The sequence below is a fragment of the Orcinus orca genome, chromosome 3 (assembly GCF_937001465.1).
Source record: "Orcinus orca chromosome 3, mOrcOrc1.1, whole genome shotgun sequence".
Taxonomy (NCBI): Eukaryota; Metazoa; Chordata; class Mammalia; order Artiodactyla; family Delphinidae; genus Orcinus; species Orcinus orca.
Genome location: NC_064561.1, coordinates 48,563,227 through 49,139,942, shown reverse-complemented (window position 1 = coordinate 49,139,942; position 576,716 = coordinate 48,563,227).

Genomic DNA, 576,716 nt, shown 5'->3' with positions numbered 1-576,716 from the left:
GCCAGCCTGTGTCTTTTTGATTCAGGTCTACTCAGCGGATAGGCCCATCAGTGGGCCTACCTGATCACATAGTAGCTCAAGTTTTACCTTTAAACACACCTCCATTTTGTTCTCTGTACTGGCTGTTACCAGGTTACATCCCATCAGCAGCTAGAGGGTACACAGTTCTCTAAAACCCCTTCAGCATTTATACTATGTAGACTTTTTTGCTGATGATCCTTCTGACGGCTGTGAGGTGAACGTGTTTCTAGACCGGATTTGCATGGCTTTATTAATTCCTGACGTTGAGCGTTTTTCCATGCCTTTTTCTATAACAAAAAAAGAGACAGAATATAAAATGTGCATAAAATATGCCTCTTGAAATTGTCGTTTTGAAATATGGATGTCTTTTGAGAGTTTTGCTCGATTTACGACCGAAGGATTGTTTTGAGGACAGGTGTCATTTACAGGCCTGCAATTATTTTGACTATCAAGTAACCATTACAGCTGCAGTTAGAGCTGCTGTTGTGTGAAACGGCCACAAGGCGGCAGCAGTTCTCATTAACCAAATCTGGTTACTAGGGAAACAGAGCCTCAATGGAAGTCCTGTTCTAGGTTGCAAATTAGAATGGAATGGGCCAGGAAAAAGCCCCTTAAGTTTATATCTCACTAAATATTGTCCTTTTTTTAAATTTAATTTTCATTGTTTATCACAGCAAGTGTGATTACAAAGTTTTGCTTGTTTTAGGTGTGCAAGATGTGGTTGTTTTCCACATATACCTATCTCTTTTCTTCTTTGGATCCTTTTCCCATTTTAGGTTATGACACAATGTTGAGTAGTCTTCTCTTGGTATTCCGTAGGTCTTTGGTGATTATATACTTCACCTGTGTTTGTATATCTCTGTTAACTCTGACATCCTAATGTATCCAATCCTCACACCTTTCCATTGGTGAACCATAAGTTTGTTTAATGAATCTGTGATTGCCTTTCTCTGTGGAAATATCTTCACTGGTATCAATTTTTAGGTAACACCTATAAGTGATATCACAGGATACGTGTCTTTCGCTTTCTGACTTACTACAAGTTGCGTGATTACTTCTAGACTCATCTATGGTGATGCAGATGGCATTGTGTCATTGTTTTCCTTGGCTAATATTCCATCTGTACGTGGACCAGTTTTTCTTTGTCCACTCGCCTGTTGATGGACTTTTTGGTTGCTTCCATGTCTTGGTTATTGTAACACTGCTGAAATGCACATTTGCCTGCCTGTGTCTTTCAGCTATGTCTTCTTCGGTTATAGGCCCAGGAGAGGGCCTGCTGGTTCATATGGTAGCAAAATGTTTACCTTGTAAAGGCGTCTCCATTCTGTTCTCATTAGTGGCTCTTACCAGGTTATGTTCCACTTAAATTTGAGGGTATGCCCTTGTCCACAACCCTTTCAGCATTTATTGTTTGTAGTTTTTCTGCTGATGTTTATTCTGACAGGTGTGAGCTGACACCTCTTTGAGGTTGGATTTGCATGCATCTCATAATCCCTTGAAATTGAACTTTCAGGCATGTCCTCTTTTTTTTCAAGCTGTGAGTAGCGCTTACCTCTTCAAATGGTTTTCTTGAAGTATGTGTCACATTTTGAAATATTTTGGCCATTACCTCCCTGAAGACATTTTCAGGGCTGGTTTCATTTACAGCCCTCCAGTACTTGTGCATATGAAGTGACCATTAGCACAGATTTTAAAGCTGCTGTTGAAGGTATCAGCCATTGGGCGGCAGCATTTCTCCTTTCCCCATTCTGGGAATTACGGAAAGAGTCCTTCCGGCCAGTGGTGTTCCTCGGTTATATATTAGAGAGGAATGTGCCCGGCCAGACCCCCAAAAGCTGATGTCTCCTAACTTACGTTTGGTTTCTAAATTGAAATTATATACTTTTTTAATTGGAGTAATATTCCATTGTGTACATGGACCACTTCTTCTTGTGCCTTCCTCTGTTGACAGACATTTCTGTTGCTTCCAAATGTTGGCTGTGGTAAATATTGCTGGAGTGCAGGATTGCCACCCTGTGTCTTTTGGATTCTCATCCTCTCAGGTGATAGGCCCAGCAGTGGGTATGCTTGATTGAATGGTAGCTCAATATTTACCTTATCAAGGCACCTCCTTTGTGTTTTCATTACTGGTTCTTACCATGTCCCACTTAGAAACGAGGGTGCGCATTTCTCCACAACCCCTTCAGCATTTATTGTTTGCAGAATTTTTGCTGATGGCCATTATGACTGGTGTGAGCTGATAGGTTTTTGTAACTTGGATTTGCATGTCTTTAATAATTCCTAATGTTCAGCATTTTTCCATGCTTTGTTTTCTTTCTGTTAAACGAAAACAGAAAAAAACTGTGAGTACAATAAACCACTTGAAGTGGTCTTCTGGGAAGGCTGCCCTGTTTTGAATTTTTCGTCGATTTTTGACCCCAGGATTTTTTTGAGAACAGGTGACATTTACAGGCTTGTAATGAGTGTGAATATTTAGTGACCACTACTACTGGCTTTAAAGGTGCTGTTGGGGGAAACGGCCACAAGGCGGCAGCATTTCTCCGTTCCCAAAACTGGTTTCTAGGGCAGCACAACATTTCTGGAAGTTGTGTTCCCAGGTTGTAAATTAGAATGGAATGTGCTAGGAAAAAATCCCATAAGTTAATATTCCATTATTTCTTGTTCGATTTTTTAGTCTTTTTAAATCGAGGTAATATTTAGAATATTGTTTGTCCGAGGTGTATACAATCTGGTTCATTTGTACATTACATACACACACACACACACACACACACATGTAATATATTCATGTACAGATACTCTTCCCATGTAAATTATTGCAGAGTGCTCCATTGACCTCCCTTACTATATGGTCGGTCTCTTTGATAAATGTATTTAGTAGGTATATGTACACATATGGTAACCCTAATCTTAATTTTCCATACCGCCCACCTTTCCATTTACATAAGAATAGTTTGTTTTCTAAGTCTGTGAGTTTCTTTCTCTGTGAAAATGCTATCATTTTTGTCAGTTGTTAGATAACGCCTATAAGTGATATCATACTATATGTCTTTTTCTTTCTGACTTACGGCATGTTCTGAGATTATATCTAGGCTCATAAATGGTGCCTCAACGAGCAGTGTTTCACTGTTTTCCATGGCTAATATTCCATTATGTACATGGACCACTTCTTTATCCATTCATCCATTGATGGACATTTTGGTTGCTTCCGTGTCTTGGCTATTGTGAAAAATCCTGCAGTGAAGCTGTTGCAGTCTGTGCCTTCTCGGCTCTGGTATTTTCAGGTGAGAGGTTCAGCGGTGGGCCTGCTGAATGGAATGCTGGCTCAATTTTTACTTTTAAACACAGCTCCTTTCTGTTCTCACTATTGGCTCTTACCACTTTACATCTCACCAGCAGCTAGAGGGTACACAGTTCTCTAAAACCCCTTCAGCATTTATTGTTTGTAGACCTTTGGCTGATGGTAGTTGCCGTGTGTGAGTTGAAATCTTTTTGTAGGCTAGATTTGCATGAGTTTAAAAATTTATGTTGTTGAGCTTTTATCCATTTTCCTTGTTTTTAGAAAAATAATGAGTAAAATTTACCTCTTCCTACTATCTCCTTGAAAATTTTGCCAGTTGTGAATTTTTGAGGGTAGTTGTCCTTTACTGTCCTGAGTCCTTGTGAATGTTAAGTGACCGTTAGCTGTGGTTTTAAAGCCGCTCTTGTGGGAAACGGCCACAAGGCGGCAGCATTTCTACATTTCCAACTCTGGGTTTTTGGGCAACAGAGGTTTCCTGGAAATCGTGTTTGTAAGCTGCAAATTAGAGCAGAATGTGCCACGGCAAACTCCCAAGAGCTTATATCTCCTTCCTTCTTGTTTGTTTTCTACATTTAATTTTTATTTATTATCACAGCAAATTGGATAAAAATACTGTGTTTTTTCTAGGTGTATGGAATCTGGTTCATTATATCAATGTATTGATCTATTCCTCTTTGGATCCTTTCCCGTGTAGGTTACTACAGAGTGTTGAGTACACCTCTTTTAGCATTCCATAGGTATTTTGTGATTATCTATTTCATATGTATTACTACATGTCTGTTAACCCCCATATCCTAATTCATACATTCCTTACACCTTTCCATTTGGTTAAACATAATTTGGTTTTCTGAATCTATGAGTGTCCTTCTCTTGGAAATTATTTCATGGGTATCAATTTTTAGGTAACACCTATAAGTGATGTAATAGGATATCTGTCTTTCGTTTTCTTTCTTACTTCAGGTAGGGTGATTATCTCTAGATCCTTCTATGGTGGTGCCAACAGCATTGTTCCATGCTTTTCCATGGCTAATATTCCATTGTGTACATGGACCACTTCTTCTTGGTGCATTTTTCTGTTGATGGACATTTTGGTTTCTTCCAGCTCTTGGCTATGGTACATGTTGCTGCAGTGAAGGATTGCCAGCCTTTGTCTTTTTGATTCAGGTCTACTCAGCGGATAGGCCCATCAGTGGGCCTACCTGATCACATAGTAGCTCAAGTTTTACCTTTAAACACACCTCCATTTTGTTCTCTGTACTGGCTGTTACCAGGTTACATCCCATCAGCAGCTAGAGGGTACACAGTTCTCTAAAACCCCTTCAGCATTTATACTATGTAGACTTTTTTGCTGATGATCCTTCTGACGGCTGTGAGGTGAACGTGTTTCTAGACCGGATTTGCATGGCTTTATTAATTCCTGACGTTGAGCGTTTTTCCATGCCTTTTTCTATAACAAAAAAAGAGACAGAATATAAAATGTGCATAAAATATGCCTCTTGAAATTGTCGTTTTGAAATATGGATGTCTTTTGAGAGTTTTGCTCGATTTACTACCGAAGGATTGTTTTGAGGACAGGTGTCATTTACAGGCCTGCAATTATTTTGACTATCAAGTAACCATTACAGCTGCAGTTAGAGCTGCTGTTGTGTGAAACGGCCACAAGGCGGCAGCAGTTCTCATTAACCAAATCTGGTTACTAGGGAAACAGAGCCTCAATGGAAGTCCTGTTCTAGGTTGCAAATTAGAATGGAATGGGCCAGGAAAAAGCCCCTTAAGTTTATATCTCACTAAATATTGTTCTTTTTTTAAATTTAATTTTCATTGTTTATCACAGCAAGTGTGATTACAAAGTTTTGCTTGTTTTAGGTGTGCAAGATGTGGTTGTTTTCCACATATACCTATCTCTTTTCTTCTTTGGATCCTTTTCCCATTTTAGGTTATGACACAATGTTGAGTAGTCTTCTCTTGGTATTCCGTAGGTCTTTGGTGATTATATACTTCACCTGTGTTTGTATATCTCTGTTAACTCTGACATCCTAATGTATCCAATCCTCACACCTTTCCATTGGTGAACCATAAGTTTGTTTAATGAATCTGTGATTGCCTTTCTCTGTGGAAATATCTTCACTGGTATCAATTTTTAAGTAACACCTATAAGTGATATCACAGGATACGTGTCTTTCGCTTTCTGACTTACTACAAGTTGCGTGATTACTTCTAGACTCATCTATGGTGATGCAAATGGCATTGTGTCATTGTTTTCCTTGGCTAATATTCCATCTGTACGTGGACCAGTTTTTCTTTGTCCACTCACCTGTTGATGGACTTTTTGGTTGCTTCCATGTCTTGGTTATTGTAACACTGCTGAAATGCACATTTGCCTGCCTGTGTCTTTCAACTATGTCTTCTTCGGTTATAGACCCAGGAGAGGGCCTGTTGGATCATATGGTAGCAAAATGTTTACCTTGTAAAGGCGTCTCCATTCTGTTCTCATTAGTGGCTCTTACCAGGTTATGTTCCACTTAAATTTGAGGGTATGCCCTTGTCCACAATCCTTTCAGCATTTATTGTTTGTAGTTTTTCTGCTGATGTTTATTCTGACAGGTGTGAGCTGGCACCTCTTTGAGGTTGGATTTGCATGCATCTCATAATCCCTTGAAATTGAACTTTCAGGCATGTCCTCTTTTTTTTCAAGCTGTGAGTAGCGCTTACCTCTTCAAATGGTTTTCTTGAAGTATGTGTCACATTTTGAAATATTTTGGCCATTACCTCCCTGAAGACATTTTCAGGGCTGGTTTCATTTACAGCCCTCCAGTACTTGTGCATATGAAGTGACCATTAGCACAGATTTTAAAGCTGCTGTTGAAGGTATCAGCCATTGGGTGGCAGCATTTCTCCTTTCCCCATTCTGGGAATTACGGAAAGAGTCCTTCCTGCCAGTGGTGTTCCTCGGTTATATATTAGAGAGGAATGTGCCCGGCCAGACCCCCAAAAGCTGATGTCTCCTAACTTACGTTTGGTTTCTAAATTGAAATTATATATTTTTTTAATTGGAGTAATATTCCATTGTGTACATGGACCACATCTTCTTGTGCCTTCCTCTGTTGAGATACATTTCTGTTGCTTCCAAATGTTGGCTGTGGTAAATATTGCTGGAGTGCAGGATTGCCACCCTGTGTCTTTTGGATTCTCATCCTCTCAGGTGATAGGCCCAGCAGTGGGTATGCTTGATTGAATGGTAGCTCAATATTTACCTTATCAAGGCACCTCCTTTGTGTTTTCATTACTGGTTCTTACCATGTCCCACTTAGAAACGAGGGTGCGCATTTCTCCACAACCCCTTCAGCATTTATTGTTTGCAGAATTTTTGCTGATGGCCATTATGACTGGTGTGAGCTGATAGGTTTTTGTAACTTGGATTTGCATGTCTTTAATAATTCCTAATGTTCAGCATTTTTCCATGCTTTGTTTTCTTTCTGTTAAACGAAAACAGAAAAAAACTGTGAGTACAATAAACCACTTGAAGTGGTCTTCTGGGAAGGCTGCCCTGTTTTGAATTTTTCGTCGATTTTTGACCCCAGGATTTTTTTGAGAACAGGTGACATTTACAGGCTTGTAATGAGTGTGAATATTTAGTGACCACTACTACTGGCTTTAAAGGTGCTGTTGGGGGAAACGGCCACAAGGCGGCAGCATTTCTCCGTTCCCAAAACTGGTTTCTAGGGCAGCACAACATTTCTGGAAGTTGTGTTCCCAGGTTGTAAATTAGAATGGAATGTGCTAGGAAAAAATCCCATAAGTTAATATTCCATTATTTCTTGTTCGATTTTTTAGTCTTTTTAAATCGAGGTAATATTTAGAATATTGTTTGTCCGAGGTGTATACAATCTGGTTCATTTGTACATTACATATACACACACACACACACACACACACACACATATGTAATATATTCATGTACAGATACTCTTCCCATGTAAATTATTGCAGAGTGCTCCATTGACGTCCCTTGCTATATGGTCGGTCTCTTTGATAAATGTATTTAGTAGGTATATGTACACATATGGTAACCCTAATCTTAATTTTCCATACCGCCCACCTTTCCATTTACATAAGAATAGTTTGTTTTCTAAGTCTGTGAGTTTCTTTCTCTGTGAAAATGCTATCATTTTTGTCAGTTGTTAGATAACGCCTATAAGTGATATCATACTATATGTCTTTTTCTTTCTGACTTACGGCATGTTCTGAGATTATATCTAGGCTCATAAATGGTGCCTCAACGAGCAGTGTTTCACTGTTTTCCATGGCTAATATTCCATTATGTACATGGACCACTTCTTTATCCATTCATCCATTGATGGACATTTTGGTTGCTTCCGTGTCTTGGCTATTGTGAAAAATCCTGCAGTGAAGCTGTTGCAGTCTGTGCCTTCTCGGCTCTGGTATTTTCAGGTGAGAGGTTCAGCGGTGGGCCTGCTGAATGGAATGCTGGCTCAATTTTTACTTTTAAACACAGCTCCTTTCTGTTCTCACTATTGGCTCTTACCACTTTACATCTCACCAGCAGCTAGAGGGTACACAGTTCTCTAAAACCCCTTCAGCATTTATTGTTTGTAGACCTTTGGCTGATGGTAGTTGCCGTGTGTGAGTTGAGATCTTTTTGTAGGCTAGATTTGCATGAGTTTAAAAATTTATGTTGTTGAGCTTTTATCCATTTTCCTTGTTTTTAGAAAAATAATGAGTAAAATTTACCTCTTCCTACTATCTCCTTGAAAATTTTGCCAGTTGTGAATTTTTGAGGGTAGTTGTCCTTTACTGTCCTGAGTCCTTGTGAATGTTAAGTGACCGTTAGCTGTGGTTTTAAAGCCGCTCTTGTGGGAAACGGCCACAAGGCGGCAGCATTTCTACATTTCCAACTCTGGGTTTTTGGGCAACAGAGGTTTCCTGGAAATCGTGTTTGTAAGCTGCAAATTAGAGCAGAATGTGCCACGGCAAACTCCCAAGAGCTTATATCTCCTTCCTTCTTGTTTGTTTTCTACATTTAATTTTTATTTATTATCACAGCAAATTGGATAAAAATACTGTGTTTTTTCTAGGTGTATGGAATCTGGTTCATTATATCAATGTATTGATCTATTCATCTTTGGATCCTTTCCCGTGTAGGTTACTACAGAGTGTTGAGTACACCTCTTTTAGCATTCCATAGGTATTTTGTGATTATCTATTTCATATGTATTACTACATGTCTGTTAACCCCCATATCTTAATTCATACATTCCTTACACCTTTCCATTTGGTTAAACATAATTTGGTTTTCTGAATCTATGAGTGTCCTTCTCTTGGAAATTATTTCATGGGTATCAATTTTTAGGTAACACCTATAAGTGATGTAATAGGATATCTGTCTTTCGTTTTCTTTCTTACTTCAGGTAGGGTGATTATCTCTAGATCCTTCTATGGTGGTGCCAACAGCATTGTTCCATGCTTTTCCATGGCTAATATTCCATTGTGTACATGGACCATTTCTTCTTGCTGCATTTTTCTGTTGATGGACATTTTGGTTTCTTCCAGCTCTTGGCTATGGTACATGTTGCTGCAGTGAAGGATTGCCAGCCTGTGTCTTTTTGATTCAGGTCTACTCAGCGGATAGGCCCATCAGTGGGCCTACCTGATCACATAGTAGCTCAAGTTTTACCTTTAAACACACCTCCATTTTGTTCTCTGTACTGGCTGTTACCAGGTTACATCCCATCAGCAGCTAGAGGGTACACAGTTCTCTAAAACCCCTTCAGCATTTATACTATGTAGACTTTTTTGCTGATGATCCTTCTGACGGCTGTGAGGTGAACGTGTTTCTAGACCGGATTTGCATGGCTTTATTAATTCCTGACGTTGAGCGTTTTTCCATGCCTTTTTCTATAACAAAAAAAGAGACAGAATATAAAATGTGCATAAAATATGCCTCTTGAAATTGTCGTTTTGAAATGTGGATGTCTTTTGAGATTTTTGCTCGATTTACGACCGAAGGATTGTTTTGAGGACAGGTGTCATTTACAGGCCTGCAATTATTTTGACTATCAAGTAACCATTACAGCTGCAGTTAGAGCTGCTGTTGTGTGAAACGGCCACAAGGGGGCAGCAGTTCTCATTAACCAAATCTGGTTACTAGGGAAACAGAGTCTCAATGGAAGTCCTGTTCTAGGTTGCAAATTAGAATGGAATGGGCCAGGAAAAAGCCCCTTAAGTTTATATCTCACTAAATATTGTTCTTCTTTTAAATTTAATTTTCATTGTTTATCACAGCAAGTGTGATTACAAAGTTTTGCTTGTTTTAGGTGTGCAAGATGTGGTTGTTTTCCACATATACCTATCTCTTTTCTTCTTTGGATCCTTTTCCCATTTTAGGTTATGACACAATGTTGAGTAGTCTTCTCTTGGTATTCCGTAGGTCTTTGGTGATTATATACTTCACCTGTGTTTGTATATCTCTGTTAACTCTGACATCCTAATGTATCCAATCCTCACACCTTTCCATTGGTGAACCATAAGTTTGTTTAATGAATCTGTGATTGCCTTTCTCTGTGGAAATATCTTCACTGGTATCAATTTTTAGGTAACACCTATAAGTGATATCACAGGATACGTGTCTTTCGCTTTCTGACTTACTACAAGTTGCGTGATTACTTCTAGACTCATCTATGGTGATGCAAATGGCATTGTGTCATTGTTTTCCTTGGCTAATATTCCATCTGTACGTGGACCAGTTTTTCTTTGTCCACTCGCCTGTTGATGGACTTTTTGGTTGCTTCCATGTCTTGGTTATTGTAACACTGCTGAAATGCACATTTGCCTGCCTGTGTCTTTCAACTATGTCTTCTTCGGTTATAGGCCCAGGAGAGGGCCTGTTGGTTCATATGGTAGCAAAATGTTTACCTTGTAAAGGCGTCTCCATTCTGTTCTCATTAGTGGCTCTTACCAGGTTATGTTCCACTTAAATTTGAGGGTATGCCCTTGTCCACAACCCTTTCAGCATTTATTGTTTGTAGTTTTTCTGCTGATGTTTATTCTGACAGGTGTGAGCTGACACCTCTTTGAGGTTGGATTTGCATGCATCTCATAATCCCTTGAAATTGAACTTTCAGGCATGTCCTCTTTTTTTTTCAAGCTGTGAGTAGCGCTTACCTCTTCAAATGGTTTTCTTGAAGTATGTGTCACATTTTGAAATATTTTGGCCATTTCCTCCCTGAAGACATTTTCAGGGCTGGTTTCATTTACAGCCCTCCAGTACTTGTGCATATGAAGTGACCATTAGCACAGATTTTAAAGCTGCTGTTGAAGGTATCAGCCATTGGGTGGCAGCATTTCTCCTTTCCCCATTCTGGGAATTACGGAAAGAGTCCTTCCTGCCAGTGGTGTTCCTCGGTTATATATTAGAGAGGAATGTGCCCGGCCAGACCCCCAAAAGCTGATGTCTCCTAACTTACGTTTGGTTTCTAAATTGAAATTATATATTTTTTTAATTGGAGTAATATTCCATTGTGTACATGGACCACATCTTCTTGTGCCTTCCTCTGTTGACAGACATTTCTGTTGCTTCCAAATGTTGGCTGTGGTAAATATTGCTGGAGTGCAGGATTGCCACCCTGTGTCTTTTGGATTCTCATCCTCTCAGGTGATAGGCCCAGCAGTGGGTATGCTTGATTGAATGGTAGCTCAATATTTACCTTATCAAGGCACCTCCTTTGTGTTTTCATTACTGGTTCTTACCATGTCCCACTTAGAAACGAGGGTGCGCATTTCTCCACAACCCCTTCAGCATTTATTGTTTGCAGAATTTTTGCTGATGGCCATTATGACTGGTGTGAGCTGATAGGTTTTTGTAACTTGGATTTGCATGTCTTTAATAATTCCTAATGTTCAGCATTTTTCCATGCTTTGTTTTCTTTCTGTTAAACGAAAACAGAAAAAAACTGTGAGTACAATAAACCACTTGAAGTGGTCTTCTGGGAAGGCTGCCCTGTTTTGAATTTTTCGTCGATTTTTGACCCCAGGATTTTTTTGAGAACAGGTGACATTTACAGGCTTGTAATGAGTGTGAATATTTAGTGACCACTACTACTGGCTTTAAAGGTGCTGTTGGGGGAAACGGCCACAAGGCGGCAGCATTTCTCCGTTCCCAAAACTGGTTTCTAGGGCAGCACAACATTTCTGGAAGTTGTGTTCCCAGGTTGTAAATTAGAATGGAATGTGCTAGGAAAAAATCCCATAAGTTAATATTCCATTATTTCTTGTTCGATTTTTTAGTCTTTTTAAATCGAGGTAATATTTAGAATATTGTTTGTCCGAGGTGTATACAATCTGGTTCATTTGTACATTACATATATACACACACACACACACACACACACACACACACATATGTAATATATTCATGTACAGATACTCTTCCCATGTAAATTATTGCAGAGTGCTCCATTGACCTCCCTTGCTATATGGTCGGTCTCTTTGATAAATGTATTTAGTAGGTATATGTACACATATGGTAACCCTAATCTTAATTTTCCATACCGCCCACCTTTCCATTTACATAAGAATAGTTTGTTTTCTAAGTCTGTGAGTTTCTTTCTCTGTGAAAATGCTATCATTTTTGTCAGTTGTTAGATAACGCCTATAAGTGATATCATACTATATGTCTTTTTCTTTCTGACTTACGGCATGTTCTGAGATTATATCTAGGCTCATAAATGGTGCCTCAACGAGCAGTGTTTCACTGTTTTCCATGGCTAATATTCCATTATGTACATGGACCACTTCTTTATCCATTCATCCATTGATGGACATTTTGGTTGCTTCCGTGTCTTGGCTATTGTGAAAAATCCTGCAGTGAAGCTGTTGCAGTCTGTGCCTTCTCGGCTCTGGTATTTTCAGGTGAGAGGTTCAGCGGTGGGCCTGCTGAATGGAATGCTGGCTCAATTTTTACTTTTAAACACAGCTCCTTTCTGTTCTCACTATTGGCTCTTACCACTTTACATCTCACCAGCAGCTAGAGGGTACACAGTTCTCTAAAACCCCTTCAGCATTTATTGTTTGTAGACCTTTGGCTGATGGTAGTTGCCGTGTGTGAGTTGAGATCTTTTTGTAGGCTAGATTTGCATGAGTTTAAAAATTTATGTTGTTGAGCTTTTATCCATTTTCCTTGTTTTTAGAAAAATAATGAGTAAAATTTACCTCTTCCTACTATCTCCTTGAAAATTTTGCCAGTTGTGAATTTTTGAGGGTAGTTGTCCTTTACTGTCCTGAGTCCTTGTGAATGTTAAGTGACCGTTAGCTGTGGTTTTAAAGCCGCTCTTGTGGGAAACGGCCACAAGGCGGCAGCATTTCTACATTTCCAACTCTGGGTTTTTGGGCAACAGAGGTTTCCTGGAAATCGTGTTTGTAAGCTGCAAATTAGAGCAGAATGTGCCACGGCAAACTCCCAAGAGCTTATATCTCCTTCCTTCTTGTTTGTTTTCTACATTTAATTTTTATTTATTATCACAGCAAATTGGATAAAAATACTGTGTTTTTTCTAGGTGTATGGAATCTGGTTCATTATATCAATGTATTGATCTATTCATCTTTGGATCCTTTCCCGTGTAGGTTACTACAGAGTGTTGAGTACACCTCTTTTAGCATTCCATAGGTATTTTGTGATTATCTATTTCATATGTATTACTACATGTCTGTTAACCCCCATATCTTAATTCATACATTCCTTACACCTTTCCATTTGGTTAAACATAATTTGGTTTTCTGAATCTATGAGTGTCCTTCTCTTGGAAATTATTTCATGGGTATCAATTTTTAGGTAACACCTATAAGTGATGTAATAGGATATCTGTCTTTCGTTTTCTTTCTTACTTCAGGTAGGGTGATTATCTCTAGATCCTTCTATGGTGGTGCCAACAGCATTGTTCCATGCTTTTCCATGGCTAATATTCCATTGTGTACATGGACCACTTCTTCTTGGTGCATTTTTCTGTTGATGGACATTTTGGTTTCTTCCAGCTCTTGGCTATGGTACATGTTGCTGCAGTGAAGGATTGCCAGCCTGTGTCTTTTTGATTCAGGTCTACTCAGCGGATAGGCCCATCAGTGGGCCTACCTGATCACATAGTAGCTCAAGTTTTACCTTTAAACACACCTCCATTTTGTTCTCTGTACTGGCTGTTACCAGGTTACATCCCATCAGCAGCTAGAGGGTACACAGTTCTCTAAAACCCCTTCAGCATTTATACTATGTAGACTTTTTTGCTGATGATCCTTCTGACGGCTGTGAGGTGAACGTGTTTCTAGACCGGATTTGCATGGCTTTATTAATTCCTGACGTTGAGCGTTTTTCCATGCCTTTTTCTATAACAAAAAAAGAGACAGAATATAAAATGTGCATAAAATATGCCTCTTGAAATTGTCGTTTTGAAATATGGATGTCTTTTGAGATTTTTGCTCGATTTACGACCGAAGGATTGTTTTGAGGACAGGTGTCATTTACAGGCCTGCAATTATTTTGACTATCAAGTAACCATTACAGCTGCAGTTAGAGCTGCTGTTGTGTGAAACGGCCACAAGGCGGCAGCAGTTCTCATTAACCAAATCTGGTTACTAGGGAAACAGAGCCTCAATGGAAGTCCTGTTCTAGGTTGCAAATTAGAATGGAATGGGCCAGGAAAAAGCCCCTTAAGTTTATATCTCACTAAATATTGTCCTTTTTTTAAATTTAATTTTCATTGTTTATCACAGCAAGTGTGATTACAAAGTTTTGCTTGTTTTAGGTGTGCAAGATGTGGTTGTTTTCCACATATACCTATCTCTTTTCTTCTTTGGATCCTTTTCCCATTTTAGGTTATGACACAATGTTGAGTAGTCTTCTCTTGGTATTCCGTAGGTCTTTGGTGATTATATACTTCACCTGTGTTTGTATATCTCTGTTAACTCTGACATCCTAATGTATCCAATCCTCACACCTTTCCATTGGTGAACCATAAGTTTGTTTAATGAATCTGTGATTGCCTTTCTCTGTGGAAATATCTTCACTGGTATCAATTTTTAGGTAACACCTATAAGTGATATCACAGGATACGTGTCTTTCGCTTTCTGACTTACTACAAGTTGCGTGATTACTTCTAGACTCATCTATGGTGATGCAAATGGCATTGTGTCATTGTTTTCCTTGGCTAATATTCCATCTGTACGTGGACCAGTTTTTCTTTGTCCACTCGCCTGTTGATGGACTTTTTGGTTGCTTCCATGTCTTGGTTATTGTAACACTGCTGAAATGCACATTTGCCTGCCTGTGTCTTTCAACTATGTCTTCTTCGGTTATACGCCCAGGAGAGGGCCTGTTGGATCATATGGTAGCAAAATGTTTACCTTGTAAAGGCGTCTCCATTCTGTTCTCATTAGTGGCTCTTACCAGGTTATGTTCCACTTAAATTTGAGGTTATGCCCTTGTCCACAATCCTTTCAGCATTTATTGTTTGTAGTTTTTCTGCTGATGTTTATTCTGACAGGTGTGAGCTGGCACCTCTTTGAGGTTGGATTTGCATGCATCTCATAATCCCTTGAAATTGAACTTTCAGGCATGTCCTCTTTTTTTTCAAGCTGTGAGTAGCGCTTACCTCTTCAAATGGTTTTCTTGAAGTATGTGTCACATTTTGAAATATTTTGGCCATTACCTCCCTGAAGACATTTTCAGGGCTGGTTTCATTTACAGCCCTCCAGTACTTGTGCATATGAAGTGACCATTAGCACAGATTTTAAAGCTGCTGTTGAAGGTATCAGCCATTGGGTGGCAGCATTTCTCCTTTCCCCATTCTGGGAATTACGGAAAGAGTCCTTCCTGCCAGTGGTGTTCCTCGGTTATATATTAGAGAGGAATGTGCCCGGCCAGACCCCCAAAAGCTGATGTCTCCTAACTTACGTTTGGTTTCTAAATTGAAATTATATATTTTTTTAATTGGAGTAATATTCCATTGTGTACATGGACCACATCTTCTTGTGCCTTCCTCTGTTGACAGACATTTCTGTTGCTTCCAAATGTTGGCTGTGGTAAATATTGCTGGAGTGCAGGATTGCCACCCTGTGTCTTTTGGATTCTCATCCTCTCAGGTGATAGGCCCAGCAGTGGGTATGCTTGATTGAATGGTAGCTCAATATTTACCTTATCAAGGCACCTCCTTTGTGTTTTCATTACTGGTTCTTACCATGTCCCACTTAGAAACGAGGGTGCGCATTTCTCCACAACCCCTTCAGCATTTATTGTTTGCAGAATTTTTGCTGATGGCCATTATGACTGGTGTGAGCTGATAGGTTTTTGTAACTTGGATTTGCATGTCTTTAATAATTCCTAATGTTCAGCATTTTTCCATGCTTTGTTTTCTTTCTGTTAAACGAAAACAGAAAAAAACTGTGAGTACAATAAACCACTTGAAGTGGTCTTCTGGGAAGGCTGCCCTGTTTTGAATTTTTCGTCGATTTTTGACCCCAGGATTTTTTTGAGAACAGGTGACATTTACAGGCTTGTAATGAGTGTAAAGTGAGTGTAAAGTGTAATGAGTGTAAAATGAGTGTAAAGCCACTGCTACTGGCTTTAAAGGTGCTGTTGGGGGAAACGGCCACAAGGCGGCAGCATTTCTCCGTTCCCAAAACTGGTTTCTAGGGCAGCACAACATTTCTGGAAGTTGTGTTCCCAGGTTGTAAATTAGAATGGAATGTGCTAGGAAAAAATCCCATAAGTTAATATTCCATTATTTCTTGTTCGATTTTTTAGTCTTTTTAAATCGAGGTAATATTTAGAATATTGTTTGTCCTAGGTGTATACAATCTGGTTCATTTGTACATTACATATACACACACACACACACACACACACACACACACATATGTAATATATTCATGCACAGATACTCTTCCCATGTAAATTATTGCAGAGTGCTCCATTGACCTCCCTTGCTATATGGTCGGTCTCTTTGATAAATGTATTTAGTAGGTATATGTACACATATGGTAACCCTAATCTTAATTTTCCATACCGCCCACCTTTCCATTTACATAAGAATAGTTTGTTTTCTAAGTCTGTGAGTTTCTTTCTCTGTGAAAATGCTATCATTTTTGTCAGTTGTTAGATAACGCCTATAAGTGATATCATACTATATGTCTTTTTCTTTCTGACTTACGGCATGTTCTGAGATTATATCTAGGCTCATAAATGGTGCCTCAACGAGCAGTGTTTCACTGTTTTCCATGGCTCATATTCCATTATGTACATGGACCACTTCTTTATCCATTCATCCATTGATGGACATTTTGGTTGCTTCCGTGTCTTGGCTATTGTGAAAAATCCTGCAGTGAAGCTGTTGCAGTCTGTGCCTTCTCGGCTCTGGTATTTTCAGGTGAGAGGTTCAGCGGTGGGCCTGCTGAATGGAATGCTGGCTCAATTTTTACTTTTAAACACAGCTCCTTTCTGTTCTCACTATTGGCTCTTACCACTTTACATCTCACCAGCAGCTAGAGGGTACACAGTTCTCTAAAACGCCTTCAGCATGTATTGTTTGTAGACCTTTGGCTGATGGTAGTTGCCGTGTGTGAGTTGAAATCTTTTTGTAGGCTAGATTTGCATGAGTTTAAAAATTTATGTTGTTGAGCTTTTATCCATTTTCCTTGTTTTTAGAAAAATAATGAGTAAAATTTACCTCTTCCTACTATCTCCTTGAAAATTTTGCCAGTTGTGAATTTTTGAGGGTAGTTGTCCTTTACTGTCCTGAGTCCTTGTGAATGTTAAGTGACCGTTAGCTGTGGTTTTAAAGCCGCTCTTGTGGGAAACGGCCACAAGGCGGCAGCATTTCTACATTTCCAACTCTGGGTTTTTGGGCAACAGAGGTTTCCTGGAAATCGTGTTTGTAAGCTGCAAATTAGAGCAGAATGTGCCACGGCAAACTCCCAAGAGCTTATATCTCCTTCCTTCTTGTTTGTTTTTTACATTTAATTTTTATTTATTATCACAGCAAATTGGATAAAAATACTGTGTTTTTTCTAGGTGTATGGAATCTGGTTCATTATATCAATGTATTGATCTATTCATCTTTGGATCCTTTCCCGTGTAGGTTACTACAGAGTGTTGAGTACACCTCTTTTAGCATTCCATAGGTATTTTGTGATTATCTATTTCATATGTATTACTACATGTCTGTTAACCCCCATATCCTAATTCATACATTCCTTACACCTTTCCATTTGGTTAAACATAATTTGGTTTTCTGAATCTATGAGTGTCCTTCTCTTGGAAATTATTTCATGGGTATCAATTTTTAGGTAACACCTATAAGTGATGTAATAGGATATCTGTCTTTCGTTTTCTTTCTTACTTCAGGTAGGGTGATTATCTCTAGATCCTTCTATGGTGGTGCCAACAGCATTGTTCCATGCTTTTCCATGGCTAATATTCCATTGTGTACATGGACCACTTCTTCTTGGTGCATTTTTCTGTTGATGGACATTTTGGTTTCTTCCAGCTCTTGGCTATGGTACATGTTGCTGCAGTGAAGGATTGCCAGCCTTTGTCTTTTTGATTCAGGTCTACTCAGCGGATAAGCCCATCAGTGGGCCTACCTGATCACATAGTAGCTCAAGTTTTACCTTTAAACACACCTCCATTTTGTTCTCTGTACTGGCTGTTACCAGGTTACATCCCATCAGCAGCTAGAGGGTACACAGTTCTCTAAAACCCCTTCAGCATTTATACTATGTAGACTTTTTTGCTGATGATCCTTCTGACGGCTGTGAGGTGAACGTGTTTCTAGACCGGATTTGCATGGCTTTATTAATTCCTGACGTTGAGCGTTTTTCCATGCCTTTTTCTATAACAAAAAAAGAGACAGAATATAAAATGTGCATAAAATATGCCTCTTGAAATTGTCGTTTTGAAATATGGATGTCTTTTGAGAGTTTTGCTCGATTTACGACCGAAGGATTGTTTTGAGGACAGGTGTCATTTACAGGCCTGCAATTATTTTGACTATCAAGTAACCATTACAGCTGCAGTTAGAGCTGCTGTTGTGTGAAACGCCCACAAGGCGGCAGCAGTTCTCATTAACCAAATCTGGTTACTAGGGAAACAGAACCTCAATGGAAGTCCTGTTCTAGGTTGCAAATTAGAATGGAATGGGCCAGGAAAAAGCCCCTTAAGTTTATATCTCACTAAATATTGTTCTTTTTTTAAATTTAATTTTCATTGTTTATCACAGCAAGTGTGATTACAAAGTTTTGCTTGTTTTAGGTGTGCAAGATGTGGTTGTTTTCCACATATACCTATCTCTTTTCTTCTTTGGATCCTTTTCCCATTTTAGGTTATGACACAATGTTGAGTAGTCTTCTCTTGGTATTCCGTAGGTCTTTGGTGATTATATACTTCACCTGTGTTTGTATATCTCTGTTAACTCTGACATCCTAATGTATCCAATCCTCACACCTTTCCATTGGTGAACCATAAGTTTGTTTAATGAATCTGTGATTGCCTTTCTCTGTGGAAATATCTTCACTGGTATCAATTTTTAAGTAACACCTATAAGTGATATCACAGGATACGTGTCTTTCGCTTTCTGACTTACTACAAGTTGCGTGATTACTTCTAGACTCATCTATGGTGATGCAAATGGCATTGTGTCATTGTTTTCCTTGGCTAATATTCCATCTGTACGTGGACCAGTTTTTCTTTGTCCACTCGCCTGTTGATGGACTTTTTGGTTGCTTCCATGTCTTGGTTATTGTTACACTGCTGAAATGCACATTTGCCTGCCTGTGTCTTTCAACTATGTCTTCTTCGGTTATAGACCCAGGAGAGGGCCTGTTGGATCATATGGTAGCAAAATGTTTACCTTGTAAAGGCGTCTCCATTCTGTTCTCATTAGTGGCTCTTACCAGGTTATGTTCCACTTAAATTTGAGGGTATGCCCTTGTCCACAATCCTTTCAGCATTTATTGTTTGTAGTTTTTCTGCTGATGTTTATTCTGACAGGTGTGAGCTGACACCTCTTTGAGGTTGGATTTGCATGCATCTCATAATCCCTTGAAATTGAACTTTCAGGCATGTCCTCTTTTTTTTCAAGCTGTGAGTAGCGCTTACCTCTTCAAATGGTTTTCTTGAAGTATGTGTCACATTTTGAAATATTTTGGCCATTACCTCCCTGAAGACATTTTCAGGGCTGGTTTCATTTACAGCCCTCCAGTACTTGTGCATATGAAGTGACCATTAGCACAGATTTTAAAGCTGCTGTTGAAGGTATCAGCCATTGTGTGGCAGCATTTCTCCTTTCCCCATTCTGGGAATTACGGAAAGAGTCCTTCCTGCCAGTGGTGTTCCTCGGTTATATATTAGAGAGGAATGTGCCCGGCCAGACCCCCAAAAGCTGATGTCTCCTAACTTACGTTTGGTTTCTAAATTGAAATTATATATTTTTTTAATTGGAGTAATATTCCATTGTGTACATGGACCACATCTTCTTGTGCCTTCCTCTGTTGACAGACATTTCTGTTGCTTCCAAATGTTGGCTGTGGTAAATATTGCTGGAGTGCAGGATTGCCACCCTGTGTCTTTTGGATTCTCATCCTCTCAGGTGATAGGCCCAGCAGTGGGTATGCTTGATTGAATGGTAGCTCAATATTTACCTTATCAAGGCACCTCCTTTGTGTTTTCATTACTGGTTCTTACCATGTCCCACTTAGAAACGAGGGTGCGCATTTCTCCACAACCCCTTCAGCATTTATTGTTTGCAGAATTTTTGCTGATGGCCATTATGACTGGTGTGAGCTGATAGGTTTTTGTAACTTGGATTTGCATGTCTTTAATAATTCCTAATGTTCAGCATTTTTCCATGCTTTGTTTTCTTTCTGTTAAACGAAAACAGAAAAAAACTGTGAGTACAATAAACCACTTGAAGTGGTCTTCTGGGAAGGCTGCCCTGTTTTGAATTTTTCGTCGATTTTTGACCCCAGGATTTTTTTGAGAACAGGTGACATTTACAGGCTTGTAATGAGTGTGAATATTTAGTGACCACTACTACTGGCTTTAAAGGTGCTGTTGGGGGAAACGGCCACAAGGCGGCAGCATTTCTCCGTTCCCAAAACTGGTTTCTAGGGCAGCACAACATTTCTGGAAGTTGTGTTCCCAGGTTGTAAATTAGAATGGAATGTGCTAGGAAAAAATCCCATAAGTTAATATTCCATTATTTCTTGTTCGATTTTTTAGTCTTTTTAAATCGAGGTAATATTTAGAATATTGTTTGTCCGAGGTGTATACAATCTGGTTCATTTGTACATTACATATATACACACACACACACACACACACACACACACACATATGTAATATATTCATGTACAGATACTCTTCCCATGTAAATTATTGCAGAGTGCTCCATTGACGTCCCTTGCTATATGGTCGGTCTCTTTGATAAATGTATTTAGTAGGTATATGTACACATATGGTAACCCTAATCTTAATTTTCCATACCGCCCACCTTTCCATTTACATAAGAATAGTTTGTTTTCTAAGTCTGTGAGTTTCTTTCTCTGTGAAAATGCTATCATTTTTGTCAGTTGTTAGATAACGCCTATAAGTGATATCATACTATATGTCTTTTTCTTTCTGACTTACGGCATGTTCTGAGATTATATCTAGGCTCATAAATGGTGCCTCAATGAGCAGTGTTTCACTGTTTTCCATGGCTAATATTCCATTATGTACATGGACCACTTCTTTATCCATTCATCCATTGATGGACATTTTGGTTGCTTCCGTGTCTTGGCTATTGTGAAAAATCCTGCAGTGAAGCTGTTGCAGTCTGTGCCTTCTCGGCTCTGGTATTTTCAGGTGAGAGGTTCAGCGGTGGGCCTGCTGAATGGAATGCTGGCTCAATTTTTACTTTTAAACACAGCTCCTTTCTGTTCTCACTATTGGCTCTTACCACTTTACATCTCACCAGCAGCTAGAGGGTACACAGTTCTCTAAAACCCCTTCAGCATTTATTGTTTGTAGACCTTTGGCTGATGGTAGTTGCCGTGTGTGAGTTGAGATCTTTTTGTAGGCTAGATTTGCATGAGTTTAAAAATTTATGTTGTTGAGCTTTTATCCATTTTCCTTGTTTTTAGAAAAATAATGAGTAAAATTTACCTCTTCCTACTATCTCCTTGAAAATTTTGCCAGTTGTGAATTTTTGAGGGTAGTTGTCCTTTACTGTCCTGAGTCCTTGTGAATGTTAAGTGACCGTTAGCTGTGGTTTTAAAGCCGCTCTTGTGGGAAACGGCCACAAGGCGGCAGCATTTCTACATTTCCAACTCTGGGTTTTTGGGCAACAGAGGTTTCCTGGAAATCGTGTTTGTAAGCTGCAAATTAGAGCAGAATGTGCCACGGCAAACTCCCAAGAGCTTATATCTCCTTCCTTCTTGTTTGTTTTTTACATTTAATTTTTATTTATTATCACAGCAAATTGGATAAAAATACTGTGTTTTTTCTAGGTGTATGGAATCTGGTTCATTATATCAATGTATTGATCTATTCATCTTTGGATCCTTTCCCGTGTAGGTTACTACAGAGTGTTGAGTACACCTCTTTTAGCATTCCATAGGTATTTTGTGATTATCTATTTCATATGTATTACTACATGTCTGTTAACCCCCATATCCTAATTCATACATTCCTTACACCTTTCCATTTGGTTAAACATAATTTGGTTTTCTGAATCTATGAGTGTCCTTCTCTTGGAAATTATTTCATGGGTATCAATTTTTAGGTAACACCTATAAGTGATGTAATAGGATATCTGTCTTTCGTTTTCTTTCTTACTTCAGGTAGGGTGATTATCTCTAGATCCTTCTATGGTGGTGCCAACAGCATTGTTCCATGCTTTTCCATGGCTAATATTCCATTGTGTACATGGACCACTTCTTCTTGGTGCATTTTTCTGTTGATGGACATTTTGGTTTCTTCCAGCTCTTGGCTATGGTACATGTTGCTGCAGTGAAGGATTGCCAGCCTGTGTCTTTTTGATTCAGGTCTACTCAGCGGATAGGCCCATCAGTGGGCCTACCTGATCACATAGTAGCTCAAGTTTTACCTTTAAACACACCTCCATTTTGTTCTCTGTACTGGCTGTTAGTTACCAGGTTACATCCCATCAGCAGCTAGAGGGTACACAGTTCTCTAAAACCCCTTCAGCATTTATACTATGTAGACTTTTTTGCTGATGATCCTTCTGACGGCTGTGAGGTGAACGTGTTTCTAGACCGGATTTGCATGGCTTTATTAATTCCTGACGTTGAGCGTTTTTCCATGCCTTTTTCTATAACAAAAAAAGAGACAGAATATGAAATGTGCATAAAATATGCCTCTTGAAATTGTCGTTTTGAAATATGGATGTCTTTTGAGATTTTTGCTCGATTTACGACCGAAGGATTGTTTTGAGGACAGGTGTCATTTACAGGCCTGCAATTATTTTGACTATCAAGTAACCATTACAGCTGCAGTTAGAGCTGCTGTTGTGTGAAACGGCCACAAGGCGGCAGCAGTTCTCATTAACCAAATCTGGTTACTAGGGAAACAGAGCCTCAATGGAAGTCCTGTTCTAGGTTGCAAATTAGAATGGAATGGGCCAGGAAAAAGCCCCTTAAGTTTATATCTCACTAAATATTGTTCTTCTTTTAAATTTAATTTTCATTGTTTATCACAGCAAGTGTGATTACAAAGTTTTCCTTGTTTTAGGTGTGCAGGATGTGGTTGTTTTCCACATATACCTATCTCTTTTCTTCTTTGGATCCTTTTCCCATTTTAGGTTATGACACAATGTTGAGTAGTCTTCTCTTGGTATTCCGTAGTTCTTTGGTGATTATATACTTCACCTGTGTTTGTATATCTCTGTTAACTCTGACATCCTAATGTATCCAATCCTCACACCTTTCCATTGGTGAACCATAAGTTTGTTTAATGAATCTGTGATTGCCTTTCTCTGTGGAAATATCTTCACTGGTATCAATTTTTAGGTAACACCTATAAGTGATATCACAGGATACGTGTCTTTCGCTTTCTGACTTACTACAAGTTGCGTGATTACTTCTAGACTCATCTATGGTGATGCAAATGGCATTGTGTCATTGTTTTCCTTGGCTAATATTCCATCTGTACGTGGACCAGTTTTTCTTTGTCCACTCGCCTGTTGATGGACTTTTTGGTTGCTTCCATGTCTTGGTTATTGTAACACTGCTGAAATGCACATTTGCCTGCCTGTGTCTTTCAACTATGTCTTCTTCGGTTATAGGCCCAGGAGAGGGCCTCTTGGTTCATATGGTAGCAAAATGTTTACCTTGTAAAGGCGTCTCCATTCTGTTCTCATTAGTGGCTCTTACCAGGTTATGTTCCACTTAAATTTGAGGGTATGCCCTTGTCCACAACCCTTTCAGCATTTATTGTTTGTAGTTTTTCTGCTGATGTTTATTCTGACAGGTGTGAGCTGACACCTCTTTGAGGTTGGATTTGCATGCATCTCATAATCCCTTGAAATTGAACTTTCAGGCATGTCCTCTTTTTTTTCAAGCTGTGAGTAGCGCTTACCTCTTCAAATGGTTTTCTTGAAGTATGTGTCACATTGTGAAATATTTTGGCCATTACCTCCCTGAAGACATTTTCAGGGCTGGTTTCATTTACAGCCCTCCAGTACTTGTGCATATGAAGTGACCATTAGCACAGATTTTAAAGCTGCTGTTGAAGGTATCAGCCATTGGGCGGCAGCATTTCTCCTTTCCCCATTCTGGGAATTACGGAAAGAGTCCTTCCTGCCAGTGGTGTTCCTCGGTTATATATTAGAGAGGAATGTGCCCGGACAGACTCCCAAAAGCTGATGTCTCCTAACTTACGTTTGGTTTCTAAATTGAAATTATATATTTTTTTAATTGGAGTAATATTCCATTGTGTACATGGACCACTTCTTCTTGTGCCTTCCTCTGTTGACAGACATTTTTGTTGCTTCCAAGTGTTGGCTGTGGTAAATATTGCTGGAGTGCAGGATTGCCACCCTGTGTCTTTTGGATTCTCATCCTCTCAGGTGATAGGCCCAGCAGTGGGTATGCTTGATTGAATGGTAGCTCAATATTTACCTTATCAAGGCACCTCCTTTGTGTTTTCATTACTGGTTCTTACCATGTCCCACTTAGAAACGAGGGTGCGCATTTCTCCACAACCCCTTCAGCATTTATTGTTTGCAGAATTTTTGCTGACGGCCATTATGACTGGTGTGAGCTGATAGGTTTTTGTAACTTGGATTTGCATGTCTTTAATAATTCCTAATGTTCAGCATTTTTCCATGCTTTGTTTTCTTTCTGTTAAACGAAAACAGAAAAAAACTGTGAGTACAACAAACCACTTGAAGTGGTCTTCTGGGAAGGCTGCCCTGTTTTGAATTTTTCGTCGATTTTTGACCCCAGAATTTTTTTGAGAACAGGTGACATTTACAGGCTTGTAATGAGTGTGAATATTTAGTGACCACTACTACTGGCTTTAAAGGTGCTGTTGGGGGAAACGGCCACAAGGCGGCAGCATTTCTCCGTTCCCAAAACTGGTTTCTAGGGCAGCACAACATTTCTGGAAGTCGTGTTCCCAGGTTGTAAATTAGAATGGAATGTGCTAGGAAAAAATCCCATAAGTTAATATTCCATTATTTCTTGTTCGATTTTTTAGTCTTTTTAAATCGAGGTAATATTTAGAATATTGTTTGTCCTAGGTGTATACAATCTGGTTCATTTGTACATTACATACACACACACACACACACACACACACACATATATGTAATATATTCATGTACAGATACTCTTCCCATGTAAATTATTGCAGAGTGCTCCATTGACCTCCCTTGCTATATGGTCGGTCTCTTTGATAAATGTATTTAGTAGGTATATGTACACATATGGTAACCCTAATCTTAATTTTCCATACCGCCCACCTTTCCATTTACATAAGAATAGTTTGTTTTCTAAGTCTGTGAGTTTCTTTCTCTGTGAAAATGCTATCATTTTTGTCAGTTGTTAGATAACGCCTATAAGTGATATCATACTATATGTCTTTTTCTTTCTGACTTACGGCATGTTCTGAGATTATATCTAGGCTCATAAATGGTGCCTCAACGAGCAGTGTTTCACTGTTTTCCATGGCTAATATTCCATTATGTACATGGACCACTTCTTTATCCATTCATCCATTGATGGACATTTTGGTTGCTTCCGTGTCTTGGCTATTGTGAAAAATCCTGCAGTGAAGCTGTTGCAGTCTGTGCCTTCTCGGCTCTGGTATTTTCAGGTGAGAGGTTCAGCGGTGGGCCTGCTGAATGGAATGCTGGCTCAATTTTTACTTTTAAACACAGCTCCTTTCTGTTCTCACTATTGGCTCTTACCACTTTACGTCTCACCAGCAGCTAGAGGGTACACAGTTCTCTAAAACCCCTTCAGCATTTATTGTTTGTAGACCTTTGGCTGATGGTAGTTGCCGTGTGTGAGTTGAAATCTTTTTGTAGGCTAGATTTGCATGAGTTTAAAAATTTATGTTGTTGAGCTTTTATCCATTTTCCTTGTTTTTAGAAAAATAATGAGTAAAATTTACCTCTTCCTACTATCTCCTTGAAAATTTTGCCAGTTGTGAATTTTTGAGGGTAGTTGTCCTTTACTGTCCTGAGTCCTTGTGAATGTTAAGTGACCGTTAGCTGTGGTTTTAAAGCCGCTCTTGTGGGAAACGGCCACAAGGCGGCAGCATTTCTACATTTCCAACTCTGGGTTTTTGGGCAACAGAGGTTTCCTGGAAATCGTGTTTGTAAGCTGCAAATTAGAGCAGAATGTGCCACGGCAAACTCCCAAGAGCTTATATCTCCTTCCTTCTTGTTTGTTTTTTACATTTAATTTTTATTTATTATCACAGCAAATTGGATAAAAATACTGTGTTTTTTCTAGGTGTATGGAATCTGGTTCATTATATCAATGTATTGATCTATTCATCTTTGGATCCTTTCCCGTGTAGGTTACTACAGAGTGTTGAGTACACCTCTTTTAGCATTCCATAGGTATTTTGTGATTATATATTTCATATGTATTACTACATGTCTGTTAACCCCCATATCCTAATTCATACATTCCTTACACCTTTCCATTTGGTTAAACATAATTTGGTTTTCTGAATCTATGAGTGTCCTTCTCTTGGAAATTATTTCATGGGGATCAATTTTTAGGTAACACCTATAAGTGATGTAATAGGATATCTGTCTTTCGTTTTCTTTCTTACTTCAGGTAGGGTGATTATCTCTAGATCCTTCTATGGTGGTGCCAAAGGCATTGTTCCATGCTTTTCCATGGCTAATATTCCATTGTGTACATGGACCACTTCTTCTTGGTGCATTTTTCTGTTGATGGACATTTTGGTTTCTTCCAGCTCTTGGCTATGGTACATGTTGCTGCAGTGAAGGATTGCCAGCCTGTGTCTTTTTGATTCAGGTCTACTCAGCGGATAGGCCCATCAGTGGGCCTACCTGATCACATAGTAGCTCAAGTTTTACCTTTAAACACACCTCCATTTTGTTCTCTGTACTGGCTGTTACCAGGTTACATCCCATCAGCAGCTAGAGGGTACACAGTTCTCTAAAACCCCTTCAGCATTTATACTATGTAGACTTTTTTGCTGATGATCCTTCTGACGGCTGTGAGGTGAACGTGTTTCTAGACCGGATTTGCATGGCTTTATTAATTCCTGACGTTGAGCGTTTTTCCATGCCTTTTTCTATAACAAAAAAAGAGACAGAATATGAAATGTGCATAAAATATGCCTCTTGAAATTGTCGTTTTGAAATATGGATGTCTTTTGAGATTTTTGCTCGATTTACGACCGAAGGATTGTTTTGAGGACAGGTGTCATTTACAGGCCTGCAATTATTTTGACTATCAAGTAACCATTACAGCTGCAGTTAGAGCTGCTGTTGTGTGAAACGGCCACAAGGCGGCAGCAGTTCTCATTAACCAAATCTGGTTACTAGGGAAACAGAGCCTCAATGGAAGTCCTGTTCTAGGTTGCAAATTAGAATGGAATGGGCCAGGAAAAAGCCCCTTAAGTTTATATCTCACTAAATATTGTTCTTCTTTTAAATTTAATTTTCATTGTTTATCACAGCAAGTGTGATTACAAAGTTTTCCTTGTTTTAGGTGTGCAGGATGTGGTTGTTTTCCACATATACCTATCTCTTTTCTTCTTTGGATCCTTTTCCCATTTTAGGTTATGACACAATGTTGAGTAGTCTTCTCTTGGTATTCCGTAGTTCTTTGGTGATTATATACTTCACCTGTGTTTGTATATCTCTGTTAACTCTGACATCCTAATGTATCCAATCCTCACACCTTTCCATTGGTGAACCATAAGTTTGTTTAATGAATCTGTGATTGCCTTTCTCTGTGGAAATATCTTCACTGGTATCAATTTTTAGGTAACACCTATAAGTGATATCACAGGATACGTGTCTTTCGCTTTCTGACTTACTACAAGTTGCGTGATTACTTCTAGACTCATCTATGGTGATGCAAATGGCATTGTGTCATTGTTTTCCTTGGCTAATATTCCATCTGTACGTGGACCAGTTTTTCTTTGTCCACTCGCCTGTTGATGGACTTTTTGGTTGCTTCCATGTCTTGGTTATTGTAACACTGCTGAAATGCACATTTGCCTGCCTGTGTCTTTCAACTATGTCTTCTTCGGTTATAGGCCCAGGAGAGGGCCTCTTGGTTCATATGGTAGCAAAATGTTTACCTTGTAAAGGCGTCTCCATTCTGTTCTCATTAGTGGCTCTTACCAGGTTATGTTCCACTTAAATTTGAGGGTATGCCCTTGTCCACAACCCTTTCAGCATTTATTGTTTGTAGTTTTTCTGCTGATGTTTATTCTGACAGGTGTGAGCTGACACCTCTTTGAGGTTGGATTTGCATGCATCTCATAATCCCTTGAAATTGAACTTTCAGGCATGTCCTCTTTTTTTTCAAGCTGTGAGTAGCGCTTACCTCTTCAAATGGTTTTCTTGAAGTATGTGTCACATTGTGAAATATTTTGGCCATTACCTCCCTGAAGACATTTTCAGGGCTGGTTTCATTTACAGCCCTCCAGTACTTGTGCATATGAAGTGACCATTAGCACAGATTTTAAAGCTGCTGTTGAAGGTATCAGCCATTGGGCGGCAGCATTTCTCCTTTCCCCATTCTGGGAATTACGGAAAGAGTCCTTCCTGCCAGTGGTGTTCCTCGGTTATATATTAGAGAGGAATGTGCCCGGACAGACTCCCAAAAGCTGATGTCTCCTAACTTACGTTTGGTTTCTAAATTGAAATTATATATTTTTTTAATTGGAGTAATATTCCATTGTGTACATGGACCACTTCTTCTTGTGCCTTCCTCTGTTGACAGACATTTTTGTTGCTTCCAAGTGTTGGCTGTGGTAAATATTGCTGGAGTGCAGGATTGCCACCCTGTGTCTTTTGGATTCTCATCCTCTCAGGTGATAGGCCCAGCAGTGGGTATGCTTGATTGAATGGTAGCTCAATATTTACCTTATCAAGGCACCTCCTTTGTGTTTTCATTACTGGTTCTTACCATGTCCCACTTAGAAACGAGGGTGCGCATTTCTCCACAACCCCTTCAGCATTTATTGTTTGCAGAATTTTTGCTGACGGCCATTATGACTGGTGTGAGCTGATAGGTTTTTGTAACTTGGATTTGCATGTCTTTAATAATTCCTAATGTTCAGCATTTTTCCATGCTTTGTTTTCTTTCTGTTAAACGAAAACAGAAAAAAACTGTGAGTACAACAAACCACTTGAAGTGGTCTTCTGGGAAGGCTGCCCTGTTTTGAATTTTTCGTCGATTTTTGACCCCAGAATTTTTTTGAGAACAGGTGACATTTACAGGCTTGTAATGAGTGTGAATATTTAGTGACCACTACTACTGGCTTTAAAGGTGCTGTTGGGGGAAACGGCCACAAGGCGGCAGCATTTCTCCGTTCCCAAAACTGGTTTCTAGGGCAGCACAACATTTCTGGAAGTCGTGTTCCCAGGTTGTAAATTAGAATGGAATGTGCTAGGAAAAAATCCCATAAGTTAATATTCCATTATTTCTTGTTCGATTTTTTAGTCTTTTTAAATCGAGGTAATATTTAGAATATTGTTTGTCCTAGGTGTATACAATCTGGTTCATTTGTACATTACATACACACACACACACACACACACACACACATATATGTAATATATTCATGTACAGATACTCTTCCCATGTAAATTATTGCAGAGTGCTCCATTGACCTCCCTTGCTATATGGTCGGTCTCTTTGATAAATGTATTTAGTAGGTATATGTACACATATGGTAACCCTAATCTTAATTTTCCATACCGCCCACCTTTCCATTTACATAAGAATAGTTTGTTTTCTAAGTCTGTGAGTTTCTTTCTCTGTGAAAATGCTATCATTTTTGTCAGTTGTTAGATAACGCCTATAAGTGATATCATACTATATGTCTTTTTCTTTCTGACTTACGGCATGTTCTGAGATTATATCTAGGCTCATAAATGGTGCCTCAACGAGCAGTGTTTCACTGTTTTCCATGGCTAATATTCCATTATGTACATGGACCACTTCTTTATCCATTCATCCATTGATGGACATTTTGGTTGCTTCCGTGTCTTGGCTATTGTGAAAAATCCTGCAGTGAAGCTGTTGCAGTCTGTGCCTTCTCGGCTCTGGTATTTTCAGGTGAGAGGTTCAGCGGTGGGCCTGCTGAATGGAATGCTGGCTCAATTTTTACTTTTAAACACAGCTCCTTTCTGTTCTCACTATTGGCTCTTACCACTTTACGTCTCACCAGCAGCTAGAGGGTACACAGTTCTCTAAAACCCCTTCAGCATTTATTGTTTGTAGACCTTTGGCTGATGGTAGTTGCCGTGTGTGAGTTGAAATCTTTTTGTAGGCTAGATTTGCATGAGTTTAAAAATTTATGTTGTTGAGCTTTTATCCATTTTCCTTGTTTTTAGAAAAATAATGAGTAAAATTTACCTCTTCCTACTATCTCCTTGAAAATTTTGCCAGTTGTGAATTTTTGAGGGTAGTTGTCCTTTACTGTCCTGAGTCCTTGTGAATGTTAAGTGACCGTTAGCTGTGGTTTTAAAGCCGCTCTTGTGGGAAACGGCCACAAGGCGGCAGCATTTCTACATTTCCAACTCTGGGTTTTTGGGCAACAGAGGTTTCCTGGAAATCGTGTTTGTAAGCTGCAAATTAGAGCAGAATGTGCCACGGCAAACTCCCAAGAGCTTATATCTCCTTCCTTCTTGTTTGTTTTTTACATTTAATTTTTATTTATTATCACAGCAAATTGGATAAAAATACTGTGTTTTTTCTAGGTGTATGGAATCTGGTTCATTATATCAATGTATTGATCTATTCATCTTTGGATCCTTTCCCGTGTAGGTTACTACAGAGTGTTGAGTACACCTCTTTTAGCATTCCATAGGTATTTTGTGATTATATATTTCATATGTATTACTACATGTCTGTTAACCCCCATATCCTAATTCATACATTCCTTACACCTTTCCATTTGGTTAAACATAATTTGGTTTTCTGAATCTATGAGTGTCCTTCTCTTGGAAATTATTTCATGGGTATCAATTTTTAGGTAACACCTATAAGTGATGTAATAGGATATCTGTCTTTCGTTTTCTTTCTTACTTCAGGTAGGGTGATTATCTCTAGATCCTTCTATGGTGGTGCCAAAGGCATTGTTCCATGCTTTTCCATGGCTAATATTCCATTGTGTACATGGACCACTTCTTCTTGGTGCATTTTTCTGTTGATGGACATTTTGGTTTCTTCCAGCTCTTGGCTATGGTACATGTTGCTGCAGTGAAGGATTGCCAGCCTGTGTCTTTTTGATTCAGGTCTACTCAGCGGATAGGCCCATCAGTGGGCCTACCTGATCACATAGTAGCTCAAGTTTTACCTTTAAACACACCTCCATTTTGTTCTCTGTACTGGCTGTTACCAGGTTACATCCCATCAGCAGCTAGAGGGTACACAGTTCTCTAAAACCCCTTCAGCATTTATACTATGTAGACTTTTTTGCTGATGATCCTTCTGACGGCTGTGAGGTGAACGTGTTTCTAGACCGGATTTGCATGGCTTTATTAATTCCTGACGTTGAGCGTTTTTCCATGCCTTTTTCTATAACAAAAAAAGAGACAGAATATGAAATGTGCATAAAATATGCCTCTTGAAATTGTCGTTTTGAAATATGGATGTCTTTTGAGATTTTTGCTCGATTTACGACCGAAGGATTGTTTTGAGGACAGGTGTCATTTACAGGCCTGCAATTATTTTGACTATCAAGTAACCATTACAGCTGCAGTTAGAGCTGCTGTTGTGTGAAACGGCCACAAGGCGGCAGCAGTTCTCATTAACCAAATCTGGTTACTAGGGAAACAGAGCCTCAATGGAAGTCCTGTTCTAGGTTGCAAATTAGAATGGAATGGGCCAGGAAAAAGCCCCTTAAGTTTATATCTCACTAAATATTGTTCTTCTTTTAAATTTAATTTTCATTGTTTATCACAGCAAGTGTGATTACAAAGTTTTCCTTGTTTTAGGTGTGCAGGATGTGGTTGTTTTCCACATATACCTATCTCTTTTCTTCTTTGGATCCTTTTCCCATTTTAGGTTATGACACAATGTTGAGTAGTCTTCTCTTGGTATTCCGTAGTTCTTTGGTGATTATATACTTCACCTGTGTTTGTATATCTCTGTTAACTCTGACATCCTAATGTATCCAATCCTCACACCTTTCCATTGGTGAACCATAAGTTTGTTTAATGAATCTGTGATTGCCTTTCTCTGTGGAAATATCTTCACTGGTATCAATTTTTAGGTAACACCTATAAGTGATATCACAGGATACGTGTCTTTCGCTTTCTGACTTACTACAAGTTGCGTGATTACTTCTAGACTCATCTATGGTGATGCAAATGGCATTGTGTCATTGTTTTCCTTGGCTAATATTCCATCTGTACGTGGACCAGTTTTTCTTTGTCCACTCGCCTGTTGATGGACTTTTTGGTTGCTTCCATGTCTTGGTTATTGTAACACTGCTGAAATGCACATTTGCCTGCCTGTGTCTTTCAACTATGTCTTCTTCGGTTATAGGCCCAGGAGAGGGCCTCTTGGTTCATATGGTAGCAAAATGTTTACCTTGTAAAGGCGTCTCCATTCTGTTCTCATTAGTGGCTCTTACCAGGTTATGTTCCACTTAAATTTGAGGGTATGCCCTTGTCCACAACCCTTTCAGCATTTATTGTTTGTAGTTTTTCTGCTGATGTTTATTCTGACAGGTGTGAGCTGACACCTCTTTGAGGTTGGATTTGCATGCATCTCATAATCCCTTGAAATTGAACTTTCAGGCATGTCCTCTTTTTTTTCAAGCTGTGAGTAGCGCTTACCTCTTCAAATGGTTTTCTTGAAGTATGTGTCACATTGTGAAATATTTTGGCCATTACTTCCCTGAAGACATTTTCAGGGCTGGTTTCATTTACAGCCGTCCAGTACTTGTGCATATGAAGTGACCATTAGCACAGATTTTAAAGCTGCTGTTGAAGGTATCAGCCATTGGGCGGCAGCATTTCTCCTTTCCCCATTCTGGGAATTACGGAAAGAGTCCTTCCTGCCAGTGGTGTTCCTCGGTTATATATTAGAGAGGAATGTGCCCGGACAGACCCCCAAAACCTGATGTCTCCTAACTTACGTTTGGTTTCTAAATTGAAATTATATATTTTTTTAATTGGAGTAATATTCCATTGTGTACATGGACCACTTCTTCTTGTGCCTTCCTCTGTTGACAGACATTTTTGTTGCTTCCAAGTGTTGGCTGTGGTAAATATTGCTGGAGTGCAGGATTGCCACCTTGTGTCTTTTGGATTCTCATCCTCTCAGGTGATAGGCCCAGCAGTGGGTATGCTTGATTGAATGGTAGCTCAATATTTACCTTATCAAGGCACCTCCTTTGTGTTTTCATTACTGGTTCTTACCATGTCCCACTTAGAAACGAGGGTGCGCATTTCTCCACAACCCCTTCAGCATTTATTGTTTGCAGAATTTTTGCTGACGGCCATTATGACTGGTGTGAGCTGATAGGTTTTTGTAACTTGGATTTGCATGTCTTTAATAATTCCTAATGTTCAGCATTTTTCCATGCTTTGTTTTCTTTCTGTTAAACGAAAACAGAAAAAAACTGTGAGTACAATAAACCACTTGAAGTGGTCTTCTGGGAAGGCTGCCCTGGTTTGAATTTTTCGTCGATTTTTGACCCCAGGATTTTTTTGAGAACAGGTGACATTTACAGGCTTGTAATGAGTGTGAATATTTAGTGACCACTACTACTGGCTTTAAAGGTGCTGTTGGGGGAAACGGCCACAAGGCGGCAGCATTTCTCCGTTCCCAAAATTGGTTTCTAGGGCAGCACAACATTTCTGGAAGTTGTGTTCCCAGGTTGTAAATTAGAATGGAATGTGCTAGGAAAAAATCCCATAAGTTAATATTCCATTATTTCTTGTTCGATTTTTTAGTCTTTCTAAATCGAGGTAATATTTAGAATATTGTTTGTCCTAGGTGTATACAATCTGGTTCATTTGTACATTACATACACACACACACACACACACACACATATATGTAATATATTCATGTACAGATACTCTTCCCATGTAAATTATTGCAGAGTGCTCCATTGACCTCCCTTGCTATATGGTCGGTCTCTTTGATAAATGTATTTAGTAGGTATATGTACACATATGGTAACCCTAATCTTAATTTTCCATACCGCCCACCTTTCCATTTACATAAGAATAGTTTGTTTTCTAAGTCTGTGAGTTTCTTTCTCTGTGAAAATGCTATCATTTTTGTCAGTTGTTAGATAATGCCTATAAGTGATATCATACTATATGTCTTTTTCTTTCTGACTTACGGCATGTTCTGAGATTATATCTAGGCTCATAAATGGTGCCTCAACGAGCAGTGTTTCACTGTTTTCCATGGCTAATATTCCATTATGTACATGGACCACTTCTTTATCCATTCATCCATTGATGGACATTTTGGTTGCTTCCGTGTCTTGGCTATTGTGAAAAATCCTGCAGTGAAGCTGTTGCAGTCTGTGCCTTCTCGGCTCTGGTATTTTCAGGTGAGAGGTTCAGCGGTGGGCCTGCTGAATGGAATGCTGGCTCAATTTTTACTTTTAAACACAGCTCCTTTCTGTTCTCACTATTGGCTCTTACCACTTTACATCTCACCAGCAGCTAGAGGGTACACAGTTCTCTAAAACCCCTTCAGCATTTATTGTTTGTAGACCTTTGGCTGATGGTAGTTGCCGTGTGTGAGTTGAAATCTTTTTGTAGGCTAGATTTGCATGAGTTTAAATATTTATGTTGTTGAGCTTTTATCCATTTTCCTTGTTTTTAGAAAAATAATGAGTAAAATTTACCTCTTCCTACTATCTCTTTGAAAATTTTGCCAGTTGTGAATTTTTGAGGGTAGTTGTCCTTTACTGTCCTGAGTCCTTGTGAATGTTAAGTGAACGTTAGCTGTGGTTTTAAAGCCGCTCTTGTGGGAAACGGCCACAAGGCGGCAGCATTTCTACATTTCCAACTCTGGGTTTTTGGGCAACAGAGGTTTCCTGGAAATCGTGTTTGTAAGCTGCAAATCAGAGCAGAATGTGCCACGACAAACTCCCAAGAGCTTATATCTCCTTCCTTCTTGTTTGTTTTTTACATTTAATTTTTATTTATTATCACAGCAAATTGGATAAAAATACTGTGTTTTTTCTAGGTGTATGGAATCTGGTTCATTATATCAATGTATTGATCTATTCATCTTTGGATCCTTTCCCGTGTAGGTTACTACAGAGTGTTGAGTACACCTCTTTTAGCATTCCATAGGTATTTTGTGATTATATATTTCATATGTATTACTACATGTCTGTTAACCCCCATATCCTAATTCATACATTCCTTACACCTTTCCATTTGGTTAAACATAATTTGGTTTTCTGAATCTATGAGTGTCCTTCTCTTGGAAATTATTTCATGGGTATCAATTTTTAGGTAACACCTATAAGTGATGTAATAGGATATCTGTCTTTCGTTTTCTTTCTTACTTCAGGTAGGGTGATTATCTCTAGATCCTTCTATGGTGGTGCCAACGGCATTGTTCCATGCTTTTCCATGGCTAATATTCCATTGTGTACATGGACCACTTCTTCTTGGTGCATTTTTCTGTTGATGGACATTTTGGTTTCTTCCAGCTCTTGGCTATGGTACATGTTGCTGCAGTGAAGGATTGCCAGCCTGTGTCTTTTTGATTCAGGTCTACTCAGCGGATAGGCCCATCAGTGGGCCTACCTGATCACATAGTAGCTCAAGTTTTACCTTTAAACACACCTCCATTTTGTTCTCTGTACTGGCTGTTACCAGGTTACATCCCATCAGCAGCTAGAGGGTACACAGTTCTCTAAAACCCCTTCAGCATTTATACTATGTAGACTTTTTTGCTGATGATCCTTCTGACGGCTGTGAGGTGAACGTGTTTCTAGACCGGATTTGCATGGCTTTATTAATTCCTGACGTTGAGCGTTTTTCCATGCCTTTTTCTATAACAAAAAAAGAGACAGAATATGAAATGTGCATAAAATATGCCTCTTGAAATTGTCGTTTTGAAATACGGATGTCTTTTGAGATTTTTGCTCGATTTACGACCGAAGGATTGTTTTGAGGACAGGTGTCATTTACAGGCCTGCAATTATTTTGACTATCAAGTAACCATTACAGCTGCAGTTAGAGCTGCTGTTGTGTGAAACGGCCACAAGGCGGCAGCAGTTCTCATTAACCAAATCTGGTTACTAGGGAAACAGAGCCTCAATGGAAGTCCTGTTCTAGGTTGCAAATTAGAATGGAATGGGCCAGGAAAAAGCCCCTTAAGTTTATATCTCACTAAATATTGTTCTTCTTTTAAATTTAATTTTCATTGTTTATCACAGCAAGTGTGATTACAAAGTTTTGCTTGTTTTAGGTGTGCAAGATGTGGTTGTTTTCCACATATACCTATCTCTTTTCTTCTTTGGATCCTTTTCCCATTTTAGGTTATGACACAATGTTGAGTAGTCTTCTCTTGGTATTCCGTAGGTCTTTGGTGATTATATACTTCACCTGTGTTTGTATATCTCTGTTAACTCTGACATCCTAATGTATCCAATCCTCACACCTTTCCATTGGTGAACCATAAGTTTGTTTAATGAATCTGTGATTGCCTTTCTCTGTGGAAATATCTTCACTGGTATCAATTTTTAGGTAACACCTATAAGTGATATCACAGGATACGTGTCTTTCGCTTTCTGACTTACTACAAGTTGCGTGATTACTTCTAGACTCATCTATGGTGATGCAAATGGCATTGTGTCATTGTTTTCCTTGGCTAATATTCCATCTGTACGTGGACCAGTTTTTCTTTGTCCACTCGCCCGTTGATGGACTTTTTGGTTGCTTCCATGTCTTGGTTATTGTAACACTGCTGAAATGCACATTTGCCTGCCTGTGTCTTTCAACTATGTCTTCTTCGGTTATAGGCCCAGGAGAGGGCCTGTTGGTTCATATGGTAGCAAAATGTTTACCTTGTAAAGGCGTCTCCATTCTGTTCTCATTAGTGTCTCTTACCAGGTTATGTTCCACTTAAATTTGAGGGTATGCCCTTGTCCACAACCCTTTCAGCATTTATTGTTTGTAGTTTTTCTGCTGATGTTTATTCTGACAGGTGTGAGCTGACACCTCTTTGAGGTTGGATTTGCATGCATCTCATAATCCCTTGAAATTGAACTTTCAGGCATGTCCTCTTTTTTTTCAAGCTGTGAGTAGCGCTTACCTCTTCAAATGGTTTTCTTGAAGTATGTGTCACATTTTGAAATATTTTGGCCATTACCTCCCTGAAGACATTTTCAGGGCTGGTTTCATTTACAGCCCTCCAGTACTTGTGCATATGAAGTGACCATTAGCACAGATTTTAAAGCTGCTGTTGAAGGTATCAGCCATTGGGCGGCAGCATTTCTCCTTTACCCATTCTGGGAATTACAGAAAGAGTCCTTCCTGCCAGTGGTGTTCCTCGGTTATATATTAGAGAGGAATGTGCCCGGACAGACCCCCAAAAGCTGATGTCTCCTAACTTACGTTTGGTTTCTAAATTGAAATTATATATTTTTTTAATTGGAGTAATATTCCATTGTGTACATGGACCACTTCTTCTTGTGCCTTCCTCTGTTGACAGACATTTTTGTTGCTTCCAAGTGTTGGCTGTGGTAAATATTGCTGGAGTGCAGGATTGCCACCCTGTGTCTTTTGGATTCTCATCCTCTCAGGTGATAGGCCCAGCAGTGGGTATGCTTGATTGAATGGTAGCTCAATATTTACCTTATCAAGGCACCTCCTTTGTGTTTTTATTACTGGTTCTTACCATGTCCCACTTAGAAACGAGGGTGCGCATTTCTCCACAACCCCTTCAGCATTTATTGTTTGCAGAATTTTTGCTGACGGCCATTATGACTGGTGTGAGCTGATAGGTTTTTGTAACTTGGATTTGCATGTCTTTAATAATTCCTAATGTTCAGCATTTTTCCATGCTTTGTTTTCTTTCTGTTAAACGAAAACAGAAAAAAACTGTGAGTACAACAAACCACTTGAAGTGGTCTTCTGGGAAGGCTGCCCTGTTTTGAATTTTTCGTCGATTTTTGACCCCAGGATTTTTTTGAGAACGGGTGACATTTACAGGCTTGTAATGAGTGTGAATATTTAGTGACCACTACTACTGGCTTTAAAGGTGCTGTTGGGGGAAACGGCCACAAGGCGGCAGCATTTCTCCGTTCCCAAAACTGGTTTCTAGGGCAGCACAACATTTCTGGAAGTTGTGTTCCCAGGTTGTAAATTAGAATGGAATGTGCTAGGAAAAAATCCCATAAGTTAATATTCCATTATTTCTTGTTCGATTTTTTAGTCTTTCTAAATCGAGGTAATATTTAGAATATTGTTTGTCCTAGGTGTATACAATCTGGTTCATTTGTACATTACATACACACACACACACACACACACACACACACATATATGTAATATATTCATGTACAGATACTCTTCCCATGTAAATTATTGCAGAGTGCTCCATTGACCTCCCTTGCTATATGGTCGGTCTCTTTGATAAATGTATTTAGTAGGTATATGTACACATATGGTAACCCTAATCTTAATTTTCCATACCGCCCACCTTTCCATTTACATAAGAATAGTTTGTTTTCTAAGTCTGTGAGTTTCTTTCTCTGTGAAAATGCTATCATTTTTGTCAGTTGTTAGATAACGCCTATAAGTGATATCATACTATATGTCTTTTTCTTTCTGACTTACGGCATGTTCTGAGATTATATCTAGGCTCATAAATGGTGCCTCAACGAGCAGTGTTTCACTGTTTTCCATGGCTAATATTCCATTATGTACATGGACCACTTCTTTATCCATTCATCCATTGATGGACATTTTGGTTGCTTCCGTGTCTTGGCTATTGTGAAAAATCCTGCAGTGAAGCTGTTGCAGTCTGTGCCTTCTCGGCTCTGGTATTTTCAGGTGAGAGGTTCAGCGGTGGGCCTGCTGAATGGAATGCTGGCTCAATTTTTACTTTTAAACACAGCTCCTTTCTGTTCTCACTATTGGCTCTTACCACTTTACGTCTCACCAGCAGCTAGAGGGTACACAGTTCTCTAAAACCCCTTCAGCATTTATTGTTTGTAGACCTTTGGCTGATGGTAGTTGCCGTGTGTGAGTTGAAATCTTTTTGTAGGCTAGATTTGCATGAGTTTAAAAATTTATGTTGTTGAGCTTTTATCCATTTTCCTTGTTTTTAGAAAAATAATGAGTAAAATTTACCTCTTCCTACTATCTCCTTGAAAATTTTGCCAGTTGTGAATTTTTGAGGGTAGTTGTCCTTTACTGTCCTGAGTCCTTGTGAATGTTAAGTGACCGTTAGCTGTGGTTTTAAAGCCGCTCTTGTGGGAAACGGCCACAAGGCGGCAGCATTTCTACATTTCCAACTCTGGGTTTTTGGGCAACAGAGGTTTCCTGGAAATCGTGTTTGTAAGCTGCAAATTAGAGCAGAATGTGCCACGGCAAACTCCCAAGAGCTTATATCTCCTTCCTTCTTGTTTGTTTTTTACATTTAATTTTTATTTATTATCACAGCAAATTGGATAAAAATACTGTGTTTTTTCTAGGTGTATGGAATCTGGTTCATTATATCAATGTATTGATCTATTCATCTTTGGATCCTTTCCCGTGTAGGTTACTACAGAGTGTTGAGTACACCTCTTTTAGCATTCCATAGGTATTTTGTGATTATATATTTCATATGTATTACTACATGTCTGTTAACCCCCATATCCTAATTCATACATTCCTTACACCTTTCCATTTGGTTAAACATAATTTGGTTTTCTGAATCTATGAGTGTCCTTCTCTTGGAAATTATTTCATGGGTATCAATTTTTAGGTAACACCTATAAGTGATGTAATAGGATATCTGTCTTTCGTTTTCTTTCTTACTTCAGGTAGGGTGATTATCTCTAGATCCTTCTATGGTGGTGCCAACGGCATTGTTCCATGCTTTTCCATGGCTAATATTCCATTGTGTACATGGACCACTTCTTCTTGGTGCATTTTTCTGTTGATGGACATTTTGGTTTCTTCCAGCTCTTGGCTATGGTACATGTTGCTGCAGTGAAGGATTGCCAGCCTGTGTCTTTTTGATTCAGGTCTACTCAGCGGATAGGCCCATCAGTGGGCCTACCTGATCACATAGTAGCTCAAGTTTTACCTTTAAACACACCTCCATTTTGTTCTCTGTACTGGCTGTTACCAGGTTACATCCCATCAGCAGCTAGAGGGTACACAGTTCTCTAAAACCCCTTCAGCATTTATACTATGTAGACTTTTTTGCTGATGATCCTTCTGACGGCTGTGAGGTGAACGTGTTTCTAGACCGGATTTGCATGGCTTTATTAATTCCTGACGTTGAGCGTTTTTCCATGCCTTTTTCTATAACAAAAAAAGAGACAGAATATGAAATGTGCATAAAATATGCCTCTTGAAATTGTCGTTTTGAAATATGGATGTCTTTTGAGATTTTTGCTCGATTTACGACCGAAGGATTGTTTTGAGGACAGGTGTCATTTACAGGCCTGCAATTATTTTGACTATCAAGTAACCATTACAGCTGCAGTTAGAGCTGCTGTTGTGTGAAACGGCCACAAGGCGGCAGCAGTTCTCATTAACCAAATCTGGTTACTAGGGAAACAGAGCCTCAATGGAAGTCCTGTTCTAGGTTGCAAATTAGAATGGAATGGGCCAGGAAAAAGCCCCTTAAGTTTATATCTCACTAAATATTGTTCTTCTTTTAAATTTAATTTTCATTGTTTATCACAGCAAGTGTGATTACAAAGTTTTGCTTGTTTTAGGTGTGCAAGATGTGGTTGTTTTCCACATATACCTATCTCTTTTCTTCTTTGGATCCTTTTCCCATTTTAGGTTATGACACAATGTTGAGTAGTCTTCTCTTGGTATTCCGTAGGTCTTTGGTGATTATATACTTCACCTGTGTTTGTATATCTCTGTTAACTCTGACATCCTAATGTATCCAATCCTCACACCTTTCCATTGGTGAACCATAAGTTTGTTTAATGAATCTGTGATTGCCTTTCTCTGTGGAAATATCTTCACTGGTATCAATTTTTAGGTAACACCTATAAGTGATATCACAGGATACGTGTCTTTCGCTTTCTGACTTACTACAAGTTGCGTGATTACTTCTAGACTCATCTATGGTGATGCAAATGGCATTGTGTCATTGTTTTCCTTGGCTAATATTCCATCTGTACGTGGACCAGTTTGTCTTTGTCCACTCGCCTGTTGATGGACTTTTTGGTTGCTTCCATGTCTTGGTTATTGTAACACTGCTGAAATGCACATTTGCCTGCCTGTGTCTTTCAACTATGTCTTCTTCGGTTATAGGCCCAGGAGAGGGCCTGTTGGTTCATATGGTAGCAAAATGTTTACCTTGTAAAGGCGTCTCCATTCTGTTCTCATTAGTGTCTCTTACCAGGTTATGTTCCACTTAAATTTGAGGGTATGCCCTTGTCCACAACCCTTTCAGCATTTATTGTTTGTAGTTTTTCTGCTGATGTTTATTCTGACAGGTGTGAGCTGACACCTCTTTGAGGTTGGATTTGCATGCATCTCATAATCCCTTGAAATTGAACTTTCAGGCATGTCCTCTTTTTTTTCAAGCTGTGAGTAGCGCTTACCTCTTCAAATGGTTTTCTTGAAGTATGTGTCACATTTTGAAATATTTTGGCCATTACCTCCCTGAAGACATTTTCAGGGCTGGTTTCATTTACAGCCCTCCAGTACTTGTGCATATGAAGTGACCATTAGCACAGATTTTAAAGCTGCTGTTGAAGGTATCAGCCATTGGGCGGCAGCATTTCTCCTTTCCCCATTCTGGGAATTACGGAAAGAGTCCTTCCTGCCAGTGGTGTTCCTCGGTTATATATTAGAGAGGAATGTGCCCGGACAGACCCCCAAAAGCTGATGTCTCCTAACTTAAGTTTGGTTTCTAAATTGAAATTATATATTTTTTTTATTGGAGTAATATTCCATTGTGTACATGGACCACTTCTTCTTTGTGCCTTCCTCTGTTGACAGACATTTTTGTTGCTTCCAAGTGTTGGCTGTGGTAAATATTGCTGGAGTGCAGGATTGCCACCCTGTGTCTTTTGGATTCTCATCCTCTCAGGTGATAGGCCCAGCAGTGGGTATGCTTGATTGAATGGTAGCTCAATATTTACCTTATCAAGGCACCTCCTTTGTGTTTTCATTACTGGTTCTTACCATGTCCCACTTAGAAACGAGGGTGCGCATTTCTCCACAACCCCTTCAGCATTTATTGTTTGCAGAATTTTTGCTGATGGCCATTATGACTGGTGTGAGCTGATAGGTTTTTGTAACTTGGATTTGCATGTCTTTAATAATTCCTAATGTTCAGCATTTTTCCATGCTTTGTTTTCTTTCTGTTAAACGAAAACAGAAAAAAACTGTGAGTACAATAAACCACTTGAAGTGATCTTCTGGGAAGGCTGCCCTGTTTTGAATTTTTCGTCGATTTTTGACCCCAGGATTTTTTTGAGAACAGGTGACATTTACAGGCTTGTAATGAGTGTGAATATTTTGTGACCACTACTACTGGCTTTAAAGGTGCTGTTGGGGGAAACGGCCACAAGGCGGCAGCATTTCTCCGTTCCCAAAACTGGTTTCTAGGGCAGCACAACATTTCTGGAAGTTGTGTTCCCAGGTTGTAAATTAGAATGGAATGTGCTAGGAGAAAATCCCATAAGTTAATGTTCCATTATTTCTTGTTCGATTTTTTAGTCTTTTTAAATCGAGGTAATATTTAGAATATTGTTTGTCCTAGGTGTATACAATCTGGTTCATTTGTACATTACATATACGCACACACACACACACACACACACACACACATATATGTAATATATTCATGTACAGATACTCTTCCCATGTAAATTATTGCAGAGTGCTCCATTGACCTCCCTTGCTATATGGTCGGTCTCTTTGATAAATGTATTTAGTAGGTATATGTACACATATGGTAACCCTAATCTTAATTTTCCATACCGCCCACCTTTCCATTTACATAAGAATAGTTTGTTTTCTAAGTCTGTGAGTTTCTTTCTCTGTGAAAATGCTATCATTTTTGTCAGTTGTTAGATAACGCCTATAAGTGATATCATACTATATGTCTTTTTCTTTCTGACTTACGGCATGTTCTGAGATTATATCTAGGCTCATAAATGGTGCCTCAACGAGCAGTGTTTCACTGTTTTCCATGGCTAATATTCCATTATGTACATGGACCACTTCTTTATCCATTCATCCATTGATGGACATTTTGGTTGCTTCCGTGTCTTGGCTATTGTGAAAAATCCTGCAGTGAAGCTGTTGCAGTCTGTGCCTTCTCGGCTCTGGTATTTTCAGGTGAGAGGTTCAGCGGTGGGCCTGCTGAATGGAATGCTGGCTCAATTTTTACTTTTAAACACAGCTCCTTTCTGTTCTCACTATTGGCTCTTACCACTTTACATCTCACCAGCAGCTAGAGGGTACACAGTTCTCTAAAACCCCTTCAGCATTTATTGTTTGTAGACCTTTGGCTGATGGTAGTTGCCGTGTGTGAGTTGAAATCTTTTTGTAGGCTAGATTTGCATGAGTTTAAAAATTTATGTTGTTGAGCTTTTATCCATTTTCCTTGTTTTTAGAAAAATAATGAGTAAAATTTACCTCTTCCTACTATCTCCTTGAAAATTTTGCCAGTTGTGAATTTTTGAGGGTAGTTGTCCTTTACTGTCCTGAGTCCTTGTGAATGTTAAGTGACCGTTAGCTGTGGTTTTAAAGCCGCTCTTGTGGGAAACGGCCACAAGGCGGCAGCATTTCTACATTTCCAACTCTGGGTTTTTGGGCAACAGAGGTTTCCTGGATATCGTGTTTGTACGCTGCAAATTAGAGCAGAATGTGCCACGGCAAACTCCCAAGAGCTTATATCTCCTTCCTTCTTGTTTGTTTTTTACATTTAATTTTTATTTATTATCACAGCAAATTGGATAAAAATACTGTGTTTTTTCTAGGTGTATGGAATCTGGTTCATTATATCAATGTATTGATCTATTCATCTTTGGATCCTTTCCCGTGTAGGTTACTACAGAGTGTTGAGTACACCTCTTTTAGCATTCCATAGGTATTTTGTGATTATATATTTCATATGTATTACTACATGTCTGTTAACCCCCATATCCTAATTCATACATTCCTTACACCTTTCCATTTGGTTAAACATAATCTGGTTTTCTGAATCTATGAGTGTCCTTCTCTTGGAAATTATTTCATGGGTATCAAATTTTAGGTAACACCTATAAGTGATGTAATAGGATATCTGTCTTTCGTTTTCTTTCTTACTTCAGGTAGGGTGATTATCTCTAGATCCTTCTATGGTGGTGCCAACGGCATTGTTCCATGCTTTTCCATGGCTAATATTCCATTGTGTACATGGACCACTTCTTCTTGGTGCATTTTTCTGTTGATGGACATTTTGGTTTCTTCCAGCTCTTGGCTATGGTACATGTTGCTGCAGTGAAGGATTGCCAGCCTGTGTCTTTTTGATTCAGGTCTACTCAGCGGATAGGCCCATCAGTGGGCCTACCTGATCACATAGTAGCTCAAGTTTTACCTTTAAACACACCTCCATTTTGTTCTCTGTACTGGCTGTTACCAGGTTACATCCCATCAGCAGCTAGAGGGTACACAGTTCTCTAAAACCCCTTCAGCATTTATACTATGTAGACTTTTTTGCTGATGATCCTTCTGACGGCTGTGAGGTGAACGTGTTTCTAGACCGGATTTGCATGGCTTTATTAATTCCTGACGTTGAGCGTTTTTCCATGCCTTTTTCTATAACAAAAAAAGAGACAGAATATAAAATGTGCATAAAATATGCCTCTTGAAATTGTCGTTTTGAAATATGGATGTCTTTTGAGATTTTTGCTCGATTTACGACCGAAGGATTGTTTTGAGGACAGGTGTCATTTACAGGCCTGCAATTATTTTGACTATCAAGTAACCATTACAGCTGCAGTTAGAGCTGCTGTTGTGTGAAACGGCCACAAGGCGGCAGCAGTTCTCATTAACCAAATCTGGTTACTAGGGAAACAGAGCCTCAATGGAAGTCCTGTTCTAGGTTGCAAATTAGAATGGAATGGGCCAGGAAAAAGCCCCTTAAGTTTATATCTCACTAAATATTGTTCTTCTTTTAAATTTAATTTTCATTGTTTATCACAGCAAGTGTGATTACAAAGTTTTCCTTGTTTTAGGTGTGCAAGATGTGGTTGTTTTCCACATATACCTATCTCTTTTCTTCTTTGGATCCTTTTCCCATTTTAGGTTATGACACAATGTTGAGTAGTCTTCTCTTGGTATTCCGTAGGTCTTTGGTGATTATAAACTTCACCTGTGTTTGTATATCTCTGTTAACTCTGACATCCTAATGTATCCAATCCTCACACCTTTCCATTGGTGAACCATAAGTTTGTTTAATGAATCTGTGATTGCCTTTCTCTGTGGAAATATCTTCACTGGTATCAATTTTTAGGTAACACCTATAAGTGATATCACAGGATACGTGTCTTTCGCTTTCTGACTTACTACAAGTTGCGTGATTACTTCTAGACTCATCTATGGTGATGCAAATGGCATTGTGTCATTGTTTTCCTTGGCGAATATTCCATCTGTACGTGGACCAGTTTGTCTTTGTCCACTCGCCTGTTGATGGACTTTTTGGTTGCTTCCATGTCTTGGTTATTGTAACACTGCTGAAATGCACATTTGCCTGCCTGTGTCTTTCAACTATGTCTTCTTCGGTTATAGGCCCAGGAGAGGGCCTGTTGGTTCATATGGTAGCAAAATGTTTACCTTGTAAAGGCGTCTCCATTCTGTTCTCATTAGTGGCTCTTACCAGGTTATGTTCCACTTAAATTTGAGGGTATGCCCTTGTCCACAACCCTTTCAGCATTTATTGTTTGTAGTTTTTCTGCTGATGTTTATTCTGACAGGTGTGAGCTGACACCTCTTTGAGGTTGGATTTGCATGCATCTCATAATCCCTTGAAATTGAACTTTCAGGCATGTCCTCTTTTTTTTCAAGCTGTGAGTAGCGCTTACCTCTTCAAATGGTTTTCTTGAAGTATGTGTCACATTTTGAAATATTTTGGCCATTACCTCCCTGAAGACATTTTCAGGGCTGGTTTCATTTACAGCCCTCCAGTACTTGTGCATATGAAGTGGCCATTAGCACAGATTTTAAAGCTGCTGTTGAAGGTATCAGCCATTGGGCGGCAGCATTTCTCCTTTCCCCATTCTGGGAATTACGGAAAGAGTCCTTCCTGCCAGTGGTGTTCCTCGGTTATATATTAGAGAGGAATGTGCCCGGACAGACCCCCAAAAGCTGATGTCTCCTAACTTACGTTTGGTTTCTAAATTGAAATTATATATTTTTTTTATTGGAGTAATATTCCATTGTGTACATGGACCACTTCTTCTTTGTGCCTTCCTCTGTTGACAGACATTTTTGTTGCTACCAAGTGTTGGCTGTGGTAAATATTGCTGGAGTGCAGGATTGCCACCCTGTGTCTTTTGGATTCTCATCCTCTCAGGTGATAGGCCCAGCAGTGGGTATGCTTGATTGAATGGTAGCTCAATATTTACCTTATCAAGGCACCTCCTTTGTGTTTTCATTACTGGTTCTTACCATGTCCCACTTAGAAACGAGGGTGCGCATTTCTCCACAACCCCTTCAGCATTTATTGTTTGCAGAATTTTTGCTGATGGCCATTATGACTGGTGTGAGCTGATAGGTTTTTGTAACTTGGATTTGCATGTCTTTAATAATTCCTAATGTTCAGCATTTTTCCATGCTTTGTTTTCTTTCTGTTAAACGAAAACAGAAAAAAACTGTGAGTACAATAAACCACTTGAAGTGATCTTCTGGGAAGGCTGCCCTGTTTTGAATTTTTCGTCGATTTTTGACCCCAGGATTTTTTTGAGAACAGGTGACATTTACAGGCTTGTAATGAGTGTGAATATTTAGTGACCACTACTACTGGCTTTAAAGGTGCTGTTGGGGGAAACGGCCACAAGGCGGCAGCATTTCTCCGTTCCCAAAACTGGTTTCTAGGGCAGCACAACATTTCTGGAAGTTGTGTTCCCAGGTTGTAAATTAGAATGGAATGTGCTAGGAGAAAATCCCATAAGTTAATGTTCCATTATTTCTTGTTCGATTTTTTAGTCTTTTTAAATCGAGGTAATATTTAGAATATTGTTTGTCCTAGGTGTATACAATCTGGTTCATTTGTACATTACATATACGCACACACACACACACACACACACACACACATATATGTAATATATTCATGTACAGATACTCTTCCCATGTAAATTATTGCAGAGTGCTCCATTGACCTCCCTTGCTATATGGTCGGTCTCTTTGATAAATGTATTTAGTAGGTATATGTACACATATGGTAACCCTAATCTTAATTTTCCATACCGCCCACCTTTCCATTTACATAAGAATAGTTTGTTTTCTAAGTCTGTGAGTTTCTTTCTCTGTGAAAATGCTATCATTTTTGTCAGTTGTTAGATAACACCTATAAGTGATATCATACTATATGTCTTTTTCTTTCTGACTTACGGCATGTTCTGAGATTATATCTAGGCTCATAAATGGTGCCTCAACGAGCAGTGTTTCACTGTTTTCCATGGCTAATATTCCATTATGTACATGGACCACTTCTTTATCCATTCATCCATTGATGGACATTTTGGTTGCTTCCGTGTCTTGGCTATTGTGAAAAATCCTGCAGTGAAGCTGTTGCAGTCTGTGCCTTCTCGGCTCTGGTATTTTCAGGTGAGAGGTTCAGCGGTGGGCCTGCTGAATGGAATGCTGGCTCAATTTTTACTTTTAAACACAGCTCCTTTCTGTTCTCACTATTGGCTCTTACCACTTTACATCTCACCAGCAGCTAGAGGGTACACAGTTCTCTAAAACCCCTTCAGCATTTATTGTTTGTAGACCTTTGGCTGATGGTAGTTGCCGTGTGTGAGTTGAAATCTTTTTGTAGGCTAGATTTGCATGAGTTTAAAAATTTATGTTGTTGAGCTTTTATCCATTTTCCTTGTTTTTAGAAAAATAATGAGTAAAATTTACCTCTTCCTACTATCTCCTTGAAAATTTTGCCAGTTGTGAATTTTTGAGGGTAGTTGTCCTTTACTGTCCTGAGTCCTTGTGAATGTTAAGTGACCGTTAGCTGTGGTTTTAAAGCCGCTCTTGTGGGAAACGGCCACAAGGCGGCAGCATTTCTACATTTCCAACTCTGGGTTTTTGGGCAACAGAGGTTTCCTGGATATCGTGTTTGTACGCTGCAAATTAGAGCAGAATGTGCCACGGCAAACTCCCAAGAGCTTATATCTCCTTCCTTCTTGTTTGTTTTTTACATTTAATTTTTATTTATTATCACAGCAAATTGGATAAAAATACTGTGTTTTTTCTAGGTGTATGGAATCTGGTTCATTATATCAATGTATTGATCTATTCATCTTTGGATCCTTTCCCGTGTAGGTTACTACAGAGTGTTGAGTACACCTCTTTTAGCATTCCATAGGTATTTTGTGATTATATATTTCATATGTATTACTACATGTCTGTTAACCCCCATATCCTAATTCATACATTCCTTACACCTTTCCATTTGGTTAAACATAATCTGGTTTTCTGAATCTATGAGTGTCCTTCTCTTGGAAATTATTTCATGGGTATCAAATTTTAGGTAACACCTATAAGTGATGTAATAGGATATCTGTCTTTCGTTTTCTTTCTTACTTCAGGTAGGGTGATTATCTCTAGATCCTTCTATGGTGGTGCCAACGGCATTGTTCCATGCTTTTCCATGGCTAATATTCCATTGTGTACATGGACCACTTCTTCTTGGTGCATTTTTCTGTTGATGGACATTTTGGTTTCTTCCAGCTCTTGGCTATGGTACATGTTGCTGCAGTGAAGGATTGCCAGCCTGTGTCTTTTTGATTCAGGTCTACTCAGCGGATAGGCCCATCAGTGGGCCTACCTGATCACATAGTAGCTCAAGTTTTACCTTTAAACACACCTCCATTTTGTTCTCTGTACTGGCTGTTACCAGGTTACATCCCATCAGCAGCTAGAGGGTACACAGTTCTCTATAACCCCTTCAGCATTTATACTATGTAGACTTTTTTGCTGATGATCCTTCTGACGGCTGTGAGGTGAACGTGTTTCTAGACCGGATTTGCATGGCTTTATTAATTCCTGACGTTGAGCGTTTTTCCATGCCTTTTTCTATAACAAAAAAAGAGACAGAATATAAAATGTGCATAAAATATGCCTCTTGAAATTGTCGTTTTGAAATATGGATGTCTTTTGAGATTTTTGCTCGATTTACGACCGAAGGATTGTTTTGAGGACAGGTGTCATTTACAGGCCTGCAATTATTTTGACTATCAAGTAACCATTACAGCTGCAGTTAGAGCTGCTGTTGTGTGAAACGGCCACAAGGCGGCAGCAGTTCTCATTAACCAAATCTGGTTACTAGGGAAACAGAGCCTCAATGGAAGTCCTGTTCTAGGTTGCAAATTAGAATGGAATGGGCCAGGAAAAAGCCCCTTAAGTTTATATCTCACTAAATATTGTTCTTCTTTTAAATTTAATTTTCATTGTTTATCACAGCAAGTGTGATTACAAAGTTTTGCTTGTTTTAGGTGTGCAAGATGTGGTTGTTTTCCACATATACCTATCTCTTTTCTTCTTTGGATCCTTTTCCCATTTTAGGTTATGACACAATGTTGAGTAGTCTTCTCTTGGTATTCCGTAGGTCTTTGGTGATTATATACTTCACCTGTGTTTGTATATCTCTGTTAACTCTGACATCCTAATGTATCCAATCCTCACACCTTTCCATTGGTGAACCATAAGTTTGTTTAATGAATCTGTGATTGCCTTTCTCTGTGGAAATATCTTCACTGGTATCAATTTTTAGGTAACACCTATAAGTGATATCACAGGATACGTGTCTTTCGCTTTCTGACTTACTACAAGTTGCGTGATTACTTCTAGACTCATCTATGGTGATGCAAATGGCATTGTGTCATTGTTTTCCTTGGCGAATATTCCATCTGTACGTGGACCAGTTTGTCTTTGTCCACTCGCCTGTTGATGGACTTTTTGGTTGCTTCCATGTCTTGGTTATTGTAACACTGCTGAAATGCACATTTGCCTGCCTGTGTCTTTCAACTATGTCTTCTTCGGTTATAGGCCCAGGAGAGGGCCTGTTGGTTCATATGGTAGCAAAATGTTTACCTTGTAAAGGCGTCTCCATTCTGTTCTCATTAGTGGCTCTTACCAGGTTATGTTCCACTTAAATTTGAGGGTATGCCCTTGTCCACAACCCTTTCAGCATTTATTGTTTGTAGTTTTTCTGCTGATGTTTATTCTGACAGGTGTGAGCTGACACCTCTTTGAGGTTGGATTTGCATGCATCTCATAATCCCTTGAAATTGAACTTTCAGGCATGTCCTCTTTTTTTTCAAGCTGTGAGTAGCGCTTACCTCTTCAAATGGTTTTCTTGAAGTATGTGTCACATTTTGAAATATTTTGGCCATTACCTCCCTGAAGACATTTTCAGGGCTGGTTTCATTTACAGCCCTCCAGTACTTGTGCATATGAAGTGACCATTAGCACAGATTTTAAAGCTGCTGTTGAAGGTATCAGCCATTGGGCGGCAGCATTTCTCCTTTCCCCATTCTGGGAATTACGGAAAGAGTCCTTCCTGCCAGTGGTGTTCCTCGGTTATATATTAGAGAGGAATGTGCCCGGACAGACCCCCAAAAGCTGATGTCTCCTAACTTACGTTTGGTTTCTAAATTGAAATTATATATTTTTTTAATTGGAGTAATATTCCATTGTGTACATGGACCACTTCTTCTTTGTGCCTTCCTCTGTTGACAGACATTTTTGTTGCTTCCAAGTGTTGGCTGTGGTAAATATTGCTGGAGTGCAGGATTGCCACCCTGTGTCTTTTGGATTCTCATCCTCTCAGGTGATAGGCCCAGCAGTGGGTATGCTTGATTGAATGGTAGCTCAATATTTACCTTATCAAGGCACCTCCTTTGTGTTTTCGTTACTGGTTCTTACCATGTCCCACTTAGAAACGAGGGTGCGCATTTCTCCACAACCCCTTCAGCATTTATTGTTTGCAGAATTTTTGCTGATGGCCATTATGACTGGTGTGAGCTGATAGGTTTTTGTAACTTGGATTTGCATGTCTTTAATAATTCCTAATGTTCAGCATTTTTCCATGCTTTGTTTTCTTTCTGTTAAACGAAAACAGAAAAAAACTGTGAGTACAATAAACCACTTGAAGTGATCTTCTGGGAAGGCTGCCCTGTTTTGAATTTTTCGTCGATTTTTGACCCCAGGATTTTTTTGAGAACAGGTGACATTTGCAGGCTTGTAATGAGTGTGAATATTTAGTGACCACTACTACTGGCTTTAAAGGTGCTGTTGGGGGAAACGGCCACAAGGCGGCAGCATTTCTCCATTCCTAAAACTGGTTTCTAGGGCAGCACAACATTTCTGGAAGTTGTGTTCCCAGGTTGTAAATTAGAATGGAATGTGCTAGGAAAAAATCCCATAAGTTAATGTTCCATTATTTCTTGTTCGATTTTTTAGTCTTTTTAAATCGAGGTAATATTTAGAATATTGTTTGTCCTAGGTGTATACAATCTGGTTCATTTGTACATTACATATAAACACACACACACACATATATGTAATATATTCATGTACAGATACTCTTCCCATGTAAATTATTGCAGAGTGCTCCATTGACCTCCCTTGCTATATGGTCGGTCTCTTTGATAAATGTATTTAGTAGGTATATGTACACATATGGTAACCCTAATCTTAATTTTCCATACCGCCCACCTTTCCATTTACATAAGAATAGTTTGTTTTCTAAGTCTGTGAGTTTCTTTCTCTGTGAAAATGCTATCATTTTTGTCAGTTGTTAGATAACACCTATAAGTGATATCATACTATATGTCTTTTTCTTTCTGACTTACGGCATGTTCTGAGATTATATCTAGGCTCATAAATGGTGCCTCAACGAGCAGTGTTTCACTGTTTTCCATGGCTAATATTCCATTATGTACATGGACCACTTCTTTATCCATTCATCCATTGATGGACATTTTGGTTGCTTCCGTGTCTTGGCTATTGTGAAAAATCCTGCAGTGAAGCTGTTGCAGTCTGTGCCTTCTCGGCTCTGGTATTTTCAGGTGAGAGGTTCAGCGGTGGGCCTGCTGAATGGAATGCTGGCTCAATTTTTACTTTTAAACACAGCTCCTTTCTGTTCTCACTATTGGCTCTTACCACTTTACATCTCACCAGCAGCTAGAGGGTACACAGTTCTCTAAAACCCCTTCAGCATTTATTGTTTGTAGACCTTTGGCTGATGGTAGTTGCCGTGTGTGAGTTGAAATCTTTTTGTAGGCTAGATTTGCATGAGTTTAAAAATTTATGTTGTTGAGCTTTTATCCATTTTCCTTGTTTTTAGAAAAATAATGAGTAAAATTTACCTCTTCCTACTATCTCCTTGAAAATTTTGCCAGTTGTGAATTTTTGAGGGTAGTTGTCCTTTACTGTCCTGAGTCCTTGTGAATGTTAAGTGACCGTTAGCTGTGGTTTTAAAGCCGCTCTTGTGGGAAACGGCCACAAGGCGGCAGCATTTCTACATTTCCAACTCTGGGTTTTTGGGCAACAGAGGTTTCCTGGAAATCGTGTTTGTAAGCTGTAAATTAGAGCAGAATGTGCCATGGCAAACTCCCAAGAGCTTATATCTCCTTCCTTCTTGTTTGTTTTTTACATTTAATTTTTATTTATTATCACAGCAAATTGGATAAAAATACTGTGTTTTTTCTAGGTGTATGGAATCTGGTTCATTATATCAATGTATTGATCTATTCATCTTTGGATCCTTTCCCGTGTAGGTTACTACAGAGTGTTGAGTACACCTCTTTTAGCATTCCATAGGTATTTTGTGATTATATATTTCATATGTATTACTACATGTCTGTTATCCCCCATATCCTAATTCATACATTCCTTACACCTTTCCATTTGGTTAAACATAATTTGGTTTTCTGAATCTATGAGTGTCCTTCTCTTGGAAATTATTTCATGGGTATCAATTTTTAGGTAACACCTATAAGTGATGTAATAGGATATCTGTCTTTCGTTTTCTTTCTTACTTCAGGTAGGGTGATTATCTCTAGATCCTTCTATGGTGGTGCCAAAGGCATTGTTCCATGCTTTTCCATGGCTAATATTCCATTGTGTACATGGACCACTTCTTCTTGGTGCATTTTTCTGTTGATGGACATTTTGGTTTCTTCCAGCTCTTGGCTATGGTACATGTTGCTGCAGTGAAGGATTGCCAGCCTGTGTCTTTTTGATTCAGGTCTACTCAGCGGATAGGCCCATCAGTGGGCCTACCTGATCACATAGTAGCTCAAGTTTTACCTTTAAACACACCTCCATTTTGTTCTCTGTACTGGCTGTTACCAGGTTACATCCCATCAGCAGCTAGAGGGTACACAGTTCTCTAAAACCCCTTCAGCATTTATACTATGTAGACTTTTTTGCTGATGATCCTTCTGACGGCTGTGAGGTGAACGTGTTTCTAGACCGGATTTGCATGGCTTTATTAATTCCTGACGTTGAGCGTTTTTCCATGCCTTTTTCTATAACAAAAAAAGAGACAGAATATAAAATGTGCATAAAATATGCCTCTTGAAATTGTCGTTTTGAAATATGGATGTCTTTTGAGATTTTTGCTCGATTTACGACCGAAGGATTGTTTTGAGGACAGGTGTCATTTACAGGCCTGCAATTATTTTGACTATCAAGTAACCATTACAGCTGCAGTTAGAGCTGCTGTTGTGTGAAACGGCCACAAGGCGGCAGCAGTTCTCATTAACCAAATCTGGTTACTAGGGAAACAGAGCCTCAATGGAAGTCCTGTTCTAGGTTGCAAATTAGAATGGAATGGGCCAGGAAAAAGCCCCTTAAGTTTATATCTCACTAAATATTGTTCTTCTTTTAAATTTAATTTTCATTGTTTATCACAGCAAGTGTGATTACAAAGTTTTCCTTGTTTTAGGTGTGCAAGATGTGGTTGTTTTCCACATATACCTATCTCTTTTCTTCTTTGGATCCTTTTCCCATTTTAGGTTATGACACAATGTTGAGTAGTCTTCTCTTGGTATTCCGTAGGTCTTTGGTGATTATAAACTTCACCTGTGTTTGTATATCTCTGTTAACTCTGACATCCTAATGTATCCAATCCTCACACCTTTCCATTGGTGAACCATAAGTTTGTTTAATGAATCTGTGATTGCCTTTCTCTGTGGAAATATCTTCACTGGTATCAATTTTTAGGTAACACCTATAAGTGATATCACAGGATACGTGTCTTTCGCTTTCTGACTTACTACAAGTTGCGTGATTACTTCTAGACTCATCTATGGTGATGCAAATGGCATTGTGTCATTGTTTTCCTTGGCGAATATTCCATCTGTACGTGGACCAGTTTGTCTTTGTCCACTCGCCTGTTGATGGACTTTTTGGTTGCTTCCATGTCTTGGTTATTGTAACACTGCTGAAATGCACATTTGCCTGCCTGTGTCTTTCAACTATGTCTTCTTCGGTTATAGGCCCAGGAGAGGGCCTGTTGGTTCATATGGTAGCAAAATGTTTACCTTGTAAAGGCGTCTCCATTCTGTTCTCATTAGTGGCTCTTACCAGGTTATGTTCCACTTAAATTTGAGGGTATGCCCTTGTCCACAACCCTTTCAGCATTTATTGTTTGTAGTTTTTCTGCTGATGTTTATTCTGACAGGTGTGAGCTGACACCTCTTTGAGGTTGGATTTGCATGCATCTCATAATCCCTTGAAATTGAACTTTCAGGCATGTCCTCTTTTTTTTCAAGCTGTGAGTAGCGCTTACCTCTTCAAATGGTTTTCTTGAAGTATGTGTCACATTTTGAAATATTTTGGCCATTACCTCCCTGAAGACATTTTCAGGGCTGGTTTCATTTACAGCCCTCCAGTACTTGTGCATATGAAGTGGCCATTAGCACAGATTTTAAAGCTGCTGTTGAAGGTATCAGCCATTGGGCGGCAGCATTTCTCCTTTCCCCATTCTGGGAATTACGGAAAGAGTCCTTCCTGCCAGTGGTGTTCCTCGGTTATATATTAGAGAGGAATGTGCCCGGACAGACCCCCAAAAGCTGATGTCTCCTAACTTACGTTTGGTTTCTAAATTGAAATTATATATTTTTTTTATTGGAGTAATATTCCATTGTGTACATGGACCACTTCTTCTTTGTGCCTTCCTCTGTTGACAGACATTTTTGTTGCTACCAAGTGTTGGCTGTGGTAAATATTGCTGGAGTGCAGGATTGCCACCCTGTGTCTTTTGGATTCTCATCCTCTCAGGTGATAGGCCCAGCAGTGGGTATGCTTGATTGAATGGTAGCTCAATATTTACCTTATCAAGGCACCTCCTTTGTGTTTTCATTACTGGTTCTTACCATGTCCCACTTAGAAACGAGGGTGCGCATTTCTCCACAACCCCTTCAGCATTTATTGTTTGCAGAATTTTTGCTGATGGCCATTATGACTGGTGTGAGCTGATAGGTTTTTGTAACTTGGATTTGCATGTCTTTAATAATTCCTAATGTTCAGCATTTTTCCATGCTTTGTTTTCTTTCTGTTAAACGAAAACAGAAAAAAACTGTGAGTACAATAAACCACTTGAAGTGATCTTCTGGGAAGGCTGCCCTGTTTTGAATTTTTCGTCGATTTTTGACCCCAGGATTTTTTTGAGAACAGGTGACATTTACAGGCTTGTAATGAGTGTGAATATTTAGTGACCACTACTACTGGCTTTAAAGGTGCTGTTGGGGGAAACGGCCACAAGGCGGCAGCATTTCTCCGTTCCCAAAACTGGTTTCTAGGGCAGCACAACATTTCTGGAAGTTGTGTTCCCAGGTTGTAAATTAGAATGGAATGTGCTAGGAGAAAATCCCATAAGTTAATGTTCCATTATTTCTTGTTCGATTTTTTAGTCTTTTTAAATCGAGGTAATATTTAGAATATTGTTTGTCCTAGGTGTATACAATCTGGTTCATTTGTACATTACATATACGCACACACACACACACACACACACACACACATATATGTAATATATTCATGTACAGATACTCTTCCCATGTAAATTATTGCAGAGTGCTCCATTGACCTCCCTTGCTATATGGTCGGTCTCTTTGATAAATGTATTTAGTAGGTATATGTACACATATGGTAACCCTAATCTTAATTTTCCATACCGCCCACCTTTCCATTTACATAAGAATAGTTTGTTTTCTAAGTCTGTGAGTTTCTTTCTCTGTGAAAATGCTATCATTTTTGTCAGTTGTTAGATAACACCTATAAGTGATATCATACTATATGTCTTTTTCTTTCTGACTTACGGCATGTTCTGAGATTATATCTAGGCTCATAAATGGTGCCTCAACGAGCAGTGTTTCACTGTTTTCCATGGCTAATATTCCATTATGTACATGGACCACTTCTTTATCCATTCATCCATTGATGGACATTTTGGTTGCTTCCGTGTCTTGGCTATTGTGAAAAATCCTGCAGTGAAGCTGTTGCAGTCTGTGCCTTCTCGGCTCTGGTATTTTCAGGTGAGAGGTTCAGCGGTGGGCCTGCTGAATGGAATGCTGGCTCAATTTTTACTTTTAAACACAGCTCCTTTCTGTTCTCACTATTGGCTCTTACCACTTTACATCTCACCAGCAGCTAGAGGGTACACAGTTCTCTAAAACCCCTTCAGCATTTATTGTTTGTAGACCTTTGGCTGATGGTAGTTGCCGTGTGTGAGTTGAAATCTTTTTGTAGGCTAGATTTGCATGAGTTTAAAAATTTATGTTGTTGAGCTTTTATCCATTTTCCTTGTTTTTAGAAAAATAATGAGTAAAATTTACCTCTTCCTACTATCTCCTTGAAAATTTTGCCAGTTGTGAATTTTTGAGGGTAGTTGTCCTTTACTGTCCTGAGTCCTTGTGAATGTTAAGTGACCGTTAGCTGTGGTTTTAAAGCCGCTCTTGTGGGAAACGGCCACAAGGCGGCAGCATTTCTACATTTCCAACTCTGGGTTTTTGGGCAACAGAGGTTTCCTGGATATCGTGTTTGTACGCTGCAAATTAGAGCAGAATGTGCCACGGCAAACTCCCAAGAGCTTATATCTCCTTCCTTCTTGTTTGTTTTTTACATTTAATTTTTATTTATTATCACAGCAAATTGGATAAAAATACTGTGTTTTTTCTAGGTGTATGGAATCTGGTTCATTATATCAATGTATTGATCTATTCATCTTTGGATCCTTTCCCGTGTAGGTTACTACAGAGTGTTGAGTACACCTCTTTTAGCATTCCATAGGTATTTTGTGATTATATATTTCATATGTATTACTACATGTCTGTTAACCCCCATATCCTAATTCATACATTCCTTACACCTTTCCATTTGGTTAAACATAATCTGGTTTTCTGAATCTATGAGTGTCCTTCTCTTGGAAATTATTTCATGGGTATCAAATTTTAGGTAACACCTATAAGTGATGTAATAGGATATCTGTCTTTCGTTTTCTTTCTTACTTCAGGTAGGGTGATTATCTCTAGATCCTTCTATGGTGGTGCCAACGGCATTGTTCCATGCTTTTCCATGGCTAATATTCCATTGTGTACATGGACCACTTCTTCTTGGTGCATTTTTCTGTTGATGGACATTTTGGTTTCTTCCAGCTCTTGGCTATGGTACATGTTGCTGCAGTGAAGGATTGCCAGCCTGTGTCTTTTTGATTCAGGTCTACTCAGCGGATAGGCCCATCAGTGGGCCTACCTGATCACATAGTAGCTCAAGTTTTACCTTTAAACACACCTCCATTTTGTTCTCTGTACTGGCTGTTACCAGGTTACATCCCATCAGCAGCTAGAGGGTACACAGTTCTCTATAACCCCTTCAGCATTTATACTATGTAGACTTTTTTGCTGATGATCCTTCTGACGGCTGTGAGGTGAACGTGTTTCTAGACCGGATTTGCATGGCTTTATTAATTCCTGACGTTGAGCGTTTTTCCATGCCTTTTTCTATAACAAAAAAAGAGACAGAATATAAAATGTGCATAAAATATGCCTCTTGAAATTGTCGTTTTGAAATATGGATGTCTTTTGAGATTTTTGCTCGATTTACGACCGAAGGATTGTTTTGAGGACAGGTGTCATTTACAGGCCTGCAATTATTTTGACTATCAAGTAACCATTACAGCTGCAGTTAGAGCTGCTGTTGTGTGAAACGGCCACAAGGCGGCAGCAGTTCTCATTAACCAAATCTGGTTACTAGGGAAACAGAGCCTCAATGGAAGTCCTGTTCTAGGTTGCAAATTAGAATGGAATGGGCCAGGAAAAAGCCCCTTAAGTTTATATCTCACTAAATATTGTTCTTCTTTTAAATTTAATTTTCATTGTTTATCACAGCAAGTGTGATTACAAAGTTTTGCTTGTTTTAGGTGTGCAAGATGTGGTTGTTTTCCACATATACCTATCTCTTTTCTTCTTTGGATCCTTTTCCCATTTTAGGTTATGACACAATGTTGAGTAGTCTTCTCTTGGTATTCCGTAGGTCTTTGGTGATTATATACTTCACCTGTGTTTGTATATCTCTGTTAACTCTGACATCCTAATGTATCCAATCCTCACACCTTTCCATTGGTGAACCATAAGTTTGTTTAATGAATCTGTGATTGCCTTTCTCTGTGGAAATATCTTCACTGGTATCAATTTTTAGGTAACACCTATAAGTGATATCACAGGATACGTGTCTTTCGCTTTCTGACTTACTACAAGTTGCGTGATTACTTCTAGACTCATCTATGGTGATGCAAATGGCATTGTGTCATTGTTTTCCTTGGCGAATATTCCATCTGTACGTGGACCAGTTTGTCTTTGTCCACTCGCCTGTTGATGGACTTTTTGGTTGCTTCCATGTCTTGGTTATTGTAACACTGCTGAAATGCACATTTGCCTGCCTGTGTCTTTCAACTATGTCTTCTTCGGTTATAGGCCCAGGAGAGGGCCTGTTGGTTCATATGGTAGCAAAATGTTTACCTTGTAAAGGCGTCTCCATTCTGTTCTCATTAGTGGCTCTTACCAGGTTATGTTCCACTTAAATTTGAGGGTATGCCCTTGTCCACAACCCTTTCAGCATTTATTGTTTGTAGTTTTTCTGCTGATGTTTATTCTGACAGGTGTGAGCTGACACCTCTTTGAGGTTGGATTTGCATGCATCTCATAATCCCTTGAAATTGAACTTTCAGGCATGTCCTCTTTTTTTTCAAGCTGTGAGTAGCGCTTACCTCTTCAAATGGTTTTCTTGAAGTATGTGTCACATTTTGAAATATTTTGGCCATTACCTCCCTGAAGACATTTTCAGGGCTGGTTTCATTTACAGCCCTCCAGTACTTGTGCATATGAAGTGACCATTAGCACAGATTTTAAAGCTGCTGTTGAAGGTATCAGCCATTGGGCGGCAGCATTTCTCCTTTCCCCATTCTGGGAATTACGGAAAGAGTCCTTCCTGCCAGTGGTGTTCCTCGGTTATATATTAGAGAGGAATGTGCCCGGACAGACCCCCAAAAGCTGATGTCTCCTAACTTACGTTTGGTTTCTAAATTGAAATTATATATTTTTTTAATTGGAGTAATATTCCATTGTGTACATGGACCACTTCTTCTTTGTGCCTTCCTCTGTTGACAGACATTTTTGTTGCTTCCAAGTGTTGGCTGTGGTAAATATTGCTGGAGTGCAGGATTGCCACCCTGTGTCTTTTGGATTCTCATCCTCTCAGGTGATAGGCCCAGCAGTGGGTATGCTTGATTGAATGGTAGCTCAATATTTACCTTATCAAGGCAGCTCCTTTGTGTTTTCGTTACTGGTTCTTACCATGTCCCACTTAGAAACGAGGGTGCGCATTTCTCCACAACCCCTTCAGCATTTATTGTTTGCAGAATTTTTGCTGATGGCCATTATGACTGGTGTGAGCTGATAGGTTTTTGTAACTTGGATTTGCATGTCTTTAATAATTCCTAATGTTCAGCATTTTTCCATGCTTTGTTTTCTTTCTGTTAAACGAAAACAGAAAAAAACTGTGAGTACAATAAACCACTTGAAGTGATCTTCTGGGAAGGCTGCCCTGTTTTGAATTTTTCGTCGATTTTTGACCCCAGGATTTTTTTGAGAACAGGTGACATTTGCAGGCTTGTAATGAGTGTGAATATTTAGTGACCACTACTACTGGCTTTAAAGGTGCTGTTGGGGGAAACGGCCACAAGGCGGCAGCATTTCTCCATTCCTAAAACTGGTTTCTAGGGCAGCACAACATTTCTGGAAGTTGTGTTCCCAGGTTGTAAATTAGAATGGAATGTGCTAGGAAAAAATCCCATAAGTTAATGTTCCATTATTTCTTGTTCGATTTTTTAGTCTTTTTAAATCGAGGTAATATTTAGAATATTGTTTGTCCTAGGTGTATACAATCTGGTTCATTTGTACATTACATATAAACACACACACACACATATATGTAATATATTCATGTACAGATACTCTTCCCATGTAAATTATTGCAGAGTGCTCCATTGACCTCCCTTGCTATATGGTCGGTCTCTTTGATAAATGTATTTAGTAGGTATATGTACACATATGGTAACCCTAATCTTAATTTTCCATACCGCCCACCTTTCCATTTACATAAGAATAGTTTGTTTTCTAAGTCTGTGAGTTTCTTTCTCTGTGAAAATGCTATCATTTTTGTCAGTTGTTAGATAACACCTATAAGTGATATCATACTATATGTCTTTTTCTTTCTGACTTACGGCATGTTCTGAGATTATATCTAGGCTCATAAATGGTGCCTCAACGAGCAGTGTTTCACTGTTTTCCATGGCTAATATTCCATTATGTACATGGACCACTTCTTTATCCATTCATCCATTGATGGACATTTTGGTTGCTTCCGTGTCTTGGCTATTGTGAAAAATCCTGCAGTGAAGCTGTTGCAGTCTGTGCCTTCTCGGCTCTGGTATTTTCAGGTGAGAGGTTCAGCGGTGGGCCTGCTGAATGGAATGCTGGCTCAATTTTTACTTTTAAACACAGCTCCTTTCTGTTCTCACTATTGGCTCTTACCACTTTACATCTCACCAGCAGCTAGAGGGTACACAGTTCTCTAAAACCCCTTCAGCATTTATTGTTTGTAGACCTTTGGCTGATGGTAGTTGCCGTGTGTGAGTTGAAATCTTTTTGTAGGCTAGATTTGCATGAGTTTAAAAATTTATGTTGTTGAGCTTTTATCCATTTTCCTTGTTTTTAGAAAAATAATGAGTAAAATTTACCTCTTCCTACTATCTCCTTGAAAATTTTGCCAGTTGTGAATTTTTGAGGGTAGTTGTCCTTTACTGTCCTGAGTCCTTGTGAATGTTAAGTGACCGTTAGCTGTGGTTTTAAAGCCGCTCTTGTGGGAAACGGCCACAAGGCGGCAGCATTTCTACATTTCCAACTCTGGGTTTTTGGGCAACAGAGGTTTCCTGGAAATCGTGTTTGTAAGCTGTAAATTAGAGCAGAATGTGCCATGGCAAACTCCCAAGAGCTTATATCTCCTTCCTTCTTGTTTGTTTTTTACATTTAATTTTTATTTATTATCACAGCAAATTGGATAAAAATACTGTGTTTTTTCTAGGTGTATGGAATCTGGTTCATTATATCAATGTATTGATCTATTCATCTTTGGATCCTTTCCCGTGTAGGTTACTACAGAGTGTTGAGTACACCTCTTTTAGCATTCCATAGGTATTTTGTGATTATATATTTCATATGTATTACTACATGTCTGTTATCCCCCATATCCTAATTCATACATTCCTTACACCTTTCCATTTGGTTAAACATAATTTGGTTTTCTGAATCTATGAGTGTCCTTCTCTTGGAAATTATTTCATGGGTATCAATTTTTAGGTAACACCTATAAGTGATGTAATAGGATATCTGTCTTTCGTTTTCTTTCTTACTTCAGGTAGGGTGATTATCTCTAGATCCTTCTATGGTGGTGCCAAAGGCATTGTTCCATGCTTTTCCATGGCTAATATTCCATTGTGTACATGGACCACTTCTTCTTGGTGCATTTTTCTGTTGATGGACATTTTGGTTTCTTCCAGCTCTTGGCTATGGTACATGTTGCTGCAGTGAAGGATTGCCAGCCTGTGTCTTTTTGATTCAGGTCTACTCAGCGGATAGGCCCATCAGTGGGCCTACCTGATCACATAGTAGCTCAAGTTTTACCTTTAAACACACCTCCATTTTGTTCTCTGTACTGGCTGTTACCAGGTTACATCCCATCAGCAGCTAGAGGGTACACAGTTCTCTAAAACCCCTTCAGCATTTATACTATGTAGACTTTTTTGCTGATGATCCTTCTGACGGCTGTGAGGTGAACGTGTTTCTAGACCGGATTTGCATGGCTTTATTAATTCCTGACGTTGAGCGTTTTTCCATGCCTTTTTCTATAACAAAAAAAGAGACAGAATATAAAATGTGCATAAGATATGCCTCTTGAAATTGTCGTTTTGAAATATGGATGTCTTTTGAGATTTTTGCTCGATTTACGACCGAAGGATTGTTTTGAGGACAGGTGTCATTTACAGGCCTGCAATTATTTTGACTATCAAGTAACCATTACAGCTGCAGTTAGAGCTGCTGTTGTGTGAAACGGCCACAAGGCGGCAGCAGTTCTCATTAACCAAATCTGGTTACTAGGGAAACAGAGCCTCAATGGAAGTCCTGTTCTAGGTTGCAAATTAGAATGGAATGGGCCAGGAAAAAGCCCCTTAAGTTTATATCTCACTAAATATTGTTCTTCTTTTAAATTTAATTTTCATTGTTTATCACAGCAAGTGTGATTACAAAGTTTTGCTTGTTTTAGGTGTGCAAGATGTGGTTGTTTTCCACATATACCTATCTCTTTTCTTCTTTGGATCCTTTTCCCATTTTAGGTTATGACACAATGTTGAGTAGTCTTCTCTTGGTATTCCGTAGGTCTTTGGTGATTATATACTTCACCTGTGTTTGTATATCTCTGTTAACTCTGACATCCTAATGTATCCAATCCTCACACCTTTCCATTGGTGAACCATAAGTTTGTTTAATGAATCTGTGATTGCCTTTCTCTGTGGAAATATCTTCACTGGTATCAATTTTTAGGTAACACCTATAAGTGATATCACAGGATACGTGTCTTTCGCTTTCTGACTTACTACAAGTTGCGTGATTACTTCTAGACTCATCTATGGTGATGCAAATGGCATTGTGTCATTGTTTTCCTTGGCGAATATTCCATCTGTACGTGGACCAGTTTGTCTTTGTCCACTCGCCTGTTGATGGACTTTTTGGTTGCTTCCATGTCTTGGTTATTGTAACACTGCTGAAATGCACATTTGCCTGCCTGTGTCTTTCAACTATGTCTTCTTCGGTTATAGGCCCAGGAGAGGGCCTGTTGGTTCATATGGTAGCAAAATGTTTACCTTGTAAAGGCGTCTCCATTCTGTTCTCATTAGTGGCTCTTACCAGGTTATGTTCCACTTAAATTTGAGGGTATGCCCTTGTCCACAACCCTTTCAGCATTTATTGTTTGTAGTTTTTCTGCTGATGTTTATTCTGACAGGTGTGAGCTGACACCTCTTTGAGGTTGGATTTGCATGCATCTCATAATCCCTTGAAATTGAACTTTCAGGCATGTCCTCTTTTTTTTCAAGCTGTGAGTAGCGCTTACCTCTTCAAATGGTTTTCTTGAAGTATGTGTCACATTTTGAAATATTTTGGCCATTACCTCCCTGAAGACATTTTCAGGGCTGGTTTCATTTACAGCCCTCCAGTACTTGTGCATATGAAGTGACCATTAGCACAGATTTTAAAGCTGCTGTTGAAGGTATCAGCCATTGGGCGGCAGCATTTCTCCTTTCCCCATTCTGGGAATTACGGAAAGAGTCCTTCCTGCCAGTGGTGTTCCTCGGTTATATATTAGAGAGGAATGTGCCCGGACAGACCCCCAAAAGCTGATGTCTCCTAACTTACGTTTGGTTTCTAAATTGAAATTATATATTTTTTTTATTGGAGTAATATTCCATTGTGTACATGGACCACTTCTTCTTTGTGCCTTCCTCTGTTGACAGACATTTTTGTTGCTTCCAAGTGTTGGCTGTGGTAAATATTGCTGGAGTGCAGGATTGCCACCCTGTGTCTTTTGGATTCTCATCCTCTCAGGTGATAGGCCCAGCAGTGGGTATGCTTGATTGAATGGTAGCTCAATATTTACCTTATCAAGGCACCTCCTTTGTGTTTTCATTACTGGTTCTTACCATGTCCCACTTAGAAACGAGGGTGCGCATTTCTCCACAACCCCTTCAGCATTTATTGTTTGCAGAATTTTTGCTGATGGCCATTATGACTGGTGTGAGCTGATAGGTTTTTGTAACTTGGATTTGCATGTCTTTAATAATTCCTAATGTTCAGCATTTTTCCATGCTTTGTTTTCTTTCTGTTAAACGAAAACAGAAAAAAACTGTGAGTACAATAAACCACTTGAAGTGATCTTCTGGGAAGGCTGCCCTGTTTTGAATTTTTCGTCGATTTTTGACCCCAGGATTTTTTTGAGAACAGGTGACATTTACAGGCTTGTAATGAGTGTGAATATTTAGTGACCACTACTACTGGCTTTAAAGGTGCTGTTGGGGGAAACGGCCACAAGGCGGCAGCATTTCTCCGTTCCCAAAACTGGTTTCTAGGGCAGCACAACATTTCTGGAAGTTGTGTTCCCAGGTTGTAAATTAGAATGGAATGTGCTAGGAGAAAATCCCATAAGTTAATATTCCATTATTTCTTGTTCGATTTTTTAGTCTTTTTAAATCGAGGTAATATTTAGAATATTGTTTGTCCTAGGTGTATACAATCTGGTTCATTTGTACATTACATATACGCACACACACACACACACACACACACACACATATATGTAATATATTCATGTACAGATACTCTTCCCATGTAAATTATTGCAGAGTGCTCCATTGACCTCCCTTGCTATATGGTCGGTCTCTTTGATAAATGTATTTAGTAGGTATATGTACACATATGGTAACCCTAATCTTAATTTTCCATACCGCCCACCTTTCCATTTACATAAGAATAGTTTGTTTTCTAAGTCTGTGAGTTTCTTTCTCTGTGAAAATGCTATCATTTTTGTCAGTTGTTAGATAACACCTATAAGTGATATCATACTATATGTCTTTTTCTTTCTGACTTACGGCATGTTCTGAGATTATATCTAGGCTCATAAATGGTGCCTCAACGAGCAGTGTTTCACTGTTTTCCATGGCTAATATTCCATTATGTACATGGACCACTTCTTTATCCATTCATCCATTGATGGACATTTTGGTTGCTTCCGTGTCTTGGCTATTGTGAAAAATCCTGCAGTGAAGCTGTTGCAGTCTGTGCCTTCTCGGCTCTGGTATTTTCAGGTGAGAGGTTCAGCGGTGGGCCTGCTGAATGGAATGCTGGCTCAATTTTTACTTTTAAACACAGCTCCTTTCTGTTCTCACTATTGGCTCTTACCACTTTACATCTCACCAGCAGCTAGAGGGTACACAGTTCTCTAAAACCCCTTCAGCATTTATTGTTTGTAGACCTTTGGCTGATGGTAGTTGCCGTGTGTGAGTTGAAATCTTTTTGTAGGCTAGATTTGCATGAGTTTAAAAATTTATGTTGTTGAGCTTTTATCCATTTTCCTTGTTTTTAGAAAAATAATGAGTAAAATTTACCTCTTCCTACTATCTCCTTGAAAATTTTGCCAGTTGTGAATTTTTGAGGGTAGTTGTCCTTTACTGTCCTGAGTCCTTGTGAATGTTAAGTGACCGTTAGCTGTGGTTTTAAAGCCGCTCTTGTGGGAAACGGCCACAAGGCGGCAGCATTTCTACATTTCCAACTCTGGGTTTTTGGGCAACAGAGGTTTCCTGGAAATCGTGTTTGTAAGCTGTAAATTAGAGCAGAATGTGCCATGGCAAACTCCCAAGAGCTTATATCTCCTTCCTTCTTGTTTGTTTTTTACATTTAATTTTTATTTATTATCACAGCAAATTGGATAAAAATACTGTGTTTTTTCTAGGTGTATGGAATCTGGTTCATTATATCAATGTATTGATCTATTCATCTTTGGATCCTTTCCCGTGTAGGTTACTACAGAGTGTTGAGTACACCTCTTTTAGCATTCCATAGGTATTTTGTGATTATATATTTCATATGTATTACTACATGTCTGTTATCCCCCATATCCTAATTCATACATTCCTTACACCTTTCCATTTGGTTAAACATAATTTGGTTTTCTGAATCTATGAGTGTCCTTCTCTTGGAAATTATTTCATGGGTATCAATTTTTAGGTAACACCTATAAGTGATGTAATAGGATATCTGTCTTTCGTTTTCTTTCTTACTTCAGGTAGGGTGATTATCTCTAGATCCTTCTATGGTGGTGCCAAAGGCATTGTTCCATGCTTTTCCATGGCTAATATTCCATTGTGTACATGGACCACTTCTTCTTGGTGCATTTTTCTGTTGATGGACATTTTGGTTTCTTCCAGCTCTTGGCTATGGTACATGTTGCTGCAGTGAAGGATTGCCAGCCTGTGTCTTTTTGATTCAGGTCTACTCAGCGGATAGGCCCATCAGTGGGCCTACCTGATCACATAGTAGCTCAAGTTTTACCTTTAAACACACCTCCATTTTGTTCTCTGTACTGGCTGTTACCAGGTTACATCCCATCAGCAGCTAGAGGGTACACAGTTCTCTAAAACCCCTTCAGCATTTATACTATGTAGACTTTTTTGCTGATGATCCTTCTGACGGCTGTGAGGTGAATGTGTTTCTAGACCGGATTTGCATGGCTTTATTAATTCCTGACGTTGAGCGTTTTTCCATGCCTTTTTCTATAACAAAAAAAGAGACAGAATATAAAATGTGCATAAGATATGCCTCTTGAAATTGTCGTTTTGAAATATGGATGTCTTTTGAGATTTTTGCTCGATTTACGACCGAAGGATTGTTTTGAGGACAGGTGTCATTTACAGGCCTGCAATTATTTTGACTATCAAGTAACCATTACAGCTGCAGTTAGAGCTGCTGTTGTGTGAAACGGCCACAAGGCGGCAGCAGTTCTCATTAACCAAATCTGGTTACTAGGGAAACAGAGCCTCAATGGAAGTCCTGTTCTAGGTTGCAAATTAGAATGGAATGGGCCAGGAAAAAGCCCCTTAAGTTTATATCTCACTAAATATTGTTCTTCTTTTAAATTTAATTTTCATTGTTTATCACAGCAAGTGTGATTACAAAGTTTTGCTTGTTTTAGGTGTGCAAGATGTGGTTGTTTTCCACATATACCTATCTCTTTTCTTCTTTGGATCCTTTTCCCATTTTAGGTTATGACACAATGTTGAGTAGTCTTCTCTTGGTATTCCGTAGGTCTTTGGTGATTATATACTTCACCTGTGTTTGTATATCTCTGTTAACTCTGACATCCTAATGTATCCAATCCTCACACCTTTCCATTGGTGAACCATAAGTTTGTTTAATGAATCTGTGATTGCCTTTCTCTGTGGAAATATCTTCACTGGTATCAATTTTTAGGTAACACCTATAAGTGATATCACAGGATACGTGTCTTTCGCTTTCTGACTTACTACAAGTTGCGTGATTACTTCTAGACTCATCTATGGTGATGCAAATGGCATTGTGTCATTGTTTTCCTTGGCGAATATTCCATCTGTACGTGGACCAGTTTGTCTTTGTCCACTCGCCTGTTGATGGACTTTTTGGTTGCTTCCATGTCTTGGTTATTGTAACACTGCTGAAATGCACATTTGCCTGCCTGTGTCTTTCAACTATGTCTTCTTCGGTTATAGGCCCAGGAGAGGGCCTGTTGGTTCATATGGTAGCAAAATGTTTACCTTGTAAAGGCGTCTCCATTCTGTTCTCATTAGTGGCTCTTACCAGGTTATGTTCCACTTAAATTTGAGGGTATGCCCTTGTCCACAACCCTTTCAGCATTTATTGTTTGTAGTTTTTCTGCTGATGTTTATTCTGACAGGTGTGAGCTGACACCTCTTTGAGGTTGGATTTGCATGCATCTCATAATCCCTTGAAATTGAACTTTCAGGCATGTCCTCTTTTTTTTCAAGCTGTGAGTAGCGCTTACCTCTTCAAATGGTTTTCTTGAAGTATGTGTCACATTTTGAAATATTTTGGCCATTACCTCCCTGAAGACATTTTCAGGGCTGGTTTCATTTACAGCCCTCCAGTACTTGTGCATATGAAGTGACCATTAGCACAGATTTTAAAGCTGCTGTTGAAGGTATCAGCCATTGGGCGGCAGCATTTCTCCTTTCCCCATTCTGGGAATTACGGAAAGAGTCCTTCCTGCCAGTGGTGTTCCTCGGTTATATATTAGAGAGGAATGTGCCCGGACAGACCCCCAAAAGCTGATGTCTCCTAACTTACGTTTGGTTTCTAAATTGAAATTATATATTTTTTTTATTGGAGTAATATTCCATTGTGTACATGGACCACTTCTTCTTTGTGCCTTCCTCTGTTGACAGACATTTTTGTTGCTTCCAAGTGTTGGCTGTGGTAAATATTGCTGGAGTGCAGGATTGCCACCCTGTGTCTTTTGGATTCTCATCCTCTCAGGTGATAGGCCCAGCAGTGGGTATGCTTGATTGAATGGTAGCTCAATATTTACCTTATCAAGGCACCTCCTTTGTGTTTTCATTACTGGTTCTTACCATGTCCCACTTAGAAACGAGGGTGCGCATTTCTCCACAACCCCTTCAGCATTTATTGTTTGCAGAATTTTTGCTGATGGCCATTATGACTGGTGTGAGCTGATAGGTTTTTGTAACTTGGATTTGCATGTCTTTAATAATTCCTAATGTTCAGCATTTTTCCATGCTTTGTTTTCTTTCTGTTAAACGAAAACAGAAAAAAACTGTGAGTACAATAAACCACTTGAAGTGATCTTCTGGGAAGGCTGCCCTGTTTTGAATTTTTCGTCGATTTTTGACCCCAGGATTTTTTTGAGAACAGGTGACATTTACAGGCTTGTAATGAGTGTGAATATTTAGTGACCACTACTACTGGCTTTAAAGGTGCTGTTGGGGGAAACGGCCACAAGGCGGCAGCATTTCTCCGTTCCCAAAACTGGTTTCTAGGGCAGCACAACATTTCTGGAAGTTGTGTTCCCAGGTTGTAAATTAGAATGGAATGTGCTAGGAGAAAATCCCATAAGTTAATATTCCATTATTTCTTGTTCGATTTTTTAGTCTTTTTAAATCGAGGTAATATTTAGAATATTGTTTGTCCTAGGTGTATACAATCTGGTTCATTTGTACATTACATATACGCACACACACACACACACACACACACATATATGTAATATATTCATGTACAGATACTCTTCCCATGTAAATTATTGCAGAGTGCTCCATTGACCTCCCTTGCTATATGGTCGGTCTCTTTGATAAATGTATTTAGTAGGTATATGTACACATATGGTAACCCTAATCTTAATTTTCCATACCGCCCACCTTTCCATTTACATAAGAATAGTTTGTTTTCTAAGTCTGTGAGTTTCTTTCTCTGTGAAAATGCTATCATTTTTGTCAGTTGTTAGATAACACCTATAAGTGATATCATACTATATGTCTTTTTCTTTCTGACTTACGGCATGTTCTGAGATTATATCTAGGCTCATAAATGGTGCCTCAACGAGCAGTGTTTCACTGTTTTCCATGGCTAATATTCCATTATGTACATGGACCACTTCTTTATCCATTCATCCATTGATGGACATTTTGGTTGCTTCCGTGTCTTGGCTATTGTGAAAAATCCTGCAGTGAAGCTGTTGCAGTCTGTGCCTTCTCGGCTCTGGTATTTTCAGGTGAGAGGTTCAGCGGTGGGCCTGCTGAATGGAATGCTGGCTCAATTTTTACTTTTAAACACAGCTCCTTTCTGTTCTCACTATTGGCTCTTACCACTTTACATCTCACCAGCAGCTAGAGGGTACACAGTTCTCTAAAACCCCTTCAGCATTTATTGTTTGTAGACCTTTGGCTGATGGTAGTTGCCGTGTGTGAGTTGAAATCTTTTTGTAGGCTAGATTTGCATGAGTTTAAAAATTTATGTTGTTGAGCTTTTATCCATTTTCCTTGTTTTTAGAAAAATAATGAGTAAAATTTACCTCTTCCTACTATCTCCTTGAAAATTTTGCCAGTTGTGAATTTTTGAGGGTAGTTGTCCTTTACTGTCCTGAGTCCTTGTGAATGTTAAGTGACCGTTAGCTGTGGTTTTAAAGCCGCTCTTGTGGGAAACGGCCACAAGGCGGCAGCATTTCTACATTTCCAACTCTGGGTTTTTGGGCAACAGAGGTTTCCTGGATATCGTGTTTGTACGCTGCAAATTAGAGCAGAATGTGCCACGGCAAACTCCCAAGAGCTTATATCTCCTTCCTTCTTGTTTGTTTTTTACATTTAATTTTTATTTATTATCACAGCAAATTGGATAAAAATACTGTGTTTTTTCTAGGTGTATGGAATCTGGTTCATTATATCAATGTATTGATCTATTCATCTTTGGATCCTTTCCCGTGTAGGTTACTACAGAGTGTTGAGTACACCTCTTTTAGCATTCCATAGGTATTTTGTGATTATATATTTCATATGTATTACTACATGTCTGTTAACCCCCATATCCTAATTCATACATTCCTTACACCTTTCCATTTGGTTAAACATAATCTGGTTTTCTGAATCTATGAGTGTCCTTCTCTTGGAAATTATTTCATGGGTATCAAATTTTAGGTAACACCTATAAGTGATGTAATAGGATATCTGTCTTTCGTTTTCTTTCTTACTTCAGGTAGGGTGATTATCTCTAGATCCTTCTATGGTGGTGCCAACGGCATTGTTCCATGCTTTTCCATGGCTAATATTCCATTGTGTACATGGACCACTTCTTCTTGGTGCATTTTTCTGTTGATGGACATTTTGGTTTCTTCCAGCTCTTGGCTATGGTACATGTTGCTGCAGTGAAGGATTGCCAGCCTGTGTCTTTTTGATTCAGGTCTACTCAGCGGATAGGCCCATCAGTGGGCCTACCTGATCACATAGTAGCTCAAGTTTTACCTTTAAACACACCTCCATTTTGTTCTCTGTACTGGCTGTTACCAGGTTACATCCCATCAGCAGCTAGAGGGTACACAGTTCTCTAAAACCCCTTCAGCATTTATACTATGTAGACTTTTTTGCTGATGATCCTTCTGACGGCTGTGAGGTGAACGTGTTTCTAGACCGGATTTGCATGGCTTTATTAATTCCTGACGTTGAGCGTTTTTCCATGCCTTTTTCTATAACAAAAAAAGAGACAGAATATAAAATGTGCATAAGATATGCCTCTTGAAATTGTCGTTTTGAAATATGGATGTCTTTTGAGATTTTTGCTCGATTTACGACCGAAGGATTGTTTTGAGGACAGGTGTCATTTACAGGCCTGCAATTATTTTGACTATCAAGTAACCATTACAGCTGCAGTTAGAGCTGCTGTTGTGTGAAACGGCCACAAGGCGGCAGCAGTTCTCATTAACCAAATCTGGTTACTAGGGAAACAGAGCCTCAATGGAAGTCCTGTTCTAGGTTGCAAATTAGAATGGAATGGGCCAGGAAAAAGCCCCTTAAGTTTATATCTCACTAAATATTGTTCTTCTTTTAAATTTAATTTTCATTGTTTATCACAGCAAGTGTGATTACAAAGTTTTGCTTGTTTTAGGTGTGCAAGATGTGGTTGTTTTCCACATATACCTATCTCTTTTCTTCTTTGGATCCTTTTCCCATTTTAGGTTATGACACAATGTTGAGTAGTCTTCTCTTGGTATTCCGTAGGTCTTTGGTGATTATATACTTCACCTGTGTTTGTATATCTCTGTTAACTCTGACATCCTAATGTATCCAATCCTCACACCTTTCCATTGGTGAACCATAAGTTTGTTTAATGAATCTGTGATTGCCTTTCTCTGTGGAAATATCTTCACTGGTATCAATTTTTAGGTAACACCTATAAGTGATATCACAGGATACGTGTCTTTCGCTTTCTGACTTACTACAAGTTGCGTGATTACTTCTAGACTCATCTATGGTGATGCAAATGGCATTGTGTCATTGTTTTCCTTGGCGAATATTCCATCTGTACGTGGACCAGTTTGTCTTTGTCCACTCGCCTGTTGATGGACTTTTTGGTTGCTTCCATGTCTTGGTTATTGTAACACTGCTGAAATGCACATTTGCCTGCCTGTGTCTTTCAACTATGTCTTCTTCGGTTATAGGCCCAGGAGAGGGCCTGTTGGTTCATATGGTAGCAAAATGTTTACCTTGTAAAGGCGTCTCCATTCTGTTCTCATTAGTGGCTCTTACCAGGTTATGTTCCACTTAAATTTGAGGGTATGCCCTTGTCCACAACCCTTTCAGCATTTATTGTTTGTAGTTTTTCTGCTGATGTTTATTCTGACAGGTGTGAGCTGACACCTCTTTGAGGTTGGATTTGCATGCATCTCATAATCCCTTGAAATTGAACTTTCAGGCATGTCCTCTTTTTTTTCAAGCTGTGAGTAGCGCTTACCTCTTCAAATGGTTTTCTTGAAGTATGTGTCACATTTTGAAATATTTTGGCCATTACCTCCCTGAAGACATTTTCAGGGCTGGTTTCATTTACAGCCCTCCAGTACTTGTGCATATGAAGTGACCATTAGCACAGATTTTAAAGCTGCTGTTGAAGGTATCAGCCATTGGGCGGCAGCATTTCTCCTTTCCCCATTCTGGGAATTACGGAAAGAGTCCTTCCTGCCAGTGGTGTTCCTCGGTTATATATTAGAGAGGAATGTGCCCGGACAGACCCCCAAAAGCTGATGTCTCCTAACTTACGTTTGGTTTCTAAATTGAAATTATATATTTTTTTTATTGGAGTAATATTCCATTGTGTACATGGACCACTTCTTCTTTGTGCCTTCCTCTGTTGACAGACATTTTTGTTGCTTCCAAGTGTTGGCTGTGGTAAATATTGCTGGAGTGCAGGATTGCCACCCTGTGTCTTTTGGATTCTCATCCTCTCAGGTGATAGGCCCAGCAGTGGGTATGCTTGATTGAATGGTAGCTCAATATTTACCTTATCAAGGCACCTCCTTTGTGTTTTCGTTACTGGTTCTTACCATGTCCCACTTAGAAACGAGGGTGCGCATTTCTCCACAACCCCTTCAGCATTTATTGTTTGCAGAATTTTTGCTGATGGCCATTATGACTGGTGTGAGCTGATAGGTTTTTGTAACTTGGATTTGCATGTCTTTAATAATTCCTAATGTTCAGCATTTTTCCATGCTTTGTTTTCTTTCTGTTAAACGAAAACAGAAAAAAACTGTGAGTACAATAAACCACTTGAAGTGATCTTCTGGGAAGGCTGCCCTGTTTTGAATTTTTCGTCGATTTTTGACCCCAGGATTTTTTTGAGAACAGGTGACATTTGCAGGCTTGTAATGAGTGTGAATATTTAGTGACCACTACTACTGGCTTTAAAGGTGCTGTTGGGGGAAACGGCCACAAGGCGGCAGCATTTCTCCATTCCTAAAACTGGTTTCTAGGGCAGCACAACATTTCTGGAAGTTGTGTTCCCAGGTTGTAAATTAGAATGGAATGTGCTAGGAAAAAATCCCATAAGTTAATGTTCCATTATTTCTTGTTCGATTTTTTAGTCTTTTTAAATCGAGGTAATATTTAGAATATTGTTTGTCCTAGGTGTATACAATCTGGTTCATTTGTACATTACATATAAACACACACACACATATATGTAATATATTCATGTACAGATACTCTTCCCATGTAAATTATTGCAGAGTGCTCCATTGACCTCCCTTGCTATATGGTCGGTCTCTTTGATAAATGTATTTAGTAGGTATATGTACACATATGGTAACCCTAATCTTAATTTTCCATACCGCCCACCTTTCCATTTACATAAGAATAGTTTGTTTTCTAAGTCTGTGAGTTTCTTTCTCTGTGAAAATGCTATCATTTTTGTCAGTTGTTAGATAACACCTATAAGTGATATCATACTATATGTCTTTTTCTTTCTGACTTACGGCATGTTCTGAGATTATATCTAGGCTCATAAATGGTGCCTCAACGAGCAGTGTTTCACTGTTTTCCATGGCTAATATTCCATTATGTACATGGACCACTTCTTTATCCATTCATCCATTGATGGACATTTTGGTTGCTTCCGTGTCTTGGCTATTGTGAAAAATCCTGCAGTGAAGCTGTTGCAGTCTGTGCCTTCTCGGCTCTGGTATTTTCAGGTGAGAGGTTCAGCGGTGGGCCTGCTGAATGGAATGCTGGCTCAATTTTTACTTTTAAACACAGCTCCTTTCTGTTCTCACTATTGGCTCTTACCACTTTACATCTCACCAGCAGCTAGAGGGTACACAGTTCTCTAAAACCCCTTCAGCATTTATTGTTTGTAGACCTTTGGCTGATGGTAGTTGCCGTGTGTGAGTTGAAATCTTTTTGTAGGCTAGATTTGCATGAGTTTAAAAATTTATGTTGTTGAGCTTTTATCCATTTTCCTTGTTTTTAGAAAAATAATGAGTAAAATTTACCTCTTCCTACTATCTCCTTGAAAATTTTGCCAGTTGTGAATTTTTGAGGGTAGTTGTCCTTTACTGTCCTGAGTCCTTGTGAATGTTAAGTGACCGTTAGCTGTGGTTTTAAAGCCGCTCTTGTGGGAAACGGCCACAAGGTGGCAGCATTTCTACATTTCCAACTCTGGGTTTTTGGGCAACAGAGGTTTCCTGGAAATCGTGTTTGTAAGCTGTAAATTAGAGCAGAATGTGCCATGGCAAACTCCCAAGAGCTTATATCTCCTTCCTTCTTGTTTGTTTTTTACATTTAATTTTTATTTATTATCACAGCAAATTGGATAAAAATACTGTGTTTTTTCTAGGTGTATGGAATCTGGTTCATTATATCAATGTATTGATCTATTCATCTTTGGATCCTTTCCCGTGTAGGTTACTACAGAGTGTTGAGTACACCTCTTTTAGCATTCCATAGGTATTTTGTGATTATATATTTCATATGTATTACTACATGTCTGTTATCCCCCATATCCTAATTCATACATTCCTTACACCTTTCCATTTGGTTAAACATAATTTGGTTTTCTGAATCTATGAGTGTCCTTCTCTTGGAAATTATTTCATGGGTATCAATTTTTAGGTAACACCTATAAGTGATGTAATAGGATATCTGTCTTTCGTTTTCTTTCTTACTTCAGGTAGGGTGATTATCTCTAGATCCTTCTATGGTGGTGCCAAAGGCATTGTTCCATGCTTTTCCATGGCTAATATTCCATTGTGTACATGGACCACTTCTTCTTGGTGCATTTTTCTGTTGATGGACATTTTGGTTTCTTCCAGCTCTTGGCTATGGTACATGTTGCTGCAGTGAAGGATTGCCAGCCTGTGTCTTTTTGATTCAGGTCTACTCAGCGGATAGGCCCATCAGTGGGCCTACCTGATCACATAGTAGCTCAAGTTTTACCTTTAAACACACCTCCATTTTGTTCTCTGTACTGGCTGTTACCAGGTTACATCCCATCAGCAGCTAGAGGGTACACAGTTCTCTAAAACCCCTTCAGCATTTATACTATGTAGACTTTTTTGCTGATGATCCTTCTGACGGCTGTGAGGTGAATGTGTTTCTAGACCGGATTTGCATGGCTTTATTAATTCCTGACGTTGAGCGTTTTTCCATGCCTTTTTCTATAACAAAAAAAGAGACAGAATATAAAATGTGCATAAGATATGCCTCTTGAAATTGTCGTTTTGAAATATGGATGTCTTTTGAGATTTTTGCTCGATTTACGACCGAAGGATTGTTTTGAGGACAGGTGTCATTTACAGGCCTGCAATTATTTTGACTATCAAGTAACCATTACAGCTGCAGTTAGAGCTGCTGTTGTGTGAAACGGCCACAAGGCGGCAGCAGTTCTCATTAACCAAATCTGGTTACTAGGGAAACAGAGCCTCAATGGAAGTCCTGTTCTAGGTTGCAAATTAGAATGGAATGGGCCAGGAAAAAGCCCCTTAAGTTTATATCTCACTAAATATTGTTCTTCTTTTAAATTTAATTTTCATTGTTTATCACAGCAAGTGTGATTACAAAGTTTTGCTTGTTTTAGGTGTGCAAGATGTGGTTGTTTTCCACATATACCTATCTCTTTTCTTCTTTGGATCCTTTTCCCATTTTAGGTTATGACACAATGTTGAGTAGTCTTCTCTTGGTATTCCGTAGGTCTTTGGTGATTATATACTTCACCTGTGTTTGTATATCTCTGTTAACTCTGACATCCTAATGTATCCAATCCTCACACCTTTCCATTGGTGAACCATAAGTTTGTTTAATGAATCTGTGATTGCCTTTCTCTGTGGAAATATCTTCACTGGTATCAATTTTTAGGTAACACCTATAAGTGATATCACAGGATACGTGTCTTTCGCTTTCTGACTTACTACAAGTTGCGTGATTACTTCTAGACTCATCTATGGTGATGCAAATGGCATTGTGTCATTGTTTTCCTTGGCGAATATTCCATCTGTACGTGGACCAGTTTGTCTTTGTCCACTCGCCTGTTGATGGACTTTTTGGTTGCTTCCATGTCTTGGTTATTGTAACACTGCTGAAATGCACATTTGCCTGCCTGTGTCTTTCAACTATGTCTTCTTCGGTTATAGACCCAGGAGAGGGCCTGTTGGTTCATATGGTAGCAAAATGTTTACCTTGTAAAGGCGTCTCCATTCTGTTCTCATTAGTGGCTCTTACCAGGTTATGTTCCACTTAAATTTGAGGGTATGCCCTTGTCCACAACCCTTTCAGCATTTATTGTTTGTAGTTTTTCTGCTGATGTTTATTCTGACAGGTGTGAGCTGACACCTCTTTGAGGTTGGATTTGCATGCATCTCATAATCCCTTGAAATTGAACTTTCAGGCATGTCCTCTTTTTTTTCAAGCTGTGAGTAGCGCTTACCTCTTCAAATGGTTTTCTTGAAGTATGTGTCACATTTTGAAATATTTTGGCCATTACCTCCCTGAAGACATTTTCAGGGCTGGTTTCATTTACAGCCCTCCAGTACTTGTGCATATGAAGTGACCATTAGCACAGATTTTAAAGCTGCTGTTGAAGGTATCAGCCATTGGGCGGCAGCATTTCTCCTTTCCCCATTCTGGGAATTACGGAAAGAGTCCTTCCTGCCAGTGGTGTTCCTCGGTTATATATTAGAGAGGAATGTGCCCGGACAGACCCCCAAAAGCTGATGTCTCCTAACTTACGTTTGGTTTCTAAATTGAAATTATATATTTTTTTTATTGGAGTAATATTCCATTGTGTACATGGACCACTTCTTCTTTGTGCCTTCCTCTGTTGACAGACATTTTTGTTGCTTCCAAGTGTTGGCTGTGGTAAATATTGCTGGAGTGCAGGATTGCCACCCTGTGTCTTTTGGATTCTCATCCTCTCAGGTGATAGGCCCAGCAGTGGGTATGCTTGATTGAATGGTAGCTCAATATTTACCTTATCAAGGCACCTCCTTTGTGTTTTCGTTACTGGTTCTTACCATGTCCCACTTAGAAACGAGAGTGCGCATTTCTCCACAACCCCTTCAGCATTTATTGTTTGCAGAATTTTTGCTGATGGCCATTATGACTGGTGTGAGCTGATAGGTTTTTGTAACTTGGATTTGCATGTCTTTAATAATTCCTAATGTTCAGCATTTTTCCATGCTTTGTTTTCTTTCTGTTAAACGAAAACAGAAAAAAACTGTGAGTACAATAAACCACTTGAAGTGATCTTCTGGGAAGGCTGCCCTGTTTTGAATTTTTCGTCGATTTTTGACCCCAGGATTTTTTTGAGAACAGGTGACATTTGCAGGCTTGTAATGAGTGTGAATATTTAGTGACCACTACTACTGGCTTTAAAGGTGCTGTTGGGGGAAACGGCCACAAGGCGGCAGCATTTCTCCATTCCTAAAACTGGTTTCTAGGGCAGCACAACATTTCTGGAAGTTGTGTTCCCAGGTTGTAAATTAGAATGGAATGTGCTAGGAAAAAATCCCATAAGTTAATATTCCATTATTTCTTGTTCGATTTTTTAGTCTTTTTAAATCGAGGTAATATTTAGAATATTGTTTGTCCTAGGTGTATACAATCTGGTTCATTTGTACATTACATATAAACACACACACACACATATATGTAATATATTCATGTACAGATACTCTTCCCATGTAAATTATTGCAGAGTGCTCCATTGACCTCCCTTGCTATATGGTCGGTCTCTTTGATAAATGTATTTAGTAGGTATATGTACACATATGGTAACCCTAATCTTAATTTTCCATACCGCCCACCTTTCCATTTACATAAGAATAGTTTGTTTTCTAAGTCTGTGAGTTTCTTTCTCTGTGAAAATGCTATCATTTTTGTCAGTTGTTAGATAACACCTATAAGTGATATCATACTATATGTCTTTTTCTTTCTGACTTACGGCATGTTCTGAGATTATATCTAGGCTCATAAATGGTGCCTCAACGAGCAGTGTTTCACTGTTTTCCATGGCTAATATTCCATTATGTACATGGGCCACTTCTTTATCCATTCATCCATTGATGGACATTTTGGTTGCTTCCGTGTCTTGGCTATTGTGAAAAATCCTGCAGTGAAGCTGTTGCAGTCTGTGCCTTCTCGGCTCTGGTATTTTCAGGTGAGAGGTTCAGCGGTGGGCCTGCTGAATGGAATGCTGGCTCAATTTTTACTTTTAAACACAGCTCCTTTCTGTTCTCACTATTGGCTCTTACCACTTTACATCTCACCAGCAGCTAGAGGGTACACAGTTCTCTAAAACCCCTTCAGCATTTATTGTTTGTAGACCTTTGGCTGATGGTAGTTGCCGTGTGTGAGTTGAAATCTTTTTGTAGGCTAGATTTGCATGAGTTTAAAAATTTATGTTGTTGAGCTTTTATCCATTTTCCTTGTTTTTAGAAAAATAATGAGTAAAATTTACCTCTTCCTACTATCTCCTTGAAAATTTTGCCAGTTGTGAATTTTTGAGGGTAGTTGTCCTTTACTGTCCTGAGTCCTTGTGAATGTTAAGTGACCGTTAGCTGTGGTTTTAAAGCCGCTCTTGTGGGAAACGGCCACAAGGCGGCAGCATTTCTACATTTCCAACTCTGGGTTTTTGGGCAACAGAGGTTTCCTGGAAATCGTGTTTGTAAGCTGTAAATTAGAGCAGAATGTGCCATGGCAAACTCCCAAGAGCTTATATCTCCTTCCTTCTTGTTTGTTTTTTACATTTAATTTTTATTTATTATCACAGCAAATTGGATAAAAATACTGTGTTTTTTCTAGGTGTATGGAATCTGGTTCATTATATCAATGTATTGATCTATTCATCTTTGGATCCTTTCCCGTGTAGGTTACTACAGAGTGTTGAGTACACCTCTTTTAGCATTCCATAGGTATTTTGTGATTATATATTTCATATGTATTACTACATGTCTGTTAACCCCCATATCCTAATTCATACATTCCTTACACCTTTCCATTTGGTTAAACATAATTTGGTTTTCTGAATCTATGAGTGTCCTTCTCTTGGAAATTATTTCATGGGTATCAATTTTTAGGTAACACCTATAAGTGATGTAATAGGATATTTGTCTTTCGTTTTCTTTCTTACTTCAGGTAGGGTGATTATCTCTAGATCCTTCTATGGTGGTGCCAACGGCATTGTTCCATGCTTTTCCATGGCTAATATTCCATTGTGTACATGGACCACTTCTTCTTGGTGCATTTTTCTGTTGATGGACATTTTGGTTTCTTCCAGCTCTTGGCTATGGTACATGTTGCTGCAGTGAAGGATTGCCAGCCTGTGTCTTTTTGATTCAGGTCTACTCAGCGGATAGGCCCATCAGTGGGCCTACCTGATCACATAGTAGCTCAAGTTTTACCTTTAAACACACCTCCATTTTGTTCTCTGTACTGGCTGTTACCAGGTTACATCCCATCAGCAGCTAGAGGGTACACAGTTCTCTAAAACCCCTTCAGCATTTATACTATGTAGACTTTTTTGCTGATGATCCTTCTGACGGCTGTGAGGTGAACGTGTTTCTAGACCGGATTTGCATGGCTTTATTAATTCCTGACGTTGAGCGTTTTTCCATGCCTTTTTCTATAACAAAAAAAGAGACAGAATATAAAATGTGCATAAAATATGCCTCTTGAAATTGTCGTTTTGAAATATGGATGTCTTTTGAGATTTTTGCTCGATTTACGACCGAAGGATTGTTTTGAGGACAGGTGTCATTTACAGGCCTGCAATTATTTTGACTATCAAGTAACCATTACAGCTGCAGTTAGAGCTGCTGTTGTGTGAAACGGCCACAAGGCGGCAGCAGTTCTCATTAACCAAATCTGGTTACTAGGGAAACAGAGCCTCAATGGAAGTCCTGTTCTAGGTTGCAAATTAGAATGGAATGGGCCAGGAAAAAGCCCCTTAAGTTTATATCTCACTAAATATTGTTCTTCTTTTAAATTTAATTTTCATTGTTTATCACAGCAAGTGTGATTACAAAGTTTTGCTTGTTTTAGGTGTGCAAGATGTGGTTGTTTTCCACATATACCTATCTCTTTTCTTCTTTGGATCCTTTTCCCATTTTAGGTTATGACACAATGTTGAGTAGTCTTCTCTTGGTATTCCGTAGGTCTTTGGTGATTATATACTTCACCTGTGTTTGTATATCTCTGTTAACTCTGACATCCTAATGTATCCAATCCTCACACCTTTCCATTGGTGAACCATAAGTTTGTTTAATGAATCTGTGATTGCCTTTCTCTGTGGAAATATCTTCACTGGTATCAATTTTTAGGTAACACCTATAAGTGATATCACAGGATACGTGTCTTTCGCTTTCTGACTTACTACAAGTTGCGTGATTACTTCTAGACTCATCTATGGTGATGCAAATGGCATTGTGTCATTGTTTTCCTTGGCGAATATTCCATCTGTACGTGGACCAGTTTGTCTTTGTCCACTCGCCTGTTGATGGACTTTTTGGTTGCTTCCATGTCTTGGTTATTGTAACACTGCTGAAATGCACATTTGCCTGCCTGTGTCTTTCAACTATGTCTTCTTCGGTTATAGGCCCAGGAGAGGGCCTGTTGGTTCATATGGTAGCAAAATGTTTACCTTGTAAAGGCGTCTCCATTCTGTTCTCATTAGTGGCTCTTACCAGGTTATGTTCCACTTAAATTTGAGTGTATGCCCTTGTCCACAACCCTTTCAGCATTTATTGTTTGTAGTTTTTCTGCTGATGTTTATTCTGACAGGTGTGAGCTGACACCTCTTTGAGGTTGGATTTGCATGCATCTCATAATCCCTTGAAATTGAACTTTCAGGCATGTCCTCTTTTTTTTCAAGCTGTGAGTAGCGCTTACCTCTTCAAATGGTTTTCTTGAAGTATGTGTCACATTTTGAAATATTTTGGCCATTACCTCCCTGAAGACATTTTCAGGGCTGGTTTCATTTACAGCCCTCCAGTACTTGTGCATATGAAGTGACCATTAGCACAGATTTTAAAGCTGCTGTTGAAGGTATCAGCCATTGGGCGGCAGCATTTCTCCTTTCCCCATTCTGGGAATTACGGAAAGAGTCCTTCCTGCCAGTGGTGTTCCTCGGTTATATATTAGAGAGGAATGTGCCCGGACAGACCCCCAAAAGCTGATGTCTCCTAACTTACGTTTGGTTTCTAAATTGAAATTATATATTTTTTTTATTGGAGTAATATTCCATTGTGTACATGGACCACTTCTTCTTTGTGCCTTCCTCTGTTGACAGACATTTTTGTTGCTTCCAAGTGTTGGCTGTGGTAAATATTGCTGGAGTGCAGGATTGCCACCCTGTGTCTTTTGGATTCTCATCCTCTCAGGTGATAGGCCCAGCAGTGGGTATGCTTGATTGAATGGTAGCTCAATATTTACCTTATCAAGGCACCTCCTTTGTGTTTTCGTTACTGGTTCTTACCATGTCCCACTTAGAAACGAGAGTGCGCATTTCTCCACAACCCCTTCAGCATTTATTGTTTGCAGAATTTTTGCTGATGGCCATTATGACTGGTGTGAGCTGATAGGTTTTTGTAACTTGGATTTGCATGTCTTTAATAATTCCTAATGTTCAGCATTTTTCCATGCTTTGTTTTCTTTCTGTTAAACGAAAACAGAAAAAAACTGTGAGTACAATAAACCACTTGAAGTGATCTTCTGGGAAGGCTGCCCTGTTTTGAATTTTTCGTCGATTTTTGACCCCAGGATTTTTTTGAGAACAGGTGACATTTGCAGGCTTGTAATGAGTGTGAATATTTAGTGACCACTACTACTGGCTTTAAAGGTGCTGTTGGGGGAAACGGCCACAAGGCGGCAGCATTTCTCCATTCCTAAAACTGGTTTCTAGGGCAGCACAACATTTCTGGAAGTTGTGTTCCCAGGTTGTAAATTAGAATGGAATGTGCTAGGAAAAAATCCCATAAGTTAATATTCCATTATTTCTTGTTCGATTTTTTAGTCTTTTTAAATCGAGGTAATATTTAGAATATTGTTTGTCCTAGGTGTATACAATCTGGTTCATTTGTACATTACATATAAACACACACACACACATATATGTAATATATTCATGTACAGATACTCTTCCCATGTAAATTATTGCAGAGTGCTCCATTGACCTCCCTTGCTATATGGTCGGTCTCTTTGATAAATGTATTTAGTAGGTATATGTACACATATGGTAACCCTAATCTTAATTTTCCATACCGCCCACCTTTCCATTTACATAAGAATAGTTTGTTTTCTAAGTCTGTGAGTTTCTTTCTCTGTGAAAATGCTATCATTTTTGTCAGTTGTTAGATAACACCTATAAGTGATATCATACTATATGTCTTTTTCTTTCTGACTTACGGCATGTTCTGAGATTATATCTAGGCTCATAAATGGTGCCTCAACGAGCAGTGTTTCACTGTTTTCCATGGCTAATATTCCATTATGTACATGGGCCACTTCTTTATCCATTCATCCATTGATGGACATTTTGGTTGCTTCCGTGTCTTGGCTATTGTGAAAAATCCTGCAGTGAAGCTGTTGCAGTCTGTGCCTTCTCGGCTCTGGTATTTTCAGGTGAGAGGTTCAGCGGTGGGCCTGCTGAATGGAATGCTGGCTCAATTTTTACTTTTAAACACAGCTCCTTTCTGTTCTCACTATTGGCTCTTACCACTTTACATCTCACCAGCAGCTAGAGGGTACACAGTTCTCTAAAACCCCTTCAGCATTTATTGTTTGTAGACCTTTGGCTGATGGTAGTTGCCGTGTGTGAGTTGAAATCTTTTTGTAGGCTAGATTTGCATGAGTTTAAAAATTTATGTTGTTGAGCTTTTATCCATTTTCCTTGTTTTTAGAAAAATAATGAGTAAAATTTACCTCTTCCTACTATCTCCTTGAAAATTTTGCCAGTTGTGAATTTTTGAGGGTAGTTGTCCTTTACTGTCCTGAGTCCTTGTGAATGTTAAGTGACCGTTAGCTGTGGTTTTAAAGCCGCTCTTGTGGGAAACGGCCACAAGGCGGCAGCATTTCTACATTTCCAACTCTGGGTTTTTGGGCAACAGAGGTTTCCTGGAAATCGTGTTTGTAAGCTGTAAATTAGAGCAGAATGTGCCATGGCAAACTCCCAAGAGCTTATATCTCCTTCCTTCTTGTTTGTTTTTTACATTTAATTTTTATTTATTATCACAGCAAATTGGATAAAAATACTGTGTTTTTTCTAGGTGTATGGAATCTGGTTCATTATATCAATGTATTGATCTATTCATCTTTGGATCCTTTCCCGTGTAGGTTACTACAGAGTGTTGAGTACACCTCTTTTAGCATTCCATAGGTATTTTGTGATTATATATTTCATATGTATTACTACATGTCTGTTAACCCCCATATCCTAATTCATACATTCCTTACACCTTTCCATTTGGTTAAACATAATTTGGTTTTCTGAATCTATGAGTGTCCTTCTCTTGGAAATTATTTCATGGGTATCAATTTTTAGGTAACACCTATAAGTGATGTAATAGGATATTTGTCTTTCGTTTTCTTTCTTACTTCAGGTAGGGTGATTATCTCTAGATCCTTCTATGGTGGTGCCAACGGCATTGTTCCATGCTTTTCCATGGCTAATATTCCATTGTGTACATGGACCACTTCTTCTTGGTGCATTTTTCTGTTGATGGACATTTTGGTTTCTTCCAGCTCTTGGCTATGGTACATGTTGCTGCAGTGAAGGATTGCCAGCCTGTGTCTTTTTGATTCAGGTCTACTCAGCGGATAGGCCCATCAGTGGGCCTACCTGATCACATAGTAGCTCAAGTTTTACCTTTAAACACACCTCCATTTTGTTCTCTGTACTGGCTGTTACCAGGTTACATCCCATCAGCAGCTAGAGGGTACACAGTTCTCTAAAACCCCTTCAGCATTTATACTATGTAGACTTTTTTGCTGATGATCCTTCTGACGGCTGTGAGGTGAACGTGTTTCTAGACCGGATTTGCATGGCTTTATTAATTCCTGACGTTGAGCGTTTTTCCATGCCTTTTTCTATAACAAAAAAAGAGACAGAATATAAAATGTGCATAAAATATGCCTCTTGAAATTGTCGTTTTGAAATATGGATGTCTTTTGAGATTTTTGCTCGATTTACGACCGAAGGATTGTTTTGAGGACAGGTGTCATTTACAGGCCTGCAATTATTTTGACTATCAAGTAACCATTACAGCTGCAGTTAGAGCTGCTGTTGTGTGAAACGGCCACAAGGCGGCAGCAGTTCTCATTAACCAAATCTGGTTACTAGGGAAACAGAGCCTCAATGGAAGTCCTGTTCTAGGTTGCAAATTAGAATGGAATGGGCCAGGAAAAAGCCCCTTAAGTTTATATCTCACTAAATATTGTTCTTCTTTTAAATTTAATTTTCATTGTTTATCACAGCAAGTGTGATTACAAAGTTTTGCTTGTTTTAGGTGTGCAAGATGTGGTTGTTTTCCACATATACCTATCTCTTTTCTTCTTTGGATCCTTTTCCCATTTTAGGTTATGACACAATGTTGAGTAGTCTTCTCTTGGTATTCCGTAGGTCTTTGGTGATTATATACTTCACCTGTGTTTGTATATCTCTGTTAACTCTGACATCCTAATGTATCCAATCCTCACACCTTTCCATTGGTGAACCATAAGTTTGTTTAATGAATCTGTGATTGCCTTTCTCTGTGGAAATATCTTCACTGGTATCAATTTTTAGGTAACACCTATAAGTGATATCACAGGATACGTGTCTTTCGCTTTCTGACTTACTACAAGTTGCATGATTACTTCTAGACTCATCTATGGTGATGCAAATGGCATTGTGTCATTGTTTTCCTTGGCGAATATTCCATCTGTACGTGGACCAGTTTGTCTTTGTCCACTCGCCTGTTGATGGACTTTTTGGTTGCTTCCATGTCTTGGTTATTGTAACACTGCTGAAATGCACATTTGCCTGCCTGTGTCTTTCAACTATGTCTTCTTCGGTTATAGGCCCAGGAGAGGGCCTGTTGGTTCATATGGTAGCAAAATGTTTACCTTGTAAAGGCGTCTCCATTCTGTTCTCATTAGTGGCTCTTACCAGGTTATGTTCCACTTAAATTTGAGGGTATGCCCTTGTCCACAACCCTTTCAGCATTTATTGTTTGTAGTTTTTCTGCTGATGTTTATTCTGACAGGTGTGAGCTGACACCTCTTTGAGGTTGGATTTGCATGCATCTCATAATCCCTTGAAATTGAACTTTCAGGCATGTCCTCTTTTTTTTCAAGCTGTGAGTAGCGCTTACCTCTTCAAATGGTTTTCTTGAAGTATGTGTCACATTTTGAAATATTTTGGCCATTACCTCCCTGAAGACATTTTCAGGGCTGGTTTCATTTACAGCCCTCCAGTACTTGTGCATATGAAGTGACCATTAGCACAGATTTTAAAGCTGCTGTTGAAGGTATCAGCCATTGGGCGGCAGCATTTCTCCTTTCCCCATTCTGGGAATTACGGAAAGAGTCCTTCCTGCCAGTGGTGTTCCTCGGTTATATATTAGAGAGGAATGTGCCCGGACAGACCCCCAAAAGCTGATGTCTCCTAACTTACGTTTGGTTTCTAAATTGAAATTATATATTTTTTTTATTGGAGTAATATTCCATTGTGTACATGGACCACTTCTTCTTTGTGCCTTCCTCTGTTGACAGACATTTTTGTTGCTTCCAAGTGTTGGCTGTGGTAAATATTGCTGGAGTGCAGGATTGCCACCCTGTGTCTTTTGGATTCTCATCCTCTCAGGTGATAGGCCCAGCAGTGGGTATGCTTGATTGAATGGTAGCTCAATATTTACCTTATCAAGGCACCTCCTTTGTGTTTTCGTTACTGGTTCTTACCATGTCCCACTTAGAAACGAGAGTGCGCATTTCTCCACAACCCCTTCAGCATTTATTGTTTGCAGAATTTTTGCTGATGGCCATTATGACTGGTGTGAGCTGATAGGTTTTTGTAACTTGGATTTGCATGTCTTTAATAATTCCTAATGTTCAGCATTTTTCCATGCTTTGTTTTCTTTCTGTTAAACGAAAACAGAAAAAAACTGTGAGTACAATAAACCACTTGAAGTGATCTTCTGGGAAGGCTGCCCTGTTTTGAATTTTTCGTCGATTTTTGACCCCAGGATTTTTTTGAGAACAGGTGACATTTGCAGGCTTGTAATGAGTGTGAATATTTAGTGACCACTACTACTGGCTTTAAAGGTGCTGTTGGGGGAAACGGCCACAAGGCGGCAGCATTTCTCCATTCCTAAAACTGGTTTCTAGGGCAGCACAACATTTCTGGAAGTTGTGTTCCCAGGTTGTAAATTAGAATGGAATGTGCTAGGAAAAAATCCCATAAGTTAATATTCCATTATTTCTTGTTCGATTTTTTAGTCTTTTTAAATCGAGGTAATATTTAGAATATTGTTTGTCCTAGGTGTATACAATCTGGTTCATTTGTACATTACATATAAACACACACACACACATATATGTAATATATTCATGTACAGATACTCTTCCCATGTAAATTATTGCAGAGTGCTCCATTGACCTCCCTTGCTATATGGTCGGTCTCTTTGATAAATGTATTTAGTAGGTATATGTACACATATGGTAACCCTAATCTTAATTTTCCATACCGCCCACCTTTCCATTTACATAAGAATAGTTTGTTTTCTAAGTCTGTGAGTTTCTTTCTCTGTGAAAATGCTATCATTTTTGTCAGTTGTTAGATAACACCTATAAGTGATATCATACTATATGTCTTTTTCTTTCTGACTTACGGCATGTTCTGAGATTATATCTAGGCTCATAAATGGTGCCTCAACGAGCAGTGTTTCACTGTTTTCCATGGCTAATATTCCATTATGTACATGGGCCACTTCTTTATCCATTCATCCATTGATGGACATTTTGGTTGCTTCCGTGTCTTGGCTATTGTGAAAAATCCTGCAGTGAAGCTGTTGCAGTCTGTGCCTTCTCGGCTCTGGTATTTTCAGGTGAGAGGTTCAGCGGTGGGCCTGCTGAATGGAATGCTGGCTCAATTTTTACTTTTAAACACAGCTCCTTTCTGTTCTCACTATTGGCTCTTACCACTTTACATCTCACCAGCAGCTAGAGGGTACACAGTTCTCTAAAACCCCTTCAGCATTTATTGTTTGTAGACCTTTGGCTGATGGTAGTTGCCGTGTGTGAGTTGAAATCTTTTTGTAGGCTAGATTTGCATGAGTTTAAAAATTTATGTTGTTGAGCTTTTATCCATTTTCCTTGTTTTTAGAAAAATAATGAGTAAAATTTACCTCTTCCTACTATCTCCTTGAAAATTTTGCCAGTTGTGAATTTTTGAGGGTAGTTGTCCTTTACTGTCCTGAGTCCTTGTGAATGTTAAGTGACCGTTAGCTGTGGTTTTAAAGCCGCTCTTGTGGGAAACGGCCACAAGGCGGCAGCATTTCTACATTTCCAACTCTGGGTTTTTGGGCAACAGAGGTTTCCTGGAAATCGTGTTTGTAAGCTGTAAATTAGAGCAGAATGTGCCATGGCAAACTCCCAAGAGCTTATATCTCCTTCCTTCTTGTTTGTTTTTTACATTTAATTTTTATTTATTATCACAGCAAATTGGATAAAAATACTGTGTTTTTTCTAGGTGTATGGAATCTGGTTCATTATATCAATGTATTGATCTATTCATCTTTGGATCCTTTCCCGTGTAGGTTACTACAGAGTGTTGAGTACACCTCTTTTAGCATTCCATAGGTATTTTGTGATTATATATTTCATATGTATTACTACATGTCTGTTAACCCCCATATCCTAATTCATACATTCCTTACACCTTTCCATTTGGTTAAACATAATTTGGTTTTCTGAATCTATGAGTGTCCTTCTCTTGGAAATTATTTCATGGGTATCAATTTTTAGGTAACACCTATAAGTGATGTAATAGGATATTTGTCTTTCGTTTTCTTTCTTACTTCAGGTAGGGTGATTATCTCTAGATCCTTCTATGGTGGTGCCAACGGCATTGTTCCATGCTTTTCCATGGCTAATATTCCATTGTGTACATGGACCACTTCTTCTTGGTGCATTTTTCTGTTGATGGACATTTTGGTTTCTTCCAGCTCTTGGCTATGGTACATGTTGCTGCAGTGAAGGATTGCCAGCCTGTGTCTTTTTGATTCAGGTCTACTCAGCGGATAGGCCCATCAGTGGGCCTACCTGATCACATAGTAGCTCAAGTTTTACCTTTAAACACACCTCCATTTTGTTCTCTGTACTGGCTGTTACCAGGTTACATCCCATCAGCAGCTAGAGGGTACACAGTTCTCTAAAACCCCTTCAGCATTTATACTATGTAGACTTTTTTGCTGATGATCCTTCTGACGGCTGTGAGGTGAACGTGTTTCTAGACCGGATTTGCATGGCTTTATTAATTCCTGACGTTGAGCGTTTTTCCATGCCTTTTTCTATAACAAAAAAAGAGACAGAATATAAAATGTGCATAAAATATGCCTCTTGAAATTGTCGTTTTGAAATATGGATGTCTTTTGAGATTTTTGCTCGATTTACGACCGAAGGATTGTTTTGAGGACAGGTGTCATTTACAGGCCTGCAATTATTTTGACTATCAAGTAACCATTACAGCTGCAGTTAGAGCTGCTGTTGTGTGAAACGGCCACAAGGCGGCAGCAGTTCTCATTAACCAAATCTGGTTACTAGGGAAACAGAGCCTCAATGGAAGTCCTGTTCTAGGTTGCAAATTAGAATGGAATGGGCCAGGAAAAAGCCCCTTAAGTTTATATCTCACTAAATATTGTTCTTCTTTTAAATTTAATTTTCATTGTTTATCACAGCAAGTGTGATTACAAAGTTTTGCTTGTTTTAGGTGTGCAAGATGTGGTTGTTTTCCACATATACCTATCTCTTTTCTTCTTTGGATCCTTTTCCCATTTTAGGTTATGACACAATGTTGAGTAGTCTTCTCTTGGTATTCCGTAGGTCTTTGGTGATTATATACTTCACCTGTGTTTGTATATCTCTGTTAACTCTGACATCCTAATGTATCCAATCCTCACACCTTTCCATTGGTGAACCATAAGTTTGTTTAATGAATCTGTGATTGCCTTTCTCTGTGGAAATATCTTCACTGGTATCAATTTTTAGGTAACACCTATAAGTGATATCACAGGATACGTGTCTTTCGCTTTCTGACTTACTACAAGTTGCGTGATTACTTCTAGACTCATCTATGGTGATGCAAATGGCATTGTGTCATTGTTTTCCTTGGCGAATATTCCATCTGTACGTGGACCAGTTTGTCTTTGTCCACTCGCCTGTTGATGGACTTTTTGGTTGCTTCCATGTCTTGGTTATTGTAACACTGCTGAAATGCACATTTGCCTGCCTGTGTCTTTCAACTATGTCTTCTTCGGTTATAGGCCCAGGAGAGGGCCTGTTGGTTCATATGGTAGCAAAATGTTTACCTTGTAAAGGCGTCTCCATTCTGTTCTCATTAGTGGCTCTTACCAGGTTATGTTCCACTTAAATTTGAGGGTATGCCCTTGTCCACAACCCTTTCAGCATTTATTGTTTGTAGTTTTTCTGCTGATGTTTATTCTGACAGGTGTGAGCTGACACCTCTTTGAGGTTGGATTTGCATGCATCTCATAATCCCTTGAAATTGAACTTTCAGGCATGTCCTCTTTTTTTTCAAGCTGTGAGTAGCGCTTACCTCTTCAAATGGTTTTCTTGAAGTATGTGTCACATTTTGAAATATTTTGGCCATTACCTCCCTGAAGACATTTTCAGGGCTGGTTTCATTTACAGCCCTCCAGTACTTGTGCATATGAAGTGACCATTAGCACAGATTTTAAAGCTGCTGTTGAAGGTATCAGCCATTGGGCGGCAGCATTTCTCCTTTCCCCATTCTGGGAATTACGGAAAGAGTCCTTCCTGCCAGTGGTGTTCCTCGGTTATATATTAGAGAGGAATGTGCCCGGACAGACCCCCAAAAGCTGATGTCTCCTAACTTACGTTTGGTTTCTAAATTGAAATTATATATTTTTTTTATTGGAGTAATATTCCATTGTGTACATGGACCACTTCTTCTTTGTGCCTTCCTCTGTTGACAGACATTTTTGTTGCTTCCAAGTGTTGGCTGTGGTAAATATTGCTGGAGTGCAGGATTGCCACCCTGTGTCTTTTGGATTCTCATCCTCTCAGGTGATAGGCCCAGCAGTGGGTATGCTTGATTGAATGGTAGCTCAATATTTACCTTATCAAGGCACCTCCTTTGTGTTTTCGTTACTGGTTCTTACCATGTCCCACTTAGAAACGAGGGTGCGCATTTCTCCACAACCCCTTCAGCATTTATTGTTTGCAGAATTTTTGCTGATGGCCATTATGACTGGTGTGAGCTGATAGGTTTTTGTAACTTGGATTTGCATGTCTTTAATAATTCCTAATGTTCAGCATTTTTCCATGCTTTGTTTTCTTTCTGTTAAACGAAAACAGAAAAAAACTGTGAGTACAATAAACCACTTGAAGTGATCTTCTGGGAAGGCTGCCCTGTTTTGAATTTTTCGTCGATTTTTGACCCCGGGATTTTTTTGAGAACAGGTGACATTTGCAGGCTTGTAATGAGTGTGAATATTTAGTGACCACTACTACTGGCTTTAAAGGTGCTGTTGGGGGAAACGGCCACAAGGCGGCAGCATTTCTCCATTCCTAAAACTGGTTTCTAGGGCAGCACAACATTTCTGGAAGTTGTGTTCCCAGGTTGTAAATTAGAATGGAATGTGCTAGGAAAAAATCCCATAAGTTAATATTCCATTATTTCTTGTTCGATTTTTTAGTCTTTTTAAATCGAGGTAATATTTAGAATATTGTTTGTCCTAGGTGTATACAATCTGGTTCATTTGTACATTACATATAAACACACACACACACACACACACACATATATGTAATATATTCATGTACAGATACTCTTCCCATGTAAATTATTGCAGAGTGCTCCATTGACCTCCCTTGCTATATGGTCGGTCTCTTTGATAAATGTATTTAGTAGGTATATGTACACATATGGTAACCCTAATCTTAATTTTCCATACCGCCCACCTTTCCATTTACATAAGAATAGTTTGTTTTCTAAGTCTGTGAGTTTCTTTCTCTGTGAAAATGCTATCATTTTTGTCAGTTGTTAGATAACGCCTATAAGTGATATCATACTATATGTCTTTTTCTTTCTGACTTACGGCATGTTCTGAGATTATATCTAGGCTCATAAATGGTGCCTCAACGAGCAGTGTTTCACTGTTTTCCATGGCTAATATTCCATTATGTACATGGACCACTTCTTTATCCATTCATCCATTGATGGACATTTTGGTTGCTTCCGTGTCTTGGCTATTGTGAAAAATCCTGCAGTGAAGCTGTTGCAGTCTGTGCCTTCTCGGCTCTGGTATTTTCAGGTGAGAGGTTCAGCGGTGGGCCTGCTGAATGGAATGCTGGCTCAATTTTTACTTTTAAACACAGCTCCTTTCTGTTCTCACTATTGGCTCTTACCACTTTACATCTCACCAGCAGCTAGAGGGTACACAGTTCTCTAAAACCCCTTCAGCATTTATTGTTTGTAGACCTTTGGCTGATGGTAGTTGCCGTGTGTGAGTTGAAATCTTTTTGTAGGCTAGATTTGCATGAGTTTAAAAATTTATGTTGTTGAGCTTTTATCCATTTTCCTTGTTTTTAGAAAAATAATGAGTAAAATTTACCTCTTCCTACTATCTCCTTGAAAATTTTGCCAGTTGTGAATTTTTGAGGGTAGTTGTCCTTTACTGTCCTGAGTCCTTGTGAATGTTAAGTGACCGTTAGCTGTGGTTTTAAAGCCGCTCTTGTGGGAAACGGCCACAAGGCGGCAGCATTTCTACATTTCCAACTCTGGGTTTTTGGGCAACAGAGGTTTCCTGGATATCGTGTTTGTACGCTGCAAATTAGAGCAGAATGTGCCACGGCAAACTCCCAAGAGCTTATATCTCCTTCCTTCTTGTTTGTTTTTTACATTTAATTTTTATTTATTATCACAGCAAATTGGATAAAAATACTGTGTTTTTTCTAGGTGTATGGAATCTGGTTCATTATATCAATGTATTGATCTATTCATCTTTGGATCCTTTCCCGTGTAGGTTACTACAGAGTGTTGAGTACACCTCTTTTAGCATTCCATAGGTATTTTGTGATTATATATTTCATATGTATTACTACATGTCTGTTAACCCCCATATCCTAATTCATACATTCCTTACACCTTTCCATTTGGTTAAACATAATCTGGTTTTCTGAATCTATGAGTGTCCTTCTCTTGGAAATTATTTCATGGGTATCAAATTTTAGGTAACACCTATAAGTGATGTAATAGGATATCTGTCTTTCGTTTTCTTTCTTACTTCAGGTAGGGTGATTATCTCTAGATCCTTCTATGGTGGTGCCAACGGCATTGTTCCATGCTTTTCCATGGCTAATATTCCATTGTGTACATGGACCACTTCTTCTTGGTGCATTTTTCTGTTGATGGACATTTTGGTTTCTTCCAGCTCTTGGCTATGGTACATGTTGCTGCAGTGAAGGATTGCCAGCCTGTGTCTTTTTGATTCAGGTCTACTCAGCGGATAGGCCCATCAGTGGGCCTACCTGATCACATAGTAGCTCAAGTTTTACCTTTAAACACACCTCCATTTTGTTCTCTGTACTGGCTGTTACCAGGTTACATCCCATCAGCAGCTAGAGGGTACACAGTTCTCTAAAACCCCTTCAGCATTTATACTATGTAGACTTTTTTGCTGATGATCCTTCTGACGGCTGTGAGGTGAACGTGTTTCTAGACCGGATTTGCATGGCTTTATTAATTCCTGACGTTGAGCGTTTTTCCATGCCTTTTTCTATAACAAAAAAAGAGACAGAATATAAAATGTGCATAAAATATGCCTCTTGAAATTGTCGTTTTGAAATATGGATGTCTTTTGAGATTTTTGCTCGATTTACGACCGAAGGATTGTTTTGAGGACAGGTGTCATTTACAGGCCTGCAATTATTTTGACTATCAAGTAACCATTACAGCTGCAGTTAGAGCTGCTGTTGTGTGAAACGGCCACAAGGCGGCAGCAGTTCTCATTAACCAAATCTGGTTACTAGGGAAACAGAGCCTCAATGGAAGTCCTGTTCTAGGTTGCAAATTAGAATGGAATGGGCCAGGAAAAAGCCCCTTAAGTTTATATCTCACTAAATATTGTTCTTCTTTTAAATTTAATTTTCATTGTTTATCACAGCAAGTGTGATTACAAAGTTTTGCTTGTTTTAGGTGTGCAAGATGTGGTTGTTTTCCACATATACCTATCTCTTTTCTTCTTTGGATCCTTTTCCCATTTTAGGTTATGACACAATGTTGAGTAGTCTTCTCTTGGTATTCCGTAGGTCTTTGGTGATTATATACTTCACCTGTGTTTGTATATCTCTGTTAACTCTGACATCCTAATGTATCCAATCCTCACACCTTTCCATTGGTGAACCATAAGTTTGTTTAATGAATCTGTGATTGCCTTTCTCTGTGGAAATATCTTCACTGGTATCAATTTTTAGGTAACACCTATAAGTGATATCACAGGATACGTGTCTTTCGCTTTCTGACTTACTACAAGTTGCGTGATTACTTCTAGACTCATCTATGGTGATGCAAATGGCATTGTGTCATTGTTTTCCTTGGCGAATATTCCATCTGTACGTGGACCAGTTTTTCTTTGTCCACTCGCCTGTTGATGGACTTTTTGGTTGCTTCCATGTCTTGGTTATTGTAACACTGCTGAAATGCACATTTGCCTGCCTGTGTCTTTCAACTATGTCTTCTTCGGTTATAGGCCCAGGAGAGGGCCTGTTGGTTCATATGGTAGCAAAATGTTTACCTTGTAAAGGCGTCTCCATTCTGTTCTCATTAGTGGCTCTTACCAGGTTATGTTCCACTTAAATTTGAGGGTATGCCCTTGTCCACAACCCTTTCAGCATTTATTGTTTGTAGTTTTTCTGCTGATGTTTATTCTGACAGGTGTGAGCTGACACCTCTTTGAGGTTCGATTTGCATGCATCTCATAATCCCTTGAAATTGAACTTTCAGGCATGTCCTCTTTTTTTTCAAGCTGTGAGTAGCGCTTACCTCTTCAAATGGTTTTCTTGAAGTATGTGTCACATTTTGAAATATTTTGGCCATTACCTCCCTGAAGACATTTTCAGGGCTGGTTTCATTTACAGCCCTCCAGTACTTGTGCATATGAAGTGACCATTAGCACAGATTTTAAAGCTGCTGTTGAAGGTATCAGCCATTGGGCGGCAGCATTTCTCCTTTCCCCATTCTGGGAATTACGGAAAGAGTCCTTCCTGCCAGTGGTGTTCCTCGGTTATATATTAGAGAGGAATGTGCCCGGACAGACCCCCAAAAGCTGATGTCTCCTAACTTACGTTTGGTTTCTAAATTGAAATTATATATTTTTTTAATTGGAGTAATATTCCATTGTGTACATGGACCACTTCTTCTTTGTGCCTTCCTCTGTTGACAGACATTTTTGTTGCTTCCAAGTGTTGGCTGTGGTAAATATTGCTGGAGTGCAGGATTGCCACCCTGTGTCTTTTGGATTCTCATCCTCTCAGGTGATAGGCCCAGCAGTGGGTATGCTTGATTGAATGGTAGCTCAATATTTACCTTATCAAGGCACCTCCTTTGTGTTTTCGTTACTGGTTCTTACCATGTCCCACTTAGAAACGAGGGTGCGCATTTCTCCACAACCCCTTCAGCATTTATTGTTTGCAGAATTTTTGCTGATGGCCATTATGACTGGTGTGAGCTGATAGGTTTTTGTAACTTGGATTTGCATGTCTTTAATAATTCCTAATGTTCAGCATTTTTCCATGCTTTGTTTTCTTTCTGTTAAACGAAAACAGAAAAAAACTGTGAGTACAGTAAACCACTTGAAGTGATCTTCTGGGAAGGCTGCCCTGTTTTGAATTTTTCGTCGATTTTTGACCCCAGGATTTTTTTGAGAACAGGTGACATTTGCAGGCTTGTAATGAGTGTGAATATTTAGTGACCACTACTACTGGCTTTAAAGGTGCTGTTGGGGGAAACGGCCACAAGGCGGCAGCATTTCTCCATTCCTAAAACTGGTTTCTAGGGCAGCACAACATTTCTGGAAGTTGTGTTCCCAGGTTGTAAATTAGAATGGAATGTGCTAGGAAAAAATCCCATAAGTTAATGTTCCATTATTTCTTGTTCGATTTTTTAGTCTTTTTAAATCGAGGTAATATTTAGAATATTGTTTGTCCTAGGTGTATACAATCTGGTTCATTTGTACATTACATATAAACACACACACACACATATATGTAATATATTCATGTACAGATACTCTTCCCATGTAAATTATTGCAGAGTGCTCCATTGACCTCCCTTGCTATATGGTCGGTCTCTTTGATAAATGTATTTAGTAGGTATATGTACACATATGGTAACCCTAATCTTAATTTTCCATACCGCCCACCTTTCCATTTACATAAGAATAGTTTGTTTTCTAAGTCTGTGAGTTTCTTTCTCTGTGAAAATGCTATCATTTTTGTCAGTTGTTAGATAACACCTAAAAGTGATATCATACTATATGTCTTTTTCTTTCTGACTTATGGCATGTTCTGAGATTATATCTAGGCTCATAAATGGTGCCTCAACGAGCAGTGTTTCACTGTTTTCCATGGCTAATATTCCATTATGTACATGGACCACTTCTTTATCCATTCATCCATTGATGGACATTTTGGTTGCTTCCGTGTCTTGGCTATTGTGAAAAATCCTGCAGTGAAGCTGTTGCAGTCTGTGCCTTCTCGGCTCTGGTATTTTCAGGTGAGAGGTTCAGCGGTGGGCCTGCTGAATGGAATGCTGGCTCAATTTTTACTTTTAAACACAGCTCCTTTCTGTTCTCACTATTGGCTCTTACCACTTTACATCTCACCAGCAGCTAGAGGGTACACAGTTCTCTAAAACCCCTTCAGCATTTATTGTTTGTAGACCTTTGGCTGATGGTAGTTGCCGTGTGTGAGTTGAAATCTTTTTGTAGGCTAGATTTGCATGAGTTTAAAAATTTATGTTGTTGAGCTTTTATCCATTTTCCTTGTTTTTAGAAAAATAATGAGTAAAATTTACCTCTTCCTACTATCTCCTTGAAAATTTTGCCAGTTGTGAATTTTTGAGGGTAGTTGTCCTTTACTGTCCTGAGTCCTTGTGAATGTTAAGTGACCGTTAGCTGTGGTTTTAAAGCCGCTCTTGTGGGAAACGGCCACAAGGCGGCAGCATTTCTACATTTCCAACTCTGGGTTTTTGGGCAACAGAGGTTTCCTGGAAATCGTGTTTGTAAGCTGTAAATTAGAGCAGAATGTGCCATGGCAAACTCCCAAGAGCTTATATCTCCTTCCTTCTTGTTTGTTTTTTACATTTAATTTTTATTTATTATCACAGCAAATTGGATAAAAATACTGTGTTTTTTCTAGGTGTATGGAATCTGGTTCATTATATCAATGTATTGATCTATTCATCTTTGGATCCTTTCCCGTGTAGGTTACTACAGAGTGTTGAGTACACCTCTTTTAGCATTCCATAGGTATTTTGTGATTATATATTTCATATGTATTACTACATGTCTGTTATCCCCCATATCCTAATTCATACATTCCTTACACCTTTCCATTTGGTTAAACATAATTTGGTTTTCTGAATCTATGAGTGTCCTTCTCTTGGAAATTATTTCATGGGTATCAATTTTTAGGTAACACCTATAAGTGATGTAATAGGATATTTGTCTTTCGTTTTCTTTCTTACTTCAGGTAGGGTGATTATCTCTAGATCCTTCTATGGTGGTGCCAAAGGCATTGTTCCATGCTTTTCCATGGCTAATATTCCATTGTGTACATGGACCACTTCTTCTTGGTGCATTTTTCTGTTGATGGACATTTTGGTTTCTTCCAGCTCTTGGCTATGGTACATGTTGCTGCAGTGAAGGATTGCCAGCCTGTGTCTTTTTGATTCAGGTCTACTCAGCGGATAGGCCCATCAGTGGGCCTACCTGATCACATAGTAGCTCAAGTTTTACCTTTAAACACACCTCCATTTTGTTCTCTGTACTGGCTGTTACCAGGTTACATCCCATCAGCAGCTAGAGGGTACACAGTTCTCTAAAACCCCTTCAGCATTTATACTATGTAGACTTTTTTGCTGATGATCCTTCTGACGGCTGTGAGGTGAATGTGTTTCTAGACCGGATTTGCATGGCTTTATTAATTCCTGACGTTGAGCGTTTTTCCATGCCTTTTTCTATAACAAAAAAAGAGACAGAATATAAAATGTGCATAAAATATGCCTCTTGAAATTGTCGTTTTGAAATATGGATGTCTTTTGAGATTTTTGCTCGATTTACGACCGAAGGATTGTTTTGAGGACAGGTGTCATTTACAGGCCTGCAATTATTTTGACTATCAAGTAACCATTACAGCTGCAGTTAGAGCTGCTGTTGTGTGAAACGGCCACAAGGCGGCAGCAGTTCTCATTAACCAAATCTGGTTACTAGGGAAACAGAGCCTCAATGGAAGTCCTGTTCTAGGTTGCAAATTAGAATGGAATGGGCCAGGAAAAAGCCCCTTAAGTTTATATCTCACTAAATATTGTTCTTCTTTTAAATTTAATTTTCATTGTTTATCACAGCAAGTGTGATTACAAAGTTTTGCTTGTTTTAGGTGTGCAAGATGTGGTTGTTTTCCACATATACCTATCTCTTTTCTTCTTTGGATCCTTTTCCCATTTTAGGTTATGACACAATGTTGAGTAGTCTTCTCTTGGTATTCCGTAGGTCTTTGGTGATTATATACTTCACCTGTGTTTGTATATCTCTGTTAACTCTGACATCCTAATGTATCCAATCCTCACACCTTTCCATTGGTGAACCATAAGTTTGTTTAATGAATCTGTGATTGCCTTTCTCTGTGGAAATATCTTCACTGGTATCAATTTTTAGGTAACACCTATAAGTGATATCACAGGATACGTGTCTTTCGCTTTCTGACTTACTACAAGTTGCGTGATTACTTCTAGACTCATCTATGGTGATGCAAATGGCATTGTGTCATTGTTTTCCTTGGCTAATATTCCATCTGTACGTGGACCAGTTTGTCTTTGTCCACTCGCCTGTTGATGGACTTTTTGGTTGCTTCCATGTCTTGGTTATTGTAACACTGCTGAAATGCACATTTGCCTGCCTGTGTCTTTCAACTATGTCTTCTTCGGTTATAGGCCCAGGAGAGGGCCTGTTGGTTCATATGGTAGCAAAATGTTTACCTTGTAAAGGCGTCTCCATTCTGTTCTCATTAGTGGCTCTTACCAGGTTATGTTCCACTTAAATTTGAGGGTATGCCCTTGTCCACAACCCTTTCAGCATTTATTGTTTGTAGTTTTTCTGCTGATGTTTATTCTGACAGGTGTGAGCTGACACCTCTTTGAGGTTGGATTTGCATGCATCTCATAATCCCTTGAAATTGAACTTTCAGGCATGTCCTCTTTTTTTTCAAGCTGTGAGTAGCGCTTACCTCTTCAAATGGTTTTCTTGAAGTATGTGTCACATTTTGAAATATTTTGGCCATTACCTCCCTGAAGACATTTTCAGGGCTGGTTTCATTTACAGCCCTCCAGTACTTGTGCATATGAAGTGACCATTAGCACAGATTTTAAAGCTGCTGTTGAAGGTATCAGCCATTGGGCGGCAGCATTTCTCCTTTCCCCATTCTGGGAATTACGGAAAGAGTCCTTCCTGCCAGTGGTGTTCCTCGGTTATATATTAGAGAGGAATGTGCCCGGACAGACCCCCAAAAGCTGATGTCTCCTAACTTACGTTTGGTTTCTAAATTGAAATTATATATTTTTTTTATTGGAGTAATATTCCATTGTGTACATGGACCACTTCTTCTTTGTGCCTTCCTCTGTTGACAGACATTTTTGTTGCTTCCAAGTGTTGGCTGTGGTAAATATTGCTGGAGTGCAGGATTGCCACCCTGTGTCTTTTGGATTCTCATCCTCTCAGGTGATAGGCCCAGCAGTGGGTATGCTTGATTGAATGGTAGCTCAATATTTACCTTATCAAGGCACCTCCTTTGTGTTTTCGTTACTGGTTCTTACCATGTCCCACTTAGAAACGAGGGTGCGCATTTCTCCACAACCCCTTCAGCATTTATTGTTTGCAGAATTTTTGCTGATGGCCATTATGACTGGTGTGAGCTGATAGGTTTTTGTAACTTGGATTTGCATGTCTTTAATAATTCCTAATGTTCAGCATTTTTCCATGCTTTGTTTTCTTTCTGTTAAACGAAAACAGAAAAAAACTGTGAGTACAATAAACCACTTGAAGTGATCTTCTGGGAAGGCTGCCCTGTTTTGAATTTTTCGTCGATTTTTGACCCCAGGATTTTTTTGAGAACAGGTGACATTTGCAGGCTTGTAATGAGTGTGAATATTTAGTGACCACTACTACTGGCTTTAAAGGTGCTGTTGGGGGAAACGGCCACAAGGCGGCAGCATTTCTCCATTCCTAAAACTGGTTTCTAGGGCAGCACAACATTTCTGGAAGTTGTGTTCCCAGGTTGTAAATTAGAATGGAATGTGCTAGGAAAAAATCCCATAAGTTAATATTCCATTATTTCTTGTTCGATTTTTTAGTCTTTTTAAATCGAGGTAATATTTAGAATATTGTTTGTCCTAGGTGTATACAATCTGGTTCATTTGTACATTACATATAAACACACACACACACACACACACATATATGTAATATATTCATGTACAGATACTCTTCCCATGTAAATTATTGCAGAGTGCTCCATTGACCTCCCTTGCTATATGGTCGGTCTCTTTGATAAATGTATTTAGTAGGTATATGTACACATATGGTAACCCTAATCTTAATTTTCCATACCGCCCACCTTTCCATTTACATAAGAATAGTTTGTTTTCTAAGTCTGTGAGTTTCTTTCTCTGTGAAAATGCTATCATTTTTGTCAGTTGTTAGATAACACCTATAAGTGATATCATACTATATGTCTTTTTCTTTCTGACTTACGGCATGTTCTGAGATTATATCTAGGCTCATAAATGGTGCCTCAACGAGCAGTGTTTCACTGTTTTCCATGGCTAATATTCCATTATGTACATGGGCCTCTTCTTTATCCATTCATCCATTGATGGACATTTTGGTTGCTTCCATGTCTTGGCTATTGTGAAAAATCCTGCAGTGAAGCTGTTGCAGTCTGTGCCTTCTCGGCTCTGGTATTTTCAGGTGAGAGGTTCAGCGGTGGGCCTGCTGAATGGAATGCTGGCTCAATTTTTACTTTTAAACACAGCTCCTTTCTGTTCTCACTATTGGCTCTTACCACTTTACATCTCACCAGCAGCTAGAGGGTACACAGTTCTCTAAAACCCCTTCAGCATTTATTGTTTGTAGACCTTTGGCTGATGGTAGTTGCCGTGTGTGAGTTGAAATCTTTTTGTAGGCTAGATTTGCATGAGTTTAAAAATTTATGTTGTTGAGCTTTTATCCATTTTCCTTGTTTTTAGAAAAATAATGAGTAAAATTTACCTCTTCCTACTATCTCCTTGAAAATTTTGCCAGTTGTGAATTTTTGAGGGTAGTTGTCCTTTACTGTCCTGAGTCCTTGTGAATGTTAAGTGACCGTTAGCTGTGGTTTTAAAGCCGCTCTTGTGGGAAACGGCCACAAGGCGGCAGCATTTCTACATTTCCAACTCTGGGTTTTTGGGCAACAGAGGTTTCCTGGAAATCGTGTTTGTAAGCTGTAAATTAGAGCAGAATGTGCCATGGCAAACTCCCAAGAGCTTATATCTCCTTCCTTCTTGTTTGTTTTTTACATTTAATTTTTATTTATTATCACAGCAAATTGGATAAAAATACTGTGTTTTTTCTAGGTGTATGGAATCTGGTTCATTATATCAATGTATTGATCTATTCATCTTTGGATCCTTTCCCGTGTAGGTTACTACAGAGTGTTGAGTACACCTCTTTTAGCATTCCATAGGTATTTTGTGATTATATATTTCATATGTATTACTACATGTCTGTTAACCCCCATATCCTAATTCATACATTCCTTACACCTTTCCATTTGGTTAAACATAATTTGGTTTTCTGAATCTATGAGTGTCCTTCTCTTGGAAATTATTTCATGGGTATCAATTTTTAGGTAACACCTATAAGTGATGTAATAGGATATTTGTCTTTCGTTTTCTTTCTTACTTCAGGTAGGGTGATTATCTCTAGATCCTTCTATGGTGGTGCCAACGGCATTGTTCCATGCTTTTCCATGGCTAATATTCCATTGTGTACATGGACCACTTCTTCTTGGTGCATTTTTCTGTTGATGGACATTTTGGTTTCTTCCAGCTCTTGGCTATGGTACATGTTGCTGCAGTGAAGGATTGCCAGCCTGTGTCTTTTTGATTCAGGTCTACTCAGCAGATAGGCCCATCAGTGGGCCTACCTGATCACATAGTAGCTCAAGTTTTACCTTTAAACACACCTCCATTTTGTTCTCTGTACTGGCTGTTACCAGGTTACATCCCATCAGCAGCTAGAGGGTACACAGTTCTCTAAAACCCCTTCAGCATTTATACTATGTAGACTTTTTTGCTGATGATCCTTCTGACAGCTGTGAGGTGAACGTGTTTCTAGACCGGATTTGCATGGCTTTATTAATTCCTGACGTTGAGCGTTTTTCCATGCCTTTTTCTATAACAAAAAAAGAGACAGAATATAAAATGTGCATAAAATATGCCTCTTGAAATTGTCGTTTTGAAATATGGATGTCTTTTGAGATTTTTGCTCGATTTACGACCGAAGGATTGTTTTGAGGACAGGTGTCATTTACAGGCCTGCAATTATTTTGACTATCAAGTAACCATTACAGCTGCAGTTAGAGCTGCTGTTGTGTGAAACGGCCACAAGGCGGCAGCAGTTCTCATTAACCAAATCTGGTTACTAGGGAAACAGAGCCTCAATGGAAGTCCTGTTCTAGGTTGCAAATTAGAATGGAATGGGCCAGGAAAAAGCCCCTTAAGTTTATATCTCACTAAATATTGTTCTTCTTTTAAATTTAATTTTCATTGTTTATCACAGCAAGTGTGATTACAAAGTTTTGCTTGTTTTAGGTGTGCAAGATGTGGTTGTTTTCCACATATACCTATCTCTTTTCTTCTTTGGATCCTTTTCCCATTTTAGGTTATGACACAATGTTGAGTAGTCTTCTCTTGGTATTCCGTAGGTCTTTGGTGATTATATACTTCACCTGTGTTTGTATATCTCTGTTAACTCTGACATCCTAATGTATCCAATCCTCACACCTTTCCATTGGTGAACCATAAGTTTGTTTAATGAATCTGTGATTGCCTTTCTCTGTGGAAATATCTTCACTGGTATCAATTTTTAGGTAACACCTATAAGTGATATCACAGGATACGTGTCTTTCGCTTTCTGACTTACTACAAGTTGCGTGATTACTTCTAGACTCATCTATGGTGATGCAAATGGCATTGTGTCATTGTTTTCCTTGGCGAATATTACATCTGTACGTGGACCAGTTTGTCTTTGTCCACTCGCCTGTTGATGGACTTTTTGGTTGCTTCCATGTCTTGGTTATTGTAACACTGCTGAAATGCACATTTGCCTGCCTGTGTCTTTCAACTATGTCTTCTTCGGTTATAGGCCCAGGAGAGGGCCTGTTGGTTCATATGGTAGCAAAATGTTTACCTTGTAAAGGCGTCTCCATTCTGTTCTCATTAGTGGCTCTTACCAGGTTATGTTCCACTTAAATTTGAGGGTATGCCCTTGTCCACAACCCTTTCAGCATTTATTGTTTGTAGTTTTTCTGCTGATGTTTATTCTGACAGGTGTGAGCTGACACCTCTTTGAGGTTGGATTTGCATGCATCTCATAATCCCTTGAAATTGAACTTTCAGGCATGTCCTCTTTTTTTTCAAGCTGTGAGTAGCGCTTACCTCTTCAAATGGTTTTCTTGAAGTATGTGTCACATTTTGAAATATTTTGGCCATTACCTCCCTGAAGACATTTTCAGGGCTGGTTTCATTTACAGCCCTCCAGTACTTGTGCATATGAAGTGACCATTAGCACAGATTTTAAAGCTGCTGTTGAAGGTATCAGCCATTGGGCGGCAGCATTTCTCCTTTCCCCATTCTGGGAATTACGGAAAGAGTCCTTCCTGCCAGTGGTGTTCCTCGGTTATATATTAGAGAGGAATGTGCCCGGACAGACCCCCAAAAGCTGATGTCTCCTAACTTACGTTTGGTTTCTAAATTGAAATTATATATTTTTTTTATTGGAGTAATATTCCATTGTGTACATGGACCACTTCTTCTTTGTGCCTTCCTCTGTTGACAGACATTTTTGTTGCTTCCAAGTGTTGGCTGTGGTAAATATTGCTGGAGTGCAGGATTGCCACCCTGTGTCTTTTGGATTCTCATCCTCTCAGGTGATAGGCCCAGCAGTGGGTATGCTTGATTGAATGGTAGCTCAATATTTACCTTATCAAGGCACCTCCTTTGTGTTTTCGTTACTGGTTCTTACCATGTCCCACTTAGAAACGAGGGTGCGCATTTCTCCACAACCCCTTCAGCATTTATTGTTTGCAGAATTTTTGCTGATGGCCATTATGACTGGTGTGAGCTGATAGGTTTTTGTAACTTGGATTTGCATGTCTTTAATAATTCCTAATGTTCAGCATTTTTCCATGCTTTGTTTTCTTTCTGTTAAACGAAAACAGAAAAAAACTGTGAGTACAATAAACCACTTGAAGTGATCTTCTGGGAAGGCTGCCCTGTTTTGAATTTTTCGTCGATTTTTGACCCCGGGATTTTTTTGAGAACAGGTGACATTTGCAGGCTTGTAATGAGTGTGAATATTTAGTGACCACTACTACTGGCTTTAAAGGTGCTGTTGGGGGAAACGGCCACAAGGCGGCAGCATTTCTCCATTCCTAAAACTGGTTTCTAGGGCAGCACAACATTTCTGGAAGTTGTGTTCCCAGGTTGTAAATTAGAATGGAATGTGCTAGGAAAAAATCCCATAAGTTAATATTCCATTATTTCTTGTTCGATTTTTTAGTCTTTTTAAATCGAGGTAATATTTAGAATATTGTTTGTCCTAGGTGTATACAATCTGGTTCATTTGTACATTACATATAAACACACACACACACACACACACACACATATATGTAATATATTCATGTACAGATACTCTTCCCATGTAAATTATTGCAGAGTGCTCCATTGACCTCCCTTGCTATATGGTCGGTCTCTTTGATAAATGTATTTAGTAGGTATATGTACACATATGGTAACCCTAATCTTAATTTTCCATACCGCCCACCTTTCCATTTACATAAGAATAGTTTGTTTTCTAAGTCTGTGAGTTTCTTTCTCTGTGAAAATGCTATCATTTTTGTCAGTTGTTAGATAACGCCTATAAGTGATATCATACTATATGTCTTTTTCTTTCTGACTTACGGCATGTTCTGAGATTATATCTAGGCTCATAAATGGTGCCTCAACGAGCAGTGTTTCACTGTTTTCCATGGCTAATATTCCATTATGTACATGGACCACTTCTTTATCCATTCATCCATTGATGGACATTTTGGTTGCTTCCGTGTCTTGGCTATTGTGAAAAATCCTGCAGTGAAGCTGTTGCAGTCTGTGCCTTCTCGGCTCTGGTATTTTCAGGTGAGAGGTTCAGCGGTGGGCCTGCTGAATGGAATGCTGGCTCAATTTTTACTTTTAAACACAGCTCCTTTCTGTTCTCACTATTGGCTCTTACCACTTTACATCTCACCAGCAGCTAGAGGGTACACAGTTCTCTAAAACCCCTTCAGCATTTATTGTTTGTAGACCTTTGGCTGATGGTAGTTGCCGTGTGTGAGTTGAAATCTTTTTGTAGGCTAGATTTGCATGAGTTTAAAAATTTATGTTGTTGAGCTTTTATCCATTTTCCTTGTTTTTAGAAAAATAATGAGTAAAATTTACCTCTTCCTACTATCTCCTTGAAAATTTTGCCAGTTGTGAATTTTTGAGGGTAGTTGTCCTTTACTGTCCTGAGTCCTTGTGAATGTTAAGTGACCGTTAGCTGTGGTTTTAAAGCCGCTCTTGTGGGAAACGGCCACAAGGCGGCAGCATTTCTACATTTCCAACTCTGGGTTTTTGGGCAACAGAGGTTTCCTGGATATCGTGTTTGTACGCTGCAAATTAGAGCAGAATGTGCCACGGCAAACTCCCAAGAGCTTATATCTCCTTCCTTCTTGTTTGTTTTTTACATTTAATTTTTATTTATTATCACAGCAAATTGGATAAAAATACTGTGTTTTTTCTAGGTGTATGGAATCTGGTTCATTATATCAATGTATTGATCTATTCATCTTTGGATCCTTTCCCGTGTAGGTTACTACAGAGTGTTGAGTACACCTCTTTTAGCATTCCATAGGTATTTTGTGATTATATATTTCATATGTATTACTACATGTCTGTTAACCCCCATATCCTAATTCATACATTCCTTACACCTTTCCATTTGGTTAAACATAATCTGGTTTTCTGAATCTATGAGTGTCCTTCTCTTGGAAATTATTTCATGGGTATCAAATTTTAGGTAACACCTATAAGTGATGTAATAGGATATCTGTCTTTCGTTTTCTTTCTTACTTCAGGTAGGGTGATTATCTCTAGATCCTTCTATGGTGGTGCCAACGGCATTGTTCCATGCTTTTCCATGGCTAATATTCCATTGTGTACATGGACCACTTCTTCTTGGTGCATTTTTCTGTTGATGGACATTTTGGTTTCTTCCAGCTCTTGGCTATGGTACATGTTGCTGCAGTGAAGGATTGCCAGCCTGTGTCTTTTTGATTCAGGTCTACTCAGCGGATAGGCCCATCAGTGGGCCTACCTGATCACATAGTAGCTCAAGTTTTACCTTTAAACACACCTCCATTTTGTTCTCTGTACCGGCTGTTACCAGGTTACATCCCATCAGCAGCTAGAGGGTACACAGTTCTCTAAAACCCCTTCAGCATTTATACTATGTAGACTTTTTTGCTGATGATCCTTCTGACGGCTGTGAGGTGAACGTGTTTCTAGACCGGATTTGCATGGCTTTATTAATTCCTGACGTTGAGCGTTTTTCCATGCCTTTTTCTATAACAAAAAAAGAGACAGAATATAAAATGTGCATAAAATATGCCTCTTGAAATTGTCGTTTTGAAATATGGATGTCTTTTGAGATTTTTGCTCGATTTACGACCGAAGGATTGTTTTGAGGACAGGTGTCATTTACAGGCCTGCAATTATTTTGACTATCAAGTAACCATTACAGCTGCAGTTAGAGCTGCTGTTGTGTGAAACGGCCACAAGGCGGCAGCAGTTCTCATTAACCAAATCTGGTTACTAGGGAAACAGAGCCTCAATGGAAGTCCTGTTCTAGGTTGCAAATTAGAATGGAATGGGCCAGGAAAAAGCCCCTTAAGTTTATATCTCACTAAATATTGTTCTTCTTTTAAATTTAATTTTCATTGTTTATCACAGCAAGTGTGATTACAAAGTTTTGCTTGTTTTAGGTGTGCAAGATGTGGTTGTTTTCCACATATACCTGTCTCTTTTCTTCTTTGGATCCTTTTCCCATTTTAGGTTATGACACAATGTTGAGTAGTCTTCTCTTGGTATTCCGTAGGTCTTTGGTGATTATATACTTCACCTGTGTTTGTATATCTCTGTTAACTCTGACATCCTAATGTATCCAATCCTCACACCTTTCCATTGGTGAACCATAAGTTTGTTTAATGAATCTGTGATTGCCTTTCTCTGTGGAAATATCTTCACTGGTATCAATTTTTAGGTAACACCTATAAGTGATATCACAGGATACGTGTCTTTCGCTTTCTGACTTACTACAAGTTGCGTGATTACTTCTAGACTCATCTATGGTGATGCAAATGGCATTGTGTCATTGTTTTCCTTGGCGAATATTCCATCTGTACGTGGACCAGTTTGTCTTTGTCCACTCGCCTGTTGATGGACTTTTTGGTTGCTTCCATGTCTTGGTTATTGTAACACTGCTGAAATGCACATTTGCCTGCCTGTGTCTTTCAACTATGTCTTCTTCGGTTATAGGCCCAGGAGAGGGCCTGTTGGTTCATATGGTAGCAAAATGTTTACCTTGTAAAGGCGTCTCCATTCTGTTCTCATTAGTGGCTCTTACCAGGTTATGTTCCACTTAAATTTGAGGGTATGCCCTTGTCCACAACCCTTTCAGCATTTATTGTTTGTAGTTTTTCTGCTGATGTTTATTCTGACAGGTGTGAGCTGACACCTCTTTGAGGTTGGATTTGCATGCATCTCATAATCCCTTGAAATTGAACTTTCAGGCATGTCCTCTTTTTTTTCAAGCTGTGAGTAGCGCTTACCTCTTCAAATGGTTTTCTTGAAGTATGTGTCACATTTTGAAATATTTTGGCCATTACCTCCCTGAAGACATTTTCAGGGCTGGTTTCATTTACAGCCCTCCAGTACTTGTGCATATGAAGTGACCATTAGCACAGATTTTAAAGCTGCTGTTGAAGGTATCAGCCATTGGGCGGCAGCATTTCTCCTTTCCCCATTCTGGGAATTACGGAAAGAGTCCTTCCTGCCAGTGGTGTTCCTCGGTTATATATTAGAGAGGAATGTGCCCGGACAGACCCCCAAAAGCTGATGTCTCCTAACTTACGTTTGGTTTCTAAATTGAAATTATATATTTTTTTTATTGGAGTAATATTCCATTGTGTACATGGACCACTTCTTCTTTGTGCCTTCCTCTGTTGACAGACATTTTTGTTGCTTCCAAGTGTTGGCTGTGGTAAATATTGCTGGAGTGCAGGATTGCCACCCTGTGTCTTTTGGATTCTCATCCTCTCAGGTGATAGGCCCAGCAGTGGGTATGCTTGATTGAATGGTAGCTCAAAATTTACCTTATCAAGGCACCTCCTTTGTGTTTTCGTTACTGGTTCTTACCATGTCCCACTTAGAAACGAGGGTGCGCATTTCTCCACAACCCCTTCAGCATTTATTGTTTGCAGAATTTTTGCTGATGGCCATTATGACTGGTGTGAGCTGATAGGTTTTTGTAACTTGGATTTGCATGTCTTTAATAATTCCTAATGTTCAGCATTTTTCCATGCTTTGTTTTCTTTCTGTTAAACGAAAACAGAAAAAAACTGTGAGTACAATAAACCACTTGAAGTGATCTTCTGGGAAGGCTGCCCTGTTTTGAATTTTTCGTCGATTTTTGACCCCAGGATTTTTTTGAGAACAGGTGACATTTGCAGGCTTGTAATGAGTGTGAATATTTAGTGACCACTACTACTGGCTTTAAAGGTGCTGTTGGGGGAAACGGCCACAAGGCGGCAGCATTTCTCCATTCCTAAAACTGGTTTCTAGGGCAGCACAACATTTCTGGAAGTTGTGTTCCCAGGTTGTAAATTAGAATGGAATGTGCTAGGAAAAAATCCCATAAGTTAATGTTCCATTATTTCTTGTTCGATTTTTTAGTCTTTTTAAATCGAGGTAATATTTAGAATATTGTTTGTCCTAGGTGTATACAATCTGGTTCATTTGTACATTACATATAAACACACACACACACATATATGTAATATATTCATGTACAGATACTCTTCCCATGTAAATTATTGCAGAGTGCTCCATTGACCTCCCTTGCTATATGGTCGGTCTCTTTGATAAATGTATTTAGTAGGTATATGTACACATATGGTAACCCTAATCTTAATTTTCCATACCGCCCACCTTTCCATTTACATAAGAATAGTTTGTTTTCTAAGTCTGTGAGTTTCTTTCTCTGTGAAAATGCTATCATTTTTGTCAGTTGTTAGATAACACCTATAAGTGATATCATACTATATGTCTTTTTCTTTCTGACTTACGGCATGTTCTGAGATTATATCTAGGCTCATAAATGGTGCCTCAACGAGCAGTGTTTCACTGTTTTCCATGGCTAATATTCCATTATGTACATGGGCCACTTCTTTATCCATTCATCCATTGATGGACATTTTGGTTGCTTCCGTGTCTTGGCTATTGTGAAAAATCCTGCAGTGAAGCTGTTGCAGTCTGTGCCTTCTCGGCTCTGGTATTTTCAGGTGAGAGGTTCAGCGGTGGGCCTGCTGAATGGAATGCTGGCTCAATTTTTACTTTTAAACACAGCTCCTTTCTGTTCTCACTATTGGCTCTTACCACTTTACATCTCACCAGCAGCTAGAGGGTACACAGTTCTCTAAAACCCCTTCAGCATTTATTGTTTGTAGACCTTTGGCTGATGGTAGTTGCCGTGTGTGAGTTGAAATCTTTTTGTAGGCTAGATTTGCATGAGTTTAAAAATTTATGTTGTTGAGCTTTTATCCATTTTCCTTGTTTTTAGAAAAATAATGAGTAAAATTTACCTCTTCCTACTATCTCCTTGAAAATTTTGCCAGTTGTGAATTTTTGAGGGTAGTTGTCCTTTACTGTCCTGAGTCCTTGTGAATGTTAAGTGACCGTTAGCTGTGGTTTTAAAGCCGCTCTTGTGGGAAACGGCCACAAGGCGGCAGCATTTCTACATTTCCAACTCTGGGTTTTTGGGCAACAGAGGTTTCCTGGAAATCGTGTTTGTAAGCTGTAAATTAGAGCAGAATGTGCCATGGCAAACTCCCAAGAGCTTATATCTCCTTCCTTCTTGTTTGTTTTTTACATTTAATTTTTATTTATTATCACAGCAAATTGGATAAAAATACTGTGTTTTTTCTAGGTGTATGGAATCTGGTTCATTATATCAATGTATTGATCTATTCATCTTTGGATCCTTTCCCGTGTAGGTTACTACAGAGTGTTGAGTACACCTCTTTTAGCATTCCATAGGTATTTTGTGATTATATATTTCATATGTATTACTACATGTCTGTTATCCCCCATATCCTAATTCATACATTCCTTACACCTTTCCATTTGGTTAAACATAATTTGGTTTTCTGAATCTATGAGTGTCCTTCTCTTGGAAATTATTTCATGGGTATCAATTTTTAGGTAACACCTATAAGTGATGTAATAGGATATCTGTCTTTCGTTTTCTTTCTTACTTCAGGTAGGGTGATTATCTCTAGATCCTTCTATGGTGGTGCCAAAGGCATTGTTCCATGCTTTTCCATGGCTAATATTCCATTGTGTACATGGACCACTTCTTCTTGGTGCATTTTTCTGTTGATGGACATTTTGGTTTCTTCCAGCTCTTGGCTATGGTACATGTTGCTGCAGTGAAGGATTGCCAGCCTGTGTCTTTTTGATTCAGGTCTACTCAGCGGATAGGCCCATCAGTGGGCCTACCTGATCACATAGTAGCTCAAGTTTTACCTTTAAACACACCTCCATTTTGTTCTCTGTGCTGGCTGTTACCAGGTTACATCCCATCAGCAGCTAGAGGGTACACAGTTCTCTAAAACCCCTTCAGCATTTATACTATGTAGACTTTTTTGCTGATGATCCTTCTGACGGCTGTGAGGTGAATGTGTTTCTAGACCGGATTTGCATGGCTTTATTAATTCCTGACGTTGAGCGTTTTTCCATGCCTTTTTCTATAACAAAAAAAGAGACAGAATATAAAATGTGCATAAGATATGCCTCTTGAAATTGTCGTTTTGAAATATGGATGTCTTTTGAGATTTTTGCTCGATTTACGACCGAAGGATTGTTTTGAGGACAGGTGTCATTTACAGGCCTGCAATTATTTTGACTATCAAGTAACCATTACAGCTGCAGTTAGAGCTGCTGTTGTGTGAAACGGCCACAAGGCGGCAGCAGTTCTCATTAACCAAATCTGGTTACTAGGGAAACAGAGCCTCAATGGAAGTCCTGTTCTAGGTTGCAAATTAGAATGGAATGGGCCAGGAAAAAGCCCCTTAAGTTTATATCTCACTAAATATTGTTCTTCTTTTAAATTTAATTTTCATTGTTTATCACAGCAAGTGTGATTACAAAGTTTTGCTTGTTTTAGGTGTGCAAGATGTGGTTGTTTTCCACATATACCTATCTCTTTTCTTCTTTGGATCCTTTTCCCATTTTAGGTTATGACACAATGTTGAGTAGTCTTCTCTTGGTATTCCGTAGGTCTTTGGTGATTATATACTTCACCTGTGTTTGTATATCTCTGTTAACTCTGACATCCTAATGTATCCAATCCTCACACCTTTCCATTGGTGAACCATAAGTTTGTTTAATGAATCTGTGATTGCCTTTCTCTGTGGAAATATCTTCACTGGTATCAATTTTTAGGTAACACCTATAAGTGATATCACAGGATACGTGTCTTTCGCTTTCTGACTTACTACAAGTTGCGTGATTACTTCTAGACTCATCTATGGTGATGCAAATGGCATTGTGTCATTGTTTTCCTTGGCTAATATTCCATCTGTACGTGGACCAGTTTGTCTTTCTCCACTCGCCTGTTGATGGACTTTTTGGTTGCTTCCATGTCTTGGTTATTGTAACACTGCTGAAATGCACATTTGCCTGCCTGTGTCTTTCAACTATGTCTTCTTCGGTTATAGGCCCAGGAGAGGGCCTGTTGGTTCATATGGTAGCAAAATGTTTACCTTGTAAAGACGTCTCCATTCTGTTCTCATTAGTGGCTCTTACCAGGTTATGTTCCACTTAAATTTGAGGGTATGCCCTTGTCCACAACCCTTTCAGCATTTATTGTTTGTAGTTTTTCTGCTGATGTTTATTCTGACAGGTGTGAGCTGACACCTCTTTGAGGTTGGATTTGCATGCATCTCATAATCCCTTGAAATTGAACTTTCAGGCATGTCCTCTTTTTTTTCAAGCTGTGAGTAGCGCTTACCTCTTCAAATGGTTTTCTTGAAGTATGTGTCACATTTTGAAATATTTTGGCCATTACCTCCCTGAAGACATTTTCAGGGCTGGTTTCATTTACAGCCCTCCAGTACTTGTGCATATGAAGTGACCATTAGCACAGATTTTAAAGCTGCTGTTGAAGGTATCAGCCATTGGGCGGCAGCATTTCTCCTTTCCCCATTCTGGGAATTACGGAAAGAGTCCTTCCTGTCAGTGGTGTTCCTCGGTTATATATTAGAGAGGAATGTGCCCGGACAGACCCCCAAAAGCTGATGTCTCCTAACTTACGTTTGGTTTCTAAATTGAAATTATATATTTTTTTTATTGGAGTAATATTCCATTGTGTACATGGACCACTTCTTCTTTGTGCCTTCCTCTGTTGACAGACATTTTTGTTGCTTCCAAGTGTTGGCTGTGGTAAATATTGCTGGAGTGCAGGATTGCCACCCTGTGTCTTTTGGATTCTCATCCTCTCAGGTGATAGGCCCAGCAGTGGGTATGCTTGATTGAATGGTAGCTCAATATTTACCTTATCAAGGCACCTCCTTTGTGTTTTCGTTACTGGTTCTTACCATGTCCCACTTAGAAACGAGGGTGCGCATTTCTCCACAACCCCTTCAGCATTTATTGTTTGCAGAATTTTTGCTGATGGCCATTATGACTGGTGTGAGCTGATAGGTTTTTGTAACTTGGATTTGCATGTCTTTAATAATTCCTAATGTTCAGCATTTTTCCATGCTTTGTTTTCTTTCTGTTAAACGAAAACAGAAAAAAACTGTGAGTACAATAAACCACTTGAAGTGATCTTCTGGGAAGGCTGCCCTGTTTTGAATTTTTCGTCGATTTTTGACCCCAGGATTTTTTTGAGAACAGGTGACATTTGCAGGCTTGTAATGAGTGTGAATATTTAGTGACCACTACTACTGGCTTTAAAGGTGCTGTTGGGGGAAACGGCCACAAGGCGGCAGCATTTCTCCATTCCTAAAACTGGTTTCTAGGGCAGCACAACATTTCTGGAAGTTGTGTTCCCAGGTTGTAAATTAGAATGGAATGTGCTAGGAAAAAATCCCATAAGTTAATGTTCCATTATTTCTTGTTCGATTTTTTAGTCTTTTTAAATCGAGGTAATATTTAGAATATTGTTTGTCCTAGGTGTATACAATCTGGTTTATTTGTACATTACATATACGCACACACACACACACACACACACACATATATGTAATATATTCATGTACAGATACTCTTCCCATGTAAATTATTGCAGAGTGCTCCATTGACCTCCCTTGCTATATGGTCGGTCTCTTTGATAAATGTATTTAGTAGGTATATGTACACATATGGTAACCCTAATCTTAATTTTCCATACCGCCCACCTTTCCAGTTACATAAGAATAGTTTGTTTTCTAAGTCTGTGAGTTTCTTTCTCTGTGAAAATGCTATCATTTTTGTCAGTTGTTAGATAACACCTATAAGTGATATCATACTATATGTCTTTTACTTTCTGACTTACGGCATGTTCTGAGATTATATCTAGGCTCATAAATGGTGCCTCAACGAGCAGTGTTTCACTGTTTTCCATGGCTAATATTCCATTATGTACATGGACCACTTCTTTATCCATTCATCCATTGATGGACATTTTGGTTGCTTCCGTGTCTTGGCTATTGTGAAAAATCCTGCAGTGAAGCTGTTGCAGTCTGTGCCTTCTCGGCTCTGGTATTTTCAGGTGAGAGGTTCAGTGGTGGGCCTGCTGAATGGAATGCTGGCTCAATTTTTACTTTTAAACACAGCTCCTTTCTGTTCTCACTATTGGCTCTTACCACTTTACATCTCACCAGCAGCTAGAGGGTACACAGTTCTCTAAAACCCCTTCAGCATTTATTGTTTGTAGACCTTTGGCTTATGGTAGTTGCCGTGTGTGAGTTGAAATCTTTTTGTAGGCTAGATTTGCATGAGTTTAAAAATTTATGTTGTTGAGCTTTTATCCATTTTCCTTGTTTTTAGAAAAATAATGAGTAAAATTTACCTCTTCCTACTATCTCCTTGAAAATTTTGCCAGTTGTGAATTTTTGAGGGTAGTTGTCCTTTACTGTCCTGAGTCCTTGTGAATGTTAAGTGACCGTTAGCTGTGGTTTTAAAGCCGCTCTTGTGGGAAACGGCCACAAGGTGGCAGCATTTCTACATTTCCAACTCTGGGTTTTTGGGCAACAGAGGTTTCCTGGATATCGTGTTTGTACGCTGCAAATTAGAGCAGAATGTGCCATGGCAAACTCCCAAGAGCTTATATCTCCTTCCTTCTTGTTTGTTTTTTACATTTAATTTTTATTTATTATCACAGCAAATTGGATAAAAATACTGTGTTTTTTCTAGGTGTATGGAATCTGGTTCATTATATCAATGTATTGATCTATTCATCTTTGGATCCTTTCCCGTGTAGGTTACTACAGAGTGTTGAGTACACCTCTTTTAGCATTCCATAGGTATTTTGTGATTATATATTTCATATGTATTACTACATGTCTGTTATCCCCCATATCCTAATTCATACATTCCTTACACCTTTCCATTTGGTTAAACATAATTTGGTTTTCTGAATCTATGAGTGTCCTTCTCTTGGAAATTATTTCATGGGTATCAAATTTTAGGTAACACCTATAAGTGATGTAATAGGATATCTGTCTTTCGTTTTCTTTCTTACTTCAGGTAGGGTGATTATCTCTAGATCCTTCTATGGGGGTGCCAAAGGCATTGTTCCATGCTTTTCCATGGCTAATATTCCATTGTGTACATGGACCACTTCTTCTTGGTGCATTTTTCTGTTGATGGACATTTTGGTTTCTTCCAGCTCTTGGCTATGGTACATGTTGCTGCAGTGAAGGATTGCCAGCCTGTGTCTTTTTGATTCAGGTCTACTCAGCAGATAGGCCCATCAGTGGGCCTACCTGATCACATAGTAGCTCAAGTTTTATCTTTAAACACACCTCCATTTTGTTCTCTGTACTGGCTGTTACCAGGTTACATCCCATCAGCAGCTAGAGGGTACACAGTTCTCTAAAACCCCTTCAGCATTTATACTATGTAGACTTTTTTGCTGATGATCCTTCTGACGGCTGTGAGGTGAACGTGTTTCTAGACCGGATTTGCATGGCTTTATTAATTCCTGACGTTGAGCGTTTTTCCATGCCTTTTTCTATAACAAAAAAAGAGACAGAATATAAAATGTGCATAAGATATGCCTCTTGAAATTGTCGTTTTGAAATATGGATGTCTTTTGAGATTTTTGCTCGATTTACGACCGAAGGATTGTTTTGAGGACAGGTGTCATTTACAGGCCTGCAATTATTTTGACTATCAAGTAACCATTACAGCTGCAGTTAGAGCTGCTGTTGTGTGAAACGGCCACAAGGCGGCAGCAGTTCTCATTAACCAAATCTGGTTACTAGGGAAACAGAGCCTCAATGGAAGTCCTGTTCTAGGTTGCAAATTAGAATGGAATGGGCCAGGAAAAAGCCCCTTAAGTTTATATCTCACTAAATATTGTTCTTCTTTTAAATTTAATTTTCATTGTTTATCACAGCAAGTGTGATTACAAAGTTTTGCTTGTTTTAGGTGTGCAAGATGTGGTTGTTTTCCACATATACCTATCTCTTTTCTTCTTTGGATCCTTTTCCCATTTTAGGTTATGACACAATGTTGAGTAGTCTTCTCTTGGTATTCCGTAGGTCTTTGGTGATTATATACTTCACCTGTGTTTGTATATCTCTGTTAACTCTGACATCCTAATGTATCCAATCCTCACACCTTTCCATTGGTGAACCATAAGTTTGTTTAATGAATCTGTGATTGCCTTTCTCTGTGGAAATATCTTCACTGGTATCAATTTTTAGGTAACACCTATAAGTGATATCACAGGATACGTGTCTTTCGCTTTCTGACTTACTACAAGTTGCGTGATTACTTCTAGACTCATCTATGGTGATGCAAATGGCATTGTGTCATTGTTTTCCTTGGCTAATATTCCATCTGTACGTGGACCAGTTTGTCTTTGTCCACTCGCCTGTTGATGGACTTTTTGGTTGCTTCCATGTCTTGGTTATTGTAACACTGCTGAAATGCACATTTACCTGCCTGTGTCTTTCAACTATGTCTTCTTCGGTTATAGGCCCAGGAGAGGGCCTGTTGGTTCATATGGTAGCAAAATGTTTACCTTGTAAAGGCGTCTCCATTCTGTTCTCATTAGTGGCTCTTACCAGGTTATGTTCCACTTAAATTTGAGGGTATGCCCTTGTCCACAACCCTTTCAGCATTTATTGTTTGTAGTTTTTCTGCTGATGTTTATTCTGACAGGTGTGAGCTGACACCTCTTTGAGGTTGGATTTGCATGCATCTCATAATCCCTTGAAATTGAACTTTCAGGCATGTCCTCTTTTTTTTCAAGCTGTGAGTAGCGCTTACCTCTTCAAATGGTTTTCTTGAAGTATGTGTCACATTTTGAAATATTTTGGCCATTACCTCCCTGAAGACATTTTCAGGGCTGGTTTCATTTACAGCCCTCCAGTACTTGTGCATATGAAGTGACCATTAGCACAGATTTTAAAGCTGCTGTTGAAGGTATCAGCCATTGGGCGGCAGCATTTCTCCTTTCCCCATTCTGGGAATTACGGAAAGAGTCCTTCCTGCCAGTGGTGTTCCTCGGTTATATATTAGAGAGGAATGTGCCCGGACAGACCCCCAAAAGCTGATGTCTCCTAACTTACGTTTGGTTTCTAAATTGAAATTATATATTTTTTTTATTGGAGTAATATTCCATTGTGTACATGGACCACTTCTTCTTTGTGCCTTCCTCTGTTGACAGACATTTTTGTTGCTTCCAAGTGTTGGCTGTGGTAAATATTGCTGGAGTGCAGGATTGCCACCCTGTGTCTTTTGGATTCTCATCCTCTCAGGTGATAGGCCCAGCAGTGGGTATGCTTGATTGAATGGTAGCTCAATATTTACCTTATCAAGGCACCTCCTTTGTGTTTTCGTTACTGGTTCTTACCATGTCCCACTTAGAAACGAGGGTGCGCATTTCTCCACAACCCCTTCAGCATTTATTGTTTGCAGAATTTTTGCTGATGGCCATTATGACTGGTGTGAGCTGATAGGTTTTTGTAACTTGGATTTGCATGTCTTTAATAATTCCTAATGTTCAGCATTTTTCCATGCTTTGTTTTCTTTCTGTTAAACGAAAACAGAAAAAAACTGTGAGTACAATAAACCACTTGAAGTGATCTTCTGGGAAGGCTGCCCTGTTTTGAATTTTTCGTCGATTTTTGACCCCAGGATTTTTTTGAGAACAGGTGACATTTGCAGGCTTGTAATGAGTGTGAATATTTAGTGACCACTACTACTGGCTTTAAAGGTGCTGTTGGGGGAAACGGCCACAAGGCGGCAGCATTTCTCCATTCCTAAAACTGGTTTCTAGGGCAGCACAACATTTCTGGAAGTTGTGTTCCCAGGTTGTAAATTAGAATGGAATGTGCTAGGAAAAAATCCCATAAGTTAATGTTCCATTATTTCTTGTTCGATTTTTTAGTCTTTTTAAATCGAGGTAATATTTAGAATATTGTTTGTCCTAGGTGTATACAATCTGGTTTATTTGTACATTACATATACGCACACACACACACACACACACACACACATATATGTAATATATTCATGTACAGATACTCTTCCCATGTAAATTATTGCAGAGTGCTCCATTGACCTCCCTTGCTATATGGTCGGTCTCTTTGATAAATGTATTTAGTAGGTATATGTACACATATGGTAACCCTAATCTTAATTTTCCATACCGCCCACCTTTCCAGTTACATAAGAATAGTTTGTTTTCTAAGTCTGTGAGTTTCTTTCTCTGTGAAAATGCTATCATTTTTGTCAGTTGTTAGATAACACCTATAAGTGATATCATACTATATGTCTTTTACTTTCTGACTTACGGCATGTTCTGAGATTATATCTAGGCTCATAAATGGTGCCTCAACGAGCAGTGTTTCACTGTTTTCCATGGCTAATATTCCATTATGTACATGGACCACTTCTTTATCCATTCATCCATTGATGGACATTTTGGTTGCTTCCGTGTCTTGGCTATTGTGAAAAATCCTGCAGTGAAGCTGTTGCAATCTGTGCCTTCTCGGCTCTGGTATTTTCAGGTGAGAGGTTCAGCGGTGGGCCTGCTGAATGGAATGCTGGCTCAATTTTTACTTTTAAACACAGCTCCTTTCTGTTCTCACTATTGGCTCTTACCACTTTACATCTCACCAGCAGCTAGAGGGTACACAGTTCTCTAAAACCCCTTCAGCATTTATTGTTTGTAGACCTTTGGCTTATGGTAGTTGCCGTGTGTGAGTTGAAATCTTTTTGTAGGCTAGATTTGCATGAGTTTAAAAATTTATGTTGTTGAGCTTTTATCCATTTTCCTTGTTTTTAGAAAAATAATGAGTAAAATTTACCTCTTCCTACTATCTCCTTGAAAATTTTGCCAGTTGTGAATTTTTGAGGGTAGTTGTCCTTTACTGTCCTGAGTCCTTGTGAATGTTAAGTGACCGTTAGCTGTGGTTTTAAAGCCGCTCTTGTGGGAAACGGCCACAAGGTGGCAGCATTTCTACATTTCCAACTCTGGGTTTTTGGGCAACAGAGGTTTCCTGGATATCGTGTTTGTACGCTGCAAATTAGAGCAGAATGTGCCATGGCAAACTCCCAAGAGCTTATATCTCCTTCCTTCTTGTTTGATTTTTACATTTAATTTTTATTTATTATCACAGCAAATTGGATAAAAATACTGTGTTTTTTCTAGGTGTATGGAATCTGGTTCATTATATCAATGTATTGATCTATTCATCTTTGGATCCTTTCCCGTGTAGGTTACTACAGAGTGTTGAGTACACCTCTTTTAGCATTCCATAGGTATTTTGTGATTATATATTTCATATGTATTACTACATGTCTGTTATCCCCCATATCCTAATTCATACATTCCTTACACCTTTCCATTTGGTTAAACATAATTTGGTTTTCTGAATCTATGAGTGTCCTTCTCTTGGAAATTATTTCATGGGTATCAAATTTTAGGTAACACCTATAAGTGATGTAATAGGATATCTGTCTTTCGTTTTCTTTCTTACTTCAGGTAGGGTGATTATCTCTAGATCCTTCTATGGGGGTGCCAAAGGCATTGTTCCATGCTTTTCCATGGCTAATATTCCATTGTGTACATGGACCACTTCTTCTTGGTGCATTTTTCTGTTGATGGACATTTTGGTTTCTTCCAGCTCTTGGCTATGGTACATGTTGCTGCAGTGAAGGATTGCCAGCCTGTGTCTTTTTGATTCAGGTCTACTCAGCAGATAGGCCCATCAGTGGGCCTACCTGATCACATAGTAGCTCAAGTTTTATCTTTAAACACACCTCCATTTTGTTCTCTGTACTGGCTGTTACCAGGTTACATCCCATCAGCAGCTAGAGGGTACACAGTTCTCTAAAACCCCTTCAGCATTTATACTATGTAGACTTTTTTGCTGATGATCCTTCTGACGGCTGTGAGGTGAACGTGTTTCTAGACCGGATTTGCATGGCTTTATTAATTCCTGACGTTGAGCGTTTTTCCATGCCTTTTTCTATAACAAAAAAAGAGACAGAATATAAAATGTGCATAAGATATGCCTCTTGAAATTGTCGTTTTGAAATATGGATGTCTTTTGAGATTTTTGCTCGATTTACGACCGAAGGATTGTTTTGAGGACAGGTGTCATTTACAGGCCTGCAATTATTTTGACTATCAAGTAACCATTACAGCTGCAGTTAGAGCTGCTGTTGTGTGAAACGGCCACAAGGCGGCAGCAGTTCTCATTAACCAAATCTGGTTACTAGGGAAACAGAGCCTCAATGGAAGTCCTGTTCTAGGTTGCAAATTAGAATGGAATGGGCCAGGAAAAAGCCCCTTAAGTTTATATCTCACTAAATATTGTTCTTCTTTTAAATTTAATTTTCATTGTTTATCACAGCAAGTGTGATTACAAAGTTTTGCTTGTTTTAGGTGTGCAAGATGTGGTTGTTTTCCACATATACCTATCTCTTTTCTTCTTTGGATCCTTTTCCCATTTTAGGTTATGACACAATGTTGAGTAGTCTTCTCTTGGTATTCCGTAGGTCTTTGGTGATTATATACTTCACCTGTGTTTGTATATCTCTGTTAACTCTGACATCCTAATGTATCCAATCCTCACACCTTTCCATTGGTGAACCATAAGTTTGTTTAATGAATCTGTGATTGCCTTTCTCTGTGGAAATATCTTCACTGGTATCAATTTTTAGGTAACACCTATAAGTGATATCACAGGATACGTGTCTTTCGCTTTCTGACTTACTACAAGTTGCGTGATTACTTCTAGACTCATCTATGGTGATGCAAATGGCATTGTGTCATTGTTTTCCTTGGCTAATATTCCATCTGTACGTGGACCAGTTTGTCTTTGTCCACTCGCCTGTTGATGGACTTTTTGGTTGCTTCCATGTCTTGGTTATTGTAACACTGCTGAAATGCACGTTTACCTGCCTGTGTCTTTCAACTATGTCTTCTTCGGTTATAGGCCCAGGAGAGGGCCTGTTGGTTCATATGGTAGCAAAATGTTTACCTTGTAAAGGCGTCTCCATTCTGTTCTCATTAGTGGCTCTTACCAGGTTATGTTCCACTTAAATTTGAGGGTATGCCCTTGTCCACAACCCTTTCAGCATTTATTGTTTGTAGTTTTTCTGCTGATGTTTATTCTGACAGGTGTGAGCTGACACCTCTTTGAGGTTGGATTTGCATGCATCTCATAATCCCTTGAAATTGAACTTTCAGGCATGTCCTCTTTTTTTTCAAGCTGTGAGTAGCGCTTACCTCTTCAAATGGTTTTCTTGAAGTATGTGTCACATTTTGAAATATTTTGGCCATTACCTCCCTGAAGACATTTTCAGGGCTGGTTTCATTTACAGCCCTCCAGTACTTGTGCATATGAAGTGACCATTAGCACAGATTTTAAAGCTGCTGTTGAAGGTATCAGCCATTGGGCGGCAGCATTTCTCCTTTCCCCATTCTGGGAATTACGGAAAGAGTCCTTCCTGCCAGTGGTGTTCCTCGGTTATATATTAGAGAGGAATGTGCCCGGACAGACCCCCAAAAGCTGATGTCTCCTAACTTACGTTTGGTTTCTAAATTGAAATTATATATTTTTTTTATTGGAGTAATATTCCATTGTGTACATGGACCACTTCTTCTTTGTGCCTTCCTCTGTTGACAGACATTTTTGTTGCTTCCAAGTGTTGGCTGTGGTAAATATTGCTGGAGTGCAGGATTGCCACCCTGTGTCTTTTGGATTCTCATCCTCTCAGGTGATAGGCCCAGCAGTGGGTATGCTTGATTGAATGGTAGCTCAATATTTACCTTATCAAGGCACCTCCTTTGTGTTTTCGTTACTGGTTCTTACCATGTCCCACTTAGAAACGAGGGTGCGCATTTCTCCACAACCCCTTCAGCATTTATTGTTTGCAGAATTTTTGCTGATGGCCATTATGACTGGTGTGAGCTGATAGGTTTTTGTAACTTGGATTTGCATGTCTTTAATAATTCCTAATGTTCAGCATTTTTCCATGCTTTGTTTTCTTTCTGTTAAACGAAAACAGAAAAAAACTGTGAGTACAATAAACCACTTGAAGTGGTCTTCTGGGAAGGCTGCCCTGTTTTGAATTTTTCGTCGATTTTTGACCCCAGGATTTTTTTGAGAACAGGTGACATTTACAGGCTTGTAATGAGTGTGAATATTTAGTGACCACTACTACTGGCTTTAAAGGTGCTGTTGCGGGAAACGGCCACAAGGCGGCAGCATTTCTCCGTTCCCAAAACTGGTTTCTAGGGCAGCACAACATTTCTGGAAGTCGTGTTCCCAGGTTGTAAATTAGAATGGAATGTGCTAGGAAAAAATCCCATAAGTTAATATTCCATTATTTCTTGTTCGATTTTTTAGTCTTTTTAAATCGAGGTAATATTTAGAATATTGTTTGTCCTAGGTGTATACAATCTGGTTCATTTGTACATTACATACACACACACACACACACACACACACATATGTAATATATTCATGTACAGATACTCTTCCCATGTAAATTATTGCAGAGTGCTCCATTGACCTCCCTTGCTATATGGTCGGTCTCTTTGATAAATGTATTTAGTAGGTATATGTACACATATGGTAACCCTAATCTTAATTTTCCATACCGCCCACCTTTCCAGTTACATAAGAATAGTTTGTTTTCTAAGTCTCTGAGTTTCTTTCTCTGTGAAAATGCTATCATTTTTGTCAGTTGTTAGATAACGCCTATAAGTGATATCATACTATATGTCTTTTACTTTCTGACTTACGGCATGTTCTGAGATTATATCTAGGCTCATAAATGGTGCCTCAACGAGCAGTGTTTCACTGTTTTCCATGGCTAATATTCCATTATGTACATGGACCACTTCTTTATCCATTCATCCATTGATGGACATTTTGGTTGCTTCCGTGTCTTGGCTATTGTGAAAAATCCTGCAGTGAAGCTGTTGCAGTCTGTGCCTTCTCGGCTCTGGTATTTTCAGGTGAGAGGTTCAGCGGTGGGCCTGCTGAATGGAATGCTGGCTCAATTTTTACTTTTAAACACAGCTCCTTTCTGTTCTCACTATTGGCTCTTACCACTTTACGTCTCACCAGCAGCTAGAGGGTACACAGTTCTCTAAAACCCCTTCAGCATTTATTGTTTGTAGACCTTTGGCTGATGGTAGTTGCCGTGTGTGAGTTGAAATCTTTTTGTAGGCTAGATTTGCATGAGTTTAAAAATTTATGTTGTTGAGCTTTTATCCATTTTCCTTGTTTTTAGAAAAATAATGAGTAAAATTTACCTCTTCCTACTATCTCCTTGAAAATTTTGCCAGTTGTGAATTTTTGAGGGTAGTTGTCCTTTACTGTCCTGAGTCCTTGTGAATGTTAAGTGACCGTTAGCTGTGGTTTTAAAGCCGCTCTTGTGGGAAACGGCCACAAGGCGGCAGCATTTCTACATTTCCAACTCTGGGTTTTTGGGCAACAGAGGTTTCCTGGAAATCGTGTTTGTAAGCTGCAAATTAGAGCAGAATGTGCCACGGCAAACTCCCAAGAGCTTATATCTCCTTCCTTCTTGTTTGTTTTTTACATTTAATTTTTATTTATTATCACAGCAAATTGGATAAAAATACTGTGTTTTTTCTAGGTGTATGGAATCTGGTTCATTATATCAATGTATTGATCTATTCATCTTTGGATCCTTTCCCGTGTAGGTTACTACAGAGTGTTGAGTACACCTCTTTTAGCATTCCATAGGTATTTTGTGATTATATATTTCATATGTATTACTACATGTCTGTTAACCCCCATATCCTAATTCATACATTCCTTACACCTTTCCATTTGGTTAAACATAATTTGGTTTTCTGAATCTATGAGTGTCCTTCTCTTGGAAATTATTTCATGGGTATCAATTTTTAGGTAACACCTATAAGTGATGTAATAGGATATCTGTCTTTCGTTTTCTTTCTTACTTCAGGTAGGGTGATTATCTCTAGATCCTTCTATGGTGGTGCCAACGGCATTGTTCCATGCTTTTCCATGGCTAATATTCCATTGTGTACATGGACCACTTCTTCTTGGTGCATTTTTCTGTTGATGGACATTTTGGTTTCTTCCAGCTCTTGGCTATGGTACATGTTGCTGCAGTGAAGGATTGCCAGCCTGTGTCTTTTTGATTCAGGTCTACTCAGCGGATAGGCCCATCAGTGGGCCTACCTGATCACATAGTAGCTCAAGTTTTACCTTTAAACACACCTCCATTTTGTTCTCTGTACTGGCTGTTACCAGGTTACATCCCATCAGCAGCTAGAGGGTACACAGTTCTCTAAAACCCCTTCAGCATTTATACTATGTAGACTTTTTTGCTGATGATCCTTCTGACGGCTGTGAGGTGAACGTGTTTCTAGACCGGATTTGCATGGCTTTATTAATTCCTGACGTTGAGCGTTTTTCCATGCCTTTTTCTATAACAAAAAAAGAGACAGAATATGAAATGTGCATAAAATATGCCTCTTGAAATTGTCGTTTTGAAATATGGATGTCTTTTGAGATTTTTGCTCGATTTACGACCGAAGGATTGTTTTGAGGACAGGTGTCATTTACAGGCCTGCAATTATTTTGACTATCAAGTAACCATTACAGCTGCAGTTAGAGCTGCTGTTGTGTGAAACGGCCACAAGGCGGCAGCAGTTCTCATTAACCAAATCTGGTTACTAGGGAAACAGAGCCTCAATGGAAGTCCTGTTCTAGGTTGCAAATTAGAATGGAATGGGCCAGGAAAAAGCCCCTTAAGTTTATATCTCACTAAATATTGTTCTTCTTTTAAATTTAATTTTCATTGTTTATCACAGCAAGTGTGATTACAAAGTTTTGCTTGTTTTAGGTGTGCAAGATGTGGTTGTTTTCCACATATACCTATCTCTTTTCTTCTTTGGATCCTTTTCCCATTTTAGGTTATGACACAATGTTGAGTAGTCTTCTCTTGGTATTCCGTAGGTCTTTGGTGATTATATACTTCACCTGTGTTTGTATATCTCTGTTAACTCTGACATCCTAATGTATCCAATCCTCACACCTTTCCATTGGTGAACCATAAGTTTGTTTAATGAATCTGTGATTGCCTTTCTCTGTGGAAATATCTTCACTGGTATCAATTTTTAGGTAACACCTATAAGTGATATCACAGGATACGTGTCTTTCGCTTTCTGACTTACTACAAGTTGCGTGATTACTTCTAGACTCATCTATGGTGATGCAAATGGCATTGTGTCATTGTTTTCCTTGGCTAATATTCCATCTGTACGTGGACCAGTTTGTCTTTGTCCACTCGCCTGTTGATGGACTTTTTGGTTGCTTCCATGTCTTGGTTATTGTAACACTGCTGAAATGCACATTTGCCTGCCTGTGTCTTTCAACTATGTCTTCTTCGGTTATAGGCCCAGGAGAGGGCCTGTTGGTTCATATGGTAGCAAAATGTTTACCTTGTAAAGGCGTCTCCATTCTGTTCTCATTAGTGGCTCTTACCAGGTTATGTTCCACTTAAATTTGAGGGTATGCCCTTGTCCACAACCCTTTCAGCATTTATTGTTTGTAGTTTTTCTGCTGATGTTTATTCTGACAGGTGTGAGCTGACACCTCTTTGAGGTTGGATTTGCATGCATCTCATAATCCCTTGAAATTGAACTTTCAGGCATGTCCTCTTTTTTTTCAAGCTGTGAGTAGCGCTTACCTCTTCAAATGGTTTTCTTGAAGTATGTGTCACATTTTGAAATATTTTGGCCATTACCTCCCTGAAGACATTTTCAGGGCTGGTTTCATTTACAGCCCTCCAGTACTTGTGCATATGAAGTGACCATTAGCACAGATTTTAAAGCTGCTGTTGAAGGTATCAGCCATTGGGCGGCAGCATTTCTCCTTTCCCCATTCTGGGAATTACGGAAAGAGTCCTTCCTGCCAGTGGTGTTCCTCGGTTATATATTAGAGAGGAATGTGCCCGGGCAGACCCCCAAAAGCTGATGTCTCCTAACTTACGTTTGGTTTCTAAATTGAAATTATATATTTTTTTTATTGGAGTAATATTCCATTGTGTACATGGACCACTTCTTCTTGTGCCTTCCTCTGTTGACAGACATTTTTGTTGCTTCCAAGTGTTGGCTGTGGTAAATATTGCTGGAGTGCAGGATTGCCACCCTGTGTCTTTTGGATTCTCATCCTCTCAGGTGATAGGCCCAGCAGTGGGTATGCTTGATTGAATGGTAGCTCAATATTTACCTTATCAAGGCACCTCCTTTGTGTTTTCATTACTGGTTCTTACCATGTCCCACTTAGAAACGAGGGTGCGCATTTCTCCACAACCCCTTCAGCATTTATTGTTTGCAGAATTTTTGCTGACGGCCATTATGACTGGTGTGAGCTGATAGGTTTTTGTAACTTGGATTTGCATGTCTTTAATAATTCCTAATGTTCAGCATTTTTCCATGCTTTGTTTTCTTTCTGTTAAACGAAAACAGAAAAAAACTGTGAGTACAATAAACCACTTGAAGTGGTCTTCTGGGAAGGCTGCCCTGTTTTGAATTTTTCGTCGATTTTTGACCCCAGGATTTTTTTGAGAACAGGTGACATTTACAGGCTTGTAATGAGTGTGAATATTTAGTGACCACTACTACTGGCTTTAAAGGTGCTGTTGCGGGAAACGGCCACAAGGCGGCAGCATTTCTCCGTTCCCAAAACTGGTTTCTAGGGCAGCACAACATTTCTGGAAGTCGTGTTCCCAGGTTGTAAATTAGAATGGAATGTGCTAGGAAAAAATCCCATAAGTTAATATTCCATTATTTCTTGTTCGATTTTTTAGTCTTTTTAAATCGAGGTAATATTTAGAATATTGTTTGTCCTAGGTGTATACAATCTGGTTCATTTGTACATTACATACACACACACACACACACACACACATATGTAATATATTCATGTACAGATACTCTTCCCATGTAAATTATTGCAGAGTGCTCCATTGACCTCCCTTGCTATATGGTCGGTCTCTTTGATAAATGTATTTAGTAGGTATATGTACACATATGGTAACCCTAATCTTAATTTTCCATACCGCCCACCTTTCCAGTTACATAAGAATAGTTTGTTTTCTAAGTCTCTGAGTTTCTTTCTCTGTGAAAATGCTATCATTTTTGTCAGTTGTTAGATAACGCCTATAAGTGATATCATACTATATGTCTTTTACTTTCTGACTTACGGCATGTTCTGAGATTATATCTAGGCTCATAAATGGTGCCTCAACGAGCAGTGTTTCACTGTTTTCCATGGCTAATATTCCATTATGTACATGGACCACTTCTTTATCCATTCATCCATTGATGGACATTTTGGTTGCTTCCGTGTCTTGGCTATTGTGAAAAATCCTGCAGTGAAGCTGTTGCAGTCTGTGCCTTCTCGGCTCTGGTATTTTCAGGTGAGAGGTTCAGCGGTGGGCCTGCTGAATGGAATGCTGGCTCAATTTTTACTTTTAAACACAGCTCCTTTCTGTTCTCACTATTGGCTCTTACCACTTTACGTCTCACCAGCAGCTAGAGGGTACACAGTTCTCTAAAACCCCTTCAGCATTTATTGTTTGTAGACCTTTGGCTGATGGTAGTTGCCGTGTGTGAGTTGAAATCTTTTTGTAGGCTAGATTTGCATGAGTTTAAAAATTTATGTTGTTGAGCTTTTATCCATTTTCCTTGTTTTTAGAAAAATAATGAGTAAAATTTACCTCTTCCTACTATCTCCTTGAAAATTTTGCCAGTTGTGAATTTTTGAGGGTAGTTGTCCTTTACTGTCCTGAGTCCTTGTGAATGTTAAGTGACCGTTAGCTGTGGTTTTAAAGCCGCTCTTGTGGGAAACGGCCACAAGGCGGCAGCATTTCTACATTTCCAACTCTGGGTTTTTGGGCAACAGAGGTTTCCTGGAAATCGTGTTTGTAAGCTGCAAATTAGAGCAGAATGTGCCACGGCAAACTCCCAAGAGCTTATATCTCCTTCCTTCTTGTTTGTTTTTTACATTTAATTTTTATTTATTATCACAGCAAATTGGATAAAAATACTGTGTTTTTTCTAGGTGTATGGAATCTGGTTCATTATATCAATGTATTGATCTATTCATCTTTGGATCCTTTCCCGTGTAGGTTACTACAGAGTGTTGAGTACACCTCTTTTAGCATTCCATAGGTATTTTGTGATTATATATTTCATATGTATTACTACATGTCTGTTAACCCCCATATCCTAATTCATACATTCCTTACACCTTTCCATTTGGTTAAACATAATTTGGTTTTCTGAATCTATGAGTGTCCTTCTCTTGGAAATTATTTCATGGGTATCAATTTTTAGGTAACACCTATAAGTGATGTAATAGGATATCTGTCTTTCGTTTTCTTTCTTACTTCAGGTAGGGTGATTATCTCTAGATCCTTCTATGGTGGTGCCAACGGCATTGTTCCATGCTTTTCCATGGCTAATATTCCATTGTGTACATGGACCACTTCTTCTTGGTGCATTTTTCTGTTGATGGACATTTTGGTTTCTTCCAGCTCTTGGCTATGGTACATGTTGCTGCAGTGAAGGATTGCCAGCCTGTGTCTTTTTGATTCAGGTCTACTCAGCGGATAGGCCCATCAGTGGGCCTACCTGATCACATAGTAGCTCAAGTTTTACCTTTAAACACACCTCCATTTTGTTCTCTGTACTGGCTGTTACCAGGTTACATCCCATCAGCAGCTAGAGGGTACACAGTTCTCTAAAACCCCTTCAGCATTTATACTATGTAGACTTTTTTGCTGATGATCCTTCTGACGGCTGTGAGGTGAACGTGTTTCTAGACCGGATTTGCATGGCTTTATTAATTCCTGACGTTGAGCGTTTTTCCATGCCTTTTTCTATAACAAAAAAAGAGACAGAATATGAAATGTGCATAAAATATGCCTCTTGAAATTGTCGTTTTGAAATATGGATGTCTTTTGAGATTTTTGCTCGATTTACGACCGAAGGATTGTTTTGAGGACAGGTGTCATTTACAGGCCTGCAATTATTTTGACTATCAAGTAACCATTACAGCTGCAGTTAGAGCTGCTGTTGTGTGAAACGGCCACAAGGCGGCAGCAGTTCTCATTAACCAAATCTGGTTACTAGGGAAACAGAGCCTCAATGGAAGTCCTGTTCTAGGTTGCAAATTAGAATGGAATGGGCCAGGAAAAAGCCCCTTAAGTTTATATCTCACTAAATATTGTTCTTCTTTTAAATTTAATTTTCATTGTTTATCACAGCAAGTGTGATTACAAAGTTTTGCTTGTTTTAGGTGTGCAAGATGTGGTTGTTTTCCACATATACCTATCTCTTTTCTTCTTTGGATCCTTTTCCTATTTTAGGTTATGACACAATGTTGAGTAGTCTTCTCTTGGTATTCCGTAGGTCTTTGGTGATTATATACTTCACCTGTGTTTGTATATCTCTGTTAACTCTGACATCCTAATGTATCCAATCCTCACACCTTTCCATTGGTGAACCATAAGTTTGTTTAATGAATCTGTGATTGCCTTTCTCTGTGGAAATATCTTCACTGGTATCAATTTTTAGGTAACACCTATAAGTGATATCACAGGATACGTGTCTTTCGCTTTCTGACTTACTACAAGTTGCGTGATTACTTCTAGACTCATCTATGGTGATGCAAATGGCATTGTGTCATTGTTTTCCTTGGCGAATATTCCATCTGTACGTGGACCAGTTTGTCTTTGTCCACTCGCCCGTTGATGGACTTTTTGGTTGCTTCCATGTCTTGGTTATTGTAACACTGCTGAAATGCACATTTGCCTGCCTGTGTCTTTCAACTATGTCTTCTTCGGTTATAGGCCCAGGAGAGGGCCTGTTGGTTCATATGGTAGCAAAATGTTTACCTTGTAAAGGCGTCTCCATTCTGTTCTCATTAGTGGCTCTTACCAGGTTATGTTCCACTTAAATTTGAGGGTATGCCCTTGTCCACAACCCTTTCAGCATTTATTGTTTGTAGTTTTTCTGCTGATGTTTATTCTGACAGGTGTGAGCTGACACCTCTTTGAGGTTGGATTTGCATGCATCTCATAATCCCTTGAAATTGAACTTTCAGGCATGTCCTCTTTTTTTTCAAGCTGTGAGTAGCGCTTACCTCTTCAAATGGTTTTCTTGAAGTATGTGTCACATTTTGAAATATTTTGGCCATTACCTCCCTGAAGACATTTTCAGGGCTGGTTTCATTTACAGCCCTCCAGTACTTGTGCATATGAAGTGACCATTAGCACAGATTTTAAAGCTGCTGTTGAAGGTATCAGCCATTGGGCGGCAGCATTTCTCCTTTCCCCATTCTGGGAATTACGGAAAGAGTCCTTCCTGCCAGTGGTGTTCCTCGGTTATATATTAGAGAGGAATGTGCCCGGACAGACCCCCAAAAGCTGATGTCTCCTAACTTACGTTTGGTTTCTAAATTGAAATTATATATTTTTTTTATTGGAGTAATATTCCATTGTGTACATGGACCACTTCTTCTTTGTGCCTTCCTCTGTTGACAGACATTTTTGTTGCTTCCAAGTGTTGGCTGTGGTAAATATTGCTGGAGTGCAGGATTGCCACCCTGTGTCTTTTGGATTCTCATCCTCTCAGGTGATAGGCCCAGCAGTGGGTATGCTTGATTGAATGGTAGCTCAATATTTACCTTATCAAGGCACCTCCTTTGTGTTTTCGTTACTGGTTCTTACCATGTCCCACTTAGAAACGAGGGTGCGCATTTCTCCACAACCCCTTCAGCATTTATTGTTTGCAGAATTTTTGCTGATGGCCATTATGACTGGTGTGAGCTGATAGGTTTTTGTAACTTGGATTTGCATGTCTTTAATAATTCCTAATGTTCAGCATTTTTCCATGCTTTGTTTTCTTTCTGTTAAACGAAAACAGAAAAAAACTGTGAGTACAATAAACCACTTGAAGTGATCTTCTGGGAAGGCTGCCCTGTTTTGAATTTTTCGTCGATTTTTGACCCCAGGATTTTTTTGAGAACAGGTGACATTTGCAGGCTTGTAATGAGTGTGAATATTTAGTGACCACTACTACTGGCTTTAAAGGTGCTGTTGGGGGAAACGGCCACAAGGCGGCAGCATTTCTCCATTCCTAAAACTGGTTTCTAGGGCAGCACAACATTTCTGGAAGTTGTGTTCCCAGGTTGTAAATTAGAATGGAATGTGCTAGGAAAAAATCCCATAAGTTAATATTCCATTATTTCTTGTTCGATTTTTTAGTCTTTTTAAATCGAGGTAATATTTAGAATATTGTTTGTCCTAGGTGTATACAATCTGGTTCATTTGTACATTACATATAAACACACACAGACACACACACACATATATGTAATATATTCATGTACAGATACTCTTCCCATGTAAATTATTGCAGAGTGCTCCATTGACCTCCCTTGCTATATGGTCGGTCTCTTTGATAAATGTATTTAGTAGGTATATGTACACATATGGTAACCCTAATCTTAATTTTCCATACCGCCCACCTTTCCATTTACATAAGAATAGTTTGTTTTCTAAGTCTGTGAGTTTCTTTCTCTGTGAAAATGCTATCATTTTTGTCAGTTGTTAGATAACACCTATAAGTGATATCATACTATATGTCTTTTTCTTTCTGACTTACGGCATGTTCTGAGATTATATCTAGGCTCATAAATGGTGCCTCAACGAGCAGTGTTTCACTGTTTTCCATGGCTAATATTCCATTATGTACATGGACCACTTCTTTATCCATTCATCCATTGATGGACATTTTGGTTGCTTCCGTGTCTTGGCTATTGTGAAAAATCCTGCAGTGAAGCTGTTGCAGTCTGTGCCTTCTCGGCTCTGGTATTTTCAGGTGAGAGGTTCAGCGGTGGGCCTGCTGAATGGAATGCTGGCTCAATTTTTACTTTTAAACACAGCTCCTTTCTGTTCTCACTATTGGCTCTTACCACTTTACGTCTCACCAGCAGCTAGAGGGTACACAGTTCTCTAAAACCCCTTCAGCATTTATTGTTTGTAGACCTTTGGCTGATGGTAGTTGCCATGTGTGAGTTGAAATCTTTTTGTAGGCTAGATTTGCATGAGTTTAAAAATTTATGTTGTTGAGCTTTTATCCATTTTCCTTGTTTTTAGAAAAATAATGAGTAAAATTTACCTCTTCCTACTATCTCCTTGAAAATTTTGCCAGTTGTGAATTTTTGAGGGTAGTTGTCCTTTACTGTCCTGAGTCCTTGTGAATGTTAAGTGACCGTTAGCTGTGGTTTTAAAGCCGCTCTTGTGGGAAACGGCCACAAGGCGGCAGCATTTCTACATTTCCAACTCTGGGTTTTTGGGCAACAGAGGTTTCCTGGAAATCGTGTTTGTAAGCTGCAAATTAGAGCAGAATGTGCCACGGCAAACTCCCAAGAGCTTATATCTCCTTCCTTCTTGTTTGTTTTTTACATTTAATTTTTATTTATTATCACAGCAAATTGGATAAAAATACTGTGTTTTTTCTAGGTGTATGGAATCTGGTTCATTATATCAATGTATTGATCTATTCATCTTTGGATCCTTTCCCGTGTAGGTTACTACAGAGTGTTGAGTACACCTCTTTTAGCATTCCATAGGTATTTTGTGATTATATATTTCATATGTATTACTACATGTCTGTTAACCCCCATATCCTAATTCATACATTCCTTACACCTTTCCATTTGGTTAAACATAATTTGGTTTTCTGAATCTATGAGTGTCCTTCTCTTGGAAATTATTTCATGGGTATCAATTTTTAGGTAACACCTATAAGTGATGTAATAGGATATCTGTCTTTCGTTTTCTTTCTTACTTCAGGTAGGGTGATTATCTCTAGATCCTTCTATGGTGGTGCCAACGGCATTGTTCCATGCTTTTCCATGGCTAATATTCCATTGTGTACATGGACCACTTCTTCTTGGTGCATTTTTCTGTTGATGGACATTTTGGTTTCTTCCAGCTCTTGGCTATGGTACATGTTGCTGCAGTGAAGGATTGCCAGCCTGTGTCTTTTTGATTCAGGTCTACTCAGCGGATAGGCCCATCAGTGGGCCTACCTGATCACATAGTAGCTCAAGTTTTACCTTTAAACACACCTCCATTTTGTTCTCTGTACTGGCTGTTACCAGGTTACATCCCATCAGCAGCTAGAGGGTACACAGTTCTCTAAAACCCCTTCAGCATTTATACTATGTAGACTTTTTTGCTGATGATCCTTCTGACGGCTGTGAGGTGAATGTGTTTCTAGACCGGATTTGCATGGCTTTATTAATTCCTGACGTTGAGCGTTTTTCCATGCCTTTTTCTATAACAAAAAAAGAGACAGAATATAAAATGTGCATAAAATATGCCTCTTGAAATTGTCGTTTTGAAATATGGATGTCTTTTGAGATTTTTGCTCGATTTACGACCGAAGGATTGTTTTGAGGACAGGTGTCATTTACAGGCCTGCAATTATTTTGACTATCAAGTAACCATTACAGCTGCAGTTAGAGCTGCTGTTGTGTGAAACGGCCACAAGGCGGCAGCAGTTCTCATTAACCAAATCTGGTTACTAGGGAAACAGAGCCTCAATGGAAGTCCTGTTCTAGGTTGCAAATTAGAATGGAATGGGCCAGGAAAAAGCCCCTTAAGTTTATATCTCACTAAATATTGTTCTTCTTTTAAATTTAATTTTCATTGTTTATCACAGCAAGTGTGATTACAAAGTTTTGCTTGTTTTAGGTGTGCAAGATGTGGTTGTTTTCCACATATACCTATCTCTTTTCTTCTTTGGATCCTTTTCCCATTTTAGGTTATGACACAATGTTGAGTAGTCTTCTCTTGGTATTCCGTAGGTCTTTGGTGATTATATACTTCACCTGTGTTTGTATATCTCTGTTAACTCTGACATCCTAATGTATCCAATCCTCACACCTTTCCATTGGTGAACCATAAGTTTGTTTAATGAATCTGTGATTGCCTTTCTCTGTGGAAATATCTTCACTGGTATCAATTTTTAGGTAACACCTATAAGTGATATCACAGGATACGTGTCTTTCGCTTTCTGACTTACTACAAGTTGCGTGATTACTTCTAGACTCATCTATGGTGATGCAAATGGCATTGTGTCATTGTTTTCCTTGGCTAATATTCCATCTGTACGTGGACCAGTTTGTCTTTGTCCACTCGCCTGTTGATGGACTTTTTGGTTGCTTCCATGTCTTGGTTATTGTAACACTGCTGAAATGCACATTTGCCTGCCTGTGTCTTTCAACTATGTCTTCTTCGGTTATAGGCCCAGGAGAGGGCCTGTTGGTTCATATGGTAGCAAAATGTTTACCTTGTAAAGGCGTCTCCATTCTGTTCTCATTAGTGGCTCTTACCAGGTTATGTTCCACTTAAATTTGAGGGTATGCCCTTGTCCACAACCCTTTCAGCATTTATTGTTTGTAGTTTTTCTGCTGATGCTTATTCTGACAGGTGTGAGCTGACACCTCTTTGAGGTTGGATTTGCATGCATCTCATAATCCCTTGAAATTGAACTTTCAGGCATGTCCTCTTTTTTTTCAAGCTGTGAGTAGCGCTTACCTCTTCAAATGGTTTTCTTGAAGTATGTGTCACATTTTGAAATATTTTGGCCATTACCTCCCTGAAGACATTTTCAGGGCTGGTTTCATTTACAGCCCTCCAGTACTTGTGCATATGAAGTGACCATTAGCACAGATTTTAAAGCTGCTGTTGAAGGTATCAGCCATTGGGCGGCAGCATTTCTCCTTTCCCCATTCTGGGAATTACGGAAAGAGTCCCTCCTGCCAGTGGTGTTCCTCGGTTATATATTAGAGAGGAATGTGCCCGGACAGACCCCCAAAAGCTGATGTCTCCTAACTTACGTTTGGTTTCTAAATTGAAATTATATATTTTTTTTATTGGAGTAATATTCCATTGTGTACATGGACCACTTCTTCTTGTGCCTTCCTCTGTTGACAGACATTTTTGTTGCTTCCAAGTGTTGGCTGTGGTAAATATTGCTGGAGTGCAGGATTGCCACCCTGTGTCTTTTGGATTCTCATCCTCTCAGGTGATAGGCCCAGCAGTGGGTATGCTTGATTGAATGGTAGCTCAATATTTACCTTATCAAGGCACCTCCTTTGTGTTTTCATTACTGGTTCTTACCATGTCCCACTTAGAAACGAGGGTGCGCATTTCTCCACAACCCCTTCAGCATTTATTGTTTGCAGAATTTTTGCTGATGGCCATTATGACTGGTGTGAGCTGATAGGTTTTTGTAACTTGGATTTGCATGTCTTTAATAATTCCTAATGTTCAGCATTTTTCCATGCTTTGTTTTCTTTCTGTTAAACGAAAACAGAAAAAAACTGTGAGTACAATAAACCACTTGAAGTGGTCTTCTGGGAAGGCTGCCCTGTTTTGAATTTTTCGTCGATTTTTGACCCCAGGATTTTTTTGAGAACAGGTGACATTTACAGGCTTGTAATGAGTGTGAATATTTAGTGACCACTACTACTGGCTTTAAAGGTGCTGTTGGGGGAAACGGCCACAAGGCGGCAGCATTTCTCCATTCCCAAAACTGGTTTCTAGGGCAGCACAACATTTCTGGAAGTTGTGTTCCCAGGTTGTAAATTAGAATGGAATGTGCTAGGAAAAAATCCCATAAGTTAATATTCCATTATTTCTTGTTCGATTTTTTAGTCTTTTTAAATCGAGGTAATATTTAGAATATTGTTTGTCCTAGGTGTATACAATCTGGTTCATTTGTACATTACATACGCACACACACACACACACACACACACACATATGTAATATATTCATGTACAGATACTCTTCCCATGTAAATTATTGCAGAGTGCTCCATTGACCTCCCTTGCTATATGGTCGGTCTCTTTGATAAATGTATTTAGTAGGTATATGTACACATATGGTAACCCTAATCTTAATTTTCCATACCGCCCACCTTTCCATTTACATAAGAATAGTTTGTTTTCTAAGTCTGTGAGTTTCTTTCTCTGTGAAAATGCTATCATTTTTGTCAGTTGTTAGATAACGCCTATAAGTGATATCATACTATATGTCTTTTTCTTTCTGACTTACGGCATGTTCTGAGATTATATCTAGGCTCATAAATGGTGCCTCAACGAGCAGTGTTTCACTGTTTTCCATGGCTAATATTCCATTATGTACATGGACCACTTCTTTATCCATTCATCCATTGATGGACATTTTGGTTGCTTCCGTGTCTTGGCTATTGTGAAAAATCCTGCAGTGAAGCTGTTGCAGTCTGTGCCTTCTCGGCTCTGGTATTTTCAGGTGAGAGGTTCAGCGGTGGGCCTGCTGAACGGAATGCTGGCTCAATTTTTACTTTTAAACACAGCTCCTTTCTGTTCTCACTATTGGCTCTTACCACTTTACGTCTCACCAGCAGCTAGAGGGTACACAGTTCTCTAAAACCCCTTCAGCATTTATTGTTTGTAGACCTTTGGCTGATGGTAGTTGACGTGTGTGAGTTGAAATCTTTTTGTAGGCTAGATTTGCATGAGTTTAAAAATTTATGTTGTTGAGCTTTTATCCATTTTCCTTGTTTTTAGAAAAATAATGAGTAAAATTTACCTCTTCCTACTATCTCCTTGAAAATTTTGCCAGTTGTGAATTTTTGAGGGTAGTTGTCCTTTACTGTCCTGAGTCCTTGTGAATGTTAAGTGACCGTTAGCTGTGGTTTTAAAGCCGCTCTTGTGGGAAACGGCCACAAGGCGGCAGCATTTCTACATTTCCAACTCTGGGTTTTTGGGCAACAGAGGTTTCCTGGAAATCGTGTTTGTAAGCTGCAAATTAGAGCAGAATGTGCCACGGCAAACTCCCAAGAGCTTATATCTCCTTCCTTCTTGTTTGTTTTTTACATTTAATTTTTATTTATTATCACAGCAAATTGGATAAAAATACTGTGTTTTTTCTAGGTGTATGGAATCTGGTTCATTATATCAATGTATTGATCTATTCATCTTTGGATCCTTTCCCGTGTAGGTTACTACAGAGTGTTGAGTACACCTCTTTTAGCATTCCATAGGTATTTTGTGATTATATATTTCATATGTATTACTACATGTCTGTTAACCCCCATATCCTAATTCATACATTCCTTACACCTTTCCATTTGGTTAAACATAATTTGGTTTTCTGAATCTATGAGTGTCCTTCTCTTGGAAATTATTTCATGGGTATCAATTTTTAGGTAACACCTATAAGTGATGTAATAGGATATCTGTCTTTCGTTTTCTTTCTTACTTCAGGTAGGGTGATTATCTCTAGATCCTTCTATGGTGGTGCCAACGGCATTGTTCCATGCTTTTCCATGGCTAATATTCCATTGTGTACATGGACCACTTCTTCTTGGTGCATTTTTCTGTTGATGGACATTTTGGTTTCTTCCAGCTCTTGGCTATGGTACATGTTGCTGCAGTGAAGGATTGCCAGCCTGTGTCTTTTTGATTCAGGTCTACTCAGTGGATAGGCCCATCAGTGGGCCTACCTGATCACATAGTAGCTCAAGTTTTACCTTTAAACACACCTCCATTTTGTTCTCTGTACTGGCTGTTACCAGGTTACATCCCATCAGCAGCTAGAGGGTACACAGTTCTCTAAAACCCCTTCAGCATTTATACTATGTAGACTTTTTTGCTGATGATCCTTCTGACGGCTGTGAGGTGAACGTGTTTCTAGACCGGATTTGCATGGCTTTATTAATTCCTGACGTTGAGCGTTTTTCCATGCCTTTTTCTATAACAAAAAAAGAGACAGAATATAAAATGTGCATAAAATATGCCTCTTGAAATTGTCGTTTTGAAATATGGATGTCTTTTGAGATTTTTGCTCGATTTACGACCGAAGGATTGTTTTGAGGACAGGTGTCATTTACAGGCCTGCAATTATTTTGACTATCAAGTAACCATTACAGCTGCAGTTAGAGCTGCTGTTGTGTGAAACGGCCACAAGGCGGCAGCAGTTCTCATTAACCAAATCTGGTTACTAGGGAAACAGAGCCTCAATGGAAGTCCTGTTCTAGGTTGCAAATTAGAATGGAATGGGCCAGGAAAAAGCCCCTTAAGTTTATATCTCACTAAATATTGTTCTTCTTTTAAATTTAATTTTCATTGTTTATCACAGCAAGTGTGATTACAAAGTTTTCCTTGTTTTAGGTGTGCAAGATGTGGTTGTTTTCCACATATACCTATCTCTTTTCTTCTTTGGATCCTTTTCCCATTTTAGGTTATGACACAATGTTGAGTAGTCTTCTCTTGGTATTCCGTAGGTCTTTGGTGATTATATACTTCACCTGTGTTTGTATATCTCTGTTAACTCTGACATCCTAATGTATCCAATCCTCACACCTTTCCATTGGTGAACCATAAGTTTGTTTAATGAATCTGTGATTGCCTTTCTCTGTGGAAATATCTTCACTGGTATCAATTTTTAGGTAACACCTATAAGTGATATCACAGGATACGTGTCTTTCGCTTTCTGACTTACTACAAGTTGCGTGATTACTTCTAGACTCATCTATGGTGATGCAAATGGCATTGTGTCATTGTTTTCCTTGGCTAATATTCCATCTGTACGTGGACCAGTTTGTCTTTGTCCACTCGCCTGTTGATGGACTTTTTGGTTGCTTCCATGTCTTGGTTATTGTAACACTGCTGAAATGCACATTTGCCTGCCTGTGTCTTTCAACTATGTCTTCTTCGGTTATAGGCCCAGGAGAGGGCCTGTTGGTTCATATGGTAGCAAAATGTTTACCTTGTAAAGGCGTCTCCATTCTGTTCTCATTAGTGGCTCTTACCAGGTTATGTTCCACTTAAATTTGAGGGTATGCCCTTGTCCACAACCCTTTCAGCATTTATTGTTTGTAGTTTTTCTGCTGATGTTTATTCTGACAGGTGTGAGCTGACACCTCTTTGAGGTTGGATTTGCATGCATCTCATAATCCCTTGAAATTGAACTTTCAGGCATGTCCTCTTTTTTTTCAAGCTGTGAGTAGCGCTTACCTCTTCAAATGGTTTTCTTGAAGTATGTGTCACATTTTGAAATATTTTGGCCATTACCTCCCTGAAGACATTTTCAGGGCTGGTTTCATTTACAGCCCTCCAGTACTTGTGCATATGAAGTGACCATTAGCACAGATTTTAAAGCTGCTGTTGAAGGTATCAGCCATTGGGCGGCAGCATTTCTCCTTTCCCCATTCTGGGAATTACGGAAAGAGTCCCTCCTGCCAGTGGTGTTCCTCGGTTATATATTAGAGAGGAATGTGCCCGGACAGACCCCCAAAAGCTGATGTCTCCTAACTTACGTTTGGTTTCTAAATTGAAATTATATATTTTTTTTATTGGAGTAATATTCCATTGTGTACATGGACCACTTCTTCTTTGTGCCTTCCTCTGTTGACAGACATTTTTGTTGCTTCCAAGTGTTGGCTGTGGTAAATATTGCTGGAGTGCAGGATTGCCACCCTGTGTCTTTTGGATTCTCATCCTCTCAGGTGATAGGCCCAGCAGTGGGTATGCTTGATTGAATGGTAGCTCAATATTTACCTTATCAAGGCACCTCCTTTGTGTTTTCGTTACTGGTTCTTACCATGTCCCACTTAGAAACGAGGGTGCGCATTTCTCCACAACCCCTTCAGCATTTATTGTTTGCAGAATTTTTGCTGATGGCCATTATGACTGGTGTGAGCTGATAGGTTTTTGTAACTTGGATTTGCATGTCTTTAATAATTCCTAATGTTCAGCATTTTTCCATGCTTTGTTTTCTTTCTGTTAAACGAAAACAGAAAAAAACTGTGAGTACAATAAACCACTTGAAGTGGTCTTCTGGGAAGGCTGCCCTGTTTTGAATTTTTCGTCGATTTTTGACCCCAGGATTTTTTTGAGAACAGGTGACATTTACAGGCTTGTAATGAGTGTGAATATTTAGTGACCACTACTACTGGCTTTAAAGGTGCTGTTGGGGGAAACGGCCACAAGGCGGCAGCATTTCTCCATTCCCAAAATTGGTTTCTAGGGCAGCACAACATTTCTGGAAGTTGTGTTCCCAGGTTGTAAATTAGAATGGAATGTGCTAGGAAAAAATCCCATAAGTTAATATTCCATTATTTCTTGTTCGATTTTTTAGTCTTTTTAAATCGAGGTAATATTTAGAATATTGTTTGTCCTAGGTGTATACAATCTGGTTCATTTGTACATTTCATACACACACACACACACACACACATATGTAATATATTCATGTACAGATACTCTTCCCATGTAAATTATTGCAGAGTGCTCCATTGACCTCCCTTGCTATATGGTCGGTCTCTTTGATAAATGTATTTAGTAGGTATATGTACACATATGGTAACCCTAATCTTAATTTTCCATACCGCCCACCTTTCCATTTACATAAGAATAGTTTGTTTTCTAAGTCTGTGAGTTTCTTTCTCTGTGAAAATGCTATCATTTTTGTCAGTTGTTAGATAACGCCTATAAGTGATATCATACTATATGTCTTTTTCTTTCTGACTTACGGCATGTTCTGAGATTATATCTAGGCTCATAAATGGTGCCTCAACGAGCAGTGTTTCACTGTTTTCCATGGCTAATATTCCATTATGTACATGGACCACTTCTTTATCCATTCATCCATTGATGGACATTTTGGTTGCTTCCGTGTCTTGGCTATTGTGAAAAATCCTGCAGTGAAGCTGTTGCAGTCTGTGCCTTCTCGGCTCTGGTATTTTCAGGTGAGAGGTTCAGCGGTGGGCCTGCTGAATGGAATGCTGGCTCAATTTTTACTTTTAAACACAGCTCCTTTCTGTTCTCACTATTGGCTCTTACCACTTTACGTCTCACCAGCAGCTAGAGGGTACACAGTTCTCTAAAACCCCTTCAGCATTTATTGTTTGTAGACCTTTGGCTGATGGTAGTTGCCGTGTGTGAGTTGAAATCTTTTTGTAGGCTAGATTTGCATGAGTTTAAAAATTTATGTTGTTGAGCTTTTATCCATTTTCCTTGTTTTTAGAAAAATAATGAGTAAAATTTACCTCTTCCTACTATCTCCTTGAAAATTTTGCCAGTTGTGAATTTTTGAGGGTAGTTGTCCTTTACTGTCCTGAGTCCTTGTGAATGTTAAGTGACCGTTAGCTGTGGTTTTAAAGCCGCTCTTGTGGGAAACGGCCACAAGGCGGCAGCATTTCTACATTTCCAACTCTGGGTTTTTGGGCAACAGAGGTTTCCTGGAAATCGTGTTTGTAAGCTGCAAATTAGAGCAGAATGTGCCACGGCAAACTCCCAAGAGCTTATATCTCCTTCCTTCTTGTTTGTTTTTTACATTTAATTTTTATTTATTATCACAGCAAATTGGATAAAAATACTGTGTTTTTTCTAGGTGTATGGAATCTGGTTCATTATATCAATGTATTGATCTATTCATCTTTGGATCCTTTCCCGTGTAGGTTACTACAGAGTGTTGAGTACACCTCTTTTAGCATTCCATAGGTATTTTGTGATTATATATTTCATATGTATTACTACATGTCTGTTAACCCCCATATCCTAATTCATACATTCCTTACACCTTTCCATTTGGTTAAACATAATTTGGTTTTCTGAATCTATGAGTGTCCTTCTCTTGGAAATTATTTCATGGGTATCAATTTTTAGGTAACACCTATAAGTGATGTAATAGGATATCTGTCTTTCGTTTTCTTTCTTACTTCAGGTAGGGTGATTATCTCTAGATCCTTCTATGGTGGTGCCAACGGCATTGTTCCATGCTTTTCCATGGCTAATATTCCATTGTGTACATGGACCACTTCTTCTTGGTGCATTTTTCTGTTGATGGACATTTTGGTTTCTTCCAGCTCTTGGCTATGGTACATGTTGCTGCAGTGAAGGATTGCCAGCCTGTGTCTTTTTGATTCAGGTCTACTCAGCGGATAGGCCCATCAGTGGGCCTACCTGATCACATAGTAGCTCAAGTTTTACCTTTAAACACACCTCCATTTTGTTCTCTGTACTGGCTGTTACCAGGTTACATCCCATCAGCAGCTAGAGGGTACACAGTTCTCTAAAACCCCTTCAGCATTTATACTATGTAGACTTTTTTGCTGATGATCCTTCTGACGGCTGTGAGGTGAACGTGTTTCTAGACCGGATTTGCATGGCTTTATTAATTCCTGACGTTGAGCGTTTTTCCATGCCTTTTTCTATAACAAAAAAAGAGACAGAATATGAAATGTGCATAAAATATGCCTCTTGAAATTGTCGTTTTGAAATATGGATGTCTTTTGAGATTTTTGCTCGATTTACGACCGAAGGATTGTTTTGAGGACAGGTGTCATTTACAGGCCTGCAATTATTTTGACTATCAAGTAACCATTACAGCTGCAGTTAGAGCTGCTGTTGTGTGAAACGGCCACAAGGCGGCAGCAGTTCTCATTAACCAAATCTGGTTACTAGGGAAACAGAGCCTCAATGGAAGTCCTGTTCTAGGTTGCAAATTAGAATGGAATGGGCCAGGAAAAAGCCCCTTAAGTTTATATCTCACTAAATATTGTTCTTCTTTTAAATTTAATTTTCATTGTTTATCACAGCAAGTGTGATTACAAAGTTTTGCTTGTTTTAGGTGTGCAAGATGTGGTTGTTTTCCACATATACCTATCTCTTTTCTTCTTTGGATCCTTTTCCCATTTTAGGTTATGACACAATGTTGAGTAGTCTTCTCTTGGTATTCCGTAGGTCTTTGGTGATTATATACTTCACCTGTGTTTGTATATCTCTGTTAACTCTGACATCCTAATGTATCCAATCCTCACACCTTTCCATTGGTGAACCATAAGTTTGTTTAATGAATCTGTGATTGCCTTTCTCTGTGGAAATATCTTCACTGGTATCAATTTTTAGGTAACACCTATAAGTGATATCACAGGATACGTGTCTTTCGCTTTCTGACTTACTACAAGTTGCGTGATTACTTCTAGACTCATCTATGGTGATGCAAATGGCATTGTGTCATTGTTTTCCTTGGCTAATATTCCATCTGTACGTGGACCAGTTTGTCTTTGTCCACTCGCCTGTTGATGGACTTTTTGGTTGCTTCCATGTCTTGGTTATTGTAACACTGCTGAAATGCACATTTGCCTGCCTGTGTCTTTCAACTATGTCTTCTTCGGTTATAGGCCCAGGAGAGGGCCTGTTGGTTCATATGGTAGCAAAATGTTTACCTTGTAAAGGCGTCTCCATTCTGTTCTCATTAGTGGCTCTTACCAGGTTATGTTCCACTTAAATTTGAGGGTATGCCCTTGTCCACAACCCTTTCAGCATTTATTGTTTGTAGTTTTTCTGCTGATGCTTATTCTGACAGGTGTGAGCTGACACCTCTTTGAGGTTGGATTTGCATGCATCTCATAATCCCTTGAAATTGAACTTTCAGGCATGTCCTCTTTTTTTTCAAGCTGTGAGTAGCGCTTACCTCTTCAAATGGTTTTCTTGAAGTATGTGTCACATTTTGAAATATTTTGGCCATTACCTCCCTGAAGACATTTTCAGGGCTGGTTTCATTTACAGCCCTCCAGTACTTGTGCATATGAAGTGACCATTAGCACAGATTTTAAAGCTGCTGTTGAAGGTATCAGCCATTGGGCGGCAGCATTTCTCCTTTCCCCATTCTGGGAATTACGGAAAGAGTCCCTCCTGCCAGTGGTGTTCCTCGGTTATATATTAGAGAGGAATGTGCCCGGACAGACCCCCAAAAGCTGATGTCTCCTAACTTACGTTTGGTTTCTAAATTGAAATTATATATTTTTTTTATTGGAGTAATATTCCATTGTGTACATGGACCACTTCTTCTTGTGCCTTCCTCTGTTGACAGACATTTTTGTTGCTTCCAAGTGTTGGCTGTGGTAAATATTGCTGGAGTGCAGGATTGCCACCCTGTGTCTTTTGGATTCTCATCCTCTCAGGTGATAGGCCCAGCAGTGGGTATGCTTGATTGAATGGTAGCTCAATATTTACCTTATCAAGGCACCTCCTTTGTGTTTTCATTACTGGTTCTTACCATGTCCCACTTAGAAACGAGGGTGCGCATTTCTCCACAACCCCTTCAGCATTTATTGTTTGCAGAATTTTTGCTGATGGCCATTATGACTGGTGTGAGCTGATAGGTTTTTGTAACTTGGATTTGCATGTCTTTAATAATTCCTAATGTTCAGCATTTTTCCATGCTTTGTTTTCTTTCTGTTAAACGAAAACAGAAAAAAACTGTGAGTACAATAAACCACTTGAAGTGGTCTTCTGGGAAGGCTGCCCTGTTTTGAATTTTTCGTCGATTTTTGACCCCAGGATTTTTTTGAGAACAGGTGACATTTACAGGCTTGTAATGAGTGTGAATATTTAGTGACCACTACTACTGGCTTTAAAGGTGCTGTTGGGGGAAACGGCCACAAGGCGGCAGCATTTCTCCATTCCCAAAACTGGTTTCTAGGGCAGCACAACATTTCTGGAAGTTGTGTTCCCAGGTTGTAAATTAGAATGGAATGTGCTAGGAAAAAATCCCATAAGTTAATATTCCATTATTTCTTGTTCGATTTTTTAGTCTTTTTAAATCGAGGTAATATTTAGAATATTGTTTGTCCTAGGTGTATACAATCTGGTTCATTTGTACATTACATACGCACACACACACACACACACACACACACATATGTAATATATTCATGTACAGATACTCTTCCCATGTAAATTATTGCAGAGTGCTCCATTGACCTCCCTTGCTATATGGTCGGTCTCTTTGATAAATGTATTTAGTAGGTATATGTACACATATGGTAACCCTAATCTTAATTTTCCATACCGCCCACCTTTCCATTTACATAAGAATAGTTTGTTTTCTAAGTCTGTGAGTTTCTTTCTCTGTGAAAATGCTATCATTTTTGTCAGTTGTTAGATAACGCCTATAAGTGATATCATACTATATGTCTTTTTCTTTCTGACTTACGGCATGTTCTGAGATTATATCTAGGCTCATAAATGGTGCCTCAACGAGCAGTGTTTCACTGTTTTCCATGGCTAATATTCCATTATGTACATGGACCACTTCTTTATCCATTCATCCATTGATGGACATTTTGGTTGCTTCCGTGTCTTGGCTATTGTGAAAAATCCTGCAGTGAAGCTGTTGCAGTCTGTGCCTTCTCGGCTCTGGTATTTTCAGGTGAGAGGTTCAGCGGTGGGCCTGCTGAACGGAATGCTGGCTCAATTTTTACTTTTAAACACAGCTCCTTTCTGTTCTCACTATTGGCTCTTACCACTTTACGTCTCACCAGCAGCTAGAGGGTACACAGTTCTCTAAAACCCCTTCAGCATTTATTGTTTGTAGACCTTTGGCTGATGGTAGTTGACGTGTGTGAGTTGAAATCTTTTTGTAGGCTAGATTTGCATGAGTTTAAAAATTTATGTTGTTGAGCTTTTATCCATTTTCCTTGTTTTTAGAAAAATAATGAGTAAAATTTACCTCTTCCTACTATCTCCTTGAAAATTTTGCCAGTTGTGAATTTTTGAGGGTAGTTGTCCTTTACTGTCCTGAGTCCTTGTGAATGTTAAGTGACCGTTAGCTGTGGTTTTAAAGCCGCTCTTGTGGGAAACGGCCACAAGGCGGCAGCATTTCTACATTTCCAACTCTGGGTTTTTGGGCAACAGAGGTTTCCTGGAAATCGTGTTTGTAAGCTGCAAATTAGAGCAGAATGTGCCACGGCAAACTCCCAAGAGCTTATATCTCCTTCCTTCTTGTTTGTTTTTTACATTTAATTTTTATTTATTATCACAGCAAATTGGATAAAAATACTGTGTTTTTTCTAGGTGTATGGAATCTGGTTCATTATATCAATGTATTGATCTATTCATCTTTGGATCCTTTCCCGTGTAGGTTACTACAGAGTGTTGAGTACACCTCTTTTAGCATTCCATAGGTATTTTGTGATTATATATTTCATATGTATTACTACATGTCTGTTAACCCCCATATCCTAATTCATACATTCCTTACACCTTTCCATTTGGTTAAACATAATTTGGTTTTCTGAATCTATGAGTGTCCTTCTCTTGGAAATTATTTCATGGGTATCAATTTTTAGGTAACACCTATAAGTGATGTAATAGGATATCTGTCTTTCGTTTTCTTTCTTACTTCAGGTAGGGTGATTATCTCTAGATCCTTCTATGGTGGTGCCAACGGCATTGTTCCATGCTTTTCCATGGCTAATATTCCATTGTGTACATGGACCACTTCTTCTTGGTGCATTTTTCTGTTGATGGACATTTTGGTTTCTTCCAGCTCTTGGCTATGGTACATGTTGCTGCAGTGAAGGATTGCCAGCCTGTGTCTTTTTGATTCAGGTCTACTCAGTGGATAGGCCCATCAGTGGGCCTACCTGATCACATAGTAGCTCAAGTTTTACCTTTAAACACACCTCCATTTTGTTCTCTGTACTGGCTGTTACCAGGTTACATCCCATCAGCAGCTAGAGGGTACACAGTTCTCTAAAACCCCTTCAGCATTTATACTATGTAGACTTTTTTGCTGATGATCCTTCTGACGGCTGTGAGGTGAACGTGTTTCTAGACCGGATTTGCATGGCTTTATTAATTCCTGACGTTGAGCGTTTTTCCATGCCTTTTTCTATAACAAAAAAAGAGACAGAATATAAAATGTGCATAAAATATGCCTCTTGAAATTGTCGTTTTGAAATATGGATGTCTTTTGAGATTTTTGCTCGATTTACGACCGAAGGATTGTTTTGAGGACAGGTGTCATTTACAGGCCTGCAATTATTTTGACTATCAAGTAACCATTACAGCTGCAGTTAGAGCTGCTGTTGTGTGAAACGGCCACAAGGCGGCAGCAGTTCTCATTAACCAAATCTGGTTACTAGGGAAACAGAGCCTCAATGGAAGTCCTGTTCTAGGTTGCAAATTAGAATGGAATGGGCCAGGAAAAAGCCCCTTAAGTTTATATCTCACTAAATATTGTTCTTCTTTTAAATTTAATTTTCATTGTTTATCACAGCAAGTGTGATTACAAAGTTTTCCTTGTTTTAGGTGTGCAAGATGTGGTTGTTTTCCACATATACCTATCTCTTTTCTTCTTTGGATCCTTTTCCCATTTTAGGTTATGACACAATGTTGAGTAGTCTTCTCTTGGTATTCCGTAGGTCTTTGGTGATTATATACTTCACCTGTGTTTGTATATCTCTGTTAACTCTGACATCCTAATGTATCCAATCCTCACACCTTTCCATTGGTGAACCATAAGTTTGTTTAATGAATCTGTGATTGCCTTTCTCTGTGGAAATATCTTCACTGGTATCAATTTTTAGGTAACACCTATAAGTGATATCACAGGATACGTGTCTTTCGCTTTCTGACTTACTACAAGTTGCGTGATTACTTCTAGACTCATCTATGGTGATGCAAATGGCATTGTGTCATTGTTTTCCTTGGCTAATATTCCATCTGTACGTGGACCAGTTTGTCTTTGTCCACTCGCCTGTTGATGGACTTTTTGGTTGCTTCCATGTCTTGGTTATTGTAACACTGCTGAAATGCACATTTGCCTGCCTGTGTCTTTCAACTATGTCTTCTTCGGTTATAGGCCCAGGAGAGGGCCTGTTGGTTCATATGGTAGCAAAATGTTTACCTTGTAAAGGCGTCTCCATTCTGTTCTCATTAGTGGCTCTTACCAGGTTATGTTCCACTTAAATTTGAGGGTATGCCCTTGTCCACAACCCTTTCAGCATTTATTGTTTGTAGTTTTTCTGCTGATGTTTATTCTGACAGGTGTGAGCTGACACCTCTTTGAGGTTGGATTTGCATGCATCTCATAATCCCTTGAAATTGAACTTTCAGGCATGTCCTCTTTTTTTTCAAGCTGTGAGTAGCGCTTACCTCTTCAAATGGTTTTCTTGAAGTATGTGTCACATTTTGAAATATTTTGGCCATTACCTCCCTGAAGACATTTTCAGGGCTGGTTTCATTTACAGCCCTCCAGTACTTGTGCATATGAAGTGACCATTAGCACAGATTTTAAAGCTGCTGTTGAAGGTATCAGCCATTGGGCGGCAGCATTTCTCCTTTCCCCATTCTGGGAATTACGGAAAGAGTCCCTCCTGCCAGTGGTGTTCCTCGGTTATATATTAGAGAGGAATGTGCCCGGACAGACCCCCAAAAGCTGATGTCTCCTAACTTACGTTTGGTTTCTAAATTGAAATTATATATTTTTTTTATTGGAGTAATATTCCATTGTGTACATGGACCACTTCTTCTTTGTGCCTTCCTCTGTTGACAGACATTTTTGTTGCTTCCAAGTGTTGGCTGTGGTAAATATTGCTGGAGTGCAGGATTGCCACCCTGTGTCTTTTGGATTCTCATCCTCTCAGGTGATAGGCCCAGCAGTGGGTATGCTTGATTGAATGGTAGCTCAATATTTACCTTATCAAGGCACCTCCTTTGTGTTTTCGTTACTGGTTCTTACCATGTCCCACTTAGAAACGAGGGTGCGCATTTCTCCACAACCCCTTCAGCATTTATTGTTTGCAGAATTTTTGCTGATGGCCATTATGACTGGTGTGAGCTGATAGGTTTTTGTAACTTGGATTTGCATGTCTTTAATAATTCCTAATGTTCAGCATTTTTCCATGCTTTGTTTTCTTTCTGTTAAACGAAAACAGAAAAAAACTGTGAGTACAATAAACCACTTGAAGTGGTCTTCTGGGAAGGCTGCCCTGTTTTGAATTTTTCGTCGATTTTTGACCCCAGGATTTTTTTGAGAACAGGTGACATTTACAGGCTTGTAATGAGTGTGAATATTTAGTGACCACTACTACTGGCTTTAAAGGTGCTGTTGGGGGAAACGGCCACAAGGCGGCAGCATTTCTCCATTCCCAAAATTGGTTTCTAGGGCAGCACAACATTTCTGGAAGTTGTGTTCCCAGGTTGTAAATTAGAATGGAATGTGCTAGGAAAAAATCCCATAAGTTAATATTCCATTATTTCTTGTTCGATTTTTTAGTCTTTTTAAATCGAGGTAATATTTAGAATATTGTTTGTCCTAGGTGTATACAATCTGGTTCATTTGTACATTTCATACACACACACACACACACACACATATGTAATATATTCATGTACAGATACTCTTCCCATGTAAATTATTGCAGAGTGCTCCATTGACCTCCCTTGCTATATGGTCGGTCTCTTTGATAAATGTATTTAGTAGGTATATGTACACATATGGTAACCCTAATCTTAATTTTCCATACCGCCCACCTTTCCATTTACATAAGAATAGTTTGTTTTCTAAGTCTGTGAGTTTCTTTCTCTGTGAAAATGCTATCATTTTTGTCAGTTGTTAGATAACGCCTATAAGTGATATCATACTATATGTCTTTTTCTTTCTGACTTACGGCATGTTCTGAGATTATATCTAGGCTCATAAATGGTGCCTCAACGAGCAGTGTTTCACTGTTTTCCATGGCTAATATTCCATTATGTACATGGACCACTTCTTTATCCATTCATCCATTGATGGACATTTTGGTTGCTTCCGTGTCTTGGCTATTGTGAAAAATCCTGCAGTGAAGCTGTTGCAGTCTGTGCCTTCTCGGCTCTGGTATTTTCAGGTGAGAGGTTCAGCGGTGGGCCTGCTGAATGGAATGCTGGCTCAATTTTTACTTTTAAACACAGCTCCTTTCTGTTCTCACTATTGGCTCTTACCACTTTACGTCTCACCAGCAGCTAGAGGGTACACAGTTCTCTAAAACCCCTTCAGCATTTATTGTTTGTAGACCTTTGGCTGATGGTAGTTGCCGTGTGTGAGTTGAAATCTTTTTGTAGGCTAGATTTGCATGAGTTTAAAAATTTATGTTGTTGAGCTTTTATCCATTTTCCTTGTTTTTAGAAAAATAATGAGTAAAATTTACCTCTTCCTACTATCTCCTTGAAAATTTTGCCAGTTGTGAATTTTTGAGGGTAGTTGTCCTTTACTGTCCTGAGTCCTTGTGAATGTTAAGTGACCGTTAGCTGTGGTTTTAAAGCCGCTCTTGTGGGAAACGGCCACAAGGCGGCAGCATTTCTACATTTCCAACTCTGGGTTTTTGGGCAACAGAGGTTTCCTGGAAATCGTGTTTGTAAGCTGCAAATTAGAGCAGAATGTGCCACGGCAAACTCCCAAGAGCTTATATCTCCTTCCTTCTTGTTTGTTTTTTACATTTAATTTTTATTTATTATCACAGCAAATTGGATAAAAATACTGTGTTTTTTCTAGGTGTATGGAATCTGGTTCATTATATCAATGTATTGATCTATTCATCTTTGGATCCTTTCCCGTGTAGGTTACTACAGAGTGTTGAGTACACCTCTTTTAGCATTCCATAGGTATTTTGTGATTATATATTTCATATGTATTACTACATGTCTGTTAACCCCCATATCCTAATTCATACATTCCTTACACCTTTCCATTTGGTTAAACATAATTTGGTTTTCTGAATCTATGAGTGTCCTTCTCTTGGAAATTATTTCATGGGTATCAATTTTTAGGTAACACCTATAAGTGATGTAATAGGATATCTGTCTTTCGTTTTCTTTCTTACTTCAGGTAGGGTGATTATCTCTAGATCCTTCTATGGTGGTGCCAACGGCATTGTTCCATGCTTTTCCATGGCTAATATTCCATTGTGTACATGGACCACTTCTTCTTGGTGCATTTTTCTGTTGATGGACATTTTGGTTTCTTCCAGCTCTTGGCTATGGTACATGTTGCTGCAGTGAAGGATTGCCAGCCTGTGTCTTTTTGATTCAGGTCTACTCAGCGGATAGGCCCATCAGTGGGCCTACCTGATCACATAGTAGCTCAAGTTTTACCTTTAAACACACCTCCATTTTGTTCTCTGTACTGGCTGTTACCAGGTTACATCCCATCAGCAGCTAGAGGGTACACAGTTCTCTAAAACCCCTTCAGCATTTATACTATGTAGACTTTTTTGCTGATGATCCTTCTGACGGCTGTGAGGTGAACGTGTTTCTAGACCGGATTTGCATGGCTTTATTAATTCCTGACGTTGAGCGTTTTTCCATGCCTTTTTCTATAACAAAAAAAGAGACAGAATATGAAATGTGCATAAAATATGCCTCTTGAAATTGTCGTTTTGAAATATGGATGTCTTTTGAGATTTTTGCTCGATTTACGACCGAAGGATTGTTTTGAGGACAGGTGTCATTTACAGGCCTGCAATTATTTTGACTATCAAGTAACCATTACAGCTGCAGTTAGAGCTGCTGTTGTGTGAAACGGCCACAAGGCGGCAGCAGTTCTCATTAACCAAATCTGGTTACTAGGGAAACAGAGCCTCAATGGAAGTCCTGTTCTAGGTTGCAAATTAGAATGGAATGGGCCAGGAAAAAGCCCCTTAAGTTTATATCTCACTAAATATTGTTCTTCTTTTAAATTTAATTTTCATTGTTTATCACAGCAAGTGTGATTACAAAGTTTTGCTTGTTTTAGGTGTGCAAGATGTGGTTGTTTTCCACATATACCTATCTCTTTTCTTCTTTGGATCCTTTTCCCATTTTAGGTTATGACACAATGTTGAGTAGTCTTCTCTTGGTATTCCGTAGGTCTTTGGTGATTATATACTTCACCTGTGTTTGTATATCTCTGTTAACTCTGACATCCTAATGTATCCAATCCTCACACCTTTCCATTGGTGAACCATAAGTTTGTTTAATGAATCTGTGATTGCCTTTCTCTGTGGAAATATCTTCACTGGTATCAATTTTTAGGTAACACCTATAAGTGATATCACAGGATACGTGTCTTTCGCTTTCTGACTTACTACAAGTTGCGTGATTACTTCTAGACTCATCTATGGTGATGCAAATGGCATTGTGTCATTGTTTTCCTTGGCTAATATTCCATCTGTACGTGGACCAGTTTGTCTTTGTCCACTCGCCCATTGATGGACTTTTTGGTTGCTTCCATGTCTTGGTTATTGTAACACTGCTGAAATGCACATTTGCCTGCCTGTGTCTTTCAACTATGTCTTCTTCGGTTATAGGCCCAGGAGAGGGCCTGTTGGTTCATATGGTAGCAAAATGTTTACCTTGTAAAGGCGTCTCCATTCTGTTCTCATTAGTGGCTCTTACCAGGTTATGTTCCACTTAAATTTGAGGGTATGCCCTTGTCCACAACCCTTTCAGCATTTATTGTTTGTAGTTTTTCTGCTGATGTTTATTCTGACAGGTGTGAGCTGACACCTCTTTGAGGTTGGATTTGCATGCATCTCATAATCCCTTGAAATTGAACTTTCAGGCATGTCCTCTTTTTTTTCAAGCTGTGAGTAGCGCTTACCTCTTCAAATGGTTTTCTTGAAGTATGTGTCACATTTTGAAATATTTTGGCCATTACCTCCCTGAAGACATTTTCAGGGCTGGTTTCATTTACAGCCCTCCAGTACTTGTGCATATGAAGTGACCATTAGCACAGATTTTAAAGCTGCTGTTGAAGGTATCAGCCATTGGGCGGCAGCATTTCTCCTTTCCCCATTCTGGGAATTACGGAAAGAGTCCCTCCTGCCAGTGGTGTTCCTCGGTTATATATTAGAGAGGAATGTGCCCGGACAGACCCCCAAAAGCTGATGTCTCCTAACTTACGTTTGGTTTCTAAATTGAAATTATATATTTTTTTTATTGGAGTAATATTCCATTGTGTACATGGACCACTTCTTCTTGTGCCTTCCTCTGTTGACAGACATTTTTGTTGCTTCCAAGTGTTGGCTGTGGTAAATATTGCTGGAGTGCAGGATTGCCACCCTGTGTCTTTTGGATTCTCATCCTCTCAGGTGATAGGCCCAGCAGTGGGTATGCTTGATTGAATGGTAGCTCAATATTTACCTTATCAAGGCACCTCCTTTGTGTTTTCATTACTGGTTCTTACCATGTCCCACTTAGAAACGAGGGTGCGCATTTCTCCACAACCCCTTCAGCATTTATTGTTTGCAGAATTTTTGCTGATGGCCATTATGACTGGTGTGAGCTGATAGGTTTTTGTAACTTGGATTTGCATGTCTTTAATAATTCCTAATGTTCAGCATTTTTCCATGCTTTGTTTTCTTTCTGTTAAACGAAAACAGAAAAAAACTGTGAGTACAATAAACCACTTGAAGTGGTCTTCTGGGAAGGCTGCCCTGTTTTGAATTTTTCGTCGATTTTTGACCCCAGGATTTTTTTGAGAACAGGAGACATTTACAGGCTTGTAATGAGTGTGAATATTTAGTGACCACTACTACTGGCTTTAAAGGTGCTGTTGGGGGAAACGGCCACAAGGCGGCAGCATTTCTCCATTCCCAAAACTGGTTTCTAGGGCAGCACAACATTTCTGGAAGTTGTGTTCCCAGGTTGTAAATTAGAATGGAATGTGCTAGGAAAAAATCCCATAAGTTAATATTCCATTATTTCTTGTTCGATTTTTTAGTCTTTTTAAATCGAGGTAATATTTAGAATATTGTTTGTCCTAGGTGTATACAATCTGGTTCATTTGTACATTACATACGCACACACACACACACACATATGTAATATATTCATGTACAGATACTCTTCCCATGTAAATTATTGCAGAGTGCTCCATTGACCTCCCTTGCTATATGGTCGGTCTCTTTGATAAATGTATTTAGTAGGTATATGTACACATATGGTAACCCTAATCTTAATTTTCCATACCGCCCACCTTTCCATTTACATAAGAATAGTTTGTTTTCTAAGTCTGTGAGTTTCTTTCTCTGTGAAAATGCTATCATTTTTGTCAGTTGTTAGATAACGCCTATAAGTGATATCATACTATATGTCTTTTTCTTTCTGACTTACGGCATGTTCTGAGATTATATCTAGGCTCATAAATGGTGCCTCAACGAGCAGTGTTTCACTGTTTTCCATGGCTAATATTCCATTATGTACATGGACCACTTCTTTATCCATTCATCCATTGATGGACATTTTGGTTGCTTCCGTGTCTTGGCTATTGTGAAAAATCCTGCAGTGAAGCTGTTGCAGTCTGTGCCTTCTCGGCTCTGGTATTTTCAGGTGAGAGGTTCAGCGGTGGGCCTGCTGAATGGAATGCTGGCTCAATTTTTACTTTTAAACACAGCTCCTTTCTGTTCTCACTATTGGCTCTTACCACTTTACGTCTCACCAGCAGCTAGAGGGTACACAGTTCTCTAAAACCCCTTCAGCATTTATTGTTTGTAGACCTTTGGCTGATGGTAGTTGCCATGTGTGAGTTGAAATCTTTTTGTAGGCTAGATTTGCATGAGTTTAAAAATTTATGTTGTTGAGCTTTTATCCATTTTCCTTGTTTTTAGAAAAATAATGAGTAAAATTTACCTCTTCCTACTATCTCCTTGAAAATTTTGCCAGTTGTGAATTTTTGAGGGTAGTTGTCCTTTACTGTCCTGAGTCCTTGTGAATGTTAAGTGACCGTTAGCTGTGGTTTTAAAGCCGCTCTTGTGGGAAACGGCCACAAGGCGGCAGCATTTCTACATTTCCAACTCTGGGTTTTTGGGCAACAGAGGTTTCCTGGAAATCGTGTTTGTAAGCTGCAAATTAGAGCAGAATGTGCCACGGCAAACTCCCAAGAGCTTATATCTCCTTCCTTCTTGTTTGTTTTTTACATTTAATTTTTATTTATTATCACAGCAAATTGGATAAAAATACTGTGTTTTTTCTAGGTGTATGGAATCTGGTTCATTATATCAATGTATTGATCTATTCATCTTTGGATCCTTTCCCGTGTAGGTTACTACAGAGTGTTGAGTACACCTCTTTTAGCATTCCATAGGTATTTTGTGATTATATATTTCATATGTATTACTACATGTCTGTTAACCCCCATATCCTAATTCATACATTCCTTACACCTTTCCATTTGGTTAAACATAATTTGGTTTTCTGAATCTATGAGTGTCCTTCTCTTGGAAATTATTTCATGGGTATCAATTTTTAGGTAACACCTATAAGTGATGTAATAGGATATCTGTCTTTCGTTTTCTTTCTTACTTCAGGTAGGGTGATTATCTCTAGATCCTTCTATGGTGGTGCCAACGGCATTGTTCCATGCTTTTCCATGGCTAATATTCCATTGTGTACATGGACCACTTCTTCTTGGTGCATTTTTCTGTTGATGGACATTTTGGTTTCTTCCAGCTCTTGGCTATGGTACATGTTGCTGCAGTGAAGGATTGCCAGCCTGTGTCTTTTTGATTCAGGTCTACTCAGCGGATAGGCCCATCAGTGGGCCTACCTGATCACATAGTAGCTCAAGTTTTACCTTTAAACACACCTCCATTTTGTTCTCTGTACTGGCTGTTACCAGGTTACATCCCATCAGCAGCTAGAGGGTACACAGTTCTCTAAAACCCCTTCAGCATTTATACTATGTAGACTTTTTTGCTGATGATCCTTCTGACGGCTGTGAGGTGAACGTGTTTCTAGACCGGATTTGCATGGCTTTATTAATTCCTGACGTTGAGCGTTTTTCCATGCCTTTTTCTATAACAAAAAAAGAGACAGAATATAAAATGTGCATAAAATATGCCTCTTGAAATTGTCGTTTTGAAATATGGATGTCTTTTGAGATTTTTGCTCGATTTACGACCGAAGGATTGTTTTGAGGACAGGTGTCATTTACAGGCCTGCAATTATTTTGACTATCAAGTAACCATTACAGCTGCAGTTAGAGCTGCTGTTGTGTGAAACGGCCACAAGGCGGCAGCAGTTCTCATTAACCAAATCTGGTTACTAGGGAAACAGAGCCTCAATGGAAGTCCTGTTCTAGGTTGCAAATTAGAATGGAATGGGCCAGGAAAAAGCCCCTTAAGTTTATATCTCACTAAATATTGTTCTTCTTTTAAATTTAATTTTCATTGTTTATCACAGCAAGTGTGATTACAAAGTTTTGCTTGTTTTAGGTGTGCAAGATGTGGTTGTTTTCCACATATACCTATCTCTTTTCTTCTTTGGATCCTTTTCCCATTTTAGGTTATGACACAATGTTGAGTAGTCTTCTCTTGGTATTCCGTAGGTCTTTGGTGATTATATACTTCACCTGTGTTTGTATATCTCTGTTAACTCTGACATCCTAATGTATCCAATCCTCACACCTTTCCATTGGTGAACCATAAGTTTGTTTAATGAATCTGTGATTGCCTTTCTCTGTGGAAATATCTTCACTGGTATCAATTTTTAGGTAACACCTATAAGTGATATCACAGGATACGTGTCTTTCGCTTTCTGACTTACTACAAGTTGCGTGATTACTTCTAGACTCATCTATGGTGATGCAAATGGCATTGTGTCATTGTTTTCCTTGGCTAATATTCCATCTGTACGTGGACCAGTTTGTCTTTGTCCACTCGCCCGTTGATGGACTTTTTGGTTGCTTCCATGTCTTGGTTATTGTAACACTGCTGAAATGCACATTTGCCTGCCTGTGTCTTTCAACTATGTCTTCTTCGGTTATAGGCCCAGGAGAGGGCCTGTTGGTTCATATGGTAGCAAAATGTTTACCTTGTAAAGGCGTCTCCATTCTGTTCTCATTAGTGGCTCTTACCAGGTTATGTTCCACTTAAATTTGAGGGTATGCCCTTGTCCACAACCCTTTCAGCATTTATTGTTTGTAGTTTTTCTGCTGATGTTTATTCTGACAGGTGTGAGCTGACACCTCTTTGAGGTTGGATTTGCATGCATCTCATAATCCCTTGAAATTGAACTTTCAGGCATGTCCTCTTTTTTTTCAAGCTGTGAGTAGCGCTTACCTCTTCAAATGGTTTTCTTGAAGTATGTGTCACATTTTGAAATATTTTGGCCATTACCTCCCTGAAGACATTTTCAGGGCTGGTTTCATTTACAGCCCTCCAGTACTTGTGCATATGAAGTGACCATTAGCACAGATTTTAAAGCTGCTGTTGAAGGTATCAGCCATTGGGCGGCAGCATTTCTCCTTTCCCCATTCTGGGAATTACGGAAAGAGTCCCTCCTGCCAGTGGTGTTCCTCGGTTATATATTAGAGAGGAATGTGCCCGGACAGACCCCCAAAAGCTGATGTCTCCTAACTTACGTTTGGTTTCTAAATTGAAATTATATATTTTTTTTATTGGAGTAATATTCCATTGTGTACATGGACCACTTCTTCTTGTGCCTTCCTCTGTTGACAGACATTTTTGTTGCTTCCAAGTGTTGGCTGTGGTAAATATTGCTGGAGTGCAGGATTGCCACCCTGTGTCTTTTGGATTCTCATCCTCTCAGGTGATAGGCCCAGCAGTGGGTATGCTTGATTGAATGGTAGCTCAATATTTACCTTATCAAGGCACCTCCTTTGTGTTTTCATTACTGGTTCTTACCATGTCCCACTTAGAAACGAGGGTGCGCATTTCTCCACAACCCCTTCAGCATTTATTGTTTGCAGAATTTTTGCTGATGGCCATTATGACTGGTGTGAGCTGATAGGTTTTTGTAACTTGGATTTGCATGTCTTTAATAATTCCTAATGTTCAGCATTTTTCCATGCTTTGTTTTCTTTCTGTTAAACGAAAACAGAAAAAAACTGTGAGTACAATAAACCACTTGAAGTGGTCTTCTGGGAAGGCTGCCCTGTTTTGAATTTTTCGTCGATTTTTGACCCCAGGATTTTTTTGAGAACAGGTGACATTTACAGGCTTGTAATGAGTGTGAATATTTAGTGACCACTACTACTGGCTTTAAAGGTGCTGTTGGGGGAAACGGCCACAAGGCGGCAGCATTTCTCCGTTCCCAAAACTGGTTTCTAGGGCAGCACAACATTTCTGGAAGTTGTGTTCCCAGGTTGTAAATTAGAATGGAATGTGCTAGGAAAAAATCCCATAAGTTAATATTCCATTATTTCTTGTTCGATTTTTTAGTCTTTTTAAATCGAGGTAATATTTAGAATATTGTTTGTCCTAGGTGTATACAATCTGGTTCATTTGTACATTACATACGCACACACACACACACACACACACACACATATGTAATATATTCATGTACAGATACTCTTCCCATGTAAATTATTGCAGAGTGCTCCATTGACCTCCCTTGCTATATGGTCGGTCTCTTTGATAAATGTATTTAGTAGGTATATGTACACATATGGTAACCCTAATCTTAATTTTCCATACCGCCCACCTTTCCATTTACATAAGAATAGTTTGTTTTCTAAGTCTGTGAGTTTCTTTCTCTGTGAAAATGCTATCATTTTTGTCAGTTGTTAGATAACGCCTATAAGTGATATCATACTATATGTCTTTTTCTTTCTGACTTACGGCATGTTCTGAGATTATATCTAGGCTCATAAATGGTGCCTCAACGAGCAGTGTTTCACTGTTTTCCATGGATAATATTCCATTATGTACATGGACCACTTCTTTATCCATTCATCCATTGATGGACATTTTGGTTGCTTCCGTGTCTTGGCTATTGTGAAAAATCCTGCAGTGAAGCTGTTGCAGTCTGTGCCTTCTCGGCTCTGGTATTTTCAGGTGAGAGGTTCAGCGGTGGGCCTGCTGAACGGAATGCTGGCTCAATTTTTACTTTTAAACACAGCTCCTTTCTGTTCTCACTATTGGCTCTTACCACTTTACGTCTCACCAGCAGCTAGAGGGTACACAGTTCTCTAAAACCCCTTCAGCATTTATTGTTTGTAGACCTTTGGCTGATGGTAGTTGACGTGTGTGAGTTGAAATCTTTTTGTAGGCTAGATTTGCATGAGTTTAAAAATTTATGTTGTTGAGCTTTTATCCATTTTCCTTGTTTTTAGAAAAATAATGAGTAAAATTTACCTCTTCCTACTATCTCCTTGAAAATTTTGCCAGTTGTGAATTTTTGAGGGTAGTTGTCCTTTACTGTCCTGAGTCCTTGTGAATGTTAAGTGACCGTTAGCTGTGGTTTTAAAGCCGCTCTTGTGGGAAACGGCCACAAGGCGGCAGCATTTCTACATTTCCAACTCTGGGTTTTTGGGCAACAGAGGTTTCCTGGAAATCGTGTTTGTAAGCTGCAAATTAGAGCAGAATGTGCCACGGCAAACTCCCAAGAGCTTATATCTCCTTCCTTCTTGTTTGTTTTTTACATTTAATTTTTATTTATTATCACAGCAAATTGGATAAAAATACTGTGTTTTTTCTAGGTGTATGGAATCTGGTTCATTATATCAATGTATTGATCTATTCATCTTTGGATCCTTTCCCGTGTAGGTTACTACAGAGTGTTGAGTACACCTCTTTTAGCATTCCATAGGTATTTTGTGATTATATATTTCATATGTATTACTACATGTCTGTTAACCCCCATATCCTAATTCATACATTCCTTACACCTTTCCATTTGGTTAAACATAATTTGGTTTTCTGAATCTATGAGTGTCCTTCTCTTGGAAATTATTTCATGGGTATCAATTTTTAGGTAACACCTATAAGTGATGTAATAGGATATCTGTCTTTCGTTTTCTTTCTTACTTCAGGTAGGGTGATTATCTCTAGATCCTTCTATGGTGGTGCCAACGGCATTGTTCCATGCTTTTCCATGGCTAATATTCCATTGTGTACATGGACCACTTCTTCTTGGTGCATTTTTCTGTTGATGGACATTTTGGTTTCTTCCAGCTCTTGGCTATGGTACATGTTGCTGCAGTGAAGGATTGCCAGCCTGTGTCTTTTTGATTCAGGTCTACTCAGCGGATAGGCCCATCAGTGGGCCTACCTGATCACATAGTAGCTCAAGTTTTACCTTTAAACACACCTCCATTTTGTTCTCTGTACTGGCTGTTACCAGGTTACATCCCATCAGCAGCTAGAGGGTACACAGTTCTCTAAAACCCCTTCAGCATTTATACTATGTAGACTTTTTTGCTGATGATCCTTCTGACGGCTGTGAGGTGAACGTGTTTCTAGACCGGATTTGCATGGCTTTATTAATTCCTGACGTTGAGCGTTTTTCCATGCCTTTTTCTATAACAAAAAAAGAGACAGAATATAAAATGTGCATAAAATATGCCTCTTGAAATTGTCGTTTTGAAATATGGATGTCTTTTGAGATTTTTGCTCGATTTACGACCGAAGGATTGTTTTGAGGACAGGTGTCATTTACAGGCCTGCAATTATTTTGACTATCAAGTAACCATTACAGCTGCAGTTAGAGCTGCTGTTGTGTGAAACGGCCACAAGGCGGCAGCAGTTCTCATTAACCAAATCTGGTTACTAGGGAAACAGAGCCTCAATGGAAGTCCTGTTCTAGGTTGCAAATTAGAATGGAATGGGCCAGGAAAAAGCCCCTTAAGTTTATATCTCACTAAATATTGTTCTTCTTTTAAATTTAATTTTCATTGTTTATCACAGCAAGTGTGATTACAAAGTTTTGCTTGTTTTAGGTGTGCAAGATGTGGTTGTTTTCCACATATACCTATCTCTTTTCTTCTTTGGATCCTTTTCCCATTTTAGGTTATGACACAATGTTGAGTAGTCTTCTCTTGGTATTCCGTAGGTCTTTGGTGATTATATACTTCACCTGTGTTTGTATATCTCTGTTAACTCTGACATCCTAATGTATCCAATCCTCACACCTTTCCATTGGTGAACCATAAGTTTGTTTAATGAATCTGTGATTGCCTTTCTCTGTGGAAATATCTTCACTGGTATCAATTTTTAGGTAACACCTATAAGTGATATCACAGGATACGTGTCTTTCGCTTTCTGACTTACTACAAGTTGCGTGATTACTTCTAGACTCATCTATGGTGATGCAAATGGCATTGTGTCATTGTTTTCCTTGGCTAATATTCCATCTGTACGTGGACCAGTTTGTCTTTGTCCAATCGCCTGTTGATGGACTTTTTGGTTGCTTCCATGTCTTGGTTATTGTAACACTGCTGAAATGCACATTTGCCTGCCTGTGTCTTTCAACTATGTCTTCTTCGGTTATAGGCCCAGGAGAGGGCCTGTTGGTTCATATGGTAGCAAAATGTTTACCTTGTAAAGGCGTCTCCATTCTGTTCTCATTAGTGGCTCTTACCAGGTTATGTTCCACTTAAATTTGAGGGTATGCCCTTGTCCACAACCCTTTCAGCATTTATTGTTTGTAGTTTTTCTGCTGATGTTTATTCTGACAGGTGTGAGCTGACACCTCTTTGAGGTTGGATTTGCATGCATCTCATAATCCCTTGAAATTGAACTTTCAGGCATGTCCTCTTTTTTTTCAAGCTGTGAGTAGCGCTTACCTCTTCAAATGGTTTTCTTGAAGTATGTGTCACATTTTGAAATATTTTGGCCATTACCTCCCTGAAGACATTTTCAGGGCTGGTTTCATTTACAGCCCTCCAGTACTTGTGCATATGAAGTGACCATTAGCACAGATTTTAAAGCTGCTGTTGAAGGTATCAGCCATTGGGCGGCAGCATTTCTCCTTTCCCCATTCTGGGAATTACGGAAAGAGTCCCTCCTGCCAGTGGTGTTCCTCGGTTATATATTAGAGAGGAATGTGCCCGGACAGACCCCCAAAAGCTGATGTCTCCTAACTTACGTTTGGTTTCTAAATTGAAATTATATATTTTTTTTATTGGAGTAATATTCCATTGTGTACATGGACCACTTCTTCTTTGTGCCTTCCTCTGTTGACAGACATTTTTGTTGCTTCCAAGTGTTGGCTGTGGTAAATATTGCTGGAGTGCAGGATTGCCACCCTGTGTCTTTTGGATTCTCATCCTCTCAGGTGATAGGCCCAGCAGTGGGTATGCTTGATTGAATGGTAGCTCAATATTTACCTTATCAAGGCACCTCCTTTGTGTTTTCGTTACTGGTTCTTACCATGTCCCACTTAGAAACGAGGGTGCGCATTTCTCCACAACCCCTTCAGCATTTATTGTTTGCAGAATTTTTGCTGATGGCCATTATGACTGGTGTGAGCTGATAGGTTTTTGTAACTTGGATTTGCATGTCTTTAATAATTCCTAATGTTCAGCATTTTTCCATGCTTTGTTTTCTTTCTGTTAAACGAAAACAGAAAAAAACTGTGAGTACAATAAACCACTTGAAGTGGTCTTCTGGGAAGGCTGCCCTGTTTTGAATTTTTCGTCGATTTTTGACCCCAGGATTTTTTTGAGAACAGGTGACATTTACAGGCTTGTAATGAGTGTGAATATTTAGTGACCACTACTACTGGCTTTAAAGGTGCTGTTGGGGGAAACGGCCACAAGGCGGCAGCATTTCTCCATTCCCAAAACTGGTTTCTAGGGCAGCACAACATTTCTGGAAGTTGTGTTCCCAGGTTGTAAATTAGAATGGAATGTGCTAGGAAAAAATCCCATAAGTTAATATTCCATTATTTCTTGTTCGATTTTTTAGTCTTTTTAAATCGAGGTAATATTTAGAATATTGTTTGTCCTAGGTGTATACAATCTGGTTCATTTGTACATTTCATACACACACACACACACACACACATATGTAATATATTCATGTACAGATACTCTTCCCATGTAAATTATTGCAGAGTGCTCCATTGACCTCCCTTGCTATATGGTCGGTCTCTTTGATAAATGTATTTAGTAGGTATATGTACACATATGGTAACCCTAATCTTAATTTTCCATACCGCCCACCTTTCCATTTACATAAGAATAGTTTGTTTTCTAAGTCTGTGAGTTTCTTTCTCTGTGAAAATGCTATCATTTTTGTCAGTTGTTAGATAACGCCTATAAGTGATATCATACTATATGTCTTTTTCTTTCTGACTTACGGCATGTTCTGAGATTATATCTAGGCTCATAAATGGTGCCTCAACGAGCAGTGTTTCACTGTTTTCCATGGCTAATATTCCATTATGTACATGGACCACTTCTTTATCCATTCATCCATTGATGGACATTTTGGTTGCTTCCGTGTCTTGGCTATTGTGAAAAATCCTGCAGTGAAGCTGTTGCAGTCTGTGCCTTCTCGGCTCTGGTATTTTCAGGTGAGAGGTTCAGCGGTGGGCCTGCTGAATGGAATGCTGGCTCAATTTTTACTTTTAAACACAGCTCCTTTCTGTTCTAACTATTGGCTCTTACCACTTTACATCTCACCAGCAGCTAGAGGGTACACAGTTCTCTAAAACCCCTTCAGCATTTATTGTTTGTAGACCTTTGGCTGATGGTAGTTGCCGTGTGTGAGTTGAAATCTTTTTGTAGGCTAGATTTGCATGAGTTTAAAAATTTATGTTGTTGAGCTTTTATCCATTTTCCTTGTTTTTAGAAAAATAATGAGTAAAATTTACCTCTTCCTACTATCTCTTTGAAAATTTTGCCAGTTGTGAATTTTTGAGGGTAGTTGTCCTTTACTGTCCTGAGTCCTTGTGAATGTTAAGTGAACGTTAGCTGTGGTTTTAAAGCCGCTCTTGTGGGAAACGGCCACAAGGCGGCAGCATTTCTACATTTCCAACTCTGGGTTTTTGGGCAAGAGAGGTTTCCTGGAAATCGTGTTTGTAAGCTGCAAATCAGAGCAGAATGTGCCACGGCAAACTCCCAAGAGCTTATATCTCCTTCCTTCTTGTTTGTTTTTTACATTTAATTTTTATTTATTATCACAGCAAATTGGATAAAAATACTGTGTTTTTTCTAGGTGTATGGAATCTGGTTCATTATATCAATGTATTGATCTATTCATCTTTGGATCCTTTCCCGTGTAGGTTACTACAGAGTGTTGAGTACACCTCTTTTAGCATTCCATAGGTATTTTGTGATTATATATTTCATATGTATTACTACATGTCTGTTAACCCCCATATCCTAATTCATACATTCCTTACACCTTTCCATTTGGTTAAACATAATTTGGTTTTCTGAATCTATGAGTGTCCTTCTCTTGGAAATTATTTCATGGGTATCAATTTTTAGGTAACACCTATAAGTGATGTAATAGGATATCTGTCTTTCGTTTTCTTTCTTACTTCAGGTAGGGTGATTATCTCTAGATCCTTCTATGGTGGTGCCAACGGCATTGTTCCATGCTTTTCCATGGCTAATATTCCATTGTGTACATGGACCACTTCTTCTTGGTGCATTTTTCTGTTGATGGACATTTTGGTTTCTTCCAGCTCTTGGCTATGGTACATGTTGCTGCAGTGAAGGATTGCCAGCCTGTGTCTTTTTGATTCAGGTCTACTCAGCGGATAGGCCCATCAGTGGGCCTACCTGATCACATAGTAGCTCAAGTTTTACCTTTAAACACACCTCCATTTTGTTCTCTGTACTGGCTGTTACCAGGTTACATCCCATCAGCAGCTAGAGGGTACACAGTTCTCTAAAACCCCTTCAGCATTTATACTATGTAGACTTTTTTGCTGATGATCCTTCTGACGGCTGTGAGGTGAACGTGTTTCTAGACCGGATTTGCATGGCTTTATTAATTCCTGACGTTGAGCGTTTTTCCATGCCTTTTTCTATAACAAAAAAAGAGACAGAATATGAAATGTGCATAAAATATGCCTCTTGAAATTGTCGTTTTGAAATATGGATGTCTTTTGAGATTTTTGCTCGATTTACGACCGAAGGATTGTTTTGAGGACAGGTGTCATTTACAGGCCTGCAATTATTTTGACTATCAAGTAACCATTACAGCTGCAGTTAGAGCTGCTGTTGTGTGAAACGGCCACAAGGCGGCAGCAGTTCTCATTAACCAAATCTGGTTACTAGGGAAACAGAGCCTCAATGGAAGTCCTGTTCTAGGTTGCAAATTAGAATGGAATGGGCCAGGAAAAAGCCCCTTAAGTTTATATCTCACTAAATATTGTTCTTCTTTTAAATTTAATTTTCATTGTTTATCACAGCAAGTGTGATTACAAAGTTTTGCTTGTTTTAGGTGTGCAAGATGTGGTTGTTTTCCACATATACCTATCTCTTTTCTTCTTTGGATCCTTTTCCCATTTTAGGTTATGACACAATGTTGAGTAGTCTTCTCTTGGTATTCCGTAGGTCTTTGGTGATTATATACTTCACCTGTGTTTGTATATCTCTGTTAACTCTGACATCCTAATGTATCCAATCCTCACACCTTTCCATTGGTGAACCATAAGTTTGTTTAATGAATCTGTGATTGCCTTTCTCTGTGGAAATATCTTCACTGGTATCAATTTTTAGGTAACACCTATAAGTGATATCACAGGATACGTGTCTTTCGCTTTCTGACTTACTACAAGTTGCGTGATTACTTCTAGACTCATCTATGGTGATGCAAATGGCATTGTGTCATTGTTTTCCTTGGCTAATATTCCATCTGTACGTGGACCAGTTTGTCTTTGTCCACTCGCCCGTTGATGGACTTTTTGGTTGCTTCCATGTCTTGGTTATTGTAACACTGCTGAAATGCACATTTGCCTGCCTGTGTCTTTCAACTATGTCTTCTTCGGTTATAGGCCCAGGAGAGGGCCTGTTGGTTCATATGGTAGCAAAATGTTTACCTTGTAAAGGCGTCTCCATTCTGTTCTCATTAGTGGCTCTTACCAGGTTATGTTCCACTTAAATTTGAGGGTATGCCCTTGTCCACAACCCTTTCAGCATTTATTGTTTGTAGTTTTTCTGCTGATGTTTATTCTGACAGGTGTGAGCTGACACCTCTTTGAGGTTGGATTTGCATGCATCTCATAATCCCTTGAAATTGAACTTTCAGGCATGTCCTCTTTTTTTTCAAGCTGTGAGTAGCGCTTACCTCTTCAAATGGTTTTCTTGAAGTATGTGTCACATTTTGAAATATTTTGGCCATTACCTCCCTGAAGACATTTTCAGGGCTGGTTTCATTTACAGCCCTCCAGTACTTGTGCATATGAAGTGACCATTAGCACAGATTTTAAAGCTGCTGTTGAAGGTATCAGCCATTGGGCGGCAGCATTTCTCCTTTCCCCATTCTGGGAATTACGGAAAGAGTCCCTCCTGCCAGTGGTGTTCCTCGGTTATATATTAGAGAGGAATGTGCCCGGACAGACCCCCAAAAGCTGATGTCTCCTAACTTACGTTTGGTTTCTAAATTGAAATTATATATTTTTTTTATTGGAGTAATATTCCATTGTGTACATGGACCACTTCTTCTTTGTGCCTTCCTCTGTTGACAGACATTTTTGTTGCTTCCAAGTGTTGGCTGTGGTAAATATTGCTGGAGTGCAGGATTGCCACCCTGTGTCTTTTGGATTCTCATCCTCTCAGGTGATAGGCCCAGCAGTGGGTATGCTTGATTGAATGGTAGCTCAATATTTACCTTATCAAGGCACCTCCTTTGTGTTTTCGTTACTGGTTCTTACCATGTCCCACTTAGAAACGAGGGTGCGCATTTCTCCACAACCCCTTCAGCATTTATTGTTTGCAGAATTTTTGCTGATGGCCATTATGACTGGTGTGAGCTGATAGGTTTTTGTAACTTGGATTTGCATGTCTTTAATAATTCCTAATGTTCAGCATTTTTCCATGCTTTGTTTTCTTTCTGTTAAACGAAAACAGAAAAAAACTGTGAGTACAATAAACCACTTGAAGTGGTCTTCTGGGAAGGCTGCCCTGTTTTGAATTTTTCGTCGATTTTTGACCCCAGGATTTTTTTGAGAACAGGTGACATTTACAGGCTTGTAATGAGTGTGAATATTTAGTGACCACTACTACTGGCTTTAAAGGTGCTGTTGGGGGAAACGGCCACAAGGCGGCAGCATTTCTCCATTCCCAAAACTGGTTTCTAGGGCAGCACAACATTTCTGGAAGTTGTGTTCCCAGGTTGTAAATTAGAATGGAATGTGCTAGGAAAAAATCCCATAAGTTAATATTCCATTATTTCTTGTTCGATTTTTTAGTCTTTTTAAATCGAGGTAATATTTAGAATATTGTTTGTCCTAGGTGTATACAATCTGGTTCATTTGTACATTTCATACACACACACACACACACACACATATGTAATATATTCATGTACAGATACTCTTCCCATGTAAATTATTGCAGAGTGCTCCATTGACCTCCCTTGCTATATGGTCGGTCTCTTTGATAAATGTATTTAGTAGGTATATGTACACATATGGTAACCCTAATCTTAATTTTCCATACCGCCCACCTTTCCATTTACATAAGAATAGTTTGTTTTCTAAGTCTGTGAGTTTCTTTCTCTGTGAAAATGCTATCATTTTTGTCAGTTGTTAGATAACGCCTATAAGTGATATCATACTATATGTCTTTTTCTTTCTGACTTACGGCATGTTCTGAGATTATATCTAGGCTCATAAATGGTGCCTCAACGAGCAGTGTTTCACTGTTTTCCATGGCTAATATTCCATTATGTACATGGACCACTTCTTTATCCATTCATCCATTGATGGACATTTTGGTTGCTTCCGTGTCTTGGCTATTGTGAAAAATCCTGCAGTGAAGCTGTTGCAGTCTGTGCCTTCTCGGCTCTGGTATTTTCAGGTGAGAGGTTCAGCGGTGGGCCTGCTGAATGGAATGCTGGCTCAATTTTTACTTTTAAACACAGCTCCTTTCTGTTCTCACTATTGGCTCTTACCACTTTACATCTCACCAGCAGCTAGAGGGTACACAGTTCTCTAAAACCCCTTCAGCATTTATTGTTTGTAGATCTTTGGCTGATGGTAGTTGCCGTGTGTGAGTTGAAATCTTTTTGTAGGCTAGATTTGCATGAGTTTAAAAATTTATGTTGTTGAGCTTTTATCCATTTTCCTTGTTTTTAGAAAAATAATGAGTAAAATTTACCTCTTCCTACTATCTCTTTGAAAATTTTGCCAGTTGTGAATTTTTGAGGGTAGTTGTCCTTTACTGTCCTGAGTCCTTGTGAATGTTAAGTGAACGTTAGCTGTGGTTTTAAAGCCGCTCTTGTGGGAAACGGCCACAAGGCGGCAGCATTTCTACATTTCCAACTCTGGGTTTTTGGGCAAGAGAGGTTTCCTGGAAATCGTGTTTGTAAGCTGCAAATCAGAGCAGAATGTGCCACGGCAAACTCCCAAGAGCTTATATCTCCTTCCTTCTTGTTTGTTTTTTACATTTAATTTTTATTTATTATCACAGCAAATTGGATAAAAATACTGTGTTTTTTCTAGGTGTATGGAATCTGGTTCATTATATCAATGTATTGATCTATTCATCTTTGGATCCTTTCCCGTGTAGGTTACTACAGAGTGTTGAGTACACCTCTTTTAGCATTCCATAGGTATTTTGTGATTATATATTTCATATGTATTACTACATGTCTGTTAACCCCCATATCCTAATTCATACATTCCTTACACCTTTCCATTTGGTTAAACATAATTTGGTTTTCTGAATCTATGAGTGTCCTTCTCTTGGAAATTATTTCATGGGTATCAATTTTTAGGTAACACCTATAAGTGATGTAATAGGATATCTGTCTTTCGTTTTCTTTCTTACTTCAGGTAGGGTGATTATCTCTAGATCCTTCTATGGTGGTGCCAACGGCATTGTTCCATGCTTTTCCATGGCTAATATTCCATTGTGTACATGGACCACTTCTTCTTGGTGCATTTTTCTGTTGATGGACATTTTGGTTTCTTCCAGCTCTTGGCTATGGTACATGTTGCTGCAGTGAAGGATTGCCAGCCTGTGTCTTTTTGATTCAGGTCTACTCAGCGGATAGGCCCATCAGTGGGCCTACCTGATCACATAGTAGCTCAAGTTTTACCTTTAAACACACCTCCATTTTGTTCTCTGTACTGGCTGTTACCAGGTTACATCCCATCAGCAGCTAGAGGGTACACAGTTCTCTAAAACCCCTTCAGCATTTATACTATGTAGACTTTTTTGCTGATGATCCTTCTGACGGCTGTGAGGTGAACGTGTTTCTAGACCAGATTTGCATGGCTTTATTAATTCCTGACGTTGAGCGTTTTTCCATGCCTTTTTCTATAACAAAAAAAGAGACAGAATATGAAATGTGCATAAAATATGCCTCTTGAAATTGTCGTTTTGAAATATGGATGTCTTTTGAGATTTTTGCTCGATTTACGACCGAAGGATTGTTTTGAGGACAGGTGTCATTTACAGGCCTGCAATTATTTTGACTATCAAGTAACCATTACAGCTGCAGTTAGAGCTGCTGTTGTGTGAAACGGCCACAAGGCGGCAGCAGTTCTCATTAACCAAATCTGGTTACTAGGGAAACAGAGCCTCAATGGAAGTCCTGTTCTAGGTTGCAAATTAGAATGGAATGGGCCAGGAAAAAGCCCCTTAAGTTTATATCTCACTAAATATTGTTCTTCTTTTAAATTTAATTTTCATTGTTTATCACAGCAAGTGTGATTACAAAGTTTTGCTTGTTTTAGGTGTGCAAGATGTGGTTGTTTTCCACATATACCTATCTCTTTTCTTCTTTGGATCCTTTTCCCATTTTAGGTTATGACACAATGTTGAGTAGTCTTCTCTTGGTATTCCGTAGGTCTTTGGTGATTATATACTTCACCTGTGTTTGTATATCTCTGTTAACTCTGACATCCTAATGTATCCAATCCTCACACCTTTCCATTGGTGAACCATAAGTTTGTTTAATGAATCTGTGATTGCCTTTCTCTGTGGAAATATCTTCACTGGTATCAATTTTTAGGTAACACCTATAAGTGATATCACAGGATACGTGTCTTTCGCTTTCTGACTTACTACAAGTTGCGTGATTACTTCTAGACTCATCTATGGTGATGCAAATGGCATTGTGTCATTGTTTTCCTTGGCTAATATTCCATCTGTACGTGGACCAGTTTTTCTTTGTCCACTCGCCCGTTGATGGACTTTTTGGTTGCTTCCATGTCTTGGTTATTGTAACACTGCTGAAATGCACATTTGCCTGCCTGTGTCTTTCAACTATGTCTTCTTCGGTTATAGGCCCAGGAGAGGGCCTGTTGGTTCATATGGTAGCAAAATGTTTACCTTGTAAAGGCGTCTCCATTCTGTTCTCATTAGTGGCTCTTACCAGGTTATGTTCCACTTAAATTTGAGGGTATGCCCTTGTCCACAACCCTTTCAGCATTTATTGTTTGTAGTTTTTCTGCTGATGTTTATTCTGACAGGTGTGAGCTGACACCTCTTTGAGGTTGGATTTGCATGCATCTCATAATCCCTTGAAATTGAACTTTCAGGCATGTCCTCTTTTTTTTCAAGCTGTGAGTAGCGCTTACCTCTTCAAATGGTTTTCTTGAAGTATGTGTCACATTTTGAAATATTTTGGCCATTACCTCCCTGAAGACATTTTCAGGGCTGGTTTCATTTACAGCCCTCCAGTACTTGTGCATATGAAGTGACCATTAGCACAGATTTTAAAGCTGCTGTTGAAGGTATCAGCCATTGGGCGGCAGCATTTCTCCTTTCCCCATTCTGGGAATTACGGAAAGAGTCCCTCCTGCCAGTGGTGTTCCTCGGTTATATATTAGAGAGGAATGTGCCCGGACAGACCCCCAAAAGCTGATGTCTCCTAACTTACGTTTGGTTTCTAAATTGAAATTATATATTTTTTTTATTGGAGTAATATTCCATTGTGTACATGGACCACTTCTTCTTTGTGCCTTCCTCTGTTGACAGACATTTTTGTTGCTTCCAAGTGTTGGCTGTGGTAAATATTGCTGGAGTGCAGGATTGCCACCCTGTGTCTTTTGGATTCTCATCCTCTCAGGTGATAGGCCCAGCAGTGGGTATGCTTGATTGAATGGTAGCTCAATATTTACCTTATCAAGGCACCTCCTTTGTGTTTTCGTTACTGGTTCTTACCATGTCCCACTTAGAAACGAGGGTGCGCATTTCTCCACAACCCCTTCAGCATTTATTGTTTGCAGAATTTTTGCTGATGGCCATTATGACTGGTGTGAGCTGATAGGTTTTTGTAACTTGGATTTGCATGTCTTTAATAATTCCTAATGTTCAGCATTTTTCCATGCTTTGTTTTCTTTCTGTTAAACGAAAACAGAAAAAAACTGTGAGTACAATAAACCACTTGAAGTGGTCTTCTGGGAAGGCTGCCCTGTTTTGAATTTTTCGTCGATTTTTGACCCCAGGATTTTTTTGAGAACAGGTGACATTTACAGGCTTGTAATGAGTGTGAATATTTAGTGACCACTACTACTGGCTTTAAAGGTGCTGTTGGGGGAAACGGCCACAAGGCGGCAGCATTTCTCCATTCCCAAAACTGGTTTCTAGGGCAGCACAACATTTCTGGAAGTTGTGTTCCCAGGTTGTAAATTAGAATGGAATGTGCTAGGAAAAAATCCCATAAGTTAATATTCCATTATTTCTTGTTCGATTTTTTAGTCTTTTTAAATCGAGGTAATATTTAGAATATTGTTTGTCCTAGGTGTATACAATCTGGTTCATTTGTACATTTCATACACACACACACACACACACACATATGTAATATATTCATGTACAGATACTCTTCCCATGTAAATTATTGCAGAGTGCTCCATTGACCTCCCTTGCTATATGGTCGGTCTCTTTGATAAATGTATTTAGTAGGTATATGTACACATATGGTAACCCTAATCTTAATTTTCCATACCGCCCACCTTTCCATTTACATAAGAATAGTTTGTTTTCTAAGTCTGTGAGTTTCTTTCTCTGTGAAAATGCTATCATTTTTGTCAGTTGTTAGATAACGCCTATAAGTGATATCATACTATATGTCTTTTTCTTTCTGACTTACGGCATGTTCTGAGATTATATCTAGGCTCATAAATGGTGCCTCAACGAGCAGTGTTTCACTGTTTTCCATGGCTAATATTCCATTATGTACATGGACCACTTCTTTATCCATTCATCCATTGATGGACATTTTGGTTGCTTCCGTGTCTTGGCTATTGTGAAAAATCCTGCAGTGAAGCTGTTGCAGTCTGTGCCTTCTCGGCTCTGGTATTTTCAGGTGAGAGGTTCAGCGGTGGGCCTGCTGAATGGAATGCTGGCTCAATTTTTACTTTTAAACACAGCTCCTTTCTGTTCTCACTATTGGCTCTTACCACTTTACATCTCACCAGCAGCTAGAGGGTACACAGTTCTCTAAAACCCCTTCAGCATTTATTGTTTGTAGACCTTTGGCTGATGGTAGTTGCCGTGTGTGAGTTGAAATCTTTTTGTAGGCTAGATTTGCATGAGTTTAAAAATTTATGTTGTTGAGCTTTTATCCATTTTCCTTGTTTTTAGAAAAATAATGAGTAAAATTTACCTCTTCCTACTATCTCTTTGAAAATTTTGCCAGTTGTGAATTTTTGAGGGTAGTTGTCCTTTACTGTCCTGAGTCCTTGTGAATGTTAAGTGAACGTTAGCTGTGGTTTTAAAGCCGCTCTTGTGGGAAACGGCCACAAGGCGGCAGCATTTCTACATTTCCAACTCTGGGTTTTTGGGCAAGAGAGGTTTCCTGGAAATCGTGTTTGTAAGCTGCAAATCAGAGCAGAATGTGCCACGGCAAACTCCCAAGAGCTTATATCTCCTTCCTTCTTGTTTGTTTTTTACATTTAATTTTTATTTATTATCACAGCAAATTGGATAAAAATACTGTGTTTTTTCTAGGTGTATGGAATCTGGTTCATTATATCAATGTATTGATCTATTCATCTTTGGATCCTTTCCCGTGTAGGTTACTACAGAGTGTTGAGTACACCTCTTTTAGCATTCCATAGGTATTTTGTGATTATATATTTCATATGTATTACTACATGTCTGTTAACCCCCATATCCTAATTCATACATTCCTTACACCTTTCCATTTGGTTAAACATAATTTGCTTTTCTGAATCTATGAGTGTCCTTCTCTTGGAAATTATTTCATGGGTATCAATTTTTAGGTAACACCTATAAGTGATGTAATAGGATATCTGTCTTTCGTTTTCTTTCTTACTTCAGGTAGGGTGATTATCTCTAGATCCTTCTATGGTGGTGCCAACGGCATTGTTCCATGCTTTTCCATGGCTAATATTCCATTGTGTACATGGACCACTTCTTCTTGGTGCATTTTTCTGTTGATGGACATTTTGGTTTCTTCCAGCTCTTGGCTATGGTACATGTTGCTGCAGTGAAGGATTGCCAGCCTGTGTCTTTTTGATTCAGGTCTACTCAGCGGATAGGCCCATCAGTGGGCCTACCTGATCACATAGTAGCTCAAGTTTTACCTTTAAACACACCTCCATTTTGTTCTCTGTACTGGCTGTTACCAGGTTACATCCCATCAGCAGCTAGAGGGTACACAGTTCTCTAAAACCCCTTCAGCATTTATACTATGTAGACTTTTTTGCTGATGATCCTTCTGACGGCTGTGAGGTGAACGTGTTTCTAGACCAGATTTGCATGGCTTTATTAATTCCTGACGTTGAGCGTTTTTCCATGCCTTTTTCTATAACAAAAAAAGAGACAGAATATGAAATGTGCATAAAATATGCCTCTTGAAATTGTCGTTTTGAAATATGGATGTCTTTTGAGATTTTTGCTCGATTTACGACCGAAGGATTGTTTTGAGGACAGGTGTCATTTACAGGCCTGCAATTATTTTGACTATCAAGTAACCATTACAGCTGCAGTTAGAGCTGCTGTTGTGTGAAACGGCCACAAGGCGGCAGCAGTTCTCATTAACCAAATCTGGTTACTAGGGAAACAGAGCCTCAATGGAAGTCCTGTTCTAGGTTGCAAATTAGAATGGAATGGGCCAGGAAAAAGCCCCTTAAGTTTATATCTCACTAAATATTGTTCTTCTTTTAAATTTAATTTTCATTGTTTATCACAGCAAGTGTGATTACAAAGTTTTGCTTGTTTTAGGTGTGCAAGATGTGGTTGTTTTCCACATATACCTATCTCTTTTCTTCTTTGGATCCTTTTCCCATTTTAGGTTATGACACAATGTTGAGTAGTCTTCTCTTGGTATTCCGTAGGTCTTTGGTGATTATATACTTCACCTGTGTTTGTATATCTCTGTTAACTCTGACATCCTAATGTATCCAATCCTCACACCTTTCCATTGGTGAACCATAAGTTTGTTTAATGAATCTGTGATTGCCTTTCTCTGTGGAAATATCTTCACTGGTATCAATTTTTAGGTAACACCTATAAGTGATATCACAGGATACGTGTCTTTCGCTTTCTGACTTACTACAAGTTGCGTGATTACTTCTAGACTCATCTATGGTGATGCAAATGGCATTGTGTCATTGTTTTCCTTGGCTAATATTCCATCTGTACGTGGACCAGTTTTTCTTTGTCCACTCGCCCGTTGATGGACTTTTTGGTTGCTTCCATGTCTTGGTTATTGTAACACTGCTGAAATGCACATTTGCCTGCCTGTGTCTTTCAACTATGTCTTCTTCGGTTATAGGCCCAGGAGAGGGCCTGTTGGTTCATATGGTAGCAAAATGTTTACCTTGTAAAGGCGTCTCCATTCTGTTCTCATTAGTGGCTCTTACCAGGTTATGTTCCACTTAAATTTGAGGGTATGCCCTTGTCCACAACCCTTTCAGCATTTATTGTTTGTAGTTTTTCTGCTGATGTTTATTCTGACAGGTGTGAGCTGACACCTCTTTGAGGTTGGATTTGCATGCATCTCATAATCCCTTGAAATTGAACTTTCAGGCATGTCCTCTTTTTTTTCAAGCTGTGAGTAGCGCTTACCTCTTCAAATGGTTTTCTTGAAGTATGTGTCACATTTTGAAATATTTTGGCCATTACCTCCCTGAAGACATTTTCAGGGCTGGTTTCATTTACAGCCCTCCAGTACTTGTGCATATGAAGTGACCATTAGCACAGATTTTAAAGCTGCTGTTGAAGGTATCAGCCATTGGGCGGCAGCATTTCTCCTTTCCCCATTCTGGGAATTACGGAAAGAGTCCTTCCTGCCAGTGGTGTTCCTCGGTTATATATTAGAGAGGAATGTGCCCGGACAGACCCCCAAAAGCTGATGTCTCCTAACTTACGTTTGGTTTCTAAATTGAAATTATATATTTTTTTAATTGGAGTAATATTCCATTGTGTACATGGACCACTTCTTCTTGTGCCTTCCTCTGTTGACAGACATTTTTGTTGCTTCCAAGTGTTGGCTGTGGTAAATATTGCTGGAGTGCAGGATTGCCACCCTGTGTCTTTTGGATTCTCATCCTCTCAGGTGATAGGCCCAGCAGTGGGTATGCTTGATTGAATGGTAGCTCAATATTTACCTTATCAAGGCACCTCCTTTGTGTTTTCATTACTGGTTCTTACCATGTCCCACTTAGAAACGAGGGTGCGCATTTCTCCACAACCCCTTCAGCATTTATTGTTTGCAGAATTTTTGCTGACGGCCATTATGACTGGTGTGAGCTGATAGGTTTTTGTAACTTGGATTTGCATGTCTTTAATAATTCCTAATGTTCAGCATTTTTCCATGCTTTGTTTTCTTTCTGTTAAACGAAAACAGAAAAAAACTGTGAGTACAACAAACCACTTGAAGTGGTCTTCTGGGAAGGCTGCCCTGTTTTGAATTTTTCGTCGATTTTTGACCCCAGGATTTTTTTGAGAACGGGTGACATTTACAGGCTTGTAATGAGTGTGAATATTTAGTGACCACTACTACTGGCTTTAAAGGTGCTGTTGGGGGAAACGGCCACAAGGCGGCAGCATTTCTCCGTTCCCAAAACTGGTTTCCAGGGCAGCACAACATTTCTGGAAGTTGTGTTCCCAGGTTGTAAATTAGAATGGAATGTGCTAGGAAAAAATCCCATAAGTTAATATTCCATTATTTCTTGTTCGATTTTTTAGTCTTTCTAAATCGAGGTAATATTTAGAATATTGTTTGTCCTAGGTGTATACAATCTGGTTCATTTGTACATTACATACACACACACACACACACACACACACACACACATATATGTAATATATTCATGTACAGATACTCTTCCCATGTAAATTATTGCAGAGTGCTCCATTGACCTCCCTTGCTATATGGTCGGTCTCTTTGATAAATGTATTTAGTAGGTATATGTACACATATGGTAACCCTAATCTTAATTTTCCATACCGCCCACCTTTCCATTTACATAAGAATAGTTTGTTTTCTAAGTCTGTGAGTTTCTTTCTCTGTGAAAATGCTATCATTTTTGTCAGTTGTTAGATAACGCCTATAAGTGATATCATACTATATGTCTTTTTCTTTCTGACTTACGGCATGTTCTGAGATTATATCTAGGCTCATAAATGGTGCCTCAACGAGCAGTGTTTCACTGTTTTCCATGGCTAATATTCCATTATGTACATGGACCACTTCTTTATCCATTCATCCATTGATGGACATTTTGGTTGCTTCCGTGTCTTGGCTATTGTGAAAAATCCTGCAGTGAAGCTGTTGCAGTCTGTGCCTTCTCGGCTCTGGTATTTTCAGGTGAGAGGTTCAGCGGTGGGCCTGCTGAACGGAATGCTGGCTCAATTTTTACTTTTAAACACAGCTCCTTTCTGTTCTCACTATTGGCTCTTACCACTTTACGTCTCACCAGCAGCTAGAGGGTACACAGTTCTCTAAAACCCCTTCAGCATTTATTGTTTGTAGACCTTTGGCTGATGGTAGTTGCCGTGTGTGAGTTGAAATCTTTTTGTAGGCTAGATTTGCATGAGTTTAAAAATTTATGTTGTTGAGCTTTTATCCATTTTCCTTGTTTTTAGAAAAATAATGAGTAAAATTTACCTCTTCCTACTATCTCCTTGAAAATTTTGCCAGTTGTGAATTTTTGAGGGTAGTTGTCCTTTACTGTCCTGAGTCCTTGTGAATGTTAAGTGACCGTTAGCTGTGGTTTTAAAGCCGCTCTTGTGGGAAACGGCCACAAGGCGGCAGCATTTCTACATTTCCAACTCTGGGTTTTTGGGCAAGAGAGGTTTCCTGGAAATCGTGTTTGTAAGCTGCAAATTAGAGCAGAATGTGCCACGGCAAACTCCCAAGAGCTTATATCTCCTTCCTTCTTGTTTGTTTTTTACATTTAATTTTTATTTATTATCACAGCAAATTGGATAAAAATACTGTGTTTTTTCTAGGTGTATGGAATCTGGTTCATTATATCAATGTATTGATCTATTCATCTTTGGATCCTTTCCCGTGTAGGTTACTACAGAGTGTTGAGTACACCTCTTTTAGCATTCCATAGGTATTTTGTGATTATATATTTCATATGTATTACTACATGTCTGTTAACCCCCATATCCTAATTCATACATTCCTTACACCTTTCCATTTGGTTAAACATAATTTGCTTTTCTGAATCTATGAGTGTCCTTCTCTTGGAAATTATTTCATGGGTATCAATTTTTAGGTAACACCTATAAGTGATGTAATAGGATATCTGTCTTTCGTTTTCTTTCTTACTTCAGGTAGGGTGATTATCTCTAGATCCTTCTATGGTGGTGCCAACGGCATTGTTCCATGCTTTTCCATGGCTAATATTCCATTGTGTACATGGACCACTTCTTCTTGGTGCATTTTTCTGTTGATGGACATTTTGGTTTCTTCCAGCTCTTGGCTATGGTACATGTTGCTGCAGTGAAGGATTGCCAGCCTGTGTCTTTTTGATTCAGGTCTACTCAGCGGATAGGCCCATCAGTGGGCCTACCTGATCACATAGTAGCTCAAGTTTTACCTTTAAACACACCTCCATTTTGTTCTCTGTACTGGCTGTTACCAGGTTACATCCCATCAGCAGCTAGAGGGTACACAGTTCTCTAAAACCCCTTCAGCATTTATACTATGTAGACTTTTTTGCTGATGATCCTTCTGACGGCTGTGAGGTGAACGTGTTTCTAGACCGGATTTGCATGGCTTTATTAATTCCTGACGTTGAGCGTTTTTCCATGCCTTTTTCTATAACCAAAAAAGAGACAGAATATAAAATGTGCATAAAATATGCCTCTTGAAATTGTCGTTTTGAAATATGGATGTCTTTTGAGATTTTTGCTCGATTTACGACCGAAGGATTGTTTTGAGGACAGGTGTCATTTACAGGCCTGCAATTATTTTGACTATCAAGTAACCATTACAGCTGCAGTTAGAGCTGCTGTTGTGTGAAACGGCCACAAGGCGGCAGCAGTTCTCATTAACCAAATCTGGTTACTAGGGAAACAGAGCCTCAATGGAAGTCCTGTTCTAGGTTGCAAATTAGAATGGAATGGGCCAGGAAAAAGCCCCTTAAGTTTATATCTCACTAAATATTGTTCTTCTTTTAAATTTAATTTTCATTGTTTATCACAGCAAGTGTGATTACAAAGTTTTGCTTGTTTTAGGTGTGCAAGATGTGGTTGTTTTCCACATATACCTATCTCTTTTCTTCTTTGGATCCTTTTCCCATTTTAGGTTATGACACAATGTTGAGTAGTCTTCTCTTGGTATTCCGTAGGTCTTTGGTGATTATATACTTCACCTGTGTTTGTATATCTCTGTTAACTCTGACATCCTAATGTATCCAATCCTCACACCTTTCCATTGGTGAACCATAAGTTTGTTTAATGAATCTGTGATTGCCTTTCTCTGTGGAAATATCTTCACTGGTATCAATTTTTAGGTAACACCTATAAGTGATATCACAGGATACGTGTCTTTCGCTTTCTGACTTACTACAAGTTGCATGATTACTTCTAGACTCATCTATGGTGATGCAAATGGCATTGTGTCATTGTTTTCCTTGGCTAATATTCCATCTGTACGTGGACCAGTTTGTCTTTGTCCAATCGCCTGTTGATGGACTTTTTGGTTGCTTCCATGTCTTGGTTATTGTAACACTGCTGAAATGCACATTTGCCTGCCTGTGTCTTTCAACTATGTCTTCTTCGGTTATAGGCCCAGGAGAGGGCCTGTTGGTTCATATGGTAGCAAAATGTTTACCTTGTAAAGGCGTCTCCATTCTGTTCTCATTAGTGGCTCTTACCAGGTTATGTTCCACTTAAATTTGAGGGTATGCCCTTGTCCACAACCCTTTCAGCATTTATTGTTTGTAGTTTTTCTGCTGATGTTTATTCTGACAGGTGTGAGCTGACACCTCTTTGAGGTTGGATTTGCATGCATCTCATAATCCCTTGAAATTGAACTTTCAGGCATGTCCTCTTTTTTTTCAAGCTGTGAGTAGCGCTTACCTCTTCAAATGGTTTTCTTGAAGTATGTGTCACATTTTGAAATATTTTGGCCATTACCTCCCTGAAGACATTTTCAGGGCTGGTTTCATTTACAGCCCTCCAGTACTTGTGCATATGAAGTGACCATTAGCACAGATTTTAAAGCTGCTGTTGAAGGTATCAGCCATTGGGCGGCAGCATTTCTCCTTTCCCCATTCTGGGAATTACGGAAAGAGTCCCTCCTGCCAGTGGTGTTCCTCGGTTATATATTAGAGAGGAATGTGCCCGGACAGACCCCCAAAAGCTGATGTCTCCTAACTTACGTTTGGTTTCTAAATTGAAATTATATATTTTTTTTATTGGAGTAATATTCCATTGTGTACATGGACCACTTCTTCTTTGTGCCTTCCTCTGTTGACAGACATTTTTGTTGCTTCCAAGTGTTGGCTGTGGTAAATATTGCTGGAGTGCAGGATTGCCACCCTGTGTCTTTTGGATTCTCATCCTCTCAGGTGATAGGCCCAGCAGTGGGTATGCTTGATTGAATGGTAGCTCAATATTTACCTTATCAAGGCACCTCCTTTGTGTTTTCGTTACTGGTTCTTACCATGTCCCACTTAGAAACGAGGGTGCGCATTTCTCCACAACCCCTTCAGCATTTATTGTTTGCAGAATTTTTGCTGATGGCCATTATGACTGGTGTGAGCTGATAGGTTTTTGTAACTTGGATTTGCATGTCTTTAATAATTCCTAATGTTCAGCATTTTTCCATGCTTTGTTTTCTTTCTGTTAAACGAAAACAGAAAAAAACTGTGAGTACAATAAACCACTTGAAGTGGTCTTCTGGGAAGGCTGCCCTGTTTTGAATTTTTCGTCGATTTTTGACCCCAGGATTTTTTTGAGAACAGGTGACATTTACAGGCTTGTAATGAGTGTGAATATTTAGTGACCACTACTACTGGCTTTAAAGGTGCTGTTGGGGGAAACGGCCACAAGGCGGCAGCATTTCTCCATTCCCAAAACTGGTTTCTAGGGCAGCACAACATTTCTGGAAGTTGTGTTCCCAGGTTGTAAATTAGAATGGAATGTGCTAGGAAAAAATCCCATAAGTTAATATTCCATTATTTCTTGTTCGATTTTTTAGTCTTTTTAAATCGAGGTAATATTTAGAATATTGTTTGTCCTAGGTGTATACAATCTGGTTCATTTGTACATTTCATACACACACACACACACACACACATATGTAATATATTCATGTACAGATACTCTTCCCATGTAAATTATTGCAGAGTGCTCCATTGACCTCCCTTGCTATATGGTCGGTCTCTTTGATAAATGTATTTAGTAGGTATATGTACACATATGGTAACCCTAATCTTAATTTTCCATACCGCCCACCTTTCCATTTACATAAGAATAGTTTGTTTTCTAAGTCTGTGAGTTTCTTTCTCTGTGAAAATGCTATCATTTTTGTCAGTTGTTAGATAACGCCTATAAGTGATATCATACTATATGTCTTTTTCTTTCTGACTTACGGCATGTTCTGAGATTATATCTAGGCTCATAAATGGTGCCTCAACGAGCAGTGTTTCACTGTTTTCCATGGCTAATATTCCATTATGTACATGGACCACTTCTTTATCCATTCATCCATTGATGGACATTTTGGTTGCTTCCGTGTCTTGGCTATTGTGAAAAATCCTGCAGTGAAGCTGTTGCAGTCTGTGCCTTCTCGGCTCTGGTATTTTCAGGTGAGAGGTTCAGCGGTGGGCCTGCTGAATGGAATGCTGGCTCAATTTTTACTTTTAAACACAGCTCCTTTCTGTTCTAACTATTGGCTCTTACCACTTTACATCTCACCAGCAGCTAGAGGGTACACAGTTCTCTAAAACCCCTTCAGCATTTATTGTTTGTAGACCTTTGGCTGATGGTAGTTGCCGTGTGTGAGTTGAAATCTTTTTGTAGGCTAGATTTGCATGAGTTTAAAAATTTATGTTGTTGAGCTTTTATCCATTTTCCTTGTTTTTAGAAAAATAATGAGTAAAATTTACCTCTTCCTACTATCTCTTTGAAAATTTTGCCAGTTGTGAATTTTTGAGGGTAGTTGTCCTTTACTGTCCTGAGTCCTTGTGAATGTTAAGTGAACGTTAGCTGTGGTTTTAAAGCCGCTCTTGTGGGAAACGGCCACAAGGCGGCAGCATTTCTACATTTCCAACTCTGGGTTTTTGGGCAAGAGAGGTTTCCTGGAAATCGTGTTTGTAAGCTGCAAATCAGAGCAGAATGTGCCACGGCAAACTCCCAAGAGCTTATATCTCCTTCCTTCTTGTTTGTTTTTTACATTTAATTTTTATTTATTATCACAGCAAATTGGATAAAAATACTGTGTTTTTTCTAGGTGTATGGAATCTGGTTCATTATATCAATGTATTGATCTATTCATCTTTGGATCCTTTCCCGTGTAGGTTACTACAGAGTGTTGAGTACACCTCTTTTAGCATTCCATAGGTATTTTGTGATTATATATTTCATATGTATTACTACATGTCTGTTAACCCCCATATCCTAATTCATACATTCCTTACACCTTTCCATTTGGTTAAACATAATTTGGTTTTCTGAATCTATGAGTGTCCTTCTCTTGGAAATTATTTCATGGGTATCAATTTTTAGGTAACACCTATAAGTGATGTAATAGGATATCTGTCTTTCGTTTTCTTTCTTACTTCAGGTAGGGTGATTATCTCTAGATCCTTCTATGGTGGTGCCAACGGCATTGTTCCATGCTTTTCCATGGCTAATATTCCATTGTGTACATGGACCACTTCTTCTTGGTGCATTTTTCTGTTGATGGACATTTTGGTTTCTTCCAGCTCTTGGCTATGGTACATGTTGCTGCAGTGAAGGATTGCCAGCCTGTGTCTTTTTGATTCAGGTCTACTCAGCGGATAGGCCCATCAGTGGGCCTACCTGATCACATAGTAGCTCAAGTTTTACCTTTAAACACACCTCCATTTTGTTCTCTGTACTGGCTGTTACCAGGTTACATCCCATCAGCAGCTAGAGGGTACACAGTTCTCTAAAACCCCTTCAGCATTTATACTATGTAGACTTTTTTGCTGATGATCCTTCTGACGGCTGTGAGGTGAACGTGTTTCTAGACCGGATTTGCATGGCTTTATTAATTCCTGACGTTGAGCGTTTTTCCATGCCTTTTTCTATAACAAAAAAAGAGACAGAATATGAAATGTGCATAAAATATGCCTCTTGAAATTGTCGTTTTGAAATATGGATGTCTTTTGAGATTTTTGCTCGATTTATGACCGAAGGATTGTTTTGAGGACAGGTGTCATTTACAGGCCTGCAATTATTTTGACTATCAAGTAACCATTACAGCTGCAGTTAGAGCTGCTGTTGTGTGAAACGGCCACAAGGCGGCAGCAGTTCTCATTAACCAAATCTGGTTACTAGGGAAACAGAGCCTCAATGGAAGTCCTGTTCTAGGTTGCAAATTAGAATGGAATGGGCCAGGAAAAAGCCCCTTAAGTTTATATCTCACTAAATATTGTTCTTCTTTTAAATTTAATTTTCATTGTTTATCACAGCAAGTGTGATTACAAAGTTTTGCTTGTTTTAGGTGTGCAAGATGTGGTTGTTTTCCACATATACCTATCTCTTTTCTTCTTTGGATCCTTTTCCCATTTTAGGTTATGACACAATGTTGAGTAGTCTTCTCTTGGTATTCCGTAGGTCTTTGGTGATTATATACTTCACCTGTGTTTGTATATCTCTGTTAACTCTGACATCCTAATGTATCCAATCCTCACACCTTTCCATTGGTGAACCATAAGTTTGTTTAATGAATCTGTGATTGCCTTTCTCTGTGGAAATATCTTCACTGGTATCAATTTTTAGGTAACACCTATAAGTGATATCACAGGATACGTGTCTTTCGCTTTCTGACTTACTACAAGTTGCGTGATTACTTCTAGACTCATCTATGGTGATGCAAATGGCATTGTGTCATTGTTTTCCTTGGCTAATATTCCATCTGTACGTGGACCAGTTTGTCTTTGTCCACTCGCCCGTTGATGGACTTTTTGGTTGCTTCCATGTCTTGGTTATTGTAACACTGCTGAAATGCACATTTGCCTGCCTGTGTCTTTCAACTATGTCTTCTTCGGTTATAGGCCCAGGAGAGGGCCTGTTGGTTCATATGGTAGCAAAATGTTTACCTTGTAAAGGCGTCTCCATTCTGTTCTCATTAGTGGCTCTTACCAGGTTATGTTCCACTTAAATTTGAGGGTATGCCCTTGTCCACAACCCTTTCAGCATTTATTGTTTGTAGTTTTTCTGCTGATGTTTATTCTGACAGGTGTGAGCTGACACCTCTTTGAGGTTGGATTTGCATGCATCTCATAATCCCTTGAAATTGAACTTTCAGGCATGTCCTCTTTTTTTTCAAGCTGTGAGTAGCGCTTACCTCTTCAAATGGTTTTCTTGAAGTATGTGTCACATTTTGAAATATTTTGGCCATTACCTCCCTGAAGACATTTTCAGGGCTGGTTTCATTTACAGCCCTCCAGTACTTGTGCATATGAAGTGACCATTAGCACAGATTTTAAAGCTGCTGTTGAAGGTATCAGCCATTGGGCGGCAGCATTTCTCCTTTCCCCATTCTGGGAATTACGGAAAGAGTCCCTCCTGCCAGTGGTGTTCCTCGGTTATATATTAGAGAGGAATGTGCCCGGACAGACCCCCAAAAGCTGATGTCTCCTAACTTACGTTTGGTTTCTAAATTGAAATTATATATTTTTTTTATTGGAGTAATATTCCATTGTGTACATGGACCACTTCTTCTTTGTGCCTTCCTCTGTTGACAGACATTTTTGTTGCTTCCAAGTGTTGGCTGTGGTAAATATTGCTGGAGTGCAGGATTGCCACCCTGTGTCTTTTGGATTCTCATCCTCTCAGGTGATAGGCCCAGCAGTGGGTATGCTTGATTGAATGGTAGCTCAATATTTACCTTATCAAGGCACCTCCTTTGTGTTTTCGTTACTGGTTCTTACCATGTCCCACTTAGAAACGAGGGTGCGCATTTCTCCACAACCCCTTCAGCATTTATTGTTTGCAGAATTTTTGCTGATGGCCATTATGACTGGTGTGAGCTGATAGGTTTTTGTAACTTGGATTTGCATGTCTTTAATAATTCCTAATGTTCAGCATTTTTCCATGCTTTGTTTTCTTTCTGTTAAACGAAAACAGAAAAAAACTGTGAGTACAATAAACCACTTGAAGTGGTCTTCTGGGAAGGCTGCCCTGTTTTGAATTTTTCGTCGATTTTTGACCCCAGGATTTTTTTGAGAACAGGTGACATTTACAGGCTTGTAATGAGTGTGAATATTTAGTGACCACTACTACTGGCTTTAAAGGTGCTGTTGGGGGAAACGGCCACAAGGCGGCAGCATTTCTCCATTCCCAAAACTGGTTTCTAGGGCAGCACAACATTTCTGGAAGTTGTGTTCCCAGGTTGTAAATTAGAATGGAATGTGCTAGGAAAAAATCCCATAAGTTAATATTCCATTATTTCTTGTTCGATTTTTTAGTCTTTTTAAATCGAGGTAATATTTAGAATATTGTTTGTCCTAGGTGTATACAATCTGGTTCATTTGTACATTTCATACACACACACACACACACACACATATGTCATATATTCATGTACAGATACTCTTCCCATGTAAATTATTGCAGAGTGCTCCATTGACCTCCCTTGCTATATGGTCGGTCTCTTTGATAAATGTATTTAGTAGGTATATGTACACATATGGTAACCCTAATCTTAATTTTCCATACCGCCCACCTTTCCATTTACATAAGAATAGTTTGTTTTCTAAGTCTGTGAGTTTCTTTCTCTGTGAAAATGCTATCATTTTTGTCAGTTGTTAGATAACGCCTATAAGTGATATCATACTATATGTCTTTTTCTTTCTGACTTACGGCATGTTCTGAGATTATATCTAGGCTCATAAATGGTGCCTCAACGAGCAGTGTTTCACTGTTTTCCATGGCTAATATTCCATTATGTACATGGACCACTTCTTTATCCATTCATCCATTGATGGACATTTTGGTTGCTTCCGTGTCTTGGCTATTGTGAAAAATCCTGCAGTGAAGCTGTTGCAGTCTGTGCCTTCTCGGCTCTGGTATTTTCAGGTGAGAGGTTCAGCGGTGGGCCTGCTGAATGGAATGCTGGCTCAATTTTTACTTTTAAACACAGCTCCTTTCTGTTCTCACTATTGGCTCTTACCACTTTACATCTCACCAGCAGCTAGAGGGTACACAGTTCTCTAAAACCCCTTCAGCATTTATTGTTTGTAGACCTTTGGCTGATGGTAGTTGCCGTGTGTGAGTTGAAATCTTTTTGTAGGCTAGATTTGCATGAGTTTAAAAATTTATGTTGTTGAGCTTTTATCCATTTTCCTTGTTTTTAGAAAAATAATGAGTAAAATTTACCTCTTCCTACTATCTCTTTGAAAATTTTGCCAGTTGTGAATTTTTGAGGGTAGTTGTCCTTTACTGTCCTGAGTCCTTGTGAATGTTAAGTGAACGTTAGCTGTGGTTTTAAAGCCACTCTTGTGGGAAACGGCCACAAGGCGGCAGCATTTCTACATTTCCAACTCTGGGTTTTTGGGCAAGAGAGGTTTCCTGGAAATCGTGTTTGTAAGCTGCAAATCAGAGCAGAATGTGCCACGGCAAACTCCCAAGAGCTTATATCTCCTTCCTTCTTGTTTGTTTTTTACATTTAATTTTTATTTATTATCACAGCAAATTGGATAAAAATACTGTGTTTTTTCTAGGTGTATGGAATCTGGTTCATTATATCAATGTATTGATCTATTCATCTTTGGATCCTTTCCCGTGTAGGTTACTACAGAGTGTTGAGTACACCTCTTTTAGCATTCCATAGGTATTTTGTGATTATATATTTCATATGTATTACTACATGTCTGTTAACCCCCATATCCTATTTCATACATTCCTTACACCTTTCCATTTGGTTAAACATAATTTGGTTTTCTGAATCTATGAGTGTCCTTCTCTTGGAAATTATTTCATGGGTATCAATTTTTAGGTAACACCTATAAGTGATGTAATAGGATATCTGTCTTTCGTTTTCTTTCTTACTTCAGGTAGGGTGATTATCTCTAGATCCTTCTATGGTGGTGCCAACGGCATTGTTCCATGCTTTTCCATGGCTAATATTCCATTGTGTACATGGACCACTTCTTCTTGGTGCATTTTTCTGTTGATGGACATTTTGGTTTCTTCCAGCTCTTGGCTATGGTACATGTTGCTGCAGTGAAGGATTGCCAGCCTGTGTCTTTTTGATTCAGGTCTACTCAGCGGATAGGCCCATCAGTGGGCCTACCTGATCACATAGTAGCTCAAGTTTTACCTTTAAACACACCTCCATTTTGTTCTCTGTACTGGCTGTTACCAGGTTACATCCCATCAGCAGCTAGAGGGTACACAGTTCTCTAAAACCCCTTCAGCATTTATACTATGTAGACTTTTTTGCTGATGATCCTTCTGACGGCTGTGAGGTGAACGTGTTTCTAGACCAGATTTGCATGGCTTTATTAATTCCTGACGTTGAGCGTTTTTCCATGCCTTTTTCTATAACAAAAAAAGAGACAGAATATGAAATGTGCATAAAATATGCCTCTTGAAATTGTCGTTTTGAAATATGGATGTCTTTTGAGATTTTTGCTCGATTTACGACCGAAGGATTGTTTTGAGGACAGGTGTCATTTACAGGCCTGCAATTATTTTGACTATCAAGTAACCATTACAGCTGCAGTTAGAGCTGCTGTTGTGTGAAACGGCCACAAGGCGGCAGCAGTTCTCATTAACCAAATCTGGTTACTAGGGAAACAGAGCCTCAATGGAAGTCCTGTTCTAGGTTGCAAATTAGAATGGAATGGGCCAGGAAAAAGCCCCTTAAGTTTATATCTCACTAAATATTGTTCTTCTTTTAAATTTAATTTTCATTGTTTATCACAGCAAGTGTGATTACAAAGTTTTGCTTGTTTTAGGTGTGCAAGATGTGGTTGTTTTCCACATATACCTATCTCTTTTCTTCTTTGGATCCTTTTCCCATTTTAGGTTATGACACAATGTTGAGTAGTCTTCTCTTGGTATTCCGTAGGTCTTTGGTGATTATATACTTCACCTGTGTTTGTATATCTCTGTTAACTCTGACATCCTAATGTATCCAATCCTCACACCTTTCCATTGGTGAACCATAAGTTTGTTTAATGAATCTGTGATTGCCTTTCTCTGTGGAAATATCTTCACTGGTATCAATTTTTAGGTAACACCTATAAGTGATATCACAGGATACGTGTCTTTCGCTTTCTGACTTACTACAAGTTGCGTGATTACTTCTAGACTCATCTATGGTGATGCAAATGGCATTGTGTCATTGTTTTCCTTGGCTAATATTCCATCTGTACGTGGACCAGTTTTTCTTTGTCCACTCGCCCGTTGATGGACTTTTTGGTTGCTTCCATGTCTTGGTTATTGTAACACTGCTGAAATGCACATTTGCCTGCCTGTGTCTTTCAACTATGTCTTCTTCGGTTATAGGCCCAGGAGAGGGCCTGTTGGTTCATATGGTAGCAAAATGTTTACCTTGTAAAGGCGTCTCCATTCTGTTCTCATTAGTGGCTCTTACCAGGTTATGTTCCACTTAAATTTGAGGGTATGCCCTTGTCCACAACCCTTTCAGCATTTATTGTTTGTAGTTTTTCTGCTGATGTTTATTCTGACAGGTGTGAGCTGACACCTCTTTGAGGTTGGATTTGCATGCATCTCATAATCCCTTGAAATTGAACTTTCAGGCATGTCCTCTTTTTTTTCAAGCTGTGAGTAGCGCTTACCTCTTCAAATGGTTTTCTTGAAGTATGTGTCACATTTTGAAATATTTTGGCCATTACCTCCCTGAAGACATTTTCAGGGCTGGTTTCATTTACAGCCCTCCAGTACTTGTGCATATGAAGTGACCATTAGCACAGATTTTAAAGCTGCTGTTGAAGGTATCAGCCATTGGGCGGCAGCATTTCTCCTTTCCCCATTCTGGGAATTACGGAAAGAGTCCTTCCTGCCAGTGGTGTTCCTCGGTTATATATTAGAGAGGAATGTGCCCGGACAGACCCCCAAAAGCTGATGTCTCCTAACTTACGTTTGGTTTCTAAATTGAAATTATATATTTTTTTAATTGGAGTAATATTCCATTGTGTACATGGACCACTTCTTCTTGTGCCTTCCTCTGTTGACAGACATTTTTGTTGCTTCCAAGTGTTGGCTGTGGTAAATATTGCTGGAGTGCAGGATTGCCACCCTGTGTCTTTTGGATTCTCATCCTCTCAGGTGATAGGCCCAGCAGTGGGTATGCTTGATTGAATGGTAGCTCAATATTTACCTTATCAAGGCACCTCCTTTGTGTTTTCATTACTGGTTCTTACCATGTCCCACTTAGAAACGAGGGTGCGCATTTCTCCACAACCCCTTCAGCATTTATTGTTTGCAGAATTTTTGCTGACGGCCATTATGACTGGTGTGAGCTGATAGGTTTTTGTAACTTGGATTTGCATGTCTTTAATAATTCCTAATGTTCAGCATTTTTCCATGCTTTGTTTTCTTTCTGTTAAACGAAAACAGAAAAAAACTGTGAGTACAACAAACCACTTGAAGTGGTCTTCTGGGAAGGCTGCCCTGTTTTGAATTTTTCGTCGATTTTTGACCCCAGGATTTTTTTGAGAACGGGTGACATTTACAGGCTTGTAATGAGTGTGAATATTTAGTGACCACTACTACTGGCTTTAAAGGTGCTGTTGGGGGAAACGGCCACAAGGCGGCAGCATTTCTCCGTTCCCAAAACTGGTTTCTAGGGCAGCACAACATTTCTGGAAGTTGTGTTCCCAGGTTGTAAATTAGAATGGAATGTGCTAGGAAAAAATCCCATAAGTTAATATTCCATTATTTCTTGTTCGATTTTTTAGTCTTTCTAAATCGAGGTAATATTTAGAATATTGTTTGTCCTAGGTGTATACAATCTGGTTCATTTGTACATTACATACACACACACACACACACACACACACACACACATATATGTAATATATTCATGTACAGATACTCTTCCCATGTAAATTATTGCAGAGTGCTCCATTGACCTCCCTTGCTATATGGTCGGTCTCTTTGATAAATGTATTTAGTAGGTATATGTACACATATGGTAACCCTAATCTTAATTTTCCATACCGCCCACCTTTCCATTTACATAAGAATAGTTTGTTTTCTAAGTCTGTGAGTTTCTTTCTCTGTGAAAATGCTATCATTTTTGTCAGTTGTTAGATAACGCCTATAAGTGATATCATACTATATGTCTTTTTCTTTCTGACTTACGGCATGTTCTGAGATTATATCTAGGCTCATAAATGGTGCCTCAACGAGCAGTGTTTCACTGTTTTCCATGGCTAATATTCCATTATGTACATGGACCACTTCTTTATCCATTCATCCATTGATGGACATTTTGGTTGCTTCCGTGTCTTGGCTATTGTGAAAAATCCTGCAGTGAAGCTGTTGCAGTCTGTGCCTTCTCGGCTCTGGTATTTTCAGGTGAGAGGTTCAGCGGTGGGCCTGCTGAATGGAATGCTGGCTCAATTTTTACTTTTAAACACAGCTCCTTTCTGTTCTCACTATTGGCTCTTACCACTTTACGTCTCACCAGCAGCTAGAGGGTACACAGTTCTCTAAAACCCCTTCAGCATTTATTGTTTGTAGACCTTTGGCTGATGGTAGTTGCCGTGTGTGAGTTGAAATCTTTTTGTAGGCTAGATTTGCATGAGTTTAAAAATTTATGTTGTTGAGCTTTTATCCATTTTCCTTGTTTTTAGAAAAATAATGAGTAAAATTTACCTCTTCCTACTATCTCCTTGAAAATTTTGCCAGTTGTGAATTTTTGAGGGTAGTTGTCCTTTACTGTCCTGAGTCCTTGTGAATGTTAAGTGACCGTTAGCTGTGGTTTTAAAGCCGCTCTTGTGGGAAACGGCCACAAGGCGGCAGCATTTCTACATTTCCAACTCTGGGTTTTTGGGCAAGAGAGGTTTCCTGGAAATCGTGTTTGTAAGCTGCAAATTAGAGCAGAATGTGCCACGGCAAACTCCCAAGAGCTTATATCTCCTTCCTTCTTGTTTGTTTTTTACATTTAATTTTTATTTATTATCACAGCAAATTGGATAAAAATACTGTGTTTTTTCTAGGTGTATGGAATCTGGTTCATTATATCAATGTATTGATCTATTCATCTTTGGATCCTTTCCCGTGTAGGTTACTACAGAGTGTTGAGTACACCTCTTTTAGCATTCCATAGGTATTTTGTGATTATATATTTCATATGTATTACTACATGTCTGTTAACCCCCATATCCTAATTCATACATTCCTTACACCTTTCCATTTGGTTAAACATAATTTGCTTTTCTGAATCTATGAGTGTCCTTCTCTTGGAAATTATTTCATGGGTATCAATTTTTAGGTAACACCTATAAGTGATGTAATAGGATATCTGTCTTTCGTTTTCTTTCTTACTTCAGGTAGGGTGATTATCTCTAGATCCTTCTATGGTGGTGCCAATGGCATTGTTCCATGCTTTTCCATGGCTAATATTCCATTGTGTACATGGACCACTTCTTCTTGGTGCATTTTTCTGTTGATGGACATTTTGGTTTCTTCCAGCTCTTGGCTATGGTACATGTTGCTGCAGTGAAGGATTGCCAGCCTGTGTCTTTTTGATTCAGGTCTACTCAGCGGATAGGCCCATCAGTGGGCCTACCTGATCACATAGTAGCTCAAGTTTTACCTTTAAACACACCTCCATTTTGTTCTCTGTACTGGCTGTTACCAGGTTACATCCCATCAGCAGCTAGAGGGTACACAGTTCTCTAAAACCCCTTCAGCATTTATACTATGTAGACTTTTTTGCTGATGATCCTTCTGACGGCTGTGAGGTGAACGTGTTTCTAGACCGGATTTGCATGGCTTTATTAATTCCTGACGTTGAGCATTTTTCCATGCCTTTTTCTATAACAAAAAAAGAGACAGAATATGAAATGTGCATAAAATATGCCTCTTGAAATTGTCGTTTTGAAATATGGATGTCTTTTGAGATTTTTGCTCGATTTACGACCGAAGGATTGTTTTGAGGACAGGTGTCATTTACAGGCCTGCAATTATTTTGACTATCAAGTAACCATTACAGCTGCAGTTAGAGCTGCTGTTGTGTGAAACGGCCACAAGGCGGCAGCAGTTCTCATTAACCAAATCTGGTTACTAGGGAAACAGAGCCTCAATGGAAGTCCTGTTCTAGGTTGCAAATTAGAATGGAATGGGCCAGGAAAAAGCCCCTTAAGTTTATATCTCACTAAATATTGTTCTTCTTTTAAATTTAATTTTCATTGTTTATCACAGCAAGTGTGATTACAAAGTTTTGCTTGTTTTAGGTGTGCAAGATGTGGTTGTTTTCCACATATACCTATCTCTTTTCTTCTTTGGATCCTTTTCCCATTTTAGGTTATGACACAATGTTGAGTAGTCTTCTCTTGGTATTCCGTAGGTCTTTGGTGATTATATACTTCACCTGTGTTTGTATATCTCTGTTAACTCTGACATCCTAATGTATCCAATCCTCACACCTTTCCATTGGTGAACCATAAGTTTGTTTAATGAATCTGTGATTGCCTTTCTCTGTGGAAATATCTTCACTGGTATCAATTTTTAGGTAACACCTATAAGTGATATCACAGGATACGTGTCTTTCGCTTTCTGACTTACTACAAGTTGCGTGATTACTTCTAGACTCATCTATGGTGATGCAAATGGCATTGTGTCATTGTTTTCCTTGGCTAATATTCCATCTGTACGTGGACCAGTTTGTCTTTGTCCACTCGCCTGTTGATGGACTTTTTGGTTGCTTCCATGTCTTGGTTATTGTAACACTGCTGAAATGCACATTTGCCTGCCTGTGTCTTTCAACTATGTCTTCTTCGGTTATAGGCCCAGGAGAGGGCCTGTTGGTTCATATGGTAGCAAAATGTTTACCTTGTAAAGGCGTCTCCATTCTGTTCTCATTAGTGGCTCTTACCAGGTTATGTTCCACTTAAATTTGAGGGTATGCCCTTGTCCACAACCCTTTCAGCATTTATTGTTTGTAGTTTTTCTGCTGATGTTTATTCTGACAGGTGTGAGCTGACACCTCTTTGAGGTTGGATTTGCATGCATCTCATAATCCCTTGAAATTGAACTTTCAGGCATGTCCTCTTTTTTTTCAAGCTGTGAGTAGCGCTTACCTCTTCAAATGGTTTTCTTGAAGTATGTGTCACATTTTGAAATATTTTGGCCATTACCTCCCTGAAGACATTTTCAGGGCTGGTTTCATTTACAGCCCTCCAGTACTTGTGCATATGAAGTGACCATTAGCACAGATTTTAAAGCTGCTGTTGAAGGTATCAGCCATTGGGCGGCAGCATTTCTCCTTTCCCCATTCTGGGAATTATGGAAAGAGTCCTTCCTGCCAGTGGTGTTCCTCGGTTATATATTAGAGAGGAATGTGCCCGGACAGACCCCCAAAAGCTGATGTCTCCTAACTTACGTTTGGTTTCTAAATTGAAATTATATATTTTTTTAATTGGAGTAATATTCCATTGTGTACATGGACCACTTCTTCTTTGTGCCTTCCTCTGTTGACAGACATTTTTGTTGCTTCCAAGTGTTGGCTGTGGTAAATATTGCTGGAGTGCAGGATTGCCACCCTGTGTCTTTTGGATTCTCATCCTCTCAGGTGATAGGCCCAGCAGTGGGTATGCTTGATTGAATGGTAGCTCAATATTTACCTTATCAAGGCACCTCCTTTGTGTTTTCATTACTGGTTCTTACCATGTCCCACTTAGAAACGAGGGTGCGCATTTCTCCACAACCCTTTCAGCATTTATTGTTTGCAGAATTTTTGCTGATGGCCATTATGACTGGTGTGAGCTGATAGGTTTTTGTAACTTGGATTTGCATGTCTTTAATAATTCCTAATGTTCAGCATTTTTCCATGCTTTGTTTTCTTTCTGTTAAACGAAAACAGAAAAAAACTGTGAGTACAACAAACCACTTGAAGTGGTCTTCTGGGAAGGCTGCCCTGTTTTGAATTTTTCGTCGATTTTTGACCCCAGGATTTTTTTGAGAACAGGTGACATTTACAGGCTTGTAATGAGTGTGAATATTTTGTGACCACTACTACTGGCTTTAAAGGTGCTGTTGGGGGAAACGGCCACAAGGCGGCAGCATTTCTCCGTTCCCAAAACTGGTTTCTAGGGCAGCACAACATTTCTGGAAGTTGTGTTCCCAGGTTGTAAATTAGAATGGAATGTGCTAGGAAAAAATCCCATAAGTTAATATTCCATTATTTCTTGTTCGATTTTTTAGTCTTTTTAAATCGAGGTAATATTTAGAATATTGTTTGTCCTAGGTGTATACAATCTGGTTCATTTGTACATTACATACACACACACACACACACACACACACACACACATATATGTAATATATTCATGTACAGATACTCTTCCCATGTAAATTATTGCAGAGTGCTCCATTGACCTCCCTTGCTATATGGTCGGTCTCTTTGATAAATGTATTTAGTAGGTATATGTACACATATGGTAACCCTAATCTTAATTTTCCATACCGCCCACCTTTCCATTTACATAAGAATAGTTTGTTTTGTAAGTCTGTGAGTTTCTTTCTCTGTGAAAATGCTATCATTTTTGTCAGTTGTTAGATAACGCCTATAAGTGATATCATACTATATGTCTTTTTCTTTCTGACTTACGGCATGTTCTGAGATTATATCTAGGCTCATAAATGGTGCCTCAACGAGCAGTGTTTCACTGTTTTCCATGGCTAATATTCCATTATGTACATGGACCACTTCTTTATCCATTCATCCATTGATGGACATTTTGGTTGCTTCCGTGTCTTGGCTATTGTGAAAAATCCTGCAGTGAAGCTGTTGCAGTCTGTGCCTTCTCGGCTCTGGTATTTTCAGGTGAGAGGTTCAGCGGTGGGCCTGCTGAATGGAATGCTGGCTCAATTTTTACTTTTAAACACAGCTCCTTTCTGTTCTCACTATTGGCTCTTACCACTTTACATCTCACCAGCAGCTAGAGGGTACACAGTTCTCTAAAACCCCTTCAGCATTTATTGTTTGTAGACCTTTGGCTGATGGTAGTTGCCGTGTGTGAGTTGAAATCTTTTTGTAGGCTAGATTTGCATGAGTTTAAAAATTTATGTTGTTGAGCTTTTATCCATTTTCCTTGTTTTTAGAAAAATAATGAGTAAAATTTACCTCTTCCTACTATCTCCTTGAAAATTTTGCCAGTTGTGAATTTTTGAGGGTAGTTGTCCTTTACTGTCCTGAGTCCTTGTGAATGTTAAGTGACCGTTAGCTGTGGTTTTAAAGCCGCTCTTGTGGGAAACGGCCACAAGGCGGCAGCATTTCTACATTTCCAACTCTGGGTTTTTGGGCAAGAGAGGTTTCCTGGAAATCGTGTTTGTAAGCTGCAAATCAGAGCAGAATGTGCCACGGCAAACTCCCAAGAGCTTATATCTCCTTCCTTCTTGTTTGTTTTTTACATTTAATTTTTATTTATTATCACAGCAAATTGGATAAAAATACTGTGTTTTTTCTAGGTGTATGGAATCTGGTTCATTATATCAATGTATTGATCTATTCATCTTTGGATCCTTTCCCGTGTAGGTTACTACAGAGTGTTGAGTACACCTCTTTTAGCATTCCATAGGTATTTTGTGATTATATATTTCATATGTATTACTACATGTCTGTTAACCCCCATATCCTAATTCATACATTCCTTACACCTTTCCATTTGGTTAAACATAATTTGGTTTTCTGAATCTATGAGTGTCCTTCTCTTGGAAATTATTTCATGGGTATCAATTTTTAGGTAACACCTATAAGTGATGTAATAGGATATCTGTCTTTCGTTTTCTTTCTTACTTCAGGTAGGGTGATTATCTCTAGATCCTTCTATGGTGGTGCCAACGGCATTGTTCCATGCTTTTCCATGGCTAATATTCCATTGTGTACATGGACCACTTCTTCTTGGTGCATTTTTCTGTTGATGGACATTTTGGTTTCTTCCAGCTCTTGGCTATGGTACATGTTGCTGCAGTGAAGGATTGCCAGCCTGTGTCTTTTTGATTCAGGTCTACTCAGCGGATAGGCCCATCAGTGGGCCTACCTGATCACATAGTAGCTCAAGTTTTACCTTTAAACACACCTCCATTTTGTTCTCTGTACTGGCTGTTACCAGGTTACATCCCATCAGCAGCTAGAGGGTACACAGTTCTCTAAAACCCCTTCAGCATTTATACTATGTAGACTTTTTTGCTGATGATCCTTCTGACGGCTGTGAGGTGAACGTGTTTCTAGACCGGATTTGCATGGCTTTATTAATTCCTGACGTTGAGCGTTTTTCCATGCCTTTTTCTATAACCAAAAAAGAGACAGAATATAAAATGTGCATAAAATATGCCTCTTGAAATTGTCGTTTTGAAATATGGATGTCTTTTGAGATTTTTGCTCGATTTACGACCGAAGGATTGTTTTGAGGACAGGTGTCATTTACAGGCCTGCAATTATTTTGACTATCAAGTAACCATTACAGCTGCAGTTAGAGCTGCTGTTGTGTGAAACGGCCACAAGGCGGCAGCAGTTCTCATTAACCAAATCTGGTTACTAGGGAAACAGAGCCTCAATGGAAGTCCTGTTCTAGGTTGCAAATTAGAATGGAATGGGCCAGGAAAAAGCCCCTTAAGTTTATATCTCACTAAATATTGTTCTTCTTTTAAATTTAATTTTCATTGTTTATCACAGCAAGTGTGATTACAAAGTTTTGCTTGTTTTAGGTGTGCAAGATGTGGTTGTTTTCCACATATACCTATCTCTTTTCTTCTTTGGATCCTTTTCCCATTTTAGGTTATGACACAATGTTGAGTAGTCTTCTCTTGGTATTCCGTAGGTCTTTGGTGATTATAAACTTCACCTGTGTTTGTATATCTCTGTTAACTCTGACATCCTAATGTATCCAATCCTCACACCTTTCCATTGGTGAACCATAAGTTTGTTTAATGAATCTGTGATTGCCTTTCTCTGTGGAAATATCTTCACTGGTATCAATTTTTAGGTAACACCTATAAGTGATATCACAGGATACGTGTCTTTCGCTTTCTGACTTACTACAAGTTGCGTGATTACTTCTAGACTCATCTATGGTGATGCAAATGGCATTGTGTCATTGTTTTCCTTGGCGAATATTCCATCTGTACGTGGACCAGTTTGTCTTTGTCCACTCGCCTGTTGATGGACTTTTTGGTTGCTTCCATGTCTTGGTTATTTTAACACTGCTGAAATGCACATTTGCCTGCCTGTGTCTTTCAACTATGTCTTCGTCGGTTATAGGCCCAGGAGAGGGCCTGTTGGTTCATATGGTAGCAAAATGTTTACCTTGTAAAGGCGTCTCCATTCTGTTCTCATTAGTGGCTCTTACCAGGTTATGTTCCACTTAAATTTGAGGGTATGCCCTTGTCCACAACCCTTTCAGCATTTATTGTTTGTAGTTTTTCTGCTGATGTTTATTCTGACAGGTGTGAGCTGACACCTCTTTGAGGTTGGATTTGCATGCATCTCATAATCCCTTGAAATTGAACTTTCAGGCATGTCCTCTTTTTTTTCAAGCTGTGAGTAGCGCTTACCTCTTCAAATGGTTTTCTTGAAGTATGTGTCACATTTTGAAATATTTTGGCCATTACCTCCCTGAAGACATTTTCAGGGCTGGTTTCATTTACAGCCCTCCAGTACTTGTGCATATGAAGTGACCATTAGCACAGATTTTAAAGCTGCTGTTGAAGGTATCAGCCATTGGGCGGCAGCATTTCTCCTTTCCCCATTCTGGGAATTACGGAAAGAGTCCCTCCTGCCAGTGGTGTTCCTCGGTTATATATTAGAGAGGAATGTGCCCGGACAGACCCCCAAAAGCTGATGTCTCCTAACTTACGTTTGGTTTCTAAATTGAAATTATATATTTTTTTTATTGGAGTAATATTCCATTGTGTACATGGACCACTTCTTCTTGTGCCTTCCTCTGTTGACAGACATTTTTGTTGCTTCCAATTGTTGGCTGTGGTAAATATTGCTGGAGTGCAGGATTGCCACCCTGTGTCTTTTGGATTCTCATCCTCTCAGGTGATAGGCCCAGCAGTGGGTATGCTTGATTGAATGGTAGCTCAATATTTACCTTATCAAGGCACCTCCTTTGTGTTTTCATTACTGGTTCTTACCATGTCCCACTTAGAAACGAGGGTGCGCATTTCTCCACAACCCCTTCAGCATTTATTGTTTGCAGAATTTTTGCTGACGGCCATTATGACTGGTGTGAGCTGATAGGTTTTTGTAACTTGGATTTGCATGTCTTTAATAATTCCTAATGTTCAGCATTTTTCCATGCTTTGTTTTCTTTCTGTTAAACGAAAACAGAAAAAAACTGTGAGTACAATAAACCACTTGAAGTGGTCTTCTGGGAAGGCTGCCCTGTTTTGAATTTTTTGTCGATTTTTGACCCCAGGATTTTTTTGAGAACAGGTGACATTTACAGGCTTGTAATGAGTGTGAATATTTAGTGACCACTACTACTGGCTTTAAAGGTGCTGTTGGGGGAAACGGCCACAAGGCGGCAGCATTTCTCCATTCCCAAAACTGGTTTCTAGGGCAGCACAACATTTCTGGAAGTCGTGTTCCCAGGTTGTAAATTAGAATGGAATGTGCTAGGAAAAAATCCCATAAGTTAATATTCCATTATTTCTTGTTCGATTTTTTAGTCTTTTTAAATCGAGGTAATATTTAGAATATTGTTTGTCCTAGGTGTATACAATCTGGTTCATTTGTACATTACATACACACACACACACACACACACACACATATGTAATATATTCATGTACAGATACTCTTCCCATGTAAATTATTGCAGAGTGCTCCATTGACCTCCCTTGCTATATGGTCGGTCTCTTTGATAAATGTATTTAGTAGGTATATGTACACATATGGTAACCCTAATCTTAATTTTCCATACCGCCCACCTTTCCAGTTACATAAGAATAGTTTGTTTTCTAAGTCTGTGAGTTTCTTTCTCTGTGAAAATGCTATCATTTTTGTCAGTTGTTAGATAACGCCTATAAGTGATATCATACTATATGTCTTTTTCTTTCTGACTTACGGCATGTTCTGAGATTATATCTAGGCTCATAAATGGTGCCTCAACGAGCAGTGTTTCACTGTTTTCCATGGCTAATATTCCATTATGTACATGGACCACTTCTTTATCCATTCATCCATTGATGGACATTTTGGTTGCTTCCGTGTCTTGGCTATTGTGAAAAATCCTGCAGTGAAGCTGTTGCAGTCTGTGCCTTCTCGGCTCTGGTATTTTCAGGTGAGAGGTTCAGCGGTGGGCCTGCTGAATGGAATGCTGGCTCAATTTTTACTTTTAAACACAGCTCCTTTCTGTTCTCACTATTGGCTCTTACCACTTTACATCTCACCAGCAGCTAGAGGGTACACAGTTCTCTAAAACCCCTTCAGCATTTATTGTTTGTAGACCTTTGGCTGATGGTAGTTGCCGTGTGTGAGTTGAAATCTTTTTGTAGGCTAGATTTGCATGAGTTTAAAAATTTATGTTGTTGAGCTTTTATCCATTTTCCTTGTTTTTAGAAAAATAATGAGTAAAATTTACCTCTTCCTACTATCTCCTTGAAAATTTTGCCAGTTGTGAATTTTTGAGGGTAGTTGTCCTTTACTGTCCTGAGTCCTTGTGAATGTTAAGTGACCGTTAGCTGTGGTTTTAAAGCCGCTCTTGTGGGAAACGGCCACAAGGCGGCAGCATTTCTACATTTCCAACTCTGGGTTTTTGGGCAACAGAGGTTTCCTGGATATCGTGTTTGTACGCTGCAAATTAGAGCAGAATGTGCCACGGCAAACTCCCAAGAGCTTATATCTCCTTCCTTCTTGTTTGTTTTTTACATTTAATTTTTATTTATTATCACAGCAAATTGGATAAAAATACTGTGTTTTTTCTAGGTGTATGGAATCTGGTTCATTATATCAATGTATTGATCTATTCATCTTTGGATCCTTTCCCGTGTAGGTTACTACAGAGTGTTGAGTACACCTCTTTTAGCATTCCATAGGTATTTTGTGATTATATATTTCATATGTATTACTACATGTCTGTTAACCCCCATATCCTAATTCATACATTCCTTACACCTTTCCATTTGGTTAAACATAATCTGGTTTTCTGAATCTATGAGTGTCCTTCTCTTGGAAATTATTTCATGGGTATCAAATTTTAGGTAACACCTATAAGTGATGTAATAGGATATCTGTCTTTCGTTTTCTTTCTTACTTCAGGTAGGGTGATTATCTCTAGATCCTTCTATGGTGGTGCCAACGGCATTGTTCCATGCTTTTCCATGGCTAATATTCCATTGTGTACATGGACCACTTCTTCTTGGTGCATTTTTCTGTTGATGGACATTTTGGTTTCTTCCAGCTCTTGGCTATGGTACATGTTGCTGCAGTGAAGGATTGCCAGCCTGTGTCTTTTTGATTCAGGTCTACTCAGCGGATAGGCCCATCAGTGGGCCTACCTGATCACATAGTAGCTCAAGTTTTACCTTTAAACACACCTCCATTTTGTTCTCTGTACTGGCTGTTACCAGGTTACATCCCATCAGCAGCTAGAGGGTACACAGTTCTCTAAAACCCCTTCAGCATTTATACTATGTAGACTTTTTTGCTGATGATCCTTCTGACGGCTGTGAGGTGAACGTGTTTCTAGACCGGATTTGCATGGCTTTATTAATTCCTGACGTTGAGCGTTTTTCCATGCCTTTTTCTATAACAAAAAAAGAGACAGAATATAAAATGTGCATAAAATATGCCTCTTGAAATTGTCGTTTTGAAATATGGATGTCTTTTGAGATTTTTGCTCGATTTACGACCGAAGGATCGTTTTGAGGACAGGTGTCATTTACAGGCCTGCAATTATTTTGACTATCAAGTAACCATTACAGCTGCAGTTAGAGCTGCTGTTGTGTGAAACGGCCACAAGGCGGCAGCAGTTCTCATTAACCAAATCTGGTTACTAGGGAAACAGAGCCTCAATGGAAGTCCTGTTCTAGGTTGCAAATTAGAATGGAATGGGCCAGGAAAAAGCCCCTTATGTTTATATCTCACTAAATATTGTCCTTTTTTTAAATTTAATTTTCATTGTTTATCACAGCAAGTGTGATTACAATGTTTTGCTTGTTTTAGGTGTGCAAGGTGTGGTTGTTTTCCACATATACATATCTCTTTTCTTCTTTGGATCCTTTTCCCATTTTAGGTTATGACACAATGTTGAGTAGTCTTCTCTTGGTATTCCGTAGGTCTTTGGTGATTATATACTTCACCTGTGTTTGTATATCTCTGTTAACTCTGACATCCTAATGTATCCAATCCTCACACCTTTCCATTGGTGAACCATAAGTTTGTTTAATGAATCTGTGATTGCCTTTCTCTGTGGAAATATCTTCACTGGTATCAATTTTTAGGTAACACCTATAAGTGATATCACAGGATACGTGTCTTTCACTTTCTGACTTACTACAAGTTGCGTGATTACTTCTAGACTCATCTATGGTGATGCAAATGGCATTGTGTCATTGTTTTCCTTGGCTAATATTCCATCTGTACGTGGACCAGTTTTTCTTTGTCCACTCGCCTGTTGATGGACTTTTTGGTTGCTTCCATGTCTTGGTTATTGTAACACTGCTGAAATGCACATTTGTCTGCCTGTGTCTTTCAACTATGTCTTCTTCGGTTATAGGCCCAGGAGAGGGCCTGTTGGATCATATGGTAGCAAAATGTTTACCTTGTAAAGGCGTCTCCATTCTGCACTCATTAGTGGCTCTTACCAGGTTATGTTCCACTTAAATTTGAGGGTATGCCCTTGTCCACAACCCTTTCAGCATTTATTGTTTGTAGTTTTTCTGCTGATGTTTATTCTGACAGGTGTGAGCTGACACCTCTTTGAGGTTGGATTTGCATGCATCTCATAATCCCTTGAAATTGAACTTTCAGGCATGTCCTCTTTTTTTTCAAGCTGTGAGTAGCGCTTAATTCTTCAAATGGTTTTCTTGAAGTATGTGTCACATTTTGAAATATTTTGGCCATTACCTCCCTGAAGACATTTTCAGGGCTGGTTTCATTTACAGCCCTCCAGTAATTGTGCATATGAAGTGACCATTAGCACAGATTTTAAAGCTGCTGTTGAAGGTATCAGCCATTGGGCGGCAGCATTTCTCCTTTCCCACTTCTGGGAATTACGGAAAGAGTCCCTCCTGCCAGTGGTGTTCGTCGGTTATATATTAGAGAGGAATGTGCCCGGACAAACCCCCAAAAGCTGATGTCTCCTAACTTACGTTTGGTTTCTAAATTGAAATTATATATTTTTTTTATTGGAGTAATATTCCATTGTGTACATGGACCACTTCTTCTTTGTGCCTTCCTCTGTTGACAGACATTTTTGTTGCTTCCAAGTGTTGGCTGTGGTAAATATTGCTGGAGTGCAGGATTGCCACCCTGTGTCTTTTGGATTCTCATCCTCTCAAGTGATAGGCCCAGCAGTGGGTATGCTTGATTGAATGGTAGCTCAATATTTACCTTATCAAGGCACCTCCTTTGTGTTTTCATTACTGGTTCTTACCATGTCCCACTTAGAAATGAGGGTGCGCATTTCTCCACAACCCCTTCAGCATTTATTGTTTGCAGAATTTTTGCTGATGGCCATTATGACTGGTGTGAGCTGATAGGTTTATGTAACTTGGATTTGCATGTCTTTAATAATTCCTAATGTTCAGCATTTTTCCATGCTTTGTTTTCTTTCTGTTAAACAAAAACAGAAAAAAACTGTGAGTACAATAAACCACTTGAAGTGGTCTTCTGGGAAGGCTGCCCTGTTTTGAATTTTTCGTCGATTTTTGACCCCAGGATTTTTTTGAGAACAGGTGACATTTACAGGCTTGTAATGAGTGTGAATATTTAGTGACCACTACTACTGGCTTTAAAGGGGCTGTTGGGGGAAACAGCCACAAGGCGGCAGCATTTCTCCGTTCCCAAAACTGGTTTCTAGGGCAGCACAACATTTCTGGAAGTCGTGTTCCCAGGTTGTAATTAGAATGGAATGTGCTAGGAAAAAATCCCATAAGTTAATATTCCATTATTTTTTGTTCGATTTTTTAGTCTTTTTAAATCGAGGTAATATTTAGAATATTGTTTGTCCTAGGTGTATACAATCTGGTTCATTTGTACATTACATACACACACACACACACACACACACATATGTAATATATTCATGTACAGATACTCTTCCCATGTAAATTATTGCAGAGTGCTCCATTGACCTCCCTTGCTATATGGTCGGTCTCTTTGATAAATGTATTTAGTAGGTATATGTACACATATGGTAACCCTAATCTTAATTTTCCATACCACCCACCTTTCCATTTACATAAGAATAGTTTGTTTTGTAAGTCTGTGAGTTTCTTTCTCTGTGAAAATGCTATCATTTTTGTCAGTTGTTAGATAACGCCTATAAGTGATATCATACTATATGTCTTTTTCTTTCTGACTTACGGCATGTTCTGAGATTATATCTAGGCTCATAAATGGTGCCTCAACGAGCAGTGTTTCACTGTTTTCCATGGCTAATATTCCATTATGTACATGGACCACTTCTTTATCCATTCATCCATTGATGGACATTTTGGTTGCTTCCGTGTCTTGGCTATTGTGAAAAATCCTGCAGTGAAGCTGTTGCAGTCTGTGCCTTCTCGGCTCTGGTATTTTCAGGTGAGAGGTTCAGCGGTGGGCCTGCTGAATGGAATGCTGGCTCAATTTTTACTTTTAAACACAGCTCCTTTCTGTTCTCACTATTGGCTCTTACCACTTTACATCTCACCAGCAGCTAGAGGGTACACAGTTCTCTAAAACCCCTTCAGCATTTATTGTTTGTAGACCTTTGGCTGATGGTAGTTGCCGTGTGTGAGTTGAAATCTTTTTGTAGGCTAGATTTGCATGAGTTTAAAAATTTATGTTGTTGAGCTTTTATCCATTTTCCTTGTTTTTAGAAAAATAATGAGTAAAATTTACCTCTTCCTACTATCTCCTTGAAAATTTTGCCAGTTGTGAATTTTTGAGGGTAGTTGTCCTTTACTGTCCTGAGTCCTTGTGAATGTTAAGTGACCGTTAGCTGTGGTTTTAAAGCCACTCTTGTGGGAAACGGCCACAAGGCGGCAGCATTTCTACATTTCCAACTCTGGGTTTTTGGGCAACAGAGGTTTCCTGGAAATCGTGTTTGTAAGCTGCAAATTAGAGCAGAATGTGCCACGGCAAACTCCCAGGAGCTTATATCTCCTTCCTTCTTGTTTGTTTTTTACATTTAATTTTTATTTATTATCACAGCAAATTGGATAAAAATACTGTGTTTTTTCTAGGTGTATGGAATCTGGTTCATTATATCAATGTATTGATCTATTCATCTTTGGATCCTTTCCCGTGTAGGTTATTACAGAGTGTTGAGTACACCTCTTTTAGCATTCCATAGGTATTTTGTGATTATATATTTCATATGTATTACTACATGTCTGTTAACCCCCATACCCTAATTCATACATTCCTTACACCTTTCCATTTGGTTAAACATAATTTGGTTTTCTGAATCTATGAGTGTCCTTCTCTTGGAAATTATTTCATGGGTATCAATTTTTAGGTAACACCTATAAGTGATGTAATAGGATATCTGTCTTTCGTTTTCTTTCTTACTTCAGGTAGGGTGATTATCTCTAGATCCTTCTATGGTGGTGCCAACAGCATTGTTCCATGCTTTTCCATGGCTAATATTCCATTGTGTACATGGACCACTTCTTCTTGGTGCATTTTTCTGTTGATGGACATTTTGGTTTCTTCCAGCTCTTGACTATGGTACATGTTGCTGCAGTGAAGGATTGCCAGCCTGTGTCTTTTTGATTCAGGTCTACTCAGGTGATAGGCCCATCAGTGGGCCTACCTGATCACATAGTAGCTCAAATTTTACCTTTAAACACACCTCCATTTTGTTCTCTGTACTGGCTGTTACCAGGTTACATCCCATCAGCAGCTAGAGGGTACACAGTTCTCTAAAACCCCTTCAACATTTATACTATGTAGACTTTTTTGCTGATGATCCTTCTGACGGCTGTGAGGTGAACGTGTTTCTAGACCGGATTTGCATGGCTTTATTAATTCCTGACGTTGAGCGTTTTTCCATGCCTTTTTCTATAACAAAAAAAGAGACAGAATATAAAATGTGCATAAAATATGCCTCTTGAAATTGTCGTTTTGAAATATGGATGTCTTTTGAGATTTTTGCTCGATTTACGACCGAAGGATCGTTTTGAGGACAGGTGTCATTTACAGGCCTGCAATTATTTTGACTATCAAGTAACCATTACAGCTGCAGTTAGAGCTGCTGTTGTGTGAAACGGCCACAAGGCGGCAGCAGTTCTCATTAACCAAATCTGGTTACTAGGGAAACAGAGCCTCAATGGAAGTCCTGTTCTAGGTTGCAAATTAGAATGGAATGGGCCAGGAAAAAGCCCCTTATGTTTATATCTCACTAAATATTGTCCTTTTTTTAAATTTAATTTTCATTGTTTATCACAGCAAGTGTGATTACAATGTTTTGCTTGTTTTAGGTGTGCAAGGTGTGGTTGTTTTCCACATATACATATCTCTTTTCTTCTTTGGATCCTTTTCCCATTTTAGGTTATGACACAATGTTGAGTAGTCTTCTCTTGGTATTCCGTAGGTCTTTGGTGATTATATACTTCACCTGTGTTTGTATATCTCTGTTAACTCTGACATCCTAATGTATCCAATCCTCACACCTTTCCATTGGTGAACCATAAGTTTGTTTAATGAATCTGTGTTTGCCTTTCTCTGTGGAAATATCTTCACTGGTATCAATTTTTAGGTAACACCTATAAGTGATATCACAGGATACGTGTCTTTCGCTTTCTGACTTACTACAAGTTGCGTGATTACTTCTAGACTCATCTATGGTGATGCAAATGGCATTGTGTCATTGTTTTCCTTGGCTAATATTCCATCTGTACGTGGACCAGTTTTTCTTTGTCCACTCGCCTGTTGATGGACTTTTTGGTTGCTTCCATGTCTTGGTTATTGTAACACTGCTGAAATGCACATTTGCCTGCCTGTGTCTTTCAACTATGTCTTCTTCGGTTATAGGCCCAGGAGAGGGCCTGTTGGATCATATGGTAGCAAAATGTTTACCTTGTAAAGGCGTCTCCATTCTGCACTCATTAGTGGCTCTTACCAGGTTATGTTGCACTTAAATTTGAGGGTATGCCCTTGTCCACAACCCTTTCAGCATTTATTGTTTGTAGTTTTTCTGCTGATGTTTATTCTGACAGGTGTGAGCTGACACCTCTTTGAGGTTGGATTTGCATGCATCTCATAATCCCTTGAAATTGAACTTTCAGGCATGTCCTCTTTTTTTTTCAAGCTGTGAGTAGCGCTTAATTCTTCAAATGGTTTTCTTGAAGTATGTGTCACATTTTGAAATATTTTGGCCATTACCTCCCTGAAGACATTTTCAGGGCTGGTTTCATTTACAGCCCTCCAGTACTTGTGCATATGAAGTGACCATTAGCACAGATTTTAAAGCTGCTGTTGAAGGTATCAGCCATTGGGCGGCAGCATTTCTCCTTTCCCAATTCTGGGAATTACGGAAAGAGTCCCTCCTGCCAGTGGTGTTCGTCGGTTATATATTAGAGAGGAATGTGCCCGGACAAACCCCCAAAAGCTGATGTCTCCTAACTTACGTTTGGTTTCTAAATTGAAATTATATATTTTTTTTATTGGAGTAATATTCCATTGTGTACATGGACCACTTCTTCTTTGTGCCTTCCTCTGTTGACAGACATTTTTGTTGCTTCCAAGTGTTGGCTGTGGTAAATATTGCTGGAGTGCAGGATTGCCACCCTGTGTCTTTTGGATTCTCATCCTCTCAAGTGATAGGCCCAGCAGTGGGTATGCTTGATTGAATGGTAGCTCAATATTTACCTTATCAAGGCACCTCCTTTGTGTTTTCATTACTGGTTCTTACCATGTCCCACTTAGAAACGAGGGTGCGCATTTCTCCACAACCCCTTCAGCATTTATTGTTTGCAGAATTTTTGCTGATGGCCATTATGACTGGTGTGAGCTGATAGGTTTTTGTAACTTGGATTTGCATGTCTTTAATAATTCCTAATGTTCAGCATTTTTCCATGCTTTGTTTTCTTTCTGTTAAACAAAAACAGAAAAAAACTGTGAGTACAATAAACCACTTGAAGTGGTCTTCTGGGAAGGCCGCCCTGTTTTGAATTTTTCGTCGATTTTTGACCCCAGGATTTTTTTGAGAACAGGTGACATTTACAGGCTTGTAATGAGTGTGAATATTTAGTGACCACTACTACTGGCTTTAAAGGGGCTGTTGGGGGAAACGGCCACAAGGCGGCAGCATTTCTCCGTTCCCAAAACTGGTTTCTAGGGCAGCACAACATTTCTGGAAGTCGTGTTCCCAGGTTGTAATTAGAATGGAATGTGCTAGGAAAAAATCCCATAAGTTAATATTCCATTATTTTTTGTTCGATTTTTTAGTCTTTTTAAATCGAGGTAATATTTAGAATATTGTTTGTCCTAGGTGTATACAATCTGGTTCATTTGTACATTACATATACACACACACACACACACACACACGTAATATATTCATGTACAGATACTCTTCCCATGTAAATTATTGCAGAGTGCTCCATTGACCTCCCTTGCTATATGGTCGGTCTCTTTGATAAATGTATTTAGTAGGTATATGTACACATATGGTAACCCTAATCTTAATTTTCCATACCACCCACCTTTCCATTTACATAAGAATAGTTTGTTTTGTAAGTCTGTGAGTTTCTTTCTCTGTGAAAATGCTATCATTTTTGTCAGTTGTTAGATAACGCCTATAAGTGATATCATACTATATGTCTTTTTCTTTCTGACTTACGGCATGTTCTGAGATTATATCTAGGCTCATAAATGGTGCCTCAACGAGCAGTGTTTCACTGTTTTCCATGGCTAATATTCCATTATGTACATGGACCACTTCTTTATCCATTCATCCATTGATGGACATTTTGGTTGCTTCCGTGTCTTGGCTATTGTGAAAAATCCTGCAGTGAAGCTGTTGCAGTCTGTGCCTTCTCGGCTCTGGTATTTTCAGGTGAGAGGTTCAGCGGTGGGCCTGCTGAATGGAATGCTGGCTCAATTTTTACTTTTAAACACAGCTCCTTTCTGTTCTCACTATTGGCTCTTACCACTTTACATCTCACCAGCAGCTAGAGGGTACACAGTTCTCTAAAACCCCTTCAGCATTTATTGTTTGTAGACCTTTGGCTGATGGTAGTTGCCGTGTGTGAGTTGAAATCTTTTTGTAGGCTAGATTTGCATGAGTTTAAAAATTTATGTTGTTGAGCTTTTATCCATTTTCCTTGTTTTTAGAAAAATAATGAGTAAAATTTACCTCTTCCTACTATCTCCTTGAAAATTTTGCCAGTTGTGAATTTTTGAGGGTAGTTGTCCTTTACTGTCCTGAGTCCTTGTGAATGTTAAGTGACCGTTAGCTGTGGTTTTAAAGCCGCTCTTGTGGGAAACGGCCACAAGGCGGCAGCATTTCTACATTTCCAACTCTGGGTTTTTGGGCAACAGAGGTTTCCTGGAAATCGTGTTTGTAAGCTGCAAATTAGAGCAGAATGTGCCACGGCAAACTCCCAAGAGATTATATCTCCTTCCTTCTTGTTTGTTTTTTACATTTAATTTTTATTTATTATCACAGCAAATTGGATAAAAATACTGTGTTTTTTCTAGGTGTATGGAATCTGGTTCATTATATCAATGTATTGATCTATTCATCTTTGGATCCTTTCCCGTGTAGGTTATTACAGAGTGTTGAGTACACCTCTTTTAGCATTCCATAGGTATTTTGTGATTATATATTTCATATGTATTACTACATGTCTGTTAACCCCCATACCCTAATTCATACATTCCTTACACCTTTCCATTTGGTTAAACATAATTTGGTTTTCTGAATCTATGAGTGTCCTTCTCTTGGAAATTATTTCATGGGTATCAATTTTTAGGTAACACCTATAAGTGATGTAATAGGATATCTGTCTTTCGTTTTCTTTCTTACTTCAGGTAGGGTGATTATCTCTAGATCCTTCTATGGTGGTGCCAACAGCATTGTTCCATGCTTTTCCATGGCTAATATTCCATTGTGTACATGGACCACTTCTTCTTGGTGCATTTTTCTGTTGATGGACATTTTGGTTTCTTCCAGCTCTTGGCTATGGTACATGTTGCTGCAGTGAAGGATTGCCAGCCTGTGTCTTTTTGATTCAGGTCTACTCAGCGGATAGGCCCATCAGTGGGCCTACCTGATCACATAGTAGCTCAAATTTTACCTTTAAACACACCTCCATTTTGTTCTCTGTACTGGCTGTTACCAGGTTACATCCCATCAGCAGCTAGAGGGTACACAGTTCTCTAAAACCCCTTCAGCATTTATACTATGTAGACTTTTTTGCTGATGATCCTTCTGACGGCTGTGAGGTGAACGTGTTTCTAGACCGGATTTGCATGGCTTTATTAATTCCTGACGTTGAGCGTTTTTCCATGCCTTTTTCTATAACAAAAAAAGAGACAGAATATAAAATGTGCATAAAATATGCCTCTTGAAATTGTCGTTTTGAAATATGGATGTCTTTTGAGATTTTTGCTCGATTTACGACCGAAGGATCGTTTTGAGGACAGGTGTCATTTACAGGCCTGCAATTATTTTGACTATCAAGTAACCATTACAGCTGCAGTTAGAGCTGCTGTTGTGTGAAACGGCCACAAGGCGGCAGCAGTTCTCATTAACCAAATCTGGTTACTAGGGAAACAGAGCCTCAATGGAAGTCCTGTTCTAGGTTGCAAATTAGAATGGAATGGGCCAGGAAAAAGCCCCTTATGTTTATATCTCACTAAATATTGTCCTTTTTTTAAATTTAATTTTCATTGTTTATCACAGCAAGTGTGATTACAATGTTTTGCTTGTTTTAGGTGTGCAAGGTGTGGTTGTTTTCCACATATACATATCTCTTTTCTTCTTTGGATCCTTTTCCCATTTTAGGTTATGACACAATGTTGAGTAGTCTTCTCTTGGTATTCCGTAGGTCTTTGGTGATTATATACTTCACCTGTGTTTGTATATCTCTGTTAACTCTGACATCCTAATGTATCCAATCCTCACACCTTTCCATTGGTGAACCATAAGTTTGTTTAATGAATCTGTGTTTGCCTTTCTCTGTGGAAATATCTTCACTGGTATCAATTTTTAGGTAACACCTATAAGTGATATCACAGGATACGTGTCTTTCGCTTTCTGACTTACTACAAGTTGCGTGATTACTTCTAGACTCATCTATGGTGATGCAAATGGCATTGTGTCATTGTTTTCCTTGGCTAATATTCCATCTGTACGTGGACCAGTTTTTCTTTGTCCACTCGCCTGTTGATGGACTTTTTGGTTGCTTCCATGTCTTGGTTATTGTAACACTGCTGAAATGCACATTTGCCTGCCTGTGTCTTTCAACTATGTCTTCTTCGGTTATAGGCCCAGGAGAGGGCCTGTTGGATCATATGGTAGCAAAATGTTTACCTTGTAAAGGCGTCTCCATTCTGCACTCATTAGTGGCTCTTACCAGGTTATGTTGCACTTAAATTTGAGGGTATGCCCTTGTCCACAACCCTTTCAGCATTTATTGTTTGTAGTTTTTCTGCTGATGTTTATTCTGACAGGTGTGAGCTGACACCTCTTTGAGGTTGGATTTGCATGCATCTCATAATCCCTTGAAATTGAACTTTCAGGCATGTCCTCTTTTTTTTTCAAGCTGTGAGTAGCGCTTAATTCTTCAAATGGTTTTCTTGAAGTATGTGTCACATTTTGAAATATTTTGGCCATTACCTCCCTGAAGACATTTTCAGGGCTGGTTTCATTTACAGCCCTCCAGTACTTGTGCATATGAAGTGACCATTAGCACAGATTTTAAAGCTGCTGTTGAAGGTATCAGCCATTGGGCGGCAGCATTTCTCCTTTCCCAATTCTGGGAATTACGGAAAGAGTCCCTCCTGCCAGTGGTGTTCGTCGGTTATATATTAGAGAGGAATGTGCCCGGACAGACCCCCAAAAGCTGATGTCTCCTAACTTACGTTTGGTTTCTAAATTGAAATTATATATTTTTTTTATTGGAGTAATATTCCATTGTGTACATGGACCACTTCTTCTTTGTGCCTTCCTCTGTTGACAGACATTTTTGTTGCTTCCAAGTGTTGGCTGTGGTAAATATTGCTGGAGTGCAGGATTGCCACCCTGTGTCTTTTGGATTCTCATCCTCTCAGGTGATAGGCCCAGCAGTGGGTATGCTTGATTGAATGGTAGCTCAATATTTACCTTATCAAGGCACCTCCTTTGTGTTTTCATTACTGGTTCTTACCATGTCCCACTTAGAAACGAGGGTGCGCATTTCTCCACAACCCCTTCAGCATTTATTGTTTGCAGAATTTTTGCTGATGGCCATTATGACTGGTGTGAGCTGATAGGTTTTTGTAACTTGGATTTGCATGTCTTTAATAATTCCTAATGTTCAGCATTTTTCCATGCTTTGTTTTCTTTCTGTTAAACAAAAACAGAAAAAAACTGTGAGTACAATAAACCACTTGAAGTGGTCTTCTGGGAAGGCCGCTCTGTTTTGAATTTTTCGTCGATTTTTGACCCCAGGATTTTTTTGAGAACAGGTGACATTTACAGGCTTGTAATGAGTGTGAATATTTAGTGACCACTACTACTGGCTTTAAAGGGGCTGTTGGGGGAAACGGCCACAAGGCGGCAGCATTTCTCCGTTCCTAAAACTGGTTTCTAGGGCAGCACAACATTTCTGGAAGTCGTGTTCCCAGGTTGTAATTAGAATGGAATGTGCTAGGAAAAAATCCCATAAGTTAATATTCCATTATTTTTTGTTCGATTTTTTAGTCTTTTTAAATCGAGGTAATATTTAGAATATTGTTTGTCCTAGGTGTATACAATCTGGTTCATTTGTACATTACATACACACACACACACACACACACACGTAATATATTCATGTACAGATACTCTTCCCATGTAAATTATTGCAGAGTGCTCCATTGACCTCCCTTGCTATATGGTCGGTCTCTTTGATAAATGTATTTAGTAGGTATATGTACACATATGGTAACCCTAATCTTAATTTTCCATACCACCCACCTTTCCATTTACATAAGAATAGTTTGTTTTGTAAGTCTGTGAGTTTCTTTCTCTGTGAAAATGCTATCATTTTTGTCAGTTGTTAGATAACACCTATAAGTGATATCATACTATATGTCTTTTTCTTTCTGACTTACGGCATGTTCTGAGATTATATCTAGGCTCATAAATGGTGCCTCAACGAGCAGTGTTTCACTGTTTTCCATGGCTAATATTCCATTATGTACATGGACCACTTCTTTATCCATTCATCCATTGATGGACATTTTGGTTGCTTCCGTGTCTTGGCTATTGTGAAAAATCCTGCAGTGAAGCTGTTGCAGTCTGTGCCTTCTCGGCTCTGGTATTTTCAGGTGAGAGGTTCAGTGGTGGGCCTGCTGAATGGAATGCTGGCTCAATTTTTACTTTTAAACACAGCTCCTTTCTGTTCTCACTATTGGCTCTTACCACTTTACATCTCACCAGCAGCTAGAGGGTACACAGTTCTCTAAAACCCCTTCAGCATTTATTGTTTGTAGACCTTTGGCTGATGGTAGTTGACGTGTGTGAGTTGAAATCTTTTTGTAGGCTAGATTTGCATGAGTTTAAAAATTTATGTTGTTGAGCTTTTATCCATTTTCCTTGTTTTTAGAAAAATAATGAGTAAAATTTACCTCTTCCTACTATCTCCTTGAAAATTTTGCCAGTTGTGAATTTTTGAGGGTAGTTGTCCTTTACTGTCCTGAGTCCTTGTGAATGTTAAGTGACCTTTAGCTGTGGTTTTAAAGCCGCTCTTGTGGGAAACGGCCACAAGGCGGCAGCATTTCTACATTTCCAACTCTGGGTTTTTGGGCAACAGAGGTTTCCTGGAAATCGTGTTTGTAAGCTGCAAATTAGAGCAGAATGTGCCACGGCAAACTCCCAGGAGCTTATATCTCCTTCCTTCTTGTTTGTTTTTTACATTTAATTTTTATTTATTATCACAGCAAATTGGATAAAAATACTGTGTTTTTTCTAGGTGTATGGAATCTGGTTCATTATATCAATGTATTGATCTATTCATCTTTGGATCCTTTCCCGTGTAGGTTATTACAGAGTGTTGAGTACACCTCTTTTAGCATTCCATAGGTATTTTGTGATTATATATTTCATATGTATTACTACATGTCTGTTAACCCCCATACCCTAATTCATACATTCCTTACACCTTTCCATTTGGTTAAACATAATTTGGTTTTCTGAATCTATGAGTGTCCTTCTCTTGGAAATTATTTCATGGGTATCAATTTTTAGGTAACACCTATAAGTGATGTAATAGGATATCTGTCTTTCGTTTTCTTTCTTACTTCAGGTAGGGTGATTATCTCTAGATCCTTCTATGGTGGTGCCAACAGCATTGTTCCATGCTTTTCCATGGCTAATATTCCATTGTGTACATGGACCACTTCTTCTTGGTGCATTTTTCTGTTGATGGACATTTTGGTTTCTTCCAGCTCTTGGCTATGGTACATGTTGCTGCAGTGAAGGATTGCCAGCCTGTGTCTTTTTGATTCAGGTCTACTCAGGTGATAGGCCCATCAGTGGGCCTACCTGATCACATAGTAGCTCAAATTTTACCTTTAAACACACCTCCATTTTGTTCTCTGTACTGGCTGTTACCAGGTTACATCCCATCAGCAGCTAGAGGGTACACAGTTCTCTAAAACCCCTTCAACATTTATACTATGTAGACTTTTTTGCTGATGATCCTTCTGACGGCTGTGAGGTGAATGTGTTTCTAGACCGGATTTGCATGGCTTTATTAATTCCTGACGTTGAGCGTTTTTCCATGCCTTTTTCTATAACAAAAAAAGAGACAGAATATAAAATGTGCATAAAATATGCCTCTTGAAATTGTCGTTTTGAAATATGGATGTCTTTTGAGATTTTTGCTCGATTTACGACCGAAGGATCGTTTTGAGGACAGGTGTCATTTACAGGCCTGCAATTATTTTGACTATCAAGTAACCATTACAGCTGCAGTTAGAGCTGCTGTTGTGTGAAACGGCCACAAGGCGGCAGCAGTTCTCATTAACCAAATCTGGTTACTAGGGAAACAGAGCCTCAATGGAAGTCCTGTTCTAGGTTGCAAATTAGAATGGAATGGGCCAGGAAAAAGCCCCTTATGTTTATATCTCACTAAATATTGTCCTTTTTTTAAATTTAATTTTCATTGTTTATCACAGCAAGTGTGATTACAATGTTTTGCTTGTTTTAGGTGTGCAAGGTGTGGTTGTTTTCCACATATACATATCTCTTTTCTTCTTTGGATCCTTTTCCCATTTTAGGTTATGACACAATGTTGAGTAGTCTTCTCTTGGTATTCCGTAGGTCTTTGGTGATTATATACTTCACCTGTGTTTGTATATCTCTGTTAACTCTGACATCCTAATGTATCCAATCCTCACACCTTTCCATTGGTGAACCATAAGTTTGTTTAATGAATCTGTGTTTGCCTTTCTCTGTGGAAATATCTTCACTGGTATCAATTTTTAGGTAACACCTATAAGTGATATCACAGGATACGTGTCTTTCGCTTTCTGACTTACTACAAGTTGCGTGATTACTTCTAGACTCATCTATGGTGATGCAAATGGCATTGTGTCATTGTTTTCCTTGGCTAATATTCCATCTGTACGTGGACCAGTTTTTCTTTGTCCACTCGCCTGTTGATGGACTTTTTGGTTGCTTCCATGTCTTGGTTATTGTAACACTGCTGAAATGCACATTTGCCTGCCTGTGTCTTTCAACTATGTCTTCTTCGGTTATAGGCCCAGGAGAGGGCCTGTTGGATCATATGGTAGCAAAATGTTTACCTTGTAAAGGCGTCTCCATTCTGCACTCATTAGTGGCTCTTACCAGGTTATGTTGCACTTAAATTTGAGGGTATGCCCTTGTCCACAACCCTTTCAGCATTTATTGTTTGTAGTTTTTCTGCTGATGTTTATTCTGACAGGTGTGAGCTGACACCTCTTTGAGGTTGGATTTGCATGCATCTCATAATCCCTTGAAATTGAACTTTCAGGCATGTCCTCTTTTTTTTTCAAGCTGTGAGTAGCGCTTAATTCTTCAAATGGTTTTCTTGAAGTATGTGTCACATTTTGAAATATTTTGGCCATTACCTCCCTGAAGACATTTTCAGGGCTGGTTTCATTTACAGCCCTCCAGTACTTGTGCATATGAAGTGACCATTAGCACAGATTTTAAAGCTGCTGTTGAAGGTATCAGCCATTGGGCGGCAGCATTTCTCCTTTCCCACTTCTGGGAATTACGGAAAGAGTCCCTCCTGCCAGTGGTGTTCGTCGGTTATATATTAGAGAGGAATGTGCCCGGACAAACCCCCAAAAGCTGATGTCTCCTAACTTACGTTTGGTTTCTAAATTGAAATTATATATTTTTTTTATTGGAGTAATATTCCATTGTGTACATGGACCACTTCTTCTTTGTGCCTTCCTCTGTTGACAGACATTTTTGTTGCTTCCAAGTGTTGGCTGTGGTAAATATTGCTGGAGTGCAGGATTGCCACCCTGTGTCTTTTGGATTCTCATCCTCTCAAGTGATAGGCCCAGCAGTGGGTATGCTTGATTGAATGGTAGCTCAATATTTACCTTATCAAGGCACCTCCTTTGTGTTTTCATTACTGGTTCTTACCATGTCCCACTTAGAAACGAGGGTGCGCATTTCTCCACAACCCCTTCAGCATTTATTGTTTGCAGAATTTTTGCTGATGGCCATTATGACTGGTGTGAGCTGATAGGTTTTTGTAACTTGGATTTGCATGTCTTTAATAATTCCTAATGTTCAGCATTTTTCCATGCTTTGTTTTCTTTCTGTTAAACAAAAACAGAAAAAAACTGTGAGTACAATAAACCACTTGAAGTGGTCTTCTGGGAAGGCCGCCCTGTTTTGAATTTTTCGTCGATTTTTGACCCCAGGATTTTTTTGAGAACAGGTGACATTTACAGGCTTGTAATGAGTGTGAATATTTAGTGACCACTACTACTGGCTTTAAAGGGGCTGTTGGGGGAAACGGCCACAAGGCGGCAGCATTTCTCCGTTCCCAAAACTGGTTTCTAGGGCAGCACAACATTTCTGGAAGTCGTGTTCCCAGGTTGTAATTAGAATGGAATGTGCTAGGAAAAAATCCCATAAGTTAATATTCCATTATTTTTTGTTCGATTTTTTAGTCTTTTTAAATCGAGGTAATATTTAGAATATTGTTTGTCCTAGGTGTATACAATCTGGTTCATTTGTACATTACATATACACACACACACACACACACACACGTAATATATTCATGTACAGATACTCTTCCCATGTAAATTATTGCAGAGTGCTCCATTGACCTCCCTTGCTATATGGTCGGTCTCTTTGATAAATGTATTTAGTAGGTATATGTACACATATGGTAACCCTAATCTTAATTTTCCATACCACCCACCTTTCCATTTACATAAGAATAGTTTGTTTTGTAAGTCTGTGAGTTTCTTTCTCTGTGAAAATGCTATCATTTTTGTCAGTTGTTAGATAACGCCTATAAGTGATATCATACTATATGTCTTTTTCTTTCTGACTTACGGCATGTTCTGAGATTATATCTAGGCTCATAAATGGTGCCTCAACGAGCAGTGTTTCACTGTTTTCCATGGCTAATATTCCATTATGTACATGGACCACTTCTTTATCCATTCATCCATTGATGGACATTTTGGTTGCTTCCGTGTCTTGGCTATTGTGAAAAATCCTGCAGTGAAGCTGTTGCAGTCTGTGCCTTCTCGGCTCTGGTATTTTCAGGTGAGAGGTTCAGCGGTGGGCCTGCTGAATGGAATGCTGGCTCAATTTTTACTTTTAAACACAGCTCCTTTCTGTTCTCACTATTGGCTCTTACCACTTTACATCTCACCAGCAGCTAGAGGGTACACAGTTCTCTAAAACCCCTTCAGCATTTATTGTTTGTAGACCTTTGGCTGATGGTAGTTGCCGTGTGTGAGTTGAAATCTTTTTGTAGGCTAGATTTGCATGAGTTTAAAAATTTATGTTGTTGAGCTTTTATCCATTTTCCTTGTTTTTAGAAAAATAATGAGTAAAATTTACCTCTTCCTACTATCTCCTTGAAAATTTTGCCAGTTGTGAATTTTTGAGGGTAGTTGTCCTTTACTGTCCTGAGTCCTTGTGAATGTTAAGTGACCGTTAGCTGTGGTTTTAAAGCCGCTCTTGTGGGAAACGGCCACAAGGCGGCAGCATTTCTACATTTCCAACTCTGGGTTTTTGGGCAACAGAGGTTTCCTGGAAATCGTGTTTGTAAGCTGCAAATTAGAGCAGAATGTGCCACGGCAAACTCCCAAGAGCTTATATCTCCTTCCTTCTTGTTTGTTTTTTACATTTAATTTTTATTTATTATCACAGCAAATTGGATAAAAATACTGTGTTTTTTCTAGGTGTATGGAATCTGGTTCATTATATCAATGTATTGATCTATTCATCTTTGGATCCTTTCCCGTGTAGGTTATTACAGAGTGTTGAGTACACCTCTTTTAGCATTCCATAGGTATTTTGTGATTATATATTTCATATGTATTACTACATGTCTGTTAACCCCCATACCCTAATTCATACATTCCTTACACCTTTCCATTTGGTTAAACATAATTTGGTTTTCTGAATCTATGAGTGTCCTTCTCTTGGAAATTATTTCATGGGTATCAATTTTTAGGTAACACCTATAAGTGATGTAATAGGATATCTGTCTTTCGTTTTCTTTCTTACTTCAGGTAGGGTGATTATCTCTAGATCCTTCTATGGTGGTGCCAACAGCATTGTTCCATGCTTTTCCATGGCTAATATTCCATTGTGTACATGGACCACTTCTTCTTGGTGCATTTTTCTGTTGATGGACATTTTGGTTTCTTCCAGCTCTTGGCTATGGTACATGTTGCTGCAGTGAAGGATTGCCAGCCTGTGTCTTTTTGATTCAGGTCTACTCAGGTGATAGGCCCATCAGTGGGCCTACCTGATCACATAGTAGCTCAAATTTTACCTTTAAACACACCTCCATTTTGTTCTCTGTACTGGCTGTTACCAGGTTACATCCCATCAGCAGCTAGAGGGTACACAGTTCTCTAAAACCCCTTCAGCATTTATACTATGTAGACTTTTTTGCTGATGATCCTTCTGACGGCTGTGAGGTGAACGTGTTTCTAGACCGGATTTGCATGGCTTTATTAATTCCTGACGTTGAGCGTTTTTCCATGCCTTTTTCTATAACAAAAAAAGAGACAGAATATAAAATGTGCATAAAATATGCCTCTTGAAATTGTCGTTTTGAAATATGGATGTCTTTTGAGATTTTTGCTCGATTTACGACCGAAGGATCGTTTTGAGGACAGGTGTCATTTACAGGCCTGCAATTATTTTGACTATCAAGTAACCATTACAGCTGCAGTTAGAGCTGCTGTTGTGTGAAACGGCCACAAGGCGGCAGCAGTTCTCATTAACCAAATCTGGTTACTAGGGAAACAGAGCCTCAATGGAAGTCCTGTTCTAGGTTGCAAATTAGAATGGAATGGGCCAGGAAAAAGCCCCTTATGTTTATATCTCACTAAATATTGTCCTTTTTTTAAATTTAATTTTCATTGTTTATCACAGCAAGTGTGATTACAATGTTTTGCTTGTTTTAGGTGTGCAAGGTGTGGTTGTTTTCCACATATACATATCTCTTTTCTTCTTTGGATCCTTTTCCCATTTTAGGTTATGACACAATGTTGAGTAGTCTTCTCTTGGTATTCCGTAGGTCTTTGGTGATTATATACTTCACCTGTGTTTGTATATCTCTGTTAACTCTGACATCCTAATGTATCCAATCCTCACACCTTTCCATTGGTGAACCATAAGTTTGTTTAATGAATCTGTGTTTGCCTTTCTCTGTGGAAATATCTTCACTGGTATCAATTTTTAGGTAACACCTATAAGTGATATCACAGGATACGTGTCTTTCGCTTTCTGACTTACTACAAGTTGCGTGATTACTTCTAGACTCATCTATGGTGATGCAAATGGCATTGTGTCATTGTTTTCCTTGGCTAATATTCCATCTGTACGTGGACCAGTTTTTCTTTGTCCACTCGCCTGTTGATGGACTTTTTGGTTGCTTCCATGTCTTGGTTATTGTAACACTGCTGAAATGCACATTTGCCTGCCTGTGTCTTTCAACTATGTCTTCTTCGGTTATAGGCCCAGGAGAGGGCCTGTTGGATCATATGGTAGCAAAATGTTTACCTTGTAAAGGCGTCTCCATTCTGCACTCATTAGTGGCTCTTACCAGGTTATGTTGCACTTAAATTTGAGGGTATGCCCTTGTCCACAACCCTTTCAGCATTTATTGTTTGTAGTTTTTCTGCTGATGTTTATTCTGACAGGTGTGAGCTGACACCTCTTTGAGGTTGGATTTGCATGCATCTCATAATCCCTTGAAATTGAACTTTCAGGCATGTCCTCTTTTTTTTTCAAGCTGTGAGTAGCGCTTAATTCTTCAAATGGTTTTCTTGAAGTATGTGTCACATTTTGAAATATTTTGGCCATTACCTCCCTGAAGACATTTTCAGGGCTGGTTTCATTTACAGCCCTCCAGTACTTGTGCATATGAAGTGACCATTAGCACAGATTTTAAAGCTGCTGTTGAAGGTATCAGCCATTGGGCGGCAGCATTTCTCCTTTCCCAATTCTGGGAATTACGGAAAGAGACCCTCCTGCCAGTGGTGTTCGTCGGTTATATATTAGAGAGGAATGTGCCTGGACAAACCCCCAAAAGCTGATGTCTCCTAACTTACGTTTGGTTTCTAAATTGAAATTATATATTTTTTTTATTGGAGTAATATTCCATTGTGTACATGGACCACTTCTTCTTTGTGCCTTCCTCTGTTGACAGACATTTTTGTTGCTTCCAAGTGTTGGCTGTGGTAAATATTGCTGGAGTGCAGGATTGCCACCCTGTGTCTTTTGGATTCTCATCCTCTCAAGTGATAGGCCCAGCAGTGGGTATGCTTGATTGAATGGTAGCTCAATATTTACCTTATCAAGGCACCTCCTTTGTGTTTTCATTACTGGTTCTTACCATGTCCCACTTAGAAACGAGGGTGCGCATTTCTCCACAACCCCTTCAGCATTTATTGTTTGCAGAATTTTTGCTGATGGCCATTATGACTGGTGTGAGCTGATAGGTTTATGTAACTTGGATTTGCATGTCTTTAATAATTCCTAATGTTCAGCATTTTTCCATGATTTGTTTTCTTTCTGTTAAACAAAAACAGAAAAAAACTGTGAGTACAATAAACCACTTGAAGTGGTCTTCTTGGAAGGCCGCCCTGTTTTGAATTTTTCGTCGATTTTTGACCCCAGGATTTTTTTGAGAACAGGTGACATTTACAGGCTTGTAATGAGTGTGAATATTTAGTGACCACTACTACTGGCTTTAAAGGGGCTGTTGGGGGAAACGGCCACAAGGCGGCAGCATTTCTCCGTTCCCAAAACTGGTTTCTAGGGCAGCACAACATTTCTGGAAGTCGTGTTCCCAGGTTGTAATTAGAATGGAATGTGCTAGGAAAAAATCCCATAAGTTAATATTCCATTATTTTTTGTTCGATTTTTTAGTCTTTTTAAATCGAGGTAATATTTAGAATATTGTTTGTCCTAGGTGTATACAATCTGGTTCATTTGTACATTACATACACACACACACACACACACACACACACACATGTAATATATTCATGTACAGATACTCTTCCCATGTAAATTATTGCAGAGTGCTCCATTGACCTCCCTTGCTATATGGTCGGTCTCCTTGATAAATGTATTTAGTAGGTATATGTACACATATGGTAACCCTAATCTTAATTTTCCATACCACCCACCTTTCCATTTACATAAGAATAGTTTGTTTTGTAAGTCTGTGAGTTTCTTTCTCTGTGAAAATGCTATCATTTTTGTCAGTTGTTAGATAACGCCTATAAGTGATATCATACTATATGTCTTTTTCTTTCTGACTTACGGCATGTTCTGAGATTATATCTAGGCTCATAAATGGTGCCTCAACGAGCAGTGTTTCACTGTTTTCCATGGCTAATATTCCATTATGTACATGGACCACTTCTTTATCCATTCATCCATTGATGGACATTTTGGTTGCTTCCGTGTCTTGGCTATTGTGAAAAATCCTGCAGTGAAGCTGTTGCAGTCTGTGCCTTCTCGGCTCTGGTATTTTCAGGTGAGAGGTTCAGCGGTGGGCCTGCTGAATGGAATGCTGGCTCAATTTTTACTTTTAAACACAGCTCCTTTCTGTTCTCACTATTGGCTCTTACCACTTTACATCTCACCAGCAGCTAGAGGGTACACAGTTCTCTAAAACCCCTTCAGCATTTATTGTTTGTAGACCTTTGGCTGATGGTAGTTGCCGTGTGTGAGTTGAAATCTTTTTGTAGGCTAGATTTGCATGAGTTTAAAAATTTATGTTGTTGAGCTTTTATCCATTTTCCTTGTTTTTAGAAAAATAATGAGTAAAATTTACCTCTTCCTACTATCTCCTTGAAAATTTTGCCAGTTGTGAATTTTTGAGGGTAGTTGTCCTTTACTGTCCTGAGTCCTTGTGAATGTTAAGTGACCGTTAGCTGTGGTTTTAAAGCCGCTCTTGTGGGAAACGGCCACAAGGCGGCAGCATTTCTACATTTCCAACTCTGGGTTTTTGGGCAACAGAGGTTTCCTGGAAATCGTGTTTGTAAGCTGCAAATTAGAGCAGAATGTGCCACGGCAAACTCCCAGGAGCTTATATCTCCTTCCTTCTTGTTTGTTTTTTACATTTAATTTTTATTTATTATCACAGCAAATTGGATAAAAATACTGTGTTTTTTCTAGGTGTATGGAATCTGGTTCATTATATCAATGTATTGATCTATTCATCTTTGGATCCTTTCCCGTGTAGGTTATTACAGAGTGTTGAGTACACCTCTTTTAGCATTCCATAGGTATTTTGTGATTATATATTTCATATGTATTACTACATGTCTGTTAACCCCCATATCCTAATTCATACATTTCTTACACCTTTCCATTTGGTTAAACATAATTTGGTTTTCTGAATCTATGAGTGTCCTTCTCTTGGAAATTATTTCATGGGTATCAATTTTTAGGTAACACCTATAAGTGATGTAATAGGATATCTGTCTTTCGTTTTCTTTCTTACTTCAGGTAGGGTGATTATCTCTAGATCCTTCTATGGTGGTGCCAACAGCATTGTTCCATGCTTTTCCATGGCTAATATTCCATTGTGTACATGGACCACTTCTTCTTGGTGCATTTTTCTGTTGATGGACATTTTGGTTTCTTCCAGCTCTTGACTATGGTACATGTTGCTGCAGTGAAGGATTGCCAGCCTGTGTCTTTTTGATTCAGGTCTACTCAGGTGATAGGCCCATCAGTGGGCCTACCTGATCACATAGTAGCTCAAATTTTACCTTTAAACACACCTCCATTTTGTTCTCTGTACTGGCTGTTACCAGGTTACATCCCATCAGCAGCTAGAGGGTACACAGTTCTCTAAAACCCCTTCAACATTTATACTATGTAGACTTTTTTGCTGATGATCCTTCTGACGGCTGTGAGGTGAACGTGTTTCTAGACCGGATTTGCATGGCTTTATTAATTCCTGATGTTGAGCATTTTTCCATGCCTTTTTCTATAACAAAAAAAGAGACAGAATATAAAATGTGCATAAAATATGCCTCTTGAAATTGTCGTTTTGAAATATGGATGTCTTTTGAGATTTTTGCTCGATTTACGACCGAAGGATCGTTTTGAGGACAGGTGTCATTTACAGGCCTGCAATTATTTTGACTATCAAGTAACCATTACAGCTGCAGTTAGAGCTGCTGTTGTGTGAAACGGCCACAAGGCGGCAGCAGTTCTCATTAACCAAATCTGGTTACTAGGGAAACAGAGCCTCAATGGAAGTCCTGTTCTAGGTTGCAAATTAGAATGGAATGGGCCAGGAAAAAGCCCCTTATGTTTATATCTCACTAAATATTGTCCTTTTTTTAAATTTAATTTTCATTGTTTATCACAGCAAGTGTGATTACAATGTTTTGCTTGTTTTAGGTGTGCAAGGTGTGGTTGTTTTCCACATATACATATCTCTTTTCTTCTTTGGATCCTTTTCCCATTTTAGGTTATGACACAATGTTGAGTAGTCTTCTCTTGGTATTCCGTAGGTCTTTGGTGATTATATACTTCACCTGTGTTTGTATATCTCTGTTAACTCTGACATCCTAATGTATCCAATCCTCACACCTTTCCATTGGTGAACCATAAGTTTGTTTAATGAATCTGTGTTTGCCTTTCTCTGTGGAAATATCTTCACTGGTATCAATTTTTAGGTAACACCTATAAGTGATATCACAGGATACGTGTCTTTCACTTTCTGACTTACTACAAGTTGCGTGATTACTTCTAGACTCATCTATGGTGATGCAAATGGCATTGTGTCATTGTTTTCCTTGGCTAATATTCCATCTGTACGTGGACCAGTTTTTCTTTGTCCACTCGCCTGTTGATGGACTTTTTGGTTGCTTCCATGTCTTGGTTATTGTAACACTGCTGAAATGCACATTTGTCTGCCTGTGTCTTTCAACTATGTCTTCTTCGGTTATAGGCCCAGGAGAGGGCCTGTTGGATCATATGGTAGCAAAATGTTTACCTTGTAAAGGCGTCTCCATTCTGCACTCATTAGTGGCTCTTACCAGGTTATGTTCCACTTAAATTTGAGGGTATGCCCTTGTCCACAACCCTTTCAGCATTTATTGTTTGTAGTTTTTCTGCTGATGTTTATTCTGACAGGTGTGAGCTGACACCTCTTTGAGGTTGGATTTGCATGCATCTCATAATCCCTTGAAATTGAACTTTCAGGCATGTCCTCTTTTTTTTCAAGCTGTGAGTAGCGCTTAATTCTTCAAATGGTTTTCTTGAAGTATGTGTCACATTTTGAAATATTTTGGCCATTACCTCCCTGAAGACATTTTCAGGGCTGGTTTCATTTACAGCCCTCCAGTAATTGTGCATATGAAGTGACCATTAGCACAGATTTTAAAGCTGCTGTTGAAGGTATCAGCCATTGGGCGGCAGCATTTCTCCTTTCCCAATTCTGGGAATTACGGAAAGAGTCCCTCCTGCCAGTGGTGTTCGTCGGTTATATATTAGAGAGGAATGTGCCCGGACAAACCCCCAAAAGCTGATGTCTCCTAACTTACGTTTGGTTTCTAAATTGAAATTATATATTTTTTTTATTGGAGTAATATTCCATTGTGTACATGGACCACTTCTTCTTTGTGCCTTCCTCTGTTGACAGACATTTTTGTTGCTTCCAAGTGTTGGCTGTGGTAAATATTGCTGGAGTGCAGGATTGCCACCCTGTGTCTTTTGGATTCTCATCCTCTCAAGTGATAGGCCCAGCAGTGGGTATGCTTGATTGAATGGTAGCTCAATATTTACCTTATCAAGGCACCTCCTTTGTGTTTTCATTACTGGTTCTTACCATGTCCCACTTAGAAACGAGGGTGCGCATTTCTCCACAACCCCTTCAGCATTTATTGTTTGCAGAATTTTTGCTGATGGCCATTATGACTGGTGTGAGCTGATAGGTTTATGTAACTTGGATTTGCATGTCTTTAATAATTCCTAATGTTCAGCATTTTTCCATGCTTTGTTTTCTTTCTGTTAAACAAAAACAGAAAAAAACTGTGAGTACAATAAACCACTTGAAGTGGTCTTCTGGGAAGGCTGCCCTGTTTTGAATTTTTCGTCGATTTTTGACCCCAGGATTTTTTTGAGAACAGGTGACATTTACAGGCTTGTAATGAGTGTGAATATTTAGTGACCACTACTACTGGCTTTAAAGGGGCTGTTGGGGGAAACAGCCACAAGGCGGCAGCATTTCTCCGTTCCCAAAACTGGTTTCTAGGGCAGCACAACATTTCTGGAAGTCGTGTTCCCAGGTTGTAATTAGAATGGAATGTGCTAGGAAAAAATCCCATAAGTTAATATTCCATTATTTTTTGTTCGATTTTTTAGTCTTTTTAAATCGAGGTAATATTTAGAATATTGTTTGTCCTAGGTGTATACAATCTGGTTCATTTGTACATTACATACACACACACACACACACACACACACACACACACATGTAATATATTCATGTACAGATACTCTTCCCATGTAAATTATTGCAGAGTGCTCCATTGACCTCCCTTGCTATATGGTCGGTCTCCTTGATAAATGTATTTAGTAGGTATATGTACACATATGGTAACCCTAATCTTAATTTTCCATACCACCCACCTTTCCATTTACATAAGAATAGTTTGTTTTGTAAGTCTGTGAGTTTCTTTCTCTGTGAAAATGCTATCATTTTTGTCAGTTGTTAGATAACGCCTATAAGTGATATCATACTATATGTCTTTTTCTTTCTGACTTACGGCATGTTCTGAGATTATATCTAGGCTCATAAATGGTGCCTCAACGAGCAGTGTTTCACTGTTTTCCATGGCTAATATTCCATTATGTACATGGACCACTTCTTTATCCATTCATCCATTGATGGACATTTTGGTTGCTTCCGTGTCTTGGCTATTGTGAAAAATCCTGCAGTGAAGCTGTTGCAGTCTGTGCCTTCTCGGCTCTGGTATTTTCAGGTGAGAGGTTCAGCGGTGGGCCTGCTGAATGGAATGCTGGCTCAATTTTTACTTTTAAACACAGCTCCTTTCTGTTCTCACTATTGGCTCTTACCACTTTACATCTCACCAGCAGCTAGAGGGTACACAGTTCTCTAAAACCCCTTCAGCATTTATTGTTTGTAGACCTTTGGCTGATGGTAGTTGCCGTGTGTGAGTTGAAATCTTTTTGTAGGCTAGATTTGCATGAGTTTAAAAATTTATGTTGTTGAGCTTTTATCCATTTTCCTTGTTTTTAGAAAAATAATGAGTAAAATTTACCTCTTCCTACTATCTCCTTGAAAATTTTGCCAGTTGTGAATTTTTGAGGGTAGTTGTCCTTTACTGTCCTGAGTCCTTGTGAATGTTAAGTGACCGTTAGCTGTGGTTTTAAAGCCGCTCTTGTGGGAAACGGCCACAAGGCGGCAGCATTTCTACATTTCCAACTCTGGGTTTTTGGGCAACAGAGGTTTCCTGGAAATCGTGTTTGTAAGCTGCAAATTAGAGCAGAATGTGCCACGGCAAGCTCCCAGGAGCTTATATCTCCTTCCTTCTTGTTTGTTTTTTACATTTAATTTTTATTTATTATCACAGCAAATTGGATAAAAATACTGTGTTTTTTCTAGGTGTATGGAATCTGGTTCATTATATCAATGTATTGATCTATTCATCTTTGGATCCTTTCCCGTGTAGGTTATTACAGAGTGTTGAGTACACCTCTTTTAGCATTCCATAGGTATTTTGTGATTATATATTTCATATGTATTACTACATGTCTGTTAACCCCCATATCCTAATTCATACATTTCTTACACCTTTCCATTTGGTTAAACATAATTTGGTTTTCTGAATCTATGAGTGTCCTTCTCTTGGAAATTATTTCATGGGTATCAATTTTTAGGTAACACCTATAAGTGATGTAATAGGATATCTGTCTTTCGTTTTCTTTCTTACTTCAGGTAGGGTGATTATCTCTAGATCCTTCTATGGTGGTGCCAACAGCATTGTTCCATGCTTTTCCATGGCTAATATTCCATTGTGTACATGGACCACTTCTTCTTGGTGCATTTTTCTGTTGATGGACATTTTGGTTTCTTCCAGCTCTTGACTATGGTACATGTTGCTGCAGTGAAGGATTGCCAGCCTGTGTCTTTTTGATTCAGGTCTACTCAGGTGATAGGCCCATCAGTGGGCCTACCTGATCACATAGTAGCTCAAATTTTACCTTTAAACCCACCTCCATTTTGTTCTCTGTACTGGCTGTTACCAGGTTACATCCCATCAGCAGCTAGAGGGTACACAGTTCTCTAAAACCCCTTCAACATTTATACTATGTAGACTTTTTTGCTGATGATCCTTCTGACGGCTGTGAGGTGAACGTGTTTCTAGACCGGATTTGCATGGCTTTATTAATTCCTGATGTTGAGCATTTTTCCATGCCTTTTTCTATAACAAAAAAAGAGACAGAATATAAAATGTGCATAAAATATGCCTCTTGAAATTGTCGTTTTGAAATATGGATGTCTTTTGAGATTTTTGCTCGATTTACGACCGAAGGATCGTTTTGAGGACAGGTGTCATTTACAGGCCTGCAATTATTTTGACTATCAAGTAACCATTACAGCTGCAGTTAGAGCTGCTGTTGTGTGAAACGGCCACAAGGCGGCAGCAGTTCTCATTAACCAAATCTGGTTACTAGGGAAACAGAGCCTCAATGGAAGTCCTGTTCTAGGTTGCAAATTAGAATGGAATGGGCCAGGAAAAAGCCCCTTATGTTTATATCTCACTAAATATTGTCCTTTTTTTAAATTTAATTTTCATTGTTTATCACAGCAAGTGTGATTACAATGTTTTGCTTGTTTTAGGTGTGCAAGGTGTGGTTGTTTTCCACATATACATATCTCTTTTCTTCTTTGGATCCTTTTCCCATTTTAGGTTATGACACAATGTTGAGTAGTCTTCTCTTGGTATTCCGTAGGTCTTTGGTGATTATATACTTCACCTGTGTTTGTATATCTCTGTTAACTCTGACATCCTAATGTATCCAATCCTCACACCTTTCCATTGGTGAACCATAAGTTTGTTTAATGAATCTGTGTTTGCCTTTCTCTGTGGAAATATCTTCACTGGTATCAATTTTTAGGTAACACCTATAAGTGATATCACAGGATACGTGTCTTTCACTTTCTGACTTACTACAAGTTGCGTGATTACTTCTAGACTCATCTATGGTGATGCAAATGGCATTGTGTCATTGTTTTCCTTGGCTAATATTCCATCTGTACGTGGACCAGTTTTTCTTTGTCCACTCGCCTGTTGATGGACTTTTTGGTTGCTTCCATGTCTTGGTTATTGTAACACTGCTGAAATGCACATTTGTCTGCCTGTGTCTTTCAACTATGTCTTCTTCGGTTATAGGCCCAGGAGAGGGCCTGTTGGATCATATGGTAGCAAAATGTTTACCTTGTAAAGGCGTCTCCATTCTGCACTCATTAGTGGCTCTTACCAGGTTATGTTCCACTTAAATTTGAGGGTATGCCCTTGTCCACAACCCTTTCAGCATTTATTGTTTGTAGTTTTTCTGCTGATGTTTATTCTGACAGGTGTGAGCTGACACCTCTTTGAGGTTGGATTTGCATGCATCTCATAATCCCTTGAAATTGAACTTTCAGGCATGTCCTCTTTTTTTTCAAGCTGTGAGTAGCGCTTAATTCTTCAAATGGTTTTCTTGAAGTATGTGTCACATTTTGAAATATTTTGGCCATTACCTCCCTGAAGACATTTTCAGGGCTGGTTTCATTTACAGCCCTCCAGTAATTGTGCATATGAAGTGACCATTAGCACAGATTTTAAAGCTGCTGTTGAAGGTATCAGCCATTGGGCGGCAGCATTTCTCCTTTCCCAATTCTGGGAATTACGGAAAGAGTCCCTCCTGCCAGTGGTGTTCGTCGGTTATATATTAGAGAGGAATGTGCCCGGACAAACCCCCAAAAGCTGATGTCTCCTAACTTACGTTTGGTTTCTAAATTGAAATTATATATTTTTTTTATTGGAGTAATATTCCATTGTGTACATGGACCACTTCTTCTTTGTGCCTTCCTCTGTTGACAGACATTTTTGTTGCTTCCAAGTGTTGGCTGTGGTAAATATTGCTGGAGTGCAGGATTGCCACCCTGTGTCTTTTGGATTCTCATCCTCTCAAGTGATAGGCCCAGCAGTGGGTATGCTTGATTGAATGGTAGCTCAATATTTACCTTATCAAGGCACCTCCTTTGTGTTTTCATTACTGGTTCTTACCATGTCCCACTTAGAAATGAGGGTGCGCATTTCTCCACAACCCCTTCAGCATTTATTGTTTGCAGAATTTTTGCTGATGGCCATTATGACTGGTGTGAGCTGATAGGTTTATGTAACTTGGATTTGCATGTCTTTAATAATTCCTAATGTTCAGCATTTTTCCATGCTTTGTTTTCTTTCTGTTAAACAAAAACAGAAAAAAACTGTGAGTACAATAAACCACTTGAAGTGGTCTTCTGGGAAGGCTGCCCTGTTTTGAATTTTTCGTCGATTTTTGACCCCAGGATTTTTTTGAGAACAGGTGACATTTACAGGCTTGTAATGAGTGTGAATATTTAGTGACCACTACTACTGGCTTTAAAGGGGCTGTTGGGGGAAACAGCCACAAGGCGGCAGCATTTCTCCGTTCCCAAAACTGGTTTCTAGGGCAGCACAACATTTCTGGAAGTCGTGTTCCCAGGTTGTAATTAGAATGGAATGTGCTAGGAAAAAATCCCATAAGTTAATATTCCATTATTTTTTGTTCGATTTTTTAGTCTTTTTAAATCGAGGTAATATTTAGAATATTGTTTGTCCTAGGTGTATACAATCTGGTTCATTTGTACATTACATACACACACACACACACACACACACACATATGTAATATATTCATGTACAGATACTCTTCCCATGTAAATTATTGCAGAGTGCTCCATTGACCTCCCTTGCTATATGGTCGGTCTCTTTGATAAATGTATTTAGTAGGTATATGTACACATATGGTAACCCTAATCTTAATTTTCCATACCACCCACCTTTCCATTTACATAAGAATAGTTTGTTTTGTAAGTCTGTGAGTTTCTTTCTCTGTGAAAATGCTATCATTTTTGTCAGTTGTTAGATAACGCCTATAAGTGATATCATACTATATGTCTTTTTCTTTCTGACTTACGGCATGTTCTGAGATTATATCTAGGCTCATAAATGGTGCCTCAACGAGCAGTGTTTCACTGTTTTCCATGGCTAATATTCCATTATGTACATGGACCACTTCTTTATCCATTCATCCATTGATGGACATTTTGGTTGCTTCCGTGTCTTGGCTATTGTGAAAAATCCTGCAGTGAAGCTGTTGCAGTCTGTGCCTTCTCGGCTCTGGTATTTTCAGGTGAGAGGTTCAGCGGTGGGCCTGCTGAATGGAATGCTGGCTCAATTTTTACTTTTAAACACAGCTCCTTTCTGTTCTCACTATTGGCTCTTACCACTTTACATCTCACCAGCAGCTAGAGGGTACACAGTTCTCTAAAACCCCTTCAGCATTTATTGTTTGTAGACCTTTGGCTGATGGTAGTTGCCGTGTGTGAGTTGAAATCTTTTTGTAGGCTAGATTTGCATGAGTTTAAAAATTTATGTTGTTGAGCTTTTATCCATTTTCCTTGTTTTTAGAAAAATAATGAGTAAAATTTACCTCTTCCTACTATCTCCTTGAAAATTTTGCCAGTTGTGAATTTTTGAGGGTAGTTGTCCTTTACTGTCCTGAGTCCTTGTGAATGTTAAGTGACCGTTAGCTGTGGTTTTAAAGCCACTCTTGTGGGAAACGGCCACAAGGCGGCAGCATTTCTACATTTCCAACTCTGGGTTTTTGGGCAACAGAGGTTTCCTGGAAATCGTGTTTGTAAGCTGCAAATTAGAGCAGAATGTGCCACGGCAAACTCCCAGGAGCTTATATCTCCTTCCTTCTTGTTTGTTTTTTACATTTAATTTTTATTTATTATCACAGCAAATTGGATAAAAATACTGTGTTTTTTCTAGGTGTATGGAATCTGGTTCATTATATCAATGTATTGATCTATTCATCTTTGGATCCTTTCCCGTGTAGGTTATTACAGAGTGTTGAGTACACCTCTTTTAGCATTACATAGGTATTTTGTGATTATATATTTCATATGTATTACTACATGTCTGTTAACCCCCATACCCTAATTCATACATTCCTTACACCTTTCCATTTGGTTAAACATAATTTGGTTTTCTGAATCTATGAGTGTCCTTCTCTTGGAAATTATTTCATGGGTATCAATTTTTAGGTAACACCTATAAGTGATGTAATAGGATATCTGTCTTTCGTTTTCTTTCTTACTTCAGGTAGGGTGATTATCTCTAGATCCTTCTATGGTGGTGCCAACAGCATTGTTCCATGCTTTTCCATGGCTAATATTCCATTGTGTACATGGACCACTTCTTCTTGGTGCATTTTTCTGTTGATGGACATTTTGGTTTCTTCCAGCTCTTGGCTATGGTACATGTTGCTGCAGTGAAGGATTGCCAGCCTGTGTCTTTTTGATTCAGGTCTACTCAGCGGATAGGCCCATCAGTGGGCCTACCTGATCACATAGTAGCTCAAGTTTTACCTTTAAACACACCTCCATTTTGTTCTCTGTACTGGCTGTTACCAGGTTACATCCCATCAGCAGCTAGAGGGTACACAGTTCTCTAAAACCCCTTCAACATTTATACTATGTAGACTTTTTTGCTGATGATCCTTCTGACGGCTGTGAGGTGAATGTGTTTCTAGACCGGATTTGCATGGCTTTATTAATTCCTGACGTTGAGCGTTTTTCCATGCCTTTTTCTATAACAAAAAAAGAGACAGAATATAAAATGTGCATAAAATATGCCTCTTGAAATTGTCGTTTTGAAATATGGATGTCTTTTGAGATTTTTGCTCGATTTACGACCGAAGGATCGTTTTGAGGACAGGTGTCATTTACAGGCCTGCAATTATTTTGACTATCAAGTAACCATTACAGCTGCAGTTAGAGCTGCTGTTGTGTGAAACGGCCACAAGGCGGCAGCAGTTCTCATTAACCAAATCTGGTTACTAGGGAAACAGAGCCTCAATGGAAGTCCTGTTCTAGGTTGCAAATTAGAATGGAATGGGCCAGGAAAAAGCCCCTTATGTTTATATCTCACTAAATATTGTCCTTTTTTTAAATTTAATTTTCATTGTTTATCACAGCAAGTGTGATTACAATGTTTTGCTTGTTTTAGGTGTGCAAGGTGTGGTTGTTTTCCACATATACATATCTCTTTTCTTCTTTGGATCCTTTTCCCATTTTAGGTTATGACACAATGTTGAGTAGTCTTCTCTTGGTATTCCGTAGGTCTTTGGTGATTATATACTTCACCTGTGTTTGTATATCTCTGTTAACTCTGACATCCTAATGTATCCAATCCTCACACCTTTCCATTGGTGAACCATAAGTTTGTTTAATGAATCTGTGTTTGCCTTTCTCTGTGGAAATATCTTCACTGGTATCAATTTTTAGGTAACACCTATAAGTGATATCACAGGATACGTGTCTTTCGCTTTCTGACTTACTACAAGTTGCGTGATTACTTCTAGACTCATCTATGGTGATGCAAATGGCATTGTGTCATTGTTTTCCTTGGCTAATATTCCATCTGTACGTGGACCAGTTTTTCTTTGTCCACTCGCCTGTTGATGGACTTTTTGGTTGCTTCCATGTCTTGGTTATTGTAACACTGCTGAAATGCACATTTGCCTGCCTGTGTCTTTCAACTATGTCTTCTTCGGTTATAGGCCCAGGAGAGGGCCTGTTGGATCATATGGTAGCAAAATGTTTACCTTGTAAAGGCGTCTCCATTCTGCACTCATTAGTGGCTCTTACCAGGTTATGTTGCACTTAAATTTGAGGGTATGCCCTTGTCCACAACCCTTTCAGCATTTATTGTTTGTAGTTTTTCTGCTGATGTTTATTCTGACAGGTGTGAGCTGACACCTCTTTGAGGTTGGATTTGCATGCATCTCATAATCCCTTGAAATTGAACTTTCAGGCATGTCCTCTTTTTTTTTCAAGCTGTGAGTAGCGCTTAATTCTTCAAATGGTTTTCTTGAAGTATGTGTCACATTTTGAAATATTTTGGCCATTACCTCCCTGAAGACATTTTCAGGGCTGGTTTCATTTACAGCCCTCCAGTACTTGTGCATATGAAGTGACCATTAGCACAGATTTTAAAGCTGCTGTTGAAGGTATCAGCCATTGGGCGGCAGCATTTCTCCTTTCCCAATTCTGGGAATTACGGAAAGAGTCCCTCCTGCCAGTGGTGTTCGTCGGTTATATATTAGAGAGGAATGTGCCCGGACAAACCCCCAAAAGCTGATGTCTCCTAACTTACGTTTGGTTTCTAAATTGAAATTATATATTTTTTTTATTGGAGTAATATTCCATTGTGTACATGGACCACTTCTTCTTTGTGCCTTCCTCTGTTGACAGACATTTTTGTTGCTTCCAAGTGTTGGCTGTGGTAAATATTGCTGGAGTGCAGGATTGCCACCCTGTGTCTTTTGGATTCTCATCCTCTCAAGTGATAGGCCCAGCAGTGGGTATGCTTGATTGAATGGTAGCTCAATATTTACCTTATCAAGGCACCTCCTTTGTGTTTTCATTACTGGTTCTTACCATGTCCCACTTAGAAACGAGGGTGCGCATTTCTCCACAACCCCTTCAGCATTTATTGTTTGCAGAATTTTTGCTGATGGCCATTATGACTGGTGTGAGCTGATAGGTTTTTGTAACTTGGATTTGCATGTCTTTAATAATTCCTAATGTTCAGCATTTTTCCATGCTTTGTTTTCTTTCTGTTAAATAAAAACAGAAAAAAACTGTGAGTACAATAAACCACTTGAAGTGGTCTTCTGGGAAGGCCGCCCTGTTTTGAATTTTTCGTCGATTTTTGACCCCAGGATTTTTTTGAGAACAGGTGACATTTACAGGCTTGTAATGAGTGTGAATATTTAGTGACCACTACTACTGGCTTTAAAGGGGCTGTTGGGGGAAACGGCCACAAGGTGGCAGCATTTCTACATTTCCAACTCTGGGTTTTTGGGCAACAGAGGTTTCCTGGAAATCGTGTTTGTAAGCTGCAAATTAGAGCAGAATGTGCCACGGCAAACTCCCAGGAGCTTATATCTCCTTCCTTCTTGTTTGTTTTTTACATTTAATTTTTATTTATTATCACAGCAAATTGGATAAAAATACTGTGTTTTTTCTAGGTGTATGGAATCTGGTTCATTATATCAATGTATTGATCTATTCATCTTTGGATCCTTTCCCGTGTAGGTTATTACAGAGTGTTGAGTACACCTCTTTTAGCATTCCATAGGTATTTTGTGATTATATATTTCATATGTATTACTACATGTCTGTTAACCCCCATACCCTAATTCATACATTCCTTACACCTTTCCATTTGGTTAAACATAATTTGGTTTTCTGAATCTATGAGTGTCCTTCTCTTGGAAATTATTTCATGGGTATCAATTTTTAGGTAACACCTATAAGTGATGTAATAGGATATCTGTCTTTCGTTTTCTTTCTTACTTCAGGTAGGGTGATTATCTCTAGATCCTTCTATGGTGGTGCCAACAGCATTGTTCCATGCTTTTCCATGGCTAATATTCCATTGTGTACATGGACCACTTCTTCTTGGTGCATTTTTCTGTTGATGGACATTTTGGTTTCTTCCAGCTCTTGGCTATGGTACATGTTGCTGCAGTGAAGGATTGCCAGCCTGTGTCTTTTTGATTCAGGTCTACTCAGCGGATAGGCCCATCAGTGGGCCTACCTGATCACATAGTAGCTCAAGTTTTACCTTTAAACACACCTCCATTTTGTTCTCTGTACTGGCTGTTACCAGGTTACATCCCATCAGCAGCTAGAGGGTACACAGTTCTCTAAAACCCCTTCAACATTTATACTATGTAGACTTTTTTGCTGATGATCCTTCTGACGGCTGTGAGGTGAATGTGTTTCTAGACCGGATTTGCATGGCTTTATTAATTCCTGACGTTGAGCATTTTTCCATGCCTTTTTCTATAACAAAAAAAGAGACAGAATATAAAATGTGCATAAAATATGCCTCTTGAAATTGTCGTTTTGAAATATGGATGTCTTTTGAGATTTTTGCTCGATTTACGACCGAAGGATCATTTTGAGGACAGGTGTCATTTACAGGCCTGCAATTATTTTGACTATCAAGTAACCATTACAGCTGCAGTTAGAGCTGCTGTTGTGTGAAACGGCCACAAGGCGGCAGCAGTTCTCATTAACCAAATCTGGTTACTAGGGAAACAGAGCCTCAATGGAAGTCCTGTTCTAGGTTGCAAATTAGAATGGAATGGGCCAGGAAAAAGCCCCTTATGTTTATATCTCACTAAATATTGTCCTTTTTTTAAATTTAATTTTCATTGTTTATCACAGCAAGTGTGATTACAATGTTTTGCTTGTTTTAGGTGTGCAAGGTGTGGTTGTTTTCCACATATACATATCTCTTTTCTTCTTTGGATCCTTTTCCCATTTTAGGTTATGACACAATGTTGAGTAGTCTTCTCTTGGTATTCCGTAGGTCTTTGGTGATTATATACTTCACCTGTGTTTGTATATCTCTGTTAACTCTGACATCCTAATGTATCCAATCCTCACACCTTTCCATTGGTGAACCATAAGTTTGTTTAATGAATCTGTGTTTGCCTTTCTCTGTGGAAATATCTTCACTGGTATCAATTTTTAGGTAACACCTATAAGTGATATCACAGGATACGTGTCTTTCGCTTTCTGACTTACTACAAGTTGCGTGATTACTTCTAGACTCATCTATGGTGATGCAAATGGCATTGTGTCATTGTTTTCCTTGGCTAATATTCCATCTGTACGTGGACCAGTTTTTCTTTGTCCACTCGCCTGTTGATGGACTTTTTGGTTGCTTCCATGTCTTGGTTATTGTAACACTGCTGAAATGCACATTTGCCTGCCTGTGTCTTTCAACTATGTCTTCTTCGGTTATAGGCCCAGGAGAGGGCCTGTTGGATCATATGGTAGCAAAATGTTTACCTTGTAAAGGCGTCTCCATTCTGCACTCATTAGTGGCTCTTACCAGGTTATGTTGCACTTAAATTTGAGGGTATGCCCTTGTCCACAACCCTTTCAGCATTTATTGTTTGTAGTTTTTCTGCTGATGTTTATTCTGACAGGTGTGAGCTGACACCTCTTTGAGGTTGGATTTGCATGCATCTCATAATCCCTTGAAATTGAACTTTCAGGCATGTCCTCTTTTTTTTTCAAGCTGTGAGTAGCGCTTAATTCTTCAAATGGTTTTCTTGAAGTATGTGTCACATTTTGAAATATTTTGGCCATTACCTCCCTGAAGACATTTTCAGGGCTGGTTTCATTTACAGCCCTCCAGTACTTGTGCATATGAAGTGACCATTAGCACAGATTTTAAAGCTGCTGTTGAAGGTATCAGCCATTGGGCGGCAGCATTTCTCCTTTCCCAATTCTGGGAATTACGGAAAGAGTCCCTCCTGCCAGTGGTGTTCGTCGGTTATATATTAGAGAGGAATGTGCCCGGACAAACCCCCAAAAGCTGATGTCTCCTAACTTACGTTTGGTTTCTAAATTGAAATTATATATTTTTTTTATTGGAGTAATATTCCATTGTGTACATGGACCACTTCTTCTTTGTGCCTTCCTCTGTTGACAGACATTTTTGTTGCTTCCAAGTGTTGGCTGTGGTAAATATTGCTGGAGTGCAGGATTGCCACCCTGTGTCTTTTGGATTCTCATCCTCTCAAGTGATAGGCCCAGCAGTGGGTATGCTTGATTGAATGGTAGCTCAATATTTACCTTATCAAGGCACCTCCTTTGTGTTTTCATTACTGGTTCTTACCATGTCCCACTTAGAAACGAGGGTGCGCATTTCTCCACAACCCCTTCAGCATTTATTGTTTGCAGAATTTTTGCTGATGGCCATTATGACTGGTGTGAGCTGATAGGTTTTTGTAACTTGGATTTGCATGTCTTTAATAATTCCTAATGTTCAGCATTTTTCCATGCTTTGTTTTCTTTCTGTTAAACAAAAACAGAAAAAAACTGTGAGTACAATAAACCACTTGAAGTGGTCTTCTGGGAAGGCCGCCCTGTTTTGAATTTTTCGTCGATTTTTGACCCCAGGATTTTTTTGAGAACAGGTGACATTTACAGGCTTGTAATGAGTGTGAATATTTAGTGACCACTACTACTGGCTTTAAAGGGGCTGTTGGGGGAAACGGCCACAAGGCGGCAGCATTTCTCCGTTCCCAAAACTGGTTTCTAGGGCAGCACAACATTTCTGGAAGTCGTGTTCCCAGGTTGTAATTAGAATGGAATGTGCTAGGAAAAAATCCCATAAGTTAATATTCCATTATTTTTTGTTCGATTTTTTAGTCTTTTTAAATCGAGGTAATATTTAGAATATTGTTTGTCCTAGGTGTATACAATCTGGTTCATTTGTACATTACATATACACACACACACACACACACACACGTAATATATTCATGTACAGATACTCTTCCCATGTAAATTATTGCAGAGTGCTCCATTGACCTCCCTTGCTATATGGTCGGTCTCTTTGATAAATGTATTTAGTAGGTATATGTACACATATGGTAACCCTAATCTTAATTTTCCATACCACCCACCTTTCCATTTACATAAGAATAGTTTGTTTTGTAAGTCTGTGAGTTTCTTTCTCTGTGAAAATGCTATCATTTTTGTCAGTTGTTAGATAACGCCTATAAGTGATATCATACTATATGTCTTTTTCTTTCTGACTTACGGCATGTTCTGAGATTATATCTAGGCTCATAAATGGTGCCTCAACGAGCAGTGTTTCACTGTTTTCCATGGCTAATATTCCATTATGTACATGGACCACTTCTTTATCCATTCATCCATTGATGGACATTTTGGTTGCTTCCGTGTCTTGGCTATTGTGAAAAATCCTGCAGTGAAGCTGTTGCAGTCTGTGCCTTCTCGGCTCTGGTATTTTCAGGTGAGAGGTTCAGCGGTGGGCCTGCTGAATGGAATGCTGGCTCAATTTTTACTTTTAAACACAGCTCCTTTCTGTTCTCACTATTGGCTCTTACCACTTTACATCTCACCAGCAGCTAGAGGGTACACAGTTCTCTAAAACCCCTTCAGCATTTATTGTTTGTAGACCTTTGGCTGATGGTAGTTGCCGTGTGTGAGTTGAAATCTTTTTGTAGGCTAGATTTGCATGAGTTTAAAAATTTATGTTGTTGAGCTTTTATCCATTTTCCTTGTTTTTAGAAAAATAATGAGTAAAATTTACCTCTTCCTACTATCTCCTTGAAAATTTTGCCAGTTGTGAATTTTTGAGGGTAGTTGTCCTTTACTGTCCTGAGTCCTTGTGAATGTTAAGTGACCGTTAGCTGTGGTTTTAAAGCCGCTCTTGTGGGAAACGGCCACAAGGCGGCAGCATTTCTACATTTCCAACTCTGGGTTTTTGGGCAACAGAGGTTTCCTGGAAATCGTGTTTGTAAGCTGCAAATTAGAGCAGAATGTGCCACGGCAAACTCCCAAGAGCTTATATCTCCTTCCTTCTTGTTTGTTTTTTAAATTTAATTTTTATTTATTATCACAGCAAATTGGATAAAAATACTGTGTTTTTTCTAGGTGTATGGAATCTGGTTCATTATATCAATGTATTGATCTATTCATCTTTGGATCCTTTCCCGTGTAGGTTATTACAGAGTGTTGAGTACACCTCTTTTAGCATTCCATAGGTATTTTGTGATTATATATTTCATATGTATTACTACATGTCTGTTAACCCCCATACCCTAATTCATACATTCCTTACACCTTTCCATTTGGTTAAACATAATTTGGTTTTCTGAATCTATGAGTGTCCTTCTCTTGGAAATTATTTCATGGGTATCAATTTTTAGGTAACACCTATAAGTGATGTAATAGGATATCTGTCTTTCGTTTTCTTTCTTACTTCAGGTAGGGTGATTATCTCTAGATCCTTCTATGGTGGTGCCAACAGCATTGTTCCATGCTTTTCCATGGCTAATATTCCATTGTGTACATGGACCACTTCTTCTTGGTGCATTTTTCTGTTGATGGACATTTTGGTTTCTTCCAGCTCTTGGCTATGGTACATGTTGCTGCAGTGAAGGATTGCCAGCCTGTGTCTTTTTGATTCAGGTCTACTCAGCGGATAGGCCCATCAGTGGGCCTACCTGATCACATAGTAGCTCAAGTTTTACCTTTAAACACACCTCCATTTTGTTCTCTGTACTGGCTGTTACCAGGTTACATCCCATCAGCAGCTAGAGGGTACACAGTTCTCTAAAACCCCTTCAGCATTTATACTATGTAGACTTTTTTGCTGATGATCCTTCTGACGGCTGTGAGGTGAATGTGTTTCTAGACCGGATTTGCATGGCTTTATTAATTCCTGACGTTGAGCGTTTTTCCATGCCTTTTTCTATAACAAAAAAAGAGACAGAATATAAAATGTGCATAAAATATGCCTCTTGAAATTGTCGTTTTGAAATATGGATGTCTTTTGAGATTTTTGCTCGATTTACGACCGAAGGATCGTTTTGAGGACAGGTGTCATTTACAGGCCTGCAATTATTTTGACTATCAAGTAACCATTACAGCTGCAGTTAGAGCTGCTGTTGTGTGAAACGGCCACAAGGCGGCAGCAGTTCTCATTAACCAAATCTGGTTACTAGGGAAACAGAGCCTCAATGGAAGTCCTGTTCTAGGTTGCAAATTAGAATGGAATGGGCCAGGAAAAAGCCCCTTATGTTTATATCTCACTAAATATTGTCCTTTTTTTAAATTTAATTTTCATTGTTTATCACAGCAAGTGTGATTACAATGTTTTGCTTGTTTTAGGTGTGCAAGGTGTGGTTGTTTTCCACATATACATATCTCTTTTCTTCTTTGGATCCTTTTCCCATTTTAGGTTATGACACAATGTTGAGTAGTCTTCTCTTGGTATTCCGTAGGTCTTTGGTGATTATATACTTCACCTGTGTTTGTATATCTCTGTTAACTCTGACATCCTAATGTATCCAATCCTCACACCTTTCCATTGGTGAACCATAAGTTTGTTTAATGAATCTGTGTTTGCCTTTCTCTGTGGAAATATCTTCACTGGTATCAATTTTTAGGTAACACCTATAAGTGATATCACAGGATACGTGTCTTTCGCTTTCTGACTTACTACAAGTTGCGTGATTACTTCTAGACTCATCTATGGTGATGCAAATGGCATTGTGTCATTGTTTTCCTTGGCTAATATTCCATCTGTACGTGGACCAGTTTTTCTTTGTCCACTCGCCTGTTGATGGACTTTTTGGTTGCTTCCATGTCTTGGTTATTGTAACACTGCTGAAATGCACATTTGCCTGCCTGTGTCTTTCAACTATGTCTTCTTCGGTTATAGGCCCAGGAGAGGGCCTGTTGGATCATATGGTAGCAAAATGTTTACCTTGTAAAGGCGTCTCCATTCTGCACTCATTAGTGGCTCTTACCAGGTTATGTTGCACTTAAATTTGAGGGTATGCCCTTGTCCACAACCCTTTCAGCATTTATTGTTTGTAGTTTTTCTGCTGATGTTTATTCTGACAGGTGTGAGCTGACACCTCTTTGAGGTTGGATTTGCATGCATCTCATAATCCCTTGAAATTGAACTTTCAGGCATGTCCTCTTTTTTTTTCAAGCTGTGAGTAGCGCTTAATTCTTCAAATGGTTTTCTTGAAGTATGTGTCACATTTTGAAATATTTTGGCCATTACCTCCCTGAAGACATTTTCAGGGCTGGTTTCATTTACAGCCCTCCAGTACTTGTGCATATGAAGTGACCATTAGCACAGATTTTAAAGCTGCTGTTGAAGGTATCAGCCATTGGGCGGCAGCATTTCTCCTTTCCCAATTCTGGGAATTACGGAAAGAGTCCCTCCTGCCAGTGGTGTTCGTCGGTTATATATTAGAGAGGAATGTGCCCGGACAAACCCCCAAAAGCTGATGTCTCCTAACTTACGTTTGGTTTCTAAATTGAAATTATATATTTTTTTTATTGGAGTAATATTCCATTGTGTACATGGACCACTTCTTCTTTGTGCCTTCCTCTGTTGACAGACATTTTTGTTGCTTCCAAGTGTTGGCTGTGGTAAATATTGCTGGAGTGCAGGATTGCCACCCTGTGTCTTTTGGATTCTCATCCTCTCAAGTGATAGGCCCAGCAGTGGGTATGCTTGATTGAATGGTAGCTCAATATTTACCTTATCAAGGCACCTCCTTTGTGTTTTCATTACTGGTTCTTACCATGTCCCACTTAGAAACGAGGGTGCGCATTTCTCCACAACCCCTTCAGCATTTATTGTTTGCAGAATTTTTGCTGATGGCCATTATGACTGGTGTGAGCTGATAGGTTTTTGTAACTTGGATTTGCATGTCTTTAATAATTCCTAATGTTCAGCATTTTTCCATGCTTTGTTTTCTTTCTGTTAAACAAAAACAGAAAAAAACTGTGAGTACAATAAACCACTTGAAGTGGTCTTCTGGGAAGGCCGCTCTGTTTTGAATTTTTCGTCGATTTTTGACCCCAGGATTTTTTTGAGAACAGGTGACATTTACAGGCTTGTAATGAGTGTGAATATTTAGTGACCACTACTACTGGCTTTAAAGGGGCTGTTGGGGGAAACGGCCACAAGGCGGCAGCATTTCTCCGTTCCTAAAACTGGTTTCTAGGGCAGCACAACATTTCTGGAAGTCGTGTTCCCAGGTTGTAATTAGAATGGAATGTGCTAGGAAAAAATCCCATAAGTTAATATTCCATTATTTTTTGTTCGATTTTTTAGTCTTTTTAAATCGAGGTAATATTTAGAATATTGTTTGTCCTAGGTGTATACAATCTGGTTCATTTGTACATTACATACACACACACACACACACACACACACGTAATATATTCATGTACAGATACTCTTCCCATGTAAATTATTGCAGAGTGCTCCATTGACCTCCCTTGCTATATGGTCGGTCTCTTTGATAAATGTATTTAGTAGGTATATGTACACATATGGTAACCCTAATCTTAATTTTCCATACCACCCACCTTTCCATTTACATAAGAATAGTTTGTTTTGTAAGTCTGTGAGTTTCTTTCTCTGTGAAAATGCTATCATTTTTGTCAGTTGTTAGATAACACCTATAAGTGATATCATACTATATGTCTTTTTCTTTCTGACTTACGGCATGTTCTGAGATTATATCTAGGCTCATAAATGGTGCCTCAACGAGCAGTGTTTCACTGTTTTCCATGGCTAATATTCCATTATGTACATGGACCACTTCTTTATCCATTCATCCATTGATGGACATTTTGGTTGCTTCCGTGTCTTGGCTATTGTGAAAAATCCTGCAGTGAAGCTGTTGCAGTCTGTGCCTTCTCGGCTCTGGTATTTTCAGGTGAGAGGTTCAGTGGTGGGCCTGCTGAATGGAATGCTGGCTCAATTTTTACTTTTAAACACAGCTCCTTTCTGTTCTCACTATTGGCTCTTACCACTTTACATCTCACCAGCAGCTAGAGGGTACACAGTTCTCTAAAACCCCTTCAGCATTTATTGTTTGTAGACCTTTGGCTGATGGTAGTTGCCGTGTGTGAGTTGAAATCTTTTTGTAGGCTAGATTTGCATGAGTTTAAAAATTTATGTTGTTGAGCTTTTATCCATTTTCCTTGTTTTTAGAAAAATAATGAGTAAAATTTACCTCTTCCTACTATCTCCTTGAAAATTTTGCCAGTTGTGAATTTTTGAGGGTAGTTGTCCTTTACTGTCCTGAGTCCTTGTGAATGTTAAGTGACCGTTAGCTGTGGTTTTAAAGCCGCTCTTGTGGGAAACGGCCACAAGGCGGCAGCATTTCTACATTTCCAACTCTGGGTTTTTGGGCAACAGAGGTTTCCTGGAAATCGTGTTTGTAAGCTGCAAATTAGAGCAGAATGTGCCACGGCAAACTCCCAGGAGCTTATATCTCCTTCCTTCTTGTTTGTTTTTTACATTTAATTTTTATTTATTATCACAGCAAATTGGATAAAAATACTGTGTTTTTTCTAGGTGTATGGAATCTGGTTCATTATATCAATGTATTGATCTATTCATCTTTGGATCCTTTCCCGTGTAGGTTATTACAGAGTGTTGAGTACACCTCTTTTAGCATTCCATAGGTATTTTGTGATTATATATTTCATATGTATTACTACATGTCTGTTAACCCCCATATCCTAATTCATACATTTCTTACACCTTTCCATTTGGTTAAACATAATTTGGTTTTCTGAATCTATGAGTGTCCTTCTCTTGGAAATTATTTCATGGGTATCAATTTTTAGGTAACACCTATAAGTGATGTAATAGGATATCTGTCTTTCGTTTTCTTTCTTACTTCAGGTAGGGTGATTATCTCTAGATCCTTCTATGGTGGTGCCAACAGCATTGTTCCATGCTTTTCCATGGCTAATATTCCATTGTGTACATGGACCACTTCTTCTTGGTGCATTTTTCTGTTGATGGACATTTTGGTTTCTTCCAGCTCTTGACTATGGTACATGTTGCTGCAGTGAAGGATTGCCAGCCTGTGTCTTTTTGATTCAGGTCTACTCAGGTGATAGGCCCATCAGTGGGCCTACCTGATCACATAGTAGCTCAAATTTTACCTTTAAACCCACCTCCATTTTGTTCTCTGTACTGGCTGTTACCAGGTTACATCCCATCAGCAGCTAGAGGGTACACAGTTCTCTAAAACCCCTTCAACATTTATACTATGTAGACTTTTTTGCTGATGATCCTTCTGACGGCTGTGAGGTGAACGTGTTTCTAGACCGGATTTGCATGGCTTTATTAATTCCTGATGTTGAGCATTTTTCCATGCCTTTTTCTATAACAAAAAAAGAGACAGAATATAAAATGTGCATAAAATATGCCTCTTGAAATTGTCGTTTTGAAATATGGATGTCTTTTGAGATTTTTGCTCGATTTACGACCGAAGGATCGTTTTGAGGACAGGTGTCATTTACAGGCCTGCAATTATTTTGACTATCAAGTAACCATTACAGCTGCAGTTAGAGCTGCTGTTGTGTGAAACGGCCACAAGGCGGCAGCAGTTCTCATTAACCAAATCTGGTTACTAGGGAAACAGAGCCTCAATGGAAGTCCTGTTCTAGGTTGCAAATTAGAATGGAATGGGCCAGGAAAAAGCCCCTTATGTTTATATCTCACTAAATATTGTCCTTTTTTTAAATTTAATTTTCATTGTTTATCACAGCAAGTGTGATTACAATGTTTTGCTTGTTTTAGGTGTGCAAGGTGTGGTTGTTTTCCACATATACATATCTCTTTTCTTCTTTGGATCCTTTTCCCATTTTAGGTTATGACACAATGTTGAGTAGTCTTCTCTTGGTATTCCGTAGGTCTTTGGTGATTATATACTTCACCTGTGTTTGTATATCTCTGTTAACTCTGACATCCTAATGTATCCAATCCTCACACCTTTCCATTGGTGAACCATAAGTTTGTTTAATGAATCTGTGTTTGCCTTTCTCTGTGGAAATATCTTCACTGGTATCAATTTTTAGGTAACACCTATAAGTGATATCACAGGATACGTGTCTTTCACTTTCTGACTTACTACAAGTTGCGTGATTACTTCTAGACTCATCTATGGTGATGCAAATGGCATTGTGTCATTGTTTTCCTTGGCTAATATTCCATCTGTACGTGGACCAGTTTTTCTTTGTCCACTCGCCTGTTGATGGACTTTTTGGTTGCTTCCATGTCTTGGTTATTGTAACACTGCTGAAATGCACATTTGTCTGCCTGTGTCTTTCAACTATGTCTTCTTCGGTTATAGGCCCAGGAGAGGGCCTGTTGGATCATATGGTAGCAAAATGTTTACCTTGTAAAGGCGTCTCCATTCTGCACTCATTAGTGGCTCTTACCAGGTTATGTTCCACTTAAATTTGAGGGTATGCCCTTGTCCACAACCCTTTCAGCATTTATTGTTTGTAGTTTTTCTGCTGATGTTTATTCTGACAGGTGTGAGCTGACACCTCTTTGAGGTTGGATTTGCATGCATCTCATAATCCCTTGAAATTGAACTTTCAGGCATGTCCTCTTTTTTTTCAAGCTGTGAGTAGCGCTTAATTCTTCAAATGGTTTTCTTGAAGTATGTGTCACATTTTGAAATATTTTGGCCATTACCTCCCTGAAGACATTTTCAGGGCTGGTTTCATTTACAGCCCTCCAGTAATTGTGCATATGAAGTGACCATTAGCACAGATTTTAAAGCTGCTGTTGAAGGTATCAGCCATTGGGCGGCAGCATTTCTCCTTTCCCAATTCTGGGAATTACGGAAAGAGTCCCTCCTGCCAGTGGTGTTCGTCGGTTATATATTAGAGAGGAATGTGCCCGGACAAACCCCCAAAAGCTGATGTCTCCTAACTTACGTTTGGTTTCTAAATTGAAATTATATATTTTTTTTATTGGAGTAATATTCCATTGTGTACATGGACCACTTCTTCTTTGTGCCTTCCTCTGTTGACAGACATTTTTGTTGCTTCCAAGTGTTGGCTGTGGTAAATATTGCTGGAGTGCAGGATTGCCACCCTGTGTCTTTTGGATTCTCATCCTCTCAAGTGATAGGCCCAGCAGTGGGTATGCTTGATTGAATGGTAGCTCAATATTTACCTTATCAAGGCACCTCCTTTGTGTTTTCATTACTGGTTCTTACCATGTCCCACTTAGAAATGAGGGTGCGCATTTCTCCACAACCCCTTCAGCATTTATTGTTTGCAGAATTTTTGCTGATGGCCATTATGACTGGTGTGAGCTGATAGGTTTATGTAACTTGGATTTGCATGTCTTTAATAATTCCTAATGTTCAGCATTTTTCCATGCTTTGTTTTCTTTCTGTTAAACAAAAACAGAAAAAAACTGTGAGTACAATAAACCACTTGAAGTGGTCTTCTGGGAAGGCTGCCCTGTTTTGAATTTTTCGTCGATTTTTGACCCCAGGATTTTTTTGAGAACAGGTGACATTTACAGGCTTGTAATGAGTGTGAATATTTAGTGACCACTACTACTGGCTTTAAAGGGGCTGTTGGGGGAAACAGCCACAAGGCGGCAGCATTTCTCCGTTCCCAAAACTGGTTTCTAGGGCAGCACAACATTTCTGGAAGTCGTGTTCCCAGGTTGTAATTAGAATGGAATGTGCTAGGAAAAAATCCCATAAGTTAATATTCCATTATTTTTTGTTCGATTTTTTAGTCTTTTTAAATCGAGGTAATATTTAGAATATTGTTTGTCCTAGGTGTATACAATCTGGTTCATTTGTACATTACATACACACACACACACACACACACACACATATGTAATATATTCATGTACAGATACTCTTCCCATGTAAATTATTGCAGAGTGCTCCATTGACCTCCCTTGCTATATGGTCGGTCTCTTTGATAAATGTATTTAGTAGGTATATGTACACATATGGTAACCCTAATCTTAATTTTCCATACCACCCACCTTTCCATTTACATAAGAATAGTTTGTTTTGTAAGTCTGTGAGTTTCTTTCTCTGTGAAAATGCTATCATTTTTGTCAGTTGTTAGATAACGCCTATAAGTGATATCATACTATATGTCTTTTTCTTTCTGACTTACGGCATGTTCTGAGATTATATCTAGGCTCATAAATGGTGCCTCAACGAGCAGTGTTTCACTGTTTTCCATGCCTAATATTCCATTATGTACATGGACCACTTCTTTATCCATTCATCCATTGATGGACATTTTGGTTGCTTCCGTGTCTTGGCTATTGTGAAAAATCCTGCAGTGAAGCTGTTGCAGTCTGTGCCTTCTCGGCTCTGGTATTTTCAGGTGAGAGGTTCAGCGGTGGGCCTGCTGAATGGAATGCTGGCTCAATTTTTACTTTTAAACACAGCTCCTTTCTGTTCTCACTATTGGCTCTTACCACTTTACATCTCACCAGCAGCTAGAGGGTACACAGTTCTCTAAAACCCCTTCAGCATTTATTGTTTGTAGACCTTTGGCTGATGGTAGTTGCCGTGTGTGAGTTGAAATCTTTTTGTAGGCTAGATTTGCATGAGTTTAAAAATTTATGTTGTTGAGCTTTTATCCATTTTCCTTGTTTTTAGAAAAATAATGAGTAAAATTTACCTCTTCCTACTATCTCCTTGAAAATTTTGCCAGTTGTGAATTTTTGAGGGTAGTTGTCCTTTACTGTCCTGAGTCCTTGTGAATGTTAAGTGACCGTTAGCTGTGGTTTTAAAGCCACTCTTGTGGGAAACGGCCACAAGGCGGCAGCATTTCTACATTTCCAACTCTGGGTTTTTGGGCAACAGAGGTTTCCTGGAAATCGTGTTTGTAAGCTGCAAATTAGAGCAGAATGTGCCACGGCAAACTCCCAGGAGCTTATATCTCCTTCCTTCTTGTTTGTTTTTTACATTTAATTTTTATTTATTATCACAGCAAATTGGATAAAAATACTGTGTTTTTTCTAGGTGTATGGAATCTGGTTCATTATATCAATGTATTGATCTATTCATCTTTGGATCCTTTCCCGTGTAGGTTATTACAGAGTGTTGAGTACACCTCTTTTAGCATTACATAGGTATTTTGTGATTATATATTTCATATGTATTACTACATGTCTGTTAACCCCCATACCCTAATTCATACATTCCTTACACCTTTCCATTTGGTTAAACATAATTTGGTTTTCTGAATCTATGAGTGTCCTTCTCTTGGAAATTATTTCATGGGTATCAATTTTTAGGTAACACCTATAAGTGATGTAATAGGATATCTGTCTTTCGTTTTCTTTCTTACTTCAGGTAGGGTGATTATCTCTAGATCCTTCTATGGTGGTGCCAACAGCATTGTTCCATGCTTTTCCATGGCTAATATTCCATTGTGTACATGGACCACTTCTTCTTGGTGCATTTTTCTGTTGATGGACATTTTGGTTTCTTCCAGCTCTTGGCTATGGTACATGTTGCTGCAGTGAAGGATTGCCAGCCTGTGTCTTTTTGATTCAGGTCTACTCAGGTGATAGGCCCATCAGTGGGCCTACCTGATCACATAGTAGCTCAAATTTTACCTTTAAACACACCTCCATTTTGTTCTCTGTACTGGCTGTTACCAGGTTACATCCCATCAGCAGCTAGAGGGTACACAGTTCTCTAAAACCCCTTCAACATTTATACTATGTAGACTTTTTTGCTGATGATCCTTCTGACGGCTGTGAGGTGAATGTGTTTCTAGACCGGATTTGCATGGCTTTATTAATTCCTGACGTTGAGCGTTTTTCCATGCCTTTTTCTATAACAAAAAAAGAGACAGAATATAAAATGTGCATAAAATATGCCTCTTGAAATTGTCGTTTTGAAATATGGATGTCTTTTGAGATTTTTGCTCGATTTACGACCGAAGGATCGTTTTGAGGACAGGTGTCATTTACAGGCCTGCAATTATTTTGACTATCAAGTAACCATTACAGCTGCAGTTAGAGCTGCTGTTGTGTGAAACGGCCACAAGGCGGCAGCAGTTCTCATTAACCAAATCTGGTTACTAGGGAAACAGAGCCTCAATGGAAGTCCTGTTCTAGGTTGCAAATTAGAATGGAATGGGCCAGGAAAAAGCCCCTTATGTTTATATCTCACTAAATATTGTCCTTTTTTTAAATTTAATTTTCATTGTTTATCACAGCAAGTGTGATTACAATGTTTTGCTTGTTTTAGGTGTGCAAGGTGTGGTTGTTTTCCACATATACATATCTCTTTTCTTCTTTGGATCCTTTTCCCATTTTAGGTTATGACACAATGTTGAGTAGTCTTCTCTTGGTATTCCGTAGGTCTTTGGTGATTATATACTTCACCTGTGTTTGTATATCTCTGTTAACTCTGACATCCTAATGTATCCAATCCTCACACCTTTCCATTGGTGAACCATAAGTTTGTTTAATGAATCTGTGTTTGCCTTTCTCTGTGGAAATATCTTCACTGGTATCAATTTTTAGGTAACACCTATAAGTGATATCACAGGATACGTGTCTTTCGCTTTCTGACTTACTACAAGTTGCGTGATTACTTCTAGACTCATCTATGGTGATGCAAATGGCATTGTGTCATTGTTTTCCTTGGCTAATATTCCATCTGTACGTGGACCAGTTTTTCTTTGTCCACTCGCCTGTTGATGGACTTTTTGGTTGCTTCCATGTCTTGGTTATTGTAACACTGCTGAAATGCACATTTGCCTGCCTGTGTCTTTCAACTATGTCTTCTTCGGTTATAGGCCCAGGAGAGGGCCTGTTGGATCATATGGTAGCAAAATGTTTACCTTGTAAAGGCGTCTCCATTCTGCACTCATTAGTGGCTCTTACCAGGTTATGTTGCACTTAAATTTGAGGGTATGCCCTTGTCCACAACCCTTTCAGCATTTATTGTTTGTAGTTTTTCTGCTGATGTTTATTCTGACAGGTGTGAGCTGACACCTCTTTGAGGTTGGATTTGCATGCATCTCATAATCCCTTGAAATTGAACTTTCAGGCATGTCCTCTTTTTTTTTCAAGCTGTGAGTAGCGCTTAATTCTTCAAATGGTTTTCTTGAAGTATGTGTCACATTTTGAAATATTTTGGCCATTACCTCCCTGAAGACATTTTCAGGGCTGGTTTCATTTACAGCCCTCCAGTACTTGTGCATATGAAGTGACCATTAGCACAGATTTTAAAGCTGCTGTTGAAGGTATCAGCCATTGGGCGGCAGCATTTCTCCTTTCCCAATTCTGGGAATTACGGAAAGAGTCCCTCCTGCCAGTGGTGTTCGTCGGTTATATATTAGAGAGGAATGTGCCCGGACAAACCCCCAAAAGCTGATGTCTCCTAACTTACGTTTGGTTTCTAAATTGAAATTATATATTTTTTTTATTGGAGTAATATTCCATTGTGTACATGGACCACTTCTTCTTTGTGCCTTCCTCTGTTGACAGACATTTTTGTTGCTTCCAAGTGTTGGCTGTGGTAAATATTGCTGGAGTGCAGGATTGCCACCCTGTGTCTTTTGGATTCTCATCCTCTCAAGTGATAGGCCCAGCAGTGGGTATGCTTGATTGAATGGTAGCTCAATATTTACCTTATCAAGGCACCTCCTTTGTGTTTTCATTACTGGTTCTTACCATGTCCCACTTAGAAACGAGGGTGCGCATTTCTCCACAACCCCTTCAGCATTTATTGTTTGCAGAATTTTTGCTGATGGCCATTATGACTGGTGTGAGCTGATAGGTTTTTGTAACTTGGATTTGCATGTCTTTAATAATTCCTAATGTTCAGCATTTTTCCATGCTTTGTTTTCTTTCTGTTAAATAAAAACAGAAAAAAACTGTGAGTACAATAAACCACTTGAAGTGGTCTTCTGGGAAGGCCGCCCTGTTTTGAATTTTTCGTCGATTTTTGACCCCAGGATTTTTTTGAGAACAGGTGACATTTACAGGCTTGTAATGAGTGTGAATATTTAGTGACCACTACTACTGGCTTTAAAGGGGCTGTTGGGGGAAACGGCCACAAGGCGGCAGCATTTCTACATTTCCAACTCTGGGTTTTTGGGCAACAGAGGTTTCCTGGAAATCGTGTTTGTAAGCTGCAAATTAGAGCAGAATGTGCCACGGCAAACTCCCAGGAGCTTATATCTCCTTCCTTCTTGTTTGTTTTTTACATTTAATTTTTATTTATTATCACAGCAAATTGGATAAAAATACTGTGTTTTTTCTAGGTGTATGGAATCTGGTTCATTATATCAATGTATTGATCTATTCATCTTTGGATCCTTTCCCGTGTAGGTTATTACAGAGTGTTGAGTACACCTCTTTTAGCATTCCATAGGTATTTTGTGATTATATATTTCATATGTATTACTACATGTCTGTTAACCCCCATACCCTAATTCATACATTCCTTACACCTTTCCATTTGGTTAAACATAATTTGGTTTTCTGAATCTATGAGTGTCCTTCTCTTGGAAATTATTTCATGGGTATCAATTTTTAGGTAACACCTATAAGTGATGTAATAGGATATCTGTCTTTCGTTTTCTTTCTTACTTCAGGTAGGGTGATTATCTCTAGATCCTTCTATGGTGGTGCCAACAGCATTGTTCCATGCTTTTCCATGGCTAATATTCCATTGTGTACATGGACCACTTCTTCTTGGTGCATTTTTCTGTTGATGGACATTTTGGTTTCTTCCAGCTCTTGGCTATGGTACATGTTGCTGCAGTGAAGGATTGCCAGCCTGTGTCTTTTTGATTCAGGTCTACTCAGGTGATAGGCCCATCAGTGGGCCTACCTGATCACATAGTAGCTCAAATTTTACCTTTAAACACACCTCCATTTTGTTCTCTGTACTGGCTGTTACCAGGTTACATCCCATCAGCAGCTAGAGGGTACACAGTTCTCTAAAACCCCTTCAGCATTTATACTATGTAGACTTTTTTGCTGATGATCCTTCTGACGGCTGTGAGGTGAACGTGTTTCTAGACCGGATTTGCATGGCTTTATTAATTCCTGACGTTGAGCGTTTTTCCATGCCTTTTTCTATAACAAAAAAAGAGACAGAATATAAAATGTGCATAAAATATGCCTCTTGAAATTGTCGTTTTGAAATATGGATGTCTTTTGAGATTTTTGCTCGATTTACGACCGAAGGATCGTTTTGAGGACAGGTGTCATTTACAGGCCTGCAATTATTTTGACTATCAAGTAACCATTACAGCTGCAGTTAGAGCTGCTGTTGTGTGAAACGGCCACAAGGCGGCAGCAGTTCTCATTAACCAAATCTGGTTACTAGGGAAACAGAGCCTCAATGGAAGTCCTGTTCTAGGTTGCAAATTAGAATGGAATGGGCCAGGAAAAAGCCCCTTATGTTTATATCTCACTAAATATTGTCCTTTTTTTAAATTTAATTTTCATTGTTTATCACAGCAAGTGTGATTACAATGTTTTGCTTGTTTTAGGTGTGCAAGGTGTGGTTGTTTTCCACATATACATATCTCTTTTCTTCTTTGGATCCTTTTCCCATTTTAGGTTATGACACAATGTTGAGTAGTCTTCTCTTGGTATTCCGTAGGTCTTTGGTGATTATATACTTCACCTGTGTTTGTATATCTCTGTTAACTCTGACATCCTAATGTATCCAATCCTCACACCTTTCCATTGGTGAACCATAAGTTTGTTTAATGAATCTGTGTTTGCCTTTCTCTGTGGAAATATCTTCACTGGTATCAATTTTTAGGTAACACCTATAAGTGATATCACAGGATACGTGTCTTTCGCTTTCTGACTTACTACAAGTTGCGTGATTACTTCTAGACTCATCTATGGTGATGCAAATGGCATTGTGTCATTGTTTTCCTTGGCTAATATTCCATCTGTACGTGGACCAGTTTTTCTTTGTCCACTCGCCTGTTGATGGACTTTTTGGTTGCTTCCATGTCTTGGTTATTGTAACACTGCTGAAATGCACATTTGCCTGCCTGTGTCTTTCAACTATGTCTTCTTCGGTTATAGGCCCAGGAGAGGGCCTGTTGGATCATATGGTAGCAAAATGTTTACCTTGTAAAGGCGTCTCCATTCTGCACTCATTAGTGGCTCTTACCAGGTTATGTTGCACTTAAATTTGAGGGTATGCCCTTGTCCACAACCCTTTCAGCATTTATTGTTTGTAGTTTTTCTGCTGATGTTTATTCTGACAGGTGTGAGCTGACACCTCTTTGAGGTTGGATTTGCATGCATCTCATAATCCCTTGAAATTGAACTTTCAGGCATGTCCTCTTTTTTTTTCAAGCTGTGAGTAGCGCTTAATTCTTCAAATGGTTTTCTTGAAGTATGTGTCACATTTTGAAATATTTTGGCCATTACCTCCCTGAAGACATTTTCAGGGCTGGTTTCATTTACAGCCCTCCAGTACTTGTGCATATGAAGTGACCATTAGCACAGATTTTAAAGCTGCTGTTGAAGGTATCAGCCATTGGGCGGCAGCATTTCTCCTTTCCCAATTCTGGGAATTACGGAAAGAGTCCCTCCTGCCAGTGGTGTTCGTCGGTTATATATTAGAGAGGAATGTGCCCGGACAAACCCCCAAAAGCTGATGTCTCCTAACTTACGTTTGGTTTCTAAATTGAAATTATATATTTTTTTTATTGGAGTAATATTCCATTGTGTACATGGACCACTTCTTCTTTGTGCCTTCCTCTGTTGACAGACATTTTTGTTGCTTCCAAGTGTTGGCTGTGGTAAATATTGCTGGAGTGCAGGATTGCCACCCTGTGTCTTTTGGATTCTCATCCTCTCAAGTGATAGGCCCAGCAGTGGGTATGCTTGATTGAATGGTAGCTCAATATTTACCTTATCAAGGCACCTCCTTTGTGTTTTCATTACTGGTTCTTACCATGTCCCACTTAGAAACGAGGGTGCGCATTTCTCCACAACCCCTTCAGCATTTATTGTTTGCAGAATTTTTGCTGATGGCCATTATGACTGGTGTGAGCTGATAGGTTTTTGTAACTTGGATTTGCATGTCTTTAATAATTCCTAATGTTCAGCATTTTTCCATGCTTTGTTTTCTTTCTGTTAAACAAAAACAGAAAAAAACTGTGAGTACAATAAACCACTTGAAGTGGTCTTCTGGGAAGGCCGCTCTGTTTTGAATTTTTCGTCGATTTTTGACCCCAGGATTTTTTTGAGAACAGGTGACATTTACAGGCTTGTAATGAGTGTGAATATTTAGTGACCACTACTACTGGCTTTAAAGGGGCTGTTGGGGGAAACGGCCACAAGGCGGCAGCATTTCTCCGTTCCTAAAACTGGTTTCTAGGGCAGCACAACATTTCTGGAAGTCGTGTTCCCAGGTTGTAATTAGAATGGAATGTGCTAGGAAAAAATCCCATAAGTTAATATTCCATTATTTTTTGTTCGATTTTTTAGTCTTTTTAAATCGAGGTAATATTTAGAATATTGTTTGTCCTAGGTGTATACAATCTGGTTCATTTGTACATTACATACACACACACACACACACACACACACGTAATATATTCATGTACAGATACTCTTCCCATGTAAATTATTGCAGAGTGCTCCATTGACCTCCCTTGCTATATGGTCGGTCTCTTTGATAAATGTATTTAGTAGGTATATGTACACATATGGTAACCCTAATCTTAATTTTCCATACCACCCACCTTTCCATTTACATAAGAATAGTTTGTTTTGTAAGTCTGTGAGTTTCTTTCTCTGTGAAAATGCTATCATTTTTGTCAGTTGTTAGATAACACCTATAAGTGATATCATACTATATGTCTTTTTCTTTCTGACTTACGGCATGTTCTGAGATTATATCTAGGCTCATAAATGGTGCCTCAACGAGCAGTGTTTCACTGTTTTCCATGGCTAATATTCCATTATGTACATGGACCACTTCTTTATCCATTCATCCATTGATGGACATTTTGGTTGCTTCCGTGTCTTGGCTATTGTGAAAAATCCTGCAGTGAAGCTGTTGCAGTCTGTGCCTTCTCGGCTCTGGTATTTTCAGGTGAGAGGTTCAGTGGTGGGCCTGCTGAATGGAATGCTGGCTCAATTTTTACTTTTAAACACAGCTCCTTTCTGTTCTCACTATTGGCTCTTACCACTTTACATCTCACCAGCAGCTAGAGGGTACACAGTTCTCTAAAACCCCTTCAGCATTTATTGTTTGTAGACCTTTGGCTGATGGTAGTTGCCGTGTGTGAGTTGAAATCTTTTTGTAGGCTAGATTTGCATGAGTTTAAAAATTTATGTTGTTGAGCTTTTATCCATTTTCCTTGTTTTTAGAAAAATAATGAGTAAAATTTACCTCTTCCTACTATCTCCTTGAAAATTTTGCCAGTTGTGAATTTTTGAGGGTAGTTGTCCTTTACTGTCCTGAGTCCTTGTGAATGTTAAGTGACCGTTAGCTGTGGTTTTAAAGCCGCTCTTGTGGGAAACGGCCACAAGGCGGCAGCATTTCTACATTTCCAACTCTGGGTTTTTGGGCAACAGAGGTTTCCTGGAAATCGTGTTTGTAAGCTGCAAATTAGAGCAGAATGTGCCACGGCAAACTCCCAGGAGCTTATATCTCCTTCCTTCTTGTTTGTTTTTTACATTTAATTTTTATTTATTATCACAGCAAATTGGATAAAAATACTGTGTTTTTTCTAGGTGTATGGAATCTGGTTCATTATATCAATGTATTGATCTATTCATCTTTGGATCCTTTCCCGTGTAGGTTATTACAGAGTGTTGAGTACACCTCTTTTAGCATTCCATAGGTATTTTGTGATTATATATTTCATATGTATTACTACATGTCTGTTAACCCCCATACCCTAATTCATACATTCCTTACACCTTTCCATTTGGTTAAACATAATTTGGTTTTCTGAATCTATGAGTGTCCTTCTCTTGGAAATTATTTCATGGGTATCAATTTTTAGGTAACACCTATAAGTGATGTAATAGGATATCTGTCTTTCGTTTTCTTTCTTACTTCAGGTAGGGTGATTATCTCTAGATCCTTCTATGGTGGTGCCAACAGCATTGTTCCATGCTTTTCCATGGCTAATATTCCATTGTGTACATGGACCACTTCTTCTTGGTGCATTTTTCTGTTGATGGACATTTTGGTTTCTTCCAGCTCTTGGCTATGGTACATGTTGCTGCAGTGAAGGATTGCCAGCCTGTGTCTTTTTGATTCAGGTCTACTCAGCGGATAGGCCCATCAGTGGGCCTACCTGATCACATAGTAGCTCAAATTTTACCTTTAAACACACCTCCATTTTGTTCTCTGTACTGGCTGTTACCAGGTTACATCCCATCAGCAGCTAGAGGGTACACAGTTCTCTAAAACCCCTTCAGCATTTATACTATGTAGACTTTTTTGCTGATGATCCTTCTGACGGCTGTGAGGTGAACGTGTTTCTAGACCGGATTTGCATGGCTTTATTAATTCCTGACGTTGAGCGTTTTTCCATGCCTTTTTCTATAACAAAAAAAGAGACAGAATATAAAATGTGCATAAAATATGCCTCTTGAAATTGTCGTTTTGAAATATGGATGTCTTTTGAGATTTTTGCTCGATTTACGACCGAAGGATCGTTTTGAGGACAGGTGTCATTTACAGGCCTGCAATTATTTTGACTATCAAGTAACCATTACAGCTGCAGTTAGAGCTGCTGTTGTGTGAAACAGCCACAAGGCGGCAGCAGTTCTCATTAACCAAATCTGGTTACTAGGGAAACAGAGCCTCAATGGAAGTCCTGTTCTAGGTTGCAAATTAGAATGGAATGGGCCAGGAAAAAGCCCCTTATGTTTATATCTCACTAAATATTGTCCTTTTTTTAAATTTAATTTTCATTGTTTATCACAGCAAGTGTGATTACAATGTTTTGCTTGTTTTAGGTGTGCAAGGTGTGGTTGTTTTCCACATATACATATCTCTTTTCTTCTTTGGATCCTTTTCCCATTTTAGGTTATGACACAATGTTGAGTAGTCTTCTCTTGGTATTCCGTAGGTCTTTGGTGATTATATACTTCACCTGTGTTTGTATATCTCTGTTAACTCTGACATCCTAATGTATCCAATCCTCACACCTTTCCATTGGTGAACCATAAGTTTGTTTAATGAATCTGTGTTTGCCTTTCTCTGTGGAAATATCTTCACTGGTATCAATTTTTAGGTAACACCTATAAGTGATATCACAGGATACGTGTCTTTCGCTTTCTGACTTACTACAAGTTGCGTGATTACTTCTAGACTCATCTATGGTGATGCAAATGGCATTGTGTCATTGTTTTCCTTGGCTAATATTCCATCTGTACGTGGACCAGTTTTTCTTTGTCCACTCGCCTGTTGATGGACTTTTTGGTTGCTTCCATGTCTTGGTTATTGTAACACTGCTGAAATGCACATTTGCCTGCCTGTGTCTTTCAACTATGTCTTCTTCGGTTATAGGCCCAGGAGAGGGCCTGTTGGATCATATGGTAGCAAAATGTTTACCTTGTAAAGGCGTCTCCATTCTGCACTCATTAGTGGCTCTTACCAGGTTATGTTGCACTTAAATTTGAGGGTATGCCCTTGTCCACAACCCTTTCAGCATTTATTGTTTGTAGTTTTTCTGCTGATGTTTATTCTGACAGGTGTGAGCTGACACCTCTTTGAGGTTGGATTTGCATGCATCTCATAATCCCTTGAAATTGAACTTTCAGGCATGTCCTCTTTTTTTTTCAAGCTGTGAGTAGCGCTTAATTCTTCAAATGGTTTTCTTGAAGTATGTGTCACATTTTGAAATATTTTGGCCATTACCTCCCTGAAGACATTTTCAGGGCTGGTTTCATTTACAGCCCTCCAGTACTTGTGCATATGAAGTGACCATTAGCACAGATTTTAAAGCTGCTGTTGAAGGTATCAGCCATTGGGCGGCAGCATTTCTCCTTTCCCAATTCTGGGAATTACGGAAAGAGTCCCTCCTGCCAGTGGTGTTCGTCGGTTATATATTAGAGAGGAATGTGCCCGGACAAACCCCCAAAAGCTGATGTCTCCTAACTTACGTTTGGTTTCTAAATTGAAATTATATATTTTTTTTATTGGAGTAATATTCCATTGTGTACATGGACCACTTCTTCTTTGTGCCTTCCTCTGTTGACAGACATTTTTGTTGCTTCCAAGTGTTGGCTGTGGTAAATATAGCTGGAGTGCAGGATTGCCACCCTGTGTCTTTTGGATTCTCATCCTCTCAAGTGATAGGCCCAGCAGTGGGTATGCTTGATTGAATGGTAGCTCAATATTTACCTTATCAAGGCACCTCCTTTGTGTTTTCATTACTGGTTCTTACCATGTCCCACTTAGAAACGAGGGTGCGCATTTCTCCACAACCCCTTCAGCATTTATTGTTTGCAGAATTTTTGCTGATGGCCATTATGACTGGTGTGAGCTGATAGGTTTTTGTAACTTGGATTTGCATGTCTTTAATAATTCCTAATGTTCAGCATTTTTCCATGCTTTGTTTTCTTTCTGTTAAACAAAAACAGAAAAAAACTGTGAGTATAATAAACCACTTGAAGTGGTCTTCTGGGAAGGCTGCCCTGTTTTGAATTTTTCGTCGATTTTTGACCCCAGGATTTTTTTGAGAACAGGTGACATTTACAGGCTTGTAATGAGTGTGAATATTTAGTGACCACTACTACTGGCTTTAAAGGGGCTGTTGGGGGAAACGGCCACAAGGCGGCAGCATTTCTCCGTTCCCAAAACTGGTTTCTAGGGCAGCACAACATTTCTGGAAGTCGTGTTCCCAGGTTGTAATTAGAATGGAATGTGCTAGGAAAAAATCCCATAAGTTAATATTCCATTATTTTTTGTTCGATTTTTTAGTCTTTTTAAATCGAGGTAATATTTAGAATATTGTTTGTCCTAGGTGTATACAATCTGGTTCATTTGTACATTACATATACACACACACACACATGCACACACATATGTAATATATTCATGTACAGATACTCTTCCCATGTAAATTATTGCAGAGTGCTCCATTGACCTCCCTTGCTATATGGTCGGTCTCCTTGATAAATGTATTTAGTAGGTATATGTACACATATGGTAACCCTAATCTTAATTTTCCATACCACCCACCTTTCCATTTACATAAGAATAGTTTGTTTTGTAAGTCTGTGAGTTTCTTTCTCTGTGAAAATGCTATCATTTTTGTCAGTTGTTAGATAACGCCTATAAGTGATATCATACTATATGTCTTTTTCTTTCTGACTTACGGCATGTTCTGAGATTATATCTAGGCTCATAAATGGTGCCTCAACGAGCAGTGTTTCACTGTTTTCCATGGCTAATATTCCATTATGTACATGGACCACTTCTTTATCCATTCATCCATTGATGGACATTTTGGTTGCTTCCGTGTCTTGGCTATTGTGAAAAATCCTGCAGTGAAGCTGTTGCAGTCTGTGCCTTCTCAGCTCTGGTATTTTCAGGTGAGAGGTTCAGCGGTGGGCCTGCTGAATGGAATGCTGGCTCAATTTTTACTTTTAAACACAGCTCCTTTCTGTTCTCACTATTGGCTCTTACCACTTTACATCTCACCAGCAGCTAGAGGGTACACAGTTCTCTAAAACCCCTTCAGCATTTATTGTTTGTAGACCTTTGGCTGATGGTAGTTGCCGTGTGTGAGTTGAAATCTTTTTGTAGGCTAGATTTGCATGAGTTTAAAAATTTATGTTGTTGAGCTTTTATCCATTTTCCTTGTTTTTAGAAAAATAATGAGTAAAATTTACCTCTTCCTACTATCTCCTTGAAAATTTTGCCAGTTGTGAATTTTTGAGGGTAGTTGTCCTTTACTGTCCTGAGTCCTTGTGAATGTTAAGTGACCGTTAGCTGTGGTTTTAAAGCCGCTCTTGTGGGAAACGGCCACAAGGTGGCAGCATTTCTACATTTCCAACTCTGGGTTTTTGGGCAACAGAGGTTTCCTGGAAATCGTGTTTGTAAGCTGCAAATTAGAGCAGAATGTGCCACGGCAAACTCCCAGGAGCTTATATCTCCTTCCTTCTTGTTTGTTTTTTACATTTAATTTTTATTTATTATCACAGCAAATTGGATAAAAATACTGTGTTTTTTCTAGGTGTATGGAATCTGGTTCATTATATCAATGTATTGATCTATTCATCTTTGGATCCTTTCCCGTGTAGGTTATTACAGAATGTTGAGTACACCTCTTTTAGCATTCCATAGGTATTTTGTGATTATATATTTCATATGTATTACTACATGTCTGTTAACCCCCATATCCTAATTCATACATTTCTTACACCTTTCCATTTGGTTAAACATAATTTGGTTTTCTGAATCTATGAGTGTCCTTCTCTTGGAAATTATTTCATGGGTATCAATTTTTAGGTAACACCTATAAGTGATGTAATAGGATATCTGTCTTTCGTTTTCTTTCTTACTTCAGGTAGGGTGATTATCTCTAGATCCTTCTATGGTGGTGCCAACAGCATTGTTCCATGCTTTTCCATGGCTAATATTCCATTGTGTACATGGACCACTTCTTCTTGGTGCATTTTTCTGTTGATGGACATTTTGGTTTCTTCCAGCTCTTGACTATGGTACATGTTGCTGCAGTGAAGGATTGCCAGCCTGTGTCTTTTTGATTCAGGTCTACTCAGGTGATAGGCCCATCAGTGGGCCTACCTGATCACATAGTAGCTCAAATTTTACCTTTAAACACACCTCCATTTTGTTCTCTGTACTGGCTGTTACCAGGTTACATCCCATCAGCAGCTAGAGGGTACACAGTTCTCTAAAACCCCTTCAACATTTATACTATGTAGACTTTTTTGCTGATGATCCTTCTGACGGCTGTGAGGTGAACGTGTTTCTAGACCGGATTTGCATGGCTTTATTAATTCCTGACGTTGAGCGTTTTTCCATGCCTTTTTCTATAACAAAAAAAGAGACAGAATATAAAATGTGCATAAAATATGCCTCTTGAAATTGTCATTTTGAAATATGGATGTCTTTTGAGATTTTTGCTCGATTTACGACCGAAGGATCGTTTTGAGGACAGGTGTCATTTACAGGCCTGCAATTATTTTGACTATCAAGTAACCATTACAGCTGCAGTTAGAGCTGCTGTTGTGTGAAACAGCCACAAGGCGGCAGCAGTTCTCATTAACCAAATCTGGTTACTAGGGAAACAGAGCCTCAATGGAAGTCCTGTTCTAGGTTGCAAATTAGAATGGAATGGGCCAGGAAAAAGCCCCTTATGTTTATATCTCACTAAATATTGTCCTTTTTTTAAATTTAATTTTCATTGTTTATCACAGCAAGTGTGATTACAATGTTTTGCTTGTTTTAGGTGTGCAAGGTGTGGTTGTTTTCCACATATACATATCTCTTTTCTTCTTTGGATCCTTTTCCCATTTTAGGTTATGACACAATGTTGAGTAGTCTTCTCTTGGTATTCCGTAGGTCTTTGGTGATTATATACTTCACCTGTGTTTGTATATCTCTGTTAACTCTGACATCCTAATGTATCCAATCCTCACACCTTTCCATTGGTGAACCATAAGTTTGTTTAATGAATCTGTGTTTGCCTTTCTCTGTGGAAATATCTTCACTGGTATCAATTTTTAGGTAACACCTATAAGTGATATCACAGGATACGTGTCTTTCGCTTTCTGACTTACTACAAGTTGCGTGATTACTTCTAGACTCATCTATGGTGATGCAAATGGCATTGTGTCATTGTTTTCCTTGGCTAATATTCCATCTGTATGTGGACCAGTTTTTCTTTGTCCACTCGCCTGTTGATGGACTTTTTGGTTGCTTCCATGTCTTGGTTATTGTAACACTGCTGAAATGCACATTTGCCTGCCTGTGTCTTTCAACTATGTCTTCTTCGGTTATAGGCCCAGGAGAGGGCCTGTTGGATCATATGGTAGCAAAATGTTTACCTTGTAAAGGCGTCTCCATTCTGCACTCATTAGTGGCTCTTACCAGGTTATGTTGCACTTAAATTTGAGGGTATGCCCTTGTCCACAACCCTTTCAGCATTTATTGTTTGTAGTTTTTCTGCTGATGTTTATTCTGACAGGTGTGAGCTGACACCTCTTTGAGGTTGGATTTGCATGCATCTCATAATCCCTTGAAATTGAACTTTCAGGCATGTCCTCTTTTTTTTTCAAGCTGTGAGTAGCGCTTAATTCTTCAAATGGTTTTCTTGAAGTATGTGTCACATTTTGAAATATTTTGGCCATTACCTCCCTGAAGACATTTTCAGGGCTGGTTTCATTTACAGCCCTCCAGTACTTGTGCATATGAAGTGACCATTAGCACAGATTTTAAAGCTGCTGTTGAAGGTATCAGCCATTGGGCGGCAGCATTTCTCCTTTCCCACTTCTGGGAATTACGGAAAGAGTCCCTCCTGCCAGTGGTGTTCGTCGGTTATATATTAGAGAGGAATGTGCCCGGACAAACCCCCAAAAGCTGATGTCTCCTAACTTACGTTTGGTTTCTAAATTGAAATTATATATTTTTTTTATTGGAGTAATATTCCATTGTGTACATGGACCACTTCTTCTTTGTGCCTTCCTCTGTTGACAGACATTTTTGTTGCTTCCAAGTGTTGGCTGTGGTAAATATAGCTGGAGTGCAGGATTGCCACCCTGTGTCTTTTGGATTCTCATCCTCTCAAGTGATAGGCCCAGCAGTGGGTATGCTTGATTGAATGGTAGCTCAATATTTACCTTATCAAGGCACCTCCTTTGTGTTTTCATTACTGGTTCTTACCATGTCCCACTTAGAAATGAGGGTGCGCATTTCTCCACAACCCCTTCAGCATTTATTGTTTGCAGAATTTTTGCTGATGGCCATTATGACTGGTGTGAGCTGATAGGTTTATGTAACTTGGATTTGCATGTCTTTAATAATTCCTAATGTTCAGCATTTTTCCATGCTTTGTTTTCTTTCTGTTAAACAAAAACAGAAAAAAACTGTGAGTACAATAAACCACTTGAAGTGGTCTTCTGGGAAGGCCGCCCTGTTTTGAATTTTTCGTCGATTTTTGACCCCAGGATTTTTTTGAGAACAGGTGACATTTACAGGCTTGTAATGAGTGTGAATATTTAGTGACCACTACTACTGGCTTTAAAGGGGCTGTTGGGGGAAACGGCCACAAGGCGGCAGCATTTCTCCGTTCCCAAAACTGGTTTCTAGGGCAGCACAACATTTCTGGAAGTCGTGTTCCCAGGTTGTAATTAGAATGGAATGTGCTAGGAAAAAATCCCATAAGTTAATATTCCATTATTTTTTGTTCGATTTTTTAGTCTTTTTAAATCGAGGTAATATTTAGAATATTGTTTGTCCTAGGTGTATACAATCTGGTTCATTTGTACATTACATACACACACACACACACACACACACACACACACACATGTAATATATTCATGTACAGATACTCTTCCCATGTAAATTATTGCAGAGTGCTCCATTGACCTCCCTTGCTATATGGTCGGTCTCCTTGATAAATGTATTTAGTAGGTATATGTACACATATGGTAACCCTAATCTTAATTTTCCATACCACCCACCTTTCCATTTACATAAGAATAGTTTGTTTTGTAAGTCTGTGAGTTTCTTTCTCTGTGAAAATGCTATCATTTTTGTCAGTTGTTAGATAACGCCTATAAGTGATATCATACTATATGTCTTTTTCTTTCTGACTTACGGCATGTTCTGAGATTATATCTAGGCTCATAAATGGTGCCTCAACGAGCAGTGTTTCACTGTTTTCCATGGCTAATATTCCATTATGTACATGGACCACTTCTTTATCCATTCATCCATTGATGGACATTTTGGTTGCTTCCGTGTCTTGGCTATTGTGAAAAATCCTGCAGTGAAGCTGTTGCAGTCTGTGCCTTCTCGGCTCTGGTATTTTCAGGTGAGAGGTTCAGCGGTGGGCCTGCTGAATGGAATGCTGGCTCAATTTTTACTTTTAAACACAGCTCCTTTCTGTTCTCACTATTGGCTCTTACCACTTTACATCTCACCAGCAGCTAGAGGGTACACAGTTCTCTAAAACCCCTTCAGCATTTATTGTTTGTAGACCTTTGGCTGATGGTAGTTGCCGTGTGTGAGTTGAAATCTTTTTGTAGGCTAGATTTGCATGAGTTTAAAAATTTATGTTGTTGAGCTTTTATCCATTTTCCTTGTTTTTAGAAAAATAATGAGTAAAATTTACCTCTTCCTACTATCTCCTTGAAAATTTTGCCAGTTGTGAATTTTTGAGGGTAGTTGTCCTTTACTGTCCTGAGTCCTTGTGAATGTTAAGTGACCGTTAGCTGTGGTTTTAAAGCCGCTCTTGTGGGAAACGGCCACAAGGCGGCAGCATTTCTACATTTCCAACTCTGGGTTTTTGGGCAACAGAGGTTTCCTGGAAATCGTGTTTGTAAGCTGCAAATTAGAGCAGAATGTGCCACGGCAAACTCCCAGGAGCTTGTATCTCCTTCCTTCTTGTTTGTTTTTTACATTTAATTTTTATTTATTATCACAGCAAATTGGATAAAAATACTGTGTTTTTTCTAGGTGTATGGAATCTGGTTCATTATATCAATGTATTGATCTATTCATCTTTGGATCCTTTCCCGTGTAGGTTATTACAGAGTGTTGAGTACACCTCTTTTAGCATTCCATAGGTATTTTGTGATTATATATTTCATATGTATTACTACATGTCTGTTAACCCCCATATCCTAATTCATACATTTCTTACACCTTTCCATTTGGTTAAACATAATTTGGTTTTCTGAATCTATGAGTGTCCTTCTCTTGGAAATTATTTCATGGGTATCAATTTTTAGGTAACACCTATAAGTGATGTAATAGGATATCTGTCTTTTGTTTTCTTTCTTACTTCAGGTAGGGTGATTATCTCTAGATCCTTCTATGGTGGTGCCAACAGCATTGTTCCATGCTTTTCCATGGCTAATATTCCATTGTGTACATGGACCACTTCTTCTTGGTGCATTTTTCTGTTGATGGACATTTTGGTTTCTTCCAGCTCTTGACTATGGTACATGTTGCTGCAGTGAAGGATTGCCAGCCTGTGTCTTTTTGATTCAGGTCTACTCAGGTGATAGGCCCATCAGTGGGCCTACCTGATCACATAGTAGCTCAAATTTTACCTTTAAACACACCTCCATTTTGTTCTCTGTACTGGCTGTTACCAGGTTACATCCCATCAGCAGCTAGAGGGTACACAGTTCTCTAAAACCCCTTCAACATTTATACTATGTAGACTTTTTTGCTGATGATCCTTCTGACGGCTGTGAGGTGAACGTGTTTCTAGACCGGATTTGCATGGCTTTATTAATTCCTGACGTTGAGCGTTTTTCCATGCCTTTTTCTATAACAAAAAAAGAGACAGAATATAAAATGTGCATAAAATATGCCTCTTGAAATTGTCGTTTTGAAATATGGATGTCTTTTGAGATTTTTGCTCGATTTACGACCGAAGGATCGTTTTGAGGACAGGTGTCATTTACAGGCCTGCAATTATTTTGACTATCAAGTAACCATTACAGCTGCAGTTAGAGCTGCTGTTGTGTGAAACGGCCACAAGGCGGCAGCAGTTCTCATTAACCAAATCTGGTTACTAGGGAAACAGAGCCTCAATGGAAGTCCTGTTCTAGGTTGCAAATTAGAATGGAATGGGCCAGGAAAAAGCCCCTTATGTTTATATCTCACTAAATATTGTCCTTTTTTTAAATTTAATTTTCATTGTTTATCACAGCAAGTGTGATTACAATGTTTTGCTTGTTTTAGGTGTGCAAGGTGTGGTTGTTTTCCACATATACATATCTCTTTTCTTCTTTGGATCCTTTTCCCATTTTAGGTTATGACACAATGTTGAGTAGTCTTCTCTTGGTATTCCGTAGGTCTTTGGTGATTATATACTTCACCTGTGTTTGTATATCTCTGTTAACTCTGACATCCTAATGTATCCAATCCTCACACCTTTCCATTGGTGAACCATAAGTTTGTTTAATGAATCTGTGTTTGCCTTTCTCTGTGGAAATATCTTCACTGGTATCAATTTTTAGGTAACACCTATAAGTGATATCACAGGATACGTGTCTTTCGCTTTCTGACTTACTACAAGTTGCGTGATTACTTCTAGACTCATCTATGGTGATGCAAATGGCATTGTGTCATTGTTTTCCTTGGCTAATATTCCATCTGTACGTGGACCAGTTTTTCTTTGTCCACTCGCCTGTTGATGGACTTTTTGGTTGCTTCCATGTCTTGGTTATTGTAACACTGCTGAAATGCACATTTGCCTGCCTGTGTCTTTCAACTATGTCTTCTTCGGTTATAGGCCCAGGAGAGGGCCTGTTGGATCATATGGTAGCAAAATGTTTACCTTGTAAAGGCGTCTCCATTCTGCACTCATTAGTGGCTCTTACCAGGTTATGTTGCACTTAAATTTGAGGGTATGCCCTTGTCCACAACCCTTTCAGCATTTATTGTTTGTAGTTTTTCTGCTGATGTTTATTCTGACAGGTGTGAGCTGACACCTCTTTGAGGTTGGATTTGCATGCATCTCATAATCCCTTGAAATTGAACTTTCAGGCATGTCCTCTTTTTTTTTCAAGCTGTGAGTAGCGCTTAATTCTTCAAATGGTTTTCTTGAAGTATGTGTCACATTTTGAAATATTTTGGCCATTACCTCCCTGAAGACATTTTCAGGGCTGGTTTCATTTACAGCCCTCCAGTACTTGTGCATATGAAGTGACCATTAGCACAGATTTTAAAGCTGCTGTTGAAGGTATCAGCCATTGGGCGGCAGCATTTCTCCTTTCCCAATTCTGGGAATTACGGAAAGAGTCCCTCCTGCCAGTGGTGTTCGTCGGTTATATATTAGAGAGGAATGTGCCTGGACAAACCCCCAAAAGCTGATGTCTCCTAACTTACGTTTGGTTTCTAAATTGAAATTATATATTTTTTTTATTGGAGTAATATTCCATTGTGTACATGGACCACTTCTTCTTTGTGCCTTCCTCTGTTGACAGACATTTTTGTTGCTTCCAAGTGTTGGCTGTGGTAAATATTGCTGGAGTGCAGGATTGCCACCCTGTGTCTTTTGGATTCTCATCCTCTCAAGTGATAGGCCCAGCAGTGGGTATGCTTGATTGAATGGTAGCTCAATATTTACCTTATCAAGGCACCTCCTTTGTGTTTTCATTACTGGTTCTTACCATGTCCCACTTAGAAACGAGGGTGCGCATTTCTCCACAACCCCTTCAGCATTTATTGTTTGCAGAATTTTTGCTGATGGCCATTATGACTGGTGTGAGCTGATAGGTTTATGTAACTTGGATTTGCATGTCTTTAATAATTCCTAATGTTCAGCATTTTTCCATGCTTTGTTTTCTTTCTGTTAAACAAAAACAGAAAAAAACTGTGAGTACAATAAACCACTTGAAGTGGTCTTCTTGGAAGGCCGCCCTGTTTTGAATTTTTCGTCGATTTTTGACCCCAGGATTTTTTTGAGAACAGGTGACATTTACAGGCTTGTAATGAGTGTGAATATTTAGTGACCACTACTACTGGCTTTAAAGGGGCTGTTGGGGGAAACGGCCACAAGGCGGCAGCATTTCTCCGTTCCCAAAACTGGTTTCTAGGGCAGCACAACATTTCTGGAAGTCGTGTTCCCAGGTTGTAATTAGAATGGAATGTGCTAGGAAAAAATCCCATAAGTTAATATTCCATTATTTTTTGTTCGATTTTTTAGTCTTTTTAAATCGAGGTAATATTTAGAATATTGTTTGTCCTAGGTGTATACAATCTGGTTCATTTGTACATTACATACACACACACACACACACACACACACACACACACACATGTAATATATTCATGTACAGATACTCTTCCCATGTAAATTATTGCAGAGTGCTCCATTGACCTCCCTTGCTATATGGTCGGTCTCCTTGATAAATGTATTTAGTAGGTATATGTACACATATGGTAACCCTAATCTTAATTTTCCATACCACCCACCTTTCCATTTACATAAGAATAGTTTGTTTTGTAAGTCTGTGAGTTTCTTTCTCTGTGAAAATGCTATCATTTTTGTCAGTTGTTAGATAACGCCTATAAGTGATATCATACTATATGTCTTTTTCTTTCTGACTTACGGCATGTTCTGAGATTATATCTAGGCTCATAAATGGTGCCTCAACGAGCAGTGTTTCACTGTTTTCCATGGCTAATATTCCATTATGTACATGGACCACTTCTTTATCCATTCATCCATTGATGGACATTTTGGTTGCTTCCGTGTCTTGGCTATTGTGAAAAATCCTGCAGTGAAGCTGTTGCAGTCTGTGCCTTCTCGGCTCTGGTATTTTCAGGTGAGAGGTTCAGCGGTGGGCCTGCTGAATGGAATGCTGGCTCAATTTTTACTTTTAAACACAGCTCCTTTCTGTTCTCACTATTGGCTCTTACCACTTTACATCTCACCAGCAGCTAGAGGGTACACAGTTCTCTAAAACCCCTTCAGCATTTATTGTTTGTAGACCTTTGGCTGATGGTAGTTGCCGTGTGTGAGTTGAAATCTTTTTGTAGGCTAGATTTGCATGAGTTTAAAAATTTATGTTGTTGAGCTTTTATCCATTTTCCTTGTTTTTAGAAAAATAATGAGTAAAATTTACCTCTTCCTACTATCTCCTTGAAAATTTTGCCAGTTGTGAATTTTTGAGGGTAGTTGTCCTTTACTGTCCTGAGTCCTTGTGAATGTTAAGTGACCGTTAGCTGTGGTTTTAAAGCCGCTCTTGTGGGAAACGGCCACAAGGCGGCAGCATTTCTACATTTCCAACTCTGGGTTTTTGGGCAACAGAGGTTTCCTGGAAATCGTGTTTGTAAGCTGCAAATTAGAGCAGAATGTGCCACGGCAAACTCCCAGGAGCTTATATCTCCTTCCTTCTTGTTTGTTTTTTACATTTAATTTTTATTTATTATCACAGCAAATTGGATAAAAATACTGTGTTTTTTCTAGGTGTATGGAATCTGGTTCATTATATCAATGTATTGATCTATTCATCTTTGGATCCTTTCCCGTGTAGGTTATTACAGAGTGTTGAGTACACCTCTTTTAGCATTCCATAGGTATTTTGTGATTATATATTTCATATGTATTACTACATGTCTGTTAACCCCCATATCCTAATTCATACATTTCTTACACCTTTCCATTTGGTTAAACATAATTTGGTTTTCTGAATCTATGAGTGTCCTTCTCTTGGAAATTATTTCATGGGTATCAATTTTTAGGTAACACCTATAAGTGATGTAATAGGATATCTGTCTTTCGTTTTCTTTCTTACTTCAGGTAGGGTGATTATCTCTAGATCCTTCTATGGTGGTGCCAACAGCATTGTTCCATGCTTTTCCATGGCTAATATTCCATTGTGTACATGGACCACTTCTTCTTGGTGCATTTTTCTGTTGATGGACATTTTGGTTTCTTCCAGCTCTTGACTATGGTACATGTTGCTGCAGTGAAGGATTGCCAGCCTGTGTCTTTTTGATTCAGGTCTACTCAGGTGATAGGCCCATCAGTGGGCCTACCTGATCACATAGTAGCTCAAATTTTACCTTTAAACACACCTCCATTTTGTTCTCTGTACTGGCTGTTACCAGGTTACATCCCATCAGCAGCTAGAGGGTACACAGTTCTCTAAAACCCCTTCAACATTTATACTATGTAGACTTTTTTGCTGATGATCCTTCTGACGGCTGTGAGGTGAACGTGTTTCTAGACCGGATTTGCATGGCTTTATTAATTCCTGACGTTGAGCGTTTTTCCATGCCTTTTTCTATAACAAAAAAAGAGACAGAATATAAAATGTGCATAAAATATGCCTCTTGAAATTGTCGTTTTGAAATATGGATGTCTTTTGAGATTTTTGCTCGATTTACGACCGAAGGATCGTTTTGAGGACAGGTGTCATTTACAGGCCTGCAATTATTTTGACTATCAAGTAACCATTACAGCTGCAGTTAGAGCTGCTGTTGTGTGAAACGGCCACAAGGCGGCAGCAGTTCTCATTAACCAAATCTGGTTACTAGGGAAACAGAGCCTCAATGGAAGTCCTGTTCTAGGTTGCAAATTAGAATGGAATGGGCCAGGAAAAAGCCCCTTATGTTTATATCTCACTAAATATTGTCCTTTTTTTAAATTTAATTTTCATTGTTTATCACAGCAAGTGTGATTACAATGTTTTGCTTGTTTTAGGTGTGCAAGGTGTGGTTGTTTTCCACATATACATATCTCTTTTCTTCTTTGGATCCTTTTCCCATTTTAGGTTATGACACAATGTTGAGTAGTCTTCTCTTGGTATTCCGTAGGTCTTTGGTGATTATATACTTCACCTGTGTTTGTATATCTCTGTTAACTCTGACATCCTAATGTATCCAATCCTCACACCTTTCCATTGGTGAACCATAAGTTTGTTTAATGAATCTGTGTTTGCCTTTCTCTGTGGAAATATCTTCACTGGTATCAATTTTTAGGTAACACCTATAAGTGATATCACAGGATACGTGTCTTTCGCTTTCTGACTTACTACAAGTTGCGTGATTACTTCTAGACTCATCTATGGTGATGGAAATGGCATTGTGTCATTGTTTTCCTTGGCTAATATTCCATCTGTACGTGGACCAGTTTTTCTTTGTCCACTCGCCTGTTGATGGACTTTTTGGTTGCTTCCATGTCTTGGTTATTGTAACACTGCTGAAATGCACATTTGCCTGCCTGTGTCTTTCAACTATGTCTTCTTCGGTTATAGGCCCAGGAGAGGGCCTGTTGGATCATATGGTAGCAAAATGTTTACCTTGTAAAGGCGTCTCCATTCTGCACTCATTAGTGGCTCTTACCAGGTTATGTTGCACTTAAATTTGAGGGTATGCCCTTGTCCACAACCCTTTCAGCATTTATTGTTTGTAGTTTTTCTGCTGATGTTTATTCTGACAGGTGTGAGCTGACACCTCTTTGAGGTTGGATTTGCATGCATCTCATAATCCCTTGAAATTGAACTTTCAGGCATGTCCTCTTTTTTTTTCAAGCTGTGAGTAGCGCTTAATTCTTCAAATGGTTTTCTTGAAGTATGTGTCACATTTTGAAATATTTTGGCCATTACCTCCCTGAAGACATTTTCAGGGCTGGTTTCATTTACAGCCCTCCAGTACTTGTGCATATGAAGTGACCATTAGCACAGATTTTAAAGCTGCTGTTGAAGGTATCAGCCATTGGGCGGCAGCATTTCTCCTTTCCCACTTCTGGGAATTACGGAAAGAGTCCCTCCTGCCAGTGGTGTTCGTCGGTTATATATTAGAGAGGAATGTGCCCGGACAAACCCCCAAAAGCTGATGTCTCCTAACTTACGTTTGGTTTCTAAATTGAAATTATATATTTTTTTTATTGGAGTAATATTCCATTGTGTACATGGACCACTTCTTCTTTGTGCCTTCCTCTGTTGACAGACATTTTTGTTGCTTCCAAGTGTTGGCTGTGGTAAATATTGCTGGAGTGCAGGATTGCCACCCTGTGTCTTTTGGATTCTCATCCTCTCAAGTGATAGGCCCAGCAGTGGGTATGCTTGATTGAATGGTAGCTCAATATTTACCTTATCAAGGCACCTCCTTTGTGTTTTCATTACTGGTTCTTACCATGTCCCACTTAGAAACGAGGGTGCGCATTTCTCCACAACCCCTTCAGCATTTATTGTTTGCAGAATTTTTGCTGATGGCCATTATGACTGGTGTGAGCTGATAGGTTTATGTAACTTGGATTTGCATGTCTTTAATAATTCCTAATGTTCAGCATTTTTCCATGCTTTGTTTTCTTTCTGTTAAACAAAAACAGAAAAAAACTGTGAGTACAATAAACCACTTGAAGTGGTCTTCTGGGAAGGCCGCCCTGTTTTGAATTTTTCGTCGATTTTTGACCCCAGGATTTTTTTGAGAACAGGTGACATTTACAGGCTTGTAATGAGTGTGAATATTTAGTGACCACTACTACTGGCTTTAAAGGGGCTGTTGGGGGAAACGGCCACAAGGCGGCAGCATTTCTCCGTTCCCAAAACTGGTTTCTAGGGCAGCACAACATTTCTGGAAGTCGTGTTCCCAGGTTGTAATTAGAATGGAATGTGCTAGGAAAAAATCCCATAAGTTAATATTCCATTATTTTTTGTTCGATTTTTTAGTCTTTTTAAATCGAGGTAATATTTAGAATATTGTTTGTCCTAGGTGTATACAATCTGGTTCATTTGTACATTACATACACACACACACACACACACACACACACACATATGTAATATATTCATGTACAGATACTCTTCCCATGTAAATTATTGCAGAGTGCTCCATTGACCTCCCTTGCTATATGGTCGGTCTCCTTGATAAATGTATTTAGTAGGTATATGTACACATATGGTAACCCTAATCTTAATTTTCCATACCACCCACCTTTCCATTTACATAAGAATAGTTTGTTTTGTAAGTCTGTGAGTTTCTTTCTCTGTGAAAATGCTATCATTTTTGTCAGTTGTTAGATAACGCCTATAAGTGATATCATACTATATGTCTTTTTCTTTCTGACCTACGGCATGTTCTGAGATTATATCTAGGCTCATAAATGGTGCCTCAACGAGCAGTGTTTCACTGTTTTCCATGGCTAATATTCCATTATGTACATGGACCACTTCTTTATCCATTCATCCATTGATGGACATTTTGGTTGCTTCCGTGTCTTGGCTATTGTGAAAAATCCTGCAGTGAAGCTGTTGCAGTCTGTGCCTTCTCGGCTCTGGTATTTTCAGGTGAGAGGTTCAGCGGTGGGCCTGCTGAATGGAATGCTGGCTCAATTTTTACTTTTAAACACAGCTCCTTTCTGTTCTCACTATTGGCTCTTACCACTTTACATCTCACCAGCAGCTAGAGGGTACACAGTTCTCTAAAACCCCTTCAGCATTTATTGTTTGTAGACCTTTGGCTGATGGTAGTTGCCGTGTGTGAGTTGAAATCTTTTTGTAGGCTAGATTTGCATGAGTTTAAAAATTTATGTTGTTGAGCTTTTATCCATTTTCCTTGTTTTTAGAAAAATAATGAGTAAAATTTACCTCTTCCTACTATCTCCTTGAAAATTTTGCCAGTTGTGAATTTTTGAGGGTAGTTGTCCTTTACTGTCCTGAGTCCTTGTGAATGTTAAGTGACCGTTAGCTGTGGTTTTAAAGCCGCTCTTGTGGGAAACGGCCACAAGGCGGCAGCATTTCTACATTTCCAACTCTGGGTTTTTGGGCAACAGAGGTTTCCTGGAAATCGTGTTTGTAAGCTGCAAATTAGAGCAGAATGTGCCACGGCAAACTCCCAGGAGCTTGTATCTCCTTCCTTCTTGTTTGTTTTTTACATTTAATTTTTATTTATTATCACAGCAAATTGGATAAAAATACTGTGTTTTTTCTAGGTGTATGGAATCTGGTTCATTATATCAATGTATTGATCTATTCATCTTTGGATCCTTTCCCGTGTAGGTTATTACAGAGTGTTGAGTACACCTCTTTTAGCATTCCATAGGTATTTTGTGATTATATATTTCATATGTATTACTACATGTCTGTTAACCCCCATATCCTAATTCATACATTTCTTACACCTTTCCATTTGGTTAAACATAATTTGGTTTTCTGAATCTATGAGTGTCCTTCTCTTGGAAATTATTTCATGGGTATCAATTTTTAGGTAACACCTATAAGTGATGTAATAGGATATCTGTCTTTCGTTTTCTTTCTTACTTCAGGTAGGGTGATTATCTCTAGATCCTTCTATGGTGGTGCCAACAGCATTGTTCCATGCTTTTCCATGGCTAATATTCCATTGTGTACATGGACCACTTCTTCTTGGTGCATTTTTCTGTTGATGGACATTTTGGTTTCTTCCAGCTCTTGACTATGGTACATGTTGCTGCAGTGAAGGATTGCCAGCCTGTGTCTTTTTGATTCAGGTCTACTCAGGTGATAGGCCCATCAGTGGGCCTACCTGATCACATAGTAGCTCAAATTTTACCTTTAAACACACCTCCATTTTGTTCTCTGTACTGGCTGTTACCAGGTTACATCCCATCAGCAGCTAGAGGGTACACAGTTCTCTAAAACCCCTTCAACATTTATACTATGTAGACTTTTTTGCTGATGATCCTTCTGACGGCTGTGAGGTGAACGTGTTTCTAGACCGGATTTGCATGGCTTTATTAATTCCTGACGTTGAGCGTTTTTCCATGCCTTTTTCTATAACAAAAAAAGAGGCAGAATATAAAATGTGCATAAAATATGCCTCTTGAAATTGTCGTTTTGAAATATGGATGTCTTTTGAGATTTTTGCTCGATTTACGACCGAAGGATCGTTTTGAGGACAGGTGTCATTTACAGGCCTGCAATTATTTTGACTACCAAGTAACCATTACAGCTGCAGTTAGAGCTGCTGTTGTGTGAAACGGCCACAAGGCGGCAGCAGTTCTCATTAACCAAATCTGGTTACTAGGGAAACAGAGCCTCAATGGAAGTCCTGTTCTAGGTTGCAAATTAGAATGGAATGGGCCAGGAAAAAGCCCCTTATGTTTATATCTCACTAAATATTGTCCTTTTTTTAAATTTAATTTTCATTGTTTATCACAGCAAGTGTGATTACAATGTTTTGCTTGTTTTAGGTGTGCAAGGTGTGGTTGTTTTCCACATATACATATCTCTTTTCTTCTTTGGATCCTTTTCCCATTTTAGGTTATGACACAATGTTGAGTAGTCTTCTCTTGGTATTCCGTAGGTCTTTGGTGATTATATACTTCACCTGTGTTTGTATATCTCTGTTAACTCTGACATCCTAATGTATCCAATCCTCACACCTTTCCATTGGTGAACCATAAGTTTGTTTAATGAATCTGTGTTTGCCTTTCTCTGTGGAAATATCTTCACTGGTATCAATTTTTAGGTAACACCTATAAGTGATATCACAGGATACGTGTCTTTCGCTTTCTGACTTACTACAAGTTGCGTGATTACTTCTAGACTCATCTATGGTGATGCAAATGGCATTGTGTCATTGTTTTCCTTGGCTAATATTCCATCTGTACGTGGACCAGTTTTTCTTTGTCCACTCGCCTGTTGATGGACTTTTTGGTTGCTTCCATGTCTTGGTTATTGTAACACTGCTGAAATGCACATTTGCCTGCCTGTGTCTTTCAACTATGTCTTCTTCGGTTATAGGCCCAGGAGAGGGCCTGTTGGATCATATGGTAGCAAAATGTTTACCTTGTAAAGGCGTCTCCATTCTGCACTCATTAGTGGCTCTTACCAGGTTATGTTGCACTTAAATTTGAGGGTATGCCCTTGTCCACAACCCTTTCAGCATTTATTGTTTGTAGTTTTTCTGCTGATGTTTATTCTGACAGGTGTGAGCTGACACCTCTTTGAGGTTGGATTTGCATGCATCTCATAATCCCTTGAAATTGAACTTTCAGGCATGTCCTCTTTTTTTTTCAAGCTGTGAGTAGCGCTTAATTCTTCAAATGGTTTTCTTGAAGTATGTGTCACATTTTGAAATATTTTGGCCATTACCTCCCTGAAGACATTTTCAGGGCTGGTTTCATTTACAGCCCTCCAGTACTTGTGCATATGAAGTGACCATTAGCACAGATTTTAAAGCTGCTGTTGAAGGTATCAGCCATTGGGCGGCAGCATTTCTCCTTTCCCAATTCTGGGAATTACGGAAAGAGTCCCTCCTGCCAGTGGTGTTCGTCGGTTATATATTAGAGAGGAATGTGCCCGGACAAACCCCCAAAAGCTGATGTCTCCTAACTTACGTTTGGTTTCTAAATTGAAATTATATATTTTTTTTATTGGAGTAATATTCCATTGTGTACATGGACCACTTCTTCTTTGTGCCTTCCTCTGTTGACAGACATTTTTGTTGCTTCCAAGTGTTGGCTGTGGTAAATATTGCTGGAGTGCAGGATTGCCACCCTGTGTCTTTTGGATTCTCATCCTCTCAAGTGATAGGCCCAGCAGTGGGTATGCTTGATTGAATGGTAGCTCAATATTTACCTTATCAAGGCACCTCCTTTGTGTTTTCATTACTGGTTCTTACCATGTCCCACTTAGAAACGAGGGTGCGCATTTCTCCACAACCCCTTCAGCATTTATTGTTTGCAGAATTTTTGCTGATGGCCATTATGACTGGTGTGAGCTGATAGGTTTATGTAACTTGGATTTGCATGTCTTTAATAATTCCTAATGTTCAGCATTTTTCCATGCTTTGTTTTCTTTCTGTTAAACAAAAACAGAAAAAAACTGTGAGTACAATAAACCACTTGAAGTGGTCTTCTTGGAAGGCCGCCCTGTTTTGAATTTTTCGTCGATTTTTGACCCCAGGATTTTTTTGAGAACAGGTGACATTTACAGGCTTGTAATGAGTGTGAATATTTAGTGACCACTACTACTGGCTTTAAAGGGGCTGTTGGGGGAAACGGCCACAAGGCGGCAGCATTTCTCCGTTCCCAAAACTGGTTTCTAGGGCAGCACAACATTTCTGGAAGTCGTGTTCCCAGGTTGTAATTAGAATGGAATGTGCTAGGAAAAAATCCCATAAGTTAATATTCCATTATTTTTTGTTCGATTTTTTAGTCTTTTTAAATCGAGGTAATATTTAGAATATTGTTTGTCCTAGGTGTATACAATCTGGTTCATTTGTACATTACATACACACACACACACACACACACACACACACACACACATGTAATATATTCATGTACAGATACTCTTCCCATGTAAATTATTGCAGAGTGCTCCATTGACCTCCCTTGCTATATGGTCGGTCTCCTTGATAAATGTATTTAGTAGGTATATGTACACATATGGTAACCCTAATCTTAATTTTCCATACCACCCACCTTTCCATTTACATAAGAATAGTTTGTTTTGTAAGTCTGTGAGTTTCTTTCTCTGTGAAAATGCTATCATTTTTGTCAGTTGTTAGATAACGCCTATAAGTGATATCATACTATATGTCTTTTTCTTTCTGACCTACGGCATGTTCTGAGATTATATCTAGGCTCATAAATGGTGCCTCAACGAGCAGTGTTTCACTGTTTTCCATGGCTAATATTCCATTATGTACATGGACCACTTCTTTATCCATTCATCCATTGATGGACATTTTGGTTGCTTCCGTGTCTTGGCTATTGTGAAAAATCCTGCAGTGAAGCTGTTGCAGTCTGTGCCTTCTCGGCTCTGGTATTTTCAGGTGAGAGGTTCAGCGGTGGGCCTGCTGAATGGAATGCTGGCTCAATTTTTACTTTTAAACACAGCTCCTTTCTGTTCTCACTATTGGCTCTTACCACTTTACATCTCACCAGCAGCTAGAGGGTACACAGTTCTCTAAAACCCCTTCAGCATTTATTGTTTGTAGACCTTTGGCTGATGGTAGTTGCCGTGTGTGAGTTGAAATCTTTTTGTAGGCTAGATTTGCATGAGTTTAAAAATTTATGTTGTTGAGCTTTTATCCATTTTCCTTGTTTTTAGAAAAATAATGAGTAAAATTTACCTCTTCCTACTATCTCCTTGAAAATTTTGCCAGTTGTGAATTTTTGAGGGTAGTTGTCCTTTACTGTCCTGAGTCCTTGTGAATGTTAAGTGACCGTTAGCTGTGGTTTTAAAGCCGCTCTTGTGGGAAACGGCCACAAGGCGGCAGCATTTCTACATTTCCAACTCTGGGTTTTTGGGCAACAGAGGTTTCCTGGAAATCGTGTTTGTAAGCTGCAAATTAGAGCAGAATGTGCCACGGCAAACTCCCAGGAGCTTGTATCTCCTTCCTTCTTGTTTGTTTTTTACATTTAATTTTTATTTATTATCACAGCAAATTGGATAAAAATACTGTGTTTTTTCTAGGTGTATGGAATCTGGTTCATTATATCAATGTATTGATCTATTCATCTTTGGATCCTTTCCCGTGTAGGTTATTACAGAGTGTTGAGTACACCTCTTTTAGCATTCCATAGGTATTTTGTGATTATATATTTCATATGTATTACTACATGTCTGTTAACCCCCATATCCTAATTCATACATTTCTTACACCTTTCCATTTGGTTAAACATAATTTGGTTTTCTGAATCTATGAGTGTCCTTCTCTTGGAAATTATTTCATGGGTATCAATTTTTAGGTAACACCTATAAGTGATGTAATAGGATATCTGTCTTTCGTTTTCTTTCTTACTTCAGGTAGGGTGATTATCTCTAGATCCTTCTATGGTGGTGCCAACAGCATTGTTCCATGCTTTTCCATGGCTAATATTCCATTGTGTACATGGACCACTTCTTCTTGGTGCATTTTTCTGTTGATGGACATTTTGGTTTCTTCCAGCTCTTGACTATGGTACATGTTGCTGCAGTGAAGGATTGCCAGCCTGTGTCTTTTTGATTCAGGTCTACTCAGGTGATAGGCCCATCAGTGGGCCTACCTGATCACATAGTAGCTCAAATTTTACCTTTAAACACACCTCCATTTTGTTCTCTGTACTGGCTGTTACCAGGTTACATCCCATCAGCAGCTAGAGGGTACACAGTTCTCTAAAACCCCTTCAACATTTATACTATGTAGACTTTTTTGCTGATGATCCTTCTGACGGCTGTGAGGTGAACGTGTTTCTAGACCGGATTTGCATGGCTTTATTAATTCCTGACGTTGAGCGTTTTTCCATGCCTTTTTCTATAACAAAAAAAGAGACAGAATATAAAATGTGCATAAAATATGCCTCTTGAAATTGTCGTTTTGAAATATGGATGTCTTTTGAGATTTTTGCTCGATTTACGACCGAAGGATCGTTTTGAGGACAGGTGTCATTTACAGGCCTGCAATTATTTTGACTATCAAGTAACCATTACAGCTGCAGTTAGAGCTGCTGTTGTGTGAAACGGCCACAAGGCGGCAGCAGTTCTCATTAACCAAATCTGGTTACTAGGGAAACAGAGCCTCAATGGAAGTCCTGTTCTAGGTTGCAAATTAGAATGGAATGGGCCAGGAAAAAGCCCCTTATGTTTATATCTCACTAAATATTGTCCTTTTTTTAAATTTAATTTTCATTGTTTATCACAGCAAGTGTGATTACAATGTTTTGCTTGTTTTAGGTGTGCAAGGTGTGGTTGTTTTCCACATATACATATCTCTTTTCTTCTTTGGATCCTTTTCCCATTTTAGGTTATGACACAATGTTGAGTAGTCTTCTCTTGGTATTCCGTAGGTCTTTGGTGATTATATACTTCACCTGTGTTTGTATATCTCTGTTAACTCTGACATCCTAATGTATCCAATCCTCACACCTTTCCATTGGTGAACCATAAGTTTGTTTAATGAATCTGTGTTTGCCTTTCTCTGTGGAAATATCTTCACTGGTATCAATTTTTAGGTAACACCTATAAGTGATATCACAGGATACGTGTCTTTCGCTTTCTGACTTACTACAAGTTGCGTGATTACTTCTAGACTCATCTATGGTGATGGAAATGGCATTGTGTCATTGTTTTCCTTGGCTAATATTCCATCTGTACGTGGACCAGTTTTTCTTTGTCCACTCGCCTGTTGATGGACTTTTTGGTTGCTTCCATGTCTTGGTTATTGTAACACTGCTGAAATGCACATTTGCCTGCCTGTGTCTTTCAACTATGTCTTCTTCGGTTATAGGCCCAGGAGAGGGCCTGTTGGATCATATGGTAGCAAAATGTTTACCTTGTAAAGGCGTCTCCATTCTGCACTCATTAGTGGCTCTTACCAGGTTATGTTGCACTTAAATTTGAGGGTATGCCCTTGTCCACAACCCTTTCAGCATTTATTGTTTGTAGTTTTTCTGCTGATGTTTATTCTGACAGGTGTGAGCTGACACCTCTTTGAGGTTGGATTTGCATGCATCTCATAATCCCTTGAAATTGAACTTTCAGGCATGTCCTCTTTTTTTTTCAAGCTGTGAGTAGCGCTTAATTCTTCAAATGGTTTTCTTGAAGTATGTGTCACATTTTGAAATATTTTGGCCATTACCTCCCTGAAGACATTTTCAGGGCTGGTTTCATTTACAGCCCTCCAGTACTTGTGCATATGAAGTGACCATTAGCACAGATTTTAAAGCTGCTGTTGAAGGTATCAGCCATTGGGCGGCAGCATTTCTCCTTTCCCAATTCTGGGAATTACGGAAAGAGTCCCTCCTGCCAGTGGTGTTCGTCGGTTATATATTAGAGAGGAATGTGCCCGGACAAACCCCCAAAAGCTGATGTCTCCTAACTTACGTTTGGTTTCTAAATTGAAATTATATATTTTTTTTATTGGAGTAATATTCCATTGTGTACATGGACCACTTCTTCTTTGTGCCTTCCTCTGTTGACAGACATTTTTGTTGCTTCCAAGTGTTGGCTGTGGTAAATATTGCTGGAGTGCAGGATTGCCACCCTGTGTCTTTTGGATTCTCATCCTCTCAAGTGATAGGCCCAGCAGTGGGTATGCTTGATTGAATGGTAGCTCAATATTTACCTTATCAAGGCACCTCCTTTGTGTTTTCATTACTGGTTCTTACCATGTCCCACTTAGAAACGAGGGTGCGCATTTCTCCACAACCCCTTCAGCATTTATTGTTTGCAGAATTTTTGCTGATGGCCATTATGACTGGTGTGAGCTGATAGGTTTATGTAACTTGGATTTGCATGTCTTTAATAATTCCTAATGTTCAGCATTTTTCCATGCTTTGTTTTCTTTCTGTTAAACAAAAACAGAAAAAAACTGTGAGTACAATAAACCACTTGAAGTGGTCTTCTGGGAAGGCCGCCCTGTTTTGAATTTTTCGTCGATTTTTGACCCCAGGATTTTTTTGAGAACAGGTGACATTTACAGGCTTGTAATGAGTGTGAATATTTAGTGACCACTACTACTGGCTTTAAAGGGGCTGTTGGGGGAAACGGCCACAAGGCGGCAGCATTTCTCCGTTCCCAAAACTGGTTTCTAGGGCAGCACAACATTTCTGGAAGTCGTGTTCCCAGGTTGTAATTAGAATGGAATGTGCTAGGAAAAAATCCCATAAGTTAATATTCCATTATTTTTTGTTCGATTTTTTAGTCTTTTTAAATCGAGGTAATATTTAGAATATTGTTTGTCCTAGGTGTATACAATCTGGTTCATTTGTACATTACATACACACACACACACACACACACACACACACATATGTAATATATTCATGTACAGATACTCTTCCCATGTAAATTATTGCAGAGTGCTCCATTGACCTCCCTTGCTATATGGTCGGTCTCCTTGATAAATGTATTTAGTAGGTATATGTACACATATGGTAACCCTAATCTTAATTTTCCATACCACCCACCTTTCCATTTACATAAGAATAGTTTGTTTTGTAAGTCTGTGAGTTTCTTTCTCTGTGAAAATGCTATCATTTTTGTCAGTTGTTAGATAACGCCTATAAGTGATATCATACTATATGTCTTTTTCTTTCTGACTTACGGCATGTTCTGAGATTATATCTAGGCTCATAAATGGTGCCTCAACGAGCAGTGTTTCACTGTTTTCCATGGCTAATATTCCATTATGTACATGGACCACTTCTTTATCCATTCATCCATTGATGGACATTTTGGTTGCTTCCGTGTCTTGGCTATTGTGAAAAATCCTGCAGTGAAGCTGTTGCAGTCTGTGCCTTCTCGGCTCTGGTATTTTCAGGTGAGAGGCTCAGCGGTGGGCCTGCTGAATGGAATGCTGGCTCAATTTTTACTTTTAAACACAGCTCCTTTCTGTTCTCACTATTGGCTCTTACCACTTTACATCTCACCAGCAGCTAGAGGGTACACAGTTCTCTAAAACCCCTTCAGCATTTATTGTTTGTAGACCTTTGGCTGATGGTAGTTGCCGTGTGTGATTTGAAATCTTTTTGTAGGCTAGATTTGCATGAGTTTAAAAATTTATGTTGTTGAGCTTTTATCCATTTTCCTTGTTTTTAGAAAAATAATGAGTAAAATTTACCTCTTCCTACTATCTCCTTGAAAATTTTGCCAGTTGTGAATTTTTGAGGGTAGTTGTCCTTTACTGTCCTGAGTCCTTGTGAATGTTAAGTGACCGTTAGCTGTGGTTTTAAAGCCGCTCTTGTGGGAAACGGCCACAAGGCGGCAGCTTTTCTACATTTCCAACTCTGGGTTTTTGGGCAACAGAGGTTTCCTGGAAATCGTGTTTGTAAGCTGCAAATTAGAGCAGAATGTGCCACGGCAAACTCCCAGGAGCTTGTATCTCCTTCCTTCTTGTTTGTTTTTTACATTTAATTTTTATTTATTATCACAGCAAATTGGATAAAAATACTGTGTTTTTTCTAGGTGTATGGAATCTGGTTCATTATATCAATGTATTGATCTATTCATCTTTGGATCCTTTCCCGTGTAGGTTATTACAGAGTGTTGAGTACACCTCTTTTAGCATTCCATAGGTATTTTGTGATTATATATTTCATATGTATTACTACATGTCTGTTAACCCCCATATCCTAATTCATACATTTCTTACACCTTTCCATTTGGTTAAACATAATTTGGTTTTCTGAATCTATGAGTGTCCTTCTCTTGGAAATTATTTCATGGGTATCAATTTTTAGGTAACACCTATAAGTGATGTAATAGGATATCTGTCTTTCGTTTTCTTTCTTACTTCAGGTAGGGTGATTATCTCTAGATCCTTCTATGGTGGTGCCAACAGCATTGTTCCATGCTTTTCCATGGCTAATATTCCATTGTGTACATGGACCACTTCTTCTTGGTGCATTTTTCTGTTGATGGACATTTTGGTTTCTTCCAGCTCTTGACTATGGTACATGTTGCTGCAGTGAAGGATTGCCAGCCTGTGTCTTTTTGATTCAGGTCTACTCAGGTGATAGGCTCATCAGTGGGCCTACCTGATCACATAGTAGCTCAAATTTTACCTTTAAACACACCTCCATTTTGTTCTCTGTACTGGCTGTTACCAGGTTACATCCCATCAGCAGCTAGAGGGTACACAGTTCTCTAAAACCCCTTCAACATTTATACTATGTAGACTTTTTTGCTGATGATCCTTCTGACGGCTGTGAGGTGAACGTGTTTCTAGACCGGATTTGCATGGCTTTATTAATTCCTGACGTTGAGCGTTTTTCCATGCCTTTTTCTATAACAAAAAAAGAGACAGAATATAAAATGTGCATAAAATATGCCTCTTGAAATTGTCGTTTTGAAATATGGATGTCTTTTGAGATTTTTGCTCGATTTACGACCGAAGGATCGTTTTGAGGACAGGTGTCATTTACAGGCCTGCAATTATTTTGACTATCAAGTAACCATTACAGCTGCAGTTAGAGCTGCTGTTGTGTGAAACGGCCACAAGGCGGCAGCAGTTCTCATTAACCAAATCTGGTTACTAGGGAAACAGAGCCTCAATGGAAGTCCTGTTCTAGGTTGCAAATTAGAATGGAATGGGCCAGGAAAAAGCCCCTTATGTTTATATCTCACTAAATATTGTCCTTTTTTTAAATTTAATTTTCATTGTTTATCACAGCAAGTGTGATTACAATGTTTTGCTTGTTTTAGGTGTGCAAGGTGTGGTTGTTTTCCACATATACATATCTCTTTTCTTCTTTGGATCCTTTTCCCATTTTAGGTTATGACACAATGTTGAGTAGTCTTCTCTTGGTATTCCGTAGGTCTTTGGTGATTATATACTTCACCTGTGTTTGTATATCTCTGTTAACTCTGACATCCTAATGTATCCAATCCTCACACCTTTCCATTGGTGAACCATAAGTTTGTTTAATGAATCTGTGTTTGCCTTTCTCTGTGGAAATATCTTCACTGGTATCAATTTTTAGGTAACACCTATAAGTGATATCACAGGATACGTGTCTTTCGCTTTCTGACTTACTACAAGTTGCGTGATTACTTCTAGACTCATCTATGGTGATGCAAATGGCATTGTGTCATTGTTTTCCTTGGCTAATATTCCATCTGTACGTGGACCAGTTTTTCTTTGTCCACTCGCCTGTTGATGGACTTTTTGGTTGCTTCCATGTCTTGGTTATTGTAACACTGCTAAAATGCACATTTGCCTGCCTGTGTCTTTCAACTATGTCTTCTTCGGTTATAGGCCCAGGAGAGGGCCTGTTGGATCATATGGTAGCAAAATGTTTACCTTGTAAAGGCGTCTCCATTCTGCACTCATTAGTGGCTCTTACCAGGTTATGTTGCACTTAAATTTGAGGGTATGCCCTTGTCCACAACCCTTTCAGCATTTATTGTTTGTAGTTTTTCTGCTGATGTTTATTCTGACAGGTGTGAGCTGACACCTCTTTGAGGTTGGATTTGCATGCATCTCATAATCCCTTGAAATTGAACTTTCAGGCATGTCCTCTTTTTTTTTCAAGCTGTGAGTAGCGCTTAATTCTTCAAATGGTTTTCTTGAAGTATGTGTCACATTTTGAAATATTTTGGCCATTACCTCCCTGAAGACATTTTCAGGGCTGGTTTCATTTACAGCCCTCCAGTACTTGTGCATATGAAGTGACCATTAGCACAGATTTTAAAGCTGCTGTTGAAGGTATCAGCCATTGGGCGGCAGCATTTCTCCTTTCCCAATTCTGGGAATTACGGAAAGAGTCCCTCCTGCCAGTGGTGTTCGTCGGTTATATATTAGAGAGGAATGTGCCCGGACAAACCCCCAAAAGCTGATGTCTCCTAACTTACGTTTGGTTTCTAAATTGAAATTATATATTTTTTTTATTGGAGTAATATTCCATTGTGTACATGGACCACTTCTTCTTTGTGCCTTCCTCTGTTGACAGACATTTTTGTTGCTTCCAAGTGTTGGCTGTGGTAAATATAGCTGGAGTGCAGGATTGCCACCCTGTGTCTTTTGGATTCTCATCCTCTCAAGTGATCGGCCCAGCAGTGGGTATGCTTGATTGAATGGTAGCTCAATATTTACCTTATCAAGGCACCTCCTTTGTGTTTTCATTACTGGTTCTTACCATGTCCCACTTAGAAACGAGGGTGCGCATTTCTCCACAACCCCTTCAGCATTTATTGTTTGCAGAATTTTTGCTGATGGCCATTATGACTGGTGTGAGCTGATAGGTTTTTGTAACTTGGATTTGCATGTCTTTAATAATTCCTAATGTTCAGCATTTTTCCATGCTTTGTTTTCTTTCTGTTAAACAAAAACAGAAAAAAACTGTGAGTACAATAAACCACTTGAAGTGGTCTTCTGGGAAGGCTGCCCTGTTTTGAATTTTTCGTCGATTTTTGACCCCAGGATTTTTTTGAGAACAGGTGACATTTACAGGCTTGTAATGAGTGTGAATATTTAGTGACCACTACTACTGGCTTTAAAGGGGCTGTTGGGGGAAACGGCCACAAGGCGGCAGCATTTCTCCATTCCCAAAACTGGTTTCTAGGGCAGCACAACATTTCTGGAAGTCGTGTTCCCAGGTTGTAATTAGAATGGAATGTGCTAGGAAAAAATCCCATAAGTTAATATTCCATTATTTTTTGTTCGATTTTTTAGTCTTTTTAAATCGAGGTAATATTTAGAATATTGTTTGTCCTAGGTGTATACAATCTGGTTCATTTGTACATTACATATACACACACACACACACACACACATATGTAATATATTCATGTACAGATACTCTTCCCATGTAAATTATTGCAGAGTGCTCCATTGACCTCCCTTGCTATATGGTCGGTCTCCTTGATAAATGTATTTAGTAGGTATATGTACACATATGGTAACCCTAATCTTAATTTTCCATACCACCCACCTTTCCATTTACATAAGAATAGTTTGTTTTGTAAGTCTGTGAGTTTCTTTCTCTGTGAAAATGCTATCATTTTTGTCAGTTGTTAGATAACGCCTATAAGTGATATCATACTATATGTCTTTTTCTTTCTGACTTACGGCATGTTCTGAGATTATATCTAGGCTCATAAATGGTGCCTCAACGAGCAGTGTTTCACTGTTTTCCATGGCTAATATTCCATTATGTACATGGACCACTTCTTTATCCATTCATCCATTGATGGACATTTTGGTTGCTTCCGTGTCTTGGCTATTGTGAAAAATCCTGCAGTGAAGCTGTTGCAGTCTGTGCCTTCTCGGCTCTGGTATTTTCAGGTGAGAGGTTCAGCGGTGGGCCTGCTGAATGGAATGCTGGCTCAATTTTTACTTTTAAACACAGCTCCTTTCTGTTCTCACTATTGGCTCTTACCACTTTACATCTCACCAGCAGCTAGAGGGTACACAGTTCTCTAAAACCCCTTCAGCATTTATTGTTTGTAGACCTTTGGCTGATGGTAGTTGACGTGTGTGAGTTGAAATCTTTTTGTAGGCTAGATTTGCATGAGTTTAAAAATTTATGTTGTTGAGCTTTTATCCATTTTCCTTGTTTTTAGAAAAATAATGAGTAAAATTTAGCTCTTCCTACTATCTCCTTGAAAATTTTGCCAGTTGTGAATTTTTGAGGGTAGTTGTCCTTTACTGTCCTGAGTCCTTGTGAATGTTAAGTGACCGTTAGCTGTGGTTTTAAAGCCGCTCTTGTGGGAAACGGCCACAAGGCGGCAGCATTTCTACATTTCCAACTCTGGGTTTTTGGGCAACAGAGGTTTCCTGGAAATCGTGTTTGTAAGCTGCAAATTAGAGCAGAATGTGCCACGGCAAACTCCCAGGAGCTTATATCTCCTTCCTTCTTGTTTGTTTTTTACATTTAATTTTTATTTATTATCACAGCAAATTGGATAAAAATACTGTGTTTTTTCTAGGTGTATGGAATCTGGTTCATTATATCAATGTATTGATCTATTCATCTTTGGATCCTTTCCCGTGTAGGTTATTACAGAGTGTTGAGTACACCTCTTTTAGCATTCCATAGGTATTTTGTGATTATATATTTCATATGTATTACTACATGTCTGTTAACCCCCATACCCTAATTCATACATTCCTTACACCTTTCCATTTGGTTAAACATAATTTGGTTTTCTGAATCTATGAGTGTCCTTCTCTTGGAAATTATTTCATGGGTATCAATTTTTAGGTAACACCTATAAGTGATGTAATAGGATATCTGTCTTTCGTTTTCTTTCTTACTTCAGGTAGGGTGATTATCTCTAGATCCTTCTATGGTGGTGCCAGCAGCATTGTTCCATGCTTTTCCATGGCTAATATTCCATTGTGTACATTGACCACTTCTTCTTGGTGCATTTTTCTGTTGATGGACATTTTGGTTTCTTCCAGCTCTTGGCTATGGTACATGTTGCTGCAGTGAAGGATTGCCAGCCTGTGTCTTTTTGATTCAGGTCTACTCAGGTGATAGGCCCATCAGTGGGCCTACCTGATCACATAGTAGCTCAAGTTTTACCTTTAAACACACCTCCATTTTGTTCTCTGTACTGGCTGTTACCAGGTTACATCCCATCAGCAGCTAGAGGGTACACAGTTCTCTAAAACCCCTTCAGCATTTATACTATGTAGACTTTTTTGCTGATGATCCTTCTGACGGCTGTGAGGTGAACGTGTTTCTAGACCGGATTTGCATGGCTTTATTAATTCCTGACGTTGAGCGTTTTTCCATGCCTTTTTCTATAACAAAAAAAGAGACAGAATATAAAATGTGCATAAAATATGCCTCTTGAAATTGTCGTTTTGAAATATGGATGTCTTTTGAGATTTTTGCTCGATTTACGACCGAAGGATCGTTTTGAGGACAGGTGTCATTTACAGGCCTGCAATTATTTTGACTATCAAGTAACCATTACAGCTGCAGTTAGAGCTGCTGTTGTGTGAAACGGCCACAAGGCGGCAGCAGTTCTCATTAACCAAATCTGGTTACTAGGGAAACAGAGCCTCAATGGAAGTCCTGTTCTAGGTTGCAAATTAGAATGGAATGGGCCAGGAAAAAGCCCCTTATGTTTATATCTCACTAAATATTGTCCTTTTTTTAAATTTAATTTTCATTGTTTATCACAGCAAGTGTGATTACAATGTTTTGCTTGTTTTAGGTGTGCAAGGTGTGGTTGTTTTCCACATATACATATCTCTTTTCTTCTTTGGATCCTTTTCCCATTTTAGGTTATGACACAATGTTGAGTAGTCTTCTCTTGGTATTCCGTAGGTCTTTGGTGATTATATACTTCACCTGTGTTTGTATATCTCTGTTAACTCTGACATCCTAATGTATCCAATCCTCACACCTTTCCATTGGTGAACCATAAGTTTGTTTAATGAATCTGTGTTTGCCTTTCTCTGTGGAAATATCTTCACTGGTATCAATTTTTAGGTAACACCTATAAGTGATATCACAGGATACGTGTCTTTCGCTTTCTGACTTACTACAAGTTGCGTGATTACTTCTAGACTCATCTATGGTGATGCAAATGGCATTGTGTCATTGTTTTCCTTGGCTAATATTCCATCTGTACGTGGACCAGTTTTTCTTTGTCCACTCGCCTGTTGATGGACTTTTTGGTTGCTTCCATGTCTTGGTTATTGTAACACTGCTGAAATGCACATTTGCCTGCCTGTGTCTTTCAACTATGTCTTCTTCGGTTATAGGCCCAGGAGAGGGCCTGTTGGATCATATGGTAGCAAAATGTTTACCTTGTAAAGGCGTCTCCATTCTGCACTCATTAGTGGCTCTTACCAGGTTATGTTGCACTTAAATTTGAGGGTATGCCCTTGTCCACAACCCTTTCAGCATTTATTGTTTGTAGTTTTTCTGCTGATGTTTATTCTGACAGGTGTGAGCTGACACCTCTTTGAGGTTGGATTTGCATGCATCTCATAATCCCTTGAAATTGAACTTTCAGGCATGTCCTCTTTTTTTTCAAGCTGTGAGTAGCGCTTAATTCTTCAAATGGTTTTCTTGAAGTATGTGTCACATTTTGAAATATTTTGGCCATTACCTCCCTGAAGACATTTTCAGGGCTGGTTTCATTTACAGCCCTCCAGTACTTGTGCATATGAAGTGACCATTAGCACAGATTTTAAAGCTGCTGTTGAAGGTATCAGCCATTGGGCGGCAGCATTTCTCCTTTCCCAATTCTGGGAATTACGGAAAGAGTCCCTCCTGCCAGTGGTGTTCGTCGGTTATATATTAGAGAGGAATGTGCCCGGACAAACCCCCAAAAGCTGATGTCTCCTAACTTACGTTTGGTTTCTAAATTGAAATTATATATTTTTTTTATTGGAGTAATATTCCATTGTGTACATGGACCACTTCTTCTTTGTGCCTTCCTCTGTTGACAGACATTTTTGTTGCTTCCAAGTGTTGGCTGTGGTAAATATTGCTGGAGTGCAGGATTGCCACCCTGTGTCTTTTGGATTCTCATCCTCTCAAGTGATAGGCCCAGCAGTGGGTATGCTTGATTGAATGGTAGCTCAATATTTACCTTATCAAGGCACCTCCTTTGTGTTTTCATTACTGGTTCTTACCATGTCCCACTTAGAAACGAGGGTGCGCATTTCTCCACAACCCCTTCAGCATTTATTGTTTGCAGAATTTTTGCTGATGGCCATTATGACTGGTGTGAGCTGATAGGTTTATGTAACTTGGATTTGCATGTCTTTAATAATTCCTAATGTTCAGCATTTTTCCATGCTTTGTTTTCTTTCTGTTAAACAAAAACAGAAAAAAACTGTGAGTACAATAAACCACTTGAAGTGGTCTTCTGGGAAGGCCGCCCTGTTTTGAATTTTTCGTCGATTTTTGACCCCAGGATTTTTTTGAGAACAGGTGACATTTACAGGCTTGTAATGAGTGTGAATATTTAGTGACCACTACTACTGGCTTTAAAGGGGCTGTTGGGGGAAACGGCCACAAGGCGGCAGCATTTCTCCATTCCCAAAACTGGTTTCTAGGGCAGCACAACATTTCTGGAAGTCGTGTTCCCAGGTTGTAATTAGAATGGAATGTGCTAGGAAAAAATCCCATAAGTTAATATTCCATTATTTTTTGTTCGATTTTTTAGTCTTTTTAAATCGAGGTAATATTTAGAATATTGTTTGTCCTAGGTGTATACAATCTGGTTCATTTGTACATTACATACACACACACACACACACACATATGTAATATATTCATGTACAGATACTCTTCCCATGTAAATTATTGCAGAGTGCTCCATTGACCTCCCTTGCTATATGGTCGGTCTCTTTGATAAATGTATTTAGTAGGTATATGTACACATATGGTAACCCTAATCTTAATTTTCCATACCACCCACCTTTCCATTTACATAAGAATAGTTTGTTTTCTAAGTCTGTGAGTTTCTTTCTCTGTGAAAATGCTATCATTTTGTCAGTTGTTAGATAACGCCTATAAGTGATATCATACTATATGTCTTTTTCTTTCTGACTTACGGTATGTTCTGAGATTATATCTAGGCTCATAAATGGTGCCTCAACGAGCAGTGTTTCACTGTTTTCCATGGCTAATATTCCATTATGTACATGGACCACTTCTTTATCCATTCATCCATTGATGGACATTTTGGTTGCTTCCGTGTCTTGGCTATTGTGAAAAATCCTGCAGTGAAGCTGTTGCAGTCTGTGCCTTCTCGGCTCTGGTATTTTCAGGTGAGAGGTTCAGCGGTGGGCCTGCTGAATGGAATGCTGGCTCAATTTTTACTTTTAAACACAGCTCCTTTCTGTTCTCACTATTGGCTCTTACCACTTTACATCTCACCAGCAGCTAGAGGGTACACAGTTCTCTAAAACCCCTTCAGCATTTATTGTTTGTAGACCTTTGGCTGATGGTAGTTGCCGTGTGTGAGTTGAAATCTTTTTGTAGGCTAGATTTGCATGAGTTTAAAAATTTATGTTGTTGAGCTTTTATCCATTTTCCTTGTTTTTAGAAAAATAATGAGTAAAATTTAGCTCTTCCTACTATCTCCTTGAAAATTTTGCCAGTTGTGAATTTTTGAGGGTAGTTGTCCTTTACTGTCCTGAGTCCTTGTGAATGTTAAGTGACCGTTAGCTGTGGTTTTAAAGCCGCTCTTGTGGGAAACGGCCACAAGGCGGCAGCATTTCTACATTTCCAACTCTGGGTTTTTGGGCAACAGAGGTTTCCTGGAAATCGTGTTTGTAAGCTGCAAATTAGAGCAGAATGTGCCACGGCAAACTCCCAGGAGCTTATATCTCCTTCCTTCTTGTTTGTTTTTTACATTTAATTTTTATTTATTATCACAGCAAATTGGATAAAAATACTGTGTTTTTTCTAGGTGTATGGAATCTGGTTCATTATATCAATGTATTGATCTATTCATCTTTGGATCCTTTCCCGTGTAGGTTATTACAGAGTGTTGAGTACACCTCTTTTAGCATTCCATAGGTATTTTGTGATTATATATTTCATATGTATTACTACATGTCTGTTAACCCCCATATCCTAATTCATACATTTCTTACACCTTTCCATTTGGTTAAACATAATTTGGTTTTCTGAATCTATGAGTGTCCTTCTCTTGGAAATTATTTCATGGGTATCAATTTTTAGGTAACACCTATAAGTGATGTAATAGGATATCTGTCTTTCGTTTTCTTTCTTACTTCAGGTAGGGTGATTATCTCTAGATCCTTCTATGGTGGTGCCAACAGCATTGTTCCATGCTTTTCCATGGCTAATATTCCATTGTGTACATGGACCACTTCTTCTTGGTGCATTTTTCTGTTGATGGACATTTTGGTTTCTTCCAGCTCTTGACTATGGTACATGTTGCTGCAGTGAAGGATTGCCAGCCTGTGTCTTTTTGATTCAGGTCTACTCAGGTGATAGGCCCATCAGTGGGCCTACCTGATCACATAGTAGCTCAAATTTTACCTTTAAACACACCTCCATTTTGTTCTCTGTACTGGCTGTTACCAGGTTACATCCCATCAGCAGCTAGAGGGTACACAGTTCTCTAAAACCCCTTCAACATTTATACTATGTAGACTTTTTTGCTGATGATCCTTCTGACGGCTGTGAGGTGAACGTGTTTCTAGACCGGATTTGCATGGCTTTATTAATTCCTGACGTTGAGCGTTTTTCCATGCCTTTTTCTATAACAAAAAAAGAGACAGAATATAAAATGTGCATAAAATATGCCTCTTGAAATTGTCGTTTTGAAATATGGATGTCTTTTGAGATTTTTGCTCGATTTACGACCGAAGGATCGTTTTGAGGACAGGTGTCATTTACAGGCCTGCAATTATTTTGACTATCAAGTAACCATTACAGCTGCAGTTAGAGCTGCTGTTGTGTGAAACGGCCACAAGGCGGCAGCAGTTCTCATTAACCAAATCTGGTTACTAGGGAAACAGAGCCTCAATGGAAGTCCTGTTCTAGGTTGCAAATTAGAATGGAATGGGCCAGGAAAAAGCCCCTTATGTTTATATCTCACTAAATATTGTCCTTTTTTTAAATTTAATTTTCATTGTTTATCACAGCAAGTGTGATTACAATGTTTTGCTTGTTTTAGGTGTGCAAGGTGTGGTTGTTTTCCACATATACATATCTCTTTTCTTCTTTGGATCCTTTTCCCATTTTAGGTTATGACACAATGTTGAGTAGTCTTCTCTTGGTATTCCGTAGGTCTTTGGTGATTATATACTTCACCTGTGTTTGTATATCTCTGTTAACTCTGACATCCTAATGTATCCAATCCTCACACCTTTCCATTGGTGAACCATAAGTTTGTTTAATGAATCTGTGTTTGCCTTTCTCTGTGGAAATATCTTCACTGGTATCAATTTTTAGGTAACACCTATAAGTGATATCACAGGATACGTGTCTTTCGCTTTCTGACTTACTACAAGTTGCGTGATTACTTCTAGACTCATCTATGGTGATGCAAATGGCATTGTGTCATTGTTTTCCTTGGCTAATATTCCATCTGTACGTGGACCAGTTTTTCTTTGTCCACTCGCCTGTTGATGGACTTTTTGGTTGCTTCCATGTCTTGGTTATTGTAACACTGCTGAAATGCACATTTGCCTGCCTGTGTCTTTCAACTATGTCTTCTTCGGTTATAGGCCCAGGAGAGGGCCTGTTGGATCATATGGTAGCAAAATGTTTACCTTGTAAAGGCGTCTCCATTCTGCACTCATTAGTGGCTCTTACCAGGTTATGTTGCACTTAAATTTGAGGGTATGCCCTTGTCCACAACCCTTTCAGCATTTATTGTTTGTAGTTTTTCTGCTGATGTTTATTCTGACAGGTGTGAGCTGACACCTCTTTGAGGTTGGATTTGCATGCATCTCATAATCCCTTGAAATTGAACTTTCAGGCATGTCCTCTTTTTTTTTCAAGCTGTGAGTAGCGCTTAATTCTTCAAATGGTTTTCTTGAAGTATGTGTCACATTTTGAAATATTTTGGCCATTACCTCCCTGAAGACATTTTCAGGGCTGGTTTCATTTACAGCCCTCCAGTACTTGTGCATATGAAGTGACCATTAGCACAGATTTTAAAGCTGCTGTTGAAGGTATCAGCCATTGGGCGGCAGCATTTCTCCTTTCCCAATTCTGGGAATTACGGAAAGAGTCCCTCCTGCCAGTGGTGTTCGTCGGTTATATATTAGAGAGGAATGTGCCCGGACAAACCCCCAAAAGCTGATGTCTCCTAACTTACATTTGGTTTCTAAATTGAAATTATATATTTTTTTTATTGGAGTAATATTCCATTGTGTACATGGACCACTTCTTCTTTGTGCCTTCCTCTGTTGACAGACATTTTTGTTGCTTCCAAGTGTTGGCTGTGGTAAATATTGCTGGAGTGCAGGATTGCCACCCTGTGTCTTTTGGATTCTCATCCTCTCAAGTGATAGGCCCAGCAGTGGGTATGCTTGATTGAATGGTAGCTCAATATTTACCTTATCAAGGCACCTCCTTTGTGTTTTCATTACTGGTTCTTACCATGTCCCACTTAGAAACGAGGGTGCGCATTTCTCCACAACCCCTTCAGCATTTATTGTTTGCAGAATTTTTGCTGATGGCCATTATGACTGGTGTGAGCTGATAGGTTTATGTAACTTGGATTTGCATGTCTTTAATAATTCCTAATGTTCAGCATTTTTCCATGCTTTGTTTTCTTTCTGTTAAACAAAAACAGAAAAAAACTGTGAGTACAATAAACCACTTGAAGTGGTCTTCTGGGAAGGCCGCCCTGTTTTGAATTTTTCGTCGATTTTTGACCCCAGGATTTTTTTGAGAACAGGTGACATTTACAGGCTTGTAATGAGTGTGAATATTTAGTGACCACTACTACTGGCTTTAAAGGGGCTGTTGGGGGAAACGGCCACAAGGCGGCAGCATTTCTCCGTTCCCAAAACTGGTTTCTAGGGCAGCACAACATTTCTGGAAGTCGTGTTCCCAGGTTGTAATTAGAATGGAATGTGCTAGGAAAAAATCCCATAAGTTAATATTCCATTATTTTTTGTTCGATTTTTTAGTCTTTTTAAATCGAGGTAATATTTAGAATATTGTTTGTCCTAGGTGTATACAATCTGGTTCATTTGTACATTACATACACACACACACACACACACATATGTAATATATTCATGTACAGATACTCTTCCCATGTAAATTATTGCAGAGTGCTCCATTGACCTCCCTTGCTATATGGTCGGTCTCTTTGATAAATGTATTTAGTAGGTATATGTACACATATGGTAACCCTAATCTTAATTTTCCATACCACCCACCTTTCCATTTACATACGAATAGTTTGTTTTCTAAGTCTGTGAGTTTCTTTCTCTGTGAAAATGCTATCATTTTGTCAGTTGTTAGATAACGCCTATAAGTGATATCATACTATATGTCTTTTCCTTTCTGACTTACGGCATGTTCTGAGATTATATCTAGGCTCATAAATGGTGCCTCAACGAGCAGTGTTTCACTGTTTTCCATGGCTAATATTCCATTATGTACATGGACCACTTCTTTATCCATTCATCCATTGATGGACATTTTGGTTGCTTCCGTGTCTTGGCTATTGTGAAAAATCCTGCAGTGAAGCTGTTGCAGTCTGTGCCTTCTCGGCTCTGGTATTTTCAGGTGAGAGGTTCAGCGGTGGGCCTGCTGAATGGAATGCTGGCTCAATTTTTACTTTTAAACACAGCTCCTTTCTGTTCTCACTATTGGCTCTTACCACTTTACATCTCACCAGCAGCTAGAGGGTACACAGTTCTCTAAAACCCCTTCAGCATTTATTGTTTGTAGACCTTTGGCTGATGGTAGTTGCCGTGTGTGAGTTGAAATCTTTTTGTAGGCTAGATTTGCATGAGTTTAAAAATTTATGTTGTTGAGCTTTTATCCATTTTCCTTGTTTTTAGAAAAATAATGAGTAAAATTTAGCTCTTCCTACTATCTCCTTGAAAATTTTGCCAGTTGTGAATTTTTGAGGGTAGTTGTCCTTTACTGTCCTGAGTCCTTGTGAATGTTAAGTGACCGTTAGCTGTGGTTTTAAAGCCGCTCTTGTGGGAAACGGCCACAAGGCGGCAGCATTTCTACATTTCCAACTCTGGGTTTTTGGGCAACAGAGGTTTCCTGGAAATCGTGTTTGTAAGCTGCAAATTAGAGCAGAATGTGCCACGGCAAACTCCCAGGAGCTTATATCTCCTTCCTTCTTGTTTGTTTTTTACATTTAATTTTTATTTATTATCACAGCAAATTGGATAAAAATACTGTGTTTTTTCTAGGTGTATGGAATCTGGTTCATTATATCAATGTATTGATCTATTCATCTTTGGATCCTTTCCCGTGTAGGTTATTACAGAGTGTTGAGTACACCTCTTTTAGCATTCCATAGGTATTTTGTGATTATATATTTCATATGTATTACTACATGTCTGTTAACCCCCATATCCTAATTCATACATTTCTTACACCTTTCCATTTGGTTAAACATAATTTGGTTTTCTGAATCTATGAGTGTCCTTCTCTTGGAAATTATTTCATGGGTATCAATTTTTAGGTAACACCTATAAGTGATGTAATAGGATATCTGTCTTTCGTTTTCTTTCTTACTTCAGGTAGGGTGATTATCTCTAGATCCTTCTATGGTGGTGCCAACAGCATTGTTCCATGCTTTTCCATGGCTAATATTCCATTGTGTACATGGACCACTTCTTCTTGGTGCATTTTTCTGTTGATGGACATTTTGGTTTCTTCCAGCTCTTGACTATGGTACATGTTGCTGCAGTGAAGGATTGCCAGCCTGTGTCTTTTTGATTCAGGTCTACTCAGGTGATAGGCCCATCAGTGGGCCTACCTGATCACATAGTAGCTCAAATTTTACCTTTAAACACACCTCCATTTTGTTCTCTGTACTGGCTGTTACCAGGTTACATCCCATCAGCAGCTAGAGGGTACACAGTTCTCTAAAACCCCTTCAACATTTATACTATGTAGACTTTTTTGCTGATGATCCTTCTGACGGCTGTGAGGTGAACGTGTTTCTAGACCGGATTTGCATGGCTTTATTAATTCCTGACGTTGAGCGTTTTTCCATGCCTTTTTCTATAACAAAAAAAGAGACAGAATATAAAATGTGCATAAAATATGCCTCTTGAAATTGTCGTTTTGAAATATGGATGTCTTTTGAGATTTTTGCTCGATTTACGACCGAAGGATCGTTTTGAGGACAGGTGTCATTTACAGGCCTGCAATTATTTTGACTATCAAGTAACCATTACAGCTGCAGTTAGAGCTGCTGTTGTGTGAAACGGCCACAAGGCGGCAGCAGTTCTCATTAACCAAATCTGGTTACTAGGGAAACAGAGCCTCAATGGAAGTCCTGTTCTAGGTTGCAAATTAGAATGGAATGGGCCAGGAAAAAGCCCCTTATGTTTATATCTCACTAAATATTGTCCTTTTTTTAAATTTAATTTTCATTGTTTATCACAGCAAGTGTGATTACAATGTTTTGCTTGTTTTAGGTGTGCAAGGTGTGGTTGTTTTCCACATATACATATCTCTTTTCTTCTTTGGATCCTTTTCCCATTTTAGGTTATGACACAATGTTGAGTAGTCTTCTCTTGGTATTCCGTAGGTCTTTGGTGATTATATACTTCACCTGTGTTTGTATATCTCTGTTAACTCTGACATCCTAATGTATCCAATCCTCACACCTTTCCATTGGTGAACCATAAGTTTGTTTAATGAATCTGTGTTTGCCTTTCTCTGTGGAAATATCTTCACTGGTATCAATTTTTAGGTAACACCTATAAGTGATATCACAGGATACGTGTCTTTCGCTTTCTGACTTACTACAAGTTGCGTGATTACTTCTAGACTCATCTATGGTGATGCAAATGGCATTGTGTCATTGTTTTCCTTGGCTAATATTCCATCTGTACGTGGACCAGTTTTTCTTTGTCCACTCGCCTGTTGATGGACTTTTTGGTTGCTTCCATGTCTTGGTTATTGTAACACTGCTGAAATGCACATTTGCCTGCCTGTGTCTTTCAACTATGTCTTCTTCGGTTATAGGCCCAGGAGAGGGCCTGTTGGATCATATGGTAGCAAAATGTTTACCTTGTAAAGGCGTCTCCATTCTGCACTCATTAGTGGCTCTTACCAGGTTATGTTGCACTTAAATTTGAGGGTATGCCCTTGTCCACAACCCTTTCAGCATTTATTGTTTGTAGTTTTTCTGCTGATGTTTATTCTGACAGGTGTGAGCTGACACCTCTTTGAGGTTGGATTTGCATGCATCTCATAATCCCTTGAAATTGAACTTTCAGGCATGTCCTCTTTTTTTTTCAAGCTGTGAGTAGCGCTTAATTCTTCAAATGGTTTTCTTGAAGTATGTGTCACATTTTGAAATATTTTGGCCATTACCTCCCTGAAGACATTTTCAGGGCTGGTTTCATTTACAGCCCTCCAGTACTTGTGCATATGAAGTGACCATTAGCACAGATTTTAAAGCTGCTGTTGAAGGTATCAGCCATTGGGCGGCAGCATTTCTCCTTTCCCAATTCTGGGAATTACGGAAAGAGTCCCTCCTGCCAGTGGTGTTCGTCGGTTATATATTAGAGAGGAATGTGCCCGGACAAACCCCCAAAAGCTGATGTCTCCTAACTTACATTTGGTTTCTAAATTGAAATTATATATTTTTTTTATTGGAGTAATATTCCATTGTGTACATGGACCACTTCTTCTTTGTGCCTTCCTCTGTTGACAGACATTTTTGTTGCTTCCAAGTGTTGGCTGTGGTAAATATTGCTGGAGTGCAGGATTGCCACCCTGTGTCTTTTGGATTCTCATCCTCTCAAGTGATAGGCCCAGCAGTGGGTATGCTTGATTGAATGGTAGCTCAATATTTACCTTATCAAGGCACCTCCTTTGTGTTTTCATTACTGGTTCTTACCATGTCCCACTTAGAAACGAGGGTGCGCATTTCTCCACAACCCCTTCAGCATTTATTGTTTGCAGAATTTTTGCTGATGGCCATTATGACTGGTGTGAGCTGATAGGTTTATGTAACTTGGATTTGCATGTCTTTAATAATTCCTAATGTTCAGCATTTTTCCATGCTTTGTTTTCTTTCTGTTAAACAAAAACAGAAAAAAACTGTGAGTACAATAAACCACTTGAAGTGGTCTTCTGGGAAGGCCGCCCTGTTTTGAATTTTTCGTCGATTTTTGACCCCAGGATTTTTTTGAGAACAGGTGACATTTACAGGCTTGTAATGAGTGTGAATATTTAGTGACCACTACTACTGGCTTTAAAGGGGCTGTTGGGGGAAACGGCCACAAGGCGGCAGCATTTCTCCGTTCCCAAAACTGGTTTCTAGGGCAGCACAACATTTCTGGAAGTCGTGTTCCCAGGTTGTAATTAGAATGGAATGTGCTAGGAAAAAATCCCATAAGTTAATATTCCATTATTTTTTGTTCGATTTTTTAGTCTTTTTAAATCGAGGTAATATTTAGAATATTGTTTGTCCTAGGTGTATACAATCTGGTTCATTTGTACATTACATACACACACACACACACACACATATGTAATATATTCATGTACAGATACTCTTCCCATGTAAATTATTGCAGAGTGCTCCATTGACCTCCCTTGCTATATGGTCGGTCTCTTTGATAAATGTATTTAGTAGGTATATGTACACATATGGTAACCCTAATCTTAATTTTCCATACCACCCACCTTTCCATTTACATACGAATAGTTTGTTTTCTAAGTCTGTGAGTTTCTTTCTCTGTGAAAATGCTATCATTTTGTCAGTTGTTAGATAACGCCTATAAGTGATATCATACTATATGTCTTTTTCTTTCTGACTTACGGCATGTTCTGAGATTATATCTAGGCTCATAAATGGTGCCTCAACGAGCAGTGTTTCACTGTTTTCCATGGCTAATATTCCATTATGTACATGGACCACTTCTTTATCCATTCATCCATTGATGGACATTTTGGTTGCTTCCGTGTCTTGGCTATTGTGAAAAATCCTGCAGTGAAGCTGTTGCAGTCTGTGCCTTCTCAGCTCTGGTATTTTCAGGTGAGAGGTTCAGCGGTGGGCCTGCTGAATGGAATGCTGGCTCAATTTTTACTTTTAAACACAGCTCCTTTCTGTTCTCACTATTGGCTCTTACCACTTTACATCTCACCAGCAGCTAGAGGGTACACAGTTCTCTAAAACCCCTTCAGCATTTATTGTTTGTAGACCTTTGGCTGATGGTAGTTGCCGTGTGTGAGTTGAAATCTTTTTGTAGGCTAGATTTGCATGAGTTTAAAAATTTATGTTGTTGAGCTTTTATCCATTTTCCTTGTTTTTAGAAAAATAATGAGTAAAATTTAGCTCTTCCTACTATCTCCTTGAAAATTTTGCCAGTTGTGAATTTTTGAGGGTAGTTGTCCTTTACTGTCCTGAGTCCTTGTGAATGTTAAGTGACCGTTAGCTGTGGTTTTAAAGCCGCTCTTGTGGGAAACGGCCACAAGGCGGCAGCATTTCTACATTTCCAACTCTGGGTTTTTGGGCAACAGAGGTTTCCTGGAAATCGTGTTTGTAAGCTGCAAATTAGAGCAGAATGTGCCACGGCAAACTCCCAGGAGCTTATATCTCCTTCCTTCTTGTTTGTTTTTTACATTTAATTTTTATTTATTATCACAGCAAATTGGATAAAAATACTGTGTTTTTTCTAGGTGTATGGAATCTGGTTCATTATATCAATGTATTGATCTATTCATCTTTGGATCCTTTCCCGTGTAGGTTATTACAGAGTGTTGAGTACACCTCTTTTAGCATTCCATAGGTATTTTGTGATTATATATTTCATATGTATTACTACATGTCTGTTAACCCCCATATCCTAATTCATACATTTCTTACACCTTTCCATTTGGTTAAACATAATTTGGTTTTCTGAATCTATGAGTGTCCTTCTCTTGGAAATTATTTCATGGGTATCAATTTTTAGGTAACACCTATAAGTGATGTAATAGGATATCTGTCTTTCGTTTTCTTTCTTACTTCAGGTAGGGTGATTATCTCTAGATCCTTCTATGGTGGTGCCAACAGCATTGTTCCATGCTTTTCCATGGCTAATATTCCATTGTGTACATGGACCACTTCTTCTTGGTGCATTTTTCTGTTGATGGACATTTTGGTTTCTTCCAGCTCTTGACTATGGTACATGTTGCTGCAGTGAAGGATTGCCAGCCTGTGTCTTTTTGATTCAGGTCTACTCAGGTGATAGGCCCATCAGTGGGCCTACCTGATCACATAGTAGCTCAAATTTTACCTTTAAACACACCTCCATTTTGTTCTCTGTACTGGCTGTTACCAGGTTACATCCCATCAGCAGCTAGAGGGTACACAGTTCTCTAAAACCCCTTCAACATTTATACTATGTAGACTTTTTTGCTGATGATCCTTCTGACGGCTGTGAGGTGAACGTGTTTCTAGACCGGATTTGCATGGCTTTATTAATTCCTGACGTTGAGCGTTTTTCCATGCCTTTTTCTATAACAAAAAAAGAGACAGAATATAAAATGTGCATAAAATATGCCTCTTGAAATTGTCGTTTTGAAATATGGATGTCTTTTGAGATTTTTGCTCGATTTACGACCGAAGGATCGTTTTGAGGACAGGTGTCATTTACAGGCCTGCAATTATTTTGACTATCAAGTAACCATTACAGCTGCAGTTAGAGCTGCTGTTGTGTGAAACGGCCACAAGGCGGCAGCAGTTCTCATTAACCAAATCTGGTTACTAGGGAAACAGAGCCTCAATGGAAGTCCTGTTCTAGGTTGCAAATTAGAATGGAATGGGCCAGGAAAAAGCCCCTTATGTTTATATCTCACTAAATATTGTCCTTTTTTTAAATTTAATTTTCATTGTTTATCACAGCAAGTGTGATTACAATGTTTTGCTTGTTTTAGGTGTGCAAGGTGTGGTTGTTTTCCACATATACATATCTCTTTTCTTCTTTGGATCCTTTTCCCATTTTAGGTTATGACACAATGTTGAGTAGTCTTCTCTTGGTATTCCGTAGGTCTTTGGTGATTATATACTTCACCTGTGTTTGTATATCTCTGTTAACTCTGACATCCTAATGTATCCAATCCTCACACCTTTCCATTGGTGAACCATAAGTTTGTTTAATGAATCTGTGTTTGCCTTTCTCTGTGGAAATATCTTCACTGGTATCAATTTTTAGGTAACACCTATAAGTGATATCACAGGATACGTGTCTTTCGCTTTCTGACTTACTACAAGTTGCGTGATTACTTCTAGACTCATCTATGGTGATGCAAATGGCATTGTGTCATTGTTTTCCTTGGCTAATATTCCATCTGTACGTGGACCAGTTTTTCTTTGTCCACTCGCCTGTTGATGGACTTTTTGGTTGCTTCCATGTCTTGGTTATTGTAACACTGCTGAAATGCACATTTGCCTGCCTGTGTCTTTCAACTATGTCTTCTTCGGTTATAGGCCCAGGAGAGGGCCTGTTGGATCATATGGTAGCAAAATGTTTACCTTGTAAAGGCGTCTCCATTCTGCACTCATTAGTGGCTCTTACCAGGTTATGTTGCACTTAAATTTGAGGGTATGCCCTTGTCCACAACCCTTTCAGCATTTATTGTTTGTAGTTTTTCTGCTGATGTTTATTCTGACAGGTGTGGGCTGACACCTCTTTGAGGTTGGATTTGCATGCATCTCATAATCCCTTGAAATTGAACTTTCAGGCATGTCCTCTTTTTTTTTCAAGCTGTGAGTAGCGCTTAATTCTTCAAATGGTTTTCTTGAAGTATGTGTCACATTTTGAAATATTTTGGCCATTACCTCCCTGAAGACATTTTCAGGGCTGGTTTCATTTACAGCCCTCCAGTACTTGTGCATATGAAGTGACCATTAGCACAGATTTTAAAGCTGCTGTTGAAGGTATCAGCCATTGGGCGGCAGCATTTCTCCTTTCCCAATTCTGGGAATTACGGAAAGAGTCCCTCCTGCCAGTGGTGTTCGTCGGTTATATATTAGAGAGGAATGTGCCCGGACAAACCCCCAAAAGCTGATGTCTCCTAACTTACGTTTGGTTTCTAAATTGAAATTATATATTTTTTTTATTGGAGTAATATTCCATTGTGTACATGGACCACTTCTTCTTTGTGCCTTCCTCTGTTGACAGACATTTTTGTTGCTTCCAAGTGTTGGCTGTGGTAAATATTGCTGGAGTGCAGGATTGCCACCCTGTGTCTTTTGGATTCTCATCCTCTCAAGTGATAGGCCCAGCAGTGGGTATGCTTGATTGAATGGTAGCTCAATATTTACCTTATCAAGGCACCTCCTTTGTGTTTTCATTACTGGTTCTTACCATGTCCCACTTAGAAACGAGGGTGCGCATTTCTCCACAACCCCTTCAGCATTTATTGTTTGCAGAATTTTTGCTGATGGCCATTATGACTGGTGTGAGCTGATAGGTTTATGTAACTTGGATTTGCATGTCTTTAATAATTCCTAATGTTCAGCATTTTTCCATGCTTTGTTTTCTTTCTGTTAAACAAAAACAGAAAAAAACTGTGAGTACAATAAACCACTTGAAGTGGTCTTCTGGGAAGGCCGCCCTGTTTTGAATTTTTCGTCGATTTTTGACCCCAGGATTTTTTTGAGAACAGGTGACATTTACAGGCTTGTAATGAGTGTGAATATTTAGTGACCACTACTACTGGCTTTAAAGGGGCTGTTGGGGGAAACGGCCACAAGGCGGCAGCATTTCTCCGTTCCCAAAACTGGTTTCTAGGGCAGCACAACATTTCTGGAAGTCGTGTTCCCAGGTTGTAATTAGAATGGAATGTGCTAGGAAAAAATCCCATAAGTTAATATTCCATTATTTTTTGTTCGATTTTTTAGTCTTTTTAAATCGAGGTAATATTTAGAATATTGTTTGTCCTAGGTGTATACAATCTGGTTCATTTGTACATTACATACACACACACACACACACACATATGTAATATATTCATGTACAGATACTCTTCCCATGTAAATTATTGCAGAGTGCTCCATTGACCTCCCTTGCTATATGGTCGGTCTCTTTGATAAATGTATTTAGTAGGTATATGTACACATATGGTAACCCTAATCTTAATTTTCCATACCACCCACCTTTCCATTTACATACGAATAGTTTGTTTTCTAAGTCTGTGAGTTTCTTTCTCTGTGAAAATGCTATCATTTTGTCAGTTGTTAGATAACGCCTATAAGTGATATCATACTATATGTCTTTTTCTTTCTGACTTACGGCATGTTCTGAGATTATATCTAGGCTCATAAATGGTGCCTCAACGAGCAGTGTTTCACTGTTTTCCATGGCTAATATTCCATTATGTACATGGACCACTTCTTTATCCATTCATCCATTGATGGACATTTTGGTTGCTTCCGTGTCTTGGCTATTGTGAAAAATCCTGCAGTGAAGCTGTTGCAGTCTGTGCCTTCTCGGCTCTGGTATTTTCAGGTGAGAGGTTCAGCGGTGGGCCTGCTGAATGGAATGCTGGCTCAATTTTTACTTTTAAACACAGCTCCTTTCTGTTCTCACTATTGGCTCTTACCACTTTACATCTCACCAGCAGCTAGAGGGTACACAGTTCTCTAAAACCCCTTCAGCATTTATTGTTTGTAGACCTTTGGCTGATGGTAGTTGCCGTGTGTGAGTTGAAATCTTTTTGTAGGCTAGATTTGCATGAGTTTAAAAATTTATGTTGTTGAGCTTTTATCCATTTTCCTTGTTTTTAGAAAAATAATGAGTAAAATTTAGCTCTTCCTACTATCTCCTTGAAAATTTTGCCAGTTGTGAATTTTTGAGGGTAGTTGTCCTTTACTGTCCTGAGTCCTTGTGAATGTTAAGTGACCGTTAGCTGTGGTTTTAAAGCCGCTCTTGTGGGAAACGGCCACAAGGCGGCAGCATTTCTACATTTCCAACTCTGGGTTTTTGGGCAACAGAGGTTTCCTGGAAATCGTGTTTGTAAGCTGCAAATTAGAGCAGAATGTGCCACGGCAAACTCCCAGGAGCTTATATCTCCTTCCTTCTTGTTTGTTTTTTACATTTAATTTTTATTTATTATCACAGCAAATTGGATAAAAATACTGTGTTTTTTCTAGGTGTATGGAATCTGGTTCATTATATCAATGTATTGATCTATTCATCTTTGGATCCTTTCCCGTGTAGGTTATTACAGAGTGTTGAGTACACCTCTTTTAGCATTCCATAGGTATTTTGTGATTATATATTTCATATGTACATGTCTGTTAACCCCCATATCCTAATTCATACATTTCTTACACCTTTCCATTTGGTTAAACATAATTTGGTTTTCTGAATCTATGAGTGTCCTTCTCTTGGAAATTATTTCATGGGTATCAATTTTTAGGTAACACCTATAAGTGATGTAATAGGATATCTGTCTTTCGTTTTCTTTCTTACTTCAGGTAGGGTGATTATCTCTAGATCCTTCTATGGTGGTGCCAACAGCATTGTTCCATGCTTTTCCATGGCTAATATTCCATTGTGTACATGGACCACTTCTTCTTGGTGCATTTTTCTGTTGATGGACATTTTGGTTTCTTCCAGCTCTTGACTATGGTACATGTTGCTGCAGTGAAGGATTGCCAGCCTGTGTCTTTTTGATTCAGGTCTACTCAGGTGATAGGCCCATCAGTGGGCCTACCTGATCACATAGTAGCTCAAATTTTACCTTTAAACACACCTCCATTTTGTTCTCTGTACTGGCTGTTACCAGGTTACATCCCATCAGCAGCTAGAGGGTACACAGTTCTCTAAAACCCCTTCAACATTTATACTATGTAGACTTTTTTGCTGATGATCCTTCTGACGGCTGTGAGGTGAACGTGTTTCTAGACCGGATTTGCATGGCTTTATTAATTCCTGACGTTGAGCGTTTTTCCATGCCTTTTTCTATAACAAAAAAAGAGACAGAATATAAAATGTGCATAAAATATGCCTCTTGAAATTGTCGTTTTGAAATATGGATGTCTTTTGAGATTTTTGCTCGATTTACGACCGAAGGATCGTTTTGAGGACAGGTGTCATTTACAGGCCTGCAATTATTTTGACTACCAAGTAACCATTACAGCTGCAGTTAGAGCTGCTGTTGTGTGAAACGGCCACAAGGCGGCAGCAGTTCTCATTAACCAAATCTGGTTACTAGGGAAACAGAGCCTCAATGGAAGTCCTGTTCTAGGTTGCAAATTAGAATGGAATGGGCCAGGAAAAAGCCCCTTATGTTTATATCTCACTAAATATTGTCCCTTTTTTAAATTTAATTTTCATTGTTTATCACAGCAAGTGTGATTACAATGTTTTGCTTGTTTTAGGTGTGCAAGGTGTGGTTGTTTTCCACATATACATATCTCTTTTCTTCTTTGGATCCTTTTCCCATTTTAGGTTATGACACAATGTTGAGTAGTCTTCTCTTGGTATTCCGTAGGTCTTTGGTGATTATATACTTCACCTGTGTTTGTATATCTCTGTTAACTCTGACATCCTAATGTATCCAATCCTCACACCTTTCCATTGGTGAACCATAAGTTTGTTTAATGAATCTGTGTTTGCCTTTCTCTGTGGAAATATCTTCACTGGTATCAATTTTTAGGTAACACCTATAAGTGATATCACAGGATACGTGTCTTTCGCTTTCTGACTTACTACAAGTTGCGTGATTACTTCTAGACTCATCTATGGTGATGCAAATGGCATTGTGTCATTGTTTTCCTTGGCTAATATTCCATCTGTACGTGGACCAGTTTTTCTTTGTCCACTCGCCTGTTGATGGACTTTTTGGTTGCTTCCATGTCTTGGTTATTGTAACACTGCTGAAATGCACATTTGCCTGCCTGTGTCTTTCAACTATGTCTTCTTCGGTTATAGGCCCAGGAGAGGGCCTGTTGGATCATATGGTAGCAAAATGTTTACCTTGTAAAGGCGTCTCCATTCTGCACTCATTAGTGGCTCTTACCAGGTTATGTTGCACTTAAATTTGAGGGTATGCCCTTGTCCACAACCCTTTCAGCATTTATTGTTTGTAGTTTTTCTGCTGATGTTTATTCTGACAGGTGTGAGCTGACACCTCTTTGAGGTTGGATTTGCATGCATCTCATAATCCCTTGAAATTGAACTTTCAGGCATGTCCTCTTTTTTTTTCAAGCTGTGAGTAGCGCTTAATTCTTCAAATGGTTTTCTTGAAGTATGTGTCACATTTTGAAATATTTTGGCCATTACCTCCCTGAAGACATTTTCAGGGCTGGTTTCATTTACAGCCCTCCAGTACTTGTGCATATGAAGTGACCATTAGCACAGATTTTAAAGCTGCTGTTGAAGGTATCAGCCATTGGGCGGCAGCATTTCTCCTTTCCCAATTCTGGGAATTACGGAAAGAGTCCCTCCTGCCAGTGGTGTTCGTCGGTTATATATTAGAGAGGAATGTGCCCGGACAAACCCCCAAAAGCTGATGTCTCCTAACTTACGTTTGGTTTCTAAATTGAAATTATATATTTTTTTTATTGGAGTAATATTCCATTGTGTACATGGACCACTTCTTCTTTGTGCCTTCCTCTGTTGACAGACATTTTTGTTGCTTCCAAGTGTTGGCTGTGGTAAATATTGCTGGAGTGCAGGATTGCCACCCTGTGTCTTTTGGATTCTCATCCTCTCAAGTGATAGGCCCAGCAGTGGGTATGCTTGATTGAATGGTAGCTCAATATTTACCTTATCAAGGCACCTCCTTTGTGTTTTCATTACTGGTTCTTACCATGTCCCACTTAGAAACGAGGGTGCGCATTTCTCCACAACCCCTTCAGCATTTATTGTTTGCAGAATTTTTGCTGATGGCCATTATGACTGGTGTGAGCTGATAGGTTTATGTAACTTGGATTTGCATGTCTTTAATAATTCCTAATGTTCAGCATTTTTCCATGCTTTGTTTTCTTTCTGTTAAACAAAAACAGAAAAAAACTGTGAGTACAATAAACCACTTGAAGTGGTCTTCTGGGAAGGCCGCCCTGTTTTGAATTTTTCGTCGATTTTTGACCCCAGGATTTTTTTGAGAACAGGTGACATTTACAGGCTTGTAATGAGTGTGAATATTTAGTGACCACTACTACTGGCTTTAAAGGGGCTGTTGGGGGAAACGGCCACAAGGCGGCAGCATTTCTCCGTTCCCAAAACTGGTTTCTAGGGCAGCACAACATTTCTGGAAGTCGTGTTCCCAGGTTGTAATTAGAATGGAATGTGCTAGGAAAAAATCCCATAAGTTAATATTCCATTATTTTTTGTTCGATTTTTTAGTCTTTTTAAATCGAGGTAATATTTAGAATATTGTTTGTCCTAGGTGTATACAATCTGGTTCATTTGTACATTACATACACACACACACACACACACACACACACACACACACATGTAATATATTCATGTACAGATACTCTTCCCATGTAAATTATTGCAGAGTGCTCCATTGACCTCCCTTGCTATATGGTCGGTCTCCTTGATAAATGTATTTAGTAGGTATATGTACACATATGGTAACCCTAATCTTAATTTTCCATACCACCCACCTTTCCATTTACATAAGAATAGTTTGTTTTGTAAGTCTGTGAGTTTCTTTCTCTGTGAAAATGCTATCATTTTTGTCAGTTGTTAGATAACGCCTATAAGTGATATCATACTATATGTCTTTTTCTTTCTGACTTACGGCATGTTCTGAGATTATATCTAGGCTCATAAATGGTGCCTCAACGAGCAGTGTTTCACTGTTTTCCATGGCTAATATTCCATTATGTACATGGACCACTTCTTTATCCATTCATCCATTGATGGACATTTTGGTTGCTTCCGTGTCTTGGCTATTGTGAAAAATCCTGCAGTGAAGCTGTTGCAGTCTGTGCCTTCTCGGCTCTGGTATTTTCAGGTGAGAGGTTCAGCGGTGGGCCTGCTGAATGGAATGCTGGCTCAATTTTTACTTTTAAACACAGCTCCTTTCTGTTCTCACTATTGGCTCTTACCACTTTACATCTCACCAGCAGCTAGAGGGTACACAGTTCTCTAAAACCCCTTCAGCATTTATTGTTTGTAGACCTTTGGCTGATGGTAGTTGCCGTGTGTGAGTTGAAATCTTTTTGTAGGCTAGATTTGCATGAGTTTAAAAATTTATGTTGTTGAGCTTTTATCCATTTTCCTTGTTTTTAGAAAAATAATGAGTAAAATTTACCTCTTCCTACTATCTCCTTGAAAATTTTGCCAGTTGTGAATTTTTGAGGGTAGTTGTCCTTTACTGTCCTGAGTCCTTGTGAATGTTAAGTGACCGTTAGCTGTGGTTTTAAAGCCGCTCTTGTGGGAAACGGCCACAAGGCGGCAGCATTTCTACATTTCCAACTCTGGGTTTTTGGGCAACAGAGGTTTCCTGGAAATCGTGTTTGTAAGCTGCAAATTAGAGCAGAATGTGCCACGGCAAACTCCCAGGAGCTTATATCTCCTTCCTTCTTGTTTGTTTTTTACATTTAATTTTTATTTATTATCACAGCAAATTGGATAAAAATACTGTGTTTTTTCTAGGTGTATGGAATCTGGTTCATTATATCAATGTATTGATCTATTCATCTTTGGATCCTTTCCCGTGTAGGTTATTACAGAGTGTTGAGTACACCTCTTTTAGCATTCCATAGGTATTTTGTGATTATATATTTCATATGTATTACTACATGTCTGTTAACCCCCATATCCTAATTCATACATTTCTTACACCTTTCCATTTGGTTAAACATAATTTGGTTTTCTGAATCTATGAGTGTCCTTCTCTTGGAAATTATTTCATGGGTATCAATTTTTAGGTAACACCTATAAGTGATGTAATAGGATATCTGTCTTTCGTTTTCTTTCTTACTTCAGGTAGGGTGATTATCTCTAGATCCTTCTATGGTGGTGCCAACAGCATTGTTCCATGCTTTTCCATGGCTAATATTCCATTGTGTACATGGACCACTTCTTCTTGGTGCATTTTTCTGTTGATGGACATTTTGGTTTCTTCCAGCTCTTGACTATGGTACATGTTGCTGCAGTGAAGGATTGCCAGCCTGTGTCTTTTTGATTCAGGTCTACTCAGGTGATAGGCCCATCAGTGGGCCTACCTGATCACATAGTAGCTCAAATTTTACCTTTAAACACACCTCCATTTTGTTCTCTGTACTGGCTGTTACCAGGTTACATCCCATCAGCAGCTAGAGGGTACACAGTTCTCTAAAACCCCTTCAACATTTATACTATGTAGACTTTTTTGCTGATGATCCTTCTGACGGCTGTGAGGTGAACGTGTTTCTAGACCGGATTTGCATGGCTTTATTAATTCCTGACGTTGAGCGTTTTTCCATGCCTTTTTCCATAACAAAAAAAGAGACAGAATATAAAATGTGCATAAAATATGCCTCTTGAAATTGTCGTTTTGAAATATGGATGTCTTTTGAGATTTTTGCTCGATTTACGACCGAAGGATCGTTTTGAGGACAGGTGTCATTTACAGGCCTGCAATTATTTTGACTATCAAGTAACCATTACAGCTGCAGTTAGAGCTGCTGTTGTGTGAAACGGCCACAAGGCGGCAGCAGTTCTCATTAACCAAATCTGGTTACTAGGGAAACAGAGCCTCAATGGAAGTCCTGTTCTAGGTTGCAAATTAGAATGGAATGGGCCAGGAAAAAGCCCCTTATGTTTATATCTCACTAAATATTGTCCTTTTTTTAAATTTAATTTTCATTGTTTATCACAGCAAGTGTGATTACAATGTTTTGCTTGTTTTAGGTGTGCAAGGTGTGGTTGTTTTCCACATATACATATCTCTTTTCTTCTTTGGATCCTTTTCCCATTTTAGGTTATGACACAATGTTGAGTAGTCTTCTCTTGGTATTCCGTAGGTCTTTGGTGATTATATACTTCACCTGTGTTTGTATATCTCTGTTAACTCTGACATCCTAATGTATCCAATCCTCACACCTTTCCATTGGTGAACCATAAGTTTGTTTAATGAATCTGTGTTTGCCTTTCTCTGTGGAAATATCTTCACTGGTATCAATTTTTAGGTAACACCTATAAGTGATATCACAGGATACGTGTCTTTCGCTTTCTGACTTACTACAAGTTGCGTGATTACTTCTAGACTCATCTATGGTGATGGAAATGGCATTGTGTCATTGTTTTCCTTGGCTAATATTCCATCTGTACGTGGACCAGTTTTTCTTTGTCCACTCGCCTGTTGATGGACTTTTTGGTTGCTTCCATGTCTTGGTTATTGTAACACTGCTGAAATGCACATTTGCCTGCCTGTGTCTTTCAACTATGTCTTCTTCGGTTATAGGCCCAGGAGAGGGCCTGTTGGATCATATGGTAGCAAAATGTTTACCTTGTAAAGGCGTCTCCATTCTGCACTCATTAGTGGCTCTTACCAGGTTATGTTGCACTTAAATTTGAGGGTATGCCCTTGTCCACAACCCTTTCAGCATTTATTGTTTGTAGTTTTTCTGCTGATGTTTATTCTGACAGGTGTGAGCTGACACCTCTTTGAGGTTGGATTTGCATGCATCTCATAATCCCTTGAAATTGAACTTTCAGGCATGTCCTCTTTTTTTTTCAAGCTGTGAGTAGCGCTTAATTCTTCAAATGGTTTTCTTGAAGTATGTGTCACATTTTGAAATATTTTGGCCATTACCTCCCTGAAGACATTTTCAGGGCTGGTTTCATTTACAGCCCTCCAGTACTTGTGCATATGAAGTGACCATTAGCACAGATTTTAAAGCTGCTGTTGAAGGTATCAGCCATTGGGCGGCAGCATTTCTCCTTTCCCACTTCTGGGAATTACGGAAAGAGTCCCTCCTGCCAGTGGTGTTCGTCGGTTATATATTAGAGAGGAATGTGCCCGGACAAACCCCCAAAAGCTGATGTCTCCTAACTTACGTTTGGTTTCTAAATTGAAATTATATATTTTTTTTATTGGAGTAATATTCCATTGTGTACATGGACCACTTCTTCTTTGTGCCTTCCTCTGTTGACAGACATTTTTGTTGCTTCCAAGTGTTGGCTGTGGTAAATATTGCTGGAGTGCAGGATTGCCACCCTGTGTCTTTTGGATTCTCATCCTCTCAAGTGATAGGCCCAGCAGTGGGTATGCTTGATTGAATGGTAGCTCAATATTTACCTTATCAAGGCACCTCCTTTGTGTTTTCATTACTGGTTCTTACCATGTCCCACTTAGAAACGAGGGTGCGCATTTCTCCACAACCCCTTCAGCATTTATTGTTTGCAGAATTTTTGCTGATGGCCATTATGACTGGTGTGAGCTGATAGGTTTATGTAACTTGGATTTGCATGTCTTTAATAATTCCTAATGTTCAGCATTTTTCCATGCTTTGTTTTCTTTCTGTTAAACAAAAACAGAAAAAAACTGTGAGTACAATAAACCACTTGAAGTGGTCTTCTGGGAAGGCCGCCCTGTTTTGAATTTTTCGTCGATTTTTGACCCCAGGATTTTTTTGAGAACAGGTGACATTTACAGGCTTGTAATGAGTGTGAATATTTAGTGACCACTACTACTGGCTTTAAAGGGGCTGTTGGGGGAAACGGCCACAAGGCGGCAGCATTTCTCCGTTCCCAAAACTGGTTTCTAGGGCAGCACAACATTTCTGGAAGTCGTGTTCCCAGGTTGTAATTAGAATGGAATGTGCTAGGAAAAAATCCCATAAGTTAATATTCCATTATTTTTTGTTCGATTTTTTAGTCTTTTTAAATCGAGGTAATATTTAGAATATTGTTTGTCCTAGGTGTATACAATCTGGTTCATTTGTACATTACATACACACACACACACACACACACACACACACATATGTAATATATTCATGTACAGATACTCTTCCCATGTAAATTATTGCAGAGTGCTCCATTGACCTCCCTTGCTATATGGTCGGTCTCCTTGATAAATGTATTTAGTAGGTATATGTACACATATGGTAACCCTAATCTTAATTTTCCATACCACCCACCTTTCCATTTACATAAGAATAGTTTGTTTTGTAAGTCTGTGAGTTTCTTTCTCTGTGAAAATGCTATCATTTTTGTCAGTTGTTAGATAACGCCTATAAGTGATATCATACTATATGTCTTTTTCTTTCTGACCTACGGCATGTTCTGAGATTATATCTAGGCTCATAAATGGTGCCTCAACGAGCAGTGTTTCACTGTTTTCCATGGCTAATATTCCATTATGTACATGGACCACTTCTTTATCCATTCATCCATTGATGGACATTTTGGTTGCTTCCGTGTCTTGGCTATTGTGAAAAATCCTGCAGTGAAGCTGTTGCAGTCTGTGCCTTCTCGGCTCTGGTATTTTCAGGTGAGAGGTTCAGCGGTGGGCCTGCTGAATGGAATGCTGGCTCAATTTTTACTTTTAAACACAGCTCCTTTCTGTTCTCACTATTGGCTCTTACCACTTTACATCTCACCAGCAGCTAGAGGGTACACAGTTCTCTAAAACCCCTTCAGCATTTATTGTTTGTAGACCTTTGGCTGATGGTAGTTGCCGTGTGTGAGTTGAAATCTTTTTGTAGGCTAGATTTGCATGAGTTTAAAAATTTATGTTGTTGAGCTTTTATCCATTTTCCTTGTTTTTAGAAAAATAATGAGTAAAATTTACCTCTTCTTACTATCTCCTTGAAAATTTTGCCAGTTGTGAATTTTTGAGGGTAGTTGTCCTTTACTGTCCTGAGTCCTTGTGAATGTTAAGTGACCGTTAGCTGTGGTTTTAAAGCCACTCTTGTGGGAAACGGCCACAAGGCGGCAGCATTTCTACATTTCCAACTCTGGGTTTTTGGGCAACAGAGGTTTCCTGGAAATCGTGTTTGTAAGCTGCAAATTAGAGCAGAATGTGCCACGGCAAACTCCCAGGAGCTTGTATCTCCTTCCTTCTTGTTTGTTTTTTACATTTAATTTTTATTTATTATCACAGCAAATTGGATAAAAATACTGTGTTTTTTCTAGGTGTATGGAATCTGGTTCATTATATCAATGTATTGATCTATTCATCTTTGGATCCTTTCCCGTGTAGGTTATTACAGAGTGTTGAGTACACCTCTTTTAGCATTCCATAGGTATTTTGTGATTATATATTTCATATGTATTACTACATGTCTGTTAACCCCCATATCCTAATTCATACATTTCTTACACCTTTCCATTTGGTTAAACATAATTTGGTTTTCTGAATCTATGAGTGTCCTTCTCTTGGAAATTATTTCATGGGTATCAATTTTTAGGTAACACCTATAAGTGATGTAATAGGATATCTGTCTTTCGTTTTCTTTCTTACTTCAGGTAGGGTGATTATCTCTAGATCCTTCTATGGTGGTGCCAACAGCATTGTTCCATGCTTTTCCATGGCTAATATTCCATTGTGTACATGGACCACTTCTTCTTGGTGCATTTTTCTGTTGATGGACATTTTGGTTTCTTCCAGCTCTTGACTATGGTACATGTTGCTGCAGTGAAGGATTGCCAGCCTGTGTCTTTTTGATTCAGGTCTACTCAGGTGATAGGCCCATCAGTGGGCCTACCTGATCACATAGTAGCTCAAATTTTACCTTTAAACACACCTCCATTTTGTTCTCTGTACTGGCTGTTACCAGGTTACATCCCATCAGCAGCTAGAGGGTACACAGTTCTCTAAAACCCCTTCAACATTTATACTATGTAGACTTTTTTGCTGATGATCCTTCTGACGGCTGTGAGGTGAACGTGTTTCTAGACCGGATTTGCATGGCTTTATTAATTCCTGACGTTGAGCGTTTTTCCATGCCTTTTTCTATAACAAAAAAAGAGGCAGAATATAAAATGTGCATAAAATATGCCTCTTGAAATTGTCGTTTTGAAATATGGATGTCTTTTGAGATTTTTGCTCGATTTACGACCGAAGGATCGTTTTGAGGACAGGTGTCATTTACAGGCCTGCAATTATTTTGACTACCAAGTAACCATTACAGCTGCAGTTAGAGCTGCTGTTGTGTGAAACGGCCACAAGGCGGCAGCAGTTCTCATTAACCAAATCTGGTTACTAGGGAAACAGAGCCTCAATGGAAGTCCTGTTCTAGGTTGCAAATTAGAATGGAATGGGCCAGGAAAAAGCCCCTTATGTTTATATCTCACTAAATATTGTCCTTTTTTTAAATTTAATTTTCATTGTTTATCACAGCAAGTGTGATTACAATGTTTTGCTTGTTTTAGGTGTGCAAGGTGTGGTTGTTTTCCACATATACATATCTCTTTTCTTCTTTGGATCCTTTTCCCATTTTAGGTTATGACACAATGTTGAGTAGTCTTCTCTTGGTATTCCGTAGGTCTTTGGTGATTATATACTTCACCTGTGTTTGTATATCTCTGTTAACTCTGACATCCTAATGTATCCAATCCTCACACCTTTCCATTGGTGAACCATAAGTTTGTTTAATGAATCTGTGTTTGCCTTTCTCTGTGGAAATATCTTCACTGGTATCAATTTTTAGGTAACACCTATAAGTGATATCACAGGATACGTGTCTTTCGCTTTCTGACTTACTACAAGTTGCGTGATTACTTCTAGACTCATCTATGGTGATGCAAATGGCATTGTGTCATTGTTTTCCTTGGCTAATATTCCATCTGTACGTGGACCAGTTTTTCTTTGTCCACTCGCCTGTTGATGGACTTTTTGGTTGCTTCCATGTCTTGGTTATTGTAACACTGCTGAAATGCACATTTGCCTGCCTGTGTCTTTCAACTATGTCTTCTTCGGTTATAGGCCCAGGAGAGGGCCTGTTGGATCATATGGTAGCAAAATGTTTACCTTGTAAAGGCGTCTCCATTCTGCACTCATTAGTGGCTCTTACCAGGTTATGTTGCACTTAAATTTGAGGGTATGCCCTTGTCCACAACCCTTTCAGCATTTATTGTTTGTAGTTTTTCTGCTGATGTTTATTCTGACAGGTGTGAGCTGACACCTCTTTGAGGTTGGATTTGCATGCATCTCATAATCCCTTGAAATTGAACTTTCAGGCATGTCCTCTTTTTTTTTCAAGCTGTGAGTAGCGCTTAATTCTTCAAATGGTTTTCTTGAAGTATGTGTCACATTTTGAAATATTTTGGCCATTACCTCCCTGAAGACATTTTCAGGGCTGGTTTCATTTACAGCCCTCCAGTACTTGTGCATATGAAGTGACCATTAGCACAGATTTTAAAGCTGCTGTTGAAGGTATCAGCCATTGGGCGGCAGCATTTCTCCTTTCCCAATTCTGGGAATTACGGAAAGAGTCCCTCCTGCCAGTGGTGTTCGTCGGTTATATATTAGAGAGGAATGTGCCCGGACAAACCCCCAAAAGCTGATGTCTCCTAACTTACGTTTGGTTTCTAAATTGAAATTATATATTTTTTTTATTGGAGATATTCCATTGTGTACATGGACCACTTCTTCTTTGTGCCTTCCTCTGTTGACAGACATTTTTGTTGCTTCCAAGTGTTGGCTGTGGTAAATATTGCTGGAGTGCAGGATTGCCACCCTGTGTCTTTTGGATTCTCATCCTCTCAAGTGATAGGCCCAGCAGTGGGTATGCTTGATTGAATGGTAGCTCAATATTTACCTTATCAAGGCACCTCCTTTGTGTTTTCATTACTGGTTCTTACCATGTCCCACTTAGAAACGAGGGTGCGCATTTCTCCACAACCCCTTCAGCATTTATTGTTTGCAGAATTTTTGCTGATGGCCATTATGACTGGTGTGAGCTGATAGGTTTATGTAACTTGGATTTGCATGTCTTTAATAATTCCTAATGTTCAGCATTTTTCCATGCTTTGTTTTCTTTCTGTTAAACAAAAACAGAAAAAAACTGTGAGTACAATAAACCACTTGAAGTGGTCTTCTTGGAAGGCCGCCCTGTTTTGAATTTTTCGTCGATTTTTGACCCCAGGATTTTTTTGAGAACAGGTGACATTTACAGGCTTGTAATGAGTGTGAATATTTAGTGACCACTACTACTGGCTTTAAAGGGGCTGTTGGGGGAAACGGCCACAAGGCGGCAGCATTTCTCCGTTCCCAAAACTGGTTTCTAGGGCAGCACAACATTTCTGGAAGTCGTGTTCCCAGGTTGTAATTAGAATGGAATGTGCTAGGAAAAAATCCCATAAGTTAATATTCCATTATTTTTTGTTCGATTTTTTAGTCTTTTTAAATCGAGGTAATATTTAGAATATTGTTTGTCCTAGGTGTATACAATCTGGTTCATTTGTACATTACATACACACACACACACACACACACACACACACACACACATGTAATATATTCATGTACAGATACTCTTCCCATGTAAATTATTGCAGAGTGCTCCATTGACCTCCCTTGCTATATGGTCGGTCTCCTTGATAAATGTATTTAGTAGGTATATGTACACATATGGTAACCCTAATCTTAATTTTCCATACCACCCACCTTTCCATTTACATAAGAATAGTTTGTTTTGTAAGTCTGTGAGTTTCTTTCTCTGTGAAAATGCTATCATTTTTGTCAGTTGTTAGATAACGCCTATAAGTGATATCATACTATATGTCTTTTTCTTTCTGACCTACGGCATGTTCTGAGATTATATCTAGGCTCATAAATGGTGCCTCAACGAGCAGTGTTTCACTGTTTTCCATGGCTAATATTCCATTATGTACATGGACCACTTCTTTATCCATTCATCCATTGATGGACATTTTGGTTGCTTCCGTGTCTTGGCTATTGTGAAAAATCCTGCAGTGAAGCTGTTGCAGTCTGTGCCTTCTCGGCTCTGGTATTTTCAGGTGAGAGGTTCAGCGGTGGGCCTGCTGAATGGAATGCTGGCTCAATTTTTACTTTTAAACACAGCTCCTTTCTGTTCTCACTATTGGCTCTTACCACTTTACATCTCACCAGCAGCTAGAGGGTACACAGTTCTCTAAAACCCCTTCAGCATTTATTGTTTGTAGACCTTTGGCTGATGGTAGTTGCCGTGTGTGAGTTGAAATCTTTTTGTAGGCTAGATTTGCATGAGTTTAAAAATTTATGTTGTTGAGCTTTTATCCATTTTCCTTGTTTTTAGAAAAATAATGAGTAAAATTTACCTCTTCCTACTATCTCCTTGAAAATTTTGCCAGTTGTGAATTTTTGAGGGTAGTTGTCCTTTACTGTCCTGAGTCCTTGTGAATGTTAAGTGACCGTTAGCTGTGGTTTTAAAGCCGCTCTTGTGGGAAACGGCCACAAGGCGGCAGCATTTCTACATTTCCAACTCTGGGTTTTTGGGCAACAGAGGTTTCCTGGAAATCGTGTTTGTAAGCTGCAAATTAGAGCAGAATGTGCCACGGCAAACTCCCAGGAGCTTGTATCTCCTTCCTTCTTGTTTGTTTTTTACATTTAATTTTTATTTATTATCACAGCAAATTGGATAAAAATACTGTGTTTTTTCTAGGTGTATGGAATCTGGTTCATTATATCAATGTATTGATCTATTCATCTTTGGATCCTTTCCCGTGTAGGTTATTACAGAGTGTTGAGTACACCTCTTTTAGCATTCCATAGGTATTTTGTGATTATATATTTCATATGTATTACTACATGTCTGTTAACCCCCATATCCTAATTCATACATTTCTTACACCTTTCCATTTGGTTAAACATAATTTGGTTTTCTGAATCTATGAGTGTCCTTCTCTTGGAAATTATTTCATGGGTATCAATTTTTAGGTAACACCTATAAGTGATGTAATAGGATATCTGTCTTTCGTTTTCTTTCTTACTTCAGGTAGGGTGATTATCTCTAGATCCTTCTATGGTGGTGCCAACAGCATTGTTCCATGCTTTTCCATGGCTAATATTCCATTGTGTACATGGACCACTTCTTCTTGGTGCATTTTTCTGTTGATGGACATTTTGGTTTCTTCCAGCTCTTGACTATGGTACATGTTGCTGCAGTGAAGGATTGCCAGCCTGTGTCTTTTTGATTCAGGTCTACTCAGGTGATAGGCCCATCAGTGGGCCTACCTGATCACATAGTAGCTCAAATTTTACCTTTAAACACACCTCCATTTTGTTCTCTGTACTGGCTGTTACCAGGTTACATCCCATCAGCAGCTAGAGGGTACACAGTTCTCTAAAACCCCTTCAACATTTATACTATGTAGACTTTTTTGCTGATGATCCTTCTGACGGCTGTGAGGTGAACGTGTTTCTAGACCGGATTTGCATGGCTTTATTAATTCCTGACGTTGAGCGTTTTTCCATGCCTTTTTCTATAACAAAAAAAGAGACAGAATATAAAATGTGCATAAAATATGCCTCTTGAAATTGTCGTTTTGAAATATGGATGTCTTTTGAGATTTTTGCTCGATTTACGACCGAAGGATCGTTTTGAGGACAGGTGTCATTTACAGGCCTGCAATTATTTTGACTATCAAGTAACCATTACAGCTGCAGTTAGAGCTGCTGTTGTGTGAAACGGCCACAAGGCGGCAGCAGTTCTCATTAACCAAATCTGGTTACTAGGGAAACAGAGCCTCAATGGAAGTCCTGTTCTAGGTTGCAAATTAGAATGGAATGGGCCAGGAAAAAGCCCCTTATGTTTATATCTCACTAAATATTGTCCTTTTTTTAAATTTAATTTTCATTGTTTATCACAGCAAGTGTGATTACAATGTTTTGCTTGTTTTAGGTGTGCAAGGTGTGGTTGTTTTCCACATATACATATCTCTTTTCTTCTTTGGATCCTTTTCCCATTTTAGGTTATGACACAATGTTGAGTAGTCTTCTCTTGGTATTCCGTAGGTCTTTGGTGATTATATACTTCACCTGTGTTTGTATATCTCTGTTAACTCTGACATCCTAATGTATCCAATCCTCACACCTTTCCATTGGTGAACCATAAGTTTGTTTAATGAATCTGTGTTTGCCTTTCTCTGTGGAAATATCTTCACTGGTATCAATTTTTAGGTAACACCTATAAGTGATATCACAGGATACGTGTCTTTCGCTTTCTGACTTACTACAAGTTGCGTGATTACTTCTAGACTCATCTATGGTGATGGAAATGGCATTGTGTCATTGTTTTCCTTGGCTAATATTCCATCTGTACGTGGACCAGTTTTTCTTTGTCCACTCGCCTGTTGATGGACTTTTTGGTTGCTTCCATGTCTTGGTTATTGTAACACTGCTGAAATGCACATTTGCCTGCCTGTGTCTTTCAACTATGTCTTCTTCGGTTATAGGCCCAGGAGAGGGCCTGTTGGATCATATGGTAGCAAAATGTTTACCTTGTAAAGGCGTCTCCATTCTGCACTCATTAGTGGCTCTTACCAGGTTATGTTGCACTTAAATTTGAGGGTATGCCCTTGTCCACAACCCTTTCAGCATTTATTGTTTGTAGTTTTTCTGCTGATGTTTATTCTGACAGGTGTGAGCTGACACCTCTTTGAGGTTGGATTTGCATGCATCTCATAATCCCTTGAAATTGAACTTTCAGGCATGTCCTCTTTTTTTTTCAAGCTGTGAGTAGCGCTTAATTCTTCAAATGGTTTTCTTGAAGTATGTGTCACATTTTGAAATATTTTGGCCATTACCTCCCTGAAGACATTTTCAGGGCTGGTTTCATTTACAGCCCTCCAGTACTTGTGCATATGAAGTGACCATTAGCACAGATTTTAAAGCTGCTGTTGAAGGTATCAGCCATTGGGCGGCAGCATTTCTCCTTTCCCAATTCTGGGAATTACGGAAAGAGTCCCTCCTGCCAGTGGTGTTCGTCGGTTATATATTAGAGAGGAATGTGCCCGGACAAACCCCCAAAAGCTGATGTCTCCTAACTTACGTTTGGTTTCTAAATTGAAATTATATATTTTTTTTATTGGAGTAATATTCCATTGTGTACATGGACCACTTCTTCTTTGTGCCTTCCTCTGTTGACAGACATTTTTGTTGCTTCCAAGTGTTGGCTGTGGTAAATATTGCTGGAGTGCAGGATTGCCACCCTGTGTCTTTTGGATTCTCATCCTCTCAAGTGATAGGCCCAGCAGTGGGTATGCTTGATTGAATGGTAGCTCAATATTTACCTTATCAAGGCACCTCCTTTGTGTTTTCATTACTGGTTCTTACCATGTCCCACTTAGAAACGAGGGTGCGCATTTCTCCACAACCCCTTCAGCATTTATTGTTTGCAGAATTTTTGCTGATGGCCATTATGACTGGTGTGAGCTGATAGGTTTATGTAACTTGGATTTGCATGTCTTTAATAATTCCTAATGTTCAGCATTTTTCCATGCTTTGTTTTCTTTCTGTTAAACAAAAACAGAAAAAAACTGTGAGTACAATAAACCACTTGAAGTGGTCTTCTGGGAAGGCCGCCCTGTTTTGAATTTTTCGTCGATTTTTGACCCCAGGATTTTTTTGAGAACAGGTGACATTTACAGGCTTGTAATGAGTGTGAATATTTAGTGACCACTACTACTGGCTTTAAAGGGGCTGTTGGGGGAAACGGCCACAAGGCGGCAGCATTTCTCCGTTCCCAAAACTGGTTTCTAGGGCAGCACAACATTTCTGGAAGTCGTGTTCCCAGGTTGTAATTAGAATGGAATGTGCTAGGAAAAAATCCCATAAGTTAATATTCCATTATTTTTTGTTCGATTTTTTAGTCTTTTTAAATCGAGGTAATATTTAGAATATTGTTTGTCCTAGGTGTATACAATCTGGTTCATTTGTACATTACATACACACACACACACACACACACACACACACATATGTAATATATTCATGTACAGATACTCTTCCCATGTAAATTATTGCAGAGTGCTCCATTGACCTCCCTTGCTATATGGTCGGTCTCCTTGATAAATGTATTTAGTAGGTATATGTACACATATGGTAACCCTAATCTTAATTTTCCATACCACCCACCTTTCCATTTACATAAGAATAGTTTGTTTTGTAAGTCTGTGAGTTTCTTTCTCTGTGAAAATGCTATCATTTTTGTCAGTTGTTAGATAACGCCTATAAGTGATATCATACTATATGTCTTTTTCTTTCTGACTTACGGCATGTTCTGAGATTATATCTAGGCTCATAAATGGTGCCTCAACGAGCAGTGTTTCACTGTTTTCCATGGCTAATATTCCATTATGTACATGGACCACTTCTTTATCCATTCATCCATTGATGGACATTTTGGTTGCTTCCGTGTCTTGGCTATTGTGAAAAATCCTGCAGTGAAGCTGTTGCAGTCTGTGCCTTCTCGGCTCTGGTATTTTCAGGTGAGAGGCTCAGCGGTGGGCCTGCTGAATGGAATGCTGGCTCAATTTTTACTTTTAAACACAGCTCCTTTCTGTTCTCACTATTGGCTCTTACCACTTTACATCTCACCAGCAGCTAGAGGGTACACAGTTCTCTAAAACCCCTTCAGCATTTATTGTTTGTAGACCTTTGGCTGATGGTAGTTGCCGTGTGTGATTTGAAATCTTTTTGTAGGCTAGATTTGCATGAGTTTAAAAATTTATGTTGTTGAGCTTTTATCCATTTTCCTTGTTTTTAGAAAAATAATGAGTAAAATTTACCTCTTCCTACTATCTCCTTGAAAATTTTGCCAGTTGTGAATTTTTGAGGGTAGTTGTCCTTTACTGTCCTGAGTCCTTGTGAATGTTAAGTGACCGTTAGCTGTGGTTTTAAAGCCGCTCTTGTGGGAAACGGCCACAAGGCGGCAGCTTTTCTACATTTCCAACTCTGGGTTTTTGGGCAACAGAGGTTTCCTGGAAATCGTGTTTGTAAGCTGCAAATTAGAGCAGAATGTGCCACGGCAAACTCCCAGGAGCTTGTATCTCCTTCCTTCTTGTTTGTTTTTTACATTTAATTTTTATTTATTATCACAGCAAATTGGATAAAAATACTGTGTTTTTTCTAGGTGTATGGAATCTGGTTCATTATATCAATGTATTGATCTATTCATCTTTGGATCCTTTCCCGTGTAGGTTATTACAGAGTGTTGAGTACACCTCTTTTAGCATTCCATAGGTATTTTGTGATTATATATTTCATATGTATTACTACATGTCTGTTAACCCCCATATCCTAATTCATACATTTCTTACACCTTTCCATTTGGTTAAACATAATTTGGTTTTCTGAATCTATGAGTGTCCTTCTCTTGGAAATTATTTCATGGGTATCAATTTTTAGGTAACACCTATAAGTGATGTAATAGGATATCTGTCTTTCGTTTTCTTTCTTACTTCAGGTAGGGTGATTATCTCTAGATCCTTCTATGGTGGTGCCAACAGCATTGTTCCATGCTTTTCCATGGCTAATATTCCATTGTGTACATGGACCACTTCTTCTTGGTGCATTTTTCTGTTGATGGACATTTTGGTTTCTTCCAGCTCTTGACTATGGTACATGTTGCTGCAGTGAAGGATTGCCAGCCTGTGTCTTTTTGATTCAGGTCTACTCAGGTGATAGGCTCATCAGTGGGCCTACCTGATCACATAGTAGCTCAAATTTTACCTTTAAACACACCTCCATTTTGTTCTCTGTACTGGCTGTTACCAGGTTACATCCCATCAGCAGCTAGAGGGTACACAGTTCTCTAAAACCCCTTCAACATTTATACTATGTAGACTTTTTTGCTGATGATCCTTCTGACGGCTGTGAGGTGAACGTGTTTCTAGACCGGATTTGCATGGCTTTATTAATTCCTGACGTTGAGCGTTTTTCCATGCCTTTTTCTATAACAAAAAAAGAGACAGAATATAAAATGTGCATAAAATATGCCTCTTGAAATTGTCGTTTTGAAATATGGATGTCTTTTGAGATTTTTGCTCGATTTACGACCGAAGGATCGTTTTGAGGACAGGTGTCATTTACAGGCCTGCAATTATTTTGACTATCAAGTAACCATTACAGCTGCAGTTAGAGCTGCTGTTGTGTGAAACGGCCACAAGGCGGCAGCAGTTCTCATTAACCAAATCTGGTTACTAGGGAAACAGAGCCTCAATGGAAGTCCTGTTCTAGGTTGCAAATTAGAATGGAATGGGCCAGGAAAAAGCCCCTTATGTTTATATCTCACTAAATATTGTCCTTTTTTTAAATTTAATTTTCATTGTTTATCACAGCAAGTGTGATTACAATGTTTTGCTTGTTTTAGGTGTGCAAGGTGTGGTTGTTTTCCACATATACATATCTCTTTTCTTCTTTGGATCCTTTTCCCATTTTAGGTTATGACACAATGTTGAGTAGTCTTCTCTTGGTATTCCGTAGGTCTTTGGTGATTATATACTTCACCTGTGTTTGTATATCTCTGTTAACTCTGACATCCTAATGTATCCAATCCTCACACCTTTCCATTGGTGAACCATAAGTTTGTTTAATGAATCTGTGTTTGCCTTTCTCTGTGGAAATATCTTCACTGGTATCAATTTTTAGGTAACACCTATAAGTGATATCACAGGATACGTGTCTTTCGCTTTCTGACTTACTACAAGTTGCGTGATTACTTCTAGACTCATCTATGGTGATGCAAATGGCATTGTGTCATTGTTTTCCTTGGCTAATATTCCATCTGTACGTGGACCAGTTTTTCTTTGTCCACTCGCCTGTTGATGGACTTTTTGGTTGCTTCCATGTCTTGGTTATTGTAACACTGCTAAAATGCACATTTGCCTGCCTGTGTCTTTCAACTATGTCTTCTTCGGTTATAGGCCCAGGAGAGGGCCTGTTGGATCATATGGTAGCAAAATGTTTACCTTGTAAAGGCGTCTCCATTCTGCACTCATTAGTGGCTCTTACCAGGTTATGTTGCACTTAAATTTGAGGGTATGCCCTTGTCCACAACCCTTTCAGCATTTATTGTTTGTAGTTTTTCTGCTGATGTTTATTCTGACAGGTGTGAGCTGACACCTCTTTGAGGTTGGATTTGCATGCATCTCATAATCCCTTGAAATTGAACTTTCAGGCATGTCCTCTTTTTTTTTCAAGCTGTGAGTAGCGCTTAATTCTTCAAATGGTTTTCTTGAAGTATGTGTCACATTTTGAAATATTTTGGCCATTACCTCCCTGAAGACATTTTCAGGGCTGGTTTCATTTACAGCCCTCCAGTACTTGTGCATATGAAGTGACCATTAGCACAGATTTTAAAGCTGCTGTTGAAGGTATCAGCCATTGGGCGGCAGCATTTCTCCTTTCCCAATTCTGGGAATTACGGAAAGAGTCCCTCCTGCCAGTGGTGTTCGTCGGTTATATATTAGAGAGGAATGTGCCCGGACAAACCCCCAAAAGCTGATGTCTCCTAACTTACGTTTGGTTTCTAAATTGAAATTATATATTTTTTTTATTGGAGTAATATTCCATTGTGTACATGGACCACTTCTTCTTTGTGCCTTCCTCTGTTGACAGACATTTTTGTTGCTTCCAAGTGTTGGCTGTGGTAAATATAGCTGGAGTGCAGGATTGCCACCCTGTGTCTTTTGGATTCTCATCCTCTCAAGTGATCGGCCCAGCAGTGGGTATGCTTGATTGAATGGTAGCTCAATATTTACCTTATCAAGGCACCTCCTTTGTGTTTTCATTACTGGTTCTTACCATGTCCCACTTAGAAACGAGGGTGCGCATTTCTCCACAACCCCTTCAGCATTTATTGTTTGCAGAATTTTTGCTGATGGCCATTATGACTGGTGTGAGCTGATAGGTTTTTGTAACTTGGATTTGCATGTCTTTAATAATTCCTAATGTTCAGCATTTTTCCATGCTTTGTTTTCTTTCTGTTAAACAAAAACAGAAAAAAACTGTGAGTACAATAAACCACTTGAAGTGGTCTTCTGGGAAGGCTGCCCTGTTTTGAATTTTTCGTCGATTTTTGACCCCAGGATTTTTTTGAGAACAGGTGACATTTACAGGCTTGTAATGAGTGTGAATATTTAGTGACCACTACTACTGGCTTTAAAGGGGCTGTTGGGGGAAACGGCCACAAGGCGGCAGCATTTCTCCATTCCCAAAACTGGTTTCTAGGGCAGCACAACATTTCTGGAAGTCGTGTTCCCAGGTTGTAATTAGAATGGAATGTGCTAGGAAAAAATCCCATAAGTTAATATTCCATTATTTTTTGTTCGATTTTTTAGTCTTTTTAAATCGAGGTAATATTTAGAATATTGTTTGTCCTAGGTGTATACAATCTGGTTCATTTGTACATTACATATACACACACACACACACACACACATATGTAATATATTCATGTACAGATACTCTTCCCATGTAAATTATTGCAGAGTGCTCCATTGACCTCCCTTGCTATATGGTCGGTCTCCTTGATAAATGTATTTAGTAGGTATATGTACACATATGGTAACCCTAATCTTAATTTTCCATACCACCCACCTTTCCATTTACATAAGAATAGTTTGTTTTGTAAGTCTGTGAGTTTCTTTCTCTGTGAAAATGCTATCATTTTTGTCAGTTGTTAGATAACGCCTATAAGTGATATCATACTATATGTCTTTTTCTTTCTGACTTACGGCATGTTCTGAGATTATATCTAGGCTCATAAATGGTGCCTCAACGAGCAGTGTTTCACTGTTTTCCATGGCTAATATTCCATTATGTACATGGACCACTTCTTTATCCATTCATCCATTGATGGACATTTTGGTTGCTTCCGTGTCTTGGCTATTGTGAAAAATCCTGCAGTGAAGCTGTTGCAGTCTGTGCCTTCTCGGCTCTGGTATTTTCAGGTGAGAGGTTCAGCGGTGGGCCTGCTGAATGGAATGCTGGCTCAATTTTTACTTTTAAACACAGCTCCTTTCTGTTCTCACTATTGGCTCTTACCACTTTACATCTCACCAGCAGCTAGAGGGTACACAGTTCTCTAAAACCCCTTCAGCATTTATTGTTTGTAGACCTTTGGCTGATGGTAGTTGACGTGTGTGAGTTGAAATCTTTTTGTAGGCTAGATTTGCATGAGTTTAAAAATTTATGTTGTTGAGCTTTTATCCATTTTCCTTGTTTTTAGAAAAATAATGAGTAAAATTTAGCTCTTCCTACTATCTCCTTGAAAATTTTGCCAGTTGTGAATTTTTGAGGGTAGTTGTCCTTTACTGTCCTGAGTCCTTGTGAATGTTAAGTGACCGTTAGCTGTGGTTTTAAAGCCGCTCTTGTGGGAAACGGCCACAAGGCGGCAGCATTTCTACATTTCCAACTCTGGGTTTTTGGGCAACAGAGGTTTCCTGGAAATCGTGTTTGTAAGCTGCAAATTAGAGCAGAATGTGCCACGGCAAACTCCCAGGAGCTTATATCTCCTTCCTTCTTGTTTGTTTTTTACATTTAATTTTTATTTATTATCACAGCAAATTGGATAAAAATACTGTGTTTTTTCTAGGTGTATGGAATCTGGTTCATTATATCAATGTATTGATCTATTCATCTTTGGATCCTTTCCCGTGTAGGTTATTACAGAGTGTTGAGTACACCTCTTTTAGCATTCCATAGGTATTTTGTGATTATATATTTCATATGTATTACTACATGTCTGTTAACCCCCATACCCTAATTCATACATTCCTTACACCTTTCCATTTGGTTAAACATAATTTGGTTTTCTGAATCTATGAGTGTCCTTCTCTTGGAAATTATTTCATGGGTATCAATTTTTAGGTAACACCTATAAGTGATGTAATAGGATATCTGTCTTTCGTTTTCTTTCTTACTTCAGGTAGGGTGATTATCTCTAGATCCTTCTATGGTGGTGCCAGCAGCATTGTTCCATGCTTTTCCATGGCTAATATTCCATTGTGTACATTGACCACTTCTTCTTGGTGCATTTTTCTGTTGATGGACATTTTGGTTTCTTCCAGCTCTTGGCTATGGTACATGTTGCTGCAGTGAAGGATTGCCAGCCTGTGTCTTTTTGATTCAGGTCTACTCAGGTGATAGGCCCATCAGTGGGCCTACCTGATCACATAGTAGCTCAAGTTTTACCTTTAAACACACCTCCATTTTGTTCTCTGTACTGGCTGTTACCAGGTTACATCCCATCAGCAGCTAGAGGGTACACAGTTCTCTAAAACCCCTTCAGCATTTATACTATGTAGACTTTTTTGCTGATGATCCTTCTGACGGCTGTGAGGTGAACGTGTTTCTAGACCGGATTTGCATGGCTTTATTAATTCCTGACGTTGAGCGTTTTTCCATGCCTTTTTCTATAACAAAAAAAGAGACAGAATATAAAATGTGCATAAAATATGCCTCTTGAAATTGTCGTTTTGAAATATGGATGTCTTTTGAGATTTTTGCTCGATTTACGACCGAAGGATCGTTTTGAGGACAGGTGTCATTTACAGGCCTGCAATTATTTTGACTATCAAGTAACCATTACAGCTGCAGTTAGAGCTGCTGTTGTGTGAAACGGCCACAAGGCGGCAGCAGTTCTCATTAACCAAATCTGGTTACTAGGGAAACAGAGCCTCAATGGAAGTCCTGTTCTAGGTTGCAAATTAGAATGGAATGGGCCAGGAAAAAGCCCCTTATGTTTATATCTCACTAAATATTGTCCTTTTTTTAAATTTAATTTTCATTGTTTATCACAGCAAGTGTGATTACAATGTTTTGCTTGTTTTAGGTGTGCAAGGTGTGGTTGTTTTCCACATATACATATCTCTTTTCTTCTTTGGATCCTTTTCCCATTTTAGGTTATGACACAATGTTGAGTAGTCTTCTCTTGGTATTCCGTAGGTCTTTGGTGATTATATACTTCACCTGTGTTTGTATATCTCTGTTAACTCTGACATCCTAATGTATCCAATCCTCACACCTTTCCATTGGTGAACCATAAGTTTGTTTAATGAATCTGTGTTTGCCTTTCTCTGTGGAAATATCTTCACTGGTATCAATTTTTAGGTAACACCTATAAGTGATATCACAGGATACGTGTCTTTCGCTTTCTGACTTACTACAAGTTGCGTGATTACTTCTAGACTCATCTATGGTGATGCAAATGGCATTGTGTCATTGTTTTCCTTGGCTAATATTCCATCTGTACGTGGACCAGTTTTTCTTTGTCCACTCGCCTGTTGATGGACTTTTTGGTTGCTTCCATGTCTTGGTTATTGTAACACTGCTGAAATGCACATTTGCCTGCCTGTGTCTTTCAACTATGTCTTCTTCGGTTATAGGCCCAGGAGAGGGCCTGTTGGATCATATGGTAGCAAAATGTTTACCTTGTAAAGGCGTCTCCATTCTGCACTCATTAGTGGCTCTTACCAGGTTATGTTGCACTTAAATTTGAGGGTATGCCCTTGTCCACAACCCTTTCAGCATTTATTGTTTGTAGTTTTTCTGCTGATGTTTATTCTGACAGGTGTGAGCTGACACCTCTTTGAGGTTGGATTTGCATGCATCTCATAATCCCTTGAAATTGAACTTTCAGGCATGTCCTCTTTTTTTTCAAGCTGTGAGTAGCGCTTAATTCTTCAAATGGTTTTCTTGAAGTATGTGTCACATTTTGAAATATTTTGGCCATTACCTCCCTGAAGACATTTTCAGGGCTGGTTTCATTTACAGCCCTCCAGTACTTGTGCATATGAAGTGACCATTAGCACAGATTTTAAAGCTGCTGTTGAAGGTATCAGCCATTGGGCGGCAGCATTTCTCCTTTCCCAATTCTGGGAATTACGGAAAGAGTCCCTCCTGCCAGTGGTGTTCGTCGGTTATATATTAGAGAGGAATGTGCCCGGACAAACCCCCAAAAGCTGATGTCTCCTAACTTACGTTTGGTTTCTAAATTGAAATTATATATTTTTTTTATTGGAGTAATATTCCATTGTGTACATGGACCACTTCTTCTTTGTGCCTTCCTCTGTTGACAGACATTTTTGTTGCTTCCAAGTGTTGGCTGTGGTAAATATTGCTGGAGTGCAGGATTGCCACCCTGTGTCTTTTGGATTCTCATCCTCTCAAGTGATAGGCCCAGCAGTGGGTATGCTTGATTGAATGGTAGCTCAATATTTACCTTATCAAGGCACCTCCTTTGTGTTTTCATTACTGGTTCTTACCATGTCCCACTTAGAAACGAGGGTGCGCATTTCTCCACAACCCCTTCAGCATTTATTGTTTGCAGAATTTTTGCTGATGGCCATTATGACTGGTGTGAGCTGATAGGTTTATGTAACTTGGATTTGCATGTCTTTAATAATTCCTAATGTTCAGCATTTTTCCATGCTTTGTTTTCTTTCTGTTAAACAAAAACAGAAAAAAACTGTGAGTACAATAAACCACTTGAAGTGGTCTTCTGGGAAGGCCGCCCTGTTTTGAATTTTTCGTCGATTTTTGACCCCAGGATTTTTTTGAGAACAGGTGACATTTACAGGCTTGTAATGAGTGTGAATATTTAGTGACCACTACTACTGGCTTTAAAGGGGCTGTTGGGGGAAACGGCCACAAGGCGGCAGCATTTCTCCATTCCCAAAACTGGTTTCTAGGGCAGCACAACATTTCTGGAAGTCGTGTTCCCAGGTTGTAATTAGAATGGAATGTGCTAGGAAAAAATCCCATAAGTTAATATTCCATTATTTTTTGTTCGATTTTTTAGTCTTTTTAAATCGAGGTAATATTTAGAATATTGTTTGTCCTAGGTGTATACAATCTGGTTCATTTGTACATTACATACACACACACACACACACACATATGTAATATATTCATGTACAGATACTCTTCCCATGTAAATTATTGCAGAGTGCTCCATTGACCTCCCTTGCTATATGGTCGGTCTCTTTGATAAATGTATTTAGTAGGTATATGTACACATATGGTAACCCTAATCTTAATTTTCCATACCACCCACCTTTCCATTTACATAAGAATAGTTTGTTTTCTAAGTCTGTGAGTTTCTTTCTCTGTGAAAATGCTATCATTTTGTCAGTTGTTAGATAACGCCTATAAGTGATATCATACTATATGTCTTTTTCTTTCTGACTTACGGTATGTTCTGAGATTATATCTAGGCTCATAAATGGTGCCTCAACGAGCAGTGTTTCACTGTTTTCCATGGCTAATATTCCATTATGTACATGGACCACTTCTTTATCCATTCATCCATTGATGGACATTTTGGTTGCTTCCGTGTCTTGGCTATTGTGAAAAATCCTGCAGTGAAGCTGTTGCAGTCTGTGCCTTCTCGGCTCTGGTATTTTCAGGTGAGAGGTTCAGCGGTGGGCCTGCTGAATGGAATGCTGGCTCAATTTTTACTTTTAAACACAGCTCCTTTCTGTTCTCACTATTGGCTCTTACCACTTTACATCTCACCAGCAGCTAGAGGGTACACAGTTCTCTAAAACCCCTTCAGCATTTATTGTTTGTAGACCTTTGGCTGATGGTAGTTGCCGTGTGTGAGTTGAAATCTTTTTGTAGGCTAGATTTGCATGAGTTTAAAAATTTATGTTGTTGAGCTTTTATCCATTTTCCTTGTTTTTAGAAAAATAATGAGTAAAATTTAGCTCTTCCTACTATCTCCTTGAAAATTTTGCCAGTTGTGAATTTTTGAGGGTAGTTGTCCTTTACTGTCCTGAGTCCTTGTGAATGTTAAGTGACCGTTAGCTGTGGTTTTAAAGCCGCTCTTGTGGGAAACGGCCACAAGGCGGCAGCATTTCTACATTTCCAACTCTGGGTTTTTGGGCAACAGAGGTTTCCTGGAAATCGTGTTTGTAAGCTGCAAATTAGAGCAGAATGTGCCACGGCAAACTCCCAGGAGCTTATATCTCCTTCCTTCTTGTTTGTTTTTTACATTTAATTTTTATTTATTATCACAGCAAATTGGATAAAAATACTGTGTTTTTTCTAGGTGTATGGAATCTGGTTCATTATATCAATGTATTGATCTATTCATCTTTGGATCCTTTCCCGTGTAGGTTATTACAGAGTGTTGAGTACACCTCTTTTAGCATTCCATAGGTATTTTGTGATTATATATTTCATATGTATTACTACATGTCTGTTAACCCCCATATCCTAATTCATACATTTCTTACACCTTTCCATTTGGTTAAACATAATTTGGTTTTCTGAATCTATGAGTGTCCTTCTCTTGGAAATTATTTCATGGGTATCAATTTTTAGGTAACACCTATAAGTGATGTAATAGGATATCTGTCTTTCGTTTTCTTTCTTACTTCAGGTAGGGTGATTATCTCTAGATCCTTCTATGGTGGTGCCAACAGCATTGTTCCATGCTTTTCCATGGCTAATATTCCATTGTGTACATGGACCACTTCTTCTTGGTGCATTTTTCTGTTGATGGACATTTTGGTTTCTTCCAGCTCTTGACTATGGTACATGTTGCTGCAGTGAAGGATTGCCAGCCTGTGTCTTTTTGATTCAGGTCTACTCAGGTGATAGGCCCATCAGTGGGCCTACCTGATCACATAGTAGCTCAAATTTTACCTTTAAACACACCTCCATTTTGTTCTCTGTACTGGCTGTTACCAGGTTACATCCCATCAGCAGCTAGAGGGTACACAGTTCTCTAAAACCCCTTCAACATTTATACTATGTAGACTTTTTTGCTGATGATCCTTCTGACGGCTGTGAGGTGAACGTGTTTCTAGACCGGATTTGCATGGCTTTATTAATTCCTGACGTTGAGCGTTTTTCCATGCCTTTTTCTATAACAAAAAAAGAGACAGAATATAAAATGTGCATAAAATATGCCTCTTGAAATTGTCGTTTTGAAATATGGATGTCTTTTGAGATTTTTGCTCGATTTACGACCGAAGGATCGTTTTGAGGACAGGTGTCATTTACAGGCCTGCAATTATTTTGACTATCAAGTAACCATTACAGCTGCAGTTAGAGCTGCTGTTGTGTGAAACGGCCACAAGGCGGCAGCAGTTCTCATTAACCAAATCTGGTTACTAGGGAAACAGAGCCTCAATGGAAGTCCTGTTCTAGGTTGCAAATTAGAATGGAATGGGCCAGGAAAAAGCCCCTTATGTTTATATCTCACTAAATATTGTCCTTTTTTTAAATTTAATTTTCATTGTTTATCACAGCAAGTGTGATTACAATGTTTTGCTTGTTTTAGGTGTGCAAGGTGTGGTTGTTTTCCACATATACATATCTCTTTTCTTCTTTGGATCCTTTTCCCATTTTAGGTTATGACACAATGTTGAGTAGTCTTCTCTTGGTATTCCGTAGGTCTTTGGTGATTATATACTTCACCTGTGTTTGTATATCTCTGTTAACTCTGACATCCTAATGTATCCAATCCTCACACCTTTCCATTGGTGAACCATAAGTTTGTTTAATGAATCTGTGTTTGCCTTTCTCTGTGGAAATATCTTCACTGGTATCAATTTTTAGGTAACACCTATAAGTGATATCACAGGATACGTGTCTTTCGCTTTCTGACTTACTACAAGTTGCGTGATTACTTCTAGACTCATCTATGGTGATGCAAATGGCATTGTGTCATTGTTTTCCTTGGCTAATATTCCATCTGTACGTGGACCAGTTTTTCTTTGTCCACTCGCCTGTTGATGGACTTTTTGGTTGCTTCCATGTCTTGGTTATTGTAACACTGCTGAAATGCACATTTGCCTGCCTGTGTCTTTCAACTATGTCTTCTTCGGTTATAGGCCCAGGAGAGGGCCTGTTGGATCATATGGTAGCAAAATGTTTACCTTGTAAAGGCGTCTCCATTCTGCACTCATTAGTGGCTCTTACCAGGTTATGTTGCACTTAAATTTGAGGGTATGCCCTTGTCCACAACCCTTTCAGCATTTATTGTTTGTAGTTTTTCTGCTGATGTTTATTCTGACAGGTGTGAGCTGACACCTCTTTGAGGTTGGATTTGCATGCATCTCATAATCCCTTGAAATTGAACTTTCAGGCATGTCCTCTTTTTTTTTCAAGCTGTGAGTAGCGCTTAATTCTTCAAATGGTTTTCTTGAAGTATGTGTCACATTTTGAAATATTTTGGCCATTACCTCCCTGAAGACATTTTCAGGGCTGGTTTCATTTACAGCCCTCCAGTACTTGTGCATATGAAGTGACCATTAGCACAGATTTTAAAGCTGCTGTTGAAGGTATCAGCCATTGGGCGGCAGCATTTCTCCTTTCCCAATTCTGGGAATTACGGAAAGAGTCCCTCCTGCCAGTGGTGTTCGTCGGTTATATATTAGAGAGGAATGTGCCCGGACAAACCCCCAAAAGCTGATGTCTCCTAACTTACATTTGGTTTCTAAATTGAAATTATATATTTTTTTTATTGGAGTAATATTCCATTGTGTACATGGACCACTTCTTCTTTGTGCCTTCCTCTGTTGACAGACATTTTTGTTGCTTCCAAGTGTTGGCTGTGGTAAATATTGCTGGAGTGCAGGATTGCCACCCTGTGTCTTTTGGATTCTCATCCTCTCAAGTGATAGGCCCAGCAGTGGGTATGCTTGATTGAATGGTAGCTCAATATTTACCTTATCAAGGCACCTCCTTTGTGTTTTCATTACTGGTTCTTACCATGTCCCACTTAGAAACGAGGGTGCGCATTTCTCCACAACCCCTTCAGCATTTATTGTTTGCAGAATTTTTGCTGATGGCCATTATGACTGGTGTGAGCTGATAGGTTTATGTAACTTGGATTTGCATGTCTTTAATAATTCCTAATGTTCAGCATTTTTCCATGCTTTGTTTTCTTTCTGTTAAACAAAAACAGAAAAAAACTGTGAGTACAATAAACCACTTGAAGTGGTCTTCTGGGAAGGCCGCCCTGTTTTGAATTTTTCGTCGATTTTTGACCCCAGGATTTTTTTGAGAACAGGTGACATTTACAGGCTTGTAATGAGTGTGAATATTTAGTGACCACTACTACTGGCTTTAAAGGGGCTGTTGGGGGAAACGGCCACAAGGCGGCAGCATTTCTCCGTTCCCAAAACTGGTTTCTAGGGCAGCACAACATTTCTGGAAGTCGTGTTCCCAGGTTGTAATTAGAATGGAATGTGCTAGGAAAAAATCCCATAAGTTAATATTCCATTATTTTTTGTTCGATTTTTTAGTCTTTTTAAATCGAGGTAATATTTAGAATATTGTTTGTCCTAGGTGTATACAATCTGGTTCATTTGTACATTACATACACACACACACACACACACATATGTAATATATTCATGTACAGATACTCTTCCCATGTAAATTATTGCAGAGTGCTCCATTGACCTCCCTTGCTATATGGTCGGTCTCTTTGATAAATGTATTTAGTAGGTATATGTACACATATGGTAACCCTAATCTTAATTTTCCATACCACCCACCTTTCCATTTACATACGAATAGTTTGTTTTCTAAGTCTGTGAGTTTCTTTCTCTGTGAAAATGCTATCATTTTGTCAGTTGTTAGATAACGCCTATAAGTGATATCATACTATATGTCTTTTCCTTTCTGACTTACGGCATGTTCTGAGATTATATCTAGGCTCATAAATGGTGCCTCAACGAGCAGTGTTTCACTGTTTTCCATGGCTAATATTCCATTATGTACATGGACCACTTCTTTATCCATTCATCCATTGATGGACATTTTGGTTGCTTCCGTGTCTTGGCTATTGTGAAAAATCCTGCAGTGAAGCTGTTGCAGTCTGTGCCTTCTCGGCTCTGGTATTTTCAGGTGAGAGGTTCAGCGGTGGGCCTGCTGAATGGAATGCTGGCTCAATTTTTACTTTTAAACACAGCTCCTTTCTGTTCTCACTATTGGCTCTTACCACTTTACATCTCACCAGCAGCTAGAGGGTACACAGTTCTCTAAAACCCCTTCAGCATTTATTGTTTGTAGACCTTTGGCTGATGGTAGTTGCCGTGTGTGAGTTGAAATCTTTTTGTAGGCTAGATTTGCATGAGTTTAAAAATTTATGTTGTTGAGCTTTTATCCATTTTCCTTGTTTTTAGAAAAATAATGAGTAAAATTTAGCTCTTCCTACTATCTCCTTGAAAATTTTGCCAGTTGTGAATTTTTGAGGGTAGTTGTCCTTTACTGTCCTGAGTCCTTGTGAATGTTAAGTGACCGTTAGCTGTGGTTTTAAAGCCGCTCTTGTGGGAAACGGCCACAAGGCGGCAGCATTTCTACATTTCCAACTCTGGGTTTTTGGGCAACAGAGGTTTCCTGGAAATCGTGTTTGTAAGCTGCAAATTAGAGCAGAATGTGCCACGGCAAACTCCCAGGAGCTTATATCTCCTTCCTTCTTGTTTGTTTTTTACATTTAATTTTTATTTATTATCACAGCAAATTGGATAAAAATACTGTGTTTTTTCTAGGTGTATGGAATCTGGTTCATTATATCAATGTATTGATCTATTCATCTTTGGATCCTTTCCCGTGTAGGTTATTACAGAGTGTTGAGTACACCTCTTTTAGCATTCCATAGGTATTTTGTGATTATATATTTCATATGTATTACTACATGTCTGTTAACCCCCATATCCTAATTCATACATTTCTTACACCTTTCCATTTGGTTAAACATAATTTGGTTTTCTGAATCTATGAGTGTCCTTCTCTTGGAAATTATTTCATGGGTATCAATTTTTAGGTAACACCTATAAGTGATGTAATAGGATATCTGTCTTTCGTTTTCTTTCTTACTTCAGGTAGGGTGATTATCTCTAGATCCTTCTATGGTGGTGCCAACAGCATTGTTCCATGCTTTTCCATGGCTAATATTCCATTGTGTACATGGACCACTTCTTCTTGGTGCATTTTTCTGTTGATGGACATTTTGGTTTCTTCCAGCTCTTGACTATGGTACATGTTGCTGCAGTGAAGGATTGCCAGCCTGTGTCTTTTTGATTCAGGTCTACTCAGGTGATAGGCCCATCAGTGGGCCTACCTGATCACATAGTAGCTCAAATTTTACCTTTAAACACACCTCCATTTTGTTCTCTGTACTGGCTGTTACCAGGTTACATCCCATCAGCAGCTAGAGGGTACACAGTTCTCTAAAACCCCTTCAACATTTATACTATGTAGACTTTTTTGCTGATGATCCTTCTGACGGCTGTGAGGTGAACGTGTTTCTAGACCGGATTTGCATGGCTTTATTAATTCCTGACGTTGAGCGTTTTTCCATGCCTTTTTCTATAACAAAAAAAGAGACAGAATATAAAATGTGCATAAAATATGCCTCTTGAAATTGTCGTTTTGAAATATGGATGTCTTTTGAGATTTTTGCTCGATTTACGACCGAAGGATCGTTTTGAGGACAGGTGTCATTTACAGGCCTGCAATTATTTTGACTATCAAGTAACCATTACAGCTGCAGTTAGAGCTGCTGTTGTGTGAAACGGCCACAAGGCGGCAGCAGTTCTCATTAACCAAATCTGGTTACTAGGGAAACAGAGCCTCAATGGAAGTCCTGTTCTAGGTTGCAAATTAGAATGGAATGGGCCAGGAAAAAGCCCCTTATGTTTATATCTCACTAAATATTGTCCTTTTTTTAAATTTAATTTTCATTGTTTATCACAGCAAGTGTGATTACAATGTTTTGCTTGTTTTAGGTGTGCAAGGTGTGGTTGTTTTCCACATATACATATCTCTTTTCTTCTTTGGATCCTTTTCCCATTTTAGGTTATGACACAATGTTGAGTAGTCTTCTCTTGGTATTCCGTAGGTCTTTGGTGATTATATACTTCACCTGTGTTTGTATATCTCTGTTAACTCTGACATCCTAATGTATCCAATCCTCACACCTTTCCATTGGTGAACCATAAGTTTGTTTAATGAATCTGTGTTTGCCTTTCTCTGTGGAAATATCTTCACTGGTATCAATTTTTAGGTAACACCTATAAGTGATATCACAGGATACGTGTCTTTCGCTTTCTGACTTACTACAAGTTGCGTGATTACTTCTAGACTCATCTATGGTGATGCAAATGGCATTGTGTCATTGTTTTCCTTGGCTAATATTCCATCTGTACGTGGACCAGTTTTTCTTTGTCCACTCGCCTGTTGATGGACTTTTTGGTTGCTTCCATGTCTTGGTTATTGTAACACTGCTGAAATGCACATTTGCCTGCCTGTGTCTTTCAACTATGTCTTCTTCGGTTATAGGCCCAGGAGAGGGCCTGTTGGATCATATGGTAGCAAAATGTTTACCTTGTAAAGGCGTCTCCATTCTGCACTCATTAGTGGCTCTTACCAGGTTATGTTGCACTTAAATTTGAGGGTATGCCCTTGTCCACAACCCTTTCAGCATTTATTGTTTGTAGTTTTTCTGCTGATGTTTATTCTGACAGGTGTGAGCTGACACCTCTTTGAGGTTGGATTTGCATGCATCTCATAATCCCTTGAAATTGAACTTTCAGGCATGTCCTCTTTTTTTTTCAAGCTGTGAGTAGCGCTTAATTCTTCAAATGGTTTTCTTGAAGTATGTGTCACATTTTGAAATATTTTGGCCATTACCTCCCTGAAGACATTTTCAGGGCTGGTTTCATTTACAGCCCTCCAGTACTTGTGCATATGAAGTGACCATTAGCACAGATTTTAAAGCTGCTGTTGAAGGTATCAGCCATTGGGCGGCAGCATTTCTCCTTTCCCAATTCTGGGAATTACGGAAAGAGTCCCTCCTGCCAGTGGTGTTCGTCGGTTATATATTAGAGAGGAATGTGCCCGGACAAACCCCCAAAAGCTGATGTCTCCTAACTTACATTTGGTTTCTAAATTGAAATTATATATTTTTTTTATTGGAGTAATATTCCATTGTGTACATGGACCACTTCTTCTTTGTGCCTTCCTCTGTTGACAGACATTTTTGTTGCTTCCAAGTGTTGGCTGTGGTAAATATTGCTGGAGTGCAGGATTGCCACCCTGTGTCTTTTGGATTCTCATCCTCTCAAGTGATAGGCCCAGCAGTGGGTATGCTTGATTGAATGGTAGCTCAATATTTACCTTATCAAGGCACCTCCTTTGTGTTTTCATTACTGGTTCTTACCATGTCCCACTTAGAAACGAGGGTGCGCATTTCTCCACAACCCCTTCAGCATTTATTGTTTGCAGAATTTTTGCTGATGGCCATTATGACTGGTGTGAGCTGATAGGTTTATGTAACTTGGATTTGCATGTCTTTAATAATTCCTAATGTTCAGCATTTTTCCATGCTTTGTTTTCTTTCTGTTAAACAAAAACAGAAAAAAACTGTGAGTACAATAAACCACTTGAAGTGGTCTTCTGGGAAGGCCGCCCTGTTTTGAATTTTTCGTCGATTTTTGACCCCAGGATTTTTTTGAGAACAGGTGACATTTACAGGCTTGTAATGAGTGTGAATATTTAGTGACCACTACTACTGGCTTTAAAGGGGCTGTTGGGGGAAACGGCCACAAGGCGGCAGCATTTCTCCGTTCCCAAAACTGGTTTCTAGGGCAGCACAACATTTCTGGAAGTCGTGTTCCCAGGTTGTAATTAGAATGGAATGTGCTAGGAAAAAATCCCATAAGTTAATATTCCATTATTTTTTGTTCGATTTTTTAGTCTTTTTAAATCGAGGTAATATTTAGAATATTGTTTGTCCTAGGTGTATACAATCTGGTTCATTTGTACATTACATACACACACACACACACACACATATGTAATATATTCATGTACAGATACTCTTCCCATGTAAATTATTGCAGAGTGCTCCATTGACCTCCCTTGCTATATGGTCGGTCTCTTTGATAAATGTATTTAGTAGGTATATGTACACATATGGTAACCCTAATCTTAATTTTCCATACCACCCACCTTTCCATTTACATACGAATAGTTTGTTTTCTAAGTCTGTGAGTTTCTTTCTCTGTGAAAATGCTATCATTTTGTCAGTTGTTAGATAACGCCTATAAGTGATATCATACTATATGTCTTTTTCTTTCTGACTTACGGCATGTTCTGAGATTATATCTAGGCTCATAAATGGTGCCTCAACGAGCAGTGTTTCACTGTTTTCCATGGCTAATATTCCATTATGTACATGGACCACTTCTTTATCCATTCATCCATTGATGGACATTTTGGTTGCTTCCGTGTCTTGGCTATTGTGAAAAATCCTGCAGTGAAGCTGTTGCAGTCTGTGCCTTCTCAGCTCTGGTATTTTCAGGTGAGAGGTTCAGCGGTGGGCCTGCTGAATGGAATGCTGGCTCAATTTTTACTTTTAAACACAGCTCCTTTCTGTTCTCACTATTGGCTCTTACCACTTTACATCTCACCAGCAGCTAGAGGGTACACAGTTCTCTAAAACCCCTTCAGCATTTATTGTTTGTAGACCTTTGGCTGATGGTAGTTGCCGTGTGTGAGTTGAAATCTTTTTGTAGGCTAGATTTGCATGAGTTTAAAAATTTATGTTGTTGAGCTTTTATCCATTTTCCTTGTTTTTAGAAAAATAATGAGTAAAATTTAGCTCTTCCTACTATCTCCTTGAAAATTTTGCCAGTTGTGAATTTTTGAGGGTAGTTGTCCTTTACTGTCCTGAGTCCTTGTGAATGTTAAGTGACCGTTAGCTGTGGTTTTAAAGCCGCTCTTGTGGGAAACGGCCACAAGGCGGCAGCATTTCTACATTTCCAACTCTGGGTTTTTGGGCAACAGAGGTTTCCTGGAAATCGTGTTTGTAAGCTGCAAATTAGAGCAGAATGTGCCACGGCAAACTCCCAGGAGCTTATATCTCCTTCCTTCTTGTTTGTTTTTTACATTTAATTTTTATTTATTATCACAGCAAATTGGATAAAAATACTGTGTTTTTTCTAGGTGTATGGAATCTGGTTCATTATATCAATGTATTGATCTATTCATCTTTGGATCCTTTCCCGTGTAGGTTATTACAGAGTGTTGAGTACACCTCTTTTAGCATTCCATAGGTATTTTGTGATTATATATTTCATATGTATTACTACATGTCTGTTAACCCCCATATCCTAATTCATACATTTCTTACACCTTTCCATTTGGTTAAACATAATTTGGTTTTCTGAATCTATGAGTGTCCTTCTCTTGGAAATTATTTCATGGGTATCAATTTTTAGGTAACACCTATAAGTGATGTAATAGGATATCTGTCTTTCGTTTTCTTTCTTACTTCAGGTAGGGTGATTATCTCTAGATCCTTCTATGGTGGTGCCAACAGCATTGTTCCATGCTTTTCCATGGCTAATATTCCATTGTGTACATGGACCACTTCTTCTTGGTGCATTTTTCTGTTGATGGACATTTTGGTTTCTTCCAGCTCTTGACTATGGTACATGTTGCTGCAGTGAAGGATTGCCAGCCTGTGTCTTTTTGATTCAGGTCTACTCAGGTGATAGGCCCATCAGTGGGCCTACCTGATCACATAGTAGCTCAAATTTTACCTTTAAACACACCTCCATTTTGTTCTCTGTACTGGCTGTTACCAGGTTACATCCCATCAGCAGCTAGAGGGTACACAGTTCTCTAAAACCCCTTCAACATTTATACTATGTAGACTTTTTTGCTGATGATCCTTCTGACGGCTGTGAGGTGAACGTGTTTCTAGACCGGATTTGCATGGCTTTATTAATTCCTGACGTTGAGCGTTTTTCCATGCCTTTTTCTATAACAAAAAAAGAGACAGAATATAAAATGTGCATAAAATATGCCTCTTGAAATTGTCGTTTTGAAATATGGATGTCTTTTGAGATTTTTGCTCGATTTACGACCGAAGGATCGTTTTGAGGACAGGTGTCATTTACAGGCCTGCAATTATTTTGACTATCAAGTAACCATTACAGCTGCAGTTAGAGCTGCTGTTGTGTGAAACGGCCACAAGGCGGCAGCAGTTCTCATTAACCAAATCTGGTTACTAGGGAAACAGAGCCTCAATGGAAGTCCTGTTCTAGGTTGCAAATTAGAATGGAATGGGCCAGGAAAAAGCCCCTTATGTTTATATCTCACTAAATATTGTCCTTTTTTTAAATTTAATTTTCATTGTTTATCACAGCAAGTGTGATTACAATGTTTTGCTTGTTTTAGGTGTGCAAGGTGTGGTTGTTTTCCACATATACATATCTCTTTTCTTCTTTGGATCCTTTTCCCATTTTAGGTTATGACACAATGTTGAGTAGTCTTCTCTTGGTATTCCGTAGGTCTTTGGTGATTATATACTTCACCTGTGTTTGTATATCTCTGTTAACTCTGACATCCTAATGTATCCAATCCTCACACCTTTCCATTGGTGAACCATAAGTTTGTTTAATGAATCTGTGTTTGCCTTTCTCTGTGGAAATATCTTCACTGGTATCAATTTTTAGGTAACACCTATAAGTGATATCACAGGATACGTGTCTTTCGCTTTCTGACTTACTACAAGTTGCGTGATTACTTCTAGACTCATCTATGGTGATGCAAATGGCATTGTGTCATTGTTTTCCTTGGCTAATATTCCATCTGTACGTGGACCAGTTTTTCTTTGTCCACTCGCCTGTTGATGGACTTTTTGGTTGCTTCCATGTCTTGGTTATTGTAACACTGCTGAAATGCACATTTGCCTGCCTGTGTCTTTCAACTATGTCTTCTTCGGTTATAGGCCCAGGAGAGGGCCTGTTGGATCATATGGTAGCAAAATGTTTACCTTGTAAAGGCGTCTCCATTCTGCACTCATTAGTGGCTCTTACCAGGTTATGTTGCACTTAAATTTGAGGGTATGCCCTTGTCCACAACCCTTTCAGCATTTATTGTTTGTAGTTTTTCTGCTGATGTTTATTCTGACAGGTGTGGGCTGACACCTCTTTGAGGTTGGATTTGCATGCATCTCATAATCCCTTGAAATTGAACTTTCAGGCATGTCCTCTTTTTTTTTCAAGCTGTGAGTAGCGCTTAATTCTTCAAATGGTTTTCTTGAAGTATGTGTCACATTTTGAAATATTTTGGCCATTACCTCCCTGAAGACATTTTCAGGGCTGGTTTCATTTACAGCCCTCCAGTACTTGTGCATATGAAGTGACCATTAGCACAGATTTTAAAGCTGCTGTTGAAGGTATCAGCCATTGGGCGGCAGCATTTCTCCTTTCCCAATTCTGGGAATTACGGAAAGAGTCCCTCCTGCCAGTGGTGTTCGTCGGTTATATATTAGAGAGGAATGTGCCCGGACAAACCCCCAAAAGCTGATGTCTCCTAACTTACGTTTGGTTTCTAAATTGAAATTATATATTTTTTTTATTGGAGTAATATTCCATTGTGTACATGGACCACTTCTTCTTTGTGCCTTCCTCTGTTGACAGACATTTTTGTTGCTTCCAAGTGTTGGCTGTGGTAAATATTGCTGGAGTGCAGGATTGCCACCCTGTGTCTTTTGGATTCTCATCCTCTCAAGTGATAGGCCCAGCAGTGGGTATGCTTGATTGAATGGTAGCTCAATATTTACCTTATCAAGGCACCTCCTTTGTGTTTTCATTACTGGTTCTTACCATGTCCCACTTAGAAACGAGGGTGCGCATTTCTCCACAACCCCTTCAGCATTTATTGTTTGCAGAATTTTTGCTGATGGCCATTATGACTGGTGTGAGCTGATAGGTTTATGTAACTTGGATTTGCATGTCTTTAATAATTCCTAATGTTCAGCATTTTTCCATGCTTTGTTTTCTTTCTGTTAAACAAAAACAGAAAAAAACTGTGAGTACAATAAACCACTTGAAGTGGTCTTCTGGGAAGGCCGCCCTGTTTTGAATTTTTCGTCGATTTTTGACCCCAGGATTTTTTTGAGAACAGGTGACATTTACAGGCTTGTAATGAGTGTGAATATTTAGTGACCACTACTACTGGCTTTAAAGGGGCTGTTGGGGGAAACGGCCACAAGGCGGCAGCATTTCTCCGTTCCCAAAACTGGTTTCTAGGGCAGCACAACATTTCTGGAAGTCGTGTTCCCAGGTTGTAATTAGAATGGAATGTGCTAGGAAAAAATCCCATAAGTTAATATTCCATTATTTTTTGTTCGATTTTTTAGTCTTTTTAAATCGAGGTAATATTTAGAATATTGTTTGTCCTAGGTGTATACAATCTGGTTCATTTGTACATTACATACACACACACACACACACACATATGTAATATATTCATGTACAGATACTCTTCCCATGTAAATTATTGCAGAGTGCTCCATTGACCTCCCTTGCTATATGGTCGGTCTCTTTGATAAATGTATTTAGTAGGTATATGTACACATATGGTAACCCTAATCTTAATTTTCCATACCACCCACCTTTCCATTTACATACGAATAGTTTGTTTTCTAAGTCTGTGAGTTTCTTTCTCTGTGAAAATGCTATCATTTTGTCAGTTGTTAGATAACGCCTATAAGTGATATCATACTATATGTCTTTTTCTTTCTGACTTACGGCATGTTCTGAGATTATATCTAGGCTCATAAATGGTGCCTCAACGAGCAGTGTTTCACTGTTTTCCATGGCTAATATTCCATTATGTACATGGACCACTTCTTTATCCATTCATCCATTGATGGACATTTTGGTTGCTTCCGTGTCTTGGCTATTGTGAAAAATCCTGCAGTGAAGCTGTTGCAGTCTGTGCCTTCTCGGCTCTGGTATTTTCAGGTGAGAGGTTCAGCGGTGGGCCTGCTGAATGGAATGCTGGCTCAATTTTTACTTTTAAACACAGCTCCTTTCTGTTCTCACTATTGGCTCTTACCACTTTACATCTCACCAGCAGCTAGAGGGTACACAGTTCTCTAAAACCCCTTCAGCATTTATTGTTTGTAGACCTTTGGCTGATGGTAGTTGCCGTGTGTGAGTTGAAATCTTTTTGTAGGCTAGATTTGCATGAGTTTAAAAATTTATGTTGTTGAGCTTTTATCCATTTTCCTTGTTTTTAGAAAAATAATGAGTAAAATTTAGCTCTTCCTACTATCTCCTTGAAAATTTTGCCAGTTGTGAATTTTTGAGGGTAGTTGTCCTTTACTGTCCTGAGTCCTTGTGAATGTTAAGTGACCGTTAGCTGTGGTTTTAAAGCCGCTCTTGTGGGAAACGGCCACAAGGCGGCAGCATTTCTACATTTCCAACTCTGGGTTTTTGGGCAACAGAGGTTTCCTGGAAATCGTGTTTGTAAGCTGCAAATTAGAGCAGAATGTGCCACGGCAAACTCCCAGGAGCTTATATCTCCTTCCTTCTTGTTTGTTTTTTACATTTAATTTTTATTTATTATCACAGCAAATTGGATAAAAATACTGTGTTTTTTCTAGGTGTATGGAATCTGGTTCATTATATCAATGTATTGATCTATTCATCTTTGGATCCTTTCCCGTGTAGGTTATTACAGAGTGTTGAGTACACCTCTTTTAGCATTCCATAGGTATTTTGTGATTATATATTTCATATGTACATGTCTGTTAACCCCCATATCCTAATTCATACATTTCTTACACCTTTCCATTTGGTTAAACATAATTTGGTTTTCTGAATCTATGAGTGTCCTTCTCTTGGAAATTATTTCATGGGTATCAATTTTTAGGTAACACCTATAAGTGATGTAATAGGATATCTGTCTTTCGTTTTCTTTCTTACTTCAGGTAGGGTGATTATCTCTAGATCCTTCTATGGTGGTGCCAACAGCATTGTTCCATGCTTTTCCATGGCTAATATTCCATTGTGTACATGGACCACTTCTTCTTGGTGCATTTTTCTGTTGATGGACATTTTGGTTTCTTCCAGCTCTTGACTATGGTACATGTTGCTGCAGTGAAGGATTGCCAGCCTGTGTCTTTTTGATTCAGGTCTACTCAGGTGATAGGCCCATCAGTGGGCCTACCTGATCACATAGTAGCTCAAATTTTACCTTTAAACACACCTCCATTTTGTTCTCTGTACTGGCTGTTACCAGGTTACATCCCATCAGCAGCTAGAGGGTACACAGTTCTCTAAAACCCCTTCAACATTTATACTATGTAGACTTTTTTGCTGATGATCCTTCTGACGGCTGTGAGGTGAACGTGTTTCTAGACCGGATTTGCATGGCTTTATTAATTCCTGACGTTGAGCGTTTTTCCATGCCTTTTTCTATAACAAAAAAAGAGACAGAATATAAAATGTGCATAAAATATGCCTCTTGAAATTGTCGTTTTGAAATATGGATGTCTTTTGAGATTTTTGCTCGATTTACGACCGAAGGATCGTTTTGAGGACAGGTGTCATTTACAGGCCTGCAATTATTTTGACTACCAAGTAACCATTACAGCTGCAGTTAGAGCTGCTGTTGTGTGAAACGGCCACAAGGCGGCAGCAGTTCTCATTAACCAAATCTGGTTACTAGGGAAACAGAGCCTCAATGGAAGTCCTGTTCTAGGTTGCAAATTAGAATGGAATGGGCCAGGAAAAAGCCCCTTATGTTTATATCTCACTAAATATTGTCCCTTTTTTAAATTTAATTTTCATTGTTTATCACAGCAAGTGTGATTACAATGTTTTGCTTGTTTTAGGTGTGCAAGGTGTGGTTGTTTTCCACATATACATATCTCTTTTCTTCTTTGGATCCTTTTCCCATTTTAGGTTATGACACAATGTTGAGTAGTCTTCTCTTGGTATTCCGTAGGTCTTTGGTGATTATATACTTCACCTGTGTTTGTATATCTCTGTTAACTCTGACATCCTAATGTATCCAATCCTCACACCTTTCCATTGGTGAACCATAAGTTTGTTTAATGAATCTGTGTTTGCCTTTCTCTGTGGAAATATCTTCACTGGTATCAATTTTTAGGTAACACCTATAAGTGATATCACAGGATACGTGTCTTTCGCTTTCTGACTTACTACAAGTTGCGTGATTACTTCTAGACTCATCTATGGTGATGCAAATGGCATTGTGTCATTGTTTTCCTTGGCTAATATTCCATCTGTACGTGGACCAGTTTTTCTTTGTCCACTCGCCTGTTGATGGACTTTTTGGTTGCTTCCATGTCTTGGTTATTGTAACACTGCTGAAATGCACATTTGCCTGCCTGTGTCTTTCAACTATGTCTTCTTCGGTTATAGGCCCAGGAGAGGGCCTGTTGGATCATATGGTAGCAAAATGTTTACCTTGTAAAGGCGTCTCCATTCTGCACTCATTAGTGGCTCTTACCAGGTTATGTTGCACTTAAATTTGAGGGTATGCCCTTGTCCACAACCCTTTCAGCATTTATTGTTTGTAGTTTTTCTGCTGATGTTTATTCTGACAGGTGTGAGCTGACACCTCTTTGAGGTTGGATTTGCATGCATCTCATAATCCCTTGAAATTGAACTTTCAGGCATGTCCTCTTTTTTTTTCAAGCTGTGAGTAGCGCTTAATTCTTCAAATGGTTTTCTTGAAGTATGTGTCACATTTTGAAATATTTTGGCCATTACCTCCCTGAAGACATTTTCAGGGCTGGTTTCATTTACAGCCCTCCAGTACTTGTGCATATGAAGTGACCATTAGCACAGATTTTAAAGCTGCTGTTGAAGGTATCAGCCATTGGGCGGCAGCATTTCTCCTTTCCCAATTCTGGGAATTACGGAAAGAGTCCCTCCTGCCAGTGGTGTTCGTCGGTTATATATTAGAGAGGAATGTGCCCGGACAAACCCCCAAAAGCTGATGTCTCCTAACTTACGTTTGGTTTCTAAATTGAAATTATATATTTTTTTTATTGGAGTAATATTCCATTGTGTACATGGACCACTTCTTCTTTGTGCCTTCCTCTGTTGACAGACATTTTTGTTGCTTCCAAGTGTTGGCTGTGGTAAATATTGCTGGAGTGCAGGATTGCCACCCTGTGTCTTTTGGATTCTCATCCTCTCAAGTGATAGGCCCAGCAGTGGGTATGCTTGATTGAATGGTAGCTCAATATTTACCTTATCAAGGCACCTCCTTTGTGTTTTCATTACTGGTTCTTACCATGTCCCACTTAGAAACGAGGGTGCGCATTTCTCCACAACCCCTTCAGCATTTATTGTTTGCAGAATTTTTGCTGATGGCCATTATGACTGGTGTGAGCTGATAGGTTTATGTAACTTGGATTTGCATGTCTTTAATAATTCCTAATGTTCAGCATTTTTCCATGCTTTGTTTTCTTTCTGTTAAACAAAAACAGAAAAAAACTGTGAGTACAATAAACCACTTGAAGTGGTCTTCTGGGAAGGCCGCCCTGTTTTGAATTTTTCGTCGATTTTTGACCCCAGGATTTTTTTGAGAACAGGTGACATTTACAGGCTTGTAATGAGTGTGAATATTTAGTGACCACTACTACTGGCTTTAAAGGGGCTGTTGGGGGAAACGGCCACAAGGCGGCAGCATTTCTCCGTTCCCAAAACTGGTTTCTAGGGCAGCACAACATTTCTGGAAGTCGTGTTCCCAGGTTGTAATTAGAATGGAATGTGCTAGGAAAAAATCCCATAAGTTAATATTCCATTATTTTTTGTTCGATTTTTTAGTCTTTTTAAATCGAGGTAATATTTAGAATATTGTTTGTCCTAGGTGTATACAATCTGGTTCATTTGTACATTACATACACACACACACACACACACACATATGTAATATATTCATGTACAGATACTCTTCCCATGTAAATTATTGCAGAGTGCTCCATTGACCTCCCTTGCTATATGGTCGGTCTCTTTGATAAATGTATTTAGTAGGTATATGTACACATATGGTAACCCTAATCTTAATTTTCCATACCACCCACCTTTCCATTTACATACGAATAGTTTGTTTTCTAAGTCTGTGAGTTTCTTTCTCTGTGAAAATGCTATCATTTTGTCAGTTGTTAGATAACGCCTATAAGTGATATCATACTATATGTCTTTTTCTTTCTGACTTACGGCATGTTCTGAGATTATATCTAGGCTCATAAATGGTGCCTCAACGAGCAGTGTTTCACTGTTTTCCATGGCTAATATTCCATTATGTACATGGACCACTTCTTTATCCATTCATCCATTGATGGACATTTTGGTTGCTTCCGTGTCTTGGCTATTGTGAAAAATCCTGCAGTGAAGCTGTTGCAGTCTGTGCCTTCTCGGCTCTGGTATTTTCAGGTGAGAGGTTCAGCGGTGGGCCTGCTGAATGGAATGCTGGCTCAATTTTTACTTTTAAACACAGCTCCTTTCTGTTCTCACTATTGGCTCTTACCACTTTACATCTCACCAGCAGCTAGAGGGTACACAGTTCTCTAAAACCCCTTCAGCATTTATTGTTTGTAGACCTTTGGCTGATGGTAGTTGCCGTGTGTGAGTTGAAATCTTTTTGTAGGCTAGATTTGCATGAGTTTAAAAATTTATGTTGTTGAGCTTTTATCCATTTTCCTTGTTTTTAGAAAAATAATGAGTAAAATTTACCTCTTCCTACTATCTCCTTGAAAATTTTGCCAGTTGTGAATTTTTGAGGGTAGTTGTCCTTTACTGTCCTGAGTCCTTGTGAATGTTAAGTGACCGTTAGCTGTAGTTTTAAAGCCGCTCTTGTGGGAAACGGCCACAAGGCGGCAGCATTTCTACATTTCCAACTCTGGGTTTTTGGGCAACAGAGGTTTCCTGGAAATCGTGTTTGTAAGCTGCAAATTAGAGCAGAATGTGCCACGGCAAACTCCCAGGAGCTTATATCTCCTTCCTTCTTGTTTGTTTTTTACATTTAATTTTTATTTATTATCACAGCAAATTGGATAAAAATACTGTGTTTTTTCTAGGTGTATGGAATCTGGTTCATTATATCAATGTATTGATCTATTCATCTTTGGATCCTTTCCCGTGTAGGTTATTACAGAGTGTTGAGTACACCTCTTTTAGCATTCCATAGGTATTTTGTGATTATATATTTCATATGTATTACTACATGTCTGTTAACCCCCATATCCTAATTCATACATTTCTTACACCTTTCCATTTGGTTAAACATAATTTGGTTTTCTGAATCTATGAGTGTCCTTCTCTTGGAAATTATTTCATGGGTATCAATTTTTAGGTAACACCTATAAGTGATGTAATAGGATATCTGTCTTTCGTTTTCTTTCTTACTTCAGGTAGGGTGATTATCTCTAGATCCTTCTATGGTGGTGCCAACAGCATTGTTCCATGCTTTTCCATGGCTAATATTCCATTGTGTACATGGACCACTTCTTCTTGGTGCATTTTTCTGTTGATGGACATTTTGGTTTCTTCCAGCTCTTGACTATGGTACATGTTGCTGCAGTGAAGGATTGCCAGCCTGTGTCTTTTTGATTCAGGTCTACTCAGGTGATAGGCCCATCAGTGGGCCTACCTGATCACATAGTAGCTCAAATTTTACCTTTAAACACACCTCCATTTTGTTCTCTGTACTGGCTGTTACCAGGTTACATCCCATCAGCAGCTAGAGGGTACACAGTTCTCTAAAACCCCTTCAACATTTATACTATGTAGACTTTTTTGCTGATGATCCTTCTGACGGCTGTGAGGTGAACATGTTTCTAGACCGGATTTGCATGGCTTTATTAATTCCTGACGTTGAGCGTTTTTCCATGCCTTTTTCTATAACAAAAAAAGAGACAGAATATAAAATGTGCATAAAATATGCCTCTTGAAATTGTCATTTTGAAATATGGATGTCTTTTGAGATTTTTGCTCAATTTACGACCGAAGGATCGTTTTGAGGACAGGTGTCATTTACAGGCCTGCAATTATTTTGACTATCAAGTAACCATTACAGCTGCAGTTAGAGCTGCTGTTGTGTGAAACGGCCACAAGGCGGCAGCAGTTCTCATTAACCAAATCTGGTTACTAGGGAAACAGAGCCTCAATGGAAGTCCTGTTCTAGGTTGCAAATTAGAATGGAATGGGCCAGGAAAAAGCCCCTTATGTTTATATCTCACTAAATATTGTCCTTTTTTTAAATTTAATTTTCATTGTTTATCACAGCAAGTGTGATTACAATGTTTTGCTTGTTTTAGGTGTGCAAGGTGTGGTTGTTTTCCACATATACATATCTCTTTTCTTCTTTGGATCCTTTTCCCATTTTAGGTTATGACACAATGTTGAGTAGTCTTCTCTTGGTATTCCGTAGGTCTTTGGTGATTATATACTTCACCTGTGTTTGTATATCTCTGTTAACTCTGACATCCTAATGTATCCAATCCTCACACCTTTCCATTGGTGAACCATAAGTTTGTTTAATGAATCTGTGTTTGCCTTTCTCTGTGGAAATATCTTCACTGGTATCAATTTTTAGGTAACACCTATAAGTGATATCACAGGATACGTGTCTTTCGCTTTCTGACTTACTACAAGTTGCGTGATTACTTCTAGACTCATCTATGGTGATGCAAATGGCATTGTGTCATTGTTTTCCTTGGCTAATATTCCATCTGTACGTGGACCAGTTTTTCTTTGTCCACTCGCCTGTTGATGGACTTTTTGGTTGCTTCCATGTCTTGGTTATTGTAACACTGCTGAAATGCACATTTGCCTGCCTGTGTCTTTCAACTATGTCTTCTTCGGTTATAGGCCCAGGAGAGGGCCTGTTGGATCATATGGTAGCAAAATGTTTACCTTGTAAAGGCGTCTCCATTCTGCACTCATTAGTGGCTCTTACCAGGTTATGTTGCACTTAAATTTGAGGGTATGCCCTTGTCCACAACCCTTTCAGCATTTATTGTTTGTAGTTTTTCTGCTGATGTTTATTCTGACAGGTGTGAGCTGACACCTCTTTGAGGTTGGATTTGCATGCATCTCATAATCCCTTGAAATTGAACTTTCAGGCATGTCCTCTTTTTTTTTCAAGCTGTGAGTAGCGCTTAATTCTTCAAATGGTTTTCTTGAAGTATGTGTCACATTTTGAAATATTTTGGCCATTACCTCCCTGAAGACATTTTCAGGGCTGGTTTCATTTACAGCCCTCCAGTACTTGTGCATATGAAGTGACCATTAGCACAGATTTTAAAGCTGCTGTTGAAGGTATCAGCCATTGGGCGGCAGCATTTCTCCTTTCCCAATTCTGGGAATTACGGAAAGAGTCCCTCCTGCCAGTGGTGTTCGTCGGTTATATATTAGAGAGGAATGTGCCTGGACAAACCCCCAAAAGCTGATGTCTCCTAACTTACGTTTGGTTTCTAAATTGAAATTATATATTTTTTTTATTGGAGTAATATTCCATTGTGTACATGGACCACTTCTTCTTTGTGCCTTCCTCTGTTGACAGACATTTTTGTTGCTTCCAAGTGTTGGCTGTGGTAAATATTGCTGGAGTGCAGGATTGCCACCCTGTGTCTTTTGGATTCTCATCCTCTCAAGTGATAGGCCCAGCAGTGGGTATGCTTGATTGAATGGTAGCTCAATATTTACCTTATCAAGGCACCTCCTTTGTGTTTTCATTACTGGTTCTTACCATGTCCCACTTAGAAACGAGGGTGCGCATTTCTCCACAACCCCTTCAGCATTTATTGTTTGCAGAATTTTTGCTGATGGCCATTATGACTGGTGTGAGCTGATAGGTTTATGTAACTTGGATTTGCATGTCTTTAATAATTCCTAATGTTCAGCATTTTTCCATGCTTTGTTTTCTTTCTGTTAAACAAAAACAGAAAAAAACTGTGAGTACAATAAACCACTTGAAGTGGTCTTCTGGGAAGGCCGCCCTGTTTTGAATTTTTCGTCGATTTTTGACCCCAGGATTTTTTTGAGAACAGGTGACATTTACAGGCTTGTAATGAGTGTGAATATTTAGTGACCACTACTACTGGCTTTAAAGGGGCTGTTGGGGGAAACGGCCACAAGGCGGCAGCATTTCTCCGTTCCCAAAACTGGTTTCTAGGGCAGCACAACATTTCTGGAAGTCGTGTTCCCAATTTGTAATTAGAATGGAATGTGCTAGGAAAAAATCCCATAAGTTAATATTCCATTATTTTTTGTTCGATTTTTTTAGTCTTTTTAAATCGAGGTAATATTTAGAATATTGTTTGTCCTAGGTATATACAATCTGGTTCATTTGTACATTACATATACACACACACACACACATATGTAATATATTCATGTACAGATACTCTTCCCATGTAAATTATTGCATAGTGCTCCATTGACCTCCCTTGCTATATGGTCGGTCTCTTTGATAAATGTATTTAGTAGGTATATGTACACATATGGTAACCCTAATCTTAATTTTCCATACCACCCACCTTTCCATTTACATAAGAATAGTTTGTTTTCTAAGTCTGTGAGTTTCTTTCTCTGTGAAAATGTTATCATTTTTGTCAGTTGTTAGATAACGCCTATAAGTGATATCATACTATATGTCTTTTTCTTTCTGACTTACGGCATGTTCTGAGATTATATCTAGGCTCATAAATGGTGCCTCAACGAGCAGTGTTTCACTGTTTTCCATGGCTAATATTCCATTATGTACATGGACCACTTCTTTATCCATTCATCCATTGATGGACATTTTGGTTGCTTCCGTGTCTTGGCTATTGTGAAAAATCCTGCAGTGAAGCTGTTGCAGTCTGTGCCTTCTCGGCTCTGGTATTTTCAGGTGAGAGGTTCAGCGGTGGGCCTGCTGAATGGAATGCTGGCTCAATTTTTACTTTTAAACACAGCTCCTTTCTGTTCTCACTATTGGCTCTTACCACTTTACATCTCACCAGCAGCTAGAGGGTACACAGTTCTCTAAAACCCCTTCAGCATTTATTGTTTGTAGACCTTTGGCTGATGGTAGTTGCCGTGTGTGAGTTGAAATCTTTTTGTAGGCTAGATTTGCATGAGTTTAAAAATTTATGTTGTTGAGCTTTTATCCATTTTCCTTGTTTTTAGAAAAATAATGAGTAAAATTTACCTCTTCCTACTATCTCCTTGAAAATTTTGCCAGTTGTGAATTTTTGAGGGTAGTTGTCCTTTACTGTCCTGAGTCCTTGTGAATGTTAAGTGACCGTTAGCTGTGGTTTTAAAGCCGCTCTTGTGGGAAACGGCCACAAGGCGGCAGCATTTCTACATTTCCAACTCTGGGTTTTTGGGCAACAGAGGTTTCCTGGAAATCGTGTTTGTAAGCTGCAAATTAGAGCAGAATGTGCCACGGCAAACTCCCAGGAGCTTATATCTCCTTCCTTCTTGTTTGCTTTTTACATTTAATTTTTATTTATTATCACAGCAAATTGGATAAAAATACTGTGTTTTTTCTAGGTGTATGGAATCTGGTTCATTATATCAATGTATTGATCTATTCATCTTTGGATCCTTTCCCGTGTAGGTTATTACAGAGTGTTGAGTACACCTCTTTTAGCATTCCATAGGTATTTTGTGATTATATATTTCATATGTATTACTACATGTCTGTTAACCCCCATATCCTAATTCATACATTCCTTACACCTTTCCATTTGGTTAAACATAATTTGGTTTTCTGAATCTATGAGTGTCCTTCTCTTGGAAATTATTTCATGGGTATCAATTTTTAGGTAACACCTATAAGTGATGTAATAGGATATCTGTCTTTCGTTTTCTTTCTTACTTCAGGTAGGGTGATTATCTCTAGATCCTTCTATGGTGGTGCCAACAGCATTGTTCCATGCTTTTCCATGGCTAATATTCCATTGTGTACATGGACCACTTCTTCTTGGTGCATTTTTCTGTTGATGGACATTTTGGTTTCTTCCAGCTCTTGACTATGGTACATGTTGCTGCAGTGAAGGATTGCCAGCCTGTGTCTTTTTGATTCAGGTCTACTCAGGTGATAGGCCCATCAGTGGGCCTACCTGATCACATAGTAGCTCAAATTTTACCTTTAAACACACCTCCATTTTGTTCTCTGTACTGGCTGTTACCAGGTTACATCCCATCAGCAGCTAGAGGGTACACAGTTCTCTAAAACCCCTTCAGCATTTATACTATGTAGACTTTTTTGCTGATGATCCTTCTGACGGCTGTGAGGTGAACGTGTTTCTAGACCGGATTTGCATGGCTTTATTAATTCCTGACGTTGAGCGTTTTTCCATGCCTTTTTCTATAACAAAAAAAGAGACAGAATATAAAATGTGCATAAAATATGCCTCTTGAAATTGTCGTTTTGAAATATGGATGTCTTTTGAGATTTTTGCTCGATTTACGACCGAAGGATCGTTTTGAGGACAGGTGTCATTTACAGGCCTGCAATTATTTTGACTATCAAGTAACCATTACAGCTGCAGTTAGAGCTGCTGTTGTGTGAAACGGCCACAAGGCAGCAGCAGTTCTCATTAACCAAATTTGGTTACTAGGGAAACAGAGCCTCAATGGAAGTCCTGTTCTAGGTTGCAAATTAGAATGGAATGGGCCAGGAAAAAGCCCCTTATGTTTATATCTCACTAAATATTGTCCTTTTTTTAAATTTAATTTTCATTGTTTATCACAGCAAGTGTGATTACAATGTTTTGCTTGTTTTAGGTGTGCAAGGTGTGGTTGTTTTCCACATATACATATCTCTTTTCTTCTTTGGATCCTTTTCCCATTTTAGGTTATGACACAATGTTGAGTAGTCTTCTCTTGGTATTCCGTAGGTCTTTGGTGATTATATACTTCACCTGTGTTTGTATATCTCTGTTAACTCTGACATCCTAATGTATCCAATCCTCACACCTTTCCATTGGTGAACCATAAGTTTGTTTAATGAATCTGTGTTTGCCTTTCTCTGTGGAAATATCTTCACTGGTATCAATTTTTAGGTAACACCTATAAGTGATATCACAGGATACGTGTCTTTCGCTTTCTGACTTACTACAAGTTGCGTGATTACTTCTAGACTCATCTATGGTGATGCAAATGGCATTGTGTCATTGTTTTCCTTGGCTAATATTCCATCTGTACGTGGACCAGTTTTTCTTTGTCCACTCGCCTGTTGATGGACTTTTTGGTTGCTTCCATGTCTTGGTTATTGTAACACTGCTGAAATGCACATTTGCCTGCCTGTGTCTTTCAACTATGTCTTCTTCGGTTATAGGCCCAGGAGAGGGCCTGTTGGATCATATGGTAGCAAAATGTTTACCTTGTAAAGGCGTCTCCATTCTGCACTCATTAGTGGCTCTTACCAGGTTATGTTGCACTTAAATTTGAGGGTATGCCCTTGTCCACAACCCTTTCAGCATTTATTGTTTGTAGTTTTTCTGCTGATGTTTATTCTGACAGGTGTGAGCTGACACCTCTTTGAGGTTGGATTTGCATGCATCTCATAATCCCTTGAAATTGAACTTTCAGGCATGTCCTCTTTTTTTTTCAAGCTGTGAGTAGCGCTTAATTCTTCAAATGGTTTTCTTGAAGTATGTGTCACATTTTGAAATATTTTGGCCATTACCTCCCTGAAGACATTTTCAGGGCTGGTTTCATTTACAGCCCTCCAGTACTTGTGCATATGAAGTGACCATTAGCACAGATTTTAAAGCTGCTGTTGAAGGTATCAGCCATTGGGCGGCAGCATTTCTCCTTTCCCAATTCTGGGAATTACGGAAAGAGTCCCTCCTGCCAGTGGTGTTCGTCGGTTATATATTAGAGAGGAATGTGCCCGGACAAACCCCCAAAAGCTGATGTCTCCTAACTTACGTTTGGTTTCTAAATTGAAATTATATATATTTTTTATTGGAGTAATATTCCATTGTGTACATGGACCACTTCTTCTTTGTGCCTTCCTCTGTTGACAGACATTTTTGTTGCTTCCAAGTGTTGGCTGTGGTAAATATTGCTGGAGTGCAGGATTGCCACCCTGTGTCTTTTGGATTCTCATCCTCTCAAGTGATAGGCCCAGCAGTGGGTATGCTTGATTGAATGGTAGCTCAATATTTACCTTATCAAGGCACCTCCTTTGTGTTTTCATTACTGGTTCTTACCATGTCCCACTTAGAAACGAGGGTGCGCATTTCTCCACAACCCCTTCAGCATTTATTGTTTGCAGAATTTTTGCTGATGGCCATTATGACTGGTGTGAGCTGATAGGTTTATGTAACTTGGATTTGCATGTCTTTAATAATTCCTAATGTTCAGCATTTTTCCATGCTTTGTTTTCTTTCTGTTAAACAAAAACAGAAAAAAACTGTGAGTACAATAAACCACTTGAAGTGGTCTTCTGGGAAGGCCGCCCTGTTTTGAATTTTTCGTCGATTTTTGACCCCAGGATTTTTTTGAGAACAGGTGACATTTACAGGCTTGTAATGAGTGTGAATATTTAGTGACCACTACTACTGGCTTTAAAGGGGCTGTTGGGGGAAACGGCCACAAGGCGGCAGCATTTCTCCGTTCCCAAAACTGGTTTCTAGGGCAGCACAACATTTCTGGAAGTCGTGTTCCCAGGTTGTAATTAGAATGGAATGTGCTAGGAAAAAATCCCATAAGTTAATATTCCATTATTTTTTGTTCGATTTTTTAGTCTTTTTAAATCGAGGTAATATTTAGAATATTGTTTGTCCTAGGTGTATACAATCTGGTTCATTTGTACATTACATATACACACACACACACACACACACACATATGTAATATATTCATGTACAGATACTCTTCCCATGTAAATTATTGCAGAGTGCTCCATTGACCTCCCTTGCTATATGGTCGGTCTCTTTGATAAATGTATTTAGTAGGTATATGTACACATATGGTAACCCTAATCTTAATTTTCCATACCACCCACCTTTCCATTTACATAAGAATAGTTTGTTTTCTAAGTCTGTGAGTTTCTTTCTCTGTGAAAATGCTATCATTTTGTCAGTTGTTAGATAACGCCTATAAGTGGTATCATACTATATGTCTTTTTCTTTCTGACTTACGGCATGTTCTGAGATTATATCTAGGCTCATAAATGGTGCCTCAACGAGCAGTGTTTCACTGTTTTCCATGGCTAATATTCCATTATGTACATGGACCACTTCTTTATCCATTCATCCATTGATGGACATTTTGGTTGCTTCCGTGTCTTGGCTATTGTGAAAAATCCTGCAGTGAAGCTGTTGCAGTCTGTGCCTTCTCGGCTCTGGTATTTTCAGGTGAGAGGTTCAGCGGTGGGCCTGCTGAATGGAATGCTGGCTCAATTTTTACTTTTAAACACAGCTCCTTTCTGTTCTCACTATTGGCTCTTACCACTTTACATCTCACCAGCAGCTAGAGGGTACACAGTTCTCTAAAACCCCTTCAGCATTTATTGTTTGTAGACCTTTGGCTGATGGTAGTTGACGTGTGTGAGTTGAAATCTTTTTGTAGGCTAGATTTGCATGAGCTTAAAAATTTATGTTGTTGAGCTTTTATCCATTTTCCTTGTTTTTAGAAAAATAATGAGTAAAATTTACCTCTTCCTACTATCTCCTTGAAAATTTTGCCAGTTGTGAATTTTTGAGGGTAGTTGTCCTTTACTGTCCTGAGTCCTTGTGAATGTTAAGTGACCGTTAGCTGTGGTTTTAAAGCCGCTCTTGTGGGAAACGGCCACAAGGCGGCAGCATTTCTACATTTCCAACTCTGGGTTTTTGGGCAACAGAGGTTTCCTGGAAATCGTGTTTGTAAGCTGCAAATTAGAGCAGAATGTGCCACGGCAAACTCCCAGGAGCTTATATCTCCTTCCTTCTTGTTTGCTTTTTACATTTAATTTTTATTTATTATCACAGCAAATTGGATAAAAATACTGTGTTTTTTCTAGGTGTATGGAATCTGGTTCATTATATCAATGTATTGATCTATTCATCTTTGGATCCTTTCCCGTGTAGGTTATTACAGAGTGTTGAGTACACCTCTTTTAGCATTCCATAGGTATTTTGTGATTATATATTTCATATGTATTACTACATGTCTGTTAACCCCCATATCCTAATTCATACATTCCTTACACCTTTCCATTTGGTTAAACATAATTTGGTTTTCTGAATCTATGAGTGTCCTTCTCTTGGAAATTATTTCATGGGTATCAATTTTTAGGTAACACCTATAAGTGATGTAATAGGATATCTGTCTTTCGTTTTCTTTCTTACTTCAGGTAGGGTGATTATCTCTAGATCCTTCTATGGTGGTGCCAACAGCATTGTTCCATGCTTTTCCATGGCTAATATTCCATTGTGTACATGGACCACTTCTTCTTGGTGCATTTTTCTGTTGATGGACATTTTGGTTTCTTCCAGCTCTTGGCTATGGTACATGTTGCTGCAGTGAAGGATTGCCAGCCTGTGTCTTTTTGATTCAGGTCTACTCAGGTGATAGGCCCATCAGTGGGCCTACCTGATCACATAGTAACTCAAATTTTACCTTTAAACACACCTCCATTTTGTTCTCTGTACTGGCTGTTACCAGGTTACATCCCATCAGCAGCTAGAGGGTACACAGTTCTCTAAAACCCCTTCAGCATTTATACTATGTAGACTTTTTTGCTGATGATCCTTCTGACGGCTGTGAGGTGAACGTGTTTCTAGACCGGATTTGCATGGCTTTATTAATTCCTGACGTTGAGCGTTTTTCCATGCCTTTTTCTATAACAAAAAAAGAGACAGAATATAAAATGTGCATAAAATATGCCTCTTGAAATTGTCGTTTTGAAATATGGATGTCTTTTGAGATTTTTGCTCGATTTACGACCGAAGGATCGTTTTGAGGACAGGTGTCATTTACAGGCCTGCAATTATTTTGACTATCAAGTAACCATTACAGCTGCAGTTAGAGCTGCTGTTGTGTGAAACGGCCACAAGGCGGCAGCAGTTCTCATTAACCAGATCTGGTTACTAGGGAAACAGAGCCTCAATGGAAGTCCTGTTCTAGGTTGCAAATTAGAATGGAATGGGCCAGGAAAAAGCCCCTTATGTTTATATCTCACTAAATATTGTCCTTTTTTTAAATTTAATTTTCATTGTTTATCACAGCAAGTGTGATTACAATGTTTTGCTTGTTTTAGGTGTGCAAGGTGTGGTTGTTTTCCACATATACATATCTCTTTTCTTCTTTGGATCCTTTTCCCATTTTAGGTTATGACACAATGTTGAGTAGTCTTCTCTTGGTATTCCGTAGGTCTTTGGTGATTATATACTTCACCTGTGTTTGTATATCTCTGTTAACTCTGACATCCTAATGTATCCAATCCTCACACCTTTCCATTGGTGAACCATAAGTTTGTTTAATGAATCTGTGTTTGCCTTTCTCTGTGGAAATATCTTCACTGGTATCAATTTTTAGGTAACACCTATAAGTGATATCACAGGATACGTGTCTTTCGCTTTCTGACTTACTACAAGTTGCGTGATTACTTCTAGACTCATCTATGGTGATGCAAATGGCATTGTGTCATTGTTTTCCTTGGCTAATATTCCATCTGTACGTGGACCAGTTTTTCTTTGTCCACTCGCCTGTTGATGGACTTTTTGGTTGCTTCCATGTCTTGGTTATTGTAACACTGCTGAAATGCACATTTGCCTGCCTGTGTCTTTCAACTATGTCTTCTTCGGTTATAGGCCCAGGAGAGGGCCTGTTGGATCATATGGTAGCAAAATGTTTACCTTGTAAAGGCGTCTCCATTCTGCACTCATTAGTGGCTCTTACCAGGTTATGTTGCACTTAAATTTGAGGGTATGCCCTTGTCCACAACCCTTTCAGCATTTATTGTTTGTAGTTTTTCTGCTGATGTTTATTCTGACAGGTGTGAGCTGACACCTCTTTGAGGTTGGATTTGCATGCATCTCATAATCCCTTGAAATTGAACTTTCAGGCATGTCCTCTTTTTTTTTCAAGCTGTGAGTAGCGCTTAATTCTTCAAATGGTTTTCTTGAAGTATGTGTCACATTTTGAAATATTTTGGCCATTACCTCCCTGAAGACATTTTCAGGGCTGGTTTCATTTACAGCCCTCCAGTACTTGTGCATATGAAGTGACCATTAGCACAGATTTTAAAGCTGCTGTTGAAGGTATCAGCCATTGGGCGGCAGCATTTCTCCTTTCCCAATTCTGGGAATTACGGAAAGAGTCCCTCCTGCCAGTGGTGTTCGTCGGTTATATATTAGAGAGGAATGTGCCCGGACAAACCCCCAAAAGCTGATGTCTCCTAACTTACGTTTGGTTTCTAAATTGAAATTATATATATTTTTTATTGGAGTAATATTCCATTGTGTACATGGACCACTTCTTCTTTGTGCCTTCCTCTGTTGACAGACATTTTTGTTGCTTCCAAGTGTTGGCTGTGGTAAATATTGCTGGAGTGCAGGATTGCCACCCTGTGTCTTTTGGATTCTCATCCTCTCAAGTGATAGGCCCAGCAGTGGGTATGCTTGATTGAATGGTAGCTCAATATTTACCTTATCAAGGCACCTCCTTTGTGTTTTCATTACTGGTTCTTACCATGTCCCACTTAGAAACGAGGGTGCGCATTTCTCCACAACCCCTTCAGCATTTATTGTTTGCAGAATTTTTGCTGATGGCCATTATGACTGGTGTGAGCTGATAGGTTTATGTAACTTGGATTTGCATGTCTTTAATAATTCCTAATGTTCAGCATTTTTCCATGCTTTGTTTTCTTTCTGTTAAACAAAAACAGAAAAAAACTGTGAGTACAATAAACCACTTGAAGTGGTCTTCTGGGAAGGCCGCCCTGTTTTGAATTTTTCGTCGATTTTTGACCCCAGGATTTTTTTGAGAACAGGTGACATTTACAGGCTTGTAATGAGTGTGAATATTTAGTGACCACTACTACTGGCTTTAAAGGGGCTGTTGGGGGAAACGGCCACAAGGCGGCAGCATTTCTCCGTTCCCAAAACTGGTTTCTAGGGCAGCACAACATTTCTGGAAGTCGTGTTCCCAGGTTGTAATTAGAATGGAATGTGCTAGGAAAAAATCCCATAAGTTAATATTCCATTATTTTTTGTTCGATTTTTTAGTCTTTTTAAATCGAGGTAATATTTAGAATATTGTTTGTCCTAGGTGTATACAATCTGGTTCATTTGTACATTACATATACACACACACACACACACATATGTAATATATTCATGTACAGATACTCTTCCCATGTAAATTATTGCAGAGTGCTCCATTGACCTCCCTTGCTATATGGTCGGTCTCTTTGATAAATGTATTTAGTAGGTATATGTACACATATGGTAACCCTAATCTTAATTTTCCATACCACCCACCTTTCCATTTACATAAGAATAGTTTGTTTTCTAAGTCTGTGAGTTTCTTTCTCTGTGAAAATGTTATCATTTTTGTCAGTTGTTAGATAACGCCTATAAGTGATATCATACTATATGTCTTTTTCTTTCTGACTTACGGCATGTTCTGAGATTATATCTAGGCTCATAAATGGTGCCTCAACGAGCAGTGTTTCACTGTTTTCCATGGCTAATATTCCATTATGTACATGGACCACTTCTTTATCCATTCATCCATTGATGGACATTTTGGTTGCTTCCGTGTCTTGGCTATTGTGAAAAATCCTGCAGTGAAGCTGTTGCAGTCTGTGCCTTCTCGGCTCTGGTATTTTCAGGTGAGAGGTTCAGCGGTGGGCCTGCTGAATGGAATGCTGGCTCAATTTTTACTTTTAAACACAGCTCCTTTCTGTTCTCACTATTGGCTCTTACCACTTTACATCTCACCAGCAGCTAGAGGGTACACAGTTCTCTAAAACCCCTTCAGCATTTATTGTTTGTAGACCTTTGGCTGATGGTAGTTGACGTGTGTGAGTTGAAATCTTTTTGTAGGCTAGATTTGCATGAGCTTAAAAATTTATGTTGTTGAGCTTTTATCCATTTTCCTTGTTTTTAGAAAAATAATGAGTAAAATTTACCTCTTCCTACTATCTCCTTGAAAATTTTGCCAGTTGTGAATTTTTGAGGGTAGTTGTCCTTTACTGTCCTGAGTCCTTGTGAATGTTAAGTGACCGTTAGCTGTGGTTTTAAAGCCGCTCTTGTGGGAAACGGCCACAAGGCGGCAGCATTTCTACATTTCCAACTCTGGGTTTTTGGGCAACAGAGGTTTCCTGGAAATCGTGTTTGTAAGCTGCAAATTAGAGCAGAATGTGCCACGGCAAACTCCCAGGAGCTTATATCTCCTTCCTTCTTGTTTGCTTTTTACATTTAATTTTTATTTATTATCACAGCAAATTGGATAAAAATACTGTGTTTTTTCTAGGTGTATGGAATCTGGTTCATTATATCAATGTATTGATCTATTCATCTTTGGATCCTTTCCCGTGTAGGTTATTACAGAGTGTTGAGTACACCTCTTTTAGCATTCCATAGGTATTTTGTGATTATATATTTCATATGTATTACTACATGTCTGTTAACCCCCATATCCTAATTCATACATTCCTTACACCTTTCCATTTGGTTAAACATAATTTGGTTTTCTGAATCTATGAGTGTCCTTCTCTTGGAAATTATTTCATGGGTATCAATTTTTAGGTAACACCTATAAGTGATGTAATAGGATATCTGTCTTTCGTTTTCTTTCTTACTTCAGGTAGGGTGATTATCTCTAGATCCTTCTATGGTGGTGCCAACAGCATTGTTCCATGCTTTTCCATGGCTAATATTCCATTGTGTACATGGACCACTTCTTCTTGGTGCATTTTTCTGTTGATGGACATTTTGGTTTCTTCCAGCTCTTGACTATGGTACATGTTGCTGCAGTGAAGGATTGCCAGCCTGTGTCTTTTTGATTCAGGTCTACTCAGGTGATAGGCCCATCAGTGGGCCTACCTGATCACATAGTAGCTCAAATTTTACCTTTAAACACACCTCCATTTTGTTCTCTGTACTGGCTGTTACCAGGTTACATCCCATCAGCAGCTAGAGGGTACACAGTTCTCTAAAACCCCTTCAGCATTTATACTATGTAGACTTTTTTGCTGATGATCCTTCTGACGGCTGTGAGGTGAACGTGTTTCTAGACCGGATTTGCATGGCTTTATTAATTCCTGACGTTGAGCGTTTTTCCATGCCTTTTTCTATAACAAAAAAAGAGACAGAATATAAAATGTGCATAAAATATGCCTCTTGAAATTGTCGTTTTGAAATATGGATGTCTTTTGAGATTTTTGCTCGATTTACGACCGAAGGATCGTTTTGAGGACAGGTGTCATTTACAGGCCTGCAATTATTTTGACTATCAAGTAACCATTACAGCTGCAGTTAGAGCTGCTGTTGTGTGAAACGGCCACAAGGCGGCAGCAGTTCTCATTAACCAAATCTGGTTACTAGGGAAACAGAGCCTCAATGGAAGTCCTGTTCTAGGTTGCAAATTAGAATGGAATGGGCCAGGAAAAAGCCCCTTATGTTTATATCTCACTAAATATTGTCCTTTTTTTAAATTTAATTTTCATTGTTTATCACAGCAAGTGTGATTACAATGTTTTGCTTGTTTTAGGTGTGCAAGGTGTGGTTGTTTTCCACATATACATATCTCTTTTCTTCTTTGGATCCTTTTCCCATTTTAGGTTATGACACAATGTTGAGTAGTCTTCTCTTGGTATTCCGTAGGTCTTTGGTGATTATATACTTCACCTGTGTTTGTATATCTCTGTTAACTCTGACATCCTAATGTATCCAATCCTCACACCTTTCCATTGGTGAACCATAAGTTTGTTTAATGAATCTGTGTTTGCCTTTCTCTGTGGAAATATCTTCACTGGTATCAATTTTTAGGTAACACCTATAAGTGATATCACAGGATACGTGTCTTTCGCTTTCTGACTTACTACAAGTTGCGTGATTACTTCTAGACTCATCTATGGTGATGCAAATGGCATTGTGTCATTGTTTTCCTTGGCTAATATTCCATCTGTACGTGGACCAGTTTTTCTTTGTCCACTCGCCTGTTGATGGACTTTTTGGTTGCTTCCATGTCTTGGTTATTGTAACACTGCTGAAATGCACATTTGCCTGCCTGTGTCTTTCAACTATGTCTTCTTCGGTTATAGGCCCAGGAGAGGGCCTGTTGGATCATATGGTAGCAAAATGTTTACCTTGTAAAGGCGTCTCCATTCTGCACTCATTAGTGGCTCTTACCAGGTTATGTTGCACTTAAATTTGAGGGTATGCCCTTGTCCACAACCCTTTCAGCATTTATTGTTTGTAGTTTTTCTGCTGATGTTTATTCTGACAGGTGTGAGCTGACACCTCTTTGAGGTTGGATTTGCATGCATCTCATAATCCCTTGAAATTGAACTTTCAGGCATGTCCTCTTTTTTTTTCAAGCTGTGAGTAGCGCTTAATTCTTCAAATGGTTTTCTTGAAGTATGTGTCACATTTTGAAATATTTTGGCCATTACCTCCCTGAAGACATTTTCAGGGCTGGTTTCATTTACAGCCCTCCAGTACTTGTGCATATGAAGTGACCATTAGCACAGATTTTAAAGCTGCTGTTGAAGGTATCAGCCATTGGGCGGCAGCATTTCTCCTTTCCCAATTCTGGGAATTACGGAAAGAGTCCCTCCTGCCAGTGGTGTTCGTCGGTTATATATTAGAGAGGAATGTGCCCGGACAAACCCCCAAAAGCTGATGTCTCCTAACTTACGTTTGGTTTCTAAATTGAAATTATATATTTTTTTTATTGGAGTAATATTCCATTGTGTACATGGACCACTTCTTCTTTGTGCCTTCCTCTGTTGACAGACATTTTTGTTGCTTCCAAGTGTTGGCTGTGGTAAATATTGCTGGAGTGCAGGATTGCCACCCTGTGTCTTTTGGATTCTCATCCTCTCAAGTGATAGGCCCAGCAGTGGGTATGCTTGATTGAATGGTAGCTCAATATTTACCTTATCAAGGCACCTCCTTTGTGTTTTCATTACTGGTTCTTACCATGTCCCACTTAGAAACGAGGGTGCGCATTTCTCCACAACCCCTTCAGCATTTATTGTTTGCAGAATTTTTGCTGATGGCCATTATGACTGGTGTGAGCTGATAGGTTTATGTAACTTGGATTTGCATGTCTTTAATAATTCCTAATGTTCAGCATTTTTCCATGCTTTGTTTTCTTTCTGTTAAACAAAAACAGAAAAAAACTGTGAGTACAATAAACCACTTGAAGTGGTCTTCTGGGAAGGCCGCCCTGTTTTGAATTTTTCGTCGATTTTTGACCCCAGGATTTTTTTGAGAACAGGTGACATTTACAGGCTTGTAATGAGTGTGAATATTTAGTGACCACTACTACTGGCTTTAAAGGGGCTGTTGGGGGAAACGGCCACAAGGCGGCAGCATTTCTCCGTTCCCAAAACTGGTTTCTAGGGCAGCACAACATTTCTGGAAGTCGTGTTCCCAGGTTGTAATTAGAATGGAATGTGCTAGGAAAAAATCCCATAAGTTAATATTCCATTATTTTTTGTTCGATTTTTTAGTCTTTTTAAATCGAGGTAATATTTAGAATATTGTTTGTCCTAGGTGTATACAATCTGGTTCATTTGTACATTACATATACACACACACACACACACACACACATATGTAATATATTCATGTACAGATACTCTTCCCATGTAAATTATTGCAGAGTGCTCCATTGACCTCCCTTGCTATATGGTCGGTCTCTTTGATAAATGTATTTAGTAGGTATATGTACACATATGGTAACCCTAATCTTAATTTTCCATACCACCCACCTTTCCATTTACATAAGAATAGTTTGTTTTCTAAGTCTGTGAGTTTCTTTCTCTGTGAAAATGCTATCATTTTGTCAGTTGTTAGATAACGCCTATAAGTGATATCATACTATATGTCTTTTTCTTTCTGACTTACGGCATGTTCTGAGATTATATCTAGGCTCATAAATGGTGCCTCAACGAGCAGTGTTTCACTGTTTTCCATGGCTAATATTCCATTATGTACATGGACCACTTCTTTATCCATTCATCCATTGATGGACATTTTGGTTGCTTCCGTGTCTTGGCTATTGTGAAAAATCCTGCAGTGAAGCTGTTGCAGTCTGTGCCTTCTCGGCTCTGGTATTTTCAGGTGAGAGGTTCAGCGGTGGGCCTGCTGAATGGAATGCTGGCTCAATTTTTACTTTTAAACACAGCTCCTTTCTGTTCTCACTATTGGCTCTTACCACTTTACATCTCACCAGCAGCTAGAGGGTACACAGTTCTCTAAAACCCCTTCAGCATTTATTGTTTGTAGACCTTTGGCTGATGGTAGTTGACGTGTGTGAGTTGAAATCTTTTTGTAGGCTAGATTTGCATGAGCTTAAAAATTTATGTTGTTGAGCTTTTATCCATTTTCCTTGTTTTTAGAAAAATAATGAGTAAAATTTACCTCTTCCTACTATCTCCTTGAAAATTTTGCCAGTTGTGAATTTTTGAGGGTAGTTGTCCTTTACTGTCCTGAGTCCTTGTGAATGTTAAGTGACCGTTAGCTGTGGTTTTAAAGCCGCTCTTGTGGGAAACGGCCACAAGGCGGCAGCATTTCTACATTTCCAACTCTGGGTTTTTGGGCAACAGAGGTTTCCTGGAAATCGTGTTTGTAAGCTGCAAATTAGAGCAGAATGTGCCACGGCAAACTCCCAGGAGCTTATATCTCCTTCCTTCTTGTTTGCTTTTTACATTTAATTTTTATTTATTATCACAGCAAATTGGATAAAAATACTGTGTTTTTTCTAGGTGTATGGAATCTGGTTCATTATATCAATGTATTGATCTATTCATCTTTGGATCCTTTCCCGTGTAGGTTATTACAGAGTGTTGAGTACACCTCTTTTAGCATTCCATAGGTATTTTGTGATTATATATTTCATATGTATTACTACATGTCTGTTAACCCCCATATCCTAATTCATACATTCCTTACACCTTTCCATTTGGTTAAACATAATTTGGTTTTCTGAATCTATGAGTGTCCTTCTCTTGGAAATTATTTCATGGGTATCAATTTTTAGGTAACACCTATAAGTGATGTAATAGGATATCTGTCTTTCGTTTTCTTTCTTACTTCAGGTAGGGTGATTATCTCTAGATCCTTCTATGGTGGTGCCAACAGCATTGTTCCATGCTTTTCCATGGCTAATATTCCATTGTGTACATGGACCACTTCTTCTTGGTGCATTTTTCTGTTGATGGACATTTTGGTTTCTTCCAGCTCTTGACTATGGTACATGTTGCTGCAGTGAAGGATTGCCAGCCTGTGTCTTTTTGATTCAGGTCTACTCAGGTGATAGGCCCATCAGTGGGCCTACCTGATCACATAGTAGCTCAAATTTTACCTTTAAACACACCTCCATTTTGTTCTCTGTACTGGCTGTTACCAGGTTACATCCCATCAGCAGCTAGAGGGTACACAGTTCTCTAAAACCCCTTCAGCATTTATACTATGTAGACTTTTTTGCTGATGATCCTTCTGACGGCTGTGAGGTGAACGTGTTTCTAGACCGGATTTGCATGGCTTTATTAATTCCTGACGTTGAGCGTTTTTCCATGCCTTTTTCTATAACAAAAAAAGAGACAGAATATAAAATGTGCATAAAATATGCCTCTTGAAATTGTCGTTTTGAAATATGGATGTCTTTTGAGATTTTTGCTCGATTTACGACCGAAGGATCGTTTTGAGGACAGGTGTCATTTACAGGCCTGCAATTATTTTGACTATCAAGTAACCATTACAGCTGCAGTTAGAGCTGCTGTTGTGTGAAACGGCCACAAGGCGGCAGCAGTTCTCATTAACCAAATCTGGTTACTAGGGAAACAGAGCCTCAATGGAAGTCCTGTTCTAGGTTGCAAATTAGAATGGAATGGGCCAGGAAAAAGCCCCTTATGTTTATATCTCACTAAATATTGTCCTTTTTTTAAATTTAATTTTCATTGTTTATCACAGCAAGTGTGATTACAATGTTTTGCTTGTTTTAGGTGTGCAAGGTGTGGTTGTTTTCCACATATACATATCTCTTTTCTTCTTTGGATCCTTTTCCCATTTTAGGTTATGACACAATGTTGAGTAGTCTTCTCTTGGTATTCCGTAGGTCTTTGGTGATTATATACTTCACCTGTGTTTGTATATCTCTGTTAACTCTGACATCCTAATGTATCCAATCCTCACACCTTTCCATTGGTGAACCATAAGTTTGTTTAATGAATCTGTGTTTGCCTTTCTCTGTGGAAATATCTTCACTGGTATCAATTTTTAGGTAACACCTATAAGTGATATCACAGGATACGTGTCTTTCGCTTTCTGACTTACTACAAGTTGCGTGATTACTTCTAGACTCATCTATGGTGATGCAAATGGCATTGTGTCATTGTTTTCCTTGGCTAATATTCCATCTGTACGTGGACCAGTTTTTCTTTGTCCACTCGCCTGTTGATGGACTTTTTGGTTGCTTCCATGTCTTGGTTATTGTAACACTGCTGAAATACACATTTGCCTGCCTGTGTCTTTCAACTATGTCTTCTTCGGTTATAGGCCCAGGAGAGGGCCTGTTGGATCATATGGTAGCAAAATGTTTACCTTGTAAAGGCGTCTCCATTCTGCACTCATTAGTGGCTCTTACCAGGTTATGTTGCACTTAAATTTGAGGGTATGCCCTTGTCCACAACCCTTTCAGCATTTATTGTTTGTAGTTTTTCTGCTGATGTTTATTCTGACAGGTGTGAGCTGACACCTCTTTGAGGTTGGATTTGCATGCATCTCATAATCCCTTGAAATTGAACTTTCAGGCATGTCCTCTTTTTTTTTCAAGCTGTGAGTAGCGCTTAATTCTTCAAATGGTTTTCTTGAAGTATGTGTCACATTTTGAAATATTTTGGCCATTACCTCCCTGAAGACATTTTCAGGGCTGGTTTCATTTACAGCCCTCCAGTACTTGTGCATATGAAGTGACCATTAGCACAGATTTTAAAGCTGCTGTTGAAGGTATCAGCCATTGGGCGGCAGCATTTCTCCTTTCCCAATTCTGGGAATTACGGAAAGAGTCCCTCCTGCCAGTGGTGTTCGTCGGTTATATATTAGAGAGGAATGTGCCCGGACAAACCCCCAAAAGCTGATGTCTCCTAACTTACGTTTGGTTTCTAAATTGAAATTATATATTTTTTTTATTGGAGTAATATTCCATTGTGTACATGGACCACTTCTTCTTTGTGCCTTCCTCTGTTGACAGACATTTTTGTTGCTTCCAAGTGTTGGCTGTGGTAAATATTGCTGGAGTGCAGGATTGCCACCCTGTGTCTTTTGGATTCTCATCCTCTCAAGTGATAGGCCCAGCAGTGGGTATGCTTGATTGAATGGTAGCTCAATATTTACCTTATCAAGGCACCTCCTTTGTGTTTTCATTACTGGTTCTTACCATGTCCCACTTAGAAACGAGGGTGCGCATTTCTCCACAACCCCTTCAGCATTTATTGTTTGCAGAATTTTTGCTGATGGCCATTATGACTGGTGTGAGCTGATAGGTTTATGTAACTTGGATTTGCATGTCTTTAATAATTCCTAATGTTCAGCATTTTTCCATGCTTTGTTTTCTTTCTGTTAAACAAAAACAGAAAAAAACTGTGAGTACAATAAACCACTTGAAGTGGTCTTCTGGGAAGGCCGCCCTGTTTTGAATTTTTCGTCGATTTTTGACCCCAGGATTTTTTTGAGAACAGGTGACATTTACAGGCTTGTAATGAGTGTGAATATTTAGTGACCACTACTACTGGCTTTAAAGGGGCTGTTGGGGGAAACGGCCACAAGGCGGCAGCATTTCTCCGTTCCCAAAACTGGTTTCTAGGGCAGCACAACATTTCTGGAAGTCGTGTTCCCAGGTTGTAATTAGAATGGAATGTGCTAGGAAAAAATCCCATAAGTTAATATTCCATTATTTTTTGTTCGATTTTTTAGTCTTTTTAAATCGAGGTAATATTTAGAATATTGTTTGTCCTAGGTGTATACAATCTGGTTCATTTGTACATTACATATACACACACACACACACACACACACATATGTAATATATTCATGTACAGATACTCTTCCCATGTAAATTATTGCAGAGTGCTCCATTGACCTCCCTTGCTATATGGTCGGTCTCTTTGATAAATGTATTTAGTAGGTATATGTACACATATGGTAACCCTAATCTTAATTTTCCATACCACCCACCTTTCCATTTACATAAGAATAGTTTGTTTTCTAAGTCTGTGAGTTTCTTTCTCTGTGAAAATGCTATCATTTTGTCAGTTGTTAGATAACGCCTATAAGTGATATCATACTATATGTCTTTTTCTTTCTGACTTACGGCATGTTCTGAGATTATATCTAGGCTCATAAATGGTGCCTCAACGAGCAGTGTTTCACTGTTTTCCATGGCTAATATTCCATTATGTACATGGACCACTTCTTTATCCATTCATCCATTGATGGACATTTTGGTTGCTTCCGTGTCTTGGCTATTGTGAAAAATCCTGCAGTGAAGCTGTTGCAGTCTGTGCCTTCTCGGCTCTGGTATTTTCAGGTGAGAGGTTCAGCGGTGGGCCTGCTGAATGGAATGCTGGCTCAATTTTTACTTTTAAACACAGCTCCTTTCTGTTCTCACTATTGGCTCTTACCACTTTACATCTCACCAGCAGCTAGAGGGTACACAGTTCTCTAAAACCCCTTCAGCATTTATTGTTTGTAGACCTTTGGCTGATGGTAGTTGACGTGTGTGAGTTGAAATCTTTTTGTAGGCTAGATTTGCATGAGTTTAAAAATTTATGTTGTTGAGCTTTTATCCATTTTCCTTGTTTTTAGAAAAATAATGAGTAAAATTTACCTCTTCCTACTATCTCCTTGAAAATTTTGCCAGTTGTGAATTTTTGAGGGTAGTTGTCCTTTACTGTCCTGAGTCCTTGTGAATGTTAAGTGACCGTTAGCTGTGGTTTTAAAGCCGCTCTTGTGGGAAACGGCCACAAGGCGGCAGCATTTCTACATTTCCAACTCTGGGTTTTTGGGCAACAGAGGTTTCCTGGAAATCGTGTTTGTAAGCTGCAAATTAGAGCAGAATGTGCCACGGCAAACTCCCAGGAGCTTATATCTCCTTCCTTCTTGTTTGCTTTTTACATTTAATTTTTATTTATTATCACAGCAAATTGGATAAAAATACTGTGTTTTTTCTAGGTGTATGGAATCTGGTTCATTATATCAATGTATTGATCTATTCATCTTTGGATCCTTTCCCGTGTAGGTTATTACAGAGTGTTGAGTACACCTCTTTTAGCATTCCATAGGTATTTTGTGATTATATATTTCATATGTATTACTACATGTCTGTTAACCCCCATATCCTAATTCATACATTCCTTACACCTTTCCATTTGGTTAAACATAATTTGGTTTTCTGAATCTATGAGTGTCCTTCTCTTGGAAATTATTTCATGGGTATCAATTTTTAGGTAACACCTATAAGTGATGTAATAGGATATCTGTCTTTCGTTTTCTTTCTTACTTCAGGTAGGGTGATTATCTCTAGATCCTTCTATGGTGGTGCCAACAGCATTGTTCCATGCTTTTCCATGGCTAATATTCCATTGTGTACATGGACCACTTCTTCTTGGTGCATTTTTCTGTTGATGGACATTTTGGTTTCTTCCAGCTCTTGACTATGGTACATGTTGCTGCAGTGAAGGATTGCCAGCCTGTGTCTTTTTGATTCAGGTCTACTCAGGTGATAGGCCCATCAGTGGGCCTACCTGATCACATAGTAGCTCAAATTTTACCTTTAAACACACCTCCATTTTGTTCTCTGTACTGGCTGTTACCAGGTTACATCCCATCAGCAGCTAGAGGGTACACAGTTCTCTAAAACCCCTTCAGCATTTATACTATGTAGACTTTTTTGCTGATGATCCTTCTGACGGCTGTGAGGTGAACGTGTTTCTAGACCGGATTTGCATGGCTTTATTAATTCCTGACGTTGAGCGTTTTTCCATGCCTTTTTCTATAACAAAAAAAGAGACAGAATATAAAATGTGCATAAAATATGCCTCTTGAAATTGTCGTTTTGAAATATGGATGTCTTTTGAGATTTTTGCTCGATTTACGACCGAAGGATCGTTTTGAGGACAGGTGTCATTTACAGGCCTGCAATTATTTTGACTATCAAGTAACCATTACAGCTGCAGTTAGAGCTGCTGTTGTGTGAAACGGCCACAAGGCGGCAGCAGTTCTCATTAACCAAATCTGGTTACTAGGGAAACAGAGCCTCAATGGAAGTCCTGTTCTAGGTTGCAAATTAGAATGGAATGGGCCAGGAAAAAGCCCCTTATGTTTATATCTCACTAAATATTGTCCTTTTTTTAAATTTAATTTTCATTGTTTATCACAGCAAGTGTGATTACAATGTTTTGCTTGTTTTAGGTGTGCAAGGTGTGGTTGTTTTCCACATATACATATCTCTTTTCTTCTTTGGATCCTTTTCCCATTTTAGGTTATGACACAATGTTGAGTAGTCTTCTCTTGGTATTCCGTAGGTCTTTGGTGATTATATACTTCACCTGTGTTTGTATATCTCTGTTAACTCTGACATCCTAATGTATCCAATCCTCACACCTTTCCATTGGTGAACCATAAGTTTGTTTAATGAATCTGTGTTTGCCTTTCTCTGTGGAAATATCTTCACTGGTATCAATTTTTAGGTAACACCTATAAGTGATATCACAGGATACGTGTCTTTCGCTTTCTGACTTACTACAAGTTGCGTGATTACTTCTAGACTCATCTATGGTGATGCAAATGGCATTGTGTCATTGTTTTCCTTGGCTAATATTCCATCTGTACGTGGACCAGTTTTTCTTTGTCCACTCGCCTGTTGATGGACTTTTTGGTTGCTTCCATGTCTTGGTTATTGTAACACTGCTGAAATGCACATTTGCCTGCCTGTGTCTTTCAACTATGTCTTCTTCGGTTATAGGCCCAGGAGAGGGCCTGTTGGATCATATGGTAGCAAAATGTTTACCTTGTAAAGGCGTCTCCATTCTGCACTCATTAGTGGCTCTTACCAGGTTATGTTGCACTTAAATTTGAGGGTATGCCCTTGTCCACAACCCTTTCAGCATTTATTGTTTGTAGTTTTTCTGCTGATGTTTATTCTGACAGGTGTGAGCTGACACCTCTTTGAGGTTGGATTTGCATGCATCTCATAATCCCTTGAAATTGAACTTTCAGGCATGTCCTCTTTTTTTTTCAAGCTGTGAGTAGCGCTTAATTCTTCAAATGGTTTTCTTGAAGTATGTGTCACATTTTGAAATATTTTGGCCATTACCTCCCTGAAGACATTTTCAGGGCTGGTTTCATTTACAGCCCTCCAGTACTTGTGCATATGAAGTGACCATTAGCACAGATTTTAAAGCTGCTGTTGAAGGTATCAGCCATTGGGCGGCAGCATTTCTCCTTTCCCAATTCTGGGAATTACGGAAAGAGTCCCTCCTGCCAGTGGTGTTCGTCGGTTATATATTAGAGAGGAATGTGCCCGGACAAACCCCCAAAAGCTGATGTCTCCTAACTTACGTTTGGTTTCTAAATTGAAATTATATATTTTTTTTATTGGAGTAATATTCCATTGTGTACATGGACCACTTCTTCTTTGTGCCTTCCTCTGTTGACAGACATTTTTGTTGCTTCCAAGTGTTGGCTGTGGTAAATATTGCTGGAGTGCAGGATTGCCACCCTGTGTCTTTTGGATTCTCATCCTCTCAAGTGATAGGCCCAGCAGTGGGTATGCTTGATTGAATGGTAGCTCAATATTTACCTTATCAAGGCACCTCCTTTGTGTTTTCATTACTGGTTCTTACCATGTCCCACTTAGAAACGAGGGTGCGCATTTCTCCACAACCCCTTCAGCATTTATTGTTTGCAGAATTTTTGCTGATGGCCATTATGACTGGTGTGAGCTGATAGGTTTATGTAACTTGGATTTGCATGTCTTTAATAATTCCTAATGTTCAGCATTTTTCCATGCTTTGTTTTCTTTCTGTTAAACAAAAACAGAAAAAAACTGTGAGTACAATAAACCACTTGAAGTGGTCTTCTGGGAAGGCCGCCCTGTTTTGAATTTTTCGTCGATTTTTGACCCCAGGATTTTTTTGAGAACAGGTGACATTTACAGGCTTGTAATGAGTGTGAATATTTAGTGACCACTACTACTGGCTTTAAAGGGGCTGTTGGGGGAAACGGCCACAAGGCGGCAGCATTTCTCCGTTCCCAAAACTGGTTTCTAGGGCAGCACAACATTTCTGGAAGTCGTGTTCCCAGGTTGTAATTAGAATGGAATGTGCTAGGAAAAAATCCCATAAGTTAATATTCCATTATTTTTTGTTCGATTTTTTAGTCTTTTTAAATCGAGGTAATATTTAGAATATTGTTTGTCCTAGGTGTATACAATCTGGTTCATTTGTACATTACATATACACACACACACACACACACACACATATGTAATATATTCATGTACAGATACTCTTCCCATGTAAATTATTGCAGAGTGCTCCATTGACCTCCCTTGCTATATGGTCGGTCTCTTTGATAAATGTATTTAGTAGGTATATGTACACATATGGTAACCCTAATCTTAATTTTCCATACCACCCACCTTTCCATTTACATAAGAATAGTTTGTTTTCTAAGTCTGTGAGTTTCTTTCTCTGTGAAAATGCTATCATTTTGTCAGTTGTTAGATAACGCCTATAAGTGATATCATACTATATGTCTTTTTCTTTCTGACTTACGGCATGTTCTGAGATTATATCTAGGCTCATAAATGGTGCCTCAACGAGCAGTGTTTCACTGTTTTCCATGGCTAATATTCCATTATGTACATGGACCACTTCTTTATCCATTCATCCATTGATGGACATTTTGGTTGCTTCCGTGTCTTGGCTATTGTGAAAAATCCTGCAGTGAAGCTGTTGCAGTCTGTGCCTTCTCGGCTCTGGTATTTTCAGGTGAGAGGTTCAGCGGTGGGCCTGCTGAATGGAATGCTGGCTCAATTTTTACTTTTAAACACAGCTCCTTTCTGTTCTCACTATTGGCTCTTACCACTTTACATCTCACCAGCAGCTAGAGGGTACACAGTTCTCTAAAACCCCTTCAGCATTTATTGTTTGTAGACCTTTGGCTGATGGTAGTTGACGTGTGTGAGTTGAAATCTTTTTGTAGGCTAGATTTGCATGAGCTTAAAAATTTATGTTGTTGAGCTTTTATCCATTTTCCTTGTTTTTAGAAAAATAATGAGTAAAATTTACCTCTTCCTACTATCTCCTTGAAAATTTTGCCAGTTGTGAATTTTTGAGGGTAGTTGTCCTTTACTGTCCTGAGTCCTTGTGAATGTTAAGTGACCGTTAGCTGTGGTTTTAAAGCCGCTCTTGTGGGAAACGGCCACAAGGCGGCAGCATTTCTACATTTCCAACTCTGGGTTTTTGGGCAGCAGAGGTTTCCTGGAAATCGTGTTTGTAAGCTGCAAATTAGAGCAGAATGTGCCACGGCAAACTCCCAGGAGCTTATATCTCCTTCCTTCTTGTTTGCTTTTTACATTTAATTTTTATTTATTATCACAGCAAATTGGATAAAAATACTGTGTTTTTTCTAGGTGTATGGAATCTGGTTCATTATATCAATGTATTGATCTATTCATCTTTGGATCCTTTCCCGTGTAGGTTATTACAGAGTGTTGAGTACACCTCTTTTAGCATTCCATAGGTATTTTGTGATTATATATTTCATATGTATTACTACATGTCTGTTAACCCCCATATCCTAATTCATACATTCCTTACACCTTTCCATTTGGTTAAACATAATTTGGTTTTCTGAATCTATGAGTGTCCTTCTCTTGGAAATTATTTCATGGGTATCAATTTTTAGGTAACACCTATAAGTGATGTAATAGGATATCTGTCTTTCGTTTTCTTTCTTACTTCAGGTAGGGTGATTATCTCTAGATCCTTCTATGGTGGTGCCAACAGCATTGTTCCATGCTTTTCCATGGCTAATATTCCATTGTGTACATGGACCACTTCTTCTTGGTGCATTTTTCTGTTGATGGACATTTTGGTTTCTTCCAGCTCTTGACTATGGTACATGTTGCTGCAGTGAAGGATTGCCAGCCTGTGTCTTTTTGATTCAGGTCTACTCAGGTGATAGGCCCATCAGTGGGCCTACCTGATCACATAGTAGCTCAAATTTTACCTTTAAACACACCTCCATTTTGTTCTCTGTACTGGCTGTTACCAGGTTACATCCCATCAGCAGCTAGAGGGTACACAGTTCTCTAAAACCCCTTCAGCATTTATACTATGTAGACTTTTTTGCTGATGATCCTTCTGACGGCTGTGAGGTGAACGTGTTTCTAGACCGGATTTGCATGGCTTTATTAATTCCTGACGTTGAGCGTTTTTCCATGCCTTTTTCTATAACAAAAAAAGAGACAGAATATAAAATGTGCATAAAATATGCCTCTTGAAATTGTCGTTTTGAAATATGGATGTCTTTTGAGATTTTTGCTCGATTTACGACCGAAGGATCGTTTTGAGGACAGGTGTCATTTACAGGCCTGCAATTATTTTGACTATCAAGTAACCATTACAGCTGCAGTTAGAGCTGCTGTTGTGTGAAACGGCCACAAGGCGGCAGCAGTTCTCATTAACCAAATCTGGTTACTAGGGAAACAGAGCCTCAATGGAAGTCCTGTTCTAGGTTGCAAATTAGAATGGAATGGGCCAGGAAAAAGCCCCTTATGTTTATATCTCACTAAATATTGTCCTTTTTTTAAATTTAATTTTCATTGTTTATCACAGCAAGTGTGATTACAATGTTTTGCTTGTTTTAGGTGTGCAAGGTGTGGTTGTTTTCCACATATACATATCTCTTTTCTTCTTTGGATCCTTTTCCCATTTTAGGTTATGACACAATGTTGAGTAGTCTTCTCTTGGTATTCCGTAGGTCTTTGGTGATTATATACTTCACCTGTGTTTGTATATCTCTGTTAACTCTGACATCCTAATGTATCCAATCCTCACACCTTTCCATTGGTGAACCATAAGTTTGTTTAATGAATCTGTGTTTGCCTTTCTCTGTGGAAATATCTTCACTGGTATCAATTTTTAGGTAACACCTATAAGTGATATCACAGGATACGTGTCTTTCGCTTTCTGACTTACTACAAGTTGCGTGATTACTTCTAGACTCATCTATGGTGATGCAAATGGCATTGTGTCATTGTTTTCCTTGGCTAATATTCCATCTGTACGTGGACCAGTTTTTCTTTGTCCACTCGCCTGTTGATGGACTTTTTGGTTGCTTCCATGTCTTGGTTATTGTAACACTGCTGAAATGCACATTTGCCTGCCTGTGTCTTTCAACTATGTCTTCTTCGGTTATAGGCCCAGGAGAGGGCCTGTTGGATCATATGGTAGCAAAATGTTTACCTTGTAAAGGCGTCTCCATTCTGCACTCATTAGTGGCTCTTACCAGGTTATGTTGCACTTAAATTTGAGGGTATGCCCTTGTCCACAACCCTTTCAGCATTTATTGTTTGTAGTTTTTCTGCTGATGTTTATTCTGACAGGTGTGAGCTGACACCTCTTTGAGGTTGGATTTGCATGCATCTCATAATCCCTTGAAATTGAACTTTCAGGCATGTCCTCTTTTTTTTTCAAGCTGTGAGTAGCGCTTAATTCTTCAAATGGTTTTCTTGAAGTATGTGTCACATTTTGAAATATTTTGGCCATTACCTCCCTGAAGACATTTTCAGGGCTGGTTTCATTTACAGCCCTCCAGTACTTGTGCATATGAAGTGACCATTAGCACAGATTTTAAAGCTGCTGTTGAAGGTATCAGCCATTGGGCGGCAGCATTTCTCCTTTCCCAATTCTGGGAATTACGGAAAGAGTCCCTCCTGCCAGTGGTGTTCGTCGGTTATATATTAGAGAGGAATGTGCCCGGACAAACCCCCAAAAGCTGATGTCTCCTAACTTACGTTTGGTTTCTAAATTGAAATTATATATTTTTTTTATTGGAGTAATATTCCATTGTGTACATGGACCACTTCTTCTTTGTGCCTTCCTCTGTTGACAGACATTTTTGTTGCTTCCAAGTGTTGGCTGTGGTAAATATTGCTGGAGTGCAGGATTGCCACCCTGTGTCTTTTGGATTCTCATCCTCTCAAGTGATAGGCCCAGCAGTGGGTATGCTTGATTGAATGGTAGCTCAATATTTACCTTATCAAGGCACCTCCTTTGTGTTTTCATTACTGGTTCTTACCATGTCCCACTTAGAAACGAGGGTGCGCATTTCTCCACAACCCCTTCAGCATTTATTGTTTGCAGAATTTTTGCTGATGGCCATTATGACTGGTGTGAGCTGATAGGTTTATGTAACTTGGATTTGCATGTCTTTAATAATTCCTAATGTTCAGCATTTTTCCATGCTTTGTTTTCTTTCTGTTAAACAAAAACAGAAAAAAACTGTGAGTACAATAAACCACTTGAAGTGGTCTTCTGGGAAGGCCGCCCTGTTTTGAATTTTTCGTCGATTTTTGACCCCAGGATTTTTTTGAGAACAGGTGACATTTACAGGCTTGTAATGAGTGTGAATATTTAGTGACCACTACTACTGGCTTTAAAGGGGCTGTTGGGGGAAACGGCCACAAGGCGGCAGCATTTCTCCGTTCCCAAAACTGGTTTCTAGGGCAGCACAACATTTCTGGAAGTCGTGTTCCCAGGTTGTAATTAGAATGGAATGTGCTAGGAAAAAATCCCATAAGTTAATATTCCATTATTTTTTGTTCGATTTTTTAGTCTTTTTAAATCGAGGTAATATTTAGAATATTGTTTGTCCTAGGTGTATACAATCTGGTTCATTTGTACATTACATATACACACACACACACACACACACACATATGTAATATATTCATGTACAGATACTCTTCCCATGTAAATTATTGCAGAGTGCTCCATTGATCTCCCTTGCTATATGGTCGGTCTCTTTGATAAATGTATTTAGTAGGTATATGTACACATATGGTAACCCTAATCTTAATTTTCCATACCACCCACCTTTCCATTTACATAAGAATAGTTTGTTTTCTAAGTCTGTGAGTTTCTTTCTCTGTGAAAATGCTATCATTTTGTCAGTTGTTAGATAACGCCTATAAGTGATATCATACTATATGTCTTTTTCTTTCTGACTTACGGCATGTTCTGAGATTATATCTAGGCTCATAAATGGTGCCTCAACGAGCAGTGTTTCACTGTTTTCCATGGCTAATATTCCATTATGTACATGGACCACTTCTTTATCCATTCATCCATTGATGGACATTTTGGTTGCTTCCGTGTCTTGGCTATTGTGAAAAATCCTGCAGTGAAGCTGTTGCAGTCTGTGCCTTCTTGGCTCTGGTATTTTCAGGTGAGAGGTTCAGCGGTGGGCCTGCTGAATGGAATGCTGGCTCAATTTTTACTTTTAAACACAGCTCCTTTCTGTTCTCACTATTGGCTCTTACCACTTTACATCTCACCAGCAGCTAGAGGGTACACAGTTCTCTAAAACCCCTTCAGCATTTATTGTTTGTAGACCTTTGGCTGATGGTAGTTGACGTGTGTGAGTTGAAATCTTTTTGTAGGCTAGATTTGCATGAGTTTAAAAATTTATGTTGTTGAGCTTTTATCCATTTTCCTTGTTTTTAGAAAAATAATGAGTAAAATTTACCTCTTCCTACTATCTCCTTGAAAATTTTGCCAGTTGTGAATTTTTGAGGGTAGTTGTCCTTTACTGTCCTGAGTCCTTGTGAATGTTAAGTGACCGTTAGCTGTGGTTTTAAAGCCGCTCTTGTGGGAAACGGCCACAAGGCGGCAGCATTTCTACATTTCCAACTCTGGGTTTTTGGGCAACAGAGGTTTCCTGGAAATCGTGTTTGTAAGCTGCAAATTAGAGCAGAATGTGCCACGGCAAACTCCCAGGAGCTTATATCTCCTTCCTTCTTGTTTGCTTTTTACATTTAATTTTTATTTATTATCACAGCAAATTGGATAAAAATACTGTGTTTTTTCTAGGTGTATGGAATCTGGTTCATTATATCAATGTATTGATCTATTCATCTTTGGATCCTTTCCCGTGTAGGTTATTACAGAGTGTTGAGTACACCTCTTTTAGCATTCCATAGGTATTTTGTGATTATATATTTCATATGTATTACTACATGTCTGTTAACCCCCATATCCTAATTCATACATTCCTTACACCTTTCCATTTGGTTAAACATAATTTGGTTTTCTGAATCTATGAGTGTCCTTCTCTTGGAAATTATTTCATGGGTATCAATTTTTAGGTAACACCTATAAGTGATGTAATAGGATATCTGTCTTTCGTTTTCTTTCTTACTTCAGGTAGGGTGATTATCTCTAGATCCTTCTATGGTGGTGCCAACAGCATTGTTCCATGCTTTTCCATGGCTAATATTCCATTGTGTACATGGACCACTTCTTCTTGGTGCATTTTTCTGTTGATGGACATTTTGGTTTCTTCCAGCTCTTGACTATGGTACATGTTGCTGCAGTGAAGGATTGCCAGCCTGTGTCTTTTTGATTCAGGTCTACTCAGGTGATAGGCCCATCAGTGGGCCTACCTGATCACATAGTAGCTCAAATTTTACCTTTAAACACACCTCCATTTTGTTCTCTGTACTGGCTGTTACCAGGTTACATCCCATCAGCAGCTAGAGGGTACACAGTTCTCTAAAACCCCTTCAGCATTTATACTATGTAGACTTTTTTGCTGATGATCCTTCTGACGGCTGTGAGGTGAACGTGTTTCTAGACCGGATTTGCATGGCTTTATTAATTCCTGACGTTGAGCGTTTTTCCATGCCTTTTTCTATAACAAAAAAAGAGACAGAATATAAAATGTGCATAAAATATGCCTCTTGAAATTGTCGTTTTGAAATATGGATGTCTTTTGAGATTTTTGCTCGATTTACGACCGAAGGATCGTTTTGAGGACAGGTGTCATTTACAGGCCTGCAATTATTTTGACTATCAAGTAACCATTACAGCTGCAGTTAGAGCTGCTGTTGTGTGAAACGGCCACAAGGCGGCAGCAGTTCTCATTAACCAAATCTGGTTACTAGGGAAACAGAGCCTCAATGGAAGTCCTGTTCTAGGTTGCAAATTAGAATGGAATGGGCCAGGAAAAAGCCCCTTATGTTTATATCTCACTAAATATTGTCCTTTTTTTAAATTTAATTTTCATTGTTTATCACAGCAAGTGTGATTACAATGTTTTGCTTGTTTTAGGTGTGCAAGGTGTGGTTGTTTTCCACATATACATATCTCTTTTCTTCTTTGGATCCTTTTCCCATTTTAGGTTATGACACAATGTTGAGTAGTCTTCTCTTGGTATTCCGTAGGTCTTTGGTGATTATATACTTCACCTGTGTTTGTATATCTCTGTTAACTCTGACATCCTAATGTATCCAATCCTCACACCTTTCCATTGGTGAACCATAAGTTTGTTTAATGAATCTGTGTTTACCTTTCTCTGTGGAAATATCTTCACTGGTATCAATTTTTAGGTAACACCTATAAGTGATATCACAGGATACGTGTCTTTCGCTTTCTGACTTACTACAAGTTGCGTGATTACTTCTAGACTCATCTATGGTGATGCAAATGGCATTGTGTCATTGTTTTCCTTGGCTAATATTCCATCTGTACGTGGACCAGTTTTTCTTTGTCCACTCGCCTGTTGATGGACTTTTTGGTTGCTTCCATGTCTTGGTTATTGTAACACTGCTGAAATGCACATTTGCCTGCCTGTGTCTTTCAACTATGTCTTCTTCGGTTATAGGCCCAGGAGAGGGCCTGTTGGATCATATGGTAGCAAAATGTTTACCTTGTAAAGGCGTCTCCATTCTGCACTCATTAGTGGCTCTTACCAGGTTATGTTGCACTTAAATTTGAGGGTATGCCCTTGTCCACAACCCTTTCAGCATTTATTGTTTGTAGTTTTTCTGCTGATGTTTATTCTGACAGGTGTGGGCTGACACCTCTTTGAGGTTGGATTTGCATGCATCTCATAATCCCTTGAAATTGAACTTTCAGGCATGTCCTCTTTTTTTTTCAAGCTGTGAGTAGCGCTTAATTCTTCAAATGGTTTTCTTGAAGTATGTGTCACATTTTGAAATATTTTGGCCATTACCTCCCTGAAGACATTTTCAGGGCTGGTTTCATTTACAGCCCTCCAGTACTTGTGCATATGAAGTGACCATTAGCACAGATTTTAAAGCTGCTGTTGAAGGTATCAGCCATTGGGCGGCAGCATTTCTCCTTTCCCAATTCTGGGAATTACGGAAAGAGTCCCTCCTGCCAGTGGTGTTCGTCGGTTATATATTAGAGAGGAATGTGCCCGGACAAACCCCCAAAAGCTGATGTCTCCTAACTTACGTTTGGTTTCTAAATTGAAATTATATATTTTTTTTATTGGAGTAATATTCCATTGTGTACATGGACCACTTCTTCTTTGTGCCTTCCTCTGTTGACAGACATTTTTGTTGCTTCCAAGTGTTGGCTGTGGTAAATATTGCTGGAGTGCAGGATTGCCACCCTGTGTCTTTTGGATTCTCATCCTCTCAAGTGATAGGCCCAGCAGTGGGTATGCTTGATTGAATGGTAGCTCAATATTTACCTTATCAAGGCACCTCCTTTGTGTTTTCATTACTGGTTCTTACCATGTCCCACTTAGAAACGAGGGTGCGCATTTCTCCACAACCCCTTCAGCATTTATTGTTTGCAGAATTTTTGCTGATGGCCATTATGACTGGTGTGAGCTGATAGGTTTATGTAACTTGGATTTGCATGTCTTTAATAATTCCTAATGTTCAGCATTTTTCCATGCTTTGTTTTCTTTCTGTTAAACAAAAACAGAAAAAAACTGTGAGTACAATAAACCACTTGAAGTGGTCTTCTGGGAAGGCCGCCCTGTTTTGAATTTTTCGTCGATTTTTGACCCCAGGATTTTTTTGAGAACAGGTGACATTTACAGGCTTGTAATGAGTGTGAATATTTAGTGACCACTACTACTGGCTTTAAAGGGGCTGTTGGGGGAAACGGCCACAAGGCGGCAGCATTTCTCCGTTCCCAAAACTGGTTTCTAGGGCAGCACAACATTTCTGGAAGTCGTGTTCCCAGGTTGTAATTAGAATGGAATGTGCTAGGAAAAAATCCCATAAGTTAATATTCCATTATTTTTTGTTCGATTTTTTAGTCTTTTTAAATCGAGGTAATATTTAGAATATTGTTTGTCCTAGGTGTATACAATCTGGTTCATTTGTACATTACATATACACACACACACACACACACACACACATATGTAATATATTCATGTACAGATACTCTTCCCATGTAAATTATTGCAGAGTGCTCCATTGACCTCCCTTGCTATATGGTCGGTCTCTTTGATAAATGTATTTAGTAGGTATATGTACACATATGGTAACCCTAATCTTAATTTTCCATACCACCCACCTTTCCATTTACATAAGAATAGTTTGTTTTCTAAGTCTGTGAGTTTCTTTCTCTGTGAAAATGCTATCATTTTGTCAGTTGTTAGATAACGCCTATAAGTGGTATCATACTATATGTCTTTTTCTTTCTGACTTACGGCATGTTCTGAGATTATATCTAGGCTCATAAATGGTGCCTCAACGAGCAGTGTTTCACTGTTTTCCATGGCTAATATTCCATTATGTACATGGACCACTTCTTTATCCATTCATCCATTGATGGACATTTTGGTTGCTTCCGTGTCTTGGCTATTGTGAAAAATCCTGCAGTGAAGCTGTTGCAGTCTGTGCCTTCTCGGCTCTGGTATTTTCAGGTGAGAGGTTCAGCGGTGGGCCTGCTGAATGGAATGCTGGCTCAATTTTTACTTTTAAACACAGCTCCTTTCTGTTCTCACTATTGGCTCTTACCACTTTACATCTCACCAGCAGCTAGAGGGTACACAGTTCTCTAAAACCCCTTCAGCATTTATTGTTTGTAGACCTTTGGCTGATGGTAGTTGACGTGTGTGAGTTGAAATCTTTTTGTAGGCTAGATTTGCATGAGCTTAAAAATTTATGTTGTTGAGCTTTTATCCATTTTCCTTGTTTTTAGAAAAATAATGAGTAAAATTTACCTCTTCCTACTATCTCCTTGAAAATTTTGCCAGTTGTGAATTTTTGAGGGTAGTTGTCCTTTACTGTCCTGAGTCCTTGTGAATGTTAAGTGACCGTTAGCTGTGGTTTTAAAGCCGCTCTTGTGGGAAACGGCCACAAGGCGGCAGCATTTCTACATTTCCAACTCTGGGTTTTTGGGCAACAGAGGTTTCCTGGAAATCGTGTTTGTAAGCTGCAAATTAGAGCAGAATGTGCCACGGCAAACTCCCAGGAGCTTATATCTCCTTCCTTCTTGTTTGCTTTTTACATTTAATTTTTATTTATTATCACAGCAAATTGGATAAAAATACTGTGTTTTTTCTAGGTGTATGGAATCTGGTTCATTATATCAATGTATTGATCTATTCATCTTTGGATCCTTTCCCGTGTAGGTTATTACAGAGTGTTGAGTACACCTCTTTTAGCATTCCATAGGTATTTTGTGATTATATATTTCATATGTATTACTACATGTCTGTTAACCCCCATATCCTAATTCATACATTCCTTACACCTTTCCATTTGGTTAAACATAATTTGGTTTTCTGAATCTATGAGTGTCCTTCTCTTGGAAATTATTTCATGGGTATCAATTTTTAGGTAACACCTATAAGTGATGTAATAGGATATCTGTCTTTCGTTTTCTTTCTTACTTCAGGTAGGGTGATTATCTCTAGATCCTTCTATGGTGGTGCCAACAGCATTGTTCCATGCTTTTCCATGGCTAATATTCCATTGTGTACATGGACCACTTCTTCTTGGTGCATTTTTCTGTTGATGGACATTTTGGTTTCTTCCAGCTCTTGGCTATGGTACATGTTGCTGCAGTGAAGGATTGCCAGCCTGTGTCTTTTTGATTCAGGTCTACTCAGGTGATAGGCCCATCAGTGGGCCTACCTGATCACATAGTAGCTCAAATTTTACCTTTAAACACACCTCCATTTTGTTCTCTGTACTGGCTGTTACCAGGTTACATCCCATCAGCAGCTAGAGGGTACACAGTTCTCTAAAACCCCTTCAGCATTTATACTATGTAGACTTTTTTGCTGATGATCCTTCTGACGGCTGTGAGGTGAACGTGTTTCTAGACCGGATTTGCATGGCTTTATTAATTCCTGACGTTGAGCGTTTTTCCATGCCTTTTTCTATAACAAAAAAAGAGACAGAATATAAAATGTGCATAAAATATGCCTCTTGAAATTGTCGTTTTGAAATATGGATGTCTTTTGAGATTTTTGCTCGATTTACGACCGAAGGATCGTTTTGAGGACAGGTGTCATTTACAGGCCTGCAATTATTTTGACTATCAAGTAACCATTACAGCTGCAGTTAGAGCTGCTGTTGTGTGAAACGGCCACAAGGCGGCAGCAGTTCTCATTAACCAGATCTGGTTACTAGGGAAACAGAGCCTCAATGGAAGTCCTGTTCTAGGTTGCAAATTAGAATGGAATGGGCCAGGAAAAAGCCCCTTATGTTTATATCTCACTAAATATTGTCCTTTTTTTAAATTTAATTTTCATTGTTTATCACAGCAAGTGTGATTACAATGTTTTGCTTGTTTTAGGTGTGCAAGGTGTGGTTGTTTTCCACATATACATATCTCTTTTCTTCTTTGGATCCTTTTCCCATTTTAGGTTATGACACAATGTTGAGTAGTCTTCTCTTGGTATTCCGTAGGTCTTTGGTGATTATATACTTCACCTGTGTTTGTATATCTCTGTTAACTCTGACATCCTAATGTATCCAATCCTCACACCTTTCCATTGGTGAACCATAAGTTTGTTTAATGAATCTGTGTTTGCCTTTCTCTGTGGAAATATCTTCACTGGTATCAATTTTTAGGTAACACCTATAAGTGATATCACAGGATACGTGTCTTTCGCTTTCTGACTTACTACAAGTTGCGTGATTACTTCTAGACTCATCTATGGTGATGCAAATGGCATTGTGTCATTGTTTTCCTTGGCTAATATTCCATCTGTACGTGGACCAGTTTTTCTTTGTCCACTCGCCTGTTGATGGACTTTTTGGTTGCTTCCATGTCTTGGTTATTGTAACACTGCTGAAATGCACATTTGCCTGCCTGTGTCTTTCAACTATGTCTTCTTCGGTTATAGGCCCAGGAGAGGGCCTGTTGGATCATATGGTAGCAAAATGTTTACCTTGTAAAGGCGTCTCCATTCTGCACTCATTAGTGGCTCTTACCAGGTTATGTTGCACTTAAATTTGAGGGTATGCCCTTGTCCACAACCCTTTCAGCATTTATTGTTTGTAGTTTTTCTGCTGATGTTTATTCTGACAGGTGTGAGCTGACACCTCTTTGAGGTTGGATTTGCATGCATCTCATAATCCCTTGAAATTGAACTTTCAGGCATGTCCTCTTTTTTTTTCAAGCTGTGAGTAGCGCTTAATTCTTCAAATGGTTTTCTTGAAGTATGTGTCACATTTTGAAATATTTTGGCCATTACCTCCCTGAAGACATTTTCAGGGCTGGTTTCATTTACAGCCCTCCAGTACTTGTGCATATGAAGTGACCATTAGCACAGATTTTAAAGCTGCTGTTGAAGGTATCAGCCATTGGGCGGCAGCATTTCTCCTTTCCCAATTCTGGGAATTACGGAAAGAGTCCCTCCTGCCAGTGGTGTTCGTCGGTTATATATTAGAGAGGAATGTGCCCGGACAAACCCCCAAAAGCTGATGTCTCCTAACTTACGTTTGGTTTCTAAATTGAAATTATATATTTTTTTTATTGGAGTAATATTCCATTGTGTACATGGACCACTTCTTCTTTGTGCCTTCCTCTGTTGACAGACATTTTTGTTGCTTCCAAGTGTTGGCTGTGGTAAATATTGCTGGAGTGCAGGATTGCCACCCTGTGTCTTTTGGATTCTCATCCTCTCAAGTGATAGGCCCAGCAGTGGGTATGCTTGATTGAATGGTAGCTCAATATTTACCTTATCAAGGCACCTCCTTTGTGTTTTCATTACTGGTTCTTACCATGTCCCACTTAGAAACGAGGGTGCGCATTTCTCCACAACCCCTTCAGCATTTATTGTTTGCAGAATTTTTGCTGATGGCCATTATGACTGGTGTGAGCTGATAGGTTTATGTAACTTGGATTTGCATGTCTTTAATAATTCCTAATGTTCAGCATTTTTCCATGCTTTGTTTTCTTTCTGTTAAACAAAAACAGAAAAAAACTGTGAGTACAATAAACCACTTGAAGTGGTCTTCTGGGAAGGCCGCCCTGTTTTGAATTTTTCGTCGATTTTTGACCCCAGGATTTTTTTGAGAACAGGTGACATTTACAGGCTTGTAATGAGTGTGAATATTTAGTGACCACTACTACTGGCTTTAAAGGGGCTGTTGGGGGAAACGGCCACAAGGCGGCAGCATTTCTCCGTTCCCAAAACTGGTTTCTAGGGCAGCACAACATTTCTGGAAGTCGTGTTCCCAGGTTGTAATTAGAATGGAATGTGCTAGGAAAAAATCCCATAAGTTAATATTCCATTATTTTTTGTTCGATTTTTTAGTCTTTTTAAATCGAGGTAATATTTAGAATATTGTTTGTCCTAGGTGTATACAATCTGGTTCATTTGTACATTACATATACACACACACACACACACACACACACATATGTAATATATTCATGTACAGATACTCTTCCCATGTAAATTATTGCAGAGTGCTCCATTGACCTCCCTTGCTATATGGTCGGTCTCTTTGATAAATGTATTTAGTAGGTATATGTACACATATGGTAACCCTAATCTTAATTTTCCATACCACCCACCTTTCCATTTACATAAGAATAGTTTGTTTTCTAAGTCTGTGAGTTTCTTTCTCTGTGAAAATGCTATCATTTTGTCAGTTGTTAGATAACGCCTATAAGTGATATCATACTATATGTCTTTTTCTTTCTGACTTACGGCATGTTCTGAGATTATATCTAGGCTCATAAATGGTGCCTCAACGAGCAGTGTTTCACTGTTTTCCATGGCTAATATTCCATTATGTACATGGACCACTTCTTTATCCATTCATCCATTGATGGACATTTTGGTTGCTTCCGTGTCTTGGCTATTGTGAAAAATCCTGCAGTGAAGCTGTTGCAGTCTGTGCCTTCTCGGCTCTGGTATTTTCAGGTGAGAGGTTCAGCGGTGGGCCTGCTGAATGGAATGCTGGCTCAATTTTTACTTTTAAACACAGCTCCTTTCTGTTCTCACTATTGGCTCTTACCACTTTACATCTCACCAGCAGCTAGAGGGTACACAGTTCTCTAAAACCCCTTCAGCATTTATTGTTTGTAGACCTTTGGCTGATGGTAGTTGACGTGTGTGAGTTGAAATCTTTTTGTAGGCTAGATTTGCATGAGTTTAAAAATTTATGTTGTTGAGCTTTTATCCATTTTCCTTGTTTTTAGAAAAATAATGAGTAAAATTTACCTCTTCCTACTATCTCCTTGAAAATTTTGCCAGTTGTGAATTTTTGAGGGTAGTTGTCCTTTACTGTCCTGAGTCCTTGTGAATGTTAAGTGACCGTTAGCTGTGGTTTTAAAGCCGCTCTTGTGGGAAACGGCCACAAGGCGGCAGCATTTCTACATTTCCAACTCTGGGTTTTTGGGCAGCAGAGGTTTCCTGGAAATCGTGTTTGTAAGCTGCAAATTAGAGCAGAATGTGCCACGGCAAACTCCCAGGAGCTTATATCTCCTTCCTTCTTGTTTGCTTTTTACATTTAATTTTTATTTATTATCACAGCAAATTGGATAAAAATACTGTGTTTTTTCTAGGTGTATGGAATCTGGTTCATTATGTCAATGTATTGATCTATTCATCTTTGGATCCTTTCCCGTGTAGGTTATTACAGAGTGTTGAGTACACCTCTTTTAGCATTCCATAGGTATTTTGTGATTATATATTTCATATGTATTACTACATGTCTGTTAACCCCCATATCCTAATTCATACATTCCTTACACCTTTCCATTTGGTTAAACATAATTTGGTTTTCTGAATCTATGAGTGTCCTTCTCTTGGAAATTATTTCATGGGTATCAATTTTTAGGTAACACCTATAAGTGATGTAATAGGATATCTGTCTTTCGTTTTCTTTCTTACTTCAGGTAGGGTGATTATCTCTAGATCCTTCTATGGTGGTGCCAACAGCATTGTTCCATGCTTTTCCATGGCTAATATTCCATTGTGTACATGGACCACTTCTTCTTGGTGCATTTTTCTGTTGATGGACATTTTGGTTTCTTCCAGCTCTTGGCTATGGTACATGTTGCTGCAGTGAAGGATTGCCAGCCTGTGTCTTTTTGATTCAGGTCTACTCAGGTGATAGGCCCATCAGTGGGCCTACCTGATCACATAGTAGCTCAAATTTTACCTTTAAACACACCTCCATTTTGTTCTCTGTACTGGCTGTTACCAGGTTACATCCCATCAGCAGCTAGAGGGTACACAGTTCTCTAAAACCCCTTCAGCATTTATACTATGTAGACTTTTTTGCTGATGATCCTTCTGACGGCTGTGAGGTGAACGTGTTTCTAGACCGGATTTGCATGGCTTTATTAATTCCTGACGTTGAGCGTTTTTCCATGCCTTTTTCTATAACAAAAAAAGAGACAGAATATAAAATGTGCATAAAATATGCCTCTTGAAATTGTCGTTTTGAAATATGGATGTCTTTTGAGATTTTTGCTCGATTTACGACCGAAGGATCGTTTTGAGGACAGGTGTCATTTACAGGCCTGCAATTATTTTGACTATCAAGTAACCATTACAGCTGCAGTTAGAGCTGCTGTTGTGTGAAACGGCCACAAGGCGGCAGCAGTTCTCATTAACCAGATCTGGTTACTAGGGAAACAGAGCCTCAATGGAAGTCCTGTTCTAGGTTGCAAATTAGAATGGAATGGGCCAGGAAAAAGCCCCTTATGTTTATATCTCACTAAATATTGTCCTTTTTTTAAATTTAATTTTCATTGTTTATCACAGCAAGTGTGATTACAATGTTTTGCTTGTTTTAGGTGTGCAAGGTGTGGTTGTTTTCCACATATACATATCTCTTTTCTTCTTTGGATCCTTTTCCCATTTTAGGTTATGACACAATGTTGAGTAGTCTTCTCTTGGTATTCCGTAGGTCTTTGGTGATTATATACTTCACCTGTGTTTGTATATCTCTGTTAACTCTGACATCCTAATGTATCCAATCCTCACACCTTTCCATTGGTGAACCATAAGTTTGTTTAATGAATCTGTGTTTGCCTTTCTCTGTGGAAATATCTTCACTGGTATCAATTTTTAGGTAACACCTATAAGTGATATCACAGGATACGTGTCTTTCGCTTTCTGACTTACTACAAGTTGCGTGATTACTTCTAGACTCATCTATGGTGATGCAAATGGCATTGTGTCATTGTTTTCCTTGGCTAATATTCCATCTGTACGTGGACCAGTTTTTCTTTGTCCACTCGCCTGTTGATGGACTTTTTGGTTGCTTCCATGTCTTGGTTATTGTAACACTGCTGAAATGCACATTTGCCTGCCTGTGTCTTTCAACTATGTCTTCTTCGGTTATAGGCCCAGGAGAGGGCCTGTTGGATCATATGGTAGCAAAATGTTTACCTTGTAAAGGCGTCTCCATTCTGCACTCATTAGTGGCTCTTACCAGGTTATGTTGCACTTAAATTTGAGGGTATGCCCTTGTCCACAACCCTTTCAGCATTTATTGTTTGTAGTTTTTCTGCTGATGTTTATTCTGACAGGTGTGGGCTGACACCTCTTTGAGGTTGGATTTGCATGCATCTCATAATCCCTTGAAATTGAACTTTCAGGCATGTCCTCTTTTTTTTTCAAGCTGTGAGTAGCGCTTAATTCTTCAAATGGTTTTCTTGAAGTATGTGTCACATTTTGAAATATTTTGGCCATTACCTCCCTGAAGACATTTTCAGGGCTGGTTTCATTTACAGCCCTCCAGTACTTGTGCATATGAAGTGACCATTAGCACAGATTTTAAAGCTGCTGTTGAAGGTATCAGCCATTGGGCGGCAGCATTTCTCCTTTCCCAATTCTGGGAATTACGGAAAGAGTCCCTCCTGCCAGTGGTGTTCGTCGGTTATATATTAGAGAGGAATGTGCCCGGACAAACCCCCAAAAGCTGATGTCTCCTAACTTACGTTTGGTTTCTAAATTGAAATTATATTTTTTTTTATTGGAGTAATATTCCATTGTGTACATGGACCACTTCTTCTTTGTGCCTTCCTCTGTTGACAGACATTTTTGTTGCTTCCAAGTGTTGGCTGTGGTAAATATTGCTGGAGTGCAGGATTGCCACCCTGTGTCTTTTGGATTCTCATCCTCTCAAGTGATAGGCCCAGCAGTGGGTATGCTTGATTGAATGGTAGCTCAATATTTACCTTATCAAGGCACCTCCTTTGTGTTTTCATTACTGGTTCTTACCATGTCCCACTTAGAAACGAGGGTGCGCATTTCTCCACAACCCCTTCAGCATTTATTGTTTGCAGAATTTTTGCTGATGGCCATTATGACTGGTGTGAGCTGATAGGTTTATGTAACTTGGATTTGCATGTCTTTAATAATTCCTAATGTTCAGCATTTTTCCATGCTTTGTTTTCTTTCTGTTAAACAAAAACAGAAAAAAACTGTGAGTACAATAAACCACTTGAAGTGGTCTTCTGGGAAGGCCGCCCTGTTTTGAATTTTTCGTCGATTTTTGACCCCAGGATTTTTTTGAGAACAGGTGACATTTACAGGCTTGTAATGAGTGTGAATATTTAGTGACCACTACTACTGGCTTTAAAGGGGCTGTTGGGGGAAACGGCCACAAGGCGGCAGCATTTCTCCGTTCCCAAAACTGGTTTCTAGGGCAGCACAACATTTCTGGAAGTCGTGTTCCCAGGTTGTAATTAGAATGGAATGTGCTAGGAAAAAATCCCATAAGTTAATATTCCATTATTTTTTGTTCGATTTTTTAGTCTTTTTAAATCGAGGTAATATTTAGAATATTGTTTGTCCTAGGTGTATACAATCTGGTTCATTTGTACATTACATATACACACACACACACACACACATATGTAATATATTCATGTACAGATACTCTTCCCATGTAAATTATTGCAGAGTGCTCCATTGACCTCCCTTGCTATATGGTCGGTCTCTTTGATAAATGTATTTAGTAGGTATATGTACACATATGGTAACCCTAATCTTAATTTTCCATACCACCCACCTTTCCATTTACATAAGAATAGTTTGTTTTCTAAGTCTGTGAGTTTCTTTCTCTGTGAAAATGCTATCATTTTGTCAGTTGTTAGATAACGCCTATAAGTGGTATCATACTATATGTCTTTTTCTTTCTGACTTACGGCATGTTCTGAGATTATATCTAGGCTCATAAATGGTGCCTCAACGAGCAGTGTTTCACTGTTTTCCATGGCTAATATTCCATTATGTACATGGACCACTTCTTTATCCATTCATCCATTGATGGACATTTTGGTTGCTTCCGTGTCTTGGCTATTGTGAAAAATCCTGCAGTGAAGCTGTTGCAGTCTGTGCCTTCTCGGCTCTGGTATTTTCAGGTGAGAGGTTCAGCGGTGGGCCTGCTGAATGGAATGCTGGCTCAATTTTTACTTTTAAACACAGCTCCTTTCTGTTCTCACTATTGGCTCTTACCACTTTACATCTCACCAGCAGCTAGAGGGTACACAGTTCTCTAAAACCCCTTCAGCATTTATTGTTTGTAGACCTTTGGCTGATGGTAGTTGACGTGTGTGAGTTGAAATCTTTTTGTAGGCTAGATTTGCATGAGCTTAAAAATTTATGTTGTTGAGCTTTTATCCATTTTCCTTGTTTTTAGAAAAATAATGAGTAAAATTTACCTCTTCCTACTATCTCCTTGAAAATTTTGCCAGTTGTGAATTTTTGAGGGTAGTTGTCCTTTACTGTCCTGAGTCCTTGTGAATGTTAAGTGACCGTTAGCTGTGGTTTTAAAGCCGCTCTTGTGGGAAACGGCCACAAGGCGGCAGCATTTCTACATTTCCAACTCTGGGTTTTTGGGCAACAGAGGTTTCCTGGAAATCGTGTTTGTAAGCTGCAAATTAGAGCAGAATGTGCCACGGCAAACTCCCAGGAGCTTATATCTCCTTCCTTCTTGTTTGCTTTTTACATTTAATTTTTATTTATTATCACAGCAAATTGGATAAAAATACTGTGTTTTTTCTAGGTGTATGGAATCTGGTTCATTATATCAATGTATTGATCTATTCATCTTTGGATCCTTTCCCGTGTAGGTTATTACAGAGTGTTGAGTACACCTCTTTTAGCATTCCATAGGTATTTTGTGATTATATATTTCATATGTATTACTACATGTCTGTTAACCCCCATATCCTAATTCATACATTCCTTACACCTTTCCATTTGGTTAAACATAATTTGGTTTTCTGAATCTATGAGTGTCCTTCTCTTGGAAATTATTTCATGGGTATCAATTTTTAGGTAACACCTATAAGTGATGTAATAGGATATCTGTCTTTCGTTTTCTTTCTTACTTCAGGTAGGGTGATTATCTCTAGATCCTTCTATGGTGGTGCCAACAGCATTGTTCCATGCTTTTCCATGGCTAATATTCCATTGTGTACATGGACCACTTCTTCTTGGTGCATTTTTCTGTTGATGGACATTTTGGTTTCTTCCAGCTCTTGGCTATGGTACATGTTGCTGCAGTGAAGGATTGCCAGCCTGTGTCTTTTTGATTCAGGTCTACTCAGGTGATAGGCCCATCAGTGGGCCTACCTGATCACATAGTAGCTCAAATTTTACCTTTAAACACACCTCCATTTTGTTCTCTGTACTGGCTGTTACCAGGTTACATCCCATCAGCAGCTAGAGGGTACACAGTTCTCTAAAACCCCTTCAGCATTTATACTATGTAGACTTTTTTGCTGATGATCCTTCTGACGGCTGTGAGGTGAACGTGTTTCTAGACCGGATTTGCATGGCTTTATTAATTCCTGACGTTGAGCGTTTTTCCATGCCTTTTTCTATAACAAAAAAAGAGACAGAATATAAAATGTGCATAAAATATGCCTCTTGAAATTGTCGTTTTGAAATATGGATGTCTTTTGAGATTTTTGCTCGATTTACGACCGAAGGATCGTTTTGAGGACAGGTGTCATTTACAGGCCTGCAATTATTTTGACTATCAAGTAACCATTACAGCTGCAGTTAGAGCTGCTGTTGTGTGAAACGGCCACAAGGCGGCAGCAGTTCTCATTAACCAGATCTGGTTACTAGGGAAACAGAGCCTCAATGGAAGTCCTGTTCTAGGTTGCAAATTAGAATGGAATGGGCCAGGAAAAAGCCCCTTATGTTTATATCTCACTAAATATTGTCCTTTTTTTAAATTTAATTTTCATTGTTTATCACAGCAAGTGTGATTACAATGTTTTGCTTGTTTTAGGTGTGCAAGGTGTGGTTGTTTTCCACATATACATATCTCTTTTCTTCTTTGGATCCTTTTCCCATTTTAGGTTATGACACAATGTTGAGTAGTCTTCTCTTGGTATTCCGTAGGTCTTTGGTGATTATATACTTCACCTGTGTTTGTATATCTCTGTTAACTCTGACATCCTAATGTATCCAATCCTCACACCTTTCCATTGGTGAACCATAAGTTTGTTTAATGAATCTGTGTTTGCCTTTCTCTGTGGAAATATCTTCACTGGTATCAATTTTTAGGTAACACCTATAAGTGATATCACAGGATACGTGTCTTTCGCTTTCTGACTTACTACAAGTTGCGTGATTACTTCTAGACTCATCTATGGTGATGCAAATGGCATTGTGTCATTGTTTTCCTTGGCTAATATTCCATCTGTACGTGGACCAGTTTTTCTTTGTCCACTCGCCTGTTGATGGACTTTTTGGTTGCTTCCATGTCTTGGTTATTGTAACACTGCTGAAATGCACATTTGCCTGCCTGTGTCTTTCAACTATGTCTTCTTCGGTTATAGGCCCAGGAGAGGGCCTGTTGGATCATATGGTAGCAAAATGTTTACCTTGTAAAGGCGTCTCCATTCTGCACTCATTAGTGGCTCTTACCAGGTTATGTTGCACTTAAATTTGAGGGTATGCCCTTGTCCACAACCCTTTCAGCATTTATTGTTTGTAGTTTTTCTGCTGATGTTTATTCTGACAGGTGTGAGCTGACACCTCTTTGAGGTTGGATTTGCATGCATCTCATAATCCCTTGAAATTGAACTTTCAGGCATGTCCTCTTTTTTTTTCAAGCTGTGAGTAGCGCTTAATTCTTCAAATGGTTTTCTTGAAGTATGTGTCACATTTTGAAATATTTTGGCCATTACCTCCCTGAAGACATTTTCAGGGCTGGTTTCATTTACAGCCCTCCAGTACTTGTGCATATGAAGTGACCATTAGCACAGATTTTAAAGCTGCTGTTGAAGGTATCAGCCATTGGGCGGCAGCATTTCTCCTTTCCCAATTCTGGGAATTACGGAAAGAGTCCCTCCTGCCAGTGGTGTTCGTCGGTTATATATTAGAGAGGAATGTGCCCGGACAAACCCCCAAAAGCTGATGTCTCCTAACTTACGTTTGGTTTCTAAATTGAAATTATATATTTTTTTTATTGGAGTAATATTCCATTGTGTACATGGACCACTTCTTCTTTGTGCCTTCCTCTGTTGACAGACATTTTTGTTGCTTCCAAGTGTTGGCTGTGGTAAATATTGCTGGAGTGCAGGATTGCCACCCTGTGTCTTTTGGATTCTCATCCTCTCAAGTGATAGGCCCAGCAGTGGGTATGCTTGATTGAATGGTAGCTCAATATTTACCTTATCAAGGCACCTCCTTTGTGTTTTCATTACTGGTTCTTACCATGTCCCACTTAGAAACGAGGGTGCGCATTTCTCCACAACCCCTTCAGCATTTATTGTTTGCAGAATTTTTGCTGATGGCCATTATGACTGGTGTGAGCTGATAGGTTTATGTAACTTGGATTTGCATGTCTTTAATAATTCCTAATGTTCAGCATTTTTCCATGCTTTGTTTTCTTTCTGTTAAACAAAAACAGAAAAAAACTGTGAGTACAATAAACCACTTGAAGTGGTCTTCTGGGAAGGCCGCCCTGTTTTGAATTTTTCGTCGATTTTTGACCCCAGGATTTTTTTGAGAACAGGTGACATTTACAGGCTTGTAATGAGTGTGAATATTTAGTGACCACTACTACTGGCTTTAAAGGGGCTGTTGGGGGAAACGGCCACAAGGCGGCAGCATTTCTCCGTTCCCAAAACTGGTTTCTAGGGCAGCACAACATTTCTGGAAGTCGTGTTCCCAGGTTGTAATTAGAATGGAATGTGCTAGGAAAAAATCCCATAAGTTAATATTCCATTATTTTTTGTTCGATTTTTTAGTCTTTTTAAATCGAGGTAATATTTAGAATATTGTTTGTCCTAGGTGTATACAATCTGGTTCATTTGTACATTACATATACACACACACACACACACACACACACATATGTAATATATTCATGTACAGATACTCTTCCCATGTAAATTATTGCAGAGTGCTCCATTGACCTCCCTTGCTATATGGTCGGTCTCTTTGATAAATGTATTTAGTAGGTATATGTACACATATGGTAACCCTAATCTTAATTTTCCATACCACCCACCTTTCCATTTACATAAGAATAGTTTGTTTTCTAAGTCTGTGAGTTTCTTTCTCTGTGAAAATGCTATCATTTTGTCAGTTGTTAGATAACGCCTATAAGTGATATCATACTATATGTCTTTTTCTTTCTGACTTACGGCATGTTCTGAGATTATATCTAGGCTCATAAATGGTGCCTCAACGAGCAGTGTTTCACTGTTTTCCATGGCTAATATTCCATTATGTACATGGACCACTTCTTTATCCATTCATCCATTGATGGACATTTTGGTTGCTTCCGTGTCTTGGCTATTGTGAAAAATCCTGCAGTGAAGCTGTTGCAGTCTGTGCCTTCTCGGCTCTGGTATTTTCAGGTGAGAGGTTCAGCGGTGGGCCTGCTGAATGGAATGCTGGCTCAATTTTTACTTTTAAACACAGCTCCTTTCTGTTCTCACTATTGGCTCTTACCACTTTACATCTCACCAGCAGCTAGAGGGTACACAGTTCTCTAAAACCCCTTCAGCATTTATTGTTTGTAGACCTTTGGCTGATGGTAGTTGACGTGTGTGAGTTGAAATCTTTTTGTAGGCTAGATTTGCATGAGTTTAAAAATTTATGTTGTTGAGCTTTTATCCATTTTCCTTGTTTTTAGAAAAATAATGAGTAAAATTTACCTCTTCCTACTATCTCCTTGAAAATTTTGCCAGTTGTGAATTTTTGAGGGTAGTTGTCCTTTACTGTCCTGAGTCCTTGTGAATGTTAAGTGACCGTTAGCTGTGGTTTTAAAGCCGCTCTTGTGGGAAACGGCCACAAGGCGGCAGCATTTCTACATTTCCAACTCTGGGTTTTTGGGCAACAGAGGTTTCCTGGAAATCGTGTTTGTAAGCTGCAAATTAGAGCAGAATGTGCCACGGCAAACTCCCAGGAGCTTATATCTCCTTCCTTCTTGTTTGCTTTTTACATTTAATTTTTATTTATTATCACAGCAAATTGGATAAAAATACTGTGTTTTTTCTAGGTGTATGGAATCTGGTTCATTATATCAATGTATTGATCTATTCATCTTTGGATCCTTTCCCGTGTAGGTTATTACAGAGTGTTGAGTACACCTCTTTTAGCATTCCATAGGTATTTTGTGATTATATATTTCATATGTATTACTACATGTCTGTTAACCCCCATATCCTAATTCATACATTCCTTACACCTTTCCATTTGGTTAAACATAATTTGGTTTTCTGAATCTATGAGTGTCCTTCTCTTGGAAATTATTTCATGGGTATCAATTTTTAGGTAACACCTATAAGTGATGTAATAGGATATCTGTCTTTCGTTTTCTTTCTTACTTCAGGTAGGGTGATTATCTCTAGATCCTTCTATGGTGGTGCCAACAGCATTGTTCCATGCTTTTCCATGGCTAATATTCCATTGTGTACATGGACCACTTCTTCTTGGTGCATTTTTCTGTTGATGGACATTTTGGTTTCTTCCAGCTCTTGGCTATGGTACATGTTGTTGCAGTGAAGGATTGCCAGCCTGTGTCTTTTTGATTCAGGTCTACTCAGGTGATAGGCCCATCAGTGGGCCTACCTGATCACATAGTAACTCAAATTTTACCTTTAAACACACCTCCATTTTGTTCTCTGTACTGGCTGTTACCAGGTTACATCCCATCAGCAGCTAGAGGGTACACAGTTCTCTAAAACCCCTTCAGCATTTATACTATGTAGACTTTTTTGCTGATGATCCTTCTGACGGCTGTGAGGTGAACGTGTTTCTAGACCGGATTTGCATGGCTTTATTAATTCCTGACGTTGAGCGTTTTTCCATGCCTTTTTCTATAACAAAAAAAGAGACAGAATATAAAATGTGCATAAAATATGCCTCTTGAAATTGTCGTTTTGAAATATGGATGTCTTTTGAGATTTTTGCTCGATTTACGACCGAAGGATCGTTTTGAGGACAGGTGTCATTTACAGGCCTGCAATTATTTTGACTATCAAGTAACCATTACAGCTGCAGTTAGAGCTGCTGTTGTGTGAAACGGCCACAAGGCGGCAGCAGTTCTCATTAACCAGATCTGGTTACTAGGGAAACAGAGCCTCAATGGAAGTCCTGTTCTAGGTTGCAAATTAGAATGGAATGGGCCAGGAAAAAGCCCCTTATGTTTATATCTCACTAAATATTGTCCTTTTTTTAAATTTAATTTTCATTGTTTATCACAGCAAGTGTGATTACAATGTTTTGCTTGTTTTAGGTGTGCAAGGTGTGGTTGTTTTCCACATATACATATCTCTTTTCTTCTTTGGATCCTTTTCCCATTTTAGGTTATGACACAATGTTGAGTAGTCTTCTCTTGGTATTCCGTAGGTCTTTGGTGATTATATACTTCACCTGTGTTTGTATATCTCTGTTAACTCTGACATCCTAATGTATCCAATCCTCACACCTTTCCATTGGTGAACCATAAGTTTGTTTAATGAATCTGTGTTTGCCTTTCTCTGTGGAAATATCTTCACTGGTATCAATTTTTAGGTAACACCTATAAGTGATATCACAGGATACGTGTCTTTCGCTTTCTGACTTACTACAAGTTGCGTGATTACTTCTAGACTCATCTATGGTGATGCAAATGGCATTGTGTCATTGTTTTCCTTGGCTAATATTCCATCTGTACGTGGACCAGTTTTTCTTTGTCCACTCGCCTGTTGATGGACTTTTTGGTTGCTTCCATGTCTTGGTTATTGTAACACTGCTGAAATGCACATTTGCCTGCCTGTGTCTTTCAACTATGTCTTCTTCGGTTATAGGCCCAGGAGAGGGCCTGTTGGATCATATGGTAGCAAAATGTTTACCTTGTAAAGGCGTCTCCATTCTGCACTCATTAGTGGCTCTTACCAGGTTATGTTGCACTTAAATTTGAGGGTATGCCCTTGTCCACAACCCTTTCAGCATTTATTGTTTGTAGTTTTTCTGCTGATGTTTATTCTGACAGGTGTGGGCTGACACCTCTTTGAGGTTGGATTTGCATGCATCTCATAATCCCTTGAAATTGAACTTTCAGGCATGTCCTCTTTTTTTTTCAAGCTGTGAGTAGCGCTTAATTCTTCAAATGGTTTTCTTGAAGTATGTGTCACATTTTGAAATATTTTGGCCATTACCTCCCTGAAGACATTTTCAGGGCTGGTTTCATTTACAGCCCTCCAGTACTTGTGCATATGAAGTGACCATTAGCACAGATTTTAAAGCTGCTGTTGAAGGTATCAGCCATTGGGCGGCAGCATTTCTCCTTTCCCAATTCTGGGAATTACGGAAAGAGTCCCTCCTGCCAGTGGTGTTCGTCGGTTATATATTAGAGAGGAATGTGCCCGGACAAACCCCCAAAAGCTGATGTCTCCTAACTTACGTTTGGTTTCTAAATTGAAATTATATATTTTTTTTATTGGAGTAATATTCCATTGTGTACATGGACCACTTCTTCTTTGTGCCTTCCTCTGTTGACAGACATTTTTGTTGCTTCCAAGTGTTGGCTGTGGTAAATATTGCTGGAGTGCAGGATTGCCACCCTGTGTCTTTTGGATTCTCATCCTCTCAAGTGATAGGCCCAGCAGTGGGTATGCTTGATTGAATGGTAGCTCAATATTTACCTTATCAAGGCACCTCCTTTGTGTTTTCATTACTGGTTCTTACCATGTCCCACTTAGAAACGAGGGTGCGCATTTCTCCACAACCCCTTCAGCATTTATTGTTTGCAGAATTTTTGCTGATGGCCATTATGACTGGTGTGAGCTGATAGGTTTATGTAACTTGGATTTGCATGTCTTTAATAATTCCTAATGTTCAGCATTTTTCCATGCTTTGTTTTCTTTCTGTTAAACAAAAACAGAAAAAAACTGTGAGTACAATAAACCACTTGAAGTGGTCTTCTGGGAAGGCCGCCCTGTTTTGAATTTTTCGTCGATTTTTGACCCCAGGATTTTTTTGAGAACAGGTGACATTTACAGGCTTGTAATGAGTGTGAATATTTAGTGACCACTACTACTGGCTTTAAAGGGGCTGTTGGGGGAAACGGCCACAAGGCGGCAGCATTTCTCCGTTCCCAAAACTGGTTTCTAGGGCAGCACAACATTTCTGGAAGTCGTGTTCCCAGGTTGTAATTAGAATGGAATGTGCTAGGAAAAAATCCCATAAGTTAATATTCCATTATTTTTTGTTCGATTTTTTAGTCTTTTTAAATCGAGGTAATATTTAGAATATTGTTTGTCCTAGGTGTATACAATCTGGTTCATTTGTACATTACATATACACACACACACACACACACACACACATATGTAATATATTCATGTACAGATACTCTTCCCATGTAAATTATTGCAGAGTGCTCCATTGACCTCCCTTGCTATATGGTCGGTCTCTTTGATAAATGTATTTAGTAGGTATATGTACACATATGGTAACCCTAATCTTAATTTTCCATACCACCCACCTTTCCATTTACATAAGAATAGTTTGTTTTCTAAGTCTGTGAGTTTCTTTCTCTGTGAAAATGCTATCATTTTGTCAGTTGTTAGATAACGCCTATAAGTGGTATCATACTATATGTCTTTTTCTTTCTGACTTACGGCATGTTCTGAGATTATATCTAGGCTCATAAATGGTGCCTCAACGAGCAGTGTTTCACTGTTTTCCATGGCTAATATTCCATTATGTACATGGACCACTTCTTTATCCATTCATCCATTGATGGACATTTTGGTTGCTTCCGTGTCTTGGCTATTGTGAAAAATCCTGCAGTGAAGCTGTTGCAGTCTGTGCCTTCTCGGCTCTGGTATTTTCAGGTGAGAGGTTCAGCGGTGGGCCTGCTGAATGGAATGCTGGCTCAATTTTTACTTTTAAACACAGCTCCTTTCTGTTCTCACTATTGGCTCTTACCACTTTACATCTCACCAGCAGCTAGAGGGTACACAGTTCTCTAAAACCCCTTCAGCATTTATTGTTTGTAGACCTTTGGCTGATGGTAGTTGACGTGTGTGAGTTGAAATCTTTTTGTAGGCTAGATTTGCATGAGTTTAAAAATTTATGTTGTTGAGCTTTTATCCATTTTCCTTGTTTTTAGAAAAATAATGAGTAAAATTTACCTCTTCCTACTATCTCCTTGAAAATTTTGCCAGTTGTGAATTTTTGAGGGTAGTTGTCCTTTACTGTCCTGAGTCCTTGTGAATGTTAAGTGACCGTTAGCTGTGGTTTTAAAGCCGCTCTTGTGGGAAACGGCCACAAGGCGGCAGCATTTCTACATTTCCAACTCTGGGTTTTTGGGCAACAGAGGTTTCCTGGAAATCGTGTTTGTAAGCTGCAAATTAGAGCAGAATGTGCCACGGCAAACTCCCAGGAGCTTATATCTCCTTCCTTCTTGTTTGCTTTTTACATTTAATTTTTATTTATTATCACAGCAAATTGGATAAAAATACTGTGTTTTTTCTAGGTGTATGGAATCTGGTTCATTATATCAATGTATTGATCTATTCATCTTTGGATCCTTTCCCGTGTAGGTTATTACAGAGTGTTGAGTACACCTCTTTTAGCATTCCATAGGTATTTTGTGATTATATATTTCATATGTATTACTACATGTCTGTTAACCCCCATATCCTAATTCATACATTCCTTACACCTTTCCATTTGGTTAAACATAATTTGGTTTTCTGAATCTATGAGTGTCCTTCTCTTGGAAATTATTTCATGGGTATCAATTTTTAGGTAACACCTATAAGTGATGTAATAGGATATCTGTCTTTCGTTTTCTTTCTTACTTCAGGTAGGGTGATTATCTCTAGATCCTTCTATGGTGGTGCCAACAGCATTGTTCCATGCTTTTCCATGGCTAATATTCCATTGTGTACATGGACCACTTCTTCTTGGTGCATTTTTCTGTTGATGGACATTTTGGTTTCTTCCAGCTCTTGGCTATGGTACATGTTGCTGCAGTGAAGGATTGCCAGCCTGTGTCTTTTTGATTCAGGTCTACTCAGGTGATAGGCCCATCAGTGGGCCTACCTGATCACATAGTAACTCAAATTTTACCTTTAAACACACCTCCATTTTGTTCTCTGTACTGGCTGTTACCAGGTTACATCCCATCAGCAGCTAGAGGGTACACAGTTCTCTAAAACCCCTTCAGCATTTATACTATGTAGACTTTTTTGCTGATGATCCTTCTGACGGCTGTGAGGTGAACGTGTTTCTAGACCGGATTTGCATGGCTTTATTAATTCCTGACGTTGAGCGTTTTTCCATGCCTTTTTCTATAACAAAAAAAGAGACAGAATATAAAATGTGCATAAAATATGCCTCTTGAAATTGTCGTTTTGAAATATGGATGTCTTTTGAGATTTTTGCTCGATTTACGACCGAAGGATCGTTTTGAGGACAGGTGTCATTTACAGGCCTGCAATTATTTTGACTATCAAGTAACCATTACAGCTGCAGTTAGAGCTGCTGTTGTGTGAAACGGCCACAAGGCGGCAGCAGTTCTCATTAACCAGATCTGGTTACTAGGGAAACAGAGCCTCAATGGAAGTCCTGTTCTAGGTTGCAAATTAGAATGGAATGGGCCAGGAAAAAGCCCCTTATGTTTATATCTCACTAAATATTGTCCTTTTTTTAAATTTAATTTTCATTGTTTATCACAGCAAGTGTGATTACAATGTTTTGCTTGTTTTAGGTGTGCAAGGTGTGGTTGTTTTCCACATATACATATCTCTTTTCTTCTTTGGATCCTTTTCCCATTTTAGGTTATGACACAATGTTGAGTAGTCTTCTCTTGGTATTCCGTAGGTCTTTGGTGATTATATACTTCACCTGTGTTTGTATATCTCTGTTAACTCTGACATCCTAATGTATCCAATCCTCACACCTTTCCATTGGTGAACCATAAGTTTGTTTAATGAATCTGTGTTTGCCTTTCTCTGTGGAAATATCTTCACTGGTATCAATTTTTAGGTAACACCTATAAGTGATATCACAGGATACGTGTCTTTCGCTTTCTGACTTACTACAAGTTGCGTGATTACTTCTAGACTCATCTATGGTGATGCAAATGGCATTGTGTCATTGTTTTCCTTGGCTAATATTCCATCTGTACGTGGACCAGTTTTTCTTTGTCCACTCGCCTGTTGATGGACTTTTTGGTTGCTTCCATGTCTTGGTTATTGTAACACTGCTGAAATGCACATTTGCCTGCCTGTGTCTTTCAACTATGTCTTCTTCGGTTATAGGCCCAGGAGAGGGCCTGTTGGATCATATGGTAGCAAAATGTTTACCTTGTAAAGGCGTCTCCATTCTGCACTCATTAGTGGCTCTTACCAGGTTATGTTGCACTTAAATTTGAGGGTATGCCCTTGTCCACAACCCTTTCAGCATTTATTGTTTGTAGTTTTTCTGCTGATGTTTATTCTGACAGGTGTGAGCTGACACCTCTTTGAGGTTGGATTTGCATGCATCTCATAATCCCTTGAAATTGAACTTTCAGGCATGTCCTCTTTTTTTTTCAAGCTGTGAGTAGCGCTTAATTCTTCAAATGGTTTTCTTGAAGTATGTGTCACATTTTGAAATATTTTGGCCATTACCTCCCTGAAGACATTTTCAGGGCTGGTTTCATTTACAGCCCTCCAGTACTTGTGCATATGAAGTGACCATTAGCACAGATTTTAAAGCTGCTGTTGAAGGTATCAGCCATTGGGCGGCAGCATTTCTCCTTTCCCAATTCTGGGAATTACGGAAAGAGTCCCTCCTGCCAGTGGTGTTCGTCGGTTATATATTAGAGAGGAATGTGCCCGGACAAACCCCCAAAAGCTGATGTCTCCTAACTTACGTTTGGTTTCTAAATTGAAATTATATATTTTTTTTATTGGAGTAATATTCCATTGTGTACATGGACCACTTCTTCTTTGTGCCTTCCTCTGTTGACAGACATTTTTGTTGCTTCCAAGTGTTGGCTGTGGTAAATATTGCTGGAGTGCAGGATTGCCACCCTGTGTCTTTTGGATTCTCATCCTCTCAAGTGATAGGCCCAGCAGTGGGTATGCTTGATTGAATGGTAGCTCAATATTTACCTTATCAAGGCACCTCCTTTGTGTTTTCATTACTGGTTCTTACCATGTCCCACTTAGAAACGAGGGTGCGCATTTCTCCACAACCCCTTCAGCATTTATTGTTTGCAGAATTTTTGCTGATGGCCATTATGACTGGTGTGAGCTGATAGGTTTATGTAACTTGGATTTGCATGTCTTTAATAATTCCTAATGTTCAGCATTTTTCCATGCTTTGTTTTCTTTCTGTTAAACAAAAACAGAAAAAAACTGTGAGTACAATAAACCACTTGAAGTGGTCTTCTGGGAAGGCCGCCCTGTTTTGAATTTTTCGTCGATTTTTGACCCCAGGATTTTTTTGAGAACAGGTGACATTTACAGGCTTGTAATGAGTGTGAATATTTAGTGACCACTACTACTGGCTTTAAAGGGGCTGTTGGGGGAAACGGCCACAAGGCGGCAGCATTTCTCCGTTCCCAAAACTGGTTTCTAGGGCAGCACAACATTTCTGGAAGTCGTGTTCCCAGGTTGTAATTAGAATGGAATGTGCTAGGAAAAAATCCCATAAGTTAATATTCCATTATTTTTTGTTCGATTTTTTAGTCTTTTTAAATCGAGGTAATATTTAGAATATTGTTTGTCCTAGGTGTATACAATCTGGTTCATTTGTACATTACATATACACACACACACACACACACACACACATATGTAATATATTCATGTACAGATACTCTTCCCATGTAAATTATTGCAGAGTGCTCCATTGACCTCCCTTGCTATATGGTCGGTCTCTTTGATAAATGTATTTAGTAGGTATATGTACACATATGGTAACCCTAATCTTAATTTTCCATACCACCCACCTTTCCATTTACATAAGAATAGTTTGTTTTCTAAGTCTGTGAGTTTCTTTCTCTGTGAAAATGCTATCATTTTGTCAGTTGTTAGATAACGCCTATAAGTGATATCATACTATATGTCTTTTTCTTTCTGACTTACGGCATGTTCTGAGATTATATCTAGGCTCATAAATGGTGCCTCAACGAGCAGTGTTTCACTGTTTTCCATGGCTAATATTCCATTATGTACATGGACCACTTCTTTATCCATTCATCCATTGATGGACATTTTGGTTGCTTCCGTGTCTTGGCTATTGTGAAAAATCCTGCAGTGAAGCTGTTGCAGTCTGTGCCTTCTCGGCTCTGGTATTTTCAGGTGAGAGGTTCAGCGGTGGGCCTGCTGAATGGAATGCTGGCTCAATTTTTACTTTTAAACACAGCTCCTTTCTGTTCTCACTATTGGCTCTTACCACTTTACATCTCACCAGCAGCTAGAGGGTACACAGTTCTCTAAAACCCCTTCAGCATTTATTGTTTGTAGACCTTTGGCTGATGGTAGTTGACGTGTGTGAGTTGAAATCTTTTTGTAGGCTAGATTTGCATGAGTTTAAAAATTTATGTTGTTGAGCTTTTATCCATTTTCCTTGTTTTTAGAAAAATAATGAGTAAAATTTACCTCTTCCTACTATCTCCTTGAAAATTTTGCCAGTTGTGAATTTTTGAGGGTAGTTGTCCTTTACTGTCCTGAGTCCTTGTGAATGTTAAGTGACCGTTAGCTGTGGTTTTAAAGCCGCTCTTGTGGGAAACGGCCACAAGGTGGCAGCATTTCTACATTTCCAACTCTGGGTTTTTGGGCAGCAGAGGTTTCCTGGAAATCGTGTTTGTAAGCTGCAAATTAGAGCAGAATGTGCCACGGCAAACTCCCAGGAGCTTATATCTCCTTCCTTCTTGTTTGCTTTTTACATTTAATTTTTATTTATTATCACAGCAAATTGGATAAAAATACTGTGTTTTTTCTAGGTGTATGGAATCTGGTTCATTATATCAATGTATTGATCTATTCATCTTTGGATCCTTTCCCGTGTAGGTTATTACAGAGTGTTGAGTACACCTCTTTTAGCATTCCATAGGTATTTTGTGATTATATATTTCATATGTATTACTACATGTCTGTTAACCCCCATATCCTAATTCATACATTCCTTACACCTTTCCATTTGGTTAAACATAATTTGGTTTTCTGAATCTATGAGTGTCCTTCTCTTGGAAATTATTTCATGGGTATCAATTTTTAGGTAACACCTATAAGTGATGTAATAGGATATCTGTCTTTCGTTTTCTTTCTTACTTCAGGTAGGGTGATTATCTCTAGATCCTTCTATGGTGGTGCCAACAGCATTGTTCCATGCTTTTCCATGGCTAATATTCCATTGTGTACATGGACCACTTCTTCTTGGTGCATTTTTCTGTTGATGGACATTTTGGTTTCTTCCAGCTCTTGGCTATGGTACATGTTGCTGCAGTGAAGGATTGCCAGCCTGTGTCTTTTTGATTCAGGTCTACTCAGGTGATAGGCCCATCAGTGGGCCTACCTGATCACATAGTAGCTCAAATTTTACCTTTAAACACACCTCCATTTTGTTCTCTGTACTGGCTGTTACCAGGTTACATCCCATCAGCAGCTAGAGGGTACACAGTTCTCTAAAACCCCTTCAGCATTTATACTATGTAGACTTTTTTGCTGATGATCCTTCTGACGGCTGTGAGGTGAACGTGTTTCTAGACCGGATTTGCATGGCTTTATTAATTCCTGACGTTGAGCATTTTTCCATGCCTTTTTCTATAACAAAAAAAGAGACAGAATATAAAATGTGCATAAAATATGCCTCTTGAAATTGTCGTTTTGAAATATGGATGTCTTTTGAGATTTTTGCTCGATTTACGACCGAAGGATCGTTTTGAGGACAGGTGTCATTTACAGGCCTGCAATTATTTTGACTATCAAGTAACCATTACAGCTGCAGTTAGAGCTGCTGTTGTGTGAAACGGCCACAAGGCGGCAGCAGTTCTCATTAACCAGATCTGGTTACTAGGGAAACAGAGCCTCAATGGAAGTCCTGTTCTAGGTTGCAAATTAGAATGGAATGGGCCAGGAAAAAGCCCCTTATGTTTATATCTCACTAAATATTGTCCTTTTTTTAAATTTAATTTTCATTGTTTATCACAGCAAGTGTGATTACAATGTTTTGCTTGTTTTAGGTGTGCAAGGTGTGGTTGTTTTCCACATATACATATCTCTTTTCTTCTTTGGATCCTTTTCCCATTTTAGGTTATGACACAATGTTGAGTAGTCTTCTCTTGGTATTCCGTAGGTCTTTGGTGATTATATACTTCACCTGTGTTTGTATATCTCTGTTAACTCTGACATCCTAATGTATCCAATCCTCACACCTTTCCATTGGTGAACCATAAGTTTGTTTAATGAATCTGTGTTTGCCTTTCTCTGTGGAAATATCTTCACTGGTATCAATTTTTAGGTAACACCTATAAGTGATATCACAGGATACGTGTCTTTCGCTTTCTGACTTACTACAAGTTGCGTGATTACTTCTAGACTCATCTATGGTGATGCAAATGGCATTGTGTCATTGTTTTCCTTGGCTAATATTCCATCTGTACGTGGACCAGTTTTTCTTTGTCCACTCGCCTGTTGATGGACTTTTTGGTTGCTTCCATGTCTTGGTTATTGTAACACTGCTGAAATGCACATTTGCCTGCCTGTGTCTTTCAACTATGTCTTCTTCGGTTATAGGCCCAGGAGAGGGCCTGTTGGATCATATGGTAGCAAAATGTTTACCTTGTAAAGGCGTCTCCATTCTGCACTCATTAGTGGCTCTTACCAGGTTATGTTGCACTTAAATTTGAGGGTATGCCCTTGTCCACAACCCTTTCAGCATTTATTGTTTGTAGTTTTTCTGCTGATGTTTATTCTGACAGGTGTGGGCTGACACCTCTTTGAGGTTGGATTTGCATGCATCTCATAATCCCTTGAAATTGAACTTTCAGGCATGTCCTCTTTTTTTTTCAAGCTGTGAGTAGCGCTTAATTCTTCAAATGGTTTTCTTGAAGTATGTGTCACATTTTGAAATATTTTGGCCATTACCTCCCTGAAGACATTTTCAGGGCTGGTTTCATTTACAGCCCTCCAGTACTTGTGCATATGAAGTGACCATTAGCACAGATTTTAAAGCTGCTGTTGAAGGTATCAGCCATTGGGCGGCAGCATTTCTCCTTTCCCAATTCTGGGAATTACGGAAAGAGTCCCTCCTGCCAGTGGTGTTCGTCGGTTATATATTAGAGAGGAATGTGCCCGGACAAACCCCCAAAAGCTGATGTCTCCTAACTTACGTTTGGTTTCTAAATTGAAATTATATATTTTTTTTATTGGAGTAATATTCCATTGTGTACATGGACCACTTCTTCTTTGTGCCTTCCTCTGTTGACAGACATTTTTGTTGCTTCCAAGTGTTGGCTGTGGTAAATATTGCTGGAGTGCAGGATTGCCACCCTGTGTCTTTTGGATTCTCATCCTCTCAAGTGATAGGCCCAGCAGTGGGTATGCTTGATTGAATGGTAGCTCAATATTTACCTTATCAAGGCACCTCCTTTGTGTTTTCATTACTGGTTCTTACCATGTCCCACTTAGAAACGAGGGTGCGCATTTCTCCACAACCCCTTCAGCATTTATTGTTTGCAGAATTTTTGCTGATGGCCATTATGACTGGTGTGAGCTGATAGGTTTTTGTAACTTGGATTTGCATGTCTTTAATAATTCCTAATGTTCAGCATTTTTCCATGCTTTGTTTTCTTTCTGTTAAACAAAAACAGAAAAAAACTGTGAGTACAATAAACCACTTGAAGTGGTCTTCTGGGAAGGCCGCCCTGTTTTGAATTTTTCGTCGATTTTTGACCCCAGGATTTTTTTGAGAACAGGTGACATTTACAGGCTTGTAATGAGTGTGAATATTTAGTGACCACTACTACTGGCTTTAAAGGGGCTGTTGGGGGAAACGGCCACAAGGCGGCAGCATTTCTCCGTTCCCAAAACTGGTTTCTAGGGCAGCACAACATTTCTGGAAGTCGTGTTCCCAGGTTGTAATTAGAATGGAATGTGCTAGGAAAAAATCCCATAAGTTAATATTCCATTATTTTTTGTTCGATTTTTTAGTCTTTTTAAATCGAGGTAATATTTAGAATATTGTTTGTCCTAGGTGTATACAATCTGGTTCATTTGTACATTACATATACACACACACACACACACACACACATATGTAATATATTCATGTACAGATACTCTTCCCATGTAAATTATTGCAGAGTGCTCCATTGACCTCCCTTGCTATATGGTCGGTCTCTTTGATAAATGTATTTAGTAGGTATATGTACACATATGGTAACCCTAATCTTAATTTTCCATACCACCCACCTTTCCATTTACATAAGAATAGTTTGTTTTCTAAGTCTGTGAGTTTCTTTCTCTGTGAAAATGCTATCATTTTGTCAGTTGTTAGATAACGCCTATAAGTGGTATCATACTATATGTCTTTTTCTTTCTGACTTACGGCATGTTCTGAGATTATATCTAGGCTCATAAATGGTGCCTCAACGAGCAGTGTTTCACTGTTTTCCATGGCTAATATTCCATTATGTACATGGACCACTTCTTTATCCATTCATCCATTGATGGACATTTTGGTTGCTTCCGTGTCTTGGCTATTGTGAAAAATCCTGCAGTGAAGCTGTTGCAGTCTGTGCCTTCTCGGCTCTGGTATTTTCAGGTGAGAGGTTCAGCGGTGGGCCTGCTGAATGGAATGCTGGCTCAATTTTTACTTTTAAACACAGCTCCTTTCTGTTCTCACTATTGGCTCTTACCACTTTACATCTCACCAGCAGCTAGAGGGTACACAGTTCTCTAAAACCCCTTCAGCATTTATTGTTTGTAGACCTTTGGCTGATGGTAGTTGACGTGTGTGAGTTGAAATCTTTTTGTAGGCTAGATTTGCATGAGTTTAAAAATTTATGTTGTTGAGCTTTTATCCATTTTCCTTGTTTTTAGAAAAATAATGAGTAAAATTTACCTCTTCCTACTATCTCCTTGAAAATTTTGCCAGTTGTGAATTTTTGAGGGTAGTTGTCCTTTACTGTCCTGAGTCCTTGTGAATGTTAAGTGACCGTTAGCTGTGGTTTTAAAGCCGCTCTTGTGGGAAACGGCCACAAGGTGGCAGCATTTCTACATTTCCAACTCTGGGTTTTTGGGCAACAGAGGTTTCCTGGAAATCGTGTTTGTAAGCTGCAAATTAGAGCAGAATGTGCCACGGCAAACTCCCAGGAGCTTATATCTCCTTCCTTCTTGTTTGCTTTTTACATTTAATTTTTATTTATTATCACAGCAAATTGGATAAAAATACTGTGTTTTTTCTAGGTGTATGGAATCTGGTTCATTATATCAATGTATTGATCTATTCATCTTTGGATCCTTTCCCGTGTAGGTTATTACAGAGTGTTGAGTACACCTCTTTTAGCATTCCATAGGTATTTTGTGATTATATATTTCATATGTATTACTACATGTCTGTTAACCCCCATATCCTAATTCATACATTCCTTACACCTTTCCATTTGGTTAAACATAATTTGGTTTTCTGAATCTATGAGTGTCCTTCTCTTGGAAATTATTTCATGGGTATCAATTTTTAGGTAACACCTATAAGTGATGTAATAGGATATCTGTCTTTCGTTTTCTTTCTTACTTCAGGTAGGGTGATTATCTCTAGATCCTTCTATGGTGGTGCCAACAGCATTGTTCCATGCTTTTCCATGGCTAATATTCCATTGTGTACATGGACCACTTCTTCTTGGTGCATTTTTCTGTTGATGGACATTTTGGTTTCTTCCAGCTCTTGGCTATGGTACATGTTGCTGCAGTGAAGGATTGCCAGCCTGTGTCTTTTTGATTCAGGTCTACTCAGGTGATAGGCCCATCAGTGGGCCTACCTGATCACATAGTAGCTCAAATTTTACCTTTAAACACACCTCCATTTTGTTCTCTGTACTGGCTGTTACCAGGTTACATCCCATCAGCAGCTAGAGGGTACACAGTTCTCTAAAACCCCTTCAGCATTTATACTATGTAGACTTTTTTGCTGATGATCCTTCTGACGGCTGTGAGGTGAACGTGTTTCTAGACCGGATTTGCATGGCTTTATTAATTCCTGACGTTGAGCGTTTTTCCATGCCTTTTTCTATAACAAAAAAAGAGACAGAATATAAAATGTGCATAAAATATGCCTCTTGAAATTGTCGTTTTGAAATATGGATGTCTTTTGAGATTTTTGCTCGATTTACGACCGAAGGATCGTTTTGAGGACAGGTGTCATTTACAGGCCTGCAATTATTTTGACTATCAAGTAACCATTACAGCTGCAGTTAGAGCTGCTGTTGTGTGAAACGGCCACAAGGCGGCAGCAGTTCTCATTAACCAGATCTGGTTACTAGGGAAACAGAGCCTCAATGGAAGTCCTGTTCTAGGTTGCAAATTAGAATGGAATGGGCCAGGAAAAAGCCCCTTATGTTTATATCTCACTAAATATTGTCCTTTTTTTAAATTTAATTTTCATTGTTTATCACAGCAAGTGTGATTACAATGTTTTGCTTGTTTTAGGTGTGCAAGGTGTGGTTGTTTTCCACATATACATATCTCTTTTCTTCTTTGGATCCTTTTCCCATTTTAGGTTATGACACAATGTTGAGTAGTCTTCTCTTGGTATTCCGTAGGTCTTTGGTGATTATATACTTCACCTGTGTTTGTATATCTCTGTTAACTCTGACATCCTAATGTATCCAATCCTCACACCTTTCCATTGGTGAACCATAAGTTTGTTTAATGAATCTGTGTTTGCCTTTCTCTGTGGAAATATCTTCACTGGTATCAATTTTTAGGTAACACCTATAAGTGATATCACAGGATACGTGTCTTTCGCTTTCTGACTTACTACAAGTTGCGTGATTACTTCTAGACTCATCTATGGTGATGCAAATGGCATTGTGTCATTGTTTTCCTTGGCTAATATTCCATCTGTACGTGGACCAGTTTTTCTTTGTCCACTCGCCTGTTGATGGACTTTTTGGTTGCTTCCATGTCTTGGTTATTGTAACACTGCTGAAATGCACATTTGCCTGCCTGTGTCTTTCAACTATGTCTTCTTCGGTTATAGGCCCAGGAGAGGGCCTGTTGGATCATATGGTAGCAAAATGTTTACCTTGTAAAGGCGTCTCCATTCTGCACTCATTAGTGGCTCTTACCAGGTTATGTTGCACTTAAATTTGAGGGTATGCCCTTGTCCACAACCCTTTCAGCATTTATTGTTTGTAGTTTTTCTGCTGATGTTTATTCTGACAGGTGTGAGCTGACACCTCTTTGAGGTTGGATTTGCATGCATCTCATAATCCCTTGAAATTGAACTTTCAGGCATGTCCTCTTTTTTTTCAAGCTGTGAGTAGCGCTTAATTCTTCAAATGGTTTTCTTGAAGTATGTGTCACATTTTGAAATATTTTGGCCATTACCTCCCTGAAGACATTTTCAGGGCTGGTTTCATTTACAGCCCTCCAGTACTTGTGCATATGAAGTGACCATTAGCACAGATTTTAAAGCTGCTGTTGAAGGTATCAGCCATTGGGCGGCAGCATTTCTCCTTTCCCAATTCTGGGAATTACGGAAAGAGTCCCTCCTGCCAGTGGTGTTCGTCGGTTATATATTAGAGAGGAATGTGCCCGGACAAACCCCCAAAAGCTGATGTCTCCTAACTTACGTTTGGTTTCTAAATTGAAATTATATATTTTTTTATTGGAGTAATATTCCATTGTGTACATGGACCACTTCTTCTTTGTGCCTTCCTCTGTTGACAGACATTTTTGTTGCTTCCAAGTGTTGGCTGTGGTAAATATTGCTGGAGTGCAGGATTGCCACCCTGTGTCTTTTGGATTCTCATCCTCTCAAGTGATAGGCCCAGCAGTGGGTATGCTTGATTGAATGGTAGCTCAATATTTACCTTATCAAGGCACCTCCTTTGTGTTTTCATTACTGGTTCTTACCATGTCCCACTTAGAAACGAGGGTGCGCATTTCTCCACAACCCCTTCAGCATTTATTGTTTGCAGAATTTTTGCTGATGGCCATTATGACTGGTGTGAGCTGATAGGTTTTTGTAACTTGGATTTGCATGTCTTTAATAATTCCTAATGTTCAGCATTTTTCCATGCTTTGTTTTCTTTCTGTTAAACAAAAACAGAAAAAAACTGTGAGTACAATAAACCACTTGAAGTGGTCTTCTGGGAAGGCTGCCCTGTTTTGAATTTTTCGTCGATTTTTGACCCCAGGATTTTTTTGAGAACAGGTGACATTTACAGGCTTGTAATGAGTGTGAATATTTAGTGACCACTACTACTGGCTTTAAAGGTGCTGTTGGGGGAAACGGCCACAAGGCGGCAGCATTTCTCCGTTCCCAAAACTGGTTTCTAGGGCAGCACAACATTTCTGGAAGTCGTGTTCCCAGGTTGTAATTAGAATGGAATGTGCTAGGAAAAAATCCCATAAGTTAATATTCCATTATTTTTTGTTCGATTTTTTAGTCTTTTTAAATCGAGGTAATATTTAGAATATTGTTTGTCCTAGGTGTATACAATCTGGTTCATTTGTACATTACATATACACACACACACACACACACACATGTAATATATTCATGTACAGATACTCTTCCCATGTAAATTATTGCAGAGTGCTCCATTGACCTCCCTTGCTATATGGTTGGTCTCTTTGATAAATGTATTTAGTAGGTATATGTACACATATGGTAACCCTAATCTTAATTTTCCATACCGCCCACCTTTCCATTTACATAAGAATAGTTTGTTTTCTAAGTCTGTGAGTTTCTTTCTCTGTGAAAATGCTATCATTTTTGTCAGTTGTTAGATAACGCCTATAAGTGATATCATACTATATGTCTTTTTCTTTCTGACTTACGGCATGTTCTGAGATTATATCTAGGCTCATAAATGGTGCCTCAACGAGCAGTGTTTCACTGTTTTCCATGGCTAATATTCCATTATGTACATGGACCACTTCTTTATCCATTCATCCATTGATGGACATTTTGGTTGCTTCCGTGTCTTGGCTATTGTGAAAAATCCTGCAGTGAAGCTGTTGCAGTCTGTGCCTTCTCGGCTCTGGTATTTTCAGGTGAGAGGTTCAGCGGTGGGCCTGCTGAATGGAATGCTGGCTCAATTTTTACTTTTAAACACAGCTCCTTTCTGTTCTCACTATTGGCTCTTACCACTTTACATCTCACCAGCAGCTAGAGGGTACACAGTTCTCTAAAACCCCTTCAGCATTTATTGTTTGTAGACCTTTGGCTGATGGTAGTTGACGTGTGTGAGTTGAAATCTTTTTGTAGGCTAGATTTGCATGAGTTTAAAAATTTATGTTGTTGAGCTTTTATCCATTTTCCTTGTTTTTAGAAAAATAATGAGTAAAATTTACCTCTTCCTACTATCTCCTTGAAAATTTTGCCAGTTGTGAATTTTTGAGGGTAGTTGTCCTTTACTGTCCTGAGTCCTTGTGAATGTTAAGTGACCGTTAGCTGTGGTTTTAAAGCCGCTCTTGTGGGAAACAGCCACAAGGCGGCAGCATTTCTACATTTCCAACTCTGGGTTTTTGGGCAACAGAGGTTTCCTGGAAATCGTGTTTGTAAGCTGCAAATTAGAGCAGAATGTGCCATGGCAAACTCCCAGGAGCTTATATCTCCTTCCTTCTTGTTTGTTTTTTACATTTAATTTTTATTTATTATCACAGCAAATTGGATAAAAATACTGTGTTTTTTCTAGGTGTATGGAATCTGGTTCATTATATCAATGTATTGATCTATTCATCTTTGGATCCTTTCCCGTGTAGGTTACTACAGAGTGTTGAGTACACCTCTTTTAGCATTCCATAGGTATTTTGTGATTATATATTTCATATGTATTACTACATGTCTGTTAACCCCCATATCCTAATTCATACATTCCTTACACCTTTCCATTTGGTTAAACATAATTTGGTTTTCTGAATCTATGAGTGTCCTTCTCTTGGAAATTATTTCATGGGTATCAATTTTTAGGTAACACCTATAAGTGATGTAATAGGATATCTGTCTTTCGTTTTCTTTCTTACTTCAAGTAGGGTGATTATCTCTAGATCCTTCTATGGTGGTGCCAACAGCATTGTTCCATGCTTTTCCATGGCTAATATTCCTTTGTGTACATGGACCACTTCTTCTTGGTGCATTTTTCTGTTGATGGACATTTTGGTTTCTTCCAGCTCTTGGCTATGGTACATGTTGCTGCAGTGAAGGATTGCCAGCCTGTGTCTTTTTGATTCAGGTCTACTCAGGTGATAGGCCCATCAGTGGGCCTACCTGATCACATAGTAGCTCAAATTTTACCTTTAAACGCACCTCCATTGTGTTCTCACTACTGGCTGTTACCAGGTGACATCCCACCAGCAGCTAGAGGGTACACAGTTCTCTAAAACCCCTTCAACATTTATTCTCTGTAGACTTTTTTGATGACGATCATTCTGACAGCTCTGAGGTGAATATTTTTGTAGACAGGATTTGTATGGCTTTATTAGTTACTGATGTTGAGCCGTTTTCCTTGCTCTTTTTTTTAACAAAAAAAAAGACAGAAAGAAAAAAAAGAGAAGACAAAAGGAGCGAAAAATATGCCTCTTGAAATTGTCATTTTAAAATGTGCATGTCTTTTGTCGTTTTAAAATGTGCACATCTTTTAGTTTTTTGCTGGATTTACGACCCAAGGATTTGTTTAGAGGCCAGGTGTCATTTACAGGCCTGCAATTATTTAGAATATCAAGTGAGCATTAGCGCTGTGTTTTTTTTTTAACACCGTTTTTGGGGTATAATTGCTTTAGAATGGTGTGTTAGTTTCTGTTTATAACAAAGTGAATCAGTTATACATATACATATGTTCCCATATCTCTTCCCTCTTGCATCTCCCTCCCTCTCACCCTCCCTATCCCACCCCTCCAGGCGGTCACAAAGCCTGGAGCTGATATACCTGTTCTATGCAGCTGCTTCCCACTAGCTATCTATCTTATGTTTGATAGTGTATATATGTCCATGCCTCTCTCTCGCTTTGTCACAGCTCCCCCTCCCCCCTCCCCGTATCTTCAAGTCTGTTCTCCAGTAGGTCTGTGTATTTATTCCTGTCTTACCCCTCGTTTCTTCATGGCATTTTTTCCTTAAATTCCATATATATTTGTTAGCATACGGTATTTGTCTTTCTCTTTCTGACTTACTTCACTCTGTATGACAGATTTAGGTCTATCCACCTCATTACAAATAGCTCAATTTCGTTTCTGTTTATGGCTGAGTAATATTCCATTGTATATATGTGTCACATCTTCTTTATCCATTCATCTGATGATGCGCACTTAGGTTGTTTCCATCTCCGGGCTATTTTAAATAGAGCTGCAATGAACATTTTGGTACATGACTCTTTTTGAATTATGGTTTTCTCAGGGTATATGCCCAGTAGTGGGATCGCTGGGTCATATGGTAGGTCTATTTGTTGTTTTTTAAGGAACCTCCATACTGTTCTCCATAGTGGCTGTACCAATTCACATTCCCACCAGCAGTGAAGGAGTGTTCCCTTTTCTCCACACTCTCTCCAGCATTTATTGTTTCTAGATTTTTTGATGATGGCCATTCTGACTGGTGTGAGATGATATCTCATTGTAGTTTTGATTTGTATTTCCCTAATGATTAATGATGTTGAGCATTCTTTCATGTGTTTGTTGGCAGTCTGTATATCTTCTTTGGAGAAATGTCTATTTAGGTATTCTGCCCATTTTTGGATTGGGTTGTTTTTTTATTGTTCTTGAGCTGAATGAGCTGCTTTTAATTTTGGGGAATTAATCCTTTGTCAGTTGCTTCATTTGCAAATATTTTCTCCCATTCTGAGGGTTGCCTTTTGGTCTTGTTTATGGTTTCCTTTGCTGTGCAAAAGCTCTGATGTTTCATTAGGTCCCATTTGTTTATTTTTGTTTTTAATTCCATTTCTCTAGGCGGTGGGTCAAAAAGAATCTTGCTGTGATTTATGTCATAGAGTGTTCTGCCTATGATTTCCTCTAAGAGTTTGATAGATTCTGGCCTTACATTTAGGTCCTTAATCCATTTTGAGCTTATTTTTGTGTATGGTGTTAGGGAGTGATCTAATCTCATACTTTTACATGTAACCCTCCCGTTTCCCCAGCACCACTTATTGAAGAGGCTGTCCTTTCTCCACTGTACATTCCTGCCTCCTTGATCAAAGATAAGGTGACCATATGTGTGTGGGTTTATCTTTGGGCTTTCTATCCTTTTCCATTGATCTAGCTTTCTCTTTTTGTGCCAGTACCATACTGTCTTGATTACTGTAGCTTTGTCATATAGTCTGAAGTCAGGGAGGCTGATTCCTCCAGCTTCGTTTTTCGTTCTCAAGATTGCTTTGGCTATTCGGGGTATTTTGTGTTTCCATACAAATTGTGAAACATTTTGTTCTAGTTCTGTGAAAAATGCCAGTGGTAGTTTGATAGGGATTGCATTGAATCTGTAGATTGCTTTGGGTAGTAGAGTCATTTTCACAATGTTGATTCTTCCAATCCAAGAACATAGTATATCTCTCCATCTATTTATATCATCTTTAATTTCTTTCATCAGTGTCTTATAATTTTCTGCATACAGTTCTTTTGTCTCCTTAGGTAGGTTTATTCCTAGATATTTCATTCTTTTTGTTGCAGTTGTAAATGGGAGTGTTTTCTTGATTTCACTTTCAGATTTTTCATCATTAGTGTATAGGAATGCAAGAGATTTCTATGCATTAATTTTGTATCCTGCAACTTTACCAAATTCATTGATTAGCTCTAGTAGTTTTCTGGTAGCATCTTTAGGATTCTGTATGTATAGTATCATGCCATCTGCAAACAGTGACAGCTTTACTTCTTCTTTTCCGGTTTGGATTCCTTTTCTTTCCTTTTCTTCTCTGATTGCTGTGGCTATAACTTCCAATACTATATTGAATAAGAGTGGTGAGAGTGGGCAACCTTGTCTTTTCCCTGATCTTTGTGTAAATGCTTTCAGTTTTTCATCATTGAGGATGATGTTGGCTCTGGGTTTGTCATATATGGCCTTTATTATGTTGAGGAAAATTCCTTCTATGCCTACTTTCTGCAGGGTTGTTATAAATGGGTGTTGAATTTTGTCAAAAGCTTTCTCTGTATCTATTGAGATGATCATACGATTTTTCTCCTTCAATTTGTTAATACGGTTTATCACATTGATTTGCGTATATTGAAGAATCCTTGCATTCCTGGAATAAACCCCACTTGATCATGGTGTATGATCCTTTTAATGTGCTGTTGGCTTCTGTTTGCTAGTATTTTGTTGAGGATTTTTGCATCTATGTTCATCAGTGATATTGGCCTGTAGTTTTCTTTCTTTGTGACATCCTTGTGTGGTTTTGGTATCAAGGTGATGGTGGCCTCGTAGAATGAATTTGGGAGTGTTCCTCCCTCCGCTATATTTTGGAAGAGTTTGAGAAGGATAGGTGATAGCTCTTCTCTAAATGTTTGATAGAATTCGCCTGTGAAGCCATCTGGTCCTGGGCTTTTGTTTGTTGGAAGATTTTTAATCACAGTTTCAATTTCAGTGCTTGTGATTGGTCTGTTCATATTTTCTATTTCTTCCTGATTCAGTCTTGGCAGGTTGTGCATTTCTAAGAATTTGTCCATTTCTTCCAGCTTGTCCATTTTATTGGCATAGCGTTGCTTGTAGTAATCTCTCATGATCTTTTGTATTTCTGCAGTGTCAGTTGTTACTTCTCCTTTTTCATTTATAATTCTATTGATTTGAGTCTTCTCCCTTTTTTCGTGATGAGTCTGGCTAATGGTTTATCTATTTTGTTTATCTTCTCAAAGAACCAGCTTTTAGTTTTACTGATCTTTGCTATTGTTTCCTTCATTTCTTTTTCATTTATTTCTGATCTGATTTTTATGATTCTTTCCTTCTGCTAACTTTGGGGGTTTTTTGTTCTTTCTCTAATTGCTTCAGGTGCAAGATTAAGTTTTTTATTCGAGATGTTTACTGTTTCTTAAGGTGGGCTTGTATTGCTATAAACTTCCCTCTTAGAACTGCTTTTGCTGCAACCCATAGGTTTTGGGTCGTCGTGTCTCCATTGCCATTTGTTTCTAGGTATTTTGTTTTTTCCTCTTTGATTTCTTCAGTGATCACTTCACTATTAAATAGTGTATTGTTTAGCCTCCATGTGTTTGTATTTTTTACAGATCTTTTCCTGTAATTGATATCTAGTTTTATGGCGTTGTGGTCAGAAAAGATACTTGATGTAATTTCAATTTTCTTAAATTTACCAAGGCTTGATTTGTGACCCAAGATATGATCTATCCTGGGGAATGTTCCATGAGCACTTGAGAAAAATGTGTATTCTGTTGTTTTTGGATGGAGTGTCCTATAAATATCAATTAAGTCCATCTTGTTTAATGTATCATTTAAAGCTTGTGTTTCCTTATTTATTTTCATTTTGGATGATCTGTCCATTGGTGAAAGTGGGGTGTTAAAGTCCCCTACTATGAATGTGTTACTGTCGATTTCCCCTTTTATGGCTGTTAGTATTTGCCTTATGTATTGAGGTGCTCCTATGTTGGGTGCATAAATATTTACAATTGTTATATCTTCTTCTTGGATCGATCCCTTGATCATTATGTAGTGTCCTTCTTTGTCTCTTCTAGTAGTCTTTATTTTAAAGTCTATTTTGTCTGATATGAAAATTGCTACTCCAGCTTTCTTTTGGTTTCCATTTGCATGGATTATCATTTTCCATCCCCTTACTTTCAGTCTGTATGTGTCTCTAGGTCTGAAGTGGGTCCCTTGTAGACAGCATATATAAGGGTCTTGTTTTTGTATCCATTCAGCCAATCTGTGTCTTTTGGTGGGAGTATTTAGTCCATTTACATTTAAGGTAATTATCGATATGTATGTTCGTATTCCCATTTTCTAAATTGTTTTGGGTTCGTTATTGTAGGTCTTTTCCTTCTCTTGTGTTTCTTGCCTAGAGAAGTTCCTTTAGCATTTGTCGTAATGCTGGTTTGGTGGTGCTGAACTCTTTCAGCGTTTGCTTGTCTGTAAAGGTTTTAATTTCTCCGTCAAATCTGAATGAGATCCTTGCTGGGTAGAGTAATCTTGGTTGCAGGTTTTTCTCTTTCATCACTTTCAGTATGTCCTGCCACTTCCTTCTGGCTTGCAGAGTTTCTGCTGAGAGATCAGCTGTTAACCTAATGGGGATTCCCTTGTGTCTTATTTGTTGTTTTTCCCTTGCTGCTTTTAATATGCTTTCTTTGTATTTAACTTTTAACAGTTTGATTAATGTGTGTCTTGGCATATTTCTCCTTGGATATATCCTGTATGGGACTCTCTGTGCTTCCTGGACTTGATTAACTATTTCCTTTCCCATATTAGGGAACTTTTCAACTACAATCTCTTCAAATATTTTCTCAGTCCCTTTCTTTTTCTCTTCTTCTTCTGGACCCCCTATAATTCGAAGGTTGGTGCGTTTAATGTTGTCCCAGAGGTCTCTGAGACTGTCCTCAGTTCTTTTCATTATTTTTTCTTTATTCTACTCTGCAGTAGTTTTTTCCACTATTTTATCTTCCAGGTCACTTATTCGTCCTTCTGCCTCAGTTATTCTGCTTTTGACCCCATCTAGAGTATTTTTCATTTCATTTATTGTGCTGTTCATCACTGTTTGTTTCATTTTAAGTTCTTCTATGTCCTTGTTAAATGTTTCTTGCATTTTGTCTATTCTATTTCCAAGATTTTGGATCACGTTTACTATCATTATTCTGAATTCTTTTTCAGGTAGACTGCCTATTTCCTCTTCATTTGTTAGGTCTGGTGCGTTTTTTTCTTGCTCCTTCATCTGCGGTGTGTTTTTCTGTCTTCTCATTTTGCTTACCTTACTGTGTTTGGGGTCTCCTTTTTGCAGGCTGTGGGTTTGTAGTTCCTGTTGTTTTTGGTGTCTGTCCCCAGTGGCTAAGGTTGGTTCAGTGGGTTGTGTAGGCTTCTTGGTGGAGGGGACTAGTGCCTGTATTCTGGTGGATGAAGCTGGATCTTGTCTCTCTGGTGGGCAGGTCCATGTCTGGTGGTATTTTGGGGTGTCTGTGGATTTATTATGATTTTAGGCAGCCTCTCTGTTAATGGGTGGGGTTGTGTCCCTGTTAGCTAGTTGTTTGGCATAGGGTGTCCAGCACTGTAACTTGCTGTTCGTTGAGTGCAGCTGGGTGCTGGCATTGAGATGGAGATCTCTGGGAGATTTTCGCCATTTGATATTATGTGGAGCTGGGAGGTTTCTTGTTGACCAGTGTCCTGAAGTTGGCTCTTCCACCTCAGAGGCACAGCACTGACTCCTGGCTGCAGCACCAAAAGCCTTTCATCCACACAGCTCAGAATAAAAGGGAGAAAAATTAGAGAGAAAGAGTCAGTAGAAGTAGGAAGGAAGAAAGAAAGAAAGGAAGGAAGGAAGGAAGGAAGGAAGGAAGGATGGATGAAAGAAAGAAAGAAGAAAAGAAGGAAAGAAAGAAAGGAGGGGGGAGGGAGAGAGGGAGGGCGGTGGGAGAAAGGAAGGAAGGAAGGAGGGAAGGAAGGAAGGAAACAAAGAAAGAAAGAAGATAAAGTAAAATAAAATAAAGTAAAATATAATAAAGTTATTAAATTAAAATATAATAATTAAGAAAATACATTAAAAAGAACCAAAACGAATGGATAGAACCGTAGGACAAATGGTGGAAGCAAAGCAGTACAGCAAAATCTCATACCGAAGCATACACATACACACTCACAAAAAGAGTAAAAGGGGAAAAAATCATAAATCTTGCTCTCAAAGTCTACCTCATCAATTTGGGATGATTCGTTGCCTATTCATGTCTTCCACAGATGCAGGGTACATCAAGCAGCTTTAATCCGCTGCTTCTGAGGCTGCTGGGAGAGATTTCCCTTTCTCTTCTTTGTTCTCACAGCTCCCAGTGGCTCAGCTTTGCATTTGGCTCCACCTCTGCATGTAGGTCGCTGGAGGGCTTCTGTTTTTTGCTCAGACAGGATGGGGTTAAAGGAGCCGCTGATTCAGGGGCTCTGGTTCACTCAGGCTGAGGGGAGGGAGGGACGTGGAATGCGAGGTGAGCCTGCAGCAGCAGAGGCCGGCGTGACATTGCACCAGCCTGAGGCCCGCCGTGCGTTCTCCCAGGGAACTTGTCCCTGGATCCCGGGAACCTGGCAGTCGTGGGCTGCACAGGCTCCCCAGAAGGGAGGTGTGGATAGTGACTTGTGCTCACACACAGGTCCCTTTGTGGCGGCAGCAGCAGCCTTAGCGTCTTCCTCCTATCTCTGGGATCTGTGCTTTTAGCCGCGGCTCATGCCTGCCTCTGGGATCTGCGCTTTTAGCCACGGCTCGCGCCCATCTCAGGGGTCCATGCTTTTAGCCACGACTCGCGCCCATCTCTGGGGTCTGTGCTTTTAGCCACGGCTCGCGCTGGTCTCTGGAGTTCCTTTAAGCAGTGCTCTTAATCCCGTCTCCTCATGCACCAGGAAACAAAGAGGGAAGAAAAAGTCTCTTGCTTCTTCGGCAGCTCCAGACATTTTCCCGGACTCCCTCCCAGCTAGCCGTGGTGCACTAAACCCAACAGGCTGTGTTCACACAACCAACACCATTTCTCTCCCTGCGCTCTGACCAAAGCCCACGCCTCAGCTCGCAGCCCCGCCCGCCCCTGCGGGTGAGCAGACAAGCCTCTCGGGCTGGCGAGCACCGGTCGGCACCGATTCTCTGTGCGGGAATCTCCCCGCTTTTCCCTCCTCACCCCGTTGCTGTGCTTTCCTCCACAGCTGTGACACTCCCCCTTCCACCACCTGTAGTTTCCGCCTGCGAAGGGGCTTCCTAGTTTGTGGAAACATTTCCTCCTTCACAGCTCCCTCCCACTGGTGCAGGTCCCGTCCCTATTCTTTTGTCTCTGTTTTTTCTTTTTTTCTTTTGCCCTACCCAGGTACATGGGGAGTTTCTTGCCTTTTGGGAGGTCTGAGGTCTTCTGCCAGCATTCAGTAGGTGTTATGTAGGAGTTGTTCCACGTGTAGATGTATTTCTGGTGTATCTGTGGGGAAGAAGGTGATCGCCGCGTCTTACTCTTCCACCATCTTCCCCTCCGCTCTAGAGCTGTGTTTAAAGCTGCTGTTTTGAGAAATGTTCACAAGGCGGTAGCAGTTCTCCTTTACAAAATCTGGTTACTAGGGCAACAGAGCCTCAATGGAAGTCGTGTTGTAGGTTGTAAATTAGAATGCAGTGTGCCAGGAAAAAGCCCATTAAGTTTATGTCTCACTACTTCTTATTCATTTTTTTAATTTTAATTTTTTATCACAGCAACTTTGATAACAATGTTTTGCTTGTGCTAGGTGTGTGAGATGTGGTCCTTTTACACATATACATATATCTATTCTTCTTCGGATCCTTTTCCCATGTAGGTTATGACATAATGTTGAGTAGTCTTCTCTTGGTGTTCCATAGGTGTTTGGTGATTATATATTTCACCTATGTTTGTATATCTCTGTTAAACCCAACATCCTAATATATACAGTCTCACACCTTTCCTTTGGTGAACCGTAAGTTTGTTTAATGAATCTGTGATTGCCTTTCTCTGTGGAAATATCTTCACTGTTATCAATTTTTAGGTAACACCTCTAAGTGATATCATAGGATATGTGTCTTTTGCTTTCTGACTTACTACAAGTTGCTTGATGACCTCTAGACTCATCTATGGTGCTGCAAATGGCATTGTGCTATTTTTTTCCTTGGCTAATATTCCATCTGTATGTGTACCAGTTCTTCTTTACCCACTCATCTGTTGATGGACTTTGTGTTTGCTTCCATGTCTTGGCTATTGTAATACTGCTGCAATGCAGATTTGCCCTCCAGTGTCTTTCTAATTCTGTCTTCTTATGTTATAGACCCAGGACTGGACCTCCTGGATCATATTGTAGCTCAAAGTTTACCTTGTAACGGCACCTCCATTCTGTTCTCATTAGTGGCTCTTACCAGGTTAAGTCCCTCTTAAAGTTGAGGGTACGCACTTCTCCACAACCACTTCAGCATTTATTGTTTGTAGTTCTTTTGCTGATGGTTATTCTGACTGGTGTGAGCTGATACCTCTTTGTAGTTGGACTTGCATGCGTCTCATAATCCCCTGAAATTGAACTTTCAGGCATGTCCTTTTTGTCTTCAAACTGTGAGTACAGCTTACATCTTCAAATTGTTTTCTTGAAGTATGTGCCACATTTTGAATTATTTTGGCCATTATACCCCTCAAGACATTTTGAGGGCAGGTTTCATTTACAGCCCTCCAGTACTTGTGCATATGAAGTGACTATTAGTACAGGTTTTAAAGCTGCTGTTGCAGGTAACGGCCAGAGGGTGGCAGCATTTCTGCTTTCCCCACTCTGGTAACTAGGGGAACAGACCTTCCTGCCAGTGGTGTTCCTTGATTATAATTTAAAGTGGAGTGTCCCCGCATAAACCCACAAAAGCTGATGTCTCCTTACTTATGTTTGTTTTTTAAATTGAATTTACCTTTTTTATTGCCGTAATATTCCATTCTGTACATGGACCACTTCTTCTTTGTGCATTCCTCTGTTGATGGACATTTTCATTGCTTCAAAGTGCTGGCAGTGTTAAATATGGCTGGAGTGCAGGATTGCCAGCCTGTGTCTTTTTGATTCTCATCCTCTCAGGCGATAGGCCCAGCACGGGTATGCTTGATTGAATGGTAGGTCAATGTTTACCTTTCGAGGCAGCTACATTGTGTTTTCATTAGTGGCTCTTACCACGTCCCACTTAGAACTGAGGGTACGCATTTCTCCACAACCCCTTCAGCATTTATTGTTTGCAGAACTTTTGCTGATGACTATTTTGACTGGTGTGAGCTGATAGGTTTTTGTAATTTGGATTTGCATGTCTTTAATAATTCCTAATGTTCAGCATTTTTCCATGCTTTGTTTTCTTTCTGTTAAACAAAAACAGAAAAAAACTGTGAGTACAATAAACCTCTTGAAGTGGTCTTCTGGGAAGGTTGCCCTCTTGATTTTTTTGGTCGATTTTCGATGCCAGGATGTTTTTTGAGGGTAGGTGTCATTTACAGGACTGCAATGAGTGTGAATATTTAGTGACCCTTAGCACTGGTGTTAAAGCTGCTGTTGTGGGAAACGGCCTCTAGTCTGCAGCATTTCTCCATCCACAAATCCGGTTACTAGGGCAGCAGATCCTTTCTGGAAGCCATGTTACCAGGTTGTAAATTAGAACGCAATGTGCCAGGAAAAAAAACCCATAAGTTTATGTCACATTACTTCTTGTTCGTTGTTTGAATTTTTTTAATCAGGGTAATGATTAGAATATTGTTTGTCCTAGGTGACACAATCTGGTTTGTTTGTACATTATATGTATATATATGTATATGTGTATATATATAGATATATAGATATAGATATAGATATATAGATATAGATGTGCAGATCCTCCTCCCATGTAAATTATTGAAGAGTGTCCCGTAGACCTCCGTTTCTATATGGCCGGTCTTTTTGACATATGTATTTAATACGCATTTGTACACGTATGGTAAACCTGGTCTTAATTTATCCATTCCCTCCACCTTTCCTTTTAGATACGCATAATTTGTTTTCTAAGTCTGTGAGTGTCTTTCTCTGTGGAAATATGTTCGTTTGGGTCAGTTGTTAGATAACGCCTATAAGTGATATCATAGGATATGTATTTTGCTTTCCGACTTACCTCACATTCTGTGATGATCTCTAGGCTCATCTATGGTGTCTCAAAGAGCAGTGTTTCATTGTTTTCCAAGGTTAATATTCCATTGTGTACATGGACCACTTCTTCTTTATCAATTCATCTGTTGATGGACATTTTGGTTGCTTCCGTATCTTGGCTATTGTGAAAGTGGCTGCAGTGCAGCTGTTGCAGCCTCTGTCTTCTCGATTCTGGTCTTCTCAGGTGAGAGGCCCAACATTGGGCCTGCTGGATGGAATGGTGGCTCGGTTTTACATTTCTTTTTTTTGTGTGGTACAATGGCCTCTCACTGTTGCGGCCTTTCCCGTTGTGGAGCACAGGCTCCGGACACGCATGCTCAGCGGTTATGCCTCACGGGCCTAGCCACTCTGCGGCATGTGGGATCTTCCCGGACTGGGGCACGAACCCGTGTCCCCTGCATCGGAAGGTGGACTCTCAACCACTGCACCACCAGGGAAGCCCCAGTTTTTACTTTTAAATGAGGTCCTTTCTGTTCTCATTATTGGCTGTAACCACTTTACATCTCACCAGCAGCTAGAGAGTACACAGTTCTCTAAAACCCTTTCAGCATGTGTTGTTTGTAGACGTTTTGCTGATGGTAGTTGACGTGTGTGAGTTGAAACCTTTTTGTAGATTAGATTTGCATGAGTCTAATAATTCCTGATGTTGAGCTTTTATCCATTTTCCTTTCTTTTGAAGAAGAGTGTGCAAACTTATCTCTTCATACTATCTCCTTTAAACATTTGCATGTCTTGAATATTTTTGGTCATTCCCTAGCTCAGGACATTTTTTGAGGGCAGGTGTCCTTTACAGCCCTGAGTCTGTGAATGTTAACTGACCATTAGCAGTGGGTTTAAAGCCGTTCTTGCCGCAAACGGCCACAAGGTGGCAGCATTTCTATATTTCCAACTCTGGGTTTTCGAGCAACAGAGTCTTCCTGGAAATCCTGTTAGTAGGCTGCAAATTAGGGTGGAATGTGCCAGGGCAAACCCCCAACAGCTTGTATCTCCTTACTCCTTGTTTGTTTTTTAAATTTAATTTTTATTTAGTATCAGAGTAAATTTGATAAAAATGTTGTGTGTGTTCTAGGTGTACAGAATCTGGTTCATTTTATGTATGTATCGATCTATTCATCTTTGGATCCTTTCCCATGTAGGTTATCACAGAATGTTGAGTAGACCTCTCTTGGTATTCGTAGGTATTTGGTGATTATATATTTCATGTGTATTAGTACATGTGTGTTAATCCCCATATCCTAATTCATACCTTCCTTACACCTTTCCATTTGGTTAAACATAATTTGGTTTTCTGAATCTATGAGTGTCCTTCTCTTGGAAAGTATTTCATGGGTATCAATTTTTAGGTAACACCTATAATTGATGTCATAGGATATCTGTGTTTTGGTTTCTTTCTTACTTCAAGTTGGGTGATTATCTCTAGATCCTTCTATGGTGGTGCCAATGGCACTGTTCCATGCTTTTCCATGGCTAATATTCCATTGTGTACACGGACCACTTCTTCTTGGTGCATTTTTTCTGTTGATGGACATTTTGGTTTCTTCCAAGTCTTGGCTATGGTACGTGTTGCTGCAGTGCAGGATTGCCAGCCTGTGTCTCTTTGATTCTGGTCTACTCAGGTGATAGGCCCATCAGTGATCCTACCGGATCACATGGTAGCTCAATTTTCACCTTTAAACACACCTCCATTCTCTTTTCAGTACTGTCTTTTACCAGGTGACATCCCACCAGCAGCTAGAGGGTACACAGTTCTCTAAAGCCCCTTCACCATTTATAAGTTGTAGACTTTTTTGCTGGTGATCATTCTGACGGCTGTGAGGTGAACGTGTTCTAGACTGGATTTGCATGGCTTTATTAATTCCTGATGTTGAGCATGTTTCCTTGCCCTTTTTTTTAACAAAAAAAAAAGAGAGAAAAGGAAAGAATACAAAATGTGCGTAAAATATGCCTCTTTAAATTGTCGTTTTGAACTATGCACGTCTTTTGAGATTTTTGCTCGATTTAGTGACCACGGATTTGTTTAGAGGGCAGGTGTCATTTACAAGCCTGGAATTATTTTGAATATCAAGTAACCATTATCGCTGGGTTTAGAGCTGCTGCTGTGTGAAACGGCCACAAAGAAGCACAGTTCTCCTTTAACAAATCTGGTTATTAGGGCAACAGAGCCTTAATGAAAGTCGTGTTCTAGGTTGTAAATTAGAATGGAATGTGCCAGGAAAAAGCCCCTTAACTTTATATCCCACTAATTCTTCGTTTTTAAATTTAATTTTCATTTTTTATCACAGCAAGTGTGATTACAATGTTTTGCTTCTTCTAGATGTGCAAGATGTGGTTGTTTTACACATATATCTATTGTTCTTTGGATCCTTTTCCCATGTAGGTTACGACACAATGTTGAGTAGTCTTCTCTTGGTATTCTGTAGGTCTTTGGTGACTATATACTTCACCTGTGTTTGTATAGCTCTGTTAACCCCGATATCTTAATGTATCCAATCCTCACACCTTTCCATTGGTGAACCATAAGTTTGTTTAATAAATCTGTGATTGCCTTTCTCTGTGGAAATATCTTCACTGGTGTCAATTTTTAGGTGACACCTATAAGTGATAACATAGTATATGTGTCTTTCACTTTCTGACTTACGACAAGTTGTGTGATTACTTCTAGACTCATCTACGGTGTTGCAAATGGCATTGTGTCGTTTTTTTCCTTGGCTAATATTCGGTCTGTGCATGTACCAGTTCTTCTTTGTCCACTCATCTGTTGATGGAATTTTTGGTTGCTTCCATGTCTTGACTATTGTAATACTGCTGCAGTGCACATTTGCCTGCCTGCGTCTTTCCAATTCTGTCATCTTCGGTTTTAGACCAAGTAGTGGGCCTGCTGGATCGTATGGTAGGCAATTGTTTACCTTGTAAAGGCACCTCCATTCTGTTCCATTAATGGCTCTTACCAGGTTACGTCCCATTTAAAGTTGAGGGTATGCACTTCTCCATAACCCCTTCAGCATTTATTGTTTGTAGTTTTTCTACTAATTTTTATTCTGACTGCTGTGAGCTGATACCTCTTTGTGGTTGGATTTGCATGTGTCTCATAATGTCTTGAAATTTAGCTTTCAGGCATGTCCTTTTTTTTCTTCAAACTGTGAGTACAGCTTACCTCTTCAAATGGTTTTCTTGAAATATGTGCCACATTTTGAAATATTTTGGCCATTACCTCCCTGAAGACATTTTGAGGACAGGTTTCATTTACAGCCCTCCAGTACTTGTGCATATGAAATGCCGATTAGCACAGGTTGTAAAGCTCCTGTTGCAGGCAACGGCCATTTGGCGGCAGCATTTCTGCTTTCCCCATTCTGGTAAGCAGGGAAACAGACCTTCTTGCCAGTGGTGTTCCTCTTTTATACACTAGAGGTGAATGTGCCTGGATAAACCCCCAAAGGGTGATGTTGTCATACACTAAACTGTAACCAAAACCGTACCCGTTCCCTAACCCTAACCCTAACCCTTACACTGAGCTGTGCCATAATAATAACCCATACACTAACACTAACATGTACCCTAACCCTAACCCTAAACCTTATACTTACCCAAGTCCTAATAGTAACACGTACACTAACAGTAACACTAACCCTAACAGGTACCCTAAACCGTTGTCGTACCCTAGACAGTGACCTAATCCGTACCCTTTCCCTAATGCTAAACCTAACCCTAAACCGTCCCCTAACCCACAACCTAATCCTAACCCGTATACTAACACTAACCCACACCCTAACATGGATTCTAACCAAACCCGTTGTCGTACACTAACTGGTACCATAAGCTGTATCCATTCCCTAATGCTAATCTTAACCATAACCCTAACCCTAAATCATACCCTAACCCGTACCCTGATCCTAACCCGTACCTTGGCGGGGGAACCGTATATCACACTGTCACCATAGAAAAACCTACAGACACTGCAGTGACGGTGGCCAATAAGACCGGCTGGACTCCTCGCTACTTCAAAATTTCTTGTGACTCTGGGACTAATGGAATACAGAAGAAGACATCATCTAAGTCTAATACAGAATACCATGTCCTGGTGGATGGTAGAATGACCATCAGTGTGTAGGAATTAGGAACTACTGGATGTATATTCTCAGGTGCTTCACTGACCTGACATCCTTTACCAAGTACCCAGTAGCCCACAGGGCTCTCATGGTCAGGCCGCTCCCAGGATTTGGAGCTCACCTGGGCAGGTACCCAGCAGCTCACGGGGCTCTTGTGGTCAGGCCCCTCCCAGGTTTTGGAGCTCACCTGGGCAGGTACCCAGCAGGCCACGGGGCTCTCATGGTCAGGCCCCTCCCAGGATATGGAGCTCACCTGTGCAGATACCCAGCAGCCCATGGGGCTCTCGTGGTCAGGTCCCTCCCAGGATATGGAGCTCAGCTGTGCAGGTACCCAGCAAGACTGAGCACACAGGAACCGTGCACATAGCCCCCATTGCAGAGCACCCCCAGCTCACCTGTCGCTCAGGGCTGACACAGAGCACCTCAGAGCACGACTTGAACTAACAAACAGCAGCTCCAACAGGTCTATGACACTGGGCGTCACTCTGTGCGGCCTCCCTCCACCTGGTCTTCCAGAGACTTCCACTGCAGCCAGGGCACCAGGCCTCTGTTTCCACCCACCACCCCTCGTCTCCCTGACTACTGGGTTCCTCTCATTAGGAGAGGGTCTTCTTGAAGTTGTCTCCCACTCATGGGCCAGATAAAATGATTAGAAAACAAGCCAGAGCTGCAGCCCCTTGTCTATCCTGACTCTCAGGAGCCCACACCTGTTCCTTGGACCTGGTCGGTTCATCAAGGTCCATTTTCTGCTGCTGTGAGCCCCAGAGGGGCGAGGATTGGCTGACCTGGGCAGCCTGACCGTGCCGGCCAGCCCTCTCCAGGTGTGCCTGGTTTGAGGTCAATATAAACACGGCTCCAGGCAGCAAGAGCCCCTTCAGTTGTGTCTGACGCCATATTCTCTGTCCCGTCAGCAGTGTCGGGGCTGGGCTGGTGGGAGGGAGTGAGGGGCCACGGTTTTTAGGGTGGCCCGGTGTGAGTGGGGCTCTGCTGGGCTTTCTGCAGGAGTTGCCAAGCTGCCAACTGCTAAAGAAGAGGATGTGTCACCCATATCTGCTGCTGGAATTTCTCCCCAGGCAGAGGTGAGTAAGGAAAAAAGCAGTGGGGGCTGGGACAGGAGGGGTATCTCAGGCAGGGAAATGGAAAGCTTCCAGAAGTGCGCCCGGGGCCGGGACCATCCTGGTTGGCCTGTAGGCACTAAGTCGGCCTGGGTGCTGTCGCTGGTGTGGCTCCATGGCCCTTCGTCTAGGCTTTCAAGTCCTTGCACAGATTCAGGTGTTTTACCTGGGAACTGTGGGAACAGTTCAGCAGCAGCTGGCCTGGAGCTCAGCTCACGTTTACTCAGAGATGCCTCAGCACAGTCCCCCAGCTTTGCAATGAGGACACTCCTTGCAGGCGGGGGGGCGCTGCTGGCTTCATGGGAGACGATTACCCACCTCTGACCAACTTCAGGATTCTTTACCTTTGGAGCAAGTGCCCTGATAGGGTTTTCCTGTTTATAACTGGTGGGTTCTGCTTTTTTTTTTTTCTTTTTGGGTTCAATGTAGGTTTTATTCCTCTTTTTCATATTTATAGATAGAAGCATGGACATAATTCATTCATATAAATACATGTATGGGAATGGAAGAACTATTTTTCTGTTTTACTTTTTGTATGTTTATTTATTTTTTTAATTTTTAATTTTATTATTATACAGCAGGTTCTTTCTGGTTATCGATTTTATACATATGGGTGTATATAAGTCAATCCCAAACTCCCAATTCATCCCAGCACTACCCCCCCACGGCTTTCCCCCCTTGGTGTCCATACATTTGTTCTCTACATCTGTGTCTCTATTTCTGCCCTGCAAACCAGTTCATCTGTTCCATTTTTCGTGGTTCCACATATATGCATTAATATACAATATTTCTTTTTCTCTTTCTGTCTTATTTCACTCTGTGTGACAATCTCTAGGTCCATCGACGTCTGTACAAATGACCCAATTTCATTCCTTTTTATGGCTGAGTAACATTCCATGTTATATATGTACCACATCTTTATCCATTCGTCTGCCTGTGTGCATTTAAGTTGCTCCCATTACCTGACTATTGTAAATAGTGCTGCAATGAACATTGTGGTGAATGTGTCTTTTTGATTTATGTTTTTCTCTGGGTATATGCCCAGTAGTGGGATTGCTGGATCATATGGTAATTCTATTTTTAGTTTTTTAAGGAACCTCCATATTGTTCTCCATATTGACTGTATCAATTTACATTCCCACCAATAGTGGAAGAGGGTTCCTTTTCTCCACACCCTCCCCAGCATTTATTGTTTGTAGATTTTCTGATGATGTCCATTCTAACAGGTGTGAGGTGATACCTCCTTGTAGTTTTGATTTGCATTTCTCTAATAATTAGTGATGTTGAGAAACTTTCCGTGTGCTTCTTGGCCATCTCTCTCTCTTCTTGGAATCAATGTCTATTTAGATCTTCTGCCATTTTTGTATTGGGTTGTTTGGTTTTTTTAATATTGAGCTGCATGTGCTGTTTATATATTATTGGAGATTAATCCTTTGTCTGTTGATTCATTTGCAAATATATTCTCCCATTCTGAGGGTTGTCTTTTCGTCTTGTTTTTACTTTCCTTTGCTTTGCAAAAGCTTTTATGTTTCATTAGTTCCCATTTGTTTATTTTTCTTTTTTATTGCATTACTCTAGGAGGTGGATCAAAAAAGATCTTGTTGTGATTTATGTCAGAGTATTCTTCCTATTTTTTCCTCTAAGAGTTTTATACTGTCCGGTCTTACATTAAGGTCTCTAATCCATTTTGAATTTATTTTTCTGTATGGTGTTAGGGAGTATTCTAATTTCATTCTTTTACATGTAGCTGCCCATTTTTCCCAGAACCACTGATTGAAGAGACTGTCTTTTCTCCATTGTATGGTCTTGCCTCCTGTGTCATAGATTATTGACCATTGGTATGTAGGTTTATCTCTGGGCTTTCTTTCTTTTTTCATTTTACAACTTTATTGGAGTATAATTGCTTTACAATGATGTGTTAGTTTCTGCTGTATAACAAAGTGAATCAGCTATACATATACCACCATATCCCCTCCCTCTTGCATCTCTCTCTCACTGTCTCTATCCCACCACTTTAGGTGTTCACAAAGCACTGAGCTGATCTCCCTGTGCTATGTGGCTTCTTCCCAGTAGCTATCGATGTTACATTTGGTAACGTATATATGTCCATGCCACTCTCTCACTTTGTCCCAGCTTACCCTTCCCCCTCCCCGTGTGCTCAAGTCCTTTCTGTACGTCTGTGTCCTTAATCTTGTCCCACCCCTAGGTTCTTCATAAACTTTTTTTTTTCTTTAGACTCCATATATCTGTGTTAGCACACGCTATTTGTTTTTCTCTTTCTGACTTACTTTACTGTGTAGGACAGTCTCTACGTCCATCCATCTCACTACAAATAACTCAGTTTTGTTTCCTTTTATGGCTGAGTAATATTCCATTGTATATATGTGCCAGATCTTCTTTATCGATTCATCAGTCGATGGACACTTAGGTTGCTTCCATGTCCTGGCTATTGTAAATAGAGCTGCAATGAACATTGTTGAACATAACTGTTTTTGAATTATGCTTCTCTCAGGGTAAATGCCCAGGAGTTGGATTGCTGGGTCGTATGATACTTCTATTTTTAGTTTTTTAAGGAACCTCCCTACCGTTCTCCCTAATGGCTATATCAATTTACATTCCCACCAACACTGAAAGAGTGTTCCCTTTTCTCCAATAAATGCCTCTGCAGCAATTATTTTTTGTAGATTTTTTGATGATTGCCATTCTGACTGCTGTGAGTGATACCTCACTGTAGTTTTGATTTACATTTCTGTAATGATTAGTGATGTTCAGCATCTTTTCATGTGTTTGTTGGCAACCTGTATATCATGTTTGGAGAAATGTCTATTTAAGTCTTCTGTCCATTCCTGGATTGGGTTGTTTGTTTTTGTGATATTGAGCTACATGAGCTGCTTGTAAATTTTGGAGGTTAATCCTTTGTCATTTGCTTCATTTGAAAATATTTTCTCCCATTCTGAGGGTTGTCTTTTCGTCTTCTTTATGTGTTTCTTTGCTGTGCAAAAGCTTTTAAGTTTCATTAGGTCCCATTTGTTTATTTTTGTTTTTATTTCCATTTCTCTAGGAGGTGGGTCAAATAGGATCTTGCTGTGATTTATGTCATAGAGTGTTCTGCCTATGTTTTCTTCTAAGAGTTTAATAGCGTCTGGTCTTAACATTTAGATCTCTAATCTATTTGGAGTTTATTTTTGTGTATGGTGTTATGGATGTTCTAATTTCATTCTTCTATGTGTAACTGTCCAGTTTTCCCAGCACCACTTCCTGAAGAGACTGTCTTTTCTCCATTGTTTATCCTTGCCTCCTTTGTCATAGATGAGTTAGCCATAGGTATGTAGGTTTATCTCTGGGTTTTCTATCCTGTTCCGTTGATCTATATTTCTGTTTTGGTGCCAGTACCATATAGTCTTGATTACTGTAGCTTTGTAGTATAGTCTGAAGTCAGGAAGTCTGATTCCTCCAGCTCTTTTAATTTCCCTCAAGACTGATTTGGCTATTCGGGGTGTTTTGTGTCTCCATACACATTTTAAGGTTTTTTTGTTCTAGTTCTGTAGAAAATGCCACTGATAATTTGATAGGGATTGCATTGAATCTGTAGATTGCTTTGGGTAGTATAGTCATTTTCACAATATTGATGCTTCTAATCCAAGCATATGGTTAATACTCCCATCTGTTTATGTAATCTTTGATTTCTTTCAGCACTGTGTTATAGTTTTCTGAGTATAGGACTTTCACCTCCTTAGGTAGGTTCATTCCTACATATGTTATTCTTTCTGTTGCAATGGTGTATGGGATTGTTTCCTTAATTTCTCTTTCTCATCTTTCATTGTTAGTGTAGAGGAATGCAAGAGATTTCTGTGCATTAATTTTGTTTCCTGCAACTTTACCAAATTCATTGATTAGCTCTAGTAATTTTCTAGTGTCATCTTTAAGATTCACTATGTGTAGTATCATGTCATTTGCAAACAGTGAAAATTTTACTTCTTTTCCAATTTGTATTCCTTTTATTTCTTTTTTTCTCTGATTGCTGTGTCTAGGCCTTCCAAAACTATGTTGAATAATACTGGTGAGAGTGGACATCCTTGTTTTGTTCCTGATCTTAGAGGAAATTGTTGTAGTTTTTCACCATGGAGAATGATGTTTGTTGTGGGTTTGTCATATATGGCCTTTATTATGTTGAGGTAGATTCCCTCTATGTTCACTTTCTGGAGAATTTTTAATCATAAGTCGGTGTTGAATTTTGTCAAAATTTTTTCCTGCTTCTATTGAGATGATATTTTTATTCTACAATTTGTTAATATGGTGTATCACATTGATTTGTGTATATTGAAGAACCCTTGCGTTCCTGGGATAGACCCCACCTGATCATGGTGTGTGATCCTTTTAATGTGTTGTTCAATTCTGTTTGCTAGTATTTTGTTGAGGATTTTTACATCTATATTCATCAGTGATATTGGTCTCTAATTTTCTTTTTCTGTAGTATCATTGTCTGGTTTTGGTATCAGTGTGATATGAATGAGTTTGGGAGTGTTCCTTTCCCTGCAAATTTCTGAAGAGTTTGAGAAGGTTGGGTGTTAGCTCTTGTCGAAATATTTGATAGAATTCACCTCTGATGCCATCTGGTTCTGGACTTTTGTTTGTTGGAAGATTTGTCATCACCGTTTCAATTTCATTACTTGTGATTGGTCTATTCATATTTTCTATTTATTCCTCTTTCAGTCTTGGAAGGTTATACCTTTCTAAGAATTTGTCCATTTCTTCCAGGTTGTCCATTTGATTGGCATAGAGTTGCTTGTAGAAGTCTCTTAGGATGCTTTGTATTTCTGTGGTGTCTGTTGCAACTTCTCCTTTTTCACTTCTAATTTTATTGATTTGAGTCCTCTCCCTCTTTTCCTTGAGTCTGGCTAACGATTTATCATTTTTGTTTATCTTCTCAAAGAACCAGCTTTTAGTTTTATTGATCTTTGCTATTGTTTTCTTTGTTTCTATTTCATTTATTTCTGCTCTGATCTTTATGATTTCTTTCCTTCTACTAACTTTGGGTTTCTTTCTTCTTTCTCTAATTCCTTTAGGTGTAAGGTTAGATTGTTTATTTGAGAGTTTTCTGGTTTCTTGAGGTAGGCTTGTATTGCTATAAACTTCCCTCTTAGGACTGCTTTTGCTGCATCCCATAGGTTTTGGATCATCATGTTTTTGTTGTCATTTGTCTCTAGGTTGTTTTTGATTTCCTCTTTTCTTTCTTCAGTGATGTCTTGGTTATTTAGTGACGTATTGTTGAGTCTCCATGTGTTTCTGTTTTTTACATATTTTTCCCTGTAATTGATTTCTAATCTCATAACCTTGTGGTCAGAACAGATGCTTGATATGATTTCAGTTTTATTAAATTTCCTGAGGCTTTGTTTGTGACCCAAGATGTGATCTATCCTGGAGAATGTTCTGCGTGAAGTTGAGAAGAACATGTAATCTGCTGTTTTTGGATGGAATGTCCTATAAATATCAATTAAATCTATTTGGTCTCTTGTGTCATTTAAAGTTTGTGTTTCCTTATTAATTTTCTGTCCGGATGATCTCCATTGGTGTAAGTAAAGTGTTAAAGTCCCCTGCTATTATTGTGTTACTGTCGATTTTGTCTTTTATAGCTGTTAGCAGTTGTCTTATGTATTGAGGTGCTCCTATGTTGGGTACATATATATTTATAATTGTTATGTCTTCTTTTTGGATTGATTCCTTGATCATTATGTAGTGTCCGTCCTTGTCTCTTGTAACACTCTTTATTTTAAAGTCTATTGTATCTGATATGAGTATTGCTACTCCAGCTTTCTTTTGATTTTCATTTGCATGGAATATCCTTTTCCATCCCCTCACTTTCAGTCTGTATGTTTCCCTAGGTCTGAAATGGGTCTCTTATAGACTGCATATATATGGATCTTGTTTTTGTATCCATTCAGCAAGACTGTGTCTTTTGTTTGGAGCATTTAATCCATTCACATTTAAGGTAAATATTGATATGTATATTCCTATTACTATTTTCTTAATTGTTATGTGTTTGTTTTTGTAGATTCTTTTCTTCTGTTGTGTTTCCCACTTAGATAGGTTCCTTTAGCATTTGTTGTAGAGCTGGTTTGGTGGTGCTGAGTTCTCTTAGCTTTTGCTTGTCTGTAAAGCTTTTGATTTCTCCATGGAATCTGAATGAGATCTTGCTGGGTAGAGTTCTTTTGGTTGTAGGTTCTTCCCTTTCATCACTTTAAATATATCGGCCAACTCCCTCCTGGTTTGTAGAGTTTCTGCTGAGAAATCAGCTGTTAACCTTATGGGAGTTCCCTTGTATGTTGTCATTTTTCCCTTGTGCTTTCTATAATTTTTCTTTGTCTTTAATTTTTGTCAGTTTGATTATTATGTGTCTCGGCATTTTTCTCCTTGGGTTTATCCTGCCTGGGACTCTCTGTGCTTTCTGGACTTGGGTGGCTACTATTTCCTTTCCCGTGTTAGGGAAGTTTTCGACTATAATCACTTCAAATATTTTCTCGGGTCCTCTCTCTCTCTCTTCACCTTCTGGGATCCCTATAATGCAAATTTTGTTGCATTTAATGTTATCCCAGAGGTCTCTTAAGCTGTCTTCCTTTCTCTGCATTCTTTTTTCTTTATTCTTTTCTGCAGCAGTGAATTCCACCTTTCTGTCTCCAGGCCAGTTATCCGTTCTTCTGCCTCAGTTATTCTACTATTGATTCCTTCTAGTGTTTTTTTTTTTTTTTTTTTTTGCGGTACGAGGGACTCTCACTTTTGCGACCTCTCCCGTTGTGGAGCACAGGCTCTGGATGTGCAGGCTCAGCGGCCATGGCTCACGGGCCCAGCCGCTCCTTGGCATGTGGGATCTTACCAGACCAGGGCACGAACCCATGTCCCCTGCATCGGCAGGTGGACTCTCAACCACTGCGCCACCAGGGAAGCCCCCTTCTAGTGTATTTTTCATTTCAGTTATTGTATTGTTCATCTCTGTTTGTTGGTTGTTTAATTCTTCTAGGTCTTTGTTAACTATTTCTTGCATCTTCTCTATCTTTGCCTCCATTCTTTTTCCAAGGTCTTGGATCATCTTCACTATCATTATTATGAATTCTTTTTCTGGAAGGTTGCCTATCTCCACCTCATTGAGTTGTTTTTCTGGGGTTTTATCTTGTTCCTTCATCTGGTACAAATTCCTCTGCCTTTTCATTTTGTCTATCTTTCTGTGAATGTGGTTTTCCATCCACAGTCTGAAGAACTGTAGTTCTTCTTGCTTCTGCTGTCTGCTCTCTGCTGGATGAGTCTATCTTAGAGGCTTGTGCAGCATTCCTGATGTGAGGGAGTGGTGGTGGGTAGAGCTGGGTGTTGCTCTGGTGGGCAGAGCTCAATAAAACTTTAATCCGCTTGTCTGCTGATGCATGGGGCAGAGTTCCCTCTCTGTTTGTTGTTTGGCCTGAGGCGACCCAGAACTGTGGCCCACCTGGCTCTTTGGTGGGGCTACCTGCGGACTCTGGGAGGGCTCATGCTAAGGAGGATTTCCCAGAACTTCTGCTGCCAGTGTCCTTGTCCGCACGGTGAGCCCCAGTCACCCCCCGCCTCTGCAGGAGACCCTCTAAAACTAGCAGGTAGGTCTGCTCAGTCTCCTATGGGGTCACTGCTCCTTCCCTTGGGTCCTGATGTGCACACTACTGTGTGTGTCCTCCAAGAGTGGAGTCTCTGTTGTGACTCTACGTCTCTGAGTGGGGTTGAGACTCTGAGACTGAGTGGAGTCTCACAGACTCTGTGTCCTATGAAACTTTGATGTTTTGTGGTTCTAGAAATCCTATAGGAGACGGTCCACAGCAGGTGAAGCTAATGCTGTCGGTGGAGGTGGTGAAGCCAAAGATCTGCAGTTCAGACTAAAGGTGCCAATGTACATTCAGGACAAAACAATCTCATGTGAATGTAGTTCAGGCAGGTTTAACATAAATAGAGTCAGGTTAATGCCTAACATCTTCTATCTTGTGCCTCCCCTCAGGGACCCCCTCCTCAGTTCCTGAGGCTCCTGTAACTCATGTACAGTGGAAGGGAGACTGGGCTCTGTCCAGTCTGAGCCTTGAGTTACCCTGTGTGTAGCTTAGGATACTTTGTATTTCTGTGGTGTCTGTTGTAACATCATCGCTTTCATTTCTGATTTATTTGGGCCCTCTCTTTTTTAAAAACACATACTACTATTGTCTTTTATTCTTTACAGAAGCTAAAAAAATGTTTGATCTATTACCCTTACTCTATGTATAGGTTTTTCAGTGAGATTTTTACTTTTGTTTGTTTTCTTGTTACTATCAATAATTAGTGAGACTTCTTTTAAGCTTAAGTAAATTCCTTCAACATTGCATATAAGGCTGGTTTATTAGTGATGAACTCTTTTAGCTTTTGCTAGTCTGGGAAACTCTTGACCTCTCCTTCAATTCTTTCTTTCCTCCATAAATTTATTTATTTATTTTTGGCTGTATTAGGTCTTCATTGCAGTGCGTGGGCTTTTCTCTAGTTGTGGCAAGTGGAGGCTACTCTTCGTTGTGGTGCATGGGCCATTGTGGTGCATGGGCTTCTCATTGCAGTGGCTCTTCTTGTTGTGCAACATGGGCTCTAGGTGCTCAGGCTTCAGTAGTTGTGGCTAGCAGGCTCAGTAGTTGTGTCTCATGGGCTCTAGGGCACAGGCTCAGTAGTTGTGGCACACAGGCTTAGTTGCTCTGTGGCATGTGGGATCTTCCTGGATCAGGGCCCGAACCCGTGTCCCCTGCATTGGCAGGCAGATTCTCAACCACTGTGACATCAGGGAAGCCCTGTCCTGCAATTCTGAATAATAATTTTGCTGGTAGAGTATTCCTGTTGTAGACTTTTTCTTTTTAGCCCATTGATTATATCCTATCATTCCTTCCTGGTTTGAAAATTGTGCTGAGAAGTCATCTGACAGTCTTATGGGAATACCTTGAACATAACTAGACCCTTTTATTTCACTGCCTCTGTGATCACTCTTTAAATTTTTAAATTTTTGGAGCTTTATAATATGTCTTGGTGTGGACCTGTTTGTCTTCATCTTGTTTGGAACTCTGTTTTTCCTGGACCTGGATGTGTGTTTCCTTCCCCAGGTTAGGAAAGTTATCAGTTCCTGTATCCTCCAATAAGTTATCTGCCCGTTTCTCTCTTCTCCTCGTTCTGGGGCCCCTGTAATGCTCATGTTAATACTCTTGATGTTGTCTCAGAGGTCCCTTTACGTATACTCTTAATTGCTTTTACTTTGTGCTATTCAGTTTGGGTGATTTTCACTACTCTGTTTTCCATTTCACTGATCTGTTCTTCTGTATCATACAGTATAATGGGGCTTCTCTCATGTACATGTGTGTGTGTTTTAATCTCTTTTATTGTATTGTTCACTGTTTTGTTCTTTTTGACATGTTATTACTCTGTTGAAATTCTCACCATGTCTATCTATTCTTCTCCTGACTTGGGTGAGCGTCTTTATAATCATTACTGTGAACACTTTTTTTAATCGGGTAGAATGCTTATCCCTGTTTTATTCAGTTCTTTTTCTGATGTCGTGTCTTGTTACTTCATTTGTAACATATTCCTCTATTTCCTTATGCTTCCTAAGTCTCTGTACATCTTTATTCATTAGGTTCAGGTTGTTACATTCCCGGGTCTCAGAGAAGTGGCCTTATATAGGAGATGACTGATAGGGCCCAGCAGCACATTGTCCTCTGGCCAGCAGAGCCACATGCTCCAGGGGTGTTCCCTGTGTGGGCTGCACACACCTTTCTCTTACGGCGGGGCCAACTGCTGTAGACAAGCTGGTAGGTGGTATTGGACCCTGGCCTAAATGGCTGTGAACCCCTGCAGTATGTGATTGATTGCCATGGGTGTGCTGATATCCAAGGCAGCCCTCCATTATGGGTGGCTGTGTGGTGCTCCAGGTGCACAGGTGGACAGCGTAGGCCCCCAGTGTGTCTGGTTGTGAGACCTTCTGGTGCGGGAGTGCTATGGGCATGGTGGTAAATGGGGCAGGCCCCTGATTCTAATCAGTTCCAGGGAAGATTCTAAAATGTTGCTTGCCCATGTCTCAGTTCCTAGTGGGAGTCCCAGTTGCCTCTTGCCTTTCCAAGAAGCTCTCCGAGATTAGCAAGTGGGTCTGGCACACGTGTCTTTCACTCTATTGGCTCTGCACAGGGACTGAGAACATGTGAGATTTGTGTGTGCCCTATGAGAGCAGTCTCAGTTTCCTTTAGTCTCCAGATTTCCTGAAAATAAGCCCTGCAAGTTTTCAAAGCCAGACCTGCTGTGTTCTTTTCTTCCAGTGCAGGAACCCTGGGCTGAGCAGCCTAATGCCAGGCTCATACCCTTCCCTCCATGTGGAGGACCTATGCAATTGTGATATCTTCCAGCTGTGGGTCACTGTGCTATATGTGTGGGTTCCAATTAGACTGTGTTTCCAGTTCTCCTACCTGCCTTGTGGTTTCTCCTTCCTTATATCTTTAGTTGTGGAAAACATTCCCTGCTGGTCTTCAGAGATAATTTCCGTGTAAGTTGTTGTAACTTGGGTGTGCCTTTGGCAGCAGGGGAGCTCAGTATCTTCCTACTCTATCATCTTGATCCCCTCTCAAGAATTCTTTGAAAATATATGCATCTATTACTGTAAACATAACTCTTTGAATTGCAGTCTTGTTCCTGTATTCCATAAATTTAGGTACTTTGTGTTTCCAATTTTGTTTGCTTTAAGATTTCTTTTAAATTTCCGTTTTGATTTATTCCTGTATGCATTGGCTATTCAAGAGCTTATTGTCCAATTTCCAAGTGTTCTTCAATTTTCAATTATTCTTTTTAATATTGAATTTCAGTTTCATACCATTGTGGTTGGAAATGATCCTTGATATGATTTCAATATTCTTGGATTTTTGAAGACTTGTTTTGTGGCTTAACATAGGATCTACCCTAGGCAATGTTCTACGTGTACTTAAGAACAATGGAAAGTTTGCTGCTGTTGAGTGGAATATACTGTAGATGTATGTTAGGTTCATTTGATATCAAGTGTGTGTTCAGGTTCAGTGTTTCCTGATTGATATTATGTCCGGATGATCTATACAGTGTTGAAAGTTGGGTATCGATGTTTCTTACCATGATTTTATTTCTGCACATTTTCCCCTTCACGTGGGTTAATATATTCTTTATATGTTGAGAGGCTCCAAAGCTGGATACGTACATATTTATAATTGTCATGATTTCTTGATGAATTAATCCATTTATCATTATATGATAACCTTCTTTCCTTTGAGAGGTTTGACTTCAAGTCTTTTTTATCTCATAATAGACTAGTCAGTCAAGTATCATTTTCATGGAGTATTTTGTTCCCAATCTTTCAATTTTATGCTATATATGGATTAGAAGTTAACATGAATATCTTGTACACAGTATAATTGAACTTTCTTTAATCCATTCAGCCACCCTATGGATTATTTAAATTGAAGTATAGTTGATTTACAATATTACATTAGTCTCAGGGGTACAACATATGGATTGAATATTTTTATAGATCGTGTTCCACTAAAGTGATTACACAATAATGTCTATATTTCCCTGTGTTGTGCTATATATCCTTGTTTGTTTATTTCATACATAGGGGTACTGGATTTAGAGAAACAAACCACTGTTTTTCCCTCCCCCTTTAAGTCGCCCCACCAGTAACCACTAATTTGTTCTCTGTGAGTCTATTTCTGTTTTGTTATATACATACATTTCTTGCATTTTTAGATTCTACAGAGAAGTGAGAACATAGTGTATTTGTCCTTCTCTAACTTAAGTACACATAAATATTCTAGGCCTATCCATGTTGTTGCAAATGGCAGAATTTGATCCTTTTAATGGCTGAGTAATAGTCTATTGTGTATACATACCACATCTTCTTTATCCACTCATCTGTTGATGGACATTTAGTTTGCTTCCATATGTTGGCAATTGTAAATAATGCTGCTATGAACATTGGGATGCATGTATCTTGTCAAATTGGTGTCTTCATTTTCTTTGGACATATACCAAGCAGTGGAATTACTGGCTAATATGATAGTTCTACTTTTAGCTTTTATCAGGACCTCCATATTCTTTTCATAGTGGGTGTACCAACTTACAGTCCCACCACCAGTGTACTAGGATTGCCTTCTCCATGTCATGAACAACATTTCATATTTGTATACTTTGGAATAATAGCCACGTTGAGAGGTGTGACCTGACGTCTCATTATGGGTTTTCTTGTGGATCATTCATTAAATTTAATTTACAAAAGAAGATGATAGGCTGGATGTGATCTCCAGGTTTAGTTTGCTAATGCCTGGTATAGGTTAATTTGGGGAGAATTAATACCTTTACTGTGTTATTTATTGCTTACATTTTTCAGGTTGACATTTAGTGATTGGAAACATTTAAAATTTTTTCTCCCTGAAGGATATATGAAGTCTGTTGGTTTGTTTCTGTTTTACAAATTTGTTCATTTCTATCATTTTTTAGACTCCACTATAAGTGATATCATATGATATTTGTCTTTTTCTATCTGACTTACTTCACTTAGAATGAAATAATGTCATTTGCAGCAACAGAAATGGACCTAGAGGTGATCATGCTTTTTCATTTCTGAGTAATATTTATTTGATTGTGTACATGTACAACTTCTTCATTATCCATTCATCTGTTGATGGACATTTTGGTTGCCTCCATGTCTTGGCTATTGTAAACAGTGCTGCAGTGCGTGTTTGGGTTTGGGTGCATTTGCCATTTTCATTTCTGGCTTTCTGCAGATATACACCCAGAAGGAAGACTGCTGGATGATATGGTAGCTCTATTTTTACTTTTAAAAGACATCTCCATACTGTACTTTATAGTGGCTCTTACCAGCTTACATCACACCAACAGCATAGGAGGGTTCCCTTTTCTCCATGTCCTCTCCAGCATTTATGGTTTGTAAACGTTTTGATGATGGCCATTCTGACTGTGTGAGGTGATACCTTGTTGTAGTTTTGATTTACATGTGTCTCTCCAATAATACAAGATTTTGAGCATCTTTGCATGTGTTTTTTTAAACACTGTGAGGAAAAGTTACAGTTGACATTGGGCTTTTGAAAGTCTGACTATTTTGAATTTTGGCTCGATAACTACCACAGGACATTTGTTAAGGGCAGGTGTCATTTACACCCTGGCAGTCCTTGTGAATATGAAGTGCCCATAAGCACATGTTTTAAAGTTGCTGTTGTGGAAATGGGCACAGATGTTAGGATTTCCTTCATGCCCCTCTCTGGTTACTTGGGTAACCAGACCCACTGTGGAAGACGGGCTCTTGGATTGTAAATTAGTGTGGGCTGTGGCAGAACAAACACCCCAAATCTTCTGTTTTGTTACTTCTTGTTTTTGTTTTAATTTAATTTTTCTTTTTTATTGGAGTAAAGCTGATTTAAAATATTCTGTTTGTGGTAGGCGTACAGAATCTTGTTCAGTTATGTATATTCATATGTCTATTCATCTTCAGATCCTTTTCCCATATAGGTTATTAGAGAGTGTTGAGTAGACTTCCCTTTGCTATGCAGTAGGTCCTTGTTGATAATCTATTTTATATGTATTAGTGTGTAAATATTTCCCCCAGCCTCCTGATTGATTTATTGCTTTCACCCAGCTTTCTCATTGGGTAAGCATAAGTTTGTTTTCTAAGTCTGTGCATCTGTTTCTCTCTCTTTTATTTTATTTTTTTGGCTGTACTGCAAGGCATGTGTGATATTAGTTCTCCCAACACCAGGGATCGAACCCATGCCCCCTGAATTGGAAGCTCAGATTCTTAACCATTGGACCACCTGGAAAGTCCCTGTTTCTCTCTTGTAAATTAGTTCATTGGTATCAATTTTTAAATTTCAGCTATAAGTAGTATCATATGATATTTGACTTTCTCTTTCTGACTTACTTCACTTAGTATGATTATCTCTAATTCTATCTATGATGCTGCAAATGGCATTCCTTCATTCTTTTCATTTCTGAGTAATATTTCACTGTGAACATGTACCGCTTCTTTATCCGTCCATCTGCTGATGGATATTTTGGTTGCTTCCATGTCTTAGACATTGTAAATTGTGCTGCGGTACACATGTGGGTGCATGTGTGTTTTCCAATTCTGGTTTTCTCCTGTTATAGGCCTGGGAGTGGGACAGCTGGATCATATGGTACCTCTAAATTTACCTTGTAAAGGCACCTCCATACTCTTATTTATAGTGGCTGTTACCATGTTAGATCCCAAGAGCAGCATAGGAGGGTTGCCTTTTCTCTACAACCTCTCAAGCATTTACTGTTTGTAGGTGTTTCAATGGTGGCTATTCTTACTCATGTGAAGTGACCCCTCATTGTAGTTTTGATTTCCATGACGCTAATAATATAGGAATTAGAACATCTTTTCAAGTGCTTTTCTTTTAAACAGTGTAAAATTTACCTATGGAAATAGGATCTTGAAAGTCTGTTCCCTTGGAATTTAGTTTGCTTACTTACCTGTGGACATTTCCTGATTGTGGGTGTCATGTAGAGCCCAACAGTTCTTCTGAATATTAAGTACCCATAAGCATTGTTTTTAAAGTTGCAGGAAAGGGCAACAAGGCAGTGGAATTTATTCATACTCACCTTGATTGCTAGGTAAAACATTGGTTTAGTGGAATTCCTCTTCCTAGATTGTATATTGGAGTGTAAAGTGCCAGGACAAATACACAAAATCTTGTGTCACATTACTTCTTGTTTAATTTAATTTTTATTTCTTATCAGAGTAAATTTGATTACAATGTTGTGTTTGTTCTAGGTGTAAAGAAGCTGGTTCATTCATATGTATACATATATCTAATCAGGTTTAGATTCTTTCGCATGTTGGTCATTAGAGAGAGTTGAGTAGACCTCCCTTGGCATCCAGTAGGTCCTTCTTGATTATATATTTTATGTGAATTATTAAATGCATGTTAACCCCAACATCCTAATTTTTCCATTCCTTTCACCTTTTTCAAAGTCTGTATGGGTCTTTCACAGTGGAAATATATTCATGGGTATCAATTTTTAGATAACCCTAGTAAATGATGTCATCGGGTATTTGTCTTTCTTTTTGTGACTTACTTTACGTAGTATGATTACCCCTAGGTTCATCAGTGGTGATGGAAAAGGCATTGTTTCATCATTTCCATGGATAATATTCGATTGTGTACATGTACCACTTCTTTGCCCATTCATTTGTTTTTGAACATTTTGCTTGCATCCATGTCTGGCTATTGTAAGTATCGCTGAAGAGCATTTTTGGGTACCTGGGTATTTCTGAATTCTGGTGTTCTCGGGTTACAGGCCCATTAGTGTTTTGGCAGGATCACATAGTAGCTCAATTTTTACCTTTTAAAGGCACCTTCATTCTGTTCTGATTAGTGGCTGTTACCAGTTTACATCCCAGCAACAGCATATGAGTGTATCCATTCTCGGAAACCCATTCAGCATTTATTGTTTGCAGACATTTTTCTCTGATGGCCATTCAGACTATTGTGAGCTGATACCTTTTGGTAGTTTAAATTTGCATGTCCCTAATAATTTTTGATGTTGAACATTTTTTCATGTCCTTAAAAAAAAAACACTGTGAGGAAATTTACCTCTCGAAATTGTCTTCTCTGGATTTTCTACCGTTTTGCATATTAATGTCCATTCCTGACCGCAAGATATTTTTTGAGGGCAGGTGTCATTTAAAGCCCTGCAGTCCTTGTGAATATTAAGTGACCAATAGCACTGGGATTAAAGCTGCTGTTGCGGGAATTGACCACAAGGCGGCAGATTTCTACATTCCCAGCTTTGGTTACAAGGACAGGAGAGCCTTCCTTGAAGTTGTGGTCCTAGGTTGCAAATTGTAGTGGAATGTCCCAGGACAAACTCCCAAAAGCTTATGTCTCCTACTTACGTTTGTTTTCTAAATTTATTTTATGTTTCTTATTGGAGTAAATTTTTTTAAACTAGATTCTTCCTCGATCTACAATTTCCCCTCTCTCCTTTGCCTTTAATATTTATTTATTTATTTTTGGCTGTGTTGTGTCTTCGTTTCTGTGCGAGGGCTTTCTCTAGTTGCGGCAAGCGGGGACCACTCTTCATCGAGGTGCGTGGGCCTCTCACTATTGTGGTCTCTCTTGTTGTGGAGCACAGGCTGCAGACGCGCAAGCTCAGTAGTTGTGGCTCATGGGCATAGTTGCTCCACGGCATGTGGGATCCTCCCAGAGCAGGGCTCAAACCCGTGTCCCCTGCATTGGCAGGCAGATTCTCAACCACTGCACCACTAGGGAAGCCCCTATTGGAGTAAATTTTATTAGAGTGTTGTGATTCTCTGGATGTACCAATTAGGATCAATGTTTCATACATATATCTGTTCATCATTGGATCCTGTTACCATGTAGGCTATTATAGAGTGTTGAGTAGAGCTCCCTTGGTATTTGGTAGGTGTTTGGTGATTATATAATTTATATATATTAATGATTATATGATTTGTATATTTTATATATTATAAGTTTATATACTTATAACATATATTAGTGTATGTATGTTAACCCCATAATCCTAATTTACTCATCCACTCACCTTTCATTTTGGTTAACCATTAGTTTGTTTTATACGTCTCTGAGTGTCTTTTCCTTTGGAAATATGTTCATTGGTAGGAATCTTAAGATAACATCTATAAATTACATCATAGGATATATATCATACCCTTTTGACTTCACATATTATGATTATTTCTAGACCCACCTGCAGTCGTGAAAACATTGTTCATTTTTCTGAAAGCTAATCTTCCATTAGGTACATGTACCACTTCTTCTTTGTCCATTCATCTGTTAACTGACATTTTTGCTGCTTCCATGTCCTGGCTATTTTCAGTATTACTTCAGTACAGGTTTGTCAGCGTGTGTCTTCTCGATTCGGCGCTTAGGTGATAGGCCCAGTGGTGGGTGTGTTGGATCGAATGACATCTCAATTTTTACTTTTAAACGCAGCTCCTTTCTGTTCTCATTACCGGATCTTACCACTTTACATCTCACAAGCAGCTAGAGGATACACAGTTCTCTAAAACACCTTCAGCGTTTATTGTTTGTAGACTTCTGGCTGATGGTAGTTGACTTGCGTGAAGTGAAACCTTTTTGTAGGTTAGATTTGCATGAGTCTAATAATTCCTGATGTTGAGCTTTTATCCATTTTCTTTTTTTATTGAAAAATAGTGGGTAAAACTTACCTCTTCATTCTATCTCCTTGAAAAATTTGCCAGGTTTGAATTTTTTTGGCCATTCCATACCTCAGCACAAGTTTTGACGGCAGGTGTGCTTTACAGCCCAGAGTGAGTCCTTGTGAATGTTAAGTGACGGTTACCTGTGGTTTTAAAGCCGCTCTTGCGGGAAATGGCACAAGGCGACAGCATTCCTATGTTTCCAATTCTGGGATTTTGGGCAACAGATCTTTCCTGGAAATAGTGTTTGTAGGCTGCAATTTGGAGTGGAATGTGTCAGGACAAACACCCAAGAGCTTATATCTCCATAATTCTTGTTTGCTTTTTTTAAATTTAATTTTTATTAATTATAAGAGCAAATTTGAGAAAATTGTTGTGTGTGTTCTAGTTGAACAGAATCTGCTTCATTATATCTATGTATAGATCTATTCATCTTTGGATCCTTTCCCATGTAGGTTATTACAGAGTGTTGAGTAGACCTCTCTTGGTATTCCATAGGTATTTTGTGATTATATATTTCATATGTATTACTACATGTCTGATAAACACCATATCCTAATTCATACATTCCTTACACCTTTCCATTTGGTTAAACATAATTTGGTTTTCTGAATCTATGAGTGTCCTTCTCTTGGAAATTATTTCATGGGTATCAACCTTCCGGTAACACCTATAAGTGATGTAATAGGATATCTGTCTTTCGTTTTCTTTCTTACTTCAGGTAGGGTGATAATCTCTAGATCCTTCTATGCTGGTGCCAACGGCACTGTTCCATGCTTTCCCATGGCTAATATTCCATTGTGTACATGGACCACTTCTTCTTGGTGCATTTTTCTGTTGATGGACATTTTGGTTTCTTCCAGCTCTTGGCTATGGTACATGTTGCTGCAGTGAAGGATTGCCAGCCTGTGACTTTTTGATTCAGGGCTACTCAGCTGATAGGCCCATCAGTGGGCCAACCAGATCACATAGTAGCTCAAGTTTTACCTTTAAACACACCTCCGTTTGGTTCTCTGTACTGGCTCTTACCAGGTTACATCCCATCAGCAGCTAGAAGGTACACAGTTCTCTAAAACCCCTTCAGCATTTATACTATGTAGACTTTTTTGCCGATGATCCTTCTGACGGCTGTGAGGTGAACGTGTTTCTAGAACGGATTTGCATGGCTTTATTAATTCCTGACGTTGAGCGTTTTTCCATGCCTTTTTCTATAACAAAAAAAGAGACAGAATATAAAATGTGCATAAAATATGCCTCTTGAAATTGTCGTTTTGAAATATGGATGTCTTTTGAGATTTTTGCTCGATTTACGACCGAAGGATTGTTTTGAGGACAGGTGTCATTTACAGGCCTGCAATTATTTTGACTATCAAGTAACCATTACAGCTGCAGTTAGAGCTGCTGTTGTGTGAAACGGCCACAAGGCGGCAGCAGTTCTCATTAACCAAATCTGGTTACTAGGGAAACAGAGCCTCAATGGAAGTCCTGTTCTAGGTTGCAAATTAGAATGGAATGGGCCAGGAAAAAGCCCCTTATGTTTATATCTCACTAAATATTGTTCTTTTTTTAAATTAAATTTAATTTTCATTGCTTATCACAGCAAGTGTGATTACAAAGTTTTGCTTGTTTTAGGTGTGCAAGATGTGGTTGTTTTCCACATATACCTATCTCTTTTCTTCTTTGGATCCTTTTCCCATTTTAGGTTATGACACAATGTTGAGTAGTCTTCTCTTGGTATTCCGTAGGTCTTTGGTGATTATATACTTCACCTGTGTTTGTATATCTCTGTTAACTCTGACATCCTAATGTATCCAATCCTCACACCTTTCCATTGGTGAACCATAAGTTTGTTTAATGAATCTGTGTTTGCCTTTCTCTGTGGAAATATCTTCACTGGTATCAATTTTTAGGTAACACCTATAAGTGATATCACAGGATACGTGTCTTTCGCTTTCTGACTTACTACAAGTTGCGTGATTACTTCTAGACTCATCTATGGTGATGCAAATGGCATTGTGTCATTGTTTTCCTTTGCTAATATTCCATCTGTACGTGGACCAGTTTTTCTTTGTCCACTCGCCTGTTGATGGACTTTTTGGTTGCTTCCATGTCTTGGTTATTGTAACACTGCTGAAATGCACATTTGCCTGCCTGTGTCTTTCAACTATGTCTTCTTCGGTTATAGGCCCAGGAGAGGGCCTGTTGGATCATATGGTAGCAAAATGTTTACCTTGTAAAGGCGTCTCCATTCTGCACTCATTAGTGGCTCTTACCAGGTTATGTTGCACTTAAATTTGAGGGTATGCCCTTGTCCACAACCCTTTCAGCATTTATTGTTTGTAGTTTTTCTGCTGATGTTTATTCTGACAGGTGTGAGCTGACACCTCTTTGAGGTTGGATTTGCATGCATCTCATAATCCCTTGAAATTGAACTTTCAGGCATGTCCTCTTTTTTTTCAAGCTGTGAGTAGCGCTTAATTCTTCAAATGGTTTTCTTGAAGTATGTGTCACATTTTGAAATATTTTGGCCATTACCTCCCTGAAGACATTTTCAGGGCTGGTTTCATTTACAGCCCTCCAGTACTTGTGCATATGAAGTGACCATTAGCACAGATTTTAAAGCTGCTGTTGAAGGTATCAGCCATTGGGCGGCAGCATTTCTCCTTTCCCAATTCTGGGAATTACGGAAAGAGTCCCTCCTGCCAGTGGTGTTCGTCGGTTATATATTAGAGAGGAATGTGCCCGGACAAACCCCCAAAAGCTGATGTCTCCTAACTTACGTTTGGTTTCTAAATTGAAATTATATATTTTTTTATTGGAGTAATATTCCATTGTGTACATGGACCACTTCTTCTTTGTGCCTTCCTCTGTTGACAGACATTTTTGTTGCTTCCAAGTGTTGGCTGTGGTAAATATTGCTGGAGTGCAGGATTGCCACCCTGTGTCTTTTGGATTCTCATCCTCTCAAGTGATAGGCCCAGCAGTGGGTATGCTTGATTGAATGGTAGCTCAATATTTACCTTATCAAGGCACCTCCTTTGTGTTTTCATTACTGGTTCTTACCATGTCCCACTTAGAAACGAGGGTGCGCATTTCTCCACAACCCCTTCAGCATTTATTGTTTGCAGAATTTTTGCTGATGGCCATTATGACTGGTGTGAGCTGATAGGTTTTTGTAACTTGGATTTGCATGTCTTTAATAATTCCTAATGTTCAGCATTTTTCCATGCTTTGTTTTCTTTCTGTTAAACAAAAACAGAAAAAAACTGTGAGTACAATAAACCACTTGAAGTGGTCTTCTGGGAAGGCTGCCCTGTTTTGAATTTTTCGTCGATTTTTGACCCCAGGATTTTTTTGAGAACAGGTGACATTTACAGGCTTGTAATGAGTGTGAATATTTAGTGACCACTACTACTGGCTTTAAAGGTGCTGTTGGGGGAAACGGCCACAAGGCGGCAGCATTTCTCCGTTCCCAAAACTGGTTTCTAGGGCAGCACAACATTTCTGGAAGTCGTGTTCCCAGGTTGTAATTAGAATGGAATGTGCTAGGAAAAAATCCCATAAGTTAATATTCCATTATTTTTTGTTCGATTTTTTAGTCTTTTTAAATCGAGGTAATATTTAGAATATTGTTTGTCCTAGGTGTATACAATCTGGTTCATTTGTACATTACATATACACACACACACACACACACACATGTAATATATTCATGTACAGATACTCTTCCCATGTAAATTATTGCAGAGTGCTCCATTGACCTCCCTTGCTATATGGTTGGTCTCTTTGATAAATGTATTTAGTAGGTATATGTACACATATGGTAACCCTAATCTTAATTTTCCATACCGCCCACCTTTCCATTTACATAAGAATAGTTTGTTTTCTAAGTCTGTGAGTTTCTTTCTCTGTGAAAATGCTATCATTTTTGTCAGTTGTTAGATAACGCCTATAAGTGATATCATACTATATGTCTTTTTCTTTCTGACTTACGGCATGTTCTGAGATTATATCTAGGCTCATAAATGGTGCCTCAACGAGCAGTGTTTCACTGTTTTCCATGGCTAATATTCCATTATGTACATGGACCACTTCTTTATCCATTCATCCATTGATGGACATTTTGGTTGCTTCCGTGTCTTGGCTATTGTGAAAAATCCTGCAGTGAAGCTGTTGCAGTCTGTGCCTTCTCGGCTCTGGTATTTTCAGGTGAGAGGTTCAGCGGTGGGCCTGCTGAATGGAATGCTGGCTCAATTTTTACTTTTAAACACAGCTCCTTTCTGTTCTCACTATTGGCTCTTACCACTTTACATCTCACCAGCAGCTAGAGGGTACAAAGTTCTCTAAAACCCCTTCAGCATTTATTGTTTGTAGACCTTTGGCTGATGGTAGTTGACGTGTGTGAGTTGAAATCTTTTTGTAGGCTAGATTTGCATGAGTTTAAAAATTTATGTTGTTGAGCTTTTATCCATTTTCCTTGTTTTTAGAAAAATAATGAGTAAAATTTACCTCTTCCTACTATCTCCTTGAAAATTTTGCCAGTTGTGAATTTTTGAGGGTAGTTGTCCTTTACTGTCCTGAGTCCTTGTGAATGTTAAGTGACCGTTAGCTGTGGTTTTAAAGCCGCTCTTGTGGGAAACAGCCACAAGGCGGCAGCATTTCTACATTTCCAACTCTGGGTTTTTGGGCAACAGAGGTTTCCTGGAAATCGTGTTTGTAAGCTGCAAATTAGAGCAGAATGTGCCATGGCAAACTCCCAGGAGCTTATATCTCCTTCCTTCTTGTTTGTTTTTTACATTTAATTTTTATTTATTATCACAGCAAATTGGATAAAAATACTGTGTTTTTTCTAGGTGTATGGAATCTGGTTCATTATATCAATGTATTGATCTATTCATCTTTGGATCCTTTCCCGTGTAGGTTACTACAGAGTGTTGAGTACACCTCTTTTAGCATTCCATAGGTATTTTGTGATTATATATTTCATATGTATTACTACATGTCTGTTAACCCCCATATCCTAATTCATACATTCCTTACACCTTTCCATTTGGTTAAACATAATTTGGTTTTCTGAATCTATGAGTGTCCTTCTCTTGGAAATTATTTCATGGGTATCAATTTTTAGGTAACACCTATAAGTGATGTAATAGGATATCTGTCTTTCGTTTTCTTTCTTACTTCAAGTAGGGTGATTATCTCTAGATCCTTCTATGGTGGTGCCAACAGCATTGTTCCATGCTTTTCCATGGCTAATATTCCTTTGTGTACATGGACCACTTCTTCTTGGTGCATTTTTCTGTTGATGGACATTTTGGTTTCTTCCAGCTCTTGGCTATGGTACATGTTGCTGCAGTGAAGGATTGCCAGCCTGTGTCTTTTTGATTCAGGTCTACTCAGGTGATAGGCCCATCAGTGGGCCTACCTGATCACATAGTAGCTCAAATTTTACCTTTAAACGCACCTCCATTGTGTTCTCACTACTGGCTGTTACCAGGTGACATCCCACCAGCAGCTAGAGGGTACACAGTTCTCTAAAACCCCTTCAACATTTATTCTCTGTAGACTTTTTTGATGACGATCATTCTGACAGCTCTGAGGTGAATATTTTTGTAGACAGGATTTGTATGGCTTTATTAGTTACTGATGTTGAGCCGTTTTCCTTGCTCTTTTTTTTAACAAAAAAAAAGACAGAAAGAAAAAAAAGAGAAGACAAAAGGAGCGAAAAATATGCCTCTTGAAATTGTCATTTTAAAATGTGCATGTCTTTTGTCGTTTTAAAATGTGCACATCTTTTAGTTTTTTGCTGGATTTACGACCCAAGGATTTGTTTAGAGGCCAGGTGTCATTTACAGGCCTGCAATTATTTAGAATATCAAGTGAGCATTAGCGCTGTGTTTTTTTTTTAACACCGTTTTTGGGGTATAATTGCTTTAGAATGGTGTGTTAGTTTCTGTTTATAACAAAGTGAATCAGTTATACATATACATATGTTCCCATATCTCTTCCCTCTTGCATCTCCCTCCCTCTCACCCTCCCTATCCCACCCCTCCAGGCGGTCACAAAGCCTGGAGCTGATATACCTGTTCTATGCAGCTGCTTCCCACTAGCTATCTATCTTATGTTTGATAGTGTATATATGTCCATGCCTCTCTCTCGCTTTGTCACAGCTCCCCCTCCCCCCTCCCCGTATCTTCAAGTCTGTTCTCCAGTAGGTCTGTGTATTTATTCCTGTCTTACCCCTCGTTTCTTCATGGCATTTTTTCCTTAAATTCCATATATATTTGTTAGCATACGGTATTTGTCTTTCTCTTTCTGACTTACTTCACTCTGTATGACAGATTTAGGTCTATCCACCTCATTACAAATAGCTCAATTTCGTTTCTGTTTATGGCTGAGTAATATTCCATTGTATATATGTGTCACATCTTCTTTATCCATTCATCTGATGATGCGCACTTAGGTTGTTTCCATCTCCGGGCTATTTTAAATAGAGCTGCAATGAACATTTTGGTACATGACTCTTTTTGAATTATGGTTTTCTCAGGGTATATGCCCAGTAGTGGGATCGCTGGGTCATATGGTAGGTCTATTTGTTGTTTTTTAAGGAACCTCCATACTGTTCTCCATAGTGGCTGTACCAATTCACATTCCCACCAGCAGTGAAGGAGTGTTCCCTTTTCTCCACACTCTCTCCAGCATTTATTGTTTCTAGATTTTTTGATGATGGCCATTCTGACTGGTGTGAGATGATATCTCATTGTAGTTTTGATTTGTATTTCCCTAATGATTAATGATGTTGAGCATTCTTTCATGTGTTTGTTGGCAGTCTGTATATCTTCTTTGGAGAAATGTCTATTTAGGTATTCTGCCCATTTTTGGATTGGGTTGTTTTTTTATTGTTCTTGAGCTGAATGAGCTGCTTTTAATTTTGGGGAATTAATCCTTTGTCAGTTGCTTCATTTGCAAATATTTTCTCCCATTCTGAGGGTTGCCTTTTGGTCTTGTTTATGGTTTCCTTTGCTGTGCAAAAGCTCTGATGTTTCATTAGGTCCCATTTGTTTATTTTTGTTTTTAATTCCATTTCTCTAGGCGGTGGGTCAAAAAGAATCTTGCTGTGATTTATGTCATAGAGTGTTCTGCCTATGATTTCCTCTAAGAGTTTGATAGATTCTGGCCTTACATTTAGGTCCTTAATCCATTTTGAGCTTATTTTTGTGTATGGTGTTAGGGAGTGATCTAATCTCATACTTTTACATGTAACCCTCCCGTTTCCCCAGCACCACTTATTGAAGAGGCTGTCCTTTCTCCACTGTACATTCCTGCCTCCTTGATCAAAGATAAGGTGACCATATGTGTGTGGGTTTATCTTTGGGCTTTCTATCCTTTTCCATTGATCTAGCTTTCTCTTTTTGTGCCAGTACCATACTGTCTTGATTACTGTAGCTTTGTCATATAGTCTGAAGTCAGGGAGGCTGATTCCTCCAGCTTCGTTTTTCGTTCTCAAGATTGCTTTGGCTATTCGGGGTATTTTGTGTTTCCATACAAATTGTGAAACATTTTGTTCTAGTTCTGTGAAAAATGCCAGTGGTAGTTTGATAGGGATTGCATTGAATCTGTAGATTGCTTTGGGTAGTAGAGTCATTTTCACAATGTTGATTCTTCCAATCCAAGAACATAGTATATCTCTCCATCTATTTATATCATCTTTAATTTCTTTCATCAGTGTCTTATAATTTTCTGCATACAGTTCTTTTGTCTCCTTAGGTAGGTTTATTCCTAGATATTTCATTCTTTTTGTTGCAGTTGTAAATGGGAGTGTTTTCTTGATTTCACTTTCAGATTTTTCATCATTAGTGTATAGGAATGCAAGAGATTTCTATGCATTAATTTTGTATCCTGCAACTTTACCAAATTCATTGATTAGCTCTAGTAGTTTTCTGGTAGCATCTTTAGGATTCTGTATGTATAGTATCATGCCATCTGCAAACAGTGACAGCTTTACTTCTTCTTTTCCGGTTTGGATTCCTTTTCTTTCCTTTTCTTCTCTGATTGCTGTGGCTATAACTTCCAATACTATATTGAATAAGAGTGGTGAGAGTGGGCAACCTTGTCTTTTCCCTGATCTTTGTGTAAATGCTTTCAGTTTTTCATCATTGAGGATGATGTTGGCTCTGGGTTTGTCATATATGGCCTTTATTATGTTGAGGAAAATTCCTTCTATGCCTACTTTCTGCAGGGTTGTTATAAATGGGTGTTGAATTTTGTCAAAAGCTTTCTCTGTATCTATTGAGATGATCATACGATTTTTCTCCTTCAATTTGTTAATACGGTTTATCACATTGATTTGCGTATATTGAAGAATCCTTGCATTCCTGGAATAAACCCCACTTGATCATGGTGTATGATCCTTTTAATGTGCTGTTGGCTTCTGTTTGCTAGTATTTTGTTGAGGATTTTTGCATCTATGTTCATCAGTGATATTGGCCTGTAGTTTTCTTTCTTTGTGACATCCTTGTGTGGTTTTGGTATCAAGGTGATGGTGGCCTCGTAGAATGAATTTGGGAGTGTTCCTCCCTCCGCTATATTTTGGAAGAGTTTGAGAAGGATAGGTGATAGCTCTTCTCTAAATGTTTGATAGAATTCGCCTGTGAAGCCATCTGGTCCTGGGCTTTTGTTTGTTGGAAGATTTTTAATCACAGTTTCAATTTCAGTGCTTGTGATTGGTCTGTTCATATTTTCTATTTCTTCCTGATTCAGTCTTGGCAGGTTGTGCATTTCTAAGAATTTGTCCATTTCTTCCAGCTTGTCCATTTTATTGGCATAGCGTTGCTTGTAGTAATCTCTCATGATCTTTTGTATTTCTGCAGTGTCAGTTGTTACTTCTCCTTTTTCATTTATAATTCTATTGATTTGAGTCTTCTCCCTTTTTTCGTGATGAGTCTGGCTAATGGTTTATCTATTTTGTTTATCTTCTCAAAGAACCAGCTTTTAGTTTTACTGATCTTTGCTATTGTTTCCTTCATTTCTTTTTCATTTATTTCTGATCTGATTTTTATGATTCTTTCCTTCTGCTAACTTTGGGGGTTTTTTGTTCTTTCTCTAATTGCTTCAGGTGCAAGATTAAGTTTTTTATTCGAGATGTTTACTGTTTCTTAAGGTGGGCTTGTATTGCTATAAACTTCCCTCTTAGAACTGCTTTTGCTGCAACCCATAGGTTTTGGGTCGTCGTGTCTCCATTGCCATTTGTTTCTAGGTATTTTGTTTTTTCCTCTTTGATTTCTTCAGTGATCACTTCACTATTAAATAGTGTATTGTTTAGCCTCCATGTGTTTGTATTTTTTACAGATCTTTTCCTGTAATTGATATCTAGTTTTATGGCGTTGTGGTCAGAAAAGATACTTGATGTAATTTCAATTTTCTTAAATTTACCAAGGCTTGATTTGTGACCCAAGATATGATCTATCCTGGGGAATGTTCCATGAGCACTTGAGAAAAATGTGTATTCTGTTGTTTTTGGATGGAGTGTCCTATAAATATCAATTAAGTCCATCTTGTTTAATGTATCATTTAAAGCTTGTGTTTCCTTATTTATTTTCATTTTGGATGATCTGTCCATTGGTGAAAGTGGGGTGTTAAAGTCCCCTACTATGAATGTGTTACTGTCGATTTCCCCTTTTATGGCTGTTAGTATTTGCCTTATGTATTGAGGTGCTCCTATGTTGGGTGCATAAATATTTACAATTGTTATATCTTCTTCTTGGATCGATCCCTTGATCATTATGTAGTGTCCTTCTTTGTCTCTTCTAGTAGTCTTTATTTTAAAGTCTATTTTGTCTGATATGAAAATTGCTACTCCAGCTTTCTTTTGGTTTCCATTTGCATGGATTATCATTTTCCATCCCCTTACTTTCAGTCTGTATGTGTCTCTAGGTCTGAAGTGGGTCCCTTGTAGACAGCATATATAAGGGTCTTGTTTTTGTATCCATTCAGCCAATCTGTGTCTTTTGGTGGGAGTATTTAGTCCATTTACATTTAAGGTAATTATCGATATGTATGTTCGTATTCCCATTTTCTAAATTGTTTTGGGTTCGTTATTGTAGGTCTTTTCCTTCTCTTGTGTTTCTTGCCTAGAGAAGTTCCTTTAGCATTTGTCGTAATGCTGGTTTGGTGGTGCTGAACTCTTTCAGCGTTTGCTTGTCTGTAAAGGTTTTAATTTCTCCATCAAATCTGAATGAGATCCTTGCTGGGTAGAGTAATCTTGGTTGCAGGTTTTTCTCTTTCATCACTTTCAGTATGTCCTGCCACTTCCTTCTGGCTTGCAGAGTTTCTGCTGAGAGATCAGCTGTTAACCTAATGGGGATTCCCTTGTGTCTTATTTGTTGTTTTTCCCTTGCTGCTTTTAATATGCTTTCTTTGTATTTAACTTTTAACAGTTTGATTAATGTGTGTCTTGGCATATTTCTCCTTGGATATATCCTGTATGGGACTCTCTGTGCTTCCTGGACTTGATTAACTATTTCCTTTCCCATATTAGGGAACTTTTCAACTACAATCTCTTCAAATATTTTCTCAGTCCCTTTCTTTTTCTCTTCTTCTTCTGGACCCCCTATAATTCGAAGGTTGGTGCGTTTAATGTTGTCCCAGAGGTCTCTGAGACTGTCCTCAGTTCTTTTCATTATTTTTTCTTTATTCTACTCTGCAGTAGTTTTTTCCACTATTTTATCTTCCAGGTCACTTATTCGTCCTTCTGCCTCAGTTATTCTGCTTTTGACCCCATCTAGAGTATTTTTCATTTCATTTATTGTGCTGTTCATCACTGTTTGTTTCATTTTAAGTTCTTCTATGTCCTTGTTAAATGTTTCTTGCATTTTGTCTATTCTATTTCCAAGATTTTGGATCACGTTTACTATCATTATTCTGAATTCTTTTTCAGGTAGACTGCCTATTTCCTCTTCATTTGTTAGGTCTGGTGCGTTTTTTTCTTGCTCCTTCATCTGCGGTGTGTTTTTCTGTCTTCTCATTTTGCTTACCTTACTGTGTTTGGGGTCTCCTTTTTGCAGGCTGTGGGTTTGTAGTTCCTGTTGTTTTTGGTGTCTGTCCCCAGTGGCTAAGGTTGGTTCAGTGGGTTGTGTAGGCTTCTTGGTGGAGGGGACTAGTGCCTGTATTCTGGTGGATGAAGCTGGATCTTGTCTCTCTGGTGGGCAGGTCCATGTCTGGTGGTATTTTGGGGTGTCTGTGGATTTATTATGATTTTAGGCAGCCTCTCTGTTAATGGGTGGGGTTGTGTCCCTGTTAGCTAGTTGTTTGGCATAGGGTGTCCAGCACTGTAACTTGCTGTTCGTTGAGTGCAGCTGGGTGCTGGCATTGAGATGGAGATCTCTGGGAGATTTTCGCCATTTGATATTATGTGGAGCTGGGAGGTTTCTTGTTGACCAGTGTCCTGAAGTTGGCTCTTCCACCTCAGAGGCACAGCACTGACTCCTGGCTGCAGCACCAAAAGCCTTTCATCCACACAGCTCAGAATAAAAGGGAGAAAAATTAGAGAGAAAGAGTCAGTAGAAGTAGGAAGGAAGAAAGAAAGAAAGGAAGGAAGGAAGGAAGGAAGGAAGGAAGGATGGATGAAAGAAAGAAAGAAGAAAAGAAGGAAAGAAAGAAAGGAGGGGGGAGGGAGAGAGGGAGGGCGGTGGGAGAAAGGAAGGAAGGAAGGAGGGAAGGAAGGAAGGAAACAAAGAAAGAAAGAAGATAAAGTAAAATAAAATAAAGTAAAATATAATAAAGTTATTAAATTAAAATATAATAATTAAGAAAATACATTAAAAAGAACCAAAACGAATGGATAGAACCGTAGGACAAATGGTGGAAGCAAAGCAGTACAGCAAAATCTCATACCGAAGCATACACATACACACTCACAAAAAGAGTAAAAGGGGAAAAAATCATAAATCTTGCTCTCAAAGTCTACCTCATCAATTTGGGATGATTCGTTGCCTATTCATGTCTTCCACAGATGCAGGGTACATCAAGCAGCTTTAATCCGCTGCTTCTGAGGCTGCTGGGAGAGATTTCCCTTTCTCTTCTTTGTTCTCACAGCTCCCAGTGGCTCAGCTTTGCATTTGGCTCCACCTCTGCATGTAGGTCGCTGGAGGGCTTCTGTTTTTTGCTCAGACAGGATGGGGTTAAAGGAGCCGCTGATTCAGGGGCTCTGGTTCACTCAGGCTGAGGGGAGGGAGGGACGTGGAATGCGAGGTGAGCCTGCAGCAGCAGAGGCCGGCGTGACATTGCACCAGCCTGAGGCCCGCCGTGCGTTCTCCCAGGGAACTTGTCCCTGGATCCCGGGAACCTGGCAGTCGTGGGCTGCACAGGCTCCCCGGAAGGGAGGTGTGGATAGTGACTTGTGCTCACACACAGGTCCCTTTGTGGCGGCAGCAGCAGCCTTAGCGTCTTCCTCCTATCTCTGGGATCTGTGCTTTTAGCCGCGGCTCATGCCTGCCTCTGGGATCTGCGCTTTTAGCCACGGCTCGCGCCCATCTCAGGGGTCCATGCTTTTAGCCACGACTCGCGCCCATCTCTGGGGTCTGTGCTTTTAGCCACGGCTCGCGCTGGTCTCTGGAGTTCCTTTAAGCAGTGCTCTTAATCCCGTCTCCTCATGCACCAGGAAACAAAGAGGGAAGAAAAAGTCTCTTGCTTCTTCGGCAGCTCCAGACATTTTCCCGGACTCCCTCCCAGCTAGCCGTGGTGCACTAAACCCAACAGGCTGTGTTCACACAACCAACACCATTTCTCTCCCTGCGCTCTGACCAAAGCCCGCGCCTCAGCTCGCAGCCCCGCCCGCCCCTGCGGGTGAGCAGACAAGCCTCTCGGGCTGGCGAGCACCGGTCGGCACCGATTCTCTGTGCGGGAATCTCCCCGCTTTTCCCTCCTCACCCCGTTGCTGTGCTTTCCTCCACAGCTGTGACACTCCCCCTTCCACCACCTGTAGTTTCCGCCTGCGAAGGGGCTTCCTAGTTTGTGGAAACATTTCCTCCTTCACAGCTCCCTCCCACTGGTGCAGGTCCCGTCCCTATTCTTTTGTCTCTGTTTTTTCTTTTTTTCTTTTGCCCTACCCAGGTACATGGGGAGTTTCTTGCCTTTTGGGAGGTCTGAGGTCTTCTGCCAGCATTCAGTAGGTGTTATGTAGGAGTTGTTCCACGTGTAGATGTATTTCTGGTGTATCTGTGGGGAAGAAGGTGATCGCCGCGTCTTACTCTTCCACCATCTTCCCCTCCGCTCTAGAGCTGTGTTTAAAGCTGCTGTTTTGAGAAATGTTCACAAGGCGGTAGCAGTTCTCCTTTACAAAATCTGGTTACTAGGGCAACAGAGCCTCAATGGAAGTCGTGTTGTAGGTTGTAAATTAGAATGCAGTGTGCCAGGAAAAAGCCCATTAAGTTTATGTCTCACTACTTCTTATTCATTTTTTTAATTTTAATTTTTTATCACAGCAACTTTGATAACAATGTTTTGCTTGTGCTAGGTGTGTGAGATGTGGTCCTTTTACACATATACATATATCTATTCTTCTTCGGATCCTTTTCCCATGTAGGTTATGACATAATGTTGAGTAGTCTTCTCTTGGTGTTCCATAGGTGTTTGGTGATTATATATTTCACCTATGTTTGTATATCTCTGTTAAACCCAACATCCTAATATATACAGTCTCACACCTTTCCTTTGGTGAACCGTAAGTTTGTTTAATGAATCTGTGATTGCCTTTCTCTGTGGAAATATCTTCACTGTTATCAATTTTTAGGTAACACCTCTAAGTGATATCATAGGATATGTGTCTTTTGCTTTCTGACTTACTACAAGTTGCTTGATGACCTCTAGACTCATCTATGGTGCTGCAAATGGCATTGTGCTATTTTTTTCCTTGGCTAATATTCCATCTGTATGTGTACCAGTTCTTCTTTACCCACTCATCTGTTGATGGACTTTGTGTTTGCTTCCATGTCTTGGCTATTGTAATACTGCTGCAATGCAGATTTGCCCTCCAGTGTCTTTCTAATTCTGTCTTCTTATGTTATAGACCCAGGACTGGACCTCCTGGATCATATTGTAGCTCAAAGTTTACCTTGTAACGGCACCTCCATTCTGTTCTCATTAGTGGCTCTTACCAGGTTAAGTCCCTCTTAAAGTTGAGGGTACGCACTTCTCCACAACCACTTCAGCATTTATTGTTTGTAGTTCTTTTGCTGATGGTTATTCTGACTGGTGTGAGCTGATACCTCTTTGTAGTTGGACTTGCATGCGTCTCATAATCCCCTGAAATTGAACTTTCAGGCATGTCCTTTTTGTCTTCAAACTGTGAGTACAGCTTACATCTTCAAATTGTTTTCTTGAAGTATGTGCCACATTTTGAATTATTTTGGCCATTATACCCCTCAAGACATTTTGAGGGCAGGTTTCATTTACAGCCCTCCAGTACTTGTGCATATGAAGTGACTATTAGTACAGGTTTTAAAGCTGCTGTTGCAGGTAACGGCCAGAGGGTGGCAGCATTTCTGCTTTCCCCACTCTGGTAACTAGGGGAACAGACCTTCCTGCCAGTGGTGTTCCTTGATTATAATTTAAAGTGGAGTGTCCCCGCATAAACCCACAAAAGCTGATGTCTCCTTACTTATGTTTGTTTTTTAAATTGAATTTACCTTTTTTATTGCCGTAATATTCCATTCTGTACATGGACCACTTCTTCTTTGTGCATTCCTCTGTTGATGGACATTTTCATTGCTTCAAAGTGCTGGCAGTGTTAAATATGGCTGGAGTGCAGGATTGCCAGCCTGTGTCTTTTTGATTCTCATCCTCTCAGGCGATAGGCCCAGCACGGGTATGCTTGATTGAATGGTAGGTCAATGTTTACCTTTCGAGGCAGCTACATTGTGTTTTCATTAGTGGCTCTTACCACGTCCCACTTAGAACTGAGGGTACGCATTTCTCCACAACCCCTTCAGCATTTATTGTTTGCAGAACTTTTGCTGATGACTATTTTGACTGGTGTGAGCTGATAGGTTTTTGTAATTTGGATTTGCATGTCTTTAATAATTCCTAATGTTCAGCATTTTTCCATGCTTTGTTTTCTTTCTGTTAAACAAAAACAGAAAAAAACTGTGAGTACAATAAACCTCTTGAAGTGGTCTTCTGGGAAGGTTGCCCTCTTGATTTTTTTGGTCGATTTTCGATGCCAGGATGTTTTTTGAGGGTAGGTGTCATTTACAGGACTGCAATGAGTGTGAATATTTAGTGACCCTTAGCACTGGTGTTAAAGCTGCTGTTGTGGGAAACGGCCTCTAGTCTGCAGCATTTCTCCATCCACAAATCCGGTTACTAGGGCAGCAGATCCTTTCTGGAAGCCATGTTACCAGGTTGTAAATTAGAACGCAATGTGCCAGGAAAAAAAACCCATAAGTTTATGTCACATTACTTCTTGTTCGTTGTTTGAATTTTTTTAATCAGGGTAATGATTAGAATATTGTTTGTCCTAGGTGACACAATCTGGTTCGTTTGTACATTATATGTATATATATGTATATGTGTATATATATAGATATATAGATATAGATATAGATATATAGATATAGATGTGCAGATCCTCCTCCCATGTAAATTATTGAAGAGTGTCCCGTAGACCTCCGTTTCTATATGGCCGGTCTTTTTGACATATGTATTTAATACGCATTTGTACACGTATGGTAAACCTGGTCTTAATTTATCCATTCCCTCCACCTTTCCTTTTAGATACGCATAATTTGTTTTCTAAGTCTGTGAGTGTCTTTCTCTGTGGAAATATGTTCGTTTGGGTCAGTTGTTAGATAACGCCTATAAGTGATATCATAGGATATGTATTTTGCTTTCCGACTTACCTCACATTCTGTGATGATCTCTAGGCTCATCTATGGTGTCTCAAAGAGCAGTGTTTCATTGTTTTCCAAGGTTAATATTCCATTGTGTACATGGACCACTTCTTCTTTATCAATTCATCTGTTGATGGACATTTTGGTTGCTTCCGTATCTTGGCTATTGTGAAAGTGGCTGCAGTGCAGCTGTTGCAGCCTCTGTCTTCTCGATTCTGGTCTTCTCAGGTGAGAGGCCCAACATTGGGCCTGCTGGATGGAATGGTGGCTCGGTTTTACATTTCTTTTTTTTGTGTGGTACAATGGCCTCTCACTGTTGCGGCCTTTCCCGTTGTGGAGCACAGGCTCCGGACACGCATGCTCAGCGGTTATGCCTCACGGGCCTAGCCACTCTGCGGCATGTGGGATCTTCCCGGACTGGGGCACGAACCCGTGTCCCCTGCATCGGAAGGTGGACTCTCAACCACTGCACCACCAGGGAAGCCCCAGTTTTTACTTTTAAATGAGGTCCTTTCTGTTCTCATTATTGGCTGTAACCACTTTACATCTCACCAGCAGCTAGAGAGTACACAGTTCTCTAAAACCCTTTCAGCATGTGTTGTTTGTAGACGTTTTGCTGATGGTAGTTGACGTGTGTGAGTTGAAACCTTTTTGTAGATTAGATTTGCATGAGTCTAATAATTCCTGATGTTGAGCTTTTATCCATTTTCCTTTCTTTTGAAGAAGAGTGTGCAAACTTATCTCTTCATACTATCTCCTTTAAACATTTGCATGTCTTGAATATTTTTGGTCATTCCCTAGCTCAGGACATTTTTTGAGGGCAGGTGTCCTTTACAGCCCTGAGTCTGTGAATGTTAACTGACCATTAGCAGTGGGTTTAAAGCCGTTCTTGCCGCAAACGGCCACAAGGTGGCAGCATTTCTATATTTCCAACTCTGGGTTTTCGAGCAACAGAGTCTTCCTGGAAATCCTGTTAGTAGGCTGCAAATTAGGGTGGAATGTGCCAGGGCAAACCCCCAACAGCTTGTATCTCCTTACTCCTTGTTTGTTTTTTAAATTTAATTTTTATTTAGTATCAGAGTAAATTTGATAAAAATGTTGTGTGTGTTCTAGGTGTACAGAATCTGGTTCATTTTATGTATGTATCGATCTATTCATCTTTGGATCCTTTCCCATGTAGGTTATCACAGAATGTTGAGTAGACCTCTCTTGGTATTCGTAGGTATTTGGTGATTATATATTTCATGTGTATTAGTACATGTGTGTTAATCCCCATATCCTAATTCATACCTTCCTTACACCTTTCCATTTGGTTAAACATAATTTGGTTTTCTGAATCTATGAGTGTCCTTCTCTTGGAAAGTATTTCATGGGTATCAATTTTTAGGTAACACCTATAATTGATGTCATAGGATATCTGTGTTTTGGTTTCTTTCTTACTTCAAGTTGGGTGATTATCTCTAGATCCTTCTATGGTGGTGCCAATGGCACTGTTCCATGCTTTTCCATGGCTAATATTCCATTGTGTACACGGACCACTTCTTCTTGGTGCATTTTTTCTGTTGATGGACATTTTGGTTTCTTCCAAGTCTTGGCTATGGTACGTGTTGCTGCAGTGCAGGATTGCCAGCCTGTGTCTCTTTGATTCTGGTCTACTCAGGTGATAGGCCCATCAGTGATCCTACCGGATCACATGGTAGCTCAATTTTCACCTTTAAACACACCTCCATTCTCTTTTCAGTACTGTCTTTTACCAGGTGACATCCCACCAGCAGCTAGAGGGTACACAGTTCTCTAAAGCCCCTTCACCATTTATAAGTTGTAGACTTTTTTGCTGGTGATCATTCTGACGGCTGTGAGGTGAACGTGTTCTAGACTGGATTTGCATGGCTTTATTAATTCCTGATGTTGAGCATGTTTCCTTGCCCTTTTTTTTAACAAAAAAAAAAGAGAGAAAAGGAAAGAATACAAAATGTGCGTAAAATATGCCTCTTTAAATTGTCGTTTTGAACTATGCACGTCTTTTGAGATTTTTGCTCGATTTAGTGACCACGGATTTGTTTAGAGGGCAGGTGTCATTTACAAGCCTGGAATTATTTTGAATATCAAGTAACCATTATCGCTGGGTTTAGAGCTGCTGCTGTGTGAAACGGCCACAAAGAAGCACAGTTCTCCTTTAACAAATCTGGTTATTAGGGCAACAGAGCCTTAATGAAAGTCGTGTTCTAGGTTGTAAATTAGAATGGAATGTGCCAGGAAAAAGCCCCTTAACTTTATATCCCACTAATTCTTCGTTTTTAAATTTAATTTTCATTTTTTATCACAGCAAGTGTGATTACAATGTTTTGCTTCTTCTAGATGTGCAAGATGTGGTTGTTTTACACATATATCTATTGTTCTTTGGATCCTTTTCCCATGTAGGTTACGACACAATGTTGAGTAGTCTTCTCTTGGTATTCTGTAGGTCTTTGGTGACTATATACTTCACCTGTGTTTGTATAGCTCTGTTAACCCCGATATCTTAATGTATCCAATCCTCACACCTTTCCATTGGTGAACCATAAGTTTGTTTAATAAATCTGTGATTGCCTTTCTCTGTGGAAATATCTTCACTGCTGTCAATTTTTAGGTGACACCTATAAGTGATAACATAGTATATGTGTCTTTCACTTTCTGACTTACGACAAGTTGTGTGATTACTTCTAGACTCATCTACGGTGTTGCAAATGGCATTGTGTCGTTTTTTTCCTTGGCTAATATTCGGTCTGTGCATGTACCAGTTCTTCTTTGTCCACTCATCTGTTGATGGAATTTTTGGTTGCTTCCATGTCTTGACTATTGTAATACTGCTGCAGTGCACATTTGCCTGCCTGCGTCTTTCCAATTCTGTCATCTTCGGTTTTAGACCAAGTAGTGGGCCTGCTGGATCGTATGGTAGGCAATTGTTTACCTTGTAAAGGCACCTCCATTCTGTTCCATTAATGGCTCTTACCAGGTTACGTCCCATTTAAAGTTGAGGGTATGCACTTCTCCATAACCCCTTCAGCATTTATTGTTTGTAGTTTTTCTACTAATTTTTATTCTGACTGCTGTGAGCTGATACCTCTTTGTGGTTGGATTTGCATGTGTCTCATAATGTCTTGAAATTTAGCTTTCAGGCATGTCCTTTTTTTTCTTCAAACTGTGAGTACAGCTTACCTCTTCAAATGGTTTTCTTGAAATATGTGCCACATTTTGAAATATTTTGGCCATTACCTCCCTGAAGACATTTTGAGGACAGGTTTCATTTACAGCCCTCCAGTACTTGTGCATATGAAATGCCGATTAGCACAGGTTGTAAAGCTCCTGTTGCAGGCAACGGCCATTTGGCGGCAGCATTTCTGCTTTCCCCATTCTGGTAAGCAGGGAAACAGACCTTCTTGCCAGTGGTGTTCCTCTTTTATACACTAGAGGTGAATGTGCCTGGATAAACCCCCAAAGGGTGATGTTGTCATACACTAAACTGTAACCAAAACCGTACCCGTTCCCTAACCCTAACCCTAACCCTTACACTGAGCTGTGCCATAATAATAACCCATACACTAACACTAACATGTACCCTAACCCTAACCCTAAACCTTATACTTACCCAAGTCCTAATAGTAACACGTACACTAACAGTAACACTAACCCTAACAGGTACCCTAAACCGTTGTCGTACCCTAGACAGTGACCTAATCCGTACCCTTTCCCTAATGCTAAACCTAACCCTAAACCGTCCCCTAACCCACAACCTAATCCTAACCCGTATACTAACACTAACCCACACCCTAACATGGATTCTAACCAAACCCGTTGTCGTACACTAACTGGTACCATAAGCTGTATCCATTCCCTAATGCTAATCTTAACCATAACCCTAACCCTAAATCATACCCTAACCCGTACCCTGATCCTAACCCGTACCTTGGCGGGGGAACCGTATATCACACTGTCACCATAGAAAAACCTACAGACACTGCAGTGACGGTGGCCAATAAGACCGGCTGGACTCCTCGCTACTTCAAAATTTCTTGTGACTCTGGGACTAATGGAATACAGAAGAAGACATCATCTAAGTCTAATACAGAATACCATGTCCTGGTGGATGGTAGAATGACCATCAGTGTGTAGGAATTAGGAACTACTGGATGTATATTCTCAGGTGCTTCACTGACCTGACATCCTTTACCAAGTACCCAGTAGCCCACAGGGCTCTCATGGTCAGGCCGCTCCCAGGATTTGGAGCTCACCTGGGCAGGTACCCAGCAGCTCACGGGGCTCTTGTGGTCAGGCCCCTCCCAGGTTTTGGAGCTCACCTGGGCAGGTACCCAGCAGGCCACGGGGCTCTCATGGTCAGGCCCCTCCCAGGATATGGAGCTCACCTGTGCAGATACCCAGCAGCCCATGGGGCTCTCGTGGTCAGGTCCCTCCCAGGATATGGAGCTCAGCTGTGCAGGTACCCAGCAAGACTGAGCACACAGGAACCGTGCACATAGCCCCCATTGCAGAGCACCCCCAGCTCACCTGTCGCTCAGGGCTGACACAGAGCACCTCAGAGCACGACTTGAACTAACAAACAGCAGCTCCAACAGGTCTATGACACTGGGCGTCACTCTGTGCGGCCTCCCTCCACCTGGTCTTCCAGAGACTTCCACTGCAGCCAGGGCACCAGGCCTCTGTTTCCACCCACCACCCCTCGTCTCCCTGACTACTGGGTTCCTCTCATTAGGAGAGGGTCTTCTTGAAGTTGTCTCCCACTCATGGGCCAGATAAAATGATTAGAAAACAAGCCAGAGCTGCAGCCCCTTGTCTATCCTGACTCTCAGGAGCCCACACCTGTTCCTTGGACCTGGTCGGTTCATCAAGGTCCATTTTCTGCTGCTGTGAGCCCCAGAGGGGCGAGGATTGGCTGACCTGGGCAGCCTGACCGTGCCGGCCAGCCCTCTCCAGGTGTGCCTGGTTTGAGGTCAATATAAACACGGCTCCAGGCAGCAAGAGCCCCTTCAGTTGTGTCTGACGCCATATTCTCTGTCCCGTCAGCAGTGTCGGGGCTGGGCTGGTGGGAGGGAGTGAGGGGCCACGGTTTTTAGGGTGGCCCGGTGTGAGTGGGGCTCTGCTGGGCTTTCTGCAGGAGTTGCCAAGCTGCCAACTGCTAAAGAAGAGGATGTGTCACCCATATCTGCTGCTGGAATTTCTCCCCAGGCAGAGGTGAGTAAGGAAAAAAGCAGTGGGGGCTGGGACAGGAGGGGTATCTCAGGCAGGGAAATGGAAAGCTTCCAGAAGTGCGCCCGGGGCCGGGACCATCCTGGTTGGCCTGTAGGCACTAAGTCGGCCTGGGTGCTGTCGCTGGTGTGGCTCCATGGCCCTTCGTCTAGGCTTTCAAGTCCTTGCACAGATTCAGGTGTTTTACCTGGGAACTGTGGGAACAGTTCAGCAGCAGCTGGCCTGGAGCTCAGCTCACGTTTACTCAGAGATGCCTCAGCACAGTCCCCCAGCTTTGCAATGAGGACACTCCTTGCAGGCGGGGGGGCGCTGCTGGCTTCATGGGAGACGATTACCCACCTCTGACCAACTTCAGGATTCTTTACCTTTGGAGCAAGTGCCCTGATAGGGTTTTCCTGTTTATAACTGGTGGGTTCTGCTTTTTTTTTTTTCTTTTTGGGTTCAATGTAGGTTTTATTCCTCTTTTTCATATTTATAGATAGAAGCATGGACATAATTCATTCATATAAATACATGTATGGGAATGGAAGAACTATTTTTCTGTTTTACTTTTTGTATGTTTATTTATTTTTTTAATTTTTAATTTTATTATTATACAGCAGGTTCTTTCTGGTTATCGATTTTATACATATGGGTGTATATAAGTCAATCCCAAACTCCCAATTCATCCCAGCACTACCCCCCCACGGCTTTCCCCCCTTGGTGTCCATACATTTGTTCTCTACATCTGTGTCTCTATTTCTGCCCTGCAAACCAGTTCATCTGTTCCATTTTTCGTGGTTCCACATATATGCATTAATATACAATATTTCTTTTTCTCTTTCTGTCTTATTTCACTCTGTGTGACAATCTCTAGGTCCATCGACGTCTGTACAAATGACCCAATTTCATTCCTTTTTATGGCTGAGTAACATTCCATGTTATATATGTACCACATCTTTATCCATTCGTCTGCCTGTGTGCATTTAAGTTGCTCCCATTACCTGACTATTGTAAATAGTGCTGCAATGAACATTGTGGTGAATGTGTCTTTTTGATTTATGTTTTTCTCTGGGTATATGCCCAGTAGTGGGATTGCTGGATCATATGGTAATTCTATTTTTAGTTTTTTAAGGAACCTCCATATTGTTCTCCATATTGACTGTATCAATTTACATTCCCACCAATAGTGGAAGAGGGTTCCTTTTCTCCACACCCTCCCCAGCATTTATTGTTTGTAGATTTTCTGATGATGTCCATTCTAACAGGTGTGAGGTGATACCTCCTTGTAGTTTTGATTTGCATTTCTCTAATAATTAGTGATGTTGAGAAACTTTCCGTGTGCTTCTTGGCCATCTCTCTCTCTTCTTGGAATCAATGTCTATTTAGATCTTCTGCCATTTTTGTATTGGGTTGTTTGGTTTTTTTAATATTGAGCTGCATGTGCTGTTTATATATTATTGGAGATTAATCCTTTGTCTGTTGATTCATTTGCAAATATATTCTCCCATTCTGAGGGTTGTCTTTTCGTCTTGTTTTTACTTTCCTTTGCTTTGCAAAAGCTTTTATGTTTCATTAGTTCCCATTTGTTTATTTTTCTTTTTTATTGCATTACTCTAGGAGGTGGATCAAAAAAGATCTTGTTGTGATTTATGTCAGAGTATTCTTCCTATTTTTTCCTCTAAGAGTTTTATACTGTCCGGTCTTACATTAAGGTCTCTAATCCATTTTGAATTTATTTTTCTGTATGGTGTTAGGGAGTATTCTAATTTCATTCTTTTACATGTAGCTGCCCATTTTTCCCAGAACCACTGATTGAAGAGACTGTCTTTTCTCCATTGTATGGTCTTGCCTCCTGTGTCATAGATTATTGACCATTGGTATGTAGGTTTATCTCTGGGCTTTCTTTCTTTTTTCATTTTACAACTTTATTGGAGTATAATTGCTTTACAATGATGTGTTAGTTTCTGCTGTATAACAAAGTGAATCAGCTATACATATACCACCATATCCCCTCCCTCTTGCATCTCTCTCTCACTGTCTCTATCCCACCACTTTAGGTGTTCACAAAGCACTGAGCTGATCTCCCTGTGCTATGTGGCTTCTTCCCAGTAGCTATCGATGTTACATTTGGTAACGTATATATGTCCATGCCACTCTCTCACTTTGTCCCAGCTTACCCTTCCCCCTCCCCGTGTGCTCAAGTCCTTTCTGTACGTCTGTGTCCTTAATCTTGTCCCACCCCTAGGTTCTTCATAAACTTTTTTTTTTCTTTAGACTCCATATATCTGTGTTAGCACACGCTATTTGTTTTTCTCTTTCTGACTTACTTTACTGTGTAGGACAGTCTCTACGTCCATCCATCTCACTACAAATAACTCAGTTTTGTTTCCTTTTATGGCTGAGTAATATTCCATTGTATATATGTGCCAGATCTTCTTTATCGATTCATCAGTCGATGGACACTTAGGTTGCTTCCATGTCCTGGCTATTGTAAATAGAGCTGCAATGAACATTGTTGAACATAACTGTTTTTGAATTATGCTTCTCTCAGGGTAAATGCCCAGGAGTTGGATTGCTGGGTCGTATGATACTTCTATTTTTAGTTTTTTAAGGAACCTCCCTACCGTTCTCCCTAATGGCTATATCAATTTACATTCCCACCAACACTGAAAGAGTGTTCCCTTTTCTCCAATAAATGCCTCTGCAGCAATTATTTTTTGTAGATTTTTTGATGATTGCCATTCTGACTGCTGTGAGTGATACCTCACTGTAGTTTTGATTTACATTTCTGTAATGATTAGTGATGTTCAGCATCTTTTCATGTGTTTGTTGGCAACCTGTATATCATGTTTGGAGAAATGTCTATTTAAGTCTTCTGTCCATTCCTGGATTGGGTTGTTTGTTTTTGTGATATTGAGCTACATGAGCTGCTTGTAAATTTTGGAGGTTAATCCTTTGTCATTTGCTTCATTTGAAAATATTTTCTCCCATTCTGAGGGTTGTCTTTTCGTCTTCTTTATGTGTTTCTTTGCTGTGCAAAAGCTTTTAAGTTTCATTAGGTCCCATTTGTTTATTTTTGTTTTTATTTCCATTTCTCTAGGAGGTGGGTCAAATAGGATCTTGCTGTGATTTATGTCATAGAGTGTTCTGCCTATGTTTTCTTCTAAGAGTTTAATAGCGTCTGGTCTTAACATTTAGATCTCTAATCTATTTGGAGTTTATTTTTGTGTATGGTGTTATGGATGTTCTAATTTCATTCTTCTATGTGTAACTGTCCAGTTTTCCCAGCACCACTTCCTGAAGAGACTGTCTTTTCTCCATTGTTTATCCTTGCCTCCTTTGTCATAGATGAGTTAGCCATAGGTATGTAGGTTTATCTCTGGGTTTTCTATCCTGTTCCGTTGATCTATATTTCTGTTTTGGTGCCAGTACCATATAGTCTTGATTACTGTAGCTTTGTAGTATAGTCTGAAGTCAGGAAGTCTGATTCCTCCAGCTCTTTTAATTTCCCTCAAGACTGATTTGGCTATTCGGGGTGTTTTGTGTCTCCATACACATTTTAAGGTTTTTTTGTTCTAGTTCTGTAGAAAATGCCACTGATAATTTGATAGGGATTGCATTGAATCTGTAGATTGCTTTGGGTAGTATAGTCATTTTCACAATATTGATGCTTCTAATCCAAGCATATGGTTAATACTCCCATCTGTTTATGTAATCTTTGATTTCTTTCAGCACTGTGTTATAGTTTTCTGAGTATAGGACTTTCACCTCCTTAGGTAGGTTCATTCCTACATATGTTATTCTTTCTGTTGCAATGGTGTATGGGATTGTTTCCTTAATTTCTCTTTCTCATCTTTCATTGTTAGTGTAGAGGAATGCAAGAGATTTCTGTGCATTAATTTTGTTTCCTGCAACTTTACCAAATTCATTGATTAGCTCTAGTAATTTTCTAGTGTCATCTTTAAGATTCACTATGTGTAGTATCATGTCATTTGCAAACAGTGAAAATTTTACTTCTTTTCCAATTTGTATTCCTTTTATTTCTTTTTTTCTCTGATTGCTGTGTCTAGGCCTTCCAAAACTATGTTGAATAATACTGGTGAGAGTGGACATCCTTGTTTTGTTCCTGATCTTAGAGGAAATTGTTGTAGTTTTTCACCATGGAGAATGATGTTTGTTGTGGGTTTGTCATATATGGCCTTTATTATGTTGAGGTAGATTCCCTCTATGTTCACTTTCTGGAGAATTTTTAATCATAAGTCGGTGTTGAATTTTGTCAAAATTTTTTCCTGCTTCTATTGAGATGATATTTTTATTCTACAATTTGTTAATATGGTGTATCACATTGATTTGTGTATATTGAAGAACCCTTGCGTTCCTGGGATAGACCCCACCTGATCATGGTGTGTGATCCTTTTAATGTGTTGTTCAATTCTGTTTGCTAGTATTTTGTTGAGGATTTTTACATCTATATTCATCAGTGATATTGGTCTCTAATTTTCTTTTTCTGTAGTATCATTGTCTGGTTTTGGTATCAGTGTGATATGAATGAGTTTGGGAGTGTTCCTTTCCCTGCAAATTTCTGAAGAGTTTGAGAAGGTTGGGTGTTAGCTCTTGTCGAAATATTTGATAGAATTCACCTCTGATGCCATCTGGTTCTGGACTTTTGTTTGTTGGAAGATTTGTCATCACCGTTTCAATTTCATTACTTGTGATTGGTCTATTCATATTTTCTATTTATTCCTCTTTCAGTCTTGGAAGGTTATACCTTTCTAAGAATTTGTCCATTTCTTCCAGGTTGTCCATTTGATTGGCATAGAGTTGCTTGTAGAAGTCTCTTAGGATGCTTTGTATTTCTGTGGTGTCTGTTGCAACTTCTCCTTTTTCACTTCTAATTTTATTGATTTGAGTCCTCTCCCTCTTTTCCTTGAGTCTGGCTAACGATTTATCATTTTTGTTTATCTTCTCAAAGAACCAGCTTTTAGTTTTATTGATCTTTGCTATTGTTTTCTTTGTTTCTATTTCATTTATTTCTGCTCTGATCTTTATGATTTCTTTCCTTCTACTAACTTTGGGTTTCTTTCTTCTTTCTCTAATTCCTTTAGGTGTAAGGTTAGATTGTTTATTTGAGAGTTTTCTGGTTTCTTGAGGTAGGCTTGTATTGCTATAAACTTCCCTCTTAGGACTGCTTTTGCTGCATCCCATAGGTTTTGGATCATCATGTTTTTGTTGTCATTTGTCTCTAGGTTGTTTTTGATTTCCTCTTTTCTTTCTTCAGTGATGTCTTGGTTATTTAGTGACGTATTGTTGAGTCTCCATGTGTTTCTGTTTTTTACATATTTTTCCCTGTAATTGATTTCTAATCTCATAACCTTGTGGTCAGAACAGATGCTTGATATGATTTCAGTTTTATTAAATTTCCTGAGGCTTTGTTTGTGACCCAAGATGTGATCTATCCTGGAGAATGTTCTGCGTGAAGTTGAGAAGAACATGTAATCTGCTGTTTTTGGATGGAATGTCCTATAAATATCAATTAAATCTATTTGGTCTCTTGTGTCATTTAAAGTTTGTGTTTCCTTATTAATTTTCTGTCCGGATGATCTCCATTGGTGTAAGTAAAGTGTTAAAGTCCCCTGCTATTATTGTGTTACTGTCGATTTTGTCTTTTATAGCTGTTAGCAGTTGTCTTATGTATTGAGGTGCTCCTATGTTGGGTACATATATATTTATAATTGTTATGTCTTCTTTTTGGATTGATTCCTTGATCATTATGTAGTGTCCGTCCTTGTCTCTTGTAACACTCTTTATTTTAAAGTCTATTGTATCTGATATGAGTATTGCTACTCCAGCTTTCTTTTGATTTTCATTTGCATGGAATATCCTTTTCCATCCCCTCACTTTCAGTCTGTATGTTTCCCTAGGTCTGAAATGGGTCTCTTATAGACTGCATATATATGGATCTTGTTTTTGTATCCATTCAGCAAGACTGTGTCTTTTGTTTGGAGCATTTAATCCATTCACATTTAAGGTAAATATTGATATGTATATTCCTATTACTATTTTCTTAATTGTTATGTGTTTGTTTTTGTAGATTCTTTTCTTCTGTTGTGTTTCCCACTTAGATAGGTTCCTTTAGCATTTGTTGTAGAGCTGGTTTGGTGGTGCTGAGTTCTCTTAGCTTTTGCTTGTCTGTAAAGCTTTTGATTTCTCCATGGAATCTGAATGAGATCTTGCTGGGTAGAGTTCTTTTGGTTGTAGGTTCTTCCCTTTCATCACTTTAAATATATCGGCCAACTCCCTCCTGGTTTGTAGAGTTTCTGCTGAGAAATCAGCTGTTAACCTTATGGGAGTTCCCTTGTATGTTGTCATTTTTCCCTTGTGCTTTCTATAATTTTTCTTTGTCTTTAATTTTTGTCAGTTTGATTATTATGTGTCTCGGCATTTTTCTCCTTGGGTTTATCCTGCCTGGGACTCTCTGTGCTTTCTGGACTTGGGTGGCTACTATTTCCTTTCCCGTGTTAGGGAAGTTTTCGACTATAATCACTTCAAATATTTTCTCGGGTCCTCTCTCTCTCTCTTCACCTTCTGGGATCCCTATAATGCAAATTTTGTTGCATTTAATGTTATCCCAGAGGTCTCTTAAGCTGTCTTCCTTTCTCTGCATTCTTTTTTCTTTATTCTTTTCTGCAGCAGTGAATTCCACCTTTCTGTCTCCAGGCCAGTTATCCGTTCTTCTGCCTCAGTTATTCTACTATTGATTCCTTCTAGTGTTTTTTTTTTTTTTTTTTTTTGCGGTACGAGGGACTCTCACTTTTGCGACCTCTCCCGTTGTGGAGCACAGGCTCTGGATGTGCAGGCTCAGCGGCCATGGCTCACGGGCCCAGCCGCTCCTTGGCATGTGGGATCTTACCAGACCAGGGCACGAACCCATGTCCCCTGCATCGGCAGGTGGACTCTCAACCACTGCGCCACCAGGGAAGCCCCCTTCTAGTGTATTTTTCATTTCAGTTATTGTATTGTTCATCTCTGTTTGTTGGTTGTTTAATTCTTCTAGGTCTTTGTTAACTATTTCTTGCATCTTCTCTATCTTTGCCTCCATTCTTTTTCCAAGGTCTTGGATCATCTTCACTATCATTATTATGAATTCTTTTTCTGGAAGGTTGCCTATCTCCACCTCATTGAGTTGTTTTTCTGGGGTTTTATCTTGTTCCTTCATCTGGTACAAATTCCTCTGCCTTTTCATTTTGTCTATCTTTCTGTGAATGTGGTTTTCCATCCACAGTCTGAAGAACTGTAGTTCTTCTTGCTTCTGCTGTCTGCTCTCTGCTGGATGAGTCTATCTTAGAGGCTTGTGCAGCATTCCTGATGTGAGGGAGTGGTGGTGGGTAGAGCTGGGTGTTGCTCTGGTGGGCAGAGCTCAATAAAACTTTAATCCGCTTGTCTGCTGATGCATGGGGCAGAGTTCCCTCTCTGTTTGTTGTTTGGCCTGAGGCGACCCAGAACTGTGGCCCACCTGGCTCTTTGGTGGGGCTACCTGCGGACTCTGGGAGGGCTCATGCTAAGGAGGATTTCCCAGAACTTCTGCTGCCAGTGTCCTTGTCCGCACGGTGAGCCCCAGTCACCCCCCGCCTCTGCAGGAGACCCTCTAAAACTAGCAGGTAGGTCTGCTCAGTCTCCTATGGGGTCACTGCTCCTTCCCTTGGGTCCTGATGTGCACACTACTGTGTGTGTCCTCCAAGAGTGGAGTCTCTGTTGTGACTCTACGTCTCTGAGTGGGGTTGAGACTCTGAGACTGAGTGGAGTCTCACAGACTCTGTGTCCTATGAAACTTTGATGTTTTGTGGTTCTAGAAATCCTATAGGAGACGGTCCACAGCAGGTGAAGCTAATGCTGTCGGTGGAGGTGGTGAAGCCAAAGATCTGCAGTTCAGACTAAAGGTGCCAATGTACATTCAGGACAAAACAATCTCATGTGAATGTAGTTCAGGCAGGTTTAACATAAATAGAGTCAGGTTAATGCCTAACATCTTCTATCTTGTGCCTCCCCTCAGGGACCCCCTCCTCAGTTCCTGAGGCTCCTGTAACTCATGTACAGTGGAAGGGAGACTGGGCTCTGTCCAGTCTGAGCCTTGAGTTACCCTGTGTGTAGCTTAGGATACTTTGTATTTCTGTGGTGTCTGTTGTAACATCATCGCTTTCATTTCTGATTTATTTGGGCCCTCTCTTTTTTAAAAACACATACTACTATTGTCTTTTATTCTTTACAGAAGCTAAAAAAATGTTTGATCTATTACCCTTACTCTATGTATAGGTTTTTCAGTGAGATTTTTACTTTTGTTTGTTTTCTTGTTACTATCAATAATTAGTGAGACTTCTTTTAAGCTTAAGTAAATTCCTTCAACATTGCATATAAGGCTGGTTTATTAGTGATGAACTCTTTTAGCTTTTGCTAGTCTGGGAAACTCTTGACCTCTCCTTCAATTCTTTCTTTCCTCCATAAATTTATTTATTTATTTTTGGCTGTATTAGGTCTTCATTGCAGTGCGTGGGCTTTTCTCTAGTTGTGGCAAGTGGAGGCTACTCTTCGTTGTGGTGCATGGGCCATTGTGGTGCATGGGCTTCTCATTGCAGTGGCTCTTCTTGTTGTGCAACATGGGCTCTAGGTGCTCAGGCTTCAGTAGTTGTGGCTAGCAGGCTCAGTAGTTGTGTCTCATGGGCTCTAGGGCACAGGCTCAGTAGTTGTGGCACACAGGCTTAGTTGCTCTGTGGCATGTGGGATCTTCCTGGATCAGGGCCCGAACCCGTGTCCCCTGCATTGGCAGGCAGATTCTCAACCACTGTGACATCAGGGAAGCCCTGTCCTGCAATTCTGAATAATAATTTTGCTGGTAGAGTATTCCTGTTGTAGACTTTTTCTTTTTAGCCCATTGATTATATCCTATCATTCCTTCCTGGTTTGAAAATTGTGCTGAGAAGTCATCTGACAGTCTTATGGGAATACCTTGAACATAACTAGACCCTTTTATTTCACTGCCTCTGTGATCACTCTTTAAATTTTTAAATTTTTGGAGCTTTATAATATGTCTTGGTGTGGACCTGTTTGTCTTCATCTTGTTTGGAACTCTGTTTTTCCTGGACCTGGATGTGTGTTTCCTTCCCCAGGTTAGGAAAGTTATCAGTTCCTGTATCCTCCAATAAGTTATCTGCCCGTTTCTCTCTTCTCCTCGTTCTGGGGCCCCTGTAATGCTCATGTTAATACTCTTGATGTTGTCTCAGAGGTCCCTTTACGTATACTCTTAATTGCTTTTACTTTGTGCTATTCAGTTTGGGTGATTTTCACTACTCTGTTTTCCATTTCACTGATCTGTTCTTCTGTATCATACAGTATAATGGGGCTTCTCTCATGTACATGTGTGTGTGTTTTAATCTCTTTTATTGTATTGTTCACTGTTTTGTTCTTTTTGACATGTTATTACTCTGTTGAAATTCTCACCATGTCTATCTATTCTTCTCCTGACTTGGGTGAGCGTCTTTATAATCATTACTGTGAACACTTTTTTTAATCGGGTAGAATGCTTATCCCTGTTTTATTCAGTTCTTTTTCTGATGTCGTGTCTTGTTACTTCATTTGTAACATATTCCTCTATTTCCTTATGCTTCCTAAGTCTCTGTACATCTTTATTCATTAGGTTCAGGTTGTTACATTCCCGGGTCTCAGAGAAGTGGCCTTATATAGGAGATGACTGATAGGGCCCAGCAGCACATTGTCCTCTGGCCAGCAGAGCCACATGCTCCAGGGGTGTTCCCTGTGTGGGCTGCACACACCTTTCTCTTACGGCGGGGCCAACTGCTGTAGACAAGCTGGTAGGTGGTATTGGACCCTGGCCTAAATGGCTGTGAACCCCTGCAGTATGTGATTGATTGCCATGGGTGTGCTGATATCCAAGGCAGCCCTCCATTATGGGTGGCTGTGTGGTGCTCCAGGTGCACAGGTGGACAGCGTAGGCCCCCAGTGTGTCTGGTTGTGAGACCTTCTGGTGCGGGAGTGCTATGGGCATGGTGGTAAATGGGGCAGGCCCCTGATTCTAATCAGTTCCAGGGAAGATTCTAAAATGTTGCTTGCCCATGTCTCAGTTCCTAGTGGGAGTCCCAGTTGCCTCTTGCCTTTCCAAGAAGCTCTCCGAGATTAGCAAGTGGGTCTGGCACACGTGTCTTTCACTCTATTGGCTCTGCACAGGGACTGAGAACATGTGAGATTTGTGTGTGCCCTATGAGAGCAGTCTCAGTTTCCTTTAGTCTCCAGATTTCCTGAAAATAAGCCCTGCAAGTTTTCAAAGCCAGACCTGCTGTGTTCTTTTCTTCCAGTGCAGGAACCCTGGGCTGAGCAGCCTAATGCCAGGCTCATACCCTTCCCTCCATGTGGAGGACCTATGCAATTGTGATATCTTCCAGCTGTGGGTCACTGTGCTATATGTGTGGGTTCCAATTAGACTGTGTTTCCAGTTCTCCTACCTGCCTTGTGGTTTCTCCTTCCTTATATCTTTAGTTGTGGAAAACATTCCCTGCTGGTCTTCAGAGATAATTTCCGTGTAAGTTGTTGTAACTTGGGTGTGCCTTTGGCAGCAGGGGAGCTCAGTATCTTCCTACTCTATCATCTTGATCCCCTCTCAAGAATTCTTTGAAAATATATGCATCTATTACTGTAAACATAACTCTTTGAATTGCAGTCTTGTTCCTGTATTCCATAAATTTAGGTACTTTGTGTTTCCAATTTTGTTTGCTTTAAGATTTCTTTTAAATTTCCGTTTTGATTTATTCCTGTATGCATTGGCTATTCAAGAGCTTATTGTCCAATTTCCAAGTGTTCTTCAATTTTCAATTATTCTTTTTAATATTGAATTTCAGTTTCATACCATTGTGGTTGGAAATGATCCTTGATATGATTTCAATATTCTTGGATTTTTGAAGACTTGTTTTGTGGCTTAACATAGGATCTACCCTAGGCAATGTTCTACGTGTACTTAAGAACAATGGAAAGTTTGCTGCTGTTGAGTGGAATATACTGTAGATGTATGTTAGGTTCATTTGATATCAAGTGTGTGTTCAGGTTCAGTGTTTCCTGATTGATATTATGTCCGGATGATCTATACAGTGTTGAAAGTTGGGTATCGATGTTTCTTACCATGATTTTATTTCTGCACATTTTCCCCTTCACGTGGGTTAATATATTCTTTATATGTTGAGAGGCTCCAAAGCTGGATACGTACATATTTATAATTGTCATGATTTCTTGATGAATTAATCCATTTATCATTATATGATAACCTTCTTTCCTTTGAGAGGTTTGACTTCAAGTCTTTTTTATCTCATAATAGACTAGTCAGTCAAGTATCATTTTCATGGAGTATTTTGTTCCCAATCTTTCAATTTTATGCTATATATGGATTAGAAGTTAACATGAATATCTTGTACACAGTATAATTGAACTTTCTTTAATCCATTCAGCCACCCTATGGATTATTTAAATTGAAGTATAGTTGATTTACAATATTACATTAGTCTCAGGGGTACAACATATGGATTGAATATTTTTATAGATCGTGTTCCACTAAAGTGATTACACAATAATGTCTATATTTCCCTGTGTTGTGCTATATATCCTTGTTTGTTTATTTCATACATAGGGGTACTGGATTTAGAGAAACAAACCACTGTTTTTCCCTCCCCCTTTAAGTCGCCCCACCAGTAACCACTAATTTGTTCTCTGTGAGTCTATTTCTGTTTTGTTATATACATACATTTCTTGCATTTTTAGATTCTACAGAGAAGTGAGAACATAGTGTATTTGTCCTTCTCTAACTTAAGTACACATAAATATTCTAGGCCTATCCATGTTGTTGCAAATGGCAGAATTTGATCCTTTTAATGGCTGAGTAATAGTCTATTGTGTATACATACCACATCTTCTTTATCCACTCATCTGTTGATGGACATTTAGTTTGCTTCCATATGTTGGCAATTGTAAATAATGCTGCTATGAACATTGGGATGCATGTATCTTGTCAAATTGGTGTCTTCATTTTCTTTGGACATATACCAAGCAGTGGAATTACTGGCTAATATGATAGTTCTACTTTTAGCTTTTATCAGGACCTCCATATTCTTTTCATAGTGGGTGTACCAACTTACAGTCCCACCACCAGTGTACTAGGATTGCCTTCTCCATGTCATGAACAACATTTCATATTTGTATACTTTGGAATAATAGCCACGTTGAGAGGTGTGACCTGACGTCTCATTATGGGTTTTCTTGTGGATCATTCATTAAATTTAATTTACAAAAGAAGATGATAGGCTGGATGTGATCTCCAGGTTTAGTTTGCTAATGCCTGGTATAGGTTAATTTGGGGAGAATTAATACCTTTACTGTGTTATTTATTGCTTACATTTTTCAGGTTGACATTTAGTGATTGGAAACATTTAAAATTTTTTCTCCCTGAAGGATATATGAAGTCTGTTGGTTTGTTTCTGTTTTACAAATTTGTTCATTTCTATCATTTTTTAGACTCCACTATAAGTGATATCATATGATATTTGTCTTTTTCTATCTGACTTACTTCACTTAGAATGAAATAATGTCATTTGCAGCAACAGAAATGGACCTAGAGGTGATCATGCTTTTTCATTTCTGAGTAATATTTATTTGATTGTGTACATGTACAACTTCTTCATTATCCATTCATCTGTTGATGGACATTTTGGTTGCCTCCATGTCTTGGCTATTGTAAACAGTGCTGCAGTGCGTGTTTGGGTTTGGGTGCATTTGCCATTTTCATTTCTGGCTTTCTGCAGATATACACCCAGAAGGAAGACTGCTGGATGATATGGTAGCTCTATTTTTACTTTTAAAAGACATCTCCATACTGTACTTTATAGTGGCTCTTACCAGCTTACATCACACCAACAGCATAGGAGGGTTCCCTTTTCTCCATGTCCTCTCCAGCATTTATGGTTTGTAAACGTTTTGATGATGGCCATTCTGACTGTGTGAGGTGATACCTTGTTGTAGTTTTGATTTACATGTGTCTCTCCAATAATACAAGATTTTGAGCATCTTTGCATGTGTTTTTTTAAACACTGTGAGGAAAAGTTACAGTTGACATTGGGCTTTTGAAAGTCTGACTATTTTGAATTTTGGCTCGATAACTACCACAGGACATTTGTTAAGGGCAGGTGTCATTTACACCCTGGCAGTCCTTGTGAATATGAAGTGCCCATAAGCACATGTTTTAAAGTTGCTGTTGTGGAAATGGGCACAGATGTTAGGATTTCCTTCATGCCCCTCTCTGGTTACTTGGGTAACCAGACCCACTGTGGAAGACGGGCTCTTGGATTGTAAATTAGTGTGGGCTGTGGCAGAACAAACACCCCAAATCTTCTGTTTTGTTACTTCTTGTTTTTGTTTTAATTTAATTTTTCTTTTTTATTGGAGTAAAGCTGATTTAAAATATTCTGTTTGTGGTAGGCGTACAGAATCTTGTTCAGTTATGTATATTCATATGTCTATTCATCTTCAGATCCTTTTCCCATATAGGTTATTAGAGAGTGTTGAGTAGACTTCCCTTTGCTATGCAGTAGGTCCTTGTTGATAATCTATTTTATATGTATTAGTGTGTAAATATTTCCCCCAGCCTCCTGATTGATTTATTGCTTTCACCCAGCTTTCTCATTGGGTAAGCATAAGTTTGTTTTCTAAGTCTGTGCATCTGTTTCTCTCTCTTTTATTTTATTTTTTTGGCTGTACTGCAAGGCATGTGTGATATTAGTTCTCCCAACACCAGGGATCGAACCCATGCCCCCTGAATTGGAAGCTCAGATTCTTAACCATTGGACCACCTGGAAAGTCCCTGTTTCTCTCTTGTAAATTAGTTCATTGGTATCAATTTTTAAATTTCAGCTATAAGTAGTATCATATGATATTTGACTTTCTCTTTCTGACTTACTTCACTTAGTATGATTATCTCTAATTCTATCTATGATGCTGCAAATGGCATTCCTTCATTCTTTTCATTTCTGAGTAATATTTCACTGTGAACATGTACCGCTTCTTTATCCGTCCATCTGCTGATGGATATTTTGGTTGCTTCCATGTCTTAGACGTTGTAAATTGTGCTGCGGTACACATGTGGGTGCATGTGTGTTTTCCAATTCTGGTTTTCTCCTGTTATAGGCCTGGGAGTGGGACAGCTGGATCATATGGTACCTCTAAATTTACCTTGTAAAGGCACCTCCATACTCTTATTTATAGTGGCTGTTACCATGTTAGATCCCAAGAGCAGCATAGGAGGGTTGCCTTTTCTCTACAACCTCTCAAGCATTTACTGTTTGTAGGTGTTTCAATGGTGGCTATTCTTACTCATGTGAAGTGACCCCTCATTGTAGTTTTGATTTCCATGACGCTAATAATATAGGAATTAGAACATCTTTTCAAGTGCTTTTCTTTTAAACAGTGTAAAATTTACCTATGGAAATAGGATCTTGAAAGTCTGTTCCCTTGGAATTTAGTTTGCTTACTTACCTGTGGACATTTCCTGATTGTGGGTGTCATGTAGAGCCCAACAGTTCTTCTGAATATTAAGTACCCATAAGCATTGTTTTTAAAGTTGCAGGAAAGGGCAACAAGGCAGTGGAATTTATTCATACTCACCTTGATTGCTAGGTAAAACATTGGTTTAGTGGAATTCCTCTTCCTAGATTGTATATTGGAGTGTAAAGTGCCAGGACAAATACACAAAATCTTGTGTCACATTACTTCTTGTTTAATTTAATTTTTATTTCTTATCAGAGTAAATTTGATTACAATGTTGTGTTTGTTCTAGGTGTAAAGAAGCTGGTTCATTCATATGTATACATATATCTAATCAGGTTTAGATTCTTTCGCATGTTGGTCATTAGAGAGAGTTGAGTAGACCTCCCTTGGCATCCAGTAGGTCCTTCTTGATTATATATTTTATGTGAATTATTAAATGCATGTTAACCCCAACATCCTAATTTTTCCATTCCTTTCACCTTTTTCAAAGTCTGTATGGGTCTTTCACAGTGGAAATATATTCATGGGTATCAATTTTTAGATAACCCTAGTAAATGATGTCATCGGGTATTTGTCTTTCTTTTTGTGACTTACTTTACGTAGTATGATTACCCCTAGGTTCATCAGTGGTGATGGAAAAGGCATTGTTTCATCATTTCCATGGATAATATTCGATTGTGTACATGTACCACTTCTTTGCCCATTCATTTGTTTTTGAACATTTTGCTTGCATCCATGTCTGGCTATTGTAAGTATCGCTGAAGAGCATTTTTGGGTACCTGGGTATTTCTGAATTCTGGTGTTCTCGGGTTACAGGCCCATTAGTGTTTTGGCAGGATCACATAGTAGCTCAATTTTTACCTTTTAAAGGCACCTTCATTCTGTTCTGATTAGTGGCTGTTACCAGTTTACATCCCAGCAACAGCATATGAGTGTATCCATTCTCGGAAACCCATTCAGCATTTATTGTTTGCAGACATTTTTCTCTGATGGCCATTCAGACTATTGTGAGCTGATACCTTTTGGTAGTTTAAATTTGCATGTCCCTAATAATTTTTGATGTTGAACATTTTTTCATGTCCTTAAAAAAAAAACACTGTGAGGAAATTTACCTCTCGAAATTGTCTTCTCTGGATTTTCTACCGTTTTGCATATTAATGTCCATTCCTGACCGCAAGATATTTTTTGAGGGCAGGTGTCATTTAAAGCCCTGCAGTCCTTGTGAATATTAAGTGACCAATAGCACTGGGATTAAAGCTGCTGTTGCGGGAATTGACCACAAGGCGGCAGATTTCTACATTCCCAGCTTTGGTTACAAGGACAGGAGAGCCTTCCTTGAAGTTGTGGTCCTAGGTTGCAAATTGTAGTGGAATGTCCCAGGACAAACTCCCAAAAGCTTATGTCTCCTACTTACGTTTGTTTTCTAAATTTATTTTATGTTTCTTATTGGAGTAAATTTTTTTAAACTAGATTCTTCCTCGATCTACAATTTCCCCTCTCTCCTTTGCCTTTAATATTTATTTATTTATTTTTGGCTGTGTTGTGTCTTCGTTTCTGTGCGAGGGCTTTCTCTAGTTGCGGCAAGCGGGGACCACTCTTCATCGAGGTGCGTGGGCCTCTCACTATTGTGGTCTCTCTTGTTGTGGAGCACAGGCTGCAGACGCGCAAGCTCAGTAGTTGTGGCTCATGGGCATAGTTGCTCCACGGCATGTGGGATCCTCCCAGAGCAGGGCTCAAACCCGTGTCCCCTGCATTGGCAGGCAGATTCTCAACCACTGCACCACTAGGGAAGCCCCTATTGGAGTAAATTTTATTAGAGTGTTGTGATTCTCTGGATGTACCAATTAGGATCAATGTTTCATACATATATCTGTTCATCATTGGATCCTGTTACCATGTAGGCTATTATAGAGTGTTGAGTAGAGCTCCCTTGGTATTTGGTAGGTGTTTGGTGATTATATAATTTATATATATTAATGATTATATGATTTGTATATTTTATATATTATAAGTTTATATACTTATAACATATATTAGTGTATGTATGTTAACCCCATAATCCTAATTTACTCATCCACTCACCTTTCATTTTGGTTAACCATTAGTTTGTTTTATACGTCTCTGAGTGTCTTTTCCTTTGGAAATATGTTCATTGGTAGGAATCTTAAGATAACATCTATAAATTACATCATAGGATATATATCATACCCTTTTGACTTCACATATTATGATTATTTCTAGACCCACCTGCAGTCGTGAAAACATTGTTCATTTTTCTGAAAGCTAATCTTCCATTAGGTACATGTACCACTTCTTCTTTGTCCATTCATCTGTTAACTGACATTTTTGCTGCTTCCATGTCCTGGCTATTTTCAGTATTACTTCAGTACAGGTTTGTCAGCGTGTGTCTTCTCGATTCGGCGCTTAGGTGATAGGCCCAGTGGTGGGTGTGTTGGATCGAATGACATCTCAATTTTTACTTTTAAACGCAGCTCCTTTCTGTTCTCATTACCGGATCTTACCACTTTACATCTCACAAGCAGCTAGAGGATACACAGTTCTCTAAAACACCTTCAGCGTTTATTGTTTGTAGACTTCTGGCTGATGGTAGTTGACTTGCGTGAAGTGAAACCTTTTTGTAGGTTAGATTTGCATGAGTCTAATAATTCCTGATGTTGAGCTTTTATCCATTTTCTTTTTTTATTGAAAAATAGTGGGTAAAACTTACCTCTTCATTCTATCTCCTTGAAAAATTTGCCAGGTTTGAATTTTTTTGGCCATTCCATACCTCAGCACAAGTTTTGACGGCAGGTGTGCTTTACAGCCCAGAGTGAGTCCTTGTGAATGTTAAGTGACGGTTACCTGTGGTTTTAAAGCCGCTCTTGCGGGAAATGGCACAAGGCGACAGCATTCCTATGTTTCCAATTCTGGGATTTTGGGCAACAGATCTTTCCTGGAAATAGTGTTTGTAGGCTGCAATTTGGAGTGGAATGTGTCAGGACAAACACCCAAGAGCTTATATCTCCATAATTCTTGTTTGCTTTTTTTAAATTTAATTTTTATTAATTATAAGAGCAAATTTGAGAAAATTGTTGTGTGTGTTCTAGTTGAACAGAATCTGCTTCATTATATCTATGTATAGATCTATTCATCTTTGGATCCTTTCCCATGTAGGTTATTACAGAGTGTTGAGTAGACCTCTCTTGGTATTCCATAGGTATTTTGTGATTATATATTTCATATGTATTACTACATGTCTGATAAACACCATATCCTAATTCATACATTCCTTACACCTTTCCATTTGGTTAAACATAATTTGGTTTTCTGAATCTATGAGTGTCCTTCTCTTGGAAATTATTTCATGGGTATCAACCTTCCGGTAACACCTATAAGTGATGTAATAGGATATCTGTCTTTCGTTTTCTTTCTTACTTCAGGTAGGGTGATAATCTCTAGATCCTTCTATGCTGGTGCCAACGGCACTGTTCCATGCTTTCCCATGGCTAATATTCCATTGTGTACATGGACCACTTCTTCTTGGTGCATTTTTCTGTTGATGGACATTTTGGTTTCTTCCAGCTCTTGGCTATGGTACATGTTGCTGCAGTGAAGGATTGCCAGCCTGTGACTTTTTGATTCAGGGCTACTCAGCTGATAGGCCCATCAGTGGGCCAACCAGATCACATAGTAGCTCAAGTTTTACCTTTAAACACACCTCCGTTTGGTTCTCTGTACTGGCTCTTACCAGGTTACATCCCATCAGCAGCTAGAAGGTACACAGTTCTCTAAAACCCCTTCAGCATTTATACTATGTAGACTTTTTTGCCGATGATCCTTCTGACGGCTGTGAGGTGAACGTGTTTCTAGAACGGATTTGCATGGCTTTATTAATTCCTGACGTTGAGCGTTTTTCCATGCCTTTTTCTATAACAAAAAAAGAGACAGAATATAAAATGTGCATAAAATATGCCTCTTGAAATTGTCGTTTTGAAATATGGATGTCTTTTGAGATTTTTGCTCGATTTACGACCGAAGGATTGTTTTGAGGACAGGTGTCATTTACAGGCCTGCAATTATTTTGACTATCAAGTAACCATTACAGCTGCAGTTAGAGCTGCTGTTGTGTGAAACGGCCACAAGGCGGCAGCAGTTCTCATTAACCAAATCTGGTTACTAGGGAAACAGAGCCTCAATGGAAGTCCTGTTCTAGGTTGCAAATTAGAATGGAATGGGCCAGGAAAAAGCCCCTTATGTTTATATCTCACTAAATATTGTTCTTTTTTTAAATTAAATTTAATTTTCATTGCTTATCACAGCAAGTGTGATTACAAAGTTTTGCTTGTTTTAGGTGTGCAAGATGTGGTTGTTTTCCACATATACCTATCTCTTTTCTTCTTTGGATCCTTTTCCCATTTTAGGTTATGACACAATGTTGAGTAGTCTTCTCTTGGTATTCCGTAGGTCTTTGGTGATTATATACTTCACCTGTGTTTGTATATCTCTGTTAACTCTGACATCCTAATGTATCCAATCCTCACACCTTTCCATTGGTGAACCATAAGTTTGTTTAATGAATCTGTGTTTGCCTTTCTCTGTGGAAATATCTTCACTGGTATCAATTTTTAGGTAACACCTATAAGTGATATCACAGGATACGTGTCTTTCGCTTTCTGACTTACTACAAGTTGCGTGATTACTTCTAGACTCATCTATGGTGATGCAAATGGCATTGTGTCATTGTTTTCCTTTGCTAATATTCCATCTGTACGTGGACCAGTTTTTCTTTGTCCACTCGCCTGTTGATGGACTTTTTGGTTGCTTCCATGTCTTGGTTATTGTAACACTGCTGAAATGCACATTTGCCTGCCTGTGTCTTTCAACTATGTCTTCTTCGGTTATAGGCCCAGGAGAGGGCCTGTTAGATCATATGGTAGCAAAATGTTTACCTTGTAAAGGCGTCTCCATTCTGTACTCATTAGTGGCTCTTACCAGGTTATGTTCCACTTGAATTTGAGGGTATGCCCTTGTCCACAACCCTTTCAGCATTTATTGTTTGTAGTTTTTCTGCTGATGTTTATTCTGACAGGTGTGAGCTGACACCTCTTTGAGGTTGGATTTGCATGCATCTCATAATCCCTTGAAATTGAACTTTCAGGCATGTCCTCTTTTTTTTTCAAGCTGTGAGTAGCGCTTACCTCTTCAAATGGTTTTCTTGAAGTATGTGTCACATTTTGAAATATTTTGGCCATTACCTCCCTGAAGACATTTTCAGGGCTGGTTTCATTTACAGCCCTCCAGTACTTGTGCATATGAAGTGACCATTAGCACAGATTTTAAAGCTGCTGTTGAAGGTATCAGCCATTGGGCGGCAGCATTTCTCCTTTCCCAATTCTGGGAATTACGGAAAGAGTCCCTCCTGCCAGTGGTGTTCGTCGGTTATATATTAGAGAGGAATGTGCCCGGACAAACCCCCAAAAGCTGATGTCTCCTAACTTACGTTTGGTTTCTAAATTGAAATTATATATTTTTTTTATTGGAGTAATATTCCATTGTGTACATGGACCACTTCTTCTTTGTGCCTTCCTCTGTTGACAGACATTTTTGTTGCTTCCAAGTGTTGGCTGTGGTAAATATTGCTGGAATGCAGGATTGCCACCCTGTGTCTTTTGGATTCTCATCCTCTCAAGTGATAGGCCCAGCAGTGGGTATGCTTGATTGAATGGTAGCTCAATATTTACCTTATCAAGGCACCTCCTTTGTGTTTTCATTACTGGTTCTTACCATGTCCCACTTAGAAACGAGGGTGCGCATTTCTCCACAACCCCTTCAGCATTTATTGTTTGCAGAATTTTTGCTGATGGCCATTATGACTGGTGTGAGCTGATAGGTTTATGTAACTTGGATTTGCATGTCTTTAATAATTCCTAATGTTCAGCATTTTTCCATGCTTTGTTTTCTTTCTGTTAAACAAAAACAGAAAAAAACTGTGAGTACAATAAACCACTTGAAGTGGTCTTCTGGGAAGGCCGCCCTGTTTTGAATTTTTCGTCGATTTTTGACCCCAGGATTTTTTTGAGAACAGGTGACATTTACAGGCTTGTAATGAGTGTGAATATTTAGTGACCACTACTACTGGCTTTAAAGGGGCTGTTGGGGGAAACGGCCACAAGGCGGCAGCATTTCTCCGTTCCCAAAACTGGTTTCTAGGGCAGCACAACATTTCTGGAAGTCGTGTTCCCAGGTTGTAATTAGAATGGAATGTGCTAGGAAAAAATCCCATAAGTTAATATTCCATTATTTTTTGTTCGATTTTTTAGTCTTTTTAAATCGAGGTAATATTTAGAATATTGTTTGTCCTAGGTGTATACAATCTGGTTCATTTGTACATTACATATATACACACACACACACACACATATGTAATATATTCATGTACAGATACTCTTCCCATGTAAATTATTGCAGAGTGCTCCATTGACCTCCCTTGCTATATGGTCGGTCTCTTTGATAAATGTATTTAGTAGGTATATGTACACATATGGTAACCCTAATCTTAATTTTCCATACCGCCCACCTTTCCATTTACATAAGAATAGTTTGTTTTCTAAGTCTGTGAGTTTCTTTCTCTGTGAAAATGCTATCATTTTTGTCAGTTGTTAGATAATGCCTATAAGTGATATCATACTATATGTCTTTTTCTTTCTGACTTACGGCATGTTCTGAGATTATATCTAGGCTCATAAATGGTGCCTCAACGAGCAGTGTTTCACTGTTTTCCATGGCTAATATTCCATTATGTACATGGACCACTTCTTTATCCATTCATCCATTGATGGACATTTTGGTTGCTTCCGTGTCTTGGCTATTGTGAAAAATCCTGCAGTGAAGCTGTTGCAGTCTGTGCCTTCTCGGCTCTGGTATTTTCAGGTGAGAGGTTCAGCGGTGGGCCTGCTGAATGGAATGCTGGCTCAATTTTTACTTTTAAACACAGCTCCTTTCTGTTCTCACTATTGGCTCTTACCACTTTACATCTCACCAGCAGCTAGAGGGTACACAGTTCTCTAAAACCCCTTCAGCATTTATTGTTTGTAGACCTTTGGCTGATGGTAGTTGCCGTGTGTGAGTTGAAATCTTTTTGTAGGCTAGATTTGCATGAGTTTAAAAATTTATGTTGTTGAGCTTTTATCCATTTTCCTTGTTTTTAGAAAAATAATGAGTAAAATTTACCTCTTCCTACTATCTCCTTGAAAATTTTGCCAGTTGTGAATTTTTGAGGGTAGTTGTCCTTTACTGTCCTGAGTCCTTGTGAATGTTAAGTGACCGTTAGCTGTGGTTTTAAAGCCGCTCTTGTGGGAAACGGCCACAAGGCGGCAGCATTTCTACATTTCCAACTCTGGGTTTTTGGGCAACAGAGGTTTCCTGGAAATCGTGTTTGTAAGCTGCAAATTAGAGCAGAATGTGCCACGGCAAACTCCCAGGAGCTTATATCTCCTTCCTTCTTGTTTGTTTTTTACATTTAATTTTTATTTATTATCACAGCAAATTGGATAAAAATACTGTGTTTTTTCTAGGTGTATGGAATCTGGTTCATTATATCAATGTATTGATCTATTCATCTTTGGATCCTTTCCCGTGTAGGTTATTACAGAGTGTTGAGTACACCTCTTTTAGCATTCCATAGGTATTTTGTGATTATATATTTCATATGTATTACTACATGTCTGTTAACCCCCATATCCTAATTCATACATTCCTTACACCTTTCCATTTGGTTAAACATAATTTGGTTTTCTGAATCTATGAGTGTCCTTCTCTTGGAAATTATTTCATGGGTATCAATTTTTAGGTAACACCTATAAGTGATGTAATAGGATATCTGTCTTTCGTTTTCTTTCTTACTTCAAGTAGGGTGATTATCTCTAGATCCTTCTATGGTGGTGCCAACAGCATTGTTCCATGCTTTTCCATGGCTAATATTCCTTTGTGTACATGGACCACTTCTTCTTGGTGCATTTTTCTGTTGATGGACATTTTGGTTTCTTCCAGCTCTTGGCTATGGTACATGTTGCTGCAGTGAAGGATTGCCAGCCTGTGTCTTTTTGATTCAGGTCTACTCAGGTGATAGGCCCATCAGTGGGCCTACCTGATCACATAGTAGCTCAATTTTTACCTTTAAACGCACCTCCATTGTGTTCTCACTACTGGCTGTTACCAGGTGACATCCCACCAGCAGCTAGAGGGTACACAGTTCTCTAAAACCCCTTCAACATTTATTCTCTGTAGACTTTTTTGATGACAATCATTCTGACAGCTCTGAGGTGAATATTTTTGTAGACAGGATTTGTATGGCTTTATTAGTTACTGATGTTGAGCCGTTTTCCTTGCTCTTTTTTTTAACAAAAAAAAAGACAGAAAGAAAAAAAAGAGAAGACAAAAGGAGCGAAAAATATGCCTCTTGAAATTGTCATTTTAAAATGTGCATGTCTTTTGTCGTTTTAAAATGTGCACATCTTTTAGTTTTTTGCTGGATTTACGACCCAAGGATTTGTTTAGAGGCCAGGTGTCATTTACAGGCCTGCAATTATTTAGAATATCAAGTGAGCATTAGCGCTGTGTTTTTTTTTTAACACCGTTTTTGGGGTATAATTGCTTTAGAATGGTGTGTTAGTTTCTGTTTATAACAAAGTGAATCAGTTATACATATACATATGTTCCCATATCTCTTCCCTCTTGCATCTCCCTCCCTCTCACCCTCCCTATCCCACCCCTCCAGGCGGTCACAAAGCCTGGAGCTGATATACCTGTTCTATGCAGCTGCTTCCCACTAGCTATCTATCTTATGTTTGATAGTGTATATATGTCCATGCCTCTCTCTCGCTTTGTCACAGCTCCCCCTCCCCCCTCCCCGTATCTTCAAGTCTGTTCTCCAGTAGGTCTGTGTATTTATTCCTGTCTTACCCCTCGTTTCTTCATGGCATTTTTTCCTTAAATTCCATATATATTTGTTAGCATACGGTATTTGTCTTTCTCTTTCTGACTTACTTCACTCTGTATGACAGATTTAGGTCTATCCACCTCATTACAAATAGCTCAATTTCGTTTCTGTTTATGGCTGAGTAATATTCCATTGTATATATGTGTCACATCTTCTTTATCCATTCATCTGATGATGCGCACTTAGGTTGTTTCCATCTCCGGGCTATTTTAAATAGAGCTGCAATGAACATTTTGGTACATGACTCTTTTTGAATTATGGTTTTCTCAGGGTATATGCCCAGTAGTGGGATCGCTGGGTCATATGGTAGGTCTATTTGTTGTTTTTTAAGGAACCTCCATACTGTTCTCCATAGTGGCTGTACCAATTCACATTCCCACCAGCAGTGAAGGAGTGTTCCCTTTTCTCCACACTCTCTCCAGCATTTATTGTTTCTAGATTTTTTGATGATGGCCATTCTGACTGGTGTGAGATGATATCTCATTGTAGTTTTGATTTGTATTTCCCTAATGATTAATGATGTTGAGCATTCTTTCATGTGTTTGTTGGCAGTCTGTATATCTTCTTTGGAGAAATGTCTATTTAGGTATTCTGCCCATTTTTGGATTGGGTTGTTTTTTTATTGTTCTTGAGCTGAATGAGCTGCTTTTAATTTTGGGGAATTAATCCTTTGTCAGTTGCTTCATTTGCAAATATTTTCTCCCATTCTGAGGGTTGCCTTTTGGTCTTGTTTATGGTTTCCTTTGCTGTGCAAAAGCTCTGATGTTTCATTAGGTCCCATTTGTTTATTTTTGTTTTTAATTCCATTTCTCTAGGCGGTGGGTCAAAAAGAATCTTGCTGTGATTTATGTCATAGAGTGTTCTGCCTATGATTTCCTCTAAGAGTTTGATAGATTCTGGCCTTACATTTAGGTCCTTAATCCATTTTGAGCTTATTTTTGTGTATGGTGTTAGGGAGTGATCTAATCTCATACTTTTACATGTAACCCTCCCGTTTCCCCAGCACCACTTATTGAAGAGGCTGTCCTTTCTCCACTGTACATTCCTGCCTCCTTGATCAAAGATAAGGTGACCATATGTGTGTGGGTTTATCTTTGGGCTTTCTATCCTTTTCCATTGATCTAGCTTTCTCTTTTTGTGCCAGTACCATACTGTCTTGATTACTGTAGCTTTGTCATATAGTCTGAAGTCAGGGAGGCTGATTCCTCCAGCTTCGTTTTTCGTTCTCAAGATTGCTTTGGCTATTCGGGGTATTTTGTGTTTCCATACAAATTGTGAAACATTTTGTTCTAGTTCTGTGAAAAATGCCAGTGGTAGTTTGATAGGGATTGCATTGAATCTGTAGATTGCTTTGGGTAGTAGAGTCATTTTCACAATGTTGATTCTTCCAATCCAAGAACATAGTATATCTCTCCATCTATTTATATCATCTTTAATTTCTTTCATCAGTGTCTTATAATTTTCTGCATACAGTTCTTTTGTCTCCTTAGGTAGGTTTATTCCTAGATATTTCATTCTTTTTGTTGCAGTGGTAAATGGGAGTGTTTTCTTGATTTCACTTTCAGATTTTTCATCATTAGTGTATAGGAATGCAAGAGATTTCTATGCATTAATTTTGTATCCTGCAACTTTACCAAATTCATTGATTAGCTCTAGTAGTTTTCTGGTAGCATCTTTAGGATTCTGTATGTATAGTATCATGCCATCTGCAAACAGTGACAGCTTTACTTCTTCTTTTCCGGTTTGGATTCCTTTTCTTTCCTTTTCTTCTCTGATTGCTGTGGCTATAACTTCCAATACTATATTGAATAAGAGTGGTGAGAGTGGGCAACCTTGTCTTTTCCCTGATCTTTGTGTAAATGCTTTCAGTTTTTCATCATTGAGGATGATGTTGGCTCTGGGTTTGTCATATATGGCCTTTATTATGTTGAGGAAAATTCCTTCTATGCCTACTTTCTGCAGGGTTGTTATAAATGGGTGTTGAATTTTGTCAAAAGCTTTCTCTGTATCTATTGAGATGATCATACGATTTTTCTCCTTCAATTTGTTAATACGGTTTATCACATTGATTTGCGTATATTGAAGAATCCTTGCATTCCTGGAATAAACCCCACTTGATCATGGTGTATGATCCTTTTAATGTGCTGTTGGCTTCTGTTTGCTAGTATTTTGTTGAGGATTTTTGCATCTATGTTCATCAGTGATATTGGCCTGTAGTTTTCTTTCTTTGTGACATCCTTGTGTGGTTTTGGTATCAAGGTGATGGTGGCCTCGTAGAATGAATTTGGGAGTGTTCCTCCCTCCGCTATATTTTGGAAGAGTTTGAGAAGGATAGGTGATAGCTCTTCTCTAAATGTTTGATAGAATTCGCCTGTGAAGCCATCTGGTCCTGGGCTTTTGTTTGTTGGAAGATTTTTAATCACAGTTTCAATTTCAGTGCTTGTGATTGGTCTGTTCATATTTTCTATTTCTTCCTGATTCAGTCTTGGCAGGTTGTGCATTTCTAAGAATTTGTCCATTTCTTCCAGCTTGTCCATTTTATTGGCATAGCGTTGCTTGTAGTAATCTCTCATGATCTTTTGTATTTCTGCAGTGTCAGTTGTTACTTCTCCTTTTTCATTTATAATTCTATTGATTTGAGTCTTCTCCCTTTTTTCGTGATGAGTCTGGCTAATGGTTTATCTATTTTGTTTATCTTCTCAAAGAACCAGCTTTTAGTTTTACTGATCTTTGCTATTGTTTCCTTCATTTCTTTTTCATTTATTTCTGATCTGATTTTTATGATTCTTTCCTTCTGCTAACTTTGGGGGTTTTTTGTTCTTTCTCTAATTGCTTCAGGTGCAAGATTAAGTTTTTTATTCGAGATGTTTACTGTTTCTTAAGGTGGGCTTGTATTGCTATAAACTTCCCTCTTAGAACTGCTTTTGCTGCAACCCATAGGTTTTGGGTCGTCGTGTCTCCATTGCCATTTGTTTCTAGGTATTTTGTTTTTTCCTCTTTGATTTCTTCAGTGATCACTTCACTATTAAATAGTGTATTGTTTAGCCTCCATGTGTTTGTATTTTTTACAGATCTTTTCCTGTAATTGATATCTAGTTTTATGGCGTTGTGGTCAGAAAAGATACTTGATGTAATTTCAATTTTCTTAAATTTACCAAGGCTTGATTTGTGACCCAAGATATGATCTATCCTGGGGAATGTTCCATGAGCACTTGAGAAAAATGTGTATTCTGTTGTTTTTGGATGGAGTGTCCTATAAATATCAATTAAGTCCATCTTGTTTAATGTATCATTTAAAGCTTGTGTTTCCTTATTTATTTTCATTTTGGATGATCTGTCCATTGGTGAAAGTGGGGTGTTAAAGTCCCCTACTATGAATGTGTTACTGTCGATTTCCCCTTTTATGGCTGTTAGTATTTGCCTTATGTATTGAGGTGCTCCTATGTTGGGTGCATAAATATTTACAATTGTTATATCTTCTTCTTGGATCGATCCCTTGATCATTATGTAGTGTCCTTCTTTGTCTCTTCTAGTAGTCTTTATTTTAAAGTCTATTTTGTCTGATATGAAAATTGCTACTCCAGCTTTCTTTTGGTTTCCATTTGCATGGATTATCATTTTCCATCCCCTTACTTTCAGTCTGTATGTGTCTCTAGGTCTGAAGTGGGTCCCTTGTAGACAGCATATATAAGGGTCTTGTTTTTGTATCCATTCAGCCAATCTGTGTCTTTTGGTGGGAGTATTTAGTCCATTTACATTTAAGGTAATTATCGATATGTATGTTCGTATTCCCATTTTCTAAATTGTTTTGGGTTCGTTATTGTAGGTCTTTTCCTTCTCTTGTGTTTCTTGCCTAGAGAAGTTCCTTTAGCATTTGTCGTAATGCTGGTTTGGTGGTGCTGAACTCTTTCAGCGTTTGCTTGTCTGTAAAGGTTTTAATTTCTCCATCAAATCTGAATGAGATCCTTGCTGGGTAGAGTAATCTTGGTTGCAGGTTTTTCTCTTTCATCACTTTCAGTATGTCCTGCCACTTCCTTCTGGCTTGCAGAGTTTCTGCTGAGAGATCAGCTGTTAACCTAATGGGGATTCCCTTGTGTCTTATTTGTTGTTTTTCCCTTGCTGCTTTTAATATGCTTTCTTTGTATTTAACTTTTAACAGTTTGATTAATGTGTGTCTTGGCATATTTCTCCTTGGATATATCCTGTATGGGACTCTCTGTGCTTCCTGGACTTGATTAACTATTTCCTTTCCCATATTAGGGAACTTTTCAACTACAATCTCTTCAAATATTTTCTCAGTCCCTTTCTTTTTCTCTTCTTCTTCTGGACCCCCTATAATTCGAAGGTTGGTGCGTTTAATGTTGTCCCAGAGGTCTCTGAGACTGTCCTCAGTTCTTTTCATTATTTTTTCTTTATTCTACTCTGCAGTAGTTTTTTCCACTATTTTATCTTCCAGGTCACTTATTCGTCCTTCTGCCTCAGTTATTCTGCTTTTGACCCCATCTAGAGTATTTTTCATTTCATTTATTGTGCTGTTCATCACTGTTTGTTTCATTTTAAGTTCTTCTATGTCCTTGTTAAATGTTTCTTGCATTTTGTCTATTCTATTTCCAAGATTTTGGATCACGTTTACTATCATTATTCTGAATTCTTTTTCAGGTAGACTGCCTATTTCCTCTTCATTTGTTAGGTCTGGTGCGTTTTTTTCTTGCTCCTTCATCTGCGGTGTGTTTTTCTGTCTTCTCATTTTGCTTACCTTACTGTGTTTGGGGTCTCCTTTTTGCAGGCTGTGGGTTTGTAGTTCCTGTTGTTTTTGGTGTCTGTCCCCAGTGGCTAAGGTTGGTTCAGTGGGTTGTGTAGGCTTCTTGGTGGAGGGGACTAGTGCCTGTATTCTGGTGGATGAAGCTGGATCTTGTCTCTCTGGTGGGCAGGTCCATGTCTGGTGGTATTTTGGGGTGTCTGTGGATTTATTATGATTTTAGGCAGCCTCTCTGTTAATGGGTGGGGTTGTGTCCCTGTTAGCTAGTTGTTTGGCATAGGGTGTCCAGCACTGTAACTTGCTGTTCGTTGAGTGCAGCTGGGTGCTGGCATTGAGATGGAGATCTCTGGGAGATTTTCGCCATTTGATATTATGTGGAGCTGGGAGGTTTCTTGTTGACCAGTGTCCTGAAGTTGGCTCTTCCACCTCAGAGGCACAGCACTGACTCCTGGCTGCAGCACCAAAAGCCTTTCATCCACACAGCTCAGAATAAAAGGGAGAAAAATTAGAGAGAAAGAGTCAGTAGAAGTAGGAAGGAAGAAAGAAAGAAAGGAAGGAAGGAAGGAAGGAAGGAAGGAAGGATGGATGAAAGAAAGAAAGAAGAAAAGAAGGAAAGAAAGAAAGGAGGGGGGAGGGAGAGAGGGAGGGCGGTGGGAGAAAGGAAGGAAGGAAGGAGGGAAGGAAGGAAGGAAACAAAGAAAGAAAGAAGATAAAGTAAAATAAAATAAAGTAAAATATAATAAAGTTATTAAATTAAAATATAATAATTAAGAAAATACATTAAAAAGAACCAAAACGAATGGATAGAACCGTAGGACAAATGGTGGAAGCAAAGCAGTACAGCAAAATCTCATACCGAAGCATACACATACACACTCACAAAAAGAGTAAAAGGGGAAAAAATCATAAATCTTGCTCTCAAAGTCTACCTCATCAATTTGGGATGATTCGTTGCCTATTCATGTCTTCCACAGATGCAGGGTACATCAAGCAGCTTTAATCCGCTGCTTCTGAGGCTGCTGGGAGAGATTTCCCTTTCTCTTCTTTGTTCTCACAGCTCCCAGTGGCTCAGCTTTGCATTTGGCTCCACCTCTGCATGTAGGTCGCTGGAGGGCTTCTGTTTTTTGCTCAGACAGGATGGGGTTAAAGGAGCCGCTGATTCAGGGGCTCTGGTTCACTCAGGCTGAGGGGAGGGAGGGACGTGGAATGCGAGGTGAGCCTGCAGCAGCAGAGGCCGGCGTGACATTGCACCAGCCTGAGGCCCGCCGTGCGTTCTCCCAGGGAACTTGTCCCTGGATCCCGGGAACCTGGCAGTCGTGGGCTGCACAGGCTCCCCGGAAGGGAGGTGTGGATAGTGACTTGTGCTCACACACAGGTCCCTTTGTGGCGGCAGCAGCAGCCTTAGCGTCTTCCTCCTATCTCTGGGATCTGTGCTTTTAGCCGCGGCTCATGCCTGCCTCTGGGATCTGCGCTTTTAGCCACGGCTCGCGCCCATCTCAGGGGTCCATGCTTTTAGCCACGACTCGCGCCCATCTCTGGGGTCTGTGCTTTTAGCCACGGCTCGCGCTGGTCTCTGGAGTTCCTTTAAGCAGTGCTCTTAATCCCGTCTCCTCATGCACCAGGAAACAAAGAGGGAAGAAAAAGTCTCTTGCTTCTTCGGCAGCTCCAGACATTTTCCCGGACTCCCTCCCAGCTAGCCGTGGTGCACTAAACCCAACAGGCTGTGTTCACACAACCAACACCATTTCTCTCCCTGCGCTCTGACCAAAGCCCGCGCCTCAGCTCGCAGCCCCGCCCGCCCCTGCGGGTGAGCAGACAAGCCTCTCGGGCTGGCGAGCACCGGTCGGCACCGATTCTCTGTGCGGGAATCTCCCCGCTTTTCCCTCCTCACCCCGTTGCTGTGCTTTCCTCCACAGCTGTGACACTCCCCCTTCCACCACCTGTAGTTTCCGCCTGCGAAGGGGCTTCCTAGTTTGTGGAAACATTTCCTCCTTCACAGCTCCCTCCCACTGGTGCAGGTCCCGTCCCTATTCTTTTGTCTCTGTTTTTTCTTTTTTTCTTTTGCCCTACCCAGGTACATGGGGAGTTTCTTGCCTTTTGGGAGGTCTGAGGTCTTCTGCCAGCATTCAGTAGGTGTTATGTAGGAGTTGTTCCACGTGTAGATGTATTTCTGGTGTATCTGTGGGGAAGAAGGTGATCGCCGCGTCTTACTCTTCCACCATCTTCCCCTCCGCTCTAGAGCTGTGTTTAAAGCTGCTGTTTTGAGAAATGTTCACAAGGCGGTAGCAGTTCTCCTTTACAAAATCTGGTTACTAGGGCAACAGAGCCTCAATGGAAGTCGTGTTGTAGGTTGTAAATTAGAATGCAGTGTGCCAGGAAAAAGCCCATTAAGTTTATGTCTCACTACTTCTTATTCATTTTTTTAATTTTAATTTTTTATCACAGCAACTTTGATAACAATGTTTTGCTTGTGCTAGGTGTGTGAGATGTGGTCCTTTTACACATATACATATATCTATTCTTCTTCGGATCCTTTTCCCATGTAGGTTATGACATAATGTTGAGTAGTCTTCTCTTGGTGTTCCATAGGTGTTTGGTGATTATATATTTCACCTATGTTTGTATATCTCTGTTAAACCCAACATCCTAATATATACAGTCTCACACCTTTCCTTTGGTGAACCGTAAGTTTGTTTAATGAATCTGTGATTGCCTTTCTCTGTGGAAATATCTTCACTGTTATCAATTTTTAGGTAACACCTCTAAGTGATATCATAGGATATGTGTCTTTTGCTTTCTGACTTACTACAAGTTGCTTGATGACCTCTAGACTCATCTATGGTGCTGCAAATGGCATTGTGCTATTTTTTTCCTTGGCTAATATTCCATCTGTATGTGTACCAGTTCTTCTTTACCCACTCATCTGTTGATGGACTTTGTGTTTGCTTCCATGTCTTGGCTATTGTAATACTGCTGCAATGCAGATTTGCCCTCCAGTGTCTTTCTAATTCTGTCTTCTTATGTTATAGACCCAGGACTGGACCTCCTGGATCATATTGTAGCTCAAAGTTTACCTTGTAACGGCACCTCCATTCTGTTCTCATTAGTGGCTCTTACCAGGTTAAGTCCCTCTTAAAGTTGAGGGTACGCACTTCTCCACAACCACTTCAGCATTTATTGTTTGTAGTTCTTTTGCTGATGGTTATTCTGACTGGTGTGAGCTGATACCTCTTTGTAGTTGGACTTGCATGCGTCTCATAATCCCCTGAAATTGAACTTTCAGGCATGTCCTTTTTGTCTTCAAACTGTGAGTACAGCTTACATCTTCAAATTGTTTTCTTGAAGTATGTGCCACATTTTGAATTATTTTGGCCATTATACCCCTCAAGACATTTTGAGGGCAGGTTTCATTTACAGCCCTCCAGTACTTGTGCATATGAAGTGACTATTAGTACAGGTTTTAAAGCTGCTGTTGCAGGTAACGGCCAGAGGGTGGCAGCATTTCTGCTTTCCCCACTCTGGTAACTAGGGGAACAGACCTTCCTGCCAGTGGTGTTCCTTGATTATAATTTAAAGTGGAGTGTCCCCGCATAAACCCACAAAAGCTGATGTCTCCTTACTTATGTTTGTTTTTTAAATTGAATTTACCTTTTTTATTGCCGTAATATTCCATTCTGTACATGGACCACTTCTTCTTTGTGCATTCCTCTGTTGATGGACATTTTCATTGCTTCAAAGTGCTGGCAGTGTTAAATATGGCTGGAGTGCAGGATTGCCAGCCTGTGTCTTTTTGATTCTCATCCTCTCAGGCGATAGGCCCAGCACGGGTATGCTTGATTGAATGGTAGGTCAATGTTTACCTTTCGAGGCAGCTACATTGTGTTTTCATTAGTGGCTCTTACCACGTCCCACTTAGAACTGAGGGTACGCATTTCTCCACAACCCCTTCAGCATTTATTGTTTGCAGAACTTTTGCTGATGACTATTTTGACTGGTGTGAGCTGATAGGTTTTTGTAATTTGGATTTGCATGTCTTTAATAATTCCTAATGTTCAGCATTTTTCCATGCTTTGTTTTCTTTCTGTTAAACAAAAACAGAAAAAAACTGTGAGTACAATAAACCTCTTGAAGTGGTCTTCTGGGAAGGTTGCCCTCTTGATTTTTTTGGTCGATTTTCGATGCCAGGATGTTTTTTGAGGGTAGGTGTCATTTACAGGACTGCAATGAGTGTGAATATTTAGTGACCCTTAGCACTGGTGTTAAAGCTGCTGTTGTGGGAAACGGCCTCTAGTCTGCAGCATTTCTCCATCCACAAATCCGGTTACTAGGGCAGCAGATCCTTTCTGGAAGCCATGTTACCAGGTTGTAAATTAGAACGCAATGTGCCAGGAAAAAAAACCCATAAGTTTATGTCACATTACTTCTTGTTCGTTGTTTGAATTTTTTTAATCAGGGTAATGATTAGAATATTGTTTGTCCTAGGTGACACAATCTGGTTCGTTTGTACATTATATGTATATATATGTATATGTGTATATATATAGATATATAGATATAGATATAGATATATAGATATAGATGTGCAGATCCTCCTCCCATGTAAATTATTGAAGAGTGTCCCGTAGACCTCCGTTTCTATATGGCCGGTCTTTTTGACATATGTATTTAATACGCATTTGTACACGTATGGTAAACCTGGTCTTAATTTATCCATTCCCTCCACCTTTCCTTTTAGATACGCATAATTTGTTTTCTAAGTCTGTGAGTGTCTTTCTCTGTGGAAATATGTTCGTTTGGGTCAGTTGTTAGATAACGCCTATAAGTGATATCATAGGATATGTATTTTGCTTTCCGACTTACCTCACATTCTGTGATGATCTCTAGGCTCATCTATGGTGTCTCAAAGAGCAGTGTTTCATTGTTTTCCAAGGTTAATATTCCATTGTGTACATGGACCACTTCTTCTTTATCAATTCATCTGTTGATGGACATTTTGGTTGCTTCCGTATCTTGGCTATTGTGAAAGTGGCTGCAGTGCAGCTGTTGCAGCCTCTGTCTTCTCGATTCTGGTCTTCTCAGGTGAGAGGCCCAACATTGGGCCTGCTGGATGGAATGGTGGCTCGGTTTTACATTTCTTTTTTTTGTGTGGTACAATGGCCTCTCACTGTTGCGGCCTTTCCCGTTGTGGAGCACAGGCTCCGGACACGCATGCTCAGCGGTTATGCCTCACGGGCCTAGCCACTCTGCGGCATGTGGGATCTTCCCGGACTGGGGCACGAACCCGTGTCCCCTGCATCGGAAGGTGGACTCTCAACCACTGCACCACCAGGGAAGCCCCAGTTTTTACTTTTAAATGAGGTCCTTTCTGTTCTCATTATTGGCTGTAACCACTTTACATCTCACCAGCAGCTAGAGAGTACACAGTTCTCTAAAACCCTTTCAGCATGTGTTGTTTGTAGACGTTTTGCTGATGGTAGTTGACGTGTGTGAGTTGAAACCTTTTTGTAGATTAGATTTGCATGAGTCTAATAATTCCTGATGTTGAGCTTTTATCCATTTTCCTTTCTTTTGAAGAAGAGTGTGCAAACTTATCTCTTCATACTATCTCCTTTAAACATTTGCATGTCTTGAATATTTTTGGTCATTCCCTAGCTCAGGACATTTTTTGAGGGCAGGTGTCCTTTACAGCCCTGAGTCTGTGAATGTTAACTGACCATTAGCAGTGGGTTTAAAGCCGTTCTTGCCGCAAACGGCCACAAGGTGGCAGCATTTCTATATTTCCAACTCTGGGTTTTCGAGCAACAGAGTCTTCCTGGAAATCCTGTTAGTAGGCTGCAAATTAGGGTGGAATGTGCCAGGGCAAACCCCCAACAGCTTGTATCTCCTTACTCCTTGTTTGTTTTTTAAATTTAATTTTTATTTAGTATCAGAGTAAATTTGATAAAAATGTTGTGTGTGTTCTAGGTGTACAGAATCTGGTTCATTTTATGTATGTATCGATCTATTCATCTTTGGATCCTTTCCCATGTAGGTTATCACAGAATGTTGAGTAGACCTCTCTTGGTATTCGTAGGTATTTGGTGATTATATATTTCATGTGTATTAGTACATGTGTGTTAATCCCCATATCCTAATTCATACCTTCCTTACACCTTTCCATTTGGTTAAACATAATTTGGTTTTCTGAATCTATGAGTGTCCTTCTCTTGGAAAGTATTTCATGGGTATCAATTTTTAGGTAACACCTATAATTGATGTCATAGGATATCTGTGTTTTGGTTTCTTTCTTACTTCAAGTTGGGTGATTATCTCTAGATCCTTCTATGGTGGTGCCAATGGCACTGTTCCATGCTTTTCCATGGCTAATATTCCATTGTGTACACGGACCACTTCTTCTTGGTGCATTTTTTCTGTTGATGGACATTTTGGTTTCTTCCAAGTCTTGGCTATGGTACGTGTTGCTGCAGTGCAGGATTGCCAGCCTGTGTCTCTTTGATTCTGGTCTACTCAGGTGATAGGCCCATCAGTGATCCTACCGGATCACATGGTAGCTCAATTTTTACCTTTAAACACACCTCCATTCTCTTTTCAGTACTGTCTTTTACCAGGTGACATCCCACCAGCAGCTAGAGGGTACACAGTTCTCTAAAGCCCCTTCACCATTTATAAGTTGTAGACTTTTTTGCTGGTGATCATTCTGACGGCTGTGAGGTGAACGTGTTCTAGACTGGATTTGCATGGCTTTATTAATTCCTGATGTTGAGCATGTTTCCTTGCCCTTTTTTTTAACAAAAAAAAAAGAGAGAAAAGGAAAGAATACAAAATGTGCGTAAAATATGCCTCTTTAAATTGTCGTTTTGAACTATGCACGTCTTTTGAGATTTTTGCTCGATTTAGTGACCACGGATTTGTTTAGAGGGCAGGTGTCATTTACAAGCCTGGAATTATTTTGAATATCAAGTAACCATTATCGCTGGGTTTAGAGCTGCTGCTGTGTGAAACGGCCACAAAGAAGCACAGTTCTCCTTTAACAAATCTGGTTATTAGGGCAACAGAGCCTTAATGAAAGTCGTGTTCTAGGTTGTAAATTAGAATGGAATGTGCCAGGAAAAAGCCCCTTAACTTTATATCCCACTAATTCTTCGTTTTTAAATTTAATTTTCATTTTTTATCACAGCAAGTGTGATTACAATGTTTTGCTTCTTCTAGATGTGCAAGATGTGGTTGTTTTACACATATATCTATTGTTCTTTGGATCCTTTTCCCATGTAGGTTACGACACAATGTTGAGTAGTCTTCTCTTGGTATTCTGTAGGTCTTTGGTGACTATATACTTCACCTGTGTTTGTATAGCTCTGTTAACCCCGATATCTTAATGTATCCAATCCTCACACCTTTCCATTGGTGAACCATAAGTTTGTTTAATAAATCTGTGATTGCCTTTCTCTGTGGAAATATCTTCACTGGTGTCAATTTTTAGGTGACACCTATAAGTGATAACATAGTATATGTGTCTTTCACTTTCTGACTTACGACAAGTTGTGTGATTACTTCTAGACTCATCTACGGTGTTGCAAATGGCATTGTGTCGTTTTTTTCCTTGGCTAATATTCGGTCTGTGCATGTACCAGTTCTTCTTTGTCCACTCATCTGTTGATGGAATTTTTGGTTGCTTCCATGTCTTGACTATTGTAATACTGCTGCAGTGCACATTTGCCTGCCTGCGTCTTTCCAATTCTGTCATCTTCGGTTTTAGACCAAGTAGTGGGCCTGCTGGATCGTATGGTAGGCAATTGTTTACCTTGTAAAGGCACCTCCATTCTGTTCCATTAATGGCTCTTACCAGGTTACGTCCCATTTAAAGTTGAGGGTATGCACTTCTCCATAACCCCTTCAGCATTTATTGTTTGTAGTTTTTCTACTAATTTTTATTCTGACTGCTGTGAGCTGATACCTCTTTGTGGTTGGATTTGCATGTGTCTCATAATGTCTTGAAATTTAGCTTTCAGGCATGTCCTTTTTTTTCTTCAAACTGTGAGTACAGCTTACCTCTTCAAATGGTTTTCTTGAAATATGTGCCACATTTTGAAATATTTTGGCCATTACCTCCCTGAAGACATTTTGAGGACAGGTTTCATTTACAGCCCTCCAGTACTTGTGCATATGAAATGCCGATTAGCACAGGTTGTAAAGCTCCTGTTGCAGGCAACGGCCATTTGGCGGCAGCATTTCTGCTTTCCCCATTCTGGTAAGCAGGGAAACAGACCTTCTTGCCAGTGGTGTTCCTCTTTTATACACTAGAGGTGAATGTGCCTGGATAAACCCCCAAAGGGTGATGTTGTCATACACTAAACTGTAACCAAAACCGTACCCGTTCCCTAACCCTAACCCTAACCCTTACACTGAGCTGTGCCATAATAATAACCCATACACTAACACTAACACGTACCCTAACCCTAACCCTAAACCTTATACTTACCCAAGTCCTAATAGTAACACGTACACTAACAGTAACACTAACCCTAACAGGTACCCTAAACCGTTGTCGTACCCTAGACAGTGACCTAATCCGTACCCTTTCCCTAATGCTAAACCTAACCCTAAACCGTCCCCTAACCCACAACCTAATCCTAACCCGTATACTAACACTAACCCACACCCTAACATGGATTCTAACCAAACCCGTTGTCGTACACTAACTGGTACCATAAGCTGTATCCATTCCCTAATGCTAATCTTAACCATAACCCTAACCCTAAATCATACCCTAACCCGTACCCTGATCCTAACCCGTACCTTGGCGGGGGAACCGTATATCACACTGTCACCATAGAAAAACCTACAGACACTGCAGTGACGGTGGCCAATAAGACCGGCTGGACTCCTCGCTACTTCAAAATTTCTTGTGACTCTGGGACTAATGGAATACAGAAGAAGACATCATCTAAGTCTAATACAGAATACCATGTCCTGGTGGATGGTAGAATGACCATCAGTGTGTAGGAATTAGGAACTACTGGATGTATATTCTCAGGTGCTTCACTGACCTGACATCCTTTACCAAGTACCCAGTAGCCCACAGGGCTCTCATGGTCAGGCCGCTCCCAGGATTTGGAGCTCACCTGGGCAGGTACCCAGCAGCTCACGGGGCTCTTGTGGTCAGGCCCCTCCCAGGTTTTGGAGCTCACCTGGGCAGGTACCCAGCAGGCCACGGGGCTCTCATGGTCAGGCCCCTCCCAGGATATGGAGCTCACCTGTGCAGATACCCAGCAGCCCATGGGGCTCTCGTGGTCAGGTCCCTCCCAGGATATGGAGCTCAGCTGTGCAGGTACCCAGCAAGACTGAGCACACAGGAACCGTGCACATAGCCCCCATTGCAGAGCACCCCCAGCTCACCTGTCGCTCAGGGCTGACACAGAGCACCTCAGAGCACGACTTGAACTAACAAACAGCAGCTCCAACAGGTCTATGACACTGGGCGTCACTCTGTGCGGCCTCCCTCCACCTGGTCTTCCAGAGACTTCCACTGCAGCCAGGGCACCAGGCCTCTGTTTCCACCCACCACCCCTCGTCTCCCTGACTACTGGGTTCCTCTCATTAGGAGAGGGTCTTCTTGAAGTTGTCTCCCACTCATGGGCCAGATAAAATGATTAGAAAACAAGCCAGAGCTGCAGCCCCTTGTCTATCCTGACTCTCAGGAGCCCACACCTGTTCCTTGGACCTGGTCGGTTCATCAAGGTCCATTTTCTGCTGCTGTGAGCCCCAGAGGGGCGAGGATTGGCTGACCTGGGCAGCCTGACCGTGCCGGCCAGCCCTCTCCAGGTGTGCCTGGTTTGAGGTCAATATAAACACGGCTCCAGGCAGCAAGAGCCCCTTCAGTTGTGTCTGACGCCATATTCTCTGTCCCGTCAGCAGTGTCGGGGCTGGGCTGGTGGGAGGGAGTGAGGGGCCACGGTTTTTAGGGTGGCCCGGTGTGAGTGGGGCTCTGCTGGGCTTTCTGCAGGAGTTGCCAAGCTGCCAACTGCTAAAGAAGAGGATGTGTCACCCATATCTGCTGCTGGAATTTCTCCCCAGGCAGAGGTGAGTAAGGAAAAAAGCAGTGGGGGCTGGGACAGGAGGGGTATCTCAGGCAGGGAAATGGAAAGCTTCCAGAAGTGCGCCCGGGGCCGGGACCATCCTGGTTGGCCTGTAGGCACTAAGTCGGCCTGGGTGCTGTCGCTGGTGTGGCTCCATGGCCCTTCGTCTAGGCTTTCAAGTCCTTGCACAGATTCAGGTGTTTTACCTGGGAACTGTGGGAACAGTTCAGCAGCAGCTGGCCTGGAGCTCAGCTCACGTTTACTCAGAGATGCCTCAGCACAGTCCCCCAGCTTTGCAATGAGGACACTCCTTGCAGGCGGGGGGGCGCTGCTGGCTTCATGGGAGACGATTACCCACCTCTGACCAACTTCAGGATTCTTTACCTTTGGAGCAAGTGCCCTGATAGGGTTTTCCTGTTTATAACTGGTGGGTTCTGCTTTTTTTTTTTTCTTTTTGGGTTCAATGTAGGTTTTATTCCTCTTTTTCATATTTATAGATAGAAGCATGGACATAATTCATTCATATAAATACATGTATGGGAATGGAAGAACTATTTTTCTGTTTTACTTTTTGTATGTTTATTTATTTTTTTAATTTTTAATTTTATTATTATACAGCAGGTTCTTTCTGGTTATCGATTTTATACATATGGGTGTATATAAGTCAATCCCAAACTCCCAATTCATCCCAGCACTACCCCCCCACGGCTTTCCCCCCTTGGTGTCCATACATTTGTTCTCTACATCTGTGTCTCTATTTCTGCCCTGCAAACCAGTTCATCTGTTCCATTTTTCGTGGTTCCACATATATGCATTAATATACAATATTTCTTTTTCTCTTTCTGTCTTATTTCACTCTGTGTGACAATCTCTAGGTCCATCGACGTCTGTACAAATGACCCAATTTCATTCCTTTTTATGGCTGAGTAACATTCCATGTTATATATGTACCACATCTTTATCCATTCGTCTGCCTGTGTGCATTTAAGTTGCTCCCATTACCTGACTATTGTAAATAGTGCTGCAATGAACATTGTGGTGAATGTGTCTTTTTGATTTATGTTTTTCTCTGGGTATATGCCCAGTAGTGGGATTGCTGGATCATATGGTAATTCTATTTTTAGTTTTTTAAGGAACCTCCATATTGTTCTCCATATTGACTGTATCAATTTACATTCCCACCAATAGTGGAAGAGGGTTCCTTTTCTCCACACCCTCCCCAGCATTTATTGTTTGTAGATTTTCTGATGATGTCCATTCTAACAGGTGTGAGGTGATACCTCCTTGTAGTTTTGATTTGCATTTCTCTAATAATTAGTGATGTTGAGAAACTTTCCGTGTGCTTCTTGGCCATCTCTCTCTCTTCTTGGAATCAATGTCTATTTAGATCTTCTGCCATTTTTGTATTGGGTTGTTTGGTTTTTTTAATATTGAGCTGCATGTGCTGTTTATATATTATTGGAGATTAATCCTTTGTCTGTTGATTCATTTGCAAATATATTCTCCCATTCTGAGGGTTGTCTTTTCGTCTTGTTTTTACTTTCCTTTGCTTTGCAAAAGCTTTTATGTTTCATTAGTTCCCATTTGTTTATTTTTCTTTTTTATTGCATTACTCTAGGAGGTGGATCAAAAAAGATCTTGTTGTGATTTATGTCAGAGTATTCTTCCTATTTTTTCCTCTAAGAGTTTTATACTGTCCGGTCTTACATTAAGGTCTCTAATCCATTTTGAATTTATTTTTCTGTATGGTGTTAGGGAGTATTCTAATTTCATTCTTTTACATGTAGCTGCCCATTTTTCCCAGAACCACTGATTGAAGAGACTGTCTTTTCTCCATTGTATGGTCTTGCCTCCTGTGTCATAGATTATTGACCATTGGTATGTAGGTTTATCTCTGGGCTTTCTTTCTTTTTTCATTTTACAACTTTATTGGAGTATAATTGCTTTACAATGATGTGTTAGTTTCTGCTGTATAACAAAGTGAATCAGCTATACATATACCACCATATCCCCTCCCTCTTGCATCTCTCTCTCACTGTCTCTATCCCACCACTTTAGCTGTTCACAAAGCACTGAGCTGATCTCCCTGTGCTATGTGGCTTCTTCCCAGTAGCTATCGATGTTACATTTGGTAACGTATATATGTCCATGCCACTCTCTCACTTTGTCCCAGCTTACCCTTCCCCCTCCCCGTGTGCTCAAGTCCTTTCTGTACGTCTGTGTCCTTAATCTTGTCCCACCCCTAGGTTCTTCATAAACTTTTTTTTTTCTTTAGACTCCATATATCTGTGTTAGCACACGCTATTTGTTTTTCTCTTTCTGACTTACTTTACTGTGTAGGACAGTCTCTACGTCCATCCATCTCACTACAAATAACTCAGTTTTGTTTCCTTTTATGGCTGAGTAATATTCCATTGTATATATGTGCCAGATCTTCTTTATCGATTCATCAGTCGATGGACACTTAGGTTGCTTCCATGTCCTGGCTATTGTAAATAGAGCTGCAATGAACATTGTTGAACATAACTGTTTTTGAATTATGCTTCTCTCAGGGTAAATGCCCAGGAGTTGGATTGCTGGGTCGTATGATACTTCTATTTTTAGTTTTTTAAGGAACCTCCCTACCGTTCTCCCTAATGGCTATATCAATTTACATTCCCACCAACACTGAAAGAGTGTTCCCTTTTCTCCAATAAATGCCTCTGCAGCAATTATTTTTTGTAGATTTTTTGATGATTGCCATTCTGACTGCTGTGAGTGATACCTCACTGTAGTTTTGATTTACATTTCTGTAATGATTAGTGATGTTCAGCATCTTTTCATGTGTTTGTTGGCAACCTGTATATCGTGTTTGGAGAAATGTCTATTTAAGTCTTCTGTCCATTCCTGGATTGGGTTGTTTGTTTTTGTGATATTGAGCTACATGAGCTGCTTGTAAATTTTGGAGGTTAATCCTTTGTCATTTGCTTCATTTGAAAATATTTTCTCCCATTCTGAGGGTTGTCTTTTCGTCTTCTTTATGTGTTTCTTTGCTGTGCAAAAGCTTTTAAGTTTCATTAGGTCCCATTTGTTTATTTTTGTTTTTATTTCCATTTCTCTAGGAGGTGGGTCAAATAGGATCTTGCTGTGATTTATGTCATAGAGTGTTCTGCCTATGTTTTCTTCTAAGAGTTTAATAGCGTCTGGTCTTAACATTTAGATCTCTAATCTATTTGGAGTTTATTTTTGTGTATGGTGTTATGGATGTTCTAATTTCATTCTTCTATGTGTAACTGTCCAGTTTTCCCAGCACCACTTCCTGAAGAGACTGTCTTTTCTCCATTGTTTATCCTTGCCTCCTTTGTCATAGATGAGTTAGCCATAGGTATGTAGGTTTATCTCTGGGTTTTCTATCCTGTTCCGTTGATCTATATTTCTGTTTTGGTGCCAGTACCATATAGTCTTGATTACTGTAGCTTTGTAGTATAGTCTGAAGTCAGGAAGTCTGATTCCTCCAGCTCTTTTAATTTCCCTCAAGACTGATTTGGCTATTCGGGGTGTTTTGTGTCTCCATACACATTTTAAGGTTTTTTTGTTCTAGTTCTGTAGAAAATGCCACTGATAATTTGATAGGGATTGCATTGAATCTGTAGATTGCTTTGGGTAGTATAGTCATTTTCACAATATTGATGCTTCTAATCCAAGCATATGGTTAATACTCCCATCTGTTTATGTAATCTTTGATTTCTTTCAGCACTGTGTTATAGTTTTCTGAGTATAGGACTTTCACCTCCTTAGGTAGGTTCATTCCTACATATGTTATTCTTTCTGTTGCAATGGTGTATGGGATTGTTTCCTTAATTTCTCTTTCTCATCTTTCATTGTTAGTGTAGAGGAATGCAAGAGATTTCTGTGCATTAATTTTGTTTCCTGCAACTTTACCAAATTCATTGATTAGCTCTAGTAATTTTCTAGTGTCATCTTTAAGATTCACTATGTGTAGTATCATGTCATTTGCAAACAGTGAAAATTTTACTTCTTTTCCAATTTGTATTCCTTTTATTTCTTTTTTTCTCTGATTGCTGTGTCTAGGCCTTCCAAAACTATGTTGAATAATACTGGTGAGAGTGGACATCCTTGTTTTGTTCCTGATCTTAGAGGAAATTCTTGTAGTTTTTCACCATGGAGAATGATGTTTGTTGTGGGTTTGTCATATATGGCCTTTATTATGTTGAGGTAGATTCCCTCTATGTTCACTTTCTGGAGAATTTTTAATCATAAGTCGGTGTTGAATTTTGTCAAAATTTTTTCCTGCTTCTATTGAGATGATATTTTTATTCTACAATTTGTTAATATGGTGTATCACATTGATTTGTGTATATTGAAGAACCCTTGCGTTCCTGGGATAGACCCCACCTGATCATGGTGTGTGATCCTTTTAATGTGTTGTTCAATTCTGTTTGCTAGTATTTTGTTGAGGATTTTTACATCTATATTCATCAGTGATATTGGTCTCTAATTTTCTTTTTCTGTAGTATCATTGTCTGGTTTTGGTATCAGTGTGATATGAATGAGTTTGGGAGTGTTCCTTTCCCTGCAAATTTCTGAAGAGTTTGAGAAGGTTGGGTGTTAGCTCTTGTCGAAATATTTGATAGAATTCACCTCTGATGCCATCTGGTTCTGGACTTTTGTTTGTTGGAAGATTTGTCATCACCGTTTCAATTTCATTACTTGTGATTGGTCTATTCATATTTTCTATTTATTCCTCTTTCAGTCTTGGAAGGTTATACCTTTCTAAGAATTTGTCCATTTCTTCCAGGTTGTCCATTTGATTGGCATAGAGTTGCTTGTAGAAGTCTCTTAGGATGCTTTGTATTTCTGTGGTGTCTGTTGCAACTTCTCCTTTTTCACTTCTAATTTTATTGATTTGAGTCCTCTCCCTCTTTTCCTTGAGTCTGGCTAACGATTTATCATTTTTGTTTATCTTCTCAAAGAACCAGCTTTTAGTTTTATTGATCTTTGCTATTGTTTTCTTTGTTTCTATTTCATTTATTTCTGCTCTGATCTTTATGATTTCTTTCCTTCTACTAACTTTGGGTTTCTTTCTTCTTTCTCTAATTCCTTTAGGTGTAAGGTTAGATTGTTTATTTGAGAGTTTTCTGGTTTCTTGAGGTAGGCTTGTATTGCTATAAACTTCCCTCTTAGGACTGCTTTTGCTGCATCCCATAGGTTTTGGATCATCATGTTTTTGTTGTCATTTGTCTCTAGGTTGTTTTTGATTTCCTCTTTTCTTTCTTCAGTGATGTCTTGGTTATTTAGTGACGTATTGTTGAGTCTCCATGTGTTTCTGTTTTTTACATATTTTTTCCCTGTAATTGATTTCTAATCTCATAACCTTGTGGTCAGAACAGATGCTTGATATGATTTCAGTTTTATTAAATTTCCTGAGGCTTTGTTTGTGACCCAAGATGTGATCTATCCTGGAGAATGTTCTGCGTGAAGTTGAGAAGAACATGTAATCTGCTGTTTTTGGATGGAATGTCCTATAAATATCAATTAAATCTATTTGGTCTCTTGTGTCATTTAAAGTTTGTGTTTCCTTATTAATTTTCTGTCCGGATGATCTCCATTGGTGTAAGTAAAGTGTTAAAGTCCCCTGCTATTATTGTGTTACTGTCGATTTTGTCTTTTATAGCTGTTAGCAGTTGTCTTATGTATTGAGGTGCTCCTATGTTGGGTACATATATATTTATAATTGTTATGTCTTCTTTTTGGATTGATTCCTTGATCATTATGTAGTGTCCGTCCTTGTCTCTTGTAACACTCTTTATTTTAAAGTCTATTGTATCTGATATGAGTATTGCTACTCCAGCTTTCTTTTGATTTTCATTTGCATGGAATATCCTTTTCCATCCCCTCACTTTCAGTCTGTATGTTTCCCTAGGTCTGAAATGGGTCTCTTATAGACTGCATATATATGGATCTTGTTTTTGTATCCATTCAGCAAGACTGTGTCTTTTGTTTGGAGCATTTAATCCATTCACATTTAAGGTAAATATTGATATGTATATTCCTATTACTATTTTCTTAATTGTTATGTGTTTGTTTTTGTAGATTCTTTTCTTCTGTTGTGTTTCCCACTTAGATAGGTTCCTTTAGCATTTGTTGTAGAGCTGGTTTGGTGGTGCTGAGTTCTCTTAGCTTTTGCTTGTCTGTAAAGCTTTTGATTTCTCCATGGAATCTGAATGAGATCTTGCTGGGTAGAGTTCTTTTGGTTGTAGGTTCTTCCCTTTCATCACTTTAAATATATCGGCCAACTCCCTCCTGGTTTGTAGAGTTTCTGCTGAGAAATCAGCTGTTAACCTTATGGGAGTTCCCTTGTATGTTGTCATTTTTCCCTTGTGCTTTCTATAATTTTTCTTTGTCTTTAATTTTTGTCAGTTTGATTATTATGTGTCTCGGCATTTTTCTCCTTGGGTTTATCCTGCCTGGGACTCTCTGTGCTTTCTGGACTTGGGTGGCTACTATTTCCTTTCCCGTGTTAGGGAAGTTTTCGACTATAATCACTTCAAATATTTTCTCGGGTCCTCTCTCTCTCTCTTCACCTTCTGGGATCCCTATAATGCAAATTTTGTTGCATTTAATGTTATCCCAGAGGTCTCTTAAGCTGTCTTCCTTTCTCTGCATTCTTTTTTCTTTATTCTTTTCTGCAGCAGTGAATTCCACCTTTCTGTCTCCAGGCCAGTTATCCGTTCTTCTGCCTCAGTTATTCTACTATTGATTCCTTCTAGTGTTTTTTTTTTTTTTTTTTTTTTGCGGTACGAGGGACTCTCACTTTTGCGACCTCTCCCGTTGTGGAGCACAGGCTCTGGATGTGCAGGCTCAGCGGCCATGGCTCACGGGCCCAGCCGCTCCTTGGCATGTGGGATCTTACCAGACCAGGGCACGAACCCATGTCCCCTGCATCGGCAGGTGGACTCTCAACCACTGCGCCACCAGGGAAGCCCCCTTCTAGTGTATTTTTCATTTCAGTTATTGTATTGTTCATCTCTGTTTGTTGGTTGTTTAATTCTTCTAGGTCTTTGTTAACTATTTCTTGCATCTTCTCTATCTTTGCCTCCATTCTTTTTCCAAGGTCTTGGATCATCTTCACTATCATTATTATGAATTCTTTTTCTGGAAGGTTGCCTATCTCCACCTCATTGAGTTGTTTTTCTGGGGTTTTATCTTGTTCCTTCATCTGGTACAAATTCCTCTGCCTTTTCATTTTGTCTATCTTTCTGTGAATGTGGTTTTCCATCCACAGTCTGAAGAACTGTAGTTCTTCTTGCTTCTGCTGTCTGCTCTCTGCTGGATGAGTCTATCTTAGAGGCTTGTGCAGCATTCCTGATGTGAGGGAGTGGTGGTGGGTAGAGCTGGGTGTTGCTCTGGTGGGCAGAGCTCAATAAAACTTTAATCCGCTTGTCTGCTGATGCATGGGGCAGAGTTCCCTCTCTGTTTGTTGTTTGGCCTGAGGCGACCCAGAACTGTGGCCCACCTGGCTCTTTGGTGGGGCTACCTGCGGACTCTGGGAGGGCTCATGCTAAGGAGGATTTCCCAGAACTTCTGCTGCCAGTGTCCTTGTCCGCACGGTGAGCCCCAGTCACCCCCCGCCTCTGCAGGAGACCCTCTAAAACTAGCAGGTAGGTCTGCTCAGTCTCCTATGGGGTCACTGCTCCTTCCCTTGGGTCCTGATGTGCACACTACTGTGTGTGTCCTCCAAGAGTGGAGTCTCTGTTGTGACTCTACGTCTCTGAGTGGGGTTGAGACTCTGAGACTGAGTGGAGTCTCACAGACTCTGTGTCCTATGAAACTTTGATGTTTTGTGGTTCTAGAAATCCTATAGGAGACGGTCCACAGCAGGTGAAGCTAATGCTGTCGGTGGAGGTGGTGAAGCCAAAGATCTGCAGTTCAGACTAAAGGTGCCAATGTACATTCAGGACAAAACAATCTCATGTGAATGTAGTTCAGGCAGGTTTAACATAAATAGAGTCAGGTTAATGCCTAACATCTTCTATCTTGTGCCTCCCCTCAGGGACCCCCTCCTCAGTTCCTGAGGCTCCTGTAACTCATGTACAGTGGAAGGGAGACTGGGCTCTGTCCAGTCTGAGCCTTGAGTTACCCTGTGTGTAGCTTAGGATACTTTGTATTTCTGTGGTGTCTGTTGTAACATCATCGCTTTCATTTCTGATTTATTTGGGCCCTCTCTTTTTTAAAAACACATACTACTATTGTCTTTTATTCTTTACAGAAGCTAAAAAAATGTTTGATCTATTACCCTTACTCTATGTATAGGTTTTTCAGTGAGATTTTTACTTTTGTTTGTTTTCTTGTTACTATCAATAATTAGTGAGACTTCTTTTAAGCTTAAGTAAATTCCTTCAACATTGCATATAAGGCTGGTTTATTAGTGATGAACTCTTTTAGCTTTTGCTAGTCTGGGAAACTCTTGACCTCTCCTTCAATTCTTTCTTTCCTCCATAAATTTATTTATTTATTTTTGGCTGTATTAGGTCTTCATTGCAGTGCGTGGGCTTTTCTCTAGTTGTGGCAAGTGGAGGCTACTCTTCGTTGTGGTGCATGGGCCATTGTGGTGCATGGGCTTCTCATTGCAGTGGCTCTTCTTGTTGTGCAACATGGGCTCTAGGTGCTCAGGCTTCAGTAGTTGTGGCTAGCAGGCTCAGTAGTTGTGTCTCATGGGCTCTAGGGCACAGGCTCAGTAGTTGTGGCACACAGGCTTAGTTGCTCTGTGGCATGTGGGATCTTCCTGGATCAGGGCCCGAACCCGTGTCCCCTGCATTGGCAGGCAGATTCTCAACCACTGTGACATCAGGGAAGCCCTGTCCTGCAATTCTGAATAATAATTTTGCTGGTAGAGTATTCCTGTTGTAGACTTTTTCTTTTTAGCCCATTGATTATATCCTATCATTCCTTCCTGGTTTGAAAATTGTGCTGAGAAGTCATCTGACAGTCTTATGGGAATACCTTGAACATAACTAGACCCTTTTATTTCACTGCCTCTGTGATCACTCTTTAAATTTTTAAATTTTTGGAGCTTTATAATATGTCTTGGTGTGGACCTGTTTGTCTTCATCTTGTTTGGAACTCTGTTTTTCCTGGACCTGGATGTGTGTTTCCTTCCCCAGGTTAGGAAAGTTATCAGTTCCTGTATCCTCCAATAAGTTATCTGCCTGTTTCTCTCTTCTCCTCGTTCTGGGGCCCCTGTAATGCTCATGTTAATACTCTTGATGTTGTCTCAGAGGTCCCTTTACGTATACTCTTAATTGCTTTTACTTTGTGCTATTCAGTTTGGGTGATTTTCACTACTCTGTTTTCCATTTCACTGATCTGTTCTTCTGTATCATACAGTATAATGGGGCTTCTCTCATGTACATGTGTGTGTGTTTTAATCTCTTTTATTGTATTGTTCACTGTTTTGTTCTTTTTGACATGTTATTACTCTGTTGAAATTCTCACTATGTCTATCTATTCTTCTCCTGACTTGGGTGAGCGTCTTTATAATCATTACTGTGAACACTTTTTTTTTATCGGGTAGAATGCTTATCCCTGTTTTATTCAGTTCTTTTTCTGATGTCGTGTCTTGTTACTTCATTTGTAACATATTCCTCTATTTCCTTATGCTTCCTAAGTCTCTGTACATCTTTATTCATTAGGTTCAGGTTGTTACATTCCCGGGTCTCAGAGAAGTGGCCTTATATAGGAGATGACTGATAGGGCCCAGCAGCACATTGTCCTCTGGCCAGCAGAGCCACATGCTCCAGGGGTGTTCCCTGTGTGGGCTGCACACACCTTTCTCTTACGGCGGGGCCAACTGCTGTAGACAAGCTGGTAGGTGGTATTGGACCCTGGCCTAAATGGCTGTGAACCCCTGCAGTATGTGATTGATTGCCATGGGTGTGCTGATATCCAAGGCAGCCCTCCATTATGGGTGGCTGTGTGGTGCTCCAGGTGCACAGGTGGACAGCGTAGGCCCCCAGTGTGTCTGGTTGTGAGACCTTCTGGTGCGGGAGTGCTATGGGCATGGTGGTAAATGGGGCAGGCCCCTGATTCTAATCAGTTCCAGGGAAGATTCTAAAATGTTGCTTGCCCATGTCTCAGTTCCTAGTGGGAGTCCCAGTTGCCTCTTGCCTTTCCAAGAAGCTCTCCGAGATTAGCAAGTGGGTCTGGCACACGTGTCTTTCACTCTATTGGCTCTGCACAGGGACTGAGAACATGTGAGATTTGTGTGTGCCCTATGAGAGCAGTCTCAGTTTCCTTTAGTCTCCAGATTTCCTGAAAATAAGCCCTGCAAGTTTTCAAAGCCAGACCTGCTGTGTTCTTTTCTTCCAGTGCAGGAACCCTGGGCTGAGCAGCCTAATGCCAGGCTCATACCCTTCCCTCCATGTGGAGGACCTATGCAATTGTGATATCTTCCAGCTGTGGGTCACTGTGCTATATGTGTGGGTTCCAATTAGACTGTGTTTCCAGTTCTCCTACCTGCCTTGTGGTTTCTCCTTCCTTATATCTTTAGTTGTGGAAAACATTCCCTGCTGGTCTTCAGAGATAATTTCCGTGTAAGTTGTTGTAACTTGGGTGTGCCTTTGGCAGCAGGGGAGCTCAGTATCTTCCTACTCTATCATCTTGATCCCCTCTCAAGAATTCTTTGAAAATATATGCATCTATTACTGTAAACATAACTCTTTGAATTGCAGTCTTGTTCCTGTATTCCATAAATTTAGGTACTTTGTGTTTCCAATTTTGTTTGCTTTAAGATTTCTTTTAAATTTCCGTTTTGATTTATTCCTGTATGCATTGGCTATTCAAGAGCTTATTGTCCAATTTCCAAGTGTTCTTCAATTTTCAATTATTCTTTTTAATATTGAATTTCAGTTTCATACCATTGTGGTTGGAAATGATCCTTGATATGATTTCAATATTCTTGGATTTTTGAAGACTTGTTTTGTGGCTTAACATAGGATCTACCCTAGGCAATGTTCTACGTGTACTTAAGAACAATGGAAAGTTTGCTGCTGTTGAGTGGAATATACTGTAGATGTATGTTAGGTTCATTTGATATCAAGTGTGTGTTCAGGTTCAGTGTTTCCTGATTGATATTATGTCCGGATGATCTATACAGTGTTGAAAGTTGGGTATCGATGTTTCTTACCATGATTTTATTTCTGCACATTTTCCCCTTCACGTGGGTTAATATATTCTTTATATGTTGAGAGGCTCCAAAGCTGGATACGTACATATTTATAATTGTCATGATTTCTTGATGAATTAATCCATTTATCATTATATGATAACCTTCTTTCCTTTGAGAGGTTTGACTTCAAGTCTTTTTTATCTCATAATAGACTAGTCAGTCAAGTATCATTTTCATGGAGTATTTTGTTCCCAATCTTTCAATTTTATGCTATATATGGATTAGAAGTTAACATGAATATCTTGTACACAGTATAATTGAACTTTCTTTAATCCATTCAGCCACCCTATGGATTATTTAAATTGAAGTATAGTTGATTTACAATATTACATTAGTCTCAGGGGTACAACATATGGATTGAATATTTTTATAGATCGTGTTCCACTAAAGTGATTACACAATAATGTCTATATTTCCCTGTGTTGTGCTATATATCCTTGTTTGTTTATTTCATACATAGGGGTACTGGATTTAGAGAAACAAACCACTGTTTTTCCCTCCCCCTTTAAGTCGCCCCACCAGTAACCACTAATTTGTTCTCTGTGAGTCTATTTCTGTTTTGTTATATACATACATTTCTTGCATTTTTAGATTCTACAGAGAAGTGAGAACATAGTGTATTTGTCCTTCTCTAACTTAAGTACACATAAATATTCTAGGCCTATCCATGTTGTTGCAAATGGCAGAATTTGATCCTTTTAATGGCTGAGTAATAGTCTATTGTGTATACATACCACATCTTCTTTATCCACTCATCTGTTGATGGACATTTAGTTTGCTTCCATATGTTGGCAATTGTAAATAATGCTGCTATGAACATTGGGATGCATGTATCTTGTCAAATTGGTGTCTTCATTTTCTTTGGACATATACCAAGCAGTGGAATTACTGGCTAATATGATAGTTCTACTTTTAGCTTTTATCAGGACCTCCATATTCTTTTCATAGTGGGTGTACCAACTTACAGTCCCACCACCAGTGTACTAGGATTGCCTTCTCCATGTCATGAACAACATTTCATATTTGTATACTTTGGAATAATAGCCACGTTGAGAGGTGTGACCTGACGTCTCATTATGGGTTTTCTTGTGGATCATTCATTAAATTTAATTTACAAAAGAAGATGATAGGCTGGATGTGATCTCCAGGTTTAGTTTGCTAATGCCTGGTATAGGTTAATTTGGGGAGAATTAATACCTTTACTGTGTTATTTATTGCTTACATTTTTCAGGTTGACATTTAGTGATTGGAAACATTTAAAATTTTTTCTCCCTGAAGGATATATGAAGTCTGTTGGTTTGTTTCTGTTTTACAAATTTGTTCATTTCTATCATTTTTTAGACTCCACTATAAGTGATATCATATGATATTTGTCTTTTTCTATCTGACTTACTTCACTTAGAATGAAATAATGTCATTTGCAGCAACAGAAATGGACCTAGAGGTGATCATGCTTTTTCATTTCTGAGTAATATTTATTTGATTGTGTACGTGTACAACTTCTTCATTATCCATTCATCTGTTGATGGACATTTTGGTTGCCTCCATGTCTTGGCTATTGTAAACAGTGCTGCAGTGCGTGTTTGGGTTTGGGTGCATTTGCCATTTTCATTTCTGGCTTTCTGCAGATATACACCCAGAAGGAAGACTGCTGGATGATATGGTAGCTCTATTTTTACTTTTAAAAGACATCTCCATACTGTACTTTATAGTGGCTCTTACCAGCTTACATCACACCAACAGCATAGGAGGGTTCCCTTTTCTCCATGTCCTCTCCAGCATTTATGGTTTGTAAACGTTTTGATGATGGCCATTCTGACTGTGTGAGGTGATACCTTGTTGTAGTTTTGATTTGCATGTGTCTCTCCAATAATACAAGATTTTGAGCATCTTTGCATGTGTTTTTTTAAACACTGTGAGGAAAAGTTACAGTTGACATTGGGCTTTTGAAAGTCTGACTATTTTGAATTTTGGCTCGATAACTACCACAGGACATTTGTTAAGGGCAGGTGTCATTTACACCCTGGCAGTCCTTGTGAATATGAAGTGCCCATAAGCACATGTTTTAAAGTTGCTGTTGTGGAAATGGGCACAGATGTTAGGATTTCCTTCATGCCCCTCTCTGGTTACTTGGGTAACCAGACCCACTGTGGAAGACGGGCTCTTGGATTGTAAATTAGTGTGGGCTGTGGCAGAACAAACACCCCAAATCTTCTGTTTTGTTACTTCTTGTTTTTGTTTTAATTTAATTTTTCTTTTTTATTGGAGTAAAGCTGATTTAAAATATTCTGTTTGTGGTAGGCGTACAGAATCTTGTTCAGTTATGTATATTCATATGTCTATTCATCTTCAGATCCTTTTCCCATATAGGTTATTAGAGAGTGTTGAGTAGACTTCCCTTTGCTATGCAGTAGGTCCTTGTTGATAATCTATTTTATATGTATTAGTGTGTAAATATTTCCCCCAGCCTCCTGATTGATTTATTGCTTTCACCCAGCTTTCTCATTGGGTAAGCATAAGTTTGTTTTCTAAGTCTGTGCATCTGTTTCTCTCTCTTTTATTTTATTTTTTTGGCTGTACTGCAAGGCATGTGTGATATTAGTTCTCCCAACACCAGGGATCGAACCCATGCCCCCTGAATTGGAAGCTCAGATTCTTAACCATTGGACCACCTGGAAAGTCCCTGTTTCTCTCTTGTAAATTAGTTCATTGGTATCAATTTTTAAATTTCAGCTATAAGTAGTATCATATGATATTTGACTTTCTCTTTCTGACTTACTTCACTTAGTATGATTATCTCTAATTCTATCTATGATGCTGCAAATGGCATTCCTTCATTCTTTTCATTTCTGAGTAATATTTCACTGTGAACATGTACCGCTTCTTTATCCGTCCATCTGCTGATGGATATTTTGGTTGCTTCCATGTCTTAGACGTTGTAAATTGTGCTGCGGTACACATGTGGGTGCATGTGTGTTTTCCAATTCTGGTTTTCTCCTGTTATAGGCCTGGGAGTGGGACAGCTGGATCATATGGTACCTCTAAATTTACCTTGTAAAGGCACCTCCATACTCTTATTTATAGTGGCTGTTACCATGTTAGATCCCAAGAGCAGCATAGGAGGGTTGCCTTTTCTCTACAACCTCTCAAGCATTTACTGTTTGTAGGTGTTTCAATGGTGGCTATTCTTACTCATGTGAAGTGACCCCTCATTGTAGTTTTGATTTCCATGACGCTAATAATATAGGAATTAGAACATCTTTTCAAGTGCTTTTCTTTTAAACAGTGTAAAATTTACCTATGGAAATAGGATCTTGAAAGTCTGTTCCCTTGGAATTTAGTTTGCTTACTTACCTGTGGACATTTCCTGATTGTGGGTGTCATGTAGAGCCCAACAGTTCTTCTGAATATTAAGTACCCATAAGCATTGTTTTTAAAGTTGCAGGAAAGGGCAACAAGGCAGTGGAATTTATTCATACTCACCTTGATTGCTAGGTAAAACATTGGTTTAGTGGAATTCCTCTTCCTAGATTGTATATTGGAGTGTAAAGTGCCAGGACAAATACACAAAATCTTGTGTCACATTACTTCTTGTTTAATTTAATTTTTATTTCTTATCAGAGTAAATTTGATTACAATGTTGTGTTTGTTCTAGGTGTAAAGAAGCTGGTTCATTCATATGTATACATATATCTAATCAGGTTTAGATTCTTTCGCATGTTGGTCATTAGAGAGAGTTGAGTAGACCTCCCTTGGCATCCAGTAGGTCCTTCTTGATTATATATTTTATGTGAATTATTAAATGCATGTTAACCCCAACATCCTAATTTTTCCATTCCTTTCACCTTTTTCAAAGTCTGTATGGGTCTTTCGCAGTGGAAATATATTCATGGGTATCAATTTTTAGATAACCCTAGTAAATGATGTCATCGGGTATTTGTCTTTCTTTTTGTGACTTACTTTACGTAGTATGATTACCCCTAGGTTCATCAGTGGTGATGGAAAAGGCATTGTTTCATCATTTCCATGGATAATATTCGATTGTGTACATGTACCACTTCTTTGCCCATTCATTTGTTTTTGAACATTTTGCTTGCATCCATGTCTGGCTATTGTAAGTATCGCTGAAGAGCATTTTTGGGTACCTGGGTATTTCTGAATTCTGGTGTTCTCGGGTTACAGGCCCATTAGTGTTTTGGCAGGATCACATAGTAGCTCAATTTTTACCTTTTAAAGGCACCTTCATTCTGTTCTGATTAGTGGCTGTTACCAGTTTACATCCCAGCAACAGCATATGAGTGTATCCATTCTCGGAAACCCATTCAGCATTTATTGTTTGCAGACATTTTTCTCTGATGGCCATTCAGACTATTGTGAGCTGATACCTTTTGGTAGTTTAAATTTGCATGTCCCTAATAATTTTTGATGTTGAACATTTTTTCATGTCCTTAAAAAAAAAACACTGTGAGGAAATTTACCTCTCGAAATTGTCTTCTCTGGATTTTCTACCGTTTTGCATATTAATGTCCATTCCTGACCGCAAGATATTTTTTGAGGGCAGGTGTCATTTAAAGCCCTGCAGTCCTTGTGAATATTAAGTGACCAATAGCACTGGGATTAAAGCTGCTGTTGCGGGAATTGACCACAAGGCGGCAGATTTCTACATTCCCAGCTTTGGTTACAAGGACAGGAGAGCCTTCCTTGAAGTTGTGGTCCTAGGTTGCAAATTGTAGTGGAATGTCCCAGGACAAACTCCCAAAAGCTTATGTCTCCTACTTACGTTTGTTTTCTAAATTTATTTTATGTTTCTTATTGGAGTAAATTTTTTTAAACTAGATTCTTCCTCGATCTACAATTTCCCCTCTCTCCTTTGCCTTTAATATTTATTTATTTATTTTTGGCTGTGTTGCGTCTTCGTTTCTGTGCGAGGGCTTTCTCTAGTTGCGGCAAGCGGGGACCACTCTTCATCGAGGTGCGTGGGCCTCTCACTATTGTGGCCTCTCTTGTTGTGGAGCACAGGCTGCAGACGCGCAAGCTCAGTAGTTGTGGCTCATGGGCATAGTTGCTCCACGGCATGTGGGATCCTCCCAGAGCAGGGCTCGAACCCGTGTCCCCTGCATTGGCAGGCAGATTCTCAACCACTGCACCACTAGGGAAGCCCCTATTGGAGTAAATTTTATTAGAGTGTTGTGATTCTCTGGATGTACCAATTAGGATCAATGTTTCATACATATATCTGTTCATCATTGGATCCTGTTACCATGTAGGCTATTATAGAGTGTTGAGTAGAGCTCCCTTGGTATTTGGTAGGTGTTTGGTGATTATATAATTTATATATATTAATGATTATATGATTTGTATATTTTATATATTATAAGTTTATATACTTATAACATATATTAGTGTATGTATGTTAACCCCATAATCCTAATTTACTCATCCACTCACCTTTCATTTTGGTTAACCATTAGTTTGTTTTATACGTCTCTGAGTGTCTTTTCCTTTGGAAATATGTTCATTGGTAGGAATCTTAAGATAACATCTATAAATTACATCATAGGATATATATCATACCCTTTTGACTTCACATATTATGATTATTTCTAGACCCACCTGCAGTCGTGAAAACGACATTGTTCATTTTTCTGAAAGCTAATCTTCCATTAGGTACATGTACCACTTCTTCTTTGTCCATTCATCTGTTAACTGACATTTTTGCTGCTTCCATGTCCTGGCTATTTTCAGTATTACTTCAGTACAGGTTTGTCAGCGTGTGTCTTCTCGATTCGGCGCTTAGGTGATAGGCCCAGTGGTGGGTGTGTTGGATCGAATGACATCTCAATTTTTACTTTTAAACGCAGCTCCTTTCTGTTCTCATTACCGGATCTTACCACTTTACATCTCACAAGCAGCTAGAGGATACACAGTTCTCTAAAACACCTTCAGCGTTTATTGTTTGTAGACTTCTGGCTGATGGTAGTTGACTTGCGTGAAGTGAAACCTTTTTGTAGGTTAGATTTGCATGAGTCTAATAATTCCTGATGTTGAGCTTTTATCCATTTTCTTTTTTTATTGAAAAATAGTGGGTAAAACTTACCTCTTCATTCTATCTCCTTGAAAAATTTGCCAGGTTTGAATTTTTTTGGCCATTCCATACCTCAGCACAAGTTTTGATGGCAGGTGTGCTTTACAGCCCAGAGTGAGTCCTTGTGAATGTTAAGTGACGGTTACCTGTGGTTTTAAAGCCGCTCTTGCGGGAAATGGCACAAGGTGACAGCATTCCTATGTTTCCAATTCTGGGATTTTGGGCAACAGATCTTTCCTGGAAATAGTGTTTGTAGGCTGCAATTTAGAGTGGAATGTGTCAGGACAAACACCCAAGAGCTTATATCTCCATAATTCTTGTTTGCTTTTTTTAAATTTAATTTTTATTAATTATAAGAGCAAATTTGAGAAAATTGTTGTGTGTGTTCTAGCTGAACAGAATCTGCTTCATTATATCTATGTATAGATCTATTCATCTTTGGATCCTTTCCCATGTAGGTTATTACAGAGTGTTGAGTAGACCTCTCTTGGTATTCCATAGGTATTTTGTGATTATATATTTCATATGTATTACTACATGTCTGTTAAACACCATATCCTAATTCATACATTCCTTACACCTTTCCATTTGGTTAAACATAATTTGGTTTTCTGAATCTATGAGTGTCCTTCTCTTGGAAATTATTTCATGGGTATCAACCTTCCGGTAACACCTATAAGTGATGTAATAGGATATCTGTCTTTCGTTTTCTTTCTTACTTCAGGTAGGGTGATAATCTCTAGATCCTTCTATGCTGGTGCCAACGGCACTGTTCCATGCTTTCCCATGGCTAATATTCCATTGTGTACATGGACCACTTCTTCTTGGTGCATTTTTCTGTTGATGGACATTTTGGTTTCTTCCAGCTCTTGGCTATGGTACATGTTGCTGCAGTGAAGGATTGCCAGCCTGTGACTTTTTGATTCAGGGCTACTCAGCTGATAGGCCCATCAGTGAGCCAACCAGATCACATAGTAGCTCAAGTTTTACCTTTAAACACACCTCCGTTTGGTTCTCTGTACTGGCTCTTACCAGGTTACATCCCATCAGCAGCTAGAAGGTACACAGTTCTCTAAAACCCCTTCAGCATTTATACTATGTAGACTTTTTTGCCGATGATCCTTCTGACGGCTGTGAGGTGAACATGTTTCTAGAACGGATTTGCATGGCTTTATTAATTCCTGACGTTGAGCGTTTTTCCATGCCTTTTTCTATAAGAGAAAAAGAGGCAGAATATAAAATGTGCATAAAATATGCCTCTTGAAATTGTCGTTTTGAAATATGGATGTCTTTTGAGATTTTTGCTCGATTTACGACCGAAGGATTGTTTTGAGGACAGGTGTCATTTACAGGCCTGCAATTATTTTGACTATCAAGTAACCATTACAGCTGCAGTTAGAGCTGCTGTTGTGTGAAACGGCCACAAGGCGGCAGCAGTTCTCATTAACCAAATCTGGTTACTAGGGAAACAGAGCCTCAATGGAAGTCCTGTTCTAGGTTGCAAATTAGAATGGAATGGGCCAGGAAAAAGCCCCTTATGTTTATATCTCACTAAATATTGTTCTTTTTTTAAATTAAATTTTCATTGCTTATCACAGCAAGTGTGATTACAAAGTTTTGCTTGTTTTAGGTGTGCAAGATGTGGTTGTTTTCCACATATACCTATCTCTTTTCTTCTTTGGATCCTTTTCCCATTTTAGGTTATGACACAATGTTGAGTAGTCTTCTCTTGGTATTCCGTAGGTCTTTGGTGATTATATACTTCACCTGTGTTTGTATATCTCTGTTAACTCTGACATCCTAATGTATCCAATCCTCACACCTTTCCATTGGTGAACCATAAGTTTGTTTAATGAATCTGTGTTTGCCTTTCTCTGTGGAAATATCTTCACTGGTATCAATTTTTAGGTAACACCTATAAGTGATATCACAGGATACGTGTCTTTCGCTTTCTGACTTACTACAAGTTGCGTGATTACTTCTAGACTCATCTATGGTGATGCAAATGGCATTGTGTCATTGTTTTCCTTGGCTAATATTCCATCTGTATGTGGACCAGTTTTTCTTTGTCCACTCGCCTGTTGATGGACTTTTTGGTTGCTTCCATGTCTTGGTTATTGTAACGCTGCTGAAATGCACATTTGCCTGCCTGTGTCTTTCAACTATGTCTTCTTCGGTTATAGGCCCAGGAGAGGGCCTGTTGGATCATATGGTAGCAAAATGTTTACCTTGTAAAGGCGTCTCCATTCTGTACTCATTAGTGGCTCTTACCAGGTTATGTTCCACTTAAATTTGAGGGTATGCCCTTGTCCACAACCCTTTCAGCATTTATTGTTTGTAGTTTTTCTGCTGATGTTTATTCTGACAGGTGTGAGCTGACACCTCTTTGAGGTTGGATTTGCATGCATCTCATAATCCCTTGAAATTGAACTTTCAGGCATGTCCTCTTTTTTTTTCAAGCTGTGAGTAGCGCTTAATTCTTCAAATGGTTTTCTTGAAGTATGTGTCACATTTTGAAATATTTTGGCCATTACCTCCCTGAAGACATTTTCAGGGCTGGTTTCATTTACAGCCCTCCAGTACTTGTGCATATGAAGTGACCATTAGCACAGATTTTAAAGCTGCTGTTGAAGGTATCAGCCATTGGGCGGCAGCATTTCTCCTTTCCCAATTCTGGATATTACGGAAAGAGTCCCTCCTGCCAGTGGTGTTCGTCGGTTATATATTAGGGAGGAATGTGCCCGGACAAACCCCCAAAAGCTGATGTCTCCTAACTTACGTTTGGTTTCTAAATTGAAATTATATATTTTTTTAATTGGAGTAATATTCCATTGTGTACATGGACCACTTCTTCTTTGTGCCTTCCTCTGTTGACAGACATTTTTGTTGCTTCCAAGTGTTGGCTGTGGTAAATATTGCTGGAGTGCAGGATTGCCACCCTGTGTCTTTTGGATTCTCATCCTCTCAAGTGATAGGCCCAGCAGTGGGTATGCTTGATTGAATGGTAGCTCAATATTTACCTTATCAAGGCACCTCCTTTGTGTTTTCATTACTGGTTCTTACCATGTCCCACTTAGAAACGAGGGTGCGCATTTCTCCACAACCCCTTCAGCATTTATTGTTTGCAGAATTTTTGCTGATGGCCATTATGACTGGTGTGAGCTGATAGGTTTTTGTAACTTGGATTTGCATGTCTTTAATAATTCCTAATGTTCAGCATTTTTCCATGCTTTGTTTTCTTTCTGTTAAACAAAAACAGAAAAAAACTGTGAGTACAATAAACCACTTGAAGTGGTCTTCTGGGAAGGCTGCCCTGTTTTGAATTTTTCGTCGATTTTTGACCCCAGGATTTTTTTGAGAACAGGTGACATTTACAGGCTTGTAATGAGTGTGAATATTTAGTGACCACTACTACTGGCTTTAAAGGTGCTGTTGGGGGAAACGGCCACAAGGCGGCAGCATTTCTCCGTTCCCAAAACTGGTTTCTAGGGCAGCACAACATTTCTGGAAGTCGTGTTCCCAGGTTGTAATTAGAATGGAATGTGCTAGGAAAAAATCCCATAAGTTAATATTCCATTATTTCTTGTTCGATTTTTTAGTCTTTTTAAATCGAGGTAATATTTAGAATATTGTTTGTCCTAGGTGTATACAATCTGGTTCATTTGTACATTACATACACACACACACACACACACACACACACACATGTAATATATTCATGTACAGATACTCTTCCCATGTAAATTATTGCAGAGTGCTCCATTGACCTCCCTTGCTATATGGTCGGTCTCTTTGATAAATGTATTTAGTAGGTATATGTACACATATGGTAACCCTAATCTTAATTTTCCATACCACCCACCTTTCCATTTACATAAGAATAGTTTGTTTTGTAAGTCTGTGAGTTTCTTTCTCTGTGAAAATGTTATCATTTTTGTCAGTTGTTAGATAACGCCTATAAGTGATATCATACTATATGTCTTTTTCTTTCTGACTTACGGCATGTTCTGAGATTATATCTAGGCTGATAAATGGTGCCTCAACGAGCAGTGTTTCACTGTTTTCCATGGCTAATATTCCATTATGTACATGGACCACTTCTTTATCCATTCATCCATTGATGGACATTTTGGTTGCTTCCGTGTCTTGGCTATTGTGAAAAATCCTGCAGTGAAGCTGTTGCAGTCTGTGCCTTCTCGGCTCTGGTATTTTCAGGTGAGAGGTTCAGCGGTGGGCCTGCTGAATGGAATGCTGGCTCAATTTTTACTTTTAAACACAGCTCCTTTCTGTTCTCACTATTGGCTCTTACCACTTTACATCTCACCAGCAGCTAGAGGGTACACAGTTCTCTAAAACCCCTTCAGCATTTATTGTTTGTAGACCTTTGGCTGATGGTAGTTGCCGTGTGTGAGTTGAAATCTTTTTGTAGGCTAGATTTGCATGAGTTTAAAAATTTATGTTGTTGAGCTTTTATCCATTTTCCTTGTTTTTAGAAAAATAATGAGTAAAATTTACCTCTTCCTACTATCTCCTTGAAAATTTTGCCAGTTGTGAATTTTTGAGGGTAGTTGTCCTTTACTGTCCTGAGTCCTTGTGAATGTTAAGTGACCGTTAGCTGTGGTTTTAAAGCCGCTCTTGTGGGAAACGGCCACAAGGCGGCAGCATTTCTACATTTCCAACTCTGGGTTTTTGGGCAACAGAGGTTTCCTGGAAATCGTGTTTGTAAGCTGCAAATTAGAGCAGAATGTGCCACGGCAAACTCCCAGGAGCTTATATCTCCTTCCTTCTTGTTTGCTTTTTACATTTAATTTTTATTTATTATCACAGCAAATTGGATAAAAATACTGTGTTTTTTCTAGGTGTATGGAATCTGGTTCATTATATCAATGTATTGATCTATTCATCTTTGGATCCTTTCCCGTGTAGGTTATTACAGAGTGTTGAGTACACCTCTTTTAGCATTCCATAGGTATTTTGTGATTATATATTTCATATGTATTACTACATGTCTGTTAACCCCCATATCCTAATTCATACATTCCTTACACCTTTCCATTTGGTTAAACATAATTTGGTTTTCTGAATCTATGAGTGTCCTTCTCTTGGAAATTATTTCATGGGTATCAATTTTTAGGTAACACCTATAAGTGATGTAATAGGATATCTGTCTTTCGTTTTCTTTCTTACTTCAGGTAGGGTGATTATCTCTAGATCCTTCTATGGTGGTGCCAACAGCATTGTTCCATGCTTTTCCATGGCTAATATTCCATTGTGTACATGGACCACTTCTTCTTGGTGCATTTTTCTGTTGATGGACATTTTGGTTTCTTCCAGCTCTTGGCTATGGTACATGTTGCTGCAGTGAAGGATTGCCAGCCTGTGTCTTTTTGATTCAGGTCTACTCAGGTGATAGGCCCATCAGTGGGCCTACCTGATCACATAGTAGCTCAAATTTTACCTTTAAACGCACCTCCATTGTGTTCTCACTACTGGCTGTTACCAGGTGACATCCCACCAGCAGCTAGAGGGTACACAGTTCTCTAAAACCCCTTCAACATTTATTCTCTGTAGACTTTTTTGATGACGATCATTCTGACAGCTCTGAGGTGAATATTTTTGTAGACTGGATTTGTATGGCTTTATTAGTTACTGATGTTGAGCCGTTTTCCTTGCTCTTTTTTTAACAAAAAAAAAGACAGAAAGAAAAAAAAGAGAAGACAAAAGGAGCGAAAAATATGCCTCTTGAAATTGTCGTTTTAAAATGTGCATGTCTTTTGTCATTTTAAAATGTGCACATCTTTTGAGTTTTTTGCTGGATTTACGACCCAAGGATTTGTTTAGAGGCCAGGTGTCATTTACAGGCCTGCAATTATTTAGAATATCAAGTGAGCATTAGCGCTGTGTTTTTTTTTTTAACACCGTTTTTGGGGTATAATTGCTTTAGAATGGTGTGTTAGTTTCTGTTTATAACAAAGTGAATCAGTTATACATATACATATGTTCCCATATCTCTTCCCTCTTGCATCTCCCTCCCTCTCACCCTCCCTATCCCACCCCTCCAGGCGGTCACAAAGCCTGGAGCTGATATACCTGTTCTATGCAGCTGCTTCCCACTAGCTATCTATCTTACGTTTGATAGTGTATATATGTCCATGCCTCTCTCTCGCTTTGTCACAGCTCCCCCTCCCCCCTCCCCGTATCTTCAAGTCTGTTCTCCAGTAGGTCTGTGTATTTATTCCTGTCTTACCCCTCGTTTCTTCATGGCATTTTTTTCCTTAAATTCCATATATATTTGTTAGCATACGGTATTTGTCTTTCTCTTTCTGACTTACTTCACTCTGTATGACAGATTTAGGTCTATCCACCTCATTACAAATAGCTCAATTTCGTTTCTGTTTATGGCTGAGTAATATTCCATTGTATATATGTGTCACATCTTCTTTATCCATTCATCTGATGATGCGCACTTAGGTTGTTTCCATCACCGGGCTATTTTAAATAGAGCTGCAATGAACATTTTGGTACATGACTCTTTTTGAATTATGGTTTTCTCAGGGTATATGCCCAGTAGTGGGATCGCTGGGTCATACGGTAGGTCTATTTGTTGTTTTTTAAGGAACCTCCATACTGTTCTCCATAGTGGCTGTCCCAATTCACATTCCCACCAGCAGTGAAGGAGTGTTCCCTTTTCTCCACACTCTCTCCAGCATTTATTGTTTCTAGATTTTTTGATGATGGCCATTCTGACTGGTGTGAGATGATATCTCATTGTAGTTTTGATTTGTATTTCCCTAATGATTAATGATGTTGAGCATTCTTTCATGTGTTTGTTGGCAGTCTGTATATCTTCTTTGGAGAAATGTCTATTTAGGTATTCTGCCCATTTTTGGATTGGGTTGTTTTTTTACTGTTCTTGAGCTGAATGAGCTGCTTTTAATTTTGGGGAATTAATCCTTTGTCAGTTGCTTCATTTGCAAATATTTTCTCCCATTCTGAGGGTTGCCTTTTGGTCTTGTTTATGGTTTCCTTTGCTGTGCAAAAGCTCTGATGTTTCATTAGGTCCCATTTGTTTATTTTTGTTTTTAATTCCATTTCTCTAGGCGGTGGGTCAAAAAGAATCTTGCTGTGATTTATGTCATAGAGTGTTCTGCCTATGATTTCCTCTAAGAGTTTGATAGATTCTGGCCTTACATTTAGGTCCTTAATCCATTTTGAGCTTATTTTTGTGTATGGTGTTAGGGAGTGATCTAATCTCATACTTTTACATGTAACCCTCCCGTTTCCCCAGCACCACTTATTGAAGAGGCTGTCCTTTCTCCACTGTACATTCCTGCCTCCTTGATCAAAGATAAGGTGACCATATGTGTGTGGGTTTATCTTTGGGCTTTCTATCCTTTTCCATTGATCTAGCTTTCTCTTTTTGTGCCAGTACCATACTGTCTTGATTACTGTAGCTTTGTCATATAGTCTGAAGTCAGGGAGGCTGATTCCTCCAGCTTCGTTTTTCGTTCTCAAGATTGCTTTGGCTATTCGGGGTATTTTGTGTTTCCATACAAATTGTGAAACATTTTGTTCTAGTTCTGTGAAAAATGCCAGTGGTAGTTTGATAGGGATTGCATTGAATCTGTAGATTGCTTTGGGTAGTAGAGTCATTTTCACAATGTTGATTCTTCCAATCCAAGAACATAGTATATCTCTCCATCTATTTATATCATCTTTAATTTCTTTCATCAGTGTCTTATAATTTTCTGCATACAGTTCTTTTGTCTCCTTAGGTAGGTTTATTCCTAGATATTTCATTCTTTTTGTTGCAGTGGTAAATGGGAGTGTTTTCTTGATTTCACTTTCAGATTTTTCATCATTAGTGTATAGGAATGCAAGAGATTTCTATGCATTAATTTTGTATCCTGCAACTTTACCAAATTCATTGATTAGCTCTAGTAGTTTTCTGGTAGCATCTTTAGGATTCTGTATGTATAGTATCATGCCATCTGCAAACAGTGACAGCTTTACTTCTTCTTTTCCGGTTTGGATTCCTTTTCTTTCCTTTTCTTCTCTGATTGCTGTGGCTATAACTTCCAATACTATATTGAATAAGAGTGGTGAGAGTGGGCAACCTTGTCTTTTCCCTGATCTTTGTGTAAATGCTTTCAGTTTTTCATCATTGAGGATGATGTTGGCTCTGGGTTTGTCATATATGGCCTTTATTATGTTGAGGAAAATTCCTTCTATGCCTACTTTCTGCAGGGTTGTTATAAATGGGTGTTGAATTTTGTCAAAAGCTTTCTCTGTATCTATTGAGATGATCATACGATTTTTCTCCTTCAATTTGTTAATACGGTTTATCACATTGATTTGCGTATATTGAAGAATCCTTGCATTCCTGGAATAAACCCCACTTGATCATGGTGTATGATCCTTTTAATGTGCTGTTGGCTTCTGTTTGCTAGTATTTTGTTGAGGATTTTTGCATCTATGTTCATCAGTGATATTGGCCTGTAGTTTTCTTTCTTTGTGACATCCTTGTGTGGTTTTGGTATCAAGGTGATGGTGGCCTCGTAGAATGAATTTGGGAGTGTTCCTCCCTCCGCTATATTTTGGAAGAGTTTGAGAAGGATAGGTGATAGCTCTTCTCTAAATGTTTGATAGAATTCGCCTGTGAAGCCATCTGGTCCTGGGCTTTTGTTTGTTGGAAGATTTTTAATCACAGTTTCAATTTCAGTGCTTGTGATTGGTCTGTTCATATTTTCTATTTCTTCCTGATTCAGTCTTGGCAGGTTGTGCATTTCTAAGAATTTGTCCATTTCTTCCAGCTTGTCCATTTTATTGGCATAGCGTTGCTTGTAGTAATCTCTCATGATCTTTTGTATTTCTGCAGTGTCAGTTGTTACTTCTCCTTTTTCATTTATAATTCTATTGATTTGAGTCTTCTCCCTTTTTTCGTGATGAGTCTGGCTAATGGTTTATCTATTTTGTTTATCTTCTCAAAGAACCAGCTTTTAGTTTTACTGATCTTTGCTATTGTTTCCTTCATTTCTTTTTCATTTATTTCTGATCTGATTTTTATGATTCTTTCCTTCTGCTAACTTTGGGGGTTTTTTGTTCTTTCTCTAATTGCTTCAGGTGCAAGATTAAGTTTTTTATTCGAGATGTTTACTGTTTCTTAAGGTGGGCTTGTATTGCTATAAACTTCCCTCTTAGAACTGCTTTTGCTGCAACCCATAGGTTTTGGGTCGTCGTGTCTCCATTGCCATTTGTTTCTAGGTATTTTGTTTTTTCCTCTTTGATTTCTTCAGTGATCACTTCACTATTAAATAGTGTATTGTTTAGCCTCCATGTGTTTGTATTTTTTACAGATCTTTTCCTGTAATTGATATCTAGTTTTATGGCGTTGTGGTCAGAAAAGATACTTGATGTAATTTCAATTTTCTTAAATTTACCAAGGCTTGATTTGTGACCCAAGATATGATCTATCCTGGGGAATGTTCCATGAGCACTTGAGAAAAATGTGTATTCTGTTGTTTTTGGATGGAGTGTCCTATAAATATCAATTAAGTCCATCTTGTTTAATGTATCATTTAAAGCTTGTGTTTCCTTATTTATTTTCATTTTGGATGATCTGTCCATGGGTGAAAGTGGGGTGTTAAAGTCCCCTACTATGAATGTGTTACTGTCGATTTCCCCTTTTATGGCTGTTAGTATTTGCCTTATGTATTGAGGTGCTCCTATGTTGGGTGCATAAATATTTACAATTGTTATATCTTCTTCTTGGATCGATCCCTTGATCATTATGTAGTGTCCTTCTTTGTCTCTTCTAGTAGTCTTTATTTTAAAGTCTATTTTGTCTGATATGAAAATTGCTACTCCAGCTTTCTTTTGGTTTCCATTTGCATGGATTATCATTTTCCATCCCCTTACTTTCAGTCTGTATGTGTCTCTAGGTCTGAAGTGGGTCCCTTGTAGACAGCATATATAAGGGTCTTGTTTTTGTATCCATTCAGCCAATCTGTGTCTTTTGGTGGGAGTATTTAGTCCATTTACATTTAAGGTAATTATCGATATGTATGTTCGTATTCCCATTTTCTAAATTGTTTTGGGTTCGTTATTGTAGGTCTTTTCCTTCTCTTGTGTTTCTTGCCTAGAGAAGTTCCTTTAGCATTTGTCGTAATGCTGGTTTGGTGGTGCTGAACTCTTTCAGCGTTTGCTTGTCTGTAAAGGTTTTAATTTCTCCGTCAAATCTGAATGAGATCCTTGCTGGGTAGAGTAATCTTGGTTGCAGGTTTTTCTCTTTCATCACTTTCAGTATGTCCTGCCACTTCCTTCTGGCTTGCAGAGTTTCTGCTGAGAGATCAGCTGTTAACCTAATGGGGATTCCCTTGTGTCTTATTTGTTGTTTTTCCCTTGCTGCTTTTAATATGCTTTCTTTGTATTTAACTTTTAACAGTTTGATTAATGTGTGTCTTGGCATATTTCTCCTTGGATATATCCTGTATGGGACTCTCTGTGCTTCCTGGACTTGATTAACTATTTCCTTTCCCATATTAGGGAACTTTTCAACTACAATCTCTTCAAATATTTTCTCAGTCCCTTTCTTTTTCTCTTCTTCTTCTGGACCCCCTATAATTCGAAGGTTGGTGCGTTTAATGTTGTCCCAGAGGTCTCTGAGACTGTCCTCAGTTCTTTTCATTATTTTTTCTTTATTCTGCTCTGCAGTAGTTTTTTCCACTATTTTATCTTCCAGGTCACTTATTCGTCCTTCTGCCTCAGTTATTCTGCTTTTGACCCCATCTAGAGTATTTTTCATTTCATTTATTGTGCTGTTCATCACTGTTTGTTTCATTTTAAGTTCTTCTATGTCCTTGTTAAATGTTTCTTGCATTTTGTCTATTCTATTTCCAAGATTTTGGATCACGTTTACTATCATTATTCTGAATTCTTTTTCAGGTAGACTGCCTATTTCCTCTTCATTTGTTAGGTCTGGTGTGTTTTTTTCTTGCTCCTTCATCTGCGGTGTGTTTTTCTGTCTTCTCATTTTGCTTACCTTACTGTGTTTGGGGTCTCCTTTTTGCAGGCTGTGGGTTTGTAGTTCCTGTTGTTTTTGGTGTCTGTCCCCAGTGGCTAAGGTTGGTTCAGTGGGTTGTGTAGGCTTCTTGGTGGAGGGGACTAGTGCCTGTATTCTGGTGGATGAAGCTGGATCTTGTCTCTCTGGTGGGCAGGTCCATGTCTGGTGGTATTTTGGGGTGTCTGTGGACTTATTATGATTTTAGGCAGCCTCTCTGCTAATGGGTGGGGTTGTGTCCCTGTTAGCTAGTTGTTTGGCATAGGGTGTCCAGCACTGTAACTTGCTGTTCGTTGAGTGCAGCTGGGTGCTGGCATTGAGATGGAGATCTCTGGGAGATTTTCGCCATTTGATATTATGTGGAGCTGGGAGGTTTCTTGTTGACCAGTGTCCTGAAGTTGGCTCTTCCACCTCAGAGGCACAGCACTGACTCCTGGCTGCAGCACCAAAAGCCTTTCATCCACACAGCTCAGAATAAAAGGGAGAAAAATTAGAGAGAAAGAGTCAGTAGAAGTAGGAAGGAAGAAAGAAAGAAAGGAAGGAAGGAAGGAAGGAAGGAAGGAAGGATGGATGAAAGAAAGAAAGAAGAAAAGAAGGAAAGAAAGAAAGGAGGGGGGAGGGAGAGAGGGAGGGCGGTGGGAGAAAGGAAGGAAGGAAGGAGGGAAGGAAGGAAGGAAACAAAGAAAGAAAGAAGATAAAGTAAAATAAAATAAAGTAAAATATAATAAAGTTATTAAATTAAAATATAATAATTAAGAAAATACATTAAAAAGAACCAAAACGAATGGATAGAACCGTAGGACAAATGGTGGAAGCAAAGCAGTACAGCAAAATCTCATACCGAAGCATACACATACACACTCACAAAAAGAGTAAAAGGGGAAAAAATCATAAATCTTGCTCTCAAAGTCTACCTCATCAATTTGGGATGATTCGTTGCCTATTCATGTCTTCCACAGATGCAGGGTACATCAAGCAGCTTTAATCCGCTGCTTCTGAGGCTGCTGGGAGAGATTTCCCTTTCTCTTCTTTGTTCTCACAGCTCCCAGTGGCTCAGCTTTGCATTTGGCTCCACCTCTGCATGTAGGTCGCTGGAGGGCTTCTGTTTTTTGCTCAGACAGGATGGGGTTAAAGGAGCCGCTGATTCAGGGGCTCTGGTTCACTCAGGCTGAGGGGAGGGAGGGACGTGGAATGCGAGGCGAGCCTGCAGCAGCAGAGGCCGGCGTGACATTGCACCAGCCTGAGGCCCGCCGTGCGTTCTCCCAGGGAACTTGTCCCTGGATCCCGGGAACCTGGCAGTCGTGGGCTGCACAGGCTCCCCGGAAGGGAGGTGTGGATAGTGACTTGTGCTCACACACAGGTCCCTTTGTGGCGGCAGCAGCAGCCTTAGCGTCTTCCTCCTATCTCTGGGATCTGTGCTTTTAGCCGCGGCTCATGCCTGCCTCTGGGATCTGCGCTTTTAGCCACGGCTCGCGCCCATCTCAGGGGTCCATGCTTTTAGCCACGACTCGCGCCCATCTCTGGGGTCCGTGCTTTTAGCCACGGCTCGCGCTGGTCTCTGGAGTTCCTTTAAGCAGTGCTCTTAATCCCGTCTCCTCATGCACCAGGAAACAAAGAGGGAAGAAAAAGTCTCTTGCTTCTTCGGCAGCTCCAGACATTTTCCCGGACTCCCTCCCAGCTAGCCGTGGTGCACTAAACCCAACAGGCTGTGTTCACACAACCAACACCATTTCTCTCCCTGCGCTCTGACCAAAGCCCGCGCCTCAGCTCGCAGCCCCGCCCGCCCCTGCGGGTGATCAGACAAGCCTCTCGGGCTGGCGAGCACCGGTCGGCACCGATTCTCTGTGTGGGAATCTCCCCGCTTTTCCCTCCTCACCCCGTTGCTGTGCTTTCCTCCACAGCTGTGACACTCCCCCTTCCACCACCTGTAGTTTCTGCCTGCGAAGGGGCTTCCTAGTTTGTGGAAACATTTCCTCCTTCACAGCTCCCTCCCACTGGTGCAGGTCCCGTCCCTATTCTTTTGTCTCTGTTTTTTCTTTTTTTCTTTTGCCCTACCCAGGTACATGGGGAGTTTCTTGCCTTTTGGGAGGTCTGAGGTCTTCTGCCAGCATTCAGTAGGTGTTATGTAGGAGTTGTTCCACGTGTAGATGTATTTCTGGTGTATCTGTGGGGAAGAAGGTGATCGCCGCGTCTTACTCTTCCACCATCTTCCCCTCCGCTCTAGAGCTGTGTTTAAAGCTGCTGTTTTGAGAAATGTTCACAAGGCGGTAGCAGTTCTCCTTTACAAAATCTGGTTACTAGGGCAACAGAGCCTCAATGGAAGTCGTGTTGTAGGTTGTAAATTAGAATGCAGTGTGCCAGGAAAAAGCCCATTAAGTTTATGTCTCACTACTTCTTATTCATTTTTTTAATTTTAATTTTTTATCACAGCAACTTTGATAACAATGTTTTGCTTGTGCTAGGTGTGTGAGATGTGGTCCTTTTACACATATACATATATCTATTCTTCTTCGGATCCTTTTCCCATGTAGGTTATGACATAATGTTGAGTAGTCTTCTCTTGGTGTTCCATAGGTGTTTGGTGATTATATATTTCACCTATGTTTGTATATCTCTGTTAAACCCAACATCCTAATATATACAGTCTCACACCTTTCCTTTGGTGAACCGTAAGTTTGTTTAATGAATCTGTGATTGCCTTTCTCTGTGGAAATATCTTCACTGTTATCAATTTTTAGGTAACACCTCTAAGTGATATCATAGGATATGTGTCTTTTGCTTTCTGACTTACTACAAGTTGCTTGATGACCTCTAGACTCATCTATGGTGCTGCAAATGGCATTGTGCTATTTTTTTCCTTGGCTAATATTCCATCTGTATGTGTACCAGTTCTTCTTTACCCACTCATCTGTTGATGGACTTTGTGTTTGCTTCCATGTCTTGGCTATTGTAATACTGCTGCAATGCAGATTTGCCCTCCAGTGTCTTTCTAATTCTGTCTTCTTATGTTATAGACCCAGGACTGGACCTCCTGGATCATATTGTAGCTCAAAGTTTACCTTGTAACGGCACCTCCATTCTGTTCTCATTAGTGGCTCTTACCAGGTTAAGTCCCTCTTAAAGTTGAGGGTACGCACTTCTCCACAACCACTTCAGCATTTATTGTTTGTAGTTCTTTTGCTGATGGTTATTCTGACTGGTGTGAGCTGATACCTCTTTGTAGTTGGACTTGCATGCGTCTCATAATCCCCTGAAATTGAACTTTCAGGCATGTCCTTTTTGTCTTCAAACTGTGAGTACAGCTTACATCTTCAAATTGTTTTCTTGAAGTATGTGCCACATTTTGAATTATTTTGGCCATTATACCCCTCAAGACATTTTGAGGGCAGGTTTCATTTACAGCCCTCCAGTACTTGTGCATATGAAGTGACTATTAGTACAGGTTTTAAAGCTGCTGTTGCAGGTAACGGCCAGAGGGTGGCAGCATTTCTGCTTTCCCCACTCTGGTAACTAGGGGAACAGACCTTCCTGCCAGTGGTGTTCCTTGATTATAATTTAAAGTGGAGTGTCCCCGCATAAACCCACAAAAGCTGATGTCTCCTTACTTATGTTTGTTTTTTAAATTGAATTTACCTTTTTTATTGCCGTAATATTCCATTCTGTACATGGACCACTTCTTCTTTGTGCATTCCTCTGTTGATGGACATTTTCATTGCTTCAAAGTGCTGGCAGTGTTAAATATGGCTGGAGTGCAGGATTGCCAGCCTGTGTCTTTTTGATTCTCATCCTCTCAGGCGATAGGCCCAGCACGGGTATGCTTGATTGAATGGTAGGTCAATGTTTACCTTTCGAGGCAGCTACATTGTGTTTTCATTAGTGGCTCTTACCACGTCCCACTTAGAACTGAGGGTACGCATTTCTCCACAACCCCTTCAGCATTTATTGTTTGCAGAACTTTTGCTGATGACTATTTTGACTGGTGTGAGCTGATAGGTTTTTGTAATTTGGATTTGCATGTCTTTAATAATTCCTAATGTTCAGCATTTTTCCATGCTTTGTTTTCTTTCTGTTAAACAAAAACAGAAAAAAACTGTGAGTACAATAAACCTCTTGAAGTGGTCTTCTGGGAAGGTTGCCCTCTTGATTTTTTTGGTCGATTTTCGATGCCAGGATGTTTTTTGAGGGTAGGTGTCATTTACAGGACTGCAATGAGTGTGAATATTTAGTGACCCTTAGCACTGGTGTTAAAGCTGCTGTTGTGGGAAACGGCCTCTAGTCTGCAGCATTTCTCCATCCACAAATCCGGTTACTAGGGCAGCAGATCCTTTCTGGAAGCCATGTTACCAGGTTGTAAATTAGAACGCAATGTGCCAGGAAAAAAAACCCATAAGTTTATGTCACATTACTTCTTGTTCGTTGTTTGAATTTTTTTAATCAGGGTAATGATTAGAATATTGTTTGTCCTAGGTGACACAATCTGGTTCGTTTGTACATTATATGTATATATATGTATATGTGTATATATATAGATATATAGATATAGATATAGATATATAGATATAGATGTGCAGATCCTCCTCCCATGTAAATTATTGAAGAGTGTCCCGTAGACCTCCGTTTCTATATGGCCGGTCTTTTTGACATATGTATTTAATACGCATTTGTACACGTATGGTAAACCTGGTCTTAATTTATCCATTCCCTCCACCTTTCCTTTTAGATACGCATAATTTGTTTTCTAAGTCTGTGAGTGTCTTTCTCTGTGGAAATATGTTCGTTTGGGTCAGTTGTTAGATAACGCCTATAAGTGATATCATAGGATATGTATTTTGCTTTCCGACTTACCTCACATTCTGTGATGATCTCTAGGCTCATCTATGGTGTCTCAAAGAGCAGTGTTTCATTGTTTTCCAAGGTTAATATTCCATTGTGTACATGGACCACTTCTTCTTTATCAATTCATCTGTTGATGGACATTTTGGTTGCTTCCGTATCTTGGCTATTGTGAAAGTGGCTGCAGTGCAGCTGTTGCAGCCTCTGTCTTCTCGATTCTGGTCTTCTCAGGTGAGAGGCCCAACATTGGGCCTGCTGGATGGAATGGTGGCTCGGTTTTACATTTCTTTTTTTTGTGTGGTACAATGGCCTCTCACTGTTGCGGCCTTTCCCGTTGTGGAGCACAGGCTCCGGACGCGCATGCTCAGCGGTTATGCCTCACGGGCCTAGCCACTCTGCGGCATGTGGGATCTTCCCGGACTGGGGCACGAACCCGTGTCCCCTGCATCGGAAGGTGGACTCTCAACCACTGCACCACCAGGGAAGCCCCAGTTTTTACTTTTAAATGAGGTCCTTTCTGTTCTCATTATTGGCTGTAACCACTTTACATCTCACCAGCAGCTAGAGAGTACACAGTTCTCTCAAACCCTTTCAGCATGTGTTGTTTGTAGACGTTTTGCTGATGGTAGTTGACGTGTGTGAGTTGAAACCTTTTTGTAGATTAGATTTGCATGAGTCTAATAATTCCTGATGTTGAGCTTTTATCCATTTTCCTTTCTTTTGAAGAAGAGTGTGCAAACTTATCTCTTCATACTATCTCCTTTAAACATTTGCATGTCTTGAATATTTTTGGTCATTCCCTAGCTCAGGACATTTTTTGAGGGCAGGTGTCCTTTACAGCCCTGAGTCTGTGAATGTTAACTGACCATTAGCAGTGGGTTTAAAGCCGTTCTTGCCGCAAACGGCCACAAGGTGGCAGCATTTCTATATTTCCAACTCTGGGTTTTCGAGCAACAGAGTCTTCCTGGAAATCCTGTTAGTAGGCTGCAAATTAGGGTGGAATGTGCCAGGGCAAACCCCCAACAGCTTGTATCTCCTTACTCCTTGTTTGTTTTTTAAATTTAATTTTTATTTAGTATCAGAGTAAATTTGATAAAAATGTTGTGTGTGTTCTAGGTGTACAGAATCTGGTTCATTTTATGTATGTATCGATCTATTCATCTTTGGATCCTTTCCCATGTAGGTTATCACAGAATGTTGAGTAGACCTCTCTTGGTATTCCGTAGGTATTTGGTGATTATATATTTCATGTGTATTAGTACATGTGTGTTAATCCCCATATCCTAATTCATACCTTCCTTACACCTTTCCATTTGGTTAAACATAATTTGGTTTTCTGAATCTATGAGTGTCCTTCTCTTGGAAAGTATTTCATGGGTATCAATTTTTAGGTAACACCTATAATTGATGTCATAGGATATCTGTGTTTTGGTTTCTTTCTTACTTCAAGTTGGGTGATTATCTCTAGATCCTTCTATGGTGGTGCCAATGGCACTGTTCCATGCTTTTCCATGGCTAATATTCCATTGTGTACACGGACCACTTCTTCTTGGTGCATTTTTTCTGTTGATGGACATTTTGGTTTCTTCCAAGTCTTGGCTATGGTACGTGTTGCTGCAGTGCAGGATTGCCAGCCTGTGTCTCTTTGATTCTGGTCTACTCAGGTGATAGGCCCATCAGTGATCCTACCGGATCACATGGTAGCTCAATTTTTACCTTTAAACACACCTCCATTCTCTTTTCAGTACTGTCTTTTACCAGGTGACATCCCACCAGCAGCTAGAGGGTACACAGTTCTCTAAAGCCCCTTCACCATTTATAAGTTGTAGACTTTTTTGCTGGTGATCATTCTGACGGCTGTGAGGTGAACGTGTTCTAGACTGGATTTGCATGGCTTTATTAATTCCTGATGTTGAGCATGTTTCCTTGCCCTTTTTTTTAACAAAAAAAAAAGAGAGAAAAGGAAAGAATACAAAATGTGCGTAAAATATGCCTCTTTAAATTGTCGTTTTGAACTATGCACGTCTTTTGAGATTTTTGCTCGATTTAGTGACCACGGATTTGTTTAGAGGGCAGGTGTCATTTACAAGCCTGGAATTATTTTGAATATCAAGTAACCATTATCGCTGGGTTTAGAGCTGCTGCTGTGTGAAACGGCCACAAAGAAGCACAGTTCTCCTTTAACAAATCTGGTTATTAGGGCAACAGAGCCTTAATGAAAGTCGTGTTCTAGGTTGTAAATTAGAATGGAATGTGCCAGGAAAAAGCCCCTTAACTTTATATCCCACTAATTCTTCGTTTTTAAATTTAATTTTCATTTTTTATCACAGCAAGTGTGATTACAATGTTTTGCTTCTTCTAGATGTGCAAGATGTGGTTGTTTTACACATATATCTATTGTTCTTTGGATCCTTTTCCCATGTAGGTTACGACACAATGTTGAGTAGTCTTCTCTTGGTATTCTGTAGGTCTTTGGTGACTATATACTTCACCTGTGTTTGTATAGCTCTGTTAACCCCGATATCTTAATGTATCCAATCCTCACACCTTTCCATTGGTGAATCATAAGTTTGTTTAGTAAATCTGTGATTGCCTTTCTCTGTGGAAATATCTTCACTGGTGTCAATTTTTAGGTGACACCTATAAGTGATAACATAGTATATGTGTCTTTCACTTTCTGACTTACGACAAGTTGTGTGATTACTTCTAGACTCATCTACGGTGTTGCAAATGGCATTGTGTCGTTTTTTTCCTTGGCTAATATTCGGTCTGTGCATGTACCAGTTCTTCTTTGTCCACTCATCTGTTGATGGAATTTTTGGTTGCTTCCATGTCTTGACTATTGTAATACTGCTGCAGTGCACATTTGCCTGCCTGTGTCTTTCCAATTCTGTCATCTTCGGTTTTAGACCAAGTAGTGGGCCTGCTGGATCATATGGTAGGCAATTGTTTACCTTGTAAAGGCACCTCCATTCTGTTCCATTAATGGCTCTTACCAGGTTACGTCCCATTTAAAGTTGAGGGTATGCACTTCTCCATAACCCCTTCAGCATTTATTGTTTGTAGTTTTTCTACTAATTTTTATTCTGACTGCTGTGAGCTGATACCTCTTTGTGGTTGGATTTGCATGTGTCTCATAATGCCTTGAAATTTAGTTTTCAGGCATGTCCTTTTTTTTCTTCAAACTGTGAGTACAGCTTACCTCTTCAAATGGTTTTCTTGAAATATGTGCCACATTTTGAAATATTTTGGCCATTACCTCCCTGAAGACATTTTGAGGACAGGTTTCATTTACAGCCCTCCAGTACTTGTGCATATGAAATGCCGATTAGCACAGGTTGTAAAGCTGCTGTTGCAGGCAACGGCCATTTGGCGGCAGCATTTCTGCTTTCCCCATTCTGGTAAGCAGGGAAACAGACCTTCTTGCCAGTGGTGTTCCTCTTTTATACACTAGAGGTGAATGTGCCTGGATAAACCCCCAAAGGGTGATGTTGTCATACACTAAACTGTAACCAAAACTGTACTCGTTCCCTAACCCTAACCCTAACCCTTACACTGAGCTGTGCCATAATAATAACCCATACACTAACACTAACACGTACCCTAACCCTAACCCTAAACCTTATACTTACCCAAGTCCTAATAGTAACACGTACACTAACAGTAACACTAACCCTAACAGGTACCCTAAACCGTTGTCGTACCCTAGACAGTGACCTAATCCGTACCCTTTCCCTAATGCTAAACCTAACCCTAAACCGTCCCCTAACCCACAACCTAATCCTAACCCGTATACTAACACTAACCCACACCCTAACATGGATTCTAACCAAACCCGTTGTCGTACACTAACTGGTACCATAAGCTGTATCCATTCCCTAACGCTAATCCTAACCATAACCCTAACCCTAAATCATACCCTAACCCGTACCCTGATCCTAACCCGTACCTTGGCGGGGGAACCGTATATCACACTGTCACCATAGAAAAACCTACAGACACTGCAGTGACGGTGGCCAATAAGACCGGCTGGACTCCTCGCTACTTCAAAATTTCTTGTGACTCTGGGACTAATGGAATACAGAAGAAGACATCATCTAAGTCTAATACAGAATACCATGTCCTGGTGGATGGTAGAATGACCATCAGTGTGTAGGAATTAGGAACTACTGGATGTATATTCTCAGGTGCTTCACTGACCTGACATCCTTTACCAAGTACCCAGTAGCCCACAGGGCTCTCATGGTCAGGCCGCTCCCAGGATTTGGAGCTCACCTGGGCAGGTACCCAGCAGCTCACGGGGCTCTTGTGGTCAGGCCCCTCCCAGGTTTTGGAGCTCACCTGGGCAGGTACCCAGCAGGCCACGGGGCTCTCATGGTCAGGCCCCTCCCAGGATATGGAGCTCACCTGTGCAGATACCCAGCAGCCCATGGGGCTCTCGTGGTCAGGTCCCTCCCAGGATATGGAGCTCAGCTGTGCAGGTACCCAGCAAGACTGAGCACACAGGAACCGTGCACATAGCCCCCATTGCAGAGCACCCCCAGCTCACCTGTCGCTCAGGGCTGACACAGAGCACCTCAGAGCACGACTTGAACTAACAAACAGCAGCTCCAACAGGTCTGTGACACTGGGCGTCACTCTGTGCGGCCTCCCTCCACCTGGTCTTCCAGAGACTTCCACTGCAGCCAGGGCACCAGGCCTCTGTCTCCACCCACCACCCCTCGTCTCCCTGACTACTGGGTTCCTCTCATTAGGAGAGGGTCTTCTTGAAGTTGTCTCCCACTCATGGGCCAGATAAAATGATTAGAAAACAAGCCAGAGCTGCAGCCCCTTGTCTATCCTGACTCTCAGGAGCCCACACCTGTTCCTTGGACCTGGTCGGTTCATCAAGGTCCATTTTCTGCTGCTGTGAGCCCCAGAGGGGCGAGGATTGGCTGACCTGGGCAGCCTGACCGTGCCGGCCAGCCCTCTCCAGGTGTGCCTGGTTTGAGGTCAATATAAACACGGCTCCAGGCAGCAAGAGCCCCTTCAGTTGTGTCTGCCGCCATATTCTCTGCCCCGTCAGCAGTGTCGGGGCTGGGCTGGTGGGAGGGAGTGAGGGGCCACGGTTTTTAGGGTGGCCCGGTGTGAGTGGGGCTCTGCTGGGCTTTCTGCAGGAGTTGCCAAGCTGCCAACTGCTAAAGAAGAGGATGTGTCACCCATATCTGCTGCTGGAATTTCTCCCCAGGCAGAGGTGAGTAAGGAAAAAAGCAGTGGGGGCTGGGACAGGAGGGGTATCTCAGGCAGGGAAATGGAAAGCTTCCAGAAGTGCGCCCGGGGCCGGGACCATCCTGGTTGGCCTGTAGGCACTAAGTCGGCCTGGGTGCTGTCGCTGGTGTGGCTCCATGGCCCTTCGTCTAGGCTTTCAAGTCCTTGCACAGATTCAGGTGTTTTACCTGGGAACTGTGGGAACAGTTCAGCAGCAGTTGGCCTGGAGCTCAGCTCACGTTTACTCAGAGATGCCTCAGCACAGTCCCCCAGCTTTGCAATGAGGACACTCCTTGCAGGGGGGGGGGGCGCTGCTGGCTTCTTGGGAGACGATTACCCACCTCTGACCAACTTCAGGATTCTTTACCTTTGGAGCAAGTGCCCTGATAGGGTTTTCCTGTTTATAACTGGTGGGTTCTGCTTTTTTTTTTTTTCTTTTTGGGTTCAATGTAGGTTTTATTCCTCTTTTTCGTATTTATAGATAGAAGCATGGACATAATTCATTCATATAAATACATGTATGGGAATGGAAGAACTATTTTTCTGTTTTACTTTTCGTATGTTTATTTATTTTTTTAATTTTTAATTTTATTATTATACAGCAGGTTCTTTCTGGTTATCGATTTTATACATATGGGTGTATATAAGTCAATCCCAAACTCCCAATTCATCCCAGCACTACCCCCCCACGGCTTTCCCCCCTTGGTGTCCATACGTTTGTTCTCTACATCTGTGTCTCTATTTCTGCCCTGCAAACCAGTTCATCTGTTCCATTTTTCGTGGTTCCACATATATGCATTAATATACAATATTTCTTTTTCTCTTTCTGTCTTATTTCACTCTGTGTGACAATCTCTAGGTCCATCGACGTCTGTACAAATGACCCAATTTCATTCCTTTTTATGGCTGAGTAACATTCCATGTTATATATGTACCACATCTTTATCCATTCGTCTGCCTGTGTGCATTTAAGTTGCTCCCATTACCTGACTATTGTAAATAGTGCTGCAATGAACATTGTGGTGAATGTGTCTTTTTGATTTATGTTTTTCTCTGGGTATATGCCCAGTAGTGGGATTGCTGGATCATATGGTAATTCTATTTTTAGTTTTTTAAGGAACCTCCATATTGTTCTCCATATTGACTGTATCAATTTACATTCCCACCAATAGTGGAAGAGGGTTCCTTTTCTCCACACCCTCCCCAGCATTTATTGTTTGTAGATTTTCTGATGATGTCCATTCTAACAGGTGTGAGGTGATACCTCCTTGTAGTTTTGATTTGCATTTCTCTAATAATTAGTGATGTTGAGAAACTTTCCGTGTGCTTCTTGGCCATCTCTCTCTCTTCTTGGAATCAATGTCTATTTAGATCTTCTGCCATTTTTGTATTGGGTTGTTTGGTTTTTTTAATATTGAGCTGCATGTGCTGTTTATATATTATTGGAGATTTATCCTTTGTCTGTTGATTCATTTGCAAATATATTCTCCCATTCTGAGGGTTGTCTTTTCGTCTTGTTTTTACTTTCCTTTGCTTTGCAAAAGCTTTTATGTTTCATTAGTTCCCATTTGTTTATTTTTCTTTTTTATTGCATTACTCTAGGAGGTGGATCAAAAAAGATCTTGTTGTGATTTATGTCAGAGTATTCTTCCTATTTTTTCCTCTAAGAGTTTTATACTGTCCGGTCTTACATTAAGGTCTCTAATCCATTTTGAATTTATTTTTCTGTATGGTGTTAGGGAGTATTCTAATTTCATTCTTTTACATGTAGCTGCCCATTTTTCCCAGAACCACTGATTGAAGAGACTGTCTTTTCTCCATTGTATGGTCTTGCCTCCTGTGTCATAGATTATTGACCATTGGTATGTAGGTTTATCTCTGGGCTTTCTTTCTTTTTTCATTTTACAACTTTATTGGAGTATAATTGCTTTACAATGATGTGTTAGTTTCTGCTGTATAACAAAGTGAATCAGCTATACATATACCACCATATCCCCTCCCTCTTGCATCTCTCTCTCACTGTCTCTATCCCACCACTTTAGGTGTTCACAAAGCACTGAGCTGATCTCCCTGTGCTATGTGGCTTCTTCCCAGTAGCTATCAATGTTACATTTGGTAACGTATATATGTCCATGCCACTCTCTCACTTTGTCCCAGCTTACCCTTCCCCCTCCCCGTGTGCTCAAGTCCTTTCTGTACGTCTGTGTCCTTAATCCTGTCCCACCCCTAGGTTCTTCATAAACTTTTTTTTTCTTTAGACTCCATATATCTGTGTTAGCACACGCTATTTGTTTTTCTCTTTCTGACTTACTTTACTGTGTAGAACAGTCTCTACGTCCATCCATCTCACTACAAATAACTCAGTTTTGTTTCCTTTTATGGCTGAGTAATATTCCATTGTATATATGTGCCAGATCTTCTTTATCGATTCATCAGTCGATGGACACTTAGGTTGCTTCCATGTCCTGGCTATTGTAAATAGAGCTGCAATGAACATTGTTGAACATAACTGTTTTTGAATTATGCTTCTCTCAGGGTAAATGCCCAGGAGTTGGATTGCTGGGTCGTATGATACTTCTATTTTTAGTTTTTTAAGGAACCTCCCTACCGTTCTCCCTAATGGCTATATCAATTTACATTCCCACCAACACTGAAAGAGTGTTCCCTTTTCTCCAATAAATGCCTCTGCAGCAATTATTTTTTGTAGATTTTTTGATGATTGCCATTCTGACTGCTGTGAGTGATACCTCACTGTAGTTTTGATTTACATTTCTGTAATGATTAGTGATGTTCAGCATCTTTTCATGTGTTTGTTGGCAACCTGTATAGCGTGTTTGGAGAAATGTCTATTTAAGTCTTCTGTCCATTCCTGGATTGGGTTGTTTGTTTTTGTGATATTGAGCTACATGAGCTGCTTGTAAATTTTGGAGGTTAATCCTTTGTCATTTGCTTCATTTGAAAATATTTTCTCCCATTCTGAGGGTTGTCTTTTCGTCTTCTTTATGTGTTTCTTTGCTGTGCAAAAGCTTTTAAGTTTCATTAGGTCCCATTTGTTTATTTTTGTTTTTATTTCCATTTCTCTAGGAGGTGGGTCAAATAGGATCTTGCTGTGATTTATGTCATAGAGTGTTCTGCCTATGTTTTCTTCTAAGAGTTTAATAGCGTCTGGTCTTAACATTTAGATCTCTAATCTATTTGGAGTTTATTTTTGTGTATGGTGTTATGGATGTTCTAATTTCATTCTTCTATGTGTAACTGTCCAGTTTTCCCAGCACCACTTCCTGAAGAGACTGTCTTTTCTCCATTGTTTATCCTTGCCTCCTTTGTCATAGATGAGTTAGCCATAGGTATGTAGGTTTATCTCTGGGTTTTCTATCCTGTTCCGTTGATCTATATTTCTGTTTTGGTGCCAGTACCATATAGTCTTGATTACTGTAGATTTGTAGTATAGTCTGAAGTCAGGAAGTCTGATTCCTCCAGCTCTTTTAATTTCCCTCAAGACTGATTTGGCTATTCGGGGTGTTTTGTGTCTCCATACACATTTTAAGGTTTTTTTGTTCTAGTTCTGTAGAAAATGCCACTGATAATTTGATAGGGATTGCATTGAATCTGTAGATTGCTTTGGGTAGTATAGTCATTTTCACAATATTGATGCTTCTAATCCAAGCATATGGTTAATACTCCCATCTGTTTATGTAATCTTTGATTTCTTTCAGCACTGTGTTATAGTTTTCTGAGTATAGGACTTTCACCTCCTTAGGTAGGTTCATTCCTACATATGTTATTCTTTCTGTTGCAATGGTGTATGGGATTGTTTCCTTAATTTCTCTTTCTCATCTTTCATTGTTAGTGTAGAGGAATGCAAGAGATTTCTGTGCATTAATTTTGTATCCTGCAACTTTACCAAATTCATTGATTAGCTCTAGTAATTTTCTAGTGTCATCTTTAAGATTCACTATGTGTAGTATCATGTCATTTGCAAACAGTGAAAATTTTACTTCTTTTCCAATTTGTATTCCTTTTATTTCTTTTTTTCTCTGATTGCTGTGTCTAGGCCTTCCAAAACTATGTTGAATAATACTGGTGAGAGTGGACATCCTTGTTTTGTTCCTGATCTTAGAGGAAATTGTTGTAGTTTTTCACCATGGAGAATGATGTTTGTTGTGGGTTTGTCATATATGGCCTTTATTATGTTGAGGTAGATTCCCTCTATGTTCACTTTCTGGAGAATTTTTAATCATAAATCGGTGTTGAATTTTGTCAAAATTTTTTCCTGCTTCTATTGAGATGATATTTTTATTCTACAATTTGTTAATATGGTGTATCACATTGATTTGTGTATATTGAAGAACCCTTGCGTTCCTGGGATAGACCCCACCTGATCATGGTGTGTGATCCTTTTAATGTGTTGTTCAATTCTGTTTGCTAGTATTTTGTTGAGGATTTTTACATCTATATTCATCAGTGATATTGGTCTCTAATTTTCTTTTTCTGTAGTATCATTGTCTGGTTTTGGTATCAGTGTGATATGAATGAGTTTGGGAGTGTTCCTTTCCCTGCAAATTTCTGAAGAGTTTGAGAAGGTTGGGTGTTAGCTCTTGTCGAAATATTTGATAGAATTCACCTCTGATGCCATCTGGTTCTGGACTTTTGTTTGTTGGAAGATTTGTCATCACCGTTTCAATTTCATTACTTGTGATTGGTCTATTCATATTTTCTATTTATTCCTCTTTCAGTCTTGGAAGGTTATACCTTTCTAAGAATTTGTCCATTTCTTCCAGGTTGTCCATTTGATTGGCATAGAGTTGCTTGTAGAAGTCTCTTAGGATGCTTTGTATTTCTGTGGTGTCTGTTGCAACTTCTCCTTTTTCACTTCTAATTTTATTGATTTGAGTCCTCTCCCTCTTTTCCTTGAGTCTGGCTAACGATTTATCATTTTTGTTTATCTTCTCAAAGAACCAGCTTTTAGTTTTATTGATCTTTGCTATTGTTTTCTTTGTTTCTATTTCATTTATTTCTGCTCTGATCTTTATGGTTTCTTTCCTTCTACTAACTTTGGGTTTCTTTCTTCTTTCTCTAATTGCTTTAGGTGTAAGGTTAGATTGTTTATTTGAGAGTTTTCTGGTTTCTTGAGGTAGGCTTGTATTGCTATAAACTTCCCTCTTAGGACTGCTTTTGCTGCATCCCATAGGTTTTGGATCATCATGTTTTTGTTGTCATTTGTCTCTAGGTTGTTTTTGATTTCCTCTTTTCTTTCTTCAGTGATGTCTTGGTTATTTAGTGACGTATTGTTGAGTCTCCATGTGTTTCTGTTTTTTACATATTTTTCCCTGTAATTGATTTCTAATCTCATAACCTTGTGGTCAGAACAGATGCTTGATATGATTTCAGTTTTATTAAATTTCCTGAGGCTTTGTTTGTGACCCAAGATGTGATCTATCCTGGAGAATGTTCTGCGTGAAGTTGAGAAGAACATGTAATCTGCTGTTTTTGGATGGAATGTCCTATAAATATCAATTAAATCTATTTGGTCTCTTGTGTCATTTAAAGTTTGTGTTTCCTTATTAATTTTCTGTCCGGATGATCTCCATTGGTGTAAGTAAAGTGTTAAAGTCCCCTGCTATTATTGTGTTACTGTCGATTTTGTCTTTTATAGCTGTTAGCAGTTGTCTTATGTATTGAGGTGCTCCTATGTTGGGTACATATATATTTATAATTGTTATGTCTTCTTTTTGGATTGATTCCTTGATCATTATGTAGTGTCCGTCCTTGTCTCTTGTAACACTCTTTATTTTAAAGTCTATTGTATCTGATATGAGTATTGCTACTCCAGCTTTCTTTTGATTTTCATTTGCATGGAATATCCTTTTCCATCCCCTCACTTTCAGTCTGTATGTTTCCCTAGGTCTGAAATGGGTCTCTTATAGACTGCATATATATGGATCTTGTTTTTGTATCCATTCAGCAAGACTGTGTCTTTTGTTTGGAGCATTTAATCCATTCACATTTAAGGTAAATATTGATATGTATATTCCTATTACTATTTTCTTAATTGTTATGTGTTTGTTTTTGTAGATTCTTTTCTTCTGTTGTGTTTCCCACTTAGATAGGTTCCTTTAGCATTTGTTGTAGAGCTGGTTTGGTGGTGCTGAGTTCTCTTAGCTTTTGCTTGTCTGTAAAGCTTTTGATTTCTCCATGGAATCTGAATGAGATCTTGCTGGGTAGAGTTCTTTTGGTTGTAGGTTCTTCCCTTTCATCACTTTAAATATATCGGCCAACTCCCTCCTGGTTTGTAGAGTTTCTGCTGAGAAATCAGCTGTTAACCTTATGGGAGTTCCCTTGTATGTTGTCATTTTTCCCTTGTGCTTTCTATAATTTTTCTTTGTCTTTAATTTTTGTCAGTTTGATTATTATGTGTCTCGGCATTTTTCTCCTTGGGTTTATCCTGCCTGGGACTCTCTGTGCTTTCTGGACTTGGGTGGCTACTATTTCCTTTCCCGTGTTAGGGAAGTTTTCGACTATAATCACTTCAAATATTTTCTCGGGTCCTCTCTCTCTCTCTTCACCTTCTGGGATCCCTATAATGCAAATTTTGTTGCATTTAATGTTATCCCAGAGGTCTCTTAAGCTGTCTTCCTTTCTCTGCATTCTTTTTTCTTTATTCTTTTCTGCAGCAGTGAATTCCACCTTTCTGTCTCCAGGCCAGTTATCCGTTCTTCTGCCTCAGTTATTCTACTATTGATTCCTTCTAGTGTTTTTTTTTTTTTTTTTTTTTTTTTTTTGCGGTACGAGGGACTCTCACTTTTGTGACCTCTCCCGTTGTGGAGCACAGGCTCTGGATGTGCAGGCTCAGCGGCCATGGCTCACGGGCCCAGCCGCTCCTTGGCATGTGGGATCTTACCAGACCAGGGCACGAACCCATGTCCCCTGCATCGGCAGGTGGACTCTCAACCACTGCGCCACCAGGGAAGCCCCCTTCTAGTGTATTTTTCATTTCAGTTATTGTATTGTTCATCTCTGTTTGTTGGTTGTTTAATTCTTCTAGGTCTTTGTTAACTATTTCTTGCATCTTCTCTATCTTTGCCTCCATTCTTTTTCCAAGGTCTTGGATCATCTTCACTATCATTATTATGAATTCTTTTTCTGGAAGGTTGCCTATCTCCACCTCATTGAGTTGTTTTTCTGGGGTTTTATCTTGTTCCTTCATCTGGTACAAATTCCTCTGCCTTTTCATTTTGTCTATCTTTCTGTGAATGTGGTTTTCCATCCACAGTCTGAAGAACTGTAGTTCTTCTTGCTTCTGCTGTCTGCTCTCTGCTGGATGAGTCTATCTTAGAGGCTTGTGCAGCATTCCTGATGTGAGGGAGTGGTGGTGGGTAGAGCTGGGTGTTGCTCTGGTGGGCAGAGCTCAATAAAACTTTAATCCGCTTGTCTGCTGATGCATGGGGCAGAGTTCCCTCTCTGTTTGTTGTTTGGCCTGAGGCGACCCAGAACTGTGGCCCACCTGGCTCTTTGGTGGGGCTACCTGCGGACTCTGGGAGGGCTCATGCTAAGGAGGATTTCCCAGAACTTCTGCTGCCAGTGTCCTTGTCCGCACGGTGAGCCCCAGTCACCCCCCGCCTCTGCAGGAGACCCTCTAAAACTAGCAGGTAGGTCTGCTCAGTCTCCTATGGGGTCACTGCTCCTTCCCTTGGGTCCTGATGTGCACACTACTGTGTGTGTCCTCCAAGAGTGGAGTCTCTGTTGTGACTCTACGTCTCTGAGTGGGGTTGAGACTCTGAGACTGAGTGGAGTCTCACAGACTCTGTGTCCTATGAAACTTTGATGTTTTGTGGTTCTAGAAATCCTATAGGAGACGGTCCACAGCAGGTGAAGCTAATGCTGTCGGTGGAGGTGGTGAAGCCAAAGATCTGCAGTTCAGACTAAAGGTGCCAATGTACATTCAGGACAAAACAATCTCATGTGAATGTAGTTCAGGCAGGTTTAACATAAATAGAGTCAGGTTAATGCCTAACATCTTCTATCTTGTGCCTCCCCTCAGGGACCCCCTCCTCAGTTCCTGAGGCTCCTGTAACTCATGTACAGTGGAAGGGAGACTGGGCTCTGTCCAGTCTGAGCCTTGAGTTACCCTGTGTGTAGCTTAGGATACTTTGTATTTCTGTGGTGTCTGTTGTAACATCATCGCTTTCATTTCTGATTTATTTGGGCCCTCTCTTTTTTAAAAACACATACTACTATTGTCTTTTATTCTTTACAGAAGCTAAAAAAATGTTTGATCTATTACCCTTACTCTATGTATAGGTTTTTCAGTGAGATTTTTACTTTTGTTTGTTTTCTTGTTACTATCAATAATTAGTGAGACTTCTTTTAAGCTTAAGTAAATTCCTTCAACATTGCATATAAGGCTGGTTTATTAGTGATGAACTCTTTTAGCTTTTGCTAGTCTGGGAAACTCTTGACCTCTCCTTCAATTCTTTCTTTCCTCCATAAATTTATTTATTTATTTTTGGCTGTATTAGGTCTTCATTGCAGTGCGTGGGCTTTTCTCTAGTTGTGGCAAGTGGAGGCTACTCTTCGTTGTGGTGCATGGGCCATTGTGGTGCATGGGCTTCTCATTGCAGTGGCTCTTCTTGTTGTGCAACATGGGCTCTAGGTGCTCAGGCTTCAGTAGTTGTGGCTAGCAGGCTCAGTAGTTGTGTCTCATGGGCTCTAGGGCACAGGCTCAGTAGTTGTGACACACAGGCTTAGTTGCTCTGTGGCATGTGGGATCTTCCTGGATCAGGGCCCGAACCCGTGTCCCCTGCATTGGCAGGCAGATTCTCAACCACTGTGACATCAGGGAAGCCCTGTCCTGCAATTCTGAATAATAATTTTGCTGGTAGAGTATTCCTGTTGTAGACTTTTTCTTTTTAGCCCATTGATTATATCCTATCATTCCTTCCTGGTTTGAAAATTGTGCTGAGAAGTCATCTGACAGTCTTATGGGAATACCTTGAACATAACTAGACCCTTTTATTTCACTGCCTCTGTGATCACTCTTTAAATTTTTAAATTTTTGGAGCTTTATAATATGTCTTGGTGTGGACCTGTTTGTCTTCATCTTGTTTGGAACTCTGTTTTTCCTGGACCTGGATGTGTGTTTCCTTCCCCAGGTTAGGAAAGTTATCAGTTCCTGTATCCTCCAATAAGTTATCTGCCCGTTTCTCTCTTCTCCTCGTTCTGGGGCCCCTGTAATGCTCATGTTAATACTCTTGATGTTGTCTCAGAGGTCCCTTTACGTATACTCTTAATTGCTTTTACTTTGTGCTATTCAGTTTGGGTGATTTTCACTACTCTGTTTTCCATTTCACTGATTTGTTCTTCTGTATCATACAGTATAATGGGGCTTCTCTCATGTACATGTGTGTGTGTTTTAATCTCTTTTATTGTATTGTTCACTGTTTTGTTCTTTTTGACATGTTATTACTCTGTTGAAATTCTCACTATGTCTATCTATTCTTCTCCTGACTTGGGTGAGCGTCTTTATAATCATTACTGTGAACACTTTTTTTTATCGGGTAGAATGCTTATCCCTGTTTTATTCAGTTCTTTTTCTGATGTCGTGTCTTGTTACTTCATTTGTAACATATTCCTCTATTTCCTTATGCTTCCTAAGTCTCTGTACATCTTTATTCATTAGGTTCAGGTTGTTACATTCCCGGGTCTCAGAGAAGTGGCCTTATATAGGAGATGACTGATAGGGCCCAGCAGCACATTGTCCTCTGGCCAGCAGAGCCACATGCTCCAGGGGTGTTCCCTGTGTGGGCTGCACACACCTTTCTCTTACGGCGGGGCCAACTGCTGTAGACAAGCTGGTAGGTGGTATTGGACCCTGGCCTAAATGGCTGTGAACCCCTGCAGTATGTGATTGATTGCCATGGGTGTGCTGATATCCAAGGCAGCCCTCCATTATGGGTGGCTGTGTGGTGCTCCAGGTGCACAGGTGGACAGCGTAGGCCCCCAGTGTGTCTGGTTGTGAGACCTTCTGGTGCGGGAGTGCTATGGGCATGGTGGTAAATGGGGCAGGCCCCTGATTCTAATCAGTTCCAGGGAAGATTCTAAAATGTTGCTTGCCCATGTCTCAGTTCCTAGTGGGAGTCCCAGTTGCCTCTTGCCTTTCCAAGAAGCTCTCCGAGATTAGCAAGTGGGTCTGGCACATGTGTCTTTCACTCTATTGGCTCTGCACAGGGACTGAGAACATGTGAGATTTGTGTGTGCCCCATGAGAGCAGTCTCAGTTTCCTTTAGTCTCCAGATTTCCTGAAAATAAGCCCTGCAAGTTTTCAAAGCCAGACCTGCTGTGTTCTTTTCTTCCAGTGCAGGAACCCTGGGCTGAGCAGCCTAATGCCAGGCTCATACCCTTCCCTCCATGTGGAGGACCTATGCAATTGTGATATCTTCCAGCTGTGGGTCACTGTGCTATATGTGTGGGTTCCAATTAGACTGTGTTTCCAGTTCTCCTACCTGCCTTGTGGTTTCTCCTTCCTTATATCTTTAGTTGTGGAAAACATTCCCTGCTGGTCTTCAGAGATAATTTCCGTGTAAGTTGTTGTAACTTGGGTGTGCCTTTGGCAGCAGGGGAGCTCAGTATCTTCCTACTCTATCATCTTGATCCCCTCTCAAGAATTCTTTGAAAATATATGCATCTATTACTGTAAACATAACTCTTTGAATTGCAGTCTTGTTCCTGTATTCCATAAATTTAGGTACTTTGTGTTTCCAATTTTGTTTGCTTTAAGATTTCTTTTAAATTTCCGTTTTGATTTATTCCTGTATGCATTGGCTATTCAAGAGCTTATTGTCCAATTTCCAAGTGTTCTTCAATTTTCAATTATTCTTTTTAATATTGAATTTCAGTTTCATACCATTGTGGTTGGAAATGATCCTTGATATGATTTCAATATTCTTGGATTTTTGAAGACTTGTTTTGTGGCTTAACATAGGATCTACCCTAGGCAATGTTCTACGTGTACTTAAGAACAATGGAAAGTTTGCTGCTGTTGAATGGAATATACTGTAGATGTATGTTAGGTTCATTTGATATCAAGTGTGTGTTCAGGTTCAGTGTTTCCTGATTGATATTATGTCCGGATGATCTATACAGTGTTGAAAGTTGGGTATCGATGTTTCTTACCATGATTTTATTTCTGCACATTTTCCCCTTCACGTGGGTTAATATATTCTTTATATGTTGAGAGGCTCCAAAGCTGGATACGTACATATTTATAATTGTCATGATTTCTTGATGAATTAATCCATTTATCATTATATGATAACCTTCTTTCCTTTGAGAGGTTTGACTTCAAGTCTTTTTTATCTCATAATAGACTAGTCAGTCAAGTATCATTTTCATGGAGTATTTTGTTCCCAATCTTTCAATTTTATGCTATATATGGATTAGAAGTTAACATGAATATCTTGTACACAGTATAATTGAACTTTCTTTAATCCATTCAGCCACCCTATGGATTATTTAAATTGAAGTATAGTTGATTTACAATATTACATTAGTCTCAGGGGTACAACATATGGATTGAATATTTTTATAGATCGTGTTCCACTAAAGTGATTACACAATAATGTCTATATTTCCCTGTGTTGTGCTATATATCCTTGTTTGTTTATTTCATACATAGGGGTACTGGATTTAGAGAAACAAACTACTGTTTTTCCCTCCCCCTTTAAGTCGCCCCACCAGTAACCACTAATTTGTTCTCTGTGAGTCTATTTCTGTTTTGTTATATACATACATTTCTTGCATTTTTAGATTCTACAGAGAAGTGAGAACATAGTGTATTTGTCCTTCTCTAACTTAAGTACACATAAATATTCTAGGCCTATCCATGTTGTTGCAAATGGCAGAATTTGATCCTTTTAATGGCTGAGTAATAGTCTATTGTGTATACATACCACATCTTCTTTATCCACTCATCTGTTGATGGACATTTAGTTTGCTTCCATATGTTGGCAATTGTAAATAATGCTGCTATGAACATTGGGATGCATGTATCTTGTCAAATTGGTGTCTTCATTTTCTTTGGACATATACCAAGCAGTGGAATTACTGGCTAATATGATAGTTCTACTTTTAGCTTTTATCAGGACCTCCATATTCTTTTCATAGTGGGTGTACCAACTTACAATCCCACCACCAGTGTACTAGGATTGCCTTCTCCATGTCATGAACAACATTTCATATTTGTATACTTTGGAATAATAGCCACGTTGAGAGGTGTGACCTGACGTCTCATTATGGGTTTTCTTGTGGATCATTCATTAAATTTAATTTACAAAAGAAGATGATAGGCTGGATGTGATCTCCAGGTTTAGTTTGCTAATGCCTGGTATAGGTTAATTTGGGGAGAATTAATACCTTTACTATGTTATTTATTGCTTACATTTTTCAGGTTGACATTTAGTGATTGGAAACATTTAAAATTTTTTCTCCCTGAAGGATATATGAAGTCTGTTGGTTTGTTTCTGTTTTACAAATTTGTTCATTTCTATCATTTTTTAGACTCCACTATAAGTGATATCATATGATATTTGTCTTTTTCTATCTGACTTACTTCACTTAGAATGAAATAATGTCATTTGCAGCAACAGAAATGGACCTAGAGGTGATCATGCTTTTTCATTTCTGAGTAATATTTATTTGATTGTGTACATGTACAACTTCTTCATTATCCATTCATCTGTTGATGGACATTTTGGTTGCCTCCATGTCTTGGCTATTGTAAACAGTGCTGCAGTGCGTGTTTGGGTTTGGGTGCATTTGCCATTTTCATTTCTGGCTTTCTGCAGATATACACCCAGAAGGAAGACTGCTGGATGATATGGTAGCCCTATTTTTACTTTTAAAAGACATCTCCATACTGTACTTTATAGTGGCTCTTACCAGCTTACATCACACCAACAGCATAGGAGGGTTCCCTTTTCTCCATGTCCTCTCCAGCATTTATGGTTTGTAAACGTTTTGATGATGGCCATTCTGACTGTGTGAGGTGATACCTTGTTGTAGTTTTGATTTGCATGTGTCTCTCCAATAATACAGGATTTTGAGCATCTTTGCATGTGTTTTTTTAAACACTGTGAGGAAAAGTTACAGTTGACATTGGGCTTTTGAAAGTCTGACTATTTTGAATTTTGGCTCGATAACTACCACAGGACATTTGTTAAGGGCAGGTGTCATTTACACCCTGGCAGTCCTTGTGAATATGAAGTGCCCATAAGCACATGTTTTAAAGTTGCTGTTGTGGAAATGGGCACAGATGTTAGGATTTCCTTCATGCCCCTCTCTGGTTACTTGGGTAACCAGACCCACTGTGGAAGACGGGCTCTTGGATTGTAAATTAGTGTGGGCTGTGGCAGAACAAACACCCCAAATCTTCTGTTTTGTTACTTCTTGTTTTTGTTTTAATTTAATTTTTCTTTTTTATTGGAGTAAAGCTGATTTAAAATATTCTGTTTGTGGTAGGCGTACAGAATCTTGTTCAGTTATGTATATTCATATGTCTATTCATCTTCAGATCCTTTTCCCATATAGGTTATTAGAGAGTGTTGAGTAGACTTCCCTTTGCTATGCAGTAGGTCCTTGTTGATAATCTATTTTATATGTATTAGTGTGTAAATATTTCCCCCAGCCTCCTGATTGATTTATTGCTTTCACCCAGCTTTCTCATTGGGTAAGCATAAGTTTGTTTTCTAAGTCTGTGCATCTGTTTCTCTCTCTTTTATTTTATTTTTTTGGCTGTACTGCAAGGCATGTGTGATATTAGTTCTCCCAACACCAGGGATCGAACCCATGCCCCCTGAATTGGAAGCTCAGATTCTTAACCATTGGACCACCTGGAAAGTCCCTGTTTCTCTCTTGTAAATTAGTTCATTGGTATCAATTTTTAAATTTCAGCTATAAGTAGTATCATATGATATTTGACTTTCTCTTTCTGACTTACTTCACTTAGTATGATTATCTCTAATTCTATCTATGATGCTGCAAATGGCATTCCTTCATTCTTTTCATTTCTGAGTAATATTTCACTGTGAACATGTACCGCTTCTTTATCCGTCCATCTGCTGATGGATATTTTGGTTGCTTCCATGTCTTAGACGTTGTAAATTGTGCTGCGGTACACATGTGGGTGCATGTGTGTTTTCCAATTCTGGTTTTCTCCTGTTATAGGCCTGGGAGTGGGACAGCTGGATCATATGGTACCTCTAAATTTACCTTGTAAAGGCACCTCCATACTCTTATTTATAGTGGCTGTTACCATGTTAGATCCCAAGAGCAGCATAGGAGGGTTGCCTTTTCTCTACAACCTCTCAAGCATTTACTGTTTGTAGGTGTTTCAATGGTGGCTATTCTTACTCATGTGAAGTGACCCCTCATTGTAGTTTTGATTTCCATGACGCTAATAATATAGGAATTAGAACATCTTTTCAAGTGCTTTTCTTTTAAACAGTGTAAAATTTACCTATGGAAATAGGATCTTGAAAGTCTGTTCCCTTGGAATTTAGTTTGCTTACTTACCTGTGGACATTTCCTGATTGTGGGTGTCATGTAGAGCCCAACAGTTCTTCTGAATATTAAGTACCCATAAGCATTGTTTTTAAAGTTGCAGGAAAGGGCAACAAGGCAGTGGAATTTATTCATACTCACCTTGATTGCTAGGTAAAACATTGGTTTAGTGGAATTCCTCTTCCTAGATTGTATATTGGAGTGTAAAGTGCCAGGACAAATACACAAAATCTTGTGTCACATTACTTCTTGTTTAATTTAATTTTTATTTCTTATCAGAGTAAATTTGATTACAATGTTGTGTTTGTTCTAGGTGTAAAGAAGCTGGTTCATTCATATGTATACATATATCTAATCAGGTTTAGATTCTTTCGCATGTTGGTCATTAGAGAGAGTTGAGTAGACCTCCCTTGGCATCCAGTAGGTCCTTCTTGATTATATATTTTATGTGAATTATTAAATGCATGTTAACCCCAACATCCTAATTTTTCCATTCCTTTCACCTTTTTCAAAGTCTGTATGGGTCTTTCGCAGTGGAAATATATTCATGGGTATCAATTTTTAGATAACCCTAGTAAATGATGTCATCGGGTATTTGTCTTTCTTTTTGTGACTTACTTTACGTAGTATGATTACCCCTAGGTTCATCAGTGGTGATGGAAAAGGCATTGTTTCATCATTTCCATGGATAATATTCGATTGTGTACATGTACCACTTCTTTGCCCATTCATTTGTTTTTGAACATTTTGCTTGCATCCATGTCTGGCTATTGTAAGTATCGCTGAAGAGCATTTTTGGGTACCTGGGTATTTCTGAATTCTGGTGTTCTCGGGTTACAGGCCCATTAGTGTTTTGGCAGGATCACATAGTAGCTCAATTTTTACCTTTTAAAGGCACCTTCATTCTGTTCTGATTAGTGGCTGTTACCAGTTTACATCCCAGCAACAGCATATGAGTGTATCCATTCTCGGAAACCCATTCAGCATTTATTGTTTGCAGACATTTTTCTCTGATGGCCATTCAGACTATTGTGAGCTGATACCTTTTGGTAGTTTAAATTTGCATGTCCCTAATAATTTTTGATGTTGAACATTTTTTCATGTCCTTAAAAAAAAAACACTGTGAGGAAATTTACCTCTCGAAATTGTCTTCTCTGGATTTTCTACCGTTTTGCATATTAATGTCCATTCCTGACCGCAAGATATTTTTTGAGGGCAGGTGTCATTTAAAGCCCTGCAGTCCTTGTGAATATTAAGTGACCAATAGCACTGGGATTAAAGCTGCTGTTGCGGGAATTGACCACAAGGCGGCAGATTTCTACATTCCCAGCTTTGGTTACAAGGACAGGAGAGCCTTCCTTGAAGTTGTGGTCCTAGGTTGCAAATTGTAGTGGAATGTCCCAGGACAAACTCCCAAAAGCTTATGTCTCCTACTTACGTTTGTTTTCTAAATTTATTTTATGTTTCTTATTGGAGTAAATTTTTTTAAACTAGATTCTTCCTCGATCTACAATTTCCCCTCTCTCCTTTGCCTTTAATATTTATTTATTTATTTTTGGCTGTGTTGCGTCTTCGTTTCTGTGCGAGGGCTTTCTCTAGTTGCGGCAAGCGGGGACCACTCTTCATCGAGGTGCGTGGGCCTCTCACTATTGTGGCCTCTCTTGTTGTGGAGCACAGGCTGCAGACGCGCAAGCTCAGTAGTTGTGGCTCATGGGCATAGTTGCTCCACGGCATGTGGGATCCTCCCAGAGCAGGGCTCGAACCCGTGTCCCCTGCATTGGCAGGCAGATTCTCAACCACTGCACCACTAGGGAAGCCCCTATTGGAGTAAATTTTATTAGAGTGTTGTGATTCTCTGGATGTACCAATTAGGATCAATGTTTCATACATATATCTGTTCATCATTGGATCCTGTTACCATGTAGGCTATTATAGAGTGTTGAGTAGAGCTCCCTTGGTATTTGGTAGGTGTTTGGTGATTATATAATTTATATATATTAATGATTATATGATTTGTATATTTTATATATTATAAGTTTATATACTTATAACATATATTAGTGTATGTATGTTAACCCCATAATCCTAATTTACTCATCCACTCACCTTTCATTTTGGTTAACCATTAGTTTGTTTTATACGTCTCTGAGTGTCTTTTCCTTTGGAAATATGTTCATTGGTAGGAATCTTAAGATAACATCTATAAATTACATCATAGGATATATATCATACCCTTTTGACTTCACATATTATGATTATTTCTAGACCCACCTGCAGTCGTGAAAACGACATTGTTCATTTTTCTGAAAGCTAATCTTCCATTAGGTACATGTACCACTTCTTCTTTGTCCATTCATCTGTTAACTGACATTTTTGCTGCTTCCATGTCCTGGCTATTTTCAGTATTACTTCAGTACAGGTTTGTCAGCGTGTGTCTTCTCGATTCGGCGCTTAGGTGATAGGCCCAGTGGTGGGTGTGTTGGATCGAATGACATCTCAATTTTTACTTTTAAACGCAGCTCCTTTCTGTTCTCATTACCGGATCTTACCACTTTACATCTCACAAGCAGCTAGAGGATACACAGTTCTCTAAAACACCTTCAGCGTTTATTGTTTGTAGACTTCTGGCTGATGGTAGTTGACTTGCGTGAAGTGAAACCTTTTTGTAGGTTAGATTTGCATGAGTCTAATAATTCCTGATGTTGAGCTTTTATCCATTTTCTTTTTTTATTGAAAAATAGTGGGTAAAACTTACCTCTTCATTCTATCTCCTTGAAAAATTTGCCAGGTTTGAATTTTTTTGGCCATTCCATACCTCAGCACAAGTTTTGATGGCAGGTGTGCTTTACAGCCCAGAGTGAGTCCTTGTGAATGTTAAGTGACGGTTACCTGTGGTTTTAAAGCCGCTCTTGCGGGAAATGGCACAAGGTGACAGCATTCCTATGTTTCCAATTCTGGGATTTTGGGCAACAGATCTTTCCTGGAAATAGTGTTTGTAGGCTGCAATTTAGAGTGGAATGTGTCAGGACAAACACCCAAGAGCTTATATCTCCATAATTCTTGTTTGCTTTTTTTAAATTTAATTTTTATTAATTATAAGAGCAAATTTGAGAAAATTGTTGTGTGTGTTCTAGCTGAACAGAATCTGCTTCATTATATCTATGTATAGATCTATTCATCTTTGGATCCTTTCCCATGTAGGTTATTACAGAGTGTTGAGTAGACCTCTCTTGGTATTCCATAGGTATTTTGTGATTATATATTTCATATGTATTACTACATGTCTGTTAAACACCATATCCTAATTCATACATTCCTTACACCTTTCCATTTGGTTAAACATAATTTGGTTTTCTGAATCTATGAGTGTCCTTCTCTTGGAAATTATTTCATGGGTATCAACCTTCCGGTAACACCTATAAGTGATGTAATAGGATATCTGTCTTTCGTTTTCTTTCTTACTTCAGGTAGGGTGATAATCTCTAGATCCTTCTATGCTGGTGCCAACGGCACTGTTCCATGCTTTCCCATGGCTAATATTCCATTGTGTACATGGACCACTTCTTCTTGGTGCATTTTTCTGTTGATGGACATTTTGGTTTCTTCCAGCTCTTGGCTATGGTACATGTTGCTGCAGTGAAGGATTGCCAGCCTGTGACTTTTTGATTCAGGGCTACTCAGCTGATAGGCCCATCAGTGAGCCAACCAGATCACATAGTAGCTCAAGTTTTACCTTTAAACACACCTCCGTTTGGTTCTCTGTACTGGCTCTTACCAGGTTACATCCCATCAGCAGCTAGAAGGTACACAGTTCTCTAAAACCCCTTCAGCATTTATACTATGTAGACTTTTTTGCCGATGATCCTTCTGACGGCTGTGAGGTGAACATGTTTCTAGAACGGATTTGCATGGCTTTATTAATTCCTGACGTTGAGCGTTTTTCCATGCCTTTTTCTATAAGAGAAAAAGAGGCAGAATATAAAATGTGCATAAAATATGCCTCTTGAAATTGTCGTTTTGAAATATGGATGTCTTTTGAGATTTTTGCTCGATTTACGACCGAAGGATTGTTTTGAGGACAGGTGTCATTTACAGGCCTGCAATTATTTTGACTATCAAGTAACCATTACAGCTGCAGTTAGAGCTGCTGTTGTGTGAAACGGCCACAAGGCGGCAGCAGTTCTCATTAACCAAATCTGGTTACTAGGGAAACAGAGCCTCAATGGAAGTCCTGTTCTAGGTTGCAAATTAGAATGGAATGGGCCAGGAAAAAGCCCCTTATGTTTATATCTCACTAAATATTGTTCTTTTTTTAAATTAAATTTTCATTGCTTATCACAGCAAGTGTGATTACAAAGTTTTGCTTGTTTTAGGTGTGCAAGATGTGGTTGTTTTCCACATATACCTATCTCTTTTCTTCTTTGGATCCTTTTCCCATTTTAGGTTATGACACAATGTTGAGTAGTCTTCTCTTGGTATTCCGTAGGTCTTTGGTGATTATATACTTCACCTGTGTTTGTATATCTCTGTTAACTCTGACATCCTAATGTATCCAATCCTCACACCTTTCCATTGGTGAACCATAAGTTTGTTTAATGAATCTGTGTTTGCCTTTCTCTGTGGAAATATCTTCACTGGTATCAATTTTTAGGTAACACCTATAAGTGATATCACAGGATACGTGTCTTTCGCTTTCTGACTTACTACAAGTTGCGTGATTACTTCTAGACTCATCTATGGTGATGCAAATGGCATTGTGTCATTGTTTTCCTTGGCTAATATTCCATCTGTATGTGGACCAGTTTTTCTTTGTCCACTCGCCTGTTGATGGACTTTTTGGTTGCTTCCATGTCTTGGTTATTGTAACGCTGCTGAAATGCACATTTGCCTGCCTGTGTCTTTCAACTATGTCTTCTTCGGTTATAGGCCCAGGAGAGGGCCTGTTGGATCATATGGTAGCAAAATGTTTACCTTGTAAAGGCGTCTCCATTCTGTACTCATTAGTGGCTCTTACCAGGTTATGTTCCACTTAAATTTGAGGGTATGCCCTTGTCCACAACCCTTTCAGCATTTATTGTTTGTAGTTTTTCTGCTGATGTTTATTCTGACAGGTGTGAGCTGACACCTCTTTGAGGTTGGATTTGCATGCATCTCATAATCCCTTGAAATTGAACTTTCAGGCATGTCCTCTTTTTTTTTCAAGCTGTGAGTAGCGCTTAATTCTTCAAATGGTTTTCTTGAAGTATGTGTCACATTTTGAAATATTTTGGCCATTACCTCCCTGAAGACATTTTCAGGGCTGGTTTCATTTACAGCCCTCCAGTACTTGTGCATATGAAGTGACCATTAGCACAGATTTTAAAGCTGCTGTTGAAGGTATCAGCCATTGGGCGGCAGCATTTCTCCTTTCCCAATTCTGGATATTACGGAAAGAGTCCCTCCTGCCAGTGGTGTTCGTCGGTTATATATTAGGGAGGAATGTGCCCGGACAAACCCCCAAAAGCTGATGTCTCCTAACTTACGTTTGGTTTCTAAATTGAAATTATATATTTTTTTAATTGGAGTAATATTCCATTGTGTACATGGACCACTTCTTCTTTGTGCCTTCCTCTGTTGACAGACATTTTTGTTGCTTCCAAGTGTTGGCTGTGGTAAATATTGCTGGAGTGCAGGATTGCCACCCTGTGTCTTTTGGATTCTCATCCTCTCAAGTGATAGGCCCAGCAGTGGGTATGCTTGATTGAATGGTAGCTCAATATTTACCTTATCAAGGCACCTCCTTTGTGTTTTCATTACTGGTTCTTACCATGTCCCACTTAGAAACGAGGGTGCGCATTTCTCCACAACCCCTTCAGCATTTATTGTTTGCAGAATTTTTGCTGATGGCCATTATGACTGGTGTGAGCTGATAGGTTTTTGTAACTTGGATTTGCATGTCTTTAATAATTCCTAATGTTCAGCATTTTTCCATGCTTTGTTTTCTTTCTGTTAAACAAAAACAGAAAAAAACTGTGAGTACAATAAACCACTTGAAGTGGTCTTCTGGGAAGGCTGCCCTGTTTTGAATTTTTCGTCGATTTTTGACCCCAGGATTTTTTTGAGAACAGGTGACATTTACAGGCTTGTAATGAGTGTGAATATTTAGTGACCACTACTACTGGCTTTAAAGGTGCTGTTGGGGGAAACGGCCACAAGGCGGCAGCATTTCTCCGTTCCCAAAACTGGTTTCTAGGGCAGCACAACATTTCTGGAAGTCGTGTTCCCAGGTTGTAATTAGAATGGAATGTGCTAGGAAAAAATCCCATAAGTTAATATTCCATTATTTCTTGTTCGATTTTTTAGTCTTTTTAAATCGAGGTAATATTTAGAATATTGTTTGTCCTAGGTGTATACAATCTGGTTCATTTGTACATTACATACACACACACACACACACACACACACACACACATGTAATATATTCATGTACAGATACTCTTCCCATGTAAATTATTGCAGAGTGCTCCATTGACCTTCCTTGCTATATGGTCGGTCTCTTTGATAAATGTATTTAGTAGGTATATGTACACATATGGTAACCCTAATCTTAATTTTCCATACCACCCACCTTTCCATTTACATAAGAATAGTTTGTTTTGTAAGTCTGTGAGTTTCTTTCTCTGTGAAAATGTTATCATTTTTGTCAGTTGTTAGATAACGCCTATAAGTGATATCATACTATATGTCTTTTTCTTTCTGACTTACGGCATGTTCTGAGATTATATCTAGGCTCATAAATGGTGCCTCAACGAGCAGTGTTTCACTGTTTTCCATGGCTAATATTCCATTATGTACATGGACCACTTCTTTATCCATTCATCCATTGATGGACATTTTGGTTGCTTCCGTGTCTTGGCTATTGTGAAAAATCCTGCAGTGAAGCTGTTGCAGTCTGTGCCTTCTCGGCTCTGGTATTTTCAGGTGAGAGGTTCAGTGGTGGGCCTGCTGAATGGAATGCTGGCTCAATTTTTACTTTTAAACACAGCTCCTTTCTGTTCTCACTATTGGCTCTTACCACTTTACATCTCACCAGCAGCTAGAGGGTACACAGTTCTCTAAAACCCCTTCAGCATTTATTGTTTGTAGACCTTTGGCTGATGGTAGTTGCCGTGTGTGAGTTGAAATCTTTTTGTAGGCTAGATTTGCATGAGTTTAAAAATTTATGTTGTTGAGCTTTTATCCATTTTCCTTGTTTTTAGAAAAATAATGAGTAAAATTTACCTCTTCCTACTATCTCCTTGAAAATTTTGCCAGTTGTGAATTTTTGAGGGTAGTTGTCCTTTACTGTCCTGAGTCCTTGTGAATGTTAAGTGACCGTTAGCTGTGGTTTTAAAGCCGCTCTTGTGGGAAACGGCCACAAGGCGGCAGCATTTCTACATTTCCAACTCTGGGTTTTTGGGCAACAGAGGTTTCCTGGAAATCGTGTTTGTAAGCTGCAAATTAGAGCAGAATGTGCCACGGCAAACTCCCAGGAGCTTATATCTCCTTCCTTCTTGTTTGCTTTTTACATTTAATTTTTATTTATTATCACAGCAAATTGGATAAAAATACTGTGTTTTTTCTAGGTGTATGGAATCTGGTTCATTATATCAATGTATTGATCTATTCATCTTTGGATCCTTTCCCGTGTAGGTTATTACAGAGTGTTGAGTACACCTCTTTTAGCATTCCATAGGTATTTTGTGATTATATATTTCATATGTATTACTACATGTCTGTTAACCCCCATATCCTAATTCATACATTCCTTACACCTTTCCATTTGGTTAAACATAATTTGGTTTTCTGAATCTATGAGTGTCCTTCTCTTGGAAATTATTTCATGGGTATCAATTTTTAGGTAACACCTATAAGTGATGTAATAGGATATCTGTCTTTCGTTTTCTTTCTTACTTCAGGTAGGGTGATTATCTCTAGATCCTTCTATGGTGGTGCCAACAGCATTGTTCCATGCTTTTCCATGGCTAATATTCCATTGTGTACATGGACCACTTCTTCTTGGTGCATTTTTCTGTTGATGGACATTTTGGTTTCTTCCAGCTCTTGGCTATGGTACATGTTGCTGCAGTGAAGGATTGCCAGCCTGTGTCTTTTTGATTCAGGTCTACTCAGGTGATAGGCCCATCAGTGGGCCTACCTGATCACATAGTAGCTCAAATTTTACCTTTAAACGCACCTCCATTGTGTTCTCACTACTGGCTGTTACCAGGTGACATCCCACCAGCAGCTAGAGGGTACACAGTTCTCTAAAACCCCTTCAACATTTATTCTCTGTAGACTTTTTTGATGACGATCATTCTGACAGCTCTGAGGTGAATATTTTTGTAGACTGGATTTGTATGGCTTTATTAGTTACTGATGTTGAGCCGTTTTCCTTGCTCTTTTTTTAACAAAAAAAAAGACAGAAAGAAAAAAAAGAGAAGACAAAAGGAGCGAAAAATATGCCTCTTGAAATTGTCGTTTTAAAATGTGCATGTCTTTTGTCATTTTAAAATGTGCACATCTTTTGAGTTTTTTGCTGGATTTACGACCCAAGGATTTGTTTAGAGGCCAGGTGTCATTTACAGGCCTGCAATTATTTAGAATATCAAGTGAGCATTAGCGCTGTGTTTTTTTTTTTAACACCGTTTTTGGGGTATAATTGCTTTAGAATGGTGTGTTAGTTTCTGTTTATAACAAAGTGAATCAGTTATACATATACATATGTTCCCATATCTCTTCCCTCTTGCATCTCCCTCCCTCTCACCCTCCCTATCCCACCCCTCCAGGCGGTCACAAAGCCTGGAGCTGATATACCTGTTCTATGCAGCTGCTTCCCACTAGCTATCTATCTTACGTTTGATAGTGTATATATGTCCATGCCTCTCTCTCGCTTTGTCACAGCTCCCCCTCCCCCCTCCCCGTATCTTCAAGTCTGTTCTCCAGTAGGTCTGTGTATTTATTCCTGTCTTACCCCTCGTTTCTTCATGGCATTTTTTTCCTTAAATTCCATATATATTTGTTAGCATACGGTATTTGTCTTTCTCTTTCTGACTTACTTCACTCTGTATGACAGATTTAGGTCTATCCACCTCATTACAAATAGCTCAATTTCGTTTCTGTTTATGGCTGAGTAATATTCCATTGTATATATGTGTCACATCTTCTTTATCCATTCATCTGATGATGCGCACTTAGGTTGTTTCCATCACCGGGCTATTTTAAATAGAGCTGCAATGAACATTTTGGTACATGACTCTTTTTGAATTATGGTTTTCTCAGGGTATATGCCCAGTAGTGGGATCGCTGGGTCATACGGTAGGTCTATTTGTTGTTTTTTAAGGAACCTCCATACTGTTCTCCATAGTGGCTGTCCCAATTCACATTCCCACCAGCAGTGAAGGAGTGTTCCCTTTTCTCCACACTCTCTCCAGCATTTATTGTTTCTAGATTTTTTGATGATGGCCATTCTGACTGGTGTGAGATGATATCTCATTGTAGTTTTGATTTGTATTTCCCTAATGATTAATGATGTTGAGCATTCTTTCATGTGTTTGTTGGCAGTCTGTATATCTTCTTTGGAGAAATGTCTATTTAGGTATTCTGCCCATTTTTGGATTGGGTTGTTTTTTTATTGTTCTTGAGCTGAATGAGCTGCTTTTAATTTTGGGGAATTAATCCTTTGTCAGTTGCTTCATTTGCAAATATTTTCTCCCATTCTGAGGGTTGCCTTTTGGTCTTGTTTATGGTTTCCTTTGCTGTGCAAAAGCTCTGATGTTTCATTAGGTCCCATTTGTTTATTTTTGTTTTTAATTCCATTTCTCTAGGCGGTGGGTCAAAAAGAATCTTGCTGTGATTTATGTCATAGAGTGTTCTGCCTATGATTTCCTCTAAGAGTTTGATAGATTCTGGCCTTACATTTAGGTCTTTAATCCATTTTGAGCTTATTTTTGTGTATGGTGTTAGGGAGTGATCTAATCTCATACTTTTACATGTAACCCTCCCGTTTCCCCAGCACCACTTATTGAAGAGGCTGTCCTTTCTCCACTGTACATTCCTGCCTCCTTGATCAAAGATAAGGTGACCATATGTGTGTGGGTTTATCTTTGGGCTTTCTATCCTGTTCCATTGATCTAGCTTTCTCTTTTTGTGCCAGTACCATACTGTCTTGATTACTGTAGCTTTGTCATATAGTCTGAAGTCAGGGAGGCTGATTCCTCCAGCTTCGTTTTTCGTTCTCAAGATTGCTTTGGCTATTCGGGGTATTTTGTGTTTCCATACAAATTGTGAAACATTTTGTTCTAGTTCTGTGAAAAATGCCAGTGGTAGTTTGATAGGGATTGCATTGAATCTGTAGATTGCTTTGGGTAGTAGAGTCATTTTCACAATGTTGATTCTTCCAATCCAAGAACATGGTATATCTCTCCATCTATTTATATCATCTTTAATTTCTTTCATCAGTGTCTTATAATTTTCTGCATACAGTTCTTTTGTCTCCTTAGGTAGGTTTATTCCTAGATATTTCATTCTTTTTGTTGCAGTGGTAAATGGGAGTGTTTTCTTGATTTCACTTTCAGATTTTTCATCCTTAGTGTATAGGAATGCAAGAGATTTCTATGCATTAATTTTGTATCCTGCAACTTTACCAAATTCATTGATTAGCTCTAGTAGTTTTCTGGTAGCATCTTTAGGATTCTGTATGTATAGTATCATGCCATCTGCAAACAGTGACAGCTTTACTTCTTCTTTTCCGGTTTGGATTCCTTTTCTTTCCTTTTCTTCTCTGATTGCTGTGGCTATAACTTCCAATACTATATTGAATAAGAGTGGTGAGAGTGGGCAACCTTGTCTTTTCCCTGATCTTCGTGTAAATGCTTTCAGTTTTTCATCATTGAGGATGATGTTGGCTGTGGGTTTGTCATATATGGCCTTTATTATGTTGAGGAAAGTTCCTTCTATGCCTACTTTCTGCAGGGTTGTTATAAATGGGTGTTGAATTTTGTCAAAAGCTTTCTCTGTATCTATTGAGATGATCATATGATTTTTCTCCTTCAATTTGTTAATACGGTTTATCACATTGATTTGCGTATATTGAAGAATCCTTGCATTCCTGGAATAAACCCCACTTGATCATGGTGTATGATCCTTTTAATGTGCTGTTGGATTCTGTTTGCTAGTATTTTGTTGAGGATTTTTGCATCTATGTTCATCAGTGATATTGGCCTGTAGTTTTCTTTCTTTGTGACATCCTTGTGTGGTTTTGGTATCAAGGTGATGGTGGCCTCGTAGAATGAATTTGGGAGTGTTCCTCCCTCCACTATATTTTGGAAGAGTTTGAGAAGGATAGGTGATAGCTCTTCTCTAAATGTTTGATAGAATTCGCCTGTGAAGCCATCTGGTCCTGGGCTTTTGTTTGTTGGAAGATTTTTAATCACAGTTTCAATTTCAGTGCTTGTGATTGGTCTGTTCATATTTTCTATTTCTTCCTGATTCAGTCTTGGGAGGTTGTGCATTTCTAAGAATTTGTCCATTTCTTCCAGCTTGTCCATTTTATTGGCATAGCGTTGCTTGTAGTAATCTCTCATGATCTTTTGTATTTCTGCAGTGTCAGTTGTTACTTCTCCTTTTTCATTTATAATTCTATTGATTTGAGTCTTCTCCCTTTTTTCGTGATGAGTCTGGCTAATGGTTTATCTATTTTGTTTATCTTCTCAAAGAACCAGCTTTTAGTTTTACTGATCTTTGCTATTGTTTCCTTCATTTCTTTTTCATTTATTTCTGATCTGATTTTTATGATTCTTTCCTTCTGCTAACTTTGGGGGTTTTTTGTTCTTTCTCTAATTGCTTCAGGTGCAAGATTAAGTTTTTTATTCGAGATGTTTACTGTTTCTTAAGGTGGGCTTGTATTGCTATAAACTTCCCTCTTAGAACTGCTTTTGCTGCAACCCATAGGTTTTGGGTCGTCGTGTCTCCATTGTCATTTGTTTCTAGGTATTTTGTTTTTTCCTCTTTGATTTCTTCAGTGATCACTTCACTATTAAATAGTGTATTGTTTAGCCTCCATGTGTTTGTATTTTTTACAGATCTTTTCCTGTAATTGATATCTAGTTTTATGGCGTTGTGGTCGGAAAAGATACTTGATGTAATTTCAATTTTCTTAAATTTACCAAGGCTTGATTTGTGACCCAAGATATGATCTATCCTGGGGAATGTTCCATGAGCACTTGAGAAAAATGTGTATTCTGTTGTTTTTGGATGGAGTGTCCTATAAATATCAATTAAGTCCATCTTGTTTAATGTATCATTTAAAGCTTGTGTTTCCTTATTTATTTTCATTTTGGATGATCTGTCCATTGGTGAAAGTGGGGTGTTAAAGTCCCCTACTATGAATGTGTTACTGTCGATTTCCCCTTTTATGGCTGTTAGTATTTGCCTTATGTATTGAGGTGCTCCTATGTTGGGTGCATAAATATTTACAATTGTTATATCTTCTTCTTGGATCGATCCCTTGATCATTATGTAGTGTCCTTCTTTGTCTCTTCTAGTAGTCTTTATTTTAAAGTCTATTTTGTCTGATATGAAAATTGCTACTCCAGCTTTCTTTTGGTTTCCATTTGCATGGATTATCATTTTCCATCCCCTTACTTTCAGTCTGTATGTGTCTCTAGGTCTGAAGTGGGTCCCTTGTAGACAGCATATATAAGGGTCTTGTTTTTGTATCCATTCAGCCAATCTGTGTCTTTTGGTGGGAGCATTTAGTCCATTTACATTTAAGGTAATTATCGATATGTATGTTCGTATTCCTATTTTCTAAATTGTTTTGGGTTCGTTATTGTAGGTCTTTTCCTTCTCTTGTGTTTCTTGCCTAGAGAAGTTCCTTTAGCATTTGTCGTAATGCTGGTTTGGTGGTGCTGAACTCTTTCAGCGTTTGCTTGTCTGTAAAGGTTTTAATTTCTCTGTCAAATCTGAATGAGATCCTTGCTGGGTAGAGTAATCTTGGTTGCAGGTTTTTCTCTTTCATCACTTTCAGTATGTCCTGCCACTTCCTTCTGGCTTGCAGAGTTTCTGCTGAGAGATCAGCTGTTAACCTAATGGGGATTCCCTTGTGTCTTATTTGTTGTTTTTCCCTTGCTGCTTTTAATATGCTTTCTTTGTATTTAACTTTTGACAGTTTGATTAATGTGTGTCTTGGCGTATTTCTCCTTGGATATATCCTGTATGGGACTCTCTGTGCTTCCTGGACTTGATTAACTATTTCCTTTCCCATATTAGGGAAGTTTTCAACTACAATCTCTTCAAATATTTTCTCAGTCCCTTTCTTTTTCTCTTCTTCTTCTGGAACCCCTATAATTCGAAGGTTGGTGCGTTTAATGTTGTCCCAGAGGTCTCTGAGACTGTCCTCAGTTCTTTTCATTATTTTTTCTTTATTCTGCTCTGCAGTAGTTTTTTCCACTATTTTATCTTCCAGGTCACTTATTCGTCCTTCTGCCTCAGTTATTCTGCTTTTGACCCCATCTAGAGTATTTTTCATTTCATTTATTGTGCTGTTCATCGCTGTTTGTTTCATCTTAAGTTCTTCTATGTCCTTGTTAAATGTTTCTTGCATTTTGTCTATTCTATTTCCAAGATTTTGGATCACGTTTACTATCATTATTTTGAATTCTTTTTCAGGTAGACTGCCTATTTCCTCTT